The following is a 572,107-nucleotide window of genomic DNA, read 5'->3' on the forward strand; positions in this document are numbered from 1 at the left end:
GCAAACAATAACCCTTTCCATACAGTACATAAGTACATATACCTACAATAGCGGCATCTTGTTGTGAAGCTTCATCACTACTACATCACCAAAAAGTACAGGATTTTGCGAAGGGTGTAACCAATAGCAACACCCGTGGTGGGACACCACACCTAGATATGAGTTTAACCTCTTAATGACACAGTCATTAAACATACTTATTTTAGCTCACTACCTTTTGTATGATGTGGTTAGAATAAGGTGATGCAGTTCCCCTGTCTGGGGATAACAGGAGCCCTGACAGTTAGGCCCCAGCTGTATCCACCAGGAAAAGAAATACTTCTGTTCCTGGTAGATTATCTCTTTACATGCCAAGGTAAAAAAAACGATTTCTTCGTAACATGATTGTTGATACTGATAGGTCTGCAAGCCCCCTAGGCAGTAGCGTAGCTACCACAGTCGCAGCAGTCGCCCGCAAAGCCCCCCCTTGCCACTGAACTGACCCCCTCCCACTCCCTCTTGTGACCGCAAGCAATGTTTTGCTTGCGATCACAAGAGGCAGGCTGGGACGGGCCCCCGGCTGACTTGTGGCTCCCCGGCTCTGTCCAGTCCCGTCCCCGGCAGCACACACACCAGGGAGCTTGCATCAGTCCGCCGGTGGGTGCCAACTGCGGAATGCACGAAGGGTTATCTGTCGCGATTCCGCAGTGTGCACGTACCCTTAGATTGTATGAAGGAAGGGACACCTGAATCCAGCCCCCAGATGCCCCCTCCCCCCCCATCCTCGGAACAAGTGGGAAGATCGTCCGGGAACTGATCTTCCCACTGCTGGATAAAGGTTACCACCTGTACGGGGATAACTTTTATACCAGCACCCCCTCTTCCGGTCCCTCGCTGCCTGAGCTACTGTAGCTTGCGGCACGATCCGTAAATATCAGAAGCAGTAATAGCGCCCTAATATTTAGCAGCCATGGAGCGGACCCAGCGCTTCTGGATATGAAGGACCCCGTATCGCACCAGGGCAACATTTTCCAGGTGACGTCCCCCACACTGGAGAAAGGGAGACCCCAGAAGTACAGAGTGTGGCGTAACAGGGGGATCAGGAAGGACACCATTTTCCAGTGTGACACCTGTCCTGATCACCCCGGCCTCTGCATACTGGATCGCTTCCAGGCGCACTACACGTCATTGGGGTTCTACATTATCTAAATTCTGTCCCTTATTCCTATTTCAGGGGTCACGTTGATCCAGGGATTATTCTGATCGCCATTATGGAGTCGGGAAGGAATTTTTCCCCTGTGATTAGGCTACTGTCGTCTGCCTCACGAGGGTTTTTTGCCTTCCTCTGGATCAACACAGGTTGAATTTGATGGACATCTGTCATTTCCAACCTTATAAACTAATAATTGGCCTAATACCCCCAAATAAATTAGAATTGTCCCTTTTCCCCAGCTAAGTAGATATGGCCGCCATTCCCATTAGAGGAGGCCATGATGCAATTACAAAGCCTTTGTGCGGCCAGGACAGTAGAAACCCCCCACAAGTGACCCCATTCTGGAAACTACACCCCATAAGGAATCTAACAAGTGGGGCAGCGGGTATATGGCCCCCTGGTGACGGCCACATTTGGGACGTGAAAATGAAAAAAATTTAATTTTTTATTTTCACGGCACATGTTCTACACATGTGCCCGTCACCAGTGGGGTCCATATGCTCACTGCACCCCTCGTTAGATTCCTTATGGGGTGTAATTTCCAGAATGGGGTCACTTGTGGGGGGTTTCTACTGTCCTGGCAGCACAGGAGCTTTGTAATTGCGACATGGCCTCCATCCTCCATTCAAGCCTCTAAATGGTGCTCTGTCTCTTTGGTGGCGTGCCCTGTGCCAATATGGCACATTATGTCCACATGTGAGGTATTTTCGTACTCAGGGGAAATTACCCTACACGTTTTGTGTTCATTTTCTTTTTTAACCCCTTGTGGAAATAGAAAAAAATCAAGGCTAGACCAACATTTAGTGTAATTTTTTTAACATTTTTACTCTAAATCATTAATCTTGTCATGATTTTTTCATTTTCACAAGGGGCTAAAAGGTAAAAAAAACACTAAATGTGTAGCGCAATTTCTCCTGAGTACGGAAATACCCCACATGTGGACATAAAGCGCCATGCGGGTGCAGGGTAAGCCTCCAAAGGGAAGGAGCGCCATTTGGTTTTTTGAGGCTGGATTTGGCTGGATTGGATTTCGAGGGGCCATGTTGCATTTAAAAGGCCATTGTGTTGCCAAGACAGTTGAAACCCCCCACAAGTGACCCCATTATGGAAACTACACCCCTCAAGGAATGTAACAAGGGGTGTAGTGAGCATATGGACCCCACTGGTGACGGGCACAAATGTGGAACAATGTGGCGTGAAAATGAAATATTACATTTTTTACACTATAATGTTGGTCTAGCCTTGAATTTATCATTTTCACAAGGGGTTAAAAGAGAAAAAAAAACACAAAATGTGTAGAGCAATTTCCTCCGAGTCCGTAAATACCCCACATGAGGACATAAAGCGCCATGTGGGCGCAGGGCAAGCCTCCGAAGGGAAGGAGCGCCATTTGGATTTTGGAGGTTGGATTTGGCTAGAATGGATTATGAACGCCATGTCGCATTTACAGAGCCCTTGTGCTGCCAAGACAGTGGAAACCCCCCACAAGTGACCCCATTATGGAAACTACACCCCTCAAGGAATCTAACAAGGGGTGTAGTGAGCAAATGGACCCCTTGATGACAGGCACATTTGTGCCATGAAAGTGAAAAAATGAAATTTTTCACTTTCACGTCACATTGTTCCACATTTGTGCCCGTCACCAGTGGGGTCCATATAGTCACTGCCCCCCTTGTTAGATTCCTTGCGGGGTGTAGTTTCCAGAATGGGGTCACTTGTGGGGGGTTTCCAGTGTTTTGGCAGCACGAGGGCTCTGTAAATGCGATGTGGCCATTGAAATCCATTCCAGTGAAATCCAGCTTCCAAACGCTCCTTCCCTTTGGAGGCTCGTCCTGCGCCCGCTTGGCACTTTATGTCCACATGTGGGGTATTTCTGTACTCGGGAGAAACTGCGCTACACTTTTTGTGTCTTTTTTTTCCTTTTATCCCTTTGTGAAAATGAAAAATTGAAGGCTAGAACAACGTTTTAGTGTAAAAAATACTTTTGTCTTTTTTCACGCCACATTGTTCGGAAAATCTGTGAAGCACCTGTGGGGTCCAAATGCTCACCGCACCCCTTGTTACATTCCTTGAGGGGTGTAGTTTTCTAAATGGTGTCCCTTTAGGGGTGTTTTTTAGGTTTTGGCACCCCAGAGCCTCTGCCAACCTGAAGTGGTACAGTCAGAAATGACCAAATATAATGGAGCCATTGAAATTCACTAGGCGCTCCTTTGTATCTGAGGCTTGTGGTTGCGTCAAATAGCGCAATAGGGCCACATATGGGGTATTTCTATAAACTGCAGAAACGGGGCAATAATTATTGGGGTGCATTTCTCTGGTAATAGGGTCATAATTATGAAAAATATTGGATTACAATAAAATCTCTGCACAGAAAATAAAAATTTTCAAATTTCTTACACACTTAGCTTTTATTTCTGTGACTCCCCTAAAGGGTTAAAAAACTTTCTGGATGTGCTTTTGCAGAGTTTGGGGGGTGCAGTTTCTGAAATGGGGTGCTTCGTGGGGCTTTCTAACACACAGTCCCCTCAAATACACTTTAAACCTGAACAGGTCCCTAAAAATATCTGATTTTGAAATTTTACCGAAAATTTGGAAATTTGCTGCTAATGTTTTACGCTTTCTATTGTTTAAAAAAAATGAAAGATAGTTTAATAAATGCCACCAACATAAAATAGACATGTTGCTAATGCTTTTTAATATATAATTTATGTGATATAACCATTTTCTGTATAAGCAGAAAAGTTTTAAAGATGGAAAAATGCATTTTTTCACAATTTTTCACGCTATTTTGTTTTTTTTCATAAAGATTTGTTATAAGTATCGACTCCAATTTACTAGAAATGTGAAGTACAATATGTCACGAGAAAACAATCTCAGAATCAGCCGGATAGGTAAAAGCATTCCGAAATTATTAATGAATAAAGTGACACTGGTCATATTCATAAAATTTACTCCGGTCCTTAAGGCCATTTCAGGCCCGGTCCTTAAGGGGTTAAGAGGTTAAAGAGTCACTGTCATGTGTTTGTTTTTTTTGCAGAAATCAATAGTCCAGGCAATTTTAAGAAACTTTGTAATTGGGTTTGGGTTTATTAGGCAAATATGCCATTATCTGCATTCAAAAAGACTTTCCCCAGGTCCCTCCCCTCCTTCCTCTCTCTCATTCACTGTCTATTATCAGGAAATCACGACTCTTTAACATCAGACATGCCCTGTGTAATTTATAAAGAGGGGAGGGGGGAGGAGGGAGATTAGTCTCCAGCAGAGAACAAAGGATTACACAGTGGGAGCTGTATGAAAGCCTGTATTCAGAGGTCAGAGAGGTCAGTGCTGATTTCCGAGGAGATAGCCCAGTTATGTAATTGTAAATTAACTCTAAAGACAGGGGGGAGAGCTTCAAACTTTTTCATGATAAAGCTTTTTCATGATAAAAATGCATTTTTCGCCTAATAACCCCAATTACAAAGTTTCTTAAAATCACCTGTTTCTAGGTGAAAAAATGCAAGTGCTATGGCCTTTTAAGCACAAGTAGGAAAAAACGTAAAAACCCAAAAATTTTAATTGGCCCAGTCCTCTAAGGGTTAAATGTTTATAATTAGAGATGAGCAAGATGGGTTCGAGTACATCCAAACCCGAACGTTCGGCATTTGATTAGCAGGGGCTGCTGAAGTTGGATAAAGCCCTAAGGCTATGTGGAAATCATGGATATAGTCAGTGGCTGCATCCATGTTTTTTCAGACAACCTAAGAGCTTTATCCAAGTTCAGCAGCCCCAGCTAATCAAATGCCGATCGTTTGGGTTTGGATGGACTCGAACCCGAACCCGGTTCGCTCATCTCTATTTATAATTCCTGATGATCATGAACTGTATATGTCTATTTAAGGATCAAACAACCTGTTGGTGACTAGGGTCAGTAAGATTTTAAGTCTTCTAAAGGCGATAGGCAATGGTTATCGCATACAACAAAAACTAAACACCTAAAATTTAATTTTCTTTGAGAAAATTACAGCAGGTGACGCTTTATTATGTTTCTATATACATGAATGTTAGGTGGCAGCACAAGCTGCAATACTGCTTATCAGCCAGCTGCCTTTTAACTCACTGCTGCTCTGGGTGCCAGGAAAAGCTGGATCCGGTCCTAGGAAACTGAGAGAAGCTTTCCAGGACTGGATTCAACTTTTCCTAGGACCAGGGGAGGAGCGTCACAGAGTAGGCACTAAGTTAAAAGGCAGCACCGACTACCGAGTTAGCAAAGCGATTTGCTCTGTTATTACTGTACATTCACTAATTTCGACTGATGATGTGTAGAAGTACAATAAAAATATTTCCACCAACTTTAGGAATATAATACAGTGGTAACTTGGTTAAAGAGAGTTTTTCAAAATTGTGAGCTCCCTTTACTGGGTGGGAGTGCGAGTGGGGGAGGGGCATGGCCTGCATAGCAAGGTCTACAGCCCTGTACTCTGACCCAGGAAGTTTTCCTCACCGTCTAAATCATAGCAGATCCACTTCAGGCTTGGGCTTGCATCAGGGGACAGGACTGTGGAGGTAATCTCTCCATAGCTGTAACCCCTCTCTCCCCGGACAGAGAGTGCTGCTATGCTGTATCCACATCTGCCCTGCTCTTTCCTTCATACTCCCTGCAGTCTCTGTCAGCCTTTGTGTTTCCCATCCTCGCCATTATGGGGATCTGCAGTTCCATCCTGTAGCTACAAACTACTGCTGTTTTTCAGGTTAATGCACTTACTATACATTATACTCCACATGCTGATTACTATACTTTACAGTAACTTATCACATATTCAGCTGTTTCTAAATCTTTGTTTAATTTGTTTTACATGTTATTCAGAATAAAAAATCATTATTTTTGGGGTGGGGCACCAATTGTCTGCATTTCAGTGATTTCTTATGGGAAAATGTGCTTTGGTTTAAGAGTGGATTTGGATTACAAGCACGGTCCTAGAAGGAATTATGCTTGTAATCCAAGGCACCACTGTAAAGATTCTTTGACAGAAGGAAAGTCATTTACTTACTTTGTGTTTGAAAATCAGGTCTAAATTCTACATCTTCCCAATAGGTTTTCAGCACTAATGATGAATTCAGGTAGAAGCCACACATGAGGCCAATGCTAAAAAGAAAAAGTCCTGCCAGAAGATAAAATAATTTCTTTTTGTTCCAAGTCATCTTCAACAGTATTGTGCTTCCTCAATACTTTATGCTTTCTCCTTTCCTGTCAGATTGTAGACTGGATGAATTACCTGTTTTACAAATAAGGTCCCGCCCCATACCACTGCTGTATTGTACAACTGTAATTGTCTTTACTGAGATAAAGCACTAGATCTCTGAATAACAAAACACAGCAATCGCTGAGCTCAGGGAGACCAGAGACAAAAAAATCAAATGGAGTACTCACTAAAGAGTCTCCATTGATACATTGCCCCCTATAAATTTAAAGCGCAACTATAATTTCAGTAACCAAAAAATGAAATTCCTCAAATAAAAAGCCCTCGTGTTACCCTTTAAAAAGAGCCCTAAACTGCGTTGATAGTGTGTGCGCTCGCTGAGATATCCCCAGTTGTTTGGCTCAGAGGAATAAATGAATTTTTCTCCTGGCTAAGACAAAGTGGGCGTGGCCTATCCCTCATCTCCCTGGCTGGTCCCTCTATTCACTGAGCAGCACCTTAGCAGATGTATCACACATAGCAGGATCAGATAGAGCCTCAGCATACAGTATCACACAGTAAGATTAGATACAGAGCCCCAGCAGATCGTATCACACAGAGAGGGATTAGATACAGTCATCTGCTCTCATAACACTGTAGGATAATGTCAGCCATGGAGGTGGGGGCACCTGCTGCAGACATCTGATAGTGAATGTTATATGTACTATGGAAGGACTACAGCTGTGTTGTGCTTGGACTTATAGTCCTCCCCTAAGTGACTCACCCACTCTTCCTCATGCAGTACATTGGCTGGGTCATGGCTGGGATGTCCCTTCTGGGTGAAGCACTGGGTACTTGTCCCTCCATCCAGCTCTTTCCCTGCGCTGCTCCTCACACACAACACCCTCAGCTCTGCTTAGTCACCTCTGTGAGGGGAGGGGGGAGAATGTGCTGCTAGGAGGGGGAGGAGGGTTTGTTTCTCTTTGTGTCAGGGCTGTTTTCTGATCCTCCTGTCAGAGTCTGTACACTCAGGATCTGCAGGGAGGGGGCGTGTCCAGCAGGAATGCAGAAATAAGTCACAGCCAGAGAGGGCTGTAAGGGCATAATCAGCCTTATGTATTTAAAAAACTGTTCATTTTAGGTTATTAATGTATATTGCAAAAAGTCTTATCATGACCTAAGCTAACTAAAACTGAATGGTCAAAATATTTTATAGTTACGCTTTTAGGCCAGGTTCAGACTATGTAACTGTGCGGCTGTATTTGCGGCTGTAATTGTGCGGCGGTATTTTTGGTGGTTCATGCGTACGCTGGAAAGTATAGGATATACGGCTGCACAGTGCACACTATGTATGAATCTACGGCCCGATCGTAAACGGACCCGTAAAAAATGAACAAGACCATTGTTTGCGGCTGGACATGCGGCCGAGGATTGACAGGCGGTCGGTACGGAGCACTTCAAAAATAGCCGGCAATGATGCCGAATGCCGATGCCTCTAATAGTTAATATATTAAATTAATAAAACACATTTTCTTTGTAATAAAGTCCCTTTCGTTGGTCAATAATTTAATTCTAACAAATCCATCATTTTGCAATTAAATATACTGTTAAAATAAATAGATATATAAATAAATGTATATTTATATATATATTTATTTTTTGACAGTATATTTAATTGCACAATGATGGATTCGTTAGAATTAAATTATTGAACAACGAAACTGAATTTATTTCATCGAAAATGTGTTTTATTAATGAAATATTAATTATTACAGGAAGCTCCATAAGCCGTTAATTCATATTGCCGGCAATAGAGCTTTCTGTACTAATCATCACTTTACTTTAATGAAAACATCAAATGTTTCTTCTAATTATGTTATCACAATAGCATTATTAGAAGAAACATTTAGAATTATATGTGCGCTCAGCTGATTGGCTGATCGGCTGAGCGCACATATAAAGAGCCGGTCCGCAGCACAGTGACTTCATTGTGCTGCGGACCAGCAAAGAGGACACATCAGGGTGAGTATACAGCTCTCCCCACCCCCTCCCCAGCACTGCACCCCTCCCAGCAAGGAAGGTGGGGTCAGTTAACCCCTTCCTTGCTGGGATGGGTGCAGTCTGACATCAGTCTGGCCCCCAAGGGGTTAAGGGGGATGCAATACATCCTCCCTTAACCCCTTGGGGGCCAGACTGTAAGCAGCGATCTGTAAAGATGCTGCATACTGTAAGGTGCACAACACCGCTCACAATGATGGGTGTTGTGCTCCTGTTTGTGTGTTTTTTGTGTGTTTCTCCCTTTTTGTTTTTCAGATATCGGTATCCTGTGGATTACGTCGGATTCCATGGACTACGTCGATGACCAGCGTTTTTTTAATGTTTTTTTTTAATAAAATGGTCAATGAGGGGTGTGGGGGTGTTTTTATTTGAATAAAAAAATTTTTTAACTTGTGTCTTGTCTTTATTTCTTTACTTTATAGACTTAGTAGTGGAAGCCGTCTAATAGACGGAATCCATTACTAAGTTGGGGCCTAGTGTTAGCCGGTATAAAATGGCTAACACTAACCCCCTATTATTACCCCAGTACCCAATGCCACCAGGGGTACTGGGAAGAGCCGGGTGCCAGTGGTCCCGGAGCGTCAAAACTGGCGCTCCTGGACCGGGCGGCAGCAGGCTGGTAAGATTTAGGCTGGGGAGGGCCTAAACCAGTGGCTCTTCCCACCCTGGTGTTACCAGGCTGCTGTCGTTTGGTTTTTAACCCGGCTGGTTATAAAAATAGGGGGGACCCTATGCGTTTTTTTTTAATTATTTATTTATTTAAAAAAAAACGCATAGGGTCCCCCCTATTTTTATAACCAGCCGGGTTAAAAACCAAACGACAGCAGCCTGGTAACACCAGGGTGGGAAGAGCCATTGGTTTAGGCCCTCCCCAGCCTAAATCTTACCAGCCTGCTGCCGCCCGGTCCAGGAGCGCCAATTTTGATGCTCCGGGACCACTGGCACCCGGCTCTTCCCAGTACCCCTGGTGGCATTGGGTACTGGGGTAATAATAGGGGGTTAGTGTTAGCCATTTTATACCGGCTAACACTAGGCCCCGACTTAGTAATGGATTCCGTCTATTAGACAGCTTCCACTACTAAGTCTATAAAGTAAAGAAATAAAGACAAGACACAAGTTAAAAAATTTTTTTATTCAAATAAAAACACCCCCACACCCCTCATTGGCCATTTTATTAAAAAAAAACATTAAAAAACCGCTGGTCATTGATGTAGTCCACGGAATCCGACGTAATCCACAGGATACCGATATCTGAAAAACAAAAAGGGAGAAACACACAAAAAACACACAAACAGGAGCACAACACCCATCATTGTGAGCGGTGTTGTGCTCGTTACAGTATGCAGCATCTTTACAGATCGCTGCTTACAGTCTGGCCCCCAAGAGGTTAAGGGAGGATGTATTGCATCCCCCTTAACCCCTTGGGGGCCAGACTGATGTCAGACTGCACCCATCCCAGCAAGGAAGGGGTTAACTGACCCCCCCTTCCTTGCTGGGAGGGGTGCAGTGCTGGGGAGGGGGTGGGGAGAGCTGTATACTCACCCCGATGTGGCCTCTTCGCTGGTCCGCAGCACAATGAAGTCAATGTGCTGCGGACCGACTCTTTATATGTGCGCTCAGACGATCAGCCAATCAGCTGAGCGCACATATAATTCTAAATGTTTCTTCTAATAATGCTATTGTGATAACATAATTAGAAGAAACATTTGATGTTTTCATTAAAGTAAAGTGATGATTAGTACAGAATGCTCTTTTGCCGGCAATATGAATTAACGGCTTATGAAGCTTCCTGTACTAATTAATATTTAATTAATAAAACACATTTTCGATTAAATAAATTCAGTTTCGTTGTTCAATTATTTAATTCTAACGAATCCATCATTGTGCAATTAAATATACATTTATTTATATATATATATTTATTTTAACAGTATATTTAATTGCAAAATGATGGATTAGTTTAAATTTAATTATTGAACAATGAAAGGCACTTTATTACAACGAAAATGTGTTTTATTATTTTAATAGATTAACCATGAGAGACATCGGCATTAGTGCAGAGGATCGCAAACCCCGGTAATAGCAATTCATGTAAACTGTGTCCCCTGCTTTCCCAGATGCATCCAGAGGTGTTTGCATCACTTTCTTAAGATTTTATTTGTTATTTTTAGTTGAACCAAATTTCAAAGTAAATGACCGTATGTTTTGAGCCGCATGTCTATTTTTTCCCACGGCCGTAGTTTCATCCGCACATTTACAGCAGCATAAAAAATACAGCCGCACAGTTACATAGTGTGAACCTAGCCCCCATATGCAAAAGAGGGGTCTGTGGAGCCTCAGTTACGAGTCTCAAAACACAGGAATAGCCAGATATCCCTCCATGGGAGGAAAGCCTATTGCCAAGGGGGTTACTCCCAGTGGGGGATCACCAAACCACCCTGATACGTAGCCCCTTAAGTCCCACTCGGTTGCGAGTATTGGAACACAAATAGGGAAATACCAGGTGGCCCCTTTTGCATCAAAGTCTAACTCTGTGGCGAGTATTGCGACATGACAAGGGTTTACCAAGGCAGGCATCCATCCACAGACAGCCGTTTTAGGGTAGTTGCCCCTCGCCAGTGTGAAGTAGGATTCTGGCTAACAGGGGCAATGAAAAATAGGCCAACAAAACATGAATAGCAGCATACTATTACTAGGATATGTGAAATCTCTACAGGGTGGTCGTTTAAGGGCATTTTACACAGGGCGATTATAGTGTGATAAATTGTTAAATCGTTTGTATTTAGGCGATAATCTTCTGCTGTAAAGGCAAACGCGATCAAACAACAAACAAGAACTTGTATGTTTGTTTGTTTTTTGTAGAAAACCTTAAAATCACTGTTAATCGTTTGCAAGTTATTCGGTTGTTTGGCAGCGATCAGTAGGTCTATACCATAACACCATACAAATGAAATTCTGTTGGACAGGAGAACAATCATTATCAAAGGAGGAAAAGAAACATATGACACAGAAAAATTCTATTGGTTGACACAGGACAGAAATGCATCTGCTCATTGTGTATATCCTTCCAAATTGTACTAGCTATTGATCGACATTTTTTAAAATAAAATATAAAAACGATATCAAACGTATATAGCAAATAAAGTATATATCCGAATTTTCCTTTATATTACCAGCGTTCTGTATAATAAGCATACATATACAATTTTGTATGATCAGTCAGACATTAAAACAAATATCGCTAAAACATCTTCTTCCTCTTCCAGCTGGCGCCAAAACTAAACACATGGAGGAAACCACAAACTTTAAATACTAAACAAATTTAGTTTGACAATAAAGCATACTGTTAGGATATTCTGTTGTATCAACCAAATGCCTCAGGCCCCCTTCACACGTCCATAAAATCCATCTGGACTTCTTATCAGGAAATCCGGGCCTCAGCACCGATGACACCAACCTGCTGGAACTGCAGCAGCTTGGTGGTCCTCTGTCCTGTCCTGCCTTGGCAGTGGCGCGGTAATCCTCTTGACTGTGCCCGTTGGCAGCAGCACGGTCATCCTCCATCTCCCCCCCATGACCCATACAGCATCACACTGTGTCTCCCATTTTGGACTTCAGCCCTCCTCCCAGCCCCCAGCTCCTAGCGGCAGCGAACCTTTAGGGTGCCTTCACACCTACCGTATTGCAGCAGAAAATCCGCTGCGGATCCGCAGCAGATTTAACTAAATGAATGAACACAGCATCAAATCTGCACTTACAAATCCGCTGCGGATCCGCAGCGGATTTGACAGTGCGTTTTTAATGCTGTGTTCATTCATTTAGTTAAATCTGCTGTGGATTTCCTGCGGATCCGCAGCGGATTTTCTGCTGCAATACGGTAGGTGTGAAGGCACCCTTAAAGCGTAACTGTCATGTTTTTTTTTTGGTTTTTTTTTACTTGCATAGATTAAGCGTTTTCAAATTAATTACTAATATACTTTATCAGCTTTTCTTGTCATCTAGTCCAATTAATCTTGACTTTTATCCTCCCCCCTAGCCTTTGTTATCTGCACAATCTTTCACAGCTTTTCAATAAAATCCGTCTTCACATTTTCTGCCTTTGTGAAGACGGATTCTCTCTGAGCACCTCCCTCAGAGCCTACGTGCGCGCTCCCGTGTAGAAGCCGATGCCCAGCCTGTTCAGAGCCATAGGAGCTGTGTCATAGCTCCTACTACAGAGAGAGAGGTGCTGCCGTCCGAATCAGAATCTTCACAAAAGATCTCCCTGCTCTTTGAAGCTGACAGCTCCCTCACAGCCCACTGCAGTGACTAGGAGAGGACGGACTGAGAGATAAGAATGTGATGATTACATGCCGGGAGTCTGGACAGCAAGAAAGGGGTTAACTGACTTGCCCTCCTCTCTTGCTGTCCGGACTCCCAGCATGTAATCATCACATTCTTATCTCTCAGTCCGTCCTCTCCTAGTCACTGCAGTGGGATGTGAGGGAGCTGTCAGCTTCAAAGAGCAGGGAGATCCTTATGTGAAGATTGAATGCCGACAGCCCAGCAAGGCTTCATCTTGTCTTCATCTCTACTTTCTCTTCTGCTGTGCAGCCCCTCCCCCTCCCCTATGCACGGATTGCATACATGGCAGCAGGAGAGAGCAGGGGTCACTGCAGAGGGATGGAGGTGGTGCTGCTGCTGCAGCTTCTCTGTGCAGATTTCTGCATCTTCAACTCTGTCACATGTGTGGATTAGTGTGGAGAGAGGGAGCCATACCAGGAGCTGATGCAGACCAGATCATTCCAGTGCAGGGGGATGGAGGAGGGGGCATTACTTTTCAGTAGTTGAGTGAAAGACATGTGCAGCTGCAGCAAGACTACCACTCCCATCATGGTATGAAAGTGAAAGCATGATGGGAGTGCTAGTCTTGCTACAGCTGCAGATACTATAGTTGGAGACAAACAATAATCAGAATTAGTGTTGTGGAAGTGCTGTATGTATAACAAACGTATTTTATTATATTAACCATAATGTCCACTATTTCTCTGCTGTACCATCTTCTAGCTATTCTGGTGTGACTGTATTCGGCATAGGCTGTGCTATGAGAATGGGAGGGGGTGTGTCAGAGCTTGCAGTGCTCTGATTGTTCTGTCCTCTGTGCTCGCTCCCGGCTGGTTTGTGGTGGATTATGGGTAGTGAGGGAAGGCTGCGTGAGGCAGAAAGGAAGGGCAGACATCATCAAAGGAGGATCCCGCCCACCAGCCAAAATACAGGACAGTTACTGAGGTGGCAGCTGCAGCATGTACAGGGGATGAAAAAGGTACTAAACCAAATGATTTCAGCTAAATGACTGGATGTATGATTATACCTATGCATAATCTACTGTTTGGCTGGGGTGGTGTAATTTGGGCCTGGAAATGACAGTTACGCTTTAAGCATCTTCCCAGCAGCAGTGATCCTTCCAGCAACAATCCCCCCCCCCCCCCAGCAGCAGTGACCCACCCAACACCCCCCAGCAACAGATTAGAGGATGACAGTATATGAGGGAGAGGCAGTGGCACAGTACTACATCTCCCAGCATTGTGTATAGGGTAAGCTGTAGAACTACATCTACCAGCATGGCATATAGGTTAGGCTATAGAACTACATCTCCCAGCATGGCGTATACGGCAGGCTGTAGAACTTCATCTCGCAGCATGATGTGTGGTAATATGCAGTACTACATCTTATAATGGGAGTTGTAGTTCTGCAACAGATTAGAGGATGACACAGGACACCAGGAGGAGATAGTGGCACAGTACATTGCGGCCATGTCAGTACAGAAGATTTATGTATGCAATTTATGTAGGCATACTAGACCATATTGAAAACACTTTTTTTTCCTGCCTTCTTATCAAGAAATATTGACAGATTTCTGGACCCATAGGAGTACATTAGTGACTGACACTAGTGATGGGTAGTTCGTGAGTGATTAGTTCAAAATGAACTAATCTTCAGAGTGAACTAGTTCATCTAGTTCACCATCCTGACAGAGATTAGTTCATTATGAACTAAACAGAAAGTGGGAGGAGACAGTGATCCCTCATCCAGCTCCAGGAAACAAGCTCCCTGCTCTCACACTTGCTCTATAGCTCCTGATGCTGTAAAATAAGGTAGTAAAACACTATACCGCACACATCACATACAAATATAATAGTAATAATATTAATAACATTGAAATTGCACAGTAGACAGACACAGCCCATATGTGTGTATGAGAGAGAGAGAGAGAGAGAGAGAAAAAAGTTTCTATGTGTGGTTCATGTCCCTCACCTGTCTTTGGGATTAGATCAGCCTCCTGGAGCCTAGAAGATCAGTCTTGCTAAAATCTTTACCCCCGACTCCTGTTCTGTACTCAAAATGGTGGCTGCTGATCTGCTTCTCAGCTCCCTCATTCACATTCATTATGAGTCAGTACTCTACACTACCACAGGGGGCAGTGCTGGGCTCAGTGATATGCGTCACATCCTGATTCACTCTCAAACCATTTCGTTCAGCAGTTCATCTAGTTCACAGGTCACATGATGCCTCTCTCTATCAGCTCCTCATAGGATATGGGTGGAGAATCAGCAGGCTGTTTTAGAGGAAGATTTTCTTTGCCCCCATAGCAACCAATCACAGCTCAGCTTTCTGATATTGCTCTGGCAAGTGAGAGAACTGGAGAATGATCAAAGTTAAACATTTTTTTTTTTTTAAGTAAGCTTTCCAGTACTTATCAGTTGCTGTATGCCCCACATGAAGTCATGTAATCTTCCCAGTCTGACACAGAGCTCCTTGCAACATGACATTCTGTGGGACATACAGCAGCTGATAAGTACTGGGAGGCTTGAATATTTAAAAAAGAAAAAAAAGGAAATTACTAACTTGAATAAATAACTTTTGAATTTATTTTCTCCAAAATACCCCTTTAACAAAAGTTTGTTATATAATGATCAGATGTATAAACTATATCTGATCATTTTAACAGACTATAACTCATCCTAGGAGCCACAGCTTCTGTGTAATGAACTAGAACTGTTCAATATCTTCTCAGCAGAATCCAGAGAAATACTGAACTAAATGAACTAATCTTTTCAGTGAACTAGTTCATAGTGAACTAATCACCAAAACGAACTAGATTTCCCATCACTAACTGACACCCTTCAGGATTTTTCCTGAAGGGTGTCCATTCCAAAAAATGCACATCAGGAAAGTGTTAGGAATTCCACATTGATTGAGAGCGTCCCCAACATCGGACCTCAGTGGTGCTGCCCGCCATTGCATTCACCCCGGTCACACCTCAGCAGCAGTGGTAAAGCGCACCTGCCTGGCCCAACGCCTGACCCAACCCCTTCCCCAGACCTCAGCGGCTGCCCACTCGCCAACCTCCACCTGCCCCCTTCCCCACACCTTCTGGATAGGACCATGATAATGCATAGGCCGGGGTAGGCAATGGCCTAGGGCACCATCTAGTGGTCCAGGGCAGGGGGCGCCAGGCTCAGACTGGGCCACCTCGGAAACCTCCAGTGTGCCCCCTCTGCCCCAGGTATCAGAATCCCTCAAGCAGGTCCACTCATCTGCCCTGTATAGTTTAGTTATTACACAGGCACAGTGAGCTGTACTTACTGTCAGTGTCTCTCCTGCAGCACTGAGGCCTGTCTCTCTCTAGGCCCCGCCCCCTCTGCTCACAGTGCAGGACCTTGCCGCATGAGGATGGGAGAAGGCCACACAGGAAAATACAGTCTTCTTCCTGTTGTCCTGACCTTTCTATAGCTGTCTGCAAATGTTGGGTCACAAAGGAAGGGGGAGAAAACACAGGGCAGCAGGCTGCAGAGGTGACACAGCATGTGAGCAGTAGGAAACTGTATATGCAGAGCTGTGTGTGCTGTGTCCCATCCTGTATACCACCATCTGCAGCATTTCCTATCTGAGGACCTGACCTCTTCACTGCTGTCCTGGCTGAAATTGGGATATAAGTAAGGAGACACAGGAGGTGTGTGTGTGTGTGTGTATGTATGTGTGTGTGTGTGTGTGTGTGTGTCCATGTGTGTGTCCGTGTGTCCCCATTCTGTCAGGTTTCCAATCACCACCCCTTCCCCTCTACACTCTAGTTGCAGGGAGCCAGTCCTTATTCTCTATATCAGGGGTGGGGAACCTTTTCCATGTCGAGGGCCGGTCGGGCCTTAATAAAATCATTCGAGGGCCGCACTCAATGTTATACTGTGCGCGGGGGTTTGCAGCACCCGAACAAGGCAAAGTATTGTTCCCCTAATGCTCCTGCTATTGTAGTTAACCCTCTGTGATGCCCCTTGTACCTGATTTGAATCCTTAGTGATGCCCCTGGTGGCCTAGTTAACTCCTCAGTCATGTCCCTGGTGGCCTAGTTAACTCCTCAGTCATGTCCCTGGTGGCCTAGTTAACTCCTCAGTCATGTCCCTGGTAGCCTAGTTAACTCCTCAGTCATGTCCCTGGTGGCCTAGTTAACTCCTCAGTCATGTCCCTGGTGGCCTAGTTAACTCCTCAGTCATGTCCCTGGTGGCCTAGTTAACCCCCCAGTCATGTCCCTTGTGGCCTAGTTAACCCCCCCAGTCATGTCCCTGGTAGCCTAGTTACCCCCCCCCCCAGTCATGTCCCTGGTGGCCTAGTTAACACCCCAGTCATGTCCCTGGTGGCCTAGTTAACACCCCAGTCATGTCCCTTGTGGCCTAGTTAACCCCCCAGTCATGTCCCTGGTAGCCTAGTTAACCCCCCCCCAGTCATGTCCCTGGTGGCCTATTTAACCCCCCCCCCCCCCCAGTCATGTCCCTGGTGGCCTAGTTAACCCCCAGTGTCTGCCCCAAATGAAAAAAATAAACATCCCACTCACCTTTCCTCCGCTCCCACGCTGTCCAGGTCCTCTTCTCCCTCCTCTCTTCTGTGCCGGTCTTCTCCTGCAAGCGGCGCGCGATGAAATGACGTCATCGCGCGCGGCCCGCAGGAGTCAGAAGACGTGCGCCGCTCTGCGCCGCGCTGGTGAGGCAGGAGCCGGCATACAACACATCTTCCTGTGTCTGTGGCAGCTCCTGCCTCACCAGCGCGGCGCACGTCACAGGAGGGCAGGAGTCAGAAGATGTGCACCGCTCTGAGGGGAAGGAGCCGGCACTCACAGCATCCTCCTGGCAGCTGTCACAGACACAGGAGGATGCCCTGTGTGTCGGCTCCTTCTCCTCCAGAGCGGCGCATGTCACAGGGGAGCCGCGGGCCACATCCGAAGGTGTCAGGGGCCGGATGCGGCCCGCGGGCCGGAGGTTCCCCACCCCTGCTCTATATGAAGACTAGTGCCACAAGAACTCAACACACTGTACCCACTGAATATTTCCATGCACTGTACCCCCAAAAACCGTTCTGTGTTTCCTTTATTGTAATACACACTGTGGTCCACAGAAATCCATTAATAAACACTGTGGTACTCTGAAATTCATTATAATACAGACTACAGCTCCCTGAAATTCATTATAATATACAAATTTACTCCTTAAAAATGTATTATTTTACACATAATGAAATTCTATATAATATACACTGTATCCGTTAAATATATATATTACCACATGTAAAATTATGCCCTCTAATAAAGTCACGGCCCCCAGACCTCACTCAGCAGTGATCAATAGCTCCAACCACCTCCCACTCCCCTATATGAATAACATTAAATCGGGACTGTCTAGTATGAAATATGTTTAAAACATTTTCTTATGGATATATATATATATATATATATATGTGTATATATAATATATGTGTGTGTGTGTGTTTCTATTTTGGGAAGTGTGTGTGTGTGTGTGTGTGCGTGGCGGGGGGGGGGGGGGCATTTACCTTCCCTGCCTAGGGCACCAAAATAACTTGTCCCGGTCCTGCCTCTTGACCTCAGCGATGCTGTTCGCCTTCCTCCTGAACCCACACGACGCCCCCCCACACACACACACACACACTCCAGAGCTCATTGGTGTTGCCTGCCTGAACCCCCTCAAAGCAGCCAGAGCAGGATGAAGGACTGGTGAGATTAACTTCTAGAACTACAACCCACTGTGTCTTACTAACAGTTCATAGTGTAGTTTTGCAGCCTGTGGTCATCCAGAACTACAACCCCCATCATGCCCTATTGGCAGTTTATACTGGCAGTTGTAATTTTGCAACAGATTAAAGGATCAGACAGTATAGGAGGAGGCAGTGGCACAGTACAACTACATCTCCCAGCAAGGCATGTGGTAATATTGTGGACTACATCTACCAACATGGGGGGAGATTTATCAATCATGGTGTAAAGTGAAACTGGCTCAGTTGCCCCTAACAACCAATCAGATTCCACCTTTCATTTTCCAAAGAGTCTGTGAGGAATGAAAGGTGGAATCTGATTGGTTTCTAGGGGCAACTGAGCCAGTTTCACTTTACACCATGTTTGATTAATCTCCCCCATGGTGTTTAGGGTAAGCTGTAGAACTACATCTCTCAGCATTGTGTGTGGTAAAATGCAGGAATGCATTACATAATGGGAGTTGTAGTTCTGAAACAGATTAGAGGATGACACAGTACATGAGGGGGAGATGGTGGCACAGTACACAAGGGGGGCGCGGTGACAGAGAACACCGGGGGAGACACAGTGATAGAGCACATGAGGGGGACACGGTGACAAAGCACACAAGGGGGAAAAGGTGACAGGGTACACAAGGTACTCAAAGGCTTTTCTGAAGCCTTTTCAGGCCTCCTGATCAGGATTTCTGATGGATGTGTGAATGAAGCCTTAGACCGTCACCACACACCTTGATGTGAGATGTAGTCTTGCATATTACCACACCCAATGATGAGAGATGTAGTCCTGCATATTACAACACCATAGTTGCCAACATTTGAGTTTTTTTCCAGGGACACTTTAGCATTGACAGCAAGGGGCCTCAGTGGGGTGTGCCCTGTCATGGGTGGGGTTTAAGGGGTGTGGCTTGTCACCAGTGGGTTTTTTCCAGAATTTTCCAGTCAGAACAACACAAAAGGAACATAACACATCCCAGTATCAGGTCCCCAATATATTACACACCCCAGTGTCAGGTCCCCAGTATAGTACACAACCCAGTCTAAGGTCCCCAGTATATTACACACCCCACCTCAGCATACAGGCTTTGGCCCAGAGATAGCACTCTACTGACTGACTGTATATACTGGTAGTTTTTCCCCATATGATGCAGCTGCACCCCATATTATCATACTACTACCCCCTTCATCCTCCTGTCCCTCCATCATCATACTACTATTACTTCCGCCCCCGGAAATATACCCTACATATCTGTATACCGCACATATGACTATATACCAGCAGTGTATATAACATACATACACCTATAGACCAGCAATTGTTTATACTGCATACTTAACTATGTACTGTACCAGCAGGATACATGCCACACAGAGAACTATATGCCAGCATATAGCCACGTATGTCAGAAGTGTATATTATGTGCCCTCTAATTATAGTGCTTGAAAAATCACTATATTGTAATCTGTATTCTTCTTCTGCTTCCAGCCATTCTTCTGCGAATAATCCAGCCCAAACCGCTTTGCGCACAGACTTCGTTCGAACTACGTTACTAAGCCCTCGGCAGTGACAGGTGTGCTATCTATTTTTGGTTTCGATCGGATTTGTTGTTTTTAAGAAATTTACGTTTAAAAACCCCTAATTTCCCAAAGAAAATAATGGACCATTGGAAATAATGGCCACACTGTAAATGCTAACAGCCAATCACAGCACATATGCAAATAGCTGAAATATAGCAGCCAATAGAAATTCTAAGGTCTTGTCAGTCAATGCATCACAAAGTCCACACAGTAAGATTGTCATAGTAACCGAGCAATGATCTTTACCATTATAAGTAGCAGAGTTCAGTCAGTAAAGTAGCAGAGCTGATGGGACGGTGCCCAGGTCGCTCTTAAAGGGGCATTACATAAGTCGCTCTTAAAAGGGACAGTACCCAAGCCGCTCTTAAAGGGACGGTACCCAAGTCGTTCTTAAATGGATGGTACCCAAGCCGCTTTTAAAGGGAACCTGTCACCCGGCATTCCGACGCAGAGCCCGGCCGACCCCCCGTTGCAGCCCCGGATACTTACCCTTTGCTGCAAGTCTCGCTCCTGGACCCGGTCCCTGGGCGGAGATATCGGCGCCGAAAGGTGAGCGCGTGCTGTATGCAAATTACATGAGATGAGCCTGATGCCCATAGAAAATGACTGGAATCGTAATTTTCTATGGGCATCGGACTCGTCTCTGGAGCGCGCGCACGGCTGCAGACGGCGATATCTCCGTCCCGGGACCAGCTCCAGGAGCGGGACTTGCAGCAAAAGGTAAGTATCTAGGGCTGCACCAGGGGGTCAGCAGGCTCAGCATTGGAATGCCTGGTGACAGGTTCCCTTTAACGGAGCCAATTTTCATTTTTTGCGTTTTATTTTTTTCCTCCTTGTGTTTATAAGGCCATAGCACATGCATTTTTCCACCTAGAGACCCACATGAGCCCTTACTTTTTGCGTCACTAATTGTACTTTGAATGACAGGCTAAATTTTTGCATAAAGTACACTGCAAAACCAGCAAAAAATTCAATGTGTGGTGAAATTGAACAAAAAAACTTTTTTATTTAGGTTTTTTTTGTTTTTACGCCATTCGCCCTGGGGTAAAACTGACTTGTTCTGCATGTTCCTCAAGTCGTTACGATTACAACAATATTTAAAATGTATAACTTTTATTGTATATGATGGCCTGTAAAAAATTCAAACCATTGTTAACCCCTTAAGGACCGGGCCTGAAATGGCCTTAAGGACCGGAGCAAATTTTATGAATTTGACCAGTGTCACTTTATTCATTAATAACTTCGGGATGCTTTTACCTATCCGGCTGATTCTGAGATTGTTTTCTCGTGACATATTGTACTTCGCATTTCTTGTAAATTGGAGTCGATACTTATAACGAATCTTTATGAAAAAAACCCAAAATAGCGTGAAAAATTGTGAAAAAATGCATTTTTCCAACTTTAAAACTTTTCTGCTTATACAGAAAATGGTTATACCACATAAATTATATATTAAATAGCATTAGCAACATGTCTACTTTATGTTGGCGGCATTTATTAAACTATATTTCTTTTTTTTTAGACAATAGAAAGCTTAAAACATTAGCAGCAAATTTCCAAATTTTCAGTAAAATTTCAAAATCAGATATTTTTAGGGAACTGTTCAGGTTTAGGCTCGGTTCACACGTTGTAAGAGTGCGGCTGTATGTGCGGCTGTAATTGTGCGGCGGTATTTTTGATGGTTCGTGTGTATGCTGGGAAGTATAGGATATGCGGCTGCACAGTGCACACTATCTCTGAATCTACGGCCCTATCGTAAACGGACCCGTAAAAAATGAACAAGACCATTGTTTGCGGCTGGACATGCGGCCGTGGATTGACAGGCGGTCCGTACGGAGTACTTCAAAAATAGCCGGCAATGATGCCGAATGCCGATGCCTCTAATAGTTAATATATTAAATTAATCAAAGACATTTTATTTGTAATCAAGACACTTTCGTTGATCAATAATTTATTTCTAACGAATCCATCATTTTGCAATTAAATATACTGTTAAAAAAAATAGATATATAAATAAATGTATATTTATATATTTATTTTTTGACAGTATATTGAATTGCACAATGATGGATTCGTTAGAATTAAATTATTGACCAACGAAACTGAATTTATTTCCAAGAAAATGTGTTTTATTCATTAAATATTAATTAGTACAGGAAGCTCTATAAGCCGTGAATTCATATGCCGGCAATAGAGCATTCTGTACTAATCATCACTTTACTTTAATGAAAACATCAAATGTTTCTTCTAATTATGTTATGACAATAACATTATTAGAAGAAACATTTAGAATTATATGTGCGCTCAGCTGATTGGCTGTTCGGCTGAGCGCACATATAATAAGCCGGTCCGCAGTACAGTCACTTCATTGTGCTGCGGACCAGCGAAGAGGACACATCGGGGTGAGTATAGAGCTCTCCCCACCCCCTCCCCGGCACTGCACCCCTCCCAGCAAGGAAGGGGGGGTCAGTTAACCCCTTCCTTGATGGGATGGGTGCAGTCTGACATCAGTCTGGCCCCCCGGGGGTTAAGGGGGATGCAATACATCCTCCCTTAACCCCTTGGGGGTCAGACTGTAAGCAGCAATCTGTAAAGATGCTGCATACTGTAAGGAGCACAACACTGCTCACAATGATGGGTGTTGTGCTCCTGTTTGTGTTTTTTTTGTGTGTTTCTCCCTTTTTGTTTTTCACATATCGGTATCCTGGGGATTACGTCGGATTCCATGGACTACGTCGATGACCAGCGGTTGTTCTTTGAATTTTTTAAATAAAATGGTCAATGAGGGGTGTGGGGGTGTTTTTATTTGAATAAAAATTTTTTTAAACTTGTGTCTTGTCTTTATTTCTTTACTTTTTAGACTTAGTAGTGGAAGCCGTCTAATAGACGGAATCCATTACTAAGTTGGGGCCTAGTGTTAGCCGGTATAAAATGGCTAACACTAACCCCCTATTATTACCCCAGTACCCAATGCCACCAGGGGTACTGGGAAGAGCCGGGTGCCAGTGGTCCCGGAGCGTCAAAATTGGCGCTCCTGGACCGGGCAGCAGCAGGCTGGTAATATTTAGGCTGGGGAGGGCCTAAAACAATGGCTCTTCCCACCCTGGTGTTACCAGGCTGCTGTCGTTTGGTTTTTAACCCGGCTGGTTATAAAAATAGGGGGGACCCTATGCAGTTTTTTTTTTAAATAAATAAATAATAAAAAAAAAAACGCATAGGGTCCCCCCTATTTTTATAACCAGCCGGGTTAAAAACCAAACGACAGCAGCCTGGTAACACCAGGGTGGGAAGAGCCATTGGTTTAGGCCCTCCCCAGCCTAAATCTTACCAGTCTGCTGCCGCCCGGTCCAGGAGCGCCAATTTTGACGCTCCGGGACCACTGGCACCCGGCTCTTCCCAGTACCCCTGGTGGCATTGGGTACTGGGGTAATAATGGGGGGTTAGTGTTAGCCATTTTATACCGGCTAACACTAGGCCCCAACTTAGTAATGGATTCCGTCTATTAGACGGCTTCCACTACTAAGTCTAAAAAGTAAAGAAATAAAGACAAGACACAAGTTAAAAAAAATTTTTATTCAAATAAAAACACCCCCACACCCCTCATTGACCATTTTATTTAAAAAATTCAAAGAACAACCGCTGGTCATCGACGTAGTCCATGGAATCCGACGTAATCCCCAGGATACCGATATCTGAAAAACAAAAAGGGAGAAACACACAAAAAAAACACAAACAGGAGCACAACACCCATCATTGTGAGCGGTGTTGTGCTCCTTACAGTATGCAGCATCTTTACAGATCGCTGCTTACAGTCTGACCCCCAAGGGGTTAAGGGAGGATGTATTGCATCCCCCTTAACCCCCGGGGGGCCAGACTGATGTCAGACTGCACCCATCCCAGCAAGGAAGGGGTTAACTGACCCCCCTTCCTTGCTGGGAGGGGTGCAGTGCTGGGGAGGGGGTGAGGAGAGCTCTATACTCACCCCGATGTGTCCTCTTCGCTGGTCCGCAGCACAATGAAGTCACTGTACTGCGGACCGGCTTATTATATGTGCGCTCAGCCGAACAGCCAATCAGCTGAGCGCACATATAATTCTAAATGTTTCTTCTAATAATGTTATTGTCACAACATAATTAGAAGAAACATTTGATGTTTTGAGTAAAGTAAAGTGATGATTAGTACGGAATGCTCTATTGCCGGGAATATGAATTACCGGCTTATAGAGCTTCCTGTACTAACATAGTAACATAGTAACATAGTAAATAAGGTTGAAAGAAGACAAGAGTCCATCAGGTTCAACCTAGGAAAATCCTACTGTGTTGATCCAGGAAGGCGAAAAACCCCTATGGGGCAGAAGACAAACGCCCCACCACAGGGAGAAACTCCCCCCCCCCTCCCCCGACTGCAATGGCAACCAGAACAATCCCCGGATCAACGTATCACCAGAAATCTAATGCCCATAACTTGTAATATTATATTTTTCAAGAAAAGCATCCAGGCCTCCCTTGAACTTATTTACTGAATCAGCCATGACAACATCATGTGGCAGAGAGTTCCACAGTCTTACCGCTCGTACAGTAAAGAACCCGCGTCGATGCTGATGATGAAATCTTCTTTCCTCTAGACGTAGAGGATGCCCCCTTGTCATTGTTACAGACCTAGGAGTAAAAAGACCACTACAAAAATCTCTGTACTGTCCATTCATATATTTGTACATTGTGATCAGATCGCCCCTAAGACGTCTTTTTTCTAGCGTAAATAACCCCAAGCGTGATAACCTGTCCTGGTACTGTAACCCACCCATTCCCTTAATGACCTTTGTTGCCCTCCTCTGCACCCGCTCTAGGTCAGCTGTGTCCTTCTTATATACCGGTGCCCAAAACTGTACACAGTATTCCAAGTGTGGTCGGACCAGTGATTTATAAAGAGGCAAAACTATGTTCTCATCTTTAGCATCTATACCTCTTTTGATGCATCCCATTATTTTATTAGCCTTGGCAGCTGCTGCCTGGCACTGATCACTAAAGTTGAGTTTACTGTCCACCAATACCCCCAGGTCCTTTTCGGAAGTAGTTTTACCCAGTGTTTTATTATTTAGCACATAACTGTACTTATTATTTCTATGGCCCAAATGCATAACCTTACATTTATCCACATTAAACTTCATTTGCCATTTCTCCGCCCAAGCCTCTAGCTTCTCCAAATCCCTCTGTAATATGATATTATCCTCCTCTGTACTGATTACTTTACCCAGTTTAGTATCATCTGCAAAAATGGAGATTCTGCTCTGTAGCCCCTCTACAAGATCATTAATAAAAATATTAAAAAGAAGTGGACCCAACACTGACCCCTGTGGTACCCCACTAGTAACTAAAACCCAATCTGAATATGTTCCATCAATGACCACCCTCTGTTTTCTATCACACAACCAGTTACTTACCCATTTGCATACGTTTTCCCCGAGTCCCAGCATCCTCATTTTGTAGACCAACCTTTCATGCGGCACAGTATCAAATGCCTTTGAAAAGTCCAGATACACAACATCCACAGCCTCCCCCAGGTCCAGTCTATAACTTACCTCTTCATAGAAGCCGATCAGATTAGTCTGACAGGACCGATCCCTCATAAATCCATGCTGGTGCTGAGTCATAAGATTATTTTCATTAAGATACTCCAGTATAGCATCTCTTACAATCCCCTCAAATACTTTACCTACTATAGATGTTAGACTTACGGGCCTGTAGTTTCCAGGATCACTCCTTGACCCCTTCTTGAATATTGGTACCACATTAGCTATGCGCCAGTCCTGTGGAAGAATCCCTGTCGTAATAGAATCTTTAAATAATAGGAATAACGGTCTGTCTAACACAGTATTTAATTCTTGCAAAACTCTAGGATGGATACCTTCTGGGCCCGGTGACTTATGGATTTTAATATTTTTAAGGCGTTTCCCCACTTCTTGTTGTGTTAGGCAGGTGAGATTTATGGGAGGATTAACATTATCCCTAGTCATATCGTCTGTTATGGGATTCTCCTCTGTGAATACAGTAGAGAAGAATGTATTTAGTAGATTGGCCTTTTCCTCTTCCCCCTCCACCATTACACCCAGATTATTTTTGAGGGGACCAACATTTTCGGTTTTAAGTCTTTTGTTATTTATATAGGTGAAGAACATTTTGGGATTTGTTTTACTTTCTTTGGCTATCCTTCTTTCTGTTGCTATTTTTGCTTCTTTTATTTGCGTTTTACACATTCTATTCTTCTGTCTATAGTTGCTCAATGCTTCCCCACTACCTTCTTGTTTTAGTTGTCTGAATGCTTGTTTCTTATCATTTATTGCACCCCTTACAGCTGTAGTTAACCACATTGGATTTCTCTTATTTCTACTACGTTTATTCCCATATGGTATGTGTCGTTCACACGATTTACACAGGATGCTCTTAAATATGTCCCATTTCTCTTGTGTACTTTTATTTCTGAAGGCATTGTCCCAGTCTATGTTCCCAAGGTCCTCTCTTAGTTTTTGGAAATTAGCCTTCCTGAAATTTAATGTTTTTGTAGCCCCTCTGCTAATCATTTTATTGAAGAATAATTGAAAACTTACTATGTTATGGTCACTATTACCTAGGTGACCCCCCACCTCTATTTTTGATATTCTGTCGGGCCTATTGGTTAAGATCAGGTCCAGAAGGGCCCCCCCTCTTGTTGGTTCCTCTACTAGTTGGGAAAGGTAATTATCTTTTACTATTTCCAAAAACACGCTTCCCTTCCTGGAGCTGCAGGTTTCTGCTTTCCAGTTGATATTTGGGTAGTTAAAGTCCCCCATAATAATGACTTCCCCCTGCTTCGCTGCCGCATCTATTTGTCTTATAAGAAGATTTTCTGATTCTTCCACTATACTTGGCGGTTTATAAATCACTCCTATAAGAATTTTATTATTCTTCGTCCCTCCCCTTATTTCTACCCAAAGAGACTCCACATTATCATCACATATATCCTCCCGCAGAATAGGCTTATGGCATGATTTAACATATAGACAGACCCCTCCCCCTTTCTTATTTTTACGGTAATTTCTGAATAGACTATAACCCTGGATATTAACGGCCCAGTCATAGGTCTCATCCAGCCATGTCTCGCTTATCCCCACTATATCATATTTCTCTTCAACCATTATGAGTTCTAATTCCTCAGCTTTATTAGTGAGGCTTCGAGCATTAGTATACATACATTTAATATATTTGTCCATATTCCCTTTCCTTTTATCACTAGTGACTATTCTAACCCCTCCCGCCGCTCCACCCCCAGTTCCATAATCTAGGCCCAGCTCTCCATCTACTCTGTCTTTACTTACTATATTGTAGTTGCCCTCCCCCCCGGTCCCTAGTTTAAACACTCCTCCAACCTCTTAGCCATCTTCTCCCCCAGCACGGCTGCACCCTCCCCATTGAGATGCAGCCCGTCCCTACCGTAGAGCCTGTAACCGACCGAGAAGTCGGCCCAGTTCTCCATGAACCCAAACCCCTCTACCCTACACCAGCTCTTGAGCCACTTATTTACCTCCCTAATCTCCCGCTGTCTCTCAGGTGTGGCTCGTGGTACAGGTAATATTTCGGAAAATATCACCTTGGAGGTCCTAGTTTTAAGCTTCCTGCCTAAGTCCCTGAAATCATTTTTAAGGACCCGCCACCTACCTCTAACTTTATCATTGGTGCCAATGTGCACCATGACTGCTGGGTCATCGCCAGCCCCTCCCAGTAATCTGTCAGCCCGATCCGCGATGTGACGAACTCGAGCGCCAGGAAGGCAACACACTGTTCGACGATCCCGGTCTTTGTGACAGATTGCCCTGTCTGTCCCCCTAATAATTGAGTCCCCCACTACCAGTACCTGCCTGGCCTGCCCTGAACTCCTGTTTCCCACCTTACTGGAGCAGACACCCCCCTGGCTTTCAGAGGCAGTGTCCTGCTGCAGCAATGCCACCCCTGAATCAACATCCCCCTCATCCGCCAATTTGGCAAACTTGTTGGGGTGTGCCAGATCAGGACTGGCCTCCCTCACACTCTTCCCTCTACCCCTTTTTCTAACTGTGACCCAACTAGCTGCCTCTTCCTCCTGTACCTCCATGCTATCACTCTCTCCCCCATCTACCCCTTGGAGTGCTTGCTCAGTCAGAAGCAGACCCCTTTCCAGTTTGCCAATGCATCTCAATCGTTGCAGCTGCTCATTTAGATCCAGGATCTGGGCTTCCAAACCAGCAACATGCACACATCTCCCACAATGGTATGCACCCTCGATCGGTTGATCAAGGATTGCATACATCGCACAAGATGTACATTGGGCCGCATTGTCAAACATGGCGCTCATTTATATGGGGATATTATGTATAAAGAATACATTTTCGTTTAAATAAATACAGTTTCTTTGTTCAATAATTTAATTCTAACGAATCCATCATTGTGCAATTCAATATACTGTCAAAAAATAAATATATATATATATAAATATACATTTATTTATATATATATTCATTTTAACAGTATATTTAATTGCAAAATGATGGAATCGTTTACATTTAATTATTGAACAATAAAAGGGACTTTATTAGACAGAAAATGTGTTTTATTAATTCAATATATTAACCATGAGAGACATCGGCTATAGTGCAGAGGATCGCAAACCCCGGTAATAGCGATTCATGTAAACTGTGTTCCCTGCTTTCCCAGATGCATCCAGAGGTGTTTGCATCACTTTCTTAACATTTTATTTGTTATTTTTAGTTGAACCAGATTTCCAAGTAAATGACCGTATGTTTTGAGCCGCATGTCTATTTTTTCCCACGGCAGTAGTTTCACCCGCACATTTACAGCCGCATAAAAAATACAGCCGCACAGTTACAGCGTGTGAACCCAGCCTAAAGTGTATTTGAGGGGACTGTGTGTTAGAAAGCCCCACAAAGCACCCCATTTCAGAAACTGCACCCCCCAAACTCTGCAAAAGCACATCCAGAAAGTTTTTTAACCCTTTAGGGGAGTCACAGAAATAAAAGCTAATTGTGTAAGAAATTTGAAAATTTAAATTTTCTGTGCAGAGATTTTATTGTAATCCAATATTTTATGGAAAATCTGTTTTTATTAATCTTTCACACGAAACACAAACAGTACATAAGTACATACACAACGTGAATAAAGGATATACAGCAGCAGTGAGAGAGTTTTTTCCATTTTAAGACCCCTAGAGGTCGCAAATTCCACCAACTACCACATAAGGTGAACATATAATTCCATAATAATCGCTCCACAACCTAGAAAGCGCAACTACTGACGTAAGGCCACAGCGGCAATACCAACATAAGGATAGGATTGAAAGAAAGAAAAAGGAGGGAAAAGTCAAGTCAGGACAAAGGAAAGGATAAGGAGGGGGGATAGTAAGGAAGGACAAAAAGGGAAACACGCAGGGGGGGCAAGACGAGACAGGGGCACCGGGTGGGGGGGAACAACATATAGATCCACATCTCTCCCCAGATCGGTACATGATACCTGCATCTCAGGACAGGGGTTCGGTCACATCCAGACGCCGGCAACACCATAACTTTGGGCACCTTCGGATATTAACTGTTAGCAGTGGTCAAAGCCGCAAACTCAGGCGTATCCATAAACTGATTCCATGGAAACCATGTTGCAGTGCATTTAGCGGACCGGCCATGTTCCTCAGCAATGAGTTCCTCCATCCTGCCCGTTTCCCTTACCTCCGCAATCCATTCAGTTAATGTGGGGACATTTGGGCTCTTCCAATGACGGGGGATGATTGCGCGGACAGCTGCGATAAGATGTCGCAGAATACCCTTTTTAACCTGAGAAATGGAACCCGGTAACAAGGACAGTAATGCCACCTGAGGCGTGTGAGGGATTCTCTTACCAGCATACTTTTCATAGATGTTGAAAACAGTCGTCCATAATGGTTTGATCTTGGGGCACGACCACCAAATATGTAGAAGGTCACCCCGATCAGTGAGGCAGCGCCAACATCTATCTGAGGACTCTGGGAACATGGCACAAAGTCTGGTCGGCACATAGTACCACCTGGAAATAATCTTATAGTTCTTTTCTTTGGCTCGCGACGCCATGGAAAGACCATGAGTCAGTTCACAGGACTTTAGGACAGAGCTCTGGTCTAGAGAAATCCCCAAGTCCGTCTCCCATTTATCGAAAAAAGAGGCCCTGCCAGCATTACAGAGGTGGAGGAGTACTTGGTAGACTTTGGAGAGGGAATGAGAAATAGGGGACGCAGAGAGTACCATGTCCTCAAAGTCCGTCACAGAAGAGTTGTAGGGGCAATTCAGAAAAGCAGATCTAACAAAGGAGGATAGCTGCTCATACTCCAACCAAGAGAGGGCACAACCGGTTCCCCTATCCTGCAAGGATTGAAGTGAAAGTAACGCCCCTCCTTCCATTACATCTCTCAGGCGTAGCCTGGCGCCCCGGGGCCATATCAAAAAAGTAGGGGAGCGGAATCCCGGGGCAAAAGCCGGATTTTGTAAAACAGGCATCATAGGTCCAAGTCGCGACCCTATGGGGTATTTAGCTATCCAATTGTCCCACACAGCGAACACATGCGCTGCTAGATACGGCCAACAAGGGACTGAACCGCGGTCTCCAGGGAGCAACCAGGGAGCCAGCACCAAATCGACAGTGGAGAGAGAGAGCTCGAGCGCGACCCACCGTTTCCGGAGGCCGGAATGCGCCCAGTCCAAAATATGTCCCACTAGAGCCGCTTCATGGTATAATCGGAGGTTTGGGAGACCCACGCCACCGAGTTCCTTACGTTTAGTCAGAGTCATGAAACTGGCGCGAGGTTTGGAGGCACCCCACAAAAATTTAGATATGGCTCGTTGTAGTATGTGGAAAAACTTGGACGGGACGCATATCGGGACCGCCTGAAAAACGTATAATAATTTGGGCAGAACATCCATTTTAATAATCTGCATACGGCCAAACCAAGAGACAGGCTTAGGAAAATAGAGGTTCAGTTCTTTTTCAATCTTCCCCACCAGAGGTTGGTAATTCAATGCGAAGAGAGTATGTAGGGCAGGAGAAACATAAATTCCAAGATACTTAATACAATCAGTGCGCCATTTGAACGCAAAAGCATTCCGAACGCTAGAAAACTCTGGTTGGGGAAGACTGATATTCAGCCCTTCTGTTTTTGTAATGTTCACCTTGAAATTGCTCAAGGATCCGAAGCGCTCGAACTCCCTCAAGACCTGGGGCAAGGTCGTGAGTGGGGAAGAAACATATAAGAGTAAATCGTCCGCGTAGAGGGCTAGTTTGTGGCAGTCCTGCCCAACCTCTACGCCTTTAATGTCTGGATTAGAGCGTAACGCGACCGCCAGATGCTCCATAGTGATGATGTAGAGTAAGGGAGACAAGGGACAGCCCTGTCTAGTACCGTTATGGATAGAAAAGGGAGTGGACAATATGCCATTAACCCGAACTCTCGCCGTTGGGATCGTGTATAGTGCCATGATTCTATCTATGAAGGACGAGCCCAGCCCCATGTGGACCAGAGCTGCCCTGAGGAATCTCCAATGCACCCTATCAAATGCTTTTTCGGCATCAACAGAGAGAAGGCACACTGGAGACTTCTGGCGTTGGGCATGGGAGATCAGTGCAATAGTCCTAAGGGTATTGTCCCTCGCCTCCCTTCCAGGCACAAAACCCACCTGATCTAAATGGATGCAATCCGGTATCACACTGGCCAGTCGCGTCGCCAACACCTTAGAGTATAACTTAACATCACAATTAATGAGGGAAATTGGTCTAAAATTTTTGCAATAGACAGGATCTTTCCCAGGTTTAGGCAGGACTACCACATGCGCCTCAAGGGCTTGTTTGGGGAACGAACAACCCTCCGAAATACTATTGAAGCACTTCAAGAGGATTGGCATCAGCATTGTCTGAAACATCTTGTAGAAGGCCACTGTAAAGCCGTCTGGGCCCGGACTCTTCCCACTTTTAGTATCCGACAGGGCTGATTTTACTTCCACCTCTAAGAAATCAGACTCCAGGGAGTCCATGTCCTCAGATGAAATAGACGGAATGGCCGTATCCTGTAGGTAAGTATGTATTCTATCATCTAGAGTATGAGTAGGCATGTCAGAGAAGCTGCCCTTAATGTCATACAAGGAAGCGTAGTATGTACGGAACATTTCAGCAATCAATTTCGGATGGTGTACCGCTGCACCCGATACTTCTTTAAGATGAGAAACATAAGTGGTCGAGCAGAGAGAGGGTGAATAAGCCTCGCCAACGCTCGTCCTGCCTTGTTTGCTTGTTCATAGAGAAAACTCCGATACTTCGCCCTCTGGTATGAAGAATTGCGCAGCAAGAGGTCTTTCAGTTTTTCCTTTGCCAGTGCCAATTCCACACCTATCTCCGCTGACAATGATGTTTTATGGGATTTGGAAAGGCTATCAATTTTAGAGAGCAATTTTTGTATGCCTGCCCCAATTTCTTTTTTCAGTCTGGCTCCCTGCTGAATGAGTACTCCCCGGAGGACGCACTTCAACGCCTCCCATTGCAATGGCGGAGGAGTCTCGTCCAACTCATGAGTGGCTATGAAATCACTAATAGCCCTTGAAATGGCCTCTTTACACACAACATCTTTCAAAAGCGTCTCATTCAAACGCCATGTCCACTCCCTGGGCACCACCCCAGGCAGACAAAGAGTGAGAAAAATAGGGGAATGGTCAGACCACACGGCCGAACCAATAGTCGCTCTAGGATCCATGGTCAATGCACGATGGGAAATGAAAAACATGTCCAATCGAGCATAAGAGCCATGCGCATTGGAATAATGAGTGTAGTCTTTCCCAGTGGGATTCAAGACCCTCCATATATCTACTAGTCTATGCATGGTCAACAGTGAGTGGACCTGAGAAATAGACGAGCGCGGTAGTGAAGATCTGCCCGAGGAGGTGTCCACAGCGGGGTCCATGACCAGATTAAAATCCCCACCCAGGATCAAAACCCCTTCGAGGAATGATGCCACAGAGTTAAGTATGGCCCGCAACCTAACCTGTTGATTAGTGTTGGGGAGGTAAACATTGCCTATTGTGTAGATATTACCATGGATGTCCAGTTTAAGGAAAATATATCGGCCCTCAGGACAAATCAGTGAATCCACGACCGTATGTGGTAGGGTACGGTGCAGCGCTATGGATACCCCCTTAGATTTAGATAATGGGTTAGTGCTATGGAACCAGTGGGGGTAGTAAGTTTTCCTGAGGCTGGGAACATGGCTGGTCTTGAAATGCGTTTCCTGCAAAAACAGGATCTGTACCTTTTGTCTATGCATGGAGTAAGTCACCTGAGTTCTTTTTTCTGGAACGTTGAGGCCTCTGACGTTGAGAGAAGCGATCTTGATGGACGCTGACGACATCTGGATGTGACCGAGGAGACGTGCTAGACTCAAATAGGAAGGATAAGGGAAAAGAAACGTATTAGTATGCACTCAAAGGAACAAGAATATAGTCCCGTACAGAAAGGTAGGGTAGTAACTAAACAATAGGGAAAGAGTTGACAAAAAAAAAACACAACAGAGAAAAAAGGAAAGGTAAGACAAGAAAAGAAAAGGCCTAAAATAGACCGGATTCTAACCGGACACTAGTCCAGAGAACAAGAAAACCCAACAGGGTGTATAGAGACGCACCAGGCGTTCAATCTAAGAGGGGACGAACTAACCAAAAAAGGCAAAAAGAGCAAAGTGCAGCAGATCTCCCCCGGTATAGAATATTAGCAAAAAAATATGGCATTCCTCGCCAGCAGGGAGAGGAGAGTACCACCCTAACTGCAAAGTATAACATACAAACAAACACCCCCCCCCCCAAAAAAAAGAACATTAGTTTCACACACCAAATCCCCTGCAACCGTACTAAGCATATCCCCCCCACCCCCTTCAGGCCGTAAAGGAACGAGGTTAGTGAAGCGAGCCTCTGACACTTAAAGGACAACTCCGGCGGGACCCCCCCAACAAAAAAAAAACACAGACACACACAGACACCATACTCACCATCCCTCCGGTGACGATCGCCACTCCATTCGCCCGCCGTCCGCCTCACCGTCACCTGCGTCCGCCGTCCAGCGATGTCTCCTTCTTCCGGGTCCATGAGAGAGAAAAGGCTGCCAGCGCGCTTGCGCACCGGCAGCCTTTTCATTGGCTGGAGCGCATCACATGGCTTCCAGCAAGCTCAGCCAATCAGGGCTGAGCAAGCTGGAAGCCATGTGATGCGCTCCAGCCAATGAAAAGGCTGCTGGTGCGCATGTGCAACAGCAGCCTTTTCTCTCCCATTCACTCTCAATGAAGACGCCGAGGAGGAAGAAGACCCGGACCGCCCCCAGCTCTGACATCACCCGACACCAGAGAAGAGGACCGTGACGACCGTAATAGGTAATGTATATATTCTTTAACTTCCGGGGTGGGGGGTCGGGGGTCGGAAAGTGGGGGAAGGGGGCCAGACCGGGTATTTAACCACATTACAAAGTTATATAACTTTGTAATGTGTGTTAAATAAGCAAAAAAAAATTTTCACCGGAGTTGTCCTTTAAGTCAACAATGACCAGGAGGTGGTAGCATAAAAGCGGGCAAAAGACCACAGTTACTGTCCAGTCTCAATCCCCAGCCTCTGAAGGCGGCCTGACACGGCGTGGAGGTTGTCGAGTTGGAAGAACGGGGGTAGGCAACCAATCCGGAAGGGACATATCCGGTAAGTCCAATTCCTTCAAGAACAGCGGTAGATCCTCAGGTGTGGACAATTCATGCCTACGTCCGTTCCTCCTCACCACAAGTTGGAACGGAAAGCCCCAGGAGTATAGGATATCCCGCTCACGTAGCACTTCTAACAATGGTTTCAGGGCTCTCCGTTGCGACAGGGTAGACCTGGATAGATCTTGCAGAAAGACAAGCCGGGCTCCATCGAAATCAACACAGTCCAGGTTCCTCACAGCTCTCATAATGTCATCCTTGATCCGATAATGATGCAACCTGCATATCACATCTCGCGGCCTATTTACATCAGTTGACATGGGGCCCAGAGCCCTGTGTGCTCTGTCGATCTCGAAATCTTCGGTAACAGGGCGATTCAGAAGTGAAGCGAAAACACCTTGGAGTGTAGGGATAAGGTCAGCTGTTCTAGTAGCCTCCGGGAGCCCCCTTATGCGGATATTGTTCCGCCTATTGCGATTCTCTGAGTCCTCCTGTAAGCGGTAAAGGTGCTGGATATGGCGGTCTTGCACAGCCAATGTAGCTTGGACATCCTCAACTGTGGCAGACAACGACATGTGATCAGAGGATAAGTCTGTAACTTTAGCATCCACGGCCTGCACTTCAGCCCTCAAGGTGCCCAGCTCCTTTTTATATGCACTTTCAAGTCTCTCCACCAGCTTTTCCATGTCTGACCTCGTAGGCAATAATTTAACATGTTCTCGCCAGTCCCAGTGTTCTTGCCCCTCTCTATGAGCCGCCATGTTAGGCTGTTGCTGATTAGAAGTGCGTGTGGAGCAAGATGGCGGCGCCTCCTCTGTGGGAGTGAAAATGGATGCCGCAGGGGACAAGGAAGATCTGTCCATATCTTGCAGGGCCGAGGGAGCCGGGTCCCCGATCCACTGGGCCTCAGGCTCTATGGTTTCAGCCCCCAACTGAGGCAAGGAGGAGGTGGGAGAGGCCGCAGCCGCGCGGCCGGGTGTATGAGGTACCGGTCGTGGTATACCGTGGGCTAGTGCTGCACCGATACCTGGCGCCGGGCTGGCGGGTGACCGGACTGCCGACCGTGGGTCTCCCCCGATGAGAGGCAGGCTAGACGAGGCTCTGGGCGTGGGGACAGTGCGGTCCGATGTGGATGCAGCTGCAGCAGGTACCTGGGAGCTGGCAAGTTGGGAGCGCCGCGTCACGCGAGGTCCGGGGCTGCGCTGGCGCGCGCTGTCTGCTGGGCCTCCAGCGGGATCCGGTGTCAGGAACCGGTCGATACTGCCGCGGGGGGCAGGGGAAGGCAGGGAACGGGCGCCGGTCCTGTTCCTGCGTCTGCCGCCGACCATCTGGTACAGGGGAAAGGAGATCTGTGGCGAGGAATAGCCAAAATCAGGGAGTCTGCTTGCGGAGCTCAAGATCTAGTGTGCTCTCTCCTCCATGGCCAGGCCACGCCCCCCCGTAATCCAATATTTTTCATAATTATAAACTTATTACCAGAGAAATGCACCCCAATATTGATTGCCCCGTTTCTGCAGTTCATAGAAATACCCCATATGTGGCCCTATTGCGCTATTTGACGCAACCACAAGCCTCAGATATAAAGGAGCGCCTAGTGCATTTCAATGGCTCCGTTATATTTGGTCATTTTTGACTGTACCACTTCAGGTTGGCAGAGGCTCTGGGGTGCCAAAACCTAAAAAACACCCCTAAAGGGATACCATTCAGAAAACTACACCCCTCAAAGAATGTAACAAGGGGTGCGGTGAGCATCTGGACCCCACAGGTGCTTCACAGATTTTCCGAACAATATGGCGTGAAAAAAGACTAAAGTATTTTTTACACTAAAACGTTGTTCTAGCCTTCAATTTTTCATTTTCACAAAGGGATAAAAGAAAAAAAAAAACACAAAACATGTAGCGCAGTTTCTCCCGAGTACAGAAATACCCCACATGTGGACATAAAGTGCCAAGCGGGCGCAGGACGAGCCTCCAAAGGGAAGGAGCGCCAATTGGCTTTTGGAAGCTGGATTTCACTGGAATGGATTTCAAGGGCCATGTCGCATTTACAGAGCCCTCGTGCTGCCAAGACACTGGAAACCCCCCACAAGTGACCCCATTCTGGAAACTACACCCCTCAAGGAATCTAACAAGGGGTGCAGTGAGCATATGGACCCCACTGGTGATGGGCACAAATGTGGAACAATGTGACGTGAAAGTGAAAATTTTCATTTTTTCACTTTCACGACACAAATGTGCCCGTCATCAAGGGCTCCATATCCTCATTGCACCCCTTGTTAGATTCCTTGAGGGGTGTAGTTTCCAGAACGGGGTCACTTGTGGGGGGTTTCCAGTGTTTTGGCAGCACGAGGGCTCTGTAAATGCGACATGGCGTTCATCATCCATTCTAGCCAAATCCAACCTCTAAAATCCAAATGGCGCTCCTTCCCTTCGGAGGCTTGCCCTGCACCCACATGGCGCTTTATGTCCACATGTGGGTATTTACGGAATCGGGGGAAATTGCTCTACACATTTATGTTTTTTTTTCTCTTTTAACCCCTTGTGAAAATGATAAATTCAAGGCTAGACCAACATAGTGTAAAAAATGTAATATTTCATTTTCACGCCACATTGTTCCACATTTGTGCCCGTCACCAGTGGGGTCCATATGCTCACTACACCCCTTGTTACATTCCCTGAGGGGTGTAGTTTCCATAATAGGGTCACTTGTGGGGGGTTTCAACTGTCTTGGCAACACAGAGGCCTTTTGAATGCAACATGGCCCCTCAAAATCCATTCCATCCAAATCCAGCCTTCAAAAACGAAATGGTGCTCCTTCCCTTCGGAGGCTTGCCCTGCGCCCACATGGCGCTTTATGTCCACATGTGGGGTATTTACGGACTCGGGGGAAATTGCGCTACACATTTTGTTTTTTTTCTCCTCTTTTAACCCCTTGTGAAAATGATATATTCAAGGCTAAACCAACATTATAGTGTAAAAAATGTAATATTTCATTTTCACGCCACATTGTTCCACATTTGTGTCCGTCACCAGTGGGGTCCATATGCTCACTACACCCCTTGTTACATTCCTTGAGGGGTGCAGTTTCCATAATGGGGTCACTTGTGGGGGGTTTCAACTGTCTTGGCAACACAGGGGCCTTTTGAATGCAACATGGCCCCTCGAAATCCATTCCATCCAAATCCAGCCTTCAAAAACCAAATGGCGCTTCTTCCCTTCGGAGGCTTACCCTGCACCCGCATGGCGCTTTATGTCCACATGTGGGGTATTTCCGTACTCAGGGGAAATTGCTCTACACATTAAATGTTTTTTTTATCTTTTAACCCCTTGTGAAAATGAAAAAACATGACAAGATTAATGATTTAGAGTAAAAATTTTACAAAAATTACACTAAATGTTGGTCTAGCCTTGATTTTTTTCCATTTCCACAAGGGGTTAAAAAAGAAAATGAACACAAAACGTGTAGGGTAGTGTCCCCTGAGTACGAAAATACCCCACATGTGGGCATAATGTGCCATATGGGCACAGGGCAAGTCACCAAAGGGACAGAGCGCCATTTAGAGGCTGGAATGGAGGATGGAGGCCATGTCGCAATTACAAAGCTCCTGTGCTGCCAGGACAGTAGAAACCCCCGACAAGTGACCCCATTCTGGAAACTACACCCCATAAGGAATCTAACAAGGGGTGCAGTGAGCATATGGACCCCACTGGTGACGGGCACTTACGTAGAACATGTGCCGAGAAAATAAAAAATACAATTTTTTTCATTTTCACGTCCCAAATGTGGCCGTCACCAGGGGGCCATATCCCCGCTGCCCCCCTTCTTAGATTCCTTATGGGGTGTAGTTTCCAGAATGGGGTCACTTGTGGGGGGTTTCTACTGTCCTGGCCGCACAGAGGCTTTGTAATTGCATCATGGCATCCTCTAATGGGAATGGCAGCCATACCTACTTAGCTGGGGAAAAGGGACAATTCTAATTTATTTGGGGGTATTAGGCCAATTATTAGTTTATAAGGTTGGAAATGACAGGTGTCCATCAAACTCAACCTGTGTTGATCCAGAGGAAGGCAAAAAAAAACCCTCGTAAGGCAGACGACAGTAGCCTCATCACAGGGGAAAATTCCTTCCCGACTCCATATTGGCGATCAGAATAATCCCTGGATCAACGTGACCCCTGAAATAGGAATAAGGGACAGAATTTAGATAATGTAGAACCCCAGTGACGTGTGGTGCGCCTTGGAGCGATCCAGTATGCAGAGGCCGGGGTGATCAGGACGGGTGTCACACGGGAAAATGGTGTCCTTCCTGATCCCCCTGTTACGCCACACTCTGCACTTCTTCTGGGGTCTCCTGTTCTCCAGTGTGGGGGACGTCACCTGGAAAATGTTTTCCTGGTGCGATACGGGGTCCCTCATATCCAGAAGCGCTGGGTCCGCTCCATGGCTGCTAAATATTAGGGCCCTATTACTACTTCTGATATGTTCGGATCGTGCCGCAAGCTACAGTAGCTCAGGCAGCGAGGGACCGGAAGAGGGGGTGCTGGTATAAAAGTTATCCCCGTACAGGTGGTGGTGACCTTTATCCAGCAGTGGGAAGATCAGTTCCCGAACGATCTTCCCACTAACTCCGAGGATGGGGGGGGAGGGGGCATCTGGGGGCTGGATTCGGGTGTCCCTTCCTACATACACTCTAAGGGTACGTGCACACTGCGGAATCGCGACAGATAACCCTTTGTGCATTCCACAGCTGGCACCCACCGGCGGACTGATGCAGCGCACGTCTCCGTCCGTGTCGTAGACTCCATTCTATGCACGGGCGGATTCCGCTCTCCGTCCAACGTATTCATTCTTTGGATGGACGATGGAATCCGCCCGTGCATAGAATGGAGTCTATGACACGGGTAGAGACATGCGCCCGCATCAGTCCGCCGGCGGGTGCCAGCTGCGGAATGCACAAAGGGTTATTCTTCGCCATTCCGCAGTGTGCACGTACCCTAAATCTGTAAGTGTACCCAGAGGTACGCTCACAGAGTTTGTAGAATTTCACTCCATACCGTCATCTCTTATTGGGACGGTACTGACGGAAAAGACGTGTCTGGGGGGCAGCGTACGCTACGCTACCCCCCAGACATGTCATTGGAGGATGAGGATGAATGGAGGAAAGAACGATCCCCCCCATTCATCCTCACTGGCTGTTTCGGTGTCGGAGGTAATAATAACGTATCCCTCTGACGCCGAAAACACCCTGGGGGCCATCTTTATACGGGGATTGGTATATGGGGTATGTAGTGGTGTAGTGTCAAACTTTATTCAATGTAGTGTGGTGTAATGTAGTGTTTTTTACGTGTTTTTTTACAGTAAGTATAAAAAAAAAACCTACGCCAACAAAGGAGTTGGTGATATATTCTACTGCCACGGTCTGCACTTATAAGCAGACCGTGGCAGTAGAATATAGAAAAAAAACACCCTACGCCAAAAAGGAGGAGTTGCTGATTAGCAGCGCACTTTCGTGCGATGCTGATCAACACTCAGCGGCGATAGGGTGCGGAAAATAGAAAAAAAAAAATTTGAAAAAAAAATAAATAAAAATTTCTACATTCTGAACATCCCTATAGTGGCTGATACGTGTATTACACATTATCAGCCGCTAGAGGGCAGCAGAGCGCAAAATACGGAAACAGCCGACGCTGGAGCCGAAAATAGCCGAGAGAAGCCGAACGTGACGTCACGGAAGAAGCCGAAGACCCGAACGAAGACGAGGATGCCGCGAACCCGGAAGACGCCGATCAGGAGCCCGGGACAGGTGAGTAATGTACAAATACCTGCTCTGGACCCCTCGGCTGCCTAGCTGAGGGGTCCAGGGCAGGTATTTACTTTTTTGTGGGACTCCGATCGCCGTGCCACCGGCCCGATCGCCGTGAACGGCTGGCCGGCCGTTCACGGCGATCGGGCCGGTGGCACGGCGATCACCATTACTTTTTACAGTAATGGCGGTCGGTGCCGTCCTCGGACAGCACCGACCGCCATTTTTTTCCGGGTCATCGGGTCGCCGATGACCCGGAAAGGTTCCGATCGCCGCTATTGGCTGATCTGAATTGATCAGCCTATAGCGGCGATCGTAAGCACAGGGGGTGTTAACCACCCCCCGTGCCGTGAAGCTAAGATGGCCTGCTATGATTTATAGCAGGCCATCTTCCCCGACCGCTGTGTGTGAACACGCAGCGATCGGGGAAACATCGGGCGTAAATTTACGCCCTGATGCGCCAAGTACCAGGGCGCGAGGGCGTAAGTTTACGCCCGATGTCGTTAAGGGGTTAAAGGTTATGTATTAATTGTCCTTAAGTGGTCCGACTCCATAATGGCAATCAGAATAATCCCCGGATCAACGTGACCCCTGAAATAGGAATAAGGGACAGAATTTAGATAATGTAGAACTCCAATGACGTGTGGTGCGCCTTGGAGCGATCCAGTATGCAGAGCCGGGGTGATCAGGACAGGTGTCACACTGGAAAATGGTGTCCTTCCTGATCCCCCTGTTACGCCACAGTCTGCACTTCTTCTGGGGTCTCCCGTTCTCCTGTGTGCGGGACGTCTCCTGGAAAATGTTGCCCTGGTGCGATACGGGGTCCTTCATATCCAGAAGCGCTGGGTCCGCTCCATGGCTGCTAAATATTAGGGCTTTATTACTGCTTCTGATATTTTCGGATCGTGCCGCAAGCTACAGTAGCTCGGGCAGCGAGGGACCGGAAGAGGGGGTGCTGGTATGGGAGTTTTCCCCGTACGGGTGGTAACCTTTATCCAGCAATGGGAAGATCAGTTCCCCAACGATCTTCCCACTAACTCCGAGGAGGAGGGGGCATCTGGGGGCTGGATTTGGGTGTCCCTTCCTCCATACACTCTTAAGGGTACGTGCACACTGCGGAATGGCGAAGGATAACCCTTTGTGCATTCCGCAGCTGGCACCCCCCGGCGGAGTGATGCAGGCGCGCGTCTCCGTCCGTGTCATAGACTCCATTCTATGCACGGGCGGATTCCGCTCTCCGTCCAACGTGTTCATTCTTTGGACGGACGATGGAATCTGCCTGTGCATAACATGTTGTCTATGACACGGATGGAGATGCGCGCCTCCATCAGTCCGCCAGCGGGTGCCAGCTGCGGAATGCACGAAGGGTTATCCTTCGCCATTCCGCAGTGTGCACGTACCCTAAATCTGTAAGTGTACCCTTAGGTACTCTCACAGAGTTTGTAGAATTTCACGCCATACCGTGATCTCTAATTGGGACGGTACTGGCGGAAAAGACGTGTCTGGGGGGCAGCGTACGCTACGCTACCCCCAGACACGTCACTGGATGATGAGGACGATGAGGATGAATGGAGGAACGAAGGATCCCCCCATTCATCCTCACTGGCTGTTTCAGTGTCGGAGGCAAAAATAACGTATGCGTCCGATACCGAAAACACGCCGGGGGCCACTTTTATATAGGGATTGGTATATGGGGTATGTAGTGGTGTAGTGTAAAACTTTATTCAATGTAGTGTAGTGTGGTGTAATGTAGTGTTTTTTTACGTGTTTTTTTACAGTAAGTATAAAAAAAACCTACGCCAAAAATGGTGTTGCTGATAAATGCCACACTTATGTGCGGCACTTATCAGCAGACCGTGGCAGTAGGATATAGAAAAAAAACACCCTACGCCAAAAAGGAGGAGTTGCCGATTAGCAGCGCACTTTCGTGCGATGCTGATCAACACTCAGCGGCGATAGGGTGCGGAAAATAAAAAAAAAAAAATTGGAAAAAAACCCCAAAACTTTTACTACATTCTGAACATCCCTATAGTGGCTCATACGTGTATTACACTTATCAGCCGCTAGGGGGCAGCAGAGCGCAAGATCCGAAAAAAGACGACGCTGGAGCCGGAAAAATACGAAAAAAGACGACGCTGGAGCCGAAAAAAGCCGATCGGGACGTCACAGAAGAAGCCGAAGACCCGACAAGAAGAAGAGGACGCCGGAAGACGCCGATCAGGACCCCGGGACAGGTGAGTAATGTACAAATACCTGCTCTGGACCCCTCAGCTACCTAGCTGAGGGGTCCGAAGCAGGTATTTATTACTTGTGGGACTGTGATTGCCGTGATCGCCGTTCACGGCGATCGGGACGGTGGTACCATGACCACCATTACTTTTTACAGTAATGGCGGTCGGTGCCGTCCTCGGACAGCACCGACCGCCATTTTTTTCCGGGTCATCGGGCCACCGATGGCCCGGAAAGGTTCCGATTGCCGCTATGGGCTGATCAGCCAATAGCGGCGATCGTCGGCATGGGGGGGGTTAACAACCCTCCATGCCGACAGGGAGAGATGGCCTGCTATGTATTATAGCAGGCTATCTCCCCCGATCGGGACCCGGCCGGCCGCGGCGCCCTCTTAAAGGACCCGCATACCGGTACGTCATGGGTCCTTAAGTGACAGTGATCCATGACGTACCGGTACGACATGGGTCCTTAAGAGGTTAACAAATATATGTTCCTTAAAATCGCTCCATTCCCAGGCTTATAACGCTTTTATCCTTTGGTCTATGGGGCTGTGTGAGGTGTCATTTTTTGCGCCATGATGTTTACTTTCTGTCTGTACCTTGATTGGGCATATACGACTTTTTGATCGCTTTTTATTAAATTTTTTCTGGATTTGATGCGACCAAAAATGCGCAATTTGGCACTTTAGGATTTTTTTGCGCTTACGTCGTTTACCGTGCGAGATCAGGAATGTCATTAATTAATAGTTCAGGCGATTACGTACGCCGAGATACCAAACATGTTTATTTATTTATTTACTTTTATTAAAAACATGGGAAAAGGGGGGTGATTCTGACTTTTATTAGGGGAGGGGGCTTTTTAGTAATAATAACACATTTTTTTTTTGTCTTTTACACTTATACAAGAAGCCCCCCTGGGGGACTTCTAGTATAATTATACAGATCTCTCATTGAGATCTTTGCTGTATAGTTATACAGCAAAGATCAATGAGATCGGCACTCAGATGCTTTCGGCTGCTGCAGCCGGAAGCATCCGAGTGCCGAACCGGGATCAGCCCCATTTTGACGGAGACCCCGGCCAGCACCAGTCACGGAGATCGCTCCTCCGGGACAACGTCCCGGAAGAGTGATCTCCGCCACTAGACACCAGGGAAGTGCTGCATCCGGTAATTGGATGCAGCTGTCATCTTTGGCAGCTGCATCTGATTACTGTATTAGCGGGCACGGCGATCGGACCGTGTCCGCTAATACCCGCGGTCCCGGGCTACAAGCGGCACCCGGGACCGCGGCGGTTCAGAGCAGGGTCGCCGCGCGTCATGCGTCCCTAAGAGGTTAAGAGGTTCAGGTGCGTTCACACGTACAGGATCCACAGAGATTTGATGATGTGTAGTTGCAGATTCTGGTCATCAAATCTTCCGCAGATCTGCCGCGGATCCTGTACATGTGAAAGCATCCTTAACCCTTTCCCGCACGAGGACGTAACTGTACATTCTCGCGGGGGCGGGCGTTCAGAGCGGGGCCGCGCGGCGACCCCGCTCTGAACCGCCGCGGTCCCGGGTGCCTCATGTAGCCCGGGACCGCGGGTATTAGCGGGCACGGTCCGATCGCCGTGCCCGCTGATACAGTAATCAGATGCAGCTGTCAAACATTACCGGATGCAGCATTTCCCTGGTGTCTAGTGGCGGAGATCGCTCCTCCGGGACGTTGTCCCGGAGGAGCGATCTCCGTTACTGAAGCCGGCCAGGGACCGCTCCAAGATGGCGCCGTCCCCGGCCCGGCACTCGTTTGTTTTCGGCTGCGGCAGCCGAAAGCAAATGAGTGCCGATCTCATTGATCTTTGCTGTATAACTATACAGCAAAGATCTCAATGAGAGATCAAAGGGGGGCTTCTAGTATATGTGTAAAAAAAAAAAAAAAAAGTATTGTTATTAGTAAAAAGCCCCCTCCCCTAATAAAAGTCTGAATCACCCCCCTTTTCAAAAGGTTTAAATAAAAGTAAATAAATAAATAAATAAACAAACATGTTTGCTATCGCCGCGTGCGTAATCGCCCGAACTATTAATTAACCACATTCCTGATCTCGTATGGTAAACGGCGTCAGCGTAAAAAAATCCCAAAGTGCAAAATTGAGCATTTTTGGTCGCATCAAATCCAGAAAAAATTTAATAAAAAGCGATTTAACAGTCATATATGCGCAATCAAGGTACCGATAAAAAGTAAACATCATGGCGCAAAAAATGACACCTGACACAGCCCCATAGACCAAAGGATAAAAGTGCTATAAGCCTGGGAGTAGAGCGATTTTAAGGAACGTATATTTGTTAACAATGGTTTCAATTTTTTACAGGCCATCAGATACAAGAAAAGTTATACATGTTCTATATCGTTTTAATCGTAACGACTTGAGGAACATGTATAACAAGTCAGTTTTACCCCAGGGCGAATGGCGTAAAAACACATTCCCCCCAAATAAAAGAAATGCGTTTTTTTTTTTTTCAATTTCACCACACTTAGAATTTTTTTCTGGTTTCGTAGTATACTTAATGCAAAAATTCTGTGTGTCATTGCAAAGTACAATTAGTGACTCAAACAATAAGGGCTCATGTGGGTTTCTAGGTGGAAAGATGCAAGTGCTATGGCCTTTTAAGCACAAGGAGGAAAAAACGAAAACGCAAAAACTTAGCCTGGTCCTGAAGGGGTTAACGGTTTAAGTTGCTCTTAAAGAGATAGTACCCAAGTCGCTCTTAAAGGGACGGAATCCAAGTCGCTCTTAAAGGGACGGTACCCAAGTCAATCTTAAAGGGGCATTACATAAGTCCCTCTTAAAGGGACGATACCCAAGTCGCTCTTAAAGGGACGGTACCCAAGCCGCTCTTAAAGGGACGGTACCCAAGCAGCTCTTAAAGGGACTGTACCCAAGCACTCTTAACCCCTTGCCGCAAAATGACGTTCCTGGAACGTCATGTAAAGCAGGTAGTTCCCGCAACATGACGTTCCAGGAACTTCATGGCTTCCCTGCCTCCCCCCTCTGTCCCTAGGTGAGATCTGGCAGCAGGAGGAGGCTGTGTCACACACCATCCCCCTGCTGCCTCTGCCCGGAGTGTCGCCCCCTAGTGTCGCCCCCCAAGTCGCCCCCCACCCCCCCTGTCACCCCCGTCCCCCAATCACCCCCCCTTCCCCATATACGTTACCTGATCCTGGAGCTCCTTCCTCCTCGACGTCCTGGCTGGTTATGAAGTGCGCATGCGCTTCACAACCAGCCAACTCTGAAAATTTAAAGTGACAGAGACCAATTTGGTCTCTGTCACTGAACTATGATTACTGTGATAGAAAATATCACAGTAATCATAGTAATACAGTGAAACAAATGTGTAAAAGTACAAAAAGTGACAAACACACAAAAAATAAAACACACACTTTTTTTATTATAGTAATAACTGCAGTTTACTCCCAGATTACCCCTAACCCCCCAGATTACCCGTAACCGCCCCAGGTTGCCTGTAGCCGCCCCAGGTTGTCCGTAATCACGCCAGATTGCACGTAACCGCCCCAGATTGCACGCAACCACCGCAAGTTGCCCGTAACCACCACACGTTGACCGTAACCACCGCACACTGCCTCTAACCACCCCACGTCACCTCTAACCACCGCACGTCGCCTCTAACCACCGCACACTGCCTCTAACCACTGCACGTTGCCTCTAACCACCGCACGTTGCCTCTGACGACAGCACCTTGCCTCTAACCACCGCACGTTGCCTCTGACCACCGCAGGTTGCCTCTGACCACCGCACTTTGTCTCTGACCACCGCACGTTGCCTCTGACCACCGCACGTTGCCTCTGACCACCGCACGCTGCCTCTGACCACCGCACGCTGCCTCTGACCACCGCACGCTGCCTCTGACCACCGCACGCTGCCTCTGACCACCGCACGCTGCCTCTGACCACCGCACGCTGCCTCTGACCACCCCACGTTGCCCCTGACCACCCCACGTTGCCCCTGACCACCGCACGTTGCCCGTAACCACCGCACGTTGCCTCTAACCACCCCAAATTGCCAATGACCCCCTCCAGATTGCCCGTAACCACGCCAGATTGCCGTAACCAACCCAAATTACATATAAGCACTTTAGTTTATCCAGATTGTCCGTAACCACCTCACGTTGGCCGTAACCACAGCAGGTTGCTTGTAATCACCTCAAGATTACCCGTAACAACAGCAGGTTGCCTATCACCACCCCAGGTTGCCCGTAAACCACCCCACATTACCTGTAATCTCATTTTTTTATTGTATTTTAGTAACTGCGCTGTTCTAATAACCATTACTAGCTGCGGTTTTGCTCCAGCAAATTGGCGCTCCCTTCCTTCTGAGCCCTGCTGTGTGCCCATACAGTGGTTTATGCCCACATATGGGGTACTGTTCTACTCAGGAGAACCTGCGTTACAGATTTTGGGGTGAATTTTTTCTCTTATTCCTCGTGAAATTTAGAAATTTTAAACTAAACCAACATATTATTAAATTCGAGTTTTTCATTTTTAATGGCCAATTTTGAATACTTTCCTCTAATACCTGTGGGGTCAAAATGCTCACCACACCCCAAGATGAATTCTCTGAAGGGTGCAGTTTCTAAAATGGGGGGACTTATGTTTTTTTTTTTACTCCGCTTGCGCTACAGGGACGCTACAAACGCACCTGGCGCTCAGAAACTTCTTCAGCAAAATCTGCACTGAAAATGCTAATTGGCGCTCCCTTCCTTCTGAGCCCCGCTGTGTGCCCATAGAGTGGATTATGCCCACATATGGGGTACCCTTCTACTCAGGAGAACCTGATTTACAGATTTTGGGGTGAATTTTCTCCCCTGTTCCTCGTGAAATTGAGAAATTTCAAACTAAAGGAACATATTATTGGAAAAATTCGAGTTTTTAATTTTTACTGTCTACTTTTGAATACTTTCCTCTAATACCTGTGGGGTCAAAATGCTCACCACACCCCAAGATGAATTCTGTGAGGGGTGCACTTTCCAAAATGGGGTGACTTATGGTGAGATTTTACTCCGCTGGCACTACAGGGGTGCTGCAAACGCAACTGGCGCTCAGAAACTTCTTCAGCAAAATCTGTACTGAAAATGCTAATTGGCGCTCCCTTCCTTCTGAGCCCCGCTGTGTGCCCATACAGTGGTTTATGCCCACATATATGGGGTACCGTTCTACTCAGGAGTACCTGCGTTACAGATTGTGGAGTGAATGTTCTCTCCTGTTCCTCGTGAAATTTAGAAATTTCTAACTAAGCAAACATATTATTGGAAAAATTCGAGTTTTTCATTTTTACTCTCTACTTTTGAATACTTTCCTCTAATACCTGTGAGGTCAAAATGCTCACCACACCCCAAAATGAATTCTTTGAGGGGTGTACTTTCCAAAATGGAGTGACTTATGGAGAGATTTTACTCCGCTGGCACTACAGGGGCTCTGCAAATGCACCTGGGGCTCAGAAACTTCTTCAGCAAAATCTGCACTGAAAATGCTAATTGGCGCTCCTTCCCTTCTGAGCCCGTCTGTGTGCCCATACAGAGGTTTATGCCCACGTATGGGGTACCGTTCTACTCAGGAGAACCTGCGTTACAGATTTTGGGGTACTTTTTTTCTCCTGTTCCTTGTGAAATTGAGAAATTTCAAACTAAACTAACATATTATTGGAAAAATTCAGGTTTTTCATTTTAACTGTCTAATTCTGAATACTTTCCTCTAATACCTGTGGGGTCAACATGGTCACCACACACCAAGATGTATTCTTTGAGGGGTGTACTTTCGAAAATGGGGTGCCTTATGGGGGGTTTTCTCTCTGCTGACACTACAAACACTGCAAACACACCTGGCGCTCGGAAACTTCTTCAGCAAAATCTGCATTAAAAAAGCTAATTGGCGCTCCCTTCCTTCTGAGCCCCGCTGTGTGCCCATACGGTGGTTTACGCCCACATATGCAGTACTGTTGTACTCAAGAGAACCTGCGTTACAAATTTTGGTGTGCTTTTTTTCTCATGTTCCTTTTGAAAATTAGAAACTTTAATCTAAACGTATATATTATTGGAAAATTTAAATTTTCCATTTTTTTACGCCCTAATGGTGAACCCTGTCCTCCAGCCCCTGTAGGGTTAAAATGCTCATTATACCCCTAGATTAATTCTTTAAGGTGTCTAGTTTCCAAAATGGGGTCACTTATAGGGGTTTCCTGTATAAAAGCCGCCTAAATCCATTTAAAAAAAGAACTGGTCCCTAAAAAAAATCCATTTTGGAAATTTCATGAAAATTTTATATATTGCTAATAAATTTCTAAGCCCCGTAACACCTTAAAAAAGTAAAATATGTTTACCAAATTATGCCAGAATAAAGAAGACATATTGATAAGGTGATTTAGTTACTAATTTATGTGCTATGACTTCCTTTTTTAAGAAGCAGAGAATTTCAAAGTTCATAAAATGCAAATTTTTCTAATTTTTCATGATATTTTGATGTTTTTCACAAAAAAAAACAAAGTAGTGACCAAATTTTGCCACTAACATAAAGTGCCATATGTAATGAAAAAACAATCTCAGAATCGCTAGCATACGTTAAAGCATCACTGAGCTATAAGTGCATAAAGTGAGACAGGTCAGATTTAAAAAAAAATTTGCCTGGTCATTAAGGCCAAAACAGGCTTTAGAGGCAAGGGGTTAAAGGGACAGTACCAAAGCCGATCCTAAAGGGACGGTACCCAAGGTGCTCTTAAAGGGGCGGTACCCATGCCGTTCTTAAAGGGACGGTACCAAAGTGGCTCATAAAGGGATGGTACCCAAGTCTTGAAGAGACGGTACCCATCTCGCTCTTAGAGGGTTGGTACCCAAGCCACTCTTAATGGGACGGACCCAAGTTGCTCATAAAGGAACGGTACCCAAGCCGCTCATAAAGGGACGGTACCCAAGTCACTCTTAGAGGGACGGTACCCAAGCCACTCTTAATGGGACGATACCCAAGCGCTCATAAAGGGATGGTACCAAAGTCGCTCATAAAGGGACGGTGCCCAAGCCGCTCTTAAAGGGACGGTACCCAAGCCGCTCTTAAAGGGATGGTACCCAAGCCACTCTTAAAGGGACGGTACTCAAGCGATCGCGCTGCAGTGTGACATTAACTCCTTAAACGCCGCTGCGTTTAACTGTAAGTGACAGGGGGAGTACCCTGTCACTTACCGATCGGGACCCCCGCAGTGTGACTGTGGGGGTCCCGATCGTTAAAACGGACCGCCGGAGGTCTCTCACCTGCCTCCATACGGTCCGATCGGCGCTCTGGTCACTGAGCCTGCACAGGCAGGCTCAATGAGCAGAGCGCCGTTGGCATAGCAATGATCAGTGTGAATAATGAAAGTAATCAAGTCTTGAAGAGACGGTACCCATCTCGCTCTTAGAGGGTTGGTACCCAAGCCACTCTTAATGGGACGGTACCCAAGTTGCTCATAAAGGGACGGTACCAAAGTCGCTCATAAAGAGACGGTACCCAAGCCGCTCTTAAAGGGACGGTATCCAAGTCGCTCTTAAAGGGACGGTACCCAAGCCGCTCTTAAAGGGACGGTATCCAAGGCGCTCTTAAAGGGACGGTACCCAAGCCGTTCTTAAAGGGACGGTACCCAAGCCGTTCTTAAAGGGACGGTACCCAAGCCGTTCTTAAAGGGACGGTACCCAAGCCGTTCTTAAAGGGACGGTACCCAAGCCGTTCTTAAAGGGACGGTACCCAAGCCGTTCTTAAAGGGACGATACCCAAGCCGTTCTTAAAGGGACGGTACCCAAGCCGTTCTTAAAGGGACAGTACCAAAGTGGCTCATAAAGGGACGGTACCCAAGTCACTCTTAATGGGACGGTACCTAAGCGCTCATAAAGGGATTGTCATGAATGTGCCTGTACCGAACTCCGTGCGCCCCTTGGCTCGTGCTGCGAGCCTGAGATGGCGCTGATATTCAGTGTTTTTGTATGTTTGTGCAGTGTCCTGAACCTTGTCTGAACACTGCTCTATTTCCTTCTGTGTTTGTTCAGCCACACCCGCTTTGCCTGAGATACTCCTGGCCACTCCGGAGTTAACTATGATGCTGGTTAGCTAGTCTGATAGACTGTTCTCTCTGCCAGTCAGGTTGCTCTTGCCCCAGGTGTTCTGAGGAGATTAGGGCACTGGTCCAATCAGCTCCTGCACTGGACCTCTGGTCTCCTATATAGTGTCTGCCAGCCTGCCTCTCACTGCCGGATAGTGAGCTTGTCTCTGCCTGGTTCTGTTTCTCCTGCTCTGTTTATGCTGACTCTTTTGCTTTGTATTTCTGACCATCCCTGCTAGCTGCCTGCCCTGACCATATTGCCTGTTTATAGACCTTGCTTCTTGGATTGTGTTTTTGTACTGCGCTGCCAGACTGTTGTGACCCGGATTCCTGACCATTCTCATTGTGTTTTGTCTGTCTGTCTTGTCTTTTTGTCCCACCAAGCCAGTACAGGGACCGCCGCCCAGTTGCTGCCCTGGGGTTTAGCCTAGGGGGGCAAGTAGGTAGAGGACAGTGGGCGGGGCTGAGCTTAGGGCTCACTGTCTCTGTGTGTCTGGTGTCACCGGTTCCTGACAGGGATGGTACCAAAGCCGCTCCTAAAGGGACGGTACCCAAGGTGCTCTTAAAGGGACGGCACCCATGCTGTTCTTAAAGGGACGGTACCAAAGTGGCTCATAAAGGGATGGTACCCAAGTCTTGAAGAGACGGTACCCATCTCGCTCTTAGAGGGTTGGTACCCAAGCCACTCTTAATGGGACGGACCCAAGTTGCTCATAAAGGAACGGTACCCAAGCCGCTCATAAAGGGACGGTACCCAAGTCACTCTTAGAGGGACGGTACCCAAGCCACTCTTAATGGGACGATACCCAAGCGCTCATAAAGGGATGGTACCAAAGTCGCTCATAAAGGGACGGTGCCCAAGCCGCTCTTAAAGGGACGGTACCCAAGCCGCTCTTAAAGGGATGGTACCCAAGCCACTCTTAAAGGGACGGTACTCAAGCGATCGCGCTGCAGTGTGACATTAACTCCTTAAACGCCGCTGCGTTTAACTGTAAGTGACAGGGGGAGTACCCTGTCACTTACCGATCGGGACCCCCGCAGTGTGACTGTGGGGGTCCCGATCGTTAAAACGGACCGCCGGAGGTCTCTCACCTGCCTCCATACGGTCCGATCGGCGCTCTGGTCACTGAGCCTGCACAGGCAGGCTCAATGAGCAGAGCGCCGTTGGCATAGCAATGATCAGTGTGAATAATGAAAGTAATCAATGTACAAGTCCCCCAAAGGGACTTAAAATGCATTAAAAAAAGTTAAAATCACTAACACACTACCCCAAAACCCCTTCCCATATAAAAGTTGAAATCACCCCCATTTCCCATTATATAAATAAAACATATAAAAATAAATATATAGTATACCATAGCGTGCCTAATTGTCTGTTCTATTAAAATATAACAAGCGTCATTGCGAACGGTGAACGACGTACACGAAAAGAGGGAAAAAAAGTGCGCAGATTACCCATTTTATGTTACATTATATATAAAAAAAAATTTTAAAAAGTGATCAAAACGTCCGATCTTCACAAATATGGTATTATTAAAAACTAGAGATCATGGCAGAAAAAATGACACCCCATACAGCCCAGTAGGTGAAAAAATAAAACTGTTATAGGCGTCACAATAGTCCCATTTTATTAATATTTAATTGTCAAAAAAAAAGGATTTCATTAAAAAATATATACTGTATAACATTAGAGAATCTGTGTAAACCTGCATATGGTTGTGTTTGGACTGACCTATAGAATAATAGTATCATGTCGCTGTTACCATATAGTGTATTACGTAGACACAGAAACTCCCCAAACGTTACCATATTGCATTCTTTTTTACGATTTCACCTATTTATATCTTCATCTATATCATAAAAATGAAAGTTTGTCTGTCTGTCCCGTATAGACTTCCAAACGCCTGAACAGTTTGACCCCAAATTTGGCACACAGATACATTGGGTGCCCGGGAAGGTCATTGCGAAGGTCCCGTCCCTGCCAGATGTACAGGAGGGGAGGGGGAGGGGGAAGAGCGGTGCCCCATAGAAATGAATGGGAAAATCTCCACACTGCAAACACAGGTGATATAATTGTGACTGAATAACACTGCCATACCAGACCTAACCAATACCGCCATACTGTGACTGGATAACACCGCTATACCAGAACTGACCAACACCGCCATACCCCCCTCGAAAAGACACCAGATTTTCTGGCAAGTCTGAACGGGAGGGTACTATCCTTCTGCAAGGTGCTACCCTACGCACCAGACCATGGGTGCCTAATGGTAAATATGACCCTGCAGGCATACAGGACAACTCTATACTACAGGTATACAGCACCTTCACCAACTCTATACTACAGGTATACAGGACCCCCAAACTTTACACTACAGGTATACCGGACCTCCACCAACTATATACTACAGGTATACAGGACCCCAAACTATACACTACGGGTTTACAGAAACCCAAAACTATATACTACAAGTATACAGAACCTTCACCAACTCTATAATGCAGGTATACAGGACCCCCAAACTGTAAACTACAGCTATACCGGACCTCCACCAACTATATACTACAGGTATACAGGACCCCAAACTATACACTACGGGTTTACAGAAACCCAAAACTATACACTACAGGTATACAGGACCTTCACCAACTCTATAATACAGGTATACAGCACCCCCCACCAACTCTATACTACAGGTATACAGGACCCCAAACTATACACTACAGGTATACAGGAACTCCACCAACTCTATACTACAAGTATACAGCACCTTTACCAACTCTAAACTACAGGTATACAGGACCCCCAAACTTTACACTACAGGTATACAGGACCTCCACCAACTACATACTACAGGTATACAGGACCCTCAAACTATACACTACAGGTATACAGGACCCCCGAACTATATACTACAGGTATACAAGACCTCCACCAACTATACACTACAGGTATCCAGGACCCTCAAACTATAAACTACAGGTATACAAAACCTCCACCAACTATACATTACAGGTATACAGCACCAACTATTTACTACAGGTATACAGGAACCGTGAACTATACAGTACAGGTATACAGGACCTTCACCAACTATACACTGCAGGTATACAGGACTTCCCAAACTATACAGTACAGGTATACAGCCCCCCCAACTATACACTACTGGTATACAGGACCTCCCTCAACTATGCACTACAGGTATACAGCCCCCCCCAACTACACACTACAGGTATACAGGACTCCCCCAACTATACACTATAGGTATACAGCCCCCCCCACCCCCCAACTATGCACTACAGATATGCGGGACCCCTAAAAACTATACACTGTAGGTATACAGAACCCCTCCAACTATGCACTACAGGTATACACTAATTCCACTGATTAAGCAATACTTTTAGATTGGCCTCCTGGGCACCTTAGAACAAATCTAATTAACACACTGACACTTTATACCCGGGCAGCGCCGGGTACATTTTCTAGTATATATATATATATATATATAGAAGATAAACACATCCAAGGTTGGAACAGCGGAACCTCCTTAAGGTGCACAGTCTCCGTCAGGAAAGCCCGCACCTGATATTCAAATAGCAAAAGGGTGTGGAGACAGCATTCATCCGGTGAAAAATATTTTTTTAGTTTATTTTAAGCCATTGCATATAAAAATACAGACTGTTCGGCTCTAACACTCCTGAGCCTCAAGTATATCACAATAAGGTGCAAGATACATATTTATACATAGAATCACCTATCACCATACACAATCAATAAAATTGTAACCAATCACATGAGGACATAGGCGGGATTAAATCAGCGATCATAATTAACCAAGATTTCTACATTTCTGGCTTTTAATCATGTCCATTCCCCACCTGGGGTTATACCTAATCGATTCGCTACCTTCATATTTTCAGCGATCTCCGGTCCCGTACATCAGACCCGCTCCACGCTGCTCCCTCGGGTCAGCTTGTCAACAACGATACGGTGGCTGCGCACCACTACTCCATTGATTGGCTAGATTGCATCCACGTTGGTTAGCATACGTCATACTGGCATACGCTCAATGTTCACAGAGTCAAAGCGATTCATCTATCTTCCAATCAGAGAAGTCACAGGCACGGCAACCGTATCCTGGTTACCAGGCGCCAATCACACATGGATTTAAACTTTACATGGATACCACCCATACATGACAGTTCATAGCCCTAAGCGCACTCAGCCCATTTATAATGATGTATGCCCGTGATAGTTAGCATTCAGAATTCCATCCATGATTCACAGACGCCATTATCAAACTGTCACATAAGTCCTTTTAATGTTATTTATCTTCACGGCATTACCAACAGCGGTACCGCATCGCATATAAACATAGTTCACATTTCAACATCAGGAAAAAATGCTGATTTCCATGTTAACCCGCTACTCACCAGGTCAACACGAGCACATTAAAGTAAGTCCGGCGCTTACAATACAGCAGTATCTTCTTGTTCTTCTGGAACTAACCCAGGTGGTATTGTGCCCGCTACTTACCGAGCAGGCATACACCTCAACGTTCCTTCTACATTTCTCGAAGTGCAAATCAATGTATTTCTTTCGGATATAATTGAATTTACAGCAGTCTGCTAATCATATCATGAGCAGAAGGTGAGCCATCCCCATCATCAAGACAAGCAACCATTGTGGAGCAGCTGTGGATTCATGGCGGTGCAGAACCAAGTCACAGGTCCCCTGGATCACTGCGCCCATCATATCTACAAATAAATATAAAAGATTGTGTATAAATAAAAAACCCATATTTAAAAACACTACACACAAAACACAGTATGTGAACAGCTACTAGAGGGAAAAAGGTTTTATTAATCAAACATATGTAGGCTGTAATCCAGATTCATACCACGTGGCCAAAGGCAGTCCAGTGTATGTATCCATCTCATCTCCTTTTGTTTCAACATTCTTTTTCTATCTCCTCCTCGTCTCAAAATTGGGACACTATCAATAATACTAAACCTCAGTTGGCTTACTGTGTGTCCCAATTCAATGAAATGTTTTGCCACTGGATGTTCAACTTTTTTCAATCTCACTGTACTCTTGTGGTTATTGATTCTTGTTCTCACCTCTGTAGTGGTCTCCCCCACGTATATCAAGCCACAAGGGCATTGAATCATATAAACCACATACTTAGAGTCACATGTGTATCTGTCCCGAATATCATATTTTTGACCAGTATGAGGATGCTGATGGGTATCACCTTTAATTACATTATTGCAGTTGCTACAGTGTAAACAAGGGAAATTACCCGTCTTCATTTTTCTCAGTACTCTTTGTGGTTCCCTCTTAGCTGACCCAATATCAGAGTGAACTAATGTGTCCCTGATTGTTTTTTTTTTTGTTTATAGGCCATCATTGGGGGAAGATTAAATTCTGGGATCTTATCCCCCAACCCCTTCTTGAGGACCGGCCATTCTCCTTTCAGGATTCCCGCTATTCTTTTGCTATATGGATTATACACCGACACAAATGGGATTCTCTTGTTACCCTCACTCCTATCCCTGGGGATCATAGTCTCCCTTCTTGACACTGACCTAAGTCTCTCTCTATGTTGGGACATCAGCTCCATTGGGTATCCGCGTTTGGTAAATTTGTCACACATCAAGTCGACATTTTTTTCAAAGTTTTCTTCCTCACTTGTAATGCGGCGTACCCCAAGGAGCTGACTCCAGGGGAGTGATTCCAATGTGGTTCTGGGATGATTACTATCAAATCTTGTCAAGTTGTTCCTATCTGTTTCCTTCACATACAAATCTGTGTGAAATGCATTATCTTTGATGTACACCTTAGTATCTAGGAATTGTAGTTCAGACCTTGATCTTACTATGGTAAATTGTAGTTCCTCATGAATGCAATTAATATACCCATGAAATTCATCCAGGAGCCCCTCCGGGCCATCCCAAATCATGAAAACGTCATCTATATAACGCAACCAGCACCGGACGTGATCCATGTAGGTTGAGGAAAAAATATGTTCCTCCTCGAGGGCCATGTACAGATTGGCGTACGCCGGGGCCATATTGGACCCCATGGCCGTCCCTCTCCGCTGCTGGTAAAAAGTGTCCTCAAATAAAAAATAGTTGTTATGGAGAACAAACTTCAGCAGTTCCAAAACAAACTCCACACCCCCTGGATCACATCCGGTGCTGGTCAACGCCATACAGACCGCCCTCGTTCCTCTCTCTTATGTACAATGGAAGTGTACAATGAACAAACGTCAAAGGATACCGTGGTAATTTCAGACAGATCCGTCAGTCGTAAATCCTGTAATGATGATGAAGATGAAGAAGAAGAAGGAGAAGGAGAAGGAGAAGGAGGAGAAGGAGAAGGAGAAGGAGAAGGAGGAGAAGGAGAAGGAGAAGGAGAAGGAGGAGGAGGAGAAGGAGGAGAAGGAGAAGGAGAAGGAGAAGAAGACCTGTGCCTGTGTATTGACCTTTGACTTTAGTCTTCCACCACCTTATGCCCACTAGACTCGGCTGAACCTTCCTAATGGGTGACACAGGCCCCAGACCTTGTTACCTGGGATGAGAGGAATGCTGAGGGTTTCTTGTTGCGCTGTGAGATAGAGTTCATAGGCTACTGCAACTTTGCTCCACCCGGATAAGTTCCTGGCTCTATGGCTCTGGTATGGATACTGTCCTGCACTGTGACTTCTTTTTGTCCTCGGTGTGGGTTGAGATGATCTCTGGCTAGTCCTCCCTTAAGAGGGGTTTAACATATCATAGTGCATTGGATAGTCACTAGTAAAGAAGTGGGTAACAGTGAGCTGTCTTACGTCCTTCCCATGCAGGATACTAATACTGACTTCAGGTACGGGACCTGGCAGAGGGCCAGGGCCCAAATAGGACCATTGTGGAGAGCTATCTAGCGAGTGTCCTTCCTCCACAATATACAGAACGAAAAGACTCCTGCTTCTCCACCCATGTGACTAATTTCATCTCCAGCATTTAAAGTGGGCTGTGAGTGGGTGAAAAAGAGTGCAATAGAAGAAGGAAGGAGGGAGATGATAGGAAAGAAAATAGCAGAAATCCTACTGGTCTGCAGATTCTGGTAACACACAAGAACAATAACCCTTTGCGATCCTTCAGCTGTGCAGCTTCCCCATATACATACATAATACAGCGACATCTAGTGACTAACTTTTAGTACTACTTTTACCTTAATAATAATACAAGAAGTACAAACTTTTGCAAAGGGTGTATATAACTGCAACACCACTAGTCGGATACCACATATAGACTTAGTCTGACCACCTTCTGCCCCCTGGTATTGTCGAACCTGTCCCAGTAGGGTAGTACAAGCCCCAGCCATGGTAATCTGGTTGTAGCTAGGTGTCCAAAGTGTCCTAGTTACCTGCACTGCATGATAGGATACATAGACCTTTACGGTAACTTTTTCCTATCAAGGCTAGTTCCTCTTGTTTCGGAATACTGCCTTGCTCTGTTCTGACGTTTTCCTGGCATGGGTAAGGGTGTTCCTTGGTGAACTCCCCCTTAAAGGTTCTTAGCACTGCATACTGAATGTAGTGGTAGCAATAGAACTGTTGGTCTCTAACTGTATATGTACATTTGCATGACTAAACTCAACTTCCTTGGTTGTCCCCGACAGTGGCCCTGAAATAAGCCAGGCCCTGGCTTAACTACAGCAGGAATAGCTGTCTTTGTGTCTTTCCTCTCTGAAAATCTGGACAAGACTAACCTGCACTTCCTCCACCAGTGAAACTCCTCCTACAGGGGCCTCTCTATGCCTGCTTGTGAGTGGTGGGGATAAGTGTGTGCAGGAGAAAGTAGAGAAGAGATAGGTTAGAAGTAAAGAGCACCTCCCATGGGTCAGCACCAAACACATGCATACCTCCAAACTTTTGCAAAGAGCAAAGAGGGACATGTGCGCTGCGGTCCCCATAGCCACGCCCCCATAGCGACCCTCCATAGCGACCCTCCATAGCCATGCCCCTACAGTCACCACATGCTGCTGACTGAATAGTGCCCCATATAGTATCCAATCCTAATTATAGTGCCCTATATAGTATCCAATCCCCCCCAAAAGGCCCAATATAGTATCCAATCCCCTATTATAGTGCCCCACATAGTATCCAATCCCCCCAATAGTGCCCACATAGTAGCCAATCCCCATATAGTGCCCCACATAGTAGACAATTCCCCATATAGTGCCCCACATAGTAGCCAATCCCCATATAGTGCCCCACATAGTAGCCAATCCCCCATAGAGTGCCCCGCATAGTAGCCAATGCCCCCATATATGCCCCACATAATAGCCAATGCCCCCATATATGCCCCACATAGTAGCCAATGCCCCCATATATGCCCCACATAGTAGCCAATCCCCCCATATAGTGCCACACATAGTAGCCAATCCCCATATAGTGCCCCACATAGTAGCCAATCCCCCATAGAGTGCCCCGCATAGTAGCCAATGCCCCCATATATGCCCCACATAGTAGCCAATGCCCCATATAGTGCCCACATAGTAGCCAATGCCCCCATATATGCCCCACATAGTAGCCAATCCCCCCATATATGCCCCACATAGTAGCCAATCCCCCCATATAGTGCCCCACATAGAATCCAATCACCCATATAGTAGCCAATCCCCCATATAGTGCCCCATATAGTAGCCAATCCCCCCCATAAAGTGCCCCACATAATAGCCAATCCCCCCATATAGTGCCCCACATAGAATCCAATCCCCCCATATAGTAGCCAATCCCCCATATAGTGCCTCACATAGTAGCCAATCCCCCATATAGTGCCCCACATAGTAACCATTCCCTCCATATAGCGCCCCACATAGTAGCCAATCCCCCATATAGTGCCCCACATAGTAGCCAATCCTCCCATATAGTGCCCTACATAGTAGCCAATCCGCCCATATAGTTCCCCACATAGTAGCCAATCCCCCCATATAGTGCCCCACATAGTAGCCAATCCCCCCATATAGTGCCCCACATAGAATCCAATCCCCCCATATAGTAGCCAATCCCCCATATAGTGCCCCACATAGTAGCCAATCCCCCCATATAGTGCCCCACATAGTAGCCAATCCCCCCATATAGCGCCCCACATAGTAGCCAATCCCCCATATAGCGCCCCACATAGTAGCCAATCCTCCCCTTTGTGTGGCCCGACCAGAAAAACAATAAACCAGTAACTCACCTGTCCGCTGGTCCCAGCAGCTCCTCTCCCGGCAGAGCGCGCACTCCCGTTATCCTCCGGGGCGGGCAGCGGGGTACAGAGACACTGACTGTACCGGAAGTAATTCATATAGAGGCTGCAGGTCACTTCCGGTACAGTCAGTGTCTGTATACCGCGCTGCCCGCCCCGGAGGATGACGTGAGTGCGCGCTCTGCCGGGAGAGGAGCTGCTGGGACCGGCGGACAGGTGAGTTACTGGTTTATTATTTTTTTGGTGGGACCGTTCCGGGACCGCGGGACAGAACCCCGAAAACGGGACTGTCCCGCGGAATCCGGGACGATTGGGAGCTATGCACATGGTATACATAAAACATTAAAGGACAAGTGCCATGAAAAACTTTTTCCCAGTAATTAAAGCTCATTACAAAGTTATATAACTCTATAATGTGCTTAAATCACCTATTTTCCTCCCTTCCCTGTCTTTTCCCCCCTCCACCCCCCACCAGGAAGTGTCCTAACTCACACAGACCTAGTGACTGCCGTCACCCTCACCAGGCAGCTCCTTCTTGTGAGGATGAGTCATCAGCAGGAGGGCTGCTCTAGGTCCTGTTACACCAGTCTCCCCCTCCCCTCCTTGTCAGGTGACTCTGCTTGCTCAGCTTATCTTCTCTAGTGACATGACTCCTTCACTGAGTCCACGGCAGCAGGAGAGAAGGTATGAGGGGAGGGGGGAGCTGCCTATGTGCCTGAGTCAGTCTGAGGGAAGATAAGCAAGTGAGATGTGACAAGTAATGGCTTGCAGTTGTTCAGCCAATGGGAGCTGAGCAAGCCTGTCACCAGACAAGGCAGGGGAGAGGGGAGGCTAGTGTAACAGGAGAAGGAGCTGAGAGAAGAGCTTGGTGACGGTGACGACAGTAATCAGGTCTGTGTGAGTTAGGACACTTCCTGGTGGGGGGTGGAGGGGGGAAAAGACAGGGAGGGGAGGCAGATAGGTGATTTAAGCACATTACAGAGTTACATAACTTTGTAATGTGCTTCAATTACTGGGAAAAAGTTTTTCATGGCACTTGTCCTTTAATCCAATTCTGACTTCAGCTGTGCGTATAAGAGCATAGAAAATACTGACACCTAGAATACCTCTTCAACTTGAGAGAAAAGGCTATTTGACAGGTACACATGAGAGAGAAAAACACCCATGGTGGGACACCGCAATGGCGTTCTGCTTAGGAACTTATCACTGTGACCAGGAGTGATATGAGCCCACCCTTAGATATACCAACACGCCTGTTAAAGGTTGGTGTAGTGTAGTGTAGGTGCAGCGCAGAGGAACCACGGAGTGCAGCAAGTAGTTAAACAGGCAATACTTTTACTTGACAGACAGAAAAAGACCAGGAAATTGGTACATTGGGTCCTAGTATGGAGTATGGCCAGTATTGGACTAAAAATCTACAATTGGCTTCAATTTATACAAAAGGATTAAATGGAGTTAGTAATATTGCATCAGCCCCATCTATTTGTAGTGTCCAGCACTGCTGTGGTAGTGGTAGGGAGGGGGGCAGGAGTCAGTGTGGCGGGGTGCGAGAAGTGCTGACTAGTGTGGTGTCCCACCACAGGCGGTTTTTCTCTCTAATGTGCAACTGTCCAAAAGCTTCTTCTTTCAAGTTAAAAAATGTTGATGAGGTATTCTAAAGTTTCACCACTATGTGTCAGTATTTTATATGTCTATGTGTTGCACAGCTGAAGTCAGTATTGGGTTAAGGTTTTATGTGTACCATGTGTTATTTTTGACCAATAGGAGGTGCTCTTTAATTCTAACCAATCTTTTCTCTTCTTTACTCATTTCCACCTCTCACAGGTAGGCATACAGAGGCCCCTGTAGGAGGAGTTACATGGTGGAGAAAGTGCACCGTTACTCTTATCCAGATTTTCAGAGAGGGAAGACGCAAAAAACACTGTTCCTGCTGCACTTAGGCCAGGGCCTGGCTGATGCCAGGATGCCTGTCAGGGACAACACAGTCAGTTGAGTCTAGACCCAAGTGTATAGATGGAGCAAGAGACAACTAGTTCTTTGACTACTACCACTTAATCTGTTATGCAGTGCTAAGCACTTTAAAGAGAGAGTAATCAAGGAACACCCTAACCCCTCCCAAGAACACGTCTACAAAGAGCAGGGCAGTATCGTCAACACAAGAGGATCTAGCCTGGATAGGACAAAGTTACCGTAAAGAAGGTCTACATATCCCATTTGCAGTGCAGGTAACTGGGACACCCCCGGACACTTAGCTACGCCCAGATAACCACGGCTGGGGTTTGTAGTACCCTGACAAGATGGGTAGCTTGACACTGTAGGGCAGAAGGTGGTCAGACCAAAGTCTAAACACAACTACAAGAAAAGTATCTCACTATTAAGCATATCTTCAAGTTCCAGCAGACTACACAGCTACATTGGGTTGGGGCTCCTCTGACAGACTCCTCTATTCCTTATGAACCGCTATAACTGCCTCTCTTCTATTCTACTTCTGAAGCACCTCCTTAAAGAGGACCAATCACCTAAATGTAACTGTCCCTATTATGAAAGTATATCTCTCCCTAACTCTATTCATGAAGATACAGACTGCATTTGCAGTCTGTATCTTTATACTTTACCTGATCCTCTGTTCCCTGGCTGTTCCGGTGGGCGCCGCCATCTTGATGACGTCACTTGCGTTCCAGCGGTGCGTTCCAGCGTGACGTCATCAAGATGGCGCCGCCGCCGGAACAGCCAGGGAACAGAGAATCGGGTAAAGTATAAAGATACAGACTGCAAAGGCAGTCTGTATCTTCATAGATAGACTTCATGAAGATACAGACTGTATTTGCAGTCTGTATCTTTATACTTTACCTATCCTCTGCTTGAGTGCCGCACGGCCGGGCGCCGCCATCTTGATTACGGGCCTTGCGTTCCACCGCTGGAACGCAAGTGACGTATTCAAGATGGCGGCGCCGGCCTTGCTGCACCGAAGAAGAGGATAGGTAAAGTATAAAGATACAGACTGCAGAGGCAGTCTGTATCTTCATAAATAGATTAGAGGAAAGGGACTAGAAAATACACAGCGATCTTGCGCTGTATAGCGCGAGATCACTGTGTATTAACGGAGCGGCGGGCAAAGGATCATGGGAACCTTTCCTGCCGCTCTGCATGACGGGAGTTTCCTGTCTCGCGCCGGCTCTTTTGAAAAGAGCCGGCTCGAGACAGGAAAATAAAAAGTGAATAATTAAAAAACGTGACAATAAAAATAATGAATTATATTTACAAATGTTAATAAAATGATGATTTACATCTAATTAGGGAAAAAAAAAATTTTAACTTTCGTCCATGATTGGTTCTCTTTAAGCACAACAAGTTCAAGCATTAAAGTCTGTGTCAGAGATTTATCTATTCTGCAAAAGTGTATTGTTGAAAAACTTGACAGTAAAGCCGTTCTATTTTTTTTTCATCACTGGGGCTGTCATATTCTATAAGCACCAGCACCCATACACACAGCTCTGTTCACCTTGAGTTATTTTTCCCCTGGACTGTGGGTGGCGGTGCCCATAGTCTGGGTGGGTCAGTTGCCACTCAGGACTACTGTGACAAGAGCCCAAAGGACCCACTACAACCCGACCATTTGGGGAATACAGTTAGCCACACAAACAAATCAGGTACCAACATCACACCAGTGTGCTAGACAAGCACTGGCGTCACCTAACACCTTCGGCTGAGCCGAACAACCACCAGTAATAACATCACCCAGTGGACCACCACATAGTGATCAGTGTTGGCAAAATGGGCCCAATACAAATGCCTATGTAAAAGTGACCCAGCCAAGCTTTTATGCATATGGTAGTCACAGGACATGAATAAATAAACCAGAGAGGCATAAATATATATTTATAAAAATTATAAAGACCCAATTGCGAGCAGGCGTAAATCATGGCAAATCAGGCGCAAGAGAAGACCATGTCTCCTCCCCACCTTGCAGCGAATGCCCCTTCTCCCTGGTGTCTGCCCTGGCCGTAGCATTCATGAGTCTCTCCCTGTATGTAGACAAAAGAAGTCTCTGTTGCTATACCACAACCATGAGTACCTCGGACATCCTCACACATTTTAAACCTAAGTGCTTTGTTAGGAGAATTAACGACTTTTGTAGTGATTTCTTATCTTGTTTAAAATAAGAAATCATTGCTTGCCATTTGCTAATCAATCACTGAAGTGATTTATCTGTAAGTATAAAAGGACTTTAAGATTATTTTAAAGGACAGTAGGGGAAGCACTTGTGGCAAGACTCAGTGTTTTATAAGACTACCTGTAATTTTTTATATACCTGCCTGAGACACAACTTCATGCTGAGTTTTGCAGCAATCAAGCATTTGTATCTGGGCGCATTACTTTTTTTTGCCAATAGCCTGTAGTTAAATGCAATTACCACCAGGTGGCACCCAATTGTCATGCCCGGTACTATTTCTTTTAAACTGTGTGGTATCATTTAGCTCCTCCACTTCCATGCCGTTGTGTAACAACGATTTTCTGCCTCAGTTGGCAGTCAATACTTGGAGATTATACAAATATTACCTTGCCTGTCCTCTTGTTAGTGTTAAACCTGACTCATACCTGCAGGTCTGGTTTATTGCCTTTCTTTTGTCTTTTAGACATTAAGCATACAAACCCAACAACAGAAAGCCACATGCCTGTACGAATTACTACATATGAAATTAGGCCACCCCTGGGGTGATCAGGGGTTTATATAAAGCATAAAGGGGTATTCCACTCAGATAAAATGCATGTCAAATCATCCAAAGGGAGGTGATTCAAACTTTTATTAGAGGAGGGGATTTTTTATTAATAAAAAGACCTTTTTTCATATAGATTAATTTAAAGTCCCCCTGAGGGAGTTCTAATACAACTGCACTGATCTCTCATACAGATCATAGGGATCAGTGCAGTATTGGTGCTGGATCTGTGCCGGACTGCTTTGGTCTGCAACAGCCCAGAGCTATGGATTGCCGAGCCAGGATTAGCGTCATTGCGTCGCAAAGGCTTGGTCAGGTAAGATGGGGCTTTAGAACGCATTTAAATGCAGCTGTCAGTTATGGCAGCTGCATTTAACCCCTTCAGGACCGGACAAAAAATTTTTTTTGGCACTTTTCTTTTTTCCTCCTCGTGTTTAAAAGGCCATAGCTTTTGCCTTTTTTCACCTACAGACCCACATGAGCCCTTATTTTTTTGCGCCACTAATTGTACTTTGCAATGTCAGGCTTAACTTTTGCATTAAGTATGCTGCAAAACCAGAAAAAAATTATATGTATGATAATATTGGGGGGGGGGGGGGGGGGACACATTTTTTAAATTTGGGGAATATTTGTATTTATGCCGTTTGTACTAGGGTAAAACTGACTTATTATGCATGTTCCTCAAGTTGTTACGATTACAACGATATGTAACATGTTCAACTTTTATTTTATTTGATGGCTTTAAGAAAATTAAAACCTTTTTAATAAATTAATGTTCCTTTAAAATCGCTCTATTCCCAGGCTTAGGCTACAAACCCACTTGGCGGGTCTGCAGCGAGTCCCCTTGCTGCGTATTTGCAGCGAGACTCGCTGCAGATCCCGGCCCTATACTTTTAATGGCAGACAAACACGCAGCAGGGATGTACATCCCTGCTGCGAGTTTGTCTGCAGCCCACCCCATTAACCCCGCCGGAGCTGACACTTCACCTGATCCCGGCTCCGGCGGTTCCCGATGTCTTCAGCAAGCCGGAGCGGGGACCAGGTGAAGTATATGCTCCAGCCAGCCGCCCGCAGCCCCATTAACACCTCCCGCAGCCCCGGCCATCCGATCGCCCCCCCCCCCCCCCCAATCGCCCCCTGCAGCCGCGGCCGCTCGATCGCCCCCCGGCAGCACCGATCGCCCCCCCTGCAGCCCCCATTGGGGGGGGGGGCGATCGGGCGGCCGTGGCTGCAGGGGGGGGGGCGATTGGGGGGGCGTGCGAGCGATCGGTGCTGCGGGGGGCGATTGGGGCGGGCGTGCAATTGGGGGGGTCGATCGGGCGGCCAGGGCTGCGGGAGGTGTTAAAGGGGCTGCGGGCGGCTGGCTGGAGCATATACTTCACCTGGTCCCCGCTCCGGCTTGCTGAAGACATCGGGAACCGCCGGAGCCGTGATCAGGTGAAGTATCAGCTCCGGCGGCCGGGGGGTTAATGGGGTGGGCTGCAGACAAACTGCGTGTTTGTCTGCCATTGAAAGTATAGGGCCGGGATCTGCAGCGAGTCTCGCTGCAAATACGCAGCGAGGGGACTCGCTGCAGACCCGCCAAGTGGGTTTGTAGCCTTACCCTAGCGCTTTTATCCTTTGGTCTATGGGGCTTTTTGAGGTGTCATTTTTCGCGCCATGATGTGTACCAAAAATGCGCAAATTTGAACTTTGGAATTTTTTTTGCGCTTACTGTTTACCGTGAGAGATTGGGAATGTGATAATTTAATAGTTCGGACGATTACACGCGCCGATACAAATACACATGATACCAAATATGTTTGTTTATTTATTTTTATAAAATGGGGAAAGGGGGGTGATTCAAACTTTTATTAGGGGAGGGGCTTCTTTATGAATAAAAAAAACATTTATTTACTTTTTTGCACACATACTAGAAGCCCCCCTGGGGGACTTCTAGTATGCCTGCTCTGATTTCTCATAGAGATCTATGCAGTATAGATATACTGCATAGATCCATGAGATAGGCACTCTAATGCTTTTGGCTGCAGCATTACGGCGCAGACCTCGGCCGGACACCAGGGAAGTGGCCAAGCAAATTGCTGCGGTCCCGGGCTACAAGTGGCACCCGGGATCGCGGCGGTTCAGAGCAGGCCCCCCTCTGAACTCCCCCACCCGCATGAGGACGTACAGTTACACCCTCATGCGGGAAGGGATTAACTATCTTAATTAGCGGGTGTGGTGATCAGCCTGTGCCCGCTTATAGCCATGGTTCTCAGCTGCTATCAGCGCTGTGATTCAGAGAGAGGTCACGGCAGATACCTACCAGATACGTCATGGGATGCTAAGGGGTTAAGCTGCAAGTGCTCCTGACTTGTGGGCTGCCCCCTTAAGGGGAGTTTGAGCAGGCTTGGTGAGCTGGGTCACATAGGCAGGAGCAGGGGATTGGTTAGTTCAGTTAGGGGAGATCCCAAGACAGATGGGCATATATAGAAGATCACTAGCAGGCGGGGTCTATCACACCATGTGGAGAGAAGACTTGTGTTGGTGGTGTATCCCTGCTACCTGCAATTATGGCAGATGGCGAGGACCAGATGAGGCTACTTCAAGAGAAGAATGCGAGAGAGGGTACCGCTTGGCTTACTCTTCTGGTCAGTGGCGACAATTTACTGTATACTTTTAGATGCCTGCGTATGAGAGTGGAGCACATTATGGCTCTATATCACCATTCACATCAATATGGTCTTTGATAATTAATATGGTGCAACCATTTAGGACTGATTATTGTATATGACTGACTGCTTATTGGTGAAACAGTTACATGTGCCACATATCTAGCACTATATATCGTTTTTTTATATAGAGGTATACAGTATCTGTGATCACTGTTTTCCCCCATTCATACTCTCATTGGCCATTACTATCATGTATCTACATCTGTCTATCTTGTACCTATATTTGTCTAAGCGACTCCTGTCTCCTGATGATCCCAGTATATTTCTGGGTGAAATGCGTAGAGACATAAGAGACACTTGTTTAGATGTGAGTGGGCCAGATTAATGTCCATTTTGGTCGATGTTTTGGTGTATATACCCACAAAGAGGATTTAAAGATTTACATAGCTTGGCCTATTCCTTGTAAGTTATGCTGTTTTTAATGATATTATTAACCCCTTCAAGACTAAGCCCATTGATGCACGGATGTCCGAGTCAAATTAATACAATGTTCCTCCCCGTCTTCTAAGAGCCATATCGCTTTTATTTTTCCACCTACAAGGCTGGTTGAGGTTTCATTTTTTGTGTAATAATCTCTAGTTTGTATTAATATCATATTGGTGTAACAGAAAAAATTTGATTGCTTTTTATTAATTTTTTTGTGATATATAATTTTAAAAAATCTGCAAGCTTAGTGTTTTTTGTTTGTTTTTTTGTTCCCTGCAGAAACAATAATGTTATATTTTAATAGATTCTTAGACAATTCTGCACACTATGATATACAATATGTTTTGTTTGTTTATTTAAAAAATTATATTTTTAGTTTTATAATGGGCAAGGAAGTATTTTAAACCTTTATTGAGAGGGGGGTTATAAGGGTTTTTTAATACTTTTAAAACTTTTTATTTTACAACTTTTATAACTTTTTTTTTTTTTATAGTAAAACATGGCATAGGCTGTATCCCAGTTTTCCAGGTGTTTCTTAGGCTGTATCCTCCCGCTGCACGGAGCCGGCAGACAGCGGGAGTTAGATGCCGAGATTTCTGGTTCATGCGAACAAAAAAAACAGCAGAATCGCTCATCTCTAGCCATAGCATAGTATAGATCAGTGTTATCGGCGATCTATGCATAGAGCGTGTCTGAGAGCAGACTCTATGCATGAATGGCTGATCCGACAGGTTGGAGGTAAGTGACTTATCCCCGGCCATCGGTACAAGCGATAGGGACCCCCGCTGCGGGGGTCACGATCACTCAGTGACAGGAGCTTGTCCTGTCACTGAGTACCTTAAATGCTGCAATCGCTATAGATCGCAGCATCTAAGGGGTTAATGAGAGGCAGCTGTAGGATCGCAGCTGCCTCTCATTATCCTCAGCCCCTTCAGTCAGGAACATATTTATACATTCCTACTGGACGGGGTATGTGCAGTAGCAACGTATATATTCAGATTACTGATGTGAAGGGGTTAATAAAGGTTTAGTTTTAACCCCTTAACGACATCGGGCGTAAGTATACGCCCCCGCAGGGTGGGCTTTAACGCAAATGGGCGTATACTTACGCCCGATGTTTCCCCGATCGCTGTGTGTTCACACACAGCGGTCGGGGAAGATGGCCTGCTATAATGTATAGCAGGCCATCTCTGCTCGTCGGCACGGGGGGTGATTAACCCCTCCCATGCCGACGATCACTGCTATATGCTGATCAATACAGATCAGCATATAGCAGCTGAAAACAGCTTTCCGGGTCATCGGTGACCCGGAAAGCAATGGTGATTGGTGCTGTCCGAGATAGCACCAATCGCCATTAGTGTCCTGGGGAATGCCACCCCCACGATCGCCGTGTTAGGCCGGCCAGTACCGGCCCGCCCATCATAACGATCAAACTGTAAAAAAAATGTTTTGCTGGGTTCTGCACCCCTCAGCTAGGTAGCTGAGGGGTGCAGAACAGGTGTGTGTGGTGCAGGTGTACCATACTCACCTGATCTGAGCGTCCGGAGCGAAGATCTGCGGTCCGCGCCGTCCTCGCGTCTTCTTCGGGTCACTTCCGGGTTCGGTCGTCCAGCGTCGGAAATCTTCGGAAACGCTCGGATTCGGCGGGCCTCGGCAATCTCCGGCAGCGTCGCTCTACTGCCCCCTAGCGGCTGATCAGTGAATATCATTCACTGATCAGTTGCTTTGGGTTAAAAAGATTTTTTTTTTTTCTTCAATTTTTTCTTTTTTTCTTTTTTTGCGCCCTAACGCCGCTGAGTGCTGATCAGCATCGCACATAAGTGCGCCGCTGATCAGCAACTCCTCCTTTTTGGCGTAAGGCGTTTTTTCCCCCCTATATCCTACCGCAACTGTCTGCTGATAAGTGCCGCACATAAGTGCGGCATTTATCAGCAGCTCCTTTCTCGGCGTAGGGATATTTTTTTTTACTGTCAAAAAACATGTAAAAAACACTACAATACACCACACTACATGGAATAAAGTTCTACACTACATTACACATTTACATACCCCATATACCAAAGATGGCCCCTAGGGTGTTTTCGGCGTCAGAGGCATACGTTATTATTGCCTCCGACATCGAAACAGCCAGTGAGGATGAATCCTTCGTTCCTCCATTCATCCTCATCGTCCTCATCATCCAGTGACGTGTCTGGGGGTAGCGTAGCGTACGCTGCCCCCTAGACACTTCTTTTCCGCCAGTGCCGTCCCAATAAGAGATCACGGTATGGCGTGAAATTCTACAAACTCTGTGAGAGTACCTCAGGGTACACTTACAGATTTAGGGTATGTGCACACTGCGGAATTGCGAAGGATAACCCTTTGTGCATTCCGCAGCTGGCACCCACCGGCGGACTGATGGAGGCGTGTGTCTCCACCCGTGTCATAGACTCCATTCTATGCACGGGCGGATTCCGTTGTCCATCCAAAGAATGAACGTGCATAGAATGGAGTGTGACACGAGAGGAGACGCGCGCCCGCATCAGTCCGCCGGTGGGTGCCAGCTGCGGAATGCACAAAGGGTTATCCTTCGCCATTCCGCAGTGTGCACGTACCCTTAGAGTGTATGAAGGAAGGGACACCCGAATCCAGCCCCCAGATGCCACCCCCCCCCCCTTCATCCTCCGAGTTAGTGGGAAGATCGTTTGGGAACTGATCTTACCACTGCTGGATAAAGGTTACCACCTGTACGGGGATGACTTTTATACCAGCATCCCCTCTTCCGGTCCCTCGCTGCCCGAGCTACTGTAGCTTGCGGAACGATCCGAAAATATCAGAAGCCGTAATAAAGCCCTAATATTTAGCAGCCATGGAGCGGACCCAGCGCTTCTGGATATGAAGGACCCGAATTGCACCAGGGCAACATTTTCCAGGTGACGTCCCTCACACTGGAAAACAGGAGACCCCAGAAGTGCAGAGTGTGGTGGCGTAAAAAGGGGATCAGGAAGGACACCATTTTCCAGTGTGACACCTGTCCTGATCATTCCAGCCTCTGTATACAGGATCGCTTCAAGGCGTACCATATGTCATTGGAGTACATTTTCTAAATTCTTCCCATTATTCCTATTTCAGGGTTCAAGTTGATCCAAGGAGTATCATGACTGTCATTATGGAGACTCTAAATGGCGCTCTGTCCCTTTGGTGTCTTGCCCTGTGCCCAAATGACCCAATATGTCCACATGTGGGGTATTGTCGTACTCAGGGGAAATTACCCTACACGTTTTGTGTTCATTTTCTTTTTTAACCCCTTGTGGAAATAGAAAAAAAATCAAGGCTAGACCAACATTAAGTGTAAACATTTTTGTAATTGTTACACTAAATCATTGATCTTGTCTTGATTTTTTTCATTTTCACAAGGGGTTAAAAGATTAAAAAAAAAAAAAATGTGTAGAGCAATTTCCCCTGAGTACGAAAATACCCCACATGTGGACATAAAGCGCTAAGCGGGTGCAGGGTAAGCCTCCAAAGGGAAGGAGCGCCATTTGGCTTTTATTATATTTTTCAAGAAAAGCATCCAGGCCTCCCTTAAACTTATTTAATGAATCGGCCATGACAACATCATGTGGCAGAGAGTTCCACAGTCTTACAGCTCGGACAATAAAGAATCTGCTTCGATGCTGATGGTGAAATCTTCTTTCCTCTAGATGTAGAGGATGCCCCCTTGTCATGGTTACAGACCTAGGAGTAAAAAGACCACTACAAAGATCTATGTACTGTCCATTCATATATTTGTACATTGTGATCAGATGGCCCCTAAGACGTCTTTTTTCTAACGAAAATAACCTCAAGCTTGATAACCTGGCCTGGTACTGTAACCCACCCTTCCCTTAATGACCTTTGTTGCCCTCCTCTGCACCCGCTCCAGTTCAGCTGTGTCCTTCTTATATACCGGTGCCCAAAACTGTACACAGTATTCCATGTGTGGTCTGACTAGTGATTTATAAAGAGGCAAAACTATGTTCTCACCTTAAGCATCTGCCAACACTGCGCCACATCACCAGGCTCCCGTACCCTGCCAAATGTAATTTTCTCCCGTCTTCGGGGTATATCACGACCCAGCTGAAACATCACTAAAGGTTGGTATTGAGCCTGCTCAGGCAATCAGTGACTGCAGCGATGTCCCGCCAAGTCACTGACAGGCTAAGTGGGGCATCTGTCTGCAGGGACTTTATTATGCTCCACCAGGAAGTACAACAACGTTATACAGAACTAAGATCCCCCCAAAACAAATGTCAGTAGTTTTAGAATGGGGGCAGGCAGTTAAGCTCTTTAAAGAGCCCTCAAAGATTATCTCTGGTGGTTTGGGGTCTTGTCATGTGGTGACCCAGGGATGCTAGGTATTACTTTCGAGAACTAATGTTGTGATACCGCTGCAGCATTTATCATGGTGTGGTGTCCTACCACACCATGGTGTGGAAAAGTCTGTACTTATTGTACTTAAGTGGTGATGAAAGTAGTATTGAAGTTTCGCCACTAGATGTCGCTGTATGTGTGTTTAGAAGCTGCACAGCTGAAGTGTGTAAAGGGTCATTGTTTATTTGTATGTCACATGTATCTGCGAACCAACAGGAATCTGTTCTTCCTCTCTCCTCCCACCTTTCTCTTTACTACTTGTGTTTGCACTCTTCACCCACTCACAGCGCACTTTAGATACCCTGGAGGAAGGAAGTCACATGGGTGGAGGAAGTGTATGAGACTTTTGTGTTCGACATTGTAGAGGAAGGACACAAGTTAGACAGCTCTCCACTAGGGATGCACGATGCACCGAAATATCGATACTACTATCGATATTCCAGGTGCAAAAATGGTTCGGTACCAGGATTTCCTGGTATTTGATACTTTATGTTAAACTGTGCAATAGTGCAGCTTAACATAAAGTATAGCACAGAGAACACGGCTAGCTGAGCGCCGGCCATGTTCTGTGTGCTGCCCCCTGCTCTGCAGAACCTTTACATCCCGGGTCACCAGCTGCTGCTTCATGCTGCCTGGTCCCGGTGTCGTCCTCTCCCCGCTGTGCTGGGGAGGTGTTTCGTCGTGAATCTTATTGTCAGAGCAGAAGCCGGGCCCGCAGCAAACCAGGTCAGAGTTCACTAGCATGTCCATGTAACTGCCAGATAACCTGGTGAATAATGCTCAGCGATACACATGGACGCCTCACACCGGAACTCAGCACGGCCAGGGGGTTAACCCCTCACTACCCACTGACATAGCAGGACACCGGAGCTCAGCACGGCCAGGGGTTAACCCCTCACTACCCACTGACATAGCAGAACACCAGAGCTCAAAGATAAAAGTACATAATGGATTCTAACTTATTCACATCACAAGTCTTTCTACAGTAGTGACAAACAATGCTGGAGATAAGGCTCATCAATGGCTATAATGGACTTTCTTGTCTCTAGCATTTCTGTGTTTTAGTTACAGCTTCCAGTCCCATTCACCACAGATCTAATAAGTCACAGTAGTGACTCCATCGTATGGCCCTGTGATCCTGGTTGGGTGGGACTTACAGCTGCAATATGGACTTGGATATTACTCTTGGCTTACACATTATCAGCATAGCTAATCCAACCTGTCAATAGGGAAGTGATAACAGGTTATTGTTATCCAGTAATAATGCTCCATGTCTAATTCTTGGTCTCTGCTGCCTTCCTAATAAGCTGCTACCTGAGGATCTTTGAGGTTTTACATTTTTAATTTGGCAAAGCTATTCCCTCGGCCCTATATGTTATATACTGCCCTGTATGTTATGTACTGGCTATATTTTATATATAGCCCCCTATTCTTTTTTTATTGGTGCCTGCACCCTGTATAGTACAGCAGCCCCCTTATATTGAGGACCTGGGCAGCACACCACACATTAGAAATGACACAGGCAGCCCCTTCTCAGCAGACAAGCTTAGATACATTAGAGATGACATCCATAGTAGGATCAAACAGAATCTCAGCAGACTGTATAACGCCAGGCAGATTTAGATACAGCAGCTAAGCATTCCAGAAATAAAATGTAATTAAAAGTAATCAAAATGTAACAAATATACAAACATATATACAAAGATGGTACCAGTCAAAACTATAGATCATGGCGCAAAAAAATTACCCTCACACAGCCCTACAGGCCGAAAAATAAGAAAGCTATGGGAATCAGAGCACAGCAATTGTTGTAAAAGTTGTAAAATAAAAAGAACAGAAATTGTATCACTGTAATAGGAGCTGAATAATATAGAAAACATGTCAGATGTATCACACAGTGAACAGTGTAAAATTATAGCTGCTGTTTAGGGGGGGTTGAGATTTATCAAACATGGTGTAAAGCGACACTGGCTTGGTTGACCCTAGGAACCAATCAGATTCCACCTTTTATTTTCCAAAGAGTCTGTGAGGAATGAAAGGTGGAATCTGATTGGTTGCTAAGGGCGACTAAGCCAGCTTCACTTTACACCATGTTTGATAAATCTCCCCCCAAATTTTTTTTTTTTTTTTTTTTTTTTAAATAAGTTATTAGGTATTGAAATGGTATCGAGTATTGAAATAAAAAAGTTGGTATTGGTATCGAACTCAAAATTCTGCTATCGTGACATCACTACTCTCTACAGTGGTCCACTCTGGGCCCTGGCCCCCTGCCAGGTCCCCTACCTAAGTCAGGCTTTGCTAGAACCTCGTATGGGTAGGATACAAGACAACACACAGTTTTTTTCTCAGTGACACTACACAACACTATGCAGTGTTAAACCCCTTTTAAAAGAGGACAAGTGAGAGACAACCTCAACCCACGCCGTTGACTAGGAGAGTCACAGAACAGGACAGTATCCACAATAGCCACAGAAGCTAGGAACTGATCCAGATAGAGTAAAGTTGTCAGCGGGAAATCCTCAGCATTCCGCTCATCCTAGGTAACAAGGTCTGGGGCCTGTGTTACCCTCTAGGACGGTTTGGCCAAATCTAGTGGGCATCAGGTGGTGTGAAGACTTACAAAAGGTCAATACAGGGCACAGGTGTTCTTCTTCTTCCAAATATTATTCTACCTCATCCTCCAACATCCCTGCACAGAGTTCAGTACTACTTGGGTTGAGACTTTCACATCCTCCTCTCTGCTACTCTGCTTCTCTGTATCACTCAACACGCTACTTAGTCAGCACAACTGTATTCAACACTATATTCCTGTTCCAGATTTGGTTGTTGTATTGCCAAGTATTTGTCTACAAGTGTGATCAAGTGTACTATCAAGAGAAACGTCATAACCTTGTAACTTGTTGCAAGCACATACTCTTCAGTAAAAACAGCCTTATTTATGATAAAGGAATTATGTGATCTTTTGCCTTACACCGTCACAGTATACAACACAACTTTGGGACACTTCCCCTTTCTGTGCAGTTCTGATAGTCCTGGAGGGTCACTACACCGCTCTGGCCATTCATGATCACACTTTCCCAAAAGACCACGTAGCAGCCCAGCAGGACACTGACCACAGGGGAAAAAGGTACAATCGGCCTTGTAAAATAAAAGCAGGCGTGCCATCACACCTTTGTGCCCCATTGGAACTGGCATCACAAAGTAACACCTCAAGGTCCGGCTGTATCTCGGCCAACCACCACCGGAGTGGAGTCATACTCCACCATCTAGCAAGAGACCGGTCAATCCTCCGATATAACATCATCAGCGAGGGCTCACACCACAATGGGGCTTGGAGTGGTAGGAGCTTGCCCTGAACATTCATACTTGGAGAGGAGGTGTATTGTCGTATGCCCTGAACACCAGCATACACACATTAAAGGTGTTCTTAGTGTTCCTCTGAAGTGTGATGTAGTGTACAATGCAAAAACATGCAGACTCCAGGTCCAGTAGTGCAAATGCCAGGTTTGCACAACTGGCAGAGCTAGCTCCTAGGCCTATGCCTAAAAGCAATGGGGTACGTAGGCTTGTAGAAACTTTTCCAACCGCTTTGAGACAGTCCTTGTGTAACTGGAAGGACTTGAGATACTTGAGATGACTTGAACGATAATCCCAAAAGCATGAACAGGTGTAATCCCCTTGCCTTCCCCCTTCTTTACTTTATAAGAAATCATTTAGGATATAGTCTTTTAGCACTGACAGGCCACACTTTGTCCACAGGACTACTCCTTCGAATGGACTCCTTCAGGAAATCTGTTCTGTGTTAGTCTGCTCAGGCACTATTGTGGAACTAAACAAAACTGAAAATAAGCCTTACCTGGCCTTTTCAACTAGTCATATAAGTAAGCTCTGGAACTTATTTCCTATTGATGGAGCAGGCTGTATGTTAACTCTACACCTGATAGGGCAGAACTGGAGGGAGAGTTTTTACAGACCTGTGACAAGCCCAGAGGTTTAGGGAGGCGGCTGTACAAATGTTGCATGTATACTTAACCAGGCTAAGCCCAGAGGTTTAGGGAGGCGGCTGTACAAATGTTACATGTATACTTAACCGAGTTGGAGTGGGCCCCCTGCTCCTAGGGGGGCCAGGTGCCGCACCTCCCTTTTTAACTGGAAGCGATCGCAACAATCGCTTTCAGTTAAATGTAAGCAGTGTTCTGATTGACAGGGCGGGAAGCCGTAGGCAAAATAAGAGGGCTATATACAGTATACAGGGGGAGGACAACATAAGGGGGGCTGTTTACAGGGGGAGGACAACATAAGGGGGGCTGTATACAGGGGGAGGACAACATAAGGGGGGCTGTATAAAGGGAAGAACAACATAAGGGGCTGTATACAGGGAAGGACAACATAAGGGGGCTATATACAGGGGAAGCACAACATAAGGGGCTATATACAGGGAAGGACAACATAAGGGGCTATATACAGGGGAAGGAAAACATAAGGGGGGCTATATATGGGGCAAGGACAACATAAGGGGGCTATATGGGGGAATAGACAACATAAGGGGCTATATGAGGGATAGGGATGGACAACATAAGGGGGCTATCTATATGGGGGGATGGATAACACAAGCGGGCCAGTTATAAGGGGGACAACACAGGGAGCCATCTATAAGGGACACTGGATGGGGGCAATTTATAAGGAGGACAACACTGAGGAGGGATCTATAAAGGGCACTACACAGAGGGGGACAACAATGGGGGGCATCTATAAGGGTAACTATACTGGGTGCGGTGTGTATACAATAGGGCATGCACAGAGGGGTCATCTATAAGGGGACTACACAGGGGGGGCCATATACTATAGGGCAGGAATAGGGAACCTTGGCTCTCTAGCTGTTGCAAAACTACAGCTTTAGCTGTGGCTGTCCAGGCATGATGGGAGTTGTAGTTTTGCAACAGCTGGAGAGCCGAGGTTCCCTACCCCTGATATAGGGAATGCACAGAGGTTGTCATCTACTGTAAGGGGATTACACAGAGGGGGATCTCTACTATAGTAGAAGCACACAGGGCCATCTATATGGAGGACTGAACAAGGGGCCATCTACAAGGTGTCTACACATTATATATATATATATATATACACACACACTACAAATAGTCAGGGCTATGGAGAAGTTCTCATAACGGCCCAGGGCAGATGGAGAAGAAGATGAAAAGGGAAGATCTCTGATCAGAGAAGATGTCTCCTGTGAGTCGCTAAATCTATGTGCACTGTAATGTATATGGTGTACAGCTGGGGCTACCTCTATATGACTGTATGAGGGGATATTGATCTTTGTTCAGAGAATTCAGTAGTAGCGGTGGTGTTGGTCAGTATGTGTGGGTATTATTTGTTACTTGTAATCTGGTGCGGTGTTCATTGGTCTTAGTATACCAGATTTGGTCAGTAACAATATGGTGGTGATGGTTGTGGTGTGGCGGTAATATCTCCCCCTTGTATACTGGTAATATTGGTCATAGTATACAGGATTTGGTCAGTAACAGCATAGCAGTAATATGTATGGTGATACTGTTTCCCTCCTGTATACTGGTTTATTGGTAATATCGGTCTTGATAGACAGGATTTGGTCAGTTACTATATAGCGGTAATATGTGTGGGGATATTTGCTCTTTGTATACTGGTGATATTGGTAGCTGTATGACTTGTATCTAAGTATACAGTGTTATCATGCAAAGGAAATTGTCTTATAGCCCAATTACACCGGCCAATAATTGGTAACAAGTGCTCCTAGGAAGTATATTCAGCCGATGATCGGCCCATGTAAAAGTGCCAGAGATCTGCTGACATGCAAGCAAATGCCCCATAGTCGACTGATTTGATCTTTTGTGCGGCTAAGATCATTGCTGTCGGCTGCACATCACCTGCCCTGCTGATTAGCAATCATTTGCAGCCCTATGCTGCCCCATATCACACCGTGTTAATGGACCCTTATTAATGTTACCATAGATAAGTATGGTGGCAGAAGGGTGGGCCCCAAGAATGATTTCCCCTGGTGGGCCCAAGGCACTCCAGTCCGACACTGTACTTAACCCTTTGTAATATACTTGCTTGTGCTTCTGTGCTTGCTATAGGAGAAAAAAGTTAGTGACACTTAGTGTTGATAATACAGTAAGCACCTTTTATCCACAGAATACCCTGCAATACATTACATAATACTGAATTAATATTGCCACATCATGACCACTACAATAATAATACCATTATTATTATTATTACATTACATAATACTGAATTAATATTGCCACATCCTGACCACTACCACTATAGACCATATAACAAAATACAGTTACATCCAGCGACTCACAGTGGACATCTTCTCTGATCAGAGTTGTTTACTTTTCCTTTTTCTCTCCATCCATCCTGGGCCATCTTGAAGTGTTCTCCTGGCCATGAATTCATCTCAGAGAAACATTTTAGGCTCCTTGCTTCAGCACATATAATAGTTAGGTCCCCTGTGCCCCTATATAGTAGTTAGGCCCTCATTGCCCCAATATAGTTTTAAGGCCCCCCTGTGCCACCAAATAAAAGTTCAGTATGCTCTTTAGCCCTATATAATAGTAAGGCCCTTTTATAGTACAGTAGTACTGTACTGTAGATGATATCAACCCTACAACCCTACCATACCACCCTGTGCATCCTCCCCATATGGTATTAGCTCTTCCGTGCAACCCCTATACAGCATCCCCCCCTTTCCCCATATAATATCAGCCCCCCTCCTCTGCAGGCCTCATATAGTTTGTTACTAAGCATGCAGCCCCCATATAGTATCAGATCCTCCCTGCAGCCCCATATAGTAACAGTTCCCACATTCCCTCTGAAGCCCCCATATAGTATGCATTTTCCTCCTGTAGTCTTCTGAAGGCTCCTGTCTCCTCCAGTGACCTGTCCCCACTCTTTCTTTCTCCTAAGATGTGCAATATCATCAGCACTTCACACTGGAGCAGTGACACAGAGTGGCCTCTTGTGACTGCAGGCATTATACTGCCTGCGGTCACAAGAGTTATTGTTAGCCAATGGCTTTGATTGATAGGGTGATGCGCCTTGTGCAGTCACACACCCCAAAGGCTGGCCCTGCCAACTGAGACCCTCTCCTGGGAGTCGCCTAAACTCAGTTTTCTAATTTCTGACCATAAGATATAGATATATAGAGATATTTTTTTATTTAATTTTTTTTTTCTTGAATTAAAAAAAATCTCATATTACAAGAGAGACAACTTTACAAAGATACAGCATGACGCAATTACATTCCCTCAGTTTATTTTATAATCCTTATGCAGAATCTAAGGGCCATATTACAAGTGACAATTATTGTTCGAAAAATCGTTAGATCGTTCCGATTTAAATGGTAATTATTTCGTGTAATAACAGGCAACAAATTAACAACCAACGTGAAATCGATAATTTGATAGAATCTGGACCGATTTTCAACGTTGATCGTTCACAAGTCGTTCGAACATCGCTGCGGGACCCTTGAGCTCTTCTCACGGTAGTCCTGAGTGGCAACTGTCAGTACCGCCACCCACAGAAGGGGGAAAATAACCCAAGGTATTGAAATGCTGTGTGTATAGGTGCTGGTGCGAATGGAAGATAACAGAGTCCCGGTAGTACAAAAACAGAACAGCTTTACTGTCAGATGTTTCAATAGAACAGTGCACGTTTTACAAGAAGATACATCTTTACACACTGGAGTGCTTGACTTTTGTACTGGAGGAGATGCTTGAGGGTAGCAAGAGAGAGGGGTAGTTGTAGTGATGCTTGTAGAGTAGAGGAAAGGAGTTGGCCAGAGGAGACCAAACCCAGTGTAGCAAAGTACTCTGCCGAAACCTGGATATAGCTTCAATAGTGAAGTGTTACTTGTACTTGTATATAGACTTTGGTCTGATCAGACTGTGAGAATAAAGGGCCTTGTGTAAGTTCCTTCAGCTGGGGATTTGAAAAGACATACCTCCTGCTTCATGCAGTGTTTTCTTCCTGTTTCCTGTTTACAGGGTTTTGAGAAGAGAACAGTCCCTTAGCAATGGCCCTGGAGTTCCTGGCATGGGCTAGGGTGTTCCTTGGTGGCTGATCTCCCTCACTGTTGTTTAGCACTGCATAATAGAACTAGCTGCTTGCTTACAAAAATGTTTGTCTTTAGCCGCATCTAAGTTTGGTTCCTGTATGGGGTCCTGGCATCAGCCAGGTCCTGGCTTAACTACAGCAGGAACTGTTGTCCTTTGTGTCCTAGCCCTAGCCCCTAAACATCCCTGGACATACCGGTACGCCCTGGGTCACTGTCCCCAGATGACCCTGGCCGTACCAGTACGTCCTGGACTATGAAGCGCGCTCTGGAGCGGAGCACGCTTCATAGGAGGTGGGGGCCGGCTGCAGTGAGCAGCCCTGCCCTCTCTGTTAATGACAGGCTGCAGAAATCTCGCTGCAGTGTGTAATTAACCCCTAAAATGCTGCAGCGAGACTGCAGCGTTTAAGTGTAAGTGACAGGGGCAGTCCCCTGTCACTTACTGATCGGGACCCCCGTAGTGTGACTGCAGGGGTCCCGATAGTTTTTAACGTGCCTATCACACTGATCAATGCTATGCCTATGGCATAGCAATGATTAGAGTGTATAATCTAATAAATATATGTAAAAGTCCCCCAAGAGGACTTAAAATGTGTAAAAAAAAAAAAAGGAAAAATGTCTTTATAAATACCCCAAAGCCCCTCCCCCAATAAAAGTTTAAATCACCCCCTTTCGCATTATATAAATAAAACATATAAAAATACATAAAAAACCCCACATAATATACCGTAGCGTGCCATCACGAACGGCGTAGACGAAAAGAGGGAAAAAGTGCCAGGATTACCAATTTTTTTGTTACATTAGATATAAAGAAAATTAATAAAAAGTTATCAAAACGTCCAATCTTCACAAATATTGTGTTAATAAAAACTAGAGATCATGGCGGAAAAAATTACACTCCATACAGCCCTGTAGGTGAAAAAATAAAACCGTTATAGGTGTCACAATAAGCCCATTTTATGAATAACCGCAAAAAAAGTTTGTTTTTTTTTAAATATATATATATAACATTAGAAAATATGTGTAAACCTGCATGTGGTTGTGTTCGGACTGACCTATAGAATAATGGTATCATGTCACTTTTAACATATAGTGCATTACGTAGAAACAGGAACCCCCCCCCAAAAAAAGTTACCGTATTGCATTTTTTTTTACGATTTCACCAATTTATATCTTTATAAATAATATTTTGGGGTTCCATCATACATGTTATGGTAAAATGAAAGACACCATTACAAAGTACAACTACTCCTGTAAAAAACAAGCCCTCACATGGCTTGTAGATAGAAAAATGAAAGTGCTAGATCTCTTAGAAGGGTAGGAGGAAAAATCGAAAACACAAAAATGAAAATTTGTTCGGTCCACTGGGTCATTTTGGGCCTGGCCCTCAAGGGGCTAGAACTAAACTGCACTTCCTCCACCAATGAAACTTCTCCTACAGGGGCCTCTGTATGTCTGCCTGTGAGTGGTGGGCATGAGTTTGTGCAGGAGAAAGAAAAGAGGTTAGAAGTGAAGAGCACCTCCTGTTGGTCAGTAACAAACACATGGCACAACAAAAACATTAACCCAATACTGACTTCAGCTGTGCATATAAATAAGAGCATAGAAAATACTGACAGCTCGTGGTGAAACTGTAAATACCTCATCACCACTTAACCTGATGTCAAAACTTGGTAACAGGTGAATAAAACACTAACAGTGGGACACCACAGTTCCGCCACAGAGGTGTAGTGCTTGCTGGGATGTCTAATACCCTCTTTTTTTTCTTGCAGACCTTCCCCCATAACTTAACTGTCTCCCATTCCCTGTATTGACTCCATCTATAGGAATCTAAGAATTCAAATAGCATGCTATATCTAAGCCCTTCTATCCTAAAGATCACATAACGCCAGATATCACAGTTATCGCTCTTCCTGATCTGTAACAATTTGTACATATAAAAGTAAAATCTTTATTCAGGTAAGGGCATAGCACCCATATCTGCAGGTAATGTAAAAAAAACGGAAACCCCACCATCCTGGACCAATCCTCTATATCCACTAATCTCCCAGAAATGTAAAGATAATTCACTTTAAGAGATTTTATCTCAGCCGTCAGTTCCTTTATCCGTGTCTGGATGTGGAACTACATTCTCCATATTCTGTACATAGTCTCTAATTTTGTTGAGATTGTCCCGTATCAATGATACATCAGTCCATGCATTTGTTATTTCATCTCTGCCTTGCCAGAGTTACACCTCTGCACCTCAGACAATATTTTACTTAATATCAGATCATCCCCCTCCTCTGACTGCTCCTCAGTTATAGGTGGGGCTCCCTCTTGCTCTAGTACAGAAATTGGGACTCTTTACCCTGTGACATATTAAAGGGATATTCCCCACCCAAAATTTTTTTTCCCATTAATACATTGCCCACCCCTCGCTTTCCATCTTTCCAATATCAATTTATTATGGATTCTGCACAGTTTTGCTGTTATCTAGATGCATTCACCCCCACCAAATGCAAAGAATCATCAAATCTCAGTCCAACCCGTCACCACTCCCTGCTCCTGGCCCCCACCCTCCCTGTCAGGATCACGTGTGCTCTGTCTCTTTAATGGGCTGGGTTAGTGCTTCTAACCCAGCCCCTAGGTCACCTGTGGCCCCCACACTGTGCCCCCCACACTCACCCAGGGCACCCCCTCACCCCCCACGACTTACCCACGTCACCACCACCCCCACGACTCGCCCATGGAACACCACCCCCCGCAACTCACCCACACCGCCCCTCCACCGCGACTCACCCCTCCCCCGTGGCACACTCCCCACTCACCCCCGCGACTCACTCGCGGCACAACTAAACACCCCCCGTGATGCATCTGTGCCAGCCCACCCCACGGGGACTCAACCCCAACTCCCCCCTGGCGGCCCCCTTCTGCTGACCCACCTCTAAAAAAAATACCTGCCTCAACTCTGCTATGTCACTGCCTCAACTCTGCTATGTCACAAGATCACACTGCCTCAACTCTGCTATGTCACAAGATCACACTGCCTCAACTCTGCTGTGTCACTGCCTCAACTCTATATCACTGCCTTAACTCTGCTTTATTCCTGCCTCAACTCTGCTGTCACGCCTCAACTCTGCTATGTCACTACCTCAACTTTGCTGTCACTACCTGAACTTTGCTGTCACTACCTCAACTCTGCTGTGTCACTACCTCAACTCTGCTGTGTCACTACCTCAACTCTGCTGTGTCACTACCTCAACTCTGCTGTGTCACTACCTCAACTCTGCTGTGTCACTACCTCAACTCTGCTGTGTCACTACCTCAACTCTGCTGTGTCACTACCTCAACTCTGCTGTGTCACTACCTCAACTCTGCTGTGTCACTACCTCAACTCTGCTATGTCATTACCTCAACTCAAATCTGCTATGTCACAACCTCACCTCAACTCTGTAATGCCACTACTTCAACTAAACTCTGCTATGCCACTACCTCAACTCTGCTATATCACTACCTCAACTCAACTGTTATGTCACTACCTCAACTCTGCTATGTCACGACCTCACCTTAACTGTGCTATATCTTGTAGCTATCAGCTCTGCTACTTCATGCACCAATCAGGCATAAGCATTGCATGATGGGTAATGTAGTTTTCTGTCCGGCACCATGTTGGATATAGATTTGGCTTTAAAAAACAACAACTTGTAACTATGAAACCGAAGCAGCTAGAAAGACTGGAGACAGCTCAAAAAACTCAGGGGGACTTGGTGATTAAAACCAGCTAGGTTTGGGAGGATTTTATTTTTTTAGCTCTTGGGGGAATACCCCTTTAAGGGCTGAAACATTTTTCTGCGTGCAAGACTTAGCATGAATTGAAGGTGATTTGAGGTATTTCTCCATTTTCTCTGTTTGAGCTGGTTCTTGATTCCCTCCAGACTTCCGGGATTAGGTCACAAAACTCAGAGAGGGTTGCTAATGTCTCCCATCTATTTGAATTCTCTAAAAGTAAAGAGGTATATTAAGGAAAGTTTATCATTACTGAGGCCCCCTTCACACGTTCGGAAAAACCATCCGGATTTCCGGACCCATACACTTTAATTGGTCACGGACACCGGATTTTTCCGGAAGAGTGTCCGTTCCGGAAAATAGGTCCGGAAAAAACAGCACATGTCCTATTTTTGTCCGGAATTCCGGCCCGGACGCCCCCACAGAAGTCTATGGGAGCGCCGGAATCACGGGCACTTTCCTGATGTACATCAGGAAAGTGCCCGTGATTCCGCATTAGCTGCGCACCCCCCACCACCTGCATAACTCACCGGCCTCCCTGGTGTTCACCTGCTGCCGCCGTCCACGTCTGCTCCCCCGGCTTCCTGGTGCCGCGCCCGGACCCCTCACCCAGCAACCCCCCCCCGACCTCAGATTAGCGGCCCGCACCCGGACCTCTCACCCAGCGGCCCCCCCCCCGCCCCCCCAGACCTTAGATTACCGCCACCCGCCCGGACCCCGGACTGTATCCTCACCCCCGGTTCCAGATCAGAAGACCAGGAACCAGGACAGGTGAGATCAAACCGCCCCCCCCCCCTCCCCCGAAGTAAAGCTTCCACCATGTCCTGCTGACAGGTCATGATGGGAGTTGTACTTCTGCAGCCTGTGGCTATCCAGGTTGCAGAAGCACAACTCCCATCATGACCTGTCAGCAGGACATGGTGGGAGTTTTACTTCTGCAAGCTGTGACCATCCAGTTTGCAGAACGACATCTCCCTTTTTTTTCTCATCAGGAAATCCTGAAGGTTTTTCCTGATGGTAAAAACGGATTACTGTCAGGAAATCCTGATACTTTCCTGATGGCTTTTGAGGCCTCCTGATCAGGATTTCCTGACAGTAAAAACTGACACTGACGTGTGAATGGGGCCTGATTCAGTACATTCTTTCAGATCATACCCCACTACTATGCCCTGATCACCTCTACCTTACAACAAAGTTTAGTGCATAAAAAGCCATCTAACTGTAATTATGTCCACCAAGATTGGCAGCCCCCACATAGTCCCATGACTTTAGTCTATTTACTCCTATTCCAGTACCATTAACCCTTAACTCTCTTCCTGGTCTGGTTCACCCGGGGATTCCCAGGGGCATGGCCGTCTCCATATATAACATTACCGCATTCTACCTGTGCTATGGCCATCTGAGCAACAGGTCTTTCAGCGTTGCATTTGCAGAGTTTGGCTGAATACAGTGTCCCCTGTGGCCCTGTCGGCTCAGTTTTTCCTGGCAGGATTGCAGGTCTGGTTTCCCGTGGTACGCTGGCAGCGAGCCTGCAGCGCACGCTGCCGGCACTTATTCTCACAGGTGGAGGGATCTCCCCCCCCCCCGAGTCAAGGGCCCCAACTCTGCCTCGAGCTGACCTCCTCCCGCCAGGCTGGGTATGCCCGTATCACTGCAGGGTTCCCACCAACACTCCCCTCCAATGCCGTCCCATGATAACACCCATCACACTGCACTGTCCCGGTCAGCTCCAGTGAGGCCCCCCAGCAAGCAGGACCCAGTATGCGCTATACCACCTCACCAAAGCTGGGGGGACAAAGAAAACCATGTGGGACGTGAGAGCAGTTGTTCGGTCATCAAATCTATCAGGTCCTACCGGGCTCTCAGAGGGGGAGAGAGACCGCGCCCAGCGGCTACCACCGCTATGTGGCCACGCACATATATAAATATATTTAGTGGACAGTATGGTAGTGAATATTATACGTTTGCCAGTATATGGTTCCAAAATATTATGTGAAAGGTTCTTTAATGAGTTGAAAAAAAGTAATAAATAAAATAAATTAGTATTTTTTAAAAATGTATGCAACACTTTTTTTTTTAACTAAATACATTTTATAAAAAAAAAAATAGAAAACACACATGCTAAACAGTCACCTCCACATATTTGGCGTCCTTATAACTTTCAGGTACAACATGTAAATAAATAATGGGCATTGGGCTTAAAAGGGAACAGGCAGGGACATAGATATGGGGGTCGCAATGGTAACACAGACCCAGTGATACAGCTAGCAACTTGCTGGTTATTTATACCAGGAAAAACCCAGACCATAGCTATTTCAACAATCAATATATTATTTTATTATACTTCACATAAAATATAAATACATTAAAAACAAGAGAAAAAAGCACTCCAGCAATATACAATACAACCTGTGCTAGGGGTATATATAGATATATTATAGATAGATATAAGTGCATACATTACATATTCGTGCATAGAAGGATGTTTACATTAAAATTCATATATTAAACACCTATGTAGTATTTCCTTGCTATTAATTTATATCAGATGATCAGTAATAAGGACTCCCCGGTAAGGAAGTCGTTTTCTTTTGTAGTGGAAAAGCTGTTTTCATAGCTCCCTCCTCACTTCAGAAGAAGCAGGATTTCTGTGTCCATTATGCTTTATGGAGAGGGGAGTGGTCTAGAGGAGTGATAGAACACTGAGGAGTCCTGCACAGCACAACACCCTGCAATCTTCTCTCAGCAAGTTACTAGAATAGATAAGCACTGACCTTTCTGACCTCTGAATCCAATGTTTTAGGTGCCCAGACAGTCTACAAACAGCTGACCTTCATGTCTCTTCTTCCTGCTCACTCATCTCCCTCGGCCCTCCCCCCTCCTTAGGATATAATGGACACAGTTGAACCAGTCTTCCCTAGCTTCTCTGTAATGAAGACGGATTTGCCTCATAATGAACAGATAAGAAGTCATGGGGGGGGGATTCTGGAAAATAGGTTTTATTAGGCCAAAAAGCCTCTTTCTGTACTCAAAAAGCTATTATGAAGTTTCTTAAAATCACTTATACTTCTGATTTCTGGGGGAAGGGGGGAGAGACAGTTACACTTTAACCCCTTAGGGTCAAAGCCAATCTTCGTTTTTGCACTTTTGCTTTTTCCAGACTTTATTTTCCCATAAAATATGCTGCAAAACCAGAAAAAAATAATTTGCTCTGTAAAATTGAAAAAAAAAGGAATTTGTTTTAATTTAAGGGAGTTTCGTGATTACGCCATTCGCCCTATGGTAAAACTGACATGTTATCTATGTTTCTTACATCAGTATGATTACAATAATATGTAACTTTTGTGACTTTTATTTTATCTGACTGCTTTTAAAAAATTAAAACCTTTTTTTTAAAAAAAACTAAATGTGTTTAAAATCACTTTATTCCCATGCTTTTATTTTTTGGTCTATAAGGCTTTGTCATTTTTTGCGCCATGATCTGTGTAAAAAAGAAACTGGTGTGAACTGTTTACAGCAACCAATCACAGCAACCAATGTTCATTTTACCAGTTTCTCTTTTATTCAAAGCCTATTTCTTTGTTTTCTGTCTTCTGGTTTTAGCAGCCTGTTTTCTATCTTAATCCTGTATTTGTTTCTTTCTCTTTCTTATGATAAGTAAATGCTTGGTAAATATTCGGCAGAGCTCAATATTTCTAGTAGATGTCTTTCTCTGGTAAGCCAACGTCCACTGTCACCTTGGTATACAGTCTATGTTTAGTTATACTGATAACTGTGTAGTTCAGTGAACTCAGCCCATCAATATGCATTCGTTCTGATGCTTTTTTTATCAAAGGGACACTGTAAACATAAAAAAAAAAAAAAGTTAAATGAAACACATAATAGACAACTGAGAGATATGCTAAAAGCAAAACATCTACCTGAATCATGTTTTTTTTTAAATCAACCAGAATCAGAAAGTTATACAGATTTGTAATTTGAAGGTGAAAATCTATTTTTTTATATGTTATTAAAATTAGACAAATTCCTAATCTATATCATAAAAATGAAAGTCTGTCTGTCTGTCCCATATAGACTTCCAAACGCCTGAACCGTTTGACCCCAAATTTAGCACACAGATACATTGGGTGCCCGTGAAGGTTAGAGCAAAGGTCCCGTCCCCGCTAGATGTACAGGAGAGAAGGGGGATGCGGAAGAACGCCCTATAGAAATGAATGGAAAAATCTCCACACTGCACACACAGGTGACATAATTAGCTGCAGCTCTTCCCAGCAGTAAATGGGAGCCTTAGCAACCAATAGGATCACTACTTTCATTTTCACAGGGAGCTATGGTTGCTAGGGAGGCTGCCTCACAGCATCCACAGAAATAACTGTTAGTCCCCCTACTCCAACTACAGGTAACTACAGGTATACAGGGCAGTATTATCAGCTGTTGCTGCCCTAAGCGCTAAACCTGAGGACGCCCCATCTCACTCACCAATTAGCATCCCGATAGATTGGTAGGTAATAGCTCCAGAGGTCACATTTAACACCACCATATCAGACCTGACAAATACCGCCATACCAGACCTGACCAATACCGCCACACTGTGACTGGATAACACCGCCATACCAGACCTGACCAATACTGCCACACTGTGACTGGATAACACTGCCATACCAAACCTGACCAATACTGCCATACTGTGACTGGATAACACTGCCATACCAGACTTGACCAATACCACCACACTGTGACTGGATAACACCGCCATACCAGACCTGACCAATACCGCCATACTGTGACTGGATAACACTGCCATACCAGACCTGACCAATACCACCATACCGTGACTGGATAACACTGCCACACCAGACCTGACCAATACTACCATACCCCCCTTCGAAAAGACACTAGATTTTCTGGCAAGTCTGAACAGGAGGTGGAAGACTAGAAAAAAAAAAAAATTAAAAAGTTGTTTCCTTCCCCCTGCTCCCTGGTGCTGCCCCCATGCAAGGTGCTGCCCTAGTTAGACCACGAGTGCCTAATGGTAAATACGACCCTGCAGGTATACAGGACACTACAGGTATACAGGACCCAGAAACTATACACTACAGGTATACACGACCTCCACCAACTCTATAGTACAGGTATACAGGACCTCCACCGACTATATACTACAGGTATGCAGGACCCCAAACTATACACTACAGGTATAGAGGAATCCAAAACTATACACTACAGGTATACAGGACCTCCACCAACTCTATACTACAGGTATACAGCACCCCCACCAACTCTATACTACAGGTATGCAGGACCCAAAGCTATACACTACAGGTATACAGGAACTCCACCAACTCTATACTACAGGCATACAGCACCCCAAAACTATACACTACAGGTATACAGGACCTCCACCAACTCTATACTACAGGTATACAGGACCCTTAAACTACACACTACAGGTATACAGGAACCCAAAACTATACACTACAGGTATACAGCACCCACACCAACTCTATACTACAGGTATACAGGACCCCAAACTATACACTACAGGTATACAGGACCCCAAAACTATACATTACAGGTATACAGAAACTCCACCAACTATATACTACAGGTATACAGGACCCCCGAACTATATACTTCAGGTATACAAGATCTCCACCAACTCTATACTACAGGTATACAGCACCTCCACCAACTCTATACTACAGGTATACAGGACCTCAAACTATACACTACAGTTATACAGGACCTCCACCAACTCTATACTACAGGTATAAAGAACCTCCACCAACTTTACACTACAGGTATACAGGACCCCCAAACTTTACACTACAGGTATACAGGACCCCCGAACTATATACTACAGGTATACAAGACCCCCACCAACTATACACTACAGGTATCCAGGACCCTCAAACTATAAACTACAGGTATAGAAGACCTCCACCAACTATACATTACAGGTATACAGCACTGCTGCGAGTATGTAGATTAAGCCCCTCGGCGGCCGGAGCGTAACTTACACTGACAGAGACTCCCATCATCCCGCCCGTACAGACAGCTGTTAGATCGTGCAGGCTCCCCTCCAGTGTGTTCAGCACTGTGCTGCTGCTGCCGGGCACAGCTCTCTCCTCACGGCTCTGAACCCTGCACACACCGCTCCAGCTTGCCTCGGTGGGTACAGAGAGAGCCGCGAGGAGAGAGCCGTGCCCGGCAGCAGTAGCACTGCGCTGAACACACTGGAGGGGAGCCTGCACGATCTAACAGCGGTCTGTGCGGGCGGGATGATGGGTGTCTCTGTCAGTGTAAGTTATGCTCCGGACGCTGAGGGGGTTAATCTACATACTCGCAGCAGGATGTCAATCTCGCTGCGAGTATGTAGTGTCATAGAGTTGAATAACACTGGATCCACAGCGGATTTCGCAGCATGAAATCCGCTGCGGATCCTGTAGGCACCCTAACAGTGTACAGTGTATATACAGTGTATACAGCAATAGGCTTACCTGCCGGGTGGTGGTGTTGGGGAATGTATACAGTAAGGGGGTGTTAGGGAATGTATACAGCATGGGGGCTACCTGGGGTGGTGTATACAGCATGGGAGCTACTTGAAGGGAAGAGTGTATACAGCATGGGGGCTACCTGCAGGTGGAGTGTATACAGCATGGGGGCTACATGCAGAGGGGAGTTTGTACAGCATGGGGGATACCTGAAGGTGGGAGTGTATACAGTATGGGGGCTACCTGCAGGGGGGAGGGTAAACAGTATGGGGGCTACCTGCAGGGGGGAGTGTATACAATATGGGGGCAACCTGCAAGAAGGGGGGAGTGTATACAGTATGGGGGCTGCCTGCAAGGGGGGTGTATAGAGTATATAGGCTACCTGTAAGTGGGGGGAGTGTATAGAGTATGGGGGCTACCCGCAGGGGTAGGGGGTGTATACAGTAGGGGGGCTACCTGCGGGGGGGAGTGTATACAATATGGGGGCTACCTTTAGGGAGGGAGTGTATACAGTATAGGAGTACCTGCAAGGTGGGGAGTGTATACAGTACGGGGGCTACCTGCAGGGGGGGGGGGGTGTATGCAGTTTTAGAAACTTTGAAACCTCTTCTGTGTTGTCCTCACCAAGGATGAAAGGTAGTGCCTAAAAGGGCCAGATTATATATGCACTGATTATTATAAGCTGCAGGTTTTCTGCACACACACCTTACTTATGGTCTGCAGTCGGCAGGGGGGGGCAAAATACATACTACAGGTATACAGGGCCCCAGAACTATACACTACAGGTGTATAGGACCGCCACCAACTGTATACTACAGGTATACAGGACCTCTACTAACACTGTCAATGTTGTATATAACCAGGTTCAGCATAACACTACCAATGTTGTAGATAACCAGGCTGTATATAACACTGCCAATGTTGTATATAACCAGTCTGTATATAACACTGCCAATGTTATATATAACCAGGCTGTATATTACACTGACAATGTTGCATACAACCAGGCTGTATAAGACACTGACAATGTTGTATATAACCAGGATCTGTATATAACACTGCCAATGTTGCATATCACCAGGCTCAGCATAACACTACTAATGTTGTATATAAACAGGCTCAGTAAAACACTGTTAATGTTGTATTCCAGGCTGTAAACTGTATAACACTGCCAATGTTGCATATAACCAGGCTGTATATTACACTGAAAATGTTGCATATAACCAGGCTCTGTATATAAAACTGCCAATGTTCTATATAACCAGGCTCTGTATACAGTTTATATACAGAGATACAGTTTGTATCTCAGTTTAGCTATTAGGTATTTAGGATGTTTAAAGTTTTTAGTTTATTTGTAACCTATAATTTACATAAATAGTGCAGAACTGTTAGGTATATAGCATATAAAGGGGTATATAGGGCTCCTGGCGATTTCCCCTTAAACAAAAAAAAACAAGGGCATAGATTGGCCTCCTGGGCGACCTTGGAACAAATCTAATTAACACACTAATGTGTAACTGGATTGAAAACTGGCTTAATAATCGTACCCAGAGAGTGGTGGTCAATGACTCCTACTCCGAATGGTCCCCGGTAATAAGTGGTGTACCCCAAGGGTCAGTACTGGGCCCTCTTCTGTTTAACCTCTTTAAGACCAAGCCTATTTGCACCTAAAAGACCAGGCTCATTTTTCAAAATCTGATCTGTCTCACTTTATGCTCTTATAGCTCAGTGATGCTTTAATGTATGCTAGCGATTCTGAGATTGTTTTTTCGTCACATATGGCACTTTATATTAGTGGCAAAATTTGGTCACTACTTTGTGTGTTTTTTGTGAAAAACATCAAAATATCATGAAAAATTGAAAAAAATAGCATTTTATGAACTTTGAAATTCTCTGCTTCTAAAAAAAGAAAGTCGTATCACATAAATTAGTTACTAAATCACATTACCGATATGTCCTCTTTATTCTGGCTTCATTTCATAAACATATTTTACTTTTTTATGGTGCGTTCACACCTACAGGCAGATGCTGTAGGTGTGAACGCACCCTTAGGGTATAAACCCACACACCGTATATGCAGCAGATATTCAACAAATACGCAGCAGATTTGTTGGTACAGATTTGATGCTGTGTTCAGTTATTTAGATCTAATCTGCTGCGATTTTGCTGCGAGTTTGCTGCGAGTTTGCTGCGTATCGCAGCAGTAAATACGCTGCATATACGGTGTGTGGGTTTATACCCTTAGGGTGTTACGGGGCTTAGAAATTTATCAGCAAATTACCACATTTTCGTGAAAGTTTCCAAAACTGATTTTTTAGGGACCAGTTCTTTTTTTAAGTTGATTTAGGAGGTTTGTATCTTGGAAACCCCCATAAGTGACCCCATTTTGGAAACTAGACACCTTAAAGAATTAATCTAGGGGTATAATGAGCATTTTAACCCTACAGGGGCTGGAGGAAAGTATTCACCATTAGGCCGTAAAAAAATGAAAAATTTAAATTTTCCAATAATATATACGTTTAGATTAAAGTTTCTCATTTTCAAAAGGAACATGAGAAAAAAAGCACCGCAAAATTTGTAACGCAGGTTCTCTTGAGTACTACGGTACCCCATATGTGGGCGTAAACCACTATATGGGCACACAGCGGGGCTCAAAAGGAAGGGAGCGCCAACTAGCTTTTCCATTGCAGATTTTGCTGAAGAAGTTTCCGAGCGCCAGGTGCATTTGCAGAGCCCCTGTAGTGTCAGCAGAGAGAAAAAACCCCATAAGTCACCCCATTTTGGAAAGTACACCCCTCAAAGAATTCATCTTGGGGTAGGATGAGCATTTTGACCCCACAGGTGTTAGAGGAAAGTATTCAAAATTAGACAGTAAAAATGAAAAACTCAAATTTTTCCAATAATATCTTCGTTTAGTTTGAAATTTCTCAATTTCACGAGAAACAAGAGAAAAAAAGTACCCCAAAATTTGTAACGCAGGTTCTCCTGAGTAAAAACGTACCTCATATGTGGGCATAAACCACTGCATGGGCACACAGCAGGGCTCAGAAGGAAAGGAGCGCCAATTAGCTTTTTCAATGCAGATTTTGCTGAAGAAGTTTCCGAGCGCCAGGTGCATTTGCAGAGCCCCTGTAGTGCCAGCGGAGTAAAATCTCGCCATAAGTCACCCCATTTTGGAAAGTGCACCCCTCAAAGAATTCATCTTGGTGTGTGGTGAGCATTTTGACCCCACAGGTATTAGAGGAAAGTATTCAAAAGTAGACAGTAAAAATGAAAAACTCGATTTTTTCCAATAATATGTACCTTCAGTTTGAAATTTCTCAATTTCACGAGGAACAGGAGAGAAAATTCAACCCATAATCTGTAACGCAGGTTCTCTTGAGTAGAACGATACCCCATATGTGGGCATAAACCACTGTATGGGCACACAGCAGGGCTCAGAAGGAAAGGAGCGCCAATTAGCATTTTCTGTGCAGATTTTTCTGAAGAAGTTTCTGAGCACCAGGTGCGTTTGCAGAGCCCCTGTAATGTCTACAGAATAGAACCCCCCCAAAAGTCACCTCATTTCGGAAAGTACACCCCTCAAAGAATTCATCTTGGGGTAGTATGAGCATTTTGGCCCCACAGGTATTAGAGGAAAGTATTCAAAATTGGCCAGTAAAAATTAAAAACTTGAATTTTTCCAATAATATGTTGGTTTAGTTTGAAATTTCTAAATTTCACAAGGAACAGGAGAAAAAAATGTACCCCAAAATCTGTAACGCAGGTTCTCCTGAGTACAACGGTACCCCATATGTGGGCATAAACCACTGTATGGGCACACAGCAGGGCTCAGAAGGGAAGGAGCGCCAATTTGCTGGAGCAAAACCGCAGCTAGTAATAGTTATTAGAATAGCGCAGTTACTAAAATAAAATAAAAAAATTAGATTACAGGTAATGTGGGGTGGTTACGGACAGTCTGGGGTGGTTCCGGGTAATCTGGGGTGGATACGGTCAACATGAGGTGGTCACAGGCAACCTGCTGTGGATACGGCAACCTGGGGTGGTTACAGGCAACCTGGGGTGGTTACAGGCTACCTGGGGTGGTTACAGGCAACCTAGAATGGTTACGAGCAACGTGGGGTGGATACGGACAACCTGCTGTCGTTACAGACAATCTGGTATGGTTACAGGCAACCTGCTGTGGTTAGAGGCAACGTGGGGTGTTTACGGACAATCTGGGGTGGTTACAGGCAACCTGGGGTGGTTACGGGCAACGTGGGGTGAATACGGACAACCTGCTGTGGTTTCAGACAATCTAGGGTGGTTACAGGCAACCTACTGTGGTTACGGGCAACGTGGGGTGGTTACGGACAATCTGGGGTGGCTACGGACAATCTGGGGTGGCTACGGACAATCTGGGGTGGTTACGGACAATCTGGGGTGGTTACAGACAATCTGGGGTGGTTACAGGCAACCTGCTGTGGTTACATATAAACTGAAGTGCTAACAAGTAATCTGAGGTGGGTACCTGTAATCTGGTGTGGTTATGGGCAATCTGGAGGGGGTCACTGGCAATTTGGGGTGGTTAGAGGCAAGGTGCGGTGGTCAGTGGCAAGGTGCGGTGGTCAGAGGCAAGGTGCGGTGGTCAGAGGAAAGGTGCGGTGGTCAGAGGCGACGTGCGGTGGTCAGGCGACGTGCGGTGGTCAGAGGTGACGTGCGGTGGTCAGAGGCAAGGTGCGGTGGTCAGAGGCAAGGTGCGGTGGTCAGAGGCAACCTGCGGTGGTTGCGTGCAATCTGGGGTGTTACATGTAATCTGGCATGATTACGGGCAACCTGGGGTGGTTATGCCCAACCTGCGGTGGTTACGGGCAACCTGGGGGGGTTACAGACAATCTAGAATTGTTACGGATAGACTGAAGTGCTTAAAGGTAATCTGGGGTGGGTACATGTAATTTGGGGTGGTTACAGGCAATCTGGGGTGATTACGGACAATCTGGAGGGGGTCACTGGCAAAGTGCTGTGGTTACGGGCAACGTGCGGTGGTTATGGGCAACGTGCGGTGGTTATGGGTAATCTGGGGGGTTACGTGCAATCTGACGTGATTACGGACAACCTGGGGTGGTTATGGGCAACGTGCGGTGGTTACGGGCAACCTGCGGTGGTTACGGGTAATCTGGGGGGGTTAGGGGTAATTTGGGAGTAAACTGCAATTATTACTATAATAAAAAGTGTTTTTTGTATGTTTGTCACTTTTTGTACTTTATACATTCATTTTCACTGTATTACTATGATTACTGTGATATTTTCTATCACAGTAATCATAGTTCAGTGACAGAGACCAAATTGGTCTCTGTCACTTTAAATTTTCAGAGCTGGCTGGTTGTGGAGCGCATGCGCTCTTCATAACTAGCCAGGACACCGAAGAGGAAGGAGCTCCAGGATCAGGTAATGTATAAGGGGTAGGGGGGGGGGGGGGGGTGACTGGGGGGCGACTTGGGGGGTGGGGGGGGACATCACTTTTTATCCCCTGTCACCAATCATTCATGGTGACAGGGGATAAAAAGTGCCTGGAGCACATGGCACAAGCGATCAGCGGTATATAGTATATACCGCTGATCGCTTGTACCGGGACCCCACAGGGGGGTCCCGATGACTGCCCCATGCTCTCCGCTACCACCAGTGGCGGAGAGCATGGGGCTTTCATTCATTTTTCTTTTTTGATCACTGTGAACAGACATTAGTCTGTTCACAGTGATGCCGGCGGCCATCTTGGATCTGATGGCCGCCACGGGAGGGGGGGTTAGTGACTGGGGCACTAGGGGGGCTGATCTGGGGTCTGATTTTACTTATTTCATCTCCCCCCACCGTGGATTCACGGTGGGGGGAGATGAAATACAGCGGCGGTAGCGGCCCATTATTGACCGCCGTTTCGGCGGTCACTAAGGGGTTAATGGGGGTCAGCTGCGGGATCGCAGCTGATCCTCATTATCTCCGGTGCTGTACACAGATGAGAGCGGGATCGCTGTCCCTGCAGCGATCCCACTCTCATCACAAAGCCCCTGTCAGTCAGGAATGTATATGTACATTCCTACTGCACGGGGCATGTGCAATAGGAACGTATATATACAGATTGCTGACGTGAAGGGGTTAACTTGTTTATTAATGATATTGAGAGTGGAATTAACAGCAATGTCTCTATCTTTGCAGATGACACCAAGCTTTGTAGTACAGTGCAGTCTATCGAAGATGTGTGGATCTTACAAGCTGACTTAGACACACTGAGTGTTTGGGCGTCCACTTGGCAAATGAAGTTCAATGTGGATAAATGTAAAGTTATGCACCTGGGTACTAATAACCCACATGCATCATATGTCCTGGGGGGAGTTACTCTGGGAGAGTCGCTGATGGAGAAGGATCTGGGTGTACTTGTAGATAATACACTACAGAACAGCACACAATGTCAGTCAGCTGCTTCTAAGGCCAGCAGGATATTGTCATGCATTAAAACAGCCATGGACTCACGGGACAGGGATATAATATTACCGCTTTATAAAGCTTTGGTGCGGCCTCATCTGGAGTATGCTGTCCAGTTTTGGAACCCGATTCATAAAAAGGATGTTCTATTGCTGGAGAGGGTACAAAGACTGGCAACTAAACTAATAAGGGGAACGGAGCATCTTAGTTATGAGGAGAGATTAAAAGAATTTAATTTGTTTAGTCTGGAGAAGAGACGTTTAAGGGGAGATATGATAAATTTATTTAAATATATAAATGGCCCCTACAAGAAATATGGGGAAAAGATGTTCCAGGTAAAACCCCCTCAAAGGACAAGGGGGCACTGCCTCCGCCTGGAGAAAAAAAGGTTCAATCTCCGGAGGCGACACCTCTTCTTTACCATGAGAACTGTGAATCTGTGGAACAGTCTACCACAGGATCTGGTCACAGCAAAAACAGTAGAGGGCTTCAAAACAGGCCTAGAGAAGTTCTTAGAGCAAAATAATATAAATGCATATGTTTAGAACCTATCATCCCTCTCCCTTCCCTGTATCCATCCCCTCCTTGTATATCCCCCTTCCCTGTATCCATCCCCTCCTTGGTTGAACTTGATGGACATGTGTCTTTTTTCAACCGTATTAACTATGTAACTATGTAACTGACACTATATAGCCGGGCAGTGCCGGGTACATTTTCTAGTGTACACTGATTATGGGAAATTAACATATAGTGCTATTTCCCTCAATTTATTAGATCAGGCAGGCTTCAATTTCTTTAAAAAAATGTGACGTCACCACACTGTCAATATACCTAAAGATTTTAGCAGGGGGCTCAGATCAAAAGTATCTATACGTGAGTACAAGTATCTTGTTCTGTTACTTCTATCTTCAACTATGCTATCCTGGCAGAGTACACTCCTACATTGGACAAGGCCCTCAACGTTCCACTGCTCTATTCTACTCTCATTTCCTAAAGCCTACTATAACTACCTGTTGCCTGCACCTGCATGCCAAAGTCTTTATGTTATTCTGTTCTGCACTGAAGATTTTAAGTAAATGGAAGTTCTTCTGGTTAAGTCATTGGATTCTGGTCTATTCTTTATTGCACCAACACACCAGTTCATACTTGGGCTACCTAAACATCGAGTGCAGTGCAGTTTGTCTGGGGGTGGGTTCTAACACCAGTCCTGGCCACTGTGAAGTGCCCAAGTGACCCTACATCCACGAGCTGCCACAACACCGCACAAGCTCCCCGGCAAATGACACATATGTTGCAAGAGCATGAGAAAATGTTCTCGCTCTTACTATCTTTCCGCTAGAACAGATCTCTAAAAGATCGGCTGATCCTGAATGAGAGGAAGTGCTTTTGGATTTATAGGATTCAGACTCTTGTCCACAGGGACTAAATGAACTCATTGAACATGTTTGAGGAGTGTTGCTGGTAGTTATTGTTAATCCTGTATGTGCACGCTCACTTGTTATGATGCAGTAGATTACATGGGCTTGTGCAGATTAGTTCCCCCTAAGGATGAAATGAATTGAGGCTGCAGGTCAAAGGACCTGTTTACTTTCCGTAGTTGTACTTGAGCCCACATCCGGTTGCTGTACAAGCCGCCAAGGGATCGGTACCATGGTGCAAATTTGCTATACCAATAGTGTTGAAATGCGGTAAGGAATACACAGATCAACGGATTTGTAACGGATCTCGTGGTATCTCCGAGGATGATGTCCTCTAACTGTGATAGAAAGCTAACATTACTACCAGCAGCAATCTGTTGCTGAAAGGCAATTTACCCTGCTTTATTTAGTGTGCACCAACATGCAATTGTTTGAGGGAGCCAAATACATTATTTATATGGGAGATAGTACACTACTGGTGCCTCAATAGATGGGACAGGCCATGGATGTAACCTAATGGAAGGGGCACTAGAAATGGAAGGAGTTGAATACTTTATTCTACAGGGGTTAGAAGTACAGCAAACTTTTCAAAAGTTCGTTCCGACCGGACTTCCGGATTTTTTTGAAAAGTTCGGTTCCGAATTTCAGATTTTTTCGGATTTCATAGTTTAAAGCATCTATATGATAGGGGGGTAGTGTATTTGGTTGAATTTAGGGCTCTACATGTCAGTAACATCATTATGTTTTCAATATCTCAAAGTCAATTTTTTTTTAGACTTCAATATTCACCATTACAGGGTCTATGCAGGAAATTCACCATTACAGGGTCTATGCAGGAAAAAGGGTCCAACTATAGTACTTGTATATCTGTAAAACACTTTTTTTTCAGAGTTTTATTCTACACACATGCACATGGTATATATTTGTGTCTCAGGAAAATACCTGTTAGGACTCGAGTCAGGCGCTCGGCTCGGCTTTTTCAGCCAAAATGCTTCACATGTTTTTCACATACTCGGCTCTGCTGCTCTTTGTTATACAGAGGCCAGGGTTTCACTCCCCTGGCTGTTCAGCATAGGTGTTGGGTGTGTGCACTGATTATTGATTGACAGCTGACTTACCAGTTAGCTTTCTGTATCTGGCAGGACCTGGAGCCTCAGCCCCAATCAAGTCTGGGGCTGGGACTCCAGGTTGAATAAATATCAGACCTGTGCTCTCATTTCTTGCCTGCGATAGAACCTGGTTCCTCTTGTGTATCTTGACCTAGCATTACTCTGACTTTGTACTTCCGATACCTGACCTTTTGGCTTGGACCTCGACTATTCTTTGGATCACGATTTTGTACCTATACTGACTGGCTGTTACCGACTCGGACCTCTGACTTTCCCTTGCTTGTTTGTTAGTCTTCTCTGTTTTTTGTGTATGCACTTTGCCAGGTTAGGGAACACCGCCCAGTTGTCCGCAGCTGTTTAGAGCTGTCGCGGCAAGCAGGTAGGGCCAGCTGGATTGGGTGCCAGTTCTAGGGCTGCACTCGTCTTGTTTTCCCAGACCCCCTACCTGACAATACCTATGTCATATACACTCTCGCAAGAGTGACAGTATAGTACTTGGATATCTGTATAGCACGTTTTTGTTCTGTGCACCCTTTGCTCTCCTATGCCTAATCTATCTACCTATCTATCTTTCGCCCTCTCTATTTTTCTCTCTCAATCACTATATGTTTCTCCTCTCCGCTTTCCTAATAATCTAGTTGTCTTTGCTTTTGTACAATATCTTCTCAGTACAGCAGCGTGCAGCAGCAGCGTTTTGTCACTGATGAGCTCTGTGCACTGCTAACAGTCTCCTTCCTCTCTCTGTGCAGACTGCCTCATGCGGTCTTCTTAAAGCAATACCGACGTCACACAGGGGGTGGGCTAGTGCAACATCCCTGCTGATTGGATGTGTTCCGGGCATCATGGGAAAGCGCTTTTCCCGCCCAGAACACTTCCTGCTTTCTAAAATGGCGGCTGCCCTTTTAGAAAGCAAGGGGGAAAAAAATAAATTCGGAGCGGACTTTCTAAAAATCCAAATCCGACCGAACTCGGACTTTTGAAAAAATCTGAACCGAATCCCATACGGGCAGAACCGGTTCGCTCATCTCTAGTTAGAAGGGGATTGATGGGGATTTGAATGTGTTTTGTAATATTTCAGTTGTGTGTTTTACAGTACAGTAAAGATTTTCATGAACCAACAATCCAGTAATCCGACTAAGCAGGAACTCCACTGAGCAGGAACACTGGGTTAACTTCACCCACAGCACTCACAGACTGCTTTCACTGGCAGGCTCTATGAGAAGTTGATAACACTGATCCCTGCTATGCTATGGCATAGCAGGTATCACTGCATGCAATGTACTTGTAATGCATCAATGTGAAAATCCCCTAAGGGGACTAAAAATGTGTAAAAAAAAAGTTTTTAAAACTGCCCCAAAGCCCCTCCCCTAATAAAAATTCTAAATCACCCCCCTTTTCCATTTTTAAATAAAACATACTGTAAAAATAATAAAATAAACATATTATATACCGTAGCATGCGTAATTGTCCCGATCAATTAAAATAATAATATTCCCGCACGGTGAACGACGTGAACAAAAAGCTGTAAAAAGCGCCAGAATTGTTGATTTTTTATTACATTTTATATATATAAAAAAAATGTAATAAAAAATTATCAATACGTCTGATATAATATAAGCGTTATACGAGTCACAATAGGGTCATTGTAATCAAACCTATCTGCAAAAAAAAAGTTTTACTGTTAATAACAATCAGGGCCGGGACAAAGGGTAGGCCAGGGTAGGAGATGGCCTAGGGCACCATCTAGTGGTAAATTATAGAGGGTGCAATTGCAGTCTGATTTTTTTTTTTTTTTACTACAGGCTACTGTATTCTGCCTCCTGGTGGCTGCCCCCGCACGCTCACATACCACCAGTGCCCTCATATCCCCCTCACCTGCAGCATCATCAGCTCTGAAGCTACTGCAGGCTCCAGCCCTGCGCTTCCAACAGCAACCCCCCTGTGGATCTCATATGCCGACGGGAGGGCCGGCCTCCGGCTGCTAGCAACGCCCTCTGCAGCCACAACATCCAAACCAGCCCCCTCACCTTACATGTCGCTGGGCGGACCAGGCTCTAGTCCCGCGGCGGCAGTCATATCCGCTCCTCCTCCTGACTCCTATTACGGATCAATGAGCTTCTCAGTACTGTCACGTGATCTCTGAGTAAAGTAGGTGAGGAGTGCAGCTGAGCAGTGAGGTAAGCTCAGCTGCCTCATGATCAGGATGTGGGGGCTACTATGATAGAGGGGGGTAAGCTGTCACCACCCAGGGCCGGCGTTGGGGGGGGGGAGCAAACAGGGCAATTGCCCAGGGCCCCCATCCTGTGTCACAGGCAGGAGCACACAGACAGCGTCCTGCAGCGCCTGGCAGTGATCCCTGGCTACAGCTTATTGCTGCTATTAGGCGTCACACAGAGCCGGGCTCAGGAGTGTGCTGGATCCCCTCCCCCTCCCTCACCATGTGATTTCCTTGTCTTCCTGTTGAGACTGGTGTGGCAGTCGGGACGATGGAGGAGAGGGCTGCAGAGTGAGGATCCCAGCCTGCTGCTGCCATTGACCAGGACTACTACTCCCAGCATGCTGCTAGATGGAGTAAGTATACTGTACATGTAGTGTGTGTATGAATGCTGTGTGTATAATGGATGAATGTAGTGTGTGTTACATGTCATGTGTGTAGTGTGTGGACTGGATGGTTTGGATTTGTATGTGTTTTCATGGATGTGTTAGTGTGTGTATGTGTGTATATATATATATATATATATATATATATATATATATATATAGTATGTGTATTAGCACTGCTGAGACTCCACTGTCCAGCAGAAGTGTAGAGGTGAATAGACTGTGTATAGGAGCTGCAGCCATTCTCTGGCCTCATCAGTCCTATGTAATTTCTGCCGGTGACCACTGAGGCCGCTGATTGGCTGCAGCTCCTATGTATAGTGTATGATTATGTCACTATTGGGTAGTATTGAGTCCTTAGGTGGCCACTGTATGGCAGTAATATTGGTCTATATACAGTGTATATAGAGTTATTATGCGGCGGTCACTCTATGGCAGAAATATTGGTCTGTATATAATGTGTATAGTGTCATTATGCAGTGGTCACTCTATGGCGGTAATATTGGTCAGTATATAGTGTATAGTCATTACCGCTATAGAGTGACCGCTATATAATGACTCTATATATACACTATATACAGACCAATATTATTGCCCTGGAGTGACTGCCACATAATATATGTCTGTATATAAAGTTATTATGTGGTGGTCACTCTATGGCACTAATATTGGTCTGTTTATAGTGTATATAGTCATTATGTGGTGGTCAGTCTATGGCAGTAATATTGGTCTGTATATAGTGTATATAGAGTCATTATGCAGTGGTCAGTCTAAGGCAGTAATATTAGTCTGTATATAGTATCATTATGCGGTGATCAATCTATTGCGGTAATATTGGTCTGTATATAGTGTATATATAGAGTCATTATGTGGCGGTCATGGTGTGGTGCTAATATTGGCCTGTATATAATGTCATTATGCGGTGGTCACTCTGGCAGTAATATTGGCCTATACATTGTGTTTCTTCAATAACAGTATGGAGGTAATATTTGGTTCCGATATATTGATTTTTTTTTTTTTTTTTTTAAACAATGCATATAAATAGTTTTTGTGTTAACAACACTAGCAGCAGTCCCGGCGTAATGGCCCCCACATACAGTATAGCCTTCTGGCTGCCCCAGCATAGTGTACAGTCTCCACACCTGACCCCACATAGTATAGCCCCCAGAGTGTATAGCCCCAGGCTATACACTGTGGGGGCTATACTATGTGGAGGAGGGGTTGAAGACTACACACTAAGGGCCCTATTACACCAACAGATTATCTGACTGATTTTTTTTTTTTTTTTTAGCCAAAGCCAGGAATGGACTAAAAACAGGAAACAGGTATTAAAGGAAAGACTGAGATCTCGCCTCTTTTCACATCCATTCCTGGCTTTGGCTTAAAAAAATCTGTCAGATAATCTGTTGGTGTAATAGGGCCTATGTGGGGGCAGTCAGGAAGTTACACTGTGGAGGCTATGGAGTAATGCACGATGCACCGAAATATCGATACTACTATTGATATTCCGGGCAAGAAACTGGTTTGGTAACAGGATTTCCTTCCTTCCTAATAGTGCAGCTTAACATAAAGTATAGCACAGAGAACACGGCTGGTGGCTAGCTGAGCTTCAGTCATGTTCTCTGTCCTGCCCCAGTCCCCTAGTGTCACCTCCTCGGCCCTGCACACTGTCCGCTCCCAGCAGCGCCAAATTCAAATAGCCGGCACACAGCGATCGCTTGTGCCGGCTATTTTACAGTGTAGATGCCGCTGTCACACCTGACAGCGGCAATTAACCCACCCCCGAGCCGCTCCATATGCAGCAGGGGTCTGCTACATATGGGGCCGCCCCCCCACTGCTAAAGACTGCAGCCTGTGATATTATGGACGGCAGTAATCTAACCATCCCCCTGCCGATGCAGCCGGTCCCCTGGGAGCCGCCCATGCACCCTGCCAGTCCTGCCCCCCATCCTTTCACCCCCGGGAGCCGCCGATGCACCTTGCGGCCCTCGCACTGGCCAGTTCCCTCCCAGCCTACCTTCTTGTGCCTTACACTTCCCAGCCTACCTTCTTGTGCACAAGAAGGTATGCTGGGAGTTATAGTTTTGCAGCAAAAGCCTTCCACCACAACTACAACTCCCAGCATACCTATTTGTGCACTACAACTCCCAGCATACCTTCTTGTGCCTTACACCTCCCAGCATACCTCCTTGTGCACAAGAAGGTATGCTGGGAGTTGTGTCGGGAGGTTGCTGCTGCACAACTACAACTCTCAGCATACTTTCTTGTAGACAATTAGGTATGCTGGATGTTGTAGTGCACAAGAAGGTATGTTGAGAGTTGTAGTGCGCTGTATTTTAGGCGCTTTTGCGCTTTTTTTAACCTTTAAGTATCGAAATGGTATTTTAACAAAAAAAAAAAAAATATTTCGGGGGGGGGGGGCGCGCCATTTGGCTTCTCTGCCTAGGGCACCAAAACTCCTTGTCCCGTCCCTGATAAAAATAGTAAAACATTAGAAAAGCTATGTAAACTGCAAACCGATGTATTCAGACGGACCTAAAGAATAAAGATAGAATGTCAGTTTTACTGTAAAGTGCATTACGTAAACACGAAAGCCCCCCAAAATATGGGGAATTGCATTTTTTATGCCAGTTTCACCCCATAAATGATATTTTGGGGGTTTAGTCATTAATTTTATGGTAGATTGAAAGGCGCCATTACAAAGTACAAGCCCTCACAGATTCAAATCTGCGCCATCAAATCTGCTGCAGATCTGCTGCAGATCCTGTATGTGTGAATGCACCCTTAGGCCATTTTAGACTTTGTCCTTAAGGGGCTATTTAATGATTATAAGATGATTATGAAAGGAATACCCCTTTAAATGAATCAGTCCAAGGCTATGTTCCCGCTAGGTAAAAATAAAGGCAAATAACGTCCGTTGTTGTAAAATAACTCCCATTGATAATGATCCTGGTCATTAATAACGTGCGTTGTTTTGCAACAACGCCTGTTTTCTAATCACAGATAGGAGTACATGACAGTATAAAAGCATCACCGTTAATTGTAATAACTTAAAAAAACAGTCCCCACATGACAAACATCAGACATCTGCCCTCAGGGGTCTGAGATGGTTACTTTCCCAGGATAGCAAGGAGTTGGTGGATGTTTTTTTTTACAAAAGACTGTAGACAGCCTATGCGGCTGGTAAATGGCGGATTTTCCTCTGTAAAGACACAGCATTCCTCCCACTAGCCCAGGAAGAGGTTAGCCAGAGAGGGGGCACAAGGGCTCCCCATTGCCACCCCACGGAGCTGGTGGAAAAGGCGCCCATCGAACAGGAAGAATTTATTGGCAAGGATGAATTTCAACAACTGGATGATAAATGCATTTTGGAGGGTAAAACTGAACTTCTCGTGTACTCAGAAATAACTCAACAGCCAGTACACCCAAGCCATGTTCTATAGAGGTGTAAAGGGCCTCTACGTCAATACTGGCCAGTAGACAGTCATCCTCCAAAACTAGACCATCCAGTCTCCTCAACAGATCCGTTGTATTTCTCTCATACGACGGCAGGGAGGTTACAAACTGTTTTAAAATTCTGTCCACATAATTTCCGATGTTTTGAAAAATGCTGTTGACACCAGAATTAATCAGTCTCCCTTTAAAAGGTACCGTACCTTTGTGCACTTTCAGTAATGCATAAAAGGTAGCCATCACCGGAAAATTGGGAATCAGAAAGTCACATTCCTGGTCCGTGACAAGACAATTATTTTTGGCTTCCAGGACCAGGGATTTTAGATTTGACAAGGAGGGTTCCGTGAGGTCAGTACTAAGTATCTCATAGTTAGTAGTATCCATAAGCAGACACTTTTTTATACTGTGCCGACTCCATGACCAGGGCCGTATTTACCACTAGGCACCCGTGGTCCGGTGCCTAGGGCGGCACCTTGCAGTGGAGGTAGCACCAGGGAGCAGGTGGAAAGAAAAAACATTTTTTTTTTTTTTTTTTAGTCTCTCACCTCCTGTTCAGACTTGCCAGTAAATCTGGTGTCTTTTCCAGGGGGGTGGGGGGTATGGTGGTATTGGTCAGGCCTGGTATGGCCAATCGGTGCGTGAAGATGGGACGTCTTCAGGTTTAGTGCCTAGGGCAGCAGCAAGAGTTAATACGGCTCTGTCCATGACCACCATGTTACCCCCCTTGTCCGATGGTTTGATTATTAAGGATTTATCATTTTCAAGGTTACATATAGCTGCCATCTCTGATTCAGTGTAGTTCAGGCAGGCTCATGGTTTAAGTCTTTATATGTCTTTAACCACTAAATCCAGAAAAACATCAAGGCAGAATATCTCTCCCAGGGGTGGCATACCCTTGTTTTTGGTACGCAAGTCAGTAAAGGGCCCTTCACAGCTTACTCGCTCCCCCTCTTCCAGGAGATCTACCAGGATATTAGCTCACTCCAAGACAGGAATGCTTCATTCAAGACATTGTCTTTTTTCCTGAGGGCACAGAAAGTAAAACTGCCACAGAAAGTAAGACAAATCCCAAAATGTTATTCACCTATATAAATAACAAAAGACTTAAAACTTAAAATGTTGGTCCCCTCAAAAATAATCTGGGTGTAATGGTAGAGGGGGAAGGAGAAAAGGCCAATCTGTGAATACAGTAGAGAAGAATGTATTTAGTAGAGGAGAATCCCATAACAGATGACATGACTAGGGATAATGTAAATCCTCCCATAAATCTCACCTAACACAACAAGAAGTGGGGCGACACCTTAAAAACATTAAAATCCATAAGTCACCGGGCCCAGAAGGTATCTATCCTAGAGTTAAGTACTGTGTTAGACAGACTCTTATTCCTAATATTTAAAGATTCTATAATGACAGGGATTGTTCCACAGGACTGGCGCATAGCTAATGTGGTATCAATATTCAAGAAGGGGTCAAAGAGTGATCCTGGAAACTATAGTCCCATAAGTCTAACATCTATAGTCGGTACAGTATTTGAGGGGTTTGTAAGAGATGCTATAGTGGAGTTTCTTAATGAAAATAATCTTATAACACTGCACCAGCATGGATTTATGAGAGATCAGTCCTGTCAGACTAATCTGATCGGCTTCTATGAAGAGGTCAGTTAAAGACTGGATTTGGGGGAGGCTGTGGATGTTGTGTATCTGGACTTTTCATACTGTGCCGCATGAAAGGTTAATCTACAAAATGAGGATGCTGGAACTGGGGGAAAACATGTACAAATGGGTAAGTAACTGGTTGTGTGTTAAGAACTCACCTGCCAGGGCTCCTGCGGCGTCATCTGCTCTCCCGGCTCCGTCAGTCGGCGGCATGACTCAGCGCCGACGCGGCCGCGCCAGCCGGGTGACGTCACGGAAACCCGATGGCGTCCTTGGTTACCAGGGACGCCGCGGCTCCGAGTCACTCGCGGCGGCCGCCCAGACGCTACAGCTGAACGGCATCATGCTCGGGCTGAGGGGCGGATCGCTTCCCCACTCAGTCCGTAGCATGACAGCTGCTGTGTGTTTGGGATCAGGGGGTCGGGCCAATGATGTGCTGGTCCGGCCCCCTGACCCAGTATAAGTATGATTCACTTACCAGCTCACTTCGCTGGCTATTAGTTGTCTCTGATCCCAGCTCCCCAGTTCCCTGCATTCTGCCCTATCGTTTCTCTATTGTCTTGCCTGGATTCTGACCTTTTGCCTGTCCCCTGACTCTCCGTTTGTTTCTGATTTTGTACTGCGTTGCTCGTTCGGTTTCTGACTCGGCTAGTTGACTTCCCGAATTGTGTTTGTCTGTCTGTCTGCGTTTTATGTTGTGCACGTATACAGTATAGGGATTGTCTTCGTGGTTGTCCGCGACCGCTTAGGGTCGACCGAGGCAAGTAGGCAGGTGACAGTGGGTGGGGTCAGATTCAGGGCCCACTGTCTGGTGTCTTGTCTTCACCTGCTATTCCTGACATTGTGTGATAGAAAACAGAGGGTGGTCATTGATGGAACATATTCAAATTAAGCTTTAGTTAATAGAGGGGTATCACAGGAGTCAGTGTTGGAGAATAGAATCTCCATTTTTGCAGATAATACTAAACTAGGTAGAGTAATCACCACAGAGGATGATAATATGTTACAGAGGGATTTGGAGAAGCTGGAGGCTTGGGCAGTGAAATGGCAAATGAAATTTAATGTGGATAAATGTAAGGCATTTGAACTGTAGAAATAATAAGTACAGTTATGTGCTAAATAATAAAACACTGGGTAAAACTGCTTCTGAAAAGGACCCGGGGGTATTGGTGGACAGCAAACTCAACTTTAGTGATCAGTGCCAGGCAGCAGCTGCCAACGTTAATAAAATAATGGGATGCATCAAAAGAGGCATAAATGCGAAAGATGAGAACATAGTTTTGCCTCTTTATAAACCACTGGTCGGACCATACATGGAATACTGTGTACAGTTTTGGGCACCGGTATATAAGAAGGACACAGATGAAATGTAGCGGGTGCAGAGGAGGGCGACAAAGGACATTAAGGGAATGGGTGGGTTACAGTACCAGGACAGGCTATCAAGCTTGGGGTTATTTACACTAGAAAAAGGACGTCTTAGGGGCGATCTGATTACAATGTACAAATATATGAATGGACAGTACAGAGATCTTTGTAGTGGTCTTTTTACTCCTAGGTCTGTAACCATGACAAGGGGGCATCCTCTACGTCTAGAGGAAAGAAGATTTCACCATCAGCATCGGCACGGGTTCTGTAATGTACGAGCGGTAAGACTGTGGAACTCTCTGCCACATGATGTTGTCATGGCCGATTCATTAAAGCAACTCTGTACCCACAATCTGACCCCCCCAAACCACTTGTACCTTCGGATAGCTTTAATCCAATATCTGTCCTGCGGTCTGTTTGGCAGGTGATGCAGTTATTGTCTTAAAAAACAACTTTTAAACTTACAGCACAGTGCCCTATGGGTGTGGCTTGGAATGTCTGTGCCCTAACTTTGCACCACCCCTCTGTCCCTCCTACCCACCCTCTTCATCAATAGGAATGCCACTGGAACATTTTCTCTATGCTGAACATTTGCACAGGTGTCTTAATGATCCAGCCCATGTGCCGGGCTGGCACAGCTGACGAATAGTAGGCAATCTACCTGGAGCATTCCTAATGCTGAGGAGGGACAGAGATTGTGCCAGCCTAATGCATACACAATCTAGACCACTCCCGTAGGGCACGGGGCTGCCAGTTTAAAAGTTGTTTTTTAGAACAATAACTGCATCACCTGCCAATTGAACCCCAGGTCAGATCTTTGATTAAAAGCAGCCATCTGAAGGTACAAGCGGTTTGGGGGGGGGGGGCAGATTGTGGGTACAGAGTCACTTTAAATAAGTTCAAGGGAGGCCTGGATTCTTTTCTAGAACAACATAATATTACAAGTTATGGGCATTAGATTTCTGGTGATACGTTGATCCAGGGATTATTCTGATTGCCATTGGAGTCGGGAATTTTCTCCCTGGGATGGGGCGGTTGTCTTCTGCCTCATAGGGGTTTTTGCCTTCTCCTGGATTAACACAGGAGGGTTTCCCTAGGTTGAACCTGATGGACTCTTGTCTTCTTTCAACCTTATTAAATATGTTACTATGTTACTATACTTATGCCACCTCAACTTTCTTATAAAAATATTTATATTTTTCACCCAATTAAATTTGCTAAATGTGTTATTGGGGACAAAACCCCAGTCTTTTACTCAGGACACACATCTTAGAGGGTGAAAGAGATTTATTAGAAAAATTAATTACCTGCAGTTAATTAGGTGTTACATCTGGGTACGGCTTCTCAGAGGGTAGTCTCTGTCTAAAAAATCCTGTGATCTGTTGCTACCTCGGCCTTACTATTTTTTTTTTTACCACCTCTACCTCCACCACCTGTACCCTCCCTCTGTTCTCTCCTTCTAAATCTGATTGTTCAGCTTCTGTGAAGGAGTATTCGTTGTCTGATTCTTTGGATGTAGGTTTGGAAAAAAAACGTTGTAAACCTCATTGTCCTTAAAGTCCTGTAAATGCCTAATGAATTGTTTGGGTTTCCTTTCCTTAAGATGGTATTGGAACCTTTCTATACTGATCTTAAGTTGGGCTTCCTGTGCGTTGTACTCAGATTCTTTGGAAAAACCCTGTCCAATCTCAATTTGTTCCTTCAATTTAGTCTCAATGTTGGCCAGAGTAATCTTCTCTTCATCCAACAGAACCCCCATGAACCTAAGAGAACTACCTGTTTCCTCCTCCCACCTTTGTATCAAGTTCCCATTCCTAGAACGTGTGGCAGGTACAAGGGTCATGCGTAGTCCCCTTGAGATCTCATGCTTCAGATAGTTCTGCAAGCTTTGAACCTCCCACCAAGAGGTGGAATGTTCTTCATACAATCTCATTAACTCCTGAAATGCTGTTTTAAATGCCGGGGTATATTTTTTCTGAATATATGTTTTATCAGATAAAAATGTTCTGCACGTCTGTCGTCCAAGTCTCAGGGGGAGATTTATCAAAGGGTGTACAATTTAGGCCTTATTCAACGTAATTACGGATCCGAGTTAGTGCACATTGATGTCCATTGTCCTATTTACACTATCAGTAGCAGAAATGGATGAAAATCAATCCTGAAAAAAAAAGGACATGTCCTAGTAGGGACCCGGTGCGGACCCTGATTTATTTACGGATGGCATCCGTATTTCTGTAAAAAAATATGGATAACTCATGCTCCTATTTGCACAGCAGTTTATAGAAGTGCTGGGATCTTTAGTTCTCCGGATCTCTGTTGCTGCACATCTTGTGCCAATTGTCGCAGAATCCTAGTTACAGTATCCTGTGCCGATTGTAGCAGAATCCTAGTTACAGTATTGTGTGCCGATTGTAGCAGAATCCTAGTTAAAGTATCGTGTGCCGATTGTAGCAGAATCCTAGTTACAGTATGGTGTGCCGATTGTAGCAGAATTCCAGCAGTGTTGGTGATTATATAATCAGAGAGCTGGGATCTGTAGTACTCCACAAGCTGAAGACCAGGGTGCCTGCTCTAAGATCTGGGGAGAGATAGTTGGAAAAAACACTGCCGGTGGCACCTCTCACCCTTTCAATGATGACACAGTTCCAGGGACGATCTTCTTGATAGTGAGCTGCACCTCCCTAACTTTTGTAACTTCTGCCATCAACTACTCCACTGTATTGCCACATTCTTGCTGTCACCTGCAGTCCTATGTAACACCACAGTGACACAGTGATATCAGACAATGTAGTAGATGTCAGTCCCATATGCAGACCTGATATTTCCCCAACCACCAGTACTGCATGAAAGCTGTTCCCAGCACCTTAGACAACCCCCCGTGCCTGAAATCATGTAAAACGTCTGTGAATATTTTTGGAGAAAACTAAAGGTGTTTATTGTGTGTGGGAATATGTAAATCTGTTCTCAAAGAAAAAAAAAACTTTTTCTCCCAAACTATTGTCTTATCTTACCACAGAGCCTTGTCCTAACATTGTGTAGGAAAAGATGCAGAGATTTGCTACTTACACAGCCCTATGGCTCTCCGATGCGATCTCCTTCTTGTCCTGTGCCGATCTCTCTCTCTCTGCCATTCATTCACTGCTCAGTAACTCTTAATTGATTCATTCATACTTTTCCTAACCACATTGTAAACACCAATTTATTATGCTAATTGGTAATGATGAGTGACAGCTGGGCTACAAACGTACAATAGCTGTCCTGTCAGTGTAGACAACTATGGCAGGGCAGCATTAACATTAAAGACTGAACCCCATAGAAAACCATTAGGACAGATAGAGTTGCCCAGCTGTCACTCATCATTACCAATTAGCACAATAAATTGGTGTTTACAATGTGGTTAGGAAAAGTGTGAATGAATCAATTAAGAGTTACTGAGCAGTGAATGAATGGCAGAGAGAGAGAGAGAGAGATCGACACAGGACAATAAGGAAATCGCATCAGAGAGCCATAGGGCTGTGTAAGTAGGAAATCTCTGCATCTTTTCCTACACAATGTTAGGACAAGGCTCTGTGGTAAGATAAGACAATAGTTTTGGAGAAAAATTAAGGTGTTTTTTCTTTGTGAACATTACTCATCAGGTGATCGTCAGAAGTAGCAAATAGCAATGATCACCTGAATATGTCTAGATCTGTTCCCACACACAAAAAAACACCTTTAATTTTTCTCCAAAACTAGTCTTATCTTACCACAGAGCCTTGTCCTAACATTGTGTAGGAAAAGATGCAGAGATTTCCTACTAACACAGCCCTATGGCTCTCTGATGCGATCTCCTTCTTGTCCTGTGCCGATCTCTCTCTCTCTGCCATTCATTCACTGCTCAGTAACTCTTAATTGATTCATTCATACTTTTCCTAACCACATTGTAAACACCAATTTATTGTGCTAATTGGTAATGATGAGTGACAGCTGGGCTACTCTATCTGTCCTAATGGTTGTCTATGGGGCCATAGTTGTCTACACTGACAGGACAGCTATTGTACGTTTGTAGCCCAGCTGTCACTCATCATTACCAATTAGCATAATAAATTGGTGTTTACAATGTGGTTAGGAAAAGTGTAAATGAATCAATTAAGAGTTACTGAGCAGTGAATTAATGGCAGAGAGAGAGAGAGAGAGAGAGAGAGAGAGAGAGAGAGAGAGAGAGATCGGCACAGGACAAGAAGGAGATGGCATCAGAGAGCCATAGGGCTGTGTAAGTAGGAAATCTCTGCATCTTTTCCTACACAATGTTAGGACAAGGCTCTGTGGTAAGATAAGACAATAGTTTGGGAGAAAAAGTTTTTTTTTTTCTTTGAGAACAGATTTACATATTCCCACACACAATAAACACCTTTAGTTTTCTCCAAAAATAGTTTGGGAGAAAAATTAAGGTGTTTTTTGTGTGTGGGAACAGATCTAGACATATTCAGGTGATCATTGCTATTTGCTACTTCTGACGATCACCTGATGAGTAATGTTCACAAAGAAAAAACACCTTAATTTTTCTCCCAAACTATTGTCTTATCTTACCACAGAGCCTTGTCCTAACATTGTGTAGGAAAAGATGCAGAGATTTGCTACTTACACAGCCCTATGGCTCTCTGATGCGATCTCCTTCTTGTCCTGTGCGATCCTCCTGTACCGCTCTCTCTCTGCCATGTTCATGGATATGTAATAGGTCCGAAAATAAATAGTAAGGAAGGTTAAAAAAAAGGTTAAAAATAGTTCATATCAGTTAATAGCAGTTCATAGGTTTTTATCACATTCATCTGATATGCATAATTGTGTATTTATGAGATCATTAGCAGCATTAGATTATTAGCATCATTGGACAATTAGCAGCAATAGATGATTAGCATCGTTGGATACTCACCAGCATTTGGTGATGATCGGCATTAGATACTTAACAATAATAGATGATTGGCAGCTTTGGATACTGTTTGGTAATTGGCAGCGTTTGGTGATGAATTATGTGATAACAGCAGTTTGTGACAGCACTGTATTCTTTATTTATATCTCGATGGTTGATACAGTGCATGTAATTTGAGAAAAACGCTGTAGCTCTCTGTGCTGTGAGATCGGCGATTTCCACAGGGATTCACTAAGCAGCATGTATATTAGACACCTCTCACCCTTCTGAAGTCTGGTCCAGCAACGGATGGAATACGGATGTCCAATCCGCAATTTCTCATGGGTTATTTCAGGACCAGAAAAAAATACTGAACGTGTGCATGAGGCCTTAGACTGGTGCAAACTGCCCACAGCAACCAATCACAGCTCAGCTTTCCTTTCAGCACTGCCTAAAGCTGAGCTGTGATTGGTTGCTGTGGGCAGTTTGCACCAGTCTAAATTTTACGCCCTTTGATAAATCTGCCCCTCAGTGTTAATACCAGCTGCCAAAAAATCTGCCATACCAATGAAAGAAAATCTAACAATTCTCAGAACGACTAAACCAAATATAGGCCAGCATCTAATTGCACCTATCAACATTATACAATCAGCTCCTCTCAGAGCACTTTAGTCAATTCCCATTAACGATACGTGAGAAATGGGAGGCGGATGTGGGAAGTCTGTCTGATGAAAACTGGAGCGACATTCTTGAACTTACCACCATGGTTTCTCTTAGTGAATCCCAGCGGCTCTCACAGCTATTCTTATTACATAGAGCCTATAAGACACCCATACTTCTCCATAAAATTGGTGCTTGGCCGACTGCAGACTGTCCACGGTGCCACTCAGAGAATGCCTCACTACTGCATATGATATGGGCGTGTAGCCAGCTAGAGACCTTCTGGAAGGGGATACTGGATATAGTCACTAAAATATACGGCCTCTCTCTACCTATGGAACCAAAAACTTGCATACTGGGGATTATGGAGCTCCCAAATATAGACGATACTGACATGATCGCAATTCAAAGAATGCTATATCAGGCACGGAAAGTAATCGCATCCAGGTGGATTCAGACAGACCCCCCTACAACACAGGAATTTATCGCCAAAATGAACCTCACCATCAGACTGGAAAGAGGTGTTTATGTTAGGAGGAAATGCCCGCACAAATTTGAAAAAATATGGGGGCGTTGGATAGACACGGCAGGACTACCCTCGAGGTCCTTATGGGACTGTTGTAGAAACCCTATACAGGTCATGCTCAACTCAATGACAAGCAGCCATTAATGCAAAACGTCAAACGGATATGCGTATCCTATTTCTTACACTATATGGTCTATTGTAGGGCTTAGATGTGTCTATGGAACTTTTTATAATATGATCTCCCCCGTGCTACGATACACGTGTATGATTGTTCACTTTTTTTTTTTTTTTTTTTCCCTTAGTTAAGGTTATCTACTAATGACTGATCTTGTTCTTTTCTTGTTCCTTCATCGGTAATTGGGACTCTAATTGTACCTAACACAAGAGCATGTTAAGTCGCTTCCAATGTTACATGATATACTATTACACGATGTAATTATTTGATTGTAGATACCCCTTTTTATGTTTCCCTCATTATATCTGTGTTTAAAAATAGTTTTGTTAAAAAACCAAATAAAAACTATCTGATTTAAAAGTACACTAATCACAGATAGGGGTATATGAAAGTATAAAAGCATCACCTTTAATTGTAATAACTTAAAAAACAGTCCCCACATGACAAACATCGGACATACAAAGGAGCCAACGACTTATAAGAACTTCCTATAACACCTATAACGCCTGTTTTCTGTCCAAATTTTTACCTAGTGGGAACATAACATAGCAGTGTTTTACCTGCTAGAAAGTGCAAAAATACATTATATATACATGAACTGATTTTGCATGAATATCATAAAACTATGATAGCATTTGTCCTATAATATAATGAATAAAATTATTTAATTAAACAAACCTTTTTGGATTTCGCTCATTACCAATGTCTCTATGGTGTAAGACTGCTTTTGCTTTTGAAATATTATTAGCAGCACGTTCAATCTGCATCCCTGCAGCTACAACCCTGAATTAAAACAAAAAAAACATAAAATTAATTCTGTTAGGCTTTGCCTGGACATTCTAGATTACAGCAGTTCAGGATCTTAGGAAAGCCTCTTTGATACTTTGCATAGCAGAATAAAAGCGTTTTCCTTTGCTATGAAAGCACAGATAGATATATAAAAGTCACCATGGGTTGACATTTATTAAAAAGGTATTCCCACCCAAAACATTTTTAACACCCTGTTATAGCCCATCCATGGTTTTACATATTGGTCAAAGCACATTCTTATGTGTTTTTAGCGGTTTTGGTGCTTGTTGTGCAGACTCAACCCCTATGGATGCAAGAAAGAAGCTAAACAAACTCCACTCCAACACTGCTCCTTTCTCCTGGCCCCCACCCTTTGTGTCAGGGATCACGTGTCCTCGCTCTCTCTCTTCAATTTTAGCGATCATAACCCTGCCCACTGAAGAGAGGGAGGACATCTGACCCACTAACATCACCTTCAGTGTGCCTGCCTCGACTAAGCTGAACTGTCTCTCCACTTGTGGCTCCCTCATGATGCAGCTTCTTCCCCGTGCGCTCTTTCCCTCTGCGGCTCCCTCCTTCTGTGGCTTCTTCCCCATGTGGCTTTTTGCGTGTGTGGCTCTCTTCTCCTGCAGTTCTCCCCCCTGCAGCTCCCTGTGCGTGTCTCTCCTTCTGTGATTCCCTCCCTAGAGCCTATTTCCCAATGCAGCTCTCTCCCTGTGAGGCTCCCTCCCCCTCCTTCCCTGCGCGGCTTAACCCATTACGACGCCCCCCGTCCAACATTCCCCCCCATGCGGTTCCCCCTTGTGAAGCTTCTTACCCCTTGTGGCTTTCTCCCCCTGCCTCTTCTTCCTCTATGACGCTCCTTCCCCTGCATCTGCATCCTCCCTCCCCAGGAGAACTCTGTGTGGCCTCTTAGTGATGTTATAAAGATTGGTAGTGCCTGAGTGCATGTAAAGTACTAAACAGTACCAATGTTTATACATGTAAACTGTAAAAAAAAAAAAAAGAATAATAACAAAGTCACTTATTGCCAGGGTGTTACATGAGTATTGCCAGGAGGGGTTGCATGAATAATGACAGGAGGTGTTGCAGGAGTAATTCTAGAAGGTGTTGCATGAGTAATGCCAGTAGGTGTTGCAGGAGTAATGCCAGGAGGTGTTGCATGAGTATTGCCAGGAGTATATTGTAATGCCTCACTAATTACTATTGTCAGGGATTGTTCAGCTCTTTTTTAGTTGCAGCTTCAGTTGCACAGGAAAGACAGTCCTGTGTTTACTGTGCAAGGTAGTAATTACCAGTAATGGGCAGAAAAGAAAGTTAATGGTGCTGATACAAACGGACCAATTAGGGAGAAGCACTGCATGATGGGAAATGTAGTTTCCTGGCGGCGCCATCTTGGATTCTAACAGGCTTTTTAGAAAAAATGGCAGCAACTAGAAAGATGGGGGATGGTTCAAAATATTCAGGGGGACTTGGTGAGTACGAACAGTTAGGCTTGGAGCATTTTATTTTTTTGGCTCTAGGTGGGATTACCCCTTTAAGTCCAGCATTTTTTGTGTTGGGCTTAAAAATGTCCCCGCAATGCAGAGGCTCTGAGGATGTATGTAGAGGCACAATGCCTCTACATAAATTCTGTATGCACCAGAGCCTCTTCATGCACACAAAGCAACTCCGTGTGAATTGGCCCTGAGGGTGTGTTTACACAGACATAGTTATCTGAGAAGTTATTGAAGCCAAAGCCAGGAACAGAGAACAGGTCATAAATAAAAGACTGATGTGGTGTCCTACCACAGGTGTTACAGTTATATACACCCTTCGCAAAAGTCTGTACATATTGTACTATTGTGGTGATGTAGTACTAAAGTTTGCCACTAGATGTCAATGTATTGTATATGTGTATTTGGAAGCCGCACAGCTGAAGGATGTAAAGGGTTATAGTCTCTTTATGTGTCACCTAAATCTGCAGACCAGTAGGAACCTGTCTTTCTTCTCTCCTATCACCTCTCTTCTTGTTTCTCCTGTTGCATTCTTCACCCACTCACAGCGCACTTTAGTTACGCTAGAGTCACATGGGTGAAGGAGGTGCCAAGGTCTTTCGTGTTAGGCATTGTGGAGGAAGGACACAAGCTAGATAGCTCTCCAAAGTGGTCCTGTCAGGGCCCTGGCCCTCTGCCAGGTCCCCTACTTAAGCTTAGTCTTAGCTAGAACCTCGTATGGGTAGGAGGCAAGACCGTACACCTCTAACAACTTTCTTACTAGTAACGCTACACAGCACTATGCACTGTTAAACCCCTCCTAAGAGAGGAATAGCCAGAGACAACCTCAACCCACACAGAGGACAAGTAGTGTCAACAGGACAGTATCCACAACAAAAGCCAGAGAGCTAGGAACTGATCCGGATAGAGCCAGGTAACAAGGTCTGGGGCCTGTGTCACCCTCTAGGAAGGTTCAGCCGAGTCTAGTGGGCATAACATGGTGTGAAGACTAATTCAAGGTCAATACACGGGCACAGGTGTTCTTCTTCTTTTAAGTACTCTACCTCATCCTCTAACATCCCGGCACAGCTAAGTACTACATTGGTTGAGACTCTTGCGGCATCCTCCTCTCTGCTACTCTGCTTCTTCGTATTACTCAGCACACTACTCAGTCAACACGACTATAACCTACATTGCACTTTTACTACAGATCAGGTTGCTGTATTGTCAAGTATTTATTTTGAACTATTGTAAAGTGTGTTATCAAGTGCTTTATCCAGAGAAACCGCAAACTGTTGAATCTGTATGACCTGCTGCACATTTGCAACTTCAAGTAAACCAAACTACTTCACGTTACAGAGACTGTGATTTCTCACTATCTACCTAAACCGCACACACCGCAACCTTGGGACACTTCCCCTTTCTGTGGGTGGCAGGTTTGACAGTCCGGGAGGGTCACTACACCACTCTGGCCATTCATGATCACTATAACCCAAGGAACCCAGTAGCAACCCGGCAGGACACTGACCACAGGGGAAAAGGGTACAACCAGCCTTGTAAACTAAAAGCAGGTGTGCCATCACACCTGTGTGCCCAACTGGCACTGGCATCACGAAATAACACTCCAAGGTCTGGCTGGATCTCGGCCAAACACCTCCAGCCTACAAAAACTGACGTAAAGTTATTTGGTAAAAGACATTTTTCTCACCTAGTATCACGTCTGTATAATATGACAATCACTGATCTAAAATGCAATACTATCTCTAAATTATACCCAGAATGTGTCTTTCGATGTACCATGATTGTTCTGTGTGCTCACAGGTTTTTAAGCCTTAGATGCCTCATAAAATGTCTAAAATACAGCTATTTTCATCATTTAAACTCTTAAAGGGGTAGTCAAGTGCTATGGTCTTTAAACACGAGGAGAAGAAAACGAAAGTGTAAAAATGAAAATTGACCTTAAGTGTCCTTAAAGGGGTATTCCACTCAAACATAACTTCTGATATGTTACTGCCCATTGTGAGACTAACAATTTATTCCCCCCTCCCCTGAGGCAGATTATGCAACCTCTCCTTGACTGGCTTTAATTGCAACATTGTAGCTTTTTTTATGCTGGGAGGACTATTTTGAGGTCAAGTTGCTAATGAACTCACTGTGATTACTCTCCCTTAATTACTTGTTTACAACATGAATGAAATAATTATTAGGGCCCTATTACACGGGACGATTATCGTGCAAAAAAAGTTATGTCGTTCAAATTTAAACGATTGAATTGTAATTCTGTGTAATTGCGGGCAACGATCGAAAAATCGTTGGTATGTCGTTGATCGTTGATATAGATCTGAACCTAAAATCATCGTTAATCGTTCGCTAATCAGTTGCTGTAATTCCTCATTTGTTCGCTCAAGTCCCGTACTTTTTCACTAATCGTTCAGTGTAACTGCACATTGTTCATTGTTTTGCTGGGATCAGATGGAGTAAACGATCACAGTAATGATCGCAATAACGATCGTAGTAGCGATTGTAACTAACGATTATCGTTCTGTGTAATACGGTCAACGATTTCAGGTTGATGATAAACAATCTTGTTTGCGATCGTTTATCGTTAGTCGTTAATCGTTAACCCCTTAGGGACCAAGCCTATTTGGACCTTAATGACCAGGCTCATTTTTCAAAATCTGACCTGTCTCACTTTATGTGCTTATAGCTCAGTGATGCTTTAACGTATGCTAGCGATTCTGAGATTGTTTTTTCCGTAACATATGGTACTTTATGTTAGTGGCAAAATTTGGTCACTGTCTTGTGTGTTTTTTGTGAAAAAAATCAAAATATCATGAAAAATTTGAAAAATTTTCACTTTATGAACTTTGAAATTCTTTGCTTCTAAAAAAAGAAAGTCACATGGCAAAAATTTGTTCGTAAGCCACATTATAAATATGTCCTCTTTATTCTGGCTTCATTTCGTAAACATATTTCACTTTTTTAGGGTGTTATGGGGCTTAGAAATTTATCAGCAAATTATCACATTTTCATGAAATTTCCAAAACTGATTTTTTTTTAGGGACCAGTTCTTTTTTTAAGTTGATTTAGGAGGCTTGTATACTGGACACCCCCATAGGTGACCCCATTTTGGAAACTAGACACCTCAAAGAATTAATCTAGGGGTATAATGAGCATTTTAACCCTACAAGGGCTGGAGGAAAGTATTCACAATTAGGCCGGAAAAAAATGGAAAATAGAAATTTTCCAATAATATATTTGTTAAGATTAAAGTATCTCATTTTCATAATAAGCATGAGAGAAAATGCACCCCAAGTTTTGTAACACAGGTTTTGCTGAGTACAACGGTACCCCATATGTGGGCGTAAACCACTTTATGGGCACACAGCGGGGCTCAGAAGGGAAGGAGCGCCAATTAGCATTTCCAGTTCAGATTTTTCTGAAGAAGTTTCTGAGCGCTAGGTGCATTTGTAGTGCCCCTGAAGTGTCAGCAGAATAGAACCCCCCCAAAAGTCACCCTATTTTGGAAAGTACACCCCTCAAAAAATACATCTTGGGGTGTAGTGACCATTTTGACCCCACAGGTATTAGAGGAAAGTGTTCAAAAAAGACAGTAAAAATGAAAAAATAGAATTTTTCCAATAATAGGTTTGTTTAGTTTGAAATTTCTAAATTTTTCGAGGAACAGGGGAGCAAACTCACCCCAATATATGTAACGCAGGTTCTTCTGAGTAGAACGGTACCTCTACTCAGCAGTCACCGTTGAGTGGTAAGATATATTTTACCTAGGATACCTATCTTATTAAATTGTCTGGTCTATTTTTTGTAACCTAAATTTTAACTTTAAATTAATAAAAGCTATTTTTTAGATTTAATTCATTTGCACTCCACTATTTGTATTATTAGCTATTTACTAGTGTGAGTTTCTTCTGTGATATATTTTTTGGATTTATACCTCATACGTGGGCATTAACCACTGTATGGGCACACAGTGGGGCTCAGAAGGAAGGGAGCACCAATTAGCATTTTTAGTGCAGATTTTTCTGAGGAAGTTTTAGAGCGCTAGGTGCGTTTGTAGTGCCCCTGTAGTGTCAGCAGAATAGAACTCCCCAAAAGTCACCCCATTTTGGAAAGTACACCCCTCAAAGAATACATCTTGGGGTGTGGTGACAATCTTGACCCCACAGGTATTAGAGGAAAGTATTCAAAAGAAGACAGTAAAAAGGAAAAAATAGAATTTTTCCAGTAATATGTTTGTTTAGTTTAAAATTTCTCAATTTCACGAGGAAAGGGGGAAAAAACCTCACCCCAATATATGTAACGCAGGTTCTCCTGAGTAGAACGGTACCCCATATGTGGGCGTAAACCACTGTATGGGCACACAGCAGGCCTCAGAAGGAAGGGAGCGCCAATTAGCATTTTCAGTGCATGATTTTTCTGAAGAAGTTTCTGAGCGCCAGGTGCATTTGCAGTGCCCCTGTAATGTCTGCAGAATAGAACCCCCCCCAAAAGTCACCTAATTTAGGAAAGTGCACCCCTCAAAGAATTCATCTTGGGGTGTGGTGAGTATTTTGACCCCACAGGTATTGGAGGAAAGTATTCAAAACTAGACAGTAAAAAAGAAAAGAAATTAAATTTTTCCAATAGCATGTTTGTTTAGTTTGAAAATTTTCAATTTCACTAGGAACAGGGGAGAAAAAGCACCCCAACATTTATAACAGAGATTCTCCTGAGTACAATGGTACCCCATATGTGGGCATAAACCACTGTATGGGCACACAGCAGGGCTCAGAAGAGAAGGAGTGTCATTTTAGTTACAGGCAATATGTGGGTGTTTACTGGTTATCTGGGGTGGTAATGGACAATCTCGGGGTGTTAACTGGCTATCTGAGGTTGCGACAGGCAATCTGGTGTGGTTATGGGCAATCTGGGGTGGTTACGAGCAGTCTGTGCCAATCTGGGTTGGTTACGGCCAATCTGGGGTGGTTATGGGCAATCTGGGGGTGTTTACTGGCTATCTGGAGTGGCAAAGGGCAAACTGGGGTGGCAACGGGCAATCTGGGGAGGCGACGGGCAATCTGGGGAGGCGAAGGGCAATCTGGGGAGGCGAAGGGCAATCTAAGGAGGGGACAGGCAATCTGGGGAGGGGACAGGCAATCTGGGGAGGTTGCAAGCAATCTGGGGTGGTTACAGGCAATTTGGGGTAGCTACGGGCAGTCTGTGGCAATCTGTGGTGGTTACGGGCTGTCTGCGATGGTTACGGGCTGTCTGCGATGGTTACGGATTATCTGGGGTTACAGGCAATCTGGGGAGGTGACAAGCAATCTGGGGTGGTGATGGGCAATCTGGGGTGGTTACAGGTAATCTGGGGTAGTTATAGGTAATCCGGGGCACTTGATTTTGGTGACAGGGGTAAAAAAGTGCCGGCACCATTTAGAACAAGCGATCAGTGGTATATAGTATATACCGCTAATCGCTTGTACTGGGACCACACTGGGTGGACCCCGATCATTGCCCCATGCTCTCCGCCACCTCCGGTGGTGGAGAGAAAGAAGCTTTGATCATTTTTGGGAATCCATCACTGTGAACAGAGTCTGTTCATAGTGATGGCGGCGGCCATCTTGGATCAGATGGCCGCCCAGGGAGAGGAAGGTCAGTGACCAGGTCACTAGGGTTAATTCTGGGGACAGGGGGGCATGGATTCACGGTGAGAAGAGATGAAAGCGTTCAGCTGCGCTGGCAATGTCTGTTACTAGTGGCCGCCGTTATACTGGCAATAACGGCGATCGCCGGTGAGGGGACTGGCCGGGACTGAGCCCACACTCTGCCCCAACCCCTCAGCTACCTCCGGTAGCTGAGAGGAGGGAGCTGCGGGCATTACCGGCGCCGCTGCACTATTCTGCACCATCGCCATAAAGAGCTGATGGCAGCAGAATAGAGCCCATTAGTGATCTCCGTAAAAATCCGTAACGGCGGTCACTAATAACATAATACATGTATTCTCTGGGTCACTACGGTTACGGCGATACCACATTTGTATAGGTTTTTTTTAACTATTACCGCTTTGGCGCAATAGAAACTATCTTCCTAGCAAAACCCCACAAAAACTGTCGCCACATTGCAAGATCCATAGCGTTCTTATCTTTTGCATGACAGATCTGGTTTTGGGCTTTTTTTTTGCAGGAAGATCTGTAGTTTTTATTGATACCAAGTTTTATATGTATATGACTTTTTGATCTCTTTTATGATGTATTTTCTAAAGTGAATTGATAAAATACAGCTATTCTTGTACTGTTTTTTTATTTTTATTTTTTACAGCGTGTGGCGTGCAGTATGATTATTGATATAGTTTTATAGATTGGGTCGTTACGGACGTAACGATACCAAATATGTATAGGATTAGTGTTTTTGATAACTTTTATGTAATGTTTTAAAGTGTATGGGGAATGTAATGCATTTTTATTATTGGGGGGCTGTGCACATTTTTTTCACTTTTTAAAAAAAAAAATATAAAATATATAATTATACTGGTCCAGGGAAGTATGTATACAAAAAGATACTTGCTTACACACATAGCAAAAAAGTAAAAGAGAACCTTACTAATTCTTTTACCAGCATGTTCCATGTATAGATGTCCGGTCATTTAACCCAAGTGGACCTAAAGCGTCCATTCTTAGTATTAAGTCAGTTTCTTTACATAATAACCGGGCTTGTCTATCTCCCCCTGCTGGTAGATTATTTAGCCGTACTAGTCCTAAAAAACGCATATTTGAGGTATCGCTGTTATGGACTTTTTGGTAATGTTCTATAAGTTTTGGGCAACCTTTCCCTGTACGTATAGACCGTACATGTTCCGAAAATCGGACGTACATGGGACGTATAGTTTTGCCAATATAATACATGCCACAGTCGCACATGATAGGGTAGACTTCATAAGGTGTCCTACAGGTAATGAAATCATTAATTCTCTATCTCGTTCCACCTAAATGTACTTCTTTTTATATCATATAAATGGGCACAATTATTACAATGGCCACATCTAAAGTTGCCTTTTTGATACTTTTACTTTGTTACTTTTCCCTAACCACGACTGTTTATTCTCTCTATCATTATTTACTAATCGCCCTTTTACTAGTTCATCCCTTAGATTTCTAGTACGGCGAAATGATATTAGGGGTCTGTTACCTGTAATGTCCTTTAATGCTGTATCACCTGCCAATATATGCCAATATTTTAAGATTGCTGTTTTTATCGCATTGTTCATAGGACTGTGTGCAAAAGTGAACACTGCTCTATCTGGTATAGCTTGCGTTTTCTTCTTATTTTTACGGATAAGTAAATTACGATTTAACTTACGGGCTTTTTCCCATGCCTTATAAATTAAGTCCTGTGGATAGCCCCGCTCTTGCAAGCGACCGCACAGCTCCTGAGCTTGTGAATCATAGCTCTCATCACTACTATTGATCCGCCTCAACCGCACGAACTGGCCGTACGGTACGGCACTCTTAACATGAGCTGGATGGTAGCTTGCATAATTCAGGAGCATGTTAGTAGATGTTGGCTTGCGAAAACCTTTCATCTCCAATTTTCCTGAAAGTGTTTCTAAATGGACATCTAAAAAATCCAACTCATTTTTACCAAAGTAAGATGTAAACCGCATACTGTAATTATTGTTGTTCATGTAGTTTACGAACTGCTGGAACTCCGTCTCCTCCCCTGACCATACTATTAAGATATCATCAATATACCTAAAGTATAATTTAATTTTGGATATAAAGACGTAGGCCATTGCAAAAATTACGTCATCCTCCAATTTCCGCCAAAAACAGAGCGATGAACGTTGGGGCGACCGGCGTCCCCATCGCCGTTCCTGCCCGTTGACAGAACTACTGATCAGCGAACTGGAAGGGGTTATGGTGGAGCACAAATATCAGCAGTTCGCACACATAGTCCGCAAAATCCTGACTCACCAAACCTATCGACGTCTAATTGCCTGTACACCCACAGGCCAGAGACCACCCCTCACTCCACTGGAAATCATCTAGGATATGTAGTAGTTCCTTTGTATCCCTGAGGTATGACGGGACCTGTTGTAACAAAGGGCGTAGGATCCAGAAACTGACTTAATAGTAAAGTAAAGAAACTGACTTAATACTAAGAATGGACGCTTTAGGTCCTCTTGGGTTAAATGACCGGACATCTATTCATGGAACATGCTGGTAAAAGAATTAGTAAGATTCTCTTTTACTTTTTTGCTAGATGTGTAAACAAGTATCTTTTTGTATATATACTTCCCTGGACCAGTATAATTATATATTTTACTGTGTTACACATGTTAATTGTATTATATCACTTAGGTGTTTTTTTGTATATAAGGGGGAGGTTACTTGTCTGACGTAGAGGCTGTGACGAAGCACGCTGTGACGTGCGAAACAGTTGTAGCCTGTTCAGTATCCACGTGTAACCATCTGTTGGCTGGCTGAATAAACTTTCCATGCTGAAGGCGAATGAGTGCTGCGGCTTTCTGTCTCTCCAGTGAATACTCATTTGGACACATCTTGGCTTGTGCTAATTCCTAGAGCACCTTCAATCAGCGGGATCGAGTGAGTGGTGTCCAGGATAACAGTCGGGTGAGCAATAGGGGCTTATACTCCTTCTGTACGGTTTTCTTGGATATATCAGAAGTTATGTTTGCGTGGAATACCCCTTTAAGGACACTTAAGGGCAATTTTCATTTTTATACTTTCGTTTTTTTCTCCTCGTGTTTAAGGACCATAGCACTTGCATTTTTTTTTTACCTACAGACTCACATGAGCCCTTTTTTTTTTTGCCACACCAATAGTACTTTGCAGTGACGGACTTTATTCTCCCCTAAAATCTGCTGTGAAACCAGAAAAAAATATATATTTCTGCAATAAAATTGAAAAAAAAGCATTTTTTTTTCATAGGAGGGCTTGTGTTTACACTGTTAGGCCTTTTAGTAAAAATATGTTATCTATGTTCCTCCAGGCAGTAATGATTACAACTATAGGCAATTTATATAACTTTTATTTTATCTGACAGCTTTAAAAAAAATTTAAACTTAAAAAAAAATAAAAAAAATAAAATGTTTAAAATTACCATCCTTGTAACGTTTTTATTTTTTGGTCTATGGGGCTTTGTGAAGCATAATTTTTTGCGTCATAATCTGAACTTTTCATAGGTAGGTTGCTTATGAATATGCAACTTTTTGATCATTTTTATATGACAATTTTTCCAGATAGGGTTGATATTCCTGGAGGTGTCAGGAAAATGACTTCAAACAATGGGCCAAACAATGGAAATTGAAGTTCAATGTTTCCAAATGTAAAATAATGCACTTGGGGAGGAGGAATCCTCTATCAGAGTATCACATCGGCAGTACTGTGTTGGCAAAGACTTCAGAAGAGAAGGATTTAGGGGTAGTGAGTTCTGAGGGCCTTAAAATGAGTCACCAGTGCAATCAGGCGATAGGGAAAGCATATCATATGCTGGACTGTATAGCTAGAGGTATAACCAGTAGAAAGAGGGAGATTGTGATCCCGCTGTATAGAGCTCTAGTGACATCACATCTGGAATACTGTGTCCAGTTCTGGTGACCTAACCTAAAAAGGGTATTGATAAAATAGAACGGGTCCAAAGATGGACTACAAAAATGGTGGAGGGTGTCAGGCATAAAACATATCAGGAAAGACATATCAGGAAGTGAAAAATATGTCTATAATTCATTGAAAATGTATATAGTGTACATAGATTTTGTATATAATTTATGTTGTTTACCTTTTGCTAGTGTTTTATGTAATTCTATTTATGTAACTATTCACATTAAACAAAGGCTGCGGTTGTGTGCCATGCCAGGTGCAAGTCATTATAGCTGTATCCAACAAGTGACTTGACTAAAATAGTTAATATACCGTGATGATACCGATGGGAGAACATCGTCATCAGGAAACACCTCCACGTTATATGTTATTAAGGACTTTGTTATAAGATGGGCAAGGCAGGCCATGTCTGTGCGATACCCTGATCAGCGCAGCTGCTGCTCTCACTTCTCGTCCTATGTCTGCAGTGACAGGCCAATCACTGGCTGAGATGGGACAGCACTGCAGCCATTGATTGGCTGAGTGGCTGTTACTAGTGTTGATCGAACTGTTCGAGAAAAGTTAGGTTCGAGTCGAACATCTCGATTTTCTCGAACATTTTACTGTTCGTTCGAGTTAGCATTCGAGCACGTTTTTTGCCAGCCAATCAGTGCAGAGCAGAAATATCATTGCTGAGGTGTAGGGGTCTCATTGGCTGCTAAAATCACATGACTATGTCCAGGCCCGCTTCTGCCATGAGGCAGACTGAGGCTTCTGCCTCAGGCGGCAGCTCCTGTGATCTTGCAGGGGGCGGCACAATCTTCCTTGCCACCAGGGCCGTTTCTGCCATGAGGCGGAATGAGTATTCCGCCTCAGGCGGCAGATTCTGCCCCCTGCAGGGGGCGGCAGACAGCAGCCCTGCAGCCGCTCACCTGTCCTGCCGCAGCCGTCCCGTCCCGCCGCCAACGCTTACCGCTGTCCCGCGCCGTCAGTCAGCAGCTGTCATCGCCCTCCAGCGAGTCGTGAGTGCCCGGGGTCAGCGGGGGCCGCGATGTGGGGGGCGGCCGCCTGAGGTTTTTGTGTGGGGGCGGCCACCTGAGGTTTGCCACAGGCGGCAGAAACCCCAGAATCGGCCCTGCTTGCCACTGTCATTGAAGTGTAACTTCACTAAAATGACAGCAGCCCCCGATCTCCTAGCAGTGCTCCCCAGGAACTGCCGGGCTACGTCTCTGTTATGTGTGACGTCACCCAGCAGTCTTCCTGAGGATTGGGTAAGAGCCTGCACGGCCGGCCACGGCGCTCCACACTTGATCCCTCCTCAGTCCTCAGTAGTGAGTATTACAACCAGGGCAAGGGGGGAGGCTGAGGGCAGTGATTGTAGGTTAGGGCTGGGGGAGGGCACTGTCTGGAGGGAGGGGGATCAAGGTCTCAGACCCGAGGGAGCCAGCCAGGAGATAGGAGTGCAGATAGGAGTGTGTGCACACTGGAGAGAGGACACATCATCCGTCTTTGTGACAGCTTCTGATCCCGGCTGATGTGCAGACTGATAAGAGCAGCAGAGCAGCCTTGTATCTCGTGAGTGTGTGCCCCTCCTCCTCCTGCCTGTGCTGGACTCCAGCCCCCTCTTCCACTACTATGCTCAGTGTATACCGCAGTCTGGGGCATAGTGGTGGGGGTGGTATATATGGCTGCACATGTGGATATATATGTACTCTGGGGCCCCCCGTGTACATATATATCCATATGTGCTACTATATACCACCCCCTCCACTAATATACTTCAATGTACATATGCATCCACATGTGCTGCCATATATACCCTATACTGCCATATACCACACTATACTGTTAAATAGTGTGGAGTGGCATGCTGCCATGCTGTGCAGACTAGTTAGTAATGAAGCGCACAGCTTGTCTGGATCCAGCCCTCAGCCTCTCTGCGCTGAAACTTGTAGTACAACAATTTCAGCTTAACTATTATGCCAGGTTCTTTATAAAGTAAGGGGCTTATGATGTTCTGCAGCAGCTGAGGTGTATCATGAGGTTCTGTAGCAGCTGAGGTGTATGATGATGTTCTGCAGCAGCTGAGGTGTATGATGATGTTCTGCAGCAGCTGAGATGTATGATGAGGTTCTGCAGCATCTGAGGTGTATGATGAGGTTCTGCAGCAGCTGAGGTGTACGATAAGGTTCTGCAGCAGCTGAGATGTATCATAAGGTTCTGCAGCAGCTGAGGTGTGTTATGAGGTTCTGCAGCAGCTGAGATGTATCATAAGGTTCTGCAGCAGCTGAGGTGTGTTATGAGGTTCTGCAGCAGCTAAGGTGTGTTATGAGATTCTGCATAACATCATAATACACATTGAAAAAATAATAAGTTTACTGATAGCTGTGGTATTCACATGGGAATAGTTGATAAACAATTGGTTCTAGGATTGGGGGGGCGCCATTTTTTTAATTTTCGCCTCAGGCAGCACAAAAGCTAGAATCGTCTCTGACTATGTCATATAAAAGTCACTGTGCTGTGTTCTGGGTGCCATTTTCTCCTCATTTAGCGTCCTGTATGGACGGCAATCTCAGTGTACCATTGTCTGCTTGCACGCTGCCATTTCCAGTAATCACTGTGCTGAGTTCTGGGGGCCATTGTCTCCTCACTCATTCACTCACTCACTGTGCTGTACAGACAGCTATCGCAGTGTATCATCTCCCTGTATGCAGCCATTTCAAGTAGTCACTGTGCTGCGTTCTGGACGCCATTGTCTCCTCACTTTTATGTACAGACCGCTATCTCACAGTTAGGTAGTGAGGTTAGTGATATTACAGAGATAGACATTGATATTAGAGAGATTAGTGGAGTTTTTATCAAGGTTAGGCTAGCATATTTGCAACAAGCATTTTCCTGTCCATAGACACCATTGCAGCCACAGCAATACTTAGCTTTGGGATTGCAGGCTGCATATTGGATTTGCCAATTAATACATAGTGGCCAAACGTGTATTTTGGTCTGCTCACATCTATATACATATATACATTAATTAAACGTACATCTCATTTGTGTACGTGCATTTGTTTAGTGATTATAGCTGTATTCATATAAGCTGAAAAACGTCCTCTGTCCGTCAGGAAAATACGAAATAGTAGACATCTGTTATATAGTGATTAAACGTACATCTCCATTGTGTACATGCATTTGTTTAGTTATTACAGCTCTATTCCTATAAGCTGGAAAAGGTCCTCTGTTCGTCAGGAAAAATATACGAAATAGTAGACATTTGTTATGCAGTGATTAAACGTACATCTCCTTGGTGTACGTGCATTTATTCACTGATTACAGCGGAAGACCTAGAAACTGACATACGTTCTTTGTCCATCATAAAAAATACAGAATACTTTACATCTGTTATACACAGAAATTAATCGTACATCTGATTTGTGTATGTGGGTTCATTGAGAGTGGGTAGATCTGTTGATTTTTTTGTTGTTGTATCTTCTATCTAAGATTTTCCATCTATCTTGTGAACATGTAGAGAACCAGAGGTGGTAGGAGAGCAGTATCAGGTGTAGAAAGGGGAGATAGAGGTAGTGAACAAGGCACTGCTTCCAGTGCTCCGGCCAACATACAAGCGAGCACATCGTCAGTAGCAGGACCGTCAGGTCTGTCCTCTTTTGCTAGGTTTCCTGTGCGCCTTATTAATGAATAGCATCGTCAATCTGTTCTTCAGTGGTTATCGGACCCTGAATCAAGTGTTTTGACCTCCTCTTGGACGGCCACAAATGTCATCATCGTCAGTCCAACTGGAAGCAAACATGGGTAGAATGTCCCCTACCCAATATACAGGCCAGTGAAAATAATCTACATTCTGAAGAGCTCTTTGACCCAGTGGCGGATTAAATGTACCCTGGGCCCCGGGCTGTCCACCCAACCTGCCCCACCCGGTCAATCCGCCCACATTATAATCCACTACTGCCCCCCCCCCCAATGCGGTCCCCAATAAACACTGCCTGCCTCCCCTCCCTGCTGGCCCCAATAAACATAATGTTTGGTCCCTTGCTGCACAGAGGATGTCAGGAGAGGAGGGGGCTGATCTTATAGGGGAGGTCCCAGCAGCACAGAGGATGTCAGGAGAGAAGGGTGCTGATCTTATAGGGGAGGTCACAGCAGCAGAGAGGATGTCAGGAGAGGAGGGTGCTGATCTTATAGGGGAGATCACAGCAGCACAGAGGATGTCAGAAGAGGAGGGTGCTGATCTTATAGGGGAGGTCGCAGGGTCCCAGCAGCAGAGAGTATGTCAGGAAAGGAGGGTGCTGATCTTATAGGGGAGGTCCCAGCAGCACAGAGGATGTCAGAAGAGGAGGGTGCTGATCTTATAGGAGAGGTCCCAGCAGCACAGAGAATGTCAGGAGAGGAGGTTGCTGATCTATAGGGGAGGTCACAGCTGCACAGAGGATGTCAGGAGAGGAGGGTGCTGATCTATAGGAGAGGTCCGAGCAGCACAGAGGATGTCAGGAGAGGAGGGTGCTAATCCTATAGGAGATGGTCCCCCTCTTCCCCCCCTTATAGATGGTCCCCCTCTTCCCCCCCTTATAGATGGTCCCCCTCTTCCCTCTTCCCCCTTATAGATGGTCCCCCTCTTCCCCCCCTTATAGATGGTCACCCTCTTCCCCCCCCCTGTGCACAGCAGACAACACACAAAAATAAAAAACACTACTCACCTGCCATCCGTTCCTCCGTCGAGCCTCTCACCTCCTGGTCTGTCCCCGGCTGATTCACGGCTGCTGGGGGTGTCCCGTCCTATCCCCGGCAGCACGCGCATCAGAGAGCTCCCCGTGCGCCGGAAGTCACAGCCACAGGCGCACGGGGAGCTCTCTGATGCGCGCGCTACCGGGGATAGGATGGGACACCCCCGGCAGCCGCGCATGAGCCGGGGGACAGTACAAGAGAGTCAGTGGCGGATTATAATGTGGGCCCAAACTGCCCACATTATAATTCCCCACTGCTTTGACCACACGAGAGGCTAAAGAGGATGATTTAGTCTGATCCGACGCCCAATTGCTGATGCCCTCAGAGGAGGATCCGGAAGCTGGTCTGTCATCAGAAATGCCGAGTGGTCAGCAATGCCTGAAAGTGCCTGTGGCTTCTAGACTGCAGTTTGAGGCTGGGTTCACACTACGTATATTTCAGTCAGTATTGTGGTCCTCATATTGCAACTAAAACCAGGAGTGAATTGAATACACAGAAAGGATCTGTTCACACAGTGTTGAAATTGAGTGGATGGCCGCCATATAACAGTAAATAACTGCCATTATTTCAATATAACAGCTGTTGTTTTAAAATAACAGCAAATATTTGCCATTAAATGGTGGCCATCCACTCAATTTCAACAATGTGTGAACAGAGCCTTTCTGTGTTTTCAATCCACTCCTGGTTTTGGTTGCATTATGAGGACCACAATACTGACTAAAATATACATAGTGTAAACCCAGCCTGAGGATGTAGACTGTCAGAAGTCACCTGTCATGACGATGATGACATTGTGGATCCAATGTGGTCTTTGGAGCGACAGCTGCCGAGGGCATCATCAGTGGAGGATGAGGTGGATGAGGTAGTTACAGTGCGGGTCCGACCTAAGAAAGGGAGAGGGCAGCCGCACAAGTCCGCTGATATTACTGCGCCAGCCATGGTCAGTGGTGGCAGCGGCAATCCTGGCACACGGCGCGATCACGGTGTTTAAGTGTAAATGACAGGAGCAGCTCCTGTCAATTACCGATCAGGACACCCGCAGTGTGAGCTTTAGAGGGTTAATGACAGGCTGCAGCATGATCGCTGCAGCCTGTCATTAAAGGGGTTGTCCAGCGAAAATCTTTCTTTCAAATCAACTGGTGTCAGAAAGTTATATAGATTTGAAATTTACTTCTATTAAAAAAAATCTCAAGTCTTCCCATACTTATTAGCTACTATATGTCCTTCAGGAAATGTTGTTTTATTTTCAGTCCGACAGTGCTCTCTGCTGACATCGCTGGCTGAGACAGGAACTGTCCAGAGAAGGAGAGTTTTTTAATGGGGATTCATATAAAACCGAGACAAAGTTCCTGTCTCGGTCAGAGATGTCAGCAGAGAGCACTGTGTCAGACTGAAAATAAAACAGCATTTCCTGCATGACATTTAGTAGCTACTAAGTATGAGAAGACTTGAGATTTTTTAATAGAAGTAAATTACAAATCTATATAACTTTCTGACACAAGTTGATTTGAAAGAAAAAGATTTTCGCTGGACAACCCCTCTAATGGTGAGGGTCCAGCTGCTCACTGCAGAGCGCTCTTCATAGCTCCTTAGAGACCCAGGACATATGGTTACGCCCAGGGTCGTTTGGTGACAGGCGGCCAGGGTGTAACTGTTCGTCCAGGGCCGTCTAGGGGTTAAGGGTGCATTCACACAAACAGGATTAGTGGCAGATCCGCAACAGATTTCATGGTGCAGATTTGATGCTGTGTTCAGTTATTTAGATTAAATCTGCTGAGGATCCACTACGGATCTGTGCCATCAAATCCGCTGCGATACAGTACATGTGAAGCTACCCTTAGGGTGCGTTCACATACACAAGATCCGCAGCAGATTCTATGCTGTGTTCAATTATTTAGTTCCGATATGCTGTGGATTTTCACCATTAAATCTGCTGCAGATCCTGTACGTGTGAATGTACCCTTAGCTGTAATCAAAGTAAGGCCACATTCACACATTCCGTGTTAATTATGTTAATTATGATGCTGGGAGCTCCGAAATTCTTCATATCTTTGCGCTACTGTATTGACACAGCCACACAGCTGTGTCAGTACAATACTGCAAAGATATAAACTGATTCAGAGCTCACAGCAATATAATGATATATGATGTATGTAATTCTGTTGTGCAGCTGTTAGGAACCGGACAGCAGGACAAGACAGTGAGCCCTAAGCTCAGCCCCGCCCACTGTCCTCTACCTACTTGCCACAATCCGCCCTAAGATGGCGGCGAGCAACTGGGCGGCAGTCCCTGCACTGGCTAGGTGGGACACAAAGGCAAGAAAGACAGACAAAACACAATGAAGAATAGTCGACAGTCCGGGTCACAACAATCGGGCAGCACAGTACGAAATCACAATCCAATAAGCAGAGTCAAAAAACAAGCAATATGGTCAGTGGCAGGCGGCTAGCAAGGATGGTCAGAACACAAGGCAGAAGGGTCAGAAAAAAGACAGATAATAGCAGAAACACAAGCAGGCAGAGACAAGCTCAATAACCAGCAATAAGTGCACAGACTGAGGTTAGTATATAGGAGGCCAGGGCTCTGGTCCAGAACGTAATTGGACCATCCCCCTGATCTCCAAGCACAGACACTTGAGAACAAAACAGATCCACTGGCAGGAAGACCTGTCAGTCACAGCAGAACCAAAACACAGATTAACCATTACATGGCCAGACAGAATTCAGCAGGTGAATTCGGGTGTGTCTCCCAACAAAAGTGAGCATATAAACCAGTGTTTACACACTGCAAACAAAAACACAAACAGAATACAAGAATTTCAGCGCCTTCTCGGCCACACAGCACGAGCCGAGGGGCGCATAATGCTCTGCAAAGATACCATCCTGATAGTACCCCCTCTTTTACGAGGGGCCTCAGGACCCTCACAGGACTCAACTTCACTTAGAAGATTGCCATCTGACTCCCATTCATCAGAAGAAGAGTCCATGGCATGAAGAACAGGTTTACTGACGGAACGAGCAGAAGAACATGATAAATTCACATCAGATATGGGCAAATCAAATACAGTAGGACTTGAAATATTTATTTCACATGAGGGTACCTGTGCGCCCAAGTGACCTTCCTGGGAGTCACCTGGACGCCGATGATCCAGGAGCCGGTTAGCTTGCCGCTTGGGACGCTTGTGGCAGAAATTGATGAAGTGGCTACTGTCACCACAGTAATAGCACAGACCGTTGTGTCTACGATGTTCTCGCCTGGTCCTGGCGTCCAATTGTCCCAGCTGCATGGGCTCATCCTCATGTATATCAGGGATGACAACAGTGTTTGACAGAGCAGGGGACAGAGGTCTTAGAAGGGTCAGAGCCTACTTTCTCCCTATGTCACGGAGCCTACGGTCTATGCGAATAGCCAAATTCATGGCCTGCTTTAGGGTGGAAGGATCTGGATGTCCTGTCCAGGCATCCTTAAAGGGGTAGTGCACCCAAAAAAAATTTCTTCCAAATCAACTGCTGCCATGAAGTGCCAGAGATTTGTAATTTACTTCTATTAAAAAATCTCAAGCCTTCCAGTACTTATCAGCTGCTGTGTGTCCAGCAGGAAGTGGTGTTTTCTTTCCTGTCTGACACAGTGCTCTCTGTTGCCTCCTCTGTCCATGTCAGGAAATGTCCAGAGAAGGAGCAAATCCCCATAGAAAACCTCTCCTGCTCTCCAGACTGGAAATAATACCACTTCCTGCTGGGTGTACAGCAGCTAATAAGTACTGGAAGGCTTGAGATTTTTTAATAGAAGTAAATTACAAATCTCTGGCACGTCATGGTAGCAGTTGATTTGAGAGAAAAATTTTTTTGGTGCACTACCCCTTTAATGCCATCAGATAACCCCTGCTTAAATTTGCATCTAAGCGCAGGATCATTCCATCCGTATGGAACGCACCACTGGCGGAACTCGGCACAATACTCCTCCACCGGTCGCTTGCCCTGTCTCAAAACTGTCAACTGTCTCTCAGCTGCTGCGGCCCTATCAGGGTCATCATACAGTAATTCCAATGCCGAGAAAAACTGATCCACAGAAGACAATTCAGTGGCATCTGGAGGCAAAGAAAAGACCCACTCCTGCGGAGGTTCTTGTAAGAGTGACATAATAATGCCCACTCTCTGGCTCTCAGCCCCAGAGGACCGGGGACAAAGTCTGAAAAACAACTTACATCCCTCCCTGAAGATTCGAAAGGCCCTTCTATTGCCTTTGAACCTATCAGGAAGCTGCACTGGAGGTTCTGGGGGAACAGCAGCAGATAGCATGGCATTTTGGCCCAGGAAAGACTCTACCTGCTGCACCTGTTGCGTAAGGTCCAGAACAAGCTTTTTGAGACTTTGCATTTTCTCAACCAGAGCTTTCATGGGGTCCATAGCAAGGTGGAGAGAGAGAAGAGAAAAAAGTATTGCTGGTTATTCTGTTAGGAACCGGACAGCAGGACAAGACAAGACAGTGAGCCCTAAGCTAAAATGGCGGCGAGCAACTGGGCGGCAGTCCCTGCACTGGCTAGGTGGGACACAAAGACAAGACAGACAGGCAAAACATAATGAAGAATAGTCGACAGTCCGGGTCACAACAATCGGGCAGCACAGTACGAAATCACAATCCAATAAGCAGAGTCAAAAACAAGCAATATGGTCAGGGGCAGGCGGCTAGCAAGGATGGTCAGAACACAAGGCAGAAGGGTCAGAGAAAAGACAGATAATAGCAGAAACACAAGCAGGCAGAGACAAGCTCAATAACCAGCAATAAGTGCACAGACTGAGGTTAGTATATAGGAGGCCAGGGCTCTGGTCCAGAACGTAATTGGACCATCCCCCTGATCTCCAAGCACAGACAGCTGACAACAAAACAGATCCACTGGCAGGAAGACCTGTCAGTCACAGCAGAACCAAAACACAGATTAACCATTACATGGCCAGACAGAATTCAGCAGGTGAATTCGGGTGTGTCTCCCAACAAAAGTGAGCATATAAACCAGTGTTTACACACTGCAAACAAAAACACAAACAGAATACAAGAATTTCAGCGCCTTCTCGGCCACACAGCGCGATCCGAGGGGCGCATAATGCTCTGCAAAGATACCATCCAGACAGCAGCTTCACGGTCCGTAGCTTCTGTGCTTCAAGGAACATGTGAATGCGGCTAAAATGTTTGTTTTTTTGACATGTTAATAGACATGGTAGGATATGTAATACATTTTAACAAATTTTACTTTAACTTATAGGAGCAAACCTTTCATACAGTTCATCATCTTCTCCTCCCCAGCCCCAAAACATATTGGAGAAACCATTAACTTTTAAAAACTGCTCCTTTGTGAAAGCCACCACTCCTCCAAACAATGTTTTGTATGGTAACCTGAAAGTATATAACACATAAAATAATACAAGTTAGCAATGATAAAACAAATATATTCACATCATTTGGAAAATGTTATATTAAAGGCCAATAATTTTTCTCAGGATGCCAATTCCAACAAAATATTACATTAGGAAAGACTACTGTGACTTCCAGTTTTAAAAATAAATACATTTTTCAAAAAAATGCTCAATCAAGTACTATGCATGGTTTTAGAGTAAAGGAAGGGATGTGTAAACGAAATATAAAAAATTAGAATGAAAAAATGCAATGTGTTACTTCAGTTCACATTAGAACACCGGCAGTATGCCGCTAAGTGACAGAGGGTATAATACCCCCTTTATGATAGTATGTATTCATACGGAGGGTATAATACCAGGCAATAGTATACATGATGTATGATACCAAATAGGTATAAGGTATATCGGTGTAAGACACCAGGGGGTAGTATATATGGGGTATAATACCAGGCAGTAGTATACATGGAATATATATTAGGCAGTAATATATAGACGATATGATATCAGGCAGTAGTACAGATGCGGCTTTGGGGCACCCCCTCCTGCACACGCTCACCAGGGTTAAGGTCCAGGCAGGTTCCCTCATCCTCCCTGTTCCCTAGTGGGCTCAGTCTGTGCATGGAAAGGTCCAAGCCCTTGTCCAGTTCCCAGTTCCGGAGTTTCATCTTCTTGTGGCCCCAATCAGTGCTTCCACTGAGAATGCAAGAGCCCTGGGCATCAGCCCCAGGCATCTCTTCTGGTCACTCATGGTGCTGCCAGCTGGAGCTGTGCATGTGCCCTGCTGAGCCCACACTGCTGTCTCTGGCTCCAGGATGGAGAGGATCCACACACCCCTCCCCTATTGTGAGTGACAGGAGAAGGGATCTAAATCTTTCTGCTCTTGTCAATTGATGGCACACCGTCGGAGTTCTAACGTGTCTTGCAGTAACATAGTGCATTTTTTCATTTTAATTTGTGTATATTCCATTTACACATTCTTTGAAGGTAAATCAAGCATCCTCTGCTCTGCCAAGCAAAAGGCACAGGGCTAATTGCTTAAGTCAAGCACTTGAGCATTGAAAAATGCTCGACTCAAGTAACGAGTACTCAAGCATTTTAGTGCTCGCTCAACATTCTAAGAAATAGTAACTTGTTCTCTATCCTGTGGATAGGGGACAAGTTAGTTTTTCTTAGAATACCCCTTTAAGCCGTACCAAATCCTAGCCGCACCAAATTCACTAACTAGATAATGTTATAAATAAAATAAATATATATATAAATATGTGGTATTAAAAAGAATTAAAGTAAATAAACTCATTTGACATCCTCTCTTTTGATTTGCTTGAAGAACCTTAATTCAATGTCTTCAACGCATCTCTATGAAGACATTGTTATAGAGATGCATAGAAGACACAGACTTCTGGCCTCTTTAAGTATGGGACAGCCACGATAAAAATGGCGATTCTCCCTAAATTCCTCTACCTCTTTGAGACCCTCCCTGTAGCGGTCCCTAGGCCCACCCTTCGGGGAAATCCAGGCTCTGTTACTCAAATTTCTTTGGAGGCAGGGACGCCACAGGATACCCCTCTCGGCCCTTACCTCACCTCTGCATAGAGGGGGTCTGGCGTTCCCGGATATAACTAAATATTACCTGGCGGCGCACCTCCGTACCATTCCCTCCTGGGTGTCCCTTCGCTCCTTTAAGAAATTTGTACAGTTTGAAAAGCTCTGGATAGCACCCATCCACCCCTGCGCCCTTCTTTGGGCACCAAAACGTGCCCTACCTGATTCCGCACTTCTGGCCCCAATGGCCTTTATAGGGGGCATTTGGTCCCAGTGTCGTACTAAATACGGCCTCTCAGCCTCCTCTTCGCCTTTAGAACCTTTTCTCTACACACCCGACTTCCCAGTTAGCCTCACCTCATTTATGACCCAACCCTGGTCGGCTGTAGGCCTGTTCAGGTTTTATGACTTGGTCAACCCAGTCTCCAGGACTTCCGGACTTCTCGGCTCTCCTGGAGAAATACGGCTTCTCTCAACGCATTTTCTTCTCCTATCTACAGATCCGTGACCTTTTCCGTTCCCGATTGGGCTCGCTGACCTGTCCACGACCTAACCCGTTTGAAATGTGCTGTTTAAGGGGTGCGTCCTCCAAAGGGTTGATTACAGACATATATCGCCTGCTCTTCCCGGCGGATCCCCCAGGACATGGTTACATGCACAAGTGGGAACGAGATTTGGGTACCACAATCTCGCACTCTACATGGCAGATAATATGGAGTAGGGCGGCCAAATCCTCTTTATGTACCCAATATAGGGAAACCCAATACAAGTTACTCATGCACTGGTACCATACCCCTACCCTCCTCCACAAATTTAATCCTGCTTATCCCAACACTTGCTGGAGATGCCAGGCTGCTCCTGGCTCGCTTTTTCACATATTCTGGGAATGTCCTTTAATTGCTACTTACTGGACGGCTGTCCAAAACACTATACAGGAGGTCTTGGATATACAGGTCCCTATAACACCCCTTCACTTTCTCTTTAATGTCCCCCCCAAATCCATCGGGAGCCGTACAGCTAAAATGCTCCTTCATATCCTCACTGCTGCCAAATGCCTCATCTCCCTACACTGGAAAAGTACCTCCCCCCTTCCTCGCTAGATTTGCTTACTCGGATCAGGGATGTCCGTAGTATGGAGTCACTTACAGCAACCCTGAACAATACAGTTGAAAAATTTAATGCGGACTGGGACCCTTGGGACACGTTCTGGGACAGGCGTCCGAGATAACCCCCTTCTCCTCCCCCTACCTTTCTTTCTCCTCCTTTACTCTTTTTTCATCCCCCCCCCCCCCCCTCTTATTTCTCTTTGTTGCTCTCTCCTTTTTCTCTCTTCTTATTGCCAACAATAGAGGTGAGCTGTGGTTCCCGCGATGTAAACTTATTCTTCCAGTTCCGGGCTGTACATCGAATCTTTTTCTTCAGCTAAATTTACCTGGTATTGGGAGGACATCTCAGCGATAAGGCTGGGACTCGCCTTCTTTTCTACTGCGGCTGGCTCTTGCTCAAATACAGCCTGGCTCATATGCTAGTTACCTGAACTTTTTTCCTGTATTACTTGGGTGGTTTCACCTTTCTTATATGGCAATATGTTGTTTGATGTCATGCGCATTATTGCTATTTTCCTTTCATGTACCTTTTTTTATTGAAGTTTTCAATATAAACAAAACCAAACAGACAATTTATAAAAAAAAAAAGTATGGGACAGCCAGAGAAGGCAAAACAAATCCCAAAAAATCTTCAAATTAGAGATGAGTGAAGCAAAATTCACTGCGTATTCACCCTGTCAATTTACAACAATTTGTTAACAAAATTTGCTAAACAAGGCGGCCGCTATGGCAGCCGCACTTAAGCTTGCGGTACTGTCACCGGGCGGGAGCAAAGGATTATCCTTAATCCCTTGCAGCCGTCCAATCATCTGCAAAGCCGACTGTGATGTCAGCACCTCACCGTCTATATAAGGTGATTTGTTTCCTGGAGGCAGGTAGTTGGCTCTGTGTGTAGTGTAGAGTAGGTTGCAGCAGGCAAATACAGCAGAGCAGGGAGAGCAATAGCGAGATATAGGCACAGAGAGGAGAGGGTAGGAGGGTGGATTTTGATTTGATATTGGGTAGATAGTGGGTGGTTTTCTGTGGCAGCAGGGAAGCCACTGTCCAGTGTCACAAGTAATTGGGTGCTGGTTTTGCACATTATACCAAGTCAATGGGTGCTGGTTTTGTGAATTATACCAAGTCACTGGGTGCTGGTTTGTGGGAAATATACCAAGTCACTGGGTGCTCGTTTTGTCCATTATACAAAGTCACTAGTCACTGGCTGGGCATTATACCAAACATTGGGTGATGGCTGGGCATTATACCCAGTCACTGGTTGTGCATTATACCAAGTCACAGCCATGCCAGCATGTGAAGGGATGAGTTACACCACGTTGGCACATGGCAGATCAGCCAATGTTGTTGCAGCCCATGATTGCATAGGATCTGGCAGAGTGTGTTATGTGGCATGTACGAGTGGCTGAAGTGGGTACAAAGTTTCTACGCCATCTTTAGGTGATCCCTCAGGCTCTGGGAAGGAGTGAAGGAACCTATGCAAAATAGTAACATAGTTAACCCTTTCCCGCACGAGGACGTAACTGTACGTCCTCGCGCGGGTGCGGGCGTTCAGAGCGGGGGTGCGAGACGACCCCGCTCTGAACCGCGGCGGTCCCGGGTGCCGCTTCTAGCCCGGGACCGCCGGTATTAGCGGGCACGGTCCGATCGCCGTGCCCGCTAATACAGTAATCAGATGCAGCTGTCAAACATGACAGCTGCATCCGATTACCGGATACAGCATTTCCCTGGTGTCTAGTGGCGGAGATCGCTCCTCCGGGACGTCGTCCCAGAGGAGCGATCTCCCTGTCTGATGCCGGCCGGGGACTCGTCCAAAATGGCGCCGTCCCCGGCTGCATCCGGCTGACAGCTGCATCCAATTACCGTTGTCCCGGAGGAGTGATCTCCGTGACTGAAGCCGGCCGGGGTCTGCGCCAAAATGGCGCTGATCCCGGCTCGGTACTCGTTTGTTTTTGGCTGCAGCAGCCGAAAGCGAACGAGTGCTGATCTCATTGATCTTTGCTGTATATCTATACAGCAAAGATCTCAATGAGAGATCAAAGTGTATATACTAGAAGTCCCCCAGGGGGGCTTCTAGTATATGTGTAAAAAAAAAAAGTGTCATTAGTAAAAAGCCCCCTCCCCCAATAAAAGTCTGAATCACCCTCCTTTTCCCAGGTTATAAATAAAAGTAAACAAATAAATAAATAAACATGTTTCCTATCGCCGCGTGCGTAATCGCCCGAACTATTACTTAATCACATTCCTGATCTCGCACGGTAAACGGCGTCAGCGCCAAAAAATCCCAAATTGCAAAATTGCGCATTTTTGGTTGCATCAAATCCAGAAAAAATGTAATAAAAAATGTAATAAAAATGTAATCAAAAAGTTGTATATGCGCAATCAAGGTATCGATAGAAAGTAAACATCATGGCGCAAAAAATGACACCTGACACAGCCCCATAGACCAAAGGATAAAAACGCTATAAGCCTGGGAATAAAGCGATTTTAAGGAACGTATATTTGTTAACAATGGTTTGAATTTTTTACAGGCCATCAGATACAATATAAGTTATACATGTTCTATATCGTTTTAATCGTAACGACTGGAGGAACATGCATAACAAGTCAGTTTTACCCCAGGGCGAATGGCGTAAAAACACATTCCCCCCAAATAAAAGAAATGCTTTTTTTTTTTTTATTTCACCACACTGAATTTTTTTCTGGTTTCGTAGTATACTTTATGCAAGAACTCGGCCTGTCATTGCAAAGTACAATTAGTGGTGCAAAAAATAAGGGCTCATGTGGGTCTGTAGGTGTAAAAATGCAAGTGCTATGGCCTTTTAAGCACAAGGATGAAAAAACGAAAACGCAAAAACGAAAATTAGCCTGGTCCCGAAGGGGTTAATAAGGTTGAAAGAAGACAAGAGCCCATTAGGTTCAATGTAGGGAAACCCTACTGTGTTGATCCAGGGGAAGGCAAAAACCCCTATGAGGCAGATGACAATTGCCCCATCACAGGGAGAAAATTGAGTTTGTTATATTGTTTATTATTAGTATATTGTAGTGTGTTGTTTATAATAGTGTATATAGTTAATTATAGTGCTTGAAAAAGCACTATATTGTAATCCGTATTCATCTTCCTCTGTTTCTTCTTCTTACAGCCATTCTTCAGCGATTAATACAGCCCAAACCCTTTGCGCACAGTCACCATTCAAACTGCATTTTCAAGCCCTCAGCGGTGACAGGTGTGCTATATATTTTTGGTTTCGATCGGATTTGTCGTTTAAGAAATTTACGTTTAATTTCCCATAGATAATAATGGCCCATTGGAAATAATGGCCACACTGTAAACGTTAACAGCCAATCACAGCACATATGCAAATAGCTGAAATATAGCAGCCAATAGAAATTCTAAGGTCTTGTCAGTCAGTGTATAATAACATCCACACAGTCACTAGTCCACTATTGGCCAATAGAAGATGTAGAAGATGGAAGGTCCTTAACGATTCTGTCTCACTGACATGAGTAAGATTGTCATGGTAACCGAGCAATGGTCTTTACCATTATAAGTAGCAGAGTTCAGTCAGTAAAGTAGCAGAGCTGAGGCAGCCATGTAGCAGGGACGGTACCCAATCCCCTCTTCAAGGGACGGTACCCAAGCCACTATTAAAGGGATGGTACCTAAACCGCTCTTAAAGGGACAGTACCCCAGCTGCTCTTAAAGGGACGGTACCTAAACCACTCTTAAAGGGACAGTACCCAAGCCGCTCTTAAAGCGACTCTGTACCCACAATCTGTCCCCATAGACAACTTGTACCTTCAGATAGCTGCTTTTAATCCAAGATCTGTCCTGGGGTCCGTTCGGCAGGTGATGCAGTTATTGTCCTAACAAAACAACTTTTGAACTTGCAGCCCTGTGTCAAACGGCCGTGGCTTGGAGTATCTGTGCCCTAACTTTGCACCACCCCTCCGTCCCTCCTCCCCACGCTCTTCATCATTAGGCCCCTAGAACATTTTCTCCTGTCTGAACATTGCACAGCTGCCTTAACGATCCAGCCCATGTGCTGACACAGGTGATGAATAGTAGAAAATCTGCCTGGAGCATTCCTAATGATGAGGAGGGCAGGTAGGAGAGACAGAGAGGTTGAGCCTAATGCATACACAATCTAGGCCATGGCCATTTCGGACAGGGCTACCAGTTTAGTTTTTTAGGACTTTTTTATAACTGCATCACCTGCCGAATGGACCCCAGGACAGTTCTTGGATTAAAAGTAGCTATCTGAAGGTACAAGCGGTTTGGGGGGGGGGGGGGGGGGTCAGATTGTGGGTACAGAGTCGCTTTAAAGGGCATTACATAAGTCGTTCTTAAAGAGACGGTACCCAAGCCGCTCTTAAAGGGACGGTACCAAAGCTGCTCTTAAAGGGACAGTACCCAAGTAACTCTTAAAGGGACAGTACCCAAGTAGCTCATAAAGGGACGGTACTCAAGTCGCTCTTAAAGGGACGGAACCCAAGTCACTCTTAACCTCTTAAGGACATATGACGTACCCGTACGTCATATGTCCTCACTTGCACTTCAAAGTGCCGTGATCCCGGGTGCCGCGAGTAGCCCGGGACCGCTGCTATTAGCGGGCACGGTCTGATCGCCGTGCCCGCTAATTAGCTAATCGGAGGCAGCTGTCAAAGTTGACAGCTGCCTCCGATTACCGGAGGCAACGTTTCCCTGGGGTCTAGTGGGGGAGATCGCTCCTCCGGGACCTTGTCCCGGAGGAGCGATCTCCGTTACTGATGCCGGCCGGGGACGCGTCCAAGATGGCGCCGTCCTCGACTCGGCACTCGTTCGTTTTCGGCTGCAGCAGCAAATGAGTGCCGATCTCATGGATCTCTGCAGCATATCTATGCTGCAGAGATCTCAATGAGAGATCACAGTATATATACTAGAAGTCCCCCAGGGGGGCTTCTAGTATATGTGTAAAAAAAAAAAAAAAAAGTGTTGTTTATCGTAAAAAGCCCCCTCCCCTAATAAAAGTCTGAATCACCCCCCTTTTCCCAGGTTTTAAATAAAAGTAAACAAATAAATAAATAAATAAACATGTTTGCTATCGCCGCGTGCGTAATCGCCCGAACTATTAATTAATCACATTCCTGATCTCGTACGGTAAATGGCGTCAGCGCAAAAAAATCCCAAAGTGCAAAATTGCACATTTTTGGTCGCATCAAATCCAGAAAAAATTTAATAAAAAGCGATCAAAAAGACATATATGGGCAATCAAGGTACCGATAGAAAGATCACATCATGGCGCAAAAAATGACACCTCGCACAGCCCCATAGACCAAAAGGATAAAAGCGCTATAAGCCTGGGAATGGAGCGATTTTAAGGAACGTATATTGGTTAACAACGGTTTGAATTTTTTACAGGCCATCAGATACAATATAAGTTATACATGTTATATATCGTTTTAATCGTAACAACTTGAGGAACATGCATAACAAGTCAGTTTTACCCCAGGGCGAATGGCGTAAAAACACATTTCCCCCAAATAAAAGAAATGCTTTTTTTTTTTCAATTTCACCACACTTTGAATTTTTTTCTGGTTTCGCAGTGTACTTTATGCAAAAATTCAGCCTGTAATTGCAAAGTACAATTAGAGACGCAAAAAATAAGGGGTCATGTGGGTTTCTAGGTGGAAAAATGCAAGTGCTATGACCTTTTAAACACAAGGAGGAAAAACTGAAAACGTAAAAACGAAAATGGGCCCCGTCCTTAAAGGGTTAAAGAGGCATTACATAAGTCGCTCTTAAAGGGACGGTACCCAAGCTGTTCTTAAAGGGACGGTACCCAATTTGCTCTTAAAGGGACGGTACCCAAGCCACTCTTAAAGGGACGGTACCCAAGCCACTCTTAAAGGGACGGTACCCAATTCGCTCTTAAAGGGACGGTACCCAAGCCGCTTTTAAAGGGACGGTACCCAAGCCACTCTTAAAGGGACGGTACCCAACTAGCTTTTAAAGGGACGGTACCCAAGTAGCTTTTAAAGAGTCGGTACTCAAGTCGATCTTAAGGGGACGGTACCCAAGTCGCTCTTAAAGGGACGGTACCCAAATCGTTCTCAGTAGTTAAGCTGGTTTTCAAAGGATGGTGTCAGGAACCGGATGGCAGGGACAAGACAGTGAGCCCTGACGCTGAACCCACCAACTTCCCCTACCTACTTGCCTCAAACGGCCCTAGGCAGCCGTGGACAACCACAAAGACGTTCCCTATACTACTATAGGTGCACACAGAACAAGACAGACAGACAAACACAATAAAGAATAGTCAACAGTCCGGGTCACAACAATCAGACAGCAAAAGTACAAAATCAGGATCCAATAGGCGAAGTCAAAGTCCAGGCAATATGGTCAGGGGCAGGTGGCAAGCAAGTGAGGTCAGAGATACAAGTAAAGATCAGGAGAAGCAAAAAACAGAACACACAAGTAGGCAGAGACTAAGTCAATAACCAGCAGTGAGAACACAGACTGAAGTTAGTTTTCTAGGAGGCCAGGGATCTGACCCAGGACATAATTGGACCATTCCCCTGATCTCCAAGCACAGACACCTGAGAACAAACACATCCACTGGCAGGGAAACCTGTCAGTCACAGCAGAACTAAAACAAAGATTAACCATGATATGGCCAGACAGAATTCAGCAGGTGCAGTGGGGTGTGTCCACCAAACGAAGTGAGCAGATAAACCAGTGTTCAAACACAGCAAAACAAAACACAGAAACAGAATACGAGAAATTCATCGCTTTCTCGGCCACACAGCACGAGCCGACAGGCGCATAACACTCTGCAAAGATACCATCCTGGCAGATGGTACCTAAGTCAGTACTTAAGCTGGTCTTAAAGGGACAGTATATAGGTCACTTAAAGCTTTGGCACCAAAGTCGCTCCTTAAGGGACTGTACCAAAGTTGCGCTTAAAGGGACTGTACCAAAGTTGCGCTTAAAGGGACTGTACCAAAGTTGCTCTTAAGGGCACTGTACCTAAGTTGCTCTTAAAGGGACTGTACCAAAGTTACTCTTAAGGGCACTGTACCTAAGTTGCTCTTAAAGGGACTGTACCAAAGTTGCTCTTAAAGGAGGGTACCCTCTTAAAGGAGGGTATTAAGAGTTAAAGTTTCTCTTAAAGGGAAGTCACTGTTAAAGGAGTGCTCTTTTCAAGCACTATGTATTTCCCTGGAAACGCAAATCTAGTTAATATGTTACGGTTCATATTAGTTAAAATACATTTTTGGGTATCTTATGTATATAGATTGTAAAGCTTGTTAGTGGGGAGGATGAAGGGAGGGGAGAGAATGGTTTTACTCTTTTGGCATGGAGTGGTTCTGTATGTTAATTGTTATTATTTTGTTCTCATGTGATATGTTTATTTTGTACTTATTATAGTCATATTTATAAATATAGGGCAATCAACTTAGCCAGTAGTCCATTTAGCATATTTGCCATAGGGTGGGTGCTGACGTAGTGCTGTCTATTTGTGTTGTCTCAACAGTGGCTGTGTTTTTCCACTGGTTCCCATGGAGGCAAAGGTGGATGTTCTTGGCCTCCTTCTTCCAAGTGAGGCTGCTGACCCCTGACTTGCAGAGATGGGGCTGCGCGATAGTAGCTGCTGCTGTTGGTGGTTACAGGAAAGAAGTGGTGTGGGGGTCCCGGTTCTTTCTTACAGGCAGTCGGGTTGTGGTGTTCCAGGTGCTGCCAAATTGAAGTTGTACCTGGGTTTAAACACCCCGATCCACTTTATGATCACAGATGCTACAGATAGCATCATGGTTTTTTACGCCACTGAAATGGAAAAACTGCCACACTACCGATCGCAGTGGGTGGTTCTCAGAAGCAGACTAGACTGTTGTTGAGCCCCTCTGGTGCCTTGTGGTACCCCTCGAATGCCTGTGCCTTTCTAAACACCAGTCTGTCAACTAGTTGACAATGTACCCCTCCCCCTTTTGCCTCTAGAATAATGAGCTGTGGATGAGACCTGATGCTGGCTCGGTGGAACCAATCCATCTTCATCCCCTGAAGATAATGATGACATCTGGGGACAAAGATTTCATGTAGGGTCTGTGACATCATCATTGCAGTCTGGAACAAAGTTATCCTATCCTAAGCTTTCGTCTTCCAGTGGCATGCAGTATGATCCCATACTTTTGTCATTGGCTGACCTCCCTTGCTCTCCTGACTGTTTTGTGGCCTATAAATCAGTGGAGTCTCAATGCTGTCTTCCAATCGCTGACTGTGTTGTGTTGTGTTGTCTCAACAGTGGCTGTGTTTTTCCACTGGTCCCCATGGAGGCAAATGTGGATGTTCTTGGCCTCCTTCTTCCAAGTGAGGCTGCTGACCCCTGACTTGCAGAGATGGGGCTGCGCAATAGTAGCTGCAGCTGTTGGTGGTTACAGGAAAGAAGTAGCGGGGGGTCCCGGTTCTCGTCTTTCAGTGGCATGCAGTATGATCCCATACTTTTGTCGTTGGCTGACCTCCCTTGCTCTCCTGACTGTTTTGTGGCCTATAAATCAGTGGAGTCTCAATGCTGCCTTCCAATTGCTGACTGTCCTGACATTCCTCCAAAAGATCTTCCGGGCAGAACAGCTAAAGGCCCTATTCCACTGAACTTTTTCGAACGATTATCGTTCATAAAATCGTTCAAACAACCGCTCGTTAACGATATTCGTTCTGTGGAATAGCTGTAAACGAGCGAACGACAACAGGGAAATCGTCGTTGAGTCGTTCACTATTTTTTTTCAACTTGTCGAAAAAAAATCGTTGCTCTTTCAACAATAATTCGCTAATCTTTTCGTTGAATAAAAAATCTTTCAGTCGTTCTTGAAATGTCTACCTACATTTCCCCACGTTTTAAACCACCATGTAACGATCGCAAAAAAATTGTTACACTACAGATATCGTTCACGTTCCCACACGTATTGTGTTATCGTTCGCTTAAAAAAATCGTTAAGTGCTCGTTAACGAGCGGTAGTTGGAGCGAGTCTATGAACGATAATCGTTCCGTGAAATAGGGCTATAAGACTCTGGGGGAAGTGCTAGGCTTGACAGAAGCTCACTTGCTGATGCTCCTTGAAAGCTGACTTGTGGCCGAGACACAAGAGGAGATGGGACAGAGGAAACATCCTGCCCTTGGCACTACTATGTGCGGACCCTTCTGATGAATGCTGGCACTGGGATTGACTTCTGACTGCCATGGAGCTAAAACTTTTAAGGATCTTTTCCACAATACCAGACTGGCTAGTATTTGCTTTACCACTGGTTTTTAGGGCCCTTAACACTGAGCAAAAGAGGCGGAATTCCAATAGGCATGGATGAAGATTGCAGATCTCAGACATGTCAGTTATTTGAGCGGAGAGCAGCAGGACCCGGGGCATGCAAGCCATCCAATAGAGACACTGTGTGACACTGAGGCAGGAGGGATTCCGCGGCGGATAGCTCCACCATGGAATTCCGCCTGTTTAGCTCAGGGTGAATATACCCTTACTGAGAGCTGAAACCTTCATCCAAGCCTGTTGGGATCCCCCCTACCTCGACCCCTGAGTCGTTCCTGAAGGCTATTAAAAAGGTGTATGCAGTGCACATCAAGCTCATACAGGTGTATTTTTCAAAAATACATTTAGCTGTAACACTTGGAACACTAGCTGTGGGCAGCAGTAGAATCCAGTTTTTAGAAGCAGCAGGCATAGGAACTACAGACGTGAGATGTAGTGTAGTGAAAATGTGTATATCACATTTTCAAGTAGACATGCTACAGTTTACTAGTCAGTGACATCGGCAACCGGAGCAACAAAATGGTCAGAGATCCACGCTTGATTAATTTTTATAAATGTCAAATGATCCACATTGTCAGTGGATAGACGGATACGTTTGTCAGTTATCACCCCGCCAGCTGTGCTGAATGTGCGTTCCGAGATAACACTGGCTGCTGGGCAAGATAACACTTCTATGGTGTGTCGAGCAAGCTAAGGCCATTCATCCAGTTTGGACACCCAGAAGTTGAATGGGTCAAGACCAAGTCCATAAACATTTATGTTGAAGCGCAGATAGTCATGGACCATTGTCTTAAGGCGCTCTCTGTGTATCATAATGCTGCCCAAGGCAGCATTGGTGAGGTGGTAAAAATTGATTGCCAAATGTCACCCAGTAGGGTTCTGCCACACTGCCTGCTGCGGCTACTTGTGATTCTACTAATGCCGCGTTGCTGATGCTGTTCCACCGTGACATTAGAATGTGAAAAGATGTCTCGAGTTGGTCAATAAGCACTGTCTCAAAATCTAGCAGTCTACTATTTCTACAATTTCTGTGGGTGGATGGAAATTGCTCACTTTGGTCTTGTAACGTGGATGAAGGACGGTTGCCACCCAGTAATTGCTGTTCATTTTCATTGCCTTGATGCGTTGATCATGTTGGAAGTAATGTGGCACTAACAGGATCTTAACCCATAGCTGCACCAGGACGTTATTGAACGTCCTCGTGCCGCTATGGGAGTTCAGAGGGGGGTCGCCCGACGACCCCCCTCTGAACTGCCGCGATCCCGGGTGCCGCATGTAGCCTGGGATCGCGGCTATTAGCGGGCACGGTCCGATCGCCGTGCCCGCTAATGAAGTACTTAGAAGCAGCTGTCAAAGTTGACAGCTGCTTCTAAATACTTGCTGATATGCATCCCTGGTGGTCTAGTGGGGGGATCGCCCCCCTGCGGCGCGATTGCGAGGGGGCGATCCCCGCATCCATCCCGGGCCGGGGTCTGCTCCGTAATGGCGCTGATCCCGACTCGGCATTCTATTGCTTTTGGCTGCAGCAGCCAAAAGTAATAGAACACCGATCTCATGGATTCATGCAGTATAACTATACTGCATGGATCTCTATGAGAGATCAGAGTGCATATACTAGAAGTCCCCCAGGGGGGCTTCTAGTATATGTGTAAAGTAAAAGAAAAATGTATTTTTAATAACACAAAATCCCCTCCCCTTATAAAAGTCTGAATCACCCCCCTTTCCCCATTTTATAAATAAAAATAAATAAATAAATTAATAAACAAACATGTTTGCTATCGCCGCGTGCGTAATCGCCCGAACTATTAATTAATCACATTCCTGATCTCACACGGTAAACAGCGTCAGCGCAAAAAAATCCCAAAGAGCAAAATTGCGCATTTTTGGTCGCATCAAATCCAGAATAATTGTAATAAAAAGCGATCAAAAAGTCATATATGCGCAATCAAGGTACCAATAGAAAGATCACATCATGGCGCAAAAAATGACACCTCACACAGACCCATAGACCAAAGGATAAAAGCGCTATAAGCCTGGGAATGGAGTGATTTTAAGGAACATATATTTTCTTTAAAAGGTTTTAATTTTTTACAAGCCATCAAATCAAATAAAAGTTATACATGTTACATATCGTTGTAATCGTAACAACTTAAGGAACATATATAACGAGTCAGTTTTACCCCAGGGCGAACATAGTAAAAACAACCCCCCCCCCCCCCCCCCCAAATAAAAAAAAAAAACATTTTTTTTTTCCAATTTCACCACACATATAATTTTTTTCTGGTTTCCCGACACATTTTAGGCAAAAATTACATCTGCCATAGCAAAGTACAATTAGTTGCGCAAAAAATAAGGGCTCATTTGGGTCTCTAGGTGGAAAAATGCAGGCGCTATGGCCTTATATACACGAGGAGGGAAAAAACGAAAACGCAAAAATGAAAACTGGCTGTGTCCCCTAAGGGTTAATCCTCTTACTCCTCCTCCCTCTTTAATTTGTGCTTACCAGTGAAGTGGAATCAGTACTAGTGGTGTCCTCCCCGACTTCTTATCCTCCTCCACTTCTTCCTCCTGACCATTACCAGAGGCCTGGCTAGCCCCATGCGCTCTACCGCGGGAGCTGTACTGCCGGCCTGCACCCACCCTCGACCTAGAACCAGTGTCTAAAGGAGACCTATACAACTGTGAAACAGTTGTGTCCTCTACATCTTCCAGTGAGTAAGGTTCCGTGTCTGCCTCCTCCTCTTCCTCCCCCTCCTCCATCACTGCTGTTCCAGTAAAAATATCACCAGAACAGTGATGTTGACAAGGGCATCGTCTTGACTGACCATTTTGGTGGCCTATTGAAAACTGGCAAGGATGATGCACAGATCTTTCACCTGTCTCCACTCTCTATGAGTGAACACCATGAGGTCCGCACCACTGCTAGTCAGGCCATGCGACATTTTGTACTGCATAATGGAATTACGCTGCTGCCACAATCGCTGGAGCATGTGGAGCGTGGAATTCCAGCATGTTGCCACATCACAGATGAGACGGTTGGCGGGGAGGCCCAAATCCTGTTGCAACGGTGCCAGTTGTGCCGAAGCAGGGTGTGAACATCAAAAGTGGGAGCTAAGACCTCGAGCCTTCTTCAGGAGACCATCAACACCAGGGTAGCACTTAAGAAACTTCTGCACAACCAGGTTTATGACGATTGCCAGACAAGCACGTGCGTAAGTCTGCCAATCTTCAGGGAAGCAAGGAGATTGCTCCTGTTATCGCACAACACCTTACCAGGTGCCATGATCCTAGCACCCAGCCAGTGGTCGGTCTGAGTGCGCAGAGTCCTCCACAGCTCTTGACCTGTGTGTTGAAGGTCTCCAAGCCAAATTAATTTAAGAACGTCCTGGTTTCTCTTAGCACATGATGATACCTGTTGAGGTTGGGGATCCTGGCTGTGCACCATCCCAGCAGTTTTGGAGACTGTCAACGGAGACCCAGAGGCAGGGTCAGCCACCAAAGTCACCCAGTGAGCTTTTAGGGATATGTAACAACCTTGACCGTGTTTACTGGTACATGTGTCTGTAGACAGAGATGCAGCCAATGCGCTTGAGATGTTTTCTGCAATGTCCTGGGCAAGGTCAGGGACAGCTTTTCTTGCAAAGAAATGCCTGCTAGGTATCTGATATTGGGGACATGCCAGGGCCAGAATGTGGCGGAAGCCATTTGTGTCCATTAGGCAGAAAGGCAACATTTCCAAAGCCAACAGCCTGGCAATGCCGACATTAAGTTTTTTGGCTTTGGGATGGTTGGGGTGAAAGCGTTTCTTATGTTCCCACACCTGGTACACAGAAGGCTGGCTGATGGAATGGCAGCTGTACGGCGTGCAGGTCACACTGGTGGTAGGAGAAAGTGTCAGCTGTGTTGGTGGCGGTGGGCGTAGAGATCATGCTTGGTCATGCTGCACTGGCACATCGGCAGCAGAGGGCCGCTTGGCTTGGAAGTGGAGAAGGAGGAGGCATGTCGCGGTGTTTGGAAGCCCAGGACCTGTGTGGCCTTTTTTCTTTGAGCGACTATTCCATAGCAATTCATGCTTTCCCTGCATGTGCCTGTTCATACTTGTGGTACTTAAACACTTTTCACATTTTTTCCTCTACTCCTCAGTTGGAGAATAAGAGGCTTGATCAAAAAGGCCCAGGCTCCACAGGTTTGGGACCTCCTAGATGGTGAAAACTAGGGATAACCGAACCGTAACCAACCAGATTTGTTACGAACTTTGCAAAAAGTTTGGTTCGTAACCGAACTTTGAGATAGTTTGTAATGAATCTGGTTAAAATAACAATAACATATAAAATCACAGAATAGACAAGTCCAAGACATCTTTAGAAAGTGATGCAAACACCTCTGGATGCATCTGGGAAAGCAGGGAAGCAGTATTACAGGGTACGGTATTATAGGGGTTAGCGATCCCCGGCAATAATACCGCATTAAGTAATGGTTAATATTTAATTAATAAAACAAATTTTCGTTCTAAAAAAGCTATTTTCCTCGTTCAATAGCTTAATTAAAACGAATCAAGTGTTTTGCAATTAAATATACTGTTAGTAAAAAAATAAATATATAAATAAATGTGTAAAATAAGTAGGCTCTGTAGAAGTCGGTGGAATAGTGTGAATGTAGTTCTGATATAGTCAGACACATAATGTGGAATACAATTGATTATTTAATATATAGCTAAATTCCAGAAAAATAAAAACACAATTAAAAAAAATATAAACAATAATAATAATAATATTTATTTGTATAGCGCCAACAGATTCCGCAGCGCTTATTTAAATATATAAATACATTACAGGTTATATATTAAATTATACAATGAATAAATTACAATAACAAATAAGTGACCTGCTCTCAAGAGCTTACAGGCTAGGATGACTGGGAGTAACACGAGAGGCAACAAGTGCTTTATTTGTCAATGTTCCAGTCATTGTACATGGAGTCTCTAAGTGCCTATAGGCGGCTGGGCAAGCCAGTCACATTCCATTTTCTAAGCTCAGATAACAAGGACAGTGTACCTAGCACCAAAGAAGTTATAGAGAGGGGATAGCAAAGGGTAACGAGATTACGAAATGTTATAAGCACGCCTGAAGAGATGGGTCTTCAGGGCGCGCTTGAAACTGGGGATGTTGGAAATAAGTCTGAGGTCTTTGGGTAAAGAGTTCCAGAGAACTGGTGCAGCACGAGAGAAGTCTTGGAGGCGGGAATGAGAAGTTCTGATTAAAGAAGAGGTTAGTGTAAGATCATTAGCAGAACGCAGAGCACGGGAAGGATGATAGGTGGAGATGAGGGAGGAGATGTATGGAGGGGCAGAGTTGTGGAGAGCTTTATGGGTGAGGGTGAGGAGTTTGAACTGTGTTCTATATTTAATGGGTAGCCAGTGCAGTGACTGGCACAGAAGGGAGACGTCGGTTGGAGAGGAAGATTAGCCTGGCTGCTGCGTTCAGGATAGACTGGAGAGTGGAGAGCTTAGAGAAAGGAAGGCCGATTAGTAGGGAGTTACAGTAGTCAAGACGGGAATGTATCAGGGCGACAGTAAGAGTCTGAGCGGTGTCAGTGGTGAGAAATGGACGGATTCTGGAGATGTTTTTGATATGAAGATGACAGGAACGTGTAAGAGCTTGGATATAGGGAGTGAAGGATAGGTCAGAGTCTAGCATGACCCCCAGACATCGAGCTTGATGCACAGAAGTTATGCTAGTACCACAGACTGAGAGGGAGATGTCGGGTTTAGGCTTGTTAGAGGGAGGAAATACAAGAAGTTCAGTTTTAGAGAGATTAAGTTTGAGGAACAGAGAGGTCATAGTGTTAGAGAGAGCAGACAGGCAGTCACTTGTATTTTGCAGGAAGGCAGGGGAGATGTCGCCGGAGGAGGTATATAACTGGGTGTCATCAGCATAGAGATGGTATTGCAGGCCAAACCTGCTGATGGTCTGACCGATGGGGGCTGTATAGAGGGAGAAGAGGAGGGGACCCAGGACTGACCCCTGGGGAACCCCAACAGTAAGAGGTAAGGGAGAAGAAGCAGAGCCAGAGAAGGTCACACTGAAGGAGCTGTCAGAGAGGTAAGAAGAGAACCAGGAGAGAACAGAGTCCTTAAGACCAAGAGAGCTGAGCATGGAGAGGAGAAGCTGGTGGTCCACAGTGTCAAACGCTGCAGAGAGATCCAGGAGAATCAGCAAGGAGTAGTTTCCTTGTGACTTGGCCTTCAGCAGATCGTTTGACACCTTGGTGAGAGCAGTTTCGGTGGACTGAAGGGGTCGGAAGCCAGACTGTAGAGGGTCAAGAAGAGAGTTATCAGAGAGATAGCGAGTAAGGCGAGAGTAGACAAGACGTTCCAGGAGCTTAGACATGAAGGAGAGATTGGAGACAGGTCGATAGTTGGCTGCACAGGATGGGTCTAGAGAAGGTTTTTTCAGTAGCGGGGTGATTACAGAGTGCTTGAATGAGGAGGGAAAGATACCAGAGGAGAGGAAGAGGTTGAATATTTTGGTGAGGTGAGTAGTGACAGCAGGAGAGAGGGACTGGAGGAGGTGTGAGGGAATAGGGTCACTAGGGCAGGTAGTAGGACGAGAGGAGGAGAGGAGCTTGGAGACTTCTTACTCTGTCACTGGATCAAAAGCAGAGAGTGAAGAGAAGGTGGGAGAGGGGATGGGATCTATGGGGCTTTGGGTCTGGGATGTGATTTCAGAACGGATGGTGTCAATTTTGGATTTGAAGTAGGAGGCCAAATCTTCAGCACAGAGGTCAGTGATAGGTGACTGAGCTTTGGGCTTGAGAAGAGAATTAAAAGGTGTCGAAAAGGCGTTTTGGATTTTTTGACAGTGAAGAGATGAGGGAGGTGAAATAAGATTGTTTGGCAAGGTGAAGGGCAGAGTAATAAGATTTGAGGGTCAATTTGTAATGAATGAAATCCACGGAGGTTCTCGATTTCCTCCACAGACGTTCAGCAGTCCTAGAGCACCGCCGAAGAAAGAGAGTTTCTGGGGTGTGCCAGGGCTGCCGGCATCTGTGGCGGGGTGTGCGGAGAGTAGGGGGGGCTACAGAGTCTAGGGTCGTTTTCAGAGTGTTGTGGTAGTGTTGTGTGGCCATGTTTGGGCAGGTGAGGGATGAGATTGGGGACAGTGAGGATTGTAGGGAGTCTATGAGTTGTTGAGTGTTGATGCCACGCAAATTTCTATATAAGTGTGGGGTAGGAGTGTCAGGAGGGGGGCGATTGTTTGTAATTGTGAAAGAAAGGAGGTTGTGGTCTGATAACTCTGAGGGATCATTTGTGAAGTTGGAGATGGAAAAGTGGCGGAAGAAGATCAGGTCCAGGGAATTCCCACCCTTGTGTGTAGGAGAGTTTGTTAGCTGTGAGAGGCCGAAATACGTGGTTAGAGAGAGAAGCTGAGAGGCGTGAGAGGAAATAGGAGTATCGACAGGAATGTTGAAGTCGCCCAGGATTAGTGTGGGAACTTCAGCAGATAAGAAATGAGGGAGCCAGGTGGCAAAGTGGTCAAGGAATTGTCGTGGAGAGCCAGGGGGACGATTGATAACAGCAACTCTGAGGGGAAGTGGGCGGAAGAGTCTGAGGGTGTGAACCTCAAAGGAGGGGAATGAGAGTGAGGGCTCAGGGGGAATGACCTGGAAGGTGCACTGCGGGGAGAGAAGAACACCAACTCCTCCACCATGCCTACCCTCAGGTCTGGGGGTGTGAGAGAGAAGAAGACCACCATAGGATAGAGCAGCAGGGGAAGCAGTGTCCAATGGTTGTAGCCACGTTTCAGTGAGAGCCAGAAGGGTGAAAGATTTAGCGATGAAAAGATCATGAATCTCATGAGTTTGTTGCACACGGAGCAAGGGTTTAGGACAGCGCAGGTAAAGGAAACTGGAGAGACAGAGGGAGCAGAAGATGGCAGACAGCGGTTCTTGGTGAAGATAAGAGAGTTATTTGAGGGAAGTAAGAGAGGATCACTAGCGAGGGAGAAAGGTGGGCCAGGATTAGGAGAGATGTCACCAGCAGTGACAACAATAAACAATAAAACAATGTCTAAAATTGCTATTTTATATATTGCAAACATTTTCCGCAAACAGAACTCACTTACATACAGTATAGGTTCATATAGTGCAACCATTCGTAGCAGATGGAACTCATATATATATATATATATATATATATATAGCCAAATTGTGCTGGCTTTGCCAGGCAATATACATCTCACATGGTAGTTATCGACATCAGGACCCAGCACGGACCCAACACATATGCTAGGAGGAGAAAGACATCGGGAGACGCGCTACAGAACGGAGGAGGGGGGGACTTCAGCTGCAATCAGGACTACAGGAGTGGTGAGAAGTGCCAGTGGGCACACGTATGACTCTACCTCCCCTAGTGTAACCAGCAAGTGATTCCTGCGCTACTTTTTAACAAGACTTGCTGTGACTTGCAGTCCGCCACAAGCAGCACAGACTGCTGCAACAGTATCGTCTAGAGGACAGTGCTGTATACTTAATTGCACCTTATACGGACTTTTCACAGGGAAGAGAATTGAGTGGTAAACAGAAGGGCCTATAACAACTATCAGTGTGAACTGAGTTGGTAAGATCGAAATGGGACTGTTTTGTATTAGGGGTAAATGAATTGATGAATAAGTGAATGTATATGTGAATAAGTAAATGGACAGGTAATTAGATGAGTTAGTATGGATGAATGAATGATAGAATGAATGGATAGATCTGTAGTTAGCATAATAGCCGGTTTTTAGTCATAACAGAATGAATGAATGTGCAATGATGTAACAAAGTGAAAAAATTTATGTTGATGAATGAATTTATTAAGCAAATTAGGGAAAAAAAACTAAATGGATAAATAATAGGTATGAATTGATTTGTGATTTATGTAAATAAAAGTGATATATACAGAGAAAATTAGATGTGGAGTTGTAACTTTATTGGGAGTCGTCCGGTATCAGCAGAAGGGAAATGTTTTGCCGAGGTGAATAGGAGACAGACTAAAGGCTATGAAGAGAGGAAAAACATTTCACCAGAACTGAAATCATAATATCAATAAAGAAAGTATAACAAAAGTTTGGGACACCGTATTAGTTCTGTCAAAATAACAAGATCGTAATTTCAGTCTTGTGGCACAGAAATGATCTAGAATTCAGGTAATTGGAATAATGTTCATGTTAATTAGCAGCCATGATTTCAATTGTTGTATATTTATTGATGATTAGAAGCAAATTTGTAAACTGTTTAGTGTTTAAGTCTATAGTATCGTGCTGTAGTTTCGTTGCACGGTGGAGCTGGTAATTGCTTCACACGGCTCTGGTGAAATGTGATCCTGCTTGTCACTTTGCAATTCTAATAGGCTCATTAAGCTGTAAATAAGCATCAAAGGCACATGTTGTTGGTGTTACAGCTTAATAGTGCGCGCGGCTCGGTGAATCAGTGGAGCCGACAATAGTATGATGCAGCAACACAGTCATTTGTCCTGCATCATACTATTGTCGGCTCCACTGATTCACCGAGACGCGTGCACTATTAAGCTGTAACACCAACAACATGTGCCTTTGATGCTTATTTACAGCTTAATGAGCCTATTAGAATTGCAAAGTGACAAGCAGGATCACATTTCACCAGAGCCGTGTGAAGCAATTACCAGCTCCACCGTGCAACGAAACTACAGCACGATACTATAGACTTAAACACTAAACAGTTTACAAATTTGCTTCTAATCATCAATAAATATACAACAATTGAAATCATGGCTGCTAATTAACATGAACATTATTCCAATTACCTGAATTCTAGATCATTTCTGTGCCACAAGACTGAAATTACGATCTTGTTATTTTGACAGAACTAATACGGTGTCCCAAACTTTTGTTATACTTTCTTTATTGATATTATGATTTCAGTTCTGGTGAAATGTTTTTCCTCTCTTCATAGCCTTTAGTCTGTCTCCTATTCACCTCGGCAAAACATTTCCCTTCTGCTGATACCGGACGACTCCCAATAAAGTTACAACTCCACATCTAATTTTCTCTGTATATATCACTTTTATTTACATAAATCACAAATCAATTCATACCTATTATTTATCCATTTAGTTTTTTTTTCCTAATTTGCTTAATAAATTCATTCATCAACATAAATTTTTTCACTTTGTTACATCATTGCACATTCAATCATTCATTCATTCTGTTATGACTAAAAAACGGCTATTATGCTAACTACAGATCTATCCATCTATCCATTCATTCTATCATTCATTCATCCATACTTACTCATCTAATTACCTGTCCATTTACTTATTCACATATACATTCGCTTATTCATCAATTCATTTACCCCTAATACAAAACAGTCCCATTTCGATCTTGCCAACTCAGTTCACACTGATAGTTGTTATAGGCCCTTCTGTTTACCACTCAATTCTCTTCCCTGTGAAAAGTCCGTATAAGGTGCAATTAAGTATACAGCACTGTCCTCTAGACGATACTGTTGCAGCAGTCTGTGCTGCTTGTGGCGGACTGCAAGTCACAGCAAGTCTTGTTAAAAAGTAGCGCAGGAATCACTTGCTGGTTACACTAGGGGAGGTAAAGTCATACGTGTGCCCACTGGCACTTCTCACCACTCTTGTAGTCCTGATTGCAGCTGAAGTCCCCCCCCTCCTCCGTTCTGTAGCGCGTCTCCCGATGTCTCTCTCCTCCTAGGATATGCGTTGGGTCCGTGCTGGGTCCTGATGCCGATAACTCCAATGTGAGATGTATATTGCCCGACACAGCCAGCACAATTTGGCTATATTTCCTGACCATGGTCATTGCTGATCACTCTAAGTGCTGATCAGTCAAAGTGTCTAGATGAATTAAGCCAGAATTGAACCAGAAGGGAACTGAAGGGAACTGCATTCCATATACTCCTCTGCTGTCCAAAAATGTTCACCTTTGCTATCACTTTTGCTTCCCTAATACTCAAACTCTGCTCCAAACCCCCAACTCCTATATCAAGCAATAGTATATTTATCTCTTCTTCCCTTCTACCTGCTGATCTAACCCCCCCTGCTGTCTTTTTCCCATACAATAAACCATTTCTTCCCATTCACTCCAAACATCCTCCCTCCCTCTCTTACTCACACCTGCTATCTCTATCTCTGCTCCTGCTTACTGCTGGAGACATCTCTCCTAACCCTGGTCCTCCAACCTTTACTAACAGCTTCTCTTCATCGGCCACCTACAGAAACCCTTTTAACCTGATTAAGATTCCCTGCATGCCAGACCCCATCTCCATTAACGGTGCTCTATGGAATTCTAGATCTGTCTGCAACAAACTCACTGAAACCCATGACTTATTCCTCAATAAATTGCTCAACCTGCTGGCTCTCACAGAAACATGGCTACAAGAGTCAGACACAGCCTCACCTGCTGCTCTGACCCATGGAGGTCTTCAATTTTCCCATACTCCTAGACCTGATAACAGACATGGTGGAGGAGTGGGTGTACTTCTCTCTCAGGACTGCACTTACCAAGTCATTCCCCCGAGCCCTCCCTCTCATTCTCCTCTTTTGAGGTGCACACCATTAGACTCTTCCGGCCCTTTTCCCTGAGAGTCGCAGTCATATATCGCCCCCCTGGTTCACAACTACGCTTTCTTGACCATTTTTCTACCTGGCTTCCTTACTTTCTATCTTCTGACATTCCCGCCCTCATCATGGGCGATTTTAATATCCCTATTGACAAACCACTTTCCCCATCGGCCTCTCAGTTTCTTTCCCTAACCTCCTCCCTTGGCCTCTCCCAGCATTCTGACTCTCCAACCCACAAGGGTGGGAATACCCTGGACCTTGTCTTCTCCAGACTTTGCCCAGTTTCTTGCCTTAATAACACTCCTACCGGGCTCTCGGACCACAATCTTCTCTCCTTTTCAATCATTAATACTCATTCTCCTCCTGACACCCCAACCTTGGTCATGTACAGAAACTTACGTGCCATCAACACCCAACAACTTACAGACTCTGTACAGTCATCACTGCCTCCTATCTCTTCGCTCTCCTGTCCCAATCTGGCTGCCAAGTGCTATCACGACACCCTCAAAACAACCCTTGACAAAATGGCACCCCTCACACCTCAATCAGCAAAACGCAGACTACCACAACCTTGGCACACACCTTCAACTCGTTTTCTTAGACGGTGTTCTAGGTGTGCTGAACGTTCGTGGAGGAAGTCTAAAACTGATGCAAACCTCCTACATTACAAATTTGTGCTTAGAAGCTACTACTCCGCTCTTCATTCTGCTAAACAATCTTACTTTACCTCTCTCATTTCTTCTCTATCCCATAACCCAAAACGTCTCTTTGATACCCTCAACTCCCTCCTCAAACCCAAAGTTCAGACACCCGTAACTAACCTCTGTGCTGAAGACCTAGCATCCTACTTCAAGGAAAAGATAGATACCATCCGTCAGGAGATCACCTCCCAGTCCCAAAGAAGTGTTGATCCCATTCCCTCTTGTATTTCCTCCTCTTCCCTCTCAGTATTTGAACCTGTAACAGAGGAGGAAGTCTCCAGACTCCTCTCCTCATCTCGTCCCACCACCTGCCCTAGTGACCCTATTCCCTCACACCTTGTCCAGTCTCTCTCTCCTGTTGTCACTACTTACCTTACTAAAATCTTCAACCTCTCCCTCTCCTCTGGCATCTTCCCCTCGGCTTTCAAACACTCCATTATCACTCCCTTACTGAAAAAAACCTCCCTAGACCCCTCCTGTGCAGCCAACTATCGACCTGTCTCTAATCTTCCTTTTATCTCCAAACTGTTGGAACATCTGGTCTATTCCTGCCTAACCTGCTACCTCTCTGACAACTCTCTCCTTGACCCCCTTCAGTCCGGTTTCCGTCCTCACCACTCTACAGAAACTGCCCTTACTAAAGTCTCTAACGATCTCCTCTCCGCCAAATCTAAAGGTGACCATTCACTTCTCATCCTCCTGGACCTATCTGCAGCTTTTGACACTGTAGACCACCAGCTCCTCCTCTCCACGCTCCGCTCTATCGGCCTCAAGGACTCTGCTCTTTCCTGGTTCTCCTCCTATCTCTCCGACCGCTCCTTTAGTGTATCACTTTTTGGCTCCACGTCATCTTCTCTCCCCCTTACAGTTGGGGTTCCTCAGGGATCAGTCCTGGGCCCTCTCCTTTTCTCACTTTACACTTTACCCATCGGACAAATCATCAGCAAGTTTGGTTTTCAGTACCATCTCTATGCTGATGATACCCAGCTATATACCTCCTCCCGTGATATCACCCCCGCACTTCTACAGAACACCAGTAACTGTCTGTCTGCCGTCTCCAACGCTATGTCCTCCCTATTCCTAAAACTAAACCTTTCTAAGACTGAGCTTCTTGTCTTCCCTCCCTCTGCTAAACACCCTCCACCTGACATTTCCATCTCTGTCTGTGGTGCGACCATAGGCCCTACACAGCAAGCCCGCTGCCTTGGGGTTATGTTTGACTCAGATCTTTCCTTCACTCCTCACATTAAATCTCTTTCACGTTCCTGTAATCTGCATCTAAAAAACATCTCTAAAATCCGTCCCTTCCTTCCTGTCGAATCTGCTAAAACTCTCATTGTCGCTCTGATTCATTCCCGTCTTGACTACTGCAATTCCTTACTAATCGGCCTTCCTTCCTCTAAACTCTCCTCTCTCCAGTCCATTCTCAATACAGCGGCCAGGCTCATCCCCATGTCCAGCCGTTATACTGATGCCTCCCCCCTGTGCCAGTCACTACACTGGCTCCCTGTTAAACACAGGATACAATATAAAGTCCTCCTGCTCACCCACAAGGCTCTCCACAGTGCTGCACCTCCATACATCTCCTCTCTCATCTCTGTCTACCGCCCTACCCGTGCCCTACGCTCCTCTAATGACTTACGATTAACATCCACCTTGATCCGCACCTCTCTACCGTCTCCAGGACTTCACCCGAGCTGCACCAGTTCTATGGAATGCATTACCCAAGACTGTCAGACTCACCACCAATACACAAAGCTTCAAACGTGCCCTCAAAACACATCTGTTCAAACAGGCTTACCAGGTTCCCTAATTTTGACTCAACCCTCAACCCCCCCTCCACACACACACACACACACACACACACACACACACCTCCACCACGCACACAGACACAGACACATACATACACGCACACACACACACACACCTCCACCACGCACACAGACACATACATACACGCACACACACACACACACCAAGCATTTAAGCACCTAGACCTGTGCATGCAGGCATTGGCTGGTGACAGGTTCACCCCCCCTTACCCGCACTGCCTTATTTATAAAGATGGCCGGACCATAAGAACAACGATGCACTTTGCCCCTCTGCCATTTTGTCTCGCACCCCCTCCTGATAGTATGTAAGCTCATGCATGCGAGCAGGGACCTCACTCCTCATGTATGGATAATTATATGTATCTCTGTAATGTCGATTTTTTTGTCTATGTATGTACCTCCAGAATTGTAAAGTGCTGCGGAATCTGTTGGCGCTATATAAATAAAAAATTATTATTATTATTATATATATATATAAATATATATATATATATATATATATATATATATATATATATACATACACACACACACACGAGTTCCATCTGCTACGAATGGTTGCACTATATGAACCTATACTGTATGTAAGTTAGTTCTATTTGCGGAAAATGTTTGCAATATATAAAATTAGCAATTATTGTTTATAGGTTTTTATTGTTCTGGAATTTAGCTATATGTTAAATAACTAATTGTATTCCACATTATGTGTCTGACTATATAAGAACTACATTCACACTATTCCACCGACTTCTACAGAGCCTACTTAGTTTACACATTTATTTATATATTTATTTTTTTATTAACAGTATATTAAATTGCAAAACACTTGATTCGTTTTAATTAAGCTATTGAAAGAGGAAAATAGCTTTTTTAGAACGGAAATTTGTTTTATTAAATAAATATTAACCATTACTTGATGCGGTATTATTGCCGGCTTTTTTTTTTTCACTATTTTTCACTTTGATTTTTTTTCCACTTTTTTCATTGTTATAGCAACTGCAACTAAACAAAACTATACCCTATCAGAGTCCCACTAATGTAGCTGCAATTATTCAGCCGTTATTGCAAGGTTCGTTTTAGGTTCGGTTCGGTCGAATCCGAACTTCAGGAAAGTTTGCGGGATCGAACCGAACTTTTCAAAAGTTCGCTCATCCCTAGTGAAAACCTCGTACCAGTCTCCCCGCTACCACCACTGACCACGGCTGGTGCAGTAATATCAGCGGACTTGTGCGACCGTCCTCTCCCTTTCTTAGGTCAGACCTGCACTGTAAATGCCTCATCCTCCTCATCCTTCACTGATGATGCCCTCGGCAGATCAACACTACTAATAACCCACATGAATCATATGTTCTAAGGAGAGAACAGTGGAGTCTTTGCTAAAGTTCTTAGACCAAAATAACATAAATACGTATGTAGGAATATAGAATTTACCTATCCATCCATTCTCTCTTCGGTTGGACTAGATGGACTTGTGCGTTTTTTCAACTGTACCAACTATGTAATTCTTAGGATAACTGTAATATGGACTCTGTGTCAAGTGACTCTCAAAAGTTAAAGGGGTGTTCTAAACCATCATGGATGCTGGTTATAAATGCTGTTTACGGGTATAAACCCACACACCGTATACGCAGCGTATTTACTGCTGCGATACGCAGCAAATACGCAGCAGATTAGATCTAAATAACTGAACACAGTATCAAATCTTCACCATCAAATCTGCTGCGTATTTGTTGTGTATCTGCTGCATATACGGTGTGTGGGTTTGAACCCTGTGGGTTTGTACAAGTGATTTACCAAAGTTTGTCCCATTGGGCAAAGTCACTGTTGAACCATAGCTCATCTCCCTGTTGGCTGATTTCTACTGCACCTCACCAACACCAAGGGCATCCATGTGATCACTTCAAATAGTATTAAGGAGTTGGCCCCTGGGGAAACTACAAGATCCCTCAATATTAACAACAACGAGAAGCAGCCCCCATTCAACCTCTGTGGCTGATCTCCTCAGAAAAGAATTATAGGAACTGGCCTGTGACCAGTAGTGGATTATAACAGGTCCGTTTCGGGCAGTAGCCCAGGTCCCTCAGCTCCTGGGGGGCCCATGGCCACCCAAAAAGACTTATACTTTCAGTGGTGTATTGTCCCTGGCTACAGTTCTGCCATGATTTGCAAAAAAATTGCTGCTTTTTTACCACAATTTTGCAGAAATTACGGCATCATGACATTATCTATCTTGTACTATGAACACCACACTAGTGCTGCCATTACAGTGGGGTTGGGGGGCCATGGCTTGGTGAACAGCCCGGGGCCTATGGTAAAGTTAATCCGCCCCTGCCTATGACAACACTTCATTGTTGCTTCAACATACTCTTTCCTTATTAACAGGGTTAACTTTACCTAGGAGAGTTGTGGAAGTTGGAGGATCACTGACATATTTTTATGTCACTTTTTACTTTTACTTTTTACATCAGTGATCTTGTGAGTACACACCACAGCATCCAGCAGTGGTGTAGCTACTATAGAGGCAGGGTAGGTAGTTGCTATGGGGCCCGTGCAGGAGGAGGGCCGGGGGGGAGAAGGTAAGAGCATGTGTCCTGCTTAACCCCTTAAGTAATGCAGTGTGTAAGTGACCCAATGTTTACTTACATGCTGCAACACAAAAAAAGGGTTAACGAGCAGAAAGCAGAGATCTCTGCTTCACTGAGACCTCTGTTCTCCAGCTGTGCAATCAAGTAGGAAAATGTGTGGAACTCCTTGTCTTCTGAACATTGGATCACTTACACACTACAGTACATTCGTGGTTAAGCAGAAGTTAGTCTGCTCATGCACCTATGTATTTAACCATAAGGGCTCCTAATGGGCCCTTATAGGTAAAAACAGTGGACTGTCATTATATATATATATATATATATATATTGCAACTTGTGGTCTTGCATCAAAAACGCTTCAAGACCATAGTAAAAATGTGTGTGGTTTTTAGTTACATAGCATTCAATCAATAAATGCTTCAATCATTAAAAGAAAAAAATACACTTAAGGGGTTATCCAGTGCTACAAAAACATGGACACTTTCTTTCAGAGACAACATGACTCTTGCCTCCAGTTCAGGTGTGGTTTGCCCTTAAGCCCCATTTACTTCAAATGAACTGAGCAGCAAAACCCCGCCCAAGCTGGAGACAAGAGAGGGGCTGTCTCTGGAAGAAAGTGGCCCCTTTAAGGGTGCTCTCCCATGCTCAGGTGTATAAAATACTAGTCTTAGAAAATCTTCCTCATAGTAATCTACAGACATACAATATTTTCTGTCAGACAAAAAAATACATCTGTAAAATTGACGTTTTGCATTCAAAATGGATCCAATTTAGAATAAGGGAATCTGCTTAACCACTTAAAAGTGTCACTGTTGTTAATTTTTTTTTTTTTTGCAGAAATCAATAGTCCAGGCGATTATAAGAAACTTTGTAATTGGGTTAATTAGGCAAATATGCCATTATCTGCATTTAACCCCTTAACGACAAAGGGCGTATAGGTACGCCCTATTGCCGGTAAGGGCGTTCAGAGCGGGGCCGCGCGGCGACCCCGCTCTGAACCGCGGCGGTCCCGGGTGCCGCGTGTAGCCCGGGACCGTAGGTATTAGCGGGCACGGTCCGATCGCCGTGCCCGCTAATACAGTAATCAGATGCAGCTGTCAAACATGACAGCTGCATCCGATTACCGGATCCAGCATCTCCCTGGTGTCTAGTGGCAGAGATCGCTCCTCCGGGATGTTATCCCGGAGAAGCGATCTCCGTTCCTGAAGCCGGCTGCAGCAGCCGAAAGCAAACGAGTGCCGATCTCATGGATCTCTGCAGCATATCTATGCTGCAGAGATCTCAATGAGAGATCAAAGTGTATATGCTTCTAGTATATGTGTAAAAAAAATAAGAAAAATGTTGTTGTGAATAAAAAGCCCCCTCCCCAATAAAAGTCTGAATCACCCCCCTTTTCCCAGGTTATAAATAAAAGTAAATAAATAAATAAATAAACAAACATGTTTGCTATCGCTGCGTGCGTAATCGCCCAAACTATTAATTAATCACATTCCTGATCTCTTACGGTAAACGGCGTAAGCGCAAAAAAATCCCAAAGTGCAAAATTGTGCATTTTTGGTCGCATCAAATCCAGAAAAATTGTAATAAAAAGCGATCAAAAAGTCTTATATGCGCAATCAAGGTACCGATAGAAAGAACACATCATGGCGCAAAGAATGACACCTGACACAGCCCCATAGACCAAAGGATAAAAGCGCTATAAGCCTGGGAATGGAGCGGTTTTAAGTGACGTATATTTGTTGACAATGGTTTGAATTTTTTACAGGCCATCAGATACAATATAAGTTATACATGTTATATATCGTTTTAATCGTAACGACTTGAGGAACGTGCATAACAAGTCAGTTTTACCCCAGGGCGAATGGCGTAAAAACACATTTCCCCCAAATAAACAAAATGCGTGTTTTTTTTTCAATTTCACCACACTTTGAATTTTTTTCTGGTTTCGCAGTGTACTTTATGCAAAAATTCAGCCTTGTCATTGCAAAGTACAATTAGTGACTTAAAAAATAAGGGCTCATGTGGATTTCTAGGTTGAAAAATGCAACTGCTATGGCCTTTTATGCACAAGGAGGAAAAAACGAAAACGCAAAAATCGAAATTGGCTCTGTCCTTAAGGGGTTAAAAACACTTTTCCCAGAGCCCCCCCCCCCCCTCCCCCAGGTCCTCATCTACTGCTCATTATCAGGAAATCTCAACTGTTTTACATCAGTCGGACCCTGTCTGTTCTATGAAGAGGGGAGGGGGGAGAATGGAGATTAGTCACCATCAGAGAGCAGAGAACAAAGGCTTACACAGCAGGGAGCCGCTAAAAGCTCCTATTCAGAGGTCAGAGAGGTCAGTGCTGACGACAGAGGAGATAGCCTGGTGATGTAGCTGTAAATTAACTCTTTGTTGTCCTGTTTTGGTGCCTCATCTCCCTCCACCCCTCCCCTCTTCATAGAGAACAATGAAGAAAGGGGGGAGAGCTTCAAACTGCTAATGATAAAAATGCATTTTTCAGCTAATAAACCCAATTACAAAGTTTCTTAAAATCTACTAATCTACCAGTACTAAAAAAAATTAACGACAGTGACACTTTAAGCAACCATGATGTACTGGTACTGTATGTCATGGTGCAGTTAACTGTAAATGTATAGGTGGCTCAGGAGTCAGGCCTCCTCCATGTTCAATAGCTACCTGCAGCCTCTGCCAATAGCCTGTCTGGAGCACTTGCTAGCATTTGTTGGCAATGAAATGCTGAAAGTCAGAACTAACAACATAATTTAAACAGTGTTCAGAGTGTTCAGTAATGCAGTGGCCGAATCAGCTCCCTGAGATGAGATTGTATCATCTACAATGTAATGTTATTGATCCCGTATAGTGAAGAATGTATACGTAAAGAAAATGCCAGAAATGCTGAGGTCCCAACATATCCCTGCATTAAAATGGTACCAATAAAAATGACTGATCCTGACACAGAGCCCTCATACAGCTCCCAATGTGGCAAAATTGTCCATATAAAAAGGAGAACTCCGGGCTGGGGTGATTTTTGGCAGTGCTGGGAAGGGGGAGAATGAAAGAAGTAAAATGCTCTCAACTCCCCCACTCCAGTGTTGATGCCGGTATCTCGTAGCTCCAGTTCCCCTGTTCTGGCCACTTCTGGGTCTGAGTGGGGACCTAGGTTGTGAAATGCGAAACTCGCTCAGCCAGTCAGCGGCAGTAGCCGGGGTCCCGCCTCAGCCACTAACTAGCTAAGCGGGCCTAACACATTATGTCCCAGGTCCCTACTCAGACCCAGAAGAAGCGCCTGGGGTCGGGGGACCGGAGCTGCGAGATACCTGCATTTTTTACCAATATGTAAAATTTTAGTGGTGGAATCCATACTTATCATGCACTAAAGTAATACCATGTGTATACATCATTTATATTTCTTATGGAAGCACCACTTTATGAAAGAAATAACTGTCAAAAAAATATTTATACTTATTAAAATATTATTTATTATGTAATAAATATGATTTCACATTAATTTTATATTTCAGTACCTGAACTGGAACTTGTCTAAAGAATGAGCCATATGTTTGGGGTTTTTTGAGCATCTGTATAAATTTCTCTGATCCATTGGGATGATATCAACATCACTGAAGATAAAGCAACTGTAATTATATTCCTTTACTGCTTCTTTGTAACCAATGTTCATCAGTTTGGCTCGGTTAAATTTTGAATTTCCATACTATAATGAAAAAATAAAGTATAGAAAATAATCTAAGAACAATGGATGTCTCATTGTTCATGTACATCTATTTCCTTAAACAGTTCCTAATACAAAACAAACAAACAAACAAAAACAACAGATAGACTTGTCAAATTCATTTTCATGAAATTCAGAGAAGTAGAATGAATCAACAAGTTGACAAATAATTTCAATGTTATCAATAGGACATATCAAATCAGATACTATTTCTTTGACATTAGACACGATTCACTAATTATGTGTGATATACATCAATATTTTTTCATAAAAATGATATATGTCTATAAAATTTTTATTTTACAAAGTTGAAATAACATACAGTGGCACATTTTGCCTAAAGGAATACTCAGTACAAAATAAAACTGCTTTCAAATCAACTAGTGTCAGAAGGTTATACAGATTTGCAATTTACTTCTTATTTATACTTATTTATAAATCTCTAGTCTTCCAGTACTTATCAGCTTCTGTATATCCTGCAGGAAGTGGTGTATTCTTTCCAGTCTGACACACTGCTCTCTGCTGCCACCTTTGTCCATGTCAGGAACTGTCCAGATCAGTAGCAAATCTCTATAGAAGACCTCTAATGCTGTGGACAATTTCTGTCAAGGACAGAGGTGGCAGCAGAGAGCACTGTGTCAGACTGGAAAGAATACACCACTTCCTGCAGGACATACAGTGACTGATAAGTACTGGAAGACTGGAGATTTTGAAGTAAAAGTAAATTACAAATCTGTATAATTTTCTGACACCAGTTGATCTGAAGGGGAAAAAATTGCTGGAGTACCCCTTTAACTGATCATGTCCTACAGATAATAAAAATAAAAATATTTATTTGTATAGCACCAACAGATTCTGAAACACAATACAAGGGTTACATTTACACATAAAAGGATTAACTAATTAACCCCTTCAAGACAGAGGCCTTTGATGTCCGGGTCAAATTAATGCAATGTTCCTCCCCATCTTCTAAGAGCCGTAACACTTTTATTTTTCCACCTACAGGGCTGGTTGGGGTGTAATTTTTGGTACCATGATCACTAGTTTTTATTAATATCATATTTGTGTAACAGAAAAATTTTGATTGCTTTTTATAATTTTTTTCTGATATATAATTTTAAAAAATCAGCAATCTTGGTGTGGGTTTTGTTTTTCGTATACGCAGTTCATTTACACTATGATATATAATATGTTTATTTTAAATATTTTTATTTTTATAATGGGCAAGGTTTTTTTTTTACTTTTATTGGGAGGGGGTCTATAAGGGTTTTTTAAAACACTTTTATTATACACTTTTTTTTACACTTTTTTTCACTTTAAACATGCAATCATTAGATTGAAAATATACGGATCTATGCTATGCCATAGCATAGCATAGATCAGTGTTATCGGCGATCTGAGAGCAGACTCTATACATAGAATGCCAATCCAACAGGACGGAAGTAAGTGATTTCCCCCCGTCTGTTGGCACAAGCGATCGGGACCCCTGAAGCATGGCTGCCCCCCGGAGCTTCTCCTGTCACTGAGTACCTTAAAGGGGTTAAAGACAAGCAGCTGCGGGATCGCAGCTGCCTGTCTTTACCCTCGGCTCCCTGGACTTTGTGATGTGTGTGGGGCTGCTCTCACTGCTGTGGTCCCGCACACATCTACAGCCCCTGAAGTCAGGAAAGTATATATACATTCCTACTGCACGGGGTATGTGCAGTGGAATGTATATAAACATGTTACTGACGTAAGTGGTTAAAATAAATAAAGATACAAAAAGAGTCAGAGACCTGCTCAAAAAGATTATAGACTAGGAGGACTGGGAATAACACAAGATGCAGTAAGAGCTTTATTTGCAGATAATCCAGCCATTATGCATAGAATTGGAAAGCGCCTATGGGTGTGGGGAGAACCAGTCAACCGCCAACCTCTGACTACAGGTAAAATTTCAAAACTTCAAACATGGAACTGTTGGAGATATACAGTAGAAGGTGAAGGGACAACAGAGGGGAAAACTAAATTTAGGGATTGTTATAAATCAGTTATATCATATTAGGCCATTTACCACTATGTATTTATATCTTCCTACTGTATGCACTGAACACTTCAATAGGGAATAAGAGATGGGACTTAAGCCTAAAAAGTGTCCATATGGTACGCGCCTAGGCACTATGCATCACACAAAAAAAATATACTGCACAATTTATTTTTATTCTTTATAAAAGACGAGGATAAATGACATATGCAACATTTGCACACAATATGCTAGGACTCTACATTCTGCATATGTGTTGAGATATTTTCTCACATACTGATAAAAATTACTTACACAGACAGTAGTCAACAATTTTACATTGTATGATAGACAAACCTTTGTCCTTTTTTTCACAGATAGGAATCATAAAACATTGTACCCTATATCATTGGTTGGCATTGTTTTATTATATAATAAAAACTGGCTTAATCATTTCCATAACTCATTATTCCTTACCTTTGTCCCAGGATATAAACTACAATTTTCATTTTGCATTTTCATTTCTTCCTCCTTCCCTTCTAAGAGCTATAGCACATTCATTTACCTATCTACAGGGCCATGTCAGGGCTTGTTTTTTTCATTCTACCAAAGCATGTATGACGGAATCCCCAAAAATATTATTTATGAAAATAAAAATTGGTGAAATTGGAAAAAAAGAATGCAAAATTGTAACTTTTGCATGGTTTCTGTGTCTACGTAATGCACTATACAGTAAAAGCAACACTATACCATTATTCTATAGGTCAGTCCGAACACAAACACCACAAGCAGGTTCACACAGATTCTAAAAAAATTTTTTTTTAGAAATCCTTTTTTGCAATTATTATTAAAATGGCCCTATCCATTTTATCCCATATCGGGATATACACCCTGGACGTACCTGTAGGCCCAGGTTTGTCTGGTGACAGGCGGCCAGGGCATACAGGTACGTCCAGAGTCGACAAGGAGTTAAGCTTATATAGTTGAATATTACATTGGCGGGTGGCACTTAACTGTAAGCATACTCTAACACACTTACATTAAAAAGTGGCCCTCATATCATGGCCCTAGACAGCATCTCTTCCCACATGTAGGATGACGTCTCTTTTCTGTGCATGTTTGTCCTATAGTGACTGCAGACAAAGCTGCCTGTGGCCATGAAAAAAACCCATAATGACTACAGGGGTGCTAAGGTATGTATTTTTTAAAATCTTATTATTAGGTCCTATGTACTTTGGGAACTTTCCTACCGGAGGCCTATCTTTAAGGGAAAACTACTTACTGGGGGCCTATCTACAGGAAAAACTACTTACTGGATGCCGATCCACAGGGGATGTCTACTAAGGGCTATCTACAGTGAGAACATACTTACTGGGGATCTATTAACATAGGGAATCTATTAACTGGGGGTTAACTAGAGGGTACATCCACTTACTGGGGAACTGTATACTGAGAAAATGACCTACTAGGGGCCTATATACTTGAGGATTATCTACTGGGGGGCCAGTATACTAGGAATACTACCTATTAAGGACTTGTAAATACATACTGGGGAAACTTCCTACTAGGGCATCTATATACTAAGAAAAATTCCTACTGGTAGACATACCTAAGGAGAAAAACTATATACTGGAGAACCTGTCTATTTACTGAAGTAGTGTACCTAGATATGGAAGAGACCTACAGTATCCCACAAAAACGAGCACACCCCTCACATTTTTGTCAATATATTATCATTTTCATGGGAAAACACTAAAGATCTGACCCTGTAATACAATGTGATGTAGACAGGTACCGCTTGGATAACAGTGTTAATGTGGAGTCTGCACTCAAAAGTGAGTATACCCCTAAGTGAAAATGAACAAATTGTGTCCAATCAGCCATTTTCCCTCCTCAGTGTCAAGTGACTAATTAGAGTAACAAGGTCTCAGGTATGAATGGGGAAGAGGTATGTAAAATTTGTTGTCATCACTCTCACACTGGTCACTGTAAGTTCAACATGGCACCTCATGGCAAAGAACTCCCTGAGGATCTGAAAAAAAACATGTTGTTCAACAAAAAGATAGTCTAGGCTATAAGAAGATTGTCAACACCCTGAAACTGAGCTGACGCATGGTGGCCAGGACCGTACAATAAACATACCTCCCAATTATCCGGATCCGGTGGGACAGTCCTGATTCGTGGGTCATGTCCCGCTGTCCCGGGACAGCCCCCATGTGTCCCGTTAGCCCCCGCCCCCCCAAGCCTAGCTCCCGCACCCCAGTTACACTGGCACAGCAGGAGACATCGGCTTCCTGCCAAAACTCTTGTGGCCGAAGGCGTCATTTTGCCTCCGGCCACAAGAGGCCGCTCCCTCCCCCATAGCTCCGGCACATGAGTGACGTCAATCATGTACATAGAGCAGGGAGAGGAGACGTTGGAGCACAGAGGACCCCAGCTGTAGAGGTAAGTATATAATATATATATATATATATTATTTTTTTTTTACTGTACAGGGGCATTGTCCACATGGAAGAGAGGGGGCAATAGCTACCTGGGGGGGCTTACTACCAGGGGGCAATGGCTACCTGAGGGGGGGGGGGGCTTACTACCAACCCCCAGCATGTTCTGACAGCTGCATACTGCTCTACAACTAAAACCCCCAGCATGTCCTGACAGCTGCATACTGCCCTACTACAACTCCCGCAAGTCCTGACAGCTGCATACTGCTCAACTACAACCCCCAGCATGTCCTGACAGCTGCATACTGCTCAACAAGCCCCAGTATGGCCTGACAGCTGCATACTGCTCAACTACAACCCCCAGTATGTCCTGACAGCTGCATACTGCTCAACTACAACCCCAGCATGTCCTGACAGCTGCATACTGCTCAACTACAACCCCCAGCATGTCCTGACAGCTGCATACTGCTCCACAACTACAACTCCCAGCATGTCCTGACACATGTATACTGCTCCACAACTACAACCCCCAGCATGTCCTGACAGCTGCATACTGCTCCACAACTACAACCCCCAGCATGTCCTGACAGCTGCATACTGCTCCACAACTACAACCCCCAGCATGTCCTGACAGCTGCATACTGCTCCACAACTACAACCCCCAGCATGTCCTGACAGCTGCATACTGCTCCACAACTACAACCCCCAGCATGTCCTGACAGCTGCATACTGCTCCACGACTACAACCCCCAGCATGTCCTGACAGCTGCATACTGCTCCACAACTACAACCCCCAGCATGTCTTGACAGCTGCATACTGGTCAACAACTACAACCCCAACTGCAGCCCTCCAAATGTTGCAAAACTACAACTCACATAGGGCCTGGATATCTAAATCTTTGTCTGTCCAGGCATGATGGGAATAATAGTTTTTTTAACAGCTGGAGGACTGCGAACCTGACACAGACAATGCTCTGTGAGTTGCAGCTGGCTGCCTGTTACATGTTATATATACTGGTACACTGTATACAGCTCAGACTGAGTCACTGAATGTAGCTGTACTGTAATCATGTATATGGTGTAAAGAGCCTGTGCACCATTTGTATCTACCTCCATATGGGTCAGTGTAGTGGAGATACTGGTCTTTGTATAGTGGATGTTATGTAGTAATGGTATGGGGGTATAAGTCACGATGTGGTGATAATATTTTTTTTTTTTTTATATAATGGTAATAGGTAACCTGGATATGAGGGTGTGGCTGAGGGTGGTCCCCCAGCCTGGAACCTGCATCCGACTTGTCTGTATCCTTGACTGTTGGGGCCCCTAGCCTGCTCCATCAGTCAGTGATACAGTGCTGATACTGTACTCAGCACTGTACTGGCTGAAGCAGTCCACTGTCATCTCATCTTCGCCCCATCTCAGTGCGCAGCAAGTGATGTCACTCGTTCGCCGGGGCAGAGCGCAGTCTTCGGCCACAATGAGTGGACAGTGGGGAACCTATGATAGTGCCGCCCTGTCCAGATGCAAGGCAGCACCGCTGTGGGGGGCCTGGGGGGAGCAGCAGGAGCAATCCGCACTTAAGTTATCGCTGTCATCTGACTAGGTAACCAAGGGGTCCAGTCAGATGACAGCGGACCTACTTTGTACTCGCACGGCAGTGCTACCTAAAGCTCCGTGCACACGGAGCAAAACTGGCGGGATTCCGCCAGCCTACCTGTCATAATGACAGTCTATGGGAGGCTCGCGCGCCTCCTCTCTCCACGCTGAAGAATGAACATATTTAGAGAGGAGGCGCGCAAGCCTCCCATAGACTGTCATTATGAAGGGAGGCTGGCGGGATTCCAGCCTTCCGCCAGTCCCGCCAGTTTTGCTCCGTGTCCATGGAGCCTTACATCCAAATGTCAAAGGTTTTCCATTGTGTTACTCATTGTGCTTGAGGCGCAAAAAGACTGTGCTCAGCCCCTGCACACAAGTGACGTCACTCGCCACATGGAGAGGGGGCGAAGATAAGATGAGGATAGACTGCATCAGCCAGCCATGTGAGTATGGCTTCAGAGGGATGGGGGACTGCCTGCACAGAGGTGCCAACTACATGAGGGGGGGGGGAGCATCTACTGAGTAAGATAGTAGGTGGATTGTCTACAGGGTATGCCTACTAGGTCGAGAGATACAACCTATTTGGGAGGGCAGGAGGGGAATTACCAACAGGCTAATTCCTTAGATGGGGATACTATCTACTGGGGGCTAAAATCCAGAGGGAATACCCATAACCTACAAGAGGGCACTGCCTACTGGGTGAGGGGGTGCTATTTACATTCACAGTGATACCTACATAGGGGGATAATACCATCTCAGAGATCTCTAACTGCTACATGGATGCAGAGAGAGGTGCATAACTGCATGTTACTTCTCATTGTTTCTTTATTAGTGGGCCCCCAAGAACCCTAGTCCGACACTGCTTGTACATGTACTAAGACAAGTGTGTCTTGCCTACCGTCAAGCATGGTTGTGGGAGTGTCATGGTTTGGGGTTGCAGGGCAGTATTCCAACATGGTAATGATTCCAAACACCCCTCAAAGACCACCACTCAGAAGCGTAGCTACCAAAACGCAAATGCCACAGGGCCGGTGCAGCAGGGGGCCCGGCAAAACATGTATTGTCTCCATGATAGCTACGGCCCTTCCAGCACGGACAGCTGCACAACAGCACCCACCAGCATTCTGCCTCCATTTTGCAGGAAAAGCTCACAGTTTTCCAAAATTGTGACTTGGTTTAAGAGCATTGCTTTGGTTTAAGAGCCCCCTGTACTGGGTGGGAGGGGGAGTGGGGAAGGTTCATGGTCTGCCTAGCGTGGTCTACAGCACTGTACTCTGCCCCAGGAAGTCGCCCTCACCTTCCAAATCATAGCAGATCCACTTCAGACTGGGGCATGCATCAGGATATAGGACTATGGAGGTAATGTCATAGCTGAAACTCCTCTCTCACCGAACAGAAAGTGCTGCTATACTGTGCCCACATATGTCCTGCTCATTGCTTTATCTGTCACTGTCCTCCTGCACAGCTCTGTGATTCTAACTTCCTGATTGGTCCATGCTGAACACACACCCCTTCCCCATTGCTGACCACACAGACCTCTGACAGCAGCCCTGCTTCTCTATTCTGTCCTGTCATACTACGCTACTGCATTAAGTTGATCTGCAGTCCCATTCTGTATCTACAAACTGCTGCTGTTCTTTCAGGTTTATGCATTTACTATACATAATATATCACATACTGATTGTTATTCTCTACAGTAACTTATAATATCACATATTCAGCAGTTTTTAAATGTTTGTTTCATCTGTTTTACATGTTAAACAGACAGGCCTGTATTTAGAGTTCATGCTGCCCTAGGCACTTTGCATGCTAAGGCCAGAGCAAATGATCCTTGGGGCCCACCTATATAGAATCAGTGAGACACGACATGCTTACCCTTTCCTTCCCTGGATTCATCTGTATCAACGACAAATCTATTGTGAACAACATTTTTAGTCTAACTAAAACTCTCAGGAAAACCCTCTAATAAATCAGTGTGCAGAGGCTCCTGGTGGCTGCAACCTGTGGATGACAACCATCAGCCCTGAAGGTCCAGCAATACATCTGTCTACAGCGGCAGCTATCAGATGATTGTCTCTTTACTGTAATACAACTCCTAACATATCCTGAGGGCTGCAGTCCTCAGGATATGCTGGGAGTTGTGGTGCCTGCAGCTGTTGTAGTTGGGTGCTAGTTTAAAAGTTTGCTCTAGGGTACTGTAGTGACCGCGGGGCTGTGTCAGTACACTACCGCAAACAATACACTGACTCATTCAGACCCCAATGGTACAAAGGTTTTGCACAGTATAGAAGCGATTACAGTGCAGTTACTAAAGACTCACAGGTGACAGGGACAGGGGGAGCAGCTGGGATGACAGGGGGCGCAGCTGCTGTGACAGGGACAGGGAGAGCAGCTGGGGTGACAGGGAGAAGCTGGGGGCAGCAGAGCAGCTGGGGTGACAAGGGCAGCAGCTGAGGTGGCAGGGGAAAAAGATGGGGGCAGGGGGAGCAGCTGGGGTGACAGGGGGAGATGATGGGGAGCAGGGGGAGCTGCTGGGGTGGCCAGGGGAGAAGATGGGGGCAGGGGGAGCAACAGAGGGGGGCAGCTAAGGGGCAGGGGGGCAACATGGGTGGCAGGGTGAGAAGATGGGGAAGGGGAAGCAGCTGGGGTGACAGAAGGAGAAGCTAGGGGGCAGGGGGAGCAACTGGGGAGGCAGGGGAAGCAGCCAAGCTGGGGCTGCAGGGGGGGGGGAAGAGCAGCGGGGCAAGGGTGAGCTTCGTGACGGATGGCCACCGGGTGGTGAGATGCAGGGGGGGGGGGTCTCAGTGTCCTCCCTCGCTTCAGTGGACTGGGTGAGAAGCCTAACCCGGCCCATTGAAGAGATGGCAGACACGTGATGCAGGCTGCAGAAGTACAACTCCCATCATGGCCTGTCAGCAAAGCATGATGGGAGTTGTACTTCTACAACCTGGATGGCCGCAGGCTGCAGAAGTACAACTCCCATCATGGCCTGTCAGCAAAGCATGATGGGAGTTGTACTTCTGCAACCTGGATGGCCGCAGGCTGCAGAAGTACAACTCCCATCACGGCCTGTCAGCAAAGCATGATGGGAGTTGCACTTCTACAACTTGGATGGCCGCAGGCTGCAGAAGTAGTGGCGCTGAAGTTCCGGGCGTATGGGGGAGAGGTAGTGGCGCTGAAGGTTCGGGGGTGTGTGCTGCCGGCTGCTGCTGGGCGAGGGGTGCGGCCCGCTAATCTGAGGTCCGGGGGGGGGGGGGGATGCTGGGCGAGGGGTCCAGGCGGGGGCACTAACCTGAGGTCCAGGGGTGCCGCTGGGTGAGGGGTCCGGGTGAGTGCATACCACTCTTTGGCTTGATAAAGAGGCTCTGAAGCCTAGAAACGCATTGCCTGTTATGCAAATAAAATATACCTTTGGTATATACGTATTCCTTTACCTCATTGCGCCACGGTAAGCTCCCATTGGAAGTGTACACTTACAGCGCTACACTACTCTCTCTGCACGGACCTCTAGTGTTTGATTATAAAGCCTTTTTGCACTGTATATTTGTTTGACAATATCCGCTGTGATACTCAGTATTATTATTGTCTATGACACTCCACTCTAGAATGTATCAGGTGTGAGACAGTGACAGGGATTGTGGTTGGGAATCGCTATATCTCCCCGAGGTACCTGTCATATATGAATACTAGGTTCCAAAAAAGCCCATACCTCATCCAGGGAAAGCTGGGTGAGATATGGAGGAATCCAGGAAAGTTAAAACCCATAGCAAACTACTTGTTATGGGACTGTTTTTAGTTGCTGTAAAAGGGCCTGGATTTTTATGGAATGACAGGCAGGTTGATAGTGGGGCCTGTCATTCCCTTTCTGGCCAGTCCAGGTTTTTCTATCTGGCCAAGTCAGCCCAGGTGCTGGAGGCCACTGATCACAGGTCTCATAAGTGGAGGCACAGAGTCTATAGAGCTGTGGGTGTGCATGGAGGTCTCTCCTGGCAGTAGAGAGGGTCAGGGCTGCTAAAGCTTCTGCTGGGACTTTGAGCTACACTGGTATTGTACCAACTGATGTTGTTTTATGTTGGGTGACTGGTAGCAAGTCACCTGTATAGCTAGGATTTGCTGTGTTAGTTAGAGCTCAGACGAGCAGGATTTATTTTACTTTGTGCCTGTATGTAAGGCTGAATTTCTTTTGGTTTCAATAAACAAACAGGGGCATCTCTGTTTTATAAAAGTTTGTATCACTGTCTCTGACTGCCAATCCTGCTGTCTGCCCTGCTCTACAGAGCTAATCTCCCACACAGGCCATAGACTTGTAATAATTAACTACTTAGCTCCCAACATCATGCTTACCTGTCCACTTTCCACCGGCGTGCTCCCGTATGCTTCTCGGTGTCACTCAGTGACAGCCTGCAGAAACTCACAGCAATGTGGTATGTGTGTAGGCACTATAAATGTTTCAAAGTTTATATGTTGCACACTGATGGTGAATAAAGAAAGGAAGTTTGTGTATCAAGTTGGAATGCCATCTGCTTAGTTTATATCAATAGTCTTTGTTTTAGATCGCAATACTGATCAAACATGCAAAGTGTAAATGAATCATAAATACCAATGTTACAAGCAAGTAAAATATGGGTTGTGGCAAATACTGGAAAAACAGCACTGAATACTTAAAGGAAAATAATTGTCTATTTTTTTCTCTTGCTGATTAGAACCAGACACTGAAACATTTTCTTTCTTCTAATGTGTTTCAATTTTCTGATTTGTAATTTTTTTTTATGACATTTTCACATTGTACATTATTATTGGGGCAGCCATCTTGCCTGAGCTGTTTAACAGCATTTAGAGATATTCTTTACAATCAAGCCCATGGACCTCTGTTATTCTTATACTGAATCATTGGTCATTGTACTCCTGTCCGTGTTATCTATATACTGGTGTCACTGTACTTCTATCTGTGTTATCTATATATTGCTGTCACTGTACTAATGTATGTGTTATTTATATACTGGTGTCACCTGTTCAGTATTTTTTTTTCAAGTTTGTAGATTCCTCCCACTATCTACCCATACAATCCGCTAAAAATTATGGATTGGGCATATGTAGCGCATCCGTACTTCTGTAAATCCTTTTTGTTTCAACATGTCAATTATGACTCATCCGTATTTTTTTATGGAAACACGAATGCAAAACAGGTTACAGTCGGTAAAAATAGTGGATCCCATTGATTTCTATGAGAGCATCTTTTTAAAAAAATCTAGGTCCACACTAGGACATGTCCTTTTTTTTTTTTTCAGCATTGGTTTGCGTCTTTGTAATTTACTGATTGTGTGAATAGCCCAATAGACAGCAATGTGCACTAATTTGAATACGTAGATTACAGAACGTGTAAGGCTCACTGTACTCCTGTCTGTGTTATCTATTTACGGGTGTTGCCTGTCACTGTACTCCTGTCTGTGTTATATTATATAAATATATATAATTTTTTTTAGAATATCATAAAAATGAAAATCTGTCTGTCTGTCCATCTGTCCCATACAGACTGATTGACCCCAAATTTGGCACACAGATACATTGGGTGCCCGAAAAGGTTTTAGCGAAGGCCAGATGTACAGAAGGGGAGGGGGAAGAGCAGCGCCCCATAGAGATGAATTGGAAAATCTCCACACTGCACACACACAATTAGCTGCCCAGAGAAAACGGCAGTTGAGAGCCTTAGCAACCAATAGGATTACTACTTTCATTTTCACAGGGAGTTGTGGTTGCTAGGGAATCTGCCTCACAATAGCTCTACAGAAATAAATGGTAGACCCCCCCCTACTCAATCTATACAGTACATGTATACCGGACCCCCTACTCAATCTATACAGTACATGTATACAGAACCCCTACTCCATCTATACAGTATATGTGTACAAGACCCCCTACTCCATCTATACAGTACAGGTATACAGGGCTCCCTACTCCGTCTATACAGTACATGTATACAGGGCCCCCTACTCCATCTATACAGGATATTACAGGTATACAGGACCACCTGCTCCTACTAAACAGTACATGTATACAGGGCAGTATTATCAGCTGCTGCTGCCCTAAGCGCTAAACCTGAGGACACCCCATCCTCACTCACCAATTAGCATCAGGATTGGTAGGTAATAGCTCCAGACATCACATTTAACACAGCCACACCAAGCCTGACCAATACCACCATACTCTGACTGGGTAACACCTCCATACCAGACCTCACTAATACCACCATACTGTGACTGGATAACACTTCCACACCAGACCTGACCAATACCGCCATACTGTGACTGGATAACACCGCCACACTAGACCTGACCAATACTACCATACTGTAACTGGATAACACTGCCATACCAGACCCGACCAACACCACCATACTGTGACTGGATAACACCGTCATACCATACCAAATAACACCGCCACACCAGACCTGACCAATACCGCCATACTGTGACTGGATAACACCGCCATACCAGACCTGACCAATACCGCCATACTGTGACTGGATGAATCTGCCATACCAGACCTGACCAATACCACCATACTGTGACTGGATAACTCTTCCACACCAGACCTGACCAATACCGCCTTACTGTGACTGGATAACACTGTCATATCAGACCTGACCAATACCGCCATACCGTGACTGGATAACACTGTCATATCAGACCTGACCAATACCGCCATACTGTGACTGGATAACACTGCCATACCAGACCTGACCAATACCGCCATACTGTGACTGGATAACACTGCTATACCACACCTGACCAATGCCGCCATACTATGACTGGATGAATCTGCCATACCAGACCTGACCAATACCACCATACTGTGACTAGATAACACTGCCATACCAGACCTGACCAATACCGCCATACTGTGACTGGATAACACCGCCACACCAGGCCTGACCAATACCGCCATACTGTGACTGGATAACACTGCCAAACCAGACCTGACCAATACTACCATACTGTGACTGGTTAACACCTTTATACCAGACCTGACCAATACCGCCTTACTGTGACTGGATAACACTGTCATATCAGACCTGACCAATACCGCCATACTGTGACAGGATAACACTGCCATACCACACCTGACCAATACCGCCACACTGTGACTGGATAACACTGCCACAGCACCTCCACCAACTCTATACTAGAGGTATACAAAACCCCAAACTATACACTACAGGTATACAGGAACTCCACCAACTATATACTACAGATATACAGGACCCCCGAACTATATACTTCAGGTATACAAGACCTCCACCAACTCTATACTACAGGTATACAGCACCTCCACCAACCCTATACTACAGGTATACAGGACCCCCTATACACACTGACACTTTATACCCGGGCAGCGCCGGGTACATTTTCTTGTATATGTATATGTGTGTGTGTATGTATGTATATATATATATATATATATATATATATTATATTAAAAGGAAAAAGGTTTTACCCTTAAAGGGGAACTCCAGGTAGAGGTTAAAAAAATGAAACTTCTGCAGAAGCATAAAGCATTACTTACCTATCTAGTCAATTTTTGAAACAACCAAAAATCCATTTGTTTTGGGGGTTTTGTTCTGTTTTGTGTTTCTGCACTTTCTGGTTTATCAGTTGTACACAGTACTACAGGTTCCAGAATGCAATGCTTTCCCTCAGCTGTTCATCACAGTCCTCCACCCTGCCCATTCCTGGCCCAAATCTGTTGCAAAACATCTAGGATGTGTGAAGTTTCATTGTGTTGCTGAATTATTTGTAGTAATTTATGATTTCATTGTGGTCCCCCCCACCCACACAGCACGCTCTATTCTCTACCTATAACACCACACAGCACACTGTATTCTCTACCTGAAACAGCACACGGTATTCTCTACCTGTAACACCAAACGGCACATGGTATTCTCTACCTGTAACACCACACAGCACATTGTATTCTCTACCTGTAACACCACACAGCACGTTGTATTTTCTACCTGTAACACCAAACAGCACACAGCACGCTGTATTCTCTACCAGTAACGCTGATATTGGAATAAAGAAAAGAACTTTTTCATTTCATTTCCACGCACATATTATGATCAAGCATCTGTTATCATTGAAGTTTAGCCCCACAATAAGGCTCTGATCCTCTCTGCCGTTTAGCATCATTATAGTGCTTGAAAAGCACTATATTCTAATCCGTATTCTTCTTCTTCCAGCCATTTTTCTGCGCGTAATACAGCCCGAACCACTTTGCGCACAGACTCCGTTCAAACTGCGTTTCGAAGCCCTCGGCGGTGTATGGTGTGCTATCTATTTTTCGTTTCGATCGGATTTGTCGTTTTTAAGAAATTTACGTTTAAAGACCCCAAATTTCCCATAGAAAATAATGGCCCATTGCAAATAATGGCCACACTCTAACCGCTGACAGCCAATCACAGCACATATGCAAATAGCTGAAATATAGCAGCCAATAGGAACTCTAAGGTCTCGTCATGCATTGTATCACACCATCCACAGTCACATGTCCACTATTGGCCAATAGAAGATATAATATATGGAAGGTCCTAAACGATTTTGTCTCCCTGACATGAGTAAGAGTGTCATGGTAACCGAGCAATGATCTTTACCATTATAAGTAGCAGAGGTCAGTCAGTAAAATAGCAGAGCTGAGGCAGCCATGTAGCAGGTACAAGATCCAAGCTGCTCTTAAAGGGACGGTACCCAAGTCGCTCTTAAAGGGACCCAAGCCGCTCTAAATGGGTCCCTTTAAGAGCGAACTAAGTACCTGTAAGAGCGACCCAGGTCCCTTTAAGAGCGACCTGGGTCCCTTGAGGGGGTAAATGGGTCCCTTTAAGAGCTAAATATGTCCCTTTAAGAGCGACCTGGGTCCCTTTAAGAGCGAAATGGGTCCCTTTAAGAGTGATCTGGGTCCCTTTAAAGGAAATATTTCGCTCTTAAAGAGACCCGTTTCGCTCGAACTGGGTCCCTTTAAGAGCGAAATATGTCCCTTTAAGAGCAAAATGGGTCCCTTTAAGAGATAAATTGGTCCCTTTAAGAGCGACCTGGGTCCCTTTAAGAGCGAAATATGTCCCTTTCAGAGCAAAATGGGTCCCTTTAAGATCAAAATGGGTCCCTTTAAGAGCGATCTGGGTCCCTTTAAGAGCGAAATATGTCCCTTTAAGAGCAAAATCGGTTCCTTTAAGAGCGACCTTGGTCCCTTTAAGAGCAAAATGGCTCCCTTTAAGAGCGAAATATGTCCCTTTAAGAGCAAAATGGGTCCCTTTAAGAGCGACCTTGGTCCCTTTAAAGAGCAAAATATGTCCCTTTAAGGGCAAAATAAGTCCCTTTACGAGCAACGTGGGTCCCTTTAAGAGCGACCTGGGTCCCTTTAAGAGCGAAATATGTCCCTTTAAGGGCAAAATGGGTCCCTTTAAGAGCAACCTAGGTCCCTTTAAGAGCAAAATGGGTCCCTTTAAAAGCGAAATATGTCCCTTTAAGAGCAAAATCGGTCCCTTTAGGGACAAAATCTGTCCCTTTAAGAGCAACCTGGGTCTCTTTAAAAGCAAAATATGTCCCTTTAAGAGCAAAATGGGTCCCTTTAAGGGATTTCGCTCTTAAAGAGCAACCTGGGTCCCTTTAAGAGCAAAATGGTTCCCTTTAAGAGCGAAATATTTCCCTTTAAGAGAAAAATCGGTCCCTTTAAGACCGACCTGGGTCCATTTAAGAGCAAAATATGTCCCTTTAAGAGATAAATTGGTCCCTTTAAGAGTGACCTTGGTCCCTTTAAGAGCAACCTGGGTCCCATTTAAGAGCGAAATATGTCCCTTTAAGAGCAAAATCGGTCCCTTTAAGAGCGACCTTGGTCCCTTTTAAGAGCAAAAAATGTCCATTTAAGAGCGATCTGGGTCCCTTTAAGAGCGAAATATGTCCCTTTAAGAGGAAAATCGGTCCCTTAAAGGGCAAAATGGGTCCCTTTAAGAGCAACCTGGGTCCCTTTAAGAGCAAAATGGGTCCCTTTAAGAGCGAAATATGTCCCTTTAAGGGCAAAATGGGTCCCTTTAAGAGCAAAATGGGTCCCTTTAAGAGCAAAATGGGTCCCTTTAAAAGTGAAATATGTCCCTTTAAGGGCAAAATGGGTCCCTTTAAGAGCAACCTGGGTCCCTTTAAGAGCAAAATCGGTCCCTTTAGGAGCAACCTTGGTCCCTTTAAAAGCAAAATGGGTCCCTTTAAGAGCAAAATGGGTCCCTTTAAGAGCGAAATATGTCCCTTTAAGGGCAAAATGGGTCCCTTTAACCCCTTAACGACATCGGGCGTAAATTTACGCCCTGATGCCGGTAAGGGAGTTCCGCTCTGAACCGCGCCGGTCCCGGGTGCCGCGTGTAGCCCGGGACCGTAGGTATTAGCGGGCACGGTCCGATCGCCGTGCCCGCTAATACAGTAATCGGATGCAGCTGTCAAAGTTGACAGCTGCATCCGATTACCGGACGCAGAGTCATCCCTGGTGTCTAGTGGGGAGATCGCTCCTCCGGGATGTTATCCCGGAGGAGCGATCTCCGTAAATGAAGCCGGCCGGGGACCGCTCCAAGATGGCGCCGTCCCCGGCTCGGCACTCGTTTACTTCCGGCTGCAGCAGCCGGAAGTAAACGAGTGCCTATCTCATGGATCTCTGCAGCATATCTATGCTGCAGAGATCTCAATGAAAGATCAGTGCACTTATACTAGAAGTCCCCCAGGGGGGCTTCTAGTATAAGTGTAAAAGTTTTAAAAAAAATGTCATTATTAGTAAAAATCCCCCTCCCCTAATAAAAAGTCTGAATCACCCCCCTTTTCCCAGGTTATAAATAAAAGTAAATAAATAAATAAATAAACAAACATGTTTGCTATCGCCGCGTGCGTAATCGCCTCAACTATTAATTATTCACATTCCTGATCTCGCACGGTAAATGGCGTCAGCGCAAAAAAATCCCAAAGTGCAAAATTGCGCATTTTTGGTCGCATCAAATCCAGAATAATTGTAATAAAAAGCGATCAAAAAGTCGTATATGCGCAATCAAGGTACCGATAGAAAGAACATGTCATGGCGCAAAAAATGGCACCTGACACAGCCCCATAGACCAAAGGATAAAAGCGCTATAAGCCTGGGAATGAAGCGGTTTTAAGTGTTGTATATTTGTTGACAATGGTTTAAATTTTTTACAGGCCATCCGATACAATATAAGTTATACATGTTACATATCGTTTTAATCGTAACGACTTGAGGAACATATATAACAAGTCAGTTTTACCCCAGGGCGAATGGCGTATAAACACATTTCCCCCAAATAAACAAAATGCGTTTTTTTTTTTTCAATTTCACCACACTTTAAATTTTTTTCTGGTTTCGCAGTGTACTTTATGCAAAAATTCAGCCTGTCATTGCAAAGTACAATTAGTGACGCAAAAAATAAGGGCTCATGTGGGTCTCTCGGTGGAAAAATGCAAGTGCTATGGCCTTTTATGCACAAGGAGGAAAAACCGAAGACGCAAAAATCGAAATTTGCTCTGTCCTTTATGGGTTAAAAACAACCTTGGTCCCTTTAAGAGCAAAATATGTCCCTTTAAGGGCAAAATGGGTCCCTTTAAGAGCAAAATGGGCCCCTTTAAGAGCGAAATATGTCCCTTTAAGGGCAAAATGGGTCCCTTTAAGAGCAACCTGGGCCCATTTAAGAGCGAAATGGGTCCGTTTAGGAGCGACCTGGGCCCCTATAAGAGTTACCTGGGCCCCTTTAAGAGCAAATGGGTCCCTTTAAGAGCGAAATATGTCCCTTTTAGAGCGAACTATGTTCCTTTAAGAGCAAAATCGGTCCCTTTAAGAGCGACCTTGGTCCCTTTAAAAGCGAAATATGTCCCTTTAAGGGCAAAAAGGGTCCCTTTAAGAGCAACCTGGGTCCCTTTAAGCGCAAAATGGGTCCCTTTAAGAGCGAAATATGTCCCTTTAAGAGCAAAATCGGTCCCTTTAAGAGCGACCTTGGTCCCTTTAAGAGCAAAATATGTCCCTTTAAGGGCAAAATGGGTCCCTTTACGAGCAACCTGTGTCCCTTTAAGAGCGACCTGGGCCCCTTTTAAGAGCGAAATGGGTCCCTTTAAGAGCAACCTGGGTCCCTTTAACCCCTTGCCTCTAAAGCCTGTTTTGGCCTTAATGACCAGGCTCATTTTTCAAAATCTGACCTGTCTCACTTTATGCTCTTATAGCTCAGTGATGCTTTAACGTATGCTAGCGATTCTGAGATTGTTTTATCGTCACATATGACACTTTATATTAGTAGCAAAATTTGGTCACTACTTTGTGTATTTTTGGTGAAAAACATCAAAATATCAAGAAAAATTTTAAAATTTTGCATTTTATGAACTTCTGAAATTCTCTGCTTCTAAAAAAGGAAGTCATAGCACATAAATTAGTTACTAAATCACATTACCAATATGTCCTCTTTATTCTTGCATAATTTGGGAAACATATTTTACTTTTTTAGGGTGTTACGGGGCTTAGAAATTTATGAGCAAATTATCACATTTTGTGAAAATTTCCAAAACTGATTTTTTTTAGGGACCAGTTCTTTTTTTAAATGGATTTAGAAGGCTTGTATACTGGAAACCCCCATAAGTGACCCCATTTTGGAAACTAGACACCTTAAAGAATTAATCTAGGGGTATAATGAGCATTTTAACCCTACAGGGGCTGGAGGAAAGTATTCACAATTAGGCCGTAAAAAAATCGAAAATTTAAATTTTCAAATAATATATACGTTTAGATTAAAGTTTCTCATTTTCAAAAGGAACATGAGAAAAAAAGCATGCCAAAATTTGTAACGCAGGTTCTCTTGAGTACAACGGTACCCCATATGTGGGCGTAAACCACTGTATGGGCACACAGCCGGGCTCAGAAGTAAAGGAGCGCCAATTAGCTTTTTTAATGCAGATTTTGCTGAAGAAGTTTCTGAGCGCCAGGTGCATTTGCAGAGCCCCTGTAGTGTCCGCAGAATAGAATCCCCCCAAAAGTCACCCCATTTTCGAAAGTACACCCCTCAAAGAAATCATCTTTGGGTAGGATGAGCATTTTGACCCCACATGCATTAGAGGAAAGTATTCAAAATTACACAGTAAAAATGAAAAACACGAATTTTTCCAATAATATGTTTGTTTAGTTTGAAATTTTTCAATTTCACGAGGAACAAGAGAAAAAAAGTACCCCAAAATTTGTAAAGAAGGTTCTCCTGAATACAACGGTACCCCATATGTGGGCGTAAACCACTGTATGGGCACACAGCAGGGCTCAGAAGTAAAGGAGCGCCAATTAGCTTTTTCAATGCAGATTTTGCTGAAGAAGTTTCTGAGCGCCAGGTGCATTTGCAGCGCCCCTGTAGTGTCCGCAGAAGAGAAACCCCCCAAAAGTCACCCCATTTTGGAAAGTGCACCCCTCAAAGAATTCATCTTGGTGTGTGGTGACCATTTTGACCCCACAGGTATTAGAGGAAAGTATTTAAAATTAGACAGTAAAAATGAAAAACTTGAATTTTTCCTATAATATGTTTGTTTAGTTTGAAATTTCTCAATTTCACGAGGAACAAGAGAAAAAAAGTACCCCCAAATTTGTAAAGAAGGTTCTCCTGAGTACAATGGTACCCCATATGTGGGCATAAACCACTGTATCGCCACACAGGAGGGCTCAGAAAGAAGGGAGCGCAAATTAGCATTTTCAGTTCAGATTTTGCTGAAGAAGTTTCTGAGCGCCAGGTGTGTTTGCAGAGCCCCTGTAGTGTCCGCAGAAGAGAACCCCCCCAAAAGTCCACCCATTTTGGAAAGTACACCCCTCAAAGAATTCATCTTGGGTGTGGTGACCATTTTGACCCCAAAGGTATTAGAGGAAAGTATTCAAAATAAGACAGTAAAATTGAAAAACTAGAATTTTTCCAATAATATGTTCGTTTAGTTTGAAATTTCTCAATTTCACTAGGAACAGGGGAGAAGCTGCATGCCCAAATCTGTAACGCAGGTTCTCCTGAGTAGAACGGTACCCCATATGTGTGCATAAACCACTGTATGGGCACCCAGCCGGGCTCAGAGGGGAAGGAGCGCCAATTAGCATTTTCAGTGCAGATTTTTACGAAGAAGTTTCTGAGTGCCAGGTGCGTTTGCAGCTCCCCTGTAGTGTCAGCAGAATAGAACCCCAGCAAAAGTCACCCCATTTAGGAAAGTACACCCCTGAAAGAATTCATCTTGGGGTGCAGTGAGCGGTTTGACCCCACAGGTATTAGAGGAAAGTATTCAAAATAAGACAGTAAAAATGAAAAACTCGAATTTTTCCAATAATATGTTTGTTTAGTTAAAAATTTCTTAATTTCACGAGGAACAGGAGAGAAAACGTACCCCAAAATCTGTAACGCAGGTTCTCCTGAGTACAACGGTACCCCATATGTGGGCATAAACCACTGTATGGGCACACAGCAGGGCTCAGAAGGAAGGGAGCGCCAATTTGCTGGAGCAAAACCGCAGCTAGTAATAGTTATTAGAATAGCGCAGTTACTAAAATACAATAAAAAATGAGATTACAGGTAATGTGGGGTGGTCACGGGCAACCTGGGGTGGTCACGGGCAACCTGGGGTCGTCACAGGCAACCTGGGGTGGTTATGGGCAACCTGGGGTGGTTACGGGCAACCTGGGGTGGTTACGGGCAACGTGGGGTGGTAACGGATAAACTGAAGTGCTTATAGGTAATCTGGGATGGATACCTGTAATTTGGGGTGGTTACGGGCAATCTGGAGAGGGTCACTGGCAATTTGGGGTGGTTAGAGGCAACGTGCGGTGGTCGGGGACACGTGCGGTGGTCAGGGGCAACGTGCGGTGGTCAGGGGCAACGTGCGGTGGTCAGGGGCAACGTGCGGTGGTCAGGGGCAACGTGCGGTGGTCAGGGGCAACGTGCGGTGGTCAGGGGCAACGTGCGGTGGTCAGGGGCAACGTGCGGTGGTTAGGGGCAACCTGCGGTGGTTAGGGGCAACGTGCGGTGGTTAGGGGCAACGTGCGGTGGTTAGGGGCAACGTGCGGTGGTCAGGGGCAACGTGCGGTGGTCAGGGGCAGCGTGCGGTGGTCAGGGGCAGCGTGCGGTGGTCAGAGGCAGCGTGCGGTGGTCAATGGCAACGTGCGGTGGTCAGAGGCAGCGTGCGGTGGTCAGGGGCAACGTGCGGTGGTCAGAGGCAACGTGCGGTGGTCAGAGGCAACGTGCGGTGGTCAGAGGCAGCGTGCGGTAGTTACGGGCAATCTGGAGGGGGTCACTGGCAATTTGGGGTGGTTACGGTCAAGATGTGGTGGTTATGGGCAACGTGCGGTGGTTACATGTAATCTGGCGTGTTTACGGGCTACCTGCGGCGGTTACGGGCAAACTGGGGCGGATACGGGCAACCTGCGGTGGTTACGGGCAAACTGGGGCGGATACGGACAACCTGCGGTGGTTACGGGTAATCTGGGAGTAAACCGCAATTATTACTATAATAAAAAGTGTGTTTTATTTTGTTTGTATGTTTTTCACTTTTTCACATTTACACTTTTTCACTTGTTCTTTTTTCACTTTCATTTTCACTGTATTACTATGATTACTGTGATATTTTCTATCACAGTAATCATAGTTTAGTGACAGAGACCAAATTGGTCTCTGTCACTTTAAATTTTCAGAGCTAACTGCTTCTGACGCACATGCGCACATCAGAAGCAGTCAGGACGTCGAGGAGGACGGAGCTCCAGGATCCGGTGAGTATATGGGGAAGGGGGGGTGACTGGGGGACGGGGGTGACTGGGGGTGTGGGGGGCGACTTGGGGGGTGGGCACGGTGACACTTTTTATCCCCTGTCACCAATGATTTATGGTGACAGGGGATAAAAAGTGTCGGGCAGCACTGGGAACAGGCGATCGGCGGTATATAGTATATACCGCCGATCGCCTGCTCCGGGACCAGACGGGGGGGTCCCCGATCACTGCCCCATGCTCTCCGCTACCTCCGGTGGCGGAGAGCATGGGGCTTTGATCATTATTTTATATCCATCCCTGCGAACAAACATCGCAGGGATGGGGGCGGCCATCTTGGATCTGATTGCCGCCCGGGTACGGAGATCTGGGGTCTGATCGGGGGGCTGATCTGGGGTCTGAGGGGACATTTTTCATCTCCCCCCACCGTGGATTCACGGTGGGGGGAGATGAAAGCTCTCGGCGGCGCCGGTAATTCCCGGTACCGGAGATCACCGCTATAACGGTAATAGCGGTGATCTCCGGTATCGGGGGACAAGGGGAGGGGGCCGGGGGACATACTAGTTGTGGCGGTGGGGGGAGGCAACGTGCTGCAGCCTCCCCCCGCCGCCCGATCGCCCGATCTCCCCATAGACGTTGTGGTCGCATTGACCGCGGCGTTTATGGGGTTAACTGCCCGGGGGGAGCGCGGCTCCCCTCCGGGCAGAGGCAGCAGGGGGATGCTGAGTGACATAGCATCCTCCTGCTGCCCGATCTTCTATAGGGACAGCGGGGGGAGGCAGGGAAGCCATGACGTTCCTGGAACGTCATGTTGCGGGAACTGCCTGCTTTACATGACGTTCCAGGAACGTCATTTTGCGGCAAGGGGTTAAGAGCGACCTGGGCCCCTTTAAGAGCGAAATGGGTCCCTTTAAGAGCAACCTGGGTCCCTTTAAGAGCAACCTGGGTCCCTTTAAGAGCGAAATAGGTCCCTTTAAGAGCGAAATATGTCCCTTTAAGAGCTAAATCGGTCCCTTTAAGAGCGACCTGGGTCCCTTTAAGAGCGAAATATGTCCCTTTAAGTGCAAAATCGGTCCCTTTAAGAGCGACCTTGGTCCCTTTAAGAGCGAAATAAGAGTGAAATGGGTCCCTTTAAGAGCGACCTGGGTCCCTTTTAAGAGCGACCTTGGTCCCTTTAAGAGCGAAATATGTCCCTTTAAGAGCAAAATGGGTGCCTTTAAGAGCGACCTGGGTCCCTTTAAAAGCGAAGTAGGTCCCTTTAAGAGCTAAATGGGTCCCTTTAAGAGCGACCTGGGTCCCTTTAAGAGCGACCTGGGTCCCTTTAAGAGCGACCTGGGTCCCTTTATGAGCAAAATGATTCCCTTTAAAGAGCGACCTGGGTCCCTTTTAAGAGCGACCTGGGTCACTCTTATTGGGACGGGACCCATGTCGCTCTTAAAGGAATGGGATCCAAGTTTCTCTTAAAGGGAAGTCACTGTTAAAGGGGCGCTCTTTTCAAGCACTATGTATTTTCCTGGAAATGCAAATCTAGTTTACTTGTGTTACTGCAGAATTTTTGTGAATACGCTCAGGGTCGTTTTAATACATTGGTGGGCCCAATGCACGGCCCTCGAGTGGGCCCCCCTCTTTCCTTTCGGCACATGGTATAATGTACTGAATTTGGCCCCACACTGTATTAAGAGCCCCAATACATACAGTAGTTACCTTATAAGGGTGCCTTCACACCTACCGACTCGCAGCGTTAAAAACTGCGTTAAATCTGCCGGCTGCTTAACCCCTTCTGATGCCGGCCACCTCCCGCCTCCCGCTCAGCTCTGTATACATTACCTCCTCGCTCCACGGGGTCCCAGCGTCCTGCTCTCCCGCCCGGCCAATCAGTGTTTTGCCCTGCCGCAGCCACTGATTGGCCGGGCGGGAGAGCAGGACGCCGGGACCCCGTGGAGCGAGGAGGTAATGTATACAGAGCTGAGCGGGAGCCGGCCGGCCGGCATCAGAGGGGGTTAAGCAGCCGGCAGATTTACATACACGCAGCGGTCGTTCAGACCGCTGCGTGTATGTACTGACAGTGATCCGCCAGGACCTAGCCGACTTGCAGCGTTATTAACGCTGCGAGTCGGTAGGTGTGAAGGCACCCTAACACTATTTCCACCATACAGTGATTACATATTACATGAAAACTGCAATGAACAAGACAAAGAAATCACTAATAATATCATTACATAATACAGCCACATCATGACCCCTTCACTACAGACCCTACAACAGAGTTCAGTTACATCCAGTGACTCACCAGGGACGTCTTCTCCGATCAGAGTCTGTCACCTTTTCTTTTTCTCTCCATCAAGCCTGGGCCACCTTGAAGTCTTCTCCTGGCTGTGAATCCTCTCTCCAGAATCTGCCAGACAAATATGTTAGGCTCCAACACATACAGTTATTAGGTCCCTTGTACCCCTATATAGTAGTTACACCCCTCCGTACCGCTAAATAGTTATACCCCTCTGTGCCTCCATAGTTTTAAGGTGTCCCTGTAGTATATAGACCCTCGTGTGGTCCTCCAGTTATATACAGCCCTCCTGTGCACTCCCCCATTAGTATATAGACCCCCCATGTGCTCCCCCAGAAGTATTTAGCCCCCTGTGGGCTCTACCCAGTAGTATATAGCCCCACTGTGCGCTCTACCCAGCAGTATATAGCCCCGCTGTGTGCTATCCCCAGTAGTATGAAGCCCCCCTGTGCGCTCCCCCAATAATCTATAGCCCCCTTGCTGTGCACTCCCCCAATAGTATATAGACCCCTTGCTGTGCACTCCCCCAATAGTATATAGCCCCCCTGTGCTCTTCCCCAATAGTATATAGACCCCCTGTGATCTCCCCAATGGTATAAAGCCCCCTTGCTGTGCACTCCCCCAATAGTATATAGCCCCCTGTGCTCTCCCCAATAGTATGTAGCCCCCTTGCTGTGGTTTCCCCAATAGTATATAGCCCCCCTGTGATCTCCCCAATAGTATATAGCCCCCTTGCTGTGCACTCCCTTAATAGTATATAGCCCCCCCTGTGATCTCCCCAATAGTATATAGCCCCCCTGTGATCTCCCCAATAATATATATCCCCCCTGTGGTCTCCCCAATAGTATATAGCCCCTCTGTGGTCTCCCCAATAGTATATAGCCCCTCTGTGGTCTCCCCAATAGTATATAGCCCCCCTGTGATCTCCCCAATAGTACATAGACCCCCTGTGTGCTCTTCCCAATAGTATATAGACCCCCTGTGTGCTCTTCCCAATAGTATAGACCCCCTGTGCTCTCCCCAATAGTATATAGCCCCCCGTTCGCTCCCCTGATAGTATATAGATCCTCTGTGCACCCCTGCCCCCCCCCCCGGTATGCTCCCCCGTGCGCTTCCCCTCCCATGTAACATTAAAAAAATATATATATACTCATCTGGGTCCACGCGTTCCTCTTCTTTTCCCTCTTGTGGCCGCACTGCAGCGGTCAAAAGGAGGCTGCACTCCCCTTACCCTCGCACCGACGTTCCAGTGACATCGGGCGCCAGAGGGAGAGTGCTGCCTCTTGGGACCGCAGGAAGTGCGGCCACAAGAGTGACTGACAGGGAGGGAGCCAATGGCGCTCTCTCTGTCAGTACCGCTGCTGAAGTGCAGCGGGGGGGGGGGGGGGGGGGGGGGGCACATAGCAACGGCCGGCCTGCTCGGGGGGGCCCTTTAACCAGTGGGCCCAGTGCACGTGCTGCAGTATTGCAATGACACTCCAACATGTGTGAACACAGCCCTAATTTCACTGCACACTTATGCGCAATTAGAGAAATCAGTGCAACATCAGGTTCCGGCCATTCAGAGATGGTGGATCACTCAGGGGATTGGGGGATCCAGCCAAGCCTCCTGGGACATCACGCCCTGCCCCCTGTCTGCATCATCAGCCTGATCTCAGCAGACACACAATGTGAGACAGAAGCATGGAATATTTGTCTCCTAAGGGGAGATAGCAGCAGAAGGAGCAGGAGTAGGTTTTGCACAGATGCCAATTTTTTTTCACTTCATGGATTTCTATCAGCTACCAGTATGGGAGAACCTTACAGATACAGTAATGCATTGTATAGACACATATATTTAACTTTTAACGTACTTTTAATAGAAAACAAGTTTTTCTTATCCGGGGGTTCCCCTTTAAAACTTGATTTTCTGATGACAGATTCTATTTACCATAACTTCAGATCACTGCTTTACATTTGACATAATTCCAATAAGCAAATTATTAATAAACAGATTTTACCTGCTCCACAACATAAATACCATAGTCGGCCTGTTGTCTCTGTAGGAAGGGATGCATGTTATAAAGCCAGATCTGAAGATGTTGTTCTCTATTTCGAAAAGGGATAACTATAGCAATTTTCTGTAGAGCTGTACAGTTGTCAGGCTTGTTGTGTCCTCCAAGAGCAAAATTTGCATATTGAAATGCTAATGCTGAAGTGTTATCGAAAGAATCGTGTATTTTAATACTGTAAGGACCTGGTATTGGAAAAAGAAGATTTACAAGTGATTTAAAAATTAAACTGTTTATTTGAAAGGAAAAAAAACCTTCACATTTGTCAAGTTAAAACCCCTTTAGGCTATGTTCACACTGCGTATGAGTCCAGCCGTAGTGCGAACCGCGAATATACGCACGTAGTTTTGAGGTTGATGCGTTCGCTTGAAAGTATACGATATACGCCCGCACAATGCACACTACGTATGAGCTTACGGACGGATCGTATGCGGCGCCGTGAAAAATGAACAAGACCATTGTTTGAGGACGGAAATGTTCCAACTCACGGCCGTGGATTTCCATGCGGTCCCGTACGGAGTACTTATTTCAGCCAAATTGAACTTGATTTTTCGATCCAAAAGGTTCTGTGAGTTTTATTGGGCTGGGCGAAGATTTCCAAGTAAATGACCTGTTTTAGATTGCTTCGAAACAAGCTAGAGAAGCATAACTCTACTACGGGCGTATGTTCGCGGTTCGCTCGTATGTTCGCAATCCGCCCGCCCGCATGTCGATTTTTTTTCTTTTTTTTTTTTTTCCCCCACGCCCATAGTTTCAGCCGCACATGTACGGCGGCGTACGAAATGCGGCCGGACTAATACGCAGTGTGAACATAGCCTTAAGGGTATCTTCACTCTGAGTAAAATGGGCGGAATTCCGCCTGTCTCAGTATGCTATAACCTGTCTATGGGAAAGCGCCCTCCTCCACAGCCGCCGCTCTCCATGTCACTTCTTCGAGCGGAGAGCGGCGGCAGCAGAGGTGCGCGCGCCCTCTCATTCACCCACATCGGGACACTGAGCATGGTGGGATTCGGCAGTATTTGCTCAGCGTGAACATACCCTAAATTACGGAGCCAATTTTCATTTTGGCACTTTAGCTTTTTCCTCTTCTTGTTTAAGAGTTAAAAGATCATACAACTTGAATTTTTTCACCTACAGACGCACATAAACCATTTTTATTTTTAGCGACACCAATTGTACTCCATAAAATGTGCTGCAAAACCAGAAAACAAATTGCGCTGTGAAACTGGAAAAAAAAAAAAAGCATTTTTATTTTTTTAAGTTTAAACGGGTGCTACAAAAACATGGCCACTTTCTTCTGGAGCATCAATTCCCTATGGACGTCGGACTCATCTCTTGTCATTTATATATAGCCCGCGCAGACCGCTGGGCAGCGATTTCTCCACAGCGGGACCAAGTTCTGGAGCGAGACTTGCAGGATGAGGTGAGTATACAGGCATCTACCGGAGGCTGGGCGGGCTCTACCCCGGTTGCCGGGGTGGAAGGTTTCCTTTAAGCTCCATTTACTTCAATGAAACTGAGTTACAAAACCTGCACCCAAACTGGAGACAAGAGTGGTGCTGCCTCTGGAAGAAAGTGGCCATGTTTTTGTAACCCCTGTAAGCAGGTCTATTGCCCTATGGTAAAACTGACATGTTATCTATTTTTTTTATCAATTACAATGATAGCCAACTTATATAATTTTTATTTTGTTAACTGCTTAAAACCTCTAGAACTGTCCAGAGCAGGATAAATTTTCCTAAGGGATTTGCTACTGCTCTGGATAGTTCCTGACATGGATAGAAGTGGCAGTAGAGAGCACTGTGTCAGACTGGAATGAATACACCACTTCCTGCAGGACATACAGCAGCTGATAACTACTGAAAGGCTAGAGATTTTTAAATTTGAAGTAAATTACAAAATTTATTTTCTGACACCAGTTGATTTGAAAGAAAATGTAATATCCAATTTAATATCCATCCTGAATAAGTACTATATTATGTTACCTACTACTGTTAGGAAACATTAGGGTCAGGATAAATATTAGCTATTCAAATACAGTGAATACTGAACTTACAGACAGTAAACCTAATCTACATTTTTTTTTTTTAAACTGTTTATTTTCACATTTTTCCATTTTATAACATCAACACATAAAGAGGTGCCTTATGCAATGAGAGCATTTCCCAAACAAATAACAAGAAAACAGGTCAACATATTACAGCGAAAGCATAGGTATTACCCTTACAGTCATCCTGATCTTATATAATGCTGGTCCGTACAATGGACCTGATAGGCCTCAGAGCTAGTGTTGGCCCCTCAATCAGGGAAACTTCAGCAGTATTAATATTATTGGATTCACACATCGTAACCTAAACAGTAAACAGAATAGGGCCTCAAACACGGGTCCCAGAACAACCGTACAACCGAACTTGCAGACTGACAGGGGAGACAAGAGACCAACAGACCGGACAAAACAAAAAGACAAACAAGGACAAATAGGGAAAGAAGGGGGGGGGGGGGGGGGGGGGGGAGGTCACCCGTTCTGTGTCAGGAAGGTGGGGGATAGGCGGCATTTCAGGGATCCCAAGTTTTCCCAAATTTGTCTATTTGGGACCCATTGAGAAATGTTAAGTATTCCATGCAGCGGATATCAGTAATTTTAGCTAGCAACTGATCTCGGGATGGGGGGACCACCGATTTCCACATACTTGCTATCAGGCATTTAGCGGCTGTGAGAATATGAAGAAGCAATTTAGTCAGATGTTTATTCAAGCTCTTAGGGGGGACATTAAGTATATAGACCATTGGATCCAGCGGTATGTCCAGCTACAGGACCAACCGAAGAAGGTCCCTAACCATCCGCCAATAATTGCGTAGGGCCGGACAGTCCCAGAATATATGGGGCAAGGTCCCCCGATCCCGAGAGCACCCCCAACACAGCGCGGAAACCTGAGGGAACATACGATGCAATACATCTGGTGTATGGTACCAAAACATTAATATTTTATACTGGTTCTCCTTATAAGACACACATGACGAAGATTTGGCCGCCTTAGACCAAATTATACTCCAGACCTCACATGGAAGCTCCCTTCCAAGGTAGGATTCCCACATGGACATATATTTATGCTTAGACGAGGGAGCAGCCATGGGAGGCGCTAGAAGAGCATAAATATCCGATATCATTCCCCTGGTGGACACTGCACATTTACATAGCCATTCAAAGGAGGTAGGTTTGGAAACCGGCTCTGTTCCATAGAGATCCTCCACCCAGCGAGCCAGTATATTATAGTAGGGGCGCGCTTGAGGTGAGAGAGAGTATCTATCCTGCAGCTTGTCCCATGGTAATAATTTCCTCTGAAAGACATCAACAACATCTGCCAGAAGAAAGAGCTTTGCTGCTTGCCAGGGTCTAATCATATGACCCATCATACTTTCAGGAATAGAGGGGTTATACAGTATGGGAACCAGCGGCGTCCGGAAGGATCTCAATGGGAACAGCTTATTAGCCCAGAGCCATACATCTCTTGTGTGTTTCATAGGGCCTAGGAGCGAAGAACCAGACTGATCCTCATGCGAGGACCACAACAAGACAGACGGATGGATTGGGGCTTACCATAGTTTTTCAATTTCGAACCATCTCGAGAAAGCTTGGAGGGCCGTCCAGGAGGGAACCCGGCGCAAGTGTGTTGCCATATAATAGCAAAACAAATCAGGGACTCCCATACCTCCTCTCATAGTTTTAGAAAGCATAACTGAATTAGGGATCCTATGTCGGCCTTTATTCCATATAAACCTAAGCAGGGTGGACTGGATCTTTTTTTAGGGCCGATCGGGCAATAGGGATAGGAAGAGTCTCCATTAAGTACAAAATTTTGGGTTGAATGGACATTTTCACTGCTGTAATCCTACCAATTAGAGACAAAGGGAGGGATTCCCACTTAGTAACCAGACAGGCAATATCTCTAAATAGAGGGACAAAGTTAGCCTTAAATATTTGGGAACTAATATTACTGCGTCCTTTGCTACTTTATATAAGCGATTTTATCTCGCCACATAAATGAGTAGGAACCTTTTAGGCTATCTAAAACTGTTGTGGGTAGATTGATAGGGAGGGCTTCCGTTTTTGTCCGGTTGATCCTATAACCCGAAAGTGTCCCATAGTGTTCCAAAAGTTTATGAAGATTGGGAAGAGAGGTATGCGGGTTTCGTAGTGTCAACAGGATATCATCCGCAAATAGGGACAATTTAAATTCCCTATCCTGCACCATAATTCCCTTGATATCAGGGCAAGATCGTATCTTAGCCGCCAGTGGCTCTATACAAAGATCAAAAAGGAGGGGAGACAGGGGGCACCCCCGCCAAGTCCCATTACGAATAGTCAGTCTAGAAGAAACCGCATGAGGTAGACGCACCATCGCCTTAGGGTTAGAGTATAGTGCATTAATAGCCACTAAAAATGGCCCTGAGATTCCAAAAGCTTGTAAAGTAGCCTGCATAAATGGCCAGCTAAGCCTATCAAAGGCCTTCTCTGCGTCAAGGCCCAGCAGAAGGCCTGAGGATCTAGTTTTGTTGAGTACTTCAATAAGATCGATGGTGCGTCTAGTGTTATTCCCTGCTTGTCTGGAAGATACAAACCCTACTTGGTCTTTATGAATGAGGATCGGCAGGAGCGCCCCCAATCTATTTGCTAACAGTTTCGTAAAAATTTTTAGGTCCGCATTAAGCAGCGAAATAGGCCTATAACTGCTACAGTCCGCAGGGTCCTTGCCCGGCTTAGGTACTACTGTGATATAGGATTCCAACATAGTATCAGGCACAGGAGAACCAGACAAAAAGGAATTGTAAAGGGGCAAGAGGTAGGGCGACAGTTCGTTTATGAGTGATTTGTAGTATGTGTACGTTAGGCCATCGGGGCCAGGGGCTTTACCATTTGGCAGTTCCTTCAGCACCTCTAGTAATTCTTCAAGGGATATTGTGGAGTTTAGCTCCTCCCTATCACTCTCTGAGAGGGTGGGCAGCTGACAGGAGCGTAGAAATTGATCCAGACATTGTTGTCGAGCTTCAGGACTTGATGGTAGTTCAGAGGGGAGAGAGTAGAGGCGAGTATAGTAATCAGCAAATAAATCAGCTATGCGATCAGGCGCGTAGTGTAGGCAACCAGAGGCATCCCGAACTGCTTGAGGAGAGGCCTGTATCTTGGCGTCCCTCAGTTGGGAAGCCAGCAAGGTGTGCGCCTTGTTAGCCTTATCATAGTACTTATGTCTGGTATAGGCCAATAATTTGTCCACATGGAGTACCATCAAGTCTTTCAGCTGGGATCGTACCTCCACCAGCCCGCGCAGCACAGGGACGGAGGGGGAGGTGGCCAGTTTGCGTTCAAGGGCCTTCATCTGGGTCACCAGGTCCTGCTTCCGCAAGCTGGCATCCTTTTTTAGCCTAGAAGAAAGGGCTATACAGTGTCCTCTAAGGACCGACTTATGGGCCTCGCAGAGAACCGCATGGGACGCCACACTTCCCAAATTTTCGGCAAAATAATGGCGGAGACATTGTTTCAGGGATTCTAAGTGTACAGGGTTCTTAACTAAGAATTCGTTAAGCCTCCAGTGACATATTCTACGAGGGGTATAAAGAGATTTGAGGCTTAAAGTCACCGGAGAGTGGTCAGACCATGTGATCCCTGTGATCTCAGAGGACTCCAACACCCTCAGTCCCAATATATTACTAAAAAAGTAATCAATACGCGTATGTGTAGAGTGTACTGGAGAATAAAACGAGTACACTTTATCTGAGGGATTAGCAATCCTCCATAGGTCATAGAGGTGATGTCTGCGTATAAGTTGCCGGAATCTCTGGGAGAGTTGGATCAGAGAGGATGGGGGAGGCCCTTGTTGTACAGAAAGCCTGTCCATCCCTGGGGAGAAGGGCATGTTAAAATCTCCCCCAATCAGTAGCACCGGGGAGGATAGGGATTGCTGGATTTTGGAGAGCTTTGAAAGGAGATGAGTAAGAAAGGGTATCTGGCCAGAGTTTGGGCAATACACATTACAAAGTACTATGGGAGAGTCCCCAAGACATCCTACTAAAATCACATAACGACCCTGAGGGTCACTGACTGTTTGTGAAATCGTGAGCTGGCAATCCTTAGCTATCAGTATAGCTACACCTCCTCTCTTATCTTCTCTATAAGCTGAATAAGTTGTGGGAAAGTTGTGTTTGACGAAATTGAATGACCCTGAACTGTCATAGTGCGTCTCCTCCACAAATACAATATCTGAGTGCGAGGACTTCAGCTCCTTTAGCAAGAGTCTACGCTTGCGGTTGTTTAATCCCTTAGCATTAACCGTAAGGAATCGCACCATGACAGCTCATCAGGGGGAAGGGCACCAGCATAACCAAATATGTATGTCCCCTAACAGGGGAAGGGAGAAACTCAAACCTGGATACGTCCAAGCTTCCTCGAGATGACCACTCCCATAGAGTAGCATGTCCTAGGGTTCTGCAAGAGCGTACGTCTGGGCTGAAATAGAAAACACAGCGGGTGAGAGGAACACACATCGGGGAATACACGAGGAAGACGGGGGAAGACACCACAGACCATAACAAGACAGTGAATACAAAAGTCATATCCAAAACGCTGTAGATGCAGTGGGACGTATCCAACTAAAAATGCACACCACAGCACCCGCTAGGGGAAACTAGGATAAAAGAGAAGGCTAAAACAGGGCAGTCAGGAAAGAGAAAAAAGAAAGAGAAAAGAGAAGAGAAGGGGGGGAGAGGAGAGGGAAAGGGATGGGTCAGTTGGCAAAAGAGAGAGAGGGAAAGAAGATCAGGAAGAAGATATTCCTCCCCGAGGTATGTGCCCAAGCCTCGAAGAGATACAGTGGTCCCTAGCGGTAGGGGGAAGAGTCGGGTTAGTGTCAGCAGTGGTGACCAACACAGAAAATTCCTGTAAAGAGCAGCGCCGGGGGAGCGCAATATAAGAAATAACAATGGTAACCGTAGCACATGAGAGGGGAAAAGAAAAAAAACGTAAAATGTCAACACTCAATATGAACAAAGAGCCAGGCCTCCAGGTGACCTCAGGGCTTCTGAAGTCTCGAAGATCAGGACTCCAGCTCGGCTGCATCCTTAGGTTGTGACCTCTTGTGCCTGGATCGGACTTGGGACCAAACTGGAGGTGGCGGAGGAGGGAGAGGGACCATCTCCCAGTGAGGCAGATCTGGCACAGTTAAACCCAGGGAGTCACAAAAGTCTTGGAGATCCGCAGCTGTGCGGAGGGTGACTGACCGGCCATTTTTGCGGGCTGTGAGACTAAATGGAAAACCCCACCTATATGGGATGTTGGCATCCCTAAGCAATTGTAGGAGGGGCCTCAGCAAGCGTCTCTTCTGTAGAGTGACCCATGATAGGTCGGACATCAGTTGGATTGGGGCATCAGCAAATTCAATGTGGTCAAGCCCTCGTGCTTTCGCCATAATAGATTCTTTTAAAGCATAGTCTGTTATGCAACAAATGATATCTCTGGGTTGCGATGTCTTGTCTTTGGGGCGTAACGCCCAGTGAGCCCGATCCATTTTAATAACATGCTCTGCAGGGGCCGAGAGTATTGTATTGAAAAGGGATGTAAGAGTTCCATATACGTCTTCTTCTCCATCTACCTCAGGCACCCCTCTCACCCGGATATTATGTCGGCGCCCTCGGTTATCTAAATCTTCCAAGTGGCGCTGATAGTCACATAGGGCATTATGATGGTCTACCACCGTAGTGTGCATGTCGGCTACGTAGGCTCTGGTAGCATCGTGTTCTTCCTCGATGCTATCCACTCTCTGTGCAATATGGTGCAAGTCCTTTCTAACTGCAGTTATCTCAGACCTACAAGCACGGACCTCTTGTATGAGGGACTTAAAATCATCCTTAGTTGGTATATTTTGCAAGCATTGGCGCCAGGTAGGGTCTGTAGGCGGGATAGGAAGAGTGCAGTCCTCCGGGTCTGAAGTAGAGGATCTGTTAGACCACCAAGATTCAGTCTGTGCCCCTGTCACCGTTTTATGTTTAGACATATGGGGGCCTTCTCCTGTATCTTGTAAAAACCAGTGAGGCAGTGGGGAGAGGGGTTTAGCTGGATGAAATATAGGGGTACCTTTGTTTTTCCCCTGTTGCCTCTGAGGGAGTGGTGGCAGTTCCCTGCCCTGAGGAGAACTTGTGGATATGGGGGTGGAGGAAGATGGTGGCGCTGCAGCCTCCACAACGCCTGATGGGGCGGGTGGTGTCCCTTGCTCTATGGAGGACCGGACTGCCGCAGAGTAGGTCTGACGCCCCTGCGGTGGTGAGGAGTGAGTGGGGGGCTCCTCCACTATCTCTTCCCCCTGTCCCCCTGACCTGCGAGTGTCCTGGCTGCAGCCGGAATGTGCCTGGGATGAAGAGTGAGAGCCCTCAGGCTGTGCTGCGGCGCGCCACGCTGCCGGCGCCATCTTGGATTTTCGGCTCCCTCCTTCTCCTGCCAGATATGCGTCCAGGGGGCCAGAGGAAAGCGGGCCCAAGGAGCTGGAGCGGGTGCAGGACTTCTGCGATCCCCTCCTGGTCATTCTTTGGGTGAGTCTGAGCGTCGGTGCACAAGTTTTCCCCCGTTAGTAGCCGTTCCCCCGGCGGAGCTCAGAGCCGTGCGACTGCTCACTCCAACATCTGGTCCCGCCCCCCTCCCTAATCTACATTTTAACATTGCTTGGTTTGCATTTATCAAGTGTAGAAGTGAAACAATATAATGCAAAAGGTGCTTAACCCCTTAAGGACCGGGACAATTTCCATTTTTGCGCTTTCATACTTTCCTCCTTGTGCTCAAAAGGCCATAGCGCTAACATTTTTTCACCCACATTAGCCCTTATTTTTTACGCCAATTATTGTACTTTGCAATGACAGTCTTAGAGAAACTCTGTACCCATCTGACCCCCCCCCCCCCAATCCACTTGTACCTTCGGATAGCTGATTTTAATCCAAGATCTGTCCTGGGGTCCGTTTGGCAGGAGAGGCAGTTATTGTCCTAAAAAACAACTTTTAAACTTGCAGCCCTGTGCCCAACGGCCGTGGCCTAGATTGTGTATGCATTAGACTGGCACAACCTCTCCATCCCTCCTCCCCGCCCTCTTTATCATTAGGAATGCTTTAGGCAGATTTTCTCCTATTCATCACCTGTGTCAGCACGGCACATGGGCTGGATCGTTAAAGCGTAACTGTCATGTTTTTGGGGTTTTTTTACTTGCATAGATTAAGTGTTTTCAAATTAATTACTAATATAATTTATCAGCTTATTTTGCCATCTAGTCCAACTAATCTTCACTTTTATTCTTCCCCCTAGCCTTTGTTATCTGTACAATCTTTCACAGTTTTTCTGTCAAATCATCTTCACTTTTTCTGCCTTAGTGAAGACGGATTCTCACTGAGCACCTCCCTCAGAGCCTACGTGCTCGCCCCCGTGCAGGAGCCGATGCTCAGCCTGTAGTGAGACATAGGAGCTGTGTCATAGCTCCTACTACAAAGAGAGAGGGTGCTGTCCGAATCAGACTCTACTGATATTGATTTCCCTGCTCCTTGCAGCTGACAGCTCCTCACTCACATCCCACTGCACGGAGGACGGACTGAGAGATAAGGTGACGATTACATGCCGGGAGTTGGGGACAGCAAGCAAGAGGTTAATTGACCTGACTACCTCTCTTGCTGGACTCCTGCATGTAATCTTCACATTCTTATCTCCCGGTCCGTCCTCTCACAGTGCAGTGGGATGTGATGAGATGTCAGAGAGGATGTTTAGTGTGTGGAGAGGGAGCGTCTGGTGTGATAGGCAGGAAGAGAGCCATGCCAGGAGCTGATGCAGAGGGGGGGGGGGGTGCATGACTTTTCAGTGGTTGAGTTAAAGAGAGACTACCACTCCCACCATGGTATGAAAGTCAAAGCATGATGGGAGTGGTAGTGCTACAGTATGTGCTACAGTATTCTGCATAGGCTGTGCTATGAGAATGGGAGGGGGGGGGGGTTAGAGCTTGCAGTGCTCTGATTGGTCTGTCCTCTATGCTCGCTCCCGGCTGGTTTGTGGTTTATTATGGGTAGTGAGGGAAGGCTGCGTGAGACAGAGAGAAAGTGCAGACATCATCAAAGGAGGATCCTACCCACCAGCCGAAATACAGGGCAGTTAGTGAGGTGGTGGCTGCAGCATGTACAGTACAGGGGATGAAAAAGGTACAAAACCAAATGATTTCAGCTGAATGGATGGATGTATGAGTATTCTTATGCGTAATCTACTGTTTGGCTGGGTTGGTGAAATTTAGGCCTGGAAATGACAGTTACGCTTTAAGGCACATGTGCAGTGTTCACTGCAGAGGAATAGGAAAGAGGGTGGGGAGGAGGGACAGAGGGGTGGTGCAAAGTTAGGGCACAGATACTCCAAGCCACGGCCGTTGGGCACAGGGCTGCAAGTTTAAAAGTAGTTTTTTAGGACAATAACTGCATCACCTGCCGAACGGACCCCAGGACATAAAAGACGCATATGCAACTATTTGATCACTTTTTATTACAATTTTACTGGATTTGATGCGACCAAAAATGCGCAATTTTGCACTTTGGAATTTTTTTGCGCTTACAATATTTACTGTGAGGGAATTGTTTATTTTTCAGTTTAATTAAAGTTTTACAATCAAACATGAAAAACACAGTACCATAAATGACAGGTACATCAAGAGTAATCAGTCATACCAGTTTAGCAAACAAGAAAGGCAGCAGTCTCACGTCGTTTCGTGGTAAACCTAAAAAGGAAACTGTGCGGCAGAGGGGCCAACAAGATTAATATACAATCAAAGAGTTAGAGTGTAGACTATAAGATGACTGGCAATACCAAACATCACTGGTAGTAATCAAAGCATGAAAAATTTTCAGAAATACAATGAAACGGTACAAGGATAACACCAATAAGACAAGGGAAAGACCAAGACAACACAGACACATCAAGGGATCAGGGGTACAGTAGAGGTTGGGGCCCTAGAGGATACAAGAAATTGCTCGTAATACGTATCCCACAGTGCCCAAATCTGTTTAAACTTGTCAACGCGATTATCATTAGAGGTAGTTAAGTATTAATTTCTCCTCACATCTTGTATCCTATTAATCAATTCCATGGATGAAGGAATAAGGGATTGTTTCCAATACTTGGCCAATAAACATTTTGCTGCCATTAAGAGGTGAAGAAGGAACCTAGCCGACCGTTTGCGCGGGAACTTGGGCGATACATTCAGAATGTACGTCAGGGGGTCTACTGGAATTTCCTGTTGAATTATGGATGTCAACAATCCACAAATACCTGTCCAGTAGGGTTTTAGTAAAGGACAGTCCCAAAATATGTGTGTAAGGGTCCCCTCCCCCACGTTACATCTCCAGCAAGTGGAGGGGGTCGCAGGAAACATGCGGTGTAAGAGATCTTGGAACGGTAGCACCTTTCGTGAGAACGGACATACCACATCTGCAAATTGAAACAGACGAGCTGTTTGCCAGGGCCAGATGGCTGTGCGGTCATAACTCCTATGTAACAAATCAGTGTATAGAAAAGGGATGAGAAGGGAGGGGGTAGATTTCAAAGAAAACTTGCCAACAGCTATCAACCAGATCTCCCTAGTATTCCGCATTGAACCCAGGATCCAATCTATTGTACCGGAATATTCAGGGGACTAAATCAGCTCACTGGGGTGTATGGGTGCCATCCAGAGCTTTTCAATTTCAGTCCATTTATTGTAGGCCTGAAGGGAGGTCCAGGATGCTATCCTACGTAGATGAACAGCAAGGTAATGGTTATACATATCTGGGAAGGAAAGTCCACCATGAGCTTTTCCAGCACACAGAACAGATTTCGAGACCCGATTGCGTCCCCCCACTCTAAACAAACTGTAACAGGGAACCCTGAAATCTCTGGCCAACCGCGGGACAGCAATTGGGAGAGTTTCAAGCAAGTACAGGAAAAGGAGAAGGACATTCATTTTCACTGAGTTTATCCTTCCAATGAGGGAGAGGGGTAAGGTGGACCATTTGGACAACTGGAGGCAATGTCACAGAAAAACTGGGGGAAATTTTGCTTGTGTGACGAACGGTAGGAGGGAGTGTATAGATACCCAGGCAGTGTAAACCATTAGTTTCCCACTTAAAAGGATAGGATGGTTGGAGGGATGCCATCACGGTGGAGGAGAGGCGAACAGACATAGCTTCAGTTTTGAGATAATTAACCCCTTCGTGCTGCAGCTAGTTTGGGCCTTAATGACCAGGCTAATTTTTTAAAATCTGACCTGTCTCAGTTTATGCTCTTATAGCTCAGTGATGCTTTAACGTATGCTAGCGATTATGAGATTGTTTTTTTCGTCACATATGGCATTTTATGTTAGTGGCAAAATTTGGTCACTACTTTGTGTGTTTTTTGTGAAAAACATCCAAATATCATGAAAAATTTAAAAAATTTGCATTTTATGAACTTTGAAATTCTCTGCTTCTAAAAAAAGAAAGTCGTAGCACATAAATTAGTTACTAAGTCACATTACCAATATGTCTTCTTTATTCTGGCATAATTTGGTAAACATATTTTACTTTTTTAGGGTGTTACGGGGCTTAGAAATTCATCAGCAAATTATCACATTTTCGTGAAAGTTTCCAAAACTGATTTTTTTAGGGACCAGTTCTTTTTTTAAATGGATTTAGAAGTCTGGTATCCTGAAAACCCCCTTAAGTGACCCCATTTTGGAAACTACACACCTTAAAGAATTAATCTAGGGGTATAATGAGCATTTTAACCCTACAGGGGCTGGAGGAAAGTATTCACAATTAGGCAGTAAAAAAATGGAAAATTAAAATTTTCCAATAATATATACGTTTAGATTAAAGTTTCTCATTTTCAAAAGAAAAATGAGAGAAAAAGCACCCCAAAATTTGTAACACAGGTTCTCCTGAGTACAATGGTTCCCCATATGTGGGTATAAACCACTGTATGGGCACACAGGAGGGCTCAGAAAGGAAGGAGCGCCAATTAGCTTTTCCAATGCAGATTTTGCTGAAGAAGTTTCTGAGCACCAGGTGCGTTTGCAGTGCCCCTGTAGTGTCAGCAGAGAGAAAAACCCCATAAGTCACCCCATTTTGGAAAGTGCACCCCTCAAAGAATTCATCTTGGTGTGAGGTGAGCATTTTGACCCCACAGGTATTACAGGAAAGTATTTAAAAGCAGACAGTAAAAATGAAAAACTCGAATTCTTCCAATAATATGTTTGTTTAGTTTGAAATTTCTCAATTTCACGAGGAACAAGAGAAAAAAAGTACCCCAAAATTTGTAACGTAGGTTCTCCTGAGTACAATGGTACCCCATATGTGGGCGTAAACCACTGTATGGGCATACAGGAGGGCTCAGAAGGGAAGGAGAGCCAATTAGCTTTTTCAATGCAGATTTTGCTGCAGAAGTTTCCGAGAGCCAGGTGCGTTTGCAGCGCCCCTGTAGTGCCAGCAGAGTAAAATCTCCCAATAAGTCACTCCATTTTTAAAGTACACCCCTCAGAGAATTCATTTTGGGGTATGGTGACCATTTTTACCCCACAGGTATTAGAGGAAAGTATTCAAAATTGGCCAGTAAAAATGAAAAACTCGAATTTTTCCAATAATATGTTGGTTTAGTTTGAAATTTCTCAATTTGACGAGGAACAGGAGAGAAAACGTACCCCAAAATCTGTAACTCAGGTTCTCCTGAGTAAAACGGTACCCCATATGTGGGCATAAACCACTGTATGGGCACACAGCAGGGCTCAGAAGGGAAGGAGCGCCAATTTGCTGGAGCAAAACCGCAGCTAGTAATGGTTATTAGAATAGCGCAGTTACTAAAATAAAATAAAATAAAAATGAGATTACAGGTAATGTGGGGTGGTTACGGGCAACCTGGGGTGGTTATGGGCAACCTGAGGTAGTTACAGGTAATCTGGGGTGGTTACGGACAACATGGGGCGGTCACGGGCAACCTGCTGTGGTTACGGCAACCTGGGGTGGATACGGGCAACGTGGGGTGGATACGGGCAACGTGGGGTGGTTACAGGCAACCTGCAGTGCTTACAGACAATCTGGGGTGGTTACGAGCAACGTGGGGTGGTTACGGGCAATGTGGGGTGGTTATGGATAAACTGAAGTGCTTATAGGTAATCTCGGGTGGGTACCTGTAATCTGGCATGGTTACCGCAATCTGGAGAGGGTCATTGGCAATTTGGGGTGGTCAGAGGCAACGTGCAGTGGTCGGAGGAAACCTGCGGTGGTCAGAGGCAACCTGCGGTGGTCGGAGGAAACCTGCGGTAGTCAGAGGCAACGTGCGGTGGTCAGAGGCAACGTGCGGTGGTCAGAGGCAACGTGCGGTGGTTACGTGCAATCTGGGGGGTTACATGTAATCTAGCGTGATTACGGGAAACCTGGGGGGGTTATGTGCAACCTGGAAGGGTTACAGACAATCTGGGATTGTTACTGCTAAACTGAAGTGCCTATAGGTAATCTGGGGTTGGTAAATGTAATTTGGGGTGGTTACGGGCAATCTGGAGGGGGCCACTGGCAATTTGGGGTGGTTACAGGCAATGTGCAGTGGTTACGGGCAACGTGCGGTGGTTATGGGCAACGTGCGGTGGTTACGGGTAATCTGGGGTAGGGTTAGGGGTAATTTGGGAGTAAACTGCAATTATTACTATAATAAAAAGTGTGTGTTTTATTTTTTTGTATGTTTGTCACTTTTTGTACTTTACACATTCATTTTCACTGTATTACTATGATTACTGTGATATTTTCTATCACAGTAATCATAGTTCAGTGACAGAGACCAAATTGGTCTCTGTCACTTTATATTTTCCAGAGTTGGCTGGTTGTGAAGCGCATGCGCACTTAATAACCAGCCAGGACGTCGAGGAGGACGGAGCTCCAGGATCAGGTGAGTATATGGGGAAGGGGGGGGTGACTGGGGGACGGGGGTGACATCACTTTTTATCCCCTGTCACCAATCATTTATGGTGACAGGGGATTAAAAGTGCCGGCGGTACCACTAATCGCTTGTACCGGGACCCCACAGTCCCTGATGACTGCCCCATGCTCTCCGCTACCTCCGGTGGCGGAGAGCATGGGGCTTTCATTCATTTAAACTTTTCCATCCCTGCGAACAAACATCGTTTGTTCGCAGGGATGGCGGCGGCCATCTTGGAAATGATGGCCGCCGGGGGAGGGGGGTTAGTTATCGGGGCACTAGGGGGGTCTGATCTGGGGTCTGATATACACTTATTTCATCTCCCCCCACCGTGGATTCACGGCGGGGGAAAAGAAAAGCAGCGGCGGCACCGGTAATCCCCTTTACCGACGGCTGCCGCTATAACGTTAATAGCGGCGATCGTCGGTAAGGCGGGGAGGGGGGGGCGGGACGGACCCCACACACTGCCCCAACCCCTCAGCTACCTCCGGTAGCTGGGGGGATGGGGTGGGGGCCGTCCCGGCCCCGCAGCCTTATTCTCTGCCATTGCCGTAAAAAGCTGATGGCAGCAGAATAAGGCCCATTAGTGACCGCCGTAAAAAGCCGTATCGGCGGACACTAAGGGGTTAAAGGACAAGTGCCATGAAAAACTTTTTCCCAGTAATTGAAGCACATTACAAAGTTATATAACTCTGTAATATGCTTCAATCACCTATCTGCCTCCCTTCCCTGTCTTTTCCCCCCTCCACCCCCCACCAGGAAGTGCACTAAACTCACACAGACCTGATTACTGTTGTCACCGTCACCAAGCTCTTCTCTCAGCTCCTTCTCCTGTTACACTAGCCTCCCCCTCCCCTGCCTTGTCAGGTGACAGGCTTGCTCAGCTCCCATTGGCTGAACAACTGCAAGCCATCACTTGTCACATCTCACTTGCTTATCTTCCCTCAGACTGACTCCGGCACATAGGCAGCTCCCCCCTCCCCTCATACCCTCTCTCCTGCTGCCGTGGACTCAGTGAAGGAGTCATGTCACTAGAGAAGATAAGCTGAGCAAGCAGAGTCACCTGACAAGGAGGGGAGGGGCAGGCTGGTGTAACAGGACCTAGAGCAGCCCTCCTGCTGATGACTCATCCTCACAAGAAGGAGCTTCCTGGTGACGGTGACGACAGTCACTAGGTCTGTGTGAGTTAGGACACTTCCTGGTGGGGGGTGGAGGGGGGAAAAAGACAGGGAAGGGAGGCAGATAGGTGATTGAAGCATATTACACAGTTATATAACTTTGTAATGTGCTTCAATTACTGGGAAAAAGTTTTTCATGGCACTTGTCCTTTAATTTTGAATCTAGAGAGATTGCCATATTCAGCTATCAAGGAATGAAGATTAGGGAGGGAGACCAAAGGGTTTGTAAGAGTAAGTAAAAGATCATTGGCAAACAGAGACATTTTGAATTCTCTGTCCCTAACCATCACCCCCCTGACATCAGGAGAAAGACGTATGCCTGGTTCCATTGTGGATATGGGATGGCGCTGAGGTAGCATTCGGCAGGCGCTCCTGTGCTGATAAAGTGGAGTACAAAGCCCTGACTGTCTGCAGAAAAGGCCCTGAAATACCATAAGCCTCAAGGGCAGTAAACAAGAAGGGCCAACTGAGCCTGTCAAAGGCCTTTTCTGCATCCAGACTTAGGAGTAGTCCCTGTGAGTCAGTCCTGGCAAGGATGTCGACAAGATGTGTGGTCCAAGGCATATTGTCCCCAGCCTGACGATTCGGCACAAAGCCAACTTGGTCAGCGTGAATGGGAGTCGGCAGGAGTGCCCCCAATCTAATCGCCATTATTTTAGTGAATATTTTGAAATCAGCATTTAGCAATGATATGGGTCTATAACTAGCAGGGCCAGATGGGTCCTTCCCAGGTTTGAGTATCACTGTAATAAATGAGTCTAACATAGTGGGCGGGATTGGATCCCCACCCCCCAGAGAAGAATTAAATAGGGAGGCCAAGGGAGACTGCAATGTTTTGTAATAAATATATGGCAGACCGTCAGGCCCAGGCGACTTCCCAGAGGGTACATTTTTAATTACGTCTGATATCTCCTCCACCATGATGGGTGCATTGAATGTGGACAAGTCCTCAGGGAGAAGTTTAGGCAAATGGCATTCTGCCAAATAGGACCGGAGTAGGTGTTCCCTCTCCCATAGATCGGTGGGAAGGGAGTTAGGAAGGGAACAGAGGGAAGCATAATAGCCCGAGAAAGCGGAAGCTATGCAGGCGGGATCATAATGTAAATTACCTGTTCTGTCCTTTATCACAAAGGGGGACTGTTGGACCGAACAATCTCTCAGTTGAGAGGCCAATAATGTATGGGCCTTATTAGCCTTGTCATAATATTTATGTTTGGTATACGACAGCAGCTGGGTCACCCGCGATATAGCTTCATCTTTCAGGGAGTTATGGGTGGCCACTATTTCCCGAAGGAGCCCATAAGGGCTTCCTTTTGTCTTAATTGTAGCGTCAGGGTGGCAACTCGGGCCTCGGCATCCTTTTTAAGACGGGAGGAGAGGGCGATGCAGTTACCCCGGAAGACCATTTTATGGGCTTTCCTTAGCGTGGCAGGGGCGGCAACACTACTCTGATTTAATTGGAAGTATTCCTGAAGACCTGTCGCCAAGACCTCTCTGTGGGGAAGGTGCTTCAAGAGCGGATCATTCAGGCACCAATGGCAAACCCTATGGGTATGAGGTAGTATTAATATATCCAGAGAGACTGGGGCATGATCCGACCGTGTGATGGAGTGAATCTCGGACCGCATGGTGGAGCGCAGACCCAATACATTCCCCAGAAAGAGGTCTATGCGGGTATGCGTGGAATGCGGGTGGGAGTAGAAGGTGTATGTCTTTTCCATGGGGTGGCAAGTTCGCCAAAGGTCGACCAGACGATGTTGCCTAGTAAGCATACAGAAGGCCGAAGACAGTTGAGCTATGTTCCTAGGAGGCGTGCGGGTTGTAACAGTATGTCTATCCTAGGTCTTAGATGGCGATAGGTTAAAGTCCCTACCCACCAATAGCGAAGATGGGGGAAGGCAGGACAGTTTAGCAAGGATCTTTCTAAGAAAGTGCAGCTGTTTTTCATTAGGGAAATAAATATTACAAAGGATGACCTGAACACCCTCCAGCTTACCCAAAATAATCTATTTCACTGGTATCAACCTGGAGAGAGCAAGAAGCCCCTATCATTATGGCTACGCCAACCCTTTTCTTGTCTTTTGGAGCAGAATAGACAGTGGGGTATTTGTGGAATGCAAACTTAAAAGTACCTGAACCATTGTGATGCGTTTCCTGTATAAATGCTATGTCTACGCATAGCTAAGTCAGCTCTCGCAGTAAAAGTCTCCTCTTAAGATCGGAGTTCAAGCCCTTTACATTAAGACTAACTAATCTCACCATAGTGGGTCAGGGTAAGAAGCCATATGACAAAAAATGTACCTGAACTCTGCCAGGCAGAGAAGGAGCGTAGAAGAACAGGAGCCCCAGCGAGCTCCCATCCATCGTGGAAGACAGAAACTGCAAGTGGGATGCAGGAGATCGGCTAGGTTGCGGGCAGCTTCACAGCACAAGAGAGAGCATGGGATGTACATCAAAAGGCAACAACAAAACATGAGGGGGGGGACACAACATAAAAAGACAAGACAAGGGAAAAAAGAAAAACAAAAAAAAAATCAATGACAGAGCACTGGCAAAAATTATACCAGGGGAGGAACCCGCCCACCCCTAGTGACTGCTGAAGGTTATCGTTGAAAGAGGATAAACACCCACGGGTGACTAAACCATACAAGGTCCCCAACAGAGAGGGTCGTGAGACCAACAGCAGAGAAGGGGGGGAAAGTGGCAGAAGCAAACTGAGCAGTAACAACACTTGCATTGAATAAGAGGTAGGGAACATCAGTAACCACATAAAGGCTAACCGTAGAATAGTAAGAACTATCACTAGTGAAAATCAGCTTTCATGCTGCCTTAAACTGTAGGGAATATTGCGGTATCAATATTGAGGCCAAACCCACGGTATGAGTCTATAAGGAACACACAGAGCAGCGTCCTACACATCTTGGGCACGACGTTTTCGGCCGGGTGATCTTCGCTGAGTAGGAGAGGCTCCTTGGGCTGGCCGTTCCCTGTGAGCTGAAATCTGTGTCCACACAGGTGGAGGTGGTGGAGGGGTCAATTACCAAGGTTGCAGCCGGGGAATGTCTATGCCAAGGGTTTTGCAGAACATATGTAGATCTTCTGCCACCCGCATAGCAGCAGATTTTCCATCTCACCGTGCCGTGAGGTGGAATGGGAAGCCCCATCTGTAGCGTATGTTCTGGTCACGTAGAATCTGCAAGAGAGGGCGCAGCTTTCTCCTTTTTTGTAACGTCACTCAGGAGAGGTCAGGTAGTATTTGGAGGGGTGCCCCATCAAAATCAATATCACGTTTAGAGCGGGCTTTGGCCCTGTATCCACAGGGCTCTGGGTGCATCCCGGCAATTTCCCAGCTTGTGCTGCCATGAGGGCGGGTGGTGCTGCTATCCCACCATGTGTCTCAGGCCGAAACGGGGTGGCGGTGGGCCGCATTGTACTAACTCTTTGAGCATTCAGGGGTGTCCGGGGTGATGTAGGGAGTGGACCTCGGAGAAGCGGGGCTTGAGTAGAGGAGAGCTGCAGCGCCTCCAGGAGCAGAGATCCCAGGTCCGATGCTCTGTGCGTCCTCAGAGTGGATGCCGGTGCCATGTTACAATAAGCATCTGCTCCCATCAGCTTCGGGTCACGCCACCCGGAATTAAATAAATTGATAGTTTGGGTAATGACGCACGCGGCCATACCAAATATGTTTATTTATTTTTTTATTTTAAAAATGGGAAAAGGGGGGTGATTCAGTCTTTTATTAGGGGAGGGTATTTTTTATTAATAAAAAACATTTTTTGTTTTTTGCACACATACTGTGCCAGAAGTCCCCCTGGGGGACTTCTAGTTTTACTGCTCAGATGTCTCATTGAGATCTATGTATACTGCATAGATCCATGAGATCTGTGTTCTATTGCTCTCGGCTGCTGCAGCCGAGAACAATAGATAGCCAAGCCAGGATCACCGGCATTATGGTGCAGACCCCCAGCCCGTGCAGATCGCTCCACCGCGACCGCGCGCGGGGGGTGGTCCCCCCCCCCCCCACTAGACCACCACCGATGGGGAAAAGAAGCCTTTGTCGACAGCTGCATTTAAAAGGCTAATTAGCGGGCACGGCGATCGGACCATGCCCGTTAATTGCCGCGGTCTAGGGCTGCAGATAGCATCCAGAGTCGCGACGGTTCAGAGTGGGGTCGCTGCGCAGCCATCTGAACACCCTTAACAACGCCAGGGCATACATTTACACTCTTGGTCGTTAAGGGCTTAAAATGATTATAGAACATTGGGGGAAACAGAATGATTTCAAATTGTGATAGAACATAATAGAACATTTCACAATGATCAAGCTATTCCATACAATCAGAATATCTAGTATTAGGTGAAGTTTACCTAATACTGTAAATAAGGATTGAATATATATTGTCCAATTAAAATATTGTTTGTTTGAGTAAATCTTAATAAGCAAAACAAGCTTACCTAGATCATTAGGTAGGTCACAGTAAGGTAATTTCTGGGTTTCATACATATACATATTGTTGACATCATTGCTCAGCTTTGAAAACAAATACTGTGCTCCTTTTTTCATTTGGTTTGCACCTGTAGGAAATAAAACATACTTTAGGACAAGGTTGCCATCCTGATTTTTTTCTTATTTTTGGAAAGCATAGTTACAACATTAAGGTCACCAACATTTTTTTTTAGACAAATCAGAAAACCAGAATGAACGATAAAGATTATGAATAAGGCTAATTCGTCTGACCATCCGGCACCATTCCATCTACCTTTTCCGTTTTGGAGTAAGCAAAACGAAAACTGGCGGATCCGTTAACCCCTTCCCCCAATATGACGTCCAGGGACGTCATGAAAAGCAGTGGCAGAATGCATCATGACGTCCCTGGACGTCATGCTTTCCCTGCCTCCCCCCTCTGTCCCTAGGTGAGATCGGGCAGCAGGAGGAGGCTGTGTCACACAGCATCCTCCTGCTGCCACTGCCCGGAGGGGAGCCGCGCTCCCCCCCGGGCAGTTAACCCCATAAACGCCGCGGTCAATGCGACCGCAGCGTCTATGGGGAGATTCAGTGTCCCCCGCCGATCAGGCGGCGGGGGGAGGCTGCAGAACGCTGCCTCCCCCCACCGCCACTCAGTCTGTGTCCCCCGGCCCCCTCCCCTCGTCCTCCGATACCGGCGGATCGCCGCTACTACCGTTTTAGCGGCGATCCGCCGGTACCGGGCATTACCGGCGCCGCCGATAGTTTTCATCTCCCCCCACCGTGAATCCACGGTGGGGGGAGATGAAAAATGTCCCTTCAGACCCCAGATCAGCCCCCCGATCACCCTACCCGGGCGGCCATCAGATCCAAGATGGCCGCCCCCATCCCTGCGAACAAACGATGTTTGTTCGCAGGGATGGAAATTAATTAGTGATCAAAGCCCCATGCTCTCCGCCACCGGAGGTAGCGGAGAGCATGGGGCAGTGATCGGGGACCCCCCCATGTGGTCCCGGAGCAGGCGATCGGCGGTATATACTATATACCGCCGATCGCCTGTTCCCAGTGCTGATCAGCACTTTTTATCCCCTGTCACCATAAATCATTGGTGACAGGGGATAAAAAGTGTCACCGTGCCCCCCCCCCCCAAGTCGCCCCCCACCCCCCCCAGTCACCCCCGTCCCCCAGTCACCCCCCCTTCCCCACATACGTTACCTGATCCACGGAGCTCCGTCCTCCTCGACGTCCAGGCTGATTCTGAAGTGCGCATGCGCTCCAGAATCAGTTATCTCAGAAAATTTAAAGTGACAGAGACCAATTTGGTCTCTGTCACTGAACTATGATTACTGTGATAGAAAATATCACAGTAATCATAGTAATACAGTGATAATTAATGTATAAAGTACAAAAAGTGAAAAACATTCAAAAAAATAAAACACACACTTTTTATTATAGTAATAATTGCACTTTACTCCCAGATTACCCCTAGCCCCCCCAAAGTACCCGTAACCACTGCAGGTTGCCCATATCTGCCCCAGATTGCCCGTATCCGCCCCAGATTGCACGTAATCCCCGCACGCTGCCCATAACCACCGCACGCTGCCCATAACCACCGCACGCTGCCCATAACCACCGCACGCTGCCCATAACCACCGCACGCTGCCCATAACCACCGCACGCTGCCCATAACCACCGCACGCTGCCCATAACCACCGCACGCTGCCCATAACCACCGCACGTTGCCCATAACCACCGCACGTTGCCTATAACCACCACACATTGCCCATAACCACCGCACGTTGCCCATAACCACCGCACGTTGCCCATAACCACCGCACGTTGCCCATAACCACCGCACGTTGCCCATAACCACCGCACGTTGCCCATAACCACCGCACGTTGCCCATAACCACCGCACGTTGCCTGTAACCACCCCAAATTGCCAGTGAGCCCCTCCAGATGGTCCATAATCAGCCCCGATTGCCCGTAACCCCCCCATATTGCACGTAACCACTGCACGTTGCCTCTAACTCACACACGTTGCCAGTGACCCCCTCCAGATTGCCCGTAACCACACCAGATTGCCGTAACCACCCAAAATTACATGTACCCACCCCTGATTACCTATAAGCACTTCAGTTTATCCGTAACCACCCCAGATTGTCTGTAACCACCCCAGGTTGCCCATAACCACCACAGATTGTCTGTAACCCCCCCAGGTTGCCCGTAACCACCGCAGATTGTCTGTAACCCCCCCAGGTTGCCCCTAATCACTTGTAATTCCCACCAGATTGCCTCTAACCACCGCACGTTGCCTCTAACTCACACACGTTGCCAGTGACCCCCTCCAGATTGCCGTAACCACCCAAAATTACATGTACCCACCCCTGATTACCTATAAGCACTTCCGTTTATCCGTAACCACCCCAGATTGTCTGTAACCACCCCATGTTGCCCCTAATCACATGTAATTCCCCCCAGATTGCCTCTAACCACCGCACGTTGCCCCCGACCACCGCACGTTGCCCCCGACCACCGCACGTTGCCCCCGACCACCGCACGTTGCCCCCGACCACCGCACGTTGCCCCCGACCACCGCACGTTGCGCTCGACCACCGCACGTTACAGGTTCCCATCCCAGATTACCTATAAGCACTTCAGTTTATCCGTAACCACCCCACATTGCCCGTTACCACCGCAGGTTGCCCGTAACCACCCCAGATTATCCGTGACCACCCCACATTACCTGTAATCTCATTTTTTTATTGTATTTTAGTAACTGCGCTATTCTAATAACCATTACTAGCTGCGGTTTTGCTCCAGCAAATTGCCGCTCCCTTCCTTCTGAGCCCTCGTGTGTGCCCATACAGTGGTTTATGCCCACATATGGGGTACCGTTTTACTCAGGAGAACCTGCGTTACAGATTTTGGGGTACATTTTTTCTCCCATTCCTCGTGAAATTGAGAAATTTTAAACTAAACGAACATATATTGGAAAAATTCGAGTTTTTTATTTTTACTGTCTTATTTTGAATACTTTCCTCTAATACCTGTGGGGTCAAACCGCTCACTGCACCCCAAGATGAATTCTTTGAGGGGGTGTACTTTCCTAAATGGGGTGACTTTTGGGGGGGGTTCTCCTCTGCTGACACTACAGGGGCTCTGCAAACGCACCTGGCGCTCAAACTTCTTCGGAAAAATCTGCACTGAAAATGCTAATTGGCGCTCCTTCCCATCTGAGCCCGGCTGGGTGCCCATACAGTGGTTTATGCCCACATATGGGGTACCGTTCTACTCAGGGGAACCTGCGTTACAGATTTGGGCATGCAGCTTCTCTCCTGTTCCTCGTGAAATTGAGAAATTTCAAACTAAACAAACATATTATTGGAAAAATTCGAGTTTTTCATTTTTACTGTCTAATTTTAAATACTTTCCTCTAATACCTGTGGGGTCAAAATGGTCACCACACCCCAAGATGAATTCTTTGAGGGGTGCACTTTCCAAAATGGGGTGACTTTTGGGGGGGTTCTCTTCTACGAACACTACAGGGGCTCTGCAAACGCACCTGGCGCTCAGAAACTTCTTCAGCAAAATCTGAACTGAAAATGCTAATTGGCGCTCCTTCCCTTCTGAGCCCTCCTGTGTGGCCATACAGTGGTTTATGCCCACATATGGGGTACCGTTGTACTCAGGAGAACCTGCGTTACAAATTTTGGGGTGCGGATTCTCTCATGTTCCTTGTGAAATTGAGAAATTTTAAACTAAACGAACATATTATTGGAAAAATTCGAGTTTTTCATTTTTACTGTCTAATTTTAAATACTTTGCTCTAATACCTGTGGGGTCAAAATGGTCACCACACCCCAAGATGAATTCTTTGAGGGGTGTACTTTCCAAAATGGGGTGACTTTTGGGGGGGTTCTTTTCTACGGACACTACAGGGGCGCTGCAAACGCACCTGGCGCTCAGAAACTTCTTCAGCAAAATCTGCACTGAAAATGCTAATTGGCGCTCCTTCCCTTCTGAGCCCCGCTGTGTGCCCATACAGTGGTTTATGCCCACATATGGGGTACCGTTGTATTCAGGAGAACCTGCGTTACAATTTTTGGGGTACTTTTTTTCTCTTTTTCCTTGTGAAATTGAGAAATTTCAAACTAAACGAACATATTATTGGAAAAATTCGTGTTTTTCATTTTTACTGTCTAATTTTGAATACTTTCCTCTAATGCATGTGGGGTCAAAATGCTCATCCTACCCCAAGATGAATTCTTTGAGGGGTGTACTTTCGAAAATGGAGTGACTTTTGGGGGGATTCTATTCTGCTGACACTACAGGGGCACTGCAAACGCACCTGGCGCTCAAACTTTTTAAAAAAGCTAATTGGCGCTCCTTCCCTTCTGAGCCCGGCTGTGTGCCCATACAGTGGTTTACGCCCACATATGGGGTACCGTTGTACTCAAGAGAACCTGCTTTACAAATTTTGGGGTGCAGATTCTCTCATGTTCCTTTTGGAAAGGAGAAACTTTAATCTAAACATATATATTATTGGAAAATTAAAATTTTCGATTTTTTTAAGGCCTAATTGTGAATACTTTCCTCCAGCCCCTGTAGGGTTAAAATGCTCATTATACCCCTAGATTAATTCTTTAAGGTGTCTAGTTTCCAAAATGGGGTCACTTATGGGGGTTTCCAGTATACAAGCCTCCTAAACCCACTTAAAAAAAGAACTGGTCCCTAAAAAAATCAGTTTTGGAAATTTTATGAAAATGTGATAATTTGCTAATAGATTTCTAAGCCCCATAACAGCCTAAAAAAGTAAAATATGTTTCCCAAATTATGCCAGAATAAAGAGGACATATTGGTAATGTGATTTAGTAACTAATTTATGTGCTATGACTTCCTTTTTTAGAAGCAGAGAATTTCATAAGTTCATAAAATGCAAAATTTTCTAATTTTTCATGATATTTTGATGTTTTTCACAAAAAACACACAAAGTAATGACCAAATTTTGCCACTAATATAAAGTGCCATATGTGACGAAAAAACAATCTCAGAATCGCTAGCATACGTTAAAGCATCACTGAGCTATAAGCGCATAAAGTGAGACAGGTCAGATTTTGAAAAATGAGCCTGGTCATTAAGGCCAAAACAGGCTGCGGAGGCAAGGGGTTAAAATCCCCATAGATTCCCATGATATATTATTGTGCTCTGTTTGCCCTAATTGTGCTCCGTTTGCATGCAATCCGTTCAAGATGCATATTTTCCTTTGATCTGAGGGTTGAAATGTACTACTGCCAGGGCCGTTTCTAGAGGCGGGCCGGGCGGTGGCACGGGGCGCCGACAGCTAGGGGGGGCTGGTGGCACCCCCCAGACTCCACTTAGCTGTGCGCACGGCCGGCCGCCTGCCTTCTAGCTCGCTCGCCCCATCACCTGCCCCTCTGAACAGTCACCTCCCGTAGCTCCGTCCCCAGACTGCCTGGACCTCTGCCCCCGTATCGCCCGTAACCCGCCCCCGGACTGCCTGGATCTCCGCCCCCGGACCGCCCGTAGCTTCGCCCCTGGACAGCTCCGCCCCAGCCGAGCACTCTGCACCTGCAGACATCTCCCTCCAGCAGCACAATGACGTCATTTCACTGCGTTTGCTGGAGAGATATGTGTGCAGGGGTGGCAGCACAGGGGGGATTATTACAATGGGGACAGCACAGGGGGGATTACAGGGGGTGGTCACCCAGCTTTCCCAGCATCCTGTATGTCAGTGTGCAATGGAGGTCACACAGCTTTCCCAGCATCCTGTATGTCAGTGTAATGGAGGTCACACAGCTTTGCCAGTATCCTGTATGTCAGTGTAATGGAGGTCACCGAGCTTTCCCAGCATCCAGTATGTCAGTGTAATGGAGGTCACCCAGCTCTCCCAGTAGCCTGTATGTCAGTATAATGGAGGTCACCCAGCTTTCCCAGCATCCTGTATGTCAGTGTAATGGAGGTCACCCAGCTTTCCCAGTATCCTGTATGTCAGTGTGTAATGGAGGTCACACAGCTTTCCCAGTATCCTGTATGTCAGTGTAATAGAGGTCACACAGCTTTCCCAGTATCCTGTATGTCAGTGTGATGGAGGTCACACAGCTTTCCCAGTATCCTGTATGTCAGTGTGATGGAGGTCAGACAGCTCTCCCAGTATCCTGTATGCAGGGCCGGCCTTTGGGGTGTGCGAGTTGTGCGGTTGCACAGGGCGCATCACTCCTGGCCAGCTAGGGGGCGCTCTGGCAGACAGTCAGCTGCACACCTAACTGGTCTGGCAGACAGACGTTCTGTCTATCTGCCAGAGCGCCCCCCTAGCTGGCCGCCTACCCTCCTTGCATAGGGGTTGGTTTGGGGCGCTCCAGAAGATAGACGGGCTAGGGACCTGGCAAATTAATCTTCCGAGTAGGTCCCGGTAAGCTCCGCCCCCTGCCGACAAGCCCCGCCCCCGGCGCCCACCGCGGGATGATGACTCTTTACTTGCCCCAATACAGCCTGCTGTGTGCCAAGATCCCATCAGTGTGGTGGCCTGTGACCTCTGCCCAGCCATGTGCCTCCTCCTCAGCAATTTGTGCAGCCTCCAGGATCCTGCCCCCCTGCTGTAAGTCTGGTGATTCTTCTCCCTCCAATCTACCTCTTTATCCTCCTTCCCATCTACCTCTTTCCCTCCTATCTATCTATCTATCTCCTATCTATCTATCTCCCATCTATCTATCTATCTATCTATCTATCTATCTATCTCCTATCTATCTATCTATCTATCTATCTCCCATCTATCTATCTATCTATCTATCTCCCATCTATCTATCTATCTATCTATCTCCCATCTATCTATCTATCTATCTATCTATCTATCTATCTATCTATCTATCTATCTATCTATCTATCTCCTATCTATCTATCTATCTATCTATCTATCTATCTTCTTTTTCTTTCTCTCTCTCTGTGCAGAGTCTGTATACACTGTGGCAATCTTCATGTACACAGTTCTGACCCTGGTGCTTAGTATACATGTAGTGCCACAGTATATACAGACACTGGCATCTCTCCTCACCTTGCCTTCTAGGAGTTTTTTTTTTTTTATAAATAAAAATGTAAAAAGAGAATTGTCCATAATGTTGTTTAAAAAACAATGCATAACTACTACCCCATCATACCCCAACAGCTGAAACAGTGCATAACTACTGCCCCCAGTATACCCCAACTGCTAAATAGTGCATAACTACTGCCCCCAGCATATCCCAACAGCTAAACAGTGCATAACTACTGCCCCCAGCATACCCCAACAGCTAAACAGTGCATAACTACTGCCCCCATCATACCCCAACAGCTGAAACAGTACATAACTACTACCCCCAGCATACCCCAACTGCTAAACAGTGCATAACTACTGCCCCCAGTATACCCCAACAGCTAAACAGTGCATAACTACTGCCCCAGTATACTCCAACAGCTGAAACAGTGCATAACTACTGCCCCCAGCATACCCCAACAGCTGAAACAGTGCATAACTACTGCCCCCAGTATATCCCAACAGCTAAACAGTGCATAACTACTGCCCCCATCATACCCCAACAGCTGAAACAGTACATAACTACTACCCCCAGCATACCCCAACAGCTAAACAGTGCATAACTACTGCCCCCAGCATATCCCAACAGCTAAACAGTGCATAACTACTGCCCCTAGCATATCCCAACAGCTAAACAGTGCATAACTATTCCCCCCAGCTTATCCCAACAGCTAAACAGTGCATAACTACTACCCCCAGCATACCCCAACAGCTAAACAGTGCATAACTACTGCCCCTAGCATATCCCAACAGCTAAACAGTGCATAACTACTGCCCCCAGCATATCCCAACAGCTAAACAGTGCATAACTACTGCCCCCAGCATACCCCAACAGCTAAACAGTGCACAACTACTGCCCCCAGCATACCCCAACAGCTGAAACAGTACATAACTACTACCCCTAGCATACCCCAACAGCTAAACAGTGCATAACTACTGCCCCTAGCATATCCCAACAGCTAAACAGTGCATAACTACTGCCCCCAGCATATCCCAACAGCTAAACAGTGCATAACTACTGCCCCCAGCATATCACAACAGCTAAACAGTGCATAACTACTGCCCCCAGCATACCCCAACAGCTAAACAGTGCATAACTACTGCCCCCAGCATAGCCCAACAGCTAAACAGTGCATAACTACTGCTCCCAGCATACCCCAACAGCTAAACAGTGCATACCTCCTATCTATCTATTTCCTATCTATCTCCTATCTATCTATCTATCTCCCTATCTATATCCTATCAGCTGAAACAGTGCATAACTACTGCCCCCAGCATACCCCAACAGCTAAACAGTGCATAACTACTGCACCCAGCATATCCCAACAGGCCAAGTCCAAATTTGCTGTTTTTTAGTGAAGTCACATCTCAGAGAAAATTTCAAAAAGTGATGAAAAGGTCACATATATAACAGTTGGGGGGTAGATGATAGATAGATAATAGATAGATAGGGGGAGATTTATCAAACATGGTGTAAAGTGAACCTGGCTCAGTCGCCCCTAGCAACCAATCAGATTCCACCTCTCATTCCTCACAGACTCTTTGGAAAATGAAAGGTGGAATCTGATTGGTTGCTAGGGACAACTGAGCCAGTTTCACTTTACACCATGTTTGATAAATCATAGATCGTACTACTATCGGGGGTCGGGTGGTTTGGGGGGCTGGGGTTTAGGGGTGGCACTCGTAGTAGGATTTAGTATATCGTATCTAAATACTACAGCCTCCCGTCATGTTTGTGGTTTTATTGTGGGGGTTGTCTGGAGGGGTGGGAGGCTGTAAGATTTAGTGTATGTCACCATAAGGGGGTATCAACAGGGGCGGGGTTTCGCACGGGGCGCCATCTTCCCTAAGGCCGGCCCTGCCTGTATGTCAGTGTGATGGAGGTCACACAGCTTTCCCAGTATCCTGTATGTCAGTGTGATGGAGGTCAGACAGCTCTCCCAGCATCCTGTATGTCAGTGTGATGGAGGTCACCCAGCTTTCCCAGCATCCTGTATGTCAGTGTGATGGAGGTCACACCTTGCAGACTTTACTGCACCAAGCAGCAGAATTACTATAGTTTAGGAGCCTATTGGAGGGAAAAGGGAAGGCAGTTGCTGGATAAGTGCAGAGCCTCAGATGTCTGTCTGGCAGGTTCTGAGGAGAGGAATTGTAGCTGCAAACAGCACCTGTGAGTCCCTGTATGATGATTTTGTATTCGGTTGAACATTATCTCTTAGGGGTGCAACACTGCTCTATGTCATAATACACACAATGCTTCTTCCTAATAACCCGAATCCTGATAAAAGCTCCCCTTCCTTCTCCATGGCTGAATTGAGTGTGGTATTTTTCTTTCCGTTTAAAAAAACAGATCACGAACGGAAAGTGCACTTCCGTTTTTTTTACATTGTAGTCAATGAGGACGGATCTAAACGGAAGGTATTTCCGTTCATATCTGTTTGTTTTCAGCCGTTTTTGCACTGAGCATGCGCAGAAGCAGCAAGAAACCAGAGAAGAAAAATAAACTGATAGAAAAACGGATGCTGACTAATGCAAACGAATGCAAACTGATGTACAAAAGTCAGTTTTTTTAAGCCAAAATACAAACGGACCATTAAAAATAGATGAACATTTTGCAATCAGTTTGCATCAGTCTGCTCATCAGTTTATGCTCATCCATTTCCATTTTTCAGTTATGTAAAGCACAGCATTTTCCAGAGAGTTATACAAAATATTGCGTAGATGTACACATCGCTATTCAGCAACATCTGTCCGATTAGAGTGACTCAGTTATAGATTATAAACAGAAAAACACACATCCAACAACCCTCCCCCACCCCTTTGCTCATGAAATAGGACCCCCCAATTCCGGGGTCAATCAAAGAATGAAACCTAATCTAAACTTAGGGACAATCTGGCAGGTGTAGCTTGCCAAAGGAACCTGCCAAGTCGGCTTTTAAGTACCAAGTTGTGTTACGGAAGTGTCGAAACATGATGTGAATCTCAGCAGGTTCTAGAAAAGTGACTATAAACGGTTTTCATAAGGAAAAATTACTTTGTTCTTTTTTCCCTGACTGGTTCCGCCTAGAGCTGATCCATATAGAGATAATGCTTTATTTATTTAAAGGGAACCTGTCACCCCCCGTGCCGGGGTGACAGGCTCCCGACCCCCCGTTAGAGCCCCATATACTTACCTAATCCCGCCGGGTCCCGCTTCTGGAGGTGGTCGGGTGACGGAGATCTCAGCCGCTGCAGCCCGGCGCGCGCGCTGAGAGATGAGTCCAACGCTCATAGAGAATGACGGAGCGCTGGACTCTCCTGTCATTCTCTATGGGTGTTGGACTCATCTCTCAGCGCGCGCGCCGGGCTGCAGCGGCTGAGATCTCCGTCACCCGACCACCTCCAGAAGCGGGACCCGGCGGGATTAGGTAAGTATATGGGGCTCTAACGGGGGGTCGGGAGCCTGTCACCCCGGCACGGGGGGTGACAGGTTCCCTTTAAGAACCTTTTCAATCGTGGGCATCTCCTGGATCAGCCAGTGTAAAAGCAAACATTGTTTTGCTACAATAAGGAAAGTGTGTACTACTAGGTGAGATATCACTGTGTCCTCTGGTGGAATGTGGGGGATTATAAGGTGGGCATCCACTGGAATAGACATATGCAATTTAGAGTTAAGAAGTGTTGTCAAATCCTAGGACATGGAGCATGAGAAGAGCCCATGGTATGAATCCATCAAGGGATCTCCACATTTAGGACAAGCTGTGATCTGGGGTTCTAGGCAAACTGAAACCATAGGTTGCGTAATGCATTATTATAGTGCTTGAAAAAGCACTATATTGTAATCAATATTCTTCTTTTTCTTCGGTTTCTTCCAGCCATTTTTCTGCGATTAATACAGCCCGAACCGCTTTGTGCACAACCTTCGTTCAAACTGCATTTCGTTTTTAAGAAATTTACGTTTAAAGACCCCCTAATTTCCCATAGAAAATAATGGCCCATTGGAAATAATGGCCACACTGTAAACGCTAACAGCCAATCACAGCACATTTGCAAGTAGCTGAAATATAGCAGCCAATAGAAATTCTAAGGTCTTGTCAGTCAATGCCTCACAACATCCACACAGTCACATGTCCACTATTGGCCAATAGAAGATGAAAGGTCCTTAACAATTTTGTCTCACTGACATGAGTAAGATTGTCATGGTAACCGAGCAATGATCTTTACCATTATAAGTAGCAAAGGTCAGTCAGTAAAGTAGCAGAGCCAATGGGACGTACCCAAGTCGCTCTTAAAGGGGCATTATATAAGTAGCTCTTAAAGGGACGTTACCCAAGCCGCTCTTAAAAGGGACTGTACCCAAGCCACTCTTAAAGGGACAGTATCCAAGCCCCTCTTAAAGGGACGGATTCTTCGCTCCGGGCAGTTTAACCCGTTAAATGCCGCTGTCAAAGCATGACAGCGGCATCTAACGGGTTCCGGTGTGTACCGGACGGCGCCGCAGGTCCACTTACATGATCGGAGGTCCCGCGGCGCCGTCCGGTCCCTCCGACGTCTCCATGGTAACTCCGGGGGCCTAATGAAGGCCCCCGGGCTTACCATGGATAAGCCATCCTGCTGACAGGGGTGGCTGTGCTACTGCCTGTCAGCAGGATGGTCACATGACACAATACACTGTATTGCAGAAGCAGTGCAGTGTATTGTATACTGTGATCTAAGTGTTACACTAGTATAAAAAAGTAAAAAAAAGTGCACCAAACACAATCTGTGGGGTCAAAATGCTCACCGCACACCAAGATGTATTCTTTGAGGGGTGCACTTTCCAAAATGGGGTGACTTATGGGGGGGGTTTCACTCTGCTGACACTACAGGGGCTCTGCAACCGCACCTGGCGCTCAGAAACTTCTACAGCAAAATCTGCACTGAAAATGCTAATTGGCGCTCCCTTCCTTCTGAGCCCGGCTGTGTGCCCATACAGTGGTTTATGCCCACATATGGGGTACCTTTCTACTCGGAAGAACCTGTGTTACAGATTTTGGGGTGCCTTTTCTTTCCTGTTCCTTGTGAAATTGAGAAATTTCAAACTAAACATACATATTATTGGAAAAATTCTAGTTTTTCATTTTTACTGTCTAATTTTAAATACTTTCCTCTAATACCTGTGGGGTCAAAATGCTCACCACACCCCAAGATGTATTCTTTGAGGGGTTATCTTTCCAAAATGGGCTGACTTTTGGGGGGGGGGGGGGGGGGGTCACTTCCCTGGCACTACAGGGGCTCTGCAAACGCACCTGGCGCCTGAAAACTTGTACAGCAAAATCTGCACTGAAAATGCTAATTGGCTCTCCTTCCCTTCTGAGCCCCGCTGTGTGCCCATACAGTGGTTTATGCCCCCATATGGGGTACCATTGTACTCAGGAGAACCTGTGTTACAAATTTTGGGGTGCTTTTTCTCTCCTGTTGCTTGTGAAAATGAGATACTTTAATCTGAACGAACATATTATTTGAAAATTTCTATTTTCCATTTTTTTCCGGCCTAATTGTGAATACTTTCCTCCAGCCCCTGTAGGGTTAAAATGCTCATTATACGCCCAGATTAATTCTTTAAGGTGTCTAGTTTCCAAAATGGGGTCATTTATGGGGGTTTCAAGTATACAAGCCTCCTAAACACACTTCAAAAAAGAACTGGTCCCTAAAAAAATTAGTTTTGAAAATTTCATGAAAAATTGGAAATTTGCTGATACATTTCTAAGCCCCGTAACACTGAATATGTTTACGGAATTATGCCAGAATAAACAGGACATATTGGTAATGTGACCTAGTAACTAATTTATGTGATACAACTTTCTTTTCTTAGAAGCAGAGAATTTCAAAGTTTTCAAATTTTTCATGATATTTTTATGTTTTTCACAAAAAACACAAAAGATAGTGGCCAAATTTTACCACTAATATAAAGTACCATATGTTACAAAAAAACAATCTCAGAATCACTAGCATATGTTAAAGCATCACTGAGCTATAAGCGCATAAAGTGAGACAGGTCAGATTTTGAAAAATGAGCCTGGTCAGTAAGGCTCAAATAGGCTTGGTCCCTAAGGGGTTAAAGGGACGGTACCCAAGTCGCTCTTAAAGGGGCATTACATAAGTCACTCTTAAAGGCATGGTACCCAAGTCGCTCTTAAACGGACGGTACCAAGCTGCTCTTAAAGGGACGGAACCCAAGCTGCTCTTAAAAGGACGGTACCCAAGTTGCTCTTAAAGGGACGGTACCCAAGTCGCTCATAAAGGGACGGTACCCAAGTCGCTCATAAAGGGACGGTACCCAAGTCGCTCCTAAAGGGGCATCACATAAGTCGCTTAAAAAAAATTCTAAGTGTGGTGAAATTGGAAAAAAAAAAACGCATTTCTTTTATTTGGGGGGAATGCGTTTTTACGCCATTTGCCCTGGGGTAAAACTGACTTGTTATGCATGTTCCTCAAGTCGTTACGATTAAAACGATATATAACATGTATAACTTTTCTTGTATCTGATGGCCTGTAAAAAATTCAAACCATTGTTAACAAATATATGTTCCTTAAAATCGCTCCATTCCCAGGCTTATAACGCTTTTATCCTTTGGTCTATGGGGCTGTATGAGATGTAATATTTTGCGCCATGATGTGTTCTTTCTATTGGTACCTTGATTGCGCATATATGACTTTTTGATCGCTTTTTATTCCATTTTTTCTGGATTTGATGCAACCAAAAATGCACAATTATGCACTTTGGGATTTTTTGGCGCTTACGCCGTTTACCGTGCGAGATTAGTAATGTGATTAATAATAGTTCGGGCGATAACGCACACGGCGATAGCGATAGCAAACATGTTTATTTATTTATTTACTTTTATTTAAAACCTGGGAAAAGGGGGGGGGTGATTCAGACTTTTATTAGGGGAGGGGGCTTTTTACTAATAAAATACTTTTTTTTTTTTTAACACATATACTAGAAGCCCCCCTGGGGGACTTCTAGTATGTACACTTTGATCTCTCATTGAGATCTTTGTTGTATAGTTATACAGCAAAGATCAATGAGATCGGCACTCGTTTGCTTTCGGCTGCTGCAGCTGAAAACAAAAGAGTGCAGAGCCGGGGACGGCGCCATCTTGGAGCGGTCCCCGCCGGCAGCAGTAACGGAGATCGCTCCTCTGGGACAACGTCCCGGAGGAGCGATCTCCCCCACTAGACACCAGGGAAGTACTGCATCTGGTAAAGCGATCGGACCAAGCCCGCTAATACCCGTGGTCCTGGGCTACAAGCGGCACCCGGGACCGTGGCGGTTCAGAGCGGGGTCGCCGCGCGGCCCCGCTCTGAACACCTCTTACGGGCGCATGACGTACGGGTACGTCATGCGTCCTTAAGAGGTTAAGGGACGGTACCCAAGTCGGTCTTAAAGGGCAGTACCCAAGCCGCTCTTAAAAGGGCATTACATAATTCGCTCTTTAAGGGACGGTACCCAAGACGCACTTGAAGGGACGGTACCCAAGTCGCACTTAAAGGGGCAGTACCCAAGTCGCTCTTAAAGGGGCTGTACCCAAGTGGCTCTTAAAGGGACGGTACCATAGTCGCTCTTAAAGGGATTGTACCCAAGCCGCTCTTAAAGGGACGTACGCAAGTCGCTCTTTAAGGGACGGTACCCAGGTCGCTCTTAAAAGGGGATTACATAAGTCGCTCTTAAAAGGGACGGTACCCGCAAGTTCCCAGTTGTTCATCCCAGTTTTCTCCCAGTCCTGTAACTTTAGCCCATCCCCAAGCTAAAACCGAGCAAGAAGCCAGCTCCCAGCCCAGAATAATATCAGAAGACTTCTCAGAACTGGTTTGTGTCTCACACTTAAACATGTTCATTACTATGATTTTTTTCTTTTCTATAATTGTAATCCTGCCGACTACGCCAAAAATGTTTTGCTTAGAGCATGGGTCTCAAACTTGCGGCCCGCGGGCCAACTGCGGCCCTCGGGACACTAGTTTGCGGCCCCCACCTCAATGGTAAGTTTACTGTAAGTGCGGCCCGGGGGCGCTCCGGCAGAGAGCTGCACTGCACTGCACATGTAACTACAAATAGAAGATAGATGCGCAGTGTTTCTGCCGGAGCGCCACCTCCCCCGCCCTCCTCCCGGGCTTTGGCAGAAACACGGCACATCTATCTTCTATTTGTAGTTACATGTGCAGTGCAGCTCTCTGCCGGAACGCCCCGGCCCCCTTCCTCCCACAGCGCTCAGTTCCACTCCTGCGCTGCGCCGGAGTATGACGTCACCCGGACCGCATGTCCAGCCAATCAGTAAGGGGACGTGCGGCCTGGGTGAAGTCATGCCCCGCCGACCCTCAGGTAAGAGTACTCTCGGCGGGGGTGGATAGTGGTGTGTGGGGGAGAGCTGGGGTGATAGTGGTGTGTGGGGGAGAGCTCGGGTGATAGTGGTGTGTGGGGGAGAGCTGGGGGTGATAGTGGTGTGTGGAGGAGGGCTGGGAGTGATAGTTCTGTGTGGGTGGGAGGGCTGGGAGTGATAGTTCTGTGTGTGGGGGAGGGCTGGGAGTAATAGTTCTGTGGGGGGGAGGGCTGGGAGTGATAGTTCTGTGTGTGGGGGAGGGCTGGGAGTAATAGTTCTGTGGGGGGGGAGGGCTGGGAGTGATAGTTCTGTGTGTGGGAGAGGGCTGGGAGTGATAGTTCTGTGAAGGGGGAGGGCTGGGAGTGATAGTTCTGTTGGGGGAGGAGGGCTGGGAGTGATAGTTCTGTGTGTGGGAGAGAGCTGGGAGTGATAGTTCTGTGGGGGGGGGGGCTGGGAGTGATAGTTCTGTGTGGGGGGGGAGGGCTAGGGGTTTTAACAGATGAAAAAATAAAAAATTTTATGATATTGGAATGTTTTTTGTAAGAGCTTTTCTTGTGGAAAACCTGATGCGGCCCAGCCTCACCCAGACTCTACCTCCAGCGACCCCCGGATATATTGAGTTTGAGACCCCTGGCTTAGAGTGACCACACATGGTGACCAGGAAGTGTCTGCCTGTGCCTTGTATCCTGGGCCTCTCCTGTCAGCCGCTAATAATAATAATAATAATAATAATAATAATAATAATAATAATAATAATAATAATAATAATAATAATAATAATGCTTTTATTTGTATAGGGCTCACAGATTCTGCAGCACTTTACCCATAGTTTCCATTTGCCATTAGAAAAAATTTCCAGGGACACTTTAGCGTTGTCAACAAGGGGGGTGGCTTATAATAGGTGTGGTCTTGGTGGGTGTGGACTATTATGGGTGTGGTTTATGGTGTGTGACTTGTCACCAGAGTTTGGGGGGGGGGGGTCCATAATTTTCCAGTTAGAACTTTACGGTCAGAACAATAGAAAAGGGTGAGGGGTGTAGTAGTACAGGAACAGATGAGTGGCAGGGGGGCAGCTAGGAGTCATGGGGCCCCATGAAACCTTGGTAGCTGGGGGTGACTAGAGCAGACTGGGGGTAACTGGTGGAGGCTGGGGGTAGCTGGGGCAGACTGAGGGTGACAGGGGCAGACTGGGGGGTGACAGGGGCAGACTGGAGGGCAAATTGGACAGACTGGGGGTAGCTGAGGCAGACTGGGGGTAGCTGGGGCAGACTGGGGGTAGCTGGGGCAGACTGGGGGTAGCTGGGGCAGACTGGGGGCGACTGGGGGTCGCTGGGGCAGACTGTGGGAGACTGGGGCAGACTGGAGGGTGACTAGAGTAGACTGGGGGGTGACTGGGGGTAGCTGGGGCAGACTGGGGGTGACTGGAGCAGACTGGGGGTGACTGGGGCACACTGGGGGTAGCTGACGGAGACTGTGGCAGACTGGGGGGTGGCTGGGGCAGACTGTGGGTGACTAGGGGGTAGCTGGGGCAGACTGAGGGTGACTGGAGCAGACTGGAGGGTGACAGGGGCAGACTGGAGGGTGACTTGGACAGACTGGGGTAGCTGGGGCAGACTGGGGGTAGCTGGGGCAGACTGTGGGTGACTGGGGGTAGCTGGGGCAGAGTGAGGGTTACTGGGGGCAGACTGGGGGGAAACTAGGGCAGATTATGGGTGACTGGAGCAGACTGGGTGGTGACTGGGGGTAGCTTAAGCAGACTGGGGGGTGACTGGGGCAGACTGTGGGTTACTTGGGGTAGCTGGGGCAGACTGGGTGTAGTGGGGCAGACATGGGGTAGCTGGAGCAGACTGGGGGTGACTGGGGCAGACTGGGGGCTACTTGGGGTAGCTGAGACAGACTGGGGGCTACTTGGGGTAGCTGAGGCAGACTGGGGGGTGACTGGGGCAGACTTCAGCATCATCCCCCTCATGTGGGCCCCTCATTATACCACCAGTATAATACAGTGCTGTGAGACTGATGGTGCTGAAGGAGGTAAGGCTATATACATTGTTATGAGAGGCTGGGAGACTGGTAATCAGAGCTGTGTATACAGTGTATACCAGTCACAGCTCTGATCACTATTCTCCTGGCCTCTCACACCAATGTATATAGCTTTTCCTCCTCCAATATCATCCCCCCATGTGGGCACCTCATACCACCAGTATTATACAGTGAGTACTGCGAGACTGGTGGTATACTGAGATGCCCACATGAGGGGATGATGATGAAGGAGGTAAAGCTATATACATTGGTGTGAGAGGTTGGAAGACTGTATATTAGTCACAGCTCTGATTACCAGTCTTCCAGTATGCTAGCCTCTCAAACCAGTGAATATAGCTTTATCTCCTTCAGCATTATCCCCCTCGTGTGGGCACCTCAGTATACCACCAGTCTCACAGCACTGTATAATAATGGTGGTATAATGAGGTGCCCTCATGAGGGGGATTATAAACTATACATTGGTGTGAGAGGCTAGAAGACTGGAAATCAGAGCTGTGACTGATATACAGTGTATACCAGTCACTGGTATACACTGTATACCAGTCCTTCAGCATAATGCCCCTCATGTGGTCACCTGACTCCCTGCTGCATACGGCCATCTTGTTCCTTAAGGCTCTTCTATCCTAGAGGCAGGAGTGAGTGACCTCACTGTCAAGCCCTGTAGCTGGGAGGAGAGAGCGGCCTCTGATGGCTGGAGGCAGAATATACAGCCTCCAGCCAAAAAGCCTATGCTTAGGCTTCAATTCATTGAGGGCCGTTACGGGGGCGGGGCATGATGTCACAGGGGGCGTAGCTTACCGGGACAAACCTGGGACTGGCCTGCCAAATCCAGGACAGTCCCGGCAAAAACAGGACTGTTGGCAACTATGCTTTACCTAACTGTATGTGTTTTTTGGATGTGGGAGGAAACCCATGCAAACACTGAGAAAACATACAAACTCCTTGCAGATGTTGCCCTTGGTAGGATTTGAACACAGGACTCCAGCACTGCAAGGCTACAGTGATAACCACTGAGCCACCGTGCTGCATCATTTGCATCATCTGCATCATCATCAGACCGCTCCATGACAGTCCCAGGATGGAGAGAAGGAGAGAGAGTGCAAGCTCCACACGCCTAGCTGAGAGGTAGGTGTTTTGTGTCTGTGTGTGTATACATAAGTCTGTGTGTGTGTGTTTATATAACAATATGCAGAGTTGCTAAACGGCACTGTGTGGCTCAAGGCTCAGGTAGGGTGCTCTGCCCCACGGTCCCAGACCCAGGTCCCGGAGATAACTCAAAAGGAAGGCAAGAGGCGGCACTCAGAACTTAGTGAACAAAACGTGGTTTAAGTTTATTCACCCAGTATGCAACGTTTCAATCTAATCAATGAGATCTTTGTCAAGCTTGACAAAGATCTCATTGAGTAGATTGAAACATTGCATACTGGGTGAATAAACTTAAATCACATTTTGTTCACTTAAGTTCCGAGTGCCGCCTCTTGCCTTCCTTTTGTGTGTATATATATATTATATATATATATATATATATATATATATATATATATATATATATATATATATATATATATACACACACACATACATATACATAAGTGTGTGTCTGTGTGTATATATTGTACATAAATGTGTGTTTCTGTGTGTGTATACATAAGTGTGTCTGTGTGTATATATGGTACATAAATCTGTGTATCTGTGTGTGTGTATATACATAGAGCGTGCCTGTGTGTATATACTGTACATAAATGTGTTTGTATGTATTCATGTGTGTGTGTGTATATATATATATATATATATATATATATATATATACACACACACACACACACATACATACATACATATATATACAACTGGGGGCAGCACACAGTGTACATATATACAACCCGGGGGCAGCACACAGGGGACATGTATACAACCGGGGGAAGCACACAAGGGACATATATGCAACCGGGGGCAGTGTAATGCCGCAGTCTCTCCTCCCAGCCAGCAGAGGGAGCTGCTTTCATTTCATACAGCAATCTAAGGGAAGCCAGGACCCAGAGGAGAAGGGTAGATTCAAATCCCAGAAAACAGGAAGTGCTGCTGTGTTGGCTGGACATATGGCAGAGCCTAGAATGTATCCTCTCCTTTGAGTTTCTCACTGTAGGGGATACATTCTAGCATCTTCAGTAGTGAAAACGCTAGAATGTATCCTCTCCTTTGAGTTTCTCACTGTAGGGGATACATTCTAGCATCTTCAGTAGTGAAAACGCTAAAATGTATCCTCTCCTTTGAGGCTCTCACTGTAGGGGATACATTCTAGCATGTTCAGTACTGAAATGGCTAGAATGTATCCTCTCCTCTGAGTTTATCCTCTCCTCCGAGTCTCTCACTATAGGGTATACATTCTAGCATCTCCAGTACTGAAATATTTAGAATGTATACTCTCCTCTGAGGGTATACATTCTAGCATGTGTAGCATTGAAATGTCTAGAATATATACCCTCTTAGTACTCAACATGCTAGAATAAATCCCCTATAGTGACTCAGAGGAGAGGATACATTCTAGCGATTTCAGTACTGAAGATGCTAGAATGTATCCCCTGCAGTGAGAAACTCAAAGGAGAGGATATACTCAGAGGAGAGGATACATTTTAGCCATTTCACTACTGAGCATGCTAGAATGTATCCCCTGCAGTGAGAGACTCATAGGAGAGGATACATTCTAGCCATTTCAGTACTGAAGATGCTAGAATGTATCCCCTGCAGTGAGAAACTCAAAGGAGAGGATATACTCAGAGGAGAGGATACATTCTAGGCATTTCAGTACTGAACATGCTAAATGTATCCCCTGCAGTGAGAAACTCAGAAAGGAGGATAGACTCAGAGGAGAGGATACATTCTAGCATGTTCAGTACTGAAGTGTCTAGAATGTATCCTCTCCTCTGAGTTTCTCACCGCAGGGTATACATCCTAGCATGTTTAGGGCTATGTTCACACATAGGGAGGCATTTATTAAGTCCGGCGTTTTTTACGACGGACGTAAAAATGCCCCCGCGGACTGCCTCTACATAAATCCCGTGCGCCGTTGCGCACCGCCGAAAACCTACGCCAGCTGAGGACTGGAGTAGGTTTTCGGCGTACATTTTGGCGGAACAGATGATAAATCGCGCGGACTCTGAGTCCGCGCCCTCTGTTCTGCCCACTCTCCGCCCCTTTTCCGCCCCCTGGCGTACTCGGCGGAAAGTGGCGATTTGCGAATATTTTATTCGCAAATCCGCCATTTTTGCTTAAAAAAAGACGCAAATCGGCACTTTCCGCCGAAAATCATCCATTCGCCGGATGATACATGTGGCCCATAGTATTTCGGTCATTCTTTCTTCAACCAAAACCGAGTGCTGTGTTTTATGTGTGAACATAGCCTAGTAATGTAAAGTCCATCGAGTATCCTCTCCTCTGAGAGGGCATACATTCTAGAATGTTTAGTACTGAAAAGTCTGGAGTGTATCCTCTCCTCTGAGAGGGCATCTCCACCAGGTGTACCCTCTCCTCTGAGAGGGCATCTCCACTAGGTGTATCCTCTCCTCTGAGAGGGCATACATTCTAGCAAGTGCAGTTTTGAAAGGTCTAGACCACAGGTGTCAGACTTCATCCCTCGGCTGTTACAAACTACATTTTCCTTCATGCCTTACTTGTCCAGACATGGTGGGAATTGTAGTTCTGCAACTGCTGGAGGGCCTGAGTCTGACATCTCTGGACTAGAATGTTCTCTTTTCTAACTGCAGGGTATACAGTCTAGTATGTATCCTCTCCTCTGAGCGTATCCTCTCTTCTGAGCTTCTCCCTGAGCGGGTCATATTACACAGCATGATTAAGAGGTGAAAGCGAGCGGTGATGTTTTAGGTCAGTGCTCGCTTCCCCTTTGTTCCCTGCACATTTTCTGTGTTATTACACACACAGACAGTGACTGGGGGAACTGCGGGCAGCTGCGGGAGGGGCAGCCCAAAAAATCCTTAGATTGTTCAAGCTGCCCATTGTAGACAGCAGCCCTATCGTGATCTGGATTACTCGACCAGTTTGAAGACCACAATCAGCTGATAACATGGATTATTACACCAAATGATTATCAGACGTAACGGCCAGGAAACCTTTGGTGTAATACACCATTGTCTGTACAAGGAACAGGACTGGTGTGTGTGGTCTGTACACAGGGGGAGAGGACTGGTGTGTGGGGTCTGTATACAGGGGGGAGAGGACCGGTGTGTGGGGTCTGTATACAGGGGGAGAGGACTGGTGTGTGGGGGGCTGTATACAGGGGGAGAGGACTGGTGTGTGGGGGGCTGTATACAGGGGGAGAGGACTGGTGTGTGTGGTCTGTATACAGTGGGAGAGGACTGGTGTGTGGGGTCTGTATACAGGGGAGAGGACTGGTGTGTGTGGTCTGTATACAGGGGAAAGGACTGGTGTGTGGGGGGCTGTATACAGGGGGAGAGGACTGGTGTGTGTGGTCTGTATACAGTGGGAGAGGACTGGTGTGTGGGGTCTTTATAATGGGGGAAAGGACTGGTGTGTGGGGTCTGTATACAGGGGAGAGGACTGGTGTGTGTGGTCTGTATACAGGGGAGAGGACTGCTGTGTATGTAGGGTCTGTATACAGGGGAGAGGACTGGTGTGTGGGGTCTGTATACAGGGGAGAGGACTGCTGTGTGTAGGATCAGTATACAGGGGGAGAGGACTGGTGTGTGTGGGGTCTGTATACAGGGGAGAGGACTGGTGTGTGGGGGGTCTGTATACAGGGGGAGAGGACAGGCGTGTGTGGGGTCTGTATACAGGGGAGAGGACTGGTGGTGGGGGGTCTGTATACAGGAGGAGAGGACTGGTATGTGGTCTGTATACAGGGGTGAGGACTGGTGTGTGGGGGTCTGTATACAGGGGGAGAGGACTGGTGTGTGTGGGGTCTGTATACAGGGGAGAGGACTGGTGTGAGGGGTCTGTATACAGGGGAGAGGACTGGTGTGAGGGGTCTGTATACAGGGGAGAAGACTGGTGTGTGTAGTCTGTATACAGGGGAGAGGACTGGTGGTGGGGGGTCTATATACAGGGGAAAGGACTGGTGGTGGGGTCTGTATACAGGAGGAGAGGACTGGTGTGTGGGGTCTGTATACAGGGGGAGAGGACTGGTGTGTGGGGTCTGTATACAGGGGGAGAGGACTGGTGTGTGGGGTCTGTATACAGGGGGAGAGGACTGGTGTGTGGGGTCTGTATACAGGGGGAGAGGACTGGTGTGTGGGGTCTGTATACAGGAGGAGAGGACTGGTGTGTGGGGTCTGTATACAGGGGTGAGGACTGGTGTGTGGGGGTCTGTATACAGGGGGATAGGACTGGTGTGTGGGGGTGTCTGTATACAGGGGATAGGACTGGTGTGTGGGGGTGTCTGTATACAGGGGATAGGACTGGTGTGTGGGGGTGTCTGTATACAGGGGATAGGACTGGTGTGTGGGGGTGTCTGTATACAGGGGGAGAGGACTGGTGTGTGGGGTTCTGTATACAGGGGGAGAGGACTGGTGTGGGGGGTCTGTATACAGGGGGAGAGGACTGGTGTGGGGGGTCTGTATACAGGGGAGAGGACTGGTGTGGGGGGTCTGTATACAGGGGAGAGGACTGGTGTGTGTAGTCTGTATACAGGGGGAGAGGACTGGTGTAGGGTCTGTATACAGGGGGAGAGGACTGGTGTGGGGTCTGTATACAGGGGGAGAGGACTGGTGTGTGTGGGGTCTGTATACAGGGGAGAGGACTGGTGTGTGTGGGGTCTGTATACAGGGGAGAGGACTGGTGTGTGTAGGATCAGTATACAGGGGGAGAGGACTGCTGTGTGTAGGATCAGAAATACAGGGGGAGAGGACTGGTGTGTGTGGGGTCTGTATACAGGGGAGAGGACTGGTGTGTGGGGGGTCTGTATACAGGGGGAGAGGACAGGCGTGTGTGAGGTCTGTATACAGGGGAGAGGACTGGTGTGTGGGGGGGTATCTGTATACAGGGGGAGAGGACTGGAGTGGGGTCTGTATACAGGGGGAGAGGACTGGTGTGGGGTCTGTATACAGGGGGAGAGGACTGGTGTGTGGGGGGTCTGTATACAGGGGAGAGGACTGGTGTGTGGGGGGTCTGTATACAGGGGGAGAGGACAGGCGTGTGTGAGGTCTGTATACAGGGGGAGAGGACAGGCGTGTGTGAGGTCTGTATACAGGGGAGAGGACTGGTGTGTGTGGGGGGGTATCTGTATACAGGGGGAGAGGACTGGTGTGGGGTCTGTATACAGGGGGAGAGGACTGGTGTGTGGGGGGGGTCTATATACAGGGGGAGAGGACTGGTGTGTGGGGTCTGTATACAGGGGCAGAGGACTGGTGGGGGGTCTGTATACAGGGGCAGAGGACTGGTGTGGGGGGTCTGTATACAGGGGCAGAGGACTGGTGTGGGGGGTCTGTATACAGGGGCAGAGGACTGGTGTGGGGGGTCTGTATACAGGGGCAGAGGACTGGTGTGGGGGGGCTGTATACAGGGGCAGAGGACTGGTGTGGGGGGTCTGTATACAGGGGCAGAGGACTGGTGTGGGGGGTCTGTATACAGGGGCAGAGGACTGGTGTGGGGGGTCTGTATACAGGGGCAGAGGACTGGTGTGGGGGGTCTGTATACAGGGGGAGAGAACCCCTGTACACAGACACCCCACACTGGTCCCCTCTCCCCCTGTATACAGACCCCCCACACCAGTCCTCTCCCCCTGTATACAGACCCCCCCCCACACCAGTCCTCTCCCCCTGTATACAGACCCCACACACACCAGTCCTCTCCCCTGTATACAGACCCCCCACACCAGTCCTCTCCCCCTTTATACAGACCCCCCACACCAGTCCTCTCCCCCTTTATACAGACCCCACACACACCAGTCCTCTCCCCCTGTATACAGACCCCACACACACACCAGTCCTCTCCCCCTGTATACAGACCCCACACACACACCAGTCCTCTCCCCCTGTATACAGACTCCACACACACACCAGTCCTCTCCCCCTGTATACAGACTCCACACACCAGTCCTCTCCCCCTGTATACAGACTCCACACACCAGTCCTCTCCCCCTGTATACAGACTCCACACACCAGTCCTCTCCCCCTGTATACAGACTCCACACACCAGTCCTCTCCCCCTGTATACAGACTCCACACACCAGTCCTCTCCCCCTGTATACAGACCCCACACACCAGTCCTCTCCCCCTGTATACAGACTCCACACACCAGTCCTCTCCCCCTGTATACAGACTCCACACACCAGTCCTCTCCCCCTGTATACAGACTCCACACACCAGTCCTCTCCCCCTGTATACAGACTCCACACACACCAGTCCTCTCTCCCCTGTATACAGACTCCACACACACCAGTCCTCTCCCCCTGTATACAGACCCCACACACCAGTCCTCTCCCCCTGTATACAGACCCCACACACCAGTCCTCTCCCCCTGTATACAGACCACACACACCAGTCCTCTCCCCCTGTATACCCCTCCATGCTACTATGGATATTACAGCTTCCTTCACTCTGTTTCTGCACAGTGAATGGTGCAGCAGCTCACTACTTCCTACTTCCGGTCGAGGCCCCGCCCCTACTGGTGACATCACACTTCAAAGGAGAGGATACATTCTAGCATCTACCCTGGAGGTAGACGTATATGTACTGAGGTAACAGCAACAGCTGTGGCTGAGAAGAGGGATAAACCAGGATTAACCCCAGGTGTGAGGCAGCTCATGACACCTGCTAATCAAAGCTACAGACCTCTGGCAGAGCATGTGCCACAGATCCAGGGGAGACAGGAGGTCCAGTACCAGCCACGAGTAGTTCAACCACGGTACAGCTACAAGCAGGCCCGTTTCTGCCATGAGGCAGAATGAGGATGCCGCCTCAGGCGGCAGATTTTGGGAGCCTGCAGGGGCGGCAGAATCTTCCCTGCTGCTGTCATTTGCAGCCCAGTGTGCTGTGTCCCTGTGCTCTGTCTCAGCTTCCTCCCCAAGCAGTGTCCGACATCTGTGTAATCTATGGCAGAGAAGCAGATAGCGTTTTGCCTCAGACAAGGCTCCTCCCCGCCTGCAGGGGGCAGTATTCTGAGAGTGGACAGCTGCTCATACAGGCTATCGATCTGTTCCTGGCATGTAGCACTGGTGGGCAAAGTTAAAAACTAAGGTGAGTGTAATCCCTGACACTCATCTATGTTACAGGGCAACCAGGAGATAAGTCATGCAGAGAGCAGGATAGCCGGGCAGTAGAGATACAGCTGCTCTGCACTACTGTTCTTTGTTGTCAGTGTCATCCAAGGGTTAACCCCCTCCCTTCCTCCTAGTTGTATAGAAGGGCTCTGCTTCTCTCATGCAGTTACTGTGTCCTGACTCCTATAACATGTTCTCAGCAGTCGAGTCGGGGGATAAAACAGTAAGGGGAGAGTCTGTCCATAGCAACAGGCTGCTCAGTTCTTACAGGGCAGGCAGAAAACACAGGCTTAGGACCATAACAATCTGTAAGTCCTGTCCTGAACCTCTTAGAAGATCTCCAGCACTTCCCTCACTGCTCCCCTGATTTGTACACAGACCCTTCATCATGGCAGAGACCTCATATGTACAGTGTGTATACCAGTGCATGCACACAAGCTTCAGCTGCTCTATATTTCATATTTGCTGCAGTTTTTTAAAAGTATTTTTCTGCTGTAAACTTGCAGTTGTCCTGCTGTATCCAGACAGCCAGGCTGCCACTTCATGCAGAGCAGGTAGCACTGGTGTGCACAGCCTCATCATTTATTATGTCAGAATCCAGCTCTCAGCCCCTCTGTTCTATATGTTGGAACTTGTAGTACAACACTTACAGCTAAAAGATGATTCTGGTTCCTTAAAGTAAGAGACCTATGAGGTTCTGCGGCATCTGAGATGTGTAATGAGGTTCTGCAGCAGCCGAGGTGTATTACAATAATCTATGTGCATTATGATATCTGTATAGCACTGCTCACCTTTAAAAGTAATGGCCTCTTACTTTATAAAGACATCATCTTTTAGCTGCAATTGTTGTACTACAAGTGCCAGCATATAGCACAGCTGCTGCAGAACATCATAATACAGCACAACAACTACAGACCCTCATAATACAAAATGACAAAATAATAAGTTTATTTATAGCTGGGGTGATGTGGGAATAGTTGCTACATAATTTAATCTAGAGTCGGGGGGGCAAAATTTACATTTTTGCCTCAGGCAGCAGACAAGCTAGAATCGGCCCTGGCTACAAGTGTGCACAGATGACAACCAGTGAGTGGTTATGAATACAGTCTTTCCCGCTCCCAGCATCTAATTACAGATGCTGTCCGGGCGCGGGGGGACTCCGGTACATGCATTCCACGTCTGTGATCCGTCAGGATCACGGAACGTGGGAATGCAGCCTAACAACAAAAAATCTAATTCAAAAAGTTGCATCTAATTTGGATAGTCTTGTCTAAAAAAGCTTCATAAATTCATATTAGATTAATTTTGAGTGCACACTAGATATATTAGACTGAAAACAGGCGCAGTTAGTTTGATAAATGTCCCCCATTGTGTTACAGACTGATGGGAGTCTAAAAGGATTAGATGCAGTACTCACCCAAGTGCAGGACGGTCGAGACAGCCAAGTTAGGGGCTTTAGAACAGCAATGAATGGCTTGTCTCAGAAAGTTCACATTTAAATCACAGTACCGACCTGGCGAGGAGAATGCTAATGCTCTGTCTCGGAACCCTATAGAAGAGCCAAGTGGGCCCACTGATGTTGACCGGAAGGAAGATTAAACCCCAGATTTCATGCAGGTAGCCCCAGTGCAGAAAGTTGCCCCTGTGATGACTGCCCCAGTCGATGGATCCAGTGAAGAGTGGCAGGAAAGCCAACTTCAGGACCATCAGATTACCAGGGTGAAGAAATGGCTGCAGGAAAATTACAACCCTGTGCGGGAAGAGCGAGAAGCCCTGAGCCCTTAGGTCAAAGACTGTGGCAGCAGAAAGACCGGTTGACTATATGAGAGGGAGTCCTTTATCGAATTGTCCAACTTCCCACAGAAGCCAAACCTACTTGGTAAGTAGTTTTACCTACTGTTGAGGTGAGAAGAGTTGTCGAGTGGATGCATGAGAGGAAGGGGCACTTTGGACCAGCCAAAACGTATATGTGGCTGCAGCGGTACTACTACCATCCCAATCTCCAGAAGGTGGCACAGGCTGTCTGTCCAACTTGCCGCAGTTGTTGCTTGGCCAGAGCTGGAGATCAACAGGCCCTACTGGAAGAACACTGTAAGAACAGAAGAAGGAGATGTGGCCTGACTATGTTGCAGAGCTTGTGTGGGTGTATAATAACACTGTGCACTCTAAGACGAAGTACTCACCCTTCATGCTGATGTTCGGAAGGAATGGGAGATGTCCCCTTAACATGACGATGCCAGTTGAAGGAGAGAATGAAAACTGGACACCCCAGACTTGGATCGGGAAGCATCACAGAAGGGTTCAGGACATGTACAACTTGGTGGCCCAGAAGCTGGGGCCTCATAACTTACCGGCCAACCGAAGGCTGAGAGAACTGCCTCTGCATCGTCGGGATTGTGCGAGACCGAACAGCCAGAAGAGCTGGGAAATTAGGATGGAAGTGGGAGTCCAGGCCTAATGAGGTGGTGAGACAGCCAAATCCTGCCATTCCTGTGTTTGAGGTGAAGCCAGAAGGTGGACGAGGACCATCCCGGGTCTTACACCGAAACATGTTGCAGCCTTGCACTTTTGTAGAAAGAATGCCTGAAGAAGAACCCATACAGGCTCCCACAAACCCTGATGAGGAATGGTGGGTCCCTCCAAGGCAAGCTTCAGAGCCCTCAGAGAGGCAGGAGGAGTCACCATTGGAAAGGAGGGATGAGCAAGCAGCGTCCATAGCCAGAGGCAAGGACGGGACTGCGGAGCAGGAGAACTCCACACCCTTTGAGAGCCTCATTCCTTTGCGCCATTCAAAGCGCACTAATTTTAAGAGTGCCTGCCAGATATGAGGACTTTGTTTTAAGCTGTCAAGTTGTCGGGACGACAACTCTTAAGCCGGGGGAGGAAGGTGTAATGCCGTAGTCTCTCCTCCCGGCTAGCAGAGGGAGCTTCTTTCATTTCATACAGCAATCTGAGGAAAGCCAAGACCCAGAGGAGTAGGGTAGATTCAAAGCCTAGAAAACAGGAAGTGCTGCTGTGTTGGCTGCACGTATATGTACTGAGGTAACAGCAAGAGCTGTGACTGTGAAAAGGGCTAAACCAGGCTAAACCCAAGGTGTGAGGCCGCTCAGGATACCTGCTAATCACACCTACAGACCTCTGGCAGAGCATGTGCCACAGATCCAGGGGAGACAGGAGGTCAAGTACCAGCCACAAGTAGTTTAGCCACGCTACAGCTACAAGCGTGCACAGATCACAACCAGAGTGGGGCCACACTTTGGGGGAAAGACTAAGTGCAGCTCAGTACAGGGGAGTGTATGGTTTAGCTGAAGAAAAACAGGTTACTGCCCCAAGTAGTCATTGTGTGGGACATGGTGCTTTCCATAACCCTGGAAGACGGCGCGTGAAGGAGAGGGAGACTTCCTTTGCAAAGGCGTGCGGCCGAAGACAGGGTTAATAACTAACAAAACTACCTACTTTTTTATGTAAAGACTGTACGTTGTTGTTTATATTACCAGTTCCTTAGTAAAGTTATATTCTTCATAAGCCAGTATCTGTCCCTATTACTGCATGCCTCCAGTACATTACAGCAGCACACAGGGGACCTAAATACCACTGGGGGCAGCACACAGGGGTCTATATACTACTGGGGGCAGCACACAGGGGTCTATACTACATTGGGACTGTACAGATGGGCCTTACTACTATACTGGGGCACAGAGCATACCTAATTATTAAGTGGGGGCACAGAGGGGTGTAACTGCTATATAGGGGTACAAGGGACCTAACTACTGTATGTGCTGCTGGAGCCTAAAGTGTCTCTCTGGCAGATTCTGGAGAGAGGATTCACAGCCAGGAGAAGACTTCAAGGTGGCCGACGCTGGATGGAGAAAAGATAAATTTGTAACACTGTTATGTTTATATTATGTTATGTTTGTAACACTGTTATGTGTATATTGCTTTAAGAGTGTTGCATTTTGGGTTAATTTGTATGTAAAGACACCTGGAACTCCTAGGTGTGGAGAGAGTCTGCCTCAGAGTATGTGAGCTGGGAAAACAGGGTGCTGCTTGATATCATGGCAGCTGTAACAAATCCCCTGCTGATTATTATTTGTTTTGTTATTTTGCTCAAAATAAAAAAGAAGCATTTATTTCACTTTTTTTGTGACATTGCTTTTTTATGTGACCTCAAGAAATCCCACATCTCAACAATAGGTATAGACATTTTGAAGGGAATGCTGTTGCATCTGGCTGATGGTAAATATTCTTTTAGAGTAAAATATGTGCAAATTAATCCAGTTTTGATAGGAAAATTTAAAATGAAAACAATTCTTGTAAAATAATACAGAATTCCAGGGGAAACTCAAGAATGTTACTGTTTTTCATGTGGATGCTCATACCAAAACTCTCTTGACAGACTTTACAACAATATAGCTGGTGAACAATCAAAGATTGCCGATGTGCGAATCAATGAAGAACTTGAGTACTCCCAGGAAATGAGGTTGGCTAAATGGGCATACCAAAAGTATGGACATCTGGGAGAAAAAGCCACCTTTCAGTGGGGACAAACCTGAGGTGTCCCCCTCAGGTTAGAGGTTATAAAACCAATAATACAACAGTGTCCTGTGTGTGAACATTCACAGCACAGAGTAGTACCCAGGGTGGTAAAGGGACACATCTTGCGAGGCATATTACCTGGTCAAATTTGGCAAATAGACTAAATTGGGCCATTAACTGAGTAAGCTGTTACTATTTTAACCCTTTCACTACCTGGGGTCATTAACCTCTTAAGGACGCATGACATACCCGTACGTCATGCGTCCGCAAGAGGTGTTCAGAGCGTGCGGCAACCCCGCTCTGAACCGCCGCAATCCCGGGTGCCGTGTGTAGCCTGGGACCGTGTGTCTAGTGGCGGAGATCGCCCCCCGGGACGTTGTCCCCAAGGAGCGATCTCCATGTCAGTTATCCCGGGGGCGCTGATCCCGGCTCGGCACTTGGTTGTTTTCAGCTGCAGCAGCCGAAAGCAATCAAGTGCCTATCTCATCGATGTATGCTGTATAACTATATACAGCATAGATCAATGAGAGATCAGCGTGCATATACTCGAAGTCCCCCAGGGGGGCTTCTAGTATATGTGTAAAAAAAAAAATGTGTTGTTAATAAAAAGCCCCCTCCCCTAATAAAAGTTTGAATCACCCCCCTTTCCCCATGTTATAAATAAAAATAAATAAATAACATGTTTGCTATGGCCGTGTGCATAATCGCCCGAACTATTAACCCCTTAAGGACCGGGCCTGAAATGGCCTTAAGGACCGGAGCAAATTTTATGAATTTGACCAGTGTCACTTTATTCATTAATAACTTCGGGATGCTTTTACCTATCCGGCTGATTCTGAGATTGTTTTCTCGTGACATATTGTACGTCACATTTCTTGTAAATTGGAGTCGATACTTATAACGAATCTTTATGAAAAAACCCAAAATAGCGTGAAAAATTGTGAAAAAATGCATTTTTCCAACTTTAAAACTTTCTGCTTATACAGAAAATGGTTATACCACATTATTATATATTAAATAGCATTAGCAACATGTCTACTTTATGTTGGCGGCATTTATTAAACTATATTTCATTATTTTTAGACAATAGGAAGCTTAAAACATTAGCAGCAAATTTCCAAATTTTCAGTAAAATTTCAAAATCAGATATTTTTAGGGAACTGTTCAGGTTTAAAGTGTATTTGAGGGGACTGTGTGTTAGAAAGCCTCACGAAGCACCCCATTTCAGAAACTGCACCCCCTAAACTCTGCAAAAGCACATCCAGAAAGTTTTTTAACCCTTTAGGGGAGTCACAGAAATAAAAGCTAAGTGTGTAAGAAATTTGAAATTTTTTATTTTCTGTGCAGAGATTTTATTGTAATCCAATATTTTTCATAATTATAAACCTATTACCAGAGAAATGCACCCCAATATTGATTGCCCCATTTCTGCAGTTTATAGAAATACCCCATATGTGGCCCTATTGTGCTATTTGGCGCAACCACAAGCCTCAGATATAAAGGAGCGCCTAGTGAATTTCAATGGCTCCGTTATTTTTGGTCATTTTTGACTGTACCACTTCAGGTTGGCAGAGGCTCTGGGGTGCCAAAACCTAAAAAACACCCCTAAAGGGACACCATTTAGAAAACTACACCCCTCAAGGAATGTAACAAGGGGTGCGGTGAGCATCTGGACCCCACAGGTGCTTCACAGATTTTCCAAACAATATGGCTTGAAAAAAGACTAAAGTATTTTTTACACTAAAATGTTGTTCTAGCCTTCAATTTTTCATTTTCACAAAGGGATAAAAGGAAAAAAAAAAAACACAAAACATGTAGCGCAGTTTCTCCGGAGTACGGAAATACCCCACATGTGGACATAAAGTGCCAAGCGGGCGCAGGACGAGCCTCCAAAGGGAAGGAGCGCCAATTGGCTTTTGGAAGCTGGATTTCACTGGAATGGATTTCAAGGGCCATGTCGCATTTACAGAGCCCTCGTGCTGCCAAGACACTGGAAACCCCCCACAAGTGACCCCATTCTGGAAACTACACCCCTCAAGGAATCTAACAAGGGGTGCAGTGAGCATATGGACCCCACTGGTGACGGGCACAAATGTGGAAAAATGTGACGTGAAAGTGAAAATTTTCATTTTTTCACTTTCATGGCACAAATGTGCCCGTCATCCAGGGGTCCATATCCTCACTGCACCCCTTGTTAGATTCCTTGAGGGGTGTAGTTTCCAGAATGGGGTCACTTGTGGGGGGTTTACAGTGTTTTGGCAGCACAAGGGCTCTGTAAATGCGACATGGCGTTCATCATCCATTCTAGCCAAATCCAACCTCTAAAATCTAAATGGCGCTCCTTCCCTTCAGAGGCTTGCCCTGCACCCACATGGCGCTTTATGTCCACATGTGGGGTATTTACGGACTCGGGGGAAATTGCTCTACACATTGTGTTTTTTTTTCTCTTTTAACCCCTTGTGAAAATGATAAATTCAAGGCTAGACCAACATTATAGTGTAAAAAATTTAATATTTCATTTTCACGCCACATTGTTCCACATTTGTGCCCGTCACCAGTGGGGTCCATATGCTGACTACACCCCTTGTTACATTCCTTGAGGGGTGTAGTTTCCATAATAGGGTCACTTGTGGGGGGTTTAACTGTCTTGGCAACACAGGGGCCTTTTGAATGCAACATGGCCCCTCGAAATCCATTCCATCCAAATCCAGCCTTCAAAAACCAAATGGCGCACCTTCCCTTTGGAGGCTTACCCTGCACCCGCATGGCGCTTTATGTCCACATGTGGGGTATTTCCGTACTCAGGGGAAATTGCTCTACACATTGTGTTTTTTTTTATCTTTTAACCCCTTGTGAAAATGAAAAAAATCAAGACAAGATCAATGATTTAGAGTAAAAATTAAAAAAAAATTACACTAAATGTTGGTCTAGCCTTGATTTTTTTTCCATTTCCACAAGGGGTTAAAAAAGAAAATGAACACAAAACGTGTAGGGTAGTTTCCCCTGAGTACGAAAATACCCCACATGTGGACATAATTTGCCATATGGGCACAGGGCAAGTCACCAAAGGACAGAGCGCCATTTAGAGGCTGGAATGGGGGATGGAGGCCATGTCGCAATTACAAAGCTCCTGTGCTGCCAGAACAGTAGAAACCCCCGACAAGTGACCCAATTCTGGAAACTACACCCCATAAGGAATCTAACAAGGGGTGCAGTGAGCATATGGACCCCACTAGTGATGGGCACATGTGTAGAACATGTGCCGTGAAAATTAAAAATACAATTTTTTTCATTTTCACGTCCCAAATGTGGCCGTCACCAGGGGGCCATATACCCGCTGCCCCACTTGTTAGATTCCTTATGGGGTGTAGTTTCCAGAATGGGGTCACTTGTGGGGGGTTTCTACTGTCCTGGCCGCACAGAGGCTTTGTAATTGCATCATGGCATCCTCTAATGGGAATGGCGGCCATACCTACTTAGCTGGGGAAAAGGGACAATTCTAATTTATTTGGGGGTATTAGGCCAATTATTAGTTTATAAGGTTGGAAAATGACAGGTGTCCATCAAACTCAACCTGTGTTGATCCAAAAGAAGGCAAAAACCCCTCGTGAGGCAGACGACAGTAGCCTCATCACAGGGGAAAAATTCCTTCCCGACTCCATATTGGCGATCAGAATAATCCCTGGATCAACGTGACCCCTGAAATAGGAATAAGGGACAGAATTTAGATAATGTAGAACCCCAGTGACGTGTAGTGCGCCTTGGAGCGATCCAGTATACAGAGGCCGGGGTGATCAGGACAGGTGTCACACTGGAAAATGTTGTCCTTCCTGATCCCCCTGTTACCCCACACTCTGCACTTCTTCTGGGGTCTCCCTTTCTCCAGTGTGGGGGACGTCACCTGGAAAATGTTGTCCTGGTGCGATACGGGGTCCCTCATATCCAGAAGCGCTGGGTCCGCTCCATGGCTGCTAAATATTAGGGTTCTATTACTGCTTCTGATATGTTCGGATCGTGCCGCAAGCTACAGTAGCTCGGGCAGCGAGGGACCGGAAGAGGGGGTGCTGGTTTAAAAGTTATCCCCATACAGGTGGTGACCTTTATCCAGCAGTGGGAAGATCAGTTCCCGGACGATGTCCCCACTAACTCCGAGGATGGGGGGGGGGGGGGGGGGGGGGGGAGTGGGCATCTGGGGGCTGGATTCGAGTGTGCCTTCCTTCATACACTCTAAGGGTACGTGCACACTGCGGAATCGCGAAGGATAACCCTTTGTGCATTCCGCAGTTGGCACCCGCCGGCGGACTGATGCAGGCACATGTCTCCGTCCGTGTCGTAGACTCCATTCTATGCACGGGCGGATTCCGCTCTGCGTCCAACGTGTTGATGGAATGACGGATGATGGAATCCGCCCATGCATAGGATAGAGTCTATGACACGGGCGGAGACGCGCCCCTGCATCAGTCCGCCGGCGGGTGCCAGCTGCGGAATGCACGAAGGGTTATCCTTCGCCATTCTGCAGTGTGCATGTACCCTAAGTCTGTAAGAGTACCCTAAGGTACTCTCACAAAGTTTGTAGAATTTCACACCATACCGTCATCTCTTATTGGGACGGTACTGGCGGAAAAGACGTGTCTGGGGGGCAGCGTACGCTACGCTACCCCCAGATACGTCATTGGAGGATGAGGATGAGGATGAATGGAGGAAAGAAGGATCCCCCCATTCATCCTCACTGGCTGTTTCGGTGTCGGAGGCAATAATAACGTATGCGTCCGACACCGAAAACACCCTGGGGGCCACTTTTATATAGGGATTGGTATATGGGGTATGTAGTGGTGTAGTGTAAAACTTTATTCAATGTAGTGTGGTGTAATGTAGTGTTTTTTTACGTGTTTTTTACAGTAAGTATACAAAAAAAACCTACGCCAAAAATGGTGTTGCTGATGAATGCCGCACTTATGTTCGGCACTTATCAGCAGACCGTGGCAGTAGGATATAAAAAAAAAAAAACACCCTACGCCAAAAAGGAGGAGTTGCTGATTAGCAGCGCTCTTTCGTGCGATGCTGATCAACACTCAGCGGCGATAGGGTGCGGAAAATAGAAGAAAAAAAAATTGGGAAAAAAATTTTTTTTTACTACATTCTGAACATCCCTGTAGTGGCTGATACGTGTATTACACTTATCAGCCGCTAGGGGGCAGCAGAGCGCAAGATCCGAAAATAGACGACGCTGGAGCCGGAAAAATACGAAAAAAGACGACGCTGGAGCCGGAAAAAGACGATCGGGACTCACGGAAGAAGCCGAAGTCCCGACAAGATGAAGAGGACGCCGGGAACCCGGAAGACGCCGATCAGGACCCCGGGACAGGTGAGTAATGTACAAATACCTGCTCCGGACCCCTCAGCTACCTAGCTGAGGGGTCCGGAGCAGGTATTTATTACTTGTGGGGACTTTGATCGCCGTGAACGGCCGGCCGGCTGGCCGGCCGTTCACGGCGATCGGGACGGTGGTACCGTGACCACCATTACTTTTTACAGTAATGGCGGTCGGTGCCGTCCTCGGACAGCACCGACCGCCATTTTTTTCCGGGTCATCGGGCCACCGATGGCCCGGAAAGGTTCCGATCGCCGCTATGGGCTTATCAGCCAATAGCGGCGATCGTCGGCATGGGGGGGGGTTAACAACCCTCCATGCCGACAGGGAGAGATGGCCTGCTATGTATTATAGCAGGCCATCTCCCCCGATCGGGACCCGGCCGGCCGCGGCGCCCGTTTAAAGGGCTGACGTACCGGTACGTCATGGGTCCTTAAGTGACAGTGATCCATGACGTGCCGGTACGTCATGGGTCCTTAAGAGGTTAATTAGTCACATTCCTGATCTCGCACGGTAAACGGCGTAAGCGCAAAAAATGCTAAATTGCGCATTTTTGGTCGCATCAAATCCATAAAAAATGTAAAAGCTATCAAAAAGTCGTATAAGCGCAATCAAGGTACAAAAGAAAGTAAACATCATAGCGCAAAAAAAGACACCTCACACAGCCCCATAGACCAAAGGATAAAAGCCTTGAATGGAGCAATTTATGGAACATATATTTGTTAACAATGGTTTGAATTTTTTACAAGCCATCAGATAATATAAAAGTTATACATGTTATATATCGTTTTAATCGTAACGACTAGAGGAACATGCTTAAAGGACAACTCCCACAAAAAATTTTTTTTGCTCATTTAACACACATTACAAAGTTATACAACTTTGTAATGTGGTTAAATACCCGGCCTGGCCCCCTTCCCCACTTTCGGACCCCCGACCCCCCACCCCGGAAGTTAAGGAATGTATACATTACCTATTACGGTCACGGTCCTCTTCTCCGGGGCGGCATCTGGTGACGACGACGTCAGAGCCGAGGGGCGGTCCGGGTCTTCTTCCTCCTCGGCGTCTTCATGCAAAGTGAATGGGGATGAAAAGGCTGCTGGTGCACATGCGCACCAGCAGCCTTTTCATTGGCTGGAGCGCATCACATGGCTTCCAGCTTGCTCAGCCCTGATTGGCTGAGCTTGCTGGAAGCCATGTGATGCGCTCCAGCCAATGAAAAGGCTGCCGGTGCGCAAGCGCACTGGCAGCCTTTTCCATCCCCTGGACCCGGAAGTCGGAGACATCGCTGGATGGCGGACGGCGGCGACGGAGAGGCGGACGGCGGGCGAATCGAGTGGCGATCGTCACCGGAGAGATGGTGAGTATGGTGTCTGTGTGTGTCTGTGTTTTTTTTTTTTTTGGGGTCCCGCGGGAGTTGTCCTTTAACAAGTCAGTTTTAGCCCAGGGAGAATGGTGTAAAAACAAATACCCCCCAAATAAACAAAATGCGTTTTTTTTTTTTGTTCAATTTCGCCACACATTGAATTTTTTTCTGGTTTCGCAGTGTACTTTATGCAAAAATTCAGCCTGTGATTGCAAAGTACAATTAGTGATGCAAAAAATAAGGGCTCATGTGGGTCTCTAGGTGGAAAAATGCAACTGCTATGGCCTTTTAAACACAAGGAGGAAAAAACGAAAACACAAAAACCAAAATTGGCTCCGTCCTTAACAGGTTAATGCATCAATGCCCAGGTCATTTCTGGACATCAGCTTATGGAATCAGAATGATCCCATAGGCTGATGCCCTAAGTCTTCCCCTCTCCTCTGTCCCCTGGCGCTGTTACTATGTGACAGCGGCAGGGGAGTGAGGGGGCAGAGCTCATGGCCGCACGCCCGGCGCGCGCCCTGCCTTCCCTCCCTCTGACGGCCTCCGTAGCCAGGATACAGGAAGCCAGAGGCTTCCGGTTTCCGTGGCTACCATCGGGGCTCTGCGATCACTTCACAGAGCCCCGATGGACACCGGACAGAGAATTCTCTGTTAGGAGCCCTGTAGATGCTGCGGTCGTGCTGACCGCAGTATCAATAGAGTTAACGCTCAGCACCGGAGCGCGGCTCCGGAGCTGAGAGTTGCGGCGGGTCAGTGATAGCCGGGTCCCACCGCGGATGACACAGGCGCAGCTCCTGCGTCATCCTGGATCGTAAATTAACGTTGCTGCAGCATCAGGCATAGGCTGCAGCAACGTTAATTTACTGTGGAACGGAGGGAGGAGGTTAAATAATAGACCAATAGCTGATCAAGAGACTCCTTTAATGCGAATGATTACACCCAACCTACAAGTTATGCCCTTAAAAGTGGAATTAAATCCACAGACAGCGACATATTGTAAAATTACTGATACAGGGGGGGCGTGGCTAGCTATGGTGGCGTTAGGCTGCATGTTACCTGAGCTCCGGTCCGGCTCCCGCTATACCCGCTGACAACAGGCTGCCTACATGGGGAAAACTGCCAGAAAAGCTAAGGGGAAGCCCCCACCCTCCCCACATCACCCCAAAAGGACATAGAGGCAGCGTCGGACTGGGCCACCGGGGAGCCGGGGGTTTCCCCGGTGGGCCCCGCCCCCTTCCTGCCTGTTGGTGGGCCCCTGCAGAGCAGTGTTAGGTAGAGCAGCCTTAGGTGTGTGCTGCTGTCATCTGACTGGGCCCTGGGTGATGTTTCCCAGCCAGATGACAGCACGTTCCAGGGCCCCCTGATACAGGCAGATCCGTGGGCAGCTCTCCTAGGGCCCTCAGTGGGCCCCAGCACGCTGGTCCTCCTCACCCTGGGCCTGCCATAGATGCTGGTGTCAGGCTGTGCAGGAGCAGGAGGCTGCAGCTATGACAGGAGCTCTGGCTGCGCTTCTCCTCACCAGCCTCCTGCTCCAACTAAAGTGAAAGAAGATCTTATCAGCAGCGCCCAGGGGGTCAGATGTGGCTGCTGAACAGTCAGGCAGAGGTCAGTCAGCTCCCCCTCCCTCCTCTGCTGTCCTGGGGCCTGAAGAGAAAAAAGCTCCACAGGTATGGTGGTAATGGGAGGTCTGACATGTGACTGGAGATGCAGGGTGACTATACTTCTGAATCTGCAGTGTGTGTATATAGATATAATAGTGTGTGGTGTGCAGTGTGTGTATATAGATATAATAGTGTGTGGGGGTGCAGTGTGTATATAGATATAATAGTGTGTGGTGTGCAGTGTGTATATATGTGTGTGACTAAATCTGCAGTGTGTGTATATAGGTATAATGTGTGTGGGTGCAGTGTATATATGTGTGCTTGTGTGACTGACTCTGCAGTGTGTGTATATAGATATAATGTGTAAGGGTGCAGAGTGTATATATGTGTATGTGTGACTGACTCTGCAGTGTGTATATAGGTATAAGGTGTAGGGGTGCAGTGTATATATGTGTGCTTGTGTGACTGACTCTGCAGTGTGTGTATATAGATATAATGTGTAAGGGTGCAGAGTGTATATATGTGTATGTGTGACTGACTGCAGCGTGTATATAGGTATAAGGTGTGGGGGTGCAGAGTGTATATATGTGTATGTGTGACTGAATCTGCAGTGTGTATATAGGTATAATGTGTGTGGGTGCAGAGTGTATATATGTGTGTGTGACTGACTGCAGCATGTGTATATAGGTATAATATGTGTGGGTGCAGAGTGTATATATGTGTGTGTGACTGACTGCAGGGTGTATATATAGGTATAATGTGTGGGGGTGCAGAGTGTATATATGTCGCATCAAAAGAGAAAGACCTGTCATATAGAGACACCAGCGCTCCACCAATAAATGTAGTAGCCAAAAAAAATCTTCATTTTAAATAGTACACAACATGCAAAAACACCAAAAGATAAAAACCAGGAAGCCATGATGTAACGTGTGTGTGTGTATTTTTTTTTTTTTTGTTCTATCCCCTATTAGTGCTGGGGTCACTTCCATACACTGAGCCCCCACAGAACTATTCTGTGTATTCTGGTCTTCCACACAGCATCCAGTGTACAATGCACCTAGAATCCTCCTACTACAACAGCTGCAAACACTACAACTCCCAGCATTTACTGACAGCACACAGTCCTCAGGATATGATGGGAGTTGTAGTATATCTGAATAGAAAATCCCCTGATAATAGCTGGTGCTGTAGATTTATTGATCTTATTCTTCAGGGCTGATGGTTGTTTCAGATTGCAGCCACTAGAAGCCTCTACACAACCATCAGTTGTTAAAGGATTCTCCTCTCTGGAGCTACAACTTCCAGTATACCCTGACAGCTTCATAAGTGTAGGGCATTCTGAGAGTTGTAGTTCGACTAGTTGTGGACACGGATCAATCAGCATAGAATTGGGTCAGCATGTCGCTTCTTAGGGTACAAACACACACACCGTATACGCTGCGTATTTACTGCTGCGATACGCAGCAGATTAGATCTATATAACTGAACACAGCATCAAATCTGCTGCGGATCTGCTGCGTATACGGTGTCTGTGTTTGTACCCTTAATGGTTCTTCATTGGTGGGCCCTCAGGATCATTTCCCCTGGTGGGCCCCAAGTAGCCAGTCCGACACTGCATAGAGGTGTACTTCACCCGCACCCAGCGATCGAGTGCCAGCCGGCAGGGACCAGAAGCACCTGCTGCAGACTTCACAGCCATCGGGATGCCGGCTGCTCTCCTCCGCGACTTCAACTTGACTGAGGCGGCTCCGGCGAGTCTCCAGATGCCAGCGATGTCCCCCGTGAGTGAGCAGGAGCCCCGCTCTTCACCCCCGCAGGCTCCGCTTCCTCAGGCCCTCTCCCGGCACGATGGCGCCGCCGGAGTGGACCCTCCTCATGGTCCACAAGATGGCCGCCGCGACTGCAACTCGAGCGGGATCTCGCCGCACCATGCCTCTCAGGTGGGACCCCCTTCACCCCAGCAACAACAGGTGGGACCTTCCAGCCTCCTCTGCCTGTCCGGTGGCCTGGACAGATGTGCGGCTACCGCACAACAGTCTGCCCCCACTCCCCAGGGCGGGTCCTCCTCCATGTCCTACACCCAGGGAGCCGCCATCTTGCTTCCAGCCCCGGCAAGTACGGCATCCCTGCACCCCCTGCAGCACTCTCCTGCCACAGAGACATCTTTCAGATCTGCCTCCCCCTTAGTGGATCTCTCTAGTGAGCAGAATAGCCTTCCCCAGGAACAGTGCTGGGGTCACAGACTCTTATAGGGCTCCCTGGTCAATGCCCTGTGCTTGCCAGCCCTCATCACCCTCCATCACAGGCTGACTGGGCACCATCCACTGCTGCTCAGCTCCTATCTCAGGGGTGCCTTGCTCCCTCACCACACTGGTCCACTGGCTCCTCCTGGGGTATATCCCCCCAGCATATGTCTACATCACCTATTGGGACTATGTTACCTACCACTTCATACCTACACCCCCATCAGACTCGGCAGGATGGCTGTAGCTCACCACTGCGTGCTGAGCTTCCTAACAGTTTGGATGCTACACCTTCCATTCTTCGTGCCTGTACCTCACCTCCGATGTCATCTGAGATCCACTCTTTCACTGTGATGCAGCTTCCCCAACCAGCAGTGGCCCCGAGGCAGGCATCTAATATGGAGAGCTGTGTGACAATGGCAGACCTTCGCTCCCTAGTATCATCCCTTCCTACAAAAGAGGACTTTTCCATTCTCACCAAGCAAATCGTTGAGGAGTGTAGGCAGGAGTTCGCCCAATTCCGCAAGGAGTTATCCTCTCTCTCCACTAAAGTTACCTCCCTTGAGGCATCTCAAGGCTCTACCTCCACCACTGTCCAAGCATTGCAATCTCAAGTACGACAGCATTCAGACCAGCTTCTTGGTTTACAACAACACCTTGATGATATAGAAAACAGGAATCGGAGGAACAACCTCCGCATCAGGGTCTACCGGAAACTATTGCGCCTGGCGACCTCTTCGACTTCTTCCATCTTCAACGACCTCCTGGATCGCCCCCCGGACAATCATATAGAACTGGACAGAGCTCATAGGGCATTGAGACTCCTTAATCCGGACGATCAACGCCCTCGCAATGTCATATGCCGGGTACACTTTTTCTCCACTAAGGAAGAGATCTTGCAGAGCGCCAGGCGGAGGCGCAAATTGTTTTACAAGGATAGCCAAATTTTTCTATTTTCTAAATTGTCCCTCCACACATTGGCGCAAAGAGCGGCTTTTAAACCACTCCTTTCAGAGCTCCAAGATAGGAATATCCCCTATTGATGGGGGTTCCCTTTTGCCTTGACAGTCCGGAGAGGGAATAGGTCTACTACCTTGCGTTCACCGGACAACCTACCCAGTTTCTTGCAAGATCTGGACCGACCTGATGTGACTCTTCCAGAATGGCCGATGATCACTACGGTCCCCTTGAAGTGTCCAAGAGCCCCTCGACAGAGAGCTGCTAGACTGTCCGGACTGGCAGAGGAGGGCACTCAGCCCTCTAACTCATCCGCCTGAACTGTGTAACCCACCCTGCCAACTTGCTTTTAGGTTTTGTTAATGCTTATCTACAGTACAGCTCAGGGCACCCCCCCCCCCAACTGTATATTGGCCACTCTATTTTGCAGTTTACCCCTCACAGCTCTTTAAGGGCTGACTATACACCTGTTATCAGTTTCTTTAGCCTGTTAGCTGTTTCATTGGCTCATATCCACTGGACCAATGACCGGCTCTCATTTCTCTCACTCACATACCTACCTCCTTCCCCCTAGTAGGTGGGAGACCGCTTTGGATTTATCCAAGGCGTGATTTCTCTGTTGTTTATTTTCTTTAGTTAACTCAGCAGTCGCTTTACTACTGCTTGTACAGTGTTCAAATTTTTCTGTGTTTCTCTTCCCTCCCGTCTCCCCTACAGCTCCTCCTGTTCTGTTTCCTTCTCTGTTCCCTGCTGATCCATATAGTTGAAGTAGGCGTATTCTACGGCCCTCCCCGGATGCCCTGAAGCACTCCATTGATTTGTAAGTGATGGCAGAACTCCACGTAGCCTCATTTAATGTGAAGGGGTTGAATACCCCAGAGAAACGAGCCCAGATACTACACCACCTACACCGAAAACACACGCACATAGTATGTTTCCAGGAGACCCATTTTAAATCCGGCCATGCTCCTAGCATTAAACACAAACAGTACACTCAGTGGCATTTTGCCAACAACCCAGCCAAGGGGGTGGCGATTGCCATTCACCGCTCTTTAGCATGCTCGGTCCTGCAAGTTACTGCAGACCCGGCTGCACGCTAACTAATCCTGACCCATAATCCTTAACGCCTACGCCCCTAACCAGGGCCAGACGGGCTTCCTAGGTGAGCTAATAGATCGGGCACTGCCTTTGGTCCGGGTGACTGTTGTGTTGTGCGGGGATTTGAATATGACTCTGGACCCCACCATGGACAATTCCTCTGGTCGGTCCGCGCTCTCTTATTCTTCTATTAAACGAACCAAGAGGGCCCTCCTGCAACTTCAGCTTTGTGATACGTGGCGGATGCTGCACCCCACGGACCGAGATTATAGCTTCTATTCTTCCCCGCATGACACATATAGCCGCCTGGACTATATCCTGATACAACACAGTGCCCTGCCCTGGCTGTCCTCCTCCACAATAGGCAGTATCCTCTGGTCGGACCACGCCCCAGTCTTTTGCTCTTTGCAGTTGCCCAATCTCACTAGATCGGCCTGGTCTTTGAGACTGAATGAGTCCCTCTTATCTGACCCTGTTTGTATAGCAGACCTCAAGCAATCTATTGCACACTTTCTGCAAGACCATGCCGATGACTCAACTGCCCCCTACGTGAAATGGGAAGCTCTTAAGTGTGTTCTCCGTGGAGTCCTGATACGCAGCTGAAAAAAGATAAGGCACGCAAACTGTCCCGGGCGCTCCAAGAAGTCTCTCAGCTTGAGCTGGCTCACAAACGAGCACTCTCGACTCCGGTTCTTCGAGATTTGCAGGTGGCTAGACTCGAAGTCAAACGTTTATTGGAGGCCGCGTGGGGCAGAGCTCTCCAAGTGTGTAGAAGCCGCTTTTATGAGTATGGAAACAAAAAAGTGGGCGGATGTTAGCCAGGTCGCTGAGAGCTCACATAGCCCAGTCGCATATTCCCTCTGTCAAAACCAGAACCAACTCCGTAGTCCACACTACACCCGACATTTTGTCCCAATTCCATTCGTTTTACTCTGACCTATATCATCTCCCATCACCGACCTCTCTCATCCCCCCGCCCTCCCCATTCCCTACCCTCCCGAGGCTATTGCCTCAATGGAGGAGCCCTTCTTTGCCTCGGAATTAGCTTCTGTGGTCAAAGATCTGCCAGGCGGTAAAAGTCCTGGGCCGGACGGTTATTCGGCTAAATTCTATAAGGACCTCCAGTCACAGTTAGCCCCCCTTCTCTTGCCCGCGTTCAACTCTATCTCCCCAGATTCCCCCTTTCCAACCCACTCCACGCTCGCCCATATTGTGGTAATAGCTAAACCTGACAAAGATCCCCAATTATGTAGTAGTTAGCGCCCTATTTCCCGTCTTAACGTCGACCTAAAAATCTATTCTAAGCTATTGGCGAATCGCCTCAACACTGTCCTGCCGGCCATTATTCACTTGGACCAGGTTGGGTTTGTGCTGGGGAGGGAGGCCAAGGATAACACCATCAAGACCATTGATATTATACACCATGCTAGATCGCAGAAGACCCCCCTGATGATCCTATCCTTAGATGCCGAAAAGGCTTTTGATAGGATTTCCTGGTCCTCCTTGGCACAAACCCTCCGCAATGTCGGGCTGGGCCCCCTGTTTTCTTCTAAAATATTGGCGCTATACCAGTAACCAATGGCCCAACTGAAGGTTAATGGTGCGCTCTCCCATCCATTCCCCATACACAACGGTAACCGCCAGGGGTGCCCTTTATCCCCGTTATTATACGTCCTGGTGATGGAGCACTTGATGGCCTCTATTAGGGCAGACCCAAGTATCCATGGTATAACTATAGGTGGCAAAGAATATAAATGCTCGGCCTTCGCCGACGACCTCTTGGTTTACGTCACAGACCCTATGATCTCCCTCCCCTCCCTGATGGCTCGATGGTCGGAATTTGGAGCGTGGTCCAATTTTTAAATTAATTTGTCCAAATCAGAGGCCCTCAACGTCTCCTTACCTGCCCAACTGGTTGTTTCCATTCAAGCTTCCTTTCCCTTCACTTGGCCCGCAGCGGGTATTACTTATTTAGGCATTAAAATCCCTCCCGATCTCACTCTCCTTTTTTCAGCTAACTCCCCCCCCCCCCCCCCCCCCCCGCCTCTCACGCTTTAAAAAGGACCTGGAGCACTGGGACCGGCCGGAGTTTTCGTGGTTTGGTAGAATTAGTATTGTTAATATAAACCTCCTGCCTCGGCTCCTGTATTTATTACAAACCATACCGATCTCTATTTCTTCCTCTTTTTATCATCAATCCAGAGATCCTGGGGAACCCTTGTTTGGGCCTCTAGGCGCTCTTGTCTTGGCAGGCTGATTCTTACCAGAACTAAACTCATGGGGGTACTGGTCTCCCAGACTGCCGCGTATATTACATGGCCTGTGTCCATGCTAGGATCCTCGATGTGGTCCACAATGAGAGAACCAAGCTATGGGTCCGATTGGCCCCAGCACTTGCTTCTAAATCCCTTGCCACTCTCCCCTGGATATGGGCCCCCTCTGTGTCGGATACCCACACTATGTCCTTCTCCACCCGCCAAAAGCTGGCAAGCCTACATGTGGGTCGGGTCGGGACCCCCCTGATTGATCCTCTAGGCCCCCTCTTACCTATAACTGACCATCCTGATTTTCCCCCTGGTGCCTCCCCCACCCCATTACTGGGGTTTTCCAAACATACCCCTCTACACTTTGTTCATATTTTAGACAAGGGTTCCCTTAAGTCTCTCTCTGCCATTCTGGGAGACAATGCCCCGGTTGCTAGAGCACCGTTTGCTTACATGCAACTCACCCATTTTTATTCCTCCATATCAAGGGGCAAACACCTCTCCCGACCCCTCACGGATTTTGAGCGTCTCTGCACGTCCTCTTCCCCCCTACCCACTCTATCTCCACTATCTATGGGCAGTTAATCTCAGCCAGATCGGACGAGCTTCCCCCCCTTCTGTAGGAAATGGGAAGTAGAATTGGGCAAACAGTTCCCCAACGAACAGTGGTCCAGATGCTTTTTTCTCACACACAAAACGTCCATTGCTACGAGAGCACAGGAGACCTGTTACAAAATACTGTCTAGGTGGTACAGAGTCCCTGTAACTCTCCACAGATAGTTTCCATTGGTTCCGGACGTGTGTTGGAGGTGTACGGGCGCGCCGGGAACCATGACTCATATTTGGTGGGGATGCACTCGTCTTCAATCTTTTTGGACGCGGGTGCTCTCCCTTATCTCTGACATCACGGGCGTCCTCATTCCCAACACCCCTGAATCCGTCTTGTTATTCATGTTCCCTATGGCTCAGCAGAAATACAAGCGGTCTCTTGCTCGTCACCTGTTGCAAGCCGCGAAAACGGTAATTCCCAGGCATTGGAGATCTTTGGATGTCCCGTCCCTGGAGGAGTGGTTCAAGAAGGTCACCCATATCCAGCATATGGAAGAATTGCTTGCGGTTTCCCCAAAACAGGTTTCCTCTTATACATCCACCTAGTTTGCCTGGTTGGATTTTCTAACCTCACCCAGATACCACACGGCTGGACTAGCCCAGCCTTAACTCTTATACATATCACTCTTCCTTTCTTTTCTCCTGGCAACGATAGGTGTAGGTTTGTGTGGCTCCGGGGCATCCGGGTTTCATGGGTTCTGTTCACAACTGAGTAAGTGACAATGGATCGCATGCTTTTATCACCATACTCTCTTCTCCGACTCTTTCTTTTTCTACACCGCTTTTCATGTGTCACCCCTCCTCCCCTTGGTACTTTGCTATTTCCCCCCTCCCCTCCTGTGTCGGAAGCAGGTTCCTGGCTTACCACGTAGCTTATACCTAGCGATCCACATGTGTATTAGTTGCTTGCTACACATCCTCGAAGTGTTCCTTATGTTCCGTGTTCCTTTGTTGCATGTATTAGCATCTATAGGTTCTAACCCACTTCTGCAGTCATGTTGCATACCTGCAGGGATTATTGTTTGACGCGTCTGGTACTTTACATTTTGTAGGTTACATGTTTTGCATTCCCCCTCCCTCCCCCCCCCCCCCCCCCCCCCCCCTGTACCCTTTCTGTGCCTTTATATCTTGTTAATTTTCTTGCATTTTGCACTTTAATAAAACTTTTGAATTTGAAAAAAAAAAATTACTGATACAGTCAAACCTCCCATGCAAGCTACACCACCATTAGTAGGGTTAGACCTGTATTGTACTTAATCCATTATGCCTGGAGAAATAAAAGCCTTAGGCACAGGATTGAGAATAATATAACATCTATAACATTTTGGGTTATTCTTGGTACAATCTAGCTCGAGTTTACGTTGTGTACAGGTAAACAATGAGATAATTGATCCTGATTACCAAGGTGAAATTAAAGTAATCTTACGTAATGTTGGAACAGATATATTGGAAATACAGAAGGGAGAGAAATTGGCACAATTGTTAGTCCTGTTGTACCCGCTGATTACTCTAGCCAAAGGAGAAGCTCCTTCACAGCTGACTCTGCAAGGCCCTGGTGGTTTCAGACATTCAGATAGAGCCAAAGTGTGGGTAAAGCAGCCACAAGGTCCTCGCACACTGGCTGAAGTGATTACTAAAAGGTACTGACAATGTGTTAAGGCCCTATTCCACGGGTCGTTTAGAGGAGAAATATCGTTCGTATTCGGCCGATATCGGCCGCTACGAACGATATTCGTCCCGTGGAATAGAGTGCAACGATCAGCCGACATCGTTCATGTCGGCTGATCGTTGCTGTCGCTTGTTTTTCAACATGTTGAAAAACAAGCGACTGATATAGCAGCGATCTGCTGCCGTCGCTCCGTTGAATAGGAGCATCGACAGCAGGCGCTGATTGTGTGTTCCACACAGGGTATTATTGCACTTATTTCATTATTGCACTTTTTTCTACTATTGCATTCCAGTGTTATCAAAGTCTTTGTATTTCCTCCTCTGAGTAAGCAAAAGGTTACATAGATTGCCTCAGAGTAGAGTGCCTCTTTTGTAAAACAGTATATTTTTCCAGTGTCTGAGTCAGATTGCTCCTCCTCTGAGTAAGAGAAGTCAGTTTACATATACCTCAGAGAAAGTCTAGTTATGTAGGAGTGTATTTTCTCATCCAGTCTCATTATTGTGTATTATTATCATATCTATAGCTGGAAAGATTTAGTTGAGCCAGTTCGTATGCAGATTTTTCTCAGATTTTCATTCAGATTTCTCTCAGGTTTCATTCAGATTCATGTGAGCCAGTTATCCTCAAGACCTCGCAGTATTTGTTGTCTTTTGTATTTCCCTTCCTTGTGTTTCCAGTATTTGTTCACTTCTGTCTTGTCCCAACACAGTAGTTATCACACATAGTCATACCTAACCTTCACACTTGTCGATACATACCGCACCTTGGATATCTTTTCGTGTGTTTGGCCTATTGGATAATTGTGTTGTATGATTGACCGGTATGTAAGGGGCCCCCATGTACGTTTGCTTTTATTATTTTGTTCTTTTCTCTTCCAGGTATCCAAGACACTATTCAGACACGCCAAGGTAGTACACAGGTCTTCACGTTCTCCTCCAGTAGGGTAACACATTTAACAGGAAACCTACTGTCTAACTGGCTGGAATATGGAGGGTCACCTGCCAGCAGTTAAGTTGTCCTGGCTTACACGTCAGATGGTTCACGCACTAGCTACCTGGTCGCCAGAGTACGTTAGGCACCCCTAGGTGAAGTCCTGCCACTAGGGTTTCTCATTCTCTCTCTCTTCCCACCTGTGCCTTGGGCGTGGGAAACCCACACCTCATCACACTCACTCTCATCATTCATTCCTGTTGTTTGATTGTCCAGTCTATTCATGTTTGCTGCCTTCTAGATTCGCCGAGGTCGGCTCAAACTTGTTAGGGAGGTATGCAGTGTCCCAGAACATGCAGACTACTACTCCTATTATAGCCATTTCTATTGCTGTGTCAATGCCTGTTCTGGTAAGTGTTTGCACTGCAACTGCTGCTGGTTTTCCCCTAGTATTCTCTGGTAATGTGCATTCTCATGTGTATTCTCATGTATTCCTGTGTATTATTACATTGTACAGTGGTATGCAAGGCTGTTGATCACGTGACCGTGCCAGTGCCCTGTAACCATGGTTCCTCCAATGGCCGACTAGCTCTGGCCAGGAGCAACCATGTGACCTCCCACTTCCTCCTAACAAGTTAGTCTTCCCCCTGCTTCCAAGCAAGGAGGATGTGTGTCGTCTCTCCTGCCTCAGAGGAGTTGGGCTTCTTCTCTGCAGCTCCCACTTCACCACTAGAAGTGTGTATCAGGTGCTCTGCTATATTCAAGTCTTCGGCTGTATCTGCCTGCTCAAGTGTCCGGAGTCTTCTCTCTCATCTGGGTGTCATTCCGTTATCTCTCCTCATCGCTGCAAGGATTCACAGCAAGTATTCTTCTCCAGTAAACTACCCAGCAACGCTATTTCGCTCATACTCCTACTCCCATCATCCGGCACGTATTCTCACAGCCTATGCAGCACCACTCCTGCTTTATTTGTCAAAGCCTGCTATATACCCGGTTGCATCCGGACAGAACTGTTGCTACTAGTTACCTCATCTATAATAAAACCGCTGTTACTGAACCCTGGCATTGGTGTCCACTAACTGGTGCCCTGACTAGGTGCAGCGAAGAATCGCATGCCCATTATCACCCGCAGATTCTACAGACCGGCCCTACAGCTGTGCCGCCCTCAGGCCTATACCGTGACAAGTATAACCCCTGCAGCTGCCCCGGTCATTGCCCGCTCATAACACCAGCACTGCGGAAGTGGCCAGGGCATCGCAGCGGCGGCAGCGAGCGGGGAACGAGGAGCAAACGAGCGGTAATATCGCTCGTTTGCTCCTCCAAACGACTCGTGGAATAGGGGCATTAGTTACTATGACTCCTGGTGAGACCAAATATCAGTACACTCCTGCCACCAATGTGTATTTACGTGAGTAATTTTGTTCCCCTAAGATTTGGATCGTTGTGATTCTCGGTGGATGCCTCTTAGCAGTGCTGGGACTGGTACGAGTCCTATCAAGACCCCCGCTGGTCCGAGAACGATCCAAAGCAAGAAGCGAGAGAGTTGGAAAGAGAACAAAGGAGAGTATGTGGCTATACCTAGCTTGAGTACTGAACATGACAGACTTTTGCCTGAAAAATGCATATTCGTACAATGTCCGGGAAACTTTTTTGGTCGCTGTACCAACTCCTGTTGCAACATGGACTAGGTTATTGAAAATTCAGCTAAATGACACAGATTAAGAGGAAGCTGATTTACTTGCACAAGGAGATTGAATAAGTCCTTATTACACCTGTTTAAACTGTTTTAATCTATGCAAATTTAGAGGAAAATATGACTAGAATAGCAACCGGGGCTGTGACAGATGCAGAGTTATGCTTTGAATTCGCATGTAATAAAGATTATATTCCTCGTAACAAATTATTTGTGCACACCCCTACACAGCCCTCAGTGCTTCCACAAATAGATGATGCAGAACAGCAAGAAAGTGTACCAACAAGTTTACCAAAAATTTGTGCTAGAACTGAAAGTGATTGTCACGTTTTAAAAACAGGACGGCAAATGCAATGTAATACAATATTGTCCGTCCCATCATTAGATGAACATGTACTTCTACCACCAGGATGGGTTTTATCTTACAGTGATAGTAGCTTACTTTTTTACCTGCTAACGTCACCAGAGGGCTATATGCCTTGGCTAGGTTAACGTTAACGATAGTTCCTACCCCACAGTACAGGCTGTACACAAAAGGAGCATTGAACAGCTGCCTGAGGATTGTGATTATGATGTACAACTTTTATCACGCACAGAATATATGGGTTTAGCTGCATCGCTGGTAGGAGTACCTGGTCTAGCTGTATATAATCAGCGAACTATAGCACGCATGGCTTGTTTAATGGTAAAAAAAATATATAAATATTACCAGTGCTATTTTAGAGCCTATTTTATTAGACCTACACTCATATAATAAAGCAACATTACAAAACAGATTAGGATCTTAATTTGTATAATGGCTCTTTTAATTATAGGTTGTTGTTGTATTCAAGAATGAAATTCATTGAATACAAGAGTAAAAAGAAAAATCCAAAAAAAATGGTATCATTACCAGCGCTGTCACTGCCAGAAAATCCAATTCACCAGGCGAATGAATAAAAACTTATTTTGTTGCACAACGTTAACATGTTTCGGGAGAGTATCCTCCCTTCCTCAGAACCAAAGTACATAGTGAACTCATGGAAACAGTGTGGTTTAAAAGACATGGCAAAACCCACCACACCCGCCCAAGGTTAATACATATTCAAATATAAAAGATATAAAACTACTATATAAAGCACAGCACTAGCGTATATACACATATAAGCACCTTCGGATTCAAAAGGTGCACTTTATTCAGACACAAGTATTTCTAGTCTGCCTGTATGAGTGAATGTGCCAAGCAACTAACAGAGTGTCTCCACAGCTGTCCCAGCGTTTTAGTGGAGACAGGGTTCTGAACTGAATTAGCATAATGAATAAGGTCCAGCTGAGATAGTGGACTGGCTGACAGGGAAATCCCCATACAGCCATCAAGGAGTACAAAAGGGGCGGGCTCTCAGAACACCAAAGTTTCCAAGCTGGTATGAATTATGATTTAAGTATGAGTTATAAATTAATAATGGTTATGACGATCTAAAGTGAAATAAAATAAAATAAATGAAGTCAAGATAATAAAAACAACCTCATATCTCAATAACCATGATGTGAGGATGAAAAAAGCATATAGCAATAGATACATGCTGTTAGTGTGTGTAAGATAAAAGGACAAAAATATGTCGCTAAGTATCAAATATTAATAGATAATGAAAAATAGAAAATGGATGTATAAATTTATGGCAAAAAAAAAAATATATATATATATATATAAAAAATTGAATATATTATGAACAATAAATGTATGATTAGACCCATAGGTGTTATAGATATATGTTAAGATATGTTAAAAAATAAATATATATAGAAAAATATATGCAAAGAAAATTAAAAATGAATACTATACTCTATTTCATTTGTGGACATTCTCAATGTACTCGTTGAGGCCCTGTGGTACTAATGGAATACTAATAACTATTGGAACTGACAGGCTTAAAATAGGTGGCAGGTGCGTGGTTTGCCGCTGAAGGAAGCAGATGCGCGCTCGCTGAGCTCTTGCATATCTAGCGACGCCACAGCAACCTAACTGGACATTTTCCATCCATTTCACATTCTGGGGATCTCTACAGCCCCCGACCCTCCACCCGCGATGCGAACAACCTCCAAACGAGCATCGGCAGCCGCACAGAGAAAGGCAAAGTCCTCTCTCCCTTCTGTCACAGTGCCGCAAGATGGCGCCGGCTCTCTCTCCGACCTACTGTTGAGCTCTCTTCTTAGATGCCGGGGCTGCGTGGCAGACCCCCCTGGCATCCGACTCAACTGCACAGCGTCAGGGAAGCCCTGCAGGTAAGCAGCCTCCCTCTAAATCACAAAAATGGAGGAGCCAGAGGAGTAAGAATATTGACACTAGCTCCCGTTGGCTGCGTTCAACCGCTACAAGAGAACAGCGACTTCAGCGACTTTAGTCGCCTGCCTAAACCGGTGCACATTTCTCCGGATATCCCAAGAGATGTTTTATTAAGAATACGCCATCTTCATGTAAAGAAGGCTTTTCTTACAGCTACCAGACAATGCAGCGAATCTTCTTCCAAATACGCTAGACTCTCTGTGTTTCCCGACCTGTCAGCAACCACGTTAAACTCACGCAGGTCGTTTGCCCCTATTACTTCAGCCCTAAGGGGAAAAAGTATCCTGTACAGATGAGGGAGATAAGCTGGTCTTGTTGTTATGCACAGTTCCAGACCTGTGGCGATCCCTGATATTGAAGCCAGCTTCCAACTTCTAAAGAACTGGAACATTGAGCAACCCTCACATATTGGCATCAACACTACACTGCTTTCTCAGAGAAGATCGGCACTCGTTTACTTCGTTAATCGGGCCCTGCTCGGCCCGTGGAATAGGGCCCTTTGTTTCTATTCTTAAGTTATGCAGGACATTTTTAGTGGACTTAAGCTCTCATAACCGCGTTAGGCCACCTTCAGCTTAAACCGGACTCATTGCCCTCTTTGCTAGTTCGTTGCTGCGTAGTGGTTAGCATGTTGCATCATTCGCAGCACATTGTTACCTTTTCATATTAGCATTATTGCGTGTTTTCATAAGCTTCCTGTTTTCATATATACTAATGTCCACATTGCCACCTCACTGTTATGCGACACTTACAATGTATGGGACAGTCCTTCGTTTATTTACAAATTTTTTCTTGTACTGTACTTTGGGTCTTATTATCTGTTTGTCTTGTCTCTCTGTCATGTTTGTTAGTTTGCTCTGTTTGCTTCTGTCTTTGTCATATCACTCCTTTATTATTTCTCACATAGGAGCATCTTTGTTTTCTGTCTTCTGCTTTGTATTAGCGGTGGTATGATCTGTATTATATAATGTATATTTAGTTGTTTGACAAGGCTACTGTGATTATTACTGTTGTATTTCTACATACTACCCTGTCTGTGAGATAATTGGAAAAACCTATTAATAAAAATACATTGAAACGTTAAAATAGGTGGCAGTAAGGAATTGTTCCTGTTTATAATAAATTAATAAATCCAAGAATTAAATCTGTGTTTGAGAGTAGTGTGGTATCAATAAAAATGAGCGGGGGATCGCCTTGATACCACACTACTCTCAAACACAGATTGAATTCTTGGATTTATTAATTTACCATAACCAGGAGCAATTCCTTTCTGCCACCTATTTTAAAGCTACTCAGTACCCACAATCTGACCCCCCCAAACTGCACCTGTACCTTCGGATAGCTGCTTTTAATTCAAGATCTGTCCTCTGGTCCGTTCGGCAGGTGATGCAGTTATTGTCCTAAGAAACAACTTTTAAACTGGCAGCCTCGTGTCCAACAACCTCTCTGTCCCTTCTCCCCGCCCTCCTCATCATTAGGAATGCTCCAGGCAGATTGTCTCCTATTCAGCAGCTGTGTAAATACTGAACATGGGCTGGATCGTAAAGGCACCTGTGCAATGTTCAGACAGGAGAAAATGTTCCAGAGCCATTCCTAATGATGAAAAGGATGGGGAGGAGGGACTGAGGGGTGGTGCAAAGTTAGGACACAGATACTCTAAGCCCCGGCCGTTGGGCACGGTGCTGCAAGTTTTAAAGTTGCTTTTTAGGACAATAACTGCATCACCTGCCGAACGGACCCCAGGACAGATCTTGGATTAAAAGCAGCTATTCGAAGGTACAAGTGGTTTGGGGGGGGGGTCAGAATGTGGGTACAGAGTCACTTTAAGCCTGTCGATTCCAACAGTTACCTTCCTTTCAACAGCAGACACAAGTATTCACACACCTAATAGTGAATAGACACAAGTATTCACATATCTAATAGAATCAACTATGCACTATGAATTCACACGTGAAGAAGCTACATCTACATTCGGAATATAGTAAAGGTTTTCATGACAGATCAGTTTGATATTAAGTGAAAATTAAAAAAAAAAAAAAAAGGTAGGACTTGAACCCATGTGGCACACATCATGGGCTGTATACTTACCTTTGCACTACAGCCTTGCTCTGTTTTAACAAGAGGAAATTGACTTAGAAGTAGCTCCTAAGGGAGAGATATCACGTGCAGTTTGTAATAGTGAATCTTAACCCCTAGACGACCCTGGACGTAGGGTTACGTCATGGAAGTCTGTCCCCAGACGACCCATGACGTAACCTTACGTCATGGGTGTTATTCCCGCTATGAAGCGCGCTCCGGAGCGGAGCGCGCTTCATAGGAGGTGGGGGCCGGCTGCAGTGAGCAGCCGGGACCTCACCGGTAATGACATGCTGCAGCGATCGCGCTGCCGCGTGTCATTAACCCCCTAAACGCCGCCGCGACCGCAGCGTTTAAGTGTAAGTGACAGGGGGAGTCCCCTGTCACTTACCGATCGGGACCCCCGCAGTGTGACTGCGGGGGTCCCGATCGTTGAAACGGACTGCTGGAGGTCTCTTACCTGCCTCCGTGCGGTCCGATCGGCGATCTGCTACACTGAGCCTGCACAGGCAGGCTCAATGAGCAGAGCGCCGATAACACTGATCAATGCTGTGCCCAGTGTAGAAATCAAAGTACTGGATGTAAAAGTCCCCCAAAGGGACTTCAAAAGTGTAAAAAAAAAAAAGTTCAAAACACTATTACACTACCCCAAAACCCCTCCCCCAATAAAAGTCTAAATCACCCCCCTTTCCCATTATATAAATAAAACATATAAAAATGAATAAATAGATAAACATATAATATACCATAGCGTGCGTAATTGTCCGATCTATTAAAATATAACAAGCGTCATTGCGACCGGTAAACGGCGTACACGAAAAGAGGGAAAAAGTGCGCAGATTACCGATTTTATGTTACATTATATATTAAAAAAAATCAATAAAAAGTGATCAAAACGTCCGATCTTCACAAATATGGTATTAATAAAAACTAGAGATCATGGCGGAAAAAATGACACCCCATACAGCCCCATAGGTGAAAAAATAAAACCGTTATAAGCGTCACAATAGGCCCATTTTATTAATATTTAATTGCCAAAAAAAAGGATTTCATAAAAAAAAAATATATATAACATTAGAGAATCTGTGTAACCTGCATATGGTTGTGTTCGGGCTGACCTATAGAATAATAGTGTCATGTCGCTGTTACCATATAGTGCATTACGTAGACACAGGAACCCCCCAAACGTTACCATATTGCATTCTTTCTTACGATTTCACCTATTTATATCTTCATAAATAATATATTTGGAATTCCATCATACATGTTATGGTAAAATGAATGACGCCATTACACAGTACAACTATTCCTGTAAAAAACAAGCACTTACATGGCTTGTAGATAGAAAACTGAGAGTACTGGAGCTCTTAGAAGGGGAGGAGGGAAAAACGAAAGCACTAAGATCAAAATTTGCGCGGTCCACTGGGTCATTTTGGGCCTGGTCCTCAAAGGGTTAAACCATTTTATTTATTTATTTTTACAATTAAAATTAAATGTGTAAATTTTAATTCCAATTTTATTGTCCCATTGCATTTTTTAGGAGTAATACCATAATACTATTTTTTTACACTTTTACTACTTTTTCCCCTACCAATAAAGAGTGTCCAAAGAATGTATTTATAAAAATTAAAATTTTAACAATCACAAGTATAATTGTATTTTTTTAAAAAAAATCTTATATTACCGGGAGTAAGATATGAACCCCAGCCAACGATCCTTGCAATCCCAGCACCTTCTGGTTAAGCCATATGCACCTTCTATGTAACTAGGATGACCTTAATACAACTGTAAAGAAAAAAACTAATAAAAAGAAAAATTAAAGGGGAACTCCACATAAGAAAAATTTGTTTTCTATTAAAAGTACATTAAAAGTTATATGATGTGTCTATATAATGTATTACCATATCTGTATGGTTCTGCCACACTGGTAGCTGATAGAAACTGATAGAAGTGAAAAAAATGGCCTCATTTTGTCTCCTGCTCCCACTGCTCTCCCACCTTAGGAAACAAATATTCCATGCTTCTGTTTCACATTGTGTGTGTTTGCTGAGTGCAGGCTGATGATGCAGAGAGGGGGCATGGCGTGATCTTACAGGAGGCTTGGCTGGATCCCCCAATCCCCTGAGTGATTCACCATCTCTGACCGGCCAGAAGCAGCTGCTGCAAGGACTGTAAACTGTGATGAACAGCTCGGCTCGGGGAAAGCATTGCATTCTGGGACCAGTACTGCATTCTGGGAACTGCTCAACCAGGAAGTACAGAAACACAATACAGAACAACCCCTCCCACCCCCAAAACAAATGGATTAAGTAAGTAATGCGTTATGCTTCTGCAGAGGTTTCATTTTTTTTTACCTCTACCTGGAGTTTCCCATTAACTTCGTACATACAGTATTTCATATCATTTTATAGTTCATTCAACAAGATCTATGTTTTAATAGATGGATATAGAGCAATTGGTTCTGATAATGTATTGAAAAATAGAAATACCAAGCACTGCTGATTATGTACTTAATGACAGCTGTTCCTGGAAATTCAAATCTGGGTGTTCCCACACCCTCTGACATAAATATCTGGAATGCATACATGTTTGTAATGATCTGATGAAGAGGTTCAGCCTCGAAACATATTGTTTTTTTAGGTCATTCCAATAAAGGTGTATATAATTTTTACACTACGACTCCTTCCATCCATCGGACTACTACCCGTGGCAAAGTTGATCTAGGCCTGAACTCCGGAGACATTACACATCGTGCCTCAGATGAGTGAGATTTTGCTCTATTTTCTCCACCGAATTTTTTGGACCCCTGGATTGGCAGCGGGCAAAGAGTTGTAAAAATAAAGCCTCAGGCGGTGTCGTGCTTGAACCACGGCTGCAAAAGGTGAGCAACACCGAATCTTAGCTACTTTATACCACAATCTGCTGCTGCATTAGGCTAGGTGCTGTTTCTTTCTTCTTCCAGTGCAAATAAGGGTATATAAGGGTCCACAGAAAGATTATCTGCTAAAGATTTGAAGCCAAAGCCAGGAACGGATTTGAAAAGAGGAGAAATCTCAGGCTTTCTCAGTCTGTTTCTGGCTTTGGCTTCAAATCTTTGGCAGATAATCTTTCTATGTAAATGGACCCTAATGCTGCGTTTACACGAAACGATTATCGTGCGAATTCGCACGATAACGATCGAATTCGAACGCTAATCATATATGTAAACGCAGCAAACGATCGAACGAGAAATCATTCATTTTGATCTTTGAACATGTTCTCAAATAGTCGTTGATCGTTCGCAAAAAATTCGCAGATTGTTCCGTGTAAACGGTCGGCAGCCCCCCGCCCGCAGCCTGGCCCCCCGCTCCTCCGCAGCCTGGCCACGCATCCTACAGCCCCCTGCGCTGTGTAATGATATTAATATGATAGCTCACCTGGTATAGTGGAATCATCAAAGTCTGGAAGGCAAGGTGGGAGTCCAGTGGCTGACAATCCAGATGACTGTGGTTACAGCAGCAAGCGTGGTCAAACAGTCCAAGTTCGGTACACAGGAGAATAGCAAAAGTTGTAGGTTAAGGCAAAGGCGTAGTCAAATAACAGTCCAGGTTCGGTACACAGGAGAATAGCAGAAGTTGTAGGTTAAGGCAGAGGCGTAGTCAAATAACAGTCCAAGTTCAGTACACAGAAAGGAGCTCAGGAGAAAATGCTGGACTATAGGCTGGGAAGCACAATAATCTGGCAAGGAGGAAGGGGCAAGGCTTGACTTAAATAGGAAGTCCAAGGATGAAGCTAATTAGGCAATCAAGGCAAGGTTCTCAAGGAATAAGAAACTGTCCAACAGATTCAGGAAAGGAGCTGTCCAGAATTACTAGTAGCTCAGTGAGGAGAGCTGCTGTCTGGAATACTGGAGGTTATGGGTTCAAGTCCTGACAGTACTCCCCTTCTTCCAGGATGACCTCTGGGCATCCCAGAGTTTGGCTTGTTGGGGTATAGCTGATGAAATTCCTTGGTAAGTCTAGGGGCATGAACATTGTCTTCTGGTTCCCAAGAATTTTCCTCAGAGCCATATCCCTTCCACTTGATTAAGTATTGAAGCTTGCTGCGATGAATTCTGGAGTCCAAGACCTTCTCTACAACATATTCATCCTCACCCTGTACATTTACTGGTGGTGGAGGGGGCAAATTGCGGCCTGGAAAGGTATTTTCATTATATGGTTTCAAAAGAGAACAATGAAAAACAGGGTGGACCTTCATAGACTGAGGAAGTTTTAATTGAAAGGTGACTTCATTAATTTGGGCAGAAATTTGAAATGGCCCAATATATTTCTGACCCAGCTTAGGAGAAGGTACTTGCAACTTAAGATTCTTTGTAGAGAGCCATACTTTATCTCCCACATGAAAAACAGGTGCAGCTCTTCGATGTTTGTCAGCAGCTTGTTTGAATTGTTTTTGGGCATTGTGTAAATTCTCAACAATCTTTTCTTGAACCCTCTGTAGTTCTGTCAAACGCTCGGTCACTGCTGGAAGAGTGGTTAAAATTGGTAAGTCTGGAATAAAGACTGGATGAAGGCCCATATTAGCATAAAATGGACTTTGCAATGTTGAGCTATGTTCAGAGTTATTGTATGCAAACTCAACTGTGGGTAGATAATCAGTCCAATCATCCTGAAGGTAACTTATGAAGCATCGAAGGTACTGTTCAAGAGTTTGATTAGTTCTTTCTGTTTGCCCATTTGATTGGGGATGAAAGGCAGATGACAAGTTCACTCCTATCCATAGTCCAGAGCAAAAACTTTTCCAAAATTTAGATGTAAATTGTACGCCTCAATCAGAAACCACATTGTCAGGGATTCCATGCAATCTGAATACTTCCTGAATCATGAGCTTGGCCGTTTGTCCTGCCGTGGGTATTCCCTTAGTTGGGATGAAATGCGCCATCTTTGTAAGACGGTCAACAACAACTAGGATGGTGGTCATTCCTTTGGGAGGTGGTAAATCAACCACAAAATCCATAGAAATTGAGCCCCAGGGTCTAGAGGGAATGGGAAGTGGCTGAAGCAAACCTAAAGGAGAAGAGCGTGGAGTTTTATTTTGAGCACAAACTACACATGAAGAAACATACTTCTGGACATCTTTCTTGAAGCTTGGCCACCAAAACAAACGGGATAAAAGTTCATGGGTCTTTTTCATCCCTAAATGTCCAGCCATCTTGGAATCATGAACTAATTTCAAAGCAGTAAGTCGTGCTGTCTCTGGTACATACAGTTGATGATGTTTTGTCCAAAATCCATCTTTGAAGCAGAGATTAATATTCCTTGGAGGATGACCAAGTAAAGGGTCATTAGTGTAGCCATCCTTTAGTAGACTGAGGAAATCTTTTGAATGTGTAGCCCCTACAAAGTTTTTTTCAGACAAGATTGTGTTTTCACATTTCTCTCTTAGTGTAGGCTCTGAAAACATCCTGGACAAAGCATCAGCTTTACCATTTTTTGATCCAGGTCGATAAGTGATTACAAAGTTAAATCGAGAAAAGAATAAGCTCCATCTCGCTTGCCTTGAAGATAGTCTTTTGGATCCACGGATATACTCCAGATTTCTATGATCAGTAAGCACAGTTACAGGATTAGCAGTTCCCTCCAAAAGATGTCTCCACTCAGAAAATGCACATTTAATTGCTAGTAGTTCTTTATTTCCAATATCGTAATTTCTTTCAGATGAAGACATCTGACAAGAAAAAAATGCACAAGGGTGCAGCAACATCTTATCTCCGCATCTCTGAGACAGGACAGCCCCTACAGCTGAATCAGATGCATCAACTTCAACAGTAAATGGCAAATCTGGATTTGAATGAATTAATATAGGTGCAGATGTAAACATAGCCTTTAATTTTGTGAAAGCAACCTGGGCCTCTTGTGTCCAAACAAACTGCATGGATTTCTTTGTGAGCTGAGTAATTGGTGCAATAATCTTAGAAAAATTTTTGATGAATTTTCTATAGAAGTTAGCAAATCCAATAAATCTCTGAATTTCCTTCTCATTTTTTGGAATTGGCCAATCAACAACAGCCTTGATTTTACCTGTCTCCATAGTTAGGCCTTCTGGTGAGATGATGTATCCCAGAAATTGAATGGTTGTCTGCTCAAATTCACATTTTTCAAGCTTAATATATAAGCAGTGTTCTTGAAGTCGTTGTAGAACAGTGCAGACATGTTTGCGATGCTGCTCCAGGTTTTCTGAAAAAATTAGGATATCATCCAAATAGGCAATAACAAATTGATCCAGAAAATCTCTAAAAACATCATTGATAAAGTGTTGGAAAGTGGCTGGGGCATTACAGAGTCCAAAAGACATTACAAGATATTCAAAGTGTCCATATCGTGTCCTGAAGGCAGTCTTCCATTCATCTCCTGGACGAATTCGAACCAGGTTATATGCTCCTCTTAGGTCAAGCTTTGTAAAAATCTTAGCTGTACGAAGTCTTTCAAGTAATTCTGGGATTAAAGGGAGAGGATATCTGTTTTTAACTGTGACATTGTTTAGTTCCCTATAATCAATGCAAGGACGTAAGGTAGAATCTTTTTTTTCCACAAAAAACAAGGGTGCCCCAGCTGGAGATGTAGATGGCCAGATAAAGCCTTTTTCTAAATTTTCGTCAAGATATTCCTTTAAGGCCTTCAGTTCTGGTTCAGAAAGGGAGTAGATACGACCAAAGGGTATTTTAGCACCAGGTAACAGTTCTATTGGACAATCGTATGGACGATGGGGAGGTAGCTTATCGGCATTCTTTTTATCACAAACATCTTGAAATTCTCTGTATTGTGGGGGTAGCAAGTCCTTGGTAGAAGGTTCAGAGATTGATGGGTTGACAGACAATGAAGAAATAGGTTTAGGAAAACAATTTAGCTGACAAAATTCTGAATGAAACTGTATAGTGTGGGTTTCCCAGTCTATAGATGGATTGTGAGTAGACAGCCAAGGAATACCCAAAATCACTGGAAATTTTGGGGAAGCAATTACTGAAAAATGAATGGTTTCATGATGATTTGGCTTGATAAGGACTTGAAGCTTCACAGTCTCATGAGTGACTGGTCCAGATGAGAGTGGTGATCCATCAACTGTTTCCATGTCTATAGGTGCAGACTTTGTTAACAGTGCAATGTTATTATCATGAGCAAAGGTTACATCCATGAAATTTCCACCAGCCCCAGAGTCTATAATGGCAGAACATGAAAACTCATGCATTTCCGTGCATATGTGGATTGGCACAATAAAATGAGACTGTGGCACTAATATCTTGTCTTCACCTAGCGCTAAAGGAGAAATAGAATTTATTCTGGAGTTAGATTGATCAAAATTCTCTGGTTTGATCTGTTCTTTAATGTCAGTGACAGCAATTGTTCTATGGATCTTGTTTGGGCATTTTATAGCATAATGTCCTGGTTCCCCACAATATAAGCAAAGATTTTCTGTGAATCGCCTCTCCTTTTCTGTTGTAGTAAGGGGTTTCCGAATGGCATCAATCTGCATAGGTTCAGGTATAGATTCAGTACTTTGCTGGGTTGTTGAACTGAAAGAATATGCAGGTCTATTTTCCAAACCCCACAGTCTTTCCCTTCTTCTTTCTGTCAGTCTCTGATCAATCCGAATACACAAATGAACAAAGTTCTCTAAATCAGCTGGGGTTTCCACCCTGGCAAGTTCATCTTTCACTTGTTCAGAAAGTCCTTGGGGAAATTGGCTTTTTTGAGCTGCTGAATTCCAGGTTGTATCAGCAACCCAGCGGCGAAATTCTGCAGTATATTCAGCAACTGAACGTTTTCCTTGCCGTAGATTATGCAGTTTGGCTTCAGCTGTGGAACAACGATTGGGGTCATCAAAGACTTGACTCATAGCCGCAATAAAATCATCCAGTTGGTTCAAAAGTTCACTATCTTTTTCCACATATGGGGCGGCCCATGCAAGAGCTTCATCTGTCAGAAGATTGATGATAAATAACACTTTTTTCTTTTCACTAATAAACGGAGCAGGTTGCATTTGAAAATAAATGAGCCAGCGTGTCAGGACTTGAACCCATAACCTCCAGTATTCCAAGCAGCAGCTCTCCTCACTGAGCTACTAGTAATTCTGGACAGCTCCTTTCCTGAATCTGTTGGACAGTTTCTTATTCCTTGAGAACCTTGCCTTGATTGCCTAATTAGCTTCATCCTTGGACTTCCTATTTAAGTCAAGCCTTGCCCCTTCCTCCTTGCCAGATTATTGTGCTTCCCAGCCTATAGTCCAGCATTTTCTCCTGAGCTCCTTTCTGTGTACTGAACTTGGACTGTTATTTGACTACGCCTCTGCCTTAACCTACAACTTCTGCTATTCTCCTGTGTACCGAACCTGGACTGTTATTTGACTACGCCTTTGCCTTAACCTACAACTTTTGCTATTCTCCTGTGTACCGAACTTGGACTGTTTGACCACGCTTGCTGCTGTAACCACAAGTCATCTGGATTGTCAGCCACTGGACTCCCACCTTGCCTTCCAGACTTTGATGATTCCACTATACCAGGTGAGCTATCATATTAATATCATTACAGAATAATCTGGCCCAAAATGGAGTCCGCTGTCAAAACCTTGAGAGAACATGTTTCTGAACTTCAGGAATTTGGCGCCACCTATCAAGAAAAATTTACACAGTTACAAAATCTGGTGCACAATCAACAAGAAAAGATTATAGAATTGCAAAGACAAATTTTAGAGGTACGTGGCTCAGCTGGAGATCCACGTATGCCATTGCCATCAAAGTTTAGTGGTGATCGTCGTCATTTTCGAGGTTTTCTTAATCAATGTCGTATTGATGTCCGGAGTATCCTATAAGACCTGCCATTTTGTGATATTCGCCCGAGCAGTTGTCTAGCCATTACAATTTGGCTTTAACCCCTTAAGGACCGGGCCTGAAATGGCCTTAAGGACCGGAGCAAATTTTATGAATTTGACCAGTGTCACTTTATTCATTAATAACTTCGGGATGCTTTTACCTATCCGGCTGATTCTGAGATTGTTTTCTCGTGACATATTGTACTTCACATTTCTTGTAAATTGGAGTCGATACTTATAATGAATCTTTATGAAAAAACCCAAAATAGCGTGAAAAATTGTGAAAAAATGCATTTTTCCAACTTTAAAACTTTTCTGCTTATACAGAAAATGGTTATACCACATAAATTATATATTAAATAGCATTAGCAACATGTCTACTTTATGTTGGCGGCATTTATTAAACTATATTTCATTATTTTTAGACAATAGGAAGCTTAAAACATTAGCAGCAAATTTCCAAATTTTCAGTAAAATTTCAAAATCAGATATTTTTAGGGAACTGTTTAGGTTTAAAGTGTATTTGAGGGGACTGTGTGTTAGAAAGCCTCACGAAGCACCCCATTTCAGAAACTGCACCCCCTAAACTCTGCAAAAGCACATCCAGAAAGTTTTTTAACCCTTTAGGGGAGTCACAGAAATAAAAGCTAAGTGTGTAAGAAATTTGAAAATTTTAATTTTCTGTGCATTGATTTTATTGTAATCCAATATTTTTCATAATTATAAACCTATTACCAGAGAAATGCACCCCAATATTGATTGCCCCGTTTCTGCAGTTTATAGAAATACCCCATATGTGGCCCTATTGTGCTATTTGACGCATCCACAAGCCTCAGATATAAGGGAGCGCCTAGTGAATTTCAATGGCTCCGTTATTTTTGGTCATTTTTGACTGTAACACTTCAGGTTGGCAGAGGCTCTGGGGTGCCAAAACCTAAAAAACACCCCTAAAGGGACACCATTTAGAAAACTACACCCCTCAAGGAATGTAACAAGGGGTGCGGTGAGCATCTGGACCCCACAGGTGCTTCACAGATTTTCCAAACAATATGGCTTGAAAAAAGACTAAAGTATTTTTTACACTAAAATGTTGTTCTAGCCTTCAATTTTTCATTTTCACAAAGGGATAAAAGGAAAAAAAAAACCACAAAACATGTAGCGCAGTTTCTCCGGAGTACGGAAATACCCCACATGTGGACATAAAGTGCCAAGCGGGCGCAGGACGAGCCTCCAAAGGGAAGGAGCGCCAATTGGCTTTTGGAAGCTGGATTTCACTGGAATGGATTTCAAGGGCCATGTCGCATTTACAGAGCCCTCGTGCTGCCAAGACACTGGAAACCCCCCACAAGTGACCCCATTCTGGAAACTACACCCCTCAAGGAATCTAACAAGGGGTGCAGTGAGCATATGGACCCCACTGGTGACGGGCACAAATGTGAAAAAATATGACGTGAAAGTGAAAATTTTCATTTTTTCACTTTCATGGCACAAATGTGCCCGTCATCCAGGGGTCCATATCCTCACTGCACCCCTTGTTAGATTCCTTGAGGGGTGTAGTTTCCAGAATGGGGTCACTTGTGGGGGGTTTACAGTGTTGTGGCAACACATGTGCTCTACACATTTTGTGTTTTTTTTTCTCTTTTAACCCCTTGTGAAAATGATAAATTCAAGGCTAGACCAACATTATAGTGTAAAAAATTTAATATTTCATTTTCACGCCACATTGTTCCACATTTGTGCCCGTCACCAGTGGGGTCCATATGCTGACTACACCCCTTGTTACATTCCTTGAGGGGTGTAGTTTCCATAATAGGGTCACTTGTGGGGGGTTTAACTGTCTTGGCAACACAGGGGCCTTTTGAATGCAACATGGCCCCTCGAAATCCATTCCATCCAAATCCAGCCTTCAAAAACCAAATGGCGCACCTTCCCTTTGGAGGCTTACCCTGCACCCGCATGGCGCTTTATGTCCACATGTGGGGTATTTCCGTACTCAGGGGAAATTGCTCTACACATTGTGTTTTTTTTTATCTTTTAACCCCTTGTGAAAATGAAAAAATCAAGACAAGATCAATGATTTAGAGTAAAAATTAAAAAAAAATTACACTAAATGTTGGTCTAGCCTTGATTTTTTTCCATTTCCACAAGGGGTTAAAAAAGAAAATGAACACAAAACGTGTAGGGTAGTTTCCCCTGAGTACGAAAATACCCCACATGTGGACATAATTTGCCACATGGGCACAGGGCAAGTCACCAAAAGGACAGAGCGCCATTTAGAGGCTGGAATGGGGGATGGAGGCCATGTCGCAATTACAAAGATCCTGTGCTGCCAGAACAGTAGAAACCCCCGACAAGTGACCCAATTCTGGAAAATACACCCCATAAGGAATCTAACAAGGGGTGCAGTTAGCATATGGACCCCACTAGTGATGGGCACATGTGTAGAACATGTGCCGTGAAAATAAAAAATACCATTTTTTTCATTTTCACGTCCCAAATGTAGCCGTCACCAGGGGGCCATATACCCGCTGCCCCACTTGTTAGATTCCTTATGGGGTGTAGTTTCCAGAATGGGGTCACTTGTGGGGGGTTTCTACTGTCCTGGCCGCACAGAGGCTTTGTAATTGCATCATGGCATCCTCTAATGGGAATGGCGGCCATACCTATTTAGCTGGGGAAAAGGGACAATTCTAATTTATTTGGGGGTATTAGGCCAATTATTAGTTTATAAGGTTGAAAATGACAGGTGTCCATCAAACTCAACCTGTGTTGATCCAAAAGAAGGCAAAAACCCCTCGTGAGGCAGACGACAGTAGCCTCATCGCAGGGGAAAAATTCCTTCCCGACTCCATATTGGCGATCAGAATAATCCCTGGATCAACGTGACCCCTGAAATAGGAATAAGGGACAGAATTTAGATAATGTAGAACCCCAGTGACGTGTGGTGCGCCTTGGAGCGATCCAGTATACAGAGGCCGGGGTGATCAGGACAGGTGTCACACTGGAAAATGTTGTCCTTCCTGATCCCCCTGTTACCCCACACTCTGCACTTCTTCTGGGGTCTCCCTTTCTCCAGTGTGGGGGACGTCACCTGGAAAATGTTGTCCTGGTGCGATACGGGGTCCTTCATATCCAGAAGCGCTGGGTCCGCTCCATGGCTGCTAAATATTAGGGCGCTATTACTACTTCTGATATGTTCGGATCGTGCCGCAAGCTACAGTAGCTCGGGCAGCGAGGGACCGGAAGAGGGGGTGCTGGTATAAAAGTTATCCCCGTACAGGTGGTGACCTTTATCCAGCAGTGGGAAGATCAGTTCCCGGACGATGTCCCCACTAACTCCGAGGATGAGGGGGGGGGGGAGTGGGCATCTGGGGCTGGATTCGAGTGTCCCTTCCTTCATACACTCTAAGGGTACGTGCACACTGCGGAATCGCGAAGGATAACCCTTTGTGCATTCCGCAGTTGGCACCTGCCGGCGGACTGATGCAGGCGCACGTCTCCGTCCGTGTCGTAGACTCCATTCTATGCACGGGCGGATTCCGCTCTGCGTCCAACGTGTTGATGGAATGACGGATGATGGAATCCGCCCATGCATAGGATAGAGTCTATGACACAGGCGGAGACGCGCCCCTGCATCAGTCCGCCGGCGGGTGCCAGCTGCGGAATGCACAAAGGGTTATCCTTCGCCATTCCGCAGTGTGCACGTACCCTAAATCTGTAAGTGTACCCTGAGGTACTCTCACAGAGTTTGTAGAATTTCACGCCATACCGTCATCTCTTATTGGGACGGTACTGGCGGAAAAGACGTGTCTGGGGGGCAGCGTACGCTACGCTACTCCCAGACACGTCACTGGATGATGAGGAGGATGAGGATGAATGGAGGAACGAAGGATCCCCCCCATTCATCCTCACTGGCTGTTTCGGTGTCGGAGGCAATAATAATGTATGCATCCGATACCGAAAACACCCTGGGGGCCATCTTTATATGGGGATTGGTATATGGGGTATGTAGTGGTGTAGTGTATAACTTTATTCAATGTAGTGTGGTGTAATGTAGTGTTTTTTTACGTGTTTTTTACAGTAAGTATACAAAAAAAACCTACGCCAAAAATGGTGTTGCTGATGAATGCCGCACTTATGTTCGGCACTTATCAGCAAACCGTGGCAGTAGGATATAAAAAAAAAAAACACCCTACGCCAAAAAGGAGGAGTTGCTGATTAGCAGCGCACTTTCGTGCGATGCTGATCAACACTCAGCGGCGATAGGGTGCGGAAAATAGAAAAAAAAAAATTGGGAAAAAAAAATTTTTTTTTACTACATTCTGAACATCCCTGTAGTGGCTGATACGTGTATTACACTTATCAGCCGCTAGGGGGCAGCAGAGCGCAAGATCCGAACATAGACGACGCTGGAGCCGGAAAAAGCCGATCGGGACTCACGGAAGAAGCCGAAGTCCCGACAAGATGAAGAGGACGCCGGGAACCCGGAAGACGCCGATCAGGACCCCGGGACAGGTGAGTAATGTACAAATACCTGCTCCGGACCCCTCAGCTACCCAGCTGAGGGGTCCGGAGCAGGTATTTATTACTTGTGGGGACTTTGATCGCCGTGAACGGCGATCGGGACGGTGGTACCGTGACCACCATTACTTTTTACAGTAATGGCGGTCGGTGCCGTCCTCGGACAGCACCGACCGCCATTTTTTTCCGGGTCATCGGGCCACCGATGGCCCGGAAAGGTACCGATCGCCGCTATGGGCTTATCAGCCAATAGCGGCGATCGTCGGCATGGGGGGGGTTAACAACCCTCCATGCCGACAGGGAGAGATGGCCTGCTATGTATTATAGCAGGCTATCTCCCCCGATCGGGACCCGGCCGGCCGCGGCGCCCGTTTAAAGGGCTGACGTACCGGTACGTCATGGGTCCTTAAGTGACAGTGATCCATGACGTGCCGGTACGTCATGGGTCCTTAAGAGGTTAAAGTGTCACTGTCGTTAAAATTTTTTTTTGCAGAAATCAATAGTCCAGGCGATTTTAAGCAACTTTGTAATTGGGTTTGTTAGCCAAATCTGCCATTATCTGCATGTTAAAAGCCTTTTCCCAGGCCCCTCCCCCTCCTCTCCTTTCTGCTGTCCACTCCTCAGAATCAGGAAATCTCGACTGTTTTTTTCATCTCTTTCATCAGTCTGATCCTGTCTGGTCTATGAAGAGGGGAGGGAGAAGGAGTGAGATTAGTGGGCAGCTGAGAGCCCAGAACAAAGGATTGCTCAGTGGGGGAGCTATTCAGAGCCCTAATTAGTGGTCAGATAGCTCCATGGTGCCTGTCAGAGGAGAGAGCCCTGGATGTGAATGTAAATTAACTCTTTGTTGTCCTGTTTTTGCTGCCTTTACTTTCTCTTTCCATAGGAAAACCATGAAGACAGGGGGGAGAGCTTCAAACTGCTTTTTCATGATAAAAATGAATTTTTCGGCTAATAAACCCAATTACAAAGTTTCTTAAAATCGTCTGGACTATTGATTTCTGCAATAAAAATTTTCCTCTTAAGGACATATGACGTACCCGTACGTCATATGTCCTCATTAGCACTTCAAAGCGGGGCCGCGCGGCGACCCCGCTTTGAAGCGCCGCGGTCCCGGGTGCCGCGTGTAGCCCGGGACCGCCGCTATTAGCGGGCACGGTCTGATCGCCGTTCCCGCTAATTAGCTAATCGGAGGCAGCTGTCAAAGTTGACAGCTGCCTCCGATTACCGGAGGCAACCGTTCCCTGGTGTCTAGTGGGGGAGATCGCTCCTCCGGGACGTTGTCCCGGAGGAGCGATCTCCGTTACTGATGCCGGCCGGGGACTCGTCCAAGATGGCGCTGTCCCCGGCTCGGCACTCGTTTACTTCCGGCTGCAGCAGCCGGAAGTAAACGAGTGCCTCTCTCATTGATCTATGCTGCAGAGATCTCAATGAGAGATCAAAGTATATATATGATAAGGCCAGGTATTGGGATTTTACCTACTTGCACCGTACCTATATGACTACACCTATCTATACTGCCCTCTGAAGAGACTGGAGATGATCAGAGGGTGACAGAGAGAGATGTTCTGGAAGAAGAAGAGGAATGCTGGAAGCACGTCAATGAGAACAGCTCCTGGAAAGTTATCATTTATAGTCACAATACCCAAGGAACGGAGGAACGAAGGAGAGACTCTTATCTATAAACAATTTTTGAATAATAAAACATAGTGTTACCCTGACTGCGCCGAACAGGATGCTACTGACCATTTATGGACTGGCCTACCAGAGTGTGACATGTATGTGTCTTGTGACTTGGAACCCCTCCTGTATTGGATGTTACATATTTCATATGAATGAGTAGTACCGCCCCATATTCTGTCTATAAAATGTGATTACCATAATAAAACTTGGGCCATTTTTATCCAGGCTTATAATCATGATACAATGTCTTGTCTGTGTCCGTGATTTATAAGTGACGAGTTGGTAATACTGCAGGTTACAACTCTAAATATATTTAAAAACCATCCTGTACCTGGGTTTTTTACTTTTTCTCCATAGAGAGGGGTCAACATCTAAATTTAACCTTAACATTTGGCGCCCGATGGCAGGGACTCAGCCTCTTGCAAACCAGAACGCAGACTGACGGGATGTGGTGATTTATCCGTCATCGGACGCACAGATATAACTGGCCAGGTAAGAAAGACTTCCCTTTCTTACGTACTATCTGTGCCTTGCGGAGCGGATCGAATTAGATTCCTGTCATTTGCGTTCTCTATATGTTTGTTAAGCTGAGTCTAATTGTTAGACAAAGAACATCGAGAACAGCTGCAAGGTCACAGACAGAAGGCGCATAAATTTTGGAGTGAACGGGTTCCTGATAAGTGATATCTGTCTCGAGCAGCGGGAACAATACTTGTATTGATCCCATTATTTGTGCTTGTACTTTGGTAGAGAGCAGGTCAGAAGACCTGAAATACCCCCTTGCCCCCTAGGAGGAATTAGCAACGAGGGACAGTAGGTTGCTATAAAGCGTCACTATAGTGTGTCACTATAAGCGTCTGGGTCTATAGTAGCTGTACTTGCCAAGACCTAAGGTTTAGGTCTTAGTCCCCAATACGCTACCTAGGGATTAGCTGAGCAAGGATGAGACAGTTATTCACTAAAAGAAGGGATCACCAGTCTCCACAAGAAGTTTATGTGAAGCTGATGTGAAGCTAAAGGCCCTATTCCACGGAACGATTATCGTTCGTTTTCGGACGATAATCGTTCCGTGGAATAGAGTGCAACGATCAGCCGACATCGCTCATGTCGGCTGATCGTTGCAGTCGCTTGTTTTTCAACATTTTGAAAAACAAGCGACTGATATAGCAACGATCTGCTGCCGTCGCTCCGTCGAATAGGAGCATCGGCAGCAGACGCTGCTATATCCTATGGGCTGCCCGGACGATCAGCGATCCTCCGAGCAGCACCCCGCCGCCCCTCCCGCACTCACCCGCTATTCAACGCGTCGGCAGCGAGCGGGGAACGAGGAGCAAACGAGCGCTGACAGTGCTCGTTTGCTCCTCTTAACGACCCGTGGAATACGGGCTTAAGGAAGATAGTCAGCGACGGGCATGAGAAGATGCAGTGTAAGACCTAGAACAGATCTTTAGGAGGTTTGATATGAAGGCAGATACATGCCTTAGCCCCACCAACCTCTGGCTCTCTGACCACCACCTGGGAAACTCCTCACACTCCTGTGCACACTTATTTTTGCCTTGTGGGTAGGTAACCAGACCTACATGTAACATGCAGGGCAAATGGGTCCTTGGAATTTCAAGGAACCTTAGGGGTTAATGTAAGTACTATCCCTAAGGGGGAATCGAGGATTAGAGTTCTAAGAGGGGAGGGTGTGGAGTAGATAGAGAGATGAGAGCCAGAGGGTCAGATAAAAGGAAAACATTCAGGATAATGGGTGGGAAGCACAGGTCCAGCTGAGTGGACATGTGCCGGTGACCAACAAAAATCTAGATAAGACAGAATATTGTAGTGTGTATGGCAGACCCAAGCCACATCATTATGTTACATCATTGTACCCAGTTTATATCTGTATACAAACCCCAGATCCTGCAAAAAGCCAACCTACCTCCAATGGTGGCGTATAGACCCTATGTTCTGCAGGAATCTTCCCTTGGTCAGCTGTTGAAGTAGTTACTTTGATTTAAAGTGCCCCTGAGGAGAACAGTCCAGCTCATTGCTAGATACAGTACTGAGAGAGCTGAAAAGGGGTTAATGAATGCTGCATAGTGTAGCAGCATACAATTATTTGGCACATAATGTGTGTTATTTGTTATGTTTTGTGTAAGGTCATCAACCAGCTCTGGGGGCTGCAGATCACATGCAAGCAGCATTAGGAAAAAAAAAAAAAAAAAAAAGAATCAGAGCTGTTAGTGTAATGTACTCTCCTACATTATATACTGTTGTATTTTTAGCCAGTTTTGCTAAGCTGATGTTCCCCTCTAGAAGTATGTTACATGTTGGGGGGCGTGGCTTGGCCGGCAATGTGAGCAGACGTGCCTCAGTGAGCTCCACTAGTTAATCCTGTGTATATCCTGGGCATCCTGCCATCCACTACATTTTATTGACTCAAGACCGGGTGAATTATCGACCGGTGCTTTGCTGAGACGGGAATGAGCCATAAAAACAAGACCTCGACTAAAGACAAGACAAAGAGGGGAGGAGGAGCGCAGGGGTCTGCTGTCCCGGCGCCATCTTCACAGACTGACACCGCGGCTAACATCACTGGGTGGCTCAGGAGATACACCCACACGCAGAGTGAGTCTAATCCTGCGGACGACTGGGGAGACATCGGGTCTGCACAGGCCGAGTGGTTATCTCCTGGGACCGCAAAATCCGGAGCAGTGGCGGAGGCCTCCGCTCCAAAGATGGCGTCCGCACCAGAGGTGAGCGCGGGAAGGACCGGGGAGGAGGAAGCCGGAGCCTCTGACCAGAATGGCGCTACCCCCACCTTGCAGGACGTGCTAACGGCCATGCTAACGGCCATTGCAAGAGGTAATAAGGACCTTACATTGCTCATGGGGAATATGCGTGAGGATATCAACCTGCTCCGCCATGATTTGCGAAAAGTCTCTGAGCGTATGGGTGCAGTGGAGGAAAGAGTGGGAGACATAGAGGATCAAGTAAATCCCATGAAAAGAGATATGAAACGGGTGGTGACTGGCTTGACTGCGTTGGCTGCAAAGGCGGATGACATTGAAAACCGCCTGCGGCAGAATAACGTGCGCCTCATAGGAGTGCCGGAGAAGGTGGAGGGGAGAAACCCTAGTGAATTCTTTGAGACATGGCTGCTGACCACCTTTGGCAAGGACACCCTAACGCCTTTATTTGCGGTGGAGCGTGCTCATAGAGTACCGTCCCGTCCACTACCCCCGGGGTCCCCCCCCAGAGCAGTCTTGATCAGGATCCTACATTATAGGGATCGCGACATTATCCTGAGGAGAGCCCGAGAACTAGAACGAGTAACCCTGGAGGGTCATAACATCTCTGTGTTCCCTGACTTTTCGGCGGAAGTGCAGAAGAGGCGGGCCAAGTATATAGATATCAAAAAGAGACTGCGATCAATGGATGTCCCTTATTCTATGCTTTATCCTGCCCGCCTGCGAGTGGCTGCGCTGGGCAGCACACATATCTTTGAGGAACCTGCAGCGGCTCTCTCCTGGCTGGATGAAAATGAAAACGGTCTACGTCCTTGTGAACCGCGGAGTCTGGACAGGAATTAGCTGTGCGGAAAAGGATTGCTGAGATAAGGATGTATTCTGCAGCTGAACTGCAGATTTCGCAAAGTATTCCTGCTGTGAATGATGCCGGACCGAAGTGTCCTATAACTGAGGGGGAGGGTTATGTCTATGTGTAGGAGGAGAGATATGCTGTGACATCCTCAGTTACCAATGAACAAAACAGCTCATAGGGTTCTCTCTTCTTTGTACTTCATCCGCTATCCCTATCTCCCCTTTCCCTGTGTACTGTGATCTTTCCTTTCTTTAGTATTACTGTTGCCATTGGAGTTAAATATACTATGCGCCTAATGAGATTATGTAGGTTACTTTAATATCTCACATATTGTGGTGTAGGAGGGGATTTGAGATGTGATGTTCTCTGTCTACTATTAAGGCGGCTGGATGTAGCGTTAAGTCTCCTCCTTCTTTTCTCCTCTTTTTGACATGTCCGCTATCCCTGTCTTCCCACCTCCCCTCGTATTGTGTCTGCCTTTCCTCTCTTTTGAATGTTGTTACTATGGTGACAAGATACCATGAATACTCAGAAATGTATTACAGGTTCCATGACTGTTCTTCTAACTGAGAAACGAGATGGGATGGCTGCTGCGGTGTCTGTCTTGTATAATGGGAGGGGGGGGGTTTATAACATCATACCTCTTTTCTACAATCTACTGGCTATCCCTGTCCCCCTACATCCCTTTGTCTTGTGTTCCTCTTTTTACTCTGTGTGTAGTGGCAGGGCCCAAGTTTCATAAGGAGCTTGACAGAAGTTAAAGCAAGCGCGTGCAGCGGCTGCTAAGAATGTTATTTGTTCTGCTCTCTTGTTGGGTATCCTGTTTGGACCCCGAGAACCGCCAGTTGCGGATATGTTTTCAATATTATAACTGTTATTTTTCTAAGGGATGGCTATTATATTGGAAGGTTGTTAATATGTGCTACATTCACCTAAGTGCAATTCTCATATTGGAAGATGTATATATGTGTATTTCCTACTCCCTGGCAACCACATGGCACAGCAACTAACAATAATAGCATGGAATGTGAGGGGGTTGGGTTCTCCCACAAAAAGGTTAGCGGTATTTCAGGCCCTCCGTAACTTCCAACCAGCAATATTATGTCTATCTGAAACGCACCTCACAGATGACACTAAGGATATACTGAACAAGGCTTGGGTGGGACATGCATATCACTCTACCTTTTCCTCACATGCACGGGGTGTCAGTGTTCTAGTGCATCGGGCTCTGATGTATAGAGAGCTTAAGTCACTGGTGGACTCGGAGGGTCGGTATGTGTGTCTCTATTGTGAAATTTGGCGGGTGCGCTATGTGATAATAGCATTGTACATTCCCCCTCCCTACTCTCATGCTGTGCTGCGTAGCATACTTACCTTTACCGTGACAGTGCCGGAGGTGCCGACCCTCCTGATAGGAGACTTTAATAATGTAATGGATCTACAGCTGGATAAGCTACATGTTTCATATAGTGGCCCGGTGCCTCACCCCTCGAGCATGTCGCAAGTGCTGGAGGAGTCAGGCATGTTAGATCTCTGGCGGGTGAAGCACCCACGGAGTGCTCAGTTTTCCTGTTATTCTTCATCCCATGGTACACTGTCCCGTATAGATCTGACAATAGGGAACAATTTAATGAGGCAGGCCACTTTGGAGGTGGAATACTTACCGCGCGGCCTGTCTAATCACTCTCCTTTGAAAGTGAATGTGGGGAGCGGTGCCCAGTTGGGTGCTCTCAGAGCTCCCTGGCGATTAAACCCATACTGGCTTGAAATTATTGGTACCACGTCTAGCCTGGCGGCAGAAATAGACTCCTTTCTCAATATAAATAGGGGTACCGCATCTCCTCTGATAATATGGGACACACTAAAGGCATATATCCGAGGTCTCCTCATAAAAGATATAAACACTTGTAAAACTAAATCAAAACTTATTCATGACTCGTTACAGAAAAGGGTTGTGGACATGGAACAACGGTTTATTAATAACCCCTCGGAAACTACGCGGAAGTCATGGCATGAGGCCCAAACTATTTTTAAAGAGCACCTAGAACACACTGCGGACAATAAAAGGTTTTTTCAAAAGCTAGCCTATTTTGAAAGTGGGGAGAGCACGGGTAGACTGCTCGCTAGAATAGCCTCAGTACAAAGGGGACCGTCATTTATATTACAAATAAACGGATCGGATGGGGAATTACAGGGGATAGGGATATCCTGCAGGCAATGGTGTCGTTTTACAAGGAAACTTATTCCTCTGCATTGTTGCCCACTTCTAGTGAAATAGTGGAGTTTGTCTCTAACATAAATCTCCCTTCCCTGACACAGGCGCAGAGGGAACAATTAGATGAACCCCTGACGGTGGAGGAATTGGAGGGGGCGCTACAAAACTTTCCCAATGAACGTTCTCCTGGGTCGGATGGTCTGCCCAGTGAATTCTTCAAACTACACAGTGAATGTCTTTTGACACAGCTTTTGGCTACCTTTGATTCCTCCGCGTCGGTGGGAATTTTGCCCGCCTCTATGAGGGAGGCAGTAATAGTCCTCATCCCAAAACCAGGCAAGGACTTGCAACAAATGGGTTCATACAGGCCAATATCACTATTATGCGTAGACATCAAAATCATAGCCAAGGCGCTGGCCAATAGACTAATTCAGGTTATCTCGGGCCTGGTCCATGGTGATCAGACTGGATTTATGCCTGGAAAGTCCACTGCAGATAATATACGACGTGTATTCTTTAATTTACAGGAGTCGGGTGGGGGGGGGGGGAGGGGCGGCGGGCGCTGCTCTCACTCGACGCTGCCAAAGCATTTGACAGTGTCGAGTGGGAGTACTTATGGTGCGTGCTGTCTCACATGGGATTCGGTCCTAAATACATTTCATGGATTAAACTACTTTATACTGAACCATCCGCACGACTCAGAGTGAACGGCCTGCTATCCGAGTCATTCCTCCTTCAACGTGGTACTAGACAGGGGTGTCCCCTTTCCCCTTTTCTTTTTGCATTGGCTATCGAGCCACTGGCCTGCATGGTTCGGGCATCAAATGGTATAACAGGTTTTAGACATGGTGAGATTGAGGACCGTATTGCACTGTACGCTGATGACATGCTCTTGTTCCTGAGAGATGCAGCGACTTCCCTCCCACTAGTCATGGACCTTCTTTCTATATTTGGCAGGTATTCGGGGTTGACAATCAACTGGGACAAGTCGGCGCTGCTGCCCTTAGATGCTTCCCCGGAACAATTCCGGCTGTCGGATGCAACTGTCCCTGTTGTTTCTCAATTCAGATACTTGGAGGTGCAAGTCACGTCAGATGCCTCTACTTATCTTTCATTAAATCTGTCTCCTCTTATGATAAGGTCGGCTAGTAAGGTAAAGATATGGCGCAAGCTTCCCCTATCGCTTGTCGGTAGGTCTAATCTAACAAAAATGATATTGATGCCGCAGTTTCTGTACATATTACACAACGCGCCAGTATGGGTGCCTATGACATACTTTAGTCGTATTCAGTCTTTATTCCGAGAATTAATATGGGATGGGAAAACACCTAGAATTCGGTTGGACACGTTGCAGAGGGGTAAGGATCGGGGAGGATTGGCGGTACCCAACCCCTACTTATATTATTTAGCTGCGCAGCTTCAACAGTTTAGAGGATGGGCGGGATCGGGGACCATGACTCCCACGGGCGTACTGTTCCAAAGTGTAGCTGAGGGGCGAACTCCTATATATTTGCTGGAAATAGCGTCTCAAACAAGGCCGCCAGATGTGCCTCTCCTGTTACCTATGCTTAAAAAGGTTTGGTCACAGGCTAAATCCTTCTTGAACTGTACGTCTTATACCAAATATACTCCACTGTGGAATAATGCAGATTTTCCTCATCTGAGTACTCTGGATGGTTTTGCCTTCTGGGATACCAGAGGAGTGCATACACTTTCACAACTGTATATTGAGGGAACTCTAAAAACATATGCCCAACTTCAGGCTGACTATGACCTACCACACTCTGCCTTCTATAGGTACCTACAACTACGACACGCTCTGGAGGCACAGTTTGGTGGGACTCCGGTCACCATATCCACACCACCAATCTTAGACACAGTTCTTACTACAATAGACTCTGCGGGTCTGATATCTCTAATATATCAAGAGCTGTTAGAGGCTTATCTTTCAAGACGACCCCTGGTGGTGAAAGAGCAATGGGAAGCAGACATAGGCCCAATAACTGACGAACAATGGACGAATGTGCTTGCCCTGACTCCCAAACTGGCTGTCTCAGAGACACACAGATCCTCTCAACTGTTTTTACTACATCGGGTGTATAGGACACCCAAGTTTCTACATAGTATTGGTGTGAGAGCGGATTCCAACTGTCCTAGGTGTGGCCTAGCGGACGCACATATCATTCATCTGATGTGGAGTTGCACTGAGCTGGAGGGCTATTGGAGGAAGGTGGTAGCCCTCATACGTAGGGTATATGGAGTTGCTGTGCCAGTGGAACCCCTACAATGTATACTAGGTCTGATACCAGAGGAGGATGAGCCTACTGGTATTGAGTTGGCCATATGAGAATTCTGTACCAGGCGCGCAAATTGATCGCTCGTCACTGGATACAGGCAAGTGCGCCCACCGTCACGGAGCTCGTAGCCAGACTTAATGAGGTTATACGGTTGGAAAAAGGGGTGTATCAAAAAAGAAAGGCATCCAAGAAATTTGAAAGTATATGGGGCCCTTGGCTGGATGCGCCTGGCATACCATCTAGAAATCTTAGACGTAACCCAATGGAAGCTCTCTTGTCATTGTCAGACCGGGCTGTGTCAACTGCTCGCCATAATGAGACAAGGGGAGGAAGAAGAGGCAATGCACGGTAGATGACTGGGTTCTTTTGACGGTGGGTGCCTTGACTGAACAACCGGGCTCCTATTAAGGAAGCTCATACTTGAGTCTTTAAACAATGATAATGTGCCTTATTGTTTCTTAATGGATGACATTGTGGAGAATTGCACATCGGGATTCAAAAAAGCTATATGATAATAGTTCTTTTTTGTATAGCCTGACCAATGTTGTTGCCTTCCTACAATTATTGTTAAAGTTGGTTCGAGGGAGGGAGGGGGGAGGGGGGTTGGTACTTTAAGGTGGGTGGGGGGGCGGATGGGGGTTTGTTTTGTTTGTATGTTAAACAAAAAAAGGCACGCTTTTTGTGTGTGGAAAATTGCCAATAATAATAATCTGATTTAAAAAAAAAAAAGAAGTATGTTACATGTTACAAAATGTTGATCATTTTCTGTTGTCCCGATCATAAAACATATATTTAGTTATGTACGCCACTTTTCTGTAATCAGCCCTCAAAGATGGCGAAGGAGAGCCAACCACTTCCTCATATCATCCACGTCTGTATTATAATTGTGACGTCTCAAAACCATGCCCTAAGCCTACACCCCTATATCCGGCTATCTAGTCCGGTGGCCATTTTAACTCCTGGCATTTCTGTCCTCCGCCCATACTGCTTAGTGTCACTGAGGGGGCGGGCACAGGACTCTCCGATAGAGTCTAACAACTGTTTTGCACATTTATCAATGTTATTACCTGATAGTGAAGAAAGTTAGACAAAGGTTTGTTGAAAGGAAAAGCATAAAGACTGTTTGAAGGAGTCGAGTCTAGTAGACCTATTATTGTATAAGATTGTTATACGGGAGTGTCAGTAGGAGTCAGAGGGAAAAAGCACGTTTATTAGGAATCTCAAGAGAAAAGTGATAATTGGTAAAGATCAAACGCAGAAGTTTTTGCACTTATTAAGAAGAAGTAGTTTAGTACTGTAATATTTGTTTCTATGTAACTTTATTAAAAAAAAAATAAAAAATTTTTGTAGATATATCTATCCCAATATACATTGTAAGCAGATTTTCTTTGTGTGTGTCCCCAACGTATGATACTTCTAGGAAGGTTTTTTTTTCCCACTCTTGTAATCTATGATTTTACTGCTCACTGCTCAAGGTTAGAAGTGAGGCCCAGAGCGTTCTGCTTACTGATAAGAGCCGCTTACTGGAGGAATGGATTCATTTCAGCTAATAATGATACAAATTAAGCTGAAGGTTCTGACAAAATGAATTCTGATAAAAATAATTATTCTATATACTGTATGTTTTATATTTCATCTTTAAGGTGTCTTTTATTTGATTTATAGCAAAAGAAGGTTAAATTGGACTAGCCGAGTGTAAGATGTATTATTATTTTTTTATTATTTTTATTTGTTATTTTTAGGGTTAACAGTTTTGTGCTGATTATAGCAAACTAGTTCATGACTATATATATATATATATATATATATATATATATATATATATATATTAGTCTTATCCCTAGTAAAGCCAAACCCATATCCATGGGTCCAGTCTGCACTCCTTATGCCCCCCAATATATATATATATCTTGTGCTAAGTGCATTGAATCCAGCATCTCTGTTGCCTCTTGATGTGGATTCAAATGGGGGAGGGGATAGAGGTGAATGGAAATGGGAGTAGCCCATTTTGATGGAGTAGCCAATTTTTATGTTTACATTTTTTTTTTTAAACACCGTACAAACTTTTTAACTTATTGTGTTTGATATTTTACATTGTGAAGGATGAAAATGTAGTTGAAAGCCAAATATTAATGAAAGTTTAAAAGTTTTCATTGTAGATTATCTCAGACTTTTAAGAGATGGATGACACAAGACGCAAGGATATATGGTGACCGCCATGCAGCGTGACGTTCCACTACAGAAACCGCTCCTGCCATAAGCTGGAGGTGAGGACAATCACTGAGACATGTAAGATGGTTGGAGGTTACTGTGCAGATGTCTATATGAAGCTCACCATTATGGGTTAATTGGCAAATTAGAGATTTGTTTGATCCCTGGGCTTACCAAAAACACTTGTAGGAAAAAAAAAAACAAAAAACAAAAAAACTGTTCAAAGAAGAAGAAAAGCTGCCATAGAGCGGCTGATGCAACGTTCACTCAGACAAACCCTGATGCCAAAAAGGTTGATGGATGAAGCTGCCGATGCTGTGGTTTCTGTGCTCTTCCCAAGGTAACTGTACACAGCGTACAAGGGAATGGGGAGATGTTTCCAGTCTCTTCCTGAGGTAACCGTACATAGTGTACAGATGGATGGGGAGATGTGGATCGGTTTGTTTTTAAGTCTTTTCCAGAGACAATCAGTGACAAGCTGAGAGACCAGCGGATGGAGAGGAGGTACAGGGTAAAGATGGAAAGCGGACAGTAAGTTACTGTGTTTGCCAACCGCCTTGTATCCCACTGTAAGTTATCTGACAAAACCAGCAGAAGGAAGCCATGTGTAATGTGATGTAGTATCCTCACATTGGTCGGCCCAGGGGACAACAAATATAGCAGAGAGGGTTGTGTAGGGCTGTATTATCTACACCTGTCATAACCTACTGTAAGTAACACCGTAAAGTGCCTGTCTGCATAGTCTGTCATCTTCCTGCCTGTTTCAGGGAATGTAAGTGGACGTTATCCACCTGCCACAGGTGGCCTATATAGGTATGTCCTTGTCTGTACTGGTGTCTTCTTTACAGGTCAGCCAAAGCTATGGGAGAGAACAAAGCCAATGTCTGAGGTGATACTAGTGGCCTATATATAACTGAGGCCAAGAGTCCAAGCGTCTGTAAAGAGGCCTGTCAGTCAAAAGATAGGTTTAAGGATAAAGGATCCATACCAATGCTACTATTACAAAAAGGATCATGTGGTATATTAAAAAAAAAAAAAAAAAAAAAGTTTGAAACCTTAGATGATGTATGGTATATACTTTGCTTTTATTTCTATGGTGGTTATTTTATGTGTAATATGTGATGATCTCAGTGAAACAAGAGACAATTCAGTAGGATCCAAATATTATATTGGTAATAAGCGCCCAGTTACTTCATATTATTGGTCTATGTATTACAGTATATGATTATGTACAGGAAGAGATGTGACCATGCGACCAGTCATTAGACCTGTGTGACCTGATCATAAAGACGTTTTCTAGGTACAAAATGAAGTTAAAAAAAAGACTAAAAAGAAGTGGAAATTCTGAGAATCCGGTACTGACGAGTGTGAATTCACTATCTGGTTATTATAATCGAATCTAATGGTTACATAGTAGAGATTTTATTGCATTTACCTGTTATGCTATTTTTGGTTTATGTATCAATTAACTTTTCATTTTTGCTTTTGCCATGAGATAAGATTTTGTCACATCTAAACTTTTCTTTTTCAGAAACTTTTTGAAGTTAGTTGTTGTGACTTTCCAATACCCACATGATGCCGAAGTGGTAAAGTCCTTGTTATAGAGTCACGTCTGTATACAGTAATAAGACAATAAGGTTTGGTAATTTTGATAAAATCCAGAGAGGTATTTGTCATATACATATATTAGTTTGGGTATTGATAATAAGCTTTTATTTGTTTTGTTGTAACTAAGCTGTATATTGATGTATACTGTACGGACTCAGCCATTGTTTAGTATTATCTTTTAGTTATTGCAGATCTAGCTACCACATCTGCTGTAAGTTTGTTCCGCCATCTTTAACTTTCAATAAAACGTATGGTACTATTTTTGTCTATCCTATGGTGATGCCCATAAACTAATGGGAGTCCTTCAAGGTCTCTTCCAAGTGGTCTTATGCATAATACTGATCTGTTTGCCAGTAAAACTGTTAATGTGTATTCTCTCTCATATAAAACCTTGACAAACAAAAAGAAGGTCTACCATCATATAGGTGACTAACGTGATTATGTTTCTTTCTCTTATCGGTTCTCTTGAATCTGTGTCGCCTGGACATTTCTGGAGGTTGGATGCTGGACAAGTACTTGGAGGATGGGTTCACCCTATGGAGAAGATGTGACCCCTGAGCAACCCGCGGCTCAGACAGTATCTTTGGAACCTCTGGCTATGTACCAACCACAGTGATTCCAGTCCAAGGCTTCACGGATGTCAAATGGGGGACTGATAAGGCCAGGTATTGGGATTTTACCTACTTGCACCGTACCTATATGACTACACCTATCTATACTGCCCTCTGAAGAGACTGGAGATGATCAGAGCGTGATGTGATTACCATAATAAAACTTGGGCCATTTTTATCCAGGCTTATAATCATGATACAATGTCTTGTCTGTGTCCGTGATTTATAAGTGACGAGTTGGTAATACTGCAGGTTACAACTCTAAATATATTTAAAAACCATCCTGTACCTGGGTTTTTGACTTTTTCTCCATAGAGAGGGGTCAACATCTAAATTTAACCTTAACATATACTAGAAGTCCCCCAGGGGGGCTTCTAGTATATGTGTAAAAAAAAAAAAAAGTGTTGTTTATAGTAAAAAGCCCCCTCCCCTAATAAAAGTCTGAATCACCCCCCTTTTCCCAGGTTTTAAATAAAAGTAAACAAATAAATAAACATGTTTGGTATCGCCGCGTGCGTAATTGCCCGAACTATTAATTAATCACATTCCTGATCTCGCACGGTAAACGGCGTCAGCGCAAAAAAATCCCAAAGTGCAAAATTGCGCATTTTTGGTCGCATCAAATCCAGTAAAATTTTTTTCTGGTTTCGTAGTGTACCAAATGCAAAAATACAGCCTGTCATTGCAAAGTACAATTAGTGACGCAAAAAATAAGGGCTCATATGGGTTTCTAGGTGAAAAAAACGCAAGTGCTATGGCCTTTTAAACACAAGGAGGAAAAACCGAAAACGCAAAAACGAAAATGGGCCCCGTCCTTAAGGGGTTAAGGGGAACTCCAGCAAAAGTTTTTTTTTTTTATTTTAAATCAGCTGGTATCAGAAAGTTATACAGATTTGTAATTTACTCCCATTTAAAAATTTCAAGTCCTTATCCAAATTTCTAGTCCAAATTTCCAGTACTTATCAGCTGCTGTATGTTCTACAGGATGTGTTGTATTCTTTCCAGTTGACACAGTGCTCTCTGTTGCCACCTCTGTCCATGTCAGGAACTGTCCAGAGTAGTTTTCTATGGGGCCTGCTTTGGACAGTTCCTGACATGGACAGAGGTGGCAGAAGAGAGCACTGTGTTAGATTGGAAAAGTATAATGTGAAGTACATTGGTACCTTGGTTTAAGAGTAACTTGGTTTAAGAGCATTTTGGTTTAAGAGTTCAGAGTTTTTCAAAATTTTTACTTGGTTTAAGAGCATTTCTTTGGTTTAAGAGCTCCCTGTACTGAGTGGGAGGGAGAGTGGAGGAGGAGCATGGCCCGCATAGAATGGTCTACAGAACTGTACTCTGACCCAGGAAGTCTCCCTCACCTTCCAAATCATAGCAGATCCACTTCAGGCTGAGGCTTGTAGCAGGGGACAGGACTGTGGAGGTAATCTCTTTATAGTTGTAAACCCTCTCTCCCTGGACAGGGAGTGCTACTATACAGTGCCCACATATGCCCTGCTTATTTCTTCATGCTCCCTGAATTCTCTGTCAGCCCTTGTGTTTCCCATCCTCTCCATTCCTGCTATAATGTGCCTGCACTTACACTCAGATATACACACTGCACCTATAATGTGCCTGCACTTACACTCGGCTATACACACTGCTGCTATAATGTGCCTGCACTTACATTCAGCTATACACACTGCTGCTATGTGCCTGCACTCACGCTTAGCCATTCCCACTGCTGTATAGAAATGTTTCTGGTCACTGTCCTCCTGCATTGCTCTGTGATTCTCACTTCCTAATTGGTCCATGCTGAACACACACCCCTTCTCCATTGTGATCATGCGTTCAGATTGTGATCCGAATGCTGTGAAAGCCATGACCTGTTCTCCATCAGCTGTACGATGTTGCACATCGGCAACATTGTGTGGCTATTGGCGGAAAATTGAGGGTGTGATTTCCACAGCTTTCAGACTGCAATCTGAGTGCATATATGGAATCTCACCACAAGGCTATTCACACATTCTGTAGAGCACCCATAATTGCCGACCCGCAATTATGGGCAGCCCTATGAACCCCTTTATTTTAAATGGCCTTGCTCATAGGTTTTATTTGTTACAGGGCCGTGAACCTGGTATGGATCCACATTTTCAGCACAGATCATATTCTGACTTGTCCTTTCTAGTGAAGGTTTAACGCTGCATAGTGTTGAGTGAAGTTGCTTGAGAGGAAACTGTACGGAGTTGCATGTGCTCTGGTCTACGTCTAGAATGCACAACTTAGACTGGGGACCTGGCAGGGGCCAGGGCCTGACTGGACCGATGTAGAGAGCGCTCTGGCTTGTGTCCTTCCTCTACAGAGTCTAGTGACAAAAGACACTACACTTCCTCTACCCATGTGACTTCCTTCCTACAGCCCCTGTAAGGTGTGCTGTGAGTGGGTAAGGAGTGCATAAGTGAGAAGTAAAGAGAGAGAGGATAGGGATAGGTTAGAAGAGGAAAGAACTCTCATTGGCGTACAGATCTATGTGACACATAAACAAACAATAACCCCTTAAATACTACAGCTGTGCAATAACTGAATACACATACTTGCAATAGCGACATCTTGTGGCGAAACTCTGGTACTACTACATCACCACTTACATTCAAAAAGTACAGTAAAAGTACAATACTTTTACGAAGGGTGTAACCAATAGAAACACCCGTGGTGGGTCACCACAACAGGAATATTGGGCCAGATGTGTCTCCACCAGAAGTCTGTCTGAAAAAGTGGTGCATTTCTCACATTTATTATGCATTTTTGACACTTTCCCACCACTTTTAGACACGTTTCTGCCAGGTACAAAAGGGGCGTGGCTTAAGTGACAAAAATGCACCCCCCCCCAAAAAAAAATGCCCTTAAAAGGAGTTATCCAGCGCTACTAAAATATAGCTGTCAGGAACGTGCCTTTGCACTCCCCAGTTCGGGTTGTGCAGCGCAGAAGGCACTGAACCTGGTGTGAACAGGGCTCTGTTTTTCTGTTCAGCCACACCCGCCTTGCCTCTTAGCCTCTGGTAAGGATAGGGTTACTCTGTTCTCTGCTAGCTGATTCCTGCAGCTGAGCAGTCTTGTGTGTTCCCTGACAGGCAGGCGCCTCTGCCAGTTAGGGTCTTTGTCGATCTGAGTGCTGGACCAATGGGGATAAGCTCCCGGTCCTCATAAGTAGTCAGCATGGCCAGCAGTAGTTGCTGGCTATTAGTTTAACCACTAGGCTAAGCGTTCCTGTTTGTTCCTCTGTACTTTTATATGACCTCTGCTTGTATCCTCTATCCTGTTTGCCACCTGCCCTGACCTTTGGCTTGTTCACCTGACTTGTCTGCTAACCTTGTCCTTCTGCTGCCCGCCGTTACTGACCCGGATTGTTGACCGTGGATTTATTGTGTTTGTTTGTCTGTCGCGGTTCTGTGTTTCACCCTATTGAGTAAAGGGACTGCCACAGTGGTTGTCCATAGTCGCCTAGGACTGTCTTGAGGCAAGTAGGCAGGAACAGTGGATGAGGTCAGCTTAGAGCTCACTGTCCGTGTCTTGTCTGACTGCTTCTTGCCATACCCGACGCTGACAATAGCTGCTTTCTTCCAGAGATAGTACCACTTATGTATATAGTTCATGTGAGGTTTGCCATTAAGCTCCATTCCCTTCAATTGAACTAAGTTGCAAAACCACCCAGACTGGAGAGAAGAGTGGTGCTGTCTCTGGAAGAAAGTGGCCATGTTTTTGTAGTGCTGGAAACCCCTTTTAAGCAAAGTAATAGCTGGTGTAAACTAATGGTAGACAGTCTTTAACCCCTTGCCTCTGCAGCATGTTTTGGCCTTAATGCCCACGGCCAATTTCTCAAATCTGACTTGTTTCTCTTTATGTAGTTATAACTCTGCAATGCTTTTAACTATCGCGGTAATTCTGAGATTGTTTTTCGTAACATATTCCTCTTTATGTTTGTGGTATATTTTGGTTAATATACTCAGTAGATTTTTTGTAAAAATGACAACATTTGGGCAAAAATTGGGCCGCCTACAGGTGTTCAGAGCGGGGCCGCGTGGCAGCCGCACTCTAAACCGCCGCGGTCCCGGGTGCCGCATGTAGCCCGGAACCGCGGCTATTAGCGGGCACGGTCCGATCGCTGTGCTCGCTAATTAAGTAATCAGATGCAGCTGTCAAAGTCCACACATCCTTTACCGGCCGGGGTCAGCGCTGTAACGGCGTATTTTTGATCACATCAAATCCTGAAAAATTGTAATAAAAAGCAATCGAAAAGTCGAATATGCGCAATCAAGGTACTGATAGAAAGAACACATCATGGCGCAAAAAATTACACCTCACACAGCCCCATAGACCAAAAGGATAAAAGCGCTATAAGTCTGGTAATGAAGCGATTTTAAGGAACATATATTTGTTAACAATGGTTTGAATTTTTTACAAGCCATCAAATAAAATAAAAGTTATACATGTTACAAATCGTTGTTATCGTAACGACTTGAGGAACATATATAACAAGTCAGTTTTACCCCAGGGCAAACGGTGTAAAGATGAAAACCCCCATAATAAAAGAAATGCATTTTTTTTTTTCAATTTCACCACACATTGAATTTTTTTCTGGTTTCGCAGTGAACTTTATGAAAAAATTAATTCAGCCTGTCGTTGCAAAGTACAATTGGTGGCGCAAAAAATAAGGGATCATGTGGGTTTCTAGGTGAAAAAAATGCAACTGCTATGGCCTTTTAAGCATAATGAGGAAAAAACGATAAAATTAAAATTGGCCTGGTCCTCTTAAGGGTTAATGCAACATCTACAACATGTCTACTTTATGGTAACGTCATTTGGTAAACGTCCTTTTACTTGTTAGGATGTTAGAGGACTTCGAACTTTTGCAGCGATTTTTCAAATTTTCATGAAAATTTCTATTCTGATTTTATTAGGGACCAGTTCAGTTCAGTTTATCAACCCTTTATGTGTTTCACAGAAATTTAAGCAAGTTGGAGGGGAAATTTAAAATGGCCATTTTTGAGCAGATATTCTATTTTAATTAATTTTTTCCTCTAACACAGCAAATACTAACTAAGCAATACCACTCACTATTTATTCCCCTTATTCCAATGTTTCTAGAAATCCCCTATATGTGGCCGCAGTGCGTCACCTGACTCAACCACAATCCACAGACATGACAGAGACCTGGTGAATTTTGGGGCCTTTTTTTATTTCAGTTTTTTTAGCCATTATACCATGTCACAGAGGCCATGCGGTCCAAAATATTTGTGTAAGACAAGTTGATGTTTCCATCGGTACCATTTTAAGGGACATGTGGCACCCTAATAATTTTTTATAAAAAATTTTATGAGGTGGTATGAATAAAAAACACAATTTAGCAGCTGTTTTCACCATTTTTATGTACGCCATTTACTATACGTTTCATAAGACATGTTATCGTTATTCGTCAGGTCGGTACGGTTACAGTGATATCCATTTTATATAGCTTTTGTTATAGTTTATGGCATTTATACTATAAAAACTGTTTGTGTCTTGCATATTGTAAGAGCAGAATTTTTATTAAGTATTAAGGATTTTTATTTTCAAAGTCGACAAATCCGATCGTAACCAAAAATAGATAGCACATCTGTCACCACTGTGGTGACAGATGTCCTATCTATTTTTGGTTACGATCGGATTTGTCGTTTTTAAGAAATTTATGTTTAAAGACCCCTAATTTCCCATAGGAAATAATGGCCCTTTGGAAATATTGGGCCATTAATAACATGACAGCTGCATCTAACTGTCTTAAATACAGCCCACCCCAGGTGTCTAGTGGCGGGATTCTACCACCCCCCTGTGCGATGCGTTCGCGGAGGGGAGATCCCTTGGTCTTACCGGGCTGGGCCTCAGCGTCGGAATGACGCTGATGCCGGCTCGTCATTCTATTGCAATGGTCTGTAGCAGACCATAGCAATAGAGCACCGATCTGATAGATCGGTGCTGTGTTATACAGCTACACTGATCTCTATGATCTTCTAATTACTGTATAAGGGTAGCTTCACACGTACCGACACGCCCGGCTCCCGCTCTGTATACATTACCTGTCCTCGCTGCACGGGGTCCCGGCGTACTGCTCTCCCGCCCGGCCAATCAGTGTGTTGCCCTGCCGCAGCCACTGATTGGCAGGGTGGGAGAGCAGTACGCCGGGACCCCGTGCAGCAAGGACAGGTAATGTATACAGAGCGGGAGTCGAGCGGCAGCTGAAGGGGTTAAGCGGCCGGCAGAATTACATACAGGCAGCGGACTGCGAGTCAGTACGTGTAAAGCTACCCTGAGTGTAAAAAAAAGTGTCTTTATTAATAAAAATAAAAAAAAACTCCCCTAATAAAAGTCTGAATCACCCCCCTTTTCCCATTTTATAAATAAAAATGAATAAATAATGTTTGGTATTGCCGCGTGCGTAATCGCGCGAACTATTAATTTATCACATTCCTGATCTCACGTAAGCGCAAAGACCCGCCAAAGTGCAAAAATTGCGCCTTTTTGTTCCAGAAAAAATTCCAGAAACATTGTAATGAAAAACAATCAAAAAGTCGCATTTACGCAATCAAGGTACCAATAGAAAGAACACATCATGGCGCAAAAAATTATATCTCAATCATCCCCATAGACCAAAGGATAAAAGTGTTATAAGCATGGTAATAGAGCAATTTTAAGGAACTTTTTTTTTCTGGAAAAGGTCTTATTTTTTTTTAAAGTCATCAAATAATATAAAAGTTATGCAAGTTGCATATCGTTTTAATCAAACCGACTTCAGGAACATATATAACATGTCAGTTTGTCCATAGGACAAACAGCGTAAAAACGAGAGAAAAAAAATGCGCTTTTTTTTTTATTTCACCACAGATATAATTTTTTTCTGGTTTTGCAGCATATTTTATGGAAAAATTAAGTCTGCCATTGCAAAGTACAATTAAAGGAGAAGTCCGGCCAAAATTAATTTTTGATATGTTGTTACTTATGAAAAGTTATACAAATTTCTAATGTACATTAATTATGGGAAATGCACATATAGAGCTATTTCCCTTAATTTAGTAGATCAGGAAGTGTTAGAAATATCTCTGAAGTGACGTCACGACCCAGGGTGTAATTCCTATGGAGTGTCCAGCAGGGGGCGCTCTCTATATAGAAGTCTATGGGACTTTATTGTTTCTATGGGTTTCTATGTAATGTAATGTAGTGTACAGTGCTTTATTGAATGAATACATCTATGGAATACTTTGGGGAGCAAGTGTCCTTGCTCCCCAAAGTATTGCATAAATGTATTCATTCAATACATTCAATACACAGTAAGCCCGCTGATCCGCCGCATTTCCGCCGAATTTCCGCCGCATTCCCGCCGATCCGCCACACGCTGATCCGGACCATATACATTGAACTACGGCTCCCATCATCTGCTTCTAGTATGAACAGGTGATGGGAGCTGTAGCTGGGTAATGGATATGACATGCCGCCGGGCGCAGGGGGGAGCCGCTCAGTACACAGGAGCGCTCCCCCCTCCTCCTCCTCCTTCCGTGATAACTTCCGCCTATACCAATGCTGACTCCCTGCCTGGCCGCCGCTCTCCGCTCTCCCCCCATACATACCGGCTCCCGATGCATCCTGGTGTCCGCGCTGATGCCGGGAGCCGGTATATGTGAGCGGAAAGCGGCGGCCAGGCAGGGACTCAGCATTGGTATAGGCGGAAGTTATCACGGAAGGAGGAGGAGGAGGGGGGAGCGCTCCTGTGTACTGAGCGGCTCCCCCCTGCGCCCGGCGGCATGTCATATCCATTACCCAACTACAGCTCCCATCACCTGTTCATACTAGAAGCAGATGATGGGAGCTGTAGTTCAATGTATATGGTCCGGATCGGCGGGAATGCGGCGGATCAGCGTGTGGCGGATCGGCGGGAATGCGGCGGAAATTCGGCGGATCGGCGGGCTTACTGTGTATTGAATGTATTGAATGAATACATTTATGCAATACTTTGGGGAGCAAGGACACTTGCTCCCCAAAGTATTCCATAGATGTATTCATTCAATAAAGCACTGTACACTACATTACATTACATTACATAGAAACCCATAGAAACAATAAAGTCCCATAGACTTCTATATAGAGAGCGCCCCCTGCTGGACACTCCATAGGAATTACACCCTGGGTCGTGACGTCACTTCTTCAGAGATATTTCTAACACTTCCTGATCTACTAAATTAAGGGAAATAGCAGTATATGTGCATTTCCCATAATTAATGTACATTAGAAATTTGTATAACTTTTCATAAGTAACAACATATCAAAAATTAATTTTGGCCGGACTTCTCCTTTAATGATGCAAAACAGAAGGGCCCATGTGGGTTTCTAGGTGAAAAAATGCAAGTCCTATGGCCTTTTAAACACAAGGAGGAAAAAACAAAAACGCAAAAACGAAAATTGGCTCCGTCCTTAAAAGGTTAAAGGGAAAATACCCAAGTCTCTCTTAAAGGGATGGTACCCAAGTCACTGTTAAAGGGACGGTACCCAAGCCTCTCTTAACCCTTTGAGGACCAAGCCCAAAATGACCCAGTGGACCACGCAAATTTTCATTTTTGTGTTTTCGTATTTTCCTCCTCCCCTTCTAAGAGCTCTAGCACTTTCAGTATTCTATCTACAGGGCCATGTAAGGGCTTGTTTTTTTACAGGAGTAGTTGTACTTTGTAATGGCGTTTTTCGTTTTACCATAATATGTATGATGGAACCCCAAAAGATTATTATTATCTTGTCTAGGGGTCAAAGGGACGGTACCCAAGTTGCTCTTAAAGGGACGGTACCCAAGTCGCTCTTAAAGGGAGGGTATCAAGGGTTAAAGTTTCTCTTAAAGGGAAGTCACTGTTATTTCCCTGGAAATGCAAATTCATTTATTTGTGTATTTATTTATGTACTTGTGTGGTGTGTTTTAACTTTTGCAGGTACCTCTATATTACGTTACAGCCCATGATCAGTGCTGTAATGTATTATAGAATGTATAACAGAATGGTAACCCCCGGAGCCACACGAACACGTTTATTTACGTATATTTACGTTTGTCAGTGATGTCAGGGATGCTCCTTTAGGCAGGATTCTTCTCACCGTCAAGAGGTCGGCTGAATCGTGCATGCGCCGAAAGAACCCCGTCTCCAACAGGACATCTTACCCAGTGTCGGTCTGGCGTATCTGGGGCCCACCAGAGGAAATGATCCTAGGGGCCCACCAATTAGGAATCAGTGAGAAACAACATGTCAGTCAGTGTTAGTGAAGCTTCTAAAGCTGGGCGCCCACCAGAGAGAATCCTCTGTCAGGGCCCTATCCCACGGGTCGAGCAGGGCCTGATCAACCATGTAAACGGCCCACGGCCCCATGATCGTTGAGCGAGGGCTGCAGGGACATTGTTACCGATGTCCTTGCAGCCCTTGCAGCATCCATTACCTGTCAGGTCTTCTCCTCCGCTCTGTCTTCCTCCCCGGGTCCTGCATGCTCTGGCTTCAGAATGGCTGTCAGCTGACGGAGTACTCAGCCAATCACAGGCCGGGACCGCCGCGGCCTGTGATTGGCTGAGTACTCCGTCAGCTGACAGCCATTCTGAAGCTAGAGCGGGCGGGACCCGGGGAGGAAGACAGAGCGGAGGAGAAGCCCTGCAGGTAATGTATGCTGCGCTTCTCAAATTGTCGGTCGCACACTGCTATTCCACCGTAGTGATGCGCATGGGGGAACGATGATTTTAGGTCTGGCCCTAAATGAATGATCAGCCAATGACACGATCATCGGCTGATCGTTCTCTCTATTCCACCGAGCGATAATCGGCCGAATGGGGCCGATTCGGCCGATTATCATTCCTGTGGAATAGGGCCCTAACTCTGGTGGGCCAGTCTGACACTGATCTTCCCAGCACATGCGCGGTAAATAGAGGCCACTATGCATATATGAATATGCATAGTGGCCGGGGCAGGCTGGGCAGGTTGGGCGGGATGGGAGGGTGCTCAAGGTTAACAGGCAATGCCCCAAATTGCATAGGGACAATTATGGAATAACTGCACAATGTGAAGGGGAAGAAAAGAACTATATACAATGATCCAGTTAGAAGGTAAACAGCTTGTGGGGCATATCAGCAGGTTAATTGGGCAGAACCTGCTGATAGTGCTGCTTTAACATGGTTGTACATAAAAACTTTTTAAAAGAAATGTTCATGGTAATACAACAATGCATATGATACTCTGGACAAGTAAAATAAACATAACAGATAGCACTGTATAGAGCAGGGTTTCTCAACCTGCGGTACGCGTACCTCAGGGGGTACGTGCCGCAGGTTGAGGCGGTACGCCGGAGGGGGGAGAAAAATAAACTTTTGATTTTGGTGCCAGGACACTGCTATGTCCCGGCACCTGTCCCCGCCGCTGCTCTTACCTTTCTTCCCCCAGCAGCAGCTCAGCAGCATGCGGCTAGGGGAAGGAGAGTCAGAGCTGTTTCCCCCGGAAGCCGCGCCAACAGGGGGCTTCCGCAGCTACACACCCCAAGCTCCCCCAATGCCAACAAGCCTCCCCCTGGAACCCGCGCCTCCCCCCAGCCCCCCCAAGGAACCTAGCAAACCCCCAGAGCCGGCACCTCCCGCCTTCCCCCAGCTCCACCCAGGAACCCAGCGGACCCCCGGCAGCCCGCTCGACCCCCAGTTCCCCAGCACTGGTAGCTACAGGGCTTATAGATGCCCCCCCAGTTATCCCCCTTATAGATGCCCCCTGGTTATCCCCCTTATAGATGCCCCCCCCCGCTATCCCTCTTATAGATGCCCCCTGCTTATCCCCCTAATAGATGCCCCCTGGTTATCCGACTTATAGATGCCCCCTGGTTATCCCCCTTATAGATGCCCCCTGGTTATCCCCCTAATAGATGGTCCCCCCTGTATCCCCCTTATAGATGCCCCCTGGTTATTCCCCTTATAGATGCCCCCTGGTTATCCCCCTTATAGATGCCCCCCCCCCCCCCCCGTTATCCCTCTTATAGATGTCCCCTAGTCTGTGCAACGCAGATAAAAATATAAAAAAAACAACTTACCTGACAACTCGCTCCCCCGTCATGGCTCTTCTCTCCTGCAGGCTGGAACTGGCCCCCGGCTCTTTCCCGTCCCAGCCCCGGCAGCACACGCACAAGTGAACTCTGTGTGCTCCAGGGCTGTTACTTCCGACACAGGAGGCGTGTGTTAGTGGCGCTCCCTGTGCCGGAAGTACTTCTCCGATGCAGACAGAGTTCACGGGGCTGGGATGGGAAAGAGCCGGGGGCCAGTTCCAGCCTCCCTCTTGTGACCGCAAGCAAAAAACTGCTTGCGGTCACAAGAGGGAGTGGGAGGGGGCAGTGTGGTGGTAAGGGGGTAGCGGATTGGTCGCAGCGGCGACCGCGGTCGATACGCCACTGGGGGCAGGGCAGGGGGCATTATTGCTATATGAGGGCACAGCAGGGACATTCTTAGTATATTAGGGCACATCACAGGATTTTACATACATGGAGTAACCCACTTTTACACCTGGCAGCTACAGGGCTCCCCTCTGGGGGGCAGGGGACATTACTATGAGGGCAGGGGCGTAGCTAGGATTCATTGGGCCCCATAGCAAAAAACTTTACGGGCCTCCCCCTTCCCTACGCACAACACTTTATATATAATATATATATATATATATATATATATGCTTGATGATGTGTCCAAAAACTAAAATCTCAGGTACCAGAGGCAGAAGCAGAGACAACAACTGCTTGCTCTGTCAGTCAACTGTATTTAATTATAAGAGCCCATTAAGAGCCCTTTTGCTTAAATACCTAGGTGCAGGAGCAGACAACTTTCTGCTTAACCCCCCATGTACTGCAGTGTGTAAGTGACCCAATGTTTACTTACATGCTGAAACACAAAAAAAAGAGTTAAAAAGAAAGACAAAGAGATCTCTGCTTCACTGCTCATGCACTAATAATCCCTGACCTTTGGCACATTTTTCTACTTGATTGCAGCAGCTGGAGAACAGAGGTTAGGGGTTAGCAGAGGAGTGAAGCAATGATCTCCTTGACCTCTGCATATTAACTATTTTATATGTTGCAGCATGTAAGTGAACACTGGGTCACTTACACACTGCAGTACATAAGGGGTTAAGCAGAAGGACACAGGAGACTCTTATCTTTTTTGTGCATCTGGGGCTCCCCCCCCTACTGCATGGGCCCCATAGCAACTGCCTACCCTGCCTTTATGGTAGCTACGCCACTGGGCAGGGGGCAATAATATGGGGGCAGGGGACATTACTATGGGGGCAGAGCAGGGGACATTACTATGAGGCAAGGGACATTACTATGGGGCAGAACAGGGGGCATTACTATGGGGGCAGGGGACATTACTATGGGGGCAGAGCAGGGGGCATTACTATGGGGCAGGGGACATTACTATGGGGGCAGAGCAGGGGACATTACTATGGGACAGGGCAGAGGACATTACTCTGGGGACAGAGCAGGGGGCATTACTATGGTGACAAAGCAGGGGACATTACTATTGAGGCAGGGCAGGGGACATTACTATGAGGACAGAGCAGGGGATATTACTATGGGGGCAGGGCAGGGGGCATTATTACTATATGAGGGCACAGCAGGGATATTCTTAGTATATTAGGGCACATCACAGGATCTTACATACAGGAAGACACCGAGCAGTAGAATTACTACAGTATGGGAGTCTATAGGAGGGAATAAGGGGAGAAAGTTGCTAAAAAAGGTTCGGAGCCTGAGATGTTTGGCAGGTTCTGAAGAGATGAATTGTAACTGCAAGAAATCTTCCTGGTGGCCGGGGCCAGATGGAGAGGAAAAGGAATGTAACGCCTCAGAATTAGATCAAAGAAGACGTCACCTGTGAGTCATTTCGTAGAAGTTTATTTGCCCCGAAGTGAATAGTAATAATGCTCCTGCTGTGCCCCCATATAAGGTATCTGCCTATATGGGGAGGTATCTGACTACATGAGGAGGTATCTGGCTACATGGGGGAGGTATCTGACTGCATGGGGGAGGTATCTGACTACATGGGGGAGGTATCTGACTACATGGGGCAGATATCTGACTACATGGGGGAAGGTGTCTGACTACATGAGGAGGTATCTGAGTACCTAGTTAAAAACACAGTGGCTACAATCTCACAGTGGAATGAAAATCCACTGCAAAAATGCAGAGTCATAGGCCATAACAGTACACAGTGTTGCAGTGGATTTTGCTGTGAAATGTATGTGTGAATCTACCGTAGCTTCAAACACACCGTTTCGCAGCAAATAACTGAACACGGCATCATATCTGCACCATTAAATCTGCTGCGGATCCTTTATGTGTGCTACCCGGGCACAAGGGCCTCTCCGGTGGGCCCCTTGAAACCTCCTTTCTCTCTTTTTTGACTTGATGTGAAAGACTTGATTATGGACTTCCGTGAGATTGAATAATTTACGTAGTTTAAGATGGAAATAAAACATTTTGATTTGGGATTATTGTATATAATTTGTTCTGTAACCTATTATTGGGACACCACATTATGTTGATGCATTTTGCCCTGTGGGACCAGAGTGGAGAGAGCACTCTAATATTTAGAACCACATTTGAAATCCTGATCAGAATTTAGATTAGCCTTAGTACTGTAACATATACACATGACAATGGACGGATATACACCTCTGCTTAAGATTATTAGCATTATTATGCATTATTATGCTCTTGCTTAAAAGCACTAGCGTAATAAGAACATGTACGTATACTCTTACGCGTCTCTTACATACATTATGTTTATTACATGCATGGTGGTATGTGTTTCTTAGGGTTCTATATGACCTGACTAAATACAGACATATCTACCTCTTCCCGATGCGATTAATTTGTGCGGTATGTAATACGCATATCTTTCCCCGTTTTTTGCGCATGTGCATTATTTTATATTATAGGTATACTGATAATTATATTTTCCTCTGTGCATAATTAAGAATGCATAATGAGAGAAAGTACATGCCTTGGATGATGTGATTAGATTTTCATCTATCCTTAGTGTAGGCGTACTATACCAGGGATATGCCGAAAACATAATGCTTTATTTTTAGTTTTGTAATGAAAGAAAAGTGTTCCGTAGATATAGTGGTGGACTGCATGAGCTCACATCAACAATGTACTGGTATAAGTGATGCGAAGGATAGACTAGAATATAAAGTGAAATGTACATATCTACAGTTATGGGATGTGACTTTCAGCGCATGCGTATTATGTTATAGATTCTTATACTTTAGATGACTTTCGGCGCATGCATATTCTGTTATAGATACGCCGATAATACTAATTTATTATATTCTTACTTTGATCACGACCATTGTACTATTGTATTAATACTGATATATGAATTTATGTGGATAATCCAGGTTTTTAAGATGCAAGATGGATTGCATGCGATCAGGCGACACATCCCATGACATGTTACATCAGCATATGGGCAATAGAAGGGAAACGGATTTTGTAGGTATGTTGGTGGACCGGTACTATCTCATGTGCCAGATATATTAATTATAGTTTGGAAAATATAGTTAAATACACATATCCGCAGCTATGGAATTTGTCGCCCTGCGCATGCGTATTACACTACAGGTACGCCGATAATGCTATATTCTAGATTTTTTGTATCCTCGGGTATTACTTTGAGATGATTGTTGTATTATTGCACTGACATCGCTGTATTGATGGATGTACGCAGATGGTTTATACTTTGTGAGATACAAGAGGATCTGCAGGCGATCACGGCGATATAAGACACGCTGATGCGATCATAAGACATATCTCACTGGCGCATGCGCAATGCAGGACGGGATACGCTATCGGCGCCATTTTATGTTATGGTTCCGTGCTCACTCCACACAAAAAGGTCCCATGGGTAATTATGCAATTTTGTTGATCATGTGTAATGTATAATGTAATTTACTTTCGGTATAAAAAGACATCATCTCACTCTAAGCTTTACCCCTGACAAAGTCACTTTATGTGACGACACGCGTTGGGTCTGCACCAGGGCATCTGCTCCCATGAAATTGAATCAGTGTTATACATATGGTTTGGTCTCCTTTTTGTACTAAAGGTTTATATTGTGTGTTCACATTGATGCAGTGAATTTCTTTTGCACATTTGCACTGCAGCACTTTCTTTTTGTACTGAATAATTATTTATTTATTTATATACCTTTTTGGTGATTTATTTTTTTGAGCCATGCTCGCTGTTTATCCTTTATCATAACCAATCATGTGGAGCACTACTGATATGTTTTGATTCCCTGGTGAAGTAGGGAAGGATATTGTCCCCCTACTTAGTTCTTTATATACCTTTGTGGTTTTTTAATTGATTTTATTGCTGTCTGTTTTGGTGTCTTATTGTTTGTTCCAATAAAATTTGTATATTGTTCGTATCTAGTGGTGTGTGCTTTACTATATAATGTCCAGCTTTTTTTCTCTTTTTTGGTACAAACAGTGGATTTTGCTGTGAAATGTACATGTGAATCTACCATAGCTTCACACACACCGTTTTGCAGTAAATAACTGAACACAGCATCATATCTGCACCATTAAATCTGCTGCGGATCCTTTATATGTGAATGCACCCTAAGGCAATGTTTATAACCGATCGCATCCTTGGGGGTACTTAGCTTGAGCATCTTGTCGCATGGGGGTACTTGGCTTAAAAAGGTTGAGAAACACTGGTATAGAGCACAATAAAGATACATTTGGCATCAGTTGAACAGATGTGTAATTTTCTGTATTGACAAAAGACAAGAAACTTCCGTACTATATTGACCATTTTGTCCGACAGCCCCCTCCATATAACAGTACCACTTGGTAGAAAAAGAGCTTTTAACCTTCTAGTGGGCGTACTCTTGAGGCTTCCTTGACCACCAACAGCTGGGGGTAAAAACATTCCGTAAAATCTGAAACAAAACTTTTCTGAGATGGGTCATTTAAATGGAGGTCAGCCGGCCCACCTTCACTTCTTATGTAACTTTCAGCACCCCTAAAGATCCCTTCAGGTCCAATACTATTCAAAGCAACTAACAAATATGTTCTTTTTCTTATCAGGATAAAACAACAAAAATTCCAACAAAAAAAGTACTGTACAAATACTAGATGCATTTTACATGTAATAATACTGCAGTATAAAACCATTAAAAAAAATTTCTCAAGCAATCACTACTATAAAAGTAATAGTTTCAAGGCTATGTTCACACTGCGTAAAACAACGGCCGTTGTTTTCACCGGCCGGAATTTCGCGGTCAAAACAACGGCTGTAGAATTACGAGAATACGGTCTTGAAACAACAGCCGTTGTTTAATATTGCCTCCTAGCATGTTTTTAATTGGGCTGAAACATGTCATTTAATTGAAATACTGCGACTAGCCCAATAAACCACTCAGTAAATTTTTTACATTAAAATCAAGTTTAATTTGGCCGAAATAAATTATACGTGTGCCGCCGCATTGAAATCCACGGCCGTAGTTGTAACATTACCGGCCGCAAATAAATGACATGTTCATTTCTCGCGGGTCCGTACGAACTACGGCCATAGTCTTATACCCTGTGTGCATTGTACGACCGTAGTTCGTACGAATTGCTATATCATATCATCCTCAAAACAACGGCCTTAGAAGATAGCCTTAAAAACATTCAGTATATAAAATACGAGTTCTTTATAATAGTAACTTACTGTGTATTGAATACGCTTTAATGTCCATATCTTCAAAGTATTTGTCCAAAAAAAAGAATTTTAGGCTGAAGATAAAAATAACAGTTACACACAAGAATATCACGAAAGATTTCCGATAACCCATCATTTTGTGTAGACTCGGCTATAGATTTCCATAACATGCGATAACATAGTATGCTTTCACTGTCAGTGTACGTGTGGATTTTATAACCGTAAACACACCCAGCTCAACACTTCCTCCAATATTAAATCAGAAACATTAACCACTTACGTTACAGGTTACTCACCTAAACATTTATTTTTGTTCATAAAACATGTTAAAAGGAAGATTGGCTTATCTAAACTAGCTGTGGATTACAAATACTATTAGAAATTAAAAAGCTAACGCTATCTGCCAAAATATCTTTTTAGATTTGTAAGCGCAGTTTACAGTTAAAGGTCCACTCACAGCTCCTGAGAGGGGGCACTCGGCCACCTGGTGCTGAGTGATGGCGGCACAGGGGGCCCTTTCTAGCTTGGGGCCCACCAGAAAACCCTGGTGGGCCAGTCCAAGCCTGTACTGGTGCCCTTAACATGCTCTCCTCTCCCTCGTGTCAAGTTTTACTCGCCCCGAGGAGTGCTGATTATATGGAACAGATTTTTGTGAGGAACCAGCGCCACCTACAGACAATGCAACATTATCGAGAAGATATTAAGTGTAATATGTTCACATAGATTATATATTTATATATATATATTTGAAAATAAATATTTATTGCTGGAGTATCCTTTTAACATAAACTGCAACAGATACCTGCCCATTCGCTTCAATTGGATAACATACTCGCAGTGGGATTGTCATCCTGCTGCGAATATGTCAGAGTCAGCACCCTTAACCCCCGCGGCCCTGGTACATACTTTACCGGGTTCCCGCTCCGGTTTGCCTTGAGGCTCCCGGTGTTCAGCCAATCAGTGTGCTGCCCGTAACAGCGCACTGATTGGCTAAATGCCGGGAGATGCTGTGCCATACTTTACGTTATGTGCACAGTGTAAAAAACTAATAACCTGTAACCCCATCTATAACATCTAACCTTATTAATGGCTGAATGGATCATATTATCTTTGGCATTAGTGGAATCAAATTATTATCATCCAAGATATATCTACACTGTATTACAGTCTCATTCTCTTCTCCACTCTCATATTGAGTATAGGGCTGAACTCTCACCTAGTAATTTCTTGACCTCCAAAATGGTGGATGACTGGAAGTCCTAATATGGTCGTGTCTAAATGGTCACGTGGGTAATGTATGGATCATAGTGAGATATAGCTACGTGTCCAGCTTGACCAATCCACTTGGAGCTTTGCCAGTATACCATTTTTGGGATATAAGTTGTACTGGGTGTAACCATATTTGGGCATAAGTGTATATATTTTCCCGGTCAGGAGAGTATATAGACTTAGAAGGTTAGTTGGTTGGGGGGGTCTTTTTGTATACCATCTTTCAAGAGAAGCCTCCACGCACATCTGGGGTTTGTTAGCCCCCACCTCAGGAATTCACCCAAGGAAGTTCTTTGTTCTCTAGCCAAATCTTCAGTCACCATTGGAGAGACGAGATCCCCATCATTTTTGGGACTCTGAGACTTGAACCACAGAGACATTCTAAGACATTTGTAAGACTATTGCCTAATTTCTCTTATGACTGATATCCTGTTTATATGATATTTGTACCTCCTTTGGTGAAGAATTAAACCCACCATATTTTTACCTACAAGTTTTCTTTTGCCGTCCTGGATCATTCAAATTTCCCTCCAAAGCACACTTTTCCTTCTTTTTTAAACCTCGTCCTTATTACAGAGTGGCGAGCCAACCAGATTCTTTCTTTATTTTTGGATCCTCACCTAGTTCAGGGGGGACAGACTTGTGCGTTGTTTGTACAAGGTTACGGACAAATAAATAAACAAAGAAAAGGACCTGAAGCACGAGGTTTAAAGTCTGGGATTTAAAGGCTATTAAAGGAGTCACAACGGAAGCGTCCTTCAGCATCCAGGCAGTGACTGAGATAGCATCCCAGGAGGAGAACATCTAAAAGCTACCAGAGTGTGAGTATTTTCATTCCTTCTTTATATCATATATAGAGGATGGATTTCATTGATAGCTATGCCAGTAAAAGCAATGTACAGTTTAGCTTTGATAATTGTCAGACAAATGCACAGTTATGGGAGAGATTGTATCAGCAATGTTTGGAGAGTAATAAATTGATTGACAAGAAATTGTTGTGTATAGATAAAGAGAAAAGAAAACTTAGAAATGTTCTAAATCTGGTAAAGATTTTCAATGATATACTAATAGAGGACGGTCAAAGAAGAAATGTCTGTGTGGTTCAGCAGGCAGAGACAAAGTCAGAGAAGGATTATTCAGATTGTGAGAACTGTTTCATTTTGGCACAGCAGCTTGAATTGTATGAACAGGAAATTGATGTAAAGACACAGTTGTTATCAGACATATCCAGGGGTAACAGGATTGATCATAGAAGTAGAAATGTGTGTACATTAACTAAGAAGAGTAAAACTACTGCAGATGGGTCTTTTGTGCCAAATCCGAATGTTTCCGGAAATGTAATAGATAGCGAGGACGAAGAGATTGATATTAGTACAGATGTAATAAAACGAAGAAAATTGCATGAGAGAGCTGCTAAGTTGAATTTGAAAATTCATGATCAGTTGATGAAAATAGCAAAGGATATTCCGGCTTTTAATGACAGGATGGATGCATTCTTTAACATTGATCTTTTTGAGTCGAATTGTGATAAGTTTAATCTGACTGAGGAACAAAAGAATAAAGTATTCAAGGTTTGGTTACCCTCCCATATGTCAAAAAGATTAGAGACATCTCCGAGGAGCGATGGCTATCATAGTTCTGATTCGGATCGGTTGAGGCAATTACTTCTGTTTATGACAGGAGAGCCTCTCCCTTCTTTGTCTATACTGGAATCATTAAAAGTTAGCCCACAGGAGGACCCGTTCTCATTTCTGATGAAATTTGAGAAAGCGTACCGCATGGTAATGAAGGTGGAGGAGGGGGAGGAGCCTCCGGAAATGATTGCTGCATTTGTGAAAAAGTTTGGTTATTTGGATTCTTTGTCTTTGCATATTGCGTCAGAAAAGCCATCCTTGCATGAGGCGGCTACTTTTATTGATCGCATAAGGAGATCAATCAAAGTGAATCAGGTGAAGGCTAAGGTTGCAACGGTACAGAATAAAAGTGATCAACAGTTAGAGCAAACCCAGGGCAGCCTACCCAAACCACAGATACATCAGGCTGCTGGACAGGGGGAATTTGTGACCCAGAAAAGAGGTAGAATTCAGGTCACGTGTTTTTTTTGTAAGAGGCCTGGTCACATCAAAAATCAGTGCCGTGCTTTTCTCCGTAGACAACTTTCTAGGTCCCATGAGAATGGTTTAGTCCCAACAGCCCCGACTATTACAAATTCTGTGTCTGGAGAAAGTACTTCTACATCTCCGTATGCAGACCTAACAAGACAGATACAGGAAATGAAAAAGAATGGTTCTGCTATCCCGGACAGCAGGGGGGCAGGGAGACCTGAGGAGGGTGTGCCATCCTCCCATTGACTAAGGAATGTTTTAACCCATTGTTCACTGGAACTTGTAGCCCCTTTCTCAGTGGATAATTGTGGAAGGCCGTTTGTGAGGGGGATTCTTGATGGTAATGACGTCACATTCCTTTTGGATACAGGAGCTCAGCTCAGTGTAACTAATCAGCAGCACATGTTGTTAAGCCCTAATGCTCCAGTTTGTACAATTGTTGGTTTCAGTGGGAAGGGGACCACTGACGCAACTTTGGTGAAAGGTGTTTTGTTTGAGATTCCTGGTTATTTGAGCATAGAGATTGATGTTTGGTATTGTCCTAGTTCTCAGAATATTCTTGGTACTGATTTGATGAAAGCCAAAGGCTGGATCATTGATCTAGCAAATCAAGTGATCTGGAAAGGCAATAAAAATTGTAAAGCTGTGGTGGTTGATCCAAGTGATTATGCTTCAGTTGCAGGGATTAATTTGGTTGAGCAAATTTCTCCAAATCATGTTTGGCCAGAGGTAGACAATGATGATCTGGAACTTGTTGAGATTGTGCAGAAATATCCTTCTCTATGGGCTCAGTATAGGAATGAGGTTGGAACATTGAAAGGATTTGAAGTCAGAGTGGATGGATTAGACCCTCCCCCACAGAAGCAGTACAAGTTGCCGCCAGAAACCATAGAGCCTTTGTCTAAGATAATTAAGGAATTTCTTCAACAAGGAGTTGTTTGCAAAGCCAATTCAATAACAAACAATCCAATTTGGGCAGTGATGAAAAGTGACAAATCGGTCAGGATGCTTTTGGATTTGAGGTTGTTTAATAAATATACGCCAAATGTAGCGCCTATTGTGGCAAGCACACCTGATATAATGGCGCGGTTGAACGCAAGGGCGAAATATTTTACCGTGTTAGATGTAAGTAACGGCTTTTATTCATTAATTATACAAAAAGAATCGAGATATAAATTCAGTTTTTCGTTCGGCGATGAACAGTACGTTTTTTGCAGGCTTCCGCAAGGGGCTCACCTATCCCCAAGTGTATTTCATCAGGCGTTGGCAAAAGTGTTGTCAAAATTTTCTAGGCCAGATTGTATTTTGCAATATGTGGATGACATTTTGTTGGCAACGGAGGACAGGGAGACTCATCTGATTTTGTTGGATGAATTGTTCAGAGTGTTGCATGAATCTGGGCTGAAATTGAACCCAAAGAAAGTACAACTGTTGAAACATGAGGTTAGATACTTGGGAGTTTGGATTAGTCCTGGTCAGAGACGCCCTCTACAGGAAAGAGTGGAGACTATTGCATTGTTGCCTGTCCCTACAACATACAAAAGTTTGAGACAGTTTTTGGGTCTTGTGAATTTTTCCAGAGAGTTCATTGAAGGATTTGCAGAGAAGGCCAAGCCTCTGTATGATGTATTGAAAGATACTGATGATGACAAATCCTTTGTTTGGGGTAATGAACAGCAGATGGCTTTTGAGCAATTGAAACTTGATTTGCAGAGAGCTCCAGCTCTGGCTACAATGTATCCCTCAAAGGCTTTTGGAATACAGGTTCATACGTCTGAGACGGCTGTCTCAGCTGTCCTGTTACAACAGCAGGGCAATGAATGGAGGATCATTGGTTATTTTTCTAAACTTCTTTCTCCGGTGGAGAAGGGATTTGAAACTTGTGCCAGGCATCTAGTGGGCGTGCATTTTGCAGTTAAGGCTACAGAACACATTGTGGGATTTGACAAATTAATTTTGCAAACTCCTCACTCTACTTTGAAACTTCTTCTTGAAAAGAGTGTGCCAGGTGTTTCCCATCAGAGATTTGCACATTGGTTGTTATCTTTGTCCCCAAAACAGATGGAAGTAGACCACAATGCAAAGTACGTTCTTCCTCAACTAATGCAGTATGAGGGGGAGTGTCATGAGTGCATTGATACGTTTCAGGGGGAGTATCCAATTCTCTTCAGAAGAGAAGCAGGAGAAGATGATAACCCAGTTTTTGTTGACGGATCACGTTTCTGTCTAAGAGGCACATATCATACTGGATGTGGCATCTGGTTTCCAAACCAAAGTCGAGAATTAATGTACAGATTACCAGGAGGTTTCTCAGCTCAGAGAGCAGAACTTGAAGCTGTTAAAACAGTTTTGGAGCTCAATGAGAGAGAGAACGGTGGTCCCTTGGTAATTTACAGTGACAGTGCTTATGTTGTTCGATCATTGACTGATTACCTATCTGTGTGGAAAAGAAGAGGATTTGTGGATTCTTCTAACAAGGTGTTAGTCCACAAAGACACATTGCAAACTATCTTTGAGCTTGCTTCCAAAAATCCTAACAAATATGCCATTGTCAAAGTTCCAGGACACAGGAAAGGAACTAGTGATTTAGCTGTGGGCAATGAGAAGGCGGATTTTCTTGCAAAAGAGGCAGCTCTGACAGGAGAGATAGTGATGGAGACTGAATCTCTGGAAGCTGTACCAATTAAGATTGTTGAGAATAAGGTGATATCATTTAGTGAGGAGCAGATGAAAGATCAGTTCATCATTGAATGCAAGAACAATATAACACATCCATTTGTTTGTGAAAATGGAGTGGTGTGTTATGAAAAAGATGGAAACTTATTACCAGTTGTACCAAAACACTTGCAAATGGAGTTCACTCGTTTTAACCATGAAAGTCTGGGTCATTTGGGTCAACAGAAGTTGATGGAAGTCCTTAAAGGAAAATTTTTCTGGACTTCCATGGAATTGACTGTACAACGAGTTGTTCAGTCATGTCTTGTTTGTGCTCAAGTGAATCCAAGGCCGAAAGGACAGAAACCTCCACTTCTGAGGATTGCACCTGCAGAGGGGGCGTGGGCATCTTTACAAATAGACTATATCGGACCTCTAGCTGCCGGTAAGAATGGTCTTAAATATGCCTTAGTTGTGGTGGATGTTTTCTCTAAATGGGTGGAACTGGTTCCGGTCCGGAAAGACGATGCTTTATCTACGGCTAGAGCATTGGTGAATCATGTCTTTTGTACATGGGGGATCCCGAAGTTAATATCTTCTGACCGAGGTAGCCATTTTACTGGCAAAGTTATGCAAGCTGTATGTTCAATCTTAGGTATACAACAACGATTCCATGTGCCTTATCATCCACAGTCAGCAGGGATTGTTGAAAGGATGAACAGAACGATTAAGTCTAGAATTGCCAAAATGTTATTGGACAGAGGTAATACGTGGGTTGATGCAATACCTTTTGTACTGATGAGTATCAGAGGGTCAAGCTCTTCAACTACACAGTTTACTCCGTTTGAATTGATGACAGGTAGGAAAATGCCTCTGGTGTTTCCTAATGAACCATTTTTGTCGACACCACAGAAAGATGCCATAGCAAGAACTAAATGGCTACAGTTACTCCAAGAGAATCTGGAAACGATTCTACCGCATGCAGCATCTAGAATGCAGCGCATGGTACCTCCTCATTCTTCTAAATTTGTAAAGGGAGCTTTTGTAATGATAAAAACCTTTAGGAAGAGTGGACCTTGGGAAAGTAACTGGGAAGGTCCTTTTGAAATCATTGACACAATGGGTCAGGTTATGATTCTAGTTCAAAGAACAGCTAAGACGATTAAAAATAAGCGTAGACAGCATAAGTTATGGATACATGTTGATCAGTGCAAACTGTTTGTACCTGATTAATGATACTGCTTGTCTTTACAGGTCAAACCTCTCAGAAGTAAAATGACGAATAAAAGTAATCTCCGGACGGAGCGAAATCTTCAAGAGGGAAGTCGATGTCTACAGGATGTGAAGAAGAGGTGTTTCCTAACACCAATATTTCTCATATTATCCATATGTACGATATATAAAGTACATCATTATTCTTCTAAACGATCTGCAAGCGAATTCAAGGAACCAACTCAGAAGGAACTGATCTCGCGCAAATCTAGAGAAGTTACCATCGTTGATGATTTGTTGGATACAAGAGACATTGATACTGCCAATGACTTAGTTGGGAATCTTTGTGTGGGATATGAAGCTACATGTTGTGTAGAAATCCATTTTGAACATAATGCCACCATAGAAATGAATATAAAGGCAGGACCTAAGACTGGGTTTACACAGTTTCAGGGTAACTACATACACAATAATCAATCAGGAACATGGGAGTGTACTCCAACAGGCTATGAGGATATATTGGTAATAAAGGAGTAGCAGTACAAAAAGGGTTGAACCAGCTCGTTGAAAGTATGATTCTAGATACAGCCAAAGTATTGGGATCCTCAGTGTCTCATCTTCAGGAGGTTTCACTTGGATTAATAGAAAGTCAAGAAGAGACGCAAGTCTCCAGGGCTTGTCTAGAGATCCAAGTGGAGTACTCAACTAACCTAAGGATGATCACTCAGGCTTTGCAAGGTGGCATCGTACCTTTAGGTCTATTGAAAAATTTACCCGAACGTTATGGCTTCAGCATAAGACACATGGAGTTATGGGTAAATAAGTGGAACGGCTGTGATGAAGAGGTTTGTATTGGCACCTCATTAATACCAATAACTGGGAACGAACAGTCACTCATTCCTGTCACAGTATTAGGTATTCCTGTCAGTGATACACAGGTCATTCTCTATCACTTACAATACACACAGTTTGTAGTTGAGGGGGATGATTTGGTACAATTAGACTTATCATCATGTCTGCACTTTGATTCTAAGATCATTTGTTTAATGGGTCAAGACAAGGTTATTCATCATTCTTGCTATCACAATCAGACATCATGCCAGGCAAGAATTGAGACGGTGACATCTATCAATGATCTTGTAACTCAGGTAGAATTAAGGAAAATCTGTTTCCAGGTGATGTTGGAGGAGGAAGTGGTAACAGCATTTTTTAGCACTTGTATCCATAGAGAGATTTTATCTAGAGGATTATATTGTATGGAAGGCGATGTAAAAGCCATAGAGATACAGGGGGAAAAGATCAGTGTAACGTCTCTCCCTACAGAACATCTCAGAGCGTTACCAATACAACTAAATCTTACTCAGGTAAATCAGTTCCCTTGGCAGCAATGGACTGAGGAGATAAAGAAGGATAAAGGGCTATTGGAAGTGTTACAGAAACAATTACAGAATGCTGATATTACTTTCCAACACCAACAGGGCCAATTGGAACAAATCCGACATGAATGGGATCAGATGTCAGGGTATAGTTGGTGGAAAAACTTAAAGAAATCTGTAAATATGTGGTCGAAAACTTCTGTGAATTCTGCTGCAGGAAACATATTATCTAATCCTATTGTTATTATTTCTATTCTTGTATTATTATGTATTATTTATCAAATATTCCTGATGTATAGAATGAAAAAATTGTATAACAAGGTAAAATTAGAGGTAAACAAAGGAGACAATATAATAAGAGAAATGGTGAAGAGAATACAAAATACTAAGTCTGTAAACAATTTGGAACAAGTTATACCACAAGCCAAGCAAAATAATACGATCCATGACAAAGTGTGACATGCGGTGACGGATGAATGTGATACGAATGTGATACGAATGGAGGAATGAATGGGTTTGCATGAAAATTTTATGCTTGGAAATTATCTCCAAAGCATAAAGAGGGGGAAATGTAAAAAACTAATAACCTGTAACCCCATCTATAACATCTAACCTTATTAATGGCTGAATGGATCATATTATCTTTGGCATTAGTGGAATCAAATTATTATCATCCAAGATATATCTACACTGTATTACAGTCTCATTCTCTTCTCCACTCTCATATTGAGTATAGGGCTGAACTCTCACCTAGTAATTTCTTGACCTCCAAAATGGTGGATGACTGGAAGTCCTAATATGGTCGTGTCTAAATGGTCACGTGGGTAATGTATGGATCATAGTGAGATATAGCTACGTGTCCAGCTTGACCAATCCACTTGGAGCTTTGCCAGTATACCATTTTTGGGATATAAGTTGTACTGGGTGTAACCATATTTGGGCATAAGTGTATATATTTTCCCGGTCAGGAGAGTATATAGACTTAGAAGGTTAGTTGGTTGGGGGGTCTTTTTGTATACCATCTTTCAAGAGAAGCCTCCACGCACATCTGGGGTTTGTTAGCCCCCACCTCAGGAATTCACCCAAGGAAGTTCTTTGTTCTCTAGCCAAATCTTCAGTCACCATTGGAGAGACGAGATCCCCATCATTTTTGGGACTCTGAGACTTGAACCACAGAGACATTCTAAGACATTTGTAAGACTATTGCCTAATTTCTCTTATGACTGATATCCTGTTTATATGATATTTGTACCTCCTTTGGTGAAGAATTAAACCCACCATATTTTTACCTACAAGTTTTCTTTTGCCGTCCTGGATCATTCAAATTTCCCTCCAAAGCACACTTTTCCTTCTTTTTTAAACCTCGTCCTTATTACACACAGCCTATTTTATGCAGCCGCTGTTCACTGAATAGCGGCAGCATGACATGTCAGTTTCTTGTGCGGCCACATGACATGTCAGAACACAGACCGTAGTGTATACACTAAGGACATTGTTCTATAGAATCTAATGTTAAGCCACATTGTCAATAAACAGCAGCCATTGTTGCAATCTGCAATTTATTGAAAATATACTTTTCAATTCCGCAGCTCGCACTCACTCGCGGACACTGGCGGCCGTGCGAATTTCCGCTGCTCCCATAGGCTAAATTTTCTGATATTCCAGAGCAGCTGAGACACGTGCGTCCGCCAGTGGGTGTGAGCTGCAGAATCCATGGCGGGTGTTTCATCGGGATTCCACAGCGGATTTCACTTCTGCGGATTCGAAGCGAGAACCACTGCGAATCCGGTATCAATTCACCCCTATGATACCACATATTTGCAGCGGGATTAACATCCCGCTGTGAATATGTGCTTTAACTCCCTGGTGCCCGCAGCCCCGCCGTCGCATCCCCCCCATCCCGGCCACATCCCCCCATCAGCCCACCCCCAGCCCGCATCCGAGAGCAGTACTGTACAGTACCTGCTCGGCGGCGCGGCTGCAGTGAGCCAAGAGCCTCACTGCAGCCGCGCCGCCGAGCAGGTACTGTATACTCGCGGCGGCGGGCCGGAGATGGGCTGATGGGGGGATGTAGCCGGGATGGGGGGGGAAGTGCCGCCGCCAGGGATGGGTGAGGCGACGGCGGGGCTGCGGGCACCAGGGAGTTAAAGCACATATTCACAGCGGGATGTCGATCCCGCTGCGAATATGTGCTATCATAGGGGTGAATTGATACTGGATAGGTGTGAATCCAGTAGGTGTGAAGGCACCCTAAATGTGCATTTCCAGGATCAAAATTGACATGCTGCAGATTTGCAATGCACATGGTAGGTCAAAGTCTCTATGGCCTTTGTGCTAATTCTTTTTTTTTTTTTTTTTTTTATCTCATCCACCTGCCTAGCAATATAAACACTGCAGATCATCCAAATGCCTTGGGTGTCCATAAGCATGCAGGTTTTGTTTATCCTGATATTAATGTTAATTATACTGTTAATGCAAATGCCATGACTTGCAATTTATCAGGCATACTGTATACAGCACATCCTGTGGATATGTCATAAATGATGAAGGGAATACCCAACAGGACAGGAACAGGCCGTCACTTAACTACAAAAGGCAGCCGTCTATTGATAATGACGGCCGCAAATAATTATCATTATTAGTTTTGAGACATTTAAATGGTTAAATAGCCAGCATGAAGATTGCTTCATGTCGGCTATTAGCACCAGCCCTCGGCTGCTCAATGCAGCCAGGTGCGTGGAGCGGACCTGGAGAGCCCTGAGCTCCATAAACTGTCGATGCCCTCAGGTAGAGTATGCTTTTTCTGTATCATAGGTTAACTGGTGATTGGTGGGGGATTGCCAATCACCAGAACAGTGGAAAAATGTCAGTTTAAAATGTGAATTACAGATGACAGATTTAACTTAATGTTGACACTGCCAAGGTTGCTTTCATACTTAATGGAAACTTGTCTTTTAAAAAAAATAACAGGAAGGAAGATGGGATTGAACTGAACTTCACATGCAAACTCCAATGTTACCTAGTTATATAGCACAAAAGACGGGAGTGAGAGGTGCGGATTAAGGTAGATGTTAGGTGTGGGTCATTAGCATAGCGTAAAGCACAGGTAGGGGGGTAGATGGAGATAAGGGAGGAGATACAGGGAGGTGCAGCACTGTGGAGAGCTCTGTTGGGGAGCAGGAGCAGTTTTTCTTGTATATTGTGCTTAATAGGGAGCCAGTGTAGTGACTGCCACAGGGGGAGGCATCAGTATGGTACCTGGACAGGAAGATCAACCTGGCTGCTGCATTAAGAATAGAATGGAGAGGAGAGAGATTAGAGAAGGGAAGGTCGAATAAAAATAGCAGTAGTCAAGATGAGAATGTATCAGAGTAACAATGAGAGTTTTAACGGATTCAACAGTAAAGGAAGGGACGGATTTTAGAGATATTTTTTAGATGCAGGTGACAAGAACGTGAAAGAGATTAACCCCTTGCCTTCGCAGCCTGTTTTGGGCTTAATGCCCAGGGCCTATTTTTCAAATCTGACTCTCTTTATGTAGACAACCCAAAAGAAAGTCCTGCCAAAATCAATATCTAGTGCAACAAAGCTATATAACAAAACCGAAAAAAATGCACAAATAATTAGTCCTTTATTCACATATACATGATATACAAAAATTATTAAAAACTGGGAAATTTTATGGGAATGACACAGATAACACAAAGGCCAGAGGGGGGAGAAAGATCTCAGCATGGTAAATCAATCCAAAAATCTGAAAATCATAAATATTATGGCATAATACGTGCCAATTGCAATACTGCCATCCGGTGGTCACTGAGTTTAAAGCAATTAACAATGTTATTTAAATTGTGATGCAGTTACAAAAATTGACCAGCATGCATATAATGTAATATGATGTGATGTAATAAAATATAGTAGAGGAGAGACTGTTTGTAACCCCTCAACAGCTGGCCAGGTAATGGAGCACCGCAAGTGAGCACCTAAAGTGACCCTATATACAGGTAATAATTCAAATGCGACCAAACAGAAGTGAAAACAAACAAACCAACACTAAGATCTTACCCCCGTCCGGCCCACCAGCCCGACGCACGTTTCGCTCACTTCATCAGGAGCTAATTGAAGTGATGAAGTGAGCGAAACGTGCGTTGGGCTGGTGGGCCGGACGGTGGTAAGATCTCAGTGTTGGTTTGTTTGTTTTCACTTCTGTGTGGTCGTATTTGAATTATTACCTGTATATAGGGTCTCACTTGCGGCGCTCCGTTACCTGGCCAGCTGTTGAGGGGTTACAAACAGTCTCTCCTCTACTATATTTTATTACATCACATCATATTACATTATATTCATGCTGGTCAATTTTTGTAACTGCATCGCAATTTGAATATCATTGTTAATTGCTTTAAATTCAGTGACCACCAGATGGCAGTATTGCAATCGGCACATATTATGCCATAATATTTATGATTTTCAGATTTTTGGATTGATTTACCACACTGAGATCTTTCTCCCCCTCTGGCCTTTGTGTTATCTGTGTCATTCCCATGAAATTTCCCACTCTCTTTATGTAGTGATAACTTTTAACTATCGTGGTTATTCTGAGATTGTTTTTTTCATTACATATTCCTCTTTATGTTTGTGGTATACTTTGGTTGATAAACTCAGTAGTATTTTGTAAAAAAAAAAAAAAAAACACATTTGCGCAAAAATTTGAAAAATTTACAATCCTTTATATTCAAAACTCTCTTTTCCTAAGAAAGTTATGTCACATAAACTAATTACTACTGCAACATCTACATCATGTCTGCTTTATGGTGACGTTATTTGGTGAACGTCCTTTTACTTTTTAGGATGTTAGAGGGCTTTGAAATTTTGCAGCGATTTTTCAAATTTTCAGGAAAATGTCAAATTCTGATTTTATTAGTGACCAGTTCAGTTCTGAAGTGAATTCGTGGGGCCTGTATGTTTGTTATCCCCATAAATCCCTCCACTGTAAAAACTGCACCCCTCAAAGTATTCAAAGTAACATTTCATAAGTATATTAACCCTTTAGGTGTTTCGCAGAGATTTAAGCAAGTACGAGGAGAAATTAAAAATTTTCATTTTTTTTGCAGATATTCCATTTTAATCCATTTTTTCCTATAACACAGCAAATACTAACTGAGAAATACCACTCACTATTTATTCCCCTTATTCCAATGTTTCTAGAAATCCCCCATATGTGGCCGCAGTGATCACCTGACTCAACTACAGGCCTCAGACATGACAGAGACCTGGTGAATTTTGGGGTCTTTTTTTAATTGTTTTTTTTTAGCCATTATACCATGTCACAGAGGCCTTGCGGTGACAAAATATTGGTGCAAGACAAGTTGAAGTTTCTATCGGTACCATTCAGGGGGACATGTGACACCCTGGTCAATATTTATTTAATTTTTAATGAGGTGGTAGGAATAAAAAAAAACACAATTTAGCAGGTGTTGTTCATCATTTTTTCGTACGACGTTTACTATACGTCACATATGACATGTTATCATTATTTGTCAGGTCGGTACAATTGCAGTGATATTCATGTTATATAGCTTTTGTTATATTTTATGACATTTATACTATAAATACTGTTTGTGTCTTGCATATTGTAACAGCAGTAAAAGTTTTCTTTTTTCGCAAATGGAGTTACGTGAGGGATTTTTTTTTGCGCCATAAGCTGACATATTTAGTGGTACACCTTTTGGGTACACATGTCGGTTTGATAGCTTTTTTCTATATTTTATAGGAGGCGGGATTAACAAAAAATGTCAATTTGGTTAGTTTTTTTGTTTATTTTTTTATGGCGTTCATCGGGTGGGATAATTGATGTAACGGGTTAATAGATGGGGTCATTACGGACACGGCGATACCAGATGTGTGTATCTTATTTATAGGGGATCATTTATAAAGGAGGGATGGGGAATGTGTATATTTATTTATGTATTTATTTATTTTATTTTATTTATTTGTTTTAATTTATTTATTTATTTATTTGTGTGTGTTTTTTATTACATTTGCAGGTATATATATATATATATAATGCATTACAGCACATGATGTGTGCTGTAATACATTATATAGTGAATGAATGAGCTGTCAATGTTACACACTGACAGTTCATTCATTCCAACGATCAGGTCACAGGAAGGGGGAAAGAAGGAGCCGGCACTGGGGGGGCAAGAGGAGGTCGAGGGAGACGGAGAGGGGGGCATACAGGGAGGGAGCCAGGGAGGGAGCCAGAGAGGGAAGGAGGACGAGGACAAGGGGAGGGAGAGGAAGCCAGAGCCGGTTCGGGCGGGGGGATGGGGGGGGGGGAGCCGGATCATCGAGGAAGAGCACGAGAAGAGAGTGGGAGCCAAAGCCGGATCGGCGGGGGAGCATGAGCACGGGGAGGGAGCCGGATCGTGGTTGGGGGGAAAGCAAAGAGCACAAGGAGGACGGACTGGGGGAGACAACAAAAGGGGGGCCTGGGAGAGGATGATGGCAGTGGCAGCGGGAGGAGGCAATGTGCTGCAGCCTCCTCCCGCCACCCGATCCGTGGGAGACACCGGATCTCCCCATAGACAATGCGGTCGCAACGACCGCAGCGTTTATGGGGTTAACTGTCCAGGAGGGAGCACGGCTCCCCTCCGGACTCGGGCAGCAGGAGGAGGCTGAGTGCCACAGCCTTCTCCTGTTGCTCGATCTTAGCTAGGGACAGTGAGGGGAGGCAGGGAAACCATGACGTCCAGGGACGTCATGATGCATTTTGGCACTGCTTTTCATGACGTCCCTGGACGTCATATTGGGGGAAGGGGTTAAATGTGGGGAGTGAAGAGTCTTACATAACCCCAAGGCAGCAGGCTTGCTGGCAAGAGGCTATGGTTGTACCATAACCATTCAAAAAGTTCAATTATAGTTCTGACCATCATTGTTGTTTTGTAGGCGCGCAGGGGTGATATTACGGTAGGACATATATAGCTGGGTATCATCCGCATAGAGATTGTACTGAAAACCAAACTTACTCATGATTTGTCCAATGGGTAGGATGTAAAGTAAGAAAAGGAGGGGACCCAGGACTGATTCTTGAGGAACCCCAACAGTAAGAAGAAAAGAGGAAGAGGAAGAGTCAGCAAATGATACACTAAAGGAGCAGTCAAAGAGGTAGGAGGAAAACCAGGAAATAGTTATTGAGGAGGAGCATAATGAGGAGGAGCTGGTGGTCTATAGTGTCTACGGTGGTCCCAGCCAGTGATAAGCTGTGCGGCCTGTCAGCTCTGAGACCACTATGAAGCTGCACCCACTGCGCTAGTAGGCAAGCAGATTGCAGGAGAAAACCGAGAGCATAAAAAGGTAATGTATTAACAGTTTAGGGCAAAGGCAGCATGGACATCGCTAACAATGTCCGTGCAGCACTCACTAAATGATTATCAAGCAGTGTAATAGGCCAGGTCCAGGATATTCCCACCCTTGTGGTTTGAAAAGTTAGCATGCTGAGAGAGGCCAAGGCAGAAGGTTAGGGAAAGAAAATGAGTGGCTGATGGGGAGACAGGTTTTTCAATTTTATTAAATCACTTATCAGCTCTATAAACAATTTCTTTTAGATCACTGGTATCAGGATCTATACACCATTCTGTTACATCACTGGTATCAGCTCTATACTAGGGATGGTCCGAACCGAGTTCGGGTTCGTATGAACCCGAACTCTCGGTAATGATTCCCGCTGTCTGCCCACTCCGTGCAGCGGGCGGATCCAGCGGGAGGACCACCTGGAAAACTGGGATACAGCCATAGCCATAGGCTGTATCCCAGTTTTCCAGGCGGTCCTCCCGCTGTATCCACCCGCTCCACGGAGCGGGCAGACAGCGGGAATCTGATGCCGAGCGTTCGGGTTCATACGAACCCGAACCTCGGAGGGTCCGCACCATCCTTACTCTATACAGCATTCTATTACATCACTGGTATTAGCTCTATATGCCATTCTATTACTGTAAATTACTGGTATCAGCTGCCAGTGGCAGAGAAGAGGGGGAGGTACAGAGATTGCGCAGTGCACTCTGCCAGCCCTCCCCTCTCTCCCTGTCAGCCTCTGTAATAATAATATTTATTTATTTATTTATTTAACCCCTTAAGGACAGAGCCTGAAATGGCCTTAAGGACAGAGACAAATTTTATGACACCAAACACCAAAATAACGTGAAAAATTGTGAAAAAATGCATTTTTCCAACTTTGAAACCTTTCTACTTATACAGAAAATGGTTATGCCACATAAATGATATATTAAATAGCATTAGCAACATGTCTACTTTATGTTGGTAGCTTTTATTAAACTATATTTTAGATAATTTATTTTTAGACAATAGAAAGCTTAAAACATTAGCAGCAATTTTCCAAATTTTCATTAAAATTTCAAAATCAGATATTTTTAGGGACCTGTTCAGGTTAAGGCTCGGTTCACACGTTGTAAGAGTGCGGCTGTATTTGCGGCTGTAATTGTGCGGCGGTATTTTTGATGGTTCGTGTGTATGCTGGGAAGTATAGGATATGCGGCTGCACAGTGCACACTCCGTATGAGTTTGGGGCCTGATTGTATCCGGGTCCGTAAAAAATGAGCAAGACCATTATTTCCGGCCCGAAAATGTTCAAGTCGGCCGTAGGAAGTAACATTTGGTCCCGACGGAACCTCTGATTACAGCCGGATAAATCCGGATTCTGATTTGAATAATTGATCAATGCGTAACGCCTCTTGATTTTAAAAGGCCCAAGTGAATGGGCTTCAATAGGTGACCATCCTTTGAGATGTCCCGAGCTCGAGCGATGGCACGGCGAGCGGAGCATGGTGGTGCTGGTCGTGGGCGACGTGGTTCCTGGCAGCGGGACATTGATGTTCCACATCTGATCGCAGAGGTAAGTTTGATCGAAGCATTAGACTAATCTTTCTAGAATGATTTGGCTTCGAAAATAGGATGTGTAGTCTCTTTCTGTGTATCTATTTATCCCTCTCTCTCTATGTGTATATATATATCAATATATGTATAATATGTAATGTATGTGAACAAAAATAGATATCTATGTTTATATATTTATGTGATGTCTGAAAATGTTTTAATTGGACTTATAAATGCACATGGTCGTCTCGGCCAACAAAGACGCACCTAAGCCACATGTAAGACACATATGAATATCCAGACTCTTAGTGGTCTTTAATATCAGCGTTTTTGTAATGCGACACGGGCGTGTGAATGTGGCCTTTAAAAAACCACAAAGTATCGTGATGTGTTTTCTTATCTGCTATAGTATTAATTTCGAGTGCAGTTCCCATATTAATGAACTACTTACATATGTCTAATTTAGTATCCCTATTGAGTGTACGGTTGTTGTATTTCTTCCAGTATATATTTTAATAACAGTTACATGTGTTAAAAGTAATATGTTTTTTTTTTTCATCACAATAATGTTTGTTGCGTTTTTGATGCGTTTTTTGTGTGATATAGTGCATGTCAATATGAGTAAGCGTGCGCACTAGATAGTTTAGTAAAGTAATGTTTGTTGAATGTTTCACAAATCGATTCGACCAAGGTTGCGTTTTTGATGCTTTTTTTGTGTGATATAGTGCATGTCAATATGAGTAAGCGTGCGCACTAGATAGTTTAGTAAAGTAATGTTTGTTGAATGTTTCACAAATCGATTCCAGAAAGGTTGCGTTTTTGATGCGTTTTTAATGTAGCTTGATTTTGCACGTAGTTTAATGTTATTGTGTGTCCCTCCTAGAATGTTCGACCTAATGCAATACCTAACCTTACATGTATTTAATTCTCAATATATATTTGTAACTATATATCAGCTACTGTTTAATAGATAAATGTTGACTATAGTTATTCCAAAATGTCGACATCTCTAACCATAGTCGTTGTGACATGTTTTAGCCACACACTAATGATAACAAAACACCACACACACACCAGAACAAACACCGCAGTAGTTAAATAGTTAGCTTCACTCGTTTGCACATGTGTTCATGTATTTTCTAAACAATGTGCATTTTCTTTTTCATCAGGTGTGAATGCAAAGCTGTTATTGAGCTGGTCTTGTGGGCTACTAATTAGTGCTAGTTAAGATACAAAGCCTTTCCTAAATTAAATAATTAGACACCAATCTTGGTCTGTTTTCCGAAGTGTGTTCAAAGAGTTCTGGCATTCCTTGGTTTAGTGAGTCTTGGCTCAGTGGTTATTAGGCTGTGTTCATTAGATTACACAGGTGGTCTGTTGGAATCCCAACACCACTTTATGTAATGTCATTATGGAAAACATGTTATTATTCTAATCGATGTAGACACACAGAGAGGTGAAGTCAGATGGAGATGTCTATTGATTTCTGTGTTTATATATTATTTTTCAGGTGCGGTCCCGTCCCCATTTGTGGGACTTGACTGTGCGTGGCTACCACGACCGCGTCCTGCGTCGCGAGACGTGGGAGAGGATAGCGGCTGTGGTAGTCCCACAGTGGGGCGATGTGACGGACAGCGAGCAGCTGTGGATGGGTATGTCGTGTTGTCAAATAATGTATGACATAAAATCATGAGAAGAATGGGCGATATTTCTACCAAGCCATCGAAATATATATAAATGATTATTATCTATCTATTTATAATAAATATTTGCTTTTGTCAGTACGAGCAGTGTCAGGGACCAGTACCAACGGGCGATACGCACGGAGGAGAGGGGTGGGGAGCCGACCTCCATGCGCTATGCGCCTTTGTTGGATTTTCTCCCGAGCCGCAGTCAACGGCTGTAAGGATCTTTTGATTATTAAATAATGTATATAGTTATTACCTAATGTATATAGTATCATATAGTGTACAATATATAATACATGATATAAAATGTTATATGGGAGTAATGACTTAAAATTCTGCCTTTGGTTGTTCAGCTGAACCTGGTCGATACTCACTAGCAGATAATATAATCCTATTTCAACAATATTCCTCTTTATGTATCTGTTTTATAGGAATGGCCAGACAATTATCTTAAATGTATACAGATAATTTGACAACATACACTATTGCCATTCTTTATAAGGCCCTAGTTGTGTCATGTTTCTTAGCCTTCATGCTGGTGTATGTGACTGTCCAGAGAGGGTTAATGTATCCTGACCAATCACAATAGTCCCCTTTGCTCACACTCAACCAAATGCTTACACAACACTCTGACTCGTGGTTCAACATCCTGTCATTTCTATAAAATATGTTACTTTCTGTCATGGCGCTAGACCAACATCTAGGGATTTTAGCAGATCACGGTCACTCCCTCAGTTGTTTAGCGTGTGCTGTAGGTGGCAGAGCCAGTAAGCATGGTGAATGAAATGGCCTTTTCCATGCAGCGGATAAGGTTTAATATTTTGTGTCCTACAGTACTAAGCAGTCCGAGAGCTGTTCTCCGGGCCACACTATTCACTTCCTTTAATACTCAATGCTGGGCGGCTTGCTGCTCTGTCACTGTCTCAGTGTGGCCTGCGGGGATCAATGACAGGTACACAGGCCTCTTACTGGACGCTTGTGTATCTAGTCACATGACTACCTCAGGCCCCTCTCCATGCTGTGCGACATTAAAAAACACTTGTTGTTGTGTTGTCACCAGAATGCTTCCATGGCCACAACATGCCATGAAGATGAGAGCATTGTTTCCACACTCAGAAAGGGGAACATTTTTCAACAATCTTCCTTTATTGGATTTTTTTGAACACACTAATGTCAATGATTTTTTAAAAATAGTTGTATGTCGTAACATAGGATGCTGATAGTACTACATAATGTATTCGTGTTAACAAAGCACACATTTCTACATAGTGTATGTTATCAAAACTAAACAATTCTATATATGAAGTACCTTTATGAATGTGTCCATATTAGCTAACCTTTCTGTCTCTCCACAGAACCAGTGGCAATTTCTCGGACCCACCGGGAGGACAGGATGCTGGTGGTGCTGATGTTGCAGCATCACAGCAGGAGGGGGACAGTGCCACGCCACCGCCATCACAGGAGCCTGGCAGTCCGACTCTTTCTGAGGGCACGGAGCAGATGCCAGGACCTTCTGGCTATACTTCCATGCAGGAAGAGGAGGAGGCTGCAGCACCAATCAACATCTGGTGCAGGTCCCAGTGGTGTGCCCCTGGCAGCTAGGCCAAGTCAGCCACTACCACCACCAGGAGGCGCCGGGATCAAGAAGGTGGTTTGATGGAGGAGATGATCAGAATGACTTCTTCTGCTACTATCTGGGAGTCCGTTTACGGAATCTCCCTACTAATCTGGCACGTAGTGCGAGGATCGTTACAGAATTCGTGCTGTCGTGTCACGAGCAGGTTGACCCGGATACTTTCCCCGACCCTTCCTATGTGGGCGCCCTCCTACAAACGGTGTATGGGTTACACTCACGGAGGCCACATATCCCGCCGGAGGTCTATGTTTTCCCCGAGACCACTGAGCCCCCACCTGTGCCCCCACCTCTCTCCCCCCTTGTCCCCCCAGCATTTTCCCCTGAGCCACCTGGTGCCATGCCCCCTCCATCTGAGGGTACTAGGGCCGTTCCTAGGCGCCAGCCACGGCGTGGATGGCGCTCTCGGGCATCTCGTAACCCACGACGTTTATGATTTCTACTATGTGATGTATGAGGCAATACATCATATTTCTTATTTTATATTTCTGTTCAATTTTTTCTATTTATATTGATTTAATTTGTTATTTTAGTTGCTTTTGTTTATGGCAAGTGGTCTCCTTTTTCAGGCCCAGAGAGGTCATTTTGTGTTAGGGTAGAGTAGGGCCCATGTCCCTGAGGACACCTTACCGTGGTGACATGGTACACTCTGTTTGAAAAAACAGTTTGCTAAGATCCTCATTTAATAAAATCTATAGAAACAAGTACAATCATAATGTCTTTCCTTTAGCTATCTCCAGGGCGAATGGTTCTTGTGTGTATGGGACCTTGGTAGCAGAAACAATATGTCACTAAATGTTAACGTCAAGAAGGACAAAAATGTACTGTAATCCAAATAGATGATTTCCTAAATGCAAGTGTCTGATGTGTCCTGTTTTTCCATCCATTCATTACTTTTGATGTATATGTTTGACTCATCATCTTGCACATAATGTTTATGTGTAAATTTTTTACTTTTTTGTTAACATTTCTACACAATAATCATTTTCATGTGATATTTCATACAGAACATGAAGAATTTTAAGTATAATTCATATCAATATAATATTTAATTACACATTCTAAGTATTTTAATGATCCACAATAAAATCCATACTAGATTTGGACTGGAGAAAACAATGATACATTGTGTGTGTGAAAGTCGAATAGTTGACATTCTTCAACACACATCTGCGTTGTTGTCTCTAGATTGTGAGGTGGAATGTAGTGCTTTGGCTCAAGGTTACAAAAGTAACTCAAGCTGACAGAATGTTGTGTATCCTATAATAAACTCCCCATTTTCAATATGGAGAGGCCTAAAGCCTTTACAATGATACATCAAGGATATATTCACGTTTTAACAGAAAAAACATTTTAATTTGGATTCGTAATTTTTTTTTTTTTTTTTTTGCCTTTGCGCATAGTGCAGTTGATGGATGTGTTCACGATATATATGTAACATTTCCCCCGAGTCTCAGGCTTTTATTAACATCTTCTGTCACTACGCTAATGATTGACTCAGTGTGTGTTGGATGAATATCTGATAGTCTGCTCCTAGACTGGCCCACGAGATCAGCCTTTGGGAGCCTGCAGCAGAATGCTATGATCTGTATGCAGTAAGCTGCAGCTTCATACGCCCTTCCCCCTCTGTCCTAATCTAACTTTGACTTTACTGTTGTGACATCATATTGCTTGACAAGTCTGACAATGTTTTGGAGTACAATTCCTTGTGTATTTATATCATATCTCATTTTTTCACCTCTCCCGGAACAAGCTTAGCTGGTTGTGCACTTTGTTTAGCGTAATCATTTGCATTAATGCGACATGCCTATTAGCCATGTATCCAGATGGCAACACTTTATCAGTCTGAATACAAAGGCTCTATTTCATATGGTAATTCACAATTTCTTAACCCTGTCAGTACCAAAACTGAAAACTAGCGTAGATTTCTCTTCAACATTGGCCTTTGCCGCAAAGGGCTGGTTATTTGCATATGTAAATGAGTGTGTTCGCTCACATATGGACATAGTGGCTGGGCTGATCCACCGGTTCGGTAGCTTCAATATAGAACGGATCCCTGAAATAGTGGTGCCCAAGCGGCAAGCAGCTACCACATGGTGCAAACAAAGGGGTGTAAGGAATGAATCTAGGAATAACAAACCTGTTGTTCTGTGGTCATTTCATGGCTGCGCACCAGTTTTCTCCTTCTGGAGAGTACACCTTTGTTTGCGATTAAATGACGACCAGTGAGTGCCTGGCCTGAGGGCTGAGGTATGAGGTATCGTTGGTACAGGTGTGCTCTCGGCCTTGTCTGAGAGTGGACATGTGTCCTGGATCTTTGCAGGTGCCTTTTGGCCCGGAAGGGAAAGGAATGCTGTGTGTTTGTGGCCCATTTATTGGAGAAGTGGCCAAATGTTATATAGCATTGTTAGTGCATGTATCTGAGTGCCACCCTGCACTGTGGCTAGTTGCACCTATGTGATGAGAGCAGGATTGCCAGTTGGCCTTGACATAGGATGATAGAAGAAACTATTTACTTTTTTGAAGCTTACCCATGATAGAAATGTTGTTTTCAACACATTTCTCACGGTGTATTTTTTTTTTTGTCCTTGTTTATTTTTAAATATAACACTAAATACAGGGATGAATGTAACAACTGTTTGTGGCCAGGCTTCACCTAGGCCGTGTCCGTGACTGGATGGAGATAAAAAATGTATCATTTTGAGTTCCTATGGGTAGAAGCCAAGGTTATTTATCATGTGTCTGCATTTGAAGATCTGCACTTTTAAAACCGTCGCTGGAAGAAGAAGTTTATTTGACACTAAAGCCTGAGTGATCCATGGAGCCACAGATGGATATAGATCGGTCTGTTATAGACGTCGGGCAGCTGATCAGTGAAGTAAGTATTTTCTGGAGGTGTTGGGAGTGGTTTATACATAGATAAGATCCTCGATAGACACATTTAGATCCTCCTTTGGACTCGGAGAAGATAGTTGTGTGCCTGTGACTTAATGTATGATTGTCATTTGTTGTGTGACTCACATTTACATGCATGTAATTTTTAAGTATTCGCTTTTATAGCGGTTTATTTTATGTCCAAAAGTCACATCTGTTATTGCAGCCTGTTTACGTGATAAATAATTTCTGAAAACAAAATCGATAATGTCATGATCACTAGATGCTAGATAATATTTATTTTATGTGTACGATTGTCCATAGTCATTTAGTGGCACGATACATCGCTCAGAGTCGTTGATGTAAGTACGATTGTGTGTAATTCCTATGTGTTTGCCATCAGGGGGCGCTTGAAATCGAGCAATGACTGCATTTGTCTTTTCATATGTGTGTGTCTCCTCAAAATCTGTGAATGTGTTAGCTATTTAGGAGCATGTAACGCACATCATATTTTAGCCGAGATTTGTAAGTAATGGCTAGTCGAGGAATTGTCCTTGTAATAGCACATGTTGGTGGTCAACCAGGGCGTGACTTATGTTTGCTGTTAGCGAGATGGCCGTGCAGCGAACTCTCTCCCTTCTCCCTCCTCCCTCCATGATGGGTGTTGGCGGCACATACATAGGAGAAATCCTCCCATAATGTGCTCATAGTGTCATCATAAGGAGGTCGCTTTAATAGTACGCAAATCACGCACAAGATCTGGCGCAGGCTGATGGTATAGGCTAGCGACACAGCGTGGACACGCCTCCTCTCTGTAGTACATGCACGTCATCAGTGTGCGTAGCGGGGTGGTTGTTTAGCCGGAGTGTTTTGTGTGCTGTGCTAATTATGTTCACTGCTCGGCTAATGAGTACTTCGGCTTTTAGCGCTGCTCTGCTTTCTACTTTGTCAGGCGTAGTAACGTCGGAAGCACACACAATACGCAGCAGCCACGTTCAAAGAGGCGTGGCCGCCCATTATGGCACTTGTAGTGCAGCGGCTTACGACGTGACAAGGCCGGACACAAATGGGTAAGCTGAGCAGCGTTACATGGTCCATAGAAAAAATGCAAAGGTAACAGCATCAAGGCGTAGGTAAAGTGCAAAAAAGAAGTGTTTATTCCCTCATGGCAATAACATAGCAGCAACGTTTCGACCACAAGGTCTTTCTCAAGCTGATACAATATACAAATGAACAGGGTATATATACAACATACAACCAATCACATGTTTAGGCTAGCAAGTAGTTGCCAAGTACATAATTAACTTTATTAACCCTCATCATCAAAAACAGTGTGTCAGTGAACATGATAACTTACATATTAAAAGCAGACAATACCCCAGGACTTGTATCCAACCGACTCCACGGTACAGCTAAAGCGCGCTAACATCTGCGTCTTGCCGGTGTCACTGCGCAGGTGCAGGGTATAACCAATCAACAGTCCGCTGATGCTAACACACCGGTCAGCTGACCGGTGTTATAGCAACCGCGACGCTCACACGGCATGATAGTACAAAGAAAAAAAGAAAAAAAGAGACAAAAATGGGATGAAAAAAAACAAATACAGTTCAGTCCACATGACAGATGGAACATAATTCCTCATATGTAGCTCCAGCTACTGAAAATTAAAAAATAAAAAATAAAAATTAAATAAAGTCCATGACCGTTGCGGGCACATCCACAAGCATATGTCGGTAACAAACCGCACTTGTGGGAACTGTCACAAAACAGCCTTGTCCAGCTTGTGTAGCTCCACCTTCTGAGGCTAAGCTCGCAATCGTTCCAGTCCAACTATCGGCACAGAAGCGCATCCGTGTGTACTGTCCCAACACATACCGTCCTGTCCCACACATCTTCCGGATGGACACGGAGACCAATATAGAGATGTACAATCCAGTCTCTTACGCAGTGACACAGGAACTCCAGGTGGCAATGTGTAGAGCTTAGCTGAAAACATGACAGACTTGCCATAATTGTAGCATCATATGCTTGGCTGTCTATACATCATCGTCACCGTTTCACCAAACGTAAGGGTCATGCAGGTCTCAGGGCCCACTCCGGGCGTTCCATTCCTGCTAATCGGTGACGAACTGGTAACATATCACGTAGCTCACCTAATCCATGCCGGATTTTATGTCATCATGAGTCACATCGCTTTCATGCCTATGTGAACAGGCGTCAAAGGAGTCGCTGGGAAGATATCGGCAACACACACTAATAGATGTCTCCTTGAAACGGCTTCATGCACACTATGGACTGTAATTCACGACAGTAACCATTCCAGCTTGCTTCATAATGGTATGCTTGTGCCCAAAGAAAAAAAGGGGGAGAGAGGATAGTTCCTTATAATCATGATTCATGTATGTTGTGTGGACTGCATAATTTCAAAAAAGAAAAAACACAGCTAATCTGGGTATACTCATCATGCCGTTCCAAAAGCAAAAAACCCCACAAAAAACTAAATCCAACCAATGGAGAGTCGGGAGCAAGTCGCTGGAGTAACTGCAATGAAAAAAATAAAACAATTAATATACATGATCTAAAAACATTTAAAAACAAACTCAAATGTATACCATAAAAATACTGACGAGGAGTATCACATACCTGGAAGTACCTTGTACTCAAGATTGAGTCCCTTAGGACTCAGCGTCTCAAGTACAAAGATCCATCTTAGTTCTAATTTCTTAAGCCTCAATTCTCTGTTTCCGCCCCTAACCAATGGGGGTACGTGATCAATCACCCTGAATCTGAGCTGACTCACTGTATGTCCTGCTTCACTGAAATGTTTCGGAATAGGCAACTCTGTTTTCTGTGTCCTTATCGTGCTTTTATGTTGTTGTATTCTATGTCTAACCTCCTGCGTGGTCTCCCCGATGTAATATAGACCACAGGGGCATACAATCATATACACAACGAAGTCCGATCTACAGGTAAATCTCTGTTTTATTGTAAATTGTTTTGTGGTGTGTGGATGTGCAAATGTCTCGCCTTTCAAAAGGTTACTGCAACATGAGCAGCCAAGACAGGGAAAGCAGCCCATCTTGGCTAAACCCAATGTAGTTTGTCGCGGTCCCCTGGATACCCCAATATCGGATTTCACAAGCAAATCTTTTATGTTCTTAGTCCTCTTATATGACATCATCGGTGGACTATTGAATTCCACTACTTTCGGACATCCTTTACTGAGTATACCCCAATTCCTCCTCAATATACCACCAATACGTCCACTTAAGGGTCCATATGTTGATACAAAAGGTATACGTGGTGTAACCATACGTGCCTCTCTCCCGTGCAGAGAGTTCCTATTCACATTTTTAACCTTTTCACAATGTCTGTTGACCAATGCTACAGGGTAACCACGTGCAATGAATTTACCACACATTTCATCTAATCTGTGGTCAACCACAGATTCGTCAGCCACTACACGTCGAACCCTTAATAACTGGCTCCAAGGTAACGAATCAACCATTTTCCTGGGGTGATTACTTTGATAGTGTAAGATATTATTCCGATCAGTCGGTTTTACATAGAGATCAGACTCAAGACCACCATTTCTGATACTAATAGTAGTGTCCAAAAACTGTATCCGCTCACTTGACCAAACCAGTGTAAACTTGAGATCCTCATGTGTCTCATTCAGTACCCCCAAGAAAGACTCCAATTCAGGGACGGTCCCGTCCCAGATTACAAAAACATCGTCTATATACCTTAGCCAGCTAAGGACGTGTCTCCAGTAGGGTGATGTATAGACGACCTCCTCCTCGAGAACCGCCATATAGATGTTAGCATAGGTGGGGGCCACATTGGACCCCATGGCGGTCCCCCGACGCTGCAAGAAGAATTCGTCACCGAACGCAAAATAATTCTTACGTAGGATGAATTCAAGCAACGTCAGGAGGAGGTCGGCTCGTTCCGGAGACACGTCCGAGCTGGCCAGCTTTTTCTTAACCGCATCCAGGCCCCTGTCATGAGAAATAGACGTATATAGTGAGACTACGTCAAACGACGCCAGTATACAGGTATCAGTTACAGTTACAGTGGAGATTTTAGAGAAAATCAGAGGTGTCCTTCACGTAAGATCGTGCATTCGTCGCAAAGGGACGTAACACACGATCCAAAAAAATGGAGGTGTTTGCAAAGATGGACCCCCTGCCGGACACAATGGGTCGTCCAGGGGGTGAGGACAAACTCTTATGTATTTTTGGGAGTGTATATATAACAGGAACAACAGGATAATCCAAAACCAAAAAATCTGCCAACTTCTCATCAATAAGTCCGGCCTCCTTGGCCCTCGACACCAAACCTACCAATTCCCTCTGAAAGACAACTGTAGGATTATGAGATAATTTAGTGTATACATCTTCATCATATACCTGTCTATGGATCTCATTTATATACATCTCTGTGTCCATCACCACTAAAGCCCCGCCTTTGTCGGCGGGCTTTATGGTGATCCTTTTATCCTTAGATAAATCATTAAGGATAACTCGCTCCTCATTGGTAAGATTAAAGTGTATGTTACCTCTCTGTTCAGTTTGTCTCAAACCCTCTATCTCCCTTTGTACAATTTGTATATAGGCGTCTACACAGGGGTTTTGTACATATGGATGAAATGTACTCGCTACTGATAGACCATAGTCTTTTAGACACAACATGTGAGATTCATCATCCTTGTTGGTTACAGGGGTATCATGCTCAGAAAAAAATACTTTCAATTTTAGTTTCCTAAAAAAACAGTGAAGATCAAGATCAAGTCTAAACCAGTCCACATTAGTGATCGGGCAAAATGAAAGACCCTTCGCCAGAACAAGTCCTGGGGTATTGTCTGCTTTTAATATGTAAGTTATCATGTTCACTGACACACTGTTTTTGGTGATGAGGGTTAATAAAGTTAATTATGTACTTGGCAACTACTTGCTAGCCTAAACATGTGATTGGTTGTATGTTGTATATATACCCTGTTCATTTGTATATTGTATCAGCTTGAGAAAGACCTTGTGGTCGAAACGTTGCTGCTATGTTATTGCCATGAGGGAATAAACACTTCTTTTTTGCACTTTACCTACGCCTTGATGCTGTTACCTTTTGCATTTTTTCTATGGACCTTGTCCTGATGGACTACAGGAACGGTAACTTTGTTTCATCTATTTTTTATGCAATTTTTTCATTATTTTGAGTCTCTGAGGGACCACACAGGTGTGCTATGGTATTTTTGCCTTGTTTAGCGTTACATGGTGTCACATAGCAATTCGCCGAGCACACGACACACAATTGTCAACCCCCCCCCCACCCCCGCTACGCCCAGTGCTGAGGTGGCGATACTACAGAGAGGAGGCGTGTCCCCCCGTGTCGCTATCCGATACCAGACCCCCGCGCCGGATTGTGGGGTTCCATTCCCTAGTAGTAAGCACATATATTTTCGGCAAATACTATGAGGACATGATGTGAGTAGTAGTGTACTGTGTATCTGATATGTGCCGCCAGCAAACATCATGGAGGGAGGGAGTTAGCTGCAGGTGAAGCTGGAGACCCCACCCACATAAGTGACGTACTATTTACAATCAAACATGGCGTGTAGCATGTGAAATGGGTGTAGTAGCTATGACCTTAATGACTAATAATTTCAAAGACGTTACTGTAATTTTTTATTATTTTCAGGTCCATGCTCGGCCACTGCTATGGGACGGCCCTGCGCCTGGGTACAGAAGCCGGCTAACGCGGAGTGCCGCATGGAGGGAGGTTTGCCGGATTGTATACCCAGATTGGGACCAGCATACTAGATTACAGAAATGGATAATTGGTAAGTTGTTTAGCCACTGTGGCAAACAATAAACTCTAGTGTTATGGTCACCTGACGCTGATATATTCCTAATGTGTGTACGCTTTTTGGTTTAAGCAAACTATGTGGAGACCAGGTGGTCCAGTGTGAGGGACAGATTCATCAGGCAGCGACGGCAGCTGATGAGGCGTGGGGCCTCACAAGAAGAACTGGCCGCTTTGCGTTTTGCCCCAATGCTGCGTTTCATTTTGAATTCCAGCAGACGCCGCAGGTAAGTGTGTGTGTTAATTGCATGTGTCCATGGTAGGATCAGATGATGACGGAAGTAGGTCAGTGTCTTATGTGTGCAGACATAGACATGTGTTATATTTATATAGATTATATACATTGAGGCTCCTGCAGGGGGAGCAGTATATTTAGTGAACACTTTAGAGTAATATCTAGTTAGGTAAGATGATGCGCCCCCTGCTGGACACAAGATAACTAACAAATGCAGCCTGGCCTAACCGCTTTTGGAACAGCTTTTGATCACTCCAGGATCTAATCCAGAACAGGAAATCCCATTTATGCCAATAGCGTGGACTGTATTCATAATGTTTAAACAATGGACGCAATGTGTCCATAGGGGCGAATAATGTTCCACTCGGGTGGCCTTGTGAAGACCAAAATTTTAGGTGAACAGTGTCTCAATATAGTGTTAAAAGTTCAATTGTGACACCTCGTACATAGAAAATAGTGTGAAAGCAGGCAGAGTCAAATCCTGCATTGGATGCATCGAGTTTATTTATATGCCCAAAAATGTCCTTAAACAAAAGTGCCATCTTAGATTGTGACCAATGTTGTTTTCTCCTCAGACCACAACTAGTTCAGCAACCAGCAGAGGCCTCATCGGATGAAGAGAATGAAGAACCTAATCTGGCAGAGGGAGTGGCCAGGACTCCACCACCAAGATGCCAAGAGGGTCCTGTGGACCCTGGCGAGAGAGAGTGACATGTGCCTTGACCGTCCAACAACATTTGTGTTTGTTCCGCACTCCCTCTCCTCAGCTACACCAACACCACCCCTTGTCTGCTACACTGTAGGGCCTTTGTGCCAACCGCGGCTTACTAGCATTAATATTTTCATAACATTTGTGCGCACCAGGACCACATCAATAACACAGTGTTTACAAGGTGTGGCATCACATTAGCTAGGGATGACAGTAACAGCTTGTGGGGATTGGGATGTCCCTTTTAGTTTTGTGTTGCCAGAATACAGTCAGGCTGGCTGTGGCCTTCACATATTGGCCAGACTAGTGCCTCTGCACACTATTCTAACTTCTGTCAACATGGTCCAAAGTAGTCTCCACACACCCTCGGCCACATCCACCCACACACACTATCATGTGAATGTGATTTTTTTTCTACATGTAATAAATCCATTTCGACATATCTTCTTGTTTCCCTAATTTATTGTTTTGACTTGTTTATGTTTGAGTGGTTAAGGGTTAAAAACACATAAATGATTATTGACTGGCACTAAGGAACTACGAAATACGCTTAAAAACACTTTGTGGACTTTGTTTGCATAGAAAGATGTATTGAATGCTGCTATTGTGTGTTAGTAAATTTAGTTGTATGCTTGACGTTTGTTGAGAATTAACACATGCTGGATGTCCTTCAGGAGGATATTTCTAATCATATCTGACACATTGATGTATGTGTAAAAATGAATGTGTCATGATAGGAAATTTTAATGTAGTTAAGTATTTGATTGATCAGCCCAACACTCTCCTGCTCTGGCCACTTCCTGCCTTGGCCACAGATGTCAGCAGAGAGCAGTGTCATACATGAAAAACAATGAATAGCAACATTCACTACATGTTCGTAGTAGGTTCACAATACGTGTATTTGAGTCAGTATATTTCGGTCAGTATTGTTAACAAAACCAGTAGTGGATTCAAAACACATAAAGGCTCTGTTCACACAATGTCGAAATTGAGTGGATGTGCGCCATTTAATGTGAAATCTTCGCATTTATTTTCTAAGAAGGGATGTTATTTGGAAATGTCCTTATTTAGTGTTTTTATGGCGCACATCCACAACATTACAACATTGTGTCAACAGATCCTTTGGGTGTTTTGAATCCACTACTGTTTTTGTTAGCTATACTGAGTGAAATACACGTATTGTGAAGCCACTACCGAAGATGTAGTGAATGCTGCGATTCCTTGTTTTTCAGGTCTGACCCTGCTCTATGCTGACATCTGTGGGCAAGGCAGGAAGTGGCCAGAGCAGGAGAGGCTTGTGATGATCACAAACATTTTTTCGGACATTAATGTTTATTATCATGACACTATCATTTCCACATAGAGCTATCTGTCCGATGGGAGTAGAAATCGCCTCCTGCAGGACATCCAGCATGTGGTCATTATGTACAAAGTGGAGGATATATCAACGTACACACAATAAACTACATAATGTAGCGTTTACACAGGCAGATTGATGTGATCGATTTTTGATAACAAATCCAGGAGATGACTGTAGACAGGGAACCGGTCATAAAGTAAAGAGCGAGATTTCTCATCTTTTAATACACTATTCTGGGTTTGAATTAATAAATATTAATGATAAAGATGTTTCGGGAACCGCAACCTAAGTAGACCACATCCAGCTGGCGCACCTGGGTGATGTGTGGAGGGATATATGTGGTGTGTTAATGGTGATTGTTAAGAAGTGAGATGGACTGTGGCACTAGAAGATATCAGATCCTGTTACATATCCCAGACTAGAAAGTTAGACATATAGTGCGCACCCTGCTGGTCACTCCATAGGAAATACACATGTTTTGATCACATCAATGTTTCAGCACACTAGGTCGAAAGGACTATCCAATTAACATTAGCAGGATGTGACCATGCTCGATAATTACTGGCCAGTAGTATATCTAGTGAGGTTATGTGTATTTTCGAACACTACAACTATGTGGGAACACACAACATGGTTGACATACATTGAAAAGGCAGACACATTGTTTAGTCGAATAACAAAATATATTGTATATTTTTGTAAAAAATATAAGGCAAATTAAATATAACCAAATACATCTGGCTCAAATAAAAAAAAAAAATTAAAAGCCACACATCCCAGAGACAGGTGACATACATGCGGAAAAACATCAGTCCTGTGGCCGTGGCTCATAACGGAGGCTGTGAAAGGGGCACGGGCACGGCGCCTTCAGGAGTCATGAAGTAGTCAGCAAAGAGGTTCCTGACCACTATCCCGCGGTTGAGTTGTCTCCCTTGGCCATAGTTGACAGGGGCACTAAAAGCTGGCAGTGTCTCCACGTCCACCTCCGGGGTGGGAGCATAGTCCCGAAGGTAGTTGTGGAGAACACAGGCAGCTTTAATGACCATGTCAACTGTGGCCAAATTCAACTGCAGGGCAGTGGTAAACACTCTCCACTGACTAGTCATGATTCCGAAGGCGCACTCCACGAAGTTACGTGCCCGGCTCAGCCTCCGGTTAAATACTCGCCCCCGTTCATCCAGCCCTCTCCGTGGGTAAGGGCGCAGCAGGTTGTTCAGTAAAGGGAAGGCTTGATCCCCTACCATGACGAATGGAGCGGGATGCGTGGTACCCGGAAGAGGAGTGGGAGGAGGTAGAGTCACGTGATCTAACAGTATTCGCCTCCCAAACTCTGATCTCAGTAGCGCCCGGGAGTCCCCAGTACTGCCATAGGAGCCGACGTCGATGGCAAGGAAACGATACGTGGAATCAACAACCGCGATCAGGACCACAGAAAAAAATTTCTTATAATTGAAATACTGTGATCCTGATCGCGGTGGTTGCTTCACACGTATGTGCTTACCATCAACCGCCCCTATACAGTTGGGGAAATTGGCCACAGACTGAAAGCCTGCTGCTGACTGCAACCAAATCTCCCGGGTCGGACTGGGCATCACGATGGGCTGCAAATGCTCCCAGATCACGCCGCACGTGCACCTCACAATTCCAGAGATGGTGGACTTACCAACCCGGAATTGGAGGTGCAACGATGCATAACTCTCCCCTGTCGCCAAGAATCTGGAAAAAAATAAAAACATTTCAAAATTCTATTTCACATTCATCTAAATATTACATTATTACATCTTTTAAGACAATATTAGATTTACATAAAAATACATGAACAAATAGTCAAAATTACACTAAAGCCTCTTCACCTTAACGTTATGAGCAGACGGGCCACAGGAGGGATGGATTTCCGCATGTAGGTGTCCTGTCTCTGGAGATGTGGGCTCAAAATCGAAAGTAAATTGTCAAAGGCCTCCATAGGCAGGCGTACGAAGGCCTGGAATTTATCAGGATGACTGCAAGAAATGAAGAAAAATATTGCTCACAAATATTACACAGAAACACACATCATAGGAAGATGTCATAGGGTTTACAAATGTGGAAATGAACATCAAACGTTGTAAGGATAAACCAAAACAAAAAAAAAACATAATGGACTTTGGACTAAACATTTGGGGACAGTAACGTTTACATTAGCATATTACATTCAAAGATTATCAAACTTTTATCTATTAAAATCGACATACCGGCGCAAATCCTCATACAGGCAACCAATGTGGCCACGGGTCTCCCTCCGCAGATTTATGGGGTACACCCAATATCGCCGTCCCACCTCCTGCAGACGGCGCTGCTCTGCGTTTTTTTGCCTCTGAGAAGAATTTAAAAAAAAATTACATTAATAATTTGGAACACATCTCACTTAGTCAGAAAATGATTACACTGTTGCATTTAAGGACCTTTTGTCAACAGTACTTAAGGGAGCTTGCATAAACAATACATTTAAATCTATGTTTTACGGATTATAATCCGAAACAGTTTGTAAGGCTATTTCTAAAAAAGGTACATAAAGCTTTACAAAAAAAAAAAACAAAAAAAACAAAACGTCAACAAATAATACTTACACACAAACGCAGGTAATAATGACGAAGGTTCCATAGGACACCAAGCACCAGGGGCTGGTGTTTGCGCCGAAGCCGCATTCTGCGGGCTGGCCCATATGGCACATTATTTGCGTCATCAGACATCGTTGGCTTGCTTCCAAAAACAAAAAGCATATGGGTGTACTTCGCGAGTGGGCGGAGATTTTATAGGGATGTGGGTGTGCTTATTTGCCCCGGGGGCAGATTCATGAATAAATTGCATGCTTTCGACCGGGGCCAAACAAGCCAAGAAACATCATGACACTACGGCCGGACTCTTACAATAAGACCGTAAGTGCTTTTCAAATACAGCCGCAAGACCACCCGGATATGTACGGGACATAAATTTTTACGGCCGCACTGTTACAGCGTGTGAACCCGGCCTTAAAGTGTATTTGAGGGGACTGTATGTTAGAAAGCCCCACAAAGCACCCCATTTCAGAAACTGCACCCCCCAAACTCTGCAAAAGCACATCCAGAAAGTTTTTTAACCCTTTAGGGCAGTCACAGAAATAAAAGCTAAGTGTGTAAGAAATGTGAAAAATTTTATTTTCTGTGCAGACATTTTATTGTAATCCAATATCTTTCATAATGATAAACCTATTACCAGAGAAATGCACCCCAATATTGATTGCCCCGTTTCTGCAGTTTATAGATATACCCCATATGTGGCCCTATTGCGCTATTTGACGCAACCACAAGCCTCAGATATAAGGGAGCGCCTAGTGAATTTCAACGCCTCCGTTATATTTGGTCATTTTTGACCGTACCACTTCAGGTTGGCAGAGGCTCTGAGGTGCCAAAACCTAAAAAACACCCCTAAAGGGACACCATTTAGAAAACTACACCGCACAAGGGGTGCGGTGAGCATCTGGACCCCACAGGTGCTTCACAGATTTTCAGAACAATGTGGTGTAAAAAAGGAAAAATTAAATTTTTTACACTAAAACGTTGTTCTAGCCTTCACGTGTAGCGCAGTTTCTCCCGAGTACAGAAATACCCCTCATGTGGACATAAAGTGCCAAGCGGGCGCAGCAAGAGCCTCCAAAGGGAAGGAGCGACAATTGGCCTTTGCAAGCTGGATTTTACTGGAATGGATTTCAAGGGTCATGTCGCATTTACAGAGCCCTCGTGCTTCCAAAACACTGGAAACCCCCCACAAGTGACCCCAATCTTGAAACTACACCCCTCAAGGAATCTAACAAGGGGTGCAATGAGGATATGGACCCCACTGGTGACGGGCACAAATGTGGAACAATGTGACGTGAAAGTGAAAATTTTCATTTTTTCACTTTCACGGCACAAATGTGCCTGTCATCAAGGGGTCCATATCCTCACTGCAACCCTTGTTAGATTCCTTGAGGGGTGTAGTTTCCAGAATGGGGTCACTTGTGGGGGGTTTCCAGTGTTTTGGCATCATCCATTCTGGCCAAATCCAACACATTTTGTGTTTTTTTTTTCTTTTAACCTCTTGTGAAAATGAAAAATTTAAGGCTAAACCAACATTATAGTGTAAAAAATGTAATATTTCATTTTCACGCCATATTGTTCCACATTTGTGCCCGTCACCAGTGGGGTCCATATGCTCACTACACCCCTTGTTACATTCCCTGAGGGGTGTAGTTTCCATATTGGGGTCACTTGTGGGGGGTTTTAACTGTCTTGGCAACACAGTCCATTCCAGCCAAATCCAGCCTCCAAAAACCAAATGGCGCTCCTTCCCTTTGGAGGCTTACCCTGCACCCGCATGGCGCTTTATGTCCACATGTGGCGTATTTCTGTACTCAGGGGAAATTGCTCTACACATTTAGTGTTTTTTTTATCTTTTAACCCCCTGTGAAAATGAAAAAATCAAGACAAGATCAATGATTTAGTGTAAAAATTAAACATTTTTTACACTATATGTTAGTCTAGCCTTGATTTTTTCCTTTTCCACAAGGGGTTAAAAAAGAAAGTGAACACAAAAAACGTGTAGGGTAATTTCCCCCGAGTACGAAAATACCCCAAATGTGGGCATAATGTGCCATGTGGGCATAATGTGCCATGTGGGCACAGGGCAAGCCACCAAAGGGACAGAGCACCATTTAGAGGCTGGAATGGAGGATGGAGGCCATGTCGCAATTACAAAGCTCCTGTGCTGCCAGGACAGTAGAAACCCCCCACAAGTGACCCCATTCTGGAAACTACACCCCATAAGGAATCCAACAAGGGGGTACAGTGAGCATATGGACCCCACTGGTGACGGGCACATATGTGGAACATGTGCCGTGAAAATAAAAAATACAATTTTTTCATTTTCACGCCACAAATGTGCCCGTCACCAGGGGGCCATATCCCCGCTGCCCCCCTTGTTAGATTCCTTAAGGGGTGTAGTTTCCAGAATGGGGTCACTTGTGGGGGGTTTCTACTGTCCTGGCAGCACAGAGGCTTTATAATTGCATCATGGCATCCTCTAATGGGAATGGCGGCCATATCTATTTAGCTGGGGAAAAGGGACCATTCTAATTTATTTGGGGGTATTAGGCCAATTATTAGTTTATAAAGTTGAAAATGACAGGTGTCATGGGATGCTGATCAGCACTCAGCGGCGTTAGGGCGCAAAAAAAAAAAAAAAATTTGGGAAAAAAAACAAAAAAAAACAACACCTTTTTAACCCAAAGCAACTGATCAGTGAATGATATTCACTGATCAGCTGCTAGGGGGCAGTAGAGCAATGCTGCCGGAGATTGCCGAGACCCGCCGAACCCGAGCGTTTCCGAAGATTTCCGACGCTGGGCGACCGAACCCGGAAGTGACCCGAAGAAGACGCGAGGACGGCGCGGACCGCAGATCTTCGCTCCGGACGCCCAGATTAGGTGAGTATGGTACACCTGCACCACACACACCTGTTCTGCACCCCTCAGCTACCTAGCTGAGGGGTGCAGAACCCAGCGACACTGTTATTTTACAGTATGATCGCCGTGATGGGCCGGCCGGTACTGGTCGGCCTATCACGGCGATCGTGGGGGTGGCACCGCGGCCATCTTTAGTGGGGACACTAATGGCGATTGGTGCTGTCTCGGAGAGTACCAATCGCCATTGCTTTCCAGGTCACCGGTTTACCGATGACCCGGAAAGCTGAATTTAGCTGCTATATGCTGATCTGTATTGATCAGCATATAGCAGCGATCTTCGGCATGGGAGGGGTTAATCACCCCCCGTGCCGACGAGCAGAGATGGCCTGCTATACATTATAGCAGGCCATCTTCCCCGACCGCTGTGTGTGAACACACAGCGATCGGGGAAACATCGGGCGTAAGTATACGCCCGTTTGCGTTAAAGCCCACCCTGCGGGGGCGTATACTTACGCCCGATGTCGTTAAGGGGTTAATAATAATAATAATATTTATTGGTATAGCGCAAAGAGATTCCGCAGCGCTTATTTAAATATATAAATACATTACAGGTTATCTTTATATTAAATTATACAATGAATAAATTAAAATATAGAATTAGAGACCTGCTCTCAAGAGCGTACAGACTAGGATGACTGGGGGGGGACACGAGAGGAAACAAGTGCTTTATTTGTCAATGTTCCAGTCATTGTACATGGAATCTCAAAGTGCCTATAGCTGATTGGGCGAGCGAGTCACCCGCTATTTTCTGAGCTGAGGTAGCAAGTACAGTATAGATGGCACCAGGGGCGTAGCTAATGTCTCCTGGGCCCTGGTGCGAGAGGCCAACTTGGGCCCCCCCCCCCCTCCTTTCACGACCAAGTGATGCTATTGGTGTGTGTATGTATATATATATATATATATATATATATATATATATATACACACACACCAAGAGACAGATATTACCACTAACACCAGCATATTGGAAGAGAAAGTATTATCACCGTACATATTACTGCCATACTGTTACCGACCAAATCCTGTATACTGAGACCTATATTACCAGTAATACCACTATATAGGAAGGAAACAATACTGCCACACCACAACCACTACCATCACCACCATATTGTTACTGACCAAATCCAGTACACTAAATCACCTCATCCAGTCATATAGAGGTGGTCCCAGCTCTACACAGGCTCTATACACCATATACATTACAGAGCAGATATATCAGGTGACTCACAGGGGGACGTCTTCTCTGATCGGAGTTCTTCCCTTTTCATCTTCTTCTCCATTTGCCCTGGGCCGTTATGAGAACTTCTCCGAGCCACGAATCCACAGAATCTGCCAGACAGACATATTAGTCTCCTCACTCTGGCACCATCCTCATCTATATACACACTGCACATCTGTATTGTCCCCTTTACACACTCCTTTAGTGGGTAGCCTGACTCTATGTGACCCCCTAATAATATATGCCCCCCTCTGTGTATTCCCTCTCCCCCTATGTTGCCCCCCCCCCCAATAGATGGCCCCTCTCCCCCCATGTTGCCCTCCTTATAGATGGTCCCCTCTCCCCCCACCCTCCCTTATAGATGGCCTCCTCTCCCCCCTCCATATAGATGGCCCCCTTTACCCCCTCCCTTATAGATGGCCCCCTCTCTCCTCACCCTCCCTTATGGATGGCCCCCTCTCCCCCCCTCCCTTATAGATGGTCCCCTTCCCCCCCCCCCTCCCTTATAGATGGTCCCCTTCCCCCCCTCCCTTATAGATGGTCCCCTTCACCCCCCTCCCTTATAGATGGTCCCCCTTCACCCCCCCCTCCCTTATAGATGGCCCCCCTTCACCCCCCCCTCCCTTATAGATGGCCCCCTCCCCCCCCTCCCTTATAGATGGTCCCCTTCACCCCCCCCCCTCCCTTATAGATGGTTCCCTTCACCCCCCCCTCCCTTATAGATGGCCCCCTCCCCCCCTCCCTTATAGATGGCCCCCTCCCTTATAGATGGTCCCCTTCACCCCCCCCTCCCTTATAGATGGTCCCCTTCACCCCCCCCTCCCTTATAGATGGTCCCCTTCACCCCCCCTCCCTTATAGATGGCCCCCTTCACCCCCCTCCCTTATAGATGGCCCCCTTCACCCCCCCCCCCTCCCTTATAGATGGTCCCCTTCACCCCCCCTCCCTTATAGATGGCCCCCTTCACCCCCCCTCCCTTATAGATGGTCCCCTTCAACCCCCCTCCTCCCTTCTAGATGGTCCCCTTCACCCCCCCCTCCTCCCTTATAGATGGTCCCCTTCACCCCCCCCTCCTCCCTTATAGATGGTCCCCTTCACCCCCCCCCTCCTCCCTTATAGATGGTCCCCTTCACCCCCCCCTCCTCCCTTATAGATGGTCCCCTTCACCCCCCCTCCTCCCTTATAGATGGTCCCCTTCACCCCCCCCTTCTCCCTTATAGAAGGTCCCCTTCACCCCCCCCTCCTCCCTTATAGATGGTCCCCTTCACCCCCCCCCTCCTCCCTTATAGATGGTCCCCTTTCCCCCCCACCCTCATAGATGCCCCCCTCTTTCCCCCCACCCGTACAGGCTGATAAAAAACAAAACTTAACTCACCCGACAACCCGCTCCCACGTTGATCCTCACTCCTTCGGTCTGTCCCCGGCTGCTGCCGGGGGTGTCGCGTCTTATCCCCGGCAGCGCGCGCATCCCAGAGCTCCCTGCGCGCCGTAACCGGAAGTCAGGGCCCAAGGCGCGCAAGGAGCTCTGGGATGCGTGCGCTGCCGGGGATAAGACGCGACATCCCCGGCAGCTGCGCAGCAGCCGGGGGAAGACAGAGTCGGACTCTTGTGACCGCAAGCAAAACAATGCTTGCGGTCACAAGAGTGATTGAAAGGGAGGGCCTTGTGGGGCCCTGAGGGCCCCGCGGGCCCCCCTTCGTGGCGGGCCCGGTCGTGGCGGCGACCCCCGCGACCACGGTGGCTACGCCACTGGATGGCACCGGAGAGGTTTTAGAGAGGCTGTAAGCAGCCAGGACACCGCTCCCCTCTCTCCCTGTGGCCTCTGTAAGCATCCAAGACACCAGAGGCCTCCAGTGTCCATGGCTACCATTGAGACTCTGCGATCACTTCGCAGAGCCCTGCTGGTGAACAGAGAGAGAATTTTCCATCTGTACAAGGAGAATTCTCTATCTGCAGCCCTTTAGATTCTGAGGTTGTACTGACCGCAGCATGGTTTCAGTGCTGACAGTTTTGGCAGGCCCCAGCTATCAATGACAGTTTAGACCCACCACAGATGACACAGACACAGCTTCTTTCTACCTGTGTCATAAAGAGGATGCTAATTACCAGGGAAGGGGGGGCAGTCTAGGGGTCTAGGTGGCTGCTGGAGCTGCTACCCGCACAGCTCCTCAAGGCCACTGTGGGTGCTGTTCCTGAACGCTATGGCGCTCCTCCTTTCTCCTCCAAGCTCGGCCATGACTCCTTCCACGGTCCAGGCTGCTCACGTGCTCCCTCCTCCTTCATTATGGCCCTGTCAGCGCTGTCGGGTAGCAATTTTAACATGTAAGTTTTGATTCTTGTCTTTTTATGGGAGTCTTCAGTTACAAAATCATCTGCCCAAAAATCGGTTTTTGGTCGGATCGGGAGGTGGTCTTCTAAAAGAAAGCATTGTCCATAGGAAATAATGGTTAAAAAATCGGTTTAAAAAAAAAATCTGTCTGAAAGGGGGGGTGGTCTTCTTAAAGAATTAGTCTGCTCAGGAGGTTTCACTGTCAAAGAATATGGTAAAAGATGAGCGAGTCCAATTGTTCGGCATTTGATTACCAATGGCTGGAGAAGTTGGATGCAGCCCTAGGGAGTCCTGGAAAACATGAATATGGCCTATGTCTTCCACGCAGCCTTAGGCCTTATTCACACACTCCATACTGGACAAAATAAGTACCAGGGGCAGGCTGGGCTGGGGAGCAGGGTGGCATCTGCCCCCCAGGCAGGTCTTCCCCAGTACATCATGGGGCCGGGCAGCTGCCACTAAGAGCTGCTTGAAGGCCTCAGGGCCGTGCTGAGGCTGCTTTCCCCTCAGCGCTCTTGTCTCTGCCACGTAAAGAGGGCTCCAGGGCCAGTCTGTGATGCAGGCAGGCGCTGAAGCTCCCCCGCATATTCCTCATTGCCCAGGACTCCCTTTCCCTACTGTATGGGGAGAGGACAGCAGTTCCGACAGTGCAGGGCAAGACAAATTATTATACTCATTCACAAACTGTCTGCTGTGAGTGTACCATAGGTGCCTTAGCGCTTTAGCTGCCACCAGCAGGTCTTGGTATAAGGGTACATACACACACACCGTATACGCAGCAGATCTGCAGCAGATTTGGTGGTGCAGATTTGATGCTGTGTTCAGTTTTTTAGATCTAATCTACTGCGTATTTGCTGCGTATTTGTTGCGTATTTGCTGCGTATCGCAGCAGTAAATAGGCTGCGTATACGGTGTGTGTGTTTGTACCCTTAGGGTACAAACACACGCACCATATAAGCAGCAGATACGATACTGTGTTCAGTTATTTAGATCTAATCTGCTGCGTATCGCAGCAGTAAATACGCAGCGTATAAGCCGTGTGTGTTTGTACCCTTAGTCTGTGTGCGTCCTCACAACAGCAGATGCCTGTGCGGCTCGAGCGGGAGTTCAGTAGTCTGCAGATACAACTAACTTGCAGACTGCCGAACTCCCTGTATACACAGTGTGGTGAGGAGGAAAAGACAGGCTCTCACCTCCAGCTACACGGCTCCTGCTTCCTGACCATCCCCCTCCTGTCCTGCTCTCTGCTCAGCTGCTGTAAGGGTGCATGCACACTACGGAATACGCACGTAAAGGCCGCTGCAGATTCTTTAGCTGGCCCCTGCTCGCGGCAGCACGCATCTTCACCCGTGCCATAAACACCATTTTATGGTGGAGCCGATTCCGCTGTTCGCCAAAAGAATTGACATGTCAATTCTTTCGACGGATGGCGGAATCCGTCTGTGCCTAGAATGGAGTCTATGGCACAGGCAGAGATGCGCACGCCCGCAAGCAGGAGCCAGCGACGGAATCGGCAGCGGCCTTTACGTGCGTATTCCGTAGTGTGCATGCAGACTAAATGTCAAGTACTTCACTGAATATAGGAGGGAGGTCGGGACAGAGAGGAGGGGGGTGTCTGCAGGGGTGGGCTGGGAGAAGCAAACACACAGTCTTCTAGCATTTGTCCACTAACCTTGTAGCTGCTGCCCTGTTCCCTCTGTAGCTGCACCTTCTCCCACAGGCTGCTTTGCCCATCTCCACCTGTAGCTGATATGTACCTCCTAAGGCTGCTGTGTGCACCTCCCACCCTCACCCTGCTGTGTTCTCCCCTTCCGGCTGCTGTGCCCCCACACTCTTCTGGTTGCTGTGTTCCCCATAGTATTAGGATTCCTATTTGTACTAAAAGTCAAGTTATACTGCACAAAAGTACCCTATTTTCCGGCATATAAGACGACCCCTGACTCTTAAAGAGATTGTCAGGGGTTCGCCTTATACGCCGAAAAAAATGTTAACCCCTGCATGACAGGGGTTAACTGCAGCTAAATTAATAAAATAACAAACAGTTAACTCACCTGGGGCCATTCCCGGCCTCCAGGTGTCTTCTTCTCCGCACCCGTTCCCTGCGCAGCCAGTGTGATGTACACGGACTGCGCCGGGAATGCCTGAAGCTCTCCCGAGCAGCCGAGCGTCTAATCGGAGACACTCTGGTGCTCGGGAGAGCTTCGGAAGAATGACAGAGGCTTCAGGAGGCTCCGGAAGTACACAAAGCCTCTGTCATTCTTCCAAAGCTCTCCCGTGCAGCCAAGCGTCTCCGATTAGACGGGAATGGGAGTGGAGAAGAAGACGCACGGAGGCTGGAAACGGGGCCAGGTGAGTTAACTGTTTGTTTTTTTAAATGGTCGCCCCATACGGTGGGGATGCGGGTCATTTTTGAGCCCCCCCACCGTATGGGGCGACCATACCCGGCGTATAAGAAGACCCACGACTTCTGACAAGATTTTTCGGGGTTAAAAAGTCGTCTTTTACGCTGGAAAATACGGTAAGTGTAATATGTATGCATATGTGTATGTATGACTGAACTATTTATATTAGGTCTTTTATAATACTATATATTAGGTCTTTGTATATGTATGTATGTCCATGTGTAATGTTTATACATGTTAAGCTTGGTTCACATTTGTGTTCTTTTTTTGTTTGTTTGTCTGCTCCTGATCATTGAAGAAGAATGAAAAAAATGCAGATGCTGCAAAACTGCTCAAGATAGAAAGATACACACCTATACAGAACCATACGCACTCATACAGAACAATATGCATTCAAACAGAAGCATACAGAACAATATACACCCATACAGAACCATACACACTCATACAGAACCATACAGTGCAATATGCACCCATATAGAACTATATGGGCCCCATTGATATTTATTAATTAGGCACATCTGGTTTCTGGCATGGTGTCATTTGAACAAATAATAATACTGCATGCTGCACTATTTTGGACATGAACTGCCTAAGCCTCACTCCCCACAATAATGTGACACAGAGCTGAGAGAACATACAGAGCATGGACTTCTTCCTGTTTGTTCTGAATGGTTACTGTCTGAACATTCACACTGACCATTAAATAAAATTAATATATTTTTATGACATTGGTGACATTGCCCATTTAAAGGAGAAATCCAGCAATAATATAATTTTAGATACGACATGGAGAGAAAGGAGCACATCACACCTATGGCTGACACTAATGCCACTAGGCTACATTTAAAGGACAACTCCGGCGAAAAAATTTTTTGGCTTATTTAACACACATTACAAAGTTATATAACTTTGTAATGTGGTTAAATACCCGGTCTGGCCCCCTTCCCCCACTTTCCGACCCCCGACCCCGGAAGTTAAAGAATATATACATTACCTATTACGGTCAACACGGTCCTCTTCTCTGGTGTCGGGTGATGTCAGAGCTGGGGGCGGTCCGGGTCTTCTTCCTCCTCGGCGTCTTCATTGAGAGTGAATGGGAGAGAAAAGGCTGCTGGTGCACATGCGCACCAGCAGCCTTTTCATTGGCTGGAGCGCATCACATGGCTTCCAGCTTGCTCAGCCCTGATTGGCTGAGCTTGCTGGAAGCCATGTGATGCGCTCCAGCCAATGAAAAGGCTGCCGGTGCGCAAGCGCGCTGGCAGCCTTTTCTCTCTCATGGACCCGGAAGAAGGAGACATCGCTGGACGGCGGACGCAGGTGACGGTGAGGCAGACGGCGGGCGAATGGAGTGGCGATCGTAACCGGAGGGATGGTGAGTATGGTGTCTGTGTGTGTCTGTGTTTTTTTTTTTTTGGGGGGGTCCCGCCGGAGTTGTCCTTTAAAAACCATCGCCAGGATGTTGGTATATAATTTGATCAAACCATATTGCCCCATGTACCATGTACCGGTCTCCTGGTTTACATGGGTCCCTACTAGTGATGAGCAAACCTCGAGCATGCTCGATCCAAACTTTCGGCATTTGATTAGCGGTGGCTGCTGAAGTTGGATATAGCCCTAAGGCTATGTGGAAAACATGGATATAGTCATTGTCTGTATCTATGTTTTCCAGACAACCTTAGAGCTTTATCCAAGTTCAGCAGCCCCAGCTAATCAAATACCAAACGTTTGGGTTTAGATCGACTCAAACCCGATTCGCTCATCTCTAGTCCCTACACTAACTCCACACTGTGTCGGTTAGCGACCGCTAACCCTGCAAAGCATGCACAAACAGGGAAGGGAGGCCATGGAATGACCCTGCAACCCCAATGTCACAGGACCAAACCCAAAGTGCCCCCCCAAAACCCAGTTGGCACCACCGGCGGAGAACGCTGCCGCCAAACAATACAAGTGTGAAGTTAACATTCTGTATGTTAATGTGTTTTCCCTAAGTCCCATCAGCGGCACAATAATGGGGTATTTTGCCCCTGTGTACTGGGCAGGACAAAGGAATATTTAATAGAACTAGCCAATAAAAAGAAAGACTCCTCCCCTCCAGGAGTATAAAGGTAGTCTACACCCAGTGAATAGTTGAGTTTATTATAAAGACCAAACAATAATACAATATAATACCATATCAGGGCGGGAAGCTTGTGCCGCTGATGGGACTTAGGGAAAACACATTAACATACAGAATGTTAACTTCCCTGACGTCCCACAGCGGCACAATAATGGGGATTAGCACGTACAACACCCATTAAGGGAGGGCCACTTGCATGGCAGATTGTACAACAGAAGAGGAAAACACAGGAGCGGATAAAGAACTGATCCTGTAGTACTTGAAGAAGGTCTTAGGCGAAGACCATGAAGCCGACAGGCAAATTTGATCCAGAGGAATCAAAGCCTTCTCAGCCCAAGACGGAGCCACTGAACGAGTGGAATGCGCCTTGGTAAACTCTGGAGGATCCAGCCCACTGTGTAAGTAAGACATGTTAATACATTCTGTAATCCATCTAGAAATCGTTGGCTTGGAAGCCTTCATCCCTCTATTCTTCCCCATAAAGGAAATGAATAAATTTTCGGATCTTCTGAATTCTTTAGTAAACTGTAAGTATGTTTTTAGACATTCTACAATATCCAACTTCTCCAACGTCCGGTCCTCGGCAATAGCTTCCTGAGATAAGGTAGGTATGGAGATTAGCTAATTCAAGTTGGAAAAAGATGGTACCTTTGGAGCAAAGGTAGGTAAGTCTCGCAGTAAGACTTTATCTGGCAAAAAGGTAGTATAAGGCTCAGACGAAGATAGAGCCTGAAGTTCTCCTATTCTTTTGGCTGAAGTAATAGCCAAGAGAAAAACTGTTTTTAAAGTAAGTAATTTAATGGAAATTTCAGATATGGGTTCGAAAGGCTGAGTCGCCAGGACTTTCAAAACTAATGACAGATCCCAGGGGCATACAGGTCTGGATATTCTTGGACGGAGACGAGATATAGCTTTAATAAAATTCTTTACCTCTATAACTTGCAGAAGTCTCTTCTGTAAGGATACCGAAATGGCGGCAAGCTGAACCCTAAGGGTACTTGGTGAAAGGCCTTTATCGAATCCGTCCTGCAAAAATTCTAGTATGTCAGGAATAGAGGGATCAGTAGGGTCCTTTTGTCTAGAAGAGCACCAAGTTTGGAAGACTCTTCTGACTATCATAAGACTTATTGGTGGCTTCACTTCTCGTATGAGACAGTGTATGCAACACTCTATTGGAAAAACCTTTGTTCTTTAATAAGGCCCGTTCAATCTTCAAGCTGTCAGGTGGAGAGATTCTAGATCCTGACACAAGTGAGTGCCCTGAGACACCAGGTTGTGCACCATCGGTAATTTCCAATAGTCTCCCTTGCTCATCGATATGAGCTGGGCAAACCAAGACCTCTTCGGCCAGAATGGTATGACTGCTATCACCGAGGCCTGGTCCTGCCTGATCTTTTTCAGTACTCTGGAGATCATGGCAGTGGGTGGAGCCAGGTTGAAATCCCACCGTATCGACATCGCATCTGTGGTTTATGGACGATCTGCTTGATAAAGGGAACAAAATCTTGGAGTTTTCGCGTTTATTCGTGTCGCCATTAGGTCTATCTCTGGATGGCCCCATCTTTTGGAGATCTGGTTGAAGACGGACCTGTTCAGGGACCACTCTCCCGGAATCGTCATTTGTCTGCTCAAGCGATCCGCCAGTACATTCTGGGTTCCCTTGATATGTACCGCCATGATGCAAGGTATGTTCATTTCCGCCCAATTCAAGAACTTTCCTACTTCTAAAAGAAGAGGTTTTGATCGGGTGCCTCCCTGCTTGTTGATATAAAAAACAGACGCCATATTGTCTGTCTTTATCTTCACTGCCAATCCCTGAAGTTGTGGGGAGAAGTGCAGCAGGGCTTTGTGAATTGCTCTCAGTTCCCTTTCGTTGGAAGAGAGGGTTCTTTCTAAGGATGACCAACTTCTTTGAACGGTTAGGTCTCGAAGATGTGCTCCCCAACCTGAGCCTGAGGCATCTGTTGTTACAATCTCCCAAGTGGGTTCTTCTAGATTGGTACCGTCCTTTACTTCTGACCACCACAGGAGCGACGATCTTGTTTTTGGAGATAAACCGATTTTTCTTTCTAAATCTGAAGTTTTTCTGTTCCAAGCCTGGAGAACTTCCGACTGAAGAGCTCTCATGTGCCACAAAGCCCAGGGAACTGCCTCCGCTGCTGAGGAAAGAAGACCCAGAAATCGCATCAGTGTTCTGAGGGACACCTGTCGGGGGACTCTCAAATATCGGCACCCTTCCTGAATTCTGTCCTTCCTCTCTGGAGTAAGAAAGATCTGCATTGTTTCGGAATTTATTATAAATCCCAGAAATTTCTTTGTCAATGAGGGTGTTAGATCAGACTTTTCCCAATTGACAACCCATCCTAGAGAGGAGAGAAGGTCTAGTGTTCTTGTCACATTCTGGTTTAGACACTTGCTTGAACCTGCAAGGAGAAGCCAATCGTCTAGATAGGGAATGACATTTATTCCTTGTACTCTGAGTACTGCAACGACAGAGGCTACAACCTTCGTAAAAACAAAGGGGGCAGATGTAATCCCGAAAGGGAGGACGCTGAATTGGAGGTGATGTAACTGACCTTGAATATAAACGGCCACTCTCAGGAATCTTCTGTGGTTCTTGAAGATGGGGATGTGAAAATATGCATCCTTGATATCCAACAATGCCATGTAATCTCCTTTGTTCAGGAGCGATTTCACCGATCTTATAGTTTCCATCCAGAACCTGTTTTTTGTCATAAATTTGTTCAGAAATCTTAGATCTATTATTAGTCTCCATTTCCCAGAAGGTTTTGGGACTAGAAATACGTGAGAATAGACTCCCGTACCCCTTTCCGAAAATGGAACTGACTCCAAGGCCTTGATCTTTATTAGGTTTAGGATGGATTCTTCTAGGATGACCTGTTTTTGAGGAGAAAGACGGGAGGATACAAGAAAACGATCTGGAGGCAGGGGGTGAAGAGGTAAAACATAGCCTCTCTTTATTATGTTTAGGACCCACACATTTGATACGGTCCTTTCCCAGGCCAGAAAAAATTGTGCTAGGTGACCCCTCACCTCTAAGATGGCGTCAGAACTCCTTCTTTCTGTTAGGGGACTTTGCTCCCTTGGACTGGCCTCCTTTCCTGTAATTGCCGTACCCTCTGCCTCTGCCTCTGTAGCGGTACTGCCTATACCTTTGGGGAGAGCGAGTTTGTCTCCTCCGAAAGGAACTATGATTACTTGGTAAAGATTTACCTTTTTTGTCAGACAACTCCTCCATAAGGGTGTCTAACTCAGTACCAAAGAGCTTGCCAGGAGAATACTCCAGACTGCATACGTTGTACTTAGACTGATTATCTCCAGACCAGGGCCTCAACCATAAGGCTCTGCGAGATGCAGATGAGAGAGCCATGGCTCTGGCTCCGAGTCTAGAATGATGAGAGGCTGAGTCAGAAAGATAATCCACTGCTAAGGATATATTTTTGAAAGACGCTAATATAGTATCCCTATTTATGCCCGAATCTATGTCATCTTGGATTTTTGATAACAATCTTTTCAGTGTTTTGGTAACCTCGTGATTGGCCACCGCAATAGCGGTCTGGCCAGAACCAGTGGTATAGGATCTCTTTAACGTAGCTTCAATCCTACGGTCCATAGGGTCCTTTAAACTGGACCTGTCCTCAGATGGAACTAATATATTTTTTGACAACTTGGAAATGGCTCTATCCACCTTAGGAGGAGAAATCCAAAATTTTGACTGCTCCTCATTTAGTGGAAACAGAGACCAAAACTTTTTACTTATAGGTGGCGCTCTGTCCAGCTTTTCCCATTCATAGTTAATGATGTCAGACAAAAACCTATCAATACAGAACCCCTTAGAGGACCCCGGACCCTCGGCATAATCATCAGGGTTATCAGTTTGAACAGCCTTTAGTAACTTAGCAGTCTTTTCAGGGTTAAACACAAATTTTTCCTCCTTCCCTTCTCCCTCTTTATGAGAAGGTGAGGAATACACCTCATCAAGCACAGTATAATCGTCTCGAGAAGCAGAAGGAGAGGAAGCATGAGCTGTTCTGGGCTTCTTTTTAGGAATCATCATAGCGCTTTCTTCCTTCAAGGAATCCCGCATATCTTTTATAGAAGACTGCATAAGAGAAGGGGGCATGGTCTGATGGCTGACTGAGGCAGACGTGCCTCACTGGAGCTCCTGCACCTCCTGACCTAACACCCTGATTTTATCCTGATTGGGCTCCCCCCCTCGACTCCAACTCACCCCGTGGCTCCTGGTGACCCCCACACCCCTTCTGGCGGATCCGGAGGTTGGTAGTGACCCGTGTGGGACCCCTGAAAAGTGCGGCCTAGAGGAGCTGGCGGCACGGCAGCGAGACGGGAGACGCGCGCGCCTCACAGTGACGTCATCGCCGCCAGCCGGACAGCAGCTACTCACTTCTCCGGTGCCTCCTGCGGTCTCCCGGGATCGGTGCAGGCCGTTGCGGCCCCTCGGTTAGTGCCGGTGGTGTTGCGGGCGGTGAAGGTGCTCGGCTCCGCTCCTCCCTCCCCCAGCGTCAGCCGTTTACATCCGGGCCTCCCCCTCCTCTCTGGACTGGGTGCTGCTCGTGCCTGTCCCCTGTGCCCCTCCACTCATTACTTAGTGGGATCAGTGGGGTGAAGTGTGCGGCTGGCGGCGCTGATACTGGGGTGGCACCCCTCATACCGGGCCGTTCCGCCATTTCCAGACGTCCGCGGCCGCCATCTTGGCTACATGGCAGTCCTCCCTCTACTGCCCTGCAGGTACTGAACTCTTGTGGATTACAGTCCTCCCCTCCCACCACTGATGTTGGTTGTGCTCCTTTCTCCTCAATCCATCTGCCCTAAATGCAGCAGCTGGTGTACTCTCCTATCTTACTGATTTTGTGGAGGACATAAACTGCTGTGACTGCTACTGTGTCTCCTGTAGCTGGGATCTCCCTGTGTGGCTGACTGCTGTTGCTTGTTACTACTACCTGTACACCTGCCTGCCTCTTCCTGACTGTATTCTGTTAACATCCTTACTGGCGGCGGCGATACCTGGGCTGCCTATCCTCCGAACACCATGGGAGGTTCCAGAGGGGGAAATAACCCCAATAAGAATAAGAAGGGTAAGGGGACTCCTGCTGCTCCCTCTGGTCCCCCTTCGGACATGGACTCTGGATCTGAGGATGTGGAGGAGCCCTCCGGAGGACATAGTCCCATCTCTGAGAAGGTGCAGACCCAAGCCGCTAAGCAGCTGGAACGTTTCTCCAGGTCCCGGGAGTGCCGCAGGGATGTCTCTCGGGATGGTTGTGTTTCCTGTTTTGAGGGCTCTCCAAGCCCACTTAGACCTCATTCTCCTGAGCGGTCTCAATACTCAGCTTCTGCTATTGATGGGAAGTTCTCGGAAATCCTGGCGGCTATAAATACCTGCCAATCGATGCTTGTTACTAAGGTGGACGAGTTGCGCCAAGACTTTGTCATACTGGGGCATGAAACCCAAAAGATCCGTGAGCGCACCACTGAAGTGGAAAGGAGGGTTTCAGAGGTGGAAGATACTGTCCGACCTATTCCTGCACAGATTGGGGACTTGCAGCGGCAGATGAAAGTTGTTATGGCCCGAGCAGACGACTTTGAAAATAGACTGTGGAGGAATAATGTCCGTATTGTGGGGCTGCCTGAAAAAACGGAAGGTGATGACCCTGTGGAATTCACTGAGCGCTGGCTGCGCCAAACCCTGCCAGCTGAGACTTTTTCGGATTTCTTCACGATTGAGCGAGCGCATCGTGTCCCTGCTAAACCTTTACCACCGGGGACCCCCCTCAGGCCTTTCCTGATTAGGCTGCTACATTTCCGCAACCGTGACGCCATCCTGAGAGCAGTCCGGATTAAGGGGGAAGTCCTGGTTGACAACAACAGAGTGTCCTTCTACCCTGACTTCTCCGTGGAAATTCGGAAACAGTGTACTCAATTTACGGAAGTCCGCAACAAACTCCGTGCCAAAGGCTACAAATACTCCATGCTGTATCCTGCTCGCCTGAGAGTGGTGGATGGTAATACCACCAAATTCTTCACGTCAACCTCGGCCGCCCTGGACTGGGTGGAGGCGGCTCCACGGGTTTTGCCAGCTGATTGAGGAGCATCCTGTTGGGATTGTTGCCCGTTCCTGATGTTCCGGTTGTCATCATATCCGAGGCTGCCTGTCTACATTAGATATTCTATGGGTCTCCATTGAATAACTGCTCCTTGTTTCATATGCCTTAATGGGGGGGGGGGGTTGTTCTTAGTTATTCGGTTAGGGGGGGTAGGGGGTAGTTTTAATGTGAGTTTTTAGTTGTAGTTGGAGTCCTCTGCCTCGGCAGCAACTGGCCTCATAGCTTAGTGTTCAGTTAGGGTTTAAGGTCTGCACTTATACTTTTGTAGTGTTAGACAGGGAGTTGGGTACCCAGTCAGGTTGACTAGGATATTTCTGTTTTTCATGTGTTTTATGCTATGTGTTTGTCTCTCGTCTGTCTTGTGTGTTAGGTGGAGTGGTTGGTGGTGTGTGTTGCTGCGCCTTTCTCCCCCTCGGCCGGTGGCTAGGTTGGGTCCTATATATTCTTATAGCCCATGCAATGGAGTCCCTTAAGGTACTCAGCTGGAATGTGAGGGGCCTCAATTCCAAGTTTAAGAGGGCTCTTGTGCTGGACTTTGTGAAACGCCATTCTCCTCATATCATTTGTTTGCAAAAGACCTATGTGGTTGGACAGAAAACCCTGGCCCTGAAGAGGGCCTGGATAGCCAAGGGGTATAATGCCATCTACTCCACGTCCTCTAGAGGTGTTTCTGTACTCATCTCTAAAGCTTTACCTTTAACGGTCTCTCAGGTGGCGTGTGACCAGTTTGGCCGATTTGTGATCCTTCATTGTGTGTGTCAGTCACTGTCTTTTTCCCTGGTCTCACTATACGTCCCCCCTCCCTTTTCTTAGTCTCTCCTGGATGTCATATCTGTTCAATTATCCTCTTTCCCTGCAGACCCCGTTCTGGTGGTTGGCGACTTTAATGCGGTGCCCGTTCCCTCCCTGGACAGGACGAGTGGTGTAGACCCGGCCTCCGCCCGGCTCAACGCCTGGTGTGCTGCTCTCCATTTAAAGGACGTTTGGCGCTGGAGGTTTCAGCGAACGGTGAAGTACTCATACTTCTCGCAGGTACATGGTACCTTTTCAAGGATCGACCTGGCCCTTGCATCTCCTGATTTACTGCCCCATGTTGGGGAAATCTCCTACACCAGTAGAGGGATTTCAGATCATTCTGCCTTGCTAGTCTCTCTCCAACTATCCTGTCCCCCCTCTTCTAAGTTGTGGCGTATGCAACCCGGATGGTTAACCTCCGAGGTGGTTCAGGAGGCTCTGTCGACTGCTCACTCCTCCTATTGGGAACACAACTCTGACTTCCCAGATCCACTAATCAAGTGGGATGCTTACAAGGCAACCATTAGGGGGGCATACGTCACGGGAGTTACTACCCAAAAGACCATATACAGGCGAGAGGAGGCTTCTCTGTCAGCCCTTGCTGACTCTTTAGAGGTGGAGGTGGCACGCACAGGGGAGGAGGAGGTTAAGAGGAAATTGTCTAGGGCCCAGAGAGATCTCCTGATCTTACACAAAGAGCGCACAAGGAAAAAGCTTTTTGCTACTGAAGCGGCTCTTTTTGAGTTTGGTGATAAAAATGGTAAACTGCTGGCTTATCTGGCTAGGGCTGAGCGCCCCACAGTCTCCATCCCTAGTGTCCTAAACGATCAAGGGGATACGGTGACCGATGCTATTCAGATCAACTCGGTCTTTCGGGCCTTCTACCTCTACTCCCCCCACTGCCCTCCTGATTCCTTAATGTATGCGACCTTCTTGGACCAGATTCCATTATCTTCTCTTACCCCCTCACAATCTGAAGCCCTTGATGCACCCCTTACGGTTGAGGAGATAGTGGAGGCTATTAAATCTATGCCCTTGGGGAAGACACCGATAAAAATGATGCCGATGCGGTGGCTCCTCATCTCCTTACTATGTATGGGGAATCCTTGGAGGTGGGTTGGCTTCCACAGTCACACCGAGAGGCCCTGATAGTACTGCTCTTAAAGCCGGGCAAAGACCCGTTGTCACCTTCTTCCTATAGACCTATCTCTCTCCTCACGATAGATGTTAAAATTCTGGCTAAGGTACTGGCGATGTGGCTTAACGGGGTTGTGCACTCAGTGATTCATCCTGACCGGGTTCATGCCGGGTAGAGCCACAGACATTAACATTTCTCGTCTATTCATGAACATAACGGCCAGTGCGTCGGACGTAGTTCCTGGATATGTACTCAGTCTTGACATTCACAAGGCCTTCGACTCTGTTGAATGGCCTTATCTGTGGTCTCTGCTTGGCAGGATGCGGTTTGGTCCGAGATTTCGGGCCTGGGTTCAACTGTTATATGCGGAGCCCTCGGCCCGAATCCGTACCAACTTAGATATCTCCTCCTCCTTCTCTCTTGGGCGTGGGACACGTCAGGGTTGCCCGCTGTCTCCCTTACTTTTTGCCATAGCTATTGAGCCGCTCGCGGCGGCTGTCCGTGCCTCGACCTCCATTACGGGCCTTCAGAGAGGATCAATAGTAGAAAAGGTGTCACTGTATGGGGACGACACTCTAGTGTACCTTGCCGATGTAGGATCCTCTTTGGTAGCGCTAATGTCGCTTATCCATGACTTTGGTGCAATTTCTGGCCTGATGGTGAACTGGTCTAAGTCGGTCCTTATGCCTCTGTCATCCTCTCTTCCCTTGCCTGTCACCTTGGATAGGTTGCAGACGACCCGCCAGTTCCGGTACTTGGGGGTGGAGGTCACCGCCTCAATTGACAATTATATGGCACTGAATCTCACGCCTCTTCTGTCGGCCACTGACCTTCGATTGCAAAAATGGGGGCCATTGCCACTATCTCTGCTGGGTAGGATAAACATCTTCAGGCTGCGTTCACACTACGTATATTTCAGTCAGTATATGTATATTTCAGTCAGTATTGCAACCAAAACCAGAAGTGGATTAAAAACACAGAAAGGATCTGTTCACACAATGTTGAAATTGAGTGGATGGCCGCCATTTAATGGCAAATATATGCTGTTATTTTAGAACAACAGCTGTTATATTGAAATAATGGCAGTTATTTACTGTTATATGGCGGCCATCCACTCAATTTCAACATTGTGTGAACAGATCCTTTCTGTGTTTTTAATCCACTCCTGGTTTTGGTTGCAATACTGACTGAAATATACGTAGTGTGAACCCAGCCTCAAAATGATCTTTCTACCTAAATTCCTCTATTTCTTTCATGCTTCCCCTGTCTTTCCTCCCAGGCAGTTCTTTGCAAATCTAGCTAAGATTCTGAGATCCTTCTACTGGCAAGACAGGTCTCCTAGGATTGGATACTCTCACCTCCTAGCGCCTAAGCATCAGGGGGGCATTGCAGCTCCCAACATGTACCACTATTTCCTAGCTTCTCAATTGGTATATGCTAATTGGTGGCTGGATCTGGACCTCAGTAATGCAGCGTTGGCCGGGGCGCTGGTTGGGTCTTACGAGGGCCTGACAAATACTCATTATAGGTACACCCCCTCTTCTCCCTGGCTCCCTCCCTTAACTACGGTACAGAAGGTGTGGAGCAGTGGCGTAGCTATAGGGGTCGCCATGGCGACCGGGCCCCTACGCTAGGGGGGCCCGCACGGCCCCCCCTTGCCACTTGTGACAGTGTCACTTTAAGCATCCCGAGAGCTGGGGGCACTATAAGCTCATGGGGGCACCTCTGGGGGCGTTATTAGTTCATAGGGGGCAACTCTGGGGGCATTATTAGTTCATGGGGGCACCTCTGGAGGCATTATTAGTTCATGGGGGCACCTCTGGGGGCATTATTAGCTCATGAGGGCACCTCTTGGGCCATTATTTGTTCATGGGGGCACCTCTGGGGGCATAATTAGCTCATGAGGGCACCTCTGGGGGCATTATTATTGTATGGGGGCACCTCTGGGGGCATTATTAGCTCATGGGGGGCACAGCAGGGACTCCTACATACAGGAGGCATCCCACATTCCTACTCACTTTACTGCACATTACACCAAACAGTGCAGTTACTATGGGAGCCTACAGGAGGAAGGAAGGGAAGGAAGTTGCTAGAAATGTGCGGAGCCTAAATTGTTTGTCTCGCAGGTTCTAAGGGGATGAAACGTATCTGGAAGGAATCATCTTGGAGGACTGGGCCGGATGAAGAGGAAAAGGGAAAGTGACGCCTCAGATCAAAGAAGACATCACCGGTGAGTCACTGTATGACGGTTTTCTTATTTTGTAGAACATCATTTAGTAGGGGTGCCCCGAGGTGGAAAAGGTTGGGAAGCACTGCGCTAATCTGTCCCGCTGCGCCCGCTGGCACATGCTGTCATCTGATTGGGCCTCTTACCTAATCAGATGACAGCAAGTACCAGCGCCCCCTCCTCCAGACATCTGCCTTGGCGGCCCAAGCTATGTCCTATGGCCGTATCTTTACCGCGTTGAGCTCCAGCTTGTGCTGCATCTACATTATCTGTACTCAGAGATATCACTGTGTTATCTGTGGTGTTACATAGGACTGCAGGTGACATCTACTACATTATCTGTACTCAGAGATATCACTGCGTTATCTGTGGTGTTACATAGGACTGCAGATGACTACTACATTATCTGTACTCAGAGGGATATTACTGTTATCTGTGGTGTTACATAGGACTGCAGGTGATATCAGGTGACTTCTCCAGGTTGCAGAAGTTCAAACTTCATCATGCCCTGCTGACAGTTTATAATGGGAGTTGTAGTTTTGCAGCATGTGGCTCTTCAGGTTGCAGCACTACAACCCCCATCGTTTCCAACTGGCAGTTCATGATGAGAGTTGTAGTTTTTCAGCTGTAGAGTCAAAGATTGGAATACAATGATTAGACAATGACACAGTACAGTCCATTAATTATAGGGGGCAGTAGTGCAGTACATGAGGTGGAGGCAGTGACAGGGCATTAGAACATGGTGGCACATTAGAGTAATTGGATATAACGTTAGATAGGACTTTGCCTGATCGGGGGGAGATGGGGGGCCCCAAGCTAAAATTTTGCACCAGGGCCCATCAGCCTTTAGCTACGCCCCTGGTGTGGAGGGTTGTACAAAAACAGATGCCTTCTTCGTCCCTCTCTCCTCATACCCCTTTGTGGCTTAACCCGCATCTCCCGGAACTCAGAGGTTTATAGGGCGCTGCTCTCTGGCGGAAGCATGGGGTTCGATATCTGTCCCACGTTTTTTCACCTGATAATGTGTTCCGCTCCTTTTCTGACATGTGTGAGTTGTATGGGATCCAGCGCTCAGCATTTTTTCACTATTTACAGTTGCGGCATGCTATTCACACTCAGTTTGGCAGCCTTACGGTTCCCTTGGAATTCACACAGGCAGAGAAGCTCCTGGGATCTCCTGACCTGGATAAGGTACGCTTGGTTATTTAATGCTGAGTCCAGAGGACTCTTCCCCTTTCCAGAAGGCGTATGAGAGATGGGTGGTAGATGTCCCCTCCCTGGGTGATCAGCAGTGGAAAGAGGTGGTGCATACCTATTATCCTACTGTAGTCAGTGCTAGAGACAGGTTGATCCAGTTTCGCTTTCTGATGCGTACATACTACACTCCGGAGAGACTAAGAAAAATGGGAGTGTCCCCCTCAGATACTTGTTTCAAATGTATGTCAGATGTCGGCACCTTCATGCACGCTGTGTGGTCGTGCCCCAAAATTCAATCCTTTTGGCGCTCCGTTTTGCAATTTCTGTACGACCATTTTGATTTCCCTTTTGTTTGTACCCCCTCTGTGTGCCTGCTAGGTCTGATCAATGGACTCACTCATAACAAATACTACAGGATATTAGATTTCTTTTGTTCTGTGCCAAAAAGATTATAGCTATGGAGTGGAAGTGTACAGATACCCCCTCCTTGGGCCGCTGGAAACAATTGGTTAACAAATATGTCCCGCTATACGAAGCCCTCTATGAACATGGTAAATGCCCCAAAAAATTTTAAAAAAATCAGGATTCACTGGCTTATGCTGGATGACACGGCAGATGTGTAGACCTTTTTGCTGGCTCTCTGGTTGGGGGGGGGGGGGGAAGGTGTGACGCTGTCTTGGTGTGTGTGCTTGGTTGTCTGTGTTGTCTGTATTGTCTAATATGGCGGGTGGGTCGGGTACTCCTGCTCTGTGGCAGTTCTGATTTTATGCGATGCCATATAACTGATATCTTTTACTACCTTGTTAATGTACTTTGATCAGACTTATAACATTTAGCCCTCATGGATGTGCCTTTGTTCACCTTGTGGTGGGCGGATTGTACCTGACCTTTCTTTTGTATGGTTCTGTCTTTTCTGTGCAAAAAAGTTTAAATAAATTCTTAAAAAAAAAAAAAAAAGAAGACTGCATAAGATCCTTGACCCAGATCACAACATCCTGTATGTTAGGCTCATTCTTGTCCTGGATTTTAGGACGGCATGAGAGACAGGTGGTATAGTCCCCTGCCATCAGGCAGGGGAGTTTCTGAAAAGGAAAAACAAATTCAGCCTCCTGCCATATATGGAATTAAGGGGTAGTGAAAGTACCTACCGCAATCTCTGCATGTTAGGTGGTGTCTTTTAGAAGAGCTTTTTCTCCCAGAAGATTCTCTTGAAGACATACTGAGGAGGAGTACTAATAAGTATGGTGCAACAGTAACTCAAACTTATGCTGCGTTTACACGTAACGATTATCGTGCGAATTTGCGCGATAACGGTCGAATTGGAACGATAATCGTACGTGTAAACGCAGCGAACGATCGAACGACGCACGATAAATTGTACATCGTGATCTTTCATCAGGTCAGCAAATCGTCGTTCATCGTACGCAAAAAATTCGCAAATCGTTCCGTGTGAACAGTCGTTCGCCAATTTAACTAATGTGTGAGATAGGCTTAAAAGATCGCAAAACGATCGCAGTGCGAATTTTCGTACGATATATCGTACCGTCTAAACGCTGATCGTTATAAAAAAAAATCGTATATCCGACATCGCTAATTGTACGATCGGGCCAATAATCGTTACGTGTAAACGCAGCATTAGACTTTAATGCTGCGTTTACACGTAACGATTATCGTGCGAATTTGCGCGATAACGGTCGAATTGGAACGATAATCGTACATGTAAACGCAGCGAACGATCGAACGACGCACGATAAATCTTACATTGTGATCTTTTATCAGGTCAGCAAATCGTCGTTCATCGTACGCAAAAAATTCGCAAATCGTTCCATGTGAACAGTGGTTCGCCGATTTAACCAATGTGTGAGATAGGCTTAAACGATCGCAAAACGATCGCAGTGCGAATTTTCGTACGATATATCGTACCGTCTAAACGCTGATCGTTATGAAAAAATAAATCGTAAATCCGACATCGCTAATCGTACGATCGGGCCAATAATCGTTACGTGTAAACGCAGCATAAGACAACCCACCTAAGCTGATCACTCACAGAATCAAAGGAGCAAGAGTAAATCATGCATCCAAGCTGTGAACCAAAGGATAACAGCAAAGAAAATGGCGGAGGGAGTGTAATAAATAGGGTAGAGGGAGACAGGAAAAACCTGGATACCTGTAAAGGAAACCATACCTATGCTCCAGATAGTACAGCTCACGCTCGGGCTTTACATCTAGTCCGGAGCCCAGCCAACGTGAATTGCGTCATCGCCGACAAACGGCGCATGCGCCAGTCACCGGAAATGACGCGATCCGCATCAGTTCCGGTCCGGCGACGAAGTGGAACGCACTCTTTGGGTCATGTGGGTCTTACGAAGAGGAGTGCCAACTGCTCAGAAAATGGAGAAAAATAAAATACAACATGGAGAGAAAGGAGCTGCTGCACATCACACCTATGGCTGACACTAAAGCAACTCGGCTACATTTAAAAACCAACGCCAGGATGACATGTTATCTATGTTCCTCACATCAGTACGATTACAACGATATGTAACTTGTATAACTTTTATATTATTTGATGGCTTTTAAAAAATGAAACTTTTTTTAAAAAAAATTAAATGTATTTAAAATCGCTCTATTACCATGCTTATACCGCTTTTATTTTTTGGTCTATGGGGCTGTGTGAGAAGTCATCTTTTTTTGCGCCATGATCTGTCCTCTCTATTGGTACCTAGCTTACACATATGCGACTTTTTGATCACTTTTTATTACATTCTTTCTGGATTTGATGCGACCAAAAATGCGTAATTTTTTGCGCTTACGCCGTTTACCGTGCGAGATCAGGAATGTGATAATGAAATAGTTCGGGTGATTACGCACGCAGCGATACCAAACATGTTTATTTGTGTGTTTATTTATTTATATTTATAAAATGGGAAAAGGGGGTGATTTGGACTTTTATTAGGGGAGGGTTTTTTTTTTATTAATAAAAATTTTTTTTACTTTAACTTTTACATTAACTAGTTAATGTCCCCCTGGGGGACTTCTATATACACAACATTGATCTCTCATAGAGATCAATGCTGTGTATAAACAGAAATGATCAGTGTGATTGGTGATACATTGCTCTGGCCTGCTGCAGACCAGAGCAATGTATTGCCGAGCCGGAATTAGCGTCATTGCGACGCTGAGGCCCGGCCAGAAGAACGGATCGTCCCACGGAGATTTGTCCCACTTACACACCAGGGATGTGCTGAGCAGAGCATCTAAATGCAGCTAACAGATGTGACAGCTGCATTTAGATGTTTGCGGCAACGGGACCTGTGCCGGCTAATAGAGCTGCTCCCCGGCTGCAGATAACAGGGGGTTAATTAGCACTGTACAATTTTTGTGGATCCACAATAAAATATTAATTGCGGATGTGCTATGGATGATTTTGGGACACGCACCTATAGTGCATTTTCTCTGCACTTACTACTGCATGGAGTGTTCAGGTCTCTGTAAAGTTGGTGATGTTCCATCACATAAACTGCCGACTCCTGCTGCTCCAGTCTGTCCCACCGCTGCAGCAGGTAGTTGGCAGTTTTTGTGACGTGACATCACCAACTTTAGAGACCCGAACACACCATTCTGTAGTAAGTGCAGAGAAAATGCAATATAGTAAAATTAGTAAACGAATGCGGAATTACAGCGCACAAATGCAGAATTACAGCGAAAGAACGTGGAATTAAAGCAAATGATTAGTGATGATTTTGGTGTCAGCAACGATGAACGATTTCTTGTTGGTTGTTTGGTCGTTGCAGTTATCGATTAGATTCAAACTATATAACGAAAATTTGCGCGATAATCGTCCTGTGTAAAAGGGCCCTTAGACCCTATTTACACTTTCCGCAACTGCAGACAGTAAATAGGACAAATAGATTTCAATGGCCCCATGCACACGTCTGTGTAGGAGATAGAAAGAAAGGTTTTATGGTCCCCATACACCAGGGCTTTCCACTTCCAGTCCTCAGGCCTCACCAACAGGTCATAATTTGAGGATTTCCTTAGTATTTCACAGGTGATATAATTATACTCAGTCCATCAGGTATTACCACAGCTGTTCTTTGTATGGGATAGCTGCAAAACATAACCTGTTGGTGAGGCCTGAGGACTGGAATTGAGAAGCACTGCCATACACTTCAGACTTCTAATGGCCAAAACCGCCACTTGCAATCAGTCTAGCATGAATGGGGCCCCTTGAACAACCACCGACAGACAGGGCATGATAAAAAAAATCACGTCCGACTCCTTTGTTCAAAGAGAGATAAGCTGCAGCAGGAGCGCTCTCACTGTTGCTTACCCCTCCCATAGAGAACACAGCAACGCTCGACTATGCAAAACACTCCTGTGTATGGGGTGGACGGGCAGCAGGGGTGAGACATAACTGACGACAGGACCATAGCTGTCAGGTATTGAAGGTGTATGGGGCCTTTAGGCCCCGTTCCCACTGAGCAAAGGTAGCGGAATTCCGCGACGGAATTGTCCGCCGCGGAATGCCGTTAGCCTCCCGCTCATAATGGGAGTCTATGGGAGGCGCGCGCTGCTGCTCTGTACGCGCTGAAGAATGAACATGTTCATTCTTCAGCGCGGACAGGGCAGGAGCGCGCGCCTCCCATAGACTCCCATTATGAGCGGGAGGCTAACGGCATTCCGCGGCGGACAATTCCGTCGCGGAATTCCGCTACCTTTGCTCAGTGGGAACGGAGCCTTACACTTTCCTTCCTGCTCAATCCACTTCTGACTTTTTCTGCTGACATAAAATGGGGAGTGTGGCTATGGGGGCACAAGGCATGTTGCTCTCTTATAAAATTTGAAGGTATGCCTATGTATTGATCTAATTTTTAAGGTTCTTACAATGAGGCCAAGGTATAGATAAAAGAGAGAGAAAAAAACACCATAATCACCAAAAATCAAACAAACAAAACATTACACACTGCTGTGGTTCACCTATCAGGTCCCAGCCCAGGGAAAATTACCTCACGACTTGTCCAACCATGTCCCTGATGTGACCACTAGAGGGCATGGCGAGATCTTTAGAAAGGGTACGGCCGGTTTACATAGTAGCTACTGACACAGTAAATCTCCTCCTTTGATTATGCAGTGGCTCACGCACACACTGTTGGCGCTTATTGCATCTTATTGCAAATTCTATAATTTATAACCTGACTTAAATGTATGGCGGAGAAAAGTGTGTCCTGAGTACGGCGGCCATTTTCGCTAGCTTCCTGAAAGACTGGCAAATTACGCTGACTTCAGAAATATGGCTGCCGATGTGTTAAAGAAACGCGTGTGCCGGTAGCCCAAAACTCACGTCACTAGAGCGGGAACGCCCTTCCTTATTGGCTGTCTGAGCTGTCCGTCACAAGTCAAGATTCGGCTGCTATATCGCAGTGAACGAGTCGTCTGAGCAACAACGGAGCGGAAGTCGCTACCAGAGAACGTGGGACGTGGGGAGAATGGTGAGGCCTCACACGGGTTCCGAGTGTTCACAGACCCGGCACCTCCTTGTGTAGCCGCGTTATACGGTGCAATCCTGTGTGTGGGAGAGAAGCACACACAGACACACGCGTTATGTTTGCTGCCCGTCCCAGCGGTTATGGCGGGATAATTCTTCATACTGTCCTCAATGGAAAGTCCCAGCTCTTAGGTCATGTGTTACTGAGCCGCCATCAGTGTCTCTATATGTGCTGCTGCTATTAGTGTATGTGATTGATGATTTCACAGAGAAAACAATGTTTGTTACTATGTAGTAGGGATGTGTTCACATTAGCTGCGTAACCTCCACCTGTAGTTCATGCAGTGTTAGGCTACATTCACACAATGAATGTAACTTGATATCTCCCTAGTGGGCATGGGGCACTGAGGATGAGGGTATGTCTCTTACCTTCATCCTCTGTGCTGACTCGCCTGCTTATTGATAATGGAGGAGGTGGGCTGGATGGAAGATTTCAGAATAAACAGCATGGGAATGGCACAAAGGATGAAGGTAACAGACGCACCCGTATCCTCAGCACCCCGGGCCCACTATGGAGGTCTCAGCAGGTTAGAATCATCCTTCTGGTTTCATAAATTTATATGTATTTGTAACTTACTAATATTTAACAGTCTCCAGTACTCCCATACTTATCAGCTGATGTATGTCCTGCAGGAAATGCTGTTTTCTTTCCAGTCTGATACAGCGCTCTCTGCTGCCATTTCTGTCCCTGTCAGGAGCTGTCCAGAGCAATAGCAAATTCCCATAGGAAAAATCTCCTGCTCTGGACAGTTCCTGACATGGACAGAGGTGGCAGCAGAGAGCACTGTGTCAGACTGAAAAATAAACGCCACTTCCTGCAGCACACACAGCAGCTGGTAATTATGGGAAGACTTGATATTTTTTAAGTAGATTACAAATCTATATAACTTTCTGAATCCAGTTGATTTGAAAGAAAAATATTTTTCCCCGGACTAAACCTTTAACTTTTTTCACCCCCCAAAACCTTGTAACCTTACAAAATATTTATATATATATATATATATATATATATAATATATATTATAATCCTCTGCTGCCACCAGCAGGACAGGGAGCAGCAGTGCTCTGAGGTTACACTTGTCTCTAGGGACAATCCAAGCCCTAGAGAGATGTGGAATGTCAGAGAGACTGAAAGGAAAATTTCCAGACAAAAGTTATACGGATTCTCAATAGACCCTAATCACAGAAAAGGTACATAGTGCTTTTTTTACTCCACTTACTACTGCATGAAGTCTTCCTTGTTAAAAAGGCAACGTCACGTCACACTGTATAACTCCCAGAGGTGCGGGCTGGGCTGTGCGAGGGGCTGTATGCATGACAGCTCTGGCCTGTGCAGAGAACAAGTCACAGGGGTAATATGACGGCACATGTGAATCCTTGCAGCAGTACAGGACACAGTGATCACGAGCGCCTGCCAGCCCCTTGCATTGACAGGGCCCTACTGCTTCCCAATTTCACCAGCACTTCCCACTCCTGCCTCACACCCCACAGCAGCACAGCCTGCACCTCTAAAAGTTACAGCATTGCGGGACACAAGAGAAACCACCAGGCTGATGTGGTGTTAACCATCACTATCCAGATTGTCTCTCCCGTCTTGCTTCACATTACATTTATTATGTAATTATGTGTTTTAGATGCTTGTAATAATTCCTTTATTTATGTAGTGCCAACCTATTCCGCAGCTTTACACATAGCTAATTACTCTCTGTCCCCATTAGGGCTCACAATCTAAATACCTATCTGTATGAAGTGTGAGAGGAAAACCACGCAAAAACAGGGCGATCATACAAACTCCCTTTTGTTTCCTTATTTATTTTTTTTCCAAAGAAACTAACTTAAGTTATCACATTCATGATCTTGCACAGTAAATGGTGTGCTGTGATCCGTGCCACAGAAAAATAAAACCCTGACAGGTCCTACTATGGACCCTCAATTGTGGCACGGATCACTATTCTGTGATGAATGGGTCCGTGGATTGCGGGAGTGTGAATGCAGCCTGTGGATGCACATCCATAACTACAGGTCCACGGCTACAGATAGCCCTACTGAATGTGTGAATGTAGCCTAGGTCTGCATTGTGTAATTGTTATTTTCAGTAAAGGCCCCTTTACACAATGGGTAGTTGTTTCTGGGAATGCTTATTTACCTGATAATCAGCCCGCATAGAAGAGCCTGCAATCAGCCGATGAATGAGTGTATTAACAGTTATAATGGTGCGTTTACACAGACAGATTTATCTGACAGATCTTTAATGCCAAAACCAGGAACAGACTATAAACAGGGATCAGGTCATAAAGGAAAGACTGGGATCAGTCCTCTTTACAAATCCATTCCTGGCTTTGGCTTCCAAAATCTGTCAGATAAATCTTTCTGTGTAAACGCACCCTAAGGAAGCAAATTACTTTATCTCTGCAATCCACTCATCAGCTGGCTGCATTTTAACTCCCTGCCGCTCCGTGAAGCTCCTCCACGGGTGCTGGGAAAAGCTGGGTCCTTCCTGGAAAACTTCTCCCAATTTCCTAGGGCTTGATCCAACTTTTCCCAGCACCCAGGCAGGAGGGCCAGTGAGTTAAAAGGCAGCAGGCCGATGAGCTGATTGCAGAGATAACAAAGCGAATCTCTACTTTTGAATGTTGTTCCATATACCTGGAAAAGCTGGATGCAGTCCTGAAAAAGGTCTCCCAGGACTGCATCCAGCTTTTTCAGGCACCCGGAGCAGAGTTCAAAAGCTGCAGCCTGAAAGTTGAGGGCCGAGCTTAAAGGAGAACTCCGGATAAGAAAAACTTGTTTTCTTTTAAAAGTACATTAAAAGTTTAATATATGTGTCTATACAATGTATTACCGTATCTGTGTGGTTCTGCCATACTGGTAGCTTATAGAAATCCAGGAAGTGAAGAAAAATGGCCTCTGTGCCAATCCACATTGTCTCCTGCTCCTTCTGCTATCCCCTTAGGAGACAAATCTTCCATGCCTCTGTCTCACATTGTGTGTTTGCTGAGGACAGCCTGATGATGCAGACAGGTGGCAGGGCGGGATGTCCCAGGAGGCTTGGCTGAATCCCCCAATCCACTAAGTGATTCACCATCTCTGACCTTGCAGAAGTGTGCAGTGAAATTAGGGCTGTGCTCACACATGTTGGGAGTGTCATTGCAGTACTGCAACGTATTCACAAAAATGATGCGTACCAGCCGCAGCAGGCTTTAGGACCATGTGGGATCCTGGCTTGAAAAGGGCGCAGGTGTCCGATAAACCACAGATTAAAGCGGTTGTTTCATGGAAAGGATGTTTGTTAGGGTCACGACGCGTTTCGGCCGCCAAGTAAAAGGTGGCCTTTCTCAAGTTTTACAAAAACATACTGAGGGACAGGGGTTTAAATGATGTATGGTATGGCATAAACGAAATGTCACTTCCGGGGCAGCGTTCATAAATATAAATGGTGCCACAGGTGTATATATATAGAATAATACAGAGAGCCAGTACAAAAACATAATATCTGTGACATATAAGGATAAAGATTACATAGACTTACATTACCTGGGAGTTCCGAAGGTCAGCGTCCGGATCCGGCATAGTCACGTGAGCGGCCAGGCGTCCTTACGTCATTACGCTCGTACGTTACGGCATCACGTGGTTCCGGAGTTCCGAGGACGTGGCAAACGGAAACTGCGTAAGACATGTTTAAGAATAGCATGATAACGAAAAAGGAGTAAAGTTCAGAACCAGGTATCTAACAAATATACAGAAAATCTAGTAAAAAAAAAATAAAAAAAAAAAATATATATATATATATATATATGAAAAAAGCATATAAATAATTAATATATCCATCTATCCATTCTATCAATGAACAAGAGAATTGCTTTAGATAAATAAAATAAAATGCAATGATAAATAGCATAAAAATAGGATATGTGTGTTCCAGGCGCCATCTAGTGGTTAAAAGGAAATAAGCAGAATAAATGACTATATTTATAAAAAATTGTATTTATAAAAAAAAAAAAAAAAAAATATATAGATGTGTATAAAATAATATATATCTCTGAATATGTATATAAAAAATGTGTATATAGAAATACATATATAAATAATATGTGGAGGCTAATAGGAAGTATAAATATATATTTATACTTCCTATTAGCCTCCACATATTATTTATATATGTATTTCTATATACACATTTTTTATATACATATTCAGAGATATATATTATTTTATACACATCTATATATTTTTTTTTTTTTATAAATACAATTTTTTATAAATATAGTCATTTATTCTGCTTATTTCCTTTTAACCACTAGATGGCGCCTGGAACACACATATCCTATTTTTATGCTATTTATCATTACATTTTATTTTATTTATCTAAAGCAATTCTCTTGTTCATTGATAGAATGGATAGATGGATATATTAATTATTTATATGCTTTTTTCTTATATATATATATATATATATATATATATATATATATATATATATATTTTTTTTACTAGATTTTCTGTATATTTGTTAGATACCTGGTTCTGAACTTTACTCCTTTTTCGTTATCATGCTATTCTTAAACATGTCTTACGCAGTTTCCGTTTGCCACGTCCTCGGAACTCCGGAACCACGTGATGCCGTAACGTACGAGCGTAATGACGTAAGGACGCCTGGCCGCTCACGTGACTATGCCGGATCCGGACGCTGACCTTCGGAACTCCCAGGTAATGTAAGTCTATGTAATCTTTATCCTTATATGTCACAGATATTATGTTTTTGTACTGGCTCTCTGTATTATTCTATATATATACACCTGTGGCACCATTTATATTTATGAACGCTGCCCCGGAAGTGACATTTCGTTTATGCCATACCATACATCATTTAAACCCCTGTCCCTCAGTATGTTTTTGTAAAACTTGAGAAAGGCCACCTTTTACTTGGCGGCCGAAACGCGTCGTGACCCTAACAAACATCCTTTCCATGAAACAACCGCTTTAATCTGTGGTTTATCGGACACCTGCGCCCTTTTCAAGCCAGGATCCCACATGGTCCTAAAGCCTGCTGCGGCTGGTATACCTCATCATTGACGGTACGACTCCCTTGGACGTACCCCGGCAGGAGCTGCGGTGTTCTACCTATTATGCCTGATATAGAGTTGTGCCTATAATTCAGCACAACTCTATTAGGTGAGTGCTACACCTTTCTTTCCCTGTGTTTGCTACTCTTACCATCTTTTATTGCACCAGGAGGCGCCCTCACCCCTCCCCTTCTTTCCTCTCTACAAAAATGATGCGGTAACACAAGTAAATGATGCTAAACGGCAGAGGGGATCAGATCTATATTGTGGGGCTCAACTTCAAAGATAACAGATGCTTGATCATATGTGCTTGGAAATCAAAAGAAAAAAAAATCAAAAAGTTATTTTCTTCCAATATCAGTGTTACAGGTAGAGAAAACAGTGAGCTGTGTGGTGTTACAGGGAGAGAATACAGTGTGCTGTTTGGTGTTACAGGTAGAGAATATAATGTGCTGTGTGGTGTTAGTTAGAGAATACAGTGTACTGTGTGGTGTTACAGGTAGAGAATACAGTGTGCTGTGTGGTGTTACAGGTAGAGAATACAGTGTGCTGTGTGGTGTTACAGGTAGAGAATACAGTGTGCTGTGTGGTGTTACAGGTAGAGAATACAGTGTGCTGTGTGGTGTTACAGGTAGAGAATACAGCGTGCTGTGTGGTGTTACAGGTAGAGAATACAGGGTGCTGTGTGGAGTTACAGGCAGAGAATACAGGGTGCTGTGTGGTGTTACAGGCAGAGAATACAGTGTGCTGTGTGGAGTTACAGGCAGAGAATACAGTGTGCTGTGTGGAGTTACAGGCAGAGAATACAGCGTGCTGTGTGGGTGAGTGGGACCACAATGAAATCATAAATTACTGCAAATAATGCAGTAACACAATGAAACTGCAATGTGTGAACACAGCCTAGATGTTCTGCAACAGCTTTGGGCGGGGAATAGGCAGTGTGGGGGACTGTGATGAACAGCTGAGGGAAAGCATTACATTCTGGAACCTGTAGTACTGTGTACAACTGATAAACCAGGAAGTGCAAAAACACAAAACAGAACAAAAAAAAAAACCCATACAAATGGATTTTTGGTAGTTTCAAAACTGGAATAGATTGGTAAGTAATGCTTTATGCTTCTGCAGAAGTTTCATTTATTTTTTTTTTAACCTCTACTTGGAGTTCCCCTTTAATAAAGCAGTTTGCTTCATTACTAAGGTAGATTCGCTCATCTCTAATCTCTCCCTTTGTGCAGCCATATATATAGGCCAAAAAATAAAATCTTATTTTATGTATTTTTACTTTATTGATATGATTTTTCTAAAATCTTGTGTTAATCTATTTTTCCACTGAATTTTCAACCCCCTTTTTTTTGCTTTTTTTCTGTAGCTTCCTTTATCTTTATTGAAGACTGCCCAGAACCACCCTATGGTAAGTTTTCGTTGAGATCTACATAGTGTTATACAGTCTGCTGTCTTTCTTGATAAGTATTAATTAAATTTCAATTATTATTTTTTTTCTTACAAAAATTTTTTATTTTGCATCAATATCCATGAAATACATACAAACAATCCTTACCAACTAACAAAATATCTAATTTAACCCCTTACCCTACCTCCCTCCCCCAACCTACCCCCCTCCCCTCCATGAAGTGGGTTAACCCCCCCCCTCCCCTCCAGCAAAAACAAAAAACCGAACACTTCTAATCCCTGACCTCTTGCAAATTATACCAGGGTTGCCAACACCCCTTGTGCCTGCGCAGAGCCCGTGATGAGATATTCCTAGCCGCTATTCCCTCATACACCTTATTTTTTTTCCACTAGGGCTCTCCACTCCTCAAAAGATGGGATTCCCCAAACCATCTTCTAGCTGTTAGGACCTTCACCAACATAAACAATTTGTTTTTTAATAAGCCTATCCTCCCGTCACTCGGGTACCCTCCCAAGAGAATAGCCCCAAGATCATCCCCAGGGTCGATTTTAAGGTCCTTTTTCATAAAATCAATAACCTTCTTCCACAGGATTTGAATTTCATCACACTCCCACATCATATGATTAAAGTCGGCAGCATTCCCCTGGCATCTTCGGCTATCCGAGGTTTCCCTACAGTATCTATTAAATAAATTTAAAGGCGAGACATAGACTCTATACAAGAACTTCAGCTGTATCACTCTAAAGGCTGCATTACTGGTGATTGTGTTTAGGTTACCAACAATATTCTGCCATATATCATCTCCTATGTTACCTATCCTAAGCTCCCATTTCTCCCTCAGATTCTTCATCTGAACAATCCCAGCCTCCCTAACTAAAAACTTATAAATGTGTGCTAGAAATTTCTTACCGTTACTGCCTTCTCTTAAAAAAATCGATTAACTTGTGCTCACTTATCCCCCAAATATTTGTCAGACGTATAAGTGTACGCCCTATTCAATTGAACATACCAAAAAGCATGCCTATCCAACAAGCCAAACTCCTTTTTACATTCGTTAAATAACAACAGTTTCCCTTCCCTAGTGATCTGTGAAATCCGTTTAACCCCTTTCCTAAGCCAAAACTGTGCGCTATCCATACCCATAAACTCCTGGAGGTTCCCATAACCCAAATAGGAGTAAAATGGAAGCTCCCGGATATCCTACAAATCTTCTTTATATAACTCTAAACTCTACAGTACAAGCTCATATGTGAAAAAAACTTCATGTTCCCAAATTTAGCTTCTACCCCTTAAAAAATTCCCTCAAAAACACCCTGACAGTGCTCTATAATATAACTAATTACAGGCACGTCCTGTCCCCTTTTCAAATCTTGTGCTTTAATAGCCAAAAAATATTTCTGAAAATCGGGGAGAGCAATCCCCCCTTCCCCTACTTTGTCCAAACTCCATATCTCAATCTGGCTTTTTTCCCACCCCAAACAAATTGATTCAATATTCTTGTTAACCTCTTAAACCATGATACAGTTATCCACACTGGTGCAGCATATAACAAGTAAAGAATCTGAGGGAGAACTACCATCTTTATAATCGCAACTCAATCTGCGAATGAAATAGGAAGCCCCGACCATATCTCCATATTTTTTCCTCACCTTGTTAACCAAAGGCTGGAGGTTAGCTTCTACATACCTATCTACAGATCGAGAGATTTTCACTCCCAAGTATTCCAATGCCTCACTAGGCCCAATAATTGAGACTGAATGATTTACCTCATTCCCATCACCTTCTAACACTAAAAGAGACGATTTTTCCCAGTTAATTTTCAGGCCGGATACAAAACCAAAATCATCAATAATACTCATAATTTTGGGGATACTAGACTTTTGATTCCTTAAAAAAAGCAAAATGTCATCAGCATAAAGCAAAACTCCTTCACGCCAGCTATGCCAAACCCTTCCCACTCCTCTGAAGTTCGCATCTTAACAGCCAGCGGTTCGATGTAAATAGCAAATAAGAGTGGCGACAGGGGGCACCCCTGCCTGGTTCCCCTATATAGGTTGAACCAGTCAGTGTGCCCCTCCCCTAACGAAACCCTTGCCATAGGCCCGGTGTACAACAACTTCACCCACCTGATGAAATTTTCCCCCAAAACAAAGGCTTCCAAAGGAACCCCCACTCCACCCTGTCAAACGCCTTCATAGCATCTAAGGACAGGATGGAATGGGGGGTCCCGACCCCCAATTGGGCATTCGCAAAGGCTCTATTAATATTGTCGTAGATAGACCTGCCGGGAGCGAAGCCTGTCTGCTCCTTCCCTATGAGCAAAGGAGCTACTCTTGCCAGCCTCTGGGCCAGTACTTTCGCAATTAACTTAGTCTTTATTTAATAATGATATAGGGCGAAAAGCTTCTACATTCAGGGGGTCGTTATTCTTTTTAGGAATCAAAGAGATATTTGCCTCACACATTGAGGCTGGAAGAACAGCATCCCTGCAGGATTCATTAAAGGTTTCGTATAATAAGGGCAATAATACTTCAGAAAAATCACTGTATACCTTAAATGGCAGTCCATCATTACCAGGTGCAGAGTGCTCTTGGGAGCTATTAACAGGCAGCTTAATTTCTTCTAGAGTAATAGGACTATTCAACATCTCCTTCATGTCAGGGTCCGCTTTAGGAATGGAAAGACTACATAAATAATCACCACTTCTAATTCAGTAGCTGCATTGGAGGATTTATACAGACTGGAGAAGAATTCAAGCACAATTTTTTTTGTACCCCACTGGGGCTATTAATAACTATCCCCTTGTGATCATATAGTGCAGAAATATAACTTCTTTCTTGCTGTGACCTGATTATACCTGCCAGTAACTTCCCGGGTTTACCACCCTCAGCAAAGAATTTCTGTCCCTGAAAAAAAATCTTATGTTGCGCTTTCTCAAACAAAAATTAGGAATACTCCTCCTGGGCATTTTTTACTTTATCCCCATGCTCGGGTGTGGGTGACTCACTAAATTCCCCCTCAGCTATCTGTATGGCATCTTCTAAGTTGGCCTGTCTATTGTGGAATTCTTTCTTTTTCCATGAAATTTCTCTTACAAAAATACCCCTGATATATGCCTTAAGGGCATCCCATACAAAACCAATCCTGGCAGAGTTTTTATTCACTTTCCAGAATGCTCTTATCTCATCTGCCATTTTCTCCTTCTGATCCACAATAGAGAGCCAGTGCGGATTTATCTTAAGGGATCTTACTCTCACCCCGCCCTGAGACAGGGCCCCGATTGTCACCATAACAGGAGAGTGATCAGACACCGACCTGGATCCATATGACATCTTCGAGACATGTCTCAAGGCAAGGTCATTACAAAAAACTATGTCTATCCTGGATCCAGCCTCGAAGGTCGTGCTAAAACAAGAAAACGCCACCCTCTCCCCATAGAGTTGTCTCCATACGTCCTTCAAGGCCGCCCCACCCATGAGATTCGCCAGGACAGTAGGACTTCTCATTATTTTTTGTAGTCTCCCCTGTCTATCTTTCATTTGGTCCATAACCGCATTAAAATCTCCACATATGAACACAGGGAGAGCATCTCTGTTATACATAAACTCAAATAAGTCCATAATTGTCTGTGAGGCGAACGGGGGAGGTATGTAAAAGGCTGCGATAATTACTTCAGAATCAAACAAAACACAATGTAAAAATATATATCTACCCCTAGTGTCTAACTTTTTTTTTAACAATTTAAAAGAAATTTTATGGTGCACAAAAAGCGAAACCCCAGAAGAATAATTAGAGTAAACCGCGTGGAACTAGGAGCTCGACCACCTACGAGAGATTTTACCAGTGGATTCCACAGAGCAATGAGTTTCCCCTAAACAAATTATAGCTGGTAAGTGCCGGCCTATCACATCAAAAATCGCACGCCTTTTCACCCTCTGCCCCATCCCCCTCACATTCCAATAGAACAGTTTAATCTCATTTACTGCTATTGTTTATACACAAAAAAACAAAACCCAAACCCACTCCATGGATCCCCCCCCGCCTCCCATCCTTTTTCCTGGACAACTCAACGGCCTACACCGCAGTCACCCTCTTCTCATAGTCGCAGTAGTACCTCTCCTCCCTTCTATCTCCCTCACTCCCCCCCACCCAGGCACATACATTTCACTCTGCCCCTTCCTTCTCCAGCCAGTCTCGGGTGTCTTTAGAATTAACAAAGAACAGCACTGTATCTTTATATGACACCCTAAGCTTGGCCGGAAAGATCAGGGAAAAAGGGATGCCCGCCCTTCGAAGAGAGGATTTAACCTCCTTAAAGGACTGCCTCTCTTTTTGTGTCTCTCGGGAGAAGTGGGAAACAAAGCCACACGATTCCCATTAAACAAAATGTCCTCCTTTAACCTTGCCGCCCTTAAAATAGCATCCCGGTCCCCAGAACAAAGCGTCTTTATCAACATAGCCCTTGGCAGGCTTCCTGGGGGAAGAGGCCTAAACGGAACCCTGTGGGCCCTTTCGAGCCTAAACAGATCTGATACCGCATCCTTCCTCAAAATCCATTCCTGGCAGAACTTGATTGAGTCGTTAGCCTCCGATCCCTCTGGTAGGCCCACAATACATATATTAGACCGCCTGGCCCTGTCCTCCAGGTCTGCCAACTTATTTTTAATGTCCTTAATTTGACTTTCTTGGTCCTTCACTTCCGACCGAATAGACCCCACATCACTTTGTAATTCTGGAACAGCTATTTCAAGCGATCCCACTTTTTGTTTAACCCCTTAGTGACCGCCGATACGGCTTTTTACGGCGTCACTTATTCTGCTGCCATCAGCTTTTTAAGGTGATGGCAGAGAATAAGGCTGTGGGGCCGGGACGGCCCCCACCCCCCCCTAACCGACAATCGCCGCTATTCACGTTATAGCGGCGGCCGTCGATAAAGGGGATTACCGGTGCCGCCGCCTTTCATCTCCCCCCGTCGTGAATCTACGGCGGGGGGAGATGAAATAAGTGTCCCCCAGACCTCAGATCATCCCCCCCTAGTAGGGCGATCACTAACCCCCCTGGAGCTCCTTCCTCTTCGGCGTCCTGGCTGGTTATGAAGTGCGCATGCGCTCCACAACCAGCCAGCTCTGAAAATTTAAAGTGACAGAGACCAATTTGGTCTCTGTCACTGAACTATGATTACTGTGATAGAAAATATCACAGTAATCATAGTAATACAGTGAAAATGAATGTGTAAAGTACAAAAAGTGACACATACAAAAAAAAACACACACTTTTTATTATAGTAATTGCAGTTTACTCCCAAATTACCCCTAACCCCCGTTTATCCGTAACCACCCCAGGCTGTCCGTAACCACCCCACATTACCTGTAATCTCATTTTTTATTTTTTTATTTTAGTAACTGCGCTATTCTAATAACCATTACTAGCTGCGATTTTGCTCCAGTAAATTGGCGCTCCTTCCCTTCTGAGCCCTGCAGTGTGCCCATACAGTGGTTTATGCCCACATATGGGGTACCGTTGTACTCAGAAGAACCTGCGTTACAGATTTTTGGGTACGTTTTCTATCCTGTTCCTCGTCAAATTGAGAAATTTCAAACTAAACCAACATATTATTGGAAAAATTCGAGTTTTTCATTTTTACTGGCCAATTTTGAATACTTTACCTCTAATACCTGTGGGGTAAAAATGGTCACCACACCCCAAGATGAATTCTTTGAGGGGTGCACTTTCCAAAATGGGGTGAATTATGGCGAGATTTTACTCTGATGGCACTACAGGGGCACTGCAAACGCACCTGGTGCTCGGAAACTTCTGCAGCAAAATCTGCATTGAAAAAGCTAATTGGCGCTCCTTCCCTTCTGAGCCCTCCTGTGTGCCCATACAGTGGTTTACGCCCACATATGGGGTACCATTGTACTCAGGAGAACCTGCGTTACAAATTTTGGGGTACTTTTTTCCTCTTGTTCCTCGTGAAATTGAGAAATTTCAAACTAAACGAACATATTATTGGAAGAATTCGAGTTTTTCATTTTTACAGTCTTTTTTTTTTTTTAAATTGTAATTTTTATTGAAAGTTTTTGTTTTATACAATACAGAATCAATGTGTAAATGGCAAATGACAGTTGTATAATGGTCATGTACACAGAAACTTTGCATAAACATCAAAGAAAATACCCTACTAAGTCAAAGGGAGTTAGAGCTCAAAAGTAATAAAGGAACTCGGAACGAATACACCTCTAACATAACATAGTAGTGAGGGAAACAAATTCTTTGGGGAAACAAGACAAGAGACACCAGGAAGGGAATTGTGGTAAGATATTGCAAACTATGTAGACTGTCCTGCACCAAGGGGTCTAGCACGATCTGACTTTTTTTTTTTTTTTTCTGCCCAGTATATGTCCCAAGTCCTCCAGACCTTATTTAAGTATTCAAGCTTATTATTAATCATTGCCGTCAGCTGTTCCATATTTCTAACATCCAATATCCGTGCATATAGATAGTTTCTGGTAGGTACAACCGTTTTCCTCCAGAACCGAGCTACCAGACATCTAGCCGCCGTAAGAATATGAAGCAATTACTTCATAGTTTTGGGCCCCAGCTTCATGTATGGTACGTTAAATAGATAGAAGACAGGGTCTAGGGGGGTCTCAAAGCCACTAAGGCCTTTAATCAAGTCTTGTACCATTTCCCAATAGGGAATTATTAAAGGGCACGTCCAATAAATATGCTGCAAGGTACCCGCTCCCCTCCCACATCTCCAGCATGTTTTGGACAGTGACGGGTTCAATGCATGTAGGAATTCGGGTGTGTGGTACCAGAAAAGCATCAGCTTGTATTGGTTCTCTTTGTGCAGATAGATGTCTTAGCAGCTCTGTCCCATATTACACGCCACACGGTTTGGGGCAATTGTTTTCCAAAGAGCGCTTCCCAGCGCGACATGTAGGAATATCTAATGTCGTCGTCAGGAGGAGGGCTCTTCAATATTCGATAAATGTCTGAGATAAGACCTTTAGTGGAAGCCCCTGATTTACACAGCCTCTCAAAATCCGTGGGGAGGGAAACCTTAGTTGTGGTAAATAACGTAGTCATGAAATGCTTGATCTGAAGGTACTGATACTGTGCCGCAGGAGATAGCCCATGGTCACTAAGGTGGGGAACGGTAGAAGGGTCCTTTCTTTAGGGTTGACAATGTCAGCGAACCTAAATAGGTTGCTAGCCTGCCAAACCTTAGTCATAGCTCCGGTTAGACTGTCCGGCAAGCCCGGATGGAACAGGAAGGAGGTCATGGGGGAACATTTAGAGGCTAGGGGAAACTTTTTAAAACATATGTTCCATATTCGCCTAGTGTGAGTTATAGGACCCAGAACCGGCCCTTGGAGGGGTGTGTTTGGGGTGGCCCACAGGAGAGAATTGGGGTGAATTGGGGCTATCCATAGTTTTTCAATCATCATCCACTTCGTGTAGGCCAGAGGCGCTGCCCAAGCTGGAATGTGACGCAGATGAGCTGCCTAATAATAGCAGGTTAAGTCTGGTAATGCCAGGCCTCCTAGATATTTAGGGGCTTGAAGAATATTTTTTGCCACTCTGTCGCTTGTGCGCCCACACGAAGCGAAGGATGGAGGCTTGAACAGTTTTCAATACACTCATAGGGACGGGGATTGGGAGGGTCTCGAAATAATAGAGAATCTTAGGAAAAATTGTCATTTTGACTGCTGCTATCCGACCCAATAGTGAAATGGGCAAAGCATTCCACTTCTCCAAGAGGGACCGGATGTCAGCAAACAATTTGGGAACGTTATGCGCATACAAAGGAGTATGAATTTGTAATTTGGACCCCTAGGTATTTGAGAGAGGTGTCCTTCCAATTATACTTAAAATTCTTCCTGAGCGTGGACAGTAACGGGTCGGGGATATTAATAGGGATGTCTTCCGTCTTGGATGTGTTTACCTTATAACCGGAGCGACGACCAAAGGTGGCCAGTAGTGTGTGTAGGTTAGGGAGGGAGATATGTGGCTGAGTTAACGTAAGTAGGACGTAGTCTGCGAAAAGGGATAATTTATATTCTTTTCCCCGTATTTGGACCCCGTGAATGTCTGCGTGACGGCGTATGGCAGACGCCAGGGGCTCAATGCACATCACAAAAATCAGCGGCGATAGTGGGCACCCCTGGCGTGTGCCATTTATGGATATCAATCACACCAGACATAGCATGTGGGAACTTGATAGAGGCCGTTGGTGAGGAATAAAGACCCCCGACCGCCTTAGGAAAGGCCCCCCCGTAAGCCGTATGTTTCCAGTACTCTCATCATGAAGGGCCAGCCCAGGCGGTCGAAGGCCTTCTCCGCGTCAAGTCCCAACAACAATGCAGAGCCTTGCTCTTTATTTATTGTGTCTATCAAGTCTATCACTCTTCGAGTGTTGTCTCTCCCCTGTCGACACGCAACAAAACCGACTTGGTCTTTATCTATTAGCTGAGGTAGCCATCTCGACAGGCGGGAGGCAAGGATCTTAGTATATAGCTTGAGATCCGTATTCAAGAGAGCAATGGGGCGATAGTTCCCACAGTCAGCTGGATCCTTCCCGGGTTTGGGGATTAAGGATATATATGCATGCGTTAGCGAGGTAGGGAGTGGGGCACCCGCCAGAAACGCATTAAACATAACCAGTAAGTGGGGATTTAGTATAGGGGCAAAGGTGCGATAATACAGGTATGAGAACCCATCTGGTCCCGGAGACTTGCCTGCGGGTAGGGTTTTCAGTACGTCTCCCAGCTCCTCTAGCGTTACCTCTACATTCAGTTCCTCAAGGGCCTCTGAGGGTAGTTTTGGTAATTGGCATTCAGTGAGGAAAGAGTCACAGATTTGTACGTTCTGTGGGGTCCCGGGGCAGTGGTGAGGGCAAATGGTACAAATCTGCAAAATATTTCCGAAATTTTTCGGCTATGGCTGAGGGGTCATGGAGTAAAGTGCCATCATTTTCTCTTAACATATGTGGAGTTTGCTGTTCAGTGCGGTCACGCAATTGCTTGGCTAAAAGCGTGGGCGCTTTGTTTCCTCTCTCATAATACTTTTGTCTCGAATATAAGAGGAGTTTCTCGATTTTGTGCAGGGCCAGGCTTTTGACCTTTGCCCGAAGGCTAATAACCTTCCGGAGTAGAGGTATGGAGGGAGTAGCCAGCAATTTTTCTTCTCGTTCCTGCAGCTGGGCAGATAACTGTTCCATCATATGATTCCTATCTTTTTTCAGTTTGGTGCCCAGGGCAATACAGTGACCCCTCATTACCGCCTTATGTGCTTCCCATAAAGCCACTGGGGAGTCCACAGAACCCACATTCTCTGAAAAAAAAGTTGAGAGAGAAGAGGACAAGGATTCTTCTAAGTGCAGGGTTTTTAAGAGTCATTAAGCCTCCAATGGCAGGATCTCATAGGGGATATAGTGTCCTTCAGATCTAAAAGGATAGGGGCGTGATCTGACCATGTGATAAGGTCCATGGAGGCATCCGCCATGCTCCGCAATGCCAATATATTCCCGAAGAAATAATCTAAAGTACCATGTGGTGACGAGTAGAAGGAGTATGATTTATCTTTGGGGTGGTTGACCCTCCACATGTCCTATAGGGAATGTTTGAGAATCAGTTTGCGGAACTCCCTAGCTAATGTGACTGAGGAGGCTGGGGCCCGAGTCTGGGTCGGTGAGAACCGGTCCAGTTGCTCTGAATAGATCATATTAAAATCACCTCCCAGAATGAGCGTAGAGGGGGGTAGCCTCGATAGTCTAAGAAGAAGTCTATTTAAAAAACTAATTTGGTGGGAGTTAGGCACGTATACGTTACATAAAGTTATAGGGGAACCTCTGTATGTGCCCTGTAGGATAATTTAGCGACCTCCAGGGTATAGAGTTGAGATGGTAATCTGGATAGGACAGTGTCTGGAGAGTAATATCGCGACCCCTGCGCGCTTACCATTACCCTGCGAGTAGGAGGTAGGGAACTTATGTTTAGCAAAATTGAAATTGCCCGAGGAGTCATAGTGTCTCCTGCAGAAAAATTATGTCGGCTTTGGCTTTGGTGAATTCAGTGAGGGCCAGTCTACGTTTAGCATTGGAATTAAGGCCATGGTTATTTAAGGAAAGGAGTCGGACCATCGCCTACAGCACCAGTATCAGTTATCTCCGATCACTGCAAACAGAGTAAGGCTACTTACAAATTCCCTCGGAATATGACCAGGTATAGGGGGGAGGGAGGACCACACTAGGGAGGGGACAGACGAAGAGGTACGTAAACAGACAAACTAAATTAAAAAGAAACAAAGAAGAATAAGAAATCAGGCAAAACCAATACAACCTAAGTTACACTCTATGGTAGAGTAAGGCTTTGAAGGAAGATAGAACTACTAAACCAATAAGCAACTATACCAGGGAGACCCTCGCTATTTCCTTGAGGGTTATCCTGGAGAGCCCCTATAGGGTACACAATTAAGAAAGTTAAATGTGCAATCTACAAGGATTAATCCGACTCCCCCAGCCCAATAGGTAAGGAGGGGCCGGAAGAATCCAGTACTATTCCCCTAGGGGGGCAGGGGGTAAGAAATCTGGACTAACTCGGCAGATACTACAACTAATAAAATACACAGAAATGTAATGGGAAGGTAAATTAGAGCACTTGCTCAACCGCCTAACAAGCTAAACCTGAGGAGGAAAAAGAGAAGAAAAAAAACAAACAAAAAACATGGTACTTTAAGAGCACCAGGCGCATTGCTTTAACCCGTTATTTAACACAAAAAGGTACTAGATGCAATAAGCGTTACAGTGATAGATACTTCAGTTAACAATGGAACCAGAACTCAAAATAGGTCGTTGGGTAAAGACACATGACAAGGAAAATAATATCCACATAGCTAACGGTCTCCGACATGGGTAAAGACAGAGAAACTCAGCGAGGAGAAGGTGTAGAGGCGGACTTAGAAGGTGTAGACTTTCGCTTCTGATGCTCCACTCGCTGCCACTCCAGTGGGGGAGGCCTAGGAGGCATCGGAATCTCCCAGTCCAGTAAATCAGGGCGTGGGATATCTAGAATCCCGCAAAATTCTTCTAGGTCGGCATGGGATACCAGTGTAGTTGTCTGACCATTTCTCCGGGCAAACGGGAACCCCCACCTGTAGGGGATGCCGTGTTCGCGTAGCAGGGAAAGTAACTGTTTCAAATGTCGTCTTTTGCAGAGTCAGCCAGGATAGATCTGGGAAAAGCTGTAAATTATGCCCTTGATAGGTTATGGCATCCAGTTGCCTTGCTTTGGTCATAATAGCCTCTTTAGTGACGTAATCCGTGACACAGCAGATAATGTCCCTGGGCTGTGTAGAAGCGCTCTGTGGGCCCTGTCCAGCTGTATGGTAGCATCGGCTGGTTGTTTAAGCACATCGTTGAAGATAGTCTGCAGTACAACAAATAAATCTTCTGAGGTCGTCTCAAGCAGTCCTCTGACTCTAATATTGTGCCTCCTGCCCCTATTATCCAGGTCTTCCAGGTGGCGTGTTGTTTCTTGTGATTCGTGGTTAAAGCTACATGCTTCTGGAGAGTAGAGATATATTTCCTGGTGTGATCATGGTTTTCCTCCAAGTCATCCACCCTCATAGCGACATGTTTCAGGTCTTTGCGTATGTTCGCTATCTCCGCCCTGCAGGCCTCCTTCACCTCTGTGATTAAGGCTTTGAAAGTCATTTTTGGTTGGTAGGGCTTGCAGTAATGTCCTCCATTCAGGTGGAGCCGAAGAAGACTGTGAATCCAGAGCCTCCTCCTGCATAGATTCAGAAGAACGCCACCCCTTGGTAGGTGCTAGGATAGAAGGGGTCATCCCATAATCGTCTTCATGTTGTGCACGTTGTGAATGTTCCCCTCCATGGTGGCGTGTGCGGGCCGCCGGCCCTTTCTTTACTGGGTTGGTAGTTTTAGAGTTCTTATAAGGCATGGCTGTATCAGTACCACACTCAGAGGTTATTCCACCTATACACAGATGGAGGGGAGAAAGTGCAGGGGAATGTAATTCTGTACTAGTCAGTTCAGGAGACACACGTTTAGGGGCAAAGAACCGTAGTAGTGACTGCTGTGGTAAGGCGGATGGAGGAGCAGCAGTAGTAATAGGAGTTGGAGAGTCTGTCTCCCTCAGGAGAAGGGGGTCTGTGAACTTGAATTCTCCAGCACGCTGATATAGATGAGGGTGGCAAGATCCCACCCGTTGTGGCCTGTGGTGCAGGGTCTCTGTGTAATCACAACAGTGCTGTCGCAGTTACTGCAGCTAGTGTCTAAAATTCAGCAGGTAGCCGATGAACAGGTGCGGGTGTATGACCCAGGGTGAATATGGGTCAAAGGTTGGGGCACTCACCAGTGGGCCTCTAGGTGCCAGACCCCTTAATCCCCCCTTCCGGTCTGTGTGAGGAGGTGCAGCGCTCTGCTGCAGCAGCCTCTGCAGGCAGTGAAGAGATCCAAGATGGCGCCGGACAGCCCACGTGACCGGGCGCCGAAAGCTGGCAACGAGCTGATCCGATTCCGGACGGGGCAGCAAGGCGTCTTCGCCTTCCGGTACTCATGGGTGGGTGACAGCGGCGGGATCCGGTGTCGGCAGCACAGAGCTGTGCGGGCGGGAACCACAGGTGTCGTCTTCCGGGCTAAGATGGCGGGCGCTGCCGTGAGAGCGGGACACAGGGATCTGTCCCGCGGCTCAAGGACTTCTGTAAGCACCGGGTAAGCGGAGCGAGAGTGTCCTGGGTGTTTCCCACGGCGATTTCCGGGGTAGGAAGAGGAAAACGGGTGGTATGGAGCAGGTAAAGCTAATTTAGCTGGCGGTGAGGAGCGGAGCTCTTCTATTACGCGGCCATCTTGCCTAGCGTCCAGACACTCCCCCTTACTGTCTTCTTTTGAATACTTTCCTGTAATACCTGTGGGGTCAAAATGGTCATCACACACCAAGATGAATTCTTTGAGGGGTGCACTTTCCAAAATGGGGTGACTTATGGGGGGTTTTCTCTCTGCTGACACTACAGGGGCACTGCAAACACACCTGGCGCTCAGAAACTTCTTCAGCAAAATTTGCATTGGAAAAGCTAATTGGCGCTCCTTCCCTTCTGAGCCCCGCTGTGTGCCCATACAGTGGTTTACGCCCACATATGGGTTACCGTTGTACTCGAGAGAAAAAGCACCCCAAAATTTGTAATGCAGGTTCTCTTATGTTCCTTTTGAAAATGAGAAACTTTAATCTAAACGTATATATTATTGGAAAATTTGAATTTTCCATTTTTTTTACTGCCTAATTGTGAATACTTTCGTCCAGCCCCTGTAGGGTTAAAATGCTCATTATACCCCTAGTATACCCCTAATACACAAAGTAGTGACCAAATTTTGCCACTAACATAAAGTGCCATATGTGATGAAAAAACAATCTCAGAATCGCTAGCATACGTTAAAGCATCACTGAGCTATAAGAGCATAAAGTGAGACAGGTCAGATTTTGAAAAATTAGCCTGGTCATTAAAGGGGTTGTCCGGCGATAAAAAATTATTCACAGAATAACACACATTACAAAGTTATACAACTTTGTAATGTATGTTATGTCTGTGAATGGCCCCCTTTCCCGTGTCCCACCACCCCCACCCGTGTACCCGGAAGTGTGGTGCGCTATACATTACCTGTCACGTGCCGACCACGGTCTCCGATCCTCAGCAGTGACGTCTTCTTCGGGAGGCCAGCGGATCTTCCCGAGTGCCGGCCGCCCTCTGCAGCGTCATCCGAAGCTCAGCCGCGATTGGCTGAGCATAACTGTGCTCAGCCAATCGCGGCTGAGCAGCTGATGACATGGCCGCGTCATCAGCCGCTCAGCCGCGATTGGCTGAGCACAGTTATGCTCAGCCAATCGCGGCTGAGCTTCGGATGACGCTGCAGAGGGTGGCCGGCACTCGGGAAGATCCGCAGGCCTCCCGAAGAAGACGTCACTGCTGACGATCGGAGACCGTGGACGACACGAGATGCGATGAGTATAATGCACCACACTTCCGGGTCTAGCGTGGGTGGGGGGAAACACGGGGAAGGGGGCCATTCACAGACATAACATACATTACATTACAAAGTTGTATAACTTTGTAATGTGTGTTATTCTGTGAATAATTTTTTATCGCCGGACAACCCCTTTAAGGCCCAAACTAGCTGCAGCACGAAGGGGTTAATTTTATTTAAATCATCTCTTATGAAGGGGATATCTGTCGTCACTGGCCCCACATTAACTGTAAGGTCAGCCAGTGCCTTGCCACATCCTTTCAGTTCGGCCAATATAGATTTCAGTACATTAGGCAGATCAGACATCAAATCCTTCCCTTCCTCCTCCTCCTCTCCCCCTATTCCCTGAAGAATGTCAAAGCGGGAACCTGAGAGCCTTGGATTCCCTCCACCAGATGGTGGAAGTTGGCCGGTACGAGACTTCGCATTAGGCCCCGGGGACTTCATGAAGCTATCAATTTTAGGAGTCTTTCTCACATCCACAGTCGGTGAAGGGGGGGGGCAGTCCTAGGGCTGGGTGGTATACCGTGAAAATACCGATACCGTCCCTGGCCTCGGTTAACCGACCTAAAGTTCGCCAGGACGGTATCTGCGGTATTTTCACCCGCCCGCCCCAGGACACTGACAGGTTATACTCCTCTTCCGGCCGCTCTCACACTGAGCTTCCCGGTCTCACAGCATCTTCTATATACAGCATGCAGTGCTGGGGGTCCCCGCCCCAGGACACTGACAGGTTATACTCCCCTTCCGTCCGCTTTCCTTTACCATCTGTAAAATTTTATTCCATTTAGTACATCACATTTTAGATCATATCATATATACATTTTCACAATGCAGGCAAGTACTTTTACATTTTTTTTATCTGTCATATAACCCCAACATACAACTCATAGAACTCTTCATCAGTCTGAGCCATCCATACATACAGATAATACAACTATACATACAAGTCATAGAATGATCTAAATAGATCACTATTGCTTTCAGCTGAGTTCAAAATCGCTGCGCAAACGTTTAGAAACATATGGCAGTACAAACAATAGACATACATGGGCCCGTTCACAACAGTCTCACAGGAAGCGCAAAGTCACTTCCAAAAAAACAAAAAACAAGAGTTCTTATCAACTCTTAACTGGAGCTCCAAACAAAAACCAAAAACCTAAATGCGCATTTTTATTCAGTCTGGTGTCTCACTGAACTACAATCCCCAGTATAACCAAACAGATGTGAGTAGTACTACAAAAAAAACTATATTTAGTTTTACTCTGTCCAGTACTCAACAGGTGATATCAAACATGGCTTCTCTGCTAGGATGGCCACTTACTCCTGCAAACAAACAATTCATTAGTTGTAATTAGGGGAAGAAAAACATATGCAGGGGGTTTCTCTTCACTTCTGTTCTTCTCTCAACAGCTGCAGAATACAAAACAATAAGGAAAACACAACATGTACACAATACAAAAGTACTGACATTTGGCCAATTTGTTACCACGTGGATTTAAATTAATGTTAAAGGATATCCATTACATCCCAGGTTATACACATACTATATATAGCAATACTCCAAGAACCTGCCGATAAAACACAGACATATTAGTTATATCATAGATTAAATCCCATGAAGTCCTCATGTTCCATCAGATTAACCTTTATCTGACTGGTCCACATACAGAAAATACAAACACTAAAACAATGGACAACACTTTGCACAGAGATTAAGTCTATAAATCTCACCACCAGATAGCCATCAACTTTCCTTCAAATGACAGAGTCCCCAACTGATATCATTCTAGCCAATATATTCATGATCTTCATTAGTTTCAAATGTGAATATCTAGTAATATTAGACTTGTCAAAACTCCACCAACTCCATGCTACTACTATAAGCCATACATCAGCTTCAGAGACTGAACACAGACTGTTACCTGACAAGCTGCTGCTCACTCTGCTCTCCTAATTACAGAGATAGAAAAACTTTTCTACAGTGCAAATACACATGCAACGTCATATACGGACCATTACAACACAAATATACAAGCCTTGATTTATGGCTGGAAGTTACACTTTTCACTATCACACTTTTACCTTCTACACATTCGTCGTTCCAATACCGGTAAAACAATAACATCCATTCTTACCAATTCTTACCTGCCAATAACACTAAACTTCTACTCATACTCTTTGCAAACACATTACTACAGGTTTCACATCTCTCAAACTCTTAACATGAGTTACTTCAAACCTATAAACCAACACACTGCTACCACTCATTGGCCAAAACCTGGTGAGGAGCTGCTCCCACCCTACAATCTCCACATCCATGAAGCCCACTTGCTTCACTTCTTTTTCTTGCATGTCTCTCTCAATTCGCGCCAGCAGACAGATCCATCCCACATCTGCTGCGGTCTTCCGCCATTCAAGCCGACTGGGGTCTGTCAGCTGAAATGGTGTCACCACCTCGAGTGCTGGGTGCCCAGGGTCGCGAACTACACACCCACCAGGGGACTGGACTCGCTTTGTAATCTACCCCACAACTACACATCTCAGCTAACACATACATTATATTTCTATTACACAGTTATAGCAATTCTATGACTATTATCCCACTTCTGACACCATTATGTAACCGGTTGCTTTTGATAATAGTCTGAGAAGGCTATAACCACACAGATTTATAGAAAAAAGAGATTTATTACCGAAAACAATACTTAGCTGCAGTTACAGATGGTACAGATGCAGAGTTGTTCCTTCCACAATGAAATGGGGAGCCCCATTGTATATTATGGACTAATATACACCCATCTCGCTCGATGACAGGGTGCTGGGCACCTTCCATCCATGGTCCCAGCTGAGGCTGACTAGAAGCTACATACCCCCGGTCTTTATAGTAAGTTTGGGTGGGGGGTGATGTGCTTCCAGAAATGTCTATGTAGACCACTGATGACCATGAATGGAAGTTTCCCAGGCTTTGTACGTGTTTATCAAGCACAATGGGCACATGGTTTTACAACTAAAGCTACAAGGTTTTGACAGCTGAACAACAACAACCAATGTTGACACTACTGGGGAGGTTTACAGCTGATTGACACGAACATATTGACCATTATAAAAGGGGATGAGTATACATATGGGTTCCCACACACACAACTATAATAAGTTTCACACACACAGCCATACAAGGCCAGCTAATCTATACATATACGATACATTGCTTCCTATCACATCAGTAAGATACTTTAATATTCTGAAATAAACCCATCTGGTTACAGTCTCCCACACGGCAATCCAGTTTCATCTTTCTTCCCTGTTGTAGCGGAAGGTGCTTAAGTAACATTACCATGTGCGCCTGTGTGAGACCTCCGACAGTAAAGATGGATTTGAGAAGAGGAGAAATCTCAGTCTTTATGACCTGTTCCCTGTTTATAGTCTGTTCCTGGCTTCGGCTTCAAAAATCTGTCAGATAAATCTGTGTAAACACGCCATTAGGAAAGATTGCTTTTGCAGGCTTAAATGTTTGTTAATTTGATGTATAATATTTTTACACACAAAAAACTAGCTGTACCCTCAAAATATATCACCATTTAGGGTGATTTATATATATATATATATATATATATATATATATATATATATATATATATATCTATCTCTCTCCTACAAATTGATCAACACCATAGTCGGGTAAAGAAACCATTCATCTTTATTGAACAAATGTAATAAAATTTATATAAAATCCCATACATCACTGGTTATTATACAGACAAAAAACAACAACCAGGGGATTGCACAGGGTACTGGTAAAAAATTGTGGCCAGTCAAAAATAGCTACACACCAGTATGCAATTTGATACAAGTGTTTCGCACTTCCGTGTTTCATCTGGAGCAAGTAATAGGCTCCTGAAAAAGCACAGAAGTGCGAAACGTGTTGAAGGACCCCAGATATACTGGTAAAGCAACAGTGATGATGTGTTTTGTTTTTTTTTAAAATCTTTTTGGCTGAAACTCCCTTTTCTGGTCTCTTTAAATTTTTGGTTATTTTTTCCTGGCTTTTTTAGTGCTTCGTTTGCTTTTTTTTTTTTTTTTTTTTCTCCTTTCTGTGATGTTGGTTTAAAGCATACAGGCAGTATACTGCATACTAGTGTGTAACTATTGTTGCATGGCTTTTTTCCTGTACCCTGTGCAATCCCCTGTTTTTTTTTTTTTGGTTTTTTTTTGTCTGTATAGTAACCAGTGATGTATGTGATTTTATATAAATAATTCTATTACATTTATGCAATAACGATGAATTGTTTTTTACTTGATTGAAGTGTTCAACATTTCTAGGATATCTCTATTTTTTTTCTGCCTACTCCCTTTAGGATACTAAAATTCTTGCCCACAGATGACATAGTACTCAGATTGCAAGTGATTATATAGTCTCCAGGATCCTAAAGAAACCTCAGCATGTGTTAATCTGGGAGATGAACTGAAGTATTTTACATCATAACTCCAACTGTTATCTACAATTCTTTCTCTTTACCATTGTGAAGAGAATTATGTACTGATTATTCATTCTCCTTTGATTTAGCTGGTTGAACTAAAGAATGGTGAAACCTACAATGGGCACTTAGTGAGCTGTGACAACTGGATGAACATCAATCTACGTGAAGTCATCTGCACATCACGGGTATGTTCTGTCTATTGCTGATCATTCACATTCATTCCTCTTACCTATCCTAGTTATCCTTGTCTGGGTATTTAGCAGACCTGATGGAAGTGTGTAGAAGTATAATGTCAAAAATCCGGGGTGGATCCTAAATACCGAGGAAACATACTGAAAAGATGTGTGTGTGTGTGTGAGTCCGTGGGGGGGGGGGGCTGCCCGGGTGATAATCGTTCCTTGGAATAGGGCCTCCGCGTGTAATAGCGGTGACAGCTCCGCCGCGTGTAATAGCGGGGAATGAGGAGCAAACAAGCGGTGACAGCGAGCGGGGAATGAGGAGCAAACAAGCGTTGACAGCGCTCGTTTGCTCCTCAGTCGGCCCGTGGAATAGGGCCTTTAGAAGGGTGTTCAAGTAAAATACTATTGATGGCCTATCCACAGGACCAAACATCAATCGCTGCTTCTTTTGACATGAAAAGCAGCTAAGACTGCAGTAACTGTGCGCTACCACTACACTGAGTACAAAGCCAGCTGCCGCGGGTCCATGCTGTGTACTGTCAGCACCAAGCGGCTGATCGTTGGGGGTGCCAGGTATCTGAACTCCATTAATTATCTTTTATTAGTAACTCACCAGAATCTTCACCTTTTTGAGTCCCCTCCTCTCCCCATTTGGCACAGAATTCTGCTTAATAGAATGTCTTCTGTAAGACACCAGGAGTGCAGTGATGTAGAGGTGAGTCTGTACACACATCAGTGGCACAGTAATAACTCCCCTGATCACCTTGCCTGCATTGTTTCCTATGTGATACAGCCTAACACTGCTCTTCTGTGTTAACTGGTAGAAAAGGAGACCGAATGAAACTGTATCACATATGATAGTCTATAGTGTGTTAGGCAACATAAGTTCAAGACCGATTTATCTGACTTGCTGCTCTGAGGCATCACTTAAAGCAAAGTAATTGTATTGACGACTCTCTGCATCTGCCTTATCGGTGGGAAAAACAGCCTATGGCCTACTTCCTTAAAGGGGTTGTCCAGGCTTAGAAAAACATGGCTACCTTCTCCAAAAAAGGCTCCACACTTGTCCTCTGTTTGGGTGTGCAATACCACACACATCCTGAGGACAGGGTGGCACTGTTTTTGTTATAAAGTAGTTTTTCGTTTTGTCTACACACTGCCTTGTGGATATTGAATACAAAAGTGTAAAATGATCTGTCATCTTTTAACAGGATGGTGACAAATTCTGGAGAATGCCTGAATGCTACATACGTGGCAGCACAATAAAATATCTGCGAATCCCAGATGAAATTATTGATATGGTGAAAGAGGAAGTGATGTCAAAAGGCAGAGGCCGCGGTGGAATGCAACAACAAAAGCAGATGAAAGGCAGAGGAGCCGGTGGAGCTGGGAGAGGAGGTAATGGGAGAGGCTTTTTCATGGTTTATGATCTACACAGGAGGGAAAAGGCACATTTGATGGTTATATATATATATATATATATATATATATATATATATATATAACCATGTGTCAACCTTGTGTTTTATGTACGATTTGCTTGTAAAAGTAGGTAGCATTTATACTGCCATGTTTCACACAATTTTTTTTTAGATGTCACGTCTTCACACGTGACTTAACATGCAAAGTTTTGCAAATTCTTGTGCAAAGGAGAATGAAATGTATGTTACACAGACAGCATAGGAAATAAAATTGAACTTCCGCTAAGGCCCCATTCGCAAATCCAGTAAGTTTATGCAGATTTCTTATCAGTATTTAATATTTCATTAACCATAAGCTTTTATTGGGCACGGATTCAGGATTTTAGAATAATAGAACCCTGTGGGGCATCAAGAAGTCTGGACAGCTCCGGATGCATTGCATGGCAGCCCAGGCAGAGTACCACCAGGTGCTGAAGCTGGCCCTTTAACTGTATGCACTCCTAATCTGAAGCACATACAGTTAAATGTGGCAGTGTGATTGACTATGCCGAGGTTTTGTTATCAGAGGCAGCATTATACCTCTGGGCACAAAATGCCGCTTTATACATCGTCCACATGACAGCACCACATGGAGGATGTCACCCTTGACCTAACAAGAACAGGAAATACAGAGAGAGGTTAAAAGGGCACTTCCCCAATCCCACCTCAGTGTTTTTCCTGTTCCTGTCAGGATCAGATGGAATACAGAGGTTACCTGTGATCCTTCCAGGTCATGGGTCGGGACGATAGCCTCAGGAGGTGGTCCGGGGGGTTCTTCTGTTCCCCTCCAAGGTCCGGTCCTGGCTCAGTGAGGGGTCCCTTGTGGATCCCTCGTGGTCCCAGTCTCCCTGCGGCGCTCAAAGCGGGTTGATGCAGGGAGACGATCCAGATTGCCGCTTCCCCTCGCGCGCCACGGTGCGCCTGGGCCTATGCGCGCGGCGGATGTGATGTGCGGATGACGTCAGACGCCGGCGCACGCGTCCCGCACGGATTGCCGGGAGCGCGGCATGACGTCTTTCGGCGCCAAATTCAAAACTCCTATCGGAGGCGGACCGGAAGTTCGGCGGTAGCGTCAGGTGACGCCAAATTCAGTCGGACCCAGCAGTATTTAATGGTAAGATGTACCAGTTTAGCTCTCTCTCTCCTTGCCACCATGGATTCTCCTGCTGCTATAGGAGAGGCTGCTGAGTCTACTGCTACTGCCGGCTCTGTGAGTTAACCCCTTGGGGTCTCCTTTTACATAGGAAAAGCAATCCTTCTATGCTGATTCCTTTCCCTATAATTGTTTCTTTGGCTCTCTGCTTTCTCTTAGGGAGAAAAAGAGACACAAAAGAAGCCAAAAAGTAGAAGATGTGTGGGCTGTAATGATAAGATACCTGATGATTATGCAAAACAACTATGTAAAGTGTGCTACAATAAGCTGCATCCCTCCTCACGTGTATCCATCTCAGAGGAACTGCGCAAGGTTATCCGTCAGGAGATCAAATCTATATCTAAATCAACCCCCTCTACCACTGCTTCTACTTCCGCTTCTGCTACCCCTCCCCCTGCTCCTCCACCCAAAAAGCGCAGATATGTTATATCAGATTCTGAGTCTGAGGAAGAGAAAGAAGCTTCTGAAGAGGGTGAAATTCCTACTGATCCCACTCCTAAGGAATCTGGGAAGTTTTACTTCTCCTCTGAGGACTCAGAAAACCTAATTAGAGCCATAAGAAGCGTTATGGGTATTGATGATGCTGAACAGCCGGTATCTATTCAGGATGCTATGTTCGGAGGCCTTAAACCCAAGAAAAAGAAAGTTTTTCCCATTCATTAAAATATAAAAGATCTTATTAAAGCAGAGTGGAAGGAGCCTGAAAAAAGACTGTTTGTACCTAAAGAATTTAGTAACAGACTAAATTTTGATGAAAAGGATACTGAAACATGGGCTAATATCCCTAAAGTAGACTTTCAAGTATCCAAGATATTAAAAAAGACAATGCTTCCTTTTGAAGATGCCTCTCGGCTAAAGGATGCAATGGATAGAAAAATGGAGGGACTACTGAGAAAGTCCTGGGAAGCCTCCGCAGCTATGATTAATCCTAACATAGCTGCTACAAATGTATCTAGGGCGCTCTTCATATGGTTAGAGCAGTTAGAGGGCCACCTGGGAGGTACTACCTCGAGGGAAGAGATCCTTAAATCTATTCCTATGCTGAAGTTGGCAACAGGTTTTTTGGCAGATGCTTCTGCCGAATCAGTCAGGCTCGCCGCCAAATCAGCTGCCCTCTCAAATGCAACCAGAAGAGCCCTTTGGTTAAAGAATTGGCAGGGTAATGCAACGTCTAAAATAAAGCTGTGTCAAATTCCTTTTGAAGGTGATCTACTCTTTGGCTCTTTCCTTGAGGAGATCTTGGATAAGGCGGCTGATAAGAAAAAGGATTTCCCTACACCCAAACAAGAGAAAGATAAGAAACCTTTTCGTCACTATACACAGTACACCCACAGAAGGGACGAGTTTAAAGGTAAAGGCAAAGGAGGAAGATGGTCCTACCCAAAAGGAGGACGCGGCAAGGGATTCCTCCTTAATCCCTCTTCTGAGGGAAAAAACAAGTGACGGCTCCAGAGTGGGGGGAAGGCTATCTTTATTCCACAGTCAATGGGAGAAGATAACAAACAACCAGTTCATCTTAAACATCCTGAACAGTGGGTACTTAATAGACTTCTCCTCCCTTCCCCCAAAAAAATTCTGTATAACCCACTTCAATTCAAAATTAATGATGGATCGTGTGATGAAGGGGGTTCGGGATCTGCTACTATTAGGGGCAATCATCCCTGTTCCCCAGGAGGAAATCGGTTTGGGTCATTACTCAACCCTTTTCCTAGTCCCGAAACCCAATGGGACTTACAGGACAATAATCAATCTCAAACCTCTAAACCGATCTATCAAACACAAGAAATTCAAGATGGAGACAGTGAAAACTACCATTCCCCTCATCCATCAGGGGGCATCACTAGCAACCTTAGACTTGAAAGATGCTTACTTCCACATACCCATTCACTCTGCGCATCAGAAATACCTCAGATTCGCAGTTCAGACACAGCATCAACTAGTCCACTACCAATTTCAAGCCCTACCGTTCGGAATCTCATCGGCCCCATGGCTATTCACAAAGATTATGTTGGAAGTAGTAGCCTATCTAAGGAAACAGGAGATAACTATCGTTTCATATCTGGACGATCTACTGTTAGTCGCTCAATCTCCATCTATCCTATCTGTACAGATTCAGATAACTATTTCTATCCTACAGGATCTCGGCTGGATAATAAACCTGGACAAATCAGATTTAACACCAGCCTGCAGGAAGAAATTCCTGGGAATGATCCTGGATTCACACCTGCAGAAAACTTTCCTGCCTCAAGACAAGGTGAATATGTTAATGACAAACATTGCCTCCTTCAGGAAGAAAAAATCCACCACAATCCGGAAGGCCATGTCGCTCTTGGGTTCTATGACCGCAACCATCCCAGCGGTACCTTGGTGCCAACACCATGTTCGCATCCTACAGGGCGATATACTTCATGTGTGGAACAGATCCCCCTTAACATTGGACAAACGTAGGACGATTTCACAAAAAGTGAAGATTTCGCTCCTCTGGTGGCTGAAGGAGTCCAATCTACAGAAAGGTTGCCCTTGGATTCTGGATCCAGTAGTTACGGTGACCACGGATGCCAGCCAATCAGGTTGGGGTGCTCACATTCAAGGCTTTCATTTTCAGGGTCGTTGGTCGGAAGAAATCAGTGCCCAGTCCTCCAACTTTCGAGAGCTGGCTGCAGTCTGGGAGTCTCTGAAGATGGCGGAATACCTGCTCCTCAACAACCATATAAAGGTCTATTCGGACAACTCGACGGTGGTAGCATATCTTCGCCACCAAGGAGGGACAAGATGCAAACTTCTGCAGCTGTTATCCAGAAAAATCTTCTCTTGGGCAGAAGGCAAGGTGAGATCTATCTCAGCAGTCCATCTAAGGGGAGTGGACAACAAACTGGCAGACTTTTTAAGTCGCAAAATAATACACCCTGGGGAATGGGAACTCAGTTCCCAGATCTTCTATCAACTTGCAGACAGATGGGGTTTTCCACAGGTGGACCTGTTCGCCTCAAAATCCAACAGGAAGACAGAAAAATTCTTCAGCCTGAACCCTCGGGATTATCCAACAGGATTGGATGCTCTCCAACAAGACTGGAATTTTCGTCTGGCTTATGCGTTTCCTCCTCTACCTCTCATCCCGAGAGCTCTACAAAAGATACGCTCCAGCAATACCACGGTGATCTTCATAGCTCCCCACTGGCCAAAGAGGAGTTGGTTCAGTCTCCTATCCTCCATGTCAATTCAAGATCCCTTTCCTCTTCCTCTCAGAGCAGATCTCCTATCCCAGGGACCTCTTCATCATCCGGACCTATAAAACCTTCATTTAACTGCCTGGCTACTGAAAGGTCCATCCTCATAGCCAGAGGTTTGTCCTCTAGAGTAGTAAATACTCTTCTGAAAAGTAAAAAAGAAATAACATCTGCCATATACCTTAAACAATGGAAGAAGTTTTGCTCCTGGTGTGGAGATCCGCCTCCGGATTTGACACAACCAGATATTCCTAAAATATTGGACTTTCTACAAGCTGGATTAGACAAGGGTCTCTCCTTAAGTACTTTGAAGGTTCAGGTCTTGGCTTTAGGATGCATTTATGATACCAGAATTGCAGAGCATCAGTGGATCAAAAGATTATTCAGGGCAGTATCCAGAATCAAGCCGAAGATAAAAAATCTAACAGCCCCTTGGGACTTGAATACTGTTCTTTTGGGTCTCTCAGACAGACCATTTGAGCCCTTACATGAGATCTCTTTAAAACTACTTACCATCAAAACCGCTTTTCTTATTGCTATAACAACAGCAAGGAGGGTAGGAGAGATTCAAGCCTTATCTATTATGCAACCCTACTGTACCATTCTAGATGACAAAATAGTATTTAAATTAAATCCTGTTTTTCTACCAAAAGTTGTGACCAATTTTCACAGGTCCCAGGATGTTATTATTCCTTCATTCTGTGACAATCTGAAAAATGAGAAGGAAGAGTCATTTCATCACCTGGACGTAAGACGTGCTATTCTTCAGTACCTGGAAACCACAAAACCGTGGAGGAAAGATGAAAATCTGTTGGTCCAATTTCAAGGCCCTAACAAAGGTAAAAAGGCCTCCAAAGGTTCTATAGCCCGTTGGATCAAGACTGCCATCTGTGAGTCTTACTCGGCCAGAGGGAAAGAAGCTCCATCGGGTCTCAAAGCTCATTCTACCAGAGCCACTGCAGTCTCCTGGGCAGCCAAATCAGCAGCCTCTCTTGAACAAATTTGCAAGGCTGCTACCTGGTCCTCGCCTCACACCTTCTTCAGGCATTACCGGCTGGATGTGGGTACTTCCCAAGACATGGCTTTCGGGAGAAAGGTGCTACACGCTGTGGTCCCGCCCTGAAAGTCTAAGTTGGTATGTCTCCATGTGGTGCTGTCATGTGGACGATGTATAAAGCAAGAATTATTACTCACCGATAATTCACTTTTTATGAGTCCATCATGACAGCACCCTTAGATTTCCCTCCCTATGTGTTGTTGATCCTATGGTTTCGTTATAACAACACTGAGGTGGGATTGGGGAAGTGCCCTTTTAACCTCTCTCTGTATTTCCTGTTCCTGTTAGGTCAAGGGTGACATCCTCCATGTGGTGCTGTCATGATGGACTCATAAAAAGTGAATTATCGGTGAGTAATAATTCTTGCTTTCCTTGCAACCCCCTCTATCCCCCGTTGTGATGTGCAGAGGCCGTAAAGTAAAGGAGAAGCCGGAGGAGAGAAAAAAAAACATACTCAAGTATGATTTTTATTTTTTTAAACTTTGATTTTTATGGCCAGGAAACACTAATGGGTGAAAGAATTTCCTGATCAGTGTGAAGGGAGCCTAGCCTACAGATGTCCTGTGAGATGAAGAAATTTGCTAAAAGAAGCAAGGGTTCAGTTTCACAATTTTATGTGCAATTTTTGAAAGATAAAATTGGTTTCAATAGAAACTCTAATTCCTAAACGTCTGACCAAGATACTGGACCTTCCGTACCTGGATGTGATACAGCTCAAAAAATCTCTGAGGCGCCAATAGGTCTTACTTTTTCCCAACATTAGAGTGCAAGTGCATCCTATGGACACGCTTACCCTATTTTCCGGCGTATAAGGCAACTGAGCGTATAAGACGACCCCTAACTTCTAAGACAATGATTTTCAGGGGTTGCCCTAATACGCCGGAAAATGTTAACCCCTGCCTAACTGCCAGGGTTAACTGCAGCTAAATGGGGGAAAAAAAACAGTTAACTCACCTGGGGCCTGTTCCCGGCATTCGCGCATCTCCTGTCCCGTTCTTGGCGCAAGCAGTGTGACGAACAGCCGAGCGTCTCATCTGAGAAGCCCGGAGACGCTCGGCTGGGTTACTTCTGGAGCCTCTGTCATTCTCCTGAAGCTCTCCCGGCACCCAAGCTTCTCTGAGATGCTCGGGAGAGCTTCGGGGAGAGTTTTCATACATTATTTTATATCGTACATCATGGTGCTTGTTTCAATAAAAAGTGATCTTTTATCAACTGTGCTAAGTGAGTGGGGCTTCATGGCAACAGCACCACTTAGCCCCGCCCACAGCGCCACCGTTGGCCCTGCCCCTCAGTGACGCTGGCCAGCCTTTTTCCAATGGTCAGCGAGTTTGCAGGGCCTATATGCCTATGACGTCACGGAGGGGCAGGGTCAACGGTGGTGCTGTGGACGGAGCTAAGTGGCTCTGTTGCTGTAAAGTCCTTCCCACTTAGCACAATCAGCAGTTGATAAAAGATCATTTTTTACTTTAACAAGCCTCAAAGTCTAAATTTAGTTTTTTTTTCATGCTGGAAAACAAAGCTATAATTACCAGAAATCCAGGTCCAGAAGTCATAATGCAAAAAGGGGGTGACAGTGTCACTTTAAATAGAAGAAATAAAAAATTTGGCGTGCCTGTTTGGCGTGGTTCTCTAACGCCTTAACGACAAAGGGCGTATATTTACGCCCTATTGCCGGTAAGGGTGTTCAGAGCGGGGCCGCGCGGCGACCCCTCTCTGAACCGCCGCAATCCCGGGTGCCGCGTGTAGCAATTGCCGTGCCCGCTAATACAGTAATCAGATGCAACTGTCAAAGTTGACAGCTGCCTCCGATTACCGGATGCAGCACTTCCCTGTTGTCTAGTGGTCCCGGAGGAGCGATCTCAGTGACTGATGCCGGCCGGGGTCCGCTCCAAGATGGCGCCGACCGATCGCAGAGTGCCGATTTTGTTGATCTTTTCTGTATAACTATACAGCAAAGATCTCAATGAGATATCAAAGTGTATATACTAGAAGTCCCCCAGGGGGCTTCTAGTATATATGTGTAAAAAAAAGTGTCTGAATTACCCCCCTTTTCCCATATTTTAAATAAAAATAAATAAATATGTTTGGTATCGCCGTGTGCGTAATTGCCCGAACTATTAATTAATCACATTCCTGATCTCACACGGTAAACAGCGTCAGCGCAAAAAAATTCCAAAGTGCAAAATTGCGCATTTTTGGTCGCATCAAATCCAGAAATATTGTAATAAAAATTGATCAAAGTGTCGCATATGCGCAATCAAGGTACCAATAGAAAGTAAACATCGTGGTGCAAAAAATGACACCTCATACAGCCCCATAGACCAAAGGATAAAAGCGTAATAAGCCTGGGAATGGAGTGATTTTTAAGGAACATATATTTGTTAACAATTGCTTGAATTTTTTACAGGCCATCAGATAAAAAGAAAAGTTATACATTTTACCCCAGGGCGAATGGCGTAAAAACACATACCCCCAAATAAACAAAATGCGTTGTTTGTTTTTTTTCAATTTCACCACACATTTATTTTTTTCTGGTTTCGCAGTGTACTTTATGCAAAAATTCAGCCTGTCATTGCAAAGTACAATTAGTGACGCAAAAAATAAGGGCTCATTTGGGTCTCTAGGTGGAAAAATGCAACTGCTATGGCCTTTTAAGCACAAGGAGGAGAAAACGAAAACGCAAAAATCGAAATTGGCTCTGTCTTTAAGGGGTTAAAGGGGTTGGCAACTTTATAGTGTAATAGTTCAGTGTATAGCAGGGGTACTCAACAACTTTTAGTGACGGTCCACTTACCGGGGTCTATTATCAGGTGAAGGTCCGAGCTGAACATCAGTAGTAAACGTGTTTTTGTTAACTTTTCACAAAAGTTGTTGAACTATTTACATGCAGAATTGATGCTTATTAGTGGGGAAAACTGGCATTTTTCTCTCACCAGCCCTTTAAAATTAGGTACAAAGGGGGTGACTACCCCCAGTAGTATACAGTCCCCTGTGTGCTCCCCCTGTAGTATATAGCCTCCCTGTTGCTCCTTCAGTAGTATATAGCCCCCCCCCCCCCCCCCCCCCGGTGTGCTCTCCCCCTCCCATACAGCATATAACATGAAAAACCAAACACTTATACTCACCTGAGTCTGGGTGTCTCCTCTTCTCTTGCCTCTTGTGGCCGCACTGCAGCAGTTACAGGGGGCCACTCTCCCCTTGTCCTGGCGTCATTGCTCGAGGGACGTGCTCTTGCACGGTAGCTACGAGCACTCAGTTACTGTGCAGGGAGCGGCACAGCTGCAGCCGGGGTCCAGACAGCTGGCCTCCGTGGTCAGGGTTCAGACCGCGGTCTACCAGTTGAGGACCCCTGGTGTACATTATATACCCCTAAGTGTACTCACTGTATATACTGACAGCAGTTCCCTGTGTACCCCATAAAGCTAAAATCAGACCTCCACCCCTCCAGGCTGTGCTGTCCTGTTTTCTTTCTGTCCATAAGATGGCCAGCATGTAGGAGCATGTGACCATGCCTCGCCCCCTGTGTTCACCACTGAGCCTTGTATGTGTCTACAGAGGACACGGGGGACAGGGCATGGTCACCTGCTCCTCCATGTCGGCCATCTTAAGGACAGAAACAAAACACAGCAGGGCAGCATAGAGGAGAGGAGTCTGATTTTAGCTCTGAGTTACACAGGGAGCTGCTATCAGTATATACGGTGAGTACACTTACTGTACAGTAAGCAATTTTACTATAAAGTGGCCAACCTCTTTAACCATCACCTGGCACACTGAAAACCAACCCTGCCTCAAGTCAGCACCCTGGGTGAGTGCAACCTCCGTCTCTCGCTAGTGATTGCTAGCGTCTATTGCAGATTTGCACCAAAGCTTCCACAGTCCATGCATTTACCTGGAACCTGCATCACAAAAATCGGAAAACAACTTTAATAGGTGGTCTGGACTCTCATACTTCTATTCTGTACACAGTCTGTGACTGTGGGAAGCCCACAGATGGCACCCTGTGTGACAACAGATCAGGGACTTTGCAGACATCCTGGTTTAGACTGGAGTCAAACTTCATAAAACTCTCTTCAGTACAAGTGTATGCCCAAAATGTACTTATTTTATGCCCAAAATGTACTTATTTTTTTAAGTGCCTTTGTGAAGTGGAGAGAATGGTGTAGAGGAGTAACTAAATTGGTATAGTACAGGGGTATAGATAACCAACTATATTAGTGTAGATCAGTGGTATAGATAACTATATTGGTGTAAATCAGCTTTAGCTCTGGCTCTCCAGGGATGATGGGAGTTGTAGTTTTGCAACAGCAGGAGATCCAAGGTTCCCTACCCCTGGGGTTAATGGCGGACATCAGCAAAATCGCTGCTGCCCGTCATTAAATGTAAGTTCCCAGTTGCTAACAGCAGCCTTTACTCACCATCTAGGAAGCGAGCTCAGCTCCTGAACTCATTTCATAGTACTATAGCAAAATCATGTGTAAGTAGTAGGGCTGGGCGTTATACCGCAAAAATACTGATACCATCTCTGGCGCGGTTAACAGACTTCAACTTTGCCAGGACGGTATCTGTGGTATTTTTTCCTTCCCTCACCCGGCAGACTCATGTTCTGCACCCCTCATTTCGTTTTCCTCGCGTCCCTGCTCCTACGCTGCCTGGCCTGGGTAAAACTATTCGGGGGGGGGGGGGGGGGGGGGGGTGTTCGCCATGTGACGCTCGGCCCAGGGCACTGTTAACAGTAGTTAACATCACCCTCCTGTTTCTGTGCAGGGGGGGCAGAGCGAGAAAGAGGTGTGCTTTGTGGAGAAATGGGGGATGGAAAGCTGATCCTCCGATTCGCCTCCAGATTCCAGCCAAGGCGCACATATACTGGCGGAAGGCAAGGGATGGAAAATCCTGCTGCTGGGGGTGAAGAAGGCTGGAGATCTGACAGGCTGCATCCAGGCAGTAGCTCCCCCTCCAGTGTGCTCATCGCGGCTGTCGGATGGCTCTGGAAGCTGCATGCACAGTTAAGTAGCGCACAGTGTGCGCTGGCCCCCCCCTCTCCCGCACATACAGTGGCTGCAAGGGGACAGTTATGGATCGGCACCCCCTTGCTCCACCGGCCACCGCTCTCTCTCCATACGGGAATCTGCGGCGCCCCGTTATCTTTTGCTAGTGTTGTAAGTACATGCCCCATGTGTGACTCTCTGTCTGGGACACTGCCCGCAGATATATGTGCTACAACACTGAGTGACAGGGCGCGGAGGATTCCTGTGTGGGGGAGAGAGCGTGCCCGGTGAAGCAAGGAGGTGACGACCTATACCTGTCCCCTTGCAGCCAATGTATGTGCGGGAAGGGGGGGGGCAGGGCAGAACAGCATGTGACATAGATAGATATAAGAGAGAGGAGATAGATGGGGTCCTATATATCTATATATACCGTATTTTCCGGCGTATAAGGCGACTGGGCATATAAAACGACCCCTGACTTTTCAAGAGATTGTCAGGGGTTCGCCTTATACGCCGGAAAATGTTAGCCCATGCCTGCTCTGCCGCGGTCAGGCAGGGGTTAACTGCAGCTAAATTAAAGGGGTAGTGCGGCGTTTAAAAATTATTCACTAAATAACACACGTAAGTGAATGGCCCCCAGCCACCGCAAGTGTGCTGCCGTACGCTCACCAGATTACTGTCGACCCCGGACGTCATCTTCGGAAGGCTGGCTCATGCCGGCCCCCCTCTGCCGCGTCATCAGCTGCTCAGCCACGGTTGGCTGAGCACAGTTATGCTCAGCCAGTCGCGGCTGAGCAGCTGATGCGCGGCAGAGGGGGTCGGCATAAGGGACAGCTGGAGCGGTCCGTACAGCCTCCCAAAGATGACGTCGTTCGACCCAAGATGGCAGCCGGGGTCAACCGTAATCTGGTGAGTATACTGCACCACATTTCCGGGGGTGGGGGGACATGGGGAAGGGGGCCATTCACATACATAACACACATTACAAAGTTGTACAACTTTGTTACGTGTGTTATTTAGTGAATAACTTTTAAATGCCGCACTACCCCTTTAATAAAACAACAAACAGTTAACTCGCCTGGGCCCGTTCCCGGCCTCCACGCGTCGTCTTCTCCGCTTCCGTTCTAATTGGAAATGCTCGGCTTCTCGGGAGAGCTTCGGAAGTACCCGAAGCCTCTGTCATTCTTCTGAAGCTCTCCCGAGCAGCCGAGTGTCTCAGATTAGACGCTCTGCTGAGCTTTGGGTCCCCGGCGCAGTCAGTGTACGTCACACTGGCTGTGCCGTAAATGGGAGTGGAGAAAGACGCGCGGAGGTCGGGAACAGGACCAGGTGTGTTAACTGTTTGTTGTTTTTTTTTTTTCTTAAATGGTTGCCCCATATGGTGGGGATGCGGGCCATTTTTAACCACACACACACACACACACACACACACACACACACACACCCTACCTACCTTATAGGGCGACCATACACACACACACACACACACACACACACACACACACACACACACACACACACACACACACACCCTACCTACCTTATAGGGCGACCATACCCAGCGTATAAGATGACCCCCGACTACTTACAAGATTTTTGGGGGTTAATAAGTCGTCTTATACGCTGGAAAATATGGTAATCTATCTCCTCTCATATCTATCTAGATATACATATAGATTTATAGATAGATTGGAGGTGGATGGATATATGATTGATAGATGGATAGGACTTCTATCTATATATCATCTATCTTCTATCTATAATATTTCTCCCCTCTATCTATCTATCTTAGATAGATATGTCCACAAAAGCAGCAGCACTCCAGAAAATCAGAAAAACGGTGAAGGTTTATTCACATCCAAATGCAAACCGCTACGTTTTTGACCACAACAGTGATCTTTTTTCAAGCTATAACCACACAAGTGCCCCCTAGGGGTATATATGTGTAACAAAAGTGCTAATCGGTGAGTTCAACTGAACAACAGAGTGACATCACCACAACATGAGTGATTGTGATAAGGAGGAGTTAACCTCAAAAGCAGGTAAGGTATAAATCTATAGTACATTATAAACATCAGTTACATAAGTGACATGTGAAAAAGGAGTCTGTTTGCATTTGGATGGGAATAAACCTTCACCGTTTTTCTGATTTCCTGAAGTGCTAATGCTTTTGTGGACATATTCAGTTTGCCTGGAGGCTCCCCTGGCACGCATGCGGGCACCCACCTCAATTTCTACTTGAGCGATGTGATTCTTTTGTTATATATCATAGATATAGCAAACAATATAGGCAGCACTGTGGGTACCAGCAGACGAATCCCAGACCTTGGATCAAGTCAGCTAGTAAAAAATACTCTGCAGCACTCAGATGGTAATACAAACGTGAAAATGTGGATTTATTTCATATAAGGATGTGCAGCATACTTCCCAAGTAAACTGCAGGGTTTTAAGTTAGAAAATGGCGTAGATTACGTCGAAACGTTGTGTTCCAAATGGGTGTGGTTTTCAAAAGGGGTGTGTTTTTTTTAAATTGTCGTTCAATTTATCGGTGCAACATGTAGGATTAACGGCCTAATAATTTTAAGCCATTATCGCCAAGCCCTACATGTAATGGTGCGTTTACACAGACAGATTTATCTGACAGATCTTTGAAGCCAAAACCAGGAATAGACTATAAACAGGGATCAGGTCATAAAGGAAAGACTGGGATCTATCCTCTTTTCAAATCCATTCCTGGCTTTGGCTTCCAAAATCTGTCAGATAAATCTTTCTGTGTAAACGCACCCTAAGTCATGAAGTGTTAAAGCCCAAGCATCCATGCCGTATATGTATGGCATGGCTTGTTAAGAGATTAAACCTTTATTCCACACTCTGGATAATGTCTCCGCATTGTACTTTTGATGATCCATGAATACAGTTGTGAATTTCATTTGTGCTCTATCTTAAGATATTCCAAAATTGTATGAAAAACAGGAAATTATTATAAAGTTTAATTTGAGTTAAGAATATCCAGTGATTCAGTATTTTATAGTGTTTGTTTTTGCTAAATCACTAGATGGCGATATTTCACACAGAAAAGTTCTTCCTTTTGGTTTGTCCTGTTTGTACCAATAGTTGGTGCTATGTCCATAACTAATTATATTTCAATCTATTGTAGCCACACTTTGCTCTAAATACTTCACACTATTAAACCCTAAATTGTTAGTTATACAAAACAAGAGTCCGTGGAGCCTCAGTTGCGAGTCTCAAAACACTGGATAGCCAGATACCTCAACCTGTTGCCACGGGGTGCCTCCATGATGGGGAGAGTCCAACACCACCCTGATAGGTAGCCCCTTAAAGCGTAACTGTTATATATATATATATATATATATATATATATATATATATATATATATATATATATATATATATATATATATATATATATATATATATATATATATATATATATATATATATATATATATATATATATAAATTTTTTTTTTTTTTTTTTTTTTTTTTTTTTTTTTTTTTTTTTATTGCAGAAATCAGTAGTATAAGTGATTTTAAGAAACTCTGTAATAGGTTTTAGCAGCCAAAAAGGCCTCCTTCTGTATTCAAGAAGCAATTTCCCAGCCTCCCCCCTGACTTCTTATCTGTACGTCTTCATTACAGAGAAGCCAGTGAAGACTGGTTCTGCTCTCCCATTCTATCCTTATGGAGGGGGGAGGGGCCGAGGGAGATGAGGGAGCAGGAAGAGGTGACATGTAGACTGTCTGGGCACCTAAAATGCAGGATTCAGGGGTCAGAAAGGTCAGTGCTTATCTATGAACTTACTGAGAGAAGATTGCAGGGTGTTGTGCAGGACTGCTTTGTGCTCAGTCACTCCTAACAGCCCCTCCCCTCCATAGCCACATAGTGGACACAGAAATCCTGCTTCTTCTGAAGTGAGGGGGGAGGCTGGGACATTGCTTTTTCAGTCCAGAAGGAAACTCTTTTGGTTTATAAAACCTATTACAGAGTTTCTTAAAATCGCTTGTACTATTATTTAATGTTTTCCAAAAAATGACCCTGAAATGACAGTTACGCTTTAAGTCCCACTTGGTTGCGAGTATTGGAGCATAAATGGAAAACAATGGAAATAAAGGGAAACAGGGTGGCCCCTCTTTGTCAACATCTAATTCAAGGTGCGAGTATTGCGATCATGACAAGGGCTTGCCAAGGCCACAGACAGCCGTTTCGTGGTATTTGCCCCTCATCAGTGTGGAGCAGGATTCTGGCTAGTTGTGGCAATGACAAATCAACCAACAAAACACAGTAATCACTGAACTCAGTGAAAAAATTCCAATGAAGTACACAATCAAGGGGCTCCACGGACTCTTGTTTTGCATATTTAAATTTTTAGGGACATCAGTGGACTCTTGAGTACTTCATTGGTTTTTTTTACTGATCTCACTGAGTTCAGTGATTACTGTTTTGTAAATTAATTGTTTTCTGAACTTTGCATACCTTCGTTTCACCATAAAATGTACTGGGAAACCAAAAACTTGCATGGTTATAAACCAGCATTTGTAAAGTTTAAAGAAAAACTATTAGCAGGTTAGAAGTATCAGACATGTTCCTATAGCACACAGGGCACTGAGGATAAGGGGTGGGTGGGCGCACGGCAAAATGCCTCTTTAGCATATCAAATAACCGACAAATCCCAAAACTGTGAGGATTAAGATTAGAAAAGTACCTTCATCCTCAGCGCCTCGTGCACTATAGGAAGGTATCAGCAGTTATATACTTGTATCCTGCTGATTGTTTCCTCCCTTTTTTTTTTTTATATTTACTGTTTTCTGATTTAGAAAGTGCAGTTGGTCAAACAAAAAAAAACAAGCTCTAACATGACTCTGCAGATGGAAAGCATTATAGCTGTTAGAAAGTCAGGAGGAAAAATTGAAAAACAAATGGAGTGAGGTTTTTTTTTTCAGTGTGAAAGTTACATGTTAATGTTTTTATTTGGGTCTGTATGATTGCAACATTATAGCATTTAAGAACTGCATATACAGTGGTACCTTGGTTTAAGAGTAACTTGGATTGAGAGCGTTTTGCAAGAAGAGCTCACAGTTTTTCAAAATTCTAACTTTGATTAAGAGCATTGCCTTGGTTTAAGAGCTCCCTGTACTGGGTGGGAGCGGGAGTTGGAGAGGGCATGGTCTACATAGCATGGTCTACAGCAGTGCTTCTCAATTCCAGCCCTCAGGCCTCACCAACAGGTCATGTTTTGAGGATTTCCTTGGTATTTCACAGGTGATATAATTACTTATGACAGGTGTTCTTTGTATGGGATATCCTCAAAACATGGCCTGTTGGTGAGGCTTGAAGTCTGGAATTGAGAAGCACTTGCTCTGACCCAGGAAGTCTCCCTCACCTTCCAAATCCTAGCAGATCCACTTCAGGCTGGGGCTTACGTCAGGGGACAGGACCGTGGAGGTAATCTCTCCATAGCTGTAACCCCTCTCTCCCCGGACAGTAAGTGCTGCTATACTGTGGCCACATCTGCCCTGCTCATTCCTTCATACTCCCTTCAGTCTGTCAGTTCTTGTGTTTCCCATCCTCTCCATTCCTGCTATAATGTTCCTGCTCTCACACACTCAGCTATACACACTGCTGCTATTATGTGCCTGCACATACACTGTCATTTTCACTGCTGTACAGTTTCTGTCACTGTTCTCCTGCACAGCTCAATGGTTTCCACTTCCCACATTGCTGTCATGTGACCACACAGACCTCTGACAGCAGCCCTGCTTCTCTGTTCTAGCCTGTTGTACTACGCTACTGGATTATGGAGATCTGCACTTCCATCCTGTATCTACAAACTGCTGATGTTTTTTCAGGTTTATGCCCCTACTATACATTATACTCCACATGCTGATGGCTATATTGCACAGTAACTTATATAACATATTCAGCTGTTTCTCATTATTTTGGGGTGGGGAACCAATTGTCTGCATTTCAGTAATTTCTTTTGGGAAATTTTGCTTTGGTTTAAGATTTGGATTACAAGCACAGTCCCGAAACAAATTATGCTCGTAATCCAAGGCATCACTGTACTTATAATTTACAATTTGCAGAAAATGATATACAGAGGGTACAGTGTGTGGTGGTATTATATTTCGGAGGTACAGTGTGGCAGTATGGAGGGCACAGTGTTGGGGCAGTAGCAGGATAACCTAGCTACGTCTCTGGAGTGCAGCATTAGCTTTAGTTTGCTAATAAGTTCTCTTTATCATAGGTGTCTTTGGAGGACGAGGCAGAGGAATGCCAGGCGGAGGCCGAGGGGGTCAAGATAAAAAGCCAGGACGACAAGCAGGAAAACAGTGAACCTTTCATTGATGTTAGTTTTCTATTTTCAAAGTAACTTGGTAATGGCTGTCTGGGCAATCTACAATGTTAAGGTATATCAAGTGTGAACTCTCAAGTTTTCCAACGTGTTGAAAATAATCCTTGGGCCCTATCAGGATTTCGATTCTTTTCAACAACTATAATAACAGTTTTGATCTTCCTTTAGTAATAGATGCCCCTTTTTGTGAACACTCCAAAGGTAAAAATCAATGACCTACCTACTCTTTTATAGGACTGATGACTCTCAGAGGTTAATAAGAGATCAATACAAACCACTATGATCTGACAGCATCAAAAATAGTGAGGTACACATCACTTGTAACAACTGTGTAAACTTTTCTTTTTTTAATATCTACTGTATGTTAAAACAGAACATTTAAATGATCTTTGCATATTCAAATGGAATAGTCCTATGACCGAGCCTAACTTAAAATGTGGTCACCTTTCCTGAGACTTTCTGCATAACCTAAATCTTTGAAAGATGGTCGATCAAGAAACTATCAAGAAAAAATGCCAGCTATAGTGTTCATGTGCTTTTATTCCAGAGTGAGCAGAAATACTTATCCAGGAGTTAATTAGAAAACATAGCTATTTTTTTTTCCAGAAATAGCACCACATTTGTCCTTGGTTTGTGTTTGTTATTATAACTCAGTTCTATTGAAGTGAATTTATCTGAGTTGTAATATCAGCATAGTAATACTATATCCAGGCACTCATGAAGAATATATCAGTTGCCCACAAAAAAAATCAAGAGATTGCTGTTTATTCAAAACTTTTTTATAAAGTGCGCTCCTGTTTTAAGGCTGATCAGTTACATTCCATATATGTTTGGTTATATCAGAGAGGTATATAAATATACCACAGTTTAACAGGTATACACTGGAAGGTAGTGAAAGACAAAATATGGTGCCAGTCTGGCGTGTGTGCCATAGTCAATATTTTAGTGTTTCACAAACACATTACCTGTTTTTGGAATTGGTAAGTGTTAGAGTGGGGGCCTACTGTTGGGACTTCACTGATTGGCAGCCAAACAATCTACCATGGCAGTCTTTTTGGCACCAATCTTTTGTCTTTCACTACCTTCCACTGTTAACGAAGGTTGATAAGACTAAAACATCCACAACTGTAGTGTTAAGATACTCTGATATAACTAAATATATGAAGTGTAAATGATCTGTCTTAAAATTTGAGCACATTTTCTAAAAAGAAAAAACTTCAAAAACTATAATTTTTTTTTTTTTTTTTTTTTTTTTTTTTTTTGGTGTGCAATAGATATATTCAAGATTTGTAATATCGGACACAACCTGAGGACAGGGTCTCTGCTATTTTTGGAAGAAAGTAGCTGTGCTATTTGAGCCCTGTATAACCCCCTTTTTTAAGCATGGTAATTTGGATCTGTAGTCCCTAACCTGTGGCCATCAGGCTGTTGCAAAACCACAACTCCCAGCTTGGAGTTGTAGTGTCGCAACAGAGCAGTGCAGCTTTGAGACTTTAAAAACCTGCCTGTTCTGAAGTAGTTAAAGTGATTTCCCACATTACCTCATAGTGTAATACAACACCCTGTACAAAAGGAACATGGTCTAATTTCACTGATTGGCACCAGCAGTTTGAGAAGAAAAATAGAATCATTCAATGTTTTACTTTTGGTACAAAGTTCATAAATCCATCTCCCTGGAGAGTTCAAGTTCACCGAATAGATTCCCCACCAAGAACATGCAAAGCACATTTCTCCACTTGTGTCTCGTTAGGAATGTTCTAAACAAATAAAGGTTGCAGTTCCCCAACTACATTGGCTACGTGCTCAAATATTTTGGAGTTGTCATAGCAACAGTTGGAACTAATTTTTTTTTTCTCTAAAGAAAATGTAATTTTCATCCTTTAAAGGAGTATGTAAAACTTTTGGATGCCCTTTGTTGCCAAGTACAGCAGTGATTGTTCTGTTTTTGTTTTTTGTTTTTTTTGTTTTGTTTTTGTTTTTTTTTTCTTAAAATGTTTTAAAAAAGAGCATATTCACATGTTTTGTTTGCAACATTTAAAATTCATGCACTAGAATTTAATACAGAGATATGGCTGTTTAGGCATTCATAGTTTTGTTTAAAGGGGTACTCCAGCGAGGAGGAAAACGTCTTCAAATCAGCTAGTGTCAGAAATAATTTACAAATCTGTAAAACTTCTTTTTTTTTTTTTTTTTTTTTTAATAAAAAAAAAAATCTCCAGTCTTCAAGTTCTTATCAGCTGCTATATGTCCTGCAGGAAGTGGTGTATTCTTTCCAGTCTGACACACTGCTCTCTACTGCCACTTCTGTCCATGTCCACTGGCCCGAGCAGGAGAAGTTTTCTATGGAGATTGGCTACTGCTCTGGACAGTTCCTGACACAGAGGTGGCAGCAGAGAGCAATGTGTCAGACTGAAAAGAATACACCACTTCCTGCAGGACATACAGCAGCTGATAATTACTGGATGACTGGAGATTTTTAAAGTAATGTATTTCGAAGTAATGTACAAATCTGTATAACGGACACCAGTTTATTTGAAAATGTGTTTTTTTTTTTTTTTGTTTTGTTTTTTGCTGTAGTAAACTGATAATGTGTATCTAGGTAAAAATTTCTTTTTGTAACGCTGAAGACCTGAGGTTAGATGCACCTCAGTTTTTGTAATATGATTTATGTGATGATAAAAATCCATTAAAAGTGCATTACTAACTTTCTAAAAACATTATCTGTAATCAGAAGCCTCTGACCACTTCACCACCAGTCTATTAAAAAGTAATTTCCACCAACATGCAGGGCTGTCGAGTCTGAGTCGGAGCTAGTTTTAGCTGGAGTTGGAGTCGGGGAAAAAAAAAATGTACTGACTGCAACTTTAAAAAAATCTTTAAAAAATTTAGAATTGAGTTTTGATATGAATTTTATAAGTTTTGCTCATCAATATATTTTATGAGCAACAGTCTAAGGCTTCGTTCCCACTGAGCAAAACTAGCGGAATTCCGCGGCTAAATTGTCCGCATGTTCATTCTTCAGCGCGGACAGAGCAGGAGCGCGCGCCTCCCATAGACTCCCATTATGAGAGGGATTCTAACGTCCGCCGCGGAATTCCGCTAGTTTTGCTCGGTGGGAACGAAGCCTTATACAGTGTTTCTCAACTCCAGTCCTCAAGACCCACCAACAGGTCATGTTTTGAGGATTTCACAGGTGATATAATTATAGTCAGTGCACCAGTAACTGCCACAGCTGTCTGTTGAACTGTCTCAGCTGTCTGTTGTATGGGATATTAGCAAAACATGACTTGTTGGTGGGTCTTGAGGACTAGAGTTGAGAAACACTGGTCTAAGGCCCCATTCCCACTAAGCAAAACTAGTGGAATTCCTCATTCTTCAGCGTGGACAGGGCAGGAGCGCTCGTCTCCCATAGACTCCCATTATTAGCGGGAGGCTAACTGCATTCCGAGGCGGACAATTCCGCCGCGGAATTCCGCTAGTTTTGCTCTGTGGGAACGGGGCCTAATAGTACACTGGCCCTATTAGATAAGGGTGGTCGGGGAAAAGTTGTCGGTCACTATTTGGCAGTTTGTTTCTGAGCTGGAAGAATCGTGTGTGTGTGGGGGGGGGGGGAGCTGTGCTGTTTTCATCCTGCTTGCTGGATATCCTGTGTAATATAGAGGATGAGAAGACATAAGTAGTGTAGCAGTAGCCTCTGTCCTCAATGTGGTGGTTTGTCTGCAGCAGGCTGCTTTAAGAATCTGCTTTATATCTCATTCACTCAGAAGTCGCCCCAGGATCATGTAGAACATTAGGGAGAAGCTGTTAAGCCAGTGTGATAAATAACTCCCCTGGTATCTGACTGGCCATTTATGAAGGAGGTGGAGTCGGTCCTGATAAAATTCAGGAGTCTGAGCTACGGCTTACCGACTCCACAGCCCTGCCTACTGCTGGGACTCCTCAATGAGAACGAGGGTCCCATGATCCACTGTTTCACAGCAAATTATTTACACTGCCTACATAGCTTTACATTGGTTGGTGCCTGGGCCCTGTTGGCACCTAATTATTTTCCTCAAAAAACCATAAACTTCATTTTTCTATGTAGAGTGCCTTATTACAGTTTTATGTTTTTATATGCATGTGAGACATCCTATTGAATCAATGGTACAGACAGAACTTCAAGTGGAGTCCACTGCATGCTTGAAATTCCACGCTGATTCCATAGTGTAAACAGACCTTAACAGTAGCTAAGTCATAGCAGCCATAACGGCCTTTAGCTGCCATTTCAGCTAATTGGTTCTGTGTGAGGAGCCTATCATCTCCCACCCATAGTGTGATGCCATCATTGAGAGCTGCATTTAAATAGTTAAATAGGCAGCATCATGAATCATTCCTTGCTAACTATGGGTGGGTTCACACTGAGGAATTCTCGCAGATAAACTCCGCGAAATTCCACCGGCTGTACGCGCTCAAGGACGTGCGCCTTTCTGCCAGCTTCACAGACACCATTCTATGGGCCGACTAATTACGCATTCCGCCGAAAGAACTGACATATCAATTCTTTCGGCGGAATCAGCCGGCCTATAGAATAGTGTCTATGGAGCCGGCAGAAAGGCGCGCATCCGTGAGCGCGTACAGCCAGCGGAATTCCACAGAGTTTATCCGCGAGAATTCCTCAGTGTGAACCCACACGTTTAGCCCTTTGATGTCCAGGTCAAATTAATGCAATGTTCCTCCTCGCCTTCTAAAAGCCATAGCGCTTTTATTTTTCCACCTACAGGGCTGGTTGAGGTGTCATTTTTTGCGCTATGATCTCTAGTTTATTAATATCATATGTGTTTAACAAATATTTTGATCTTTTTTTCCTGATATATAATATTAAAATCAGTAATCCTGGTGCGCCCCCCACCTTTACGCCGTTCACCGTGCGGGAACAATGTTATATTTTAATAGAATAGACAATTCCGCATGCTACGTTATTTAATGTTTATATAGAAAGAAGCCGCACATCCAAATCTTGATGAATGGGTGCTTGTCGAGTCAGTCCTTTGGCCAGGGATCCTAAATGTACGTAGCAAAATCCGCAGCACACCACAAAGTAAATGCACTTGTACCTGCACTTCTAGATGGAATAAATCACCTTTGCATTTACTTTTTGGTGTGCTGTGGATTTAGATTGCATGTACTGATCTATGCTATGCCATAGCATAGATCAATGTTATCGGCGATCTATGCATAGAGCCTGCCTGAGAGCAGAAGAGGCTTACCCCCACCCGTTGGTACATGCGATCGGGTCCTGATAACTCAGTGACAGAAGCTTGTCCTTTCACTGTGTACCTTAAACGCCGCAATCGCTATAGATTGTGGAGTTTAAGGGGTTAATGAGACGCAGCTGCGGGATCGCAGCTGCCTCTGCCCCCGGACACACTGATGTGTGCGGGACCGCTCTCGCTGCAGTGGTCCTGCACACATCAGTATACCCCTGAAGTCAGAAACGTATATATACATTCCTACTGCACGGGGTATGTGCAGTAGGAATGTATATATAAGTATTACTGGCGGGATGGGGTTAACACATCTTTGTAATTTTCTTTCCTTTCTTCTTCTTTCTTCTTTCTTCTTTCTTCTTTCTTCTTTTTTCTTTTTTCTTTTTTTTTTCTTTTTTCTTTTTTCTTTTTTCTTTTTTTTTCTTTTTTCTTTTTTTTTCTTTTTTCTTTTTTCTTTTTTCTTTTTTCTTTTTTCTTTTTTCTTTTTTTTTCTTTTTTCTTTTTTTTTCTTTTTTCTTTTTTCTTTTTTTATAACAAAGCTATACTTACTTGTATCCAAGTCCAGTCTCCTGAAGCTTTTTAGTCTTGTGCTGGTTGGGGGAAAAAAATGCAGGAATTCCCGGCCAGTACAGTGCCACAGCTCAATCTATCCGTCAATTACATGACCTTTTCTGTGAGCACAGATGACCGGACTTCCTGTGTTTAGCCCTTTGTCAACCAGCACTCGACTAAAAAGCTTAAGGAGACTGGACCTTGCTAAGAGGAAGTATAGATTTGTTATAAAGCTGCCTTCAGGAGACTGGACCTGGATACCTTAAGTGTATAGCTTTGTTATAAAGCTAGTTCACATGATAAGACACTAATCTAACTGCATCACCTGCCCATGTGCTGTGGTCTCTTGCTATGTACTGGTTATGGATGGTTGGCTAATAATGAATAACTAATATTCAGAACCTTGTGTATTTTTTTTTATTTTTTTATCCTGACCTAGTTTGAAAGTCTTAAAACACAAAAAGGGGTGCTCCACTCAAAAACATATCTATTGTTAAATAGACCACCCATAGATCAGCATATTGTTCAAAGCAAGTTATGTTTTCAGCTGTTTTCTGGTTATTTTCCCCTACCTCACCCCCTCTGGACACAAAAAAGAAGCTAAACTGAGTATACGATGTCCTGCTCTTGGCGCCCCCCCCCCCCCCCCTTTTTAGGATGTAAAATACGTGTCCTCTCTCTTCAATGGGAGAAACTGTTACCCACTAACATCAATGTTGCATCCCTCTCATAAACCCAAATCCCATTCCTCCCCCGTGCAGCAGTGGGCAGGAAAGAAAGCCAAGAGGGTCAGTATATGCAAATGTTTCTATCAGGGAGAGGCATGGCATGATGGGAAATAAGGTTTTCTGGCTGGCGCCATCTTGGATATAGACTGGCTTTTTAGAAAAACACGCCAGGAACGGCAGCAGCTAAAAATATGGGAGATGGCTCAAAATACTCAGGAGGACTTGGTGAGTAAGACGAGCTAGGTTTGGGAGCATTTCATTTTTTATATCTTTGGTAGAATACGGCTTTAATGCTCCGGTTTTTTATTTCTGTCAGCAGGAGAAGATTGCTCAGTTTCTTTTCCAAGTCTTTGGGGCAATTATCTGTCTGTGCTTACAGGATGTGGAGTCCTAGGTTCAAATCCCACCAAGGGCAACATCTGCAAAGAGTTTGTATGTTCTCTCTGTGTTTGCGTGGGTTTCCTCCAGGTACTCCGGTTTCCTCCCAAACCCAAAACCATACAGATAGGTGAAGTGCTGCGGAATCTGTGTGCGCTATACAAATAAAAAAATCCTTGTGTAGTAACTTAATATCTTTTTCAAGCTCTGTAATGCCACTCCCACCCCCTTCCAGTTTCATTCACACCTGGAAGTTACAGGTTCAGGGCTAGAAGGGAAGGGGGGGGGGAGAGGATAAGCTTGCTGCACTTCAGGAGCTCTGGAAAAGCCTCTGACACTTTCTATCAAAAGAATAAATAAAGCATTTTCTACATTTTGACAACACAGATTGATTTATGTGCCTTTTGTTCTAACAGCTATCTAACTGTGTCAGCAGTTGAGAATGTGAATTGTAGCTGACAGATTGCCTTTAAAGGAAAACTTCATCCGGGACCCATGTTTTTAAAAAAATGCTCCTGGAGGGTTCTTGTTTTCTTGTCTCCGGCCACTTCTTGAAATGGGAAGTGGGCAGGCTCGCTCAGATTTAGGGGCTGTGGTGGTGTTGAATGGCTGAGTTGGCCTGCCCACATCACATCCCACCCATTATCCCAGACTAAGACATAAACGGGGATTAGGAAACTGGAGAGGCCATATGTGAGTGGCAGCGCTGGAGCCAGAAGGTAAGTGAATGTTATTGTTTTTACCCACCCCCTATCTGGACAAATTGAAAAAAATCTGTTCTGACCAGAGTTTTCCTTCTAAAGTGCCACTGTTATAACCTTTCAAAATCTAAATCAACAGTAGATTTGATATAAAGCAAGGTTGCCATTTACATTCATTTATTTATCATGCTATATTTATTGTTTATCATGCTATATAACAAAGGTATACTAAAGGCCCTATTCCACGGAACGATTATCGTCTGTATTCAGCCGATATCGGCCGCTACGGACGATAATCGTTCCGTGGAATAGAGTGCAACGATCAGCTGACATCGTTCATGTCGGCTGATCGTTGCAGTCGCTTGTTTTTCAACATGTTGAAAAACAAGCGACTGATATAGCAGCGATCTGCTGCCCGCGCTCCGTTGAATAGGAGCATCGGCAGCAGACGCTGCTGTATCCTATAGGCTGCCCGGACGATCAGCGATCCTCCGAGCAGCTCCCCGCCGCCCCCTCCCGCACTCACCCGCTCGCTGCAGCCGCGTTGAATAGTGGCGGCAGCGAGTGGGGAACGAGGAGCAAACGAGCGCTGAGAGCGCTCGTTTGCTCCTCTAAACGACCTGTGTAATAGGCCCTTTAATCCAGCTCCAGACTACTGAAGCTTTTTAGTCTTATGCTGGTTGAAAAAAAAACTAGTCTGGCCAGTACAGAGTGTCACAGCTCTATGCATCAGTCAAATGACTGCTTTCTCTGTGAGCGTAGATGACCTGGGAAACACAGGATTTAGTGTATTTGAAAAAAGGAAGATTTTAAACACAGGAAGTGCTGTGTTTTCCATGATGGCTAAAAAAAAATGTAAATTGCAAACTTGCTGTAGGGTACAAACCCACTTGCCAGATCCGCAGCGAGTCCTCTCGCTGCATATTTGCAGCGAGATTCTCTGCGGATCCCAGCCCTATTCTTTCAATGGCAGACAAAATCGCAGCAGGGTTGTACAGGGATGAACGATCGGGCTGTAGGGGTGGGAGGAGGTAGGGTCTGCGGGGGAGGGGGGGGTCGATCAGGCGGCCGGGGCTAGAAGCGATCGGGCTGTGGGGGTGGGAGGAGGTAGGGTGGCTGGGGCTGTGGGCGGCTGGTGTGAGCATATACTTTACCTGATCCCGGCTCCGGCTTGCTGAAGACACCGGGAGCAGCCGAAGCAAGCCGGGATCAGGTAAAGTATATGCTCCGGCGGGCTGGGGGACAAACACGCAGCAGGGATGTATATCCCTGCTGCGATTTTGTCTGCCATTGAAAGAATAGGGCCGGAATCCGCAGCGAGTCTCGCTGCAAATACACAGCGAGAGGACTCGCTGTGGATCTGGCAAGTGGGTTTGTACCCTTATATCATATCTACTGTTGATTTAAATATTTAGTTATAACATTGTACAGTACACTACACTTTAAGTCTCACTCTAACAGGCCTGTGCCTTCTGCACAGAAAAAAAATCTATATTTTATTTCCATCAGGGGAATTGAACCAAAGAAAATAAACTTGTGCTGGTTGCTAGACAAGTGGTTTATTCCTACACTACAGCTCCAGCACAGCCTAAGGGGTTCAACTATATTTGATTGCATATCTGTTGGCAGAAACTGACTGAAGCGGATTGAGCAGAAGGCTGGGCAGCATTGATTATTCATGAAGAAGAGGGAGGAGACCTAAGATTAGACATAATGCACACCATGGATAAATTATCAAAAGATAACATGCTCACTATGGGACTGCCAACTAAAGCACAGTGTCGCCAACCCAGGTAGGGCCCAAGAGCTGACAGATTCCATTTTAACCCCTTAAGGTCAAAGCCAATTTTCATTTTTGCGCTTTTGCTTTTTCCACTTTGTTTAAAAGTCCATAGTGCTTGCATTTTTTTCACCTAGAGGCTTATATGAGCGTTTATTTTTGGTGAAACCAATTGTACTTTGCAATGACAGGCATTATTTTTCCATAAAATATGCTGCGAAACCGGAAAAAAAATAATTTGCGCTGTCAAATAAAAAAAAAAAAAGGAATTTGTTTTGATTTCGGGGAGTTTTGCATTTACGCCGTTCGCCCTATGGTAAAACTGACTGGTTATGCATGTTCCTCAAGTAGTTATGATTACAATGATATATAACATGTATAACTTTTATATTATCTGATGGCCTGTAAAAAATTCAAACCATGGTTAACAGATATGTTCCTTTAAAATCGCTCCATTCCCAGGCTTACAGTGCTTTTATCCTTTGGTCTATGGGGCTGTGTGAGGTGTCATTTTTTTGCGCCATGATGCGTTCTTTCTATCGGTATCTTGATTGCGTATATACAACTTTTTGATCACTTTTTATTAATTTTTTTCTGGATTTGATGTAACCAAAAATGCACAATTTTGCACTTTTTTGCCGTTTTTTTTTGCGTTTTTTGGATTTTTTTTGCGTTTTTGCCGTTTACCGTGCAAGATCAGGAATGTGATTAATTAATAGTTCGGGCGATTACGCGCGTGGCGATACCAAACATGTTTGTTTATTTGGTTCAGGGAAGAAAAAGAGTGCTGCACTTCACACCTATGGCTGATACTAGTGCCCCTAGGCTAAATAAATAACACATCAGAATTTTGTGTATGAATTGATCAAGCCATACTGCCCCATGTACCATCGTGCAGGTATCTGATACACATGGGTCCCTACACTAAGTCCACACCGTGCCAGTCAGTGGCCACCAACCCCGCAGGCGCGCACAGTCAGGGAAGGGGGGCCATGGGATGGCCCTGTGACCCCATGCCACAGGACCAGACCCAAAAATACCACACCAGAACCCGGCCAGCACCGCCGGCGGAGAAGGTCGCCCCCAAACAGCACAAGTCTGGATGAGGTATTGCGCTCACCATAGCTGCTGCAGACAGAATGGGAAAAGACAGGAGGGATTAAAACCATGTGCACTGAGGTGTCTCCTACTAATTGCGGTCATGTGGATCTCACCAGGAGGAGTGCAATACACAGAGAAAAGAGAGAAATAAAATGCGGTTCAGGGAAGAAAAAGAGTGCTGCACCTCACACCTATGGCTGATACTAGTGCCCCTAGGCTAAATAAATAACATCAGAATTTTGTGTATGAATTGATCAAGCCATACTGCCCCATGTACCATCGTGCAGGTATCTGATACACATGGGTCCCTACACTAAGTCCACACCGTGCCAGTCAGTGGCCACCAACCCCGCAGGCGCGCACAGTCAGGGAACGGGGGCCATGGGACGGCCCTGCGACCCTCATGCCACAGGACCCCCATGCCACAGGACCTTATGTCTTCCCCATTCTGTGAGAGCAGCAATGGTAAGTGTAATACCATATATATACTGGTGTCGTTTGGGAGCAGCCTTCCCCGCCGGTCGTGCTGGCTGGGTTTTGGTGGGGCTTTTTGGGTCTGGTCCTGTGACATTGGGGTTCCATGGCCTCCCTTCCCTGCTTGTGCACGCTTTGCGGGGTTGGTGGTTGCTGACCGACACGGTGTGGAGTTAGCGTAGGGACCCGTGTGGACCAGAGGACCTGCGCGGTGGTACACGGGGCAATATGGCTTGATCAATTCATATACAGACACTCTGGTGTTGATTTTTAATATAGGCCTAGCGGCATTAGTATCAGCCATAGATGGGATGTGCAGCCGTTCCATTCTCTCCAGTTCGTGTTTCACAGTTCTCCCTCTCTGAACAGCTCGCACTCCTTTATAAGACCCACATGACCAAAATTAGCAGGATATGCCTGTGCTCACATGTCTGGACATTATGTCTTCCCCATTATGTGAGAGCAGCAATGGTAAGTGTAATACCATATCCATACTGGTGTCGTTTGGGGGCAGCCTTCCCCGCCGGTGGTGCTGGCTGGGTTTTGGTGGGGCTTTTTGGGTCTGGTCCTGTGACATTGGGGTTGCAGGGCCGTTCCATGGCCTCCCTTCCCTGCATGTGCACGCTTTGCGGGGTTGGTGGTCGCTGACCGACACAGTGTGGAGTTAGCGTAGGGACCCGTGTGGACCAGAGGACCTGCGTGGTGGTACACGGGGCAATATGGCTTGATCAATTGATATACAGACACTCTGGTGTTGATTTTTAATATAGGCCTAGCGGCATTAGTATCAGCCATATATGGGATGTGCAGCCGTTCCATTCTCTCCAGTTCATGTTTGTTTATTTGTTTATATTTATAAAATTGTAAAAGGGGGGTGATTTGGACTTTTAATAGGGGAGGGGATTTTTTTTTTTAATAAAAAAACATTTTAACTTTTATTTTTACTTCTAGAAGTCCCCCTGGGGGACTTGTATATAAACAGCAATGATCTCTCATAGATCATCAGATTGGTCATAGATCGATCAGATTGGTCATAGATTGCTATGGCCTGCTGCAGGCCATAGCAATCTATTGCCGAGTCGGGATCAGCGTCATTCCGACGCTGAGGCCCGGCACGGGCAGAAGAACAGATCTCCCCCCCACTAGACACCAGGGACGTGAGGTCTGAAGCCTCTAAGTGCAACTGTCAGGTTTAACAGCTGCACTTAGAGGCTTAATTAGCCGGAGCGGCAACGGGACCCACGCCGGCTAATAGAGGCACCGCCCGGCTGCACATGTCTGAACACCCCCCGCGGCACCATGTTGTATTAGATACGTCATGGGTCGCTAAGGGGTTAATCCTAAAACAATTTGGTAAGTCCACAGGAACTATTTAAGAATTCCTGTCCACACACCAAGAGCTTCTACAATTCATGTCTCTACTTTTGGGGGTATTGGTGGACAGTAAACTTAACTTTAGTGATCCGTGCCAGGCAGCAGCTGCCAAGGCTAATAAAATAATGTAATCAAAAGAGGCCAAGATGCTAAAGATGAGAACATAGTTTTGCCTCTTTATAAATCACTGGTCAGACCACATATGGAATACTGTGTACAGTTTTGGGCACTGGTATATAAGAAGGACACAGCTGAACTGGAGCAGGTGCAGAGGAGGGCGACAAAGGTCATTAAGTGAATGGGTGGGTTACAGTACCAAGACAGGTTATCACGCTTGGGGTTATTTACACTAGAAAAAAGAAGTCTTAGGAGCGATCTGATTACAATGTACGAATATATGAATGGGTAGTACTGAGATATTTGTAGTGGTCTTTTTATTCCTATGTCTGTAACCATGACAAGAGGGCATTCTCTACGTTTAGAGGAAAGAAGGTTTCACCATCAGCATCAACGTGAATTCTTTACTGTACAAGCAGTGAGACTGTGGAACTCCCTGCCACATTGTTGTCATGGCTGATTCATTAAATAAGTTCAAGGGAGGCCTGGATGCTTTTCTTGAAAAATAGAATATCACTAGTTATAGGCATTAAATTTCTGGTGATACATTGATTCAGGGATTATTCTGATGGCCATTTGAGTCGAAAAGGAATTTTCTCCCTGCAATGGGGCTATTTTCATCTGCCTCATAGGATTTTTTTTTTCTTCCCCTGGCTTAACACAGAAGGGTTTCTCTAGGTTGAACCTGATGGACTTTTGTCGCCCTTCAACCTTAATAACTATGTTGGCACCCAGAGGCTTTGCGTACATTACAGTAGTGGTTACAGATCCCTCTCCTCATGTCTGCTGTATGATACAAGACCTCTCGTTAATGGTCTAGAAAGAGCTCTGTTCGCCTGTCTAATACGAAAGGATCTAGTTACATAGAGTTACATAAAAAGTCAGTTTTGTGAAGTTTCTGGGTTTCTAACCCTGACACTCGGAATATGAAATATTTGCTCATGATCTGATTTGCTATGAAGTTTCTAGGTCTCAACTTTTCTTTAGATGTGGTACCCTAAAGCAACTCCCAGAAACATGTCTCCCAGTACAAAAATCTCTCCTTCTGGAACAGATTCCTCAAGTATATGCTCAATTATACGCGACAGCAAATTGGCTTCTGAGGGGTAAGTCCCTGGTTTCCCTTCCACAGAAAGTGCTCACCACAGATGCCTGTATCTGAGTCTGGGATGCTTAGGTAGGTGGTTTGTGGGTCTAAGAGAAATGCTTGCCTAAAGTAGCAGCAATATCCTTAAACATGTCTCAGGGCTGTGAGATTGGCACTAATGTAGTCATTTATCATCTTTGCAAATATTAGGTACTAGTACAGTCAAACATCTGCCCACAGTATTCTACATAAATATGCAGCGGGCACCAGGAATTCTCTGATGGCCAAAGGATGCAAACCTGACCACGGGTGTAGAATCCATCACAATGGGGATATCAGTCCACATCAGAGGGAGATTGGCCCACAAAACAGACCTTCTCAAACTCCCCACCAAGTGAATTGATTGTCAGTCCAGCAATAACCAAATAGTAAACATAATTTTAGTCCTGTATTTCAACACAACAGAGAGAATGTGATTGCCCTCATGGGCATCTGGCTAGACCGAATAATGCTGTGGCCTAGCAGTCTACTAGGAATGCTGGAGCACTGGGTCAATCAAAGGCAACCCAGTGAGTGACAGTGGATGGGAACTTTAAAGAATGATTGTTTGTCTTAGGATTGGATGGCCAGACATTGCACTGTAAGTGAGTGTCAACCTGCTAGATCTGCCTATACACTACTCTATAATTGTGCATGAGGACTATATATGTATTATTAGCAATGTACATGCAGCCCTTGCTGTGTATGTAGAAAATAATATGGCTGTGCTTAAATTTCCATGCTCCCCAGTGTCCTCCTGCCTTCTGCCCGTTCACTATGGGCACTTAAGAGATGGCTGCTGCGGTGAGCGTGGTAGGGGAAGCAGGACACCGGGAAGGCTGGAGAGGTAAGTACTTTATAATGTTTATTATTTTCTTTACACTGTCATCAACCATCAGCCGCGCATCCCATATACGTAGCAATGCACGGCTGGTGGATGATGATTTTTAAACTTGCCAAAAGACAATGCTCAGCCTATGATCGACTCTTTGGCTAATCATTGTCTTTCTTACACTGAGCGATATCTGCCAGAATTGGCCTAATTCAGCAGATTATTGCTCCCTGCATTACCAGCATTTGTTCCCAGTGTTCGCTGAGTGTTTACCTAGCCTTTCTGCCCTTATTTTCTGCTTATTTTCCTGACTTCACTAATGTCTCCTAATTTTGTACTTTGACTTTGTCTTCTGATTATGCCATTGTCCTTCTCTCCTGACTTTTTCAGGCTGCTGACCAGTGGCGTAGCTATAGGGGTCGCAGCGGTCGCCATGGCGACCGGGCCCCTACGCTAGGGGGGCCCGCACGGCCCCCCTTGCCACTTCCTCCTGTGCTCCCCCAGCCCAGCACCTCCCATACACTAACTTTGTCCCGCTGCGCCCGCTGGCACATGCTGTCATCTCATTGGGCCTCTTACCTAATCAGATGACAGCAAGTACCAGCCCCCCCTCCTCCAGACATCTGCATTGGCGTCCTATCGCCGTAGCTTTACGGCGTTGAGCTCTAGCTTGTGCTTCAATCCACCTCTCCCCAGCATTGAGACCCCTCCCCCAGGTCAGATGACATCACTGTACAGCCGGCAAGTAACATCAGAGAGTACAGCAATGTTGGGATCTTGCCTGGGGGTGGGGCCTCAACCCTGCGGGAGCCACTTGCACCACTGAGGAGAGAAGTGGATTGCAGGTGACTACTACATTATCTGTACTCAGAGATATCACTGTGTTATCTGTGGTGTTACATAGGACTGCAGGTGACAGCTACTACATTATCTGTACGCAGAGTTATCACTGTGTTATCTGTGGTGTTACATAGGCCTGCAGGTGACTACTACATTATCTGTACTCAGAGATATCACTGTGTTATCTGTGGTGTTACATAGGACATCAGGTGACTTCTCCAGGTTGCAGAAGTTCAAACATCATCATGCCCTGCTGACGGTTTATTATGGGAGTTGTAGTTTTGCGGCATGTGACTCTTCAGGTTGCAGCACTACAACCCCCATCGTTTCCAACTGGCAGTTCATGATGAGAGTTGTAGTTTTTCAGCTGGAGAGTTAAAGATTGGAAAACAATGATTGGACAATGACACGGTACAGTCCATTAATTATAGGGGGCAGTAGTGCAGTACATGAGGTGGAGGCAGTGGCATTTCATTAGAACATGGTGGCACATTACATTAATTGGATATAACGTTAGATATGACTTTGCCTGATCGGGTGAGATGGGGGGGCCCCAAGCAAAAATTTTGCACCAGGGCCCATCAGCCTTTAGCTACGCCCCTGCTGCTTACCATTCTTACTGAAGGCTCCGTATGTAGCCAGCATAGAGATTGTTGTCCGAGTGGGGTTTGCTTTTTGCAATGAATCCAAGTAGGTAGGACATTGGGCTGGGTGACTTTAGAGCCTACAGATGTGACAGTTCACCAATTCCTCAGAGCGCCTAAAAACTTAAGCTCTACCTTCCAGATTTCGTCTTCACTCTCAGGCCTCATTCACATGTCAGTATAAATTTGCAGACAAATTTGTGTACGCATTTTGGCATCCCCAATCTGCTAAAAACCATCTGTAGTGCACATCCATAGCATCCATGTTTTTTTGCTGATATCCAGAAATTGTACAGTGTTTTCAACTAGTATTGTGTCCAGCATTTTTTGCAGACGATTTGTCGATCGTGGAGGCTCTAATAGATTTCTTTGAGGAAAGAATATATATATTTTTTTTTTTTGCAGAATGCAAATGCGGAGACAAAAAATGCAGACGTGTGAAAAGCCCTATTGAAAGCAATGTAATCTATCTTTACCTACAATTGCAGATATGCAAGTATGGACACATTTTGCAGACGTGTGAATGAAGCCTAAGACGTGCCCATTTTGCCCTTAGTCCTCCCTAAAACAAACTTCCATCCCTTTTAGGAATTTTCTTCCTTGCCACTACGTCTGCAATATGTATCAGTGAACTACAAGAGCTGTATTGTAGGGCAACTTTTTTTTTTATAGTCTGTGTCTAGTTACCTTCCTAAGGCTATGTTCACACACTGAATTTGAGTGGATGGCTGCCATTTAATGGCAAATAACTGCCATTAAATGGCAGTGTAAACATAGCCTTTCTGTATTTTCAATCCACTCCTGGATTTGGTTGCAAAATACTAAACAAAAATACTGTGTGAAAACATAGCCTAAGGCTGCATTCACACGTCTTCTGAAATTGTCCGTGATTACGGGTCCGTAATCGTGGACAATTTTATAGCCCATTGTTTTTATTGGGCTATTCACACATTCTGTTTTTTTAACGGATCCGCAATCCGTTCCAAAAAATAGGACATGTCATAACTCTGAAGAGATCACGGCACAGATTCCCCTATAGAAGCCTGTGACATCCGTGTTTTTCACAGGTTGCACAGACCTGACATACGGGTACATCTGTGCAATCTGTGAAAAACATGGATGTGATGATATCAGTGTGATTTAAAAAGCTTTAAACAGTTCCTTGAAAAACACGTACACAGATGCGAAATGGATGGTTTTCACAGATTACCAAAGTAGATGGTGGACGTTATCCTCGGACCTTGAAAATCACTGAACATGTGAATGCACCTTAAGATGCAGAACTAAGTGAAAGTTTTTCAGTTTTGGACGAAACAGTAGTAAAAGTAACATTTCATTTTTATATTGTGAGTTGGTACAAACGTAGTGATACTAAATATATAGTGTGTGGTTTTTATTTTTGTTATATATATTTTACTATTTGTGACTATTGTGACTGCATTCCTAGAGATAATATTGACTCATTATGTCTACCAGATAGAAAGCTTCCACAATTTAGCCTACTTTAAAACACTGTTGTAAGCTTATTATACAATTAATAATTTCATTAAAAAGGAGGATATGCATGTTCTTCTTCCCAGAATTCTCAGTGGAGCATGAATAGCCTAGTGGACACACAGCCTTTCATCGCTATTGAGCAATAGGAATGCTTTTTCAACAGATAATTGGGCCGTATAAAAAAGACAGTTGTCTGCAGATTAAACATGCTTTGTGCGTTGTCCTGAGCAAGCATATAACACTCACAATAATAATTACCAATGACTATCGTTTTATTTATTGTGGTGAGCGATTTCAGATCGTTCTTAAATTAATCATCTATTGCTGATCGGAGAATGTGAAAATCGCTTTGTCTAAGGGCCCTATTATACGAGACGAATATACTGCGAAAAATCATTATATTCGCATTTAAACGATCATCGTTCTGTGTAATTGCAGGCAATGATTGAAAAATCGTTTGTCGTTAAGCATTGATTTAGGTCTGAACCTAAAATCATCGTTAATTTTTGCTAATTGTCCGCTGTAATTTCACATTCATTTGCTTAAGTTCCGCATTTGTTCACTAATCGTTCAGTGTAATTGTACATTGTTCATTAATTTGCTGGGATCAGATGGCGTAAATTGGAAAAAATTGTAGTAACGATCGCAACTAACTACTATCGTTCTGTTATATAGTGTACGATTTTAGGTTAACTATAAACAATCTAGTTTGCAATCGTTTATTGTTGGTCGCTAATCATTAAAAATCGCATTGTCTAATTGTACCCTAAGTGTAGGATATATTATGTATAGGTAAATAACATTGCAGTGTTTCTGATAACACTGTGCATTGACTCTCCTAGAAAGTCTGAATAGTATGCCTTTCCTCTTAACTAAATACTTCAGTTCCTGTTTGCAGAGTCAGTTAAGAGCACTCTGCATTGTGCAACCCTTCCCTTAGAAGACCTTTTAAAAAAAGAAAAAAAATGGATGCCTCAGCTTTATGAAGTAGTATCCTGTTCACAAACATCTTGAATTATGGAATCTAACCCTTTTACTCCTCCTCTGATCAAACAATAGAACAGGAAATTGCAACCACTTGAAACTTTTAGAGAACACATTGTTCATTACCAGATAGACCTCATTTATCAGCTCTTGTTTTAATGTCCTGTGTAACTGCAACCACAAAGAATATATAGTACTCTTTTTAACTTGTTATGGGCAATAGGGTCCATGCTGCGGGGGTCGCGATCGCATGTACCAATGGGCGTGGGTAAGCCTGCTCTCAGGCAGGCTCTATGCATAGATCGCTGATAACACTGATCTATGCTATGCTATAGCATAGATAAGTACATGCAAAAAAAGTGTAATTCAAATTTTTTTTTTCAAAAGTATTAAAAAAAAAACCTTATAAACCTTCTTCCCAATAAAAGTTTAACCCATAGCTGCACCAGGACGTTACTGAACGCCCTCGTGCCGCTATGGGAGTTCAGAGGGGGGTCGCGCGGCGACCCCCCTCTGAACTGCCGCGATCCCGGGTGCCGCATGTAGCCCGGGATTGCGGCTATTAGCGGGCACGGTCCAATCGCTGTGCCCGCTAATTAAGTACTTAGAAGCAGCTGTCAAAGTTGACAGCTGCTTCTAAATACTTAATGCTCATCTCCATCTCTGGTGGTCTAGTGATCCCCGCATCCATCCCGGGCCGGGGTCTGCAGCAGCCAAAAGCAATAGAACACCGATCTCATGGATTCATGCGGTATAACTATACTGCATGAATCTCTATGAGAGATCAGAGTGCATATACTAGAAGTCCCCCAAGGGGGCTTCTAGTATATCTGTAAAGTAAAAGAAAAATGTATTTTTAATAACACAAAATCCCCTCCCCTAATAAAAGTCTGAATCACCCCCCTTTCCCCATTTTATAAATAAAAATAAACAAACATGTTTGCTATTGCCGCGTGCGTAATCGACCGAACTATTAATTAATCACATTCCTGATCTCACACGGTAAACGGCGTCAGCGCAAAAAAATCCCAAAGTGCAAAATTGCGCATTTTTGGTTGCATCAAATCCAGAATAATTGTAATAAAAAGCGATCAAAAAGTCGTATATGCACAATCAAGGTACCGATAGAAAGATCACATCATGGCGCAAGAAATGACACCTCACACAGACCCATAGACCAAAGGATAAAAGCGCTATAAGCCTGGGAATGGAGCGATTTTAAGGAACATATATTTTCTTTAAAAGGTTTTAATTTTTTACAAGCCATCAAATCAAATAAAAGTTATACATGTTACATATCGTTGTAATTGTAACAACTTAAGGAACATATATAACAAGTCAGTTTTACCCTAGGGCGAACGGAGTAAAAACAAACCCCCTCAAATAAAATAAAAAAACATTTATTTTTTTTCAATTTCACCACACATATAATTTTTTTCTGGTTTCCTGGCACATTTTAGGCAAAAATTACATCTGCCATAGTAAAGTACAATTAGTTGCGCAAAAAATAAGGGCTCATTTGGGTCTCTAGGTGGAAAAATGCAGGTGCTATGGCCTTATAGACACGAGGAGGGAAAAACGAAAACGCAAAAATGAAAACTGGCTGTGTCCCCTAAGGGTTAAAATACCCCCTTGCCCATTATAAAAATATAAAAAAAATAATAAAAATAAACATATTACATATCGTAGCGTGCGGAATTGTCCGATCTATTAAAATATAACATTATTGTTTTTGTGAGCGGGGTAAACGGTGGGAAAAAAACACACCAGGATTGTTGATTTTATTTAATTATATATCAGAAAAAAAATTATAAAAAGTGATCAAAATTTTTGTTAAACCAATATGATATTAATAAAAATATTGGTGCAAAAAATAACACCCCAACCAGCCCTGTGGGTGGAAAAATAAAAGCACTATGGCTTTAAGAAGGTGAGGAGGAACATTGCATTAATTTGACCTGGACATCCGGGCATCATAGGGCTCTGTCTTGAAGGGGTTAATGAATCAGCCATGACAACATCATGTGGCAGAGTTCCATAGTCTTACTGCTCTTACAGTAAAGAATCCGCGTCTGTGCTGATGGTGAAACCTTCCTGTAGAGGATGCCCCCTTGTCATGTTTACAGATGTAGGAGTAAAAAGACCACTATAGATTTCTGTCCTTTCCTATATTTGCACATTGTGATCAGATCGCCCCTAAGACGTCTTTTTTTCTAAACTAAATAACCTCACGCTTGATAACCTGTCTTGGTACTGTAACCCACCCCTTCCCTTAATGACCGTTGATGCATCCCATTATCTTATTAGAGTTGGCAGCTGTTGCCTGGCTCTGATCACTTAAGTTGCGTTTACTGTCCACCAATACCCCCAGGTCCTTTTCGAAAGCAGTTTTACCCAGTGTTTTATTATTTAGCACATACATTTCTCCACATTAAACATTAGTTGCCTAGGCCTCCAAATCCCCCTGTAATATGATATTATCCTTCTCTGTGCTGATTACTGTACTCAGTTTAGTATCATCTGCATAAATAGAAATTCTACTCTGTAGCCCCTCTCAGTAATATGTATATTTACGTTCCTACTGCACATACCCCGTGCAGTAGGAATTAGGGATGGTCTGAATCTGGTTCGGACGAACCGACCCCTCCGCAATGATTACCGCGGTCTGCCCGCTCCATAGGCTGTATCCCAGTTTTCCAGGCGGTCCTCCCGCTGTATCCGCTCGCTACACGGAGCGAGCAGACAGAGGGAATCCGATGCCGAGCGTTCGGGTTTAGCCAAACCTCGGCGGGTTCGGACCATCCCTAGTAGGAATGTATATATACGTTCCTGTACTGAGGGGCTTGCTGATGTGTGGGACCGCTGCAGTGAGAGCAGTCCCGCACACATCAGTGTGTTCGCACAGGAGGTAATTAGAGGCAGCATTAACCCCTTAAACACTGTGATCTATATCGATCGCGCCGTTTAAGATACCCGCACAGCATGATCGCTTGTGCCGACGGGCGAAGTAATTCACCTCCATCCTGTCGAATCGGCGATCTATGAATAGAATCTGCTTATTGCTGATAACGCTGATCTATGCTATGCTATGGCATAGCATAGATCAGTATATGCAATCTATTGGTTGCATGTTTTACAGTGAAAAAAGTGTAAAAAAAAAAAAAAAGTATTAAAAAAAATTATATCCCAGTAAAAGATTAAAATAGCCCTTGCCCATTATAAAAATATAAAAAAATAAACATTACATATCGAAGCATGCGGAATTTTCTGGTCTATTAAAATAAAACCTTATTGTTTCTGCATGGTAAAAGGAAAAAAAAACACACCAGGATTGCTGATTTTAATAAATTATATATCAGAAAAAAATTAATGAAAAGCAATCAAAATTTTTGTTATTCCAATATGATATTAAAAACTAGAGATCATGGAGCAAAAAAATGCCACCCTAACCAGCCCTGTAGGTGGGAAAAAAGCACTATGGCTCTTAGAAGGCGAGGAGGAACATTGCATTAATTTAACCTGGGCATCAAAGGGCTCTGTCTTGAAGGGGTTAATAAACAAAATCAGATAAACACAGGGAGCTAATCACTAATTATTAACCCCTTCCCCCAATATGACGTCCAGGGACGTCATGAAAAGCAGTGTCATTCTGCAACATGATGTCCCTGGATGTCATGCCTTCTCTGCCTCTCCCCGCTGTCCCTATCTGAGATCAGGCAGCAGGAGGAGGCTGTCTCACACAGCCCCCCTCCTGATGCCACTGCCCGGAGGGGAGCCGTGCTCCCCCCGGGTGGTTAACCCCATAGACGCTGCGGTCGTTGCGCTGATGCCTCTGCCTCTTTCTCAGCTGATTGGGCGGCAGGAGGAGGCTACGGACATTGCCTCCTCCTGCAGCTACGGCTTTCATTCTCACCCCGGCTCTCTCTCCGACCCCATGCTGCTTCTCCCCGATCCTCTTCTTCCCGTGCGGTCCGGCCCCCCCTCGCTCCTGCTCAGACACACTTTCCCATTCACTCCCCGTGCTGCCTCCCCTCGCTCCTGCTCCGGCTCCCCTGTCCCCCACTCCCTCTCCCTCCCCTTGCCCAACCCCGCCCGGCTCCGGCTTCCTCCCGGTGCTTGACGATCAGGTCCCTGCAGTGCAGGGACCTGATCGTTTGAATGAGCTGTCAGCTGTAAAGCTCACAGCTCATTCACTATATCATGCATTACAGTACAGATTGTGTGCTGTAATACATAAGATAGATATCCAAAAGTAGTTTTAGTAGAAAAAAACACACACACAATTAATTAATAATTAATTAAATAAATACATAAATAAATTAAAATAAATATACTTATTCACCATCCCCCCTTTATAAATGATCTCCTATAAATAAGACACATATATTTGGTATCGCCGTGTCCATAATGACCCCATCTATTAACCTGCTACATTAATTATACCACCTGATGAATGCCATTAAAAAAAAAAAAATGACAATTTTTTGTTAATCCTGCCCCCTAAAAAATATAGAAAAAAAAGCTATTAAATGTCACATGTACCCAAAAGGTGTACCACTAAAAACGTCAGCTTATGCTGCAAAAAAAAAATCCCTCACATAACTCCATTGGCGAAAAAAATAAAAATATTACTGCTTTTACAATATGCAAGACAGTTTTTATAGCATAAATGCCATAAACTATAACAAAAGCTACATAGCATGGATATCACTGTAATTGTACCAACCTGGCGAATAATGTTAACATGTCATATGAAATGTATTGTAAACTGCGTACAAAAAAATGGTGAAAAACAGCTGCTAAATTGTGTTTTTTATTCGTACCACCTTATAAAAAAATTTACTAAATATTGATCAGGGTTTCACATGTCCCCCACAATGGTACCGATGGAAACGTCAACTTGTCTTACACAAATATTTTGGCACCGCAAAGCCTCTGTGACATGGTATAATAAAAAAAAAAAAGACCCCAAAATTCACCAGGTCTGTCGTGTCTGCGGCCTGTGGTTGAGTCAGGTGACACACTGCGGCCACATATGGGGGATTTCTAGAAACACTGGAATAAGGGGAATAAATATTAGTTTCATTTCTCAGTTAGCATTTGCTGTGTTAGAGGAAAAAATGGAATATCTGCCGAAAAAATTTAATTTTTGAATTTCCCCTCCAACTTACTTAAATTTCTGTGAAGAACCTAAAGGGTAAATACACCTTATGAAATGTTACTTTGAATACTTCGAGGGGTGTAGTTTTTACAATGGAGGGATTTATGAGGGTAACTAACATACAGGCTTCACAAATCCACTTCGGAACTGAACTGGTGCCTACAAAAATCTGAATTTGAAATTTTCCTGAAAATGTGAAAAATTGCTGCAAAATTTCGAAGCCCTCTAACATCCTAACAAGTAAAAGGACATTCACTAAATGACATCACCATAAAGTAGACATGTTGTAGATGTTGCATTAATAATTATTTAATGTGGCATGACTATTTTTCTTAGGATAAGAGAATTTTGAATATAAAGGATTGTAAATTTTTAAAATTTTTGCGCAAATGTATTGTTTACAAAAAACTACTGAGTGTATCAACCAAAATACACCACAAACATAAAGAGGAATATGTCACGAAAAAACTATTTCCGAATAAACGTGATATTTAAAAGCATCGCATAGTTATCACTAACACACATTACAAAGTTATACAACTTTGTAATGTATGTTATGTCTGTGAATGGCCCCCTTCCCCGTGTCCCACCACTACATAAAGAGAGACAGGTCAGATTTGAAAAATAGGCCCTGGTCATTAAAGGGGTAGTGCGGCGCTCAGAAATTATTCACAGAATAACACACATTACAAAGTTATACAACTTTGTAATGTATGTTATGTCTGTAAAACGCCCCGTTCCCCGTGTCCCCCCACCCCCACCCGTGTACTCGGAAGTGTGGTGCATTATACATTACCTGATCCGTGTCGAGGGCCGTCCGCCATCTTGTGCCAAACGTCATCGCTGCCGCCCGTCCCCCCTCCAGCCGCGTCACAACTGTGCTCAGCCGCGATTGTCTGAGCCCAGTTATGCTCAGCCAATGGCAGCTGAGCATTGGATGACGCTGCAGAGGGCGGCCGGCATTCGGAACAGTCGGAGCTGTTCGCCATCCGCCCGAAGAAGACGTCACTCGCTGAAGATAGAAGTCTGGTGTCGGCACGTGACAGGTGAGTATAGCGCACCACACTTCCGGGTACATGGGTGGGGGTGGTGGGACACGGGGAAGGGGGCCATTCACAGACATAACATACATTACAAAAGTTGTATAACTTTGTAATGTGTGTTAGTCTGTGAATAATTTTTTACCGCTGCACTACCCCTTTAAGGCCAAAACAGGCTGCGGAGGCAAGGGGTTAATAACATTGGGATGCTACCTATGCTTAAATTGTCATCACAGTCCCAAACAAAACAAGCAAAAACACATATAGGTGCACCCACATATATTCAAATATATATATGAATTTTATTTCACATAATTCACTTGATGCACACAAGATAAAGGCTAGACAAAAAAAAACATAAAAACACCCACAAAGGGGTAAATCCATCACAGAAGTAATCATGATAAAATACACTTTTTCAGTAGCTATACCTCTAATAAGGAACTGACAGGGTCCACAATAATGTACCCATAATCTGACCCCCCCCCCCCCCCAAACCACTTGTACCTTCGGATAGCTGCTTTTAACCCAAGATCTGTCCTGCGGTCCGTTCGGCAGGTGATGCAGTTATTGTTCTAAAAAAATACTTTTAAACTTGAAGCCCCTTGCCAAACGGGAGTATCTGTGCCCTAACTTTGCACCACCCCTCCATCCCTCCTCCCCACCCTCTTCATCATTAGGAATGCCACAAACATTTTCTCCATGCTAAACATTGCACAGGTCCCTTAACGATCCAGCCCATGTGTCGGGCTGCCACAGGTGGGGAATAGGAGCCAATCTGCCTGGAGCATTCCTAATGATGAAGAGGGCGGGGAGGAGGGACAGAGAGGTTGTGCAAAATTAGGGCACAGATACTCCCATTTGGCATGGGCTTTAAGTTAAAAAGTATTTCCCCATCAATATGACGGCACCATGGAGAGAGGGACCCCGCCCCCAGGGACAGGAAACCTAGAGTATCAAAAGTTTAGGCCCTCCTCTCATCCTCAGTGGTTTCCTGTCCCTGACGGGAGACCTAAGAGTACAGAGGCTCTCCGAGTCTCTACAACAAGTTTACTGGGGCCTCTCTCCTGCTGGTGCCGCCCTAGTTGGGGTGATCAGAGGAGGCCCAAGGGGATGCATTGGCCTCCCGAAAAGACCGACTCACCATTCCTCCCGGACGCGGTGTCGTCTTGAGGCCGAGGACCGGACAGCCTGCGGGCGCGTGGCAGCTCAGGGACGCTGCGGGGAAGAGGAACGCACACAACGGAGCGTGCAGGTATCCACCCACACTACTTCCGACTCAGGGGCCGGGATTCCCTATTGGCACGGGGTAGTGACGTTGCGCGGGAATCCAGGCCAGGACGCGCCGGAAGTGACGTGGCACGCCGGCCGGGTACTTCCGGGCTGGTGTCCTCAGATCTGCGGCGGTGAGTCGGCCGGTGCTCATGGCAAGTGCGGCAGTGAGAGCAGCAACCATGAGCTCCAGCAGTGAACGGAGGAAGGAGTCATCCGGTGCGACGTCCTCCAGGGTATCGGTTGGGGGTTGTGAGATGACTTTTTGTTTTTCCTCTGTATCATATATTTATGGGCTTTCATTATGATTGTTTATAGGATGAAAGTCCCAGGCGCTCGAGGTCTTTTAGGCATAGAGAGTGCAGGATTTGTAAAGACAAACTGAAGTCTGATTATAACAAGCCCACATGTGAAGATTGTATTGCTAGAATGGTTAGGGCTGAAGTCCCTTCTATGGAATCTATTATCTAATCTGTAAAAGATATAATTAAGAATGAAATTCAGAATTCTTTGAAGGATATTGTACCTGCCTCCACTCCTCCTCTCCCACTACCAACAATTATGCCTCCACCTCATCCAGATGAGGAAGTGCCAGGTCCCTCCAGAGCTCCACTGGAAGTTTTTGGTGGCGCTGAAGAAGAGGGCCTAGTAACTAAAGAAGGTTTGGGAGCAGAGGACTCTGACTTCTCGGATTCAAACATTGGGGGGAAACCTCTTTTTTCTATTGAAGATATCAGTGCTCTGGTGAAAGAGGTTAGAGCTACTATGGAGTTGAAAGAAGTTAGAGAACCTAAATCCGTGCAGGATATAATGTTTGGAGGGTTAGACACTAAGAAACAAAGAGTTTTTCCCGTGCATAGAACCATTTTGTCACTTATTGCAAGAGAGTGGAAAAAGCCTGAAAAAAGGGGGTTTATTCCTAGAGCAGTTAAAAGGAAGTATCCTTTTGACGAATCATGAATCCTTCTTGGGATAATCCTCCTAGCATTGATGTTTCCATAGCCGAAATGTCCAGAAAGGAAGCTCTACCTTTTGAAGACCTAGGAACTTTAAAAGATCCTTTAGATAAGAGGGCAGATACTTTTTTAAAGAAATCATGGGAAGCTTACACAACCTCTTTCAAACCCAATATCGCAAGCACATGCGTAGCCAGGTCTGTGATGGTATGGCTCAGTAAACTAGAACAAGACTTGCAAGCAGGAGAATCAGGAGAGAAACATTTACCCATGTTAAAAAAGTCGGCTGCTTACCTTTCAGATGCTTCAACTGACGCCTTACGCTTCTCGGCTCGTTCGGCAGCGTTATCCAATTCGGCCAGGACAGCCCTATGGCTAAAAAATTGGTCAGGGGAACCTGCCTCAAAGGCAAAGTTATGTGGTATACCATGTGAAGGCAATTATTTGTTGGGTTCTTTTCTAGATGACCTTCTAGACAAAGCGTCAGACAGAAAGAAGGGTTTTCCCTATTCCTCGCAAAGGAGTCACTACCAGTCCTTTCGGAACAAGGGAAAAGGTGGATTCCAGAGGAAAGTGTCAGAAACCTCCGGGAAAGGGAAAGCAAAAGGGTATATGTTCTTTCAAAAGTCCGACAATTCCAAAAAAACCTCTGCCCAGTGACGCCAGGCCACGAGTGGGAGGCAGGCTGGGTCAGTTTGCTCAGGACTGGGAAAAAAATCTGCGGCAGTTCCTGGGTTTTGCAGTCCATTCGAGAAGGCGTAAAAATGTACTTCCTATCGTTGCCTTCCACTCATTTTATAATAACAAAGAGTCACTCGGGGGGGGGGAAAGAGCCAACAACTATTAGAGACAGAGGTCAGGACGTTCATGGAGAAGGGAGTTCTTATACCTGTGCCAGAAGGAGAAGAGACACAAGGCTTTTATTTAACCCTGTTCCTAATACAAAAACCAGACAAATCCTACTGAGTTATCATAAACCTAAAACCGTTGAATCAATTCATAAAGTACCAACGATTCAAAATGGAGACGATAAAAAGCACGGTAAATCTTCTCTATCCAAATTGTTCTATGGCATCCATCGACCTAAAGGATGCCTACCTACACGTACCAATCCATCAGGAATTTCAGAAGTACTTGAGAATAGCGATCTGGATAAACAACGAGCTTCTAGACCTGCAGTTCAGAGCCTTACCATTTAGGATATCAATCGCTCCGAGAGTCTTCACAAAGAGAAGAGGAGGGGTTGTTCATTCCATATCTGGACGATTTTCTGCTAGTGGCGGAAAACAGCGACAAGCTACAGATCATGATAAAAAGAGTCCTATCCATTCTACAGAACCTGGGCTGGATCATAAATGAAGAAAAATCCTCTCTAATGCCTGCAACAAAGAGGAAATTTCTAGGAATAATACTGGACTCAGTAACACAGAAGTCTTTTCTACCAGAAGAGAAAATTCAGAAGCTGGAGGAGGCAGTAAGATCACTGATTCAAAATCCGAGAACATCCATAAGGAACGGTATGTCCTTGTTGGGTCTTTTTACAGCCGCCATTCCGGCAGTGCCCTGGGCTCAATATCACTCCAGGCCACTGCAGGCAGAGCTATTGTCCATATGGGATGGCTCACCTACAGCAGTGCTTCCCAACCTTTTCCACCTCGGGACACCCCTTGGAAAAAAAAAATTCCTCGGGGCACCCCTACTAAATGATGTTCTACAAAATAAGAAAACCTTCAAACAGTGACTCACAGGTGACGTCTTCTTTAATCTGAGGCGTCACTTTCCCTTTTCCTCTCCATCCAGACCAGTCCTCCATGATGATTTCTTCCAGCTACTTTTCATCTCTTCAGAAACTGCAAGACAAAAATTTAGGCTCCGCACATTTTCTAGCAACTTCCTTCCCTTTCTCCCTCCTATAGGCTCCCAAAGTAACTGCGCTGTTTGGTGTTATGTGCAGTAAAGCGAGTAGGAATGTGGGATTCCCCCTGTATGTAGGATCCCCTGCTGTGCCCCCATGAGCTAATAATGCCCCCAGAGGTGCCCCCATGAGCTAATAATGCCCCCAGAGATGCCCCCATGAGCTAATAATGCCCCCAGAGGTTCCCCCATGAACTAATAATGCCCCCATGAGCTAATAATGCCCCCAGAGGTGCCCCCATAAACTAATAATGCCCCCATGAACTAATAATGCCCCCTGCTGTGCCCCGATGAACTAATAATGTCCCCAGAAGTGCCCCCATGAACTAATAATGCCCCCAGAGGTGCCCCCATGAACTAATAATGCCCCCAGAGGTGCCCCCCATGAACTAATAATGCCCCCAGAGATGCCCCCATGAACTAATAATGCCCCCTGCTGTGCCCCCATGAACTAATAATGCCCACAGAGGTGCCCCCATGAGCTAATAATGCCCCCAGAGGTGCCCCATGAACTAATAATGCCCCCATGAACTAATAATGCCCCCAGAGGTGCCCCCCATGAGCTAATAATGCCCCCAGAGGTGCCTCCATGAGCTAATAATGCCCCCAGAGGTTCCCCTATGAGCTAATAATGCCACTAGTGGTGCCCCCATGAGCTAATAATGCCCCCTGAGGTTCCACTATGAGCTAATAATGCCACTAGTGGTGCCCCCATGAGCTAATAATGCCCCCAGAGGTGCCCCATATACTAATAATGCCCCCAGAGGTTCCCCCCATAAACTAATGATGCCCCCAGAGGTGCCCCCATGAGCTAATAATGCCCCCAGAGGTGCCCCCATATACTAATAATGCCCCCAGAGGTGCCCCCATGAACTAATAATGCCCCCAGAGGTGCCCCCCATGAACTAATAATGCCCCCAGAGGTGCCCCCCATGAACTAATAATGCCCCCAGAGGTGCTTCCATGAGCTAATAATGCCCCCAGAGGTTCCCCTATGAGCTAATAATGCCACTAGTGGTGCCCCCATGAGCTAATAATGCCCCCAGAGGTGCCCCATATACTAATAATGCCCCCAGAGGTTCCCCCCATAAACTAATGATGCCCCCAGAGGTGCCCCCATGAGCTAATAATGCTCCCAGAGGTGCCCCCATATACTAATAATGCCCCCAGAGGTGCCCCCATGAACTAATAATGCCCCCAGAGGTGCCCCCATGAACTAATAATGCCCCCAGAGGTGCCCCCTATGAACTAATGCCCCCTGCTCTGCCCCTAAAAAAAACAAACATCCTACTCACCTAATCCCCGTTGTGGCTGCAGGCAGAAGCTCTCCTCCTCTGGCTGCATCTTGCGAGCCGCGGGGACGGGACCTCCGGCAGGCGTGATGATGTGACATCATCACGCCTGCCGGAGAGGTCACGTCCCGGCATCCCATAGGCTGCTGGGATGAAGTGCCGGCGGCCTATGGGAGTGAATGTAGGAGCAGGATGCTGACACTTCCTGCTCCTACATTATGCTCACTTTAATGTTCCGCCCACTCACAGTGCGGGCGGAACATTAAAGCGATCTGTGCATCCCGAGAAGCTGCGCGGCCGCAGCTTCTCGGGATGTTTAAAGTGACAGGGCACATTTCCCACTGGGATCCCGCGGCACCCCTGGCGGGTTCTCCCGGCACGCCAGTGTGCCGCGGCACCCTGGTCGGGAAACACTGCCCTACAGACCTCGACAGAAAAGTCGTCCTGTCTCAAGGTACTCTAGACAGCTTTTCATGGTGGCTTACAAGAAAAAATTTATTGTCAGGACTGAGTTGGGTTAACAAATCCCTTAAAGTTATTACCACCGATGCCAGTCCCTGGGGATGGGGAACACATCTGGATCATCGCAATTTCCAGGGCCCCTGGTTGGAACAGCATACCTATGGGTCTTCAAACCAAAAAGAATTAGCTGCGGTTTACCAGGCTTTGTTAGCAGCAAAGAAATTTATTTGTAAAACTGACGTAAAAATTATGTCAGACAATTCCACTACAGTTTCTGTAATTAATAGACAGGGTACTACTAAAAGTCAAGGATTGCTTAACCTGTCATGATATTTTCTCATTTGCAGAAAACAACTTGTTAAGTCTCTCAGCAGTGCACTTGAAAAGAATCATGAACACGAGGGCAGACTTCCTGAGCCGTCACCAATTACACCAAGGAGAATGGCAGCTGAACCCCACAATATTCCGAATGATAACAGACCTATGGGGGTACCAGTCGTGGACTTGTTCGCAACACGGCAGAACAGGCAAGTCAAGCTTTTTCTTTCATTGTCCCCAGCAGACCGGCCCCTAGGAGTAGATGCATTAGCTCACCACTGGTCATGGAGCCTCATGTAGGCCTTCCCTCCGTTAGCCCTCATTCCTCGAGTTTTGAAGAAAATCAGACAAGACAAAGCAAAGTTAATTCTAATAGCACCCTTCTGGCCTCGCAGAGCATGGTTCTCTTCTCTTCAGAGTCTGTCACTAACGGACCCGTGGGTGCTTCCGGATCAGGAAGATCTTCTTTTTTAGGGGCCCATCTTGCATCCCAGTGTGAAGCAGCTGCAACTGACAGCCTGGCTTTTGAGCGGATGATCCTTAAGACTCATGGCCTTTCTGATACAGTAATTTCCACTCTACAGAAAAGCAGAAAGCCGGTAACATATAAAATCTACTTTAGGATCTGGCGAACTTTTTTCTCCTTTTTGGGTTCCAGTATTATAGACTTACATAAACCAAATATTGCCCAAGTTTCGGACTTTTTACAAAAAGGGCTAAAGCCAGCCACATTAAAAGTTCATGCTTCAGCACTGGGGGCATTATACAACCAACAAGTGTCATGTCATCGATGGGTCATGAGATTCTTTAAAGCTGCAGCTAGATTCTCCACCACGGTTAGCTGTGCCGTCCCTCCATGGGATTTAAATTTAGTCCTTAAAAGCCTAACAGATGCTCCTTTCGAGCCACTTATGGAAGTTTCACTAAAAAACTTGACATTAAAAACAGCTCTTTTAGTTGCAGTTACCTCTGCTAGGAGAGTAGGAGAATTGGCAAATCTGTCCTGTTGTGAACCTTATACAAAAATCTTATCGGTCAGAATAATTTTTAAGCCCGATCCAGCCTTTCTCCCAAAGGTAGTAACTAATTTTCACAAAGCTCAGGACATTGTTTTGCCGTCTTTTTGTGATAACCCATCTAATGATAAAGAAAAAGAATTCCATTGTCTAGACGTTAGACGAGTTGTTTTACAATACCTAGAGTCTACCAGACAATTTAAGAAGTCCAGATCATTGTTCATACAGTTTTCTGGAGCCAATAAGGGATGTAAGGCAAGCAGTGGCTCCATTTCCAGATAGATAAGACAGGCCATATGCTCTTGTTACTCTGTGGCTGGGGTACCTCCTCCGGTTAGGCTTAGAGCTCACTCTACCCGGGCAATAGCCACTTCCTGGGCAGAGAGGACTGACTCTTCTATTTCTCAGATTTGTAGGGCGGCGGTTTGGTCTTCACCCCACACTTTCTTCCGGCACTATAGATTAGATCTATCTGATTCATCGGGTGTTGCCTTTGGTAGGAAAGTCTTACAGGCCATTGTCCCCCCCCCCCCCCCCCCTAGTGTGTTTCTTCTCTGGTATTCTCTCCATGTTGCCGTCATGTTGATTGGGAAAACAGAAATTGCTCACCGATAATGATGTTTCCTCGAAACATGACGGCACCATCACATTCCCACCCTTTTTGGTGTTATCTCACACTATGTCACGAAGGTGTGCAAGAAAAAAAAAAAAAAAAAAAAAAGGTTTTTGTTATTTATATATATTAGTTGGTGAAGGTGTTTTAGTGTTATCCTTGTACTAACCATGGCTCTCTTTGGTCTCTGTAAATCACTGAGGATGAGAGGAGGGCCTAAACTTTTTATACTGGGGGCGGGGTCCCTCTCTCCATGGTGCCGTCATGTTTCGAGGAAACATCATTATCGGTGAGTAATTTCAGTTTTTTTTTGGACAATAACTGTATCACCTGCCAAACGGACCTCAGGACAGATCTTGGATTAAAAGCAGCTATCCGAAGGTACAAGTGGTTTGTGGGGGGGTGTCAGGATTGTGGGTACAGAGCCGCTTTAAATAACCTCCATTAAATTCTTACATGATTTTCCAACATAATTTCATAAAATGCACGTGCTGTCCAAAATATCACAATAAAGTGCTAGTGCTTCAAAAAATCTACTCAGAACCCATGCACCGTAATGACCTATAGAGAAAACACTAAATGGCATAGAATTGTCACATGATTAAAAATTTGAAAAATAAATAAAGAAAAACAACACAAGAATAAATGGATAAACCAATTAAAATATTAGTTACCCAGGACCCTGTAAGCTACACCGGAATCAACCCTATGTGGATTGTCACTCTGGAATGTCATTTCTTATAGGATTCTCCTATGTGAATACAGTAGAAAAGAATGTATTTAGTAGATTGTCCTTTTCCTCATCCCCCTCCACCATTACACCCAGATTATTTTTAAGGGGACCAACATTTTCAGTTTTAAGTCTTTTGTTATTTATATAGGTGAAGAACATTTTGGGATTATTTTTACTTTCTGTGGCAATCTTTTTTTTCTGTTGCAATTTTTGCTTCTTTTATTTGTTTTTACACAGTGTATTTTTCTACCTAAAATTGCTCAATGCTTCCTCACTACCTTCTTGTTTTAGAAGTCTGAATGCTTGTTTCTTATCATTTATTGCACCCTTAACAGCTGTAGTTAACCACATTGGTTTTCTCCTATTTCTACCATGTTTATTCCCATATGGTATGTGTCATTCACAAGATCTACCCAGGATGCTCTTTAATATGTCCCATGTCTCTTGTGTACTTTTAGGCCATGTTCACACTATGTATAACACTGGCCGTTCTGTGACCTGGCCGATACTGCAGTACCGGCTGGATGATCTTCACTTCTGCTGAATTCGAATGCAGGTGCACACTGTGCGCCCGCATCTGAATTCACCACTGCACACAATGGCCGCATGCTCCTATTTCCCATATGTATGTGTAAAGCTAAGTTCACACCTTGTCTTCTGCCAGATGATGGGATGTATGTCATCAGCCTGTAAAAAAAAAAAAAGGATACGATCGTATAGTCAGTAGTGGATTATAATAGGGTCGTTCCGGGCGGCAGCCCGGGGCCCTGAGCTCCTGGGGGGCCCATGACCACCCAAAAAGACTTATACTTTCAGAGGTGTACTGTCTCCTGGCTACACTTCTGCCATGATTTGCAAAAAAAATCAGTTTTTTTATGTCAATTTTGCACAAATCAGGACATCATGACATTAGCTATACTGTACTATGAACGCCAGGCTAGTGCCGCCATAGTTACAGTGGGGTGGGGAGGGCCCAGGCTAGGTGAACAGCCCAGGGCCTATGGTAAAGTTAATCTGCCCCTGCGTATAGTCTTACGTTTTGTTGATGGGCCTATTGACTTGAATGTAGTCTAAAATTGACTACATTCTGTTCATTTCCCGAACACAAACACACTGTATGGACAGAACTCAGAAGTGTATGTAACTAATAATCCGCAACAGTAAGGATATTTTGTCCAGAGCAACATTGGCAGAAGGACCCTTTTTATTATTAACCCCTTAGTGACAAGACCAATTTTAATTTTTGGACTTTTTTTTTTTCCTCCTCATGATTAAAAGGCTAAAGTGCTTGCATTTTTTCATCTACAGACCCACATGACTTCTTATTTTTTGCGACTTAATTGTTCCATAAAATATGTTGCGAAACTGGAAAAACAAATATTTGAGCTAGTAATTGAAAAAAAGCTATTTACTTTTATTTTTAATATTTATTTTGCATGTTTTTCCCCCCCATAAAATGGATAGGTTAAACTAACAGCAAAAGCGCAGTGTGAACCTAGCCTATTTGATTGCTGCGGATCTGCTGACTCCCAGATTGTGTGAGAGAGCATTCTAGACAGAAGAAAACATCTAACATCTAAGTTTTCTACTTGTATCTATCAACTGGACAACTTGATATTTGAAGGGTTTATTTCAAAGAATAGAATATAAATATCTACAAAATATATATCAGCTCAACTGAAGTACAAGACTTCATCTTAGGCCTAGGGATTTACATTGTCTGCGTGTGGTCCGGGCTGGAGCTTCTTTTACATAAAAAAAAATGCAACTTTTCATCAAATTTAAATCATAAATCAGATGTGAATAAAAAGAAACCACAAATTATTTTGAGGGCTTGTCCAGAGATCGTACTTTTTTAATAAATTGCTGTTGGTGCATATAAAACAATAAACATGTTATGCTTAGCTGTCCACGCTCCCTTGGTGTTCTCCTCTGGTGTCGTGGGTGTCCCTTGCTGAGCGCAGAGCCTCCACTTCCTTCACTCGTCTCGGGAGTGACAGCCTGCTCAGCCAGCTCAGCCAATCACGGGCCACAGAGCTGTCATTACACTGCTAAATAAAGAATTATTGTATTTTAGTCTGTATTTTGTAACAATTTTTTTTCTAATTTCACTTTTTGTACATTGGTATGAGGGCATCCATCTTGCCTGAGCTGTTTATTACAGAATTTAGTGACATGCTTTACAGCAAGACTTGTTGATATAGACAACAACAGGCAGAGTCTGCCCCCTTGAGATGAATTTGAGATGAATTACTGAGAGTACTCTGTGACCTGTGAAGAGGTCATTCTACGGGGAGCTGCTATTGTCTCCTCTAACTACTGGTATCACATGTTGCAATGCTGTACAGATCACTTTACAGCAGCCTCCTATTACCATACACGGAACAGGAAATCTCGGATTTGTTTTAGCCCCAGTGGTGAAAATGAAAACTGCTAGATTTTAGGATTATATATATAATTATTAAAAAATATACTGTATTTATTAAGAAAATATTATTCAAAATATAAGTCATTTTCTGACGACACTTTCCCTTTAATACAGTGACAATACAACTGCTGCTTTTCCAAATTTTGACCACTAGGGGGCTAACAAACATCAAATATTATGCCATCTTCATTGCACTTACCCATGATGATGGCTTACCAATCATTTAATGGTCTTCTTGGATTCACTTTTCTTGTTGGGCCTTCTCTACATCCACTAACATTTGAATCAAACCACTGTTTTAGAAAGTATGAGGGACATTTATGATTTATGATTGTCATACATGTCCTCCATTGTTTATATCTCCGTATAAGTTTCTCTCAAAGATTGTACTTTCATTTCAACTTGCCCTTTCTACCATTGCATTTTTTACAGTTTAAAAAAATAAATAAATTAGCTGGTAAGTATTTTTCTCACCATGGCAGGTTATGCTGCCAAAACACAATACACTGAATTGCTTATCTTTTGTTTTGAGTTTTGGCCAAGATTTCCTAATTCGGCATAATGTGGGTTATCAGATAGTGTTTAAGTGTCACTCTCATTATAAAAATCTTTTGACTTGTCAAAAGTTTTGATTGGTGGGGTCTTAGTGTTCAGACCCGTACCAATGGGGAGAACAAGCCGAGAGAAGTCCATGCTCAAAGCAGTCCTCTCCTAGTTCTATGTCACGTGATGAGTCGGACACTTTTTACTGACACAGAGCGGGGAGCGGCACAGTGGTCCTCACTCTCATTCTCCCGATCGTTACCGGTCTGACCACTCAGACCCCACTGACCAAAACTTTTGACATGTCTCAAAAGTGAAAAGTTTTAACAACAGTGACACTTTAACTCTTCCAGTGGCAATGATCTTCACATCACATCTATTTAGTTCTTCTCAACCACTTTATGCGACGTATATGCCTCAGACTTATTCCATGCATTTGTATTCATGCTGACACCTCAGAAGTCTTAAGAATACCTATGCAGTGGAATTGAGAAAGCAAAGTTAACTCATAATCAATAAGGAACAAAGTAACAAATTCCTTTTATGTGTACACATGGTGATAAGTCTTTCTTCATTTCCCTGTTCAACTGCACATGACCCAAAATGTATAGCAGTAGACTGTTGCACATAATCATGACTTTTGGATATGGGCAGGGCCGTTTCTGCCATGAGGCAGACTGAGCTTTCTGCCTCAGGCGGCAGATTCTTTACTCCACTAGGGGGCGGCACAATCCCTCACTTTCACCCGGTCTGCAGGCACATCCCCAGGCACCTCTGCCTCCTCCTCAGGCCCCCTCTCCGTAGCTCAGTGATGGAGAGCCTTGTCACTGGGGGCGGCTGTCTCCTAGCTGGCTGGCTGTCTCTGTCGGAGCAGAGAGAAGGGGAGGGAGGTCCAGCACCACAGTAGAGCTGACTGGAAGCTGTGTGTGCCCTGTCCCTTCCTATACAGCCTCATCTCCTGAGCCCTCCACTGCTGGCCTGGGATGTGACATCTGCTCGAGGAGACAGACACAGGAGGTTAGTGTGTGTGTATACAGTATATATGTGTGTGTGTGTGTGTGTGTGTATATATATATACAGTATGTGTGTGTATACAGTATGTGTGTGTATACAGTATATGTGTGTGTATACAGTATATGTGTGTGTATACAGTATATGTGTGTGTATACAGTATATGTGTGTGTATACAGTATATGTGTGTTTGTTTATACAGTATACGTGTGTATACAGTATATATGTGTGTGTGTGTGTGTGTATACAGTATTTCCTGGTTGTCCTACGGCAGCACACCATGGGTTAATGTGATGTCATCTAACCGGATAGAAGAGGGTTAACCTAGCAATAAGCATAGTTAATTAGATGAGTTCAAGCCACTCCCCCTAAGGGGGCTATATCTAGCTGCTAGGCCCAGATACCATCGTATTTTTTTCTCTTCTAAACGGATAGGAGGGGTAGCCACAGGGATTTCCTGTGACTAACAGTTTTTTTTTTGTTTTGTTTTTTTATTTTAGTTATATATTACTTTATTTTTCATAAAGAAATCCCGGGATGTTTATCCAGGGATATCATAATAATAAGGTAGAGAAATTTCTTTTTACTCTCTACCATTATACCCCACGGTTGAACACAGGGGATTAGATGAGGAGACACTGTTTTAGTGACTCCGGAAGCTGGACTATAGGTCCTATATATGTTCACAAATGGTTGACTAGAGACGCTGCATGTTTATGCAGACAGTGTCAGTGGATAACGGCGCACTTCAGACGTATTGGGGTAATACCGGTACACAGAGACTGTCCCACCAACCCAGCCACGTGCGCCGGACGCCATCAGCCTGAACTCCTGGAAGACGCGATTGCCGGAAGAGCCACATCAGCGGAACTACGTCACCGGAAGTGACGATAGCAAGCACGCAGCCGGAAGTGCGTCACAGGAAGTGACGTCACCAGAACGCCGGAAATCAGCGCGATGCCGGAAGACGCGGGCGAGCGCTGCGGCGATAAGCTTAAAAGGCGCAGGACATGGCGCCAAACCTGCGCGCCGCCGGGAAGCCAGTTTCTTTCTGTGCAAATGTGAGTAGCTTGTGGTTTCACAAGCAATCTAACTATATGAATTGCTATACGGAGAAGGGGGTATCAGTTATGCTCATGTTGGTCTGCATTAGCATCTCCCTACGCTCCATGAAGTAGTAGTATCTGTGTTTTGTCACAACAGCACTTATATGGCAATACTATGTGGTTGTTATACATTAGAGGTTTCTCTGATATATAAAATTAAGCCCATGGGGGGGGGGCGTGGCCAGCCATGGAGGGAGCAGGACGCTGCTGAGAAGAGCTCCGTCCGGGACCGCAGATATTAGGGGGGAAAGACTAAGCTAAATGGGGCAGAAACGGGCCAAAAGGTCAGCTAAGACACCAGCGACCCCCAGGACACCAGAGCCGACCCTCCTCAACTTCTTTGCGCCCCTGGCTGACTTGCCTGAGGAGAGAGGGGGCCGTGTCCTGGAGCCGCCGCCATCTTACAGTACAGCCTCGCGGTGCACCACTAGAAGCTCGCGGCCACAGACATCAGCCAGAGGTGACCGGGAGCCTGCAGCAAGAACCAGGTCAGACACCCCCGTACCTGTGGCAGCTTCTCTGACGGTGTTCCGGCGGGGGACGATGGCCTCACCGGGATCAACCACAGCGGGATCGGCGCGAAAACGGTCCCCCAGCCCCACACGTGATGAGGGGAAAATGGCGCCGCGGTCTCGAGACTCCCCCTCCCAGCCGGCCATGGCATGTGGTGGGCGGCCTGCTGTTTCCCCTGCTACGGGAGACGAACGGGAGAATCGGGAGCGCGGGAGGGATACTGGGACTGATCAGCCTCGGACCTCCACAGCCTTTGGCCCACATGGAGGCCCAGCTAATGGACGACAGTGCCCAGACAGGATGGGAGGTGAGAGAGGATCCTGCCCGTCCCCCGAGCTGTGCAACGCAGCGCCTGACACTCTGTCTCTGCCCCCTATATGCATTACTCCCTGCGCCATGTCACAAGCACCCCCAACGCAGCAGGGGGAGCGACGAGCTAATGCATGCACAACTCCTGCTGACCACCAGCATGCGGATGCTGGCAGGAACAGACTCCCCTCCATATCCCCGAATGAGGACGCTGTAGCCATTCTACAAGGGCATCCAGAGCTACGCGCCCTCCTGACTTTTCTACCCACTAAGTCTGATCTTGACTCACTAGCCTCTGACCTTAAAGCTGCATGGAGGAAAGACCTGGGGGCAGTCCAATCTGATGTGACACTATTGCAGACGAAGGTGAAGGACTTGGAAATGTTTAAAGAATCTATTCAGAGTACAGTATCCTCTCTGCAAGAGACCATCCAAACACAAGCCTCACAACAACAACATGTCTTCTCCCATGTGGATGACTTGGAGAACAGAAATAGGAGAAATAATGTCAGGATTAGGGGACTCCCTGAGGCGACACGCACCCCTGACCTGATACCCACGCTGACGGGCATCTTCAATATGCTTCTAGGTGATCCCCCTCTAACACACATTGAAATAGACAGGGCCCACAGGGCTCTACGCCCTCAAAGTGCAGACGCCAACAGGCCAAGAGATGTTATATGCCGCCTCCACTATTATGCGGTCAAAGAAAAGATTATGCAAAAGGCGAGACTAGCTGGTGACATCGACTTTGATGGCGCAATACTACATCTTTTCCCAGACCTTTCTAGGAGGACCCTCCGCTTACGCACTGCAATGAAACCGCTACTACATCTCCTGCAGACGAGGAACATCCCATACAGATGGGGCTTCCCTTTTGCCCTCCAGGTCATACACAGTGGGAAGCTGCTGGTGGTGAAGGGACCGGGGGATGTCCCGGGTTTCCTCCGGGCTCTGGACCTGCCAAGGGTCTCGCTTCCGGAATGGGAGGCGATACTACAGGACCCTTATGCGATGATACCCTCTTCTACACCCACTATGCAGCGGGGACGCCCTCCGTATTTATCTCCTAGACCCCAGCGTGCCAGGAGACGGCGACGCTCTGGATCCCGGTCAGGGATTGAGGACTGATCTGATGACCTCATCGACACGTAAGACTGTCTTCATTCACCGTAGTGCCCGTGGCAATAGGAAACGAGTTGTTAATTGTTGGACTTTACTAGCCCTAATCTAAGAAAGTGTTACGTTTGTTTTTCTCTTTTGCCAGTCTTCCCCCCCCATATATTACTTGCCTAGATAGACTATGTTATAGGTCCGAGAGAACTTGTGTTGAGAAAGTTATCTTACTTGTACTTACTTCCCTCCTACTCCAACTGTTGGTAGTGTGTTGATAAGCACCTTCTCCCCCCCCCCCCCCCAATAGTTGTTAGTTGGTGTTTAGCCACTACCTAAGAGCAACCTAGTGTTGCCATTTAGACGTTTGCTACCTATGTTGAGGTATAGCTTTTTCAGTTTACATGTGTGTCTGTCTTTGTCCCCTATGTTTCCCTCAGCCAACGTGGTCCTCCTTGCTATCCACTCTCTCCTTTCTTTGATGAGATACACCATCTTGTGCATTGAATTCCAAGATGGCGTCACTTAAAATATCGACCCTGAATGTACAGGGCTTTAATATCCCAGAGAAGAGATCGCAGGTCTTGTATTCAATGCACAAGATGGGCACAAAGATTTTATGTGTGCAGGAAACGCATTTTCTCCAATCACAGGTCCCCGCATTTAAAAACAGGTATTTCCCCACTTGGTGTCACAGTAGTAACCCCCTGGGTAAGACTAAAGGTGTTGCAATATTCTTTCACAAGTCCGTGCCCTGTACAATCCTGGAGACCAGAGAGGACCCAGAAGCGCGATACCTTTTTGTTCGCTGCACTATTATGGGCCAAATATTCACTATCGCTACTATTTATGCTCCCAATTGTGGTCAACATACATTTCTTGCTGAAGCACTAGATGCTTTAACTGAATTTGCTCAGGGTGACATCATAATGGGATGCGATCTGAATGTGGCCCTTAACCCGCTGATGGACACCTCCTCTGGCCGCTCCTCTTTTTCTTATAACAAAATAAATAGGATGCGACGGTCCCTCCACTCACTACAACTGAATGATGTGTGGAGATTACTGAATCCAACTGTCAAGGACTATTCCTTTTATTCGCATGTCCACAACTTATACAGTCGGATCGACTATGTTTTTGTCAGTCACCATCTCTTACCCTGTGTTGCCTCCTCGTCCATAGGTAACATTGTACAGTCAGATCATGCGCCGGTCCACTGCCTCCTTTCGCTTCCATCAGATGCCCCCCGTACATTTACATGGAGGCTAAATGAGTCTCTGCTCTCGGATGCGCTTTGTTTGGTGGACCTTAAGACCACCATCGCAAACTTTAATCTAGATCATGCTACTGACACTACATCAGCTCAACTCCAATGGGACACACTGAAATGCGTCCTTAGGGGCGTGCTGATTAAGCATGGTGCTAGATTGAAAAAGGCGGCAGCGGGTAAGCTCCAAAAATTGTTGGGCGATTTGCACGCTTTAGAGACGAAACACAAGTCTACCATGGACGAGGACACTCTCAGGGCTTTGCTGAAAGTACGTAATGAAATAAAGACACTGATTGACCGTAAGCACAATCGACATAGACAAATCTGCTCGAGTCTGTACTACGAATGGGGCGATAAATCGGGGAGGCTGCTGGCACGGGCGCTGAGGGACAAGCGAGCTTCCTTACATATCCAGTCGGTTAGGAGAGGCTCTGGGGCTCTGACTCATCTCACATCAGACATCCTAGAAGCCTTTAGAAATTATTACGCTGAGCTTTACTCTCTCCCTGTACCCCCTGAGGTCACCCCGGGTGACCTGGGTAGGTTTCTGGAGCACACATCTCTCCCCAAACTGCCCTCCGACACTCTTAGCTCTAGAAGAGCCGTTTTGCACCTCTGAATTGGCATTGGCGATTGAGTCGTTGCCCTTGGGGAAGAGCCCTGGCCCTGACGGGTATACCTCAAAATTTTACAAACTACTCCAAACGGAATTATCCCCACGACTCCTTTCGGTCTTTAATGCCATTTCAGACACATCACCCCTCCCGCCCACGTTTAATTTGGCATATATCACTGTGATACACAAAGAGGGCAAAGACCCCAACCTATGCCCCAGCTACCGTCCTATATCCCTCATAAATACAGATACCAAGTGTAGGCAACCAGCAGGAAAAATAGTGGAAGGTAGATATGTGCCAAGCAGGTTATTGTGCTCTGTATGGAAGTTTCAGGGAGTTCAGGGTTGCCAGTCCGCTTGTACATCCCAGACTTTCCACATATCTGAATTGCAGCAGGAGAACTACAATGTATGTGCCACAGAGGTCCTGGGACTCTGTGGGGGAAAGACAGCAGTTCGTGGTCAGTAACTATAGGTTACTGACATTTGCTATTTAGTATAGCTGCTGTGTGGCTAAAATGGGCTGTCTTTCTTGGAACGGCTGTAGCGTGGGTGGGAGGCCGTTCCCATATTCCGGTCCAGGCTTTACTGGGTTTTTTAAAAGCCTCTGACTGGGTGCATGAGGTGTGGAGAGACAACCTGCTGAGAGTGTTTGATTGAGTTGATCCACAGTGAATCTGGCAGACAGGAGCTGGAGAGAGAAGCCCTGCAACAGAGCTGCTACAGACTTGCTGGTCTGAATAAGGACATAACTACACGGTGGTGTGTATATGCTTTCTGTTAATGTTCCTGAAAGTCAACTGTTTTGTGTTTGAAGCTAGAACGGCTGCTGTAAAAGCCTCATGCTGGACTATTTTTTTTCTGGTTTGTTACCAATAAACGTTTTTTAGTTGCATCCAAAGCCTGCTTGTGCCTACCTCTGGTGACGCTAATTCCCACACATGGTGGAGGATGCGGGCATTTGGTTGCTAATGGTAACAACTGCATGATTTTGGTGAATTCAGTAATCAGCATATGTCCTGGGTAAAAGCTGCTGCAACTCTGCCAAGCCAGTCCCCTGCTATGGAGGAGCTCTGCAAGCAACTGGTGGAGGCCAATGCTGCCCAGAAAGAAACAAATCGTTTGTTGCTGGAACAAATTGCAGTCCTCAGGGACAATGTTTCTGCTCAAAGGACAGAGGACTTATCTGGGCTCATGCATGTGAAAAAGGCCGTGCAACGCGCCTTGCAAAAGATGACCCAGGACGATGATGTAGAGGCTTATCTGGCAGTTTTTGAGAGACTTGCTGAAAGAGAAAAACTCCCTGCTGCAGTATGGACTGAGGTTCTGGCACCTTACTTGATTGGGGAGCCTCAAAAAGCATACTTTGATTTGACTGCAGAGCAAGCCAAGGACTATGACCTCCTTAAAGCTGAGATTATGGCCCGGCTGGGAGTCACCTTAGCAGTTCGGGCTCGCAGAGTCCATGATTGGCGGTTTGAGAAACATAAGCCGCCTCGCTCTCAGTTGTTTGACCTGCTACACCTGGTGCGCAAGTGGCTACAACCAGAGTTTCTGGATCCCTCAGCAATTGTTGACCGGATCGTTATGGACCGCTACACAAGTGGACTTCCTAGAGACATTAATCGCTGGGTTTCCCAGGGAGACCCCAAGTCACTGGATGAGCTGATTTCCTTAGTGGAACGTTATACCACTGCAGAGACCTATCTGGGGCCTGAAGGTAAACTCCACCACTCCATGGGGCGCTCCGGGGATCGCTTTCAGAGGACAAATGCCAAAGCCTACTCGGCTGACCAGGAGAGCCGAGCCAGCCGACCAACTCAGGGTGGTATACCTAAAGGAGAAAGGTTTGTTGGCCCAGGAAAGGTACCCTCACCCTTTAAAGTCCCCTTGGGTAGCCGAGCAGAGGTACGTTGTTGGAGGTGTCAGCAACAGGGGCATATTGCAGCGCACTGTCCTCAGCAAGAGGAACCAATGGAGTGTGGTGCCACCCATCGCCTCTCCATGTTTGCCCATCCTGCTTGCAGCGCTACACCCCTGCATGAACATGGCCCCCAAGAGAGCCAACTTTGGGTAAATGGGGTCAGTGTTGTCGCCCTGTTGGACTCTGGCAGTCTGGTCACCCTCTTAAGAGCTTCTATTCCCCATGTTCTGTTATCTCCAGAAAAACGGGTGGGGGTGGTTTGCATTCATGGGGACATTAAGCACTATCCTCTTGCCAAAGTGACTATAGAGACTGGCTGCGGGACACTAAACCATGAGGTGGGTGTGGTGAAAGACTTGCTACATCCTCTGGTTGTGGGCCGGGACTTTCCGTTATTCTGGGAACTCTGGTCTCAGCCCCAAGGTGTGTCTGAAAATGTCTTGTGTCCCCAATCTCTCAGTCCGATTCCCCTAGATGAAGATGTCCAAAGTGATGCAGTAGGGGTGACCCCTAATATACCGGACAATTTTCCCTTAGCAGTGTTGGCTGGGGATGAGGGTGAGATGTCTACTTCTGAGCAAAACGTTCCTGAACTAGAGGTATCACGAGAGAATTTTGGAACTGCTCAGTTGCGAGACCTCACCCTAAAAAATGCTTGGGAAAGTGTAACAGTACTAAATGAGGTTCCACAAGAGCCTGATGCTGAGAAAAGGTTTCCACACTTTTCTGTCCAAAATAATTTGTTGTATCGTGTCAATAAGGTACGGGAAGAATTAATAGAGCAATTGTTGGTGCCAGTGCCTTATAGGAGGATGGTACTAGAAATGGCACACAGTCATGTGCTAGGGGGTCACTTGGGGGCAGAAAAAACACAAGAGCGAGTCCTGCAAAGGTTTTATTGGCCAGGCTGTTATCAGGAGATTGTGAAGTTTTGTAGGTCCTGCCCAACGTGTCAATTAACTGCTCCTATGTCCCATTTCCGGAGCCCTTTAGTCCCCCTACCAATAATTGAAGTACCATTTGAGAGGATAGCGATGGATTTGGTAGGCCCATTGCTAAAGTCTGCCCGGGGTCACCAATATATTTTGGTAGTGTTGGACTATGCCACCAGGTACCCTGAGGCCATTCCCCTGAGAAATACCTCCTCAAAATGCATTGCCCGGGAGTTAGTTCACATTTTTTCTAGGACTGGCTTGCCAAAAGAAATTCTAACTGACCAAGGTACGCCTTTTATGTCCAGGGTGATGAAGGACTTATGTAAACTGCTGAAAATTAAACAGCTTAGAACCTCTGTTTATCATCCTCAAACAGACGGCTTAGTAGAGAGGTTTAATAAAACCTTGAAAGGAATGTTGAGAAAGGTAGTAGAAAAGGATGGGAGGGACTGGGATTGTCTGCTGCCATACCTCCTGTTCTCCGTCCGGGAGGTCCCTCAGTCTTCCACGGGCTTCTCCCCATTTGAATTGATATATGGGAGACACCCCAGGGGTCTGCTAGATATTGCCAAAGAATCTTGGGAGAGTGAGGCTACCCCTTACAGAAGTGTGATAGATCATGTCACCCAAATGCAGGATCGCATCAGCAGTGTTATGCCCATTGTGAGGGAACACATGAAAAGGGCCCAGGAGTCCCAGAGCAGGATATATAATAGGGCAGCTAGGGTGAGACAATTTAACCCTGGTGATCGTGTACTGGTGCTTGTTCCCACAGTTGAGAGTAAGTTCCTAGCAAAGTGGCAGGGTCCTTATGAAGTGATGGAGAAGGTTGGAGAGGTAAATTATAAAATCCATCAGCCAGGGAAAAGAAAACCTATTCAACTGTACCACATAAACTTAATTAAACCTTGGCATGATAGAGAGTCCTTGGTAGTGTCCCTGACATCCCAACTTGACACTCACTCAGATATTGGGAAGGTTACCATTGGTGATGCCCTGTCCAAACCCCAAAAACAGGAAGCTTGGGAGTTACTACAGCGTAATAGGGATATGTTTACCGACCTTCCAGGTACTACAGATGTTGTTCAACATGAGGTAATTACCGACCCTGGGGTGAAAATACACGTTAAGCCATACCGAATTCCAGAGGCCCGGAGACAAGCTGTCTCTGATGAGGTAAAGCGCATGTTAGCCCTACAGGTTATTGAAGAGTCCAAAAGCGGTTGGTCTAGCCCCATTGTATTGGTCCCTAAGCCAAATGGGACCTGGCGATTCTGTAATGACTTCCGCAGACTAAACGAGGTCTCTAAGTGGGATTCCTACCCCATGCCCAGGGTGGATGAGTTAATCGAAAGGTTGGGGCCAGCCAGGTACATTACTACTCTCGACCTCACCAAAGGTTACTGGCAGATTCCCCTTTCAGAAGAGGCAAAGGAGAAAACTGCCTTCTCCACCCCAGAGGGGCTATTTCAGTATACTAGGATGCCGTTTGGTTTACAAGGGGCCCCAGCTACCTTTCAGAGAGCAATGGACAAGGTTTTGAAGCCTCATACCAGGTACGCAGCGGCCTATTTAGATGATATTGTGGTCTTTAGCAGTGACTGGGAATCCCATCTGAGCAAGGTACAGGCAGTACTTGATTCACTCAGGGAAGCTGGGTTTACTGCTAACCCTGAGAAGTGTGCTGTTGGCTTAGAGGAGGCTCGCTATTTGGGCTATATTGTTGGTAAGGGTACAATAAGGCCCCAAATAAACAAAGTAGAAGCGATTCAGAGTTGGCCCCAGCCTCTTACGAAAAAACAGGTAAGGGCGTTCCTAGGGATAGTGGGCTACTATCGTAGGTTTGTGCCAAATTTTGCCTCCATAGCTGCACCATTGACAGACCTAACAAAAGGGAAAAAGGCAATAATGATTCAGTGGTCCGAGGAGGCAGAAAAGTCGTTTCAGGCCCTGAAAAAAGCCCTCTGTAGTCAACCAGTGTTAGTGGCCCCTGATTTTACTAAAGAGTTTATTGTGCAGACGGATGCCTCAGAAGTGGGTTTGGGCGCAGTAATGTCACAGGAGGTAAATGGAGAGGAGCACCCCATTACATATCTGAGCAGGAAGCTCACTTCCTGCGAAAGGAATTATTCTATTGTAGAACGAGAATGTCTGGCCATAAAGTGGGCTCTGGAGTCCTTGCGGTACTATCTGGCTGGTAGGAAGTTCAGATTGGTGTCAGATCATGCTCCATTACAGTGGATGTATAGAAATAAAGGTAATAATGCCAGGGTGACAAGGTGGTTCTTGGCATTACAGGACTTTAAGTTTGTAGTAGAACACAGGGCAGGGAAAGATCATATAAATGCAGATGCCTTGTCAAGGGTCCATTGTCTGATGGGATCAAGTGCCCAGTCTCCTGGCCTTGGGCAGAGGGGGGGGATATGTAGGCAACCAGCAGGAAAAATAGTGGAAGGTAGATATGTGCCAAGCAGGTTATTGTGCTCTGTATGGAAGTTTCAGGGAGTTCAGGGTTGCCAGTCCGCTTGTACATCCCAGACTTTCCACATATCTGAATTGCAGCAGGAGAACTACAATGTATGTGCCACAGAGGTCCTGGGACTCTGTGGGGGAAAGACAGCAGTTCGTGGTCAGTAACTATAGGTTACTGACATTTGCTATTTAGTATAGCTGCTGTGTGGCTAAAATGGGCTGTCTTTCTTGGAACGGCTGTAGCGTGGGTGGGAGGCCGTTCCCATATTCCGGTCCAGGCTTTACTGGGTTTTTTAAAAGCCTCTGACTGGGTGCATGAGGTGTGGAGAGACAACCTGCTGAGAGTGTTTGATTGAGTTGATCCACAGTGAATCTGGCAGACAGGAGCTGGAGAGAGAAGCCCTGCAACAGAGCTGCTACAGACTTGCTGGTCTGAATAAGGACATAACTACACGGTGGTGTGTATATGCTTTCTGTTAATGTTCCTGAAAGTCAACTGTTTTGTGTTTGAAGCTAGAACGGCTGCTGTAAAAGCCTCATGCTGGACTATTTTTTTTCTGGTTTGTTACCAATAAACGTTTTTTAGTTGCATCCAAAGCCTGCTTGTGCCTACCTCTGGTGACGCTAATTCCCACACAAGTTATACGCTAAACTTCTGGCCTTGCGCCTGGCGCCCCTCCTGGAGACCCTGGTCCACCCTGATCAAGTGGGATTTGTCCCCGCAAGGGAGGCGAGGGACAACACGCTCAAAACATTCTCACTATTGCATAATCTCAAAACTACGGGTGTCCCTAGTGTATTACTTTCCCTAGACGCTGAGAAGGCGTTCGATCGGGTGGACTGGGGTTTCATGGAGGGTGTACTTAGGGGGGTGGGATTGGGTCCAATTTTCCTTTCCAAAATCCTGTCCTTATACCAAAATCCCCAGGCCCAAATTCGCATTAATGGTTCCTTATCTGATGCTTTTCCGATACAAAATGGGACGCGCCAAGGCTGCCCCCTTTCCCCTTTACTTTATGTATTAGTGATGGAGCATTTGCTACAAGCCATCAGACTTAATGATGACATAAAAGGAATTCGAGTAGGCCCCTTACACCTTAAGTGTTCTGCGTATGCGGACGACCTATTGTTGCACCTTGTTGACCCGTCTGCGTCCTTGCCAGCAGTACTCTCCACGCTACACAAATATGGCACACTCAGTTACTATAAATTGAACCTCACTAAAAGCGTAGCGCTGAGTGTTAACGTTCCTCTGGCCCTGAGACAGGCCCTGAAGCGAGATTACCCATTCCATTGGACCGAGCACTCCTTCAAGTATCTGGGAGTCAGCGTCCCAGCGGACTTCTCCCAGATATACGAACTGAATTTTGCACCACTACTGGTGCGGTTTCGGGGAGACCTTCTGAAGTGGGACAGGAAGGAATTTTCTTGGATTGGCAGGATAAATATATTAAAGATGAACCTGCTCCCCCGCCTCCTGTACCTATTTCAGACGGTGCCCCTGATTTTACCCCAGACGTTCTTTAATACAGTATCCCGACTCTTCTCAAAGTTTGTATGGGGGGGTGGGAGGCCTAGAATAGCTAAGTCCACTCTGACTAGGCCGAGGGACAGAGGAGGCCTGGCGCTGCCGGACCTATTTTACTATTACTTGGCAGCAATCTCTACTAGAGTACTAGATTGGTATCACAACAGGCATTCCAAACTTTGGGTTGCACTGGAATCTGACATAGTGGGGGTGCCCTTGTCCTCTGTCCTATGGACTAGAATGGCGCAGTGGCCCCGCGCTAAAGTAGCTACCCTTCCTTACGTTACGCAGGTCACTGTGACGAGTAGCCGCACCCAACTGACTAAAGCGCCTCTGTACACAGCAGACGGCCCCTTAACACCCCTGACCCGAAACGCTGACTTTGAACCGGGACTGAGTTCGGATACCTTTCTGGCCCCGCACTTGCCACCATCCCCGTGTATGAGACATGCACTAACATCCACGACCTTGAAGACATATGATAGCCTAGTCCCAGTGGCTGAGCAATCGGCAATGACTCTGCTGCGATATAGGCAGCTTTCCCACTTCTATCTGTCCAATATACAATCGCTGAGATTAAATAGAGAGCTGACGGACTTTGAGGAAATGTGTGTAGCAAGCTCGGCCCCGAGACACGCGATATCCCGCATTTACGCTCTTCTTCTTAGTGCCTCTAACCCGTCTCCTCCCGCTTACCGCCGGGGGTGGGAGGGCGACCTCTCCCGCACGTTGACTGACTCTGACTGGGAGAAGGCGTACTTTTATTGTCACAAATCCTCGGTGTCCACTAAGTATCAGGAAAGAAACTTTAAAGTGCTTGCCAGGTGGTACAGGGTTCCGGCCCTCCTACACTCCTACTATCCTAGTGTTCCTGATGCTTGTTGGCGATGTCAGGCGGACCAGGGAACAATGATACATATCTGGTGGTCATGTACGCGCTTACAGCCCTTCTGGCGTGGGGTGGTGGAGGCGGTAACTAAGATTACGGGGACCCGACTGCACTTTGACCCTGCTACTGTACTGCTCATGATGCTGCCAGGGACATTGAAATCCGCAAAAAAATCTATTGTCCGCTATCTTCTCTGCTGCACACAAAGTTATCCCTAGGAGGTGGAAGTCGCCTGATAGCCCCACCATGACGGACTGGTTCAAAGAAATAATGTGTATTTGCCGCATGGAGGAGCTGAGGGCCGAAACTAGGGGCAATGCTGCGGCGGTGGCTAAACTCTGGACACCGTGGACTGATTTCCTGCAGACTGCAGAATATCGTACTATGAAAGTATGAGGTGTATTGATAAACACTGTGCCCATCCCACTTTCAGCCCATCTCTTTTCTGTCTCTCTCGACGACCACGTTGGAACTACCCTTCTCCCCCCCCCCACCTCCGTTTTCTCGTTGGGACAGCTTGATTACTATCTGGCTTAGACGGAGCGACACCTACTACATGCCAGGATAGAACCTATGAGAGATTGGCCTGGTAACCTAGTTCAGTTTTCTACCAGCCATTCTAATCTACATTCCATGTGCCATTATGTTCTCGATATATGCTTGCAGTGACATATGTTCCCCAACGCCCCCTTTTTCTTTCTGTATCCCCTAATGTCTTTAAAAATGCCTTAATAAAGCGTAATATGGAAAAAAAAATTAAGCCCATGGTACTATAGTCAGTATGAATGGGCTGTGTTGCTATCTTGATATGGGATATTTAATTTGCTCTTGCTGCTAAATTTAGAGAGATTCTCCTCTTATAGACTCCATTCTGTATTGCAGATGTCGAGTCCCCCTACCAAGAGATTACGCAGGACCAAACATAATATCTGTGCAAGATGTGATCAGCCCATGCCTGAATCCTGGGACCAAGACTCCTGTGCCAACTGTTTGGCTTCAGACCAATCTTCTCAGGGGGAAACAGCAGTTTTCTTGTCATGGTTTAAGAGCCAGCTATTGGATACATTCCAAGAGGTCAAATCTACTTTAAAACAATCACAACCCCTGCAACCAGTCCAACCTACTCACTCTGCTCAGCATGCTCAGTCTCAGCCTTAGTCTCAGTCTTATCATCTGCCTCCCCTGAGGCCTCTGATGCTGATTCTGCGGATTATGAGTCAGAAATAGAGGAGAAGGATGAGATCTATCTTTTCCACAAAGATCATATGCCTAAATTAATTTCCAGCGTTAAACACACTCTGGAATCAGAAGTGGATGTTAGTGAAAGTGCTAAAAGACAGCAACTGTTTCATTTTCCCATTTCTAAAAATAAGGTGCTCCCTAATCACCCGATCATTAAGGACTGGCTTCAGAAGGTTTGGATCAGACCAGAAAAACGTTTTGACCAGGGGGCCAAGTTTAAATCAATTTATAAGCTTGAACCTGACTTTTTTTCTGAGTGGGAAAACCCCCCAAAGATTGATCTACCTGTTGCACGCCTATCAAAGAAATCGGTCTACCCGGCGGACAATTCTTCCCTGCTCCCCGACCCCATGGACAGAAAGGCAGACTCAATGTTGAAGAGATCTTTCTAGGCTGCCTCCTGCTCTGCCAGAGTGGCTTCCTCCTGTGTTCCGGTAGCTCTGGCCCTCAGAGTTTGGTTGAGTCAACTGACTCAAGATATAGAACAAGGAGTGAAGAGAGAGGATTTATTGAAGGATATGTCCATGCTGAAATCTGCAACAGACTTTCTTTGCGATAGGGCTATGGATTCGCTAAAATTCGCCTTCAAAACTATGGCGGTGTCCAACGTAGCCAGAAGAGCATTGTGGATCAAACAGTGGCCCGGGGATGTGCCAGCGAAGCATAATTTCTGCTCGCTGCCATTTCATCTGTCCTCACTGTTTGGTCCACAATTGAAGGAGATTCTAAAATCCCTGATCGAAGAAAAGGGGGTGAAATTCCCTCAAGTATATAGGAAGAAGAATCCTAGGTATTTCCAAGGAAAATCCAGACACTCCCCAAAGCGGCAACGCAATTTTCGCCCCTCAGGCAGACGAGGAGGATATAAGCCGAAGCAGGACAACTCTGCAAAGAGGAGGCCTTTTCAGGGTAAGAAATCAGACCAATGACATCAGGTCTGCCAATCCACCAGTAGGAGCCAGGTTAAGTCGTTTTGTAGATCACTGGTTGGAGACATCTCAAGATGCCTGGGTCACTTCAACGATAACCAGAGGGTAATGCCTAGAGTTCCAAAGTTTTCCACCAGAAAGGTTTATGGTAAACAAAAATGTAAAACCTGTTATTTTCGACCTACTAGACCAGTTTATGCAAAAACAAGCCCTAGAGACTGTTCCACCCCATCAACAACAAAGAGGGGTCTATTCACCAGTATTTGCAGTCCCCAAGGCAAGTGGAGAATGGCGTCTGGTTATAGATCTTACCTACCTAAACAGATTCCTTTTAAAGAAACATTTCAAGATGGAGAACATTCAATCAGCAGTGATGAACATCCAGGACAGCGATCTACTTGCAAAAATAGATCTGCAAGATGCATATCTGCACATCCCTATACTGAAAGCACACAGACAATATCTTCGTCTAGCAGTTCGCACCTCTCACAAAATCGTCCATTATCAGTTTACATGTCTCCCATTTGGCATAAGTTCTGCACCCAGGGTTTTTACAAAAGTGGCAGTGGTCCTAGCAACAGCCCTGAGACTACAAGGAATCTTTATCACACCATATCTGGACGACTGGCTCCTCAGAAACCCTTATGCACCATCTTTCGGTCACACTACAGTGCCTTTCCAAACACGGTTTCCTAGTGAACCACAAAAAATCTCATTTAGTTCCTACCTCCAGAATACAGTTCCTGGGCTTTATCATCAACACTCAAGACATGAACCTTCAGTTATCCAAGGACAGAGTCTCAAAAATCCAGAGTTCAGTGCGCCACCTGGTGCGTCACGACTTCTGCAGAGTGAGGTACGCCATGAAGGTCTTGGGACTACTAACATCCTCAATAGAGGCAGTTTCCTGGGCAAAGGCACATTTCCGCCCCTTACAAACCCATATTCTTAATTTCTTGGACAGATCCCAGGGCAGCCTAGACAACCAAATACCGATGTTCCCATCAGTAAAGAACAGCCTCAACTGGTGGCTGATTACACCTCATCTGACCCAGGGGAGAACTCTAGTTCATCGTCTTCCTACAGTCATCACTACGGATGCATCAGGCTTGGGTTGGGGTGCCCATGTCAACAATCAATGGGTACAAGAGAAATGGACACCAGAAGAGAGGAAACTTTCCTCCAATCTGAAGGAACTGAGAGCAGTCAAGCTGGCATTAGTCCATTTCCAGCATCTCTTATGCCATCAGCCAGTACAGGTACAGTCCGACAATCTCTCAGCCGTATATTACATCAACAAACAAGGAGGGACAAGGAGTCCACAACTGGAAAAAGAATGCTCCCAGATAATGTTATGGGCAGAGAGGTACGTAGACTCGATATCAGCCATCCACATAAAGGGTACCCTGAACATTCAGGCAGACTGGCTAAGTCGCAACTTCCTTCTCCCTGGAGAATGGGAATTGAACCACAATATCTTCGAGAGGATAGTGGACAGGTGGGGACATCCAGCCTTAGACGCGATGGCATCTCATCTGAACAGGAAAATAGAGAGGTTTTGCTCCCTGTCAAGACAGGGAAACCCGGTGGCCATAGACGGGCTGTCAATATGTTGGAGGGGAATCTTCGTCTAGGTGTTTCCCCCCTTCCCAATGATTCCCCGAGTTCTGAGGAAGATACAGCAGGAAAAAGTGGAGGCCATAGCAATTGGCCTGGCAGAGCTTGGTTTCCACTCGCGTTGAAATTATCGAGAGGAGAATTTTGGAGACTACCACAACAGGAGAATCTTCTACGGCAAGGAGGAATGAAGTACCCTCAAGTGCACTATTTACACCTAACAGCATGGAGGATGAACGGTCAGCCTTAAAAAGAAAAGTTTTCTCTGATAAGGTAGTGGACACTTTTCTAGCTTCTAGACAACCAAGCACAAGTAGAACGTATGCCAGAATTTTGGAAACTCTCTTTGGTGCCGGGAAACATCCAGAGAAACCCAGGAAGTGGCTTCAGTCCTTCAATTTCTCCAAAATGGGTATGACAAAGGTCTCAAGTTGAATACACTGAAGGTCCATTTTACGGCCATTAATGCTCATACAGAAGGTCGCTTTTCAGGAGTAGCTCTTATATCCAGATTCTTCCGGGCCATAGCAAAGCTCAGACCTACCTACCATAACCCAGTACCCTCCTGGGATCTTACCATAGTGCTAAGGCAGCTATGCAACAGCCCTTTCGAGCCATTGGAAACATCAGACATAAGGATGCTATCCTGGAAAACGCTATTCCTAGTAGCGATTACATCTGAATCAAGAAATTATCCTCCCAGTCCTGGAAAAAGTCTCGGGCTCTAATACACACTTATTGGATGTTAAAAGAGCAATATCCTGTTACCTAGAAAGGACAAGAACAAACAGATCATCAGTCCTTATTCCTACTCTATTCCGGTCCTAACCGGGGAGCCAAAGCCAGTAAAGCCTCACTGTCTAGGTGGATAAAAGAGACGATAAAATTTTGCTACATAGCCGAAGGTCTAGAATCACCCTTATCTCTCAGAGCACACTCAACAAGATCAACCGCTGCCTCCTGGGCTGAAAGAGCCAATATCCCGTTAGAGGAGATTTGCAGGGCAGCCACGTGGTCATCAGCCTCCACATTTGTTAAACACTACCGGCTTGACGTGTTATCCTCTGAGGGGTCAGCCTTTGGCAAAGGGATAATCCAAGGAGCTACAAGATGATCCCACCCTGATGTAAGGTACTGCTTTCCACGACCAGGAAGTGGAAAATTTACTCACTGGTAATTTTCATTTCCTGGAGTCCGTAGGCAGCACAAACATCCCACCCTTATGTATTATTGCTATTTGTATTATACGATGGTATCTGGGCCTAGCAGCTAGATATAGCCCCCTTAAGGGGAATGGCTTGAACTCATCTAATTAACTATGCTTATTGCTAGGTTAACCCTCTTCTATCCGGTTAGATGACATCACATTAACCCATGGTGTGCTGCCTACGGACTCCAGGAAATGAAAATTACCGGTGAGTAAATTTTCCACAAGTGAGTGTGTATACAGTATATGTGTGTGTATACAGTATATGTGTGTACAGTATGTGTGTGTGTACAGTATATGTGTGTGTGTATACAGTATATGTGTGTGTATACAGTGTGTGTGTGTATGTGAGAATATATTTGTGTGTGTGTATAAATATATATATTTATATGTGAGTGTGTATGTGTGTGTATATATAAATATGTGAGTGTGTATGTGTGTGTGTATCTAATCTGCCCTGTATGTACAGCACATGTGCCCTGTATAAGTATGGAGTGATCTCAGTAGCTGAGCCCAGTCCATGCCCAGGGTTGCCAGCTGCTATCTGTCACCAGTGTGACTGGCATTCTGTTGTATTATTAGCGCCCCCGCAGCCTGTACACATAGTCACCTTGCTGGGGAAGCAATAAAAAGAATCCACTGTATAAAAAATGCAAATCACTACTTTTCTCTATTTTTCAAATAAAAAAAAAAATCTACACAAGAATATATATAACTATGAGGGTATGTTCACACTATGGAATACGTTCGGAAATTTCACGCGGAGAGTGCGGCAGACTCCACTTGAAGTTCCATATGTCTCATTGACTCAATGATATTCTCAAGCTCAATTCTTTGGGCGGACGGCGGATTGAGCTGGAAAATATCATTGAGTCAATAGGACATATGGAACTTCAAGTGGAGTCTGCCGCACTGTTTCCGCTTGAAATTTTTGAGTGTATTCCATAGTGTGAACATACCCTGAGACTATAAAAAAACTATATATCTATAGAAATATCTGAACTAAACAAAGACGGCATTACTTGTCTGCATGGTGAACGCTATAAAAAGAATATATCCGTGCAATGTATTCATTTTTGGTATATATGTGCTGTATATTGCTGCTAGTATATATCTATGTATGTATATATCTGTTTATGCAGTTGGCTACATAGATTTCTTAACTACTATTCGTTTGGGGGGGGGGGGGGCGTGCCATTTCAATTCTCGCCTCAGGCAGCAGAAAACCTAGAATCGGCCCTGGATATGGGATATACCTCGCTTTCCCTTGAAACCACTCCAAAACACACTTTTTGGTGTTAAGATGGCCACAACTTTATTTAAATCACAGGACTAAAACAATCACAGGAGTAAGGTGAAGTGCTAGGTCACTGGGATTTACAGATACTGTGAGATCCCCAGCTGTCTGCCATACAGCACTCGGCCAGGCAGCAATAAAGGGGTGAAGGGTAACTATTTTGAGGTGTTGCCTTTTAAATACTTTAAAATATTTGCATGCAATGTCTGGCGAATCAGTGAATGTCTGTGAGGAACCTGGGGGCAGTTTTTATGTCACCAATAGAAATGAGCAAACCTCGCGCATGCTCGAGTCCATCCGAACCCGAACGTTCAGCATTTGATTAGCTGGGGCTGCTGAAGTTGAATAAAGCTCTAAGGTTGTCTGGAAAACATGGATACAGCCAATTACTACATCCATATTTTCCACGTAGCCTTAAGGCTTTATCCAACTTCAGCAGCCACCGCTAATCAGATGACAAACGCTTGGGTTCGGATGAACTTAAGCATGCTCGAGGTTCACTCATCTCTAGTCACCAATCCTGATTTTTATCCCGTGACCTCGTACTGGGGCCCTGGATGAATTTTAGGAGTTGGTTGAATCCACATGGATCAAGACTGATGTGAATTTCCCTGCTGATCTACAGTCGCAGCATGCCCCTCATGTTGTGGATTTGTGATTTCACAGCTTTCTGTGTATAGAAGTGAGATCCACATTAAAGCTACAATCACACGTTCTGTAGTTTTCTCCATAATTGCGGATTCACTATTATGGACCAATTCAGGGCCCATTAATCTTATTTGGGCTGTTCACACTGTTGTGCCACAGAAATCTATGGGAGCGTCTATCATTTTTGCTAATCTGCAAAAAGTACAGATGCATTACGGATTTTTTTTTTGCAGACATCCTATACAGTCCAGAAAAACTACTAAACACATGCATGTAACCTTAGGCTACATATCGTAGAAATGAAAGCCACTTTTATTGGAAGGTAATCATTTACCTGCAAATAACATCTGTTATTCTATAATAACGTCCATTGTCTTGTAAACAACAGCTGTTAAATAAAAAATAAGGGCTGTGACTTGTTAAATGATGGCTGTCCAATAAAACTGTCTATCGTTTCTACGATGTGTGAGCACAGCCAGAATCAGGGCCGTTTCAAGGTCATTTGAACTACAGGGCGAAACTTGCTAAAAGCGCCCCCTCCCCCCCTCCTTGTTACTAGGAAGCAGTGCATGTATTATGGCATCCCCCCTGTGCCCCCCCCATATTAATAATCCCCCCATGCTCTGCCCCATATTAATAATCCCCCTTGTTTAGTCCCCATATTAATATCCCCCCCTGTGCTCCCCCAATATTAATAATCCCCCCTGTGCTCTGCCCCCATATTAATAATCCTCCCTGTGCTCCCCTCATATTAATAATCCTCCCTGTGCTCTGCCCCTCATATTAATAATCCCCCCTGTGCTCTTCCCATATTAATATTCCCCTGTGTGCTCTTCCTATATTAATAATCCCCCTTTGCCCCCCCATATTAATAATCCCTCCTGTGCTCCCCTCGTATTGATAATCCCCCCTGTACGCCCCCCCCCCCCAAACACACACACAAACGAAACAAAAACCATTATACTCACCTTAATCCATACAGCGGGTCCCTGTCTCCTCTTCTGCTCCAGTCTGCTAGGAGCAAGAAGGCTGCCGCCGCCCCCGCGCGCATCTTCTCCTTCCAGCAGGCGCAGTGATATGACGTCACTGTGGCTGCTGGACCGAGATGTGTGAGGGGACGGCGGCCTGAGAGGTGACCAGCGTGGTCTGTGGGATCTGCGGCAGAGCTGCAGGCGGGCAGGGCAGGTGATGGGGTGCTCGGGGCGGATGAACGATTTGGGGGGCGGCCGCAGGGTGCCACCAGCGCCATTAAGCTGTCGGCGCCCCGTGCGGTCGCCTGGCCCGCCCACCTCTAGAAACTGCCATGGCCGGAATCTGCAACAAAAACTGTACTTGTACATAACTCATGCAATTTCTGTTGTGTATTCCTGCAAATCTGCATGCAAAAGATTCTGACCCTTGTGGAATTGCCCTAATAAAATGTATTCAGTCCAAGTGCCTGAGGCAGCGGCAGCTGTGAATATGGCCCTGGATACCGCTACATGCAGCAGATATGTTCATTGCAACCTTCTTTTTTTCCAGTTCAATAAATTTATGATAAAAATAAAGTTTTCCCGTTCCTCCTAACTTCAGTTTTCCTATATTTTATTTTGAATTGGTCTTGCCAACTGTAGAACATCCCTTTCTGCCAACAAATCCTCTCATCACAATTTCCAGGGCCTGTCTATGAAGAGAGAACTTTCCCTTCTTAGTAAAATGATAAGTGTGTGGCTAGCTGTATCCTGGGACATATAGTCCTGGGCACCGTATTTACCCGCTGAGGTGTTTACACACTGGCTTTTCTCTCAGGTCATCCACTCATTTTCAGCCACCTCCTTACCACAATGACTCAGAACTTCTGTGCAATCGATAGTTGGAAGAAGACTGGGATATTTACTCATCAAACCTATTTATCCCATCACAAGTGCCTAAAGACACATTTCTAGTCTACATTTTCAAGCTAAAAATACGCGACTGTTGAGAGATTTTTCCTTTCCAAGCTTTTAATTGTTTTCAGAAAACTGTTTACTTGAAGTTGGTCCAAGGCTTGGACTGCAGACTGGAAAACAACATTCTCAGATGCTGCATAGATTTATTACAGCAATTAATAAGCTCAGCCAGAAACTTGCACTTTCATTTTTTTACGATCCTAATTACAGTTGTTTAACACAAAATGCAACAAAAAGTTCAGGCCGATTAGTGTGTAAATGTATGAACTGAGAACATCTCGCCTGGCTTCAGAATATAATTTAATTGACAGGCATCAAGGAAATAGGGGAAGATTTATCAAACATGATGTAAAGTGAAACTGGCTCAGTCGCCCCTTGCAACCAATCAGATTCCACCTTTCATTTTCCAAAGAGTGTGTGAAAAATGAAAAGTGGAATCTGATTTACACCATCTTTGATAAATCTCTCCCTTATTGTTTACATTAAAGGGGTACTCTGAAAGTTTTTTTAACCCCTTTATGACCAGAGGTAATTGATGCAAGGATAAAGCAGCTCTCTCCCCACCTCGCCTTCTAAGAGCCATAACGCTTTTATTTTTCCACCTACAGGGCTGGTTGGGGCATCATTTTTTGCACCATGATCTCTAGTTTTTATTGGTATATTGATGTAGAAAAAAAATTTTGATTGTGTTTTTAAAATTTTTACTGATACATAATTTTTAAAAAATCAGCAATCCAGGTGTTTTTTCCTCTTTTCATTTACGCTGTCCAACGTGCAGGAACAATATTGTTGTATTTTAATAGATCGGAAAATTCTGCACACTACGATATATAATATCTTTACTTTATTTATCTTTAATTTATTTCCTTCACATATATTTTTTTTTTTTGGACTCACATAAAAAACATGATTTGGGAGGAAAAGGTCAGAAGGGGTAACAGCAGGTAGGTATGCTATAAATAATATCTCAAGTGCTGAAATATCCAAGAATGAATACCTTGATGTAAATGCAGCTTGTAATTTGAAGTATTTTTTCATTTGTGTCTATTTTTAAAATCCAGTGGGTGGAAGAGAATAAAAATATCCACTCCCAGAAGATATTTGTGTGTGCGATACATGCATCAGCGGAAGAGAAGAAAAAGGGATTTCATGTTGCTATAGAAATGCTTACATCAGCCGCATTACCTACATCACAGCCTAGTAACTCTGTATGTCATCGTAATAGAGAACAATGTTCATCTAGAGCTGTATGTCAGGAAAGCTTGACTAATAAGCAAGACACATTAGAGGGGTTATCCAGCATTAGAAAAACACAGCTGCTTTTTTTTCCCCCCAGAAACAGGGCCACACGGGCCACTCTCCTCAGCACCCCCCCCCCCCCCCCCCCCCCCCCATGTACATTCACCATGGTGCACACACGGAACGTCGAAGTAGCATCTGGATGTTCTATGTGTGTGCCATGCTCTCTGATACAGAGAAGCAGGGATTTATAAACTCTTTACCCCTCTACACTGTTCTGTGTTATGGTGGTCTATCAACTCCTCTGTACAGTATCCCCTATATAGAATAGACCCCTCTGTATAGCATACACCATATAGAATCAGCTCCTCTGTATAGAATCCTCCATATAGAATAAGCCCCTCTATGTAAGATCCCCCATGTAGACCCCACTGTGTAGCATCCTCCATATAGAATAGACCCCACTGTATAGCATCCACAATATAGAATAGGTCCCTCTTTGTAGCATCCCCCATATAGAATAGGCCCCTCTGTGTATCATCCCCCAGGTGAATAAGTTCCTCTGTGTAACATACCCCATGTGGGGAAAAAAACATCCTATCTCTCTTCCCCAGTCCCTAGCATTATGCATGCATAAATGCATATGTATTGAATCTAGCCATCGTCTTTTCCTCTATCTCCTCCTTGGTTGAACTTGATACACGTCTCTTTTTCAACCGTACTAAATGTGTAACTATGCAGAGAGCACCGGAAGTTTCCTGCTGCAGTGCCACACTGAACTCTCCCCCCTCCTGGTTCCTCTACGGCATATGTCTGGGAAGTGATGTCAGTGGTATCTGTGTGTTTGTATGGAATATGCGAAAAAAGTTTCCTTTCTCAGGCAATGTAGAAGGTACATTTTTGGAAAGCTGAATTACTATAGAGAGTATTATTATCCTGTTCAGTCGTCTGAATTATGGCAGCACAGTTATATGTTTTTGCCTTTAATTTACCCTACATTTACATTTTGATCACTTATTATCAGACTGTTAGCAGTAATATATTATTTTGCTTTCTCTAAACAGCTATTACAAAGATCAATCGCTTCTAACTGTAAAGTGATAGAATTTTTGACATTTTAAAAAGTTACCCTTGTTAAATACTGTGCAATGTAGCATAGATATAAGGACTCTTACTTTACTCTGGGGTTGGTACTCATCCGTAAATAAGGCTTTTAAATCTTAGGTTATGAGCTAAACTATAGTACAAACTTTTAAACTAAAACGGAAGTATTGGCGGTGGATTTGTTCCATCTAGAAAAAGACATTCAGATTTTCTAATGCTTTGCTAAGTGCTCCATCTCCCTGAAAAATTCATATCAGACTAAGGCTATGTTCACACGCTGTAAGAGACTGGCTGTTCGGGTCACGGAACGGCCGGTCTCTGCAAAGATCATTCCGTCCGCAGTGTTCTAATGCGGGCACATCACCACACGCCCGCATCAGAACTCTCAGAACTCTTGCTTCATTGTGTGAACTGACAGGTCTTTCTATGTCCGCAATTCACTGAATTGCGGCCGCAGAAAACTGACATGTTAGTTCTTTGCGGGGCCGTATGGGATCACGGACGGAGCGTATGTGATGTGTATTCGCTGTGGCCGGGATCCCATAGAAGGAGAGGCCATGTACATACACGTGCAAAGTACGGCCGTTGTTGCCGATGGCAACAACGGCCGTACTTTTACGTAGTGTGAACATAGCCTAACTCTGCACTCCAGCATTATTCTTTCACATCATTACTGACCAAGAAGGAGTTGAAATAGAATAAAAGTGTGAATGTAATAATGATGTAATATGTGATTACAATATTATAACAAAAGGATATGTTTATTGGGGAAAACTGTATTATTGAAAGGAGGCTCTAGAACCCTGCTTCTAGCCTGGATACAGGATGACATACTGTACACATGGCATTGGAGGCATACAGATTACAAACTGTATAGCATCCTGTGGCACATTTGGCGACTGATATTGCGGCTGGGCCTGTAGATCCTTAACATTTGTGGGTTGCCAAACCTGAGATCTTGGCTGGTCCCATAAATGCTGGCGGTGAAATTTCTTGGATACCCTTGCTGTGTACGGGCAAGCATCATCCTGCTGAAAAATGTCAAAATGATTAGCTGGTTTCCCTGACATCAGTAAAGAAGACACTGTAGGCTACTAGTAAAAGCATTCAACACAGTGAAAATCTAGGTGCATTGTCCCCTGTAAAAAACACAGTCTCGAAACACAGGACCAGCCAGATATCCCTCCACTTGCTAGGTGGTGAAGTGTGACTCCACTACAGTGGTGGTTGGTCGGGATATAGCTCAGCCAGATGTTAGGTTGTCGTGATGCCAGTGTCGGTTGGGCACACAGGTATGGTGGCACACCTGCTTTTTTTTAGGGAGGCTGGCTTTCCCTTTCCCCTTTCCCCTGTGGTCAGTGACCTGCCAGGCTGTGAGAGGGTCCCTTGGGCGCTTATCACGGTGGTCCAGAGTGGAGTAGAGTAGAATAGCCGTACTGGCTTGGTTGAATGCTGAGAAATAGAGTGATTTCAGAGAACTAGAGAGGATGATGTTGAGAGAGTCGCAACCCATTGTAGTACTGTGCTCTACCAGAACCTTAGAAGTAGAATACTTAGAGAGAGAATACTTGTGCCCGTGTTTTGACTCCTTTGGTTTTTGCACCACCTATTGCCCACCAGTGTCGGATGACCTCTCCTAGAGGGTGACACAAGCCCCAGACCTTGTTACCTGGGTTGAGCAGAGTGGCCAACATTTCCTGGTTACATCCGTGCTACGAGATAGCGTACGCAGGCTTCTAGCAACTTTGCTCTATCCAGATCAGTTCCTCTTTCTTCAGGATACTGCCCAGCACCTTTTAGACTTGTTTACGGCGTGGGCTGGGATGATCCCTGACTTGTCCTCTCTGAGAGTTTTTAGCACTGCATAGTGTGTAGAAGAGTGTCCTTCTTTCCCATGTGTGTCTGTAGACTAGATTACACTGGACTTGTCCTCTAACAGGGGTCCTGGCATAAGCCAGGGCCCAACGTGACTGTTGTAAGGACCATTCTGGCTTGCGTCCACTCTGTACAGGAACCAGACTAAGACTCACTAACACTTCTTCTCCCTTATGTGACTACCTTCTACAGGGTATGTAATACCTGCTGTGAGTGGGTGAGAAGAGATTGCAGAGAAAAAAGGAGTAAAGAAATAGGTAGAGAAGAGGAAATAGATCTCATTAGTGCACAAAATTACAAAAAACAATTACCCCTTGAGTACTACAGCTGTGCAATCCTTAAGCATATAATATACTTACTAGCGACTTTTAGTGGCAAAACTTAGGTACAACTGCATTACCACTTTTACTTAGAGTACAGGCTTTTGCGAAGGGTGTATACACTATAGCAACACCCATGGTGGGATACCACACAGCTATACAGTTTCCTGTCAGGTATGCTATTGTAAATACCAGGCCTGCAAATACCTCTGAGGTTGCCAGTCCACACTTTGAGGTCATCTTCATTTTCATGTCTTCATCCAGGGTTGGAAAATTACAGGCCCCCTGGCTTCACTGTTTTCCTTCAGGTCTCCAGTCACAAACTGTACAGATGGGCTTCCACATCGATGGTCGTGCTCCTGTATACGCTCTTCAGGTGTCTTGTGACAGAATCAGCAGAATTTCCCTTTGAAACACAGTAATCACTGAACTCAAGGAGAACAGCGAAAAAAAATTCCAATGAAGTACTCAATCAAGAGTCTCCACTGATGCCCCCAAAAATTTAAATATGCAAAACAAGAGTCCGTGGAGCCTCAGTTACGAGTCTCAAAACACGGGATAGCCAGATATCTCTAGCCTGTTGCCAACGGGGTGCCTCCAGGATGGGGAGAGCACCACACCACCCTGATAAATAACCCCTTAAGTCCCACTCGGTTGCGAGTATTGGAACATAGACAGGGAAACAACAGGGTGGCCTCTTTTGTCAATGTCTAACTCAAGATGCGAGTATTGCGATCATGACAAGGGCTTACAAAGGCAGGCCTCCACCCACAGACAGCCGTTTCGGGGTATTTGCCCCTCGTCAGTGTGGGGTAGGATTCTGGCTAGTTGGGCAATTACAAATCAACCAACAAAACACAGTAATCACTGAACTCAAGGAGAACAGCGAAAATAGTGGAGACTCTTGATTGAGTACTTCATTGGAATTTTTTTTCGCTGTTCTGGAGGCCTGCCTTTGTAAGCCCTTGTCATGATCACAATACTCGCATCTCACTGTTTTGAGACTCGTAACTGAGGCTCCACGGACTCTTGTTTTGCGAATTTCCCTTTGAGTATGATTTTCTCTCACACTTACAGGGCACAGCAAGCCAAAGTAAGTAGAAATCTTACTTATTGGTCTGAGTACTCTTCAAGTAGTGTAGCCATCTATCTCAAGTCATCTTGTTCAAGTTCCTTCAAAGTCAAGCATAGCCTTCCCCATCTCAATTCTCTCAAATCAAAAGTCTTCAGTCTACCTGCTAATAGCAGAGGTACTTAAAGGGAAAGTGACATAGTCCATTTATATCTTGTGAAGTATAGTCATTTATATCTTGTGATCAAGGGTCTCTACTTTCACAGTTTCACAGTTTCTTGAAACAACTTTCAGTTGTTTCAAGAAACTGTGTGATAGATGTCCTTTGCCTACACACTGCACGACAGGGACAACTGTTTTTGGTAGAAGTGCTTGTGGGAAAGGCTAGCTTACCACTGGCTCATGACAACAGCAACACCCAGCAAGCCTGCACTACAACACCCTCTGGAGACCTCCAGCTCACCACATTAGTCTTAAAACTATTGGCTAGACCCCTCCTCTTTAGCCAGGATTTCCTTCTCTCAGCTACAGAGGGGATTGATAGGTGAGCAGTATAAAGCCAATACTCTATTTGCTCTGCCATTTTACAATTTGACCACTAGATGTCACTAGAATACATTAGGTAATATATGTGTTACTTTTACATCAACATTGCAATGGAGAACAGAAGAAAGTAATTATAAGATGCCTTACATTTGGGATGCTATCTACAGGGGTTTAACTACCAGGGAGATGCCTTACTTGGGGGATGATATCTACTGTGGGAGGATTACCTAGCAGAGTGATTACCTACAGTGGGGTACTGTTCTACATATTGGGGGGCGTTGCTAATTGCCAGGGAGATTACTGACAGGGGGATGCATACTAGGGAAGGAGCTAACCTAACTATCAGGTTAGATTACCTACAGAGGAATGCCTTCATGGGGAATACTAAATACTGGAGGTTTAAAGTTTTTCTTTCAAATCAACTGGTCCCAGCAAGTGTCAGAGATTTGTAATTTTCTCCTATGAAGAAAAATCTTGAAAAAGTTTTCCAGTACTTATCAGCTGTTGTATGCCTTGCAGGTAGTGCTCTCTGATGACAGGAACTGTCCATAGCAGTAGCAAATCCCCATAGAAAACCTCTCCTGCTCTCCAGAGTGGAAAGAATACACTACTTCCTGCAGGGCATACAGCAGCTGATAAGTACTGGAAGACTTGAGATTTATTTATTTTTTTATATAGAAATAAATGACAAATCTCTGGCACATGTTGATTTAAATTAAATACATTTTTGGTTAACTACCCCTTTAATAATAGGGGGAAGGGGTTACCCACAGGGGGATGACTACCTACCAGGGAGACTTATTATGGACTTAAGAGCTTCAGGTGATGGCTCCCAGTGTGAGACACAGGCAGCACTAGTAGCTACAGCCAGGAGGACAGAGTTTTGGTGAGACAAGTGCATATAGTTGGTAATATTAGGCATTAGGCTAGTGAACATAGCCTTTAAGTGAATCTGTCAGCTGCAATTCATGTTCCTATCAGCACCTATCACATCACAGGATGAAATATATTTTCCAGCTCATTTTGCATCTTTTAACCTGTTGAAAGACAAGAATCAGCCAAAATCGTTCATGTCGACCGATCGTTTTCTTGTAGACTAAACGATTATCGGCTGTACAGGTCAAGAAGGTGCCGTAGCAGAGGCTTATCTCCTCCTCCTGCTACTCCTCAGTCTGAGGAGGGGGGCAGCCAATAGAATAGGGGGGTTGGGCGTTAGGTGCTACTGGTCCTGTCTCTTGGTCTACTGGACTTTTTCTGTCTCTGACCTCCATTACTGGAACATGTGTCCCATGCTGCCCCCTGCAGTGATGTAACTCTCTTCCACCCCTTAGTGGATTTGGTCTGTTACACTGTTCATATATATATCATATATACTATTCACTTATTCACCCCACTGTATACAAATAAAAGCATTATCACTGTATGCTTGACAAAGACCTTAGGCTCCAAACATTGCATTTCCTGTACCTGATGTACCTTGCCTGTTACCTGTACCCTGATGTGCCTGAATTTCATCAGATCTTCTTTTCATATCTGGGGTTGTGGGTGTCTGCAGCATGCATCCCTATTCCACCAATGTGATCTGTTGGACCTTACCACATTGCCAGTGTCGGACTGGGGTACCTGGGGCCCACCAGAGGAAATGATCCTTGGGGTCAACCAATAAAGGACCAGTGAGACACGACATGCTGGCCCCGTCCTTTCCTGGATTCATCTGTATCTGTGACAAATCCCTTGTGAATAACATTTTCAGTCGAACTAAAACTCTCGGAAAACCCTGCATTTATAAAGCTCTCAGGGTATGCTGGGAGTTGTAGTTTTTGAGTGGACAACCCTTTAATAAATCACTTTGTGCAGATGCTCCTGGTGGCTGCAATCTGTGGGTGACAACCATCAGCCCTGAAGGTCCAGCAATACATCTGTCTACACTGTACTACAACTCCCAGAATATCCTGAGGGCTGCAGACTGTCAGTACATGCTGGGAGTTGTAGTGCCTGCAGCTGTTGTAGTTGGGTCCTAGGTGCATTATACACTGGAGGTGTTGTGGGAGATCAGAATACATAGATCTGTGGAGGCTCATTGCAGGGAAGTGACCCCAGAACATCACTAATAGGGATAGGGGGAGATGTTTATGTTCTGTCCCCTATTAGTGATGTTCTGGGGTCACTTCCCTGCACTGAGCCCCCACAGATCTCTGTATTCTTATATTCCACAAAGCATCCATTGTATAGGACCCAACTACAACAGCTGCAGGCACTACAACTCCCAGCATGTACTGACAGTCTGAAGCCCTCAGGATATGCTGGGAGTTGTAGTGCCTGCAGCTGTTGTAGTTGGATCCTAGTTTAAAAGTTTGTGCTAGTGTACTGTAATGACCGCAGTGCTGTGTCACTACACTACCGCAAAACATACACTTACCCATTTAGACACCAATGGTACACAGGCTCTGCACGCTATAGAAGTGATTACAGTGCAGTTAATAATGACTCACAGGTGACGTCTTCTTGAATTGCCGTCGCTCACTTTCTTTCTTCTCCATCTGGCGCAGCATCATGAAGACTTCTTCGACCACAACTGGGGAGGTTGGGGAGAAGCTGGGGGGTACAGGGGAAGAAGCTGGGGGGCAGAGGAAGTTGGGGGGCAGCGGGAGCAGCCGGGGTGGCAGGAGGAAAAAATGGGGGGGCACATGGGGTGACAGGGGGAGAGGCTGGGGGGCAAGGAAGAAGCTGGGGGGTTCAGCAGGAGAGGCTGTAGGGTGCAGGGGGAGAGGCTGGGGGGTTCAGAGGGAGAAGCTGAAGGGTTCAGGGGAGCAGCAGGGGGGTGCAGGGGGAGAGGCTGGGGGGGGGCAGGGGGAGCAGGGAAGAAGCTGGGGGTTCAGGGGAGCAGCAGGGGGGAATGTGGGGTGCGGGAGGAGCGCCTGTGGGGTGCAGGGGGGAACCGGAGGGCAGGGGAAGCAGCAGGGCAGCAGGTCCCCCCTAATGCAGCTTCCGGCACAGACAGCCGGAAGCTCACAGCATCAGCCCCGCGATGGGGCTGTACGGGCATCGCGGGGGTGAAGCTGTTAGTATCATGCTGTCTGTGCCAGAAGCTGCTATCGGCCAGAAGCTGGTGGACCCCGTCAACTCCCCCAACAGTGTGACGGGGCCCCATTACGCCACGGGGGGGAAGGCGCCATCGTCCAAGGGAGGTTTGTTGTCACCTGACTGGATGAGGGCCCAGTCAGGTGACAGCATTGCTAGAGGGGCAGCACTGTCACTGTCAGGGGGCCCTGCCGCCCGACAGTGACAGTGTGTTAACTGTGTGGGGGGCTGGGGCCTACCGGAGGATCCTCCGGTGGCCCAGTCCGACACTGCACATTGCAATTGTCAGATTTACTTTAAAAGTTTCCTGCTTAAAATTTTTTTTATAAAATGCATATATATATATATATATATATATATATATATATATATATATATATATATATATATATATCATAGTGTAAAACGCCTTATTGTGGACAGTGATATGCATCAATCCTGAGCTGAATACACAGTTATCGCATGGTTTAGTCATATATTGTAGAGAAGGAAACCTGAAAGTTTTTACAGACCATTTACAAAATACAGCTCAAGTAATTAGAAACTGAAACTGAAGAGCAGGAGCTGATATACTCGGGTACAATAGGGAACAGCAATTGCTGATATATTCGATTCTGTAAGATAAACCATTTAATAGCCCAGAAGTCACGTGAAAGACATACGTATCAGTCTATTAATAACAACCACTTTTTTTTTTTTTTTTTTTACACACTCAACCACAGAAAGTACTGTGCAGACATGTTGAGACAGAGGACGTTATTTCCCTTTGGTTTCAATTTCCCTGCCTTGGTTTAGATAGTTTCAGTAAATTACCATTGTTGTACTCCAGTTCAGTGAATTGGTAAATTCTAAGGAAAGTTACTTGAAAATCACCCCAGGCCACAGGACAAACCCCATACAGCCATACTGACAGCAGAGCAGACAATAATACTTACTAATCTTTTTTTATTGAACTTTTAACAATAAAGCTGTTCACGGCAGATTTACACTAGAAAACAACAGCTTTTTTAGTTTCTTTGAAACTAACTATTCGTTTGTATGGTATACCATGTTTCCCCTAAAATAAGATAGTGTGTTATATTAATCTTTGCTCCCAAAGATGCACTAGGTAACCCCTTCCCCCATCATACAGTACATTCTGCCCCAGAATTGTTGGTCAGGTTGTTACAGATTTGGCAATACTTAAGATGTCTCTTTGTATTTAGAAATGGTAAAAAGAAAAAAGAAAATGTGTTGTTTATTATTTTATTTTAATTTTTTTTTTTTTTTTTTTTTGGGGGGGGGGGGGGTTGTAGGATTTTTTTTTCTATTATATTTTAGTCACTTTTTTATGTCCCACATAGGTACAGTAAATCACTAAATACACTAAATACAAATATAGTGCAGTAAATACACAGCACTAGTCACCTAGTGCGTTGTACAGCATAATGCACCCGGCTATGTCCTGCAGGAAATGTTTCTTTTTAGTCTGATACAGTGCTCTCTGCTGACATGTCTGGCCGAGACAGGAACTGTCCAGAGTAGGAGAAGTTTTCTATGGGGATTCATAGAAAATCGAGACAGAGTTCCTGTCTCGGCCAGAGATGTCAGCAGAGAGCACTGTGTCAGACTGAAAATAAAAAATTTCCTGCAGGACATACAGCAGCTAATAATTATGGGAAGACTTGAGATTTTCTAATAGAAGTAAATTACAATTCTATATACTTTCTCACACCAGTTGATTTGAAAGAAAAAGATTTTTGCTGGACAACCCCTTATAGCTTACAGGATCTGACTTCTCACCCTTCTCAACCCTAGACCACCAAAGTTAGTGACACTGACTCCTGCACTGCATTACACTTCCAGATATGTTTGGTTAGTATTAAATATACTTTAATTTCCCCTCTTTTTACTTGCCTAAACTAGGGGTGTTTCTTATAGTCAGTCGGGCAGTGTGATCGGGACACGCTGCGGGTGCCCCAATCGGTAAGTGACCACTTACACTTAAACGCCGCAACGCTGGCGGCCCGCCATTGAGGGTGAGGGCCCGGCTACTGATGAAAGCCGGTTCTCACCCGCTATAGGGCGAGCTCAGTTCCTAAGCCCGCTCCACAGCCCGGTACCCCGGCGGGCCGTACATTTACGCCCGTTTGCGCCAAGGCCCAGGCTGCGCCCCGTGTCGTTAAGGGGTTAATGGGGTTATCCAAAATGTAAAAAATACATAGCAGTTTTCTCCCAGACACAGTGCCACTTTTGTCCTCTTGTTTGTGTGTCAGTATCAGAACGCAAGATCTCACTAGTTATCATAAGATATAGTGACTTTGACCGAAAACAGAGCTGTATATAGCATTTATACAGCAGTTATCAAAATCTATTATTATATAAACAACATTTTGATGAATGGATGATATTAATTGAAAGAGTATGTAGGTCAAGCATCTATGTAATTACAACTATAAGCTATATTTAAAAGTATTCTATATTGTAATATTTTATACTATAGAGACAAATCCCTACAACAGAAAAAAAAACAAATGTCTATACATTTTGGGGGAGATTTATAAAAGATATGGCCGGAGAGTGGATGCTGCGCTCTCTTCTTCCTGATCAGAGCAGTTGTCAGCAGTGAGACCAGCTGTGATTAATAATTATTGACTTGTCAAAACCTATTTTTAAGGACAAGTACTCTTTAACCCTTTCAGAACCGTGGACGTAACTGTACGTCCTTTTTTGCAGTGCGTTACGTCCTGCGATCCCACGGCGGGTCACGGATGTCAGTGATGGCCAGGCACCCGCCACATCTCCCGCGACCAGGGGCGCCGCAATGATGAGGCGACCTGAGTCGTCTGCCTCAGGCGGCGCCACCAGCTATCTTCATGGGGGCGGCATTCAGGGCCGCTTTAACCAGAGGGCACATGGTGCACGTGCACCGGGCCCACTGGTTAAAGGGGCCCCCCCGAGCAGGCCGGCCGTTGCTATGTGCGACCAATGCGGTCGCACAGGGCTCCGGCCACCAGCCTGTCAGGGGGGAGCGCCATGGATGGGTAATCTACTTACCCCTCCATGGCGCCCCCTGCAGGGCCCCCCCGTCCGCCGCTGCTGCGGCGCTTCAGCGCTGCAGCAGCAGCGACACTGACAGAGAGAGAGCCATTGGCTCCCTCCCTGTCAGTCACTCTTGTGGCCGCACTTCCTGCGGTCACAAGAGGCCGCACTCTCCCTCTAGCGGCCGACGTCACTGGAGCGTCGGCGCGAGGGTAAGGGGAGTGCAGCCTCTTGTGACCGGAGGAAGTGCGGCCACAGGAGGGAAGAGAAGAGGAACGCGTGGACCCAGGTGAGTAACAGTGTTTGTTTTTTTCAATGTTATATGGGAGGGGGAGCTATATACTACGGGGGGGGGGGTTTAGGGGGGGCACAGGGGGCTATATACTATGGGGGGGCACAGGGGGCTATATACTATGGGGGAGGACGGGGCTATATACTATAGGGGAGGACAGGGGGCTATATACTATGGGGGAGCACAGGGGGCTATATACTACTGGGGAGCACAGGGGAGCTATATACTATGGGGGAGCACAGGGGGGCTATATACTATGGGGGAGCACAGGGGGCTATATACTATGGGGGAGCACAGGAGGCTATATACTATGGGGGAGCACAGGGGAGCTATATACTATGGGGGAGCACAGGGGGGCTATATACTATGGGGGAGCACAGGGGGCTATATACTATGGGGGAGCACAGGAGGCTATATACTATGGGGGAGCACAGGGGAGCTATATACTATGGGGAGCACAGGGAAGCTATATACTATGGGGGAGCACAAGGGGCTATATACTACTGGGGAGCACAGGGGTCTATATACTATGGGGGAGCACAGGGGAATATATACTATGGGGGAGCACAGGGGAGCTATATACTACTGGGGAGCACAGGGGAGCTATATACTACTGGGGAGCACAGGGGAGCTATATACTACTGGGGAGCACAGGGGGCTATATACTACTGGGGAGCACAGGGGGCTATTTACTATGGGGGAGCACAGGGGGCTATATACTATGGGGGAGCACAGGGGAGCTATATACTGTGGGGGAGCACAGGGAGCTATATACTACTGGGGAGCACAGGGGGCTATAAACTACTGGGGAGCACAGGGAGCTTTATACAATGGGGGAGCTTAGGGGGCTATATACTATGGGGGAGCACAGGGGAGCTATATACTATGGGGGAGCACAGGGGGCTATATACTATGGGGGAGCACAGGGGAGCTATATACTATGGGGGAGCACAGGGGACCTATATACTATGGGAGAGCACAGGGGACTATATACTACTGGGGAGCACAGGGGTCTATATACTATGGGGAGCACAGGGAATCTATATACTATGGGGGAGCACAGGGGGCTATATACTATGGGGGAGCACAGGGGGGCTATATACTATGGGGGAGCACAGGGGGCTATATACTATGGGGGAGCACAGGGGAGCTATATACTATGGGGGAGCACAGGGGAGCTATATACTACTGGGGAGCACAGGGGAGCTATATACTACTGGGGAGCACAGGGGAGCTATATACTACTGGGGAGCACAGGGGAGCTATATACTACTGGGGAGCACAGGGGGCTATATACTACTGGGGAGCACAGGGGGCTATATACTACTGGGGAGCACAGAGGGGCTATATACTATGGGGGAGCACAGGGGAATATATACTATGGGGGAGCACTGGGGAGCTATATACTATTGGGGAGCACAGGGGACTATATACTATTGGGGAGCACAGGGAGCTATATCATATTGAGGAGCACAGGGGTCTATATACTATGGGGGAGAGCACAGGGGGGCTATATATTATGGAGAGCACAGGGGGGCTATATACTATTGGGGAGAGCACAGGGGGCTATATACTATTGGGGGGAGCACAGGGGGGCTATATACTATTGGGGGAGAGCACAGGGGGGCTATATACTATTGTGGGAGAGCATAGGGGTCTATATACTATTGGAGAGCACAGGGGGACTATATACTATTGGGGGAGAGCACAGGGGGGCTATATACTATTGTGGGAGAGCACAGGGGGGCTATATACTATTGTGGGAGAGCACAGGGGGGCTATATACTACTGGGGAGAGTGCACAGGGGGGCTATATACTAATAGGGGAGCGCACAGGAGGGCTGTATATAACTGGAGGAGCACATGAGGGTCTATATACTACAGGGACACCTTAAAACTATGGAGGCACAGAGGGGTGTAACTATGTAGGAGTACAGAGGGGTGTAACTACTGTATAGGGGTACAAGGGACCTAACTACTGGATGTGTTGGAGCCTAAAATATTTGTCTGGCAGATTCTGGAGAGAAGATTCACAGCCAGGAGAAGACTTCAAGGTGGCCCAGGCTGGATGGAGAGAAAAAGAAAAGGTGACAGACTCTGATTGGAGAAAACACCCCCGGTGAGTCACTGGATATAACTGCACTCTGTTATAGGCTTGTACTGATAGGGGTCATGATATGGCGGTATTATGTAATGGTATCATTGGTAATATCTTTCTGTTTTGTTTAGTGCAGTTTTTATGTAATATGTAATCACTGTATTGTGGAAATAGTGTTATAAGGTAACTACTGTATGTATTGGGGCTCTTGATACAGTGTGGGGGCAAATTCAGTACATTATACAATGTGCAGAAAGGTAAGGGGGGGGCCACTCTTGAGGGCTGTGCACTGGGCCCACCAATGTATTAAAACGGCTCTGGCGGCATTCAGTGGCAGATTATAATATGGGCGGTTCGGGCGGCCGCCCACATTATAATCCGCCACTGATTGTACCATGTACTGGAGTCCCCCCGCGCCCGGGCAGTATCTGTAATGAGATGCTGTGAGCGGGGGAGACTGTATTCATAAGCGCCCCGCTGTACTAAATCAGCCGCGCCGTGCTGATACTACAGCGCGGCGCTTATGAATACAGTCCCCCCCGCTCACAGCATCTCATTACAGATACTGCCCGGGCGCGGGGGGGGGCTCCAGTACATGCAGACGGATCACGGAACGTGGGAATGCAGCCTTAGTCCCCCGGGTGATGTGCGGCTGCCGGGGGTGTCCCGTCCTGTCCCCGGCAGCGCACGCATCAGAGAGCTCCCTGTGCGCCGGAAGTCACAGGCGCACGGGGAGCTCTGTGATGCGCGCGCTGCCGGGGACAGGACGGGACACCCCGGGCAGCCGCACATCAGCCGGGACCAGACCAGAGAGGCTCGACGGGGGAACGGAGGGTAGGTGAGTTGTGTGCTGTTTTTTGTTTTTGTTTTATCTGCTGTGAAGGGGGGGGGGGGAGAGGGGGACCATCTATAAGGTAGGGTGGAAAGAGGGGGACGATCTATAAGGGAGGGGGGAAAGAGGGGGACGATCTATAAGGGGGGACCATCTATAAGGGGGGGGACCATCTATAAGGGAGGGGGAGAGGGAAGAGGGGGACTATCTATAGGGGGGGGAAGGGGACCATCTATAAGGGAGGGGGGAAAGAGGGGGACCATCTATAAGGTAGGGGGGGAAGGGGACCATCTATAAGGGAGGGGGGAAAGAGGGGGACCATCTATAAGGTAGGGGGGGAAGGGGACCATCTATAAGGGAGGGGGGAAAGAGGGGGACCATCTATAAGGGAGGGGGGAAAGAGGGGGACCATCTATAAGGGAGGGGGAAAAGAGGGGACGATCTATAAGGGAGGGGGGAAAGAGGGGGACGATCTATAAGGGGGGGGCCATCTATAAGGGAGGAAGAGAGGGAAGAGGGGGACCATCTATAGGGGGGGAAGGGGACCATCTATAAGGGAGGGGGGAAAGAGGGGGACCATCTATAAGGGGGGGAGAGGGAAGAGGGGGACCATCTATAAGGGGGGGGGGAGAGGGGGACCATCTATAAGGGGGGGGGAGAGGGGGACCATCTATAAGGGGGGGGAGAGAGGGAAGAGGGGGACCAACTATAAGGGAGGGGGGAGAGGGGGACCATCTATAAGGGAGGGGGGAGAGGGGGACCATCTATAAGGGAGGGGGGAGAGGGGGACCATCTATAAGGGGGGGAGAGGGGGACCATCTATAAGGGAGAGGGGACCATCTATAAGGGGGGGAAGAGGGGGACCATCTATAAGGGGGGAAGAGGGGGACCATCTCCTAAAAGATCAGCACCCTCCTCTCCTGACATCCTCTGTGCTGCTGGGACTTCTCCTATAGGATTAGCACCCTCCTCTCCTGACATCCTCTGTGCTGCTGGGACCTCTCCTATAGGATTAGCACCCTCATCTCCTGACATCCTCTGTGCTGCTGGGACCTCTCCTATAGGATTAGCCCCCTCCTCTCCTGACATCCTCTGTGCTGCTGGGACCTCTCCTATAAAGTCAGCCCCCTCCTCTCCTGACATCCTCTGTGCAGCAAGGGACCAAACATTATGTTTATTGGGGACAGCAGTGGGGGGGGGGGGGGGCGGGGGGCAGTAGTGGATTATAATGTCGGCGGATTGACCGGGGGGGGGGGGGGGGGCGTCATTCTATAGTTCGCCTCGGGCAGCAGAGAGGCTAGAATCACCCCTGCCCGCGACCCATGCCGGGCATGGATCATGGTAGTTAACCCTATAGGTGCTGAGATGAGGCACCTATAGGGTGACCTTGGCTTATTGTGTTGGTACGTCTGTCTCCGTTTTGTGTTTCACCCTAGCAGTAAAGGGACTGTCACCATGGTTGCCCGCAGTCGTCTAGGGCTGTCTTGAGGTAAGTAGGTAGGGACAGAGGGCGGGTCCAGCTTAGGGCTCACTGTCTGTGTCCTGGCTCCTACATTGTTGTGCCCGTCCCTGACTTGTGGTATAGAGCTTAAACGTTGCAAACTGGCACAATAAAGCAATAGCACTTTGTTCTGGAGATACTGTCCTTTGCTTGAGATATATATATATATATATATATATATATATATATATAATTTTTTTAAAGCAATTATGTACTAATATAACCAATTATGTAGTAATGGGAGTAGTGCTCTGCATACGATGTTACTTATTATTTTTAGGATAACAATAAAAAAATGACCTCATCTGTCTAGTTCTTTGGATACATAAACAAAACGCATCCTCATAATTACCCAGGAAGGATGTTAAATTATCTACTTGTTTTAACTCAACATCTTCTTTCTTCCTACTTCCTAATGTGAGTTTGTTACACACAGCATGTACCATGTATGATAAATGTGACCATTCCAGGATCCATCGGCTCTTCATAAGGTGTGCTGTGCAACATCTCATTCTAGAGCAGTGCTTCTCAAACTTTGTAGCCTCTGCAGAGGCTGCCGGACGCTTGCCTGTCTGTGTTCTGTATACAAGGACATACAGTACATAGGGAAACAAACCCAGCTCTGTATAACTCTGTTCAAAAGCACTCTGGAATCAAGGGTGCTTTAAAAATTAAAATGCCTCCTCCCTGCCTTGGCGCGTCCGCCCACCCATCAAGTGAGCGGGACATACGGCTGGCATATGCCACAGAAAAGGGGTAAATCTGCTCCTTTTTCTTGGCATACATCACAGGGTGCATTTTGATGAATGTCCCCCTTTTTTGCTGTCAAATGGCAGTCCACCCCAGATACTGGAGGCACCCTCATTCCCCATTGTTAATTGGGTACAGGAGTAGATTTCTGTCAGCTACTTGCTCTCTGCGTCTTTATTCCCCAAAAAATAAATAAACAAAACAGAGTTTGGCTCCGTGCACATGGAGCAAAACTGGTGGAATTCCGAGGCGGAATTCTCCGCCACAGAATCCTGCCAGCCTCCCTGTCATAATGGCAGTCTATGGGAGGCTCTCACGCCTCCTCTCTCCGCGCTGAAGAATCCACATGTCCATTCTTCAGCACGGAGAGACACAGAGAGAGGAGGCGTGAGAGCCTCCCATAGACTGTCAGTTTTTTGGACATATCCATTCTCTTTAAGCCTACAGGTAAATCACTTTTACGAATGACAAGTAATGATTTTTCTGTTAACCCCTTAACGACGCATGACGGGTATACCCGTCATGCGGCCGTTAAGGGTAAACATGAGCCCTCTCTGCAGCCCAAGGTCCCCGGTTGCTATGTGCAGCCAGGGACCACAGGTATTAGCTGCCACGGCCGGCTAATTAACTATTCAAATGCAGCGTCGGAATGACGCTGATCCCGCCTCGGCAATCCATTTAGATGGTCTGCAGCAGACCATTATAATAGAGTACCGATCTGATGGATCGGTGCTCTGTTAAATACACAGCAGGAGACCAGTGCTGTGTATAAAGAAGTCCCCCTGAGGGCTTCTAATTACTGTTGGTGAAAAAAGAATAAAGTGTTTTCATTAATAAATAACCCCCTCCCCTAATAAAAGTCCAAATCACCCCCCTTTTCCCATGTTATAAAAAAATAAATATATTTGATATCGCTGCGTGCGTAATCGCCCGAAATATTAATTTATTTAATTCATAATCCCTCACGGTAAACGGCGTAAGCACAGAAAAATTACAAAGTGCAAAATTGCGCATTTTTGGACGCATCAAATTCTGAAAAATTGTAATAAAAAGCGATCAAAAAGTCGCATATGCGCACTTAAGGTACCAATAGAAAGAACACATTATGGCGCAAAAAATAACACCTCACACCGCCCCATAGACCAAAGGATAAAAGCGCTATAAGCATGGGAATAGAGCGATTTTAAGGAATGTTTATTTACATTTTTTTACGAGCCATCAATTAACCCTTAGACGACCCAGGGCGTATAGTTACGCCATGGAAGTCTGTCCCCAGACGACCTAGGGCGTAACTGTACGCCCTGGGTGTTATTCCCGCTATGAAGCGCGCTCCGGAGCGGAGCGCGCTTCATAGCAGGTGGGGGCCGGCTGCAATCAGCAGCCGGGACCTCACCGGCAATGACACGCTGCAGCGATCGCGCTGCCGCGTGTCATTAACTTCTTAAACGCCGCGATCGCGGCGCGACCGCGGCGTTTAAGTGTAAGTGACAGGGGGAGTCCCCTGTCACTTACCGATCGGGACCCCCGCAGTGTGACTGCGGGGGTCCCGATCGGTAAAACGGGCCGCCGGAGGTCTCTCACCTGCCTCCGTGCGGTCCGATCGGCGATCTGCTACACTGAGCCTGCACAGGCAGGCTCAATGAGCAGAGCGCCGATAACACTGATCAATGCTATGCCTATGGCATAGCATTCATCAGTGTAAAAATCCAAGTAGTGAATGTCCCCAAAGGGACTTCAAATGTGTAAAAAAAAAGAAGTTAAAAACACTAACACACAACCCCAAAACCCCTCCCCCAATAAAAGTCTAAATCACCCCCCTTTCCCATTATATAAATAAAACATATAAAAATAAATAAATAGATAAACATATAATATACCGTAGCGTGCGTAATTGTCCGATCTATTAAAATATAACAAGCATCATTGCGAACGGTAAACGGCGTACACGAAAAGAGGGAAAAAAGTGCGCGGATTACCGATTTTATGTTACATTATATATATAAAAAAATTAATAAAAAGTGATCAAAACGTCCAATCTTCACAAATATGGTATTAATAAAAACTAGAGATCATGGCGGAAAAAATTACACCCCATACAGCCCCGTAGGTGAAAAAATAAAACCGTTATAAGCGTCTCAATAGTCCCATTTTATTTATAATTAATTGCCAAAAAAAAGGATTTCAGTTAAAAAAAATATATAACATTAGAGAATCTGTGTAAACCTGCATATGGTTGTGTTCGGACTGACCTATAGAGTAATGGTATCATGTCGCTTTTACCATATAGTATATTACGTAGACACAGGAACCCCCCAAACGTTACCATATTGCATTCTTTTTTGCGATTTCACCAATTTATATCTTCATAAATAATATATTTGGAATTCCATCATACATGTTATGGTAAAATGAATGACGCCATTACAAAGTACAACTATTCCTGTAAAAAACAAGCACTTACATGGCCTGTAGATAAAAAACTGAAAGTGCTGGAGCTCTTAGAAGGGGAGGAGGGGAAAACGGAAACACTAAGATCAAAATTTGCGCGGTCCACTGGGTCATTTTGGGCCTGGTCCTCAAAGGGTTAATATAAAAGTTATACAAGTTGCATATCGTTTTAATTTTACCAACTTGAGGAACATATATAACAAGCAGTTTTTCCATAGGACAAAAGGCGTAAGAACAAAGCCCTCCCAAAGAAAAAGAATTCGTTTTTTGGGGGGGTTTTTTCAATTTCACCGCGCATATAATTTTTTTTATAGTTTTTGCCGCAAATTTTATGCAAAAATTCAGCATGTCATTGCAAAGTACAATTAGTAACGCAAAAAATAAGGGCTTATGTGGGTCCGTAGGTGTAAAAATGCAACTGCTATGGCCTTTTATACACAAGGAGGAAAAAACGAAAACACAAAAAGGAAAATTAGCCCGGTGCTTAAGGGGTTAAACAAAAAAGTGTTTAGCCGAAAAGATAAAGCCACAATTACGATCTTAATATATACTGATCCCTGTGAACAACCAAAACGAAGTGTTTACAACAATTAACAATGATTTCGAGGTAAGCTCAAAAAATGCTATAAGCGACATACGAACAAATTTTCTTTTTCATAAGGCTAGGTTCACACTGCATTTTCAGCATCCGTTTGTGATCCGTTTTTCCATTGACTTCCATTATTAAAAAAAAAACGGATCAAAACGGATGCGTTTTTTTTTACGCACAATAAAGTACTGTTGACACTACTTTTTTGACCGTTGAAAAAAACGGATCCGTTAAACGGATGCTGAAAACGCAGTGTGAACCTAGCCTAACAAGTTAATATGAACCCTATTATGACTAGTAGTTTCTACTGGCAGATATATCCTCATTAATACGCTCCCACCTTTCCCGATTATATATTTGTACTTGACTTATTACATGTAAGAAGATCTGCTTTGTTGATGAAAGACTGGCAAGAACCTTATACTGTCTACTGCATGGCAAACATAAGAGTCAAAAAAGTCAAATGTTCTGGACAAAACAGGGCACAGAAGAACATCATTTCCCATAGTAGCTCATTTACAGCTTTCATATTATATCTATGACTCAGTGGTTAATTATCGTGTGAAAACTACTGATAACACAGTCACATGTGATATGGGAAGCAAAGTACAACATCTTTACTGCAGGCTAGCCCAAAACTCAAATAAGTACTTGATTAAGTATTTGTAATGCATGTGATTTAAGTTTTCATGTTTTAAACAAGAAGACTGGACCTGAATAGTAAGTATAGCTTTGTTTTATAGCATGAGAACTAAAAGAAAATAAATAAAGTGAAAGTACCAGTTGGAGTGGTGAACATTTTTGTTTCACTTTCTGGTCTGCACCTCTGCGAGGATCCCAACGGTGCGGTTATTTTTTTTCCAAACGCTGCTCTATGCATTTGAGGTGGGCCCGGTGCAGTGTCCAAAAGCAGGGTCCAATATCTTTTTCTAGCAGGTATGCGGAGGGCTGTATTTACCACTAGGCACCCGTGGTTCGGTGCCTGGGGCAGCAACAGGGAGCAAGGGGAAGGAAACAAAAAAATTTTTTTTTACATCTCCCACCTCCCGTTCAGAGTTGTCGGTAAATCTGGTGTCTATTTTGGGGGGGGGGGGGGGGGAATTGTTCAGGTCTGGTGTAGCGGTGGTAAATGTGACGTCTGGAGCTATTACCTACCAATCTACCAGCATCTCAGACAATAAGCAGATGGCTTTAATCATTGATTCAATGTAGAAATTTGTTTATGTTTTAAGCAGTTAAAAACCATGAAAAACGTGATTCCGGGTGCGTTCACACGTAAAGGATCCGCAGCGGATACCTGTCCTGTACACTCCTGTACTCCTGTACACTGTATAGGCAGACAAACTTCCGCTTTGAGTGTGTCAGAGGCCCTCCCCGTTAACCACCCCACCGCCGGAGCCTATACTTCACCTGCTCCCCTGCTCCGGCTTGCTTCAGGGCTCCCGACGTCTTCACGTCCCGCTCAGCCAATCAGTGTGCTGCGCCGGGGCAGCGCACTTATTGGCCGAACGGGACATGCCGAGAACCCCCGAAGCAAGCCGGTGCGTTGAGAAGGGGATGTATGCGCTCCAGCGGTGGGGGGTTAAAGGGGCGGGCTGCTGACATACTCACAGCAGGATGTGCATCCCGTTGCGAGTTTGTCTGCCCATAGAGTGTACAGGGCAAGGATCCGCTGCGGATTCGTTACGTGTGAATGCACCCTCAGACAATATTTCTACATGTAGGGAAATGCATGTGGCCGAAACTACTCTCCCCCCGCTCCCCAAGATGGGGCGCCTTCAGGTTTAGTGCCTAGGGCAGCGGCAGCTGTTAATACACACAGCCTATCAGGCGCTTCAGATCCTGTCACAGGGTGGGGATTGCCCAATCAAAGAGCTCCCTGGGGATTTTAAGTGAAGAAGTAAGTTTCAGTTAGTCTGTAGCCTGGCTGCACTTCTGCCTAGTCTGAGAAGGAGAGAGTGTAGACTAGTCAGGTATCCAGAGAGTGAGTTAATTAGAGATTACAGAGAGTTCCAGAACTAGACATGTCTAGCTAAAATACCTTTAGGGGAGTGAAAGAGATAGGGAAAACTTATCCACCCTGAGCGACCGTCGGAGGAGGGACAAATGAGGATTTTTCTACAGTCAAGACAGTAGTTAGTTAAGTGCACAATTCAAGCCAAGACGCTGCAAGTCACTAGTGTTCCTAGAGGGTCGCCCGAATAATTAACTCACTCAGGTTTGGGCCTGCATTCCTTGATCGTGTGTAACTCCATGCCCCCAAGATAGCCAAGGTGGACATTCATCCCTGTGGAAGCAGGTAACTTTCTATCGCCACCCCCAAAATGGTCAGATTACCTCTTGTTGAGAGCCTTCAGGTCTGGATAAGCCCTTTTCCCTGAAGTAACTGCCCTATACCAAGTCGTTACCCTTACTATTTACACCTATGGGTGTTTAGCGGCACTTTAACTAAGCTATCTAGTCAGACCCACTACAGATCAACCTCGTACATTGGGATCACACTACTGTGCAAGAACCGCATAAGTTGTACTGTTTACCAAGTTCTTCAGTAAACACTTTAACTGTTTAAGAAGCGGAATGTGTGTTTTCAATCCTACACAACACTCGCTACTCTGCCTAAATGCAGGAACTACAACTCCGTGACAAGTGCCTGTGGGGTGCTACACCAGTGACCCCAGTGTAATGATATCCCCTCCCCCCAATAAAGCACCTCCATTAAAAACAAGTCTGGCCGTGTCACCAAGGGGAGGGGATATTATTACACTGGAGACGTTGGGCCTGCCTCCAGTGCATAGAGTGGACCACTGCATATGAAAAAGTTGGCTCTGGGTGGCATTTTAAAAAATGGACTGCATCACCAGGATCCCCACACTGGTGCCAACCAGGCATCAATAAAAAATTGACTATTTGTGATTATATGGCCCTGAGCACTGTAGTTGCTGTAGTGCAGTGTAGAGAAGGGAGCCTTGCACAGGTTTGAGGTGCAAAGGACAACAGATAAGTGATGAACCTGTGGTGATGCGATGGTGATGTTGATGTGCAACGGGTTTGATGGTGACCAACCGCCGGTTATGTTATGTCGGGGCTGGAATACAACCCAGCCAATGGTGGTATAGTCATGATGCCAGTGCTAACTCAGCACAGAGGTATGGTGTTGTACCTGCTTTTAGTTTTTTGTGGCTGGCCGTATTAACCCCCAATGGTCGGTGACCTGCTGGGTTGTGATGGGTCCCTTGGGCTCTTATCATGGTGGTCCTGAGTGGAGATATGACCCACCCAGACTGGCTGTACTGCCACCCTCAGAAAGGGGAAAATTACCCAAGGACAGTGTAGCCTGTGTATATGGGTGCTGGTGCGATTATCAGTTGAATAAATAAACTGATCTTTACTGACAAGTCTCTGTAAATACAGGACAATAGTATAATGCCTGATTGATACAGACTTGTTTTCACTGGATCTGTACTGAGAGTTGCCGAAGTGCTGAGGTAGAACAGTAGTGCTAGTTTGGTTGAGTAGAGCAGACAGTTCAGATGAGTAGAGAGGAGTGTGCCGGGAGAGTCTCAACCCAGTTTAGTAGTGAGCTCTGCCGAAACTTTAGTAGATACTTGAAGAAGAAATACTTGAAAGAAGAATACTTGTGCCCGTGTTTCGACCTTTGTCGCAATAGACCACCTTATGCCCTGCAGTGTCGGGGTACCCTTCCTACATGGGTGACTCAAGCCCCAGTCCTGGTTAACTGAGTTGAGCAAAGTGTCAGAGTGTGTCCTGGGGTCACCTGCGCTGCGAGAGAGAGTATGTAGGCCTTTGGCTGCTTTGCTCTATCCAGATCAGCTCCTCTGCTTAGGATACTGTCCTGCACTGTATAGATATGTTCACGGCAGAGGCAGACATATCACTTGTGCAGCCTGTTGAGCTGCACAGGGGCCCAGGCCAAAAGAGGGGCCCACCAGGCTCAGACTCTAAAGTGTCAGCTCAGCATGGTACATGTATGTAGTGGGCCCCCCAGGCGGTATTAGCACCCGGGATGTGCGGGCCCACTTATTGACTGGATGCTGTGCCCGGCTGGGGCTTGTTCTCCTCTCCTCCTGCACGTTGCTGTTGCCACCCCCTCCTGTACTCCACTGTACTCCCTCCTGTCTGGCATACCTTGTGTGAGGAGGAGAGGACAGAGCGTGTGGTAACAGGGGCTGGAGGGATCCTGCGGGGTTATGGCTCCCAGGGACTGGACTGTGAACAGAAGCAACAGCAGCAGCTCTGACAGTGAGTGATTATTGTCAGTGAGTTTGTCAGGCTGCTTGAAGTTGTAAGATAGAGGGTGGACTGTGGAAGAGAGAGAAAAGAGACCCCCACACACACACACCCTCTGATGCTGATGTTTGATTGTAAGTTTATAACTTTCGTTGCCAGTATCTGTGCCCCCTCCCCCCTGCAGCATGGTTGTTTTTTCTCTTTTATCTCCCCCTAAGCAGCCAAATACAGTACATGTATCCCACCTGTGCAGCCACATACAGTACATGTATCCCACCTGTGCAGTCACATACAGTACATGTATCCCACCTGTGCAGCCACATACAGTACATGTATTTAATCTGTGCCCCAACAGTGATTAAGGACCCTTTTGTTCTATCCCCTATCAGTTCTGTTCTGGGGTCACTTCCACACTCTGAGCTATATATTCTGATCCCCCACCCAGCATCCAGTGTACAATGCACCCAGGACCCTCCAAGTACTACAACTGCAACCACTACAACTCCCAGCATTTACTGCAGTCTGAAGTCGTCAGGATATGCTGAGATTTGAAGTATAAATGAGTAGACAACTCTCGGAAGCTAAAACTCCTAGCATTCTCTGTGAGATTCATAAGTGTAAGGCATTCTGAGAGTTGTAGTTATTGTTATTCCAGGAGTTGTGGTCACCGATACATCAGTCCAAGATGGGACCAGCTCAGCATGTCGCTTCTGATGGGTTCTTTATCAGATCTATTGGTGGGCCACAGGTACCCCAGTCCCACACTGGAGCCTGCACAGACTGCAGTACAGTCCTTTAGTGGGCCCTGGCATCTGTGCTGCGCTCTATGGCCCTCCTGAGAAACCAGGACATATGTACCGGATACCCGGGCATACATATATGTGCACCTTTAAGACAGAAAGGTGGTGAAACAAATAGGTTATGGGGGCCCAAACACATTTTTTTGCACAGGGACCCTTTGCAGTCTGTGTCCGCCCCTGGTTCACGGCATGGGTTGAGGTGTTCTCTGACTTGTCCTCCCTTTAGTGTTTAGCACTGCATCTTGAGTATAAGCATTGTTTTAAGAAAAAGAAAGTAGCTCAGTTCTCATACGTGTTCACTACCACCACTAGTCTACACTGGACTGACTTAACTGAACTGGGGGTGGTTTTTTGTTAAGAGTGCAGAGATAGGTAGGGAAAGAACAGCATCTCTCTTTGGCTGGCACAGACAATGTGGTACAAAAACAGTAACCCTACAGCTGTGCAACATATAACAGAACCTGAACATAACAGTGACTAGAGAATGCACCTTCATTACCACTGAAGGGATAGCTTTGCGATAGGTGCCTGAACTACTTAACTGTGGGACACCACAAACCCAAAACAGTTTACTTGTAACATTTTTAACGCCAACTGCAGAATCTCACAGTTCAGAAGACAATAGCCTTTTGTTCAAGGCAATAATCACTTCTCTAGGGAGGCAATATACAGGCAATATTCTCACAGGTTTTTGCAGATATACACAAAACACTGGTAAGATGGTAAGAACTTCACAATCTTTGGAAGACAATAGATTCTTGTAATACTGGAATACTCTTGTAATACACTTGATAGAGAAGACAGCTGCGTTGTGATATACTTGAGACAATACAGCAGATAAGTTGAAATACACTGGACAATATAGCAGATAAGTTGCATATATGTTGACATATACTTGTAGTTAGCGTTAGTTGAGATAAACTTTAGTTGTGCAGCAAGGTTAAGTTAGGATACTGACGGCTATGGAAGCAGGGCCTATTCAGGCGCAGTGGCTCAGCTGGGGCTGTTAAATACAAGTCCTGAATCCATAGGCAAAAGCATGCCTATGTGGGCACACAGTGACACGATAATAGGGAGTTCAGGTCCACCTAGTGGTAGAGCTAGTTGTCCGGAAGACCCTCTTGAGACACACTAGCAAGTTGCAGTAGAGACTCGGCCTTTGCAATTAACTATACTACTGACTACAGTTGGTTCCCTTAATACAATTGTAGAATCCTTCAGAGGTAGTAGAAGTAGAGTCCCGCAGCATAAATAGGTTAGTCCCGTCCTTCACTGCAGCTTCATGTGATGCTCTAGCCGCACATGGCTAGAATCAAGGCAAGTCCCGCACAAGGCATGGAAGCACGAGAACAGTAGGCCCTGTGAAGATTCTCTCATACACTGTGAATAGACTGAACAATAGACTAAAACTGAACCCAGGATGGGATCTGATTGGGCAATAGGCAAAGAATAACCTTCTGTGATAGGTAGATACTCCTGAGGTAGCTAGCTCAGGGATTAGTTACTAGAAATCAGAAAACAGTGGCAAGAAGTACACAATCAATAATAGAGACATCAGTTAATCCTTATACACTTGTAGCTACCAGCTGTAGAACAGTGACATCTGGTGGCGGGAATTGCTTACTACAGACTTAAGTCTCAGTTTTACACACATATGGTACCAACCTATACTTGTTTAGAAAAGATAGTGGACCCCTCACCAGGACACTGCACATATAGATGTTGCACCAGTCACTATGTTATATGGCTGAATGACCACAAGTGGGTGTAATGCAAACGCTGAGTAATAGATTAATCTCCTCAACAGTCACCACTAAATCACAATGTTACTAGGCTAAGGGACCTAAAGAAGGTATGATACAAATACTGAGTAATGGAAAAATGGCCCCAACAGTCACATTGGGTAACCTATGATATTGGTCTTAATATACTGCATTTAGTCAGTAACTGCTAGTATAGTAATAGTATTTGGTAACTTTAGGGAGAATATATCAAATTAGTTCTAAATGTGTTTGTGTCTATATTATTCCTTTGGTGACTCCAACTCCTATGGGTAAAACCAACTCATGTGGGTAAATGCACAGTAAAAGAATTTCTATAGACAATTTTCTCAGCAATTCCATCCAAAATCCCTAATGAAAGCTGGACTACAAACCCTCACCCTCATTGTTAGGAATTTGGAACAAAAATGCTAATTGCCTTAATAATAATAATAACCAGGGCCGGCTCCAGGTTTTTGTGGGCCCTTGGGCGACAGAGCCTCGGCGGGCCCCTTTGAGGAGCAAATCATGGGGAGACAGGCGAGGAAAGATTTGCAGCAGAAGAAACATGCGGCTGCTGCATATCTTTCTCCTCCTGTATCTCCTGATCTCTGCAGTAGTCAGGACTCTCCGTGGAGAGGGTGGATACAGCGGGAGGCCATAGGCTGTATACCAGTTTTCCAGGCAGTCCTCCCGCTGTATACACCCGCTGCACGGAGCTGGCCATTTATTTATATACAGAGCAGTAGCTGTATACAGAACTAGCAGCGCCAGCATGTAAGATATATATATATATATATATATCATGCTGGTGCTGCTAGTTCTGGACAGCTACTGCTCTCTGTATATATATATCATGCTGCATGAGATATATATATATATATACACACACACACACACAGAGCAGGAGCTGTATACAGAACCAGCAGCACCACTCCTATATACAGCTCCTGCTCTGTGGATCGATAGATAGATAGATGAGGTCCTGCTGTAATATATATATATATATATATATATATATATATATATATATATATATATATACATATTACAGCAGGACCTCTATACACAAAACAAAACAACAAGAAACTCCAGAACATACAGTAAACTATTAGTTTACAGAGCCTACCGTCTGCCCTCTATCAGGTCAGGTGTCCGATCACATGACCCATGACATCATCACAGGTCCTTCTTACTCAAAGGCTCAAAGGTACTTTTCTACCTACTCGGCTGTAGGGAAGACTTATGGAGGGAGACGTGAGCCCGGGGCCCCCAGTATGTATCGACGGGCCCCTAACTGTCACATGCGGCCTCTAGGGGCCCAGTCCCCCCTGTTACTACACTTTTTTTTTTTACTAACAGAAAAAAAATGGAGTAACAGACGAGAGTGGGCCCCTAGAGGACCTGTGGGCCCCGGCACTTGCCCTAGTCAGCCGGGTGCTGACGCCAGCCCTGATAATAACAATCATAATGCAAAAAAAATCATTCATTTTAACTCCCTTGTCGATATCAATAGGGAAAATACGCCATAATGCCACAAACAATCTCCAAAGTAAATTAAGGTTAAATTAAGTTGCAGGTTTAAAAATCTACAAGCCCCCTGTGTCCCCATCCTGATACGGTGATATGTAGAAAGCCTCTCATCTTAACCCACTACTTCCTGATCAACTCTGTTGGTGAGTGGACACCTTCCAGCTCTCCTCACCGCTACTTCCATCTTGCCACTGAATTAACCCCTTCATCAATAGCTGCTCCAAGCAGCCGCCACCAGCAGGTTTGCAGCCACCTGGGATGTTGTGTGTGGAGGGGGAATTAAGTCTATCGACTTATGTCTGCCTCAGTAAGACAAGGCAGCATACGCTATGCTTGGGATTGAGGTCTTGTCAGGATTGTTTACAAAGCTACTACTAAATTTTAAAAAGTCAGAATAGGCATCACTGAATCATAAGGTGGCGAAGGCTTACTGGGTATAAGGGAAATATATATGGGACATTTTGGTCTTCTGGAGGCTTAACCACCGTAACACAATCAGAACAGAAGACGACATGTATGCCTTGTTTAATACCGACAGTTATATAAAGATAACAGGACATTGATAATCTATTTTGAACACATGGAAGACATGGAAAAAACAGAAGAAAAAAATGCAAAAAACACTAATAAAAGCCAATAACTTTTTTTTTACCAATTCTCTTCTTTTATTAAATTCCAAAATTTTACAAACAACCAGACACATCTCCCAATCAGGGAAGAATAAAAACACCTTATTCACAAATCAACACATATTCCCCAACCCCCCCCACATCCCCCCCCCCCCCCCAAAAAAAAGAAAGAACCCCCCCCTCCTAGTGTGTCATTATCATTTTATATTCATTAGTTTCTCTATAAGCCTGCCACGCATACCATGTCTCATGGAATTTATCGTTGCTTTCCTGTATTTGTGAGGTTAGGTCTTCCATTTTATAAATTTTCTCTACCTCTCCCAGCCACATTCTTATTGTTGGTATCTCTGCCTTCTTCCAGAATTTTGGCACACAAACCCTAGCTGCGTTAATCATATGACGGGTTAATGAGTTACGATATTGCCTCAATGGAATATCTGAGAAATGCAACAAAAAGAGTTCTGGGGAAAAGGGCAGAGGGAACACCGTAAGGCCCCGTTCCCACTGAGCAAAGCTAGAGGAATTCCGTGACGGAATTGTCCGCCGCGGAATGCCGTTAGCCTCCCGCTCATAATGGGAGTCTATGGGAGGCGCGTGCTGCTGCTCTATACGCGCTGAAGAATGAACATGTTCATTCTTCAGCGCGGACAGGGCAGGAGCGCGCGCCTCCCATAGAGTCCCATTATGAGCGGGAGGCTAACGGCATTCCGCGGCGGACAATTCCGTCGCGGAATTCCGCTACCTTTGCTCAGTGGGAACGGAGCCTAAGACTTGAGATAATTCTCCACACTTCTCTCCAAAACCCCACCAAATAGGGACAGCTCCAAAACGTATGAATCAGCGTTCCCTCCTCCCCACAACCTCTCCAACACAGGGGGGAACATTCGGGGTAAATTTTGTGGAGTCGTTCTGGAACACGATACCATCTCAACACTATTTTAAAACTAGTTTCCTGGTATCTACTTGACCTTGATGAAGTATGGGTAAGTGCCAGTATACGTGACTTCTGTTGATCTGTAAATGTTCTATTCAGGTCTCTCCCATTCTACTAGATATGAAGGGTTAGTAGCACCTGGAGGGGTACATAGTGCAGCGTAAACAAAAGAAAGGATGTGACGTACAGGCCCCACACCCAAACATAACTGTTCAATTCCCATAGGTGACCTAAAAAAACTACTAGCACTAGGTAGGGTATGTAAGAAATGGCGTAATTGGAAGCAACGCCAATAGCCCAAAGGGCACGGTTCGCTCATACTCATCCAATCGGATATAGACCCTCATTGTCCGTTCTTCACAAACATTCTCGCCCTACCAACATTTGCCAAGTGCCATTTACGAAAAATCGGATCCTCATTTCCCGGAAGGAATTCTGGATTCCCCGTGATCGAATATAATGGAGAAGGATAGGGCGCCAGATGACCTCTCGATAAAAATTTACTACATAGTTTGAGCGTTGGAGTGATTGTCGGGTGAGTAGGGAGGTATTGCGTGGGTCTCAACATCCACGTTACTGTTGTTAAATCCGTTGTCGCCCACTCTTGTTCAAGTTTAACCCATATTTTATTATCCTGGTGGCGATGCCAGTCAACCACCCTAGTCAGATGGGAGGCAACATAATATAAATACATGTTTGGCACTCCTAAGCCGCCCTTTCCCTTAGGTCTTGTCATTACATGTTTTGCTAATCTAGAAGTTTTGTGTGCCCAAATAAACTTAACAAAAAGGGATGAGATAGACCGGAAGAAAATTGAGGGAATCGAAATTGGAAGGGCCTGAAACAAATACAGGACCCGAGGCAGTATGTTCATTTTAATTATTGAACATCTCCCAAACCAGGAGAATGTCCCCTTGTGCCATCTATCAAGGTCCATAGATATCAAGTCCAAGAGGGGGGAAGTTAGCCTTATAGAGCTGTGAGATTTTAGGTGTTAGATAAACTCCAAGATATTTCATGGAGACCGCATTCCACTTAAACTGAAAAGAAGATGATAGAACTTGTACCGTGTACAAAGGGAAAGAAATGTTGAGAGCCTCCGACTTCTGCAGATTTATTTTGTAGTTGGATAGCTCGCTATAGCGCTGCAATTCCTTTAAAAGATTAGGAAGGGACACCAGTGGGTTAGAAAGAAAAAACAATAGATCATCCGCAAAAGCTGCCACCTTGTGCTCGTGACACTTTGAAATAAAACCCCTAATATCCTGATTTCTTCTAACATAACATAAAAACGGCTCCAAAGTGAGAATAAAAATCAAAGGTGACAGAGGGCAGCCTTGACGGGTGCCATTAAAAATATCAAAACAAGGCGAGAGAAGGCCGTTGACCGAGACAGCCGCTGAAGCGACAGTGTATAATGCACCCACCCAGGAAAGCATATTAGGGCCTAAACCCAGGTGATGCAGGGTCTGCATGAGGAAAGGCCAACCGACTCGGTCAAAGGCCTTCTCCGCATCAGTAGAAAGAAACATCAAGGGTGCCTTCACACCTACCGTATAGCAGTAGAAAATCCGCTGCGGATCCGCAGCAGATCCGCAGCAGATTTAACTAAATGAATGAACACAGCATTAAATACGCACTGTCAAATCCGCTGCGGATCCGCAGCAGATTTGTAAGTGCGGATTTAGTGCTGTGTTCATTCATTTAGTTAAATCTGCTGCGGATCCGCAGCGGATTTTCTACTGCGATACGGTAGGTGTGAAGGCACCCCAAAGGTGAGGAGTGAGAAGAAGCCTGGTGAATAATGTTAATTGCTCGTGTAATATTGTATCTGGCTTCCCGTAGAGGCATGAAACCCACCTGGTCCAGGTGGACTATCTTTTGCAGATGTGTAATAAGCCGGGAGGCTAAGATTTTTGCAAAAAGCTTTAAATCTGCATTCAAAAGGGATATGGGGTGATAGTTCTGACAGTGTGATTTATCCTTCCCCTCTTTGGGAATAACAGAGATATATGCCCTTAATGCATCTTTTGGCAGTTTTTCTAAATGTGTTAGTTCTAAATGTGTTTGTGTCTATATTATGCCTTTGGTGACTCCAACTCCTATGGGTAAAACCAACTCATATGGGTAAATGCACAGTAAAAGAATTTCTATGGACAATTTTCTCAGCAATTCCATCCAAAATCCCTAATGAAAGCTGCACTACAAACCCTCACCCTCATTGTTAGGAATTTGGAACAAAAATGCTAATTGCCTTAATAGATTCCCCTGTGGATTTTATAATAATAATAACAATCATAATGCAAAAAAAATCATTCATTTTAACTCCCTTGTCGATATCGATAGGGAAAATACGCCATAATGCCACAAACAATCTCCAAAGTAAATTAAGGTTAAATTAAGTTGCAGGTTTAAAAATCTACAAGCCCCCCCCCATCCTGATACGGTGATAGGTAGAAAGCCTCTCATCTTAACCCACTACTTCCTGATCAACTCTGTTGGTGAGTGGACACCTTCCAGCTCTCCTCACCGCTACTTCCATCTTGCCACTGAATTAACCCCTTCATCAATAGCTGCTCCAAGCAGCCGCCACCAGCAGGTTTGCAGCCACCTGGGATGTTGTGTGTGGAGGGGGAATTAAGTCTATCGACTTATGTCTGCCTCAGTAAGACAAGGCAGCATACGCTATGCTTGGGATTGACTTGTCAGGATTGTTTACAAAGCTATTACTAAATTTTAAAAAGTCAGAATAGGCATCACTAAATCATAAGGTGGCGAAGGCTTACTGGGTATAAGGGAAATATATATGGGACATTTTGGTCTTCTGGAGGCTTAACCACCGTAACACAATCAGAACAGAAGATGACATGTATGCCTTGTTTAATACCGACAGTTATATAAAGATAACAGGACATTGATAATCTATTTTGAACACATGGAAGACATGGAAAAAAACTGAAAAAAAATGCAAAAAACACTAATAAAAGCCAATAACTAAATTAAACTATTAATTAAAAAAAGAAAATAACGGAGAATAGTACTCGCACTGTATCCCCCCAAATAGTCATATGGGAGTAGGCTGCATCTAGTCTAAAAAAAATTATTTCAAATTAACTGATGTCACAAAGTTACAAATGTACTTTCAGTACTTATCAGCATCTGTATGTCCTGCAGGAGGTAGTATTCTTTCCAGAGAAGTTTTCTATAGGGATTTGCTACTGCTCTGGACAGTTCCTGACACGGACAGATGTGGCAGCAGTGAGCACTGTGTCAGACTGGAAAGAATACACAACTTTTTGCTGGACATACAGCAGTTGATAAGTACTGGAAGACTTAAGTTTTTTTTTTTTAATAGAAGTAAAATAAATATCTCTGGCACTTTCTAACACCAACTGATTTGAAACAATTTTTTTTTTTGTGAACTTCCCCTTTAATTCCTGCAAAACTCTGGGATAAATGCCATCTGGGCCCAGTGACTTATGGATTTTAGTGTTTCTGTTGGTGCTGCTCTTGTTATGATAGACAGGTGAGATTGATTGTAGGATTTACATTATCCCTACTCATATGATCTGTCATATGATTTTCTGTGTAAATACAGTAGAGAGGAACATATGTAGTAGATTGGCCTTTTGCTATCCCCCCTCCACTATTACACCTAGACGATTTTTGAGGAGGCAACTTTTTTAGTTTTGAGTCTATTATTATTTATACAGGTAAAGGACATTTTGGGATTGTCTTTACTTTCTGTGGAAATCTTTCTTTCTGTTAGAATTTTTTGCTTTTTTATTAGTTTTTTTTACACAATTTATTCTTCTGCCTATAATTATTCAATGCTTCCCCACTACCTTCTTGTTTTAGAAGTCTTCATGTTTTTCTTATTATTTATTACATCCTTTACAGCTGTAGTTAACCACATTTTCTCCTTTTTCTACTCTGTTTATTCCCATAGGGTATGTGTCATTCACAAGATCTACCCAGCCAGGATGCTCTTTTAAATGTCCTATTTCTCAGGGCATTGCCCCAATCTATATAACTAAGGGCCCTATTACACAGATCGATAATCGTCCAAGTCAGGTCGATTATTGTTTTGTGCAGGGGCGGACCTACCGCCGTAGCAGCCGCTACGGGGCCCCTGCAACAGGGGGCCCGTGGCCTGGGCCCCCCAGAGCTGACTGCCTGAAGCACACGAGGGCCTCCCGGGTGTTCACTGTTGTGATTGACGGCGCGAGAAACCATAGGCTTCCCGCGCTGTCAATCACTCTTGTGACCGCAAGCAGCGTTTTGCTTGCAATCACAAGAGTTTCTGCCACCCCCCGCTCAATGAGCAGCTCCCTGCTGAAGTCCTGGGCAGCGCCATCACTGAGCTCAGTGTGCGCCACCCGGGACTTCACCAGAGAGCTGAGGAGCAGAGGAAGAGAGAAGAGGAGACCGGTGACTGACGGGGGAGCGTGTGGTTAGGTGAGTTGTGTTTTGTTTCTTTTTATTAGAGTTGGACATCATAAGGGAGCTATATGGGGCAGCTGAACAACAAAAGGAGGCTATATGGGGGGGCTGGAGCACATAAGGGGGCTATATGGGGAGCTTGACAACAAAAGGGGCCTATATGGGGGAGCTGGACATCATAAGGGGGCTATATGGGGGAGCTGGACAACAAAAGGGGGCTATATGGGGGAGCAGGACAACATAAGGGGGCTATATGGGGGTCTGGACAACAAAAGGGGGCTATATGGGAAAGCTGGACAACATAAGGGGGGCTTTATGGGGGAGCTGGACAAAATAAGGGGGCTATATGGGGGGGCTGGAACACATAAGGGGGCTATATGGGGGGCTGGACAACATAAGGGAGCTATATAGGGGGCTGGACAACATGAGGGGGCTATATGGGAGGGCTGGACAACATAAGGGGGCTATATGGGGGAGCTGGACATCATAAGGGGCTATATGGGGGAGCTGGACATCATAAGGGGCTATATGGGGGAGCTGGACAACATAAGGGGGCTATATGGGGGGGGGTGCTGGACAACATAAGGGGGCTATATGGGGGGCTGGACAACATAAGGGGGGCTGGACAACATAAGGGGGCTATATGGGGGAGCTGGACAACATAAGGGGGCTATATGAGGGGGCTGGACAACATAAGGGGGCTATATGGGGGAGCTGGACATCATAAGGGGGCTATATGGGGGAGCTGGACAACATAAGGGGGCTATATGGGGAGCTGGACAACATAAGGGGGCTATATGGGGGAGCTGGATAACAGGGGGCTATATGGGGGGCTGCACAACATAAGGGGGCTATATGGGGGAGCTGGACATCATAAGGGGGCTATATGGGGGAGCTGGACATCATAAGGGGGCTATATGGGGGAGCTGGATAACATAAGGGGGCTATATGGGGGGCTGCACAACATAAGGGGGCTATATGGGGGGCTGCACAACATAAGGGGGCTATATGGGGGAGCTGGACATCATAAGGGGGCTATATGGGGTAGCTGGACAACATAAGGGGGCTATATAAGGGAACTGGACAACATAAGGGGGCTTTATGGGGAGGGGGGAGGCTGGACAACATAAGGGGGCTATATGGAGAGGTTGGACAAAATAAGGGGGCTATATGGAGGGCTGGACAACATAAGGGGGCTATATGGGGGGGCTGGACAACATAAGGGGCTATATGGGGGAGCTGGACAACATAAGGGGCTATATGGGGGAGCTGGACAACATAAGGGGGCTATATGGGGACTGGGGATGGACAACATAAGGGGGCTATATGGGGGAATGGACAACATAAGGGGCTATATGGGGGAGCTGGACAACATAAGGGGCTATATGGGGGAATGGACAACATAAGGGGGCTATATAGGGGCTGGGGATGGACAACATAAGGGGGCTATATGGGGGAATGGACAACATAAGGGGCTATATGAGGGAATGGACAACATAAGGGGTCATCTATAAGGGGACTACGCAGAGGTAATCTTGGCTCTCCAGCTGTTGCAAAACTACAGCTTTAGCTGTCCAGGCATGATGGGAGTTGTAGTTTTGCAACAGCTGGAGAGCTGAGGTTCCCTACCCCTGATATAGGTGATGCACAGAGGTTGTCATCTACTATAAAGGGATTACACAGAGGGGGATCTCTACTATAGTAGATGCACATGGGGCCATCTATATGGAGGACTGAACAAGGGACCATCTATAAGGTGTCTACACAAAGGGGGGCATATACTATAAAGGATAGATATATTCATATACTACAACGAGTCAGGGCTACCCACTGAAAGAGGGCACAAATGGGCCAAAACAGATGTGCAGTTTGTAGAGAGATGAGGATGGTGCCAGAGTGAGGAGCTAATATGTTTCTCTGGCAGATTCTGTGGATTCATGGCTCCGAGAAGTTCTCATGATGGCCCAGTGGCCCAGGGCAGATGGAGAAGATGATGAAAAGGAAACAACTCTGATGAGAGAAGACGTGGTCTGTGAGTCACTTAACACAACTGCACTGTAATTTATGTGGAGTACAGAGTCTGCGTAGATCTGGATGTGTTGATGGCGTAGTGGGGGTGGATTTGGGGTAGGGGGGGCCCCAATCAAAAGTTTGCTATGGGGCCCAGCCATTTCTAGTTACGCCCCTGGTTTTGTGTAATAGAGTCAACGATCAGTGAGCTGCTGTGGATAATATATGCCATTGTTGCAAATGGTTTAATTGGTCTACCCTTATAGGCAATAAATCTAAAGATGGGGTTCTTTAAAAGTATGCAAATTGACTGTGTATTTCCTAGTGGATTACTGTATCATTGTGGATGTAAAGGGCGAATATTACTTGATATTTTTTTAAAATGTAAATACTTATGGTGGGCAAATATTTTTATGGGGACTTTTCTTAAAGAGACACAGGCAAGTGCCCGGTAGCTGAATTCAATAAATAAAATTAAATTGAATTAATTGAAATGGAAATAAATTTGCTTTAATTGACTGGGGAGACAAAGGTTGCCACACTAGGGAAGGTGAAAGGGTACTTGAAGGAGGATTGAAGCGTGTGAAGTGTTTTTATTAGAAACCTTTCCGATTTTATGCCGCTGATACACCAATGTCCACTGTTGTCCATAGCGGAAATTGAATGATTGACAGGCTGACAGGCTGATTGACTTTTTTTTTAAATTGTCATTTTCCAATTTTTGACACGGTAACAACATCTGTTGAAAAAAATTGTTACTCCCACTATAGTTTCCACTTGGCCAATCAGCAGTGTCCCACCTCAGCTGCACAGAAACTGCAGAAGTCTCTGCTCAGCCAATCAGCAGCTGCATTGGTGTCTCGTCTCAGCCACTGATTGGCACAGCAGACCCAGCGCATCAAGCACTGTTTGACAGGAATCCTGAAGCTGAAGACCTGGCTTGGGCTGCGAGGGTAAGTATGATTACTTCCCCTCCTCGGTGTGGCCCCCAGGAGGTTAAGTGGAAATGCATGCTATGACACTAGGCCACTTTTGCCCCCATCGCTGTCCCAAGTCTCTGCCAGTATGTTTGTCCACTATATGTAAAGTATCACTACCTCATAGTATTACTTTTCCAACAACTCCATTGTTAAAAGCTTGTTGTTCCTTTTTAGTTAAATTATATTTCTCAATTTATCTGGTTCTGTAACAATTTCATGAAAGATCTGGAAAAACTGTTCCTGGGACTCAACAGGATAGAACCTAGATGGCAACTTTATATTTTTCAGTCCTCCTTTGCACAATATCACACTCACTATCAGTATAGGGATGTAAGGAAAAATGACATTCTAAAGTCAATTTACAAGTAAATGCATAAAGATCCAAAAACAATTTATGTTGTTCTACATCATCACGGAGGTGACCTAGCTTTGCCTGCATCTTATACTCAGTATTAGTGATGAGCGAGTACTAAAATGCTCGGGTGCTCGTTACTCGAGATGAGTATTTCCGGATACTCGGGTGCTCGTTTCAAATAACGAACCCCATTGAAGTCAATGGGAAACTCAAGCATTTTTGGAGGGGACCCAAGTTTGGCAGAGGGAAGGTCCTGTGAAAACCTGTCAACCACAGGAAATGATGGAAACACCACAGAAATGGGCAGGAAACATCAGTAATACAGGGATCGGCATTACCGGGGTTAGCGATTCTCTGCAATAATGCAGATCCCTGTATTGGTTAATATATTTAATTAATAAAACAAAGTTTCATTCTAAAAAATTTTTTTTTGTTGTTAAATAGTTTAATTAAAACAAATCCATACTTGTGCAATTAAATATACTGTTAAAATATATATATATAAATAAATGTGTATATATATATATATATATATATATATATATATATATATATACAATGCAAGTTGGATCCGCGGCAATGCAGTACGAGACGCACGGTCCTCACGGGGTTTGGCCAACCCCCAATCGTATTCAGAAAAAAAAAACTATACTATACTAGCACTATACTAGCAACCATCCACAGACCATGGTTAGGTCTCTCCCATGGAGTCAGCTACTGAGAGTGCGGAGAATAACGAGTGAGATTTCCCACTTGTCAGAAAGTGTGGAGGTGATGTGTCAGAAATTTGAGGAGCGGGGTTACCCCAGGAGAGTACTTGATAAACATAGAGAGAGATTAGAGGCAACCACTAGGGCACAGACATTAATGCCTAGGGATAAATCTAGAGGTAGTAAAAGAATTCTGTTTGTATCGGTCTATAATACATATAGTGGTAGGATATCACAGATATTACGCTCCAATTGGTCCATCCTTAGGGATGGTTTGGGCGATAAAGTACCAGAGTTTGAATTACCCCCTATAATGGCCTATAAAAAAAAGGAAAAATATTAAGGATTTTTTGGTACACTCTGATATTGGTACAAGTAAGAAGGACACATAGCAGGTACTTGCTAGAGTCCGTAATGGCAACTATCCCTGTCTACATTGTAGTAATTGCAATGTAGTAATGTAGTAATTTGGTGAAAGATGAGAACTTCCAACACCCACGTACAGGTAAAAATTTTATAATCAAGGGTCGGTACACTTGTAATTCAAAATACGTTGTATATATGATTCAGTGCCCATGTGGCTTATGTTACGTGGGTGAGACTATTACAGAGGTAAAAGTGAGAATGAACAACCATAAGAGCACGATTCGTCTGAAAAAGACAGAACACCCTGTAGCGAAACACTTTACAGAAGCCGGACACTCTGTGAGCCAGTTCAGATTTAGAGTCATTGATGGTGTTCCCCCGTTGAGAAGGGGAGGAGATAGGGAGAGGGTTGAAACAGAAGGAGGCGAGGTGGATAAGTATACTGGATTGCATGTGGCCTAGAGGTATGAATCAGGAATTAAACCTCAATGTGTTTGACTAATTATGTAACTGATCTGTTCCACAATATATATGTCCCATTATTTTAACTTGGTTTTAATATTATCCTTTCTATGCTTTACAGGAAATTATTTTAGGTCATCCGATTTTTTGGACCTGCCAGGCTGCATATTCTGAATTGACAAGAAGCGCTGAAACTCCGTTGAGCACTTAAATGTGACATACACGAGGTTGCTGAAGACCATTCTCATTGGTATAGACTAATTCTGTCCTCTCCATCCGGTGACGGCATTGACAATAGTGCGAAATGGAACTTTGCGTTTTCTGCAGTGTGAACATCTACATGCGGTATTGGTGCGGTATCTGTAATCCTGATGTGATATGATCAAGGACGATGTTGCATAAGATCTGACTAAAGACTAGCTCCGGATTGAGCAAGAGACGATGGATGAGTTGCCCTGATGCGATACAAGCGGGCGGAATGTGCTTGATTGCACTCTGTTATACCGCTATCACAGAAGCCGATGGACATTGGTTGGGCAGCTACTCATATGGATGAGATAATGTCTGTAAGTCTGTACGTCCTTTACCGCACCACTATCACGTATGCAAATGGATATTGGACGTTATGAGCAACCACTTATGTGGATGGAAACATTCGCAAGCCGTGATATGGAGAGTCGACGCTACATTGAGTAACCTAGGTGATAGTAGGATGTTCCCTACGGAGGAAGCTGACAGAGATGATGAAGTCTCACGTGATCCTGATGACGATGGGAACCCGCCTATGGAGTGGCTGAGTGTGCGCAACCTCCGTGATATTGTTTACAAACAGAGTGCCGGAGTCAGCGTGAGAGATCATGACGATGCGCAGACCTGTTGCCGGGAGGATCGGATGTCAATTAGAAGGTGGAATATTAGATTAAGATAGAGACTTTGAATTATGAAAGAAAATAATTAATATAAAGGTGTTTATACAACGGATGTGGATTTGTAATGATTTGTGTATTTATAATGTTACCGCCTACTGTGTATTGATTGGATAGTTTTTAATTGTAACCTGCCAGCGATTGGATGTTTGTAACATAAAATGGCGCTTTGATACAATCATGTTTTATGCTTGACAAAGGCTCATAGAGCTGAAACGTTGCACTTTTATAGCAAATTGGCACAATAAAGAACTGAGCACTTTATGAAGAGATGCTGTCCTCCACTCCTCTTTTTTTCTATATTTACAGTATATTTAATTGCAAAAGTATAGATTCGTTTTAATTTAACTATTGAACAACAAAAATAATTTTTTTAGAACGAAAATGTGTTTTATTAATGAATTATATTAACTATTACAGGAAGCTCTATTAAAGCCGGTTCATATTGCCGGTAATAGAGCTGACTGTAATAATTAATACTTTGCTTTAATTAAAACATCAAATGTTTCTCCTAATTATGCTATCACAATAGCATTATTAGAAGAAACATTTTGATTCATATCTGCAATCAGCTGATTGGCTGAGCGCACATATAAAGAGCCGATCCCCGACACAGTGACTTCATTGTGCCGTGGACCGGCGAAGAGGCAACATCGGACAACGAAGGGTGAGTATACAGCTCTCCCCACCCCCTCCCCTGCACTGCACCCATCCCAGCAAGGAACCCCAGCCATGCATCCTCCCTAAACCCCTTGAGTGCCAAACTGTAAGCAGCGATCTGTAAAGATGCTGCATACTGTAAGGTGCACTACACAGCTCACAATGATGGGTGTTGTGCTCCTGTTTGTGTGTTTTGTGTATTTCTCCCTTTTTGTTTTTCAGATATCGGTATCCTGTGGATTACATCAGATTCGCTGGACTACGTCGATGACCAGCGGTTGTTTGGATTTTTTTTTTTTTTAAATAAAATGGTCAATGAGGGGTGTGGGGGTGTTTTTATTTGAATAAACTTAGTAGTGGAAGCTGTCTAATAGACAGAATCCATTACTAAGTCAGGGCATAGTGTTAGCCGGTATAAATTGGCTAACACTAAACCCCCCATTATTACCCCAGTACCCAATGCCACCAGGGGTACTGGGAATAGTCGGGTGCCAGTGGTCCTGGAGCGTCAAAATTGGCGCTCGTGGACTGGGCGGCAGCAGGCTGGTAATATTTAGGCTGGGGAGGGCCTAAACCAATGGCCCTTCCCACCCCCTGGTGTTACCAGGCTGGTTGTGAAAATAGGGGGAACCCTGCGCGTTTTTTTTTAAATACATAAATAATTTTAAAAAAACTGCATAGGGTCCCCCCTATTTTCATAACCAGCCGGGTTAAAAACCAAGCAACAATAGCCTGGTAACACCAGGGTGGGAAGGGCCATTGGTTTAGGCCCTCCCCAGCCTAAATATTACCAGCACTAAGCCCCGACTTAGTAATAGATTCGGTCTATTAGACGGCTTCCACTACTAAGTCTATAAAGTAAAGAAATAAAGACAAGTAAAAACACCCCCATATGAAGTCACTGTGCCGCAGACCCGCTCTTTATATGTGCGCTCAGCCATCAGTTGAGCGCACATATGAATCAAAATGTTTCTTCTAATAATGCTATTGTGATAGCATAATTAGAAGAAACATTTGATGTTTTAATTAAAGTATTAATTATTACAGTGAGCTCTATTACCGGCAATATGAACCGGCTTTAATAGCGCTTCCTGTAATAGTTAATATAATTAATTAATAAAACACATTTTTGTTCTAAAAAAGTTATTTTCGTTGTTTAATAGTTTAATTAAAACAAATCCATACTTTTGCAATAAAATATACTGTAAATAAATAAATATATAAATATATATATTTATTTATTTATTTTAACAGTATATTTAATTACACAAGTTGGAGTACCAAGCTTGGACAAGCATGCTCGCTCATCACTACTTAGTATGATGGAGGTCACCTAGATTTTCCTGCACCTTATACTCAGTATGATGGAGGTCACCTAGCTTTTCCTGCATCTTGTATTTAGTATGATGAAGGTCACCCACCTTTTTCTAGTATCTTGTACTCAGTACTATGTGGTCACCCAGCTTTTCCAGCATCTTGTACTCGGTATGATGGAGGTCACCCAGCTTTCCAAGCATCCTGTAGTCAGTATGAGGGGGGATTGCTAAACTGCACAGAGGGGGCCTGTACTGGAAAGAGGTGAGATGACTGTACTGCACAGAGGGGAGTATTCTACAGAGAGACCTATACTGACTGGGGGAGGGGGGGAAAGGGGGGCTATACAACAAAGGGGCTTAAACTACACAGATGCTGAATAGAGGGGACTACACTACAGGGGAGTTTATAAAGAGATGAGGATGATACTGGAGCAAGAAGCCTAGAATGCTTCTCTAGCAGATCCTGTGGAGAAAAGTTATGGTCGGAGAAGTCTTCATGATGGCCGGGCCAGACGAAGAACAAAGGAAAAGCGAACAACTTTGAATATCAAAAACATAGCAATTCATGCAGAGAAAACATCTCCTGTGAGTCACTGGAGTAAGTTTAATACCATATTATAGTGTCCCGTTACAGGTGGTCCACTAAGTCTTATGTCGCATAGGTAAAAGGTAACTCTGTCAGGTGTTGCACAAAGGGGATGAAGCTGCTGTTTTGCCACTAGGTGTCTCACTCTCCGCTAAACTGTTTGTATGGCCACAGCTGAAGGTGAAGGGTTAACTTCTGTATGATATGTTCACTGTTTTTGACAATCACAGGTGCAGGTACCACACAGCTTTCCACCAACTACACTTCTTGCTTCTCCTCTCTTTTACACATCCCCAACAATAGGTGGTTAGACCCGGTCACCCCTATGTAAGCACAGTTATTTCCTGGTGGGAGGGTTTCTTTAGCTACCATATTTTCTGGCATATAAGATGACTTTTTAACACCGAAAGATCTGCTCAAAAGTCGGGGGTCATCTTATACGTTTAATATCTTCGCTGATGTCTGCCTGCTAACCCCTGCTCCTGCAGGAAAAAAAAACAAACAAACCATCAACTCGCCTGTCACCTGTTCCCAGCAGCTCCTCTCTCCTGGCGGTCACGCGTCTCCTCTGTTATCTTCCTGGCGCAGGTAGCGTGGTACAGAGACGCGTGTAACAGGTGAGTTAGTTTTTTTAATGTTATTTTCAGATATTCAAGAAACATCATTGGGTCGGGCACCATTGAGACAGGCCACGCTTTGCCAGCTCTTTATTTCATTAGCTGTCATGGCTATTTGTTTGTGATGTAGCAGTGCTGAGTTTGTCAGATATATGATAGACTTATACAGGAAAGTGAATTCTGACCCCTTTCATAGGGTACAGTAGGAATTCACTGATCACAAATGACTGCAAGGGCCAAAGATGTTATCTGAACTGACAGAACAATGCAGCTGGAAGAAGTATGGGAACCATGATGGCCATTTACCTTCCCTGCACTGATGTGGGGAGGGTAATAATAGGTAAGGGCCAGAGTGGTCCTTGAAGGATGGGCCGCTAGCCTGCTACTCATGGAGTTCTGTGTGCTTGCCCCTCAGGCTAAAATTTGCAAGCCAAACCCTGGCTGCCACATTCTCCTGGATTCCTCTTTCTCCTGGACGGATGCAGCGCAGGAAGCATGAAGACATTTACGAATATACATGAACTGTTGGAGGCAGGACCCTTTGTATATTTCATTAGGCCTTGGACCCTGACGGCAGGACCGCCAGTACTGACCTGATAGAAGCCATGAAGAAGAGAGAGGTTGGAACCATATAGCAATCAGTGTATGTTGGTAATGGTAATAGATAGTTGCCAATTTGATAATATTTTTCCAGGACAAATAAGAGAGTATTGGTACAACTGGATGAAAATATGCTCCAGATTTATTGTTTATATCGGGACTTCAAGTACTTAGACTAAAAAAGACATGCCAGAGAAGATGACTGGTCTTCTATAGGTACAGTAGTTACAGTCTTTTACCATGTAGATGTCTATATACTACTGATGTACACTAACATCTTGGAGAATCATTAATTGCAGAGACTAAAGACTACTCTGACAGCTATCATTTACAGGAATGTAACCAAAAATAACTATTAACAGTAATTAGTAAGAGTGAAACAATAACATGTATGTGGGGGGAGAGAACTATGAAAGAAGAAGAAGGTGTTTTTATTCTTATTTATGTCACTGGTAATACCAGTACTATGAATGCCTCTGTATGATAGGTAACTGAGCTGAAATGAAGTGGAAACAAAATGTTGGTTTTCAGGGGAAGTCATGGGGTTTTACTGTGAGACCGGGGGAGCTTCTGGGGAATCCTTTATCTCTTTTATGTGCAAAACAAATTATTGTGGTCAACGAGCACAACGAAGTGAAAAACACTCCACATTCTGCAGAGATGACGGTTAGAGTTGGTCATATTCAGATAGATGTCAGCTAATATCTAATAATAACCCCATACACATGCACACTGGTGATAGGTGAATGCTTATTATCATAGGGTGATGGGTTTAAGCTGCTACAAGACATCTGTGATACTCTTTTCTTTTTTGGGAATAACAAATGACCGGATATGCTGAAGTGCAAATGATAAATTACCTTGTTTCCTAGACAGAAGAAAAAATCTGTAGTAAATAAGACGCCTAAATATTATGCACTATAGTGGTGAAAATGAAGCATGCACTTACTGTATTTTGCACTCCAAGAGTAACTTGGTTTAAGAGCTCACAGTTTTTCAAAATTGTGACTTGGTTTAAGAGCATTGCTTTGGTGTAAGAGCTCCCTGTACTGGATGGGAAGGGGAGTGGGGGAGGGGCATGGTCTGCATAGCGGGGTCCGAAGCACTGTACTCTGACCCAGGAAGTCTCCCTTACCTTCCAAATCATAGCAGATCCACTTCAGGCTGGGGCTTGCATCAGAGGACAGGACTGCGGAGGTAATCTCTCCATAGCTGTAACCCCTCTCTCCCTGGACAGAGAGTGCTGCTATACTGTGCCCACATCTGTCCTGCTCATTCCTTCATGCTCCCTTACAGTAACTTATAATATCACATATTCTGCTGTTTCTGAATGTTTATTTTATTAGTTTTACATGTTATTTAGAATAATAAATCATTATTTTTGGGGTGTGGAACCAATTGTCTGCATTTCTATGATTCCTTATGGGAAAATTTGCTTTGGTTTAACAGTGGCTTTGGATTACAAGCACAGTCCCGGAATGAATTATGCTCGTAATCCAAGGCACCACTATATAATGCTTGTCTGGTCAGTGTATATTGCATGACCCATCTCCTTACTTCATCGCTCACTGATGTAACTATAGAATCATTTCTCTTTTTTTTTTTTTTTAAAACTTGAAGTGTATAAAAATGATCTTTTAGCATAGGGGTCAGACTCCTAACAGCACGAAAAGTGTGCGCCAAAGATCCATGTAAGGAACGTACATTTATTTTAATCACCCCCTGCGTTAAAGGGACATATCAGCAGGTTAGGTACTTCTAACCTGCTGAAAGTTTCCCTTTAGGGGGTTAAATTAAAACAATATATCTTAAAGGGGTACTTAAGCTTTTTTTTTTTCAAATTAAATGATGTCAGAAAGTTATAAAGATTTTTAATTTACTTCTGGTTAAAAATCTCCAGTCTTCCAGTACTTAGCAGCTGCTGTATGTCCGGTAGGAGGTGGTGTATTCTTTCCAGTCTTAGGGTGGGTTCAGACTACGGAATTCTCGCAGATAAATTCAGCGGAATTCCGTTGCCTGTACGCGCTCACGGCCGTGGGACTCTCCGTCGGCTCCATAGACACCTTTCCGACTCCATAGATTCCGCATTCCGCCGAAAGAATTGACGTGACAATTACGACGCAATTCCGCTGAATTTATCCGGGAGAATGCCGTAGTCTGAACCCACCCTTACACAGTGCTGTCTGCTGCCATCTTTGTCCATGTCAGGAACTGTCCACAGCAGAAGAGGTTTTCTATGGGTATTTTCTACTGCTCTGGACTTTTTTCCAATGGAGTACCCTTTAATATCAGTAACAGAGAAGAAGGTGTGAGAATGTTATCCCAAGCAAACCCCATCACTCAAATGTTCTATTTGGTATACAAGGCCTGTGCCCAAAGAAGCCCAGCTTTATATGAAGTAGTATCCTTAGCTGTATGTCTAGCATCAATCACCCTGCTATTTACAGAAGTGACACTGGGCACTTCCTCTCAGAATTGTGCACTGCTCCTGCTAAGTATACTTCCTCTAACCAGCAAGTTCATTGCTGCACCCCCCTCTCAGTACAGCTGGGATTTTCTGGCAGTAAAGCAGGGGTTACATTATGCTGTGTTTCCCTCTAAGGGAGGGGGTGTGGGATTTGCACAGCTTTAGTTTCCACAGCCCTCAGCTCAAGTTGTGTGTGGGGGCTGCTTGACGTCAGTCCACGGCTGATGCGGTCCCACCCACTCACACGCCTGTAGTCCTACCCTGTCAGCTTACTGATGCCAAGACATTCACACTTCTTAACAATGCTGTTACCAGCAGGAGGGCTGCAAAACTATTGGTGGGATTTTTTCCCCCCACGAGTGTGTACTGGATATGAGAGTATGGGAGGGTCGTTCTTATCATCGATGTAGTATACACTGCAAGATGGGAACTACTGTACATTCTGTATATACTTAAACAATTACTAAAAACACAAGGCTGGGTTTAACAGTTCCATTTTTAAAAGGTTACTTTTATTGTACAGAAAAAGGTGGTCAACCACATTTTTGTGTAGGCTTTTTTTTTCAATGTTTTTCTTTTTTTAATAATGGAAGTCAAAGGAAAACGGATCCAAACGGATTGCACACAGTTGCATCTGTTTTTTCTTTCTTTCATTAAACGGACTGCAAAAACAGTTTGAACATAGCCTAAGGGCCCTATTCCACCGGACGATTATCGTTTGCATAATCGTTAACGATTAACGATCTCAAACGACCGCTATTGCGAAAGACCTGAAAACGTTCACTCATTTCCATGGAACGATAATCGTTACTTATGATCGTATTTGCGATCGTTTTTCTTCGCTATTTATTCGCTATTGCGTTCGTATCTATTGCAAACGACCGAACGATGTCTTATTCAATACGAACGATTTGCGAACGAGCAACGATAAAAATAGGTCCAGGTCTTATAAAGCGATCAACGATTTCTCGTTCGGTCGTTAATCGTTAACTGCATTTCAACCGAACGATTATCGTTTAGATTCGAACGATTTAACGATAATCTGAACGATAATCGTCTGGTGGAATAGGGCCCTAAGGCTATGTTCCCACACAGTATTTTTGCTCAGTATTTTGGTCATTATTTTGCAGCCAAAACCAGGAGTGGATTGAAAACACAGAAAGGCTATGTTCACACACTGTTGAAATTAAATACTGGCCGCTGTTCCAAAACCTATCCATGTTCCTGGTGTCCTCCTGTGCTCTGCCTTTTCCCCTCACTCATCTCCCTCAGCCCCACCCCCCTTCATAGAGCATTATGGACACAGAAAAACAACATTTTGAGTACAAAAAGATGCTCTTTTGCTGAATAAAACCTTATATAGTTTCTTAAAATCATAAGTACTATTGATACTTATTGATTTCTGAAATATGCTCTGTCAGGCCTCCGGTCCTAGACCACTGATCAGCTTCCATGACGTTGATCGTCCAGGTGATTGACCCTTCAGGTATTGTGAGAGATCTGCAAAATTATTATTGTTTTCTCCTTCAAAAACCACAGCAAGCCAAACTGATGATTCTTGACTGTAGAATATAGTCTCATTGAACTGTGATCAGTTAAAGGGCAACTCCAGCAAATTTTTTTTTTATCAACTGGTGTCAGAATGTTATACAGATTTAAAAATTACTTTAATTTTAAAATCTTCAATACTGCAGTATTGGAAACGGTGTATTCTTTCCATTCTGACACAGGACTCTCTGTTGCCACCCCTGTCCATGTCAGGAACTATCCAGAGCAGTAGCAAAGCCACATAGTAAACCTCACCTGCTCTGGAGAGTGCCTGACATGGACAGAGGTGGCAGCAGAGAGCACTGTGTAAGACTGGAAAGAATACACCACCTCCTGCAGAACATACAGCAGCTGATAAGTACTGAAAGACTGGAGATTTTTAAATAGAAGTATATTACAAATCTGGATTACTTTCTGACACTAGTTGATTTAACAGAAAATTTTCTTTGCCGGCGTTCCCCTTTAAGTATAATCTTGACCCATAGCAACTAAGCTACATATTTCTGCTAAAGTACCTAAAATCTTAGTTCTTCAGTTAACCTGCTTTATGCAGTGATCTAAAGGGAAAGGTGATCACATCTCCTTTCTCTCAGGTGAATAAGCTCTATCTGCCTTATGCTATAAAAGACTTTGGCCCAGATTTATCAAAGGGTGTAACATTTAGACTGGTGCAAACTGCCCACAGCAACCAATCACAGCTCAGCTTTCAGCTGTGCTAAAATGAAAGGAGAGTTGTGATTGGTTGATGTGGGCAGTTTGCGCCAGTCTAAATTTTACACCCTTTGATAAATCTCCCCCTTTATGTTTATTGGATTGTTCCATAGGAACTGCTTGAAAAAATTGTTTCCAGGAATCCTAGTATCAGAAGTCATTCACCTACATTTTGTATGACTGGAACAGCTGAAAAGGAGTGTGTGTGATACACAGGGGACATGACATAAGCCACGTACTACTGCACCCAGCTAGCCCTGCCCTACTCCAAAACAGAATAATAGAACCACCTCTTAGAATGAGTAAGTACTTTTGAATTTGGACTAATACATTAGTGGAACATCCAGAAAAAAAGCCACAACTAGAGTTCCATGTATTGATATTGTCAGATTCCAGTAATAACCAAAAATAAAACGTACATTTACAGAACTACCACAACGTACTGTTCTACAACATGAGAAACGATGTGGTGACATCATAGGTGTCATGGGCAGGGGTGGAGGTGGAGAACGCAGATACTGCAGAATAACAAGCGTGACATTTCAGCTAGAAGTGCGTATCTAATGTTTAGTACTGTGAGCTCAGATGAGTCACCTCTCAATCTCACGCCTGCTATTAAGGAGGTAGCTGGAACTTCTACTTTTGTGTTAGGGAAATTTAGCTGTTACCTTTCAAGGAAATCAACACAATAAGCTAATACAATCTCTAGATGTGCTGTGCCCAGTGGTTCAAGTAACGGGAATTCAAGTAACAAAATGGTTTTAGAATGTAGTAATCAGAAACAAGCAAGGACTGAAATACTTGAAGGCTCCTTATTTGTGTTGAGTATTTTTCAAAACTGAAATGCTTAATCGAGTAATTACCTCATTAAAGATTAAAGCATTTTTTCAGGAGCCCCTATTGGAGGGGAGGGGGGGGGGGGCTGGTCCACCTGAAAACCTCAAAAAGCGATGGAAACACCTCAAAAATGGAAGGGTAAAAACAGCAGAAGCATGGATGGATGCAGCTAAGGCTCTGTATTAGCTGAACTAGCTGTATACTGGACCACTACCAGACTGAGTAGACCATCTAAGGCTATGTTCACACTACGTATATTTGAGGCTGTATGTTTGAGGCTGTATAGCAACCAAAACAAGGAGTGGATTGAAAACACAGAAAGGCTCTGTTCACATAATGTTGTAATTGAGTAGATGGCCGTCATTTAATGGCACATATGTGCTGTTATTTTAAAACAACGGCTGTTATATTGAAATAATGGAAGTTATTTACCGTTATATGGCGGCCATCCACTCAATTACACCATTGTGTCAACAGAGCCTTTCTGTGTTTTCAATCCACTCCTTGTTTTGGTTGCTATACAGCCTCAAACATGCAGCCTGAAATATACGTAGTGTGAACATAGTACTGGTATATTATACTGTATGTTACACAGGGATATCACTAGTCCTAAAAAGTACTTCTGGGTAGTTGTAGATTAATGTTAGTACTCCTATTGTGTACTGCGTATACTAGCTGTATACCAATACCAGTCTACTGTGCTACTGTCGGTATCGGTATACTGTATAATACTGGTTGTATATACTGTGTAATACTGTTGTATGTTTTAATCTCCGCAGGACTGAAATGACAGCGCCGCACGTCCATAAGGTCCGTAAGATTTACGGACGTGTAAATGCAGTCTAACAGAACACAAGTGAATCGAGCATCAGGTGGCCCATCTGATGCGGCCAGCCACTCACTGCCAACATGGCTGTGCCAATCCAGCAGCCAACATGGCTGTGCATAGCAAGATGTGCCAGTCCCTTACCTACCTGTTTATTGACTAATAAAGACACCAAACATGCAGGGAGGAGACTTCCTACTTTACATCAGTACCATGTGGTACTCGATATTGAGTATTGAGTGCTTTCGAGCAGACAGATACTCGAGCAAATAATATGCTCAAAGGAGTATACTTACTTATCACTAGTAGTAATACAACATACAATGGGTACACAATAAAAAAGCTTTGAAATTAAGGTCAGTTTCACACGTACCGTATTTTTTTTCATAGGGTATGTATCATGGAGAATGATCATCTTTAACTGTGATAGAGCAACTTTCTAAAGCCACCACCAGTAGCAATTTGTTTCTAAAAGGCAGGTCTCCTTGCATGATTTAGTGTGCATTGTCACTTGAATGGTTGAGGGAGCTAAATAATTTAAGAGGGAGCCAAATAAGTTATTTGTATGGGGGATAGTGCCACTACTGGTGCCTCAATAGATGGGACAGGCCAAGGATGTAACCTAATTGAGGGGGGTCCATTGGGAATGGAAGGGGTTGAATACTTTATTGTACAGAGGTTTGAAGGGGTTGGATGGGGATTTAAATGTGTTTTGGAATATTGTTTTCACATGTGTCTTTTAAGACTGTACAGTAAAGATTTACATGAACCAGTAATCAGTAATCCGACTAAGCAGGAACTCCACTGAGCAGGAACACAGCGTTAACTTCAAACACCACACCCACAGTTTGGTTTAAATGGACACTGAATTCCCAGCACCCACTAACTGATAATAGCAACTGTTTTCACAGCACCCACTGACTGATAAGTTTTTTCACAATGTCACCCAGTGTATTGGTAAAATGCCCAGCCAGCACTCGGTGACTTGGTATTATGCACAAAATTAGCACTCAGTTACTTGTGATATTGGGCACTGACTTCCCAGCTGCCACAGAAAACCACCCACAATCTACCCTGAATATACTCACAACCCAGAGGGTGAGGGGAAGGGAGTGACATTACAGTGGGGCTTGCAGATTATTGGACGGCGTGCAAGGGATTATGGATAATCCCTTTCTCCTGGCAAGTGACAGTACTGTAAACTAACATGTGTCTGCCATCTTGGCCGCCATGTTTAGCGAATTTGGTAACAAATCACACTCATCTCTAGTTTCATTGACACCTGTAGGGACTTTATTAAGTATGGTCTTAAAGCCCCACCCCATGCACCCTGTCCGATTTACTGAGAGGCACACTCTGAAGCAGGTGTAGATTTTTAGCATGATTTATGCTTAGCAGGTGTAACTCTTGAAAAATCAGACGGTTGTTGACATACAAACTGTGAGCCGTCCTGGACTGCAACCAAAGCATAGTGTAACCTTGGGTAACAAGCATAATCTGTTCCTGTACATGCTTGTTATCCAAATCGCTCTTATACCAAAGCAAAGACTGCATAAGTAAAGAAGGGTTTAATCATTTAACTCTCCCTCCATACACAACTCCCCAGGTGGCTGCATGCCTGCTGGTGCTGACTGTCTATTAGCTTGTCTTGCAAAACACTCTCAGACCATGTTAGGCTGGGTTTACACTGCATTTTTGCAATCAGTTTTTTTCATCCATTTTATGCAAAATTCTTGTGAGCATTACTTTTGGTCAGTTTTTCCATTGACTTACATTACCAAAAAAAGATCAAAACACTTTTTTTAGTGTACAAAAAAAGTCAGCCACATTTTTGTGTCTGCTAAAAAAAAGGATCCATAACCAGAAAATTTGTGGAGTCTGGATTGTGTGGATTTGGATTGTTATCCCACGAAGTGCGAGGTTGGTTGTTTGTAAATAGTGCTTAAAAAAAAGGATGCATTTTGATATAATTTTTGATCCGTATTTTTTTTAATAGTCTATGGAAAAACAGATTACACAAATCCTTTTTTTCATCCGTTTTTTGTCTAAAATGGATGAAAAAATGGTTTACAAAAACGCAGTGTGATCCCAGCCTTAATTGTAATCAAAGGCTTTAGAAAGACAGATTTTAAGGAAACGTGGGAGCATTTAAATCTCAAATGAAGAGGTTGAGGTAAAAACAGCAGGAGGGGGTACTCAGTGGACAGTATTTAAAAAAGCAAAAAAGCTATATACACACAGATACATATTTTTGAATTGCAATTAGAAACAAAAAAAAGATTGTCAGCAGAAAAAGACCAATTGGCCATTTATTCTGCTCTTATGTTACTTTTCTTATTTGAATCTTAGGATCAGTGTCGGACTGGAGTACCTTGGGCCCACCAGGGAACTTGATTCTAGGGGCCCACCCTACATACACCAGATATAACCAGCGCCAAACCTTTCACATTACTGTAGCGATTTTGCACAGAGCTGTGTATGTAACCAGCAATGCTAGCTCACTGTTGTAACTTGTCAGTTAATGCAAACAGCATAGCATGCCACTCAAAGGGAACGAATCAGCCTTATTGGGCTGATTTCGTTTGCTGGAGCACAGTATAAAGCTCTCATGCAGCTGACGCATGTACCGGCTGCGGCTGCAGCAGCTTTATACGTGAAAAAATAAAGTTTATTCCCCCCACGCGCGGCAGGTAGTCATCTGGCCGGCTCCCCGCCCGTCTCTAATCACCGCTCTCTGCCGGGGATTAAAGGGGAACTCCAGGTAAAAAGTAAAAAAAAATCAAATAAACCTGCTGCAGAAGCATATAGCATTGCTTACCTGTCTAACCCAGTTTTGAAACTACCAAAAATCCATTTGATTTAGGGGTCTTTTTTCTGTATTATATGGCTGTACTTCCTACAGTACTACAGGTTCCAGAATGCATTTCTTTCCCTCAGTTGTTCATCACAGTCCTCCAACCTGCCCATTCCCGGCCCAAAGCTGTTGCAGAACATCTAGGCTGCATTCACACATTGCAGTTTCAATGTCTAACTGAATCAGGCTGGGTTCATACTGCGTTTTTGCAATCCGTTTAACGTAAATGTTTTATGGAAAAAACTGATGCAAAAATAGATGCAATTGTGTGCCATCCGGTTTTCCATTGACTTCCATTATAAAATAAAACGGAATGAAACATGCGTTTTTTTAACGGACACAAAAGTAGTGTTGACTGCAATTTTTTGTCCGTTAAAAGTAGCCAATTAAAAACGGATACGTTGAACAGATTGCAAAAAAGCAGTGTGAACCCAGCCTTATTTGCAGTACAGTACTTTATCATTTCATTGTTGTCCAACCCACACAGCGCACTGTATTTTCATAACACCACACAGCACACTGTATTCTCTACCTGTAACACCACACAGCACACTGTATTCTCTACCTGTAACACCACACAGCAAGCTATATTCTCTACCTGTAACCCCACACAGCACATTGTATTCTCTACCTGTACCACCACACAGCACACTGTATTCTCTACCTGTAACACCACACAGCACACTGTATTCTCTACCTGTAACACCACACAGCACACTGTATTCTCTACCTGTAACACCACACAGCACGCTGTATTCTCTACCTGTAACACCACACAGCACGCTGTATTCTCTACCTGTAACACCATACAGCACGCTATATTCTCTACCTGTAACATCACACAGCACGCTGTATTCTCTACCTGTAACATCACACAGCACACTGTATTCTCTCCCTGTAACATCACACAGCACACTGTATTTTCTACCTGTAACACCACACAGCACACTGTATTCTCTCCCTGTAACATCACACAGCACACTGTATTTTCTACCTGTAACATCACACAGCACACTGTATTTTCTACCTGTAACACCACACAGCACACTGTATTCTCTCCCTGTAACAACACACAGCACACTGTATTTTCTACCTGTAACACCACACAGCACACTGTATTCTCTCCCTGTAACATGACACAGCACACTGTATTCTCTACCTGTAACACCATACAGCACACTGTATTCTCTACCTGTAACACCACACAGCACACTGTATTCTCTACCTGTAACACCACACAGCACACTGTATTCTCTACCTGTAACACCACACAGCCCACTGTATTCTCTACCAGTAATACCACACAGCACGCTGTATTCTCTACCTGTAACACCACACAGCACACTGTATTCTCTACCTGTAACACCACACAGCACGCTGTATTCTCTACCTGTAACACCACACAGCACACAGTTACTACCTGTATACAGCACGCTGTATTCTCTACCTGTAACACCACACAGCACACTGTATTCTCTCCCTGTAACATCACACAGCACACTGTATTCTCTACCTGTAACACCACACAGCACACTGTATTCTCTCCCTGTAACACCATACAGCACACTGTATTCTCTACCTGTAACACCACACAGCACACTGTATTCTCTCCCTGTAACATCACACAGCACACTGTATTCTCTACCTGTAACACCACACAGCACACTGTATTCTCTCCCTGTAACACCATACAGCACACTGTATTCTCTCCCTGTAACATCACACAGCACACTGTATTCTCTCCCTGTAACATCACACAGCACACTGTTTTTTCTACCTGTTACACCACACAGCACACTGTATTCTCTACCTGTAACATCACACAGCACGCTGTATTCTCTCCCTGTAACACCACACAGCGCTGTATTCTCTACCTGTAACACCACACAGCACACTGTATTCTCTACCTGTAACATCACACATCACACTGTATTCTCTCCCTGTAACATCACACATCACACTGTATTCTCTCCCTGTAACACCACACAGCACGCTGTATTCTCTACCTGTAACACCACATAGCACGCTGTATTCTCTACCTGTAACACCACACAGCACACTGTATTCTCTACCTGTAACATCACACAGCACACTGTATTCTCTACCTGTAACATCACACAGCACGCTGTATTCTCTCCCTGTAACATCACACAGCACACTGTTTTTTCTACCTGTAACACCACACAGCACACTGTATTCTCTACCTGTAACATCACACAGCACGCTGTATTCTCTCCCTGTAACACCACACAGCACACTGTATTCTCTACCTGTAACACAGATATTGGAATAAAGAACTTTTTTAATTTAAATACATACACCTACACAGGGCCGGTTTTAGACTAGATGTGGCCCTGGGCAAAGTTAAAGGTGGGGCCCCAAATATTTTAGCAACAATTTAAGGTCCCCATACATTTTACTCCTTTGTTGGTGGTACCTGTTGCTCGTGGTGGGTTCGGCCATCAGTGTAAGGTGTATGGGGCTCTCTGGACAGTCCTCTGACAGATTATATCAGTGGACATAGGGGGTCGAGCTTGATGGAAAATCAATGCCCAACCTCTTTGTTCTAAGAGAGATAAGCCGCCATCAGATCTGTATGGCTATGGCTTATCCCTCTTATAGAGAACACAGGAACACTCAGATGTGCCAAATTTCTGTGTATGGGGAGGACGGGACCAGATGGGAGAGATAATTGTCAGCTGAAGGATTGTTCAGCCAGTAGTTATTGGAAATGTACGGACACTTTTAAGGCCGTGTTACACGGCCTGATATTCTGCAGAAGTGAGCGCCAATCTGGTAGAATGGAGCTCGCTTAGAGAGCCTACTACAGCAAAAGCTATGGAGGAGATTTATCAAACTGGTGTAAAGAAGAATTGGCTCAGTTGCCCCTAGCAACCAATCAGATTCCACCTACTTAGAATCTGAGTAATGAAAGGTGGAATCTGATTGGTTGCTAGGGGCAACTGAGCCAGTTTCACTTTACACCATGTTTGATAAATCTCCCCCTATGTGTATATATACAGTATATCATTAGTGATGTGTGTGCAATCCTTGCTGTATATAGTAAACAATAAAGATATATACTACCTGATCAAGTTCCCCGGTGTCCTCAGGCCATGTCTGTGATATATACTACCTGATCATGTTCCCCAGTGTCCTCACAGAGCGATAGCGTCCTGATTCGGACAATTTTCGCTCCATGTATTAGGGCCCTTACTCAGTTCAGAAGTTTACATGCCGGGACTGCCGCTACATGTCGGGACTGCCGCTACATGCCGGGACCGCCGCTACATGCCGGGACCGCCACTACATTTTGGGACTGCCGCTACATGCCGGGACCGCCGCTACATTTTGGGACTGCTCCTACATGTCGGGACCGCCGCTACATGTCGGGACCGCCGCTACATGTCGGGACTGCCCCTACATGTCGGGACCGCCCCTACATGTCGGAACCGCCCCTACATGTCGGGACTGCCCCTACATGTCGGGACTGCCCCTACATGTCGGCACTGCCCCTACATGTCAGGACCGCCGCTACATTCTGGGACTGCCGCTACATGCCAGGACTGCCGCTAAATGCCAGGACTGCCGCTAAATGCCAGGACTGCCGCTAAATGCCAAGACTGCTGCTAAATGCCAGGACTGCCGCTAAATGTCAGGAATGCCGCTAGTGGTGTAAACACAAGAACTATTTATATGAATTGCTTTAAAAAAAAAAAAAAGAAAATCACTATAATCAGGACCAAATATTACCTGCATACCGTTATTGAAGAAAACACACTATATATAGGCCAATATTACCACCATAAAGTGACCACTACATAATGACTCTATATACAGACCAATATTACTGCCATACAGTGACCACCACATAATGATTCTATATACACGCCAATATTAGCACCACACCATGACCGCCACATAATGATTCTATATACACTATATACAGACCAATATTACCGCCATAGAGTGACCACCGCATAATGACTCTATATACACTATATACAGACCAATATTACCGCCATAGAGTGACCACCGCATAATGACTCTATATACACTATATACAGACCAATATTACCGCCATAGAGTGACCACCGCATAATGACTCTATATACACTATATACAGACCAATCTTACCGCTATAGACTGACCACTGTATAATAAATGACTCTATATACACTGTATACAGACCAATATTATGTGGCTGTCACCCTATGGCTGTACTATTGGTCTGTATATAGTGTATATATAGAGTCATTATGTGGCAGTCAATCTATGGCAGTAATGACTCTATATATACGCTATATACAGACCAATATTATTGCCATAGGCTGACCCCTGTATAATGACTTTATATACACTCTATATACAGACCAATATTACCACCATAGAGTGACCACTGCATAATGACTCTATATACAGACCAATATTACTGCCATAGACTGACCCCTGTATAATGACTCTATATACACTGTATGCAGACCAATATTATGTGGCGATCACTCTATGGCTGTACTATATATACTGTACTGTGGCTGTACTGTATATAGTGTCATTATGTGGTAGTCAATCTATGGCAATAATGACTCTATATATACGCTATATACAGACCAATATTAATGCCAAAGAGTGACCACTGCATAATGACACTATATACAGACCAATATTACCGCCATAGAGTGACCACTGCATAATGACTCTATATACACACTATATACAGACCAATATTATGTGGTGATCACTCTATGGTTGTACTATTGGTCTGTATATAGTGTGTATATATAGTCATTATGTGGTGGTCACTGTATGGCGGTAATATTGGTCTGTATATAGTGTCATTATGTGGTAGTCAATCTATGGCAGTAATGACTATATATATACGCTATATACAGACCAATATTAATGCCAAAGAGTGACCACTGCATAATGACACTATATACAGACCAATATTACCGCCATAGAGTGACCACTGCATAATGACACTATATACAGACCAATATTACCACCATAGAGTGACCACTGCATAATGACTCTATATACAGACCAATATTACTGCCATAGACTGACCCCTGTATAATGACTCTATATACACTGTATGCAGACCAATATTATGTGGCAATCACTCTATGGCTGTACTATATATACTGTACTGTGGCTGTACTGTATATAGTGTCATTATGTGGTAGTCAATCTATGGCAATAATGACTCTATATATACGCTATATACAGACCAATATTAATGCCAAAGAGTGACCACTGCATAATGACACTATATACAGACCAATATTACCGCCATAGAGTGACCACTGCATAATGACTCTATATACACACTATATACAGACCAATATTATGTGGTGATCACTCTATGGTTGTACTATTGGTCTGTATATAGTGTGTATATATAGTCATTATGTGGTGGTCACTGTATGGCGGTAATATTGGTCTGTATATAGTGTCATTATGTGGTAGTCAATCTATGGCAGTAATGACTATATATATACGCTATATACAGACCAATATTAATGCCAAAGAGTGACCACTGCATAATGACACTATATACAGACCAATATTACCGCCATAGAGTGACCACTGCATAATGACACTATATACAGACCAATAATACCGCCATAGAGTGACCACTGCATAATGACACTATACACAGACCAATATTACCACCATACAGTGACCACCACCTAAGGACTGAATACCACCTTATCTTTTTCTCAATAAAATACACCGTATTGCCTTAGTGATGTCATCATACACTATACATAGGAGCTGCAGCAATTACATAGGACTGATGAGGCCGGAGAATGGCTGCAGCTCCTATATACAGTCTATTCACCTCAACACTTGGAGTCAGCAGTGCTTATACACACACACACACCATTATATATATATATATATATATATATATATATATATATATATATATATACACACACACTCACACACCCATGAAAACACATTATACAGATACAAACCATCCAGTCCACACACTATACACAGGACATGTAACACACACTGCATTCATGCATTATACACCTACATTCATACACATTACACACTACATGTACAGAATACTTACTCCCTCTAGCATGCTGGGTGTAGTGGTGCATCCCCCTCATGTTCCTTGCAGCAGCAGGCTGTCATCCTCACCCGGCAGCCCTCTCCTCCATCGTCCCGACAGCTCCACACCAGAGCAGGAAGTCACGTGCAGTGAGAGGAGCTGGAGGGAGGGGGAGGGGGAGGGGGAGCAGACACCGAGCCCAGCGTCCTGCAGCCTCTGCGTGACCCCTGATAGCAGCAGCCAGGGATCACTCCCAGACGCTGGAGGACGCTGCCTGTGCTCTCCTCTCCACTGGAACTGCGGTAGGGGGCCCCTGGGAGATGGGGGCCCTGGGCATTTGCCCTGCTTGCCCCCCCCTAACGCCGGCCCTGCACCTACACCTAGCTTATAGGCAGCAAAGGATAGTTACATACTGTCACACACCTACACCTAGCTTTTAGGCAGCAGAGGATAGTTACACAGTCACACACCTACACCTAGCTTTTAGCAGAGCCACCAACAAACTCCTAAGTGGACTGTTACAGTTAGTGGCGGATGATTCCAGTAGGTAGGGGGAGCTTTGCTAATAAGCTAAAAAAAAATAATAAGGGGGCAAAACCTAAGGGTAGTTGGAGAAAACATAGTAGCTTGGAACAAACTTCCAGCAGATGCTGGTAAATCCACAGTAAGTGAATGTAAACCTGCCTGGGATAAACATATCTATCCTAAGATAATAAGAAAGGAATTAATATAAGGGCAGATGGGAAGCACTAATGTATAACATAACTCATGTTGCTCTATATACACAATGTCATTTTAGTGTATAATATAATTTCTCTAAATGTCCCTTTGCAATCTGGCTTCAGGCAGCAAGCAGTCGTCTCTGAATAACAAGGGTTTAGGGCAGTCACTGATATTAGTCTGGAGAGGAAACTGACTGTCTGTCATCCCCATGTGTTTTAACACTTATTAGTAAAAAGTTAGGTTGACAGGGCTGAACGGCATGTGATACATGCTCTAACTTGTAATACAGACCTATCCTAGAAACACCCCTCCCTCCCTACTTATGAAATAGCCAAAGTTACTTAAGTTTAAGATGATGTAGTGGTAACAATAAATGTTGTCTCTTGCTTAATACTGACTCTTAGTAATTGTTTTGAATGGATCTGTGTGTTGCTACAGAAGTCGAACAAGTGGAATCAAAGATAAAAGCTCCAAAACATGGTACTATAATGTCCAAATAAGAACATGAGAAGACTATAACGTAAGTACATGTATTCAGCAGCAACACCACCAGCATTTAGAGAATAGGTCAACATTAGTATTGAGTGAACTTGCTGAACATAGGATCCAGGCGAACGCTTAGAATTTGACTCCTGGTGGTTTCTGGTTTCATTGACACTATATATCACATTATAACTAATAATATATTTTGCCTTTGGTGTAGGCCTGAGCAGCAATTTGGAAAGTCTTTTTGCATAATAAACTAAAGGTAACCAAGAGGTTATAGGTGCTTAGATATTGTTAATTCCTTCGTGCCACAGAGATTTTTGGCGCCAGTGTTTTTGTTTATTCTATCTTGCATTCTGGAGCTATGTTCACACAGTATTTTGTTCCATTTTTGAGCCATATAATGTGTGCATACTTTAAGAGCCATACTGTCATTGTCACATCCGCGGCCGCGGCACATACCTTTTGCTGCTGTCACTAGCCGATCGGCGCTCGTTTACATTTATTATCGGGCCCCTATCGGCCCGTCTAATAGTACCCTTAGGCTATGTTTACACTTTGTATGAGACTGGCCGTTCCGTGACCTGGCCGGGTCACGGAAAGGCCAGTCTCAAAAAAGATCATCCTGGCCAGTACTGCAGTATGATGATCTTTTCCCCTGCTGAATTCTGATGTGGGCACATTCGTGCACGCCTGCATCAGAATTTTCCGTTGCTCACAATGGAGCGTGCGGCCTGAGCCGCACGCTCCATTGTGAGCACTGACAGGGCTTTGACAGTTTCTATGTGTATACACTCCGGCCGGGATTCCATGGAAGGCAGCACTACATTAGCTACATAGTAATCATGGCTGTTGTTGCAAATCGGCAACGGCCGTGATTATTACGTAGCCTACGTTATGTGAACATAGCCTTAGGCTGAGTTCACACTACGTTTTTTTTTTTGCAAAAACGGATGAAAACACTGATGCATCTGTTTGCATCCATTTTAATCAATTTTCCCATTGACTTCCATTATAAAAAAAAGGATCTAGACGCATTTGATTTTTTTAGTGTACACTAAAATGTGGTCAACCATGTTTTTGTGTACATTAAAAAAATAGAAGTCAATGGAAAAATGGATCATAATGAATGCACACAAATGCATCTGTTTTTTCATCCATTTTTTGGGGGGTTCCGGAGTGTGAACCCAGCCTTACATACACAAACACAACTTACAGTTTTATTGCTCTTGCGGTAAAAAAAATCACCTCCTATTTTGGGGTAGAAATCTTTTGTCTAAATGTAGCCAATGCCCCCTATTATAGATATAGTGTCAGGTAGAAAATTAATCATAGGACCTAATAAAAAAAAAAAAAGACAGAAAATACTTCCAATGTGTAAAAGTATTTTTAGTAAATGTAATACACAAGGATAATTACACATAAAAATGTCAATATGAGGCATATCATTTAATTGTAACATGAATTATAAAAATAGCATAACAATACTGAAAGTGCAGAAACATGGATGTGGACTGTGACATCTTCACATAAAAAAAAAAAAAGAAATCATGAATCACAAGAGTGATCAAAAGTCTGTGCATCCAAACAGTAGACTACAATGTCTGAGGGTTCATACAGAGTTTGGCAGTGATACTGTGTATCGATCAGTATAAGGAAATCAGGGACTGTAACTTTAAGACTTCATCACAATTCCTTTGAATGTACTTTTGTTTTTCCAGCTGACTCTTTTAAGACGGCTGACAGAGCCAAGAATATAAAACCTAAATCTGTTTTATGAGCAGAAGATGGGTGGGACTACTTCAAAGATACTAATAAAGCAGTACTCCACCCCATCCCAGTGCATGGAGCACACAGATTCCATGTCACTGTGGTTAGAACTGGCGTCAGTGAAAAAAATGAAATAATAATATATTAGTCGTTTTCAAGGTAATACAAGCACATTGCCTGAACCCAGATTTGTCATAAACAGTTGTGAGGTATGACCACCCGGGCACGCACCAATTTCAGTCCACACATACTCCATTACAGTGTGTAAGAGAAACCATTAATAGCTGAGCCTACTCACTCTTCTGTATCTGTTATTCGATAAAATGAAGTTTGAGGCTATGCTCTCACACAGTATTTTTGCTCAGTATTATGGTCAGTATTTTTCAACCAAAACCAGGAGTGGATTGAAAACACAGAAAGGCTATGTTCATTGCTGAAATTCAGTGGACAACCGTCATTTAATGACACCATTATTTTAAAACAATGCAGTTTTTTCAAATAATGGTAATTATTTGCCATTAAATGATGGCAATCCACTAAATTTCAACAGTGTGTGAACATAGCCTTTCTCTGTTTTCAATCCACTCCTTGTTTCAGTTGCAAAATACTGAGCAAAAATACTGTGAGGGAATATAGCCTGACTTTGTAAGCACAATTACCTTTCTGCTACACATTTAGGATCCCTGCTCCTTAGGCTCATTGTAGATTGTGTGACTGTAGTCTAATCTGGTACATTTTATAACATTATAAAGGCTTTGGAAATCTTTAAAAAGCATTTTTTACTTTCTTTGTACTAATTAAAGCAGCAGTCTCACAAAAAAAAAAAAAAAGCACAGGGGAGCTATGTACTATAGGGGAGCACAGGGGAGCTATTTACTATGGGGGAGCACAGGGGAGCTATATACTATGGGGGATCACAGGGGGCTATATACTATGGGGGAGCACAGGGGAGCTATATACTATGGGGGGGCACAGGGGGCTATATACTATGGGGGAGCACAGGGGGCTATATACTATGGGGGAGCACAGGGGAGCTATATACTATGGGGGAGCACAGGGGTCTATATACTATTGGGGAGCACAGGGGTCTATATACTATTGGGGAGAGCACAGGGGGGCTATATACTATTGGGGAGTGCACAGCAAGGGGCTATATAAAATTGGGGAGATCACAGGGGGTCTATATACCATTGGGGAGATCACAGGGGGTCTATAAACTATTGTGGGAGAGCACAGGGTGGCTATATACTATTGTGGGAGCGCATAGGGGGGCTATATACTATTGGAGAGCACAGGGGGGCTTTATACTATTGTGGGAGAGACCAGGGGGGCTATATACTATTGTGGGAGAGCACAGGGGGGCTATATACTACTGGGGAGAGTGCACAGGGGGACTATATACTACTGGGGAGAGTGCACAGGGGGCTATATACTAATGGGGGAGCGCACAGGAGGGCTGTATATAACTAGAGGAGCACATGAGGGTCTATATACTACAGGGACACCTTAAAACTATGGAGGAACAAAGGGGTGTAAATATGTAGGGGTACAGAGGGGTGTAACTACTGTATAGGGGTACAAGGGACCTAACTACTGTATGTGTTGGAGCCTAAAATATTTGTCTGGCAGATTCTGGAAAGAAGATTCACAGCCAGGAGAAGACTTCAAGGTGGCCCAGGCTGGATGGAGAGAAAAAGAAAAGGTGACAGACTCTGATCAGAGAAGACGCCCCCGGTGAGTCACTGGATGTAACTGCACTCTGTTATAGGGTTGTAGTGTTAGGGGTCATGATGTGGCGGTATTATGTAATGGTATCATTGGTGATATCTTTCTGTTTTGTTTAGTGCAGTTTTTATGTAATATGTAATCACTGTATGGTGGAAATAGTGTTATAAGGTAACTACTGTATGTATTGGGGCTCTTGATACAGTGTGGGGGCAAATTCAGTACATTATACAATGTGCCGAAAGGGAAGGGGGGGCCCACTCTTGAGGGCTGTGCACTGGGACCCACCAATGTATTAAAACGGCCCTGGCTTAGCAGACAATCCATCAGCGGAGCTGTGACATTGCAGCAGCAGGAGCCAGGACAGTGACACACCAGGAAGTTGGCCAAATATGACATCTGGCGGCTGTCCGAGAGCAGCACTACAGGGGCACAGGGATGGGTAAGTATACTTTCTTTATAATGTTTCTCCTCCCTCTGCGTGCCTGTGATTTTTTGTTTTGTGGGACTTCTCCTTTAAAGTGACATTCCAATCTCAACCAACGTAGGTTAACTTGGGCTTGTCAAGTAAAAAACTTGAACATGCAAATGCATTCATGTGGTGAACTTGCCTCCTAGCCCTGTTATGCCGGCTTTCTATTACCTCCCCCCCCCCTTCCCCTTTGTTGGTTAGGTTACAGAGAATCTTACAAAAGCGAGTACACCGCTCAAATTTTGTAAATATTTAATTATATCCTTTCTTGGGACCACACTCATCTGACACTGTGATACATTGTATTGTAGTCAGTGTACAGCTTGGACAATGGTGTAAATGTGGAGTCTGTCTTTAAAAGAACTCAACACACAGCCATTGATGTCTAAACCCCTGGCAACAAAAGCGAGTACTCCTGAAAATAGCAAAATTGTGTCCAAGTAGTCATTTCCCCTCCCAGGTGTCATATGACTTATTAAAGCAACAAGGTGTCAGGTGTGAATGGGAAGCAGGTATGAGCGATTTATTGTCATCACTCTCTCACACTCATACTGGTCACCGGAAGTTCAACATGGCACTACATAGAAAAGTTCTCTCTGAGGATCTGCAAGAAAGAATTGTTACTCTACATAAAGATGGTCTAGGCCAGGGGTTTTGAGGCCAGTGGGCCAAATTAGAAAAAGTTGCGGGCCAACCTTGATATTTATTGCATGCTGGTCTCCTCAGCTCAGCATGCGGCATCCCTGGCACTGTCAGTGGTGTGCATCTCCCAGCTCTGTGCACTATGATAAATGATATGACAAATTGCTATGACATGATTAAACCTCAACCTCTCCACCCTTCTGTTAGGGGAAGCCAATCGTGATGTGCTAGAGTAGTTGACGTTGCTAGACGGAGGGCTCCTCTCTAGAGGAAAGCAACCACTTCACTGCTGCATGTACCACCAATGACACACGTACCACCATCCTATGGGTATAGCTGGCCTGTGGCCTAGTATGCTGTCTCCTCTATGGCAGAAAGCATCTGGCATTATGGGTGGTACATACGGCAGTGACATGGACACCAGTGGCAGATTTACTGTACCATGAGCCTCAGGCTATTCACAGAACTTGCGCCCCCCCCCCCCCCCCCCCCCCCCCCGGAATATCTACAGTTCATCTTATGCTCCACACTTTTATAAAGCCCCTACCCACCTATATAAGCTCCTAATCCATAGTGCCCAAAATGGTAATAATTCCCCCTACTGTAACCCATGCAGTACAGGTTCCCTTACTAGCACTCCGTAACTTCCCCAATAATGTCCCACATAGTAGCCAGCCCACCCAATATTGCCTCAAATAGTGGCTATATAGTAGCAGCCCTTCCAATAGTGTCCCATATAGTAGCCAGCCCCCCAAGTGTCCAATATAGTAGTTGGCCCTCTCAATAGTGCCCCATATTGTAGTCAGCCCCCAATAGTGCCTTATATATTAGCCAGCCCTCCCCAATAGTGTCTTATATAAAATGATGTAATACAACAAGTGTTATTGGCATTGCCGGCAAAAATAATGGCACTGTGGGCCAGAGTTTGACTTGCCTGTTCTAGGCTTAAAGAAAGTTGCCAACACCCTCAAACTGAGCTCCAGCATGGTCGCCATAACCATACAGGGGAGGTTCCACTCGGAACAGGCCTCACCATGGTCGATCAAAGAAATTAAGTGCACAAGCTCAGCATCCTGTCCAGGGGCTGTATGAGTTCTGCCAGCATTGCTACAGAGGGAAAGGGTTGGAAGGTCAGCCTGTCAGTTCTCAGACCATACGCCCCACACTGCATCAAATTGGTCGTTCCAGAAGGAAGCCTCTCCTAAAGATGATGCACATGAAAGCCAAGCAGACTAGGGGCCCTATTCCATGGGACAATTATCATTCGCATAATCGTTAACAATAAAGGATCCAACTGACCGCTATTGCGAAAGACCTGAAATCGTTCACCCATTTACATGGAACGATAATTGTTACTTATGATCGTTCTTGCGGTGGTTTTGTCGTCACTATTGCGCTTGTCACTACTGTGAACGACCGAACAACGTCTTATTCAAAGCGAACGATTTGCGAACGAGCAACGATAAAAATAGGTCCAGGTCTTATTAAACGATCAAAGATTTCTTGTTCAGTCGTTAATCGTTAACAGCCATTCAACCGACCAATTATCATTTAGATTCTAACGACTTAACGATAATCTAAACGATAATCATCCCGTGGAATAGGGCCCTAAGAGACCTTTTACACTATGTAATCTTCAGCTGTCCGTGGCTGCAGTGCCTTCAGAGGGCACGATATATTAAGCGGCCGCACAGATGATCACTGTATCATTCGTTTGGCCATTTAAATCTATTACCATCAGCCGCACATCCCCTGTTTACACAGCAATAGATTTTAAAGTCTGCAATCAACTGAGGATTAGGCTTGCCCACTCCTCAGCTGATCAGTGTCACTTTTACACGTGGCGAATATCAGCCAGTGGAGCGTTTCTAGCAGTACTCCTGGACGATAATCAGACTGTGTAAAAGGGCCTTAGAGGAAATCTGTTATCAGAAAATGACTTATTGTTCAAATAATGTTTTTATGTTATACCTATTTTGGTGATATTTTTTCTTGCTGTAAAGCATGTCACTAAATGCTGTTAAAAACAGTCCAGGCAATATGGCAGCCCCCATAACAATATACAAAAAGTGAAAGAAATAAAAGTCAGAAAATAGAAACAGTTTAAAATAAAAGAAAAAAGTTTTAGTATGTGTATTTTAACCAGTAAAAGAAAATTTGGGTGACACAATCCCTTTAAGGACGTGGATTACTAAAAACCGCATCCTGTGTTCTGATGAGACCAAGATAAACTTATTTGATTTAGATGGTGTCAAGTGTGTGTAGGAGAACAATGCAGGCACGTTCCACTGATGACAACCATTTTAAGACTTCTCCCTTCTTCCAGTCAGTGGATTGGAATTGCTGTTTCTGTTTATATTGTCTCACATGTTGTGTGGGCTCAGAATCAGAGCCCATGTGATCGGCGATGGAACCCGATTGTCAATCATAGTCACGTGCAGCTGCAAGAATGACAAAAGCACTAGTCTCAGAAGCTGCCGCAGGAGCCTGGCTTTAATTGACCTGTTTAACCCTATAGATGCTGCAGTCAATAGCAGCCAATGCATTTATATGGTTGACAAGAGGGAGTGGCTCCCCCTGCTGCTCTCCATCAGCCATGGCAATTGTGGTGTCCCATCACTGGTGTTTTTTCTTCTTTTATGCACCTGTCAAAAAGTTTTCAGATTAACTGGTGGATGAGGTACTTCACAGTTTCCCCACTAGGTGTCAGTGTTTCTTATGTATATGTATTACTGTTGCACAGCTAAAGGGAAGTAAAGGGTTAAGTTATTGTACCAGGTGTTATGTGCTGACCACTAGGAGGTGCTCTTTCTCTTTGTCCTATCCTCTTTAGTCTTTCTCCTGCACACTTTCATCCAGATTTCTCAGTGAGAGAGGACACAACCAAACCAAGTTCCTGCTGTAGTTTAGCCAGTGCCTGGCTTTTGCCAGGACCCCTGACAGGAACCAAGCACAGATGCAGAAAAACCTTTTTTCAAAAGCAACAGCTACTATTACTATGCAGGGCTAAGCAACAGTAGGGGAGAGCAGCCAGCAAGGAATACCCTAGTCCACGCTAGGAACGCTAGGGCCATTGCTGAGAGACTATTCTCTTTTCTCAGAACCCTGTAAGAAACAGGAGAAAAACACTGCAGGAAGCAGGAGGTACGTCTTTTCAAATCCCCAGTTGGAGGAACTTACAAAAGGCCTTTATTCCCACAGTCTGGTCAGACATTGTCTAAACTTCACTACAGATCTTCACTATGGTTCCGGCAGAGTACAGATTCTACTTTGGGAATAGGGCTTCTCTGGCAAACTCCTCTCCTCTTCTTTCTACCTTCTACAATGCACTACTACTACTTCTGCTCTTCTCAAACCCCTATATCAAACACTAAGTTAAGCACTCAAGCGAGTATCAAGATTATTGTCTATAACACGTGTACTGATATATGGAAAAAAAATCTTCAGTAAAGTTGTTCTATTTTTCTATTAATACACAAGACTCTGTCTACCTCTGTCTGCACCAGCACCTATACACACCACCGCACACCTTGGGTTATTCCCCCCCCCCTTCTGTGGGTGGCAGTACCGACATCCCGAGTGGGTCAGTTGCCACTCGGGGTTGCCATAACAACAGTCCAAGGGACCCACAACAACCTGGGTTACCGACCATTTTGGGAAATATAAGCCGTCTTTGCAACAAAGCAGGTACCACCATCACACCTGTATGCTGGACTAGCACTGGCGTCACGACAAATAACATCACAGGCTATCTCAACCATTGGCCGAGAACCACACAATCACTGCCATGGCAGCCAGAGGCCTAATCACAGCCTTTGGGCCTGGCATGTACTGAAGCCTGTGAGGCCCAGATACAAAGAGGGTCTAACAGGGTATCTGTCAGTGCGATTACTTTGTAATTATTACAAATTAAAATTTAAAGAAAAAAAATATATACACATACATTTTAAGTATTGCCATGTTAATAAGGACCCATAATACGAAACTATAACAATAACCTTGAATGCCATAAGAAAATCCCCTAAAAATGTTGGAATTAGTGTTTTTCATCACTTTGCTTATAAAAAAGCTGAATACAAATTATTAAAAGGTTGCTTATACTGCAAGAATATTACCAATAAAACTTCAGCTCATCCAGCAAAAAAACAAGCCCTTACACAACAGCTGAAAATTAAAAACCAAGGTTCACCTCTTTCCAAGATAGTCCTATAGCTTGGTTAGCAGCCGGAAAGGAGAAATATTCTTTTTTTTTTTTTACCTCTTGTAGGGCTTCCCTTGGGTTATCAATTAAGAGGAAATGATCATAAGGTTAGACCCATCTAGTCCTGCATCTAGTCCCATCAGTAGTCCCGCCCTCAGTGCTCCAAACCACCTTATTAGCATAGAGATTTAACTACAAGCTGCATGAAAACAGCAGAGGAAACGTACCTTCAACCTAGGCACCCTGTTCGCTATAGGGAGATATCAGCAGATTAGATGCATCTAACCTGCTGATAGTTTCCCTTTAAAGAACCCATAATACCTTTGACTTTAAATGGAAGACCTTGGGACAAATCCACCAACTTGACAAGGAACATCAAGTTATTGGTAAGTTGTGTTTTGTGGAAAAAGCAGATATCCAAATATCAGGAGCAATGGGTGGTGTGGTGATAGTATGCCTATTGAGTATTTAACATTGTGCTAGATCCAAAGAGTTTTTATTTATAGGATCAAAAATTGGGGGTCTGGGTTCTGGAGGGGTCCAAAGCAAGGATTGGTAAACAAATGTCATCGGCTGATCGTTTATTTAGGGCCAGACCTAAAATCATCGGTCCCCCACCGCGCATCGCTAAGGTGGAATAGCGGTGCGCGGCGGGCGACCAACGATTTGAGAAGCGCAGTATACATTACCTGGTAGGACTTCTCCTCCGCTTGTTTACATCATTGATCGGGCCGGAATTGGCCCGTGAAATAGGACCCTAAGTGTGGCGGAATAGGACACTGAGGCACAGTGAAGGTAAAGTGTGGCAGAATTTCCGCGGAAGATCTGTCCATTGCAGAAATTCTGCCACATTTACTCAGTGTGAACATACTGTACCCTTAAGGCCCTATTACACCAAAAGATGTCTGACAGATTATTTTACAGATTTTTTCAGCCAAAGCCAGGAATGTCAAATAATCTGTCAGACATCTTTTGGTGTAATAGGAGTTAGTGGACCATGTAAATGGTGTGTTTAATAACAAGCTTCGGGGGGTTAAAGACTTAAATTTTATTCTGATTACTGGAGATGTCTGCAAAACTGGACATGTCTTTCATAAGGTTGGGCAGAAGTAACAGGAAAGTTGGTAGAACAGTGACTGTTGGAAGAACCTCACCTGCAAACGTTACAAGTTTGTGACTGAGCAGTTCTGCTCCCCAGATATTAGATTTAGGCCCCCCTCACGCATCTGTGTCTGTTTTTATGATCGGGAAACACTGATCGGGAAGCCTTTTAGGAGACTTCAGAAAAGCATCAGTATTCCATGGCTGTAAAAACGGAGGAGGAAAGAAATCACCTGCTACAGTGCTGCTCCCCTCTGGCTTCTCCTTAGCTATTCTGGTGCTGCGTGTACATGACTGATGTCACCTCTGCAATGTACGGGGGGGGGGGGGGGGGGGAGTAAGCGGCCTACTGTTACGGGGCCAAGGTAAGCACCCATTAGTACTTGGCCAGGGCTGCAATCAGCATCAGCAATTCCGAACAGTTCAATATTTTTTGTAGTTATTTTAAAATCATGAAGGGTATCCATGCCCTATGGGTTCGGAAATTTATCCGGATTTCTGATAAGAAATTCAGATAAATTTACCGTTCGTGTGAAGGGGGCCTTACTTCAGATACAGATCACAAGCAGGGAGAACTTCAGGTGGGTTTTGCAGCTATAGGGGAACGAGAAAGATTTATAACTGCAATATCTACCAATGGCTCAAGAATAGTGTTGAGCTGACTTTGCCGAACTGTTGGGGTTTGAAACCAGTAGTGGATTATAATAGGGGCGTTTCGGGCGGCAGCCCGGGGCCCTGAGCTCCTGGGGCCCATGACCACCCAAAAAGACTTATACTTTCAGAGGTGTACTATCTCCTGGCTATACTTCCGCCATGATTTGCAAAAAATCACAGTTTTTTAATGGCAATTTTGCACAAATCAGGACATCATGACATTATCTATACTGTACTATGAACGCAAGGCTAGTGCCGCCATAGTTACAGCGGGGTGGGGGGGGCCCAGGCTTGGTGAACAGCCCGGGGCCTATGGTAAAGTTAATCCGCCCGTTTGAAACTTTCTCTGAACCTGAACACTCAGGCTGTATCTATATTGGGGGACTCCCTGGTGTGGACCTCCGCCATATAGCTCTGCCAGACGTCACTTTGTAGGATCCATCATACATAAACTCTCATGTTTGTGCTTATACATACAGCAGGGAAAAAATGCACACCCAGTCGGAAACCTCCAGAACGGAGACCAAGATAGCACTTCCTGGCCTCTTTCAGGTGACTGGGGTCATGGGGTATGTCCTCTGTATGTGCACACAGTAAATGGACACCACTGGACGACAAGCCACAGGTCTTACACAGCTTCTTTACAACCCTGAGCGGTGATTCTGCTTTCCTCCCTCAGAATCCAACACAGAGATCAGGAAAAGAAAAAATTCAGTTTTGGTGGCGTCCTGTCTGCTTTCTCACAAACATCTATTATAATGGCAATGTATTACACTTCAGCGGCAGCAACCTTCTACCCTGTTATTTAGGACTGCCCTACCCAGGTAGGGTAAGTCCCCTGGAGGAGCAGATGGGCACTGCCCCCATGCCTCCTTATCCCTCTATATATGTCCATACACAAAGGAGTCGCCACAGTTGTCTCAGCTCTGACAAGCGCCACTCCCTGTCCACGTGTCTATAAATAACCTCTGACGTCTCTCACAGGGAGCTCTTTAATGAAGAAAAGACGTCAATGCCATGTGACCGGATCGCGGCTGATCATTGGACGAGCGGCGGCTTTCAGCGGCTAATTAGTTAACCAATGACATCAGCCCAGTGTGCATCACTATTCTCTTCGGCCCGCCCACAAGCCTAAGCAGGGAACGTCTCACGTCATATCTGACCAATCAGAGAGCGGCTAAGTGACATAATGTTCGAGGGAACCTTATATAAGGAAGTACGGGCGGCGGCGCCGCGGCTTTAAGATCGCTGTAAGGAAGAAGAGAGACGCCTAGGCTTCTCTAAGGAAGTAGCTGCTTCTGAGCCGACACAACGAAGACTACAGGGGCCGCACAGCAACCTGTATCGTGACAAAGAGTGGAGGCGGCTGAAGGCAGCGACACCGGGAGGATCCTCGGGGCGTTCACCGGTAAAGTTCCTCGGCTGTCTTGTGGGCACCGCCTGCCCAGTACTCTGCATGGTGGAGGACCCGGCGCTGGAGACAAAGGCTGCTGCCTCTTAAAGGGATACTAACACTTGTAAGAACAAAGAAGCTTGTTCCCCAAGTAAGTTCCCTGGGAGTTGGAGGCCCCGCCCACAGGAGACGCAACAGATTGTGCTCCAGCCATCCGATGGGGGTGTGAGGGGCTGACCCCCACAGTTCTCTCCACCACAGCCTTATGGTATAATGGAAATACCCTTCTACCATGATGAGGTGTTGAATTTGCATCAGGCTTCAAGCTTTTACACTTCCTCAGTTGCCACCATGATGAAGAAAGACCTAAACCTCAACCTGACGGAGCAGGTAGCCGGCACCTTAAAGTCTCTGCGGGATGCTGACGGCCTCCTCACCTCCCCTGACCTTGGACTCTTGAAGCTGGCCTCCCCAGAACTGGAGCGGCTTATCATTCAATCCAATGGTCTGGTCACAACCACTCCCACCAGTAGCCAGTTCATCTACCCCAAGGTGGCCAGTGAAGAGCAGGAGTTCGCCGAAGGATTTGTCAAAGCCCTTGAAGATCTTCACAAACAAAATCAACTTGGGGTTACAAATGCGGTGGATTTAAGCTCGGTACCTGCAGTTGCCAGTCTGCAGCCCCCTCCCCCGTCTGATGCCCCAGTCTATGCCAATCTCAGCAGCTACTCAAGCGGGTCACTGGGCACCACGGTAAACTACAGCACTGACACTGTGCCATTCCCACCTCCGCCATCAGCCTTGTCACAGCAGCCTGTAGCCCCTCCATCTAGACTACAGACTCTCAAGGATGAACCTCAGATAGTGCCGGAAGTGGCAACTTTTGGAGATAGCCCCCCAATGTCTCCTATCGACATGGACACTCAGGAAAGAATAAAGGCTGAAAGAAAGCGGCTAAGAAACAGGATAGCGGCCTCTAAATGCCGAAAGAGGAAACTGGAGAGAATCTCTAGACTGGAGGAGAAAGTGAAAAGCCTTAAAACGCAGAATACAGAGTTGGCATCTACAGCAAACCTGCTGAGGGAGCAGGTGGCCCAGCTGAAGCAGAAAGTCATGAGTCACGTCAACAGTGGCTGCCAGCTTCTTCCTCAGCAAGTCCAAGCTTACTAAGCTTCTCTTCTACCTAGTTGTGACTATTGTTTTTTATGCCTACTGATAAACTTCATTCCAAAAAAGGATCCTATATGCTAACATTGGACTGTGGTGAGGATCATAGGCCCAACCAAAGACTATGGTGGTTTGTGTGATGAGCCACCTATGTAACTGACCTGAGAGAGATCCCAGACATAGACAGTAAGCGCTACTATCGCTCAATGAGGCCTTACATCTTATGAAGCCGCCTGTTTCTTGAGACGCGGCTCAGATAATGTTTGGTTAAAAAGTTCTCAGTTTACAATGTAAGAAAAAAACAAAAGAAAAATGTTCATTTGTAGTTTTATTATTGCAGGGAGACTAGAGAGTCTGATGTGGATCCAGGACCCAGGTTTACACCACATAGAAGTAGTGTATGTTCTTTCTAGACAAGCTTGGTTTCATACTAATGCCAAGTGCACATAGTGCTGGTTGCATATTTACTGCCTTAAATGTTTACAAGGTCTCTAGAGCAGGGAGAAGAGGGCATTCCTCTGCAGATGTGGAACCTCTTTCTTGCCAGGGAGGGGGGCTGCCATTGTCGGCCGCTCGGTTGGAGTAGTTGAGAGTGTGTGTTTAGGTGTGCCATGTTTGTACACCGTATTGTAATATAATGTAAATGTAACATTTTACAGTTCTTGTTTTGTTTGACGTGTTTAATTCAACTTGCAATATTTATGTTATACTGGGAACAAATGTTTTTAAGTCTTTTTTTACTACACATTCCAGTATATCCAGTACTTTAGTGTTCTTATGTACAATAAAGTATGGTTTCATTAATGACTTTAGTCTGATGCCAATAGCCTTATTTGTCTTGTATAGTAAATCTGTGTTCATACATAGCATTTAATTAGCGCTATTTTGCCATGAATTGTGGAGTGCACGGTAAAATCGCTATTTTTGCACCAATTTTGACAGAAACACAATGAAAATAGCGTTGAGTGCTTATGTGTGAACATAGCCTCAGCGGCACTTTTTGGTGGTATCTGCATGACATTTATACATAACGCATTTCCTTTTTTCCCCATTTTACTGTATACTCTGGATTTGATGCTGCATATTTTATAGTGTGTGAATTAATATAAGCAGTTAAACAAAGTACAAATCTGCAGCATCATGTCCACAGGTTATACAGTATGTGTGGACACTTCTTAAAGGGGGATCTTTTTTTTCTTTTAAATCAACAGGCTTCAGAAACTAGATTTGTAATTTGTTTCTATTTAAAAAACTCCAGTCTTTCAGTACTTATCAGCTGCTGCATGTCCTGCAGGGAGCGTTTTCTTCCAGTCTAACACTGTGCTCTCTTCTGCCACCTCTGTTTATGTCAGGAACTGTCCAGAGCAGTAGCAAATTCCTGTAGAACACCTCTCTTGCTCTGGACAGTTACTGACAGAGGTGGCAGCAGAGAGCACTGTGTCAGACTGGAAAGAATACACCACTTCCTGCATGATATACAGCAGCTGATAAGTACTGAAAGTTTGGAGATTTTTAAATTACAAATCTATATAACTTGCTGACGCCAGTTGATTTGAAAGAAGACAAAAAATGCCAAATTACCCCTTTTTTCAGCCTATCCTTCTATTGAAAGGCCTAGGTCTAACTCTTAGCAGTGTCCAGGGGCCATTGCCCATTTGGGAGTTTTACAGTATCGCCAGTATTTATCTGCTCTTGTCCTTGTATCAGTATACTATATGCAGCAGTGGGGCAAGCTAAAGTCTTGCCCTGTTTACTTGAATGGGTCCATGCTGCAGTTTCTTGCATCTGCTACAAATAGTATGGTGATGGAAAGGCGAGTGCTGGCAAAACACTGAAGAGGATGCGGTGCTGCATCCCCATCATACAGCTGAGTAGAGGTGATGCCAGGGGTCTGAGCCCTGCCAATCTGATATGGACAGGTTAGAGAACCCCTTTATGTAAGTAACAATGTAGACTTTTCCTCTAAATAGGTTACATATAGTGCAGAATGTATTGTGTGTGTTTAGATGTATATCTGTGATGTTTAGTTTGGAGCGCCTGTAATTATCTCTAAACTCATAAACATGAAACCTATAATTAACTGTGAAGCCCAAAATAATAGAAACTGGAGCTTTACTTACTCTGCCCAGATCAAATTAAAGCACATCAGATAGCTAAGATCTACTAGGAACTGCTGGTTTCTACACTATAAAACAAGCAATGACATGTTTGTAAATGTGCTGAATATATTTCAAGCTAATGTTGCCATAACAAAAGCTGCGTTTCCAGGATCCAGGCTGACATATACGTTTTAGTAAGGTCCTTGTTAAGCTATGTTTGGGGCATTCAATTGGGGTGTACAGTAGTTTTTTTTTTTTTTTTTTTTGTGGTGGTCTTAAAGAGAAAAGAGAACAGTGGGGGAAAAAAACTTTCAAATCAACTTTTGCAAAGTTACGTAGATTTGTAATGTAGTTCTAATTTACCTCTATTTTAAAAATCTCCAGTCTTCCAGTACTTATCAGCTGCTGTATGCCATGCAGAAAGTGGTGTATTCTTTCCAGTCTGACACACTGCTCTCTGCTGCCACCTCTGTCCATGCCAGAAACTCTCCACAGAAGGAGAGGTTTTCTATGGGGGATTTGCTACTGCTCTGGGCCGTTTCTGACATGGACAGAGGTGACAGCAGGCTGGAAACAATACACTACTTCCTGCAGGACATAAAGCAGCTGATAAGTACTGGAAGACAGAAGATTTTTTAAGAGGTCGTTATTAAAGGACCTTGCTGGTGTTTTTTTCCCCCCTTAATTAACACACATTAAAAACTTATATAATGGTGTTTTACTCAGACAGATTTATCTGGCAGATTTTTGAGGCCAAAGCCAGGAACAGACTATAAACAGGGAACAGGTCATAAAGGAAAGACTGAGATTTCTCCTTTTTTTTGGCTTCAAAAATCTGTCAGATAAATCTGTCTGTGTAAACGCACCATAACTTTGTTATGCATGTTGGTTACCTATCTGACCCCCCCCCCACCCCTCATAATTGAAAGAAAGCATACATACCTAATTAACTGTTGGCCACGGGGGCGCTTGATTAAGTTCCTGATTGACTGAACAAGCTGGAAGCCATGTGATGCGATACAGCCAATGAAAAGGCTGCTGGTGTGCAAGTGCACCAGTAGCTTTTCCCTCCCATTCAGTTCTACAGGAAGACCTTGAAGAGGAAGAAGTTCAAGCCCCCCCACTTCCCCCACTGTGACGACACCAACACAAAATGGCACTGGGAGAAGAGGACGCAGTTATTAGGTATGCCATGTTGGCTTCAATAGGGAATAATAATAATTAAAATTAGGAGTGCGTCAACTACTCAAAGAATTTTATTAGGATTTGCCATAAAACTGTTTTAGAAACATGGCTCAAATTTCAAGCCATTTTTTTTTTTTTACATTTTTTGAATTTTTTGTAGCGTGGATTTTCAGTACAATAAGCAATAAATCAAATGTGGATTTAAACAATTATTTGTACTTTTTTATCCCAATTTTTACTAAAACCTTTTTCTACCCTTTTCTTCCTCTATCGCCAGTTCTTTAGGATGGATTGAGGAAAACTCTGAGATAAGTAATCACTGTAGAGTAATGGTAAATCTGTTCAGTGTATGCGCTAACAATATAGAGTGGAAAAGTAGATAATGCTTTACTGTGCCAACAATAACTTTTCTTCTATGTCACTTGTCAGTGAACACTCCTGTTATTGATCACATCCTGAGATGGGAAACAAAATAAGGCTATATTCACACACCCGTAGTGCAGTCCGCATTACCCTAGCGATCCGTGCCGCAAAAAACAAATCAGCATTCTAAAATGTCAGGGTTTTTTGTGGCACGGATTGCGGCCCCGTATACACGTACAGACGTGTGAACAGGGTTATTGAATAACATTGGTTTTATGTTCTGTCCGCAATTGTGGACAGAACAATGGACGTGTGAATAAAGCCTAAGGAAGGCCTGATTTCCTTTTTTTTTGGTATTCTAGACCACAAAAAACATGCTGTTAGTGATACTGTCACCCCCACTCCTTCATTTCATCAGTGGACAGCATCACCTAGGCGGGGCCTCACAGCAGTTGGGCCCCAACTCCCTTAGGGGACACTGTCCACTGATGAAATGATTTTAGAGCCGAAAGAAGACACAGACAAGTGTTATACATGTATATATGGAATGTGCAGCATCTAAGCTTGTGGATAGTGAGACAGCACATAGAGTAAGGCTGCATTCACATGTTCCAGGCGGAACACGGACGTGGAATGCCTGTAACGGACTCTCCCCTGCCCGGGCAGCATTAGATGCTGGGACCGGGGGAACTGTACAGATCTGCGCTGTAATGACAGAGCAGTGCGTCTGATTCATTAGAGTGGCGCATATCTGTACTGTTCCCCCGCTCCCAGCATCTAATTACAGATGCTGTCTGTCTGAGAAGTCTGTTACAGACATTCCATGTCCGTGTTCCGTGCTGAACACAGAATGTGTAAATGTAGCCTAAGGGGGAGATGACAGGATCACTTTAGGCATATATCAGTGCTGCCAGTTTCTACTTACTGTTTAATCCGTGCAGGCTTCAGTGCTGGGTCCTCCCTAACCTCTCTTCTCTGACCAGAACTTTTATATGGAGGTACAGTGGGGTCTAAATAGATGCACAGAAAGGGCATATATGAGTGCATATTATGTCAGGGCATAGAGGCAGGCCAAGTAATATCTCGGGGCTTAACTACTACATGGGGGCAGAAAGTTGGCACTGTTACTGTGTGGAGTAATACAGATGGGGAGTTTGTATAGAAGAGGATAGTGCTGGAGTGGCATGTGTGTCTGGCAGATCCTACAGAGAAAAGTTGTCACCAAAAGTCTTAATGATGGCCGGACTAGATGAAGGAGAAAAGGAAAAGTGAACAACTATGTTAAATATATGTAATTTAGCTTATCACTGTCACTGGTGGTCCCAATGGTTTTCATTGGGGGCAAACTGGGTGGGTTCATGCATACCAGATCGCAACGGATTTCACACTGCAAGTTCTGCAGCGAAATCCGCTTTGATTCCTGTTACTGTCATTTTGTATAGTATTACATACTCGCTTCATTTTCATTCTGCTGCGAGTATGTCCGCGCTTCGGCGTGCTTCTGTGGCTCCCGACTCCCTGACGTCTCGCTCAGCCAATCAGTGGCTGCGGCGGAACAGCGCAGTGATTGGCCTGAGCCGGACACCAAGGAGCCAGAAGCAGGCCGGTGCTCTGAGAGGTAAAGTGGTTGGTAGGGAGGCAAGGCTTTACATGCAGCAGAATGATAAAATCTGCTTTGAGTATGTAAACTGATACAAACTGAAAGGACACAGAATCGCAGCAGATTTTGCCACAGTCTGGCATATGTGTACCCACCCTTAATCTCTCTTTCTCTTGTGGGTCTGCTGTAGAGGTTTTAGGGTGGGACGGAACCTGTATCTTGGTGGTAATAGTGGTCAATGCCATGGGCATTTATTTTCCCTTGATACTGCTGTCTGGTATGTTGACGAAATGGCAGGGGCACCATTGATGATTGTTAGGTGCATGGAGACAGGGAGACAGTTTACTGACAATCCAAGGCACTTGTACAATACCGTAACATACAGATCTTAAAGGAGAAGTACTAATTTACCTCTTCCCGTGCTCCCTTTAAGCAGCAGGACCCCACTGGAAGGCATCACGACTTGGGGGGGAAAAAGGACTGCCCCAACTGATTGACTAGCCGCTCAGCCAATCAGTGACTGGAGCAGCGTCCTGCTCTAGTCACTAACAGCCTGAGTGGCCAGTCCATCAGCCGGGTCATGGCGTGTCAGCTCTTGAGTTCCAGGAGCCTGGCAGGGGTCGTGCTATGGTTCCACCGCTCACCGTGGGCATGGGGAGAGGTAAGTTAGTATTTTGATATTTAATTTCCCCCCTGCCAGCTGCTGGATTTTATAATCCACCGGACTTCTCCTTTAATGACTGGTGGCCTAGGATGGGTTCCTGTGCTTGTGTGGAGAAGTTTTGTAGCCTGAGACCAGGGTCTTCTGAATGAATAAGGCTGGGTTCACACAATCCGTTCAACATATCCATTTTTAATTGGTTACCTTTGACGGACACAAAAACGTAGTCAACACTATTTTTGTGTCCGTTAAAAATAATGTATCCGTTTTGATACTTTTTTTTTTTTTTTTTTTTTTTTTTACAATGGAAGTCTTTTTCCATAAAATGTATACGTTAAACGGATTGCAAAATGCAGTGTGAACCCAGCCTAATCACTTATTCTCCTGTCACCGCTCCAGCGGTTTTCCCTCAGAGGCTAGACTTGTACTCTGGTGCGTTTACACAAAGATTTATCTGACAGATTTTGGAAGCAAAAGCCAGGAATGGATTTGAAAAGAAGAGAAATTTCAATCTTTCCTTTATGACCTGTTCCCTGCTTATAGTCTGTTCCTGGCTTTGGCTTCAAAGATCTGACAGATAACCCCCGACACACCAACAAGAGGGCCAAGAGCCCAAATACACACCTAAGTGGTTCCCATATCTAAAATGTAACTTTTAATTGGCTACTATTAAAATTCTAATATGTGTCTTATTCCTGCTAATTTAAAAACACACTCACTACTGTCCCTAATCGTTTACAAGTACGTCCCTAATAAGGATTAAGTAAATCAGGTAGCTGCAGACTATTCCTGATTACTAATAATACACATCTCTAGTCACTGGGACAGCTTGGAGTATTTTAAATTAAAAACCGTATAGCCCCTCAACTAGTTTCACCCAGTCATGGGCATCATCAGGAGGAGAACTTATGACAATGAGACGCCCCGGAAAAACACGTCAACCAATAACCTATTAAACTGGTCAAGTTGGCATCCTGAGCCGCTGAGGAGGGGGATCCCCATTGGTCTGTTTCTCAGAGCGAGGAGGAACTGCTCAGAACAGTCCCTTTTTCTGAAAGATTGCAACAATTTATCACAAAGGTTCAAAGAGAGGGGTTATCCACGGAAACCTATCAAAAGAGCTTTTCGGAGAGCTCTTAATGAAAATAGAACCATGCTATTAGAGGAAACTCCATCTAATACACCACAATTGGAATCCAAGAAAATCAAGTGCATAGGCAAATATGATGCTAATCCTTCCTCTATAATGGCTATTCTACAAAAGCATTGGAAAGTCTATGAGAGATCAATGTTGTGTGTATAGAAGTCCCCCAGGGGGACTTCTAGTTAAAGTAAAAAATAAACTAAAAATGTTTTTTTTTATTAATAAAAAAAAAAAATTCCTCCCCTAATAAAAGTCCAAACTGCCCCCCTTTTTCCCATTTTATAAATATAAATAAACAAGGATATTTGGTATCGTCGCGTGCCCAAACTATTAATTTATCACATTCCTAATCTTGCATGGTAAACAGCATATGCGCAAACAAATTCCAAAGTGCAAAATTAGCATTTTTGGCCGCATTAAATCCAGAAAAGATAATAATAATAATAATAATAATAAGTGATCAAAAAGTTGCATACACACAAACAAGGTACCCATAAAGAGTACAGATCATGCTGCAAAAAATGACACCTCATAGAACCCCATAGACCAAAAAATAAAAGCATTATAAGGATGGGTATAGAGCAATTTTAAATACTTTTAGTTTTTTTAAAAAAGGTTTTAATTTTTTAATAGCCGGCGAATAAAATAAAAGCCATACAAGTTACATATCGTTGTAATCGTACTGATGTGAGGAACATAGATAAGATGTCAGTTTTACCATTGGTGCGAACAGCATAAACATGAAACACTGAAATGAAAACAAATTCCATTTTTTTTAATTTTACAGCGCAAATGATTTTTTTTCCGGTTTTGCTGCATATTTTATGGGAAAATAAAGGATGTCAATGCAAAGTACAATTGGTGTCGCAAAAAATAAGGGCTCATGTGAGTCTCTAGGTGAAAAATGCAAGCACTATGGCCTTTTAAACATAAAGTGGAAAAAGCAAAAGTGCAAAAATGAAAATAAGCTTTGACCTTAAAGAGGATGTACGATCAGGTACATTATCTTTAATCTAACCCAGGGATAGAATGGCGCTGCTACGGGGAAGCCAGTGCCGCGGTCCGTTTTTTGACAAGGCATCCTGTGATGTCACAGGAGGGGTGGCAGGATTGCTAACCCCTGCCCCAAGTGATGTCACCATCTCTGGCCAACCCCTCCAGCTTAGATCACTTATCTGACAGATCTGACAATGACACTGTTACCCCCTTTGTGGATGAGGACTTCTCTACACAGCTGTAAAGCCTAAATTATGCAGTTTTTATACCATTTTTCTTGGTGTCTTATACATTGAAAAATGATATTTATTGTTGGTTGTTTTGTGCCACCTGGGTTTCAAGTCTGCAACGCCACTTAGCCCTGCCCATATCAGCAGTGCAGGCCCCGCCCCTCTGCAATGTCATTGGTGTCTAGGCCCCACCCTCCTTGACAGCCATTGGAATGGGCTGCACTAGAGGGGGTGGGGCCTAGATCTCTAGATCTAGACATGTGTTTGTGAGTAATACACCTGCTGCCTCTGCCTGTGTTCTCATATTGCAGTTTCATTACAGTACTGCCACATTTCATAACGGTAAGGGTATGTTCACACTGAACATGGCGGAATTCGCCCACCCATAGAAAGGTGTCTATGGGACGGGCAAAGACGCATGCAGCCATAAGCGATTACAGGCGACAGAATCAATCAAAACTTATCCGTGCGCAATCAGTAGTGTAAACCCACCCTATCTGTGAGGACGCTACAGTGAAATTATGTGTGAACCCAGCCTAATGCTGAATGTGGAGCAGGTGCTGCAATCTCACTAGAGTGCTGGGGAGGGGAGTAGGCAGGGTGGAAATTGTAGTACTAAGTAACTTCTCCACCAGGAAGTACAACTACAAAATAACTAACAGCCTCGAAACAAATAGATTTTTGGTGGTTTCAGAACTGGGGCAGACAGTTAAGCAATACTATATGCTTGTGCAGTATGTTTGTTTTTTTACCTGATGTCGCAGTACCCCTTTAACAATAGTGAAGATCTATCATAAAATTAATGTTTTTTATGCTGTCATAATTGTTTTCATGCTTCAGTTCTCTAGGTTACGATACCAAATATGTTTTTTATATTTCCACTATGATAGTTTTAAATCCATTTACGATGGCAACTGGAACATGCAAGAATTCACATATATCAAGGGTGAAGAAAGTGACGCTCATAGATGTAGTTAACAAAAAAAACACAAGATGGAGATAGAGAGCTTAGAGTTTATGTGCTGTGATATTTCTATAAACAACAGCAATTGGTAATACATTGTCAGCTTTTGTCCATATCATGTTTGGGGTTTACATTAGCAATTATGCTCCGGCCATGTATATGTGCACAGAGGTGGCAGCAGAGAGCGCTGTGTCAGATTGGAAAGAATACACCACTTCCTATAGGACATACAGCCAGGGCCTCTTTAACCTGGGTGCATATGGTGCCCGTGCACCTGGCCCCCTGGTTCAGATGACGTGACAGGGGCCTCCCGGCTGAGTCGCCACAAATTTTCACCCCTGCGGAGGAGAGCAGTGAAGGGGAAAGAGCTGAAGACACAATTGTCGGCGCTCTGTGACACCTGTGGCAGTGCGGGGCTGGTGGTGGCCGGGAAGGAGGAGGATTGTAGCTGCTTCCTGTGAGACCCGGTCACCCTGCACAGAGCACAGAGCAGAGTGCAGAGTGACCGGGTCTTACAGGCTTCACTCCATGCTCTGCACTCCATGCACTCCATGCCCTGTCTGCGGGGGAGCCCAGGAGGCAGGGTAGTGTCTAAATCCCATACAGCAAAGGGACCTCACTGGGTGCGCGCACACAGCTCCCAGGCAATCCCCGCCCTGGACGGATTTCATTGGCTGCTCCACTCCGGGCTTCCTATCAGTTAAAATCAGACCCTGCCGGACCCCCGACCCTAATCCGAGCGTTTAGTATTAGGGTTAGGGTTGGGGGTCGGATTAGGGTTACGTCCCACTGATTCTCATGTCTAACCCTCCCCACAACCCCAACCCTAACCCTAACCCTCCTGATTAGCACCAACCCCGAGGGTTAGGGTTAGGGTGGTTGTGTGGGAAGGGGATAGTTAGATGGTTTTAGTAAACCTAATCCGACCCCTAACCCTAATACTAAATGCTCGGATTAGGGGGCCCACTGACAGAGGAATTGCCCACTGGACCTGTCCGGAGTATGTCCCGATAAGTCCCGCCCCCTGGTCTCAAGTCCCGCCCCCTGCACAGACCACAGGTGGTATTTTAACACTCTTACTGCCATTCAGAAGTCACCCAGCTTTCCTGCATCTTATATTGTTGTATGACTGAGGCCACCCAGCTTTCCCAGGATCTTAGTCTCAGTATGAGGGGGGTCACTGGGGGACACAAGACCTTACAGACTAGGAGGACTGAGTCAGTCTTCCTAGTCTGTAAGCTCCTTTGTCCCCCCCCCCAGTCCTCCTAGTCTGTAAGCTCCTGTGTCCCCCCCCCAGTGCTCCTAGTCTGTAAGCTCCTGTGTCCCCCCCAGTCCTCCTAGTCTGTAAGCTACTGTGTCCCCCCCCCCCAGTGCTCCTAGTCTGTAAGCTCCTGTGTCCCCCCCAGTCCTCCTCCTAGTCTGTAAGCTCCTGTGTCCCCCCAGTCCTCCTACTAGTCTGTAAACTCCTATGTCCCCCCAGTCCTCCTAGTCTGTAAGCTCCTGTGTCCCCCCAGTCCTCCTCCTAGTCTGTAAGCTCGTGTGTCCCCCAGTCCTCCTAGTCTGTAAACTCTTGTGTCCCCCCAGTCCTCCTCCTAGTCTGTAAGCTCCTGTGTCCCCCAGTCCTCCTAGTCTGTAAGCTCCTGTGTCCCCCAGTCCTCCTCCTAGTCTGTAAGCTCCTATGTCCCCCAGTCCTCCTCCTAGTCTGTAAGCTCCTGTGTCCCCCCCAGTCCTCCTCCTAGTCTGTAAGCTCCTGTGTCCCCCCCAGTCCTCCTCCTAGTCTGTAAGATCCTGTGTCCCCCCCAGTCCTCCTCCTAGTCTGTAAGCTCCTGTGTCCCCCCCAGTCCTCCTCCTAGTCTGTAAACTCCTGTGCCCCCCCCCAGTCCTCCTCCTAGTCTGTAAGCTCCTGTGTCCCCCCAGTCCTCCTCCTAGTCTGTAAGGTCCTGTTTCCCCTAGTCCTCCTAGTCTGTAAACTCCTATGTCCCCCCAGTCCTACTAGTCTGTAAACTCCTGTGTCCCCCCCCCAGTCCTCCTAGTCTGTAAGCTCCTGTGTCACCCAGTCCTCCTAGTCTGTAAGCTCCTGTGTCCCCCCAGTCCTCCTCCTAGTCTGTAAACTCCTGTGTCCCCCCCAGTCCTCCTAGTCTTTAAACTCCTATGTCCCCCCCCCCCAGTCCTCCTAGTCTGTAAGCTCCTGTGTCCCCCCAGTCCTCCTCCTAGTCTGTAAACTCCTGTGTCCCCCCCAGTCCTCCTAGTCTGTAAGCTCCTGTGTCCCCCAGTCCTCCTCCTAGTCTGTAAGCTCCAGTGTCCCCTCAGTCCTCCTCCTAAGCTGTAAGCTCCTGTGTCCCCCAGTCCTCCTCCTAGTCTGAAAGCTCCTGTGCCCCCCCAGTCCTCCTAGTCTGTAAGATCCTGTGTCCCCCAGTCCTCCTAGTCTGTAAGCTCCTGTGTCCCCCAGTCCTCCTCCTAGTCTGTAAGCTCCTGTGTCCCCCCCGTCCTCCTGCTAGTCTGTAAACTCCTATGTCCCCCCAGTCCTCCTCTTAGTCTGTAAGCTCCTATGTCCCCCCCAGTCCTCCTAGTCTATAAGCTCCTGTGTCCCCCAGTCCTCCTAGTCTGTAAGCTTCTATGTCCCCCCAGTCCTCCTCCTAGGCTGTAAGCTCCTGTACCCCCCCCAGTCCTCCTCCTAGTCTGTAAGCTCCTGTGTCCCCCAGTCCTCCTCCTAGTCTGTAAGCTCCTGTGTCCCCCAGTCCTCCTCCTAGTCTGTAAGCTCCTGTGTCCCCCAGTCCTCCTCCTAGTCTGTAAGCTCCTGTGCCCCCCCCCCAGTCCTCCTCCTAGTCTGTAAGCTCCTGTGTCCCCCAGTCCTCCTCCTAGTCTGTAAGCTCCTGTGTCCCCCAGTCCTCCTCCTAGTCTGTAAGCTCCTGTACCCCCCCCCCCAGTCCTCCTCCTAGTCTGTAAGCTCCTGTCTCCCCCAGTCCTCCTAGTCTGTAAGCTCCTGTGTCCCCCAGTCCTCCTCCTAGTCTGTAAGCTCCTATGTCCCCCCAGTCCTCCTAGTCTGTAAGCTCCTGTGCCCCCCCCCCAGTCCTCCTCCTTGTCTGTAAGCTCCTGTGTCCCCCAGTCCTCCTCCTAGTCTGTAAGCTCCTGTGTCCCCCCAGTCCTCCTAGTCTGTAAGCTCCTGTGTCCCCCAGTCCTCCTCCTAGTGTGTAAGCTCATATGTCCCCCCCAGTCCTCCTCCTAGTGTGTAAGCTCATATGTCCCCCCCAGTCTTCCTAGTCTGTAAGCTCCTGTGTCCCCCAGTCCTCCTCTTAGTCTGTAAGCTCCTGTGTCCCCCAGTCCTCCTAGTCTGTAAGCTCCTGTGTCCCCCCAGTCCTCCTAGTCTGTAAGCTCCTTTGTCCCCCAGTCCTCCTTGTCGGTAAACTCCTGTGTCCCCCCAGTCCTCCTAGTCTGTAAGCTCCTTTGTCCCCCAGTCCTCCTTGTCGGTAAGCTCCTGTGTCCCCCCAGTCCTCCTAGTCTGTAAACTCCTGTGTCCCCCAGTCATCCTCCTAGTATGTAAGCTCCTATGTCCCCCCAGTCCTCCTCCTTGTCTGTAAGCTCCTGTGTCCCCCCCAGTCCTCTTCCTAGTCTGTAAGCTCCTGTGTCCCCCAGTCCTCCTAGTCTGTAAATTCCTGTCCCCCGACCCAGTCCTCCTAGTCTGTAAACTCCTGTGTCCCCCAATCCTCCTAGTCTGTAAGCTCCTGTGCCCCCCAGTCCTCCTCCTAGTCTGTAAACTCCTATGTCCCCCCAATCCTCCTCCTAGTCTGTAAGCTCCTGTGTCCCCCCCCCAGTCCTCCTAGTCTGTAAGCTCCCATGTCCCCCAGTCCTCCTAGTCTGTAAGCTCCTGTGCCCCCCCAGTCCTCCTCCTAGTCTGTAAACTCCAGTGTCCCCCCAGTCCTCCTTCTAGTCTGTAAGCTCCTATGTCCCCCCCAGTCCTCCTCCTAGTCTGTAAGCTCCTGTGTCCCCCAGTTCTCCTCCTAGTCTGTAAGCTCCTGTACCCCCCCCCAGTCCTCCTCCTAGTCTGTAAGCTCCTGTGTCCCCCAGTCCTCCTCCTAGTCTGTAAGCTCCTGTGTCCCCCCAGTCCTCCTAGTCTGTAAGCTCCTGTGCCCCCCCCCCCAGTCCTCCTCCTTGTCTGTAAGCTCCTGTGTCCCCCAGTCCTCCTCCTAGTCTGTAAGCTCCTGTGTCCCCCCAGTCCTCCTAGTCTGTAAGCTCCTGTGTCCCCCAGTCCTCCTCCTAGTGTGTAAGCTCATATGTCTCCCCCAGTCCTCCTCCTAGTGTGTAAGCTCATATGTCCCCCCCAGTCTTCCTAGTCTGTAAGCTCCTGTGCCCCCAGTCCTTCTCCTAGTCTGTAAGCTCCTGTGCCCCCAGTCTATAAGCTCCTGTGCCCCCAGTCCCCCTCTTAGTCTGTAAGCTCCTGTGTCCCCCAGTCCTCCTAGTCTGTAAACTCCTGTGTCCCCCAGTCCTCCTAGTCTGTAAGCTCCTGCCCCCCCCCCCAGTCCTCTTCCTAGTCTGTAAGCTCCTATGTCCCCCAGTCCTCCTAGTCTGTACGCTCCTATGTCCCCCAGTCCTCCTAGTCTGTAAGCTCCTGTGCCCCCCCAGTCCTCCTAGTCTGTAAGCTCCTGTGTCCCCCAGTCCTCCTCCTAGTCTATTAGCTCCTGTGTCCCCCAGTCCTCCTCCTAGTCTGTAAGCTCCTGTGTCCCCCAGTCCTCCTAGTCTGTAAGCTCCTGTGTCCCCCCAGTCCTCTTCCTAGTCTGTAAGCTCCTATGTCCCCCCAGTCCTCCTCCTAGTCTGTAAGCTCCTATGTCCCCCCAGTGCTCCTAGTCTGTAAGCTCCTGCGTCCCCCCAGTCCTCCTAGTCTGTAAGCTCCTGTGTCCCCCAGTCCTCCTCCTAGTCTGTAAGATCCTATGTCCCCCCAGTCCTCCTCCTAGTCTGTAAACTCCTGTGTCCCCCCAGTCCTCCTCCTAGTCTGTAAGCTCCTGTGTCCCCCCAGTCCTCCTCCTAGTCTGTAAGCTCCTGTGTCCCCCCAGTCCTCTTCCTAGTCTGTAAGCTCCTGTGCCCCCAGTCCTCCTCGTCTGTAAGCTCCTGTGTCCCCCCAGTCCTCCTAGTCTGTAAGCTCCTGTGTACCCCCAGTCCTCCTAGTCTGTAAGCTCCTGTGCCCCCCCCAGTCCTCCTAGTCTGTAAGCTCCTGTGTCCCCCAGTCCTCCTCCTAGTCTGTTAGCTCCTATGTCCCCCAGTCCTCCTAGTCTGTAAGCTCCTATGTCCCCCCAGTCCTCCTAGTCTGTAAACTCCTGCGTCCCCCCAGTCCTCCTAGTCTGTAAGCTCCTGTGTCCCCCAGTCCTCCTCCTAGGCTGTAAGCTACTGTACCCCCCCCCCCCCCCAGTCCTCCTCCTAGTCTGGAAACTCCTGTGTCCCCCAGTCCTTCTCCTAGTCTGTAAGCTCCTGTGCCCCCCCCCCAGTCCTCCTCCTAGTCTGTAAGCTCCTGTGTCCCCCAGTCCTCCTCCTAGTCTGTAAGCTCCTATGTCCCCCCCAGTTCTCCTCCTAGTCTGTAAGCTCCTATGTCCCCCAGTCCTCCTCCTAGTCTGTAAGCTCCTATGTCCCCCAGTCCTCCTCCTAGTCTGTAAACTCCTGTGTCCCCCCAGTCCTCCTAGTCTGTAAGCTCCTGTGTCCCCCAGTCCTCCTCCTAGTCTGTTAGCTCCTATGTCCCCCAGTCCTCCTAGTCTGTAAGCTCCTATGTCCCCCCAGTCCTCCTAGTCTGTAAACTCCTGCGTCCCCCCAGTCCTCCTAGTCTGTAAGCTCCTGTGTCCCCCAGTCCTCCTCCTAGGCTGTAAGCTACTGTACCCCCCCCCCAGTCCTCCTCCTAGTCTGGAAACTCCTGTGTCCCCCAGTCCTTCTCCTAGTCTGTAAGCTCCTGTGCCCCCCCCCAGTCCTCCTCCTAGTCTGTAAGCTCCTGTGTCCCCCAGTCCTCCTCCTAGTCTGTAAGCTCCTATGTCCCCCCCAGTTCTCCTCCTAGTCTGTAAGCTCCTATGCCCCCCAGTCCTCCTCCTAGTCTGTAAGCTCCTATGTCCCCCAGTCCTCCTCCTAGTCTGTAAGCTCCTGTGTCCCCCCAGTCCTCTTAGTCTGTAAGCTCCTGTGTCCCCCCCAGTCCTCCTAGTCTGTAAGCTCCTGCGTCCCCCCAGTCCTCCTAGTCTGTAAGCTCCTGTGTCCCCCAGTCCTCCTCCTAGTCTGTAAGCTCCTGTGTCCCCCCTAGTCCTCTTCCTTGTCTATAAGCTCCTATGTCCCCCCAGTCCTCCTCCTAGTCTGTAAGCTCCTGTGTCCCCCAGTCCTCCTAGTCTGTAAGCTCCTGTGTCCCCCCAGTCCTCTTCCTAGTCTGTAAGCTCCTGTGTCCCCCAGTCCTCCTCCTAGTCTGTAAGCTCCTGTGCCCCCAGTCCTCCTCGTCTGTAAGCTCCTGTGTCCCCCCCAGTCCTCCTAGTCTGTAAGCTCCTGTGTCCCCCCAGTCCTCCTAGTCTGTAAGCTCCTGTGCCCCCCCAAGTCCTCCTAGTCTGTAAACTCCTATGCCCCCCCCAGTCCTCCTCCTAGTCTGTAAACTCCTGTGTCCCCCAGTCCTCCTCCTAGTCTGTAAGCTCCTGTGTCCCCCCAGTCCTCCTAGTCTGTTAGCTCCTGTGTCCCCCCAGTCCTCCTCCTAGTCTGTAAGCTCCCGTGTCCCCCAGTCCTCCTCCTAGTCTGTTAGCTCCTGTGTCCCCCAGTCCTCCTAGTCTGTAAGCTCCTGTGTCCCCCAGTCCTCCTAGTCTGTAAGCTCCTGTGTCCCCCCAGTCCTCTTCCTAGTCTGTAAGCTCCTATGTCCCCCCAGTCCTCCTCCTAGTCTGTAAGCTCCTATGTCCCCCCAGTCCTCCTAGTCTGTAAGCTCTTGTGTCCCCCCAGTCCTCTTCCTAGTCTGTAAGCTCCTATGTCCCCCAGTCCTCCTCCTAGTCTGTAAGCTCCTGTGTCCCCCAGTCCTCCTAGTCTGTAAGCTCCTGTGTCCCCCAGTCCTCCTCCTAGTCTGTTAGCTCCTGTGTCCCCCAGTCCTCTTAGTCTGTAAGCTCCTGTGTCCCCCCAGTCCTCCTCCTAGTCTGTAAGCTCCTGTGTCCCCCCAGTCCTCTTCCTAGTCTGTAAGCTCCTGTGTCCCCCAGTCCTCCTCCTAGTCTGTAAGCTCCTGTGTCCCCCAGTCCTCCTAGTCTGTAAGCTCCTGTGTCCCCCAGTCCTCCTAGTCTGTAAGCTCCTATGTCCCCCCAGTCCTCCTCCTAGTCTGTAAGCTCCTGTGTCCCCCAGTTCTCTTCCTAGTCTGTAAGCTCCTGTGTCCCCCAGTCCTCTTCCTAGTCTGTAAGCTCCTGTGTCCCCCAGTCCTCCTCCTAGTCTGTAAGCTCCTGTGTCCCCCCAGTCCTCTTCCTAGTCTGTAAGCTCCTATGTCCCCCAGTCCTCCTTGTCTGTAAGCTCCTATGTCCCCCCAGTCCTCCTCCTACTCTGAAAGCTCCTGTGTCCCCCAGTCCTCCTAGTCTGTAAGCTCCTGTGTCCCCCAGTTCTCCTCCTAGTCTGTAAGCTCCTGTGTCCCCCAGTCCTCCTCCTAGTCTGTAAACTCCTATGTCCCCCCAGTCCTCCTCCTAGTCTGTAAACTCCTATGTCCCCCCAGTCCTCCTCCTAGTCTGTAAACTCCTGTGTCCCCCCAGTCCCCCTAGTCTGTAAGCTCCTATGTCCCCCAGTCCTCCTAGTCTATAAGCTCCTGTGTCCCCCCAGTCCTCCTCCTAGTCTGTAAGCTCCTGTGTCCCCCAGTCCTCCTCCTAGTCTGTAAGCTCCTGTGTCCCCCCAAGTCTTCCTCTTAGTCTGTAAGCTCCTATGTCCCCCCCCCAGTCCTCCTAGTCTGTAAGCTCCTGTGCCCCCAGTCTATAAACTCATGTGTCCCCCAGTCCTCCTCCTAGTCTGTAAGCTCCTGTGTCCCCCAGTCCTCCTCCTAGTCTGTAAACTCCTATGTCCCCCCCTAGTTCTCCTCCTAGTCTGTAAGCTCCTGTTTCCCCCAGTCCTCCTCCTAGTCTGTAAGCTCCTATATCCCCCTATTCCTCCTCCTAGTCTGTAAGCTCCTGTGTCCCCCCCAGTCCTCCTAGTCTGTAAGCTTCTGTGTCCTCCCAGTCCTTCTCCTAGTCTGTAAGCTCCTGTGCCCCAGTCTACAAGCTCCTGTGCCCCCAGTCCTTCTCCTAGTCTGTAAGCTCCTGTGCCCCCAGTCGTCCTCCTAGTCTGTAAGCTTATGTGTCCCCCCCCCCCAGTCCTCCTCTTAGTCTGTAAGCTCCTGTGTCCCCCAGTCCTCCTCCTAGTCTGTAAGCTCCTGTGTCCCCCAGTCCTCCTAGTCTGTAAGCTCCTGTGTCCCGCAGTCCTCCTAGTCTGTAAGCTCCTGTGTCCCCCAGTCCTCCTAGTCTGTAAGCTCCTGTGTCCCCCAGTCCTCCTCCTAGTCTGTAAGCTCCTGTGTCCCCCCAGTCCTCCTCCTAGTCTGTAAGCTCCTGTATCCCCCCCAGTCCTCCTAGTCTGTAAGCTCCTGTATCCCCCCCAGTCCTCCTAGTCTGTAAGCTCCTGCGTCCCCCCAGTCCTCCTAGTTTGTAAGCTCCTATGTCCCCCCAGTCCTCCTAGTCTGTAAGCTCCTGCGTCCCCCCAGTCCTCCTAGTCTGTAAGCTCCTATGTCCCCCAGTCCTCCTCCTAGTCTGTAAGCTCCTGTGTCCCCCCAGTCCTCTTCCTAGTCTGTAAGCTCCTGTGTCCCCCAGTCCTCCTTGTC

General features: G+C 45.2%; 3 protein-coding genes and 1 long non-coding RNA gene across 8 annotated transcripts; 3 read left to right on the forward strand and 1 right to left on the reverse strand.

Annotated features, from left to right (window-relative positions):
- Positions 1-18,814: 18,814 nt before the first annotated feature.
- On the forward strand, positions 18,815-169,497 carry LOC138797589 (uncharacterized). Of its 2 annotated transcripts, XR_011363955.1 has the most exons (4): positions 18,815-18,875; positions 19,964-20,048; positions 142,914-142,997; positions 169,315-169,497. It is a non-coding gene; the product is annotated as an uncharacterized lncRNA (long non-coding RNA). The 2 variants fall into 2 exon arrangements; XR_011363956.1 differs by lacking the exons at positions 18,815-18,875; positions 19,964-20,048 and adding an exon at positions 132,487-132,576.
- On the reverse strand, positions 54,669-315,278 carry LOC138797587 (beta-1,4-galactosyltransferase 1-like). 4 transcript variants are annotated; one of them, XM_069977940.1, is made up of 7 exons: positions 315,096-315,278; positions 216,300-216,419; positions 195,636-195,871; positions 169,318-169,505; positions 136,983-137,105; positions 115,793-115,897; positions 54,669-55,716 (listed from the first exon to the last, which is right to left on the reverse strand). In XM_069977940.1, exons 1-7 carry the CDS (start codon positions 315,220-315,222, stop codon positions 55,683-55,685), a joined length of 933 nt encoding a protein of 310 aa, XP_069834041.1. In that variant the 5' UTR covers positions 315,223-315,278; the 3' UTR covers positions 54,669-55,682. The 4 variants fall into 4 exon arrangements, with proteins under 4 accessions (XP_069834041.1, XP_069834039.1, XP_069834042.1 ...); XM_069977938.1 differs by lacking the exons at positions 54,669-55,716; positions 315,096-315,278 and adding exons at positions 86,664-88,154; positions 234,353-234,390; XM_069977937.1 differs by lacking the exon at positions 54,669-55,716 and adding an exon at positions 86,665-88,154.
- Positions 315,279-377,403: 62,125 nt separating this feature from the next.
- On the forward strand, positions 377,404-423,213 carry LSM4 (LSM4 homolog, U6 small nuclear RNA and mRNA degradation associated). The gene is made up of 5 exons (XM_069977942.1): positions 377,404-377,538; positions 384,027-384,068; positions 402,680-402,778; positions 403,984-404,170; positions 420,920-423,213. The coding sequence occupies exons 1-5, from the start codon at positions 377,536-377,538 to the stop codon at positions 421,006-421,008; spliced, it is 420 nt and encodes a 139-aa protein (XP_069834043.1). The 5' UTR covers positions 377,404-377,535; the 3' UTR covers positions 421,009-423,213.
- A 129,479-nt stretch (positions 423,214-552,692) lies between these two features.
- Positions 552,693-554,885, forward strand: JUND (JunD proto-oncogene, AP-1 transcription factor subunit). The gene has a single exon (XM_069977943.1). It carries the CDS (start codon positions 553,160-553,162, stop codon positions 554,054-554,056), a length of 897 nt encoding a protein of 298 aa, XP_069834044.1. The 5' UTR covers positions 552,693-553,159; the 3' UTR covers positions 554,057-554,885.
- Positions 554,886-572,107: the final 17,222 nt, after the last annotated feature.

This window comes from Dendropsophus ebraccatus, chromosome 7, assembly GCF_027789765.1.
Source record: "Dendropsophus ebraccatus isolate aDenEbr1 chromosome 7, aDenEbr1.pat, whole genome shotgun sequence".
Classification (NCBI taxonomy): Eukaryota; Metazoa; Chordata; class Amphibia; order Anura; family Hylidae; genus Dendropsophus; species Dendropsophus ebraccatus.

Bases quoted from the DNA above. Each gene is read 5' to 3' on its own strand.
- LSM4 (XM_069977942.1), top strand. The intron at 384,069-402,679 runs GTAAGTTTTCGT...CCTTTGATTTAG, and splicing joins CTGCCCAGAACCACCCTATG to CTGGTTGAACTAAAGAATGG. The intron at 402,779-403,983 runs GTATGTTCTGTC...ATCTTTTAACAG, and splicing joins AAGTCATCTGCACATCACGG to GATGGTGACAAATTCTGGAG.
- JUND (XM_069977943.1), top strand. From the start codon at position 553,160: ATGGAAATACCCTTCTACCATGATGAGGTGTTGAATTTGCATCAGGCT.
- LOC138797587 (XM_069977937.1), bottom strand. From the start codon at position 315,222: ATGATGGGTTATCGGAAATCTTTCGTGATATTCTTGTGTGTAACTGTT. The intron at 216,420-315,095 runs GTAAGTTACTAT...TATTTCCTACAG, and splicing joins TAAAGCGTATTCAATACACA to GTGCAAACCAAATGAAAAAA. The intron at 115,898-136,982 runs GTTTGCTCCTAT...GTTTTAATTCAG, and splicing joins GATGATGAACTGTATGAAAG to GGTTGTAGCTGCAGGGATGC.